Here is a 576,716-nt window from a genome sequence, read left to right as displayed (position 1 = left end):
ACCCCTTGTGTGAGGTTTAGGAGTTTTAAAATTAGGATACTTGATCTGTTTCTCTTATTCATTTTAATTCCCACTTGTGCCAGAAAGGCCTTTTCAAATAAGTCTGGATATGTTGAATCCATTTCTGCTTGAGGGAAGAGAAAACCCCCACACAAAAATTATGGGTCCAAATGACATTTGTTAAAGGGTATTCTGTATAAGAAACACATTTTACTTAATGTGGAAATAGAAAGGAAAGAGGAGAAAGGTAGGGAGGGTAGATTAAGAGAAGGATTAATCATAAGCCAAACAAACTAAGGATGTACAAAATATTTCTAGTTGATTTTTTTTGAGATGGCAAAGAATGGAAATCTAAAGCAGTGCCCGTAAATTGGGCTATGGTGAAACAAGTTATAGTATAGAAATATGTTGTGCTGTAATAAGTGATGAAGGAGTTGGTTTCAAAGAAACCTGGAAGATTTGTATTAACTGATGCAGAGTTTAGTGAACAGAACCAAGAGAACAATTTATAAACAATGACAACAATATGATAAAAAGAAACAACTGTGATAAAATTAGGAATTTTGATCAGTGTTAATGTCCAGCCAGAATTCCAGAGGACTAATGATGAAATATGCTATCCACCTCCTTATAGAAAGGCAAAGGACTTGCGACACAGAATGAGACAGATACACACAAATACATATATGTATATTGAGACATGGACAATGCATAAAACTTTTTTGCTTGACTAAACATGTTTATAATGGGTTTTATTTTTCTTTTGTTCTCAATGTAGGGGGAAGGAGAAATGGAAGGGGGTGATGAATTTTTGCTGATTAAAAAAATAATTTAAATTCTTAAAAATGATATTCTGAAATGCTGATGATGGCTTTAGGGTTGGCTGGAGAGGGGAGGGAGGTAAGATGTTACCAAACTGCTTCCAAAATGGATAGTGTTAGGATTACTTCTAAAATGGCTTTCTATATTCTAATATCATCCTTATCTTCACCTACCATAATATTGATTCTAGCCATGAGCTCCCCTGCTCTGATAGGTGAGCTTTCCCCTTATATTGCCCCACACCAGGCCTTCTTCCACACCACTTTTCAGGACATCTCACCATGTTGCCTACATTTTTACCATCATCCTCATTTCCCTTATACTACTTACCCCACACACTCTGCAGGCCATCCTTTCCCCTCTTCCCTCAGCAACTTTGGTCTCCACCAGTAGGACACTGAGCTTTCACCTTAGTTTGTTCAGAACCAGGTTTCCATGCCACTTCCTGGGCATCTATTCACCATGCCCCCCATTTCCAATATTGTCTTCCCCTTTAGAATGTACAGTTCTTGAGGACAGAGATTGTTATAGTTGCTTATAATTGGATCCCCAGAACTTAGCACAGTGTCTGATACACAATAGATTCTTAATTAATGCTATATCTATCTACCTACCTATCTTTCTATCTATCTGTCTAGTAAATTCCCTCAATTTTCAGGGTATCCAGGAACTGGTAGAGTAAAGCATTGTCTGTTACTTTGCTTTCAATACCTACACCTTGGTATCTTTAAGCATTATAATTAGTTGAAAGGGATGAGAAGCATGTTTGAATTCCTGTGCATTCTTCCTCTTTTTCTTCCCCTATTCCCCATTTATTCAAGATCCACTAACGGGCAATGTGAAGAAAATTGTTTATGATCCCGGGTCCTGTGGGGTTGTTTGGGCCCAGGTGGACACTTATCTATGGCATAATAATTTGGCAGAAAGGAAGAGACCTTCTCAACTGGTTTTAGAGGCAAAAGCAAAAGGAAGAAACAATTAATAGTAGACGTTACTCATAGTAATCAATTAGTATGGGCTTGAGTATTCCCAGGATGTTGTTTCTAAATTGCCTGCCATGCCAAGGGTCATTACCTTGGGTAGTTCTCTCAATTGAGAGAACTTTCTCACAGGGACATATAGCTTTTCTCCTTGAAAGCCAACACAGTATGGGGAAATAAACTTCTAATACATTAATAATAATAATAATATCTAGCATTTATATAGTGGTTATAAGGTTTGCAAAGCAGAGGTAAACACTATTATTATCCCTATTTTGCAGATGAGAAAACTAAGGTTGAGAGAGATTAAGTCACTGCCCAGGGTCATACAACTAATAAATGTGTGACTCATGATTTTAATTCCGGTCTTCCTGATTCTAAATCTAGCTCTCTGGCTACCACTTAGATAGCTCAAAGCTCCCAACAAGGGAGGAAAAGGCCACAATTTTTTTATATGGCTACATATAAATGCTTATATGTGTTCTGTAGCAAGCAATGTCAATTCATTTACACTTTCAAACTAAGGATAGCACTTGCAGTTATGAAATTCTAAGAACCGAACATATCTGAATACACATTACAAAACAGGTCAGAGCAACCACAAACTAGACACTTTGAAATGAATCCCAGCAGCCATAGCTTAATAGACTCAAAGGATATGAACAGGCAGTTTTTCAATGACAAAATCAAAGCTGTTTATAGTCATACGAAAAAATTCTTTAAATCACTATTGGTTAGAGGAATGCAAATTAAGACAACTTTGAGATATCATCTTACATCTATCAGATTGGCTAAAATGATACATGCCCATTAACTGGTTAATGGCTAAATAAGTTGTAGTATATGATTGCGATGGAATACTACTGTGCTATAAGAAATGATGAGCTCAATGATTTTAGAAAAACATGGAAAGACTTGAATGAAATAATGAAAAGTGAAATGAGCAGTACCAAGAGAATGATCTACATAGTAACAGAAATATTGGTCCTAAGAATGACTTTGAATGACTAATTCATCTTGAATATCATAAATACTCAAACCAACTGTAAAGGACCTATGAAGGAAGATGCTATCCACCTCCAGAGAAAGAACTGAAAAATAGAAATATGTATAGTATTATCTTATGTATATATGTGTGTGCGTGTATGTGTATATGTTTGCATTTAATTGTGGCCTTCTCTGGAGTGGGATGGGCAGGGAGGGAGAAAAAAAAGAAAAAAAAAAGAAAACTTAGAAGGAACCACAGAAAAGCAGGGTAGCTTTGAAAATAATGTATAGTATTTATTACATAGTTTTTTTTTAAGTAAACAGTCTGAAATGGAAATTCATAGTATTACATTGAATCTTCTATGTTCTGCTGTGTGCATGGAGATGTTCTATTTTTCTTCCTCTTTTTGTGTTTTAAGTTTAAAGTGAAATTTTAAAAAATTTTAAAGAGAAAAAACGATCTCAAAAAAAGGAGAGAACTTTCTGAGGAAAATAATGTTGAAAATGGACTCCAAAGGAGAGATGTGATATGGATTGGGAGAGCTGGGAGGTCTACAGATTATTTATAGGCAGTTAATTATGGGGGATGTTCCAAAAATAATTAAGTAGTCCAGTTTGGCTAGGGCTTACAGGTGTGCAAATAAAAATAGTGGAACAGCAGGCTAGACTGGAACCAAATTATATAGAACCTTGAATGTAAGACCAAATAGTTTGGATTTCATCCACTAAGTAATTGGAAGTCACTGAAGATTTTTGATCAAAGGAGTGACAAAAGCGCCCTGGATGACTGGGTTTCGGTTATTTGTTGTTGTTGTTTTTCAGTTAGGTTGTAGAGGGGATTCTCACTTGGGCGCAAATTGAACTAAATGACTTACAAGGATCCTTCCAGCTCTGAGATTGTATGCTAATTGGAGCTAAATTTTAGGAAGATTAGTCAGTGGTATGTGAAAATGACTGGAAAATAGAGAAATCAGTTAGCAAGCTCCCCAGTAATCCAAACCAGAAGTCATGTGAACTAGGAGTGGAATGGAGTAAAGGAGATGAATATGAAAGACACTTCAGGAGTAAAGAGGTTGAAAACAAATACACAGGTTTTAAGTCAAGGTGACTGGAGGATGGGGATACCATTGGTCATAGGAAAGTCATAAGGATTTTTTTTTGCAAGGTAAGTGATGAGTTCAGTTTTTGATATATTGACTTTGAGGTATCAGTGTGATATCCAGTTGGAGGTAACCAGCAGGCAATTGGAAATGCTAGTTTAGAGCCCAGGAGAAAGGATGGATTTTGGAAATAAAGACTTAAGAATGAGGTGATTATTGAAGCTATGAGATAGAATAAGAAAACCAACTAGTAGAATATGGAAGGAGAAAGAAAAGAGAACTAAAAGCAGAACCCCAAGAAACACCAACAAAACAAAAAGAACCAGAAAAGGAATAGTAATAAAAGTTGTTTGTCCTTCACTCTCAAAGAGACTGGATCAGGAAGCTGATGTCTTGACATGCCAGTGGATTGGATTTAAGTGAGGCAGAGCTGTGCAGAGTTACCAGCCTCACTTTCTCCTTCAGAGTCATTGAAGTCTAGTGGCAAGACATAGGTCAAGATGACTGGCAAGGGCCCCCAGTAGATAATGTGGAATTATACAAAAAGTTACTGTACTATGCATATGCATCAATGTACTATGCATCAATACCACTACAAAGGTGTAAAAGTAGGAGGCCAGTGAAGGCAATGTCACAGAAGTCAAGGCAAGAGACATTCAAGGAAGAATAGTTGGTCCATGACTCTAGAAGATGAATGATGGTGATACCTCCCACTTCTGAGCAAACAGGCAAATGAATTGTAAGTGCAAAACAAGATATGTTTCATCATACGGCCAAGGCACAGATCTGTTTTACTTGACTATACTTATTTGTTACAAAGGAGGGAATTTATTTTATTTTTTTAGTTTATCTAAGGGGGGGCAGGGAGAGGAGTGAGAAGAGTGATGGTCATTAAAAAGGAAAGAAAAGAACATAAATGAAACATTTATAAAATAAGAGAAAGAAGCCCAGAAAGAGAAAAACAGGACAATACTAGGATTGCTGTTTTAAATTTATTATTTAATACTTTTAAGAAGCTGTATGTGAGTGAGAGACATGATTTCATATGCAATTCTCTTTTTCTTTTATTTGACTATGGAAATGATCATGACTTCCAGACATCCGGGCTACCTGAACAAAGGCAGGCAGCCCAGCTCCCACACCTACTCCAGCAAAAACAAAAATTGAAGCACAGCAAATAATTGATCAAGAAATCCAAAGAGAAACTACAATAAGTGATTTCATCTACTCTAGAACTGCATAGAAAATCAGCTGAAAGTCCACGGGCAATAGGAGTGGGGTGGGGCACCACAAAAGCCCAGTGCCAGGACAAACAAACAAGAAGATAGCGGTGGTGAGGATGAGGGAAAAACAAGGGAAAAGAAGGAAGGAAGGAAGAAAGAAAGGAAGGAAGGAAGGGATGGGAGGGAAGGAGGGAGGGAAGGAGGGAAGAAGAGAAAAGGAAAGAAGAGATAAGAGAAGAAAACAAAATTAAGAACATGAACCAAGCAAAACAGCAAACAAAAATCAAAGAAGTTATACAGATTAGAATATGCCAAAGGATATACAGGAGTGTAAAGAAGGAAGTTTAGATAGAAGCATAGGTAAACAGGTTAGTTTTGAAAGTAACAAGCTAAATTTATTATCTACTTTTGCAACACTGTTTCCAACCAAACCTGGGTCATTTTGTGTCCTGCTGTATATGTAAAGGGAGATATGACTCCCAATTAGCAGAGACAATGTTAACCGTAGCAGTGGACCTGTGTAAGGCACTTGTGTAGGTTCCAGAGCTTCTTCTGAAGGACATGTGGACAGAGGACACTAGGAAGGAGAAAGAGAAAGACTTTGGAATGGTAGATATGCATGGGGAGCCAGCCTCATTGTATCTATAAATTTGCTTGAAATTCTAGAGACTACTAAAAATGGATTGCCTCTGGGTGATGTCCTCTCTCCTCTGGTTTGAGCTGAGACTGGCTAAAGGTTTATTCACTCTTGTGTATCCTTTGGTATATTCTAATCTATATATAACTTATTTGATTTCTATTTGCTATTTTTCTTGGACAAATGGATTTACTCACTATTCAATATTTGTGTCTTTGCTTGTGTAACAGGCATTGGATGGGAAAGGCCTAAGCTGGCTAATGTAAGCTAAAGGCTATCTTCCACTTAAGAATAATCAGAGAAGTAGTTTTTGTTCTGGACCTATCATCTCTTAAATTGCCAGTATTTGGAGGGGAGGGCAAATAGGTATGAGTCTAGGTTACTATCACTCTTGGAGACAGGAAAAGAAGAGTTCCCAGCTTTGGCTTGGGGTCTGCCTACCACTCCTCCCAGCTAGTGTGCTGGTGGTACAAACAGCCTCTGGCTTTCATCCTCTCTGCAAAGTTGAGCCAAACCTCAGATCGTATCTATCATGCCACCCAAGAACCTCATCTATACATTTAAACAACCCACACAAAATCTTACAGATGGACATACACATACTAATTATGTATATTATGCTTTTAAGAAAAGCAAATAGTATTGCATAGAAATTAATGATTTCAAATATAATCCTCTTTTATGCATTCTATATTGTGTATAGAAATATTCATTTTGGAGGAGTCTTTGTTAATTAAGTTCCAAATAAAAACATTTTAATGATTATGTTTGTTGACATCTGTCAAGTTTATAAATTAAAAAATTAAAATAAAAAATGGAGAAAGAAGAGTAAGTCAACACTGTGAAATGCTGCAGAGTGGTAAAGAAGTATGAAGGTTGAGAAAAAGCCATTGGAGTTGATGAATGGTAAAAGCAAAAAATGTAAACTAACCTTCCCATCAGCACCCTCTGCAATTCTCATGTCTATTGCTAGTAACTTGTATCTAACTTATTCGCAACTCAAGACATCACCTATGATGTCTTTGGTCTTCTTCAAAAATGAAGGACAAACAACAAAAAACTAACATCCATAAGGATAGGGGTAGTGACTGGACATGTGATTTCACTGGTATAGGGAAGTCCTTAGTATAGAAACTCTTATCAATTCATGTCAGCACCCTCTTTGCAACTTAACGGTCTTAGAGAGTTGTCTAAGCACTGAGGAGACTTATTTACGATCACACACTCAGTATATATCAGAGGCAAAACTTGAACTCAGGCTTTCCTAGCTGTGGGGCTAACTCTCTCTCCACCATAACACATTCCTTTCATCCATGTTCTGGACTCCCAAACAAAATTTTCAGAATGCATCCTTTGAAACTTTCTTATCCGAAGAATAAATGGACTGTATCATATTCTACCCTCCCGCAATGCAGAAGCTACTTGGCTTGCATTGATGCCGGTGCTTACTTAAGTTTTTCCATCTGCTGAATTTCAGAGAGAAGTCATTCTAAGGAAAACAACTCATTTTCTCCCTTCCGATCATTCCCCAGTTTCTCAGCTTCTCTTCTCATTTTTCTTTTCATAGTTCAGGTTACTTATTTTTATCTGTTCATTGTTTTTCATGACTAAAATCTTAATTCTAATTAATTTTTACTCATAAGAAAATGCTAAAAGGATGAATCAAGCTGGGATACAAAGCATTCCAAAGAACAGAAGTCTACAGAGTGAGTCCTCAATGTAACTAGTCTCCATGAGTACAGAGAGTGTTCTTTCAAACCTAAATTAGCACTGTACCATTTCCTTTTCAGGCAGGTGTTTCCTTTCTAAGATCTCTACTAACCCTTGCCAGACGTATTCAAAGCAACAAAGAAACAATAAACAATTTTCTAAATATGGTACCTAGCAGATAGCTATTGCAATGCAACAAACATTTTTTTAAGTACCCATGGACAAGATTTCATGCTAGGCACTGTTTTAATAGAATTGTCATTTTTGAATGCATGATTTAAATGTAAAACATCTTAAGGGAAGGCAATAAGATGTAGTGGACATTAGAGGACCCATTTTTAAATTTTAGTTCTGTCACATACTATCTGTGACTCAAGTCATTTCAACCTTGATGGGCCTCAATTTTCCTCTTTCCAGTTTTCAATCTATGAGTTTAGATTTCCTTCTTAAATTCAACTTGTGTGTGTGTGTGTGTGTGTGTGTGTGTGTGTGTGTGTGTGTGTGTGTCCCAGGTAATTTGTACAGGTATTCTTTTGATACATCTGGCACCAGATTGTAGTTCTTTTGAATTTTTAAAGTCAAAAACATACTCTCAATTGTGCTTTGGCACTTACTGGTAACCATTGTTATATATCAAGAGAATGGCAGATAGAGAAACCAATATTATGGCATAATGGCTAGAAGGATGGCCCTGGAGTCAGGAAGAATTGGGTTCAGGTCCTGTTTTCGACACACAATAGCTGTGTGACTATGAGTAACTCACTTGACAGCTCAGTGACCTAGAAGAAACTCTTTAAAGATTTAGGTTGCAAAAGAGCTCTCTGTACTAGTAGAGTTTCCACAGCGATGATATCATAGGGCCAGACCCCTTAATATGTATAGATATATGTATGTATGTGCATTTGTTTGTATATGTGCATATGTGCACATGCATGTATACATATACACACGTGTGTTGCATGATATGAGTTGCTTTAATGAGTAAACAATTAGACTTTTATTTTTGTCCCACTGAACCACTGGCCCCTCCCCCCACTTCTTTTTATGGATGTAATTACTTAGTTTAATGAGCATCACTCTAAGATCTAAACTTAGTTTTGAAGGACACACCTACAACTAAGATGAAACAGCAATGAGTGGTTTTATTATTATAACATGCTTCTGGAGACTATGTCATGTGGCTGAGTATGCTAGTAGGCAGCTGAGATATACTAACAGTCTCTTCTTTCATCTTTTCTCTAAAACCCTCTCTCAATTTCTTCTCCTTTGTCCCCTACCCTCTCACCACAACCAGTCCTTTCTTGGGCCTCTTTTTAGCCACCTGATAATGAAACTTCGATGGGATTATTTATTACTTAGGTTCAAGTCCCCATTCTGATGCAACTGAGCCCAGCTCTCAAGAGTTCCCCAGAAAGTCAAAATTGGCCTGATTATTTTTGACTAGCTGACAGGAAGCCATATAGGTCATACCAGATCCTTTTCATCCTTTTAGACTAAAAGGATGAATTATGTTGAAGCCCTTCATAGCTTTACAGTAATTTCTGGCTTTGACACAATTTAAGGATTGAAGAGGTGGAAACAAAATGTCAGAGTGGAAGAAAGAAGTCTAGCTCCCCATTCACTATTCTTCAAGAAAGATCTGAAACATACAGCAAGTCAAGCCCTGACCAGGAAGGAATCCAAGAAAAAAAAATCACAGTGAATCATTTTTTCAGTCCAGGACTCACAGATACACCGAGATATTTGCATACACTGGGCATAGGGCCTAACCAGGAGTGCTTTGTGTGGAGTATTCTTGCACAGCAACTAAAAGAGATCTGAGGCCATCAAGACAAGAAGGGGCCCCAGGCCTAGACAAAAGGACCCAATCTTGTGCAGAGTGAAGGAGCAGGTGCCAATTGGCAGCTCTGTTACTCACCCAAATCTGGGTCACAGATCCGAGGCAGACTGAGAAGGGGACCTTTTCCTGCAAAGATATAATCAGGTCAGGAATCCCAGACCAAAGGGCAGGGAAATGGGGGGAGTGGGGGGAGGCGGGGAATCTTTGCAACAAATTTCTCTGATGAGGAACTCTTTTCTAAGCTATATAGGGAATGGATTCAAATTTATCAGAATAAAAACCATTCCCCAATTAATAAATGGTCAAAGAATATGAATAGGCAGTTTTCAAAGGATGAAATCCAAGCTATCAATAGGCATATGAAAAAATGCTCTAAAATCACTAATAATTAGAGAAATGCAAAGTAAAACAACTCTGAGGTACCACCCCAAATTAGGAAAATTTGGTAAAAAAAGGAAAATGACAAATGCTGTAGGGGATATGGGAAAACAGAAACTTTAGTACACTATTGGTAGAGCTGTGATTTGGTCTAGCCATTCTGCAAAGCAATTTGGAACTATGTCCCCAAAGTCACTAAATTATACATGCCCATTTGACCCAGGAAACTACCTCCAAATAGATCAAAAAAAAAAAAAAAGGAAAAGGATCCATATATGCAAAAATATTCACAGAAACTCTTTTTGTGGTGACAAAGAATTGGTAAATGAGGTGGTACCCATCAATAGGGGAATGGTTAAATGATTGGATACTATGCTGCAAGAAATGACAAAGGGATGGTTTGAGAGAAACCTAGGAAGACTTTGAACTGATGCAGAATGAAGTAAGCAGAACCAGAAGAACAATTTATGCAATAACAAAAATATTGTAAAGACAACTTTGAAAAACTTAGGAACTTTGATCAATGTAGTGACCAGCCACGATTCCTGAGGACTCATGATGAAACATACTACCTACCTTCTGATAGAGAGGTGATTGACTCAGAGTGCAGTTGAGACATTTTTAAAAATTTAGACAACAAAGGAATTTGTTTTGCTCAGCTATATATATATATATGCATATATATATATATATACGCATATATATATATATACACATATATATATATTTGTAACAGGAGTTTTGTTTTTCTTGCTTTCTCAGTGGAAGTGAAGGTTGGGTGTGGAGGGAGGTAAAAGAGAGAGAAAGTAGATTTGGAAAAATAAATGGATGGAAAAATAAAATTTAACTTAAAAAATCCAAGCATTAAGTTTTTAAATCTTTTTATTCTGAGCTTAACAGAACCAAATAAGATGAGCATTTGCAGAAAAGAAAGCAGAGTAGAACAAAAGGATTGCACATGCAACTACAAAACGGTACTATATACATCTTACTTCTTTAAGGGTTGAATATTTTAGTGAGATTATAAATGAATACTCTTGGTAATCAGTGTAGAAAGAGTAGAGAATGACTCAGAGGTTGTGAACCTCAGAGGTTGAATGGAAGCATGGTGGTGCCCTTGAGAAAAGTAGACACATAGGGAAGAAAGGAGGGCTTTAAAGGAAAGATAATTCGGCTTTTGACAAGTTGAATTGGAGATGATTATGTAGCATCCAGCTGGAAATGTCCAATATGCAGTTGGTGATGTGGGAATAGAGTTCAGGAAAGAAACCAAGGCTGGATCTGTGAATTATCTGAATAGTTATGATTGTTGATTTCATTAGACCTAATGAGACCATTAAGTGAGATAGTGTAGAAAAAAAAAGAGTGCCCAAGGAGTCCCCTGTAGCACACACACGGAGGCAAGACATGAATCATGATGCATCAAAGGAGTCCTAGAAAGAGAAGCTAGACAGGAAGAAAGGGACCAGGAGTGAGCAGTGTCAGGAAAATTCAGGAAGGAGAAAATATCTAGGAAGAAAGAATTAATCTACTTTGTTGATTGCTGCAGGAAGATCAAAAAGGATGAAGACGGAGAAAAGTGAAGTGGATTGGGCAACTAATAAATCTTGGGCGGAGCAGTTTCAGTTGTATGGTGAAGTCAGAAGCCAGATTACAACAAATTAAGTAAATGAAGGCCAGGGAGATTGAGGTGTTGTTTTTTTTTATTTTGTTTTGTTTTGTTTTGTTTTACCCTAGGAGTTTGACTTTGAGAGGAAGGAGATATAAGACAATAGCCTGAGAGGATAGTAGGGTCAAGTTAAGAGTGTTTTTGTTTAAAATGGGGAAAATTTGACTTGGCTTTAAGTTAACAGTGGATAGGAAGAAATTTACACCTTCTCTTCTTTGAAGAGGTGGGGGACCACAGGTCCCTGTAAAACATTGCATATACGGTCAGACTTTGTTGGTTGGTTAGTTTTGCTAAATTGCTTTTTTCCCCCTCTTTATCTTAAATTATTAAAAGGAATGAATTCACTAGGTAAGGGATGGGGAAGGATATATTCAGAAGTGAAAATACAATTTAAAACAAAAGGAATTTGTTTAAGTAGATTAGAAACAAAAAGAATGAGTAAGAGAGAAGAGGGGGTGAGTTGTGCAAGAAGACAAGGATAGGATGGTTTCAGGGCTCAAGTAGAGGAGTCATCTGAACTTTGCTATTGTGGCTCAGTCATATCAGCCATGTCTAATTCCTCATGACCCCATTTAGGGTTTTCTTGGCAAAGATCTGGAGTGGTTTGCTATCTCCTTCTCCAAATCATTTTACAGATGGGGAAACTGAGGTGAACAGGGTTAAGTGACTTTCCCACGGTCACACAGCTAGTAAGTGTCTGGGGCCACATCTGAACTCAGGTCTTCCTGACTCCAGGCCTGGCGCTCTGTCCACTGTGTCACTTAGCTGCCCCATCTGAACTTTATATGCATTGATGATGGAAGGACAGCTTGGGGGACAGCTAGGCCAGCCTAGCAAATTGTTTCCAAGATTAATTTGGCCTGGCAATATCTTAATAGGCCTAGTAAATTTTTCAAAGATACTACTCAAATCCTCGTGATCAACCATTCATTCTTTTGCTTCTTTTTCAATGCTCCATTTTTATATATTTGTAGGCTATAAAAAGCCAACATCACGTAGCAGATAGGGCTGCGGTCTAGGGCTGTGGTCTTGCAGTCAGGAAGATCTGGGTCCTGTCTCTGACAAAACAATGTCTCTGACACTGAACAACTCACTTTACCTCTAAGGACCCAGAAAATTCCCTAACATTGTCAGTTACAGGGAACTAAGTAGTTCAATGGAATTGACACTGGGTGCTGAGTCAGGAAGACCTGAGAATTCAAATCCATCCTCAGATGCTTACCAGCTGCGTGACTGTGAGAAAGTCACTTAACCTCTGCTGCTTCAGTCAGATTCCCAAATTGTAAAACGGGGATAATAATAGCACCTGCCTCACAAGGTTGATGTGAGGACTAAATAAGATAATATTTGTTAAGTGTTTTGCAAACCGTAAAGTGCTAGTAAATGCAAGCTATTGTTACTATTGTCTGCACTGCAGATAGAGATTCTATTCTCCCTACATCAGTGAAGTCCCAAGTCTTGGGGAGAAAAAAGATGGAATGTTAACAATGTGCAAGCATTTTTCTTTGTCAATTTTTATTCTGTTTTCCCCATTCAAGTCCAGATTGCCACAAGATGGGGAAAAAGGTAATAGAAAGGAGGGACAGAAAATAGTCTGTTTATTAGGACCCAATTCTCATCAGTCCCAACTGGAACAGTTTAGTTTCTGGACCACAGTGTTGGTTTTTAAGGTTATATTAAGTCATAAACAAGGGCTATAAAACCAATTCATCAACAAGCATTTATTAAGCTCCTACTGTGTTTTATGCACTGTTCAAAGGCACTGAGGATACATATACAAAGAATAAAATAACCCCTACTCAAAAGGAGCTTACATGACATGACAGTTCAGGTGATTCATGCTTCTTAAGAAAATTGACAAGAGAAATGACTATTTGTTAATGATAACAGTAGTAATGCTTCAGTAAGCATTATCTTTTCTCATAATGAAAAATTATTCATTTTTCACAACCTATTTTTTCTTATAGGGTAAAATCCTACATAAAATCATTAACACAATCCGCTGTTGATTCAGTAACCCATCAATGCCGGATGCCAGTCTCTTCACAAGATTAATATCATGAGTTCTGGTCTCCTCTGTGTTTGGCATGAATAGGAAAATTGAGGGAGGAAAATTCTACATGAAACCTTTGATTCTGTTAAGCAGCTGGTGAAGGGCCTAGAATGCTAAAACAATTGTTTGGACTTTATTCATTAGGCAGTGTAGACCTATCGAATGGTTTCTTTTTAATCTTTTTTAAGCAATGAAGGAATGCCATCCAAGAAGCCCTTTAGGAGGATTCGACTAATAGAAACACACAAGAAGAACCGGAGGAAGAGAGATGGAGAGAGGGAGAAGAGTTAGGCAGCCATTAAAGTAGTCCAGATGTGGGGTAACAAGGACCTGAGTTAGGGTAGCAGTAGTGGGAATGGGTAAAGGACAGATGTAAAAGATATTACAAAGGAAAACTTGATGGGATCTAGTAGCTAGCTAATTGCATGTGGGAAACTAGACAATAGTTGGAGTGAAAGATGATTTTGAGATTTCAAGTCTGGGTGACTGGGGAAATTGTGGTGTCACAAAGAAAAAGAGAAGTTGGGAGGAAAAAACTTTGCAGGGGAAGGAGGGAAGAATGATACGTTTGGTTTTAGATGTTGGGTTTAAGTCGTCAGGAAACGTTCATGTGGAATGTCTGGTAAGTCATTTAGGATGCAGTGCTGGTGCTGCAGAGAGGAGAGGTCACAACAGGAGATAAAAATATGAAAGTCATTGGCCTAAGCGGTGACTTATGGGAACGGATGAGATCATCAAATAAACAGATGTAGAGACAGAAAAGACCAGTCATGATAAAAATAACCATATTTAGAGTGTGGTTGGAGAAAGAGGAGACAGTTAGACACAGAAGGAAATTTCAGAGAGATAGGAAAAGCAGAATAGCGCAGTGTCACAGAAGCCAAGAGAGGTCTAGGAATAATAAGTAGCATTTATACAGCACTTTAAGGTTTGCAGAGCACTTTAGATGTTATCTCTTTTGGTCCTTACAATAACCCCAAGAGGTTACTATTATTATTCCAATTTCATAGATAAAAAAAACTGAGACTGGGAGAGGTTAAATGACTTCCCCTGAGTCACGTGCTAGAAAGCATATGAGGTGGGATTTGCATTTGATACAATCTTGTTGACTCCATGACCAGCTCTGTATCCTCTGCTCACCGAGCTGCCTAAAGTAAGGCATTAGAAACGGCTATTGTATTTCACTGTTGACCTACAGAAGAATAAGTTTTAGTTGTTTGGTACAATAGGAAGTTGTATTGCCAATAGTTGTGGATTAAGAGGATGGTAAGCAAGTAGAGGCAGAACATGTAGACTACTCTTTCTAGAAATTTGACAATGAAAGGAGAGATAGGACAGTAGTTTTTTTTTTTGTTTTTGTTTTGTTTTGTTATTTTTTAGGACAGTAGTTTTAATGGGTAACAGAATTGAGGGCAAAAGGGAAGGAGCTAATAGAGGAAGACAGTCAGTGGCTCAGTGGATGGAACCCTGGGCCTGGAGTCAGGAAGAGCTGAGTTCAAATCGATCCTCAGACACTAGTTGTGTGACCCTGGGCAAGTCACTTAACCATTTGCCTGATAAAATGGATCCACTGGAGAAGGAAATGACAAACCACTCCAGTACCTTTGCCAAGAAGACCCCAAATGGGATCACCAAGGGGCAAATACGACTGAAACGACTGAACAGAAACAAAAAATAGAGAGATAGAAGATGCAAGGACAATGAGGAAAGTATCAAAGACGTGAATGCTTTAGCATTCTAGGCCCTTCACCAGCTGTCCTCAAAGACATGAGACAGCTTTAAAAAGAGGAGGAATATTTCTTATGGCAGACTGGAGACGAAAGGTCTTAAGGTGGAGAGGAAGGTGTGGTGGTCGGGAAGTTTTGAGACAAAAATGAAGTAAATTGAAGAAATTCATGCTGGACAATAAAATGGGAGGTGGTAGGACCACAGATTTGGACCTGAACAGGACCTCAACATTCATCTAATCCAATCCCCTCATTTTAGAATGGAGGAAACCAAAGCCCAGAGTGACTTGCTAAAGATCACATAGGAAATAGCAAATAGTAGATCTAGGTCCTCCGACTCCATATCTAGCACTTTTCCTACTGTACCATGCCGTCATTTGCTAAAAGTGAGATAGACAGAAGAAGATTTAGATGTCTGAAGAGTCTGTAGAGGGTTTGGAACATATCCCAGAAACAACTAAGTAAGAGATAAAGACTTTTTTAACGGCAGTTGAGAGCCCAGGTGCGGTTAAGTAGCATGAATTTGTAGTGGCATCATGCTCACATATTTGGAGCCCAGGAGCAAAGCGGAGGTGGATGGAGGAGTTGTGACCCAAAGTTGGTTATTGGCATGATAGTCCTCAGGGAGTCTGCTGAGAGGCTCTACTCCTTTGATTAACCAACTGGCTACCCTGACACTCATGGATCCTTGTCTCAACTTCTCTTACGGGCAGAGCACATTTTTTACAGTCCCTTTAGAAGCAACCATTGCAAACAATGTCATTTCAAAGTTAAGTAGAGACTAGCTTAGGCTGATACCAGTGGTTTCAAGGGTCACAGAAGAAGTAAAGAAAGACAAAATACAGGGCCTAGAAATGGTTTTGTTCTGTTTTGTTGGTTTAAAGAGAGGAAAGGAAAGGAATACACCAGGGAAGAAGTGAAGAAAAAAGTGAAGAAACTTGGTATTTCTCATAATTGGAATGCATGAGAAAAAGAGCATGCAAAAGGGAAGGGAAAGGAATAAGCATTTATATAGAGCCTACTATGTGTCAGACACTGTGCTAAGCACTTTTTTTTTTTTACAAATGACATCTCATTTGATTCTCACAACAACCCTGTGTGGTAGATACTATTATGATCCTCATTTTACAATTGAAGAAACTGAGGCAAACAGAGGTTAAGTGGTTTGCCCAGGGTCATAAAGATAGTAAATGTCTGAGGTCAGATTTGAACTCAGTTCTTTCTGATTCCAGGCCCAGCTGTCCCTTTGTAAATATGGAAGAGGACAGGTAAAGTGATCATATAAGATCCACTGTCTCTTTAAGGCCCTTTTCTGGAGAGGTTTATGATGAAAGGAGTGGAGGGAAGTGGTTTTGTATATTTCCCCTCATCAGGATTATCTCTATTCTATGAGGCCTGCAAGAGCTTGAATGTAACCATGTGATAGTCATCTGTCTTTAGGATCCTAGACCTTTTATTCTGTGAGCAAATTGGAGTCAGTGAGCCAAATCCAAAGAGAAGTGGGGTGTCTCACACATATAGGTATTTGGTAGAAACCACATTAGATGAGATGATCAGTAGAGATGGTTGAGCACACACACCCAAATCCAAAATTTGGTGTAGAAATACATTAAATTCAGCACGGAAACGGGAAGGGATTGGGATGGGAGAGAATAGTTACAGGGCAAATAAATTTCAACTTTAGTGGATGGATAAGAAAGGAGGGATGAAAAAGGAAAAAGGAAGTATAAGAACCAATGATCAGGATCTGGGATAGGCAGAGAGAGAAGGATCAGACCTTTCAATTTTGGATTACTAGCACTGATTACATCCCTTCTCTTTCATTACCTTCTTTATAAAAAGGAAAGAGAAGAGAAAAGGGAGGAGAAAGTATAAGAGCGTATGATGGCTGGGAAAACACCATTAACAATTATAACCATGAATATGAATGGGATCAACTCACTCATAAAATAGAAGAGCATAGCAGAATAGATTAAAAACCAGGATACAACAATAAGTTGTTTACAAAAAGCACATTTGAAACATAGTTCACACAGTTAAAATGATGGGAGGACGAACACTATTGGTACAGTTGTGAATTAGTCTAACCATTTAGAAAGCAATTTGGAACTATGCCCATAATTCATTAAACTATGCCTATCTTTTGTCCCAGAGATACAACTACTAGGCATATACTTCAAAGAGATCAAAGACAAAAGGAAAGGACCCATACATACAAAAATATTTATAGTAGCACTTTTTAGTGTAGCAAAATACTGAAAACTAAATGAGTTCCCATCATTGAGGAAGAGCTGAATAAATTATGGAATATTGATATAAAGGTATATTATTATATCATAAGAAATGATGAAAGAAATTATAATAACAATTGTGTCTACATTAGGATCATGGTCTGATAAGGCAGATTTAAAGGCCCAAGTTAGCAGTACTTCTGCCTTTATAAGTATAATTATTAAACATATGATGATGCCCCCATTTAGAGAAAACTATCTAACAATAGTTTGGGGCATTGGAATACCAGCCCTGCTTGGTTCCTAGCACTCTTCTGGGCTCTTGTGCTGTGAACAAAGTAACACAAAGCAATTCAAAGGACAAAGTCAACCAGAGATATTTATGAGAAATAAAATTAGGTCAGTAATATATAATTTTAATGGAATAAAAGAACAGGCTTAGAAATAGGTTTCAGTTGCATCCAGCTGAAATAAGGGCTCAAAGACCATTAATTCCTCCAGGTCTTCAGCCACTTGAACAAGCATCCACATCTTGTTTTAGTTTCATAGTAGTATTTTTGTTTTGTTTCTTTCCAATTACATGTAAAGAAAATTTTCAACATTGATTTTTTGTCTTATTTATTTATTTATTTTCAGATTTCACATTCACCTCCATAAGTTTTAAATGTTCTCCCTCTCCCTCCCCAAGAAAGCCTGTAATCTGATATGGGCTCTACACATACATTCCTATTAAACACATTTTCACATTAGTTATGTTGCATAGAAGAACTATAATGAATGGGAGAAACCACGAGAAAGAAAACAAAACAAAACAAAAGAGAAAATAGTCTGCTTCACTCTGCATTCTGACTCCATAGTTCTTTCTCTGGATATGGATGGCATTTTCCATCATGAGTCCTTTGGAAAAGTTTTAGGTCTTTGCATTGCTGAGAAGGACTAAGTCTATCAAAATCAGTCCTCAAACACTGTGGCTTCAACATTCATTTTTTGAAAGATTTTGAGTTTTGAATTTTTCTCCCTCCCTCCCTCCCTCCTGAAGTTGGCCAGTAATCTGATATAGGTTATACATGTGCAATAAAGTAAAACATATTTGCACATTAGTCATGCTGAAGCACCCACAATTTTAAAAAAAGTTTTGTTCTTTGTCACTTATGCCTTTAGCTTTCACCTCTTTAATCACCCGCAAAGATACAAGTTTGAGGAAAGGGAATTGCCTGCCACCTTAACGACTGCTACAAGATCATGTGCTGTTCCATGTGTTGGAGGAGACCCCCTTACTTACCTCCTTCCCATGTGTTCTCTATTCTCTTTTGCTAGCTTTCCTTTCAGTTCTGCCTCAGCCCCAAACCATATAATATTTTCTTATTTAAGGAGATAAGAAAAAAAAAACCATCTATATCCCATAAGTCTATGCAGGTTCAGGCCATTCTTACTGCTTCTAGGGTGTCACAGGATGAATTCGGCGAACAATCAGAAGACTACTAAAGAGGAAATTGAGCTGAATCAGTCGAAGAGTTTATCCATATACCTCCAATATTGTAAAGGAAAACAACTGTGAAAGACTGATACTCTGATCAATACAATGACCTGATCAATACAATGTTACTTCAGAAGACTGGTGATGAGTCATACATCCCACCTCTTCTTGGAAGAGAGGTGATGGACTGTGCCATTTCAGATGACATATATGTTTTAAGAAACAACCAATGTATAAGTTTGTTTTGTTGGGTTATACTTATTTGTTATAGAGCAGTGCTTTTTTTGGGGGGAGACTTATGAGAGGCAGTGGAAGTAGTAATACCAAAAAAAAAAGAGTGGCACTGAAACATTTTAAAACTATGCAGAAGAAAGTAGAAGGAAGTTCTGGGGATATAGACAAGCAGGGCAGTATTCATACTACAATGCTAAATTTAATATATGCCCCCCTCAATCTATAGGTAATAAAAATTCATAGCGTCATTTACAGTCTGCTTTTTCTGTACTTCTTTGTATATGGAAATGTTCATGTTTGTTGATATTTGCCAAGTTTATAAATATATGTGTATATATATATATATATGTATGTATGTGTGTGTGTATAAAATGTGTACATGAGAGGGATCAATTAAGAGTTGCAACATACCCCTTCCTGACTTAATAAAGCAACTCCTGACTGGTTAACCCCAGTAACCTTCCTTTGTGAACATAAATGAGTTGCTACTGCTTTGTAGAGAATATATATGCAAATATATGCACATGTAAATTTATATTGATATTGCTTGATAGAGAATATATGCATATACATGTATATGTGCATACATATGTATATGTGCATACATATGTATATATATTATCTACTGAGCAATGTCAATAATAAAATTTGTGTATACATATATATTTATGCATATATATTTATATTTATATGTACATAGCTATGTTGGTAAATGGAGACTTTTTTCTCCTTAACAGTCAAATCCTTGTGAAGTCTTGCCCCTTCATCTCCCAGAACATACACACACACACACACACACACACACACACACGCTCACACACATCTAGGTCAACATTACTGTTTGGTTTCAAGGGAAGAGCTACAAAGCAAATTCTTGAGTACTCTTTAGGAAAAAGTCTTAAAGCCATTTCCTTCAGCCTTGGTCAAATTGGTTAGTGACAATGAAAAAGCTCTCTGGAATACTTTGATTATTTTTTCACTTACCTGTGCAATTTCTTACATTCTTAAGTTGTTGGGAAGATCTCTCCCCATTTCTAAAATTGTGATAATGCTTAGCTGAGCACAAATGAAGCAGGTATTCAGGTTGTTTTTGTTTTTTGTTTTTTATTCTAATTCTTATGGATAATAGATCCCTATATTTTAAATAGAGATAAGAAGGGTGAGACTTACAATCCCACTCTCACCATCCCATTCTGCCAGTTGCTTTCCTAATATCCTTTGTTATTCAGTTGTTTTCAGTTATGTCTGATTCTTTATGATGTCATTTGGGGTTTTCTTGACAAAAATACTGGAATAATTAGCCATTTCTTTTTCCATTTCTTTTTCCATTTCATTTTACAAATAAGGAAACTGAGGCAAACAGGATTAAGTGATTTGACCAGGGTCACACTAAGTGTCTAAGGCTGGATTTGAACTCAGATCCTGCTGACATCAGGCCCAGCACTCTATCTACTATACCATCTAGCTGCCCCTAAAATCCCTGGGAGCTAGTTAAAAAAAAAAAAACCGAAATGTCTCTGATGTGTATCAGAAATGGGACCCTTTATATGAAGGTAATGGAATACTATTGTGCTATAAGAAATGGGCATGATACGGAATTCATAACAACCTGGAAAAACCTACACGACATAATGCTGAGTGAGCGGAGCAGAGCCTGGAGAACATTGTGCACAACCACAGATATATGGACTCACGATGGAGAATGCTATCTACATCCAGAGAAAGAACTATGAAGTATGAATGCAGATTGAGGCACACTTCATGCTAGCCTTTCCCCCCCCCCCTTTTTTTTTCTCTTTTGTTTTTGTTTTTGGGTTGGTTTTTTTTTTTGGTCCTGTTTCTTCTTTTGCATGATTCATTTCATTGATCACAGTTCTTCTCCATAACTTGACTAGTGTGTAAATTAATTCAATGTGAAGTTTTATGTGAAAGCTATATGGGATTCCATGCCATCTTGGGGAGGGAGTGGGGGAGAGAGGGAAGAAAATCTGAAACTCAAAATTATGTAGAACCGAGTGTTGTAAACTAAAAATTAAAAAAAAATGGGACCCCTATTTTTTTAAAATATGAAAAAAGGATAGCTTGTAAGCCATCTTAAGAGAAGGTGTTGGAGTTGCTACCATCCACTCTTCTCTATAAGTCGTCTTTGGCGCTAACACCTGGGAGGTGAGCTGCTCCCTTCAGTCATAGCTTTAAGTAGTCACTTTCTCCCTTTCCTCACTAGCTGATCTGAGATAGCAAGCCTCTGGGTGACCCAGATAGCTAGTGGAAAGGCATCTCAGATGCTTCAACCTTTCCCAAGCCCCCTAAGGATCACCATCTAGCCTTTTCTACTACCCATTTAGAGAGTTACAACTCTTTCCTCTCCCTTACTCCTTTTCTTCCACTGCAATATCTCTAAGACCAAAAGCCCCTAAGGAATCATATAGCTGGAGAACCAATTCAGGTAACAGATCCATGGATCTTCTCTTCTTATCTCTACTCATTCTGAGATCTCCAATGATGGTTACTACTACTACTACTGCTACTGCTGCTACTATTATTATGACTACTAATTAGCATTTATATAGCACTTGAGGCTTACCAAGTGTTTTACATTTGATCCTTACTACATTCTGTTAGGTGTCATTATTATCCCCACTTCTTTCCCAAATGGGGAAAATGAGTCTGAGGGTTGTTTCTTGCCTGGGGAAGGATTTGAAATCAGATCCTCCTGACTAATAAATCCAACAATTTCTCCATTACACCATCTGCCTGCAAATCTTTTAGTTTTTCTTTATTTTTTTAATTAAATTTTACTTTTTTTTCAGTTACCAACATCTTCCTCTCTCTCACCATGGTCCATTGAAAAAAGACAGAAAAACAAAGCCCTTGTAATGAATATAAATAGTCAAATAAAACAAATTCCCACATTGGTCACGTAAAAAAAATGCACATATATGTGTGTGTAAATATGTGTACACATGCATATATATGTATATATGTCTCAATCTACATTTTTAGTCTATCAAATCTTGTGGGTAGTATGTTTTATCACTACTCCTCTGTAACAGTGGTTGCTCATTGTGTCGATCAGAGTTTTCAAATCTTTCAGTTGTTTGTTTTTACAACATAGTTGTTATTGTATAAATTGTTCTCCTGGTTCTGCTCACTTCACTCTGCATCAGTTCAAACAAGTCTTCCCAGTTTTCTCTGAAACTTACCCCTTCATCATTCCTTACAGGATAGTAGTATTCTATCATATTCATTTGTTGTAACTTCATCAGTTCAAACTAGCCTTCCCAGTTTTCTCTGAAACTTCCCCCTTCATCATTCCTTATAGGACAATAGTATTACATCATATTCATATGTCATAACTTGTTCAACTATTCCCTGGTTAATGGGCACCCCCTTGGTTTCCAGTTAATTGCCTGCATAGAAAGAGTTGCTATAAATATTTTTGTACAAATGGGTTCTTCCTTACTTTCTTTGATCTCTTTTGGGGCATAGGTCCAAAAGCGGTATGACTGAGTCAAAGGGCATGTATAGTTTAATAACTTTTGGGCATAGTTCCAAATTGCTTTCCAGAATGGCTAGACAAATTCATAGCTCTACCAATAGTGCATTGAGGTACCTATTTTCCCACAGCACCTCTAGCATTTGTCATTTTCCTTTTTGGTCAACTTTGCTATTCTGATGGATGTGAGGTGGTACCTCAGAGTTACTTTGATTTGAATTTCTCTAATTATTAGGGATTTGGAGTTGTTGTTTTTTTTTAAATATGGCCTTTGATAATTTAGAATTCCTCCTCTAAAAACTGCCTATTCCTATACTTTGGCCATTTAACACTTGGGGAATGGTGTTTATTCTTATAAATTTTGCTCAGTTCCCTATGTATCTTAGAAAAAGCAACCTCTATCAGACAAACTTGCTACAAAGATTATTTTCCCCATTTACCTACTTATCTCTTAATTTTAGCTAAACTGATTTTTGTCTGTGCAATAACGTTTCAATTTTAGGTCACCAAAATTGTCTGTTTTACCTTCTGTGATCCTGTCTAACCTCTTAGGTTTTCAAGCTTTATGCATATGGCCTGTTTATTGCTCCCCTGGCTGTGGCAATTCGTTGATCACAAATTACCTATTTAGAGAGCAGTTGTCTGTTATGACCTAGCACAGTTATAATGTGCTTTGGTGGAGAGAGTAGTGATGGCATCTGTAGTCATGGCAGATTTTAGGAATATCAAAGTAAATATTATAAATTAAAAATCAAAATGTAAACACCATAAAATATAGTTCAGTCAGTCAACAAGCATATTAAGTGCTCAGCACTGTGCTCAGTGCTGGGGATACAAAGAAAGGCAATAAAATAGTCCTTGCCCTCAAGGAGCTTACAATTTAATGGGGGAGAAAATATGCAAATAACTATGTATAAAAATATATGTGTCTATATACACGCATATATATTTATATATAAACAAAATAAATTGAAGATAGTCTCAGAGGGAAGGCACAAAGATTAAGGAGAACTGAGAAAGGCTTCTTGCAGACGGTTGGACCTCAGCTGAGACCTGAAGGAAGCCAGGAGGTAGAGATGAAGAAGAGACTGACAGCTAGGACAGGTGGTGAAAATACTCAGTCAAGAGATCTAGTGTCATGTTTGAGGAACAGCAAGGAGGCCAGTGTCACTAGATCCCAAAAGGACTAAGGTATAAAAAGCCTGAAAATATAGGAAGAGGCCAGGTTATGCAGGGCTTTAAAAGCCAAACAGAGGATTTGAGATAACAGAAAACTACTCAAGTTTATTGAATAATGGGGTAATATGGTCAGATCTGCATTTTAGGAAGATCAAGAGTGGAGGATATGCTGGAATGGAGAGAGGCTTGAGGCAAGGGACTAACCAACTTGAGGGAATGCGCTAATCCAGGCATGAGGCGATAAGGGCCTGAATTAGTGTGGTGGCAGTGTCAGAGGAGAGAAGGGGGCATAAAGGAAAGGTGTTACAAAGGTAGAAATGACAGAACTTGGCAACTGATTATATGATAGAGGTAAAAGAGAGTGAGAGGTTGAAGATGAGCACTAGATTGTGAGCTTGAGTGACTGGGAGCAAGGTGGAATCCTCAGCAGTAATAGGGAAGTTACGAAGAGGAAAGGGTTTGGGGGCTAAAGGTAACAAGTTCAGTTTTAGAAATGTTAAATCTACACAATATCCAGTTGGATATATCCAGTAAAGAGCGGGAGATTCAACTGGAGGTTAAGTAAGAAAGTAGGACCAGACAAGTAGATCTGAGAATCTTTAGAGATGATAATTGAATCTATGGAAGCTAAATGAATCACCAAGTGAAGCAGACTAGAGAAAGGATAAGGAAAAGCGAAAGAACCCAGGAGGACACCCGTGATTAGCAGGAATGATTTGAATGAAGAGACAGCAAAAGAGACTGAGGAATGGTCAGATAGGTAGGAACAGAACCAGGAGAAAGAAGATCAAGGAGTAGTAGATGATCAATAGCATCAAAGGCTACAGAGAGATCAAGAAGGATAAGGACTCAAAAAAAACATTAGATTTGGAAATTAAGGGATCATTAGTCACTTTGGAGAGAACAGTTTCAGTTGTATGATGAGGTTGAAAACCAGACTGCAGAGTTAAAAAGGGTAGAAGCATGTATAGTAGATGGGCTTCTCAAGGAGTTTAACCACAAAAGAGAAGAAAGAGGACTACCAGGGATATGCAGCTCAAGAGGGAGTTTTTTTAAGGATGGGGAAGACACCATATTTCAAGAGGAGACTAATCCAACCAACTCCACTGTAACCAGTGCTGATTTAAAATTAATTAGAGTTAAGAAGGAGATGTGGTGGGTTTTTTTTCTGATCTAGTAAATAGTTGGTTATTGAACAGGTGATTAGCCTGTGAGTAGTCATTCTGTATTTCTCAATAAAGCCTAGGCATCAGGTAATACACAAATTATAAAAGAATGGATTCAAGTCATGAAATTCTAAGTTAAGGGAGTAGGATACTGAAATACATCATTATGAAAAGATGTGAATTTTTTTTCTTTAAAGCTTATAGACAGCTCTATAATTATGTAGATTAGATGAAGAGATCACATAAATTCTGAAGACCCATTAAGTTGTCTGTGAAATGTTAGAAAGGCACAATGTTTTATTGCCCTAAGCATGAAAGTCAATTTTGTTTAAAAAAAAACTACATGAAGATGGTAAGCTAGACTTTCAGATGGATAAATATAATCCTGTCACTTTTGTAATATAATATTATATATTATCATAATGTTATATATTATATACATATAATATATAATTATAGCAATCTCTTTAAGGTAGCTAAGAGCACTTTTCTTTTGCTAAAAAGGCCTCATGAGAACTTTTGTTCATGCAATCTTGGCTTTTAAAGCCTAACTCAGGATATATGTAGTGAAAGATCATAGAATATTAGAACCTTTAAAAATCATCTAGTTCGGCCTTCTTATTTGACAAGTAAAATAACAGGTAATTCAAATGACTTGGCAGGGTGTCACAACTAGTAAGGGGCAAAGCCAAGATTCCATTGCAGGTGTACTGAGTCTTTTGACTCCAAGTGTTTCCACTACCTCACCTCTAACTTACTAACAGACTATGTTCCAAAGGTGACTTTCAGGTCAGTTTTTTGAAACCCAGAACACTCCCCACCCCCATAAATTTATTTTCAGAACTAGTGTTTAAGTTCCCAGACAAAGCTGCAAAAGCTTATGACCATTTCTTCTCCCCCGACCCAAGCTTCCTTTTTATGTGTTATCCACCCCATTAGAATGTAAACTCTTTGAAAGTTGGGATTGTTTTTCTTTTTGATTGTATTTGTATTCCTAATACTTAGCACCATACCTGGAACATGGTATGTGCTTAATAAATATTTACTGTTGCCTTATGTAACCCATAACCTATTAAACTGTAGTTCTTATATCACTAGCCTGAATGCTGGGTCCTGAAAGCAGGAGCCATGGAATTCAAGTCTGAGGAAGAAGGCCTCTATGTATTTCTTGAGCCCAGGGAAGAACATAAACAAAATTTTGAAATTGACAAGTTTGTCTTTGGTGTCCTTCCAAATCCCTTTCTTTACCCTTTTCCTATGTAGGCCCCATAGTAGTCAGTATTCTCAAGCTAATCTGAGCCTCCCACTGCAGTGACATACTCAAAACTACCCCACTGGACCCCCAGATAGCTCTGAGTAAACCAGTCATCCTCTTCTCTCAGCTATACCCCTATCAAAACTTCCAGGTCCTTCCTAACATGCCTCAGTTAGTCAGGTGTTAAAGGAGGTTACTTGGTAGTCACTGTGTAGATTTGTTTCATTTGGTTATGCTTATCTGTTATTTTTTTCCCCATTTTTAATGACAGTGAGTGGGTGGCCCAAAAAGGGCCATTGAAACATTTTTTTAAACTGCACAGAAGAGAACAGAAAGAAGTTTGGAAGGAAGGAGAGATCAGCAGGACAGTTTTGAAAGGAATGTATGGAATTTATTATATACTTTTAAAAAAGTGGGCAATGTGAAATGGAAACTCACACTTTCCTATACAATTCTACTTTTGCATTCTTCTACGTATATAGAAATGTCCTCTTTTTGGTATTTAAGTTCAGAATTTAAAAAAAAATTAAAGAATTCTGGCAATCCCTAGTTGGAGATAATAGTGAACCAAAAGTTTGGAAACAGGAAGGAGAGAGATTTGGGAGTAGTAGTCTCTTACATTCACAGAGGACAGAGCACTGGGGCTACAGTCAGGAAGACCTGTGTTCAAATCTGGCCTTAGATATTTACCAGTTGTATGACCTTCGGCAAGTCATTTAACCCTGTTTGCCTCAGTTTTCTCATCTGTGAAATGAACTGGGGAAGGAAATGGCAAATCACTCCAGTATCTTTGCCAAGAAAACCCTAAATGGGGTCACAAAGAATTGGACATGACTGAAATGACTGAACAACAACAAGCCTCCTACCAAGACTAGTAAGGACTCTCGTTAAGACTAGTGGGAGTCTAGGTGGTGCAGTGAGTAGAGCACTGGCCCTGAAGTCAGGAGGACCTGAGTTCAAATCCAGCCTCAGACAATTAACACATGTACTAGCTGTGTGACCTTGGACAAATCACTTAACCCCAATTGCCCTGCCCCCCCAAAAAAAAGATGAACAATTTCCCACTAAGATTAGTGGGAGACTCAGAAGTTGTCTCCCATTAAATCTGCCCTCAAGGTCAAATTTCTTGAACTGTTTCTGCTTTCACAGATTCTTCCCTTTCTCTTCTCTGCTTTGGAATCCAAAGATTCTCCAAGAGCTATAGTTCTTTGGGTTTGGTTTTTTATTTTTTAATGGCTTCCATGACAACATCAAGGGCTCTCGTAGGCAATAGGCATGAGGAGCAGCAATGACTTTAGTAACATAGTATGAGTTATAGGTAAATCAGATGTTTCTCGGTCCAGGACTACCTATTCAGGGTATTCCCAGAACCTTGGAGCAGTTTAAACTTTCAAAGCTTTTGTTGTCCAGTCATGTTTGACTCTTCGTGACCCCGTACAGCCTACTGTCCATGGGGTTTTCTTGCCAAGGATACCGGAAAGGTTTGCCATTTCCTTCTCCAGTGGTTCAAGGCAAACAGAGGTGTGGCTCCACTGAGCCATCTAGCTGTCCAAAGTTACACAGATTAAAATTTAATCTCCTAGGTCTTTCGGTGCCGCCTTTTGACTTGAGTCCAAGTTTTAGAGAAGAAATCCTCTTATTAAGGGGATTTGTTCTGTGAAGTTTGGATTCAGTCAAAAGGCCGCATTTGAGGACTTAGAGGGTCACATGTAGCCAGCCTCGTGGCCTCAGGTTTCCCACTCCTGGATTAAATTATGCCCTATAAACTCCAATCAATTCAATAAGCATTTATAAAACACCTACTATGTGCAGGACATTGTGGCCAAGTTGAATGAACTCCATTTGCTTACCTCCCAATACTGACTTGGAATCCAAATTGAATCTTCATCTACTTGAAAATCTTGGATTGTCTTCTATTACCGAAAACACGCCAAAACCAGAGTTTTATACTATGCAAGTTATTTATTGCACATATTGAAAATACACATGAATGAAAGGCTGAATTATACCCATGATCAAAAGCTTGACCTTAAAATTTACCAGCACTTCATACCTCATTACTTCATAGAAAATCCAATTAATTGGCTATCCTTATTTTAAATTCTCTGCTATAAATAAGGACAAGCAAAAGAATGCATATTTTGCTACCAGGTTCAGTATATCCTGCTTTGCCTCAGTTATCTAGATAGATTAAAGGGAATTGAATCTAATCTTTGTTGACTTTCTTTTCTACCTCAAGCAATTCTGGAAGAACTACCAGTAAACTGTTCTAGTAAGAAGCAATTACTCTACAAATAAGGAAAATATTTGTAGGTTTTCACAGTCATCTAAGGAAATAATGATTTTGTATTTAAAATAACTTTTTTTAACAAGCTAGCCCATGAATCCTTCTATACAAAAACAGTAATAAATTTTAAGGAGTTTATTGGTCCCTACCTTCAAGGTTTTTAAGAAAGACTTTTGGGGAAATCCATATACACCTTACTATATGATGTCTATTGCTTAGAATTAGATTTTTCTTTTCACAGGAAAAAAAAATTCATTATTATCATTCATGGAAAATACCGTATTTAAGGTCACATTTTCCAATAAAAATATTTGGACCTTATATTTAAAATGTATTTTAAGTCAAAACTATCCAAAGACAAACGTTCTTAGCCTGAAGTTTGTAAACTTGTTTTAAAAAATATTTCCATAACTTTATTTCAACATAATAGGTTTCCTTCATAACCCCATGCATTTTATTTTATGCATTTAAAACATTATTTTGACAAGAGGTCTACCAAACTGCCAAAAGACCCAGGACAATAAAATGGTTAAGAATTGCTGCCACAGAGGAGCTGTTTTATAGAGCTTTATAGTGATATATTTTTTTTTGGCTTTTTGGCAGGGCAATTGGGGTTAAGTGACTTGCCCAAGGTCACACAGCTAGTACAAGTGTCAAGTGTCTGAGGCTGGATTTGAACTCAGGTCCTCCTGACTCCAGGGCCGGTGCTCTACTCACTGCACCACCTAGCTGCCCCTTTTATAGTGATATTAAAGCTTAAAAACTGCACTAAGACTTCTGGGACATCCTGTACAGTGTCATCATAAGATAGAATCTTAATGAATAAACTGAGGGTAGGGTTGCCCTGTAGGAACACAAATTCCAAGTGAGTTTTGGGTTATAGGGAGGGATAAAGGTTGGAGCAGGAGAAATGAACTTGTTAAATGACTAAGTTAGTCCATTCTGCTGTTGTCCCAATAGGCACACCTCTAACACAAATCTGAATTAGTGGAGAATTTTATTATTTTTTGCAACAAGAGTATGAGGATTCAATCTAGTTGAAATATTCTCTTCTGCACATTAATTTGTGTGCATTTTTTGCAACAAGAATGAGAATATGAGGATTCAATCTAGTTGAGATATTCTGCTTTGCACATTAATTTGTGTTTTTTCAGTTTAATCTAGTTTTAACACATTTTACTGAATCCACTTAATCTATAGTGACACATTCATAATCAATCACTCCAAAGACATCAGCAATCCTGCCTCTTTTTCAACAGATTATTTTGATGTCAGAAAGATTAGTTTTAAGCCTCCCTGAATATTCACATTTTTGCCTACTCTGAATTTTTCCCTCCACTTGTTTTTGTGAGGTAGGGGGTGGAGACAGCAGTCTAAACATGTGAATTCATCAGTATGTATAATTGTCAGATTGGAAATTCTCTTTGCCAATGTAGATTCATAGCTGTTCTATACCTTAATAATCTTTGTCAAGTTCCCTTTGGCACTGAGACTTTAAACGATTAGCCCAAAGTCACACAGATAGCATGGTGTTAGGGACAGGACTTGAAGCCACGTAGGTCTTTCTAATGCCAAGGCCAGCTGGCCATGGATGGAATCCAATCTTTGTTGACTTTTTTCCTACCTCAAGCAATTCTGGAAGAACTTAGAGTAAATTGTTCTACTGATAAGCAAGTAAAGCACAAGTATGAATATTCTTGTAGATCTTCAACATCATCCAGAAAAATAACTATTATGCCACATTGTATCTAATTCAAACTTTTAAAGAAAAATAGAAATAAAATTGTGACTAGGTTTTAACTACCGAGGAAAGAGTTTTGCAAGCAACTCCATCACTAACCATGCTTCATAAACTGAGCATTTATAAGCATTACCACTTTGCCTTCTTTGATGAAAATAAAGCAGCTGGTTACAAAATCATATCAGGCTCATACAGGTAGAATGTATATGTTATATTTTAATAATAATCAAGACAGTTTAGCCTTTTCAGAACTGTTTTAAATACCCAGAGCTCACATGTACTCCATACTTGAAAAATAACACTGTGATTCTAAGCTTTTTCTGGGCACCCAGTACATGTGTTTTGGTAATCAAATCAGTGTCATCTTGGCTTTTGAATTATGCCTCACTAAAATGCCCTACGCTCTGGCCAAAAGCACTTAATAATCTGCATCACTGAAATAAATGAGGAGGATGTCATTCTCAAATTCAATTTGATTGCTCTCAGGTCCCCACGTAAGTTCTAATTTTCCTTATAGCCAAAGGTGGGCCTGCCTTGGAAGCACTATGTTCTGGGGCTTATCTCAGTCTCAGAAGATTATCAATAATCAGCCTGTGTACTTAGCTGTGTGTGGTCTTTAAGTTTATGGTCACAGGCTCCAGACTCAAATTTTGGCTATGTCAGAAAGAAAATTGAGAATGTAATCAAAACGCTAGGTTTCTATTTCATTGACGCTAAGACTGGAAATGTCGGTTTTACATGATTACACATATATAACCTATATCAAATTGCTTATTGTCTTGGGTGGGTAGAGGGAGAACATTTGGAACTCAAAATTTTATTAAAAAAAATAAATGTTAAGACCAGAAATGTTAACTTACTCCTCTAAAGTGCCTCTCTAAAAAGTCATGGATATATTTCATCACATTCCATAAGCAAATGGCCAATGCTAACTTTTAGTGTGAATTTTCCAGTGCTGGGAAGATAAACTATCAGTCAGTCAACAAGCATTTATTACATAACCATGAGATTGGACCTACAGTAGATACTGTTTTAGTCTCCCCCCTCAAAACTGTTATGGTGATATGTTTTTAAGGCACATATGTCTGTATACATATATGTATATTTAAACATTTATGAATGTATCACATACCTACAACATAAGCATGGAAGGGCCAAAATGATTAAAATATGTATAGTTTAATGGCGTACTCTATTATTTAAAGAGGCAAGAACGGCTTGAGTAAATTCACATTTAAAAACTCATTCTTTGCTCGATTAACCTGTTCAGAAGGAAACAATTTTTAGGAAAATTTAAAGAATAGGATTGCTAATGTCCACGACTCTTTTGAAGTAGCATGCCAAAGTTTTATTTATTCACTGTGCAGATAGCTACCCAAATATCAATGTAGACTGAAACTGTAGGCAAAAACACATCAAGAGCCTACTTAGGAAACCCTGGCAAAAGCTCCCTGCTAATCCAAGAGCCCAGTAATTGTGAGGAGTTATAGGATCATAGATTTAGTGCTGGAAGAGACCTTAAGATCATAAAGTCCAACCCTTTCATTTTACAAATGAGGAAAATAAGGCCCAGAGAGTTTAAATGATTTGCCCACTGGCCCACTGTTAACACAGTTAGTATCAGAGGCAGGATTCGAATCCAAGATTTTCTGACTCCAAGTCTAACATTGTGTCTTCTATGCCATGCTAAAGGGCAGATACCCATCTGGACCAGTCATCGTGTTTTTTATTAAACTCCTTAGGTTTATGACCCTTTTGAGTCATACCCCAAATTTTTATCAGCTCACATCTTAGGTTAGGTTTCAGGTGGCAGGTTTTTTGAGGGGCAGGAGATAGCGAAGAAAGACAAACTTTGTCTTACCATTTCTCCTAGAACCTAATATTGTACCTTCACAAGCCTCTTCACAACCTGATGGCACTGAAATTCTCCTCCAATGTCCAATTCTTGTCCCAATTCACCCACCCCTCGTATTTCCTGTGATTATCATGTTACGGTTTTCTCAGCCTGGGGAGGTTGACAGTCCTTTCCAATTTTCCTGGTATAAGATGAACAGGAATGCCTGATTTTCATGGGAACCAATATCTTCTGTTACTTTTAAGGCTTTCTAATTTCTCACTGCCTTGCAGGCATTTCCAGGACAGCTTTACAGCCTTAAAAGGAGAATGTCAGAAGGGAAGCTCAGAGCATTTTAATGCCAGAAAAAAGGTACACCCGGTCACACATAACAGGGAGAAGCAAAGATGATAAATAGACTGAACAAGGCCATGCTTTAGGGGTTGCTTTGAACAGGAATACATTCAGTGACAGCACATGGCAAAATGGGAAATTGGCCCTTGAATAAAACTCTTAAATGTGCCCTACACTCCCTTGTACCCACCCTTTTCTAAGGAACCCAGAGCTTCAAAATTGTCCCTTCTTCATTTAAGCCTGCAATTGCCAGTCACTTCAGCGGGTATATTCTCAATACCTGAGGTCTCTTTAACTCCATATGGCAGGTACAAAATGTCAAACACATACCAGTGTTTCAGCAGCACCCTTCTTTGAAGAAATTGTGGACACCACTTTGAAAATCTGGTCCCCAATGTTGTAAAAACAGTAATGCAGCAATGAGCAAGTTTACAAAATGAATATCCACTTGGTATAAAGTTACTTTAGAGATAACAGTTGAGGTAAAAATAGTAAAAAGATCTGAAAAAGGGTAGGGCATTTGTCAGGACCCTGAATTTGGCTCTTTTTGTTGTTCAGATTTTTCAGTCATGTCTGACTCTTTATGACCCCATTTGGGGTTCTCTTGGCAAAGATATTGCAGTGGTTTGCCATTTCCTTTTCCAGATCATTTTAAAGATGAGGAAACTGAGGCAAACTGGGTGAAGTGACTTGCCCAGGATCACAGAGCTAGTAAGTGTCTGAGGCCAGATTTGGACTCAGAAGGATGAGTCTTTCTGACTCCAGTCCCTGCACTCTATCCACTATACCACCTAACTGCCCAATCTTTATCAATTAGTTAATAATTATGAGAAGGGTTCTTATTGCCATGCGAGCACACTGCTCTAGCTACAAATTGGGGGGAAGTATTTAACTGAATAACTGGTACCAAATGTTCATAAATTCTTTTAAAAGATAAGAAAAAAAGGCATTGTCCCAAGGCAACATTATTTGATGATTCTAAGATTGCCATATGCAAATGAACTCTATTATGCATGTCACTGACACCAGGTAGGGAAAACAGCTTAGAAAACTAATTTTTATCAAAGTTCTGTTCCATGAGAAAAAACATGAAAAAGTACAAAGTATGTACAGTACCTGACAGTTCTGACAACTGATTTTTCTTACTATGGACCAAAAGAAAAAAATGTACATTTTATATTAAGAACATTCTTACAACAGATTTCACTTCACTGTTTAATATACAAGTTGTTTTGTTGCTGAAAGTGCTTACTTTATTATTATTATTTTTGAAAAAGGATCAAGTGTGTCGCACTGATTGTTATATAACAAATCCAAGTCATGTGTCCAATTTTCTCTCTTCCTCTTCCTCTGGTACAGTTCCAAGTGGCAGTCTCATCAAATAGCCTTGATCTCAAAGGCTGTCACCAAAATCTCAGAGCAGAACTCTAGGCGTCCCATTAGGGGTGGTTCCTTTTTTCTTCCGCATCTGACTCTGAACTTTTCGAGATTTTGCTATTCTCATCCTCACCTCAAATACTTCATGGATGGCTTTGCGGAAACAGTGGAAATTATAGTCAATGAGCCCTGGAGAGGAGAGCAGAGTAGTTTAAAAATGTCAAAAAAAATGTTAACAGCCAAGTTATGGTAACATCTTTATGCTGTATACTGCCACTAGACCAAGACCTGGAGGCCCCCAGGCTCAACAATTTGGCCCTGGGGAATTCTAAATCTAGAGCTCTGGCAATTATGATCTGTGCCTGAGTGATAGTAGATTTATGAGTTAGTACAGTGGAAATTCCAAAGCCACAGTAAGCGGTTTCAGAACTGAGCCCATGAACTCACAGCGATGTTTCATTTTTCTCAATTCTCATATCATATAGTATTAAGGAAATTTAAAGGGAGCTAGAGTTGTTGTTGTTATTCAGTTGTGTCCAAATCTCTATGACCCAATTTGGAGTTTTCTTGGCAAAAAGACTGGAGTGGTTTTCCATTTCCTTATCCAGTTCATTTTACAGATGAGGAAACTGAGGCAAACAGGGTTAAGTGATTTGCCCAGAGTCACAGTGCCACCTGGCTGCCCTTTAGCAGTAGGATCCAGCTTATGTGTCTTTCTGAGCATATTTTCTTCTGTTAAAATACAGCACTATCTTTAAAAAAAATACTGTATTGGGTATCCCCAAAAAAATAACAATGAGAAAGCAGTTTTTAGCATCTCCATTAATTATAAAACACATTTATAGAGGACCAATATATATTCTAAACTAGAAATGTGTTTCTCTTTTAGTGCTTTGGGTTGTAAGGCAAAACTCCTTTTATTGAAGAAACAGAATCAAAAAATTTTGCTGGTGAAAAATGAGGGGTTTGGACAAAATCAACTGTGTCAAATTCAAATCAAAACAGATACTTGTGGCCACATATTGACTAAGAAAACCACAAGTTACTATTATCTGTGTTGTACTGTATTTTTATTTATTTTGTTAAACATTTCCCATTAGATTTTGATCTGGTTCTGCCAGCATTTAGGAGTTTTGGGAGCCACATGAGGCTTTCTGGCTATGAATTTGACATTTCTGTATTAAATAACCTCTGAGGTTCCTTCCAGCTCTAAGTTCATAAACCTTTAGGGACTTAAGAGATCATTTCATTAATTGACCATATTTAACAGACCAGGAAATTGGTCTGTTAAGATATGCACCAAAGTCATACATACAACTGGTTAATGGCAGAGCCAGGCTGGAAAACAAATTTTCTTCCCAGTTTTAGATGGTCCAGTGGATAGAATGTAGGACTTTAAATCAGGAAGACCTGAGTTTGAATCCTCTCTCAAGACAATCCTTGGCTATGTGACTTTAACTTCTGGGCAAGTCAACTTAACCTCTCTCAGCCTCAGTTTCCTCATCAGTAAAGTGCATAATGAGGATCAAATGAGTTAACACATATAAAGCTATTATATATTAGTTATTGTTCCATTAGAATACCCTTCCCCTGGAAAACTCCCCTACATTATCCAATCAATAATAACTTATTTTTAGACTGCCTTATTATTCCACTTCTAATCTTCAATTATTATTTATAAACAAAAATTTCCCATCATTGCAAAAATTTGCTAGAAATGCTCAGATACTGACTCATTTATTTGCTAAGGGAGAGAAAAAGCCTACTATCAGTCAGTCACCTTTGCACACAAAAGTGATGGGTGAGTGCCCTCTGCTGGTTGTATGGCAGCAATTAACTAATCACATCTGAAGTTTGGCAAAGCTCTCTCTGCTTTCTATCAGAGTAGAATTCTCAGACAAGGAAATCAAGAAGAAAAAAAAAACCAAGGTTTTTGTGGGCACAAGCTGTAGGCACAACCTCAGAAATCTTTGTAATGTTTGCAATAAAGTAGTATACTACATAACAAGGTTTGTCGCTTGGCTTAAAAATATTTCAAATAGATCACAACTCCTCCATGCCTTGGTAAACAGTTTCATGAGCTGACCAAAAGGAAAAAAAAAATCAGTTCTTGGTAGCTGGAAAATAAGGCTCTTCAAACTCATCTAAGCTGGACCTTGAAGGATAGACATTGTCCATTCAAAAACCCTTTGTATAAGCCTTTCTAGCTGGCTAGGATCTTTGAGAGTTTGCGCTGTGTTGACACAGCTTTGAAGAACCCAGGTGTCCCTTCATGACATGATAAAAAGGACTACTGGGGGGCAGCTAGGTGGCACAGTGAGTAGAGCACCAGCCCTGGAGTCAGGAGGACCTGAGTTCAAATGTGGCCTCAGACACTTGGCACATGTATTAGCTGTGTGACCTTGGGCAAGTCACTTAACCCCAACTGCCTTGCCAAAAAACCAAAAAAGAAAAAAAAAAGGACTACTTTATGAAATTTAAGGAGAATGTTGAACCTGGAGTGTAAACCTAAGTGTGTGTGCATCCTACCTCAGACACTTATTAGTTGTATTACCCTGGGCAAGCCATTTAACCTTTCTCAGCCTCAGTTTCCTCATCTGTATAATGGAATTAATAATAGCACCTACATCATAAGGGGGTTGTGAGGACTAAATAAGATAACATATGTAAAGTGCTTTGCAAATCTTAAAGCACTATGTAAGTGCTAGTCTTTATTATTATGATTGCTGGTATTAATCACTTAATGAACAGTAAACCTTTTTATATTTAATTTAAAATTATTTAGCATTATTAATAGTAATCTAGGGAAAACCCAAGATGTGACCCTGGGTTAGTAAACTTAGTTAATTCTGGCATACACAGTCATCTTGATAAATTCTGCAGATACAATGTTTAGAATCTTACGTTTTAGGTTTTCTAAGTTCACAGTAACTTAGAGGTATCTAAAAAATGTAAGCAGTTACAAAAGTTGCTGGATTGACATTTCTGGAGATTAAAGTCCTATCTTTACACACCATGAAAGTACACACAGAGGACTTGCTATCCTTCACCCTTCCCCAGAAAATTCCTCTACATTATCCAATCAATAATAATTCATTTTTAGAGTGCCTTATTATTTATAAATTGTCTTTCTCACCACCCTTTTCAGGTACATGGTCAAAGATGCAAAGCACTTGTTATTGTTGCTGGGTTTTTTGTTTGTTTGTTTGTTTGTTTTTTTACATAGAAGTGAACCCAGGCTTACCGAGAGGTCAAGGTCATATAACTAATAAATGGCAGCTCCAGAACTCAAACCTCCAAGTCTACTAACCTGGAGCCCAGTGAGCTTTTCACTCTACCCTTGGACAAATCAGAATGAAAAACTACTCTATGATCAAATTCCTCTTTAAGATAATCACATCATTTCACACATTGACAGTAACATCACTTAAAATTATGTTTTCTCAATTACTTACCCTTCCTACTCCCATTCATAGAAATAATGCCTAAGCTTTAGGTGAGCAGAATGGTTTCTAAAGAAGAGGACAGGGATAGGAATTCATGATTTCATTAGTTGAAGGAACCACCCTCTGCCAGAGCAGGCAGCATCTTCTCTGCAAACAAAAAGTCCTAAAGAATTGCCTACACAACGATTACTCATTAGGTTAAGGTAAGACTTGAAATGACATCTCCTTGCTGCAGCACTAGCTTTCTACCAATGACACCAACTTGCCTCTACAAACTTTGTTTAACCAGACAGAGAGCGCCTCTGAATATGGTCCCAGAATGATTTACCAAGGACCTGCATTATAAAGTCCCCCTTGAGTTTTATTTGTGAATTCTATTTGTCACAGCAAGTGAGCCTGCGTGAAATGATAGAAACCAATGTGCTACTTTAGCTGCCAAGAAACTCAACCAAATTGAGTTGAGAGCATAACCAGATCATCCCGGGTGCTGGGGAGCCTCTACCGGTTCCCTTTGCAGGCCTCTGTTCTGTTTTCTCTTCAATTATGCTATTTTGTGTTTACTGACTTCTGTAGAATAATTAAGTACTTCTAATTTTCAAAAACAGAAATTAAAACACTCATCCACCAGTAAATGCCAGAAATAACTTTTCCTCACCAAGAAAACAGGTGGCATGGAAGAAACAAACACTGGCTTTGGAGTAAGCGTGACTGGTGCTTAATCCTAGTTCTGTTACTATGTAATGCCGGACAAGTAACAACGTCTCTAGGTCTCAGTTTCCTCATCTATAAATATGTGTGTTAGGCTCAATGATCTTTAAGACTCTTCTCAGCTCTTTTCATTTACAAAGATAAAATAGGAAGGAAGATATTTGTAAAACAGTGTTCTATTAAAAAGAGGAGAAATTTTGTCCATTTTATTTTGAGATTTAACTATCATTAAGTGGTACAGTAGACAGAGCTCTGGATTTAGATTTAAAGCACCGGCTTCAAAACCTGGCTCTGTCATTCCCTAATTGTATGACCTTAGGCAAACTTTACTTTACCTCTCTGGGTCTCAGTTTCCTCATTGTAAAATTAAGAGGGTTCTAGGTCAGGGGTTCTTAACCTTTATGTGTTTTTTTTTTGTTGTTGTTGTTATTCTTTTTTTTGGAGGAGGAGAAGAGGCGATCAGGGTTAAGTGACTTGCCCAAAGTCACACAGCTAGTAAGTATCAAGCATCTGAGGTCAAATTTGAACTCAGGTCCTCCTGACTCCAGGGCCAGTGCTCTATTCAATGCACCACCTAGCTGCCCCAAGCTTTAAGTGTTTTGTGGCAGCAGGGTAATGCAGTGGCTAGAGCATTGGTCCTGGAGTAAGGAAGACCTACATTCAAATCTAGATGCAGATACTTGTCTTCTGAGTTCCAATCTGAACTAGCTGTGTGACCCTAGATAAGTCATTTAACTTCTCTCTGCCTGTTTCTTCAACTATAAAACGAGGATAATAATAGCACCTACCTCCCAGGGTTGCTGGGGGGATTAAATGAGATAATATTTATAAATCACTTATCATAATTCGTGGCACATTTGTTGTTCAGCTATCTTTCAGTCATATCCAATTCTTCGTGACCCCATTTGGGGTTTTCTTGGCTTGCCATTTCCTTCTCCAGCTCATTTTAAAATGAGGCAAACAGGTCTGAGGCTGGATTTGAACTCATGAAAATGAGAATTCCTGACTCCAGGCCTGGCACTCTATCCATTTTGCCACCTAGCTGCCTGCTACCTGGCACATAATAGGTACTTCACAAACACTTGTTTCCCCTTCTTTTAGAAGACTCATAAAGCCCATGTAGCCTCTCTCAGAATAATATTTTAATTACATAAAATAAAATACATAAAATTATACAAAGGAAACTAATCATACTGAAATAGTTATTAAACTATTTTTAGGGGGCAGCTAGGTGGTGCAGTGAATAGAGCACAAGCCCTGGAGTCAGGAGGATCTGTGTTCAAATCTAGCAGACACTTAATACTTACTAGCTATGTGACCTTAGACAAGTCACTTAACCCCAATTGCCTTGCCTTCCCCACTCCAAAAAAAAAAAAAAAACCCAAACAAACTATCTTTAAAAACAAGTTCAGGCGCCCTGGGTTAGGAATCTTTAGACTAAATGATCTATGTTTCCTTCAACCTCTGAACTATAAGCCTACATACAAACTATACACTCAATCTGAAAAGTGTAAAATTTAGGAAGAACAGTGTTGAAATATTATTACCCGGTTTAAGAAGAGAAAAACAGCAGGCATCTTTATTTGGTTTACTTATTTTGTTTTAGAATAGACTATTAGACTATTTTAGAATAGACTACTATGTTATTCTATCTATCATTAAGTTCATCCCCCCCACACTTTGATTAGGATCCTAATGACATCACCGAGTTGTGTTAAAATAATACAATTGAACTGACATGACTGAAACCCTTACTTAATATACATGAACCCTGATTTACCATCTCCCCTTATATTGGGAGAATAAGCTGGTATCAAACCTACTGCATGTCCTTCCCTGGGGCAATAGAAAAGTCACAGAAAAAAGTGAGGAGTTTATGATCACTAAAAGTGCAGCTGTAACAAACTACCTCAAAAGCCATTTTACTACAGGTGCCTTCACTGACTGACAAACCTGCCACTTTCCTTTCAATATTGCAGCCTGTTCCACTATACCTCAGTGAAATCCTGACTGGAAACCTAATCTGATGAAGAGGAGAAAGGGACACCCTCAGGTCATGCTCTCTTGATCTACTTACCGGTGTATTCAAACTGCAGGGTACTAGAACTATCCCCATGCACAATGGAGCAAATAAACACATTATTCAAAATCAAGGGTTCCTTTTTTTTTTTTGAGTCTTGGATGGACTTAAAGGCTCCTTTTCAAAACAGTGTTTAGAATCATAAAATGAAACACATAAGATTACAAAAGAAACCAATTACATTGAAATACATTTATCAAAATATCACAAAAACAAGTTAACAGATGCCGAGTTAAGAACCCCTGCTCTAAATATGGTGGTTTTGAAATTGCCCCCTCCCACTCCCACAAATAAAAATACCTTTTCTTTCAAAGCTTTCTTCTCTGACAAAACAAACGAGGGCCAGAAATTTTGTCACCTCCTTTAAATAAAGAACTGTTGTATTATTCAGTTTTATAATTGCTGTTGATTCCTTGTCATAAGGGGTTCCTGCTCCATCTTCTTGGAGGCTAAAGGGAGACAAGAACCAAAAAAGCATTTCACTGTTGAGAAATAACCACAGTTTTTTAATCCAGTGACAGATGCACTTGATTATTTAAAGAACGTAAAATAATGGTAAGTAGTTTATTTATCTTTATAGTATTTTTCAGCAAAAGATCACAGAAATATACAACTACATGAACATAAACACTTACGATAGTCACTTTCCTACTGATACAGTTGAAAGCCTTGTGGGAGCTGAGCAACTCACTCTCTAGGGCACTAAGGAATATAGTTGAGAGGTGGAAATTAGCTATTCTGGCCCTCTCTGGTTATAACTTCCTAACTCTGAATGAAAGATTACACTCTTTATTATCAGGACATTACTGTAATGATGATAACTGGGCATTCATAGGACCTTAAGCTAATCAGAAAGATATGCAGCTTTTTTTTGTCTCCTGCCCATCAAAGGGGCATTTTCCTGGCAGTGTTCTTGCCTCCACTTAACAGAAGGTTGCCAGGGTCCCTGATTTCTTCAGATGCTCTCTCACCTTTTTATTGACTATCAATCAGATGCTGGCTCAAGTGAACTAAAATAATTTCCATTAAGGACAACTCATTGGTTCATCTGGCCCAATCTTGGAAACAGTTCTAAGAATGGAGAGAACCACAGCTGGGAAATATTGCAGACAGGCAGGAAATGGGTCTCTTGGCAAACTACTGTTCTCCATTCTCCACCCTGAACCACCTCCCACATCCAAAATACAAATACTGATTTAATATATGCAATTTTTAAAAAAGGGTTTTTTGTGCATTTAATACTTAATTCTAAAACATGTTAAATGTGCAAAGCAAAAGTAAATAAAATGACATAGATATACAGTCAGTCCTCAACATTCTCATGTTTAACTTTTGCTACTTCAAACATTCAAGTGACTTTATTAGCCTCATTTCAACTTTTGCCAACCCACACAGTCCTGGCTATGTGCAGTAGAGAAAAAATGAGAGGTACAATACATCCAAGTTTGGCTGGTAGCCAAAGATCACAGTTTTTGGTAGTTGCGGGAACCTAACCCTCTATTCCCCATAGGTTCAGTGCATCAACAACCACTTTTTTTTTAACTTTTGCACCATTTTGTAGGAATGTTACTGCCATGAAAGTTGATGACTGATTGTATTAATAAAATACCAGCTCAAATTTGACACCTTATCAAGGAAGTCCAGCTCAAAAAGACGACTCTTGCATCAGGCCTAATAGAGACCCCAAGGGTCATAACCTGGGCAAATAGGTCCTATTTATTGTTGTTAAGGAGCTCCCTGAGAAGAAACTCCCTCTACCAATTTAATTTAATTCTTAAGAGTTGCCTGGGTCATTGAGAGATTTGCCTAGACTCACACAACTAGTATATATCAGAGGAAGGACTTGAATCCAAATCATCCCAACTCCAAGATATTCACTACGTTACAATGCCTCTCATCTAGTGAAAAAATACAAGAAAGTATAAAAATGGTGAAACAATTAAGCATACTATGTAAAAAAGTAGATATATCTAACTTTATACTCAATCTTCCTCACTTAGGCAGCTTCATATCTTTTGACATTTTGAAAGTGAGTATTTATACGCTAGGAAACGCAAACATTATTATATGTTTAAAAATTATCTTTTCAAAAAAAAGAAAAAAAATTATCTTTTCATTCATTTATTTGAAAGAATTGTTTCTTCTTGTCAAATGAGGAACGTATCTTTGCTCTGTGTCTTATTTTGCCTGTTATGTGATTTAATACTATTTTAACCTCTCTTCATACTAAAACTCTAGCCCAGCTCAAAATAAATCTATAAGATTATGTTAGGACAGAATTCTTAATCATCCACATACATACTAACTGCTTTTGAAATTATAATAGCTTTAAAAAAAGAATAAAATTACTCCCCAAAGGATTCCTAAGCACAAATTTGTCCATCATCAGAATTTCCTCAAATGAATGAAATCTAAAGTACCAGGGCAATATCAAAAAAAGAATATTTAACTGTGGTGCTTTTTCTTTTTCTGTTTGTTTTTTTGGGGGGTAGGGCAATTAGGGTTAAGCGACTTGCCCAAGGTCACACAGCTAGTACATGTGTCAAGTGTTTGAGGCCAAATTTGAACTCAAGTCCTCCTGACTCCAGGGCCGGTGGTCTACTCAGTGCACCACCTAGCTGCCCCCTGTAGTGCTTTTTCATAGGTGACTAACTGTTTTTACTACCATCAGACTAGGCTCAGAGCCTTTTTCACTATCTCACAATGTACCACTGACCCAATGTATCAGAATGCTATAATTAATGAGGATTCTGACTTTTTTCTTTGACTGGGCTTTAGTTGCTTCAAATACAATAGTACTTCACTCATCTTGTGTAATGGAGTGGAGTGTGAATCAATGTGATTTAGGAAAATGCCTGAATTAAGAATTTTTAAAGAAATGCAATTATACAATTTTTCAAACAAGTTGCCTTTTTGAAAGGGGTATTAATAAGTAAAATCTGGTATATTTAAGGGGGAAAAATCATGACACACAATAGCTCTATATTACTTAACATACAAACAACAAAAAAAACTTCTTATATATAGAAGTATTAATGTTAGGTGAAGTGACATAATCTTTAAATTATCAATCCTTTGCTTTGAAAAAGCTACCAAATTCAGCTTTTAGTCTTTCTCTGGAAGAAAGGTTGCATGGGAAGAAATTAGAGTATAATATTTCTAACTTTCTGCATCTGCTATGAGCTCCTCTTACTGAAAAGCTCTTCAGTATCATCTTTCACCTTCTCTTCCTTTGTTTCCATCTTTAAGGGGAAAAGGGGAAGAAGAAGAGATTGAAGATTTAGATAGGGCTTATTATGTACTGGGCACCATGCTAATCCCTAAGTGTTTTACAAATATTATCTCAACTGATCTCTAAAGTAGAGGCAGCCCTCTCCTCACCAAGACCAACCTCTCAACTAGTGCAGCCTGATCACTTTTAGGAATTTGCCTCTACTTTACATAATCTCTTCTAGGCATTCAATTCTCTATCCATTCAATCTTCCCTTATCCACAGCTGGCTCCTTCCCTGCCTCCCCCCATCCCCTCCCCACAGCCTCAACAAACATATCTAGGTTCCCCATCCCAGAAAACCGTAGCCCACCCCAACCATTTCCTTCAGCTATCATCCTTTACTCTCTTTTCATAACCAAGGATAAGACCAGGATCTCTGATTTAATTAGCTTAAGGAACTCCCAAATAAGGGGATTCCCTTTACAAATACCAGTTGGCACCTTCTCTGCAGCTTACTGTCTCCAACAGTTGCCAAGAGCACTGAGGGGTTAAATGATTTTCTTAAAGTTATAGAGCAAGTATGTTTTAGAGGCAGGATTGAACCCAGGTCTTCTTGATTCCAAGGCCAGATCACTATGCACTATGTAACAGTCTATATCTCCTACTCCCTTCTCCACTGCTTGAAGTCTGGCTTTTGACCTTACCATTCAACTGAAATTATACTCTCCAAGTGTGCCTAGAAATCTCTATTGCTAAAAACAATGGGCTTTTCCTGTCTTCATCCTTCTTGACCTCTCTGCAGCATTTGACAATGTGGATGACACATTCCTATAGATTCTCTCCTCCCTCTTTGGACACTGATCTCTCCTGGTTCTCTTTCTACCTGTCAGTGTCTTCTGCTAGATCATCATCAATGTCCTGCTCCCTGTATGGGGGTATCAGGGCTCTGTCCTGGGCCTTCTTCTCTCTCTCTCTCTCTCTCTCTCTCTCTCTCTCTCTCTCTCTCTCTCTCCCTCTCTCCCTCCCTTCATCAGTTTCCAGGAGTTCAACTATTATCTCTATGTAGATCACTACTAAATCTAAATATCCAATTCTTCTTTCTCCTGAGCTCCAAGTCCTATTGCCTACCAGAAATCTCCACCTAGTTATCCATATGCATCTCAAGCTCAATAAATATAAAAAAGAATAGTCTTTTTTCCCCCAAACCTAATCTTCTAATTTCTCTATTCCACTATCCTTCCAGTCAACCTAGAATTGCAATATTAAAATTATTAGCAGTCCTGCTTATGGCAGAGAGAATGTTTCAGAACATGTTTGGATAACTGAAGTCTTACATCACCATCATATCACATCTCTGGTGTGAGGCCTGGGATGTTTCCTGAACTCATCTATTTCTTCTTTCTGTTAAGGTAGTCTATAGCAAAGGTGTCAAACACACATTGCCTCAACCAGATTAAAATGTAACTGGAAAATCTTTAACAAAACTTAAAAAAACACAGATAATGTCAGTATATGCCTGCAGGGATCCTTATTTATAGTCCAGTAGCCCTCATTTCCTTTTGAGTCTGACATCGCTGATATATAGTGTACCCTGATTATAATATCTCCTGTTCTACCTCCTTTGAGTTTCACCCAAATGACCTCTATCATGCTTCCTTCTATCAGGTTCTTGGATTTCCTCATTTGAGTATATTTTATTATCATAAAATAACTTCACCCTTCCTTTTGCCCATCTTGATATAAAACATATCCTCGTTAATAGGTATCTGTCAGATTTGTCTCCTTGCACTAGGATCTTTGGTTTATCTTATTTGTTACGCATATCTCATGCATCTGTGTGTAGGTACCCAGGGTGGGCTGTATTACTGGCTCATTTCTTGGATTTTGAGTTCTATGAATTTCTGAGTGCCTTGACTATTATTTTTTCCTGTACATCATAGCTACTTTCTACAAAATCTATTTTGGTAGATCTATGTAGGGCATTTGATTATACTTTTAAGTCTCTAAGCAAATGCATTTTTTATTAGGCTTCATTAAATGCACTCCATCTTTGGTCAGTGTATTAACAATCCGGCTAGCAGCTTCTGTGGGGGCATAAGATCCCCCCCACAGCCAGCACCTAGGAGGCTGCCGGGAAAGCACAGGTTCTTTTTATCTGCTTAAACAAGGAAAGCACGGTGAAGGGGTTGACCAGCTTACTTTAATCCAGCATTCAGTTAGCATACAGACAACATTCATTTAGTTCAGGGGAAAAAATGCCAGCATTCAGTTAGCATTGTTAGTTCAGGGGAGCAAAGAGACAAGCATCAAGAGACGTACCAAATACAGATTCATTCACGTACTTCAGGGGAAAAAGCCAGCACCCTGAAGTTCAGAACATTCATTTAGTTCAGGGGAAAACAAAACCAGCACCCCAAACTTCAGAACTAAATACAAACAAATTACAAATATCAACAGACAGACCCAATACAATTCATTCACTTACTTAAGGGGAAAAAGCCAGCACCCCGAAGTTCAGAAAATTCATTTAGTTCAGGGGAAAACAAAACCAGCACCCCGAACTTCAGAACTAAATACAAACAAATTACAAATATCAACAGACAGATTCATTCACATACTTCAGGGGAAAAAGCCAGCACCCTGAGGTTCAGTACATTCATTTAGTTCAGGGGAAACGAACCAGCACCCCGAACCTCAAAACCAAAATACAAACAAATTACAAATATCAACAGACAGACCCAATACAACTCATAGTTACCAACATGTGGGCTCAGCTCGAGAGCAAGGGCTGGCCTAGAGTCACGCTTGCCGCTGTTCCCACACCAACCGGAAAAGGAAAGAGAGCTCTTCAAGCTATCCTCTCCCCTCTTATAGAGTTTTTGACATCATCAAGCACCACCTGAATGACCAGAGCTGATTGGTTCTTGAGTTGGCCCTTCCCCCTAGCGTAGACTAGGTTAACACCCAATAGGGCATGGCTCTGGAGTTAATACCTCCCCTCAGCCAGCCCCATGACTCATCACACAGGAAGTTCTCTGTTCCCAGGCATGGTCGCTGGGCTTCCTGCCCCAGAAGAGAAGTCCCAGCACCCAGCGAGGCTCAATGAGGTAAGCTGAGTCGCTCAAAGAAAACAAAGGCCATTCTGGCCACAGTCAGGAGCCTATCACTCCCATATTTTAAGCCATGATTCAGAAATCCAAATCTCATTCTCAGATACCATCTTCTTAAGCAAACAAAATTCTAATCACTTCTCACTTTGTCTTTCTTTCCTGATTCCCCTGAATTCCATAAACAGCAGTGATGAAGGCACCACCTGTGTCCCAAGGTCTTCAGTTTCTCATCTAAGACTTCATAATCTTCAGTGATGTTTTATGATCATGTTAAATTTAACATATACTTAAAAAAGAAACAATCTGTATGTTGTAAAGATTCATGGATTCAAATATAATTCTCTTTTTTCTGTTGTTTGTATATGGACACGTCATGTTTATAGATGTCTATCAAGTTCAGCATTAAAAAAAAGAAATCTGGGCAAACAAAATTAAACTACTGTAAGGGAATGGTCATTTCTACCTTTGATAAGGCTGACCCTGAGAGTGTGAAGGTGAAAAAAGACTTTATGGTCCTCAGTTTTCTTAACATCTGAGGGGGTGAGAAAGCCCTGAGAAAAAAAGGAGAGCTATCTTCATTCCATTGACTTAAAGATCAGTCCAAGGGTTTAAGAACTTAATCTAGTTCCTCCTGTACTTTCTCCAAATTACTCCCCAAAGTGCTTATTTTTGTCTCTGTAAGAACAGTGCTAATTACAGTTCACATGACCTGTTTACCAAGCAGACCTAAATGCCATTAAATATGGTGATAATCATGCAAATAATTACTGTAGCAGATTAATTTTGTTTTCAGCTTCATTTGATTGCAACACAAATCTAATCTCATATTCAGGTCTTCACAAACTGTTGCTCACCTAGCAGAAATGGCTATCCACCACAACCTTTAAAAAAGTCACAGTATCACAAGTTTCTACTGAAATGAAACTTTCTCCAAAGCTGGATGATGTGACCAACCAACCTCAGCTCAATGTAGAAAAATGATTCCTTGGTCCCACTTCCTCTTACTTTGACTGCTCATGTTTTGGTCAATGTCTTCAGTTCATCAGAACCAAATAGGAGCTAAGGTTAATCAAATATAACAGAACCTCATAAAACCTGTACATGGCTTTGCCTGCACTGATTTAACAGAGTTTGGCTTTACTACCTAAATTTATTTTATTTATGTTATTTTTTTAATACCTTCCTCAACCTGGACTTATCACAGTAGGGGAGAATTGATACTAATAGCTCACATTTATACAGCAGTTTAAGATTTATAAAACACCTTCTTCAAAAAAACCTAATTCAGATATGCTGGTTGGTTGTCGGTGGGAGTGGGGTACAGCAGAATACAACCATAAACAAGGATTGCTACCTCAAGGAAAATTAGTGCAGATGCAAAAGACCACTGTCTGGGAGGGGGAAAAAAGGAAGACTTGTAAGAGGAACAAAGAGGCCCAGTGGAATTTTTAAGGAAACATTTGCAAACCTTTGACATCATTAGTGATTTGAGAGACAGTAAGATCCAAGTTTGAAGAGGAACCTCACAGGGTAATGAGATACCAAGGAATCACCACTTCCCTATCATGAATTACTATGATAAGTCAGACAAAGCAGAGTCAAAATACCACCTGTTACATGTCCCTTTTATTCTAGACAAAACACACACACACACACACATACACACACCAATTTCAATTTTCATCTCTATGCGGATGAATCCAGATCTATATATCCAGCTCTAGGCTCTCCTAAACTCTAGTCAAGACAATAAATATTTATTAAATGTTTACTATGTGCCAAGTACTGTGCGAAACACTGGGGATAAAAATACAGGCAAGGAGCTTATAGTCTAATGGGGAAGATAACAACTCAAAGGGAACGGAAAAGGTAAGGGGGAGAGGGAGAGGAGAAAGGAAGGTACACACAGTAGTATGATAGCAAAGTCCAAAAAGTCAGAAGTAGAGTTGGGACAGTAACAATGAAGGATGTCTTGCCTGGGTCTTTCCTCAAAATGTATGTTCCAGGAGGAATTCATCAATGGGATGGAAGGACATTCCGGGATGAAAAGGCCAGAGGGACTGAGAACTTCCAAGGTAAAAAGGCAGTGGAGGCATGGTAGCAAAGTCCATAGAGTCAGAATCAGAGCCAGGAGAGGAATCAAGATCATCATTCCTACATTAGCAATTACCTACTGGATATGTCTAACTAGGTATCCCTTGGCATCTCAAACTCAGCAAGTCCAAAATAGAAGTCATTATGGTTTTTTTTTCCAGAAAAAGGTAGATGACTTTAATAAGCAAAACCAAACTTTTTCTAAAACCTCATCCAAAGGACTGCTTATATTATATTAGGTTATAGAATTGCCAAGTGTAAAAAGCTTCATCCCATAAAAAAATGTAATTGCTACCTGCAGCTACTGATATGATAAAAATGGTGGTTGGTAAAAAAAAAAAAAAAAAAAAAAAAAAAAGCAGCTCCTGACAGTTCCATTCAAAAATAATATGGTAGGAGGGAGAATTGCCCATGTCTGAAGATTAGGGACTTCTAATTAGGGACCAAAAAGATGGCAGACTAATAATTTTCTCAGGTGCCCAATCACTCTCAAAAATCTCCCCAAAGAGAAATTATGTACCAACAATTACAGCTGAATTCCCATGATAAGAAAGCAAAAGGCCTGATAAGGCAAAAGCCTCACCAATTAACACTGGAGTACACTAATCTTTGATTTATCCTTTTTTCATCATATTCCAGCAGGCCATACAAATGAACCCACAGGCTTATACCTGGGAGCAATACATAGATTCTTCTTCCACTACAGAGATTTTTCTGCAGAGGCCCTGCTTTTCCTCTACCCCTCTACAACAAGCAGCAGACTTTGATTTTGCCCAGACACCTGAGAGATGATATGGGAGTAATAATCTGGCTGACTTTTCTGCCTGAGATGGTGCTCTAAGTTAGAGAACACCAAGGTAGCAAGGAATCTGTAAAGAATACCCCTACTGCTCTCTCCCAGTCCTGCAAAAAGCAGGAGAGTTTGATTCAACCGAGTCAGAAAAGGATGAATGCTAGGGAAAGAATTGGTAGAAGGGGCCAGTGTGAGTGGCTGCTCTTGGCCCGAAAGAAAGGGGATTTCAATCCATCTAGGACCAGTCATATCCCCTTGGAGATACTTAGGATAGGGACTTACCTTAAGGAAAAGTAAATCCCCACTAGGAAAATGCTAAAGCAGCTCTGCACTGCAATCCCAGAGCCAAAAGGGAGAGGAGTCAGAAATACAAGCTGAAATAACAAGATTTCAAGAGCAAGAAAACTCAACTAAAAACCTAAAGTACAAGGAGACAAATTAATAGAAGGAAGGCTAAAATTAGATAAAAGAATAAGTACTAAATCCTCAAAGAGATTACAAAGCTGCCTTAATAAATATTACATTATAAAGAAAATTGAACCTATTCCCTGTGGAATTCCAAGAGAGAATGGAATAACAATGAAATAGTCCAGAATGGTTCAAAAGAGAAATGAAAACCTTAGGAGAAGTTAGAAAAGAACAAATGTCAGAATCTATAGCCTTCCCAGCAGAAATTATTAGCAGATCAGGAAAAACTTGAATCCATGGTGGCAAATTTCTCCTAAGAGGCAAAAGAGAGAATAACAAAATTTGGAATATAAAAATACCAAAAGAAAAATCTAGAATGAAGTTAAAGGAAATAACATTAAAAAAACACATGATGAGCAAAGCCCAATGAATTCAAAGACACTATGCACAGAATCAACTTAAGGATCACAACTCTCGTGGAAGAATATGATAAATCAAAAAACTTGTACTCAGTAATGCAGGAAATAATACAAGAAAACTGTCTGAATACAGAGGGGAAAAGCACTAACTGAAGAAATCCATAGATGTAGAAAACTTCATACTCAAAGAACAAAATTCTATGCACTTAAATTTAGTAATTCATTTGAGAAAAAAATCGTACTGTGCAAGCGTTCAGGAGAAAATCTTTCAAATATAACAGAAAGGAAATTTGAATAACACAAGACTACTGAACAAATATTCATTTAGAGAAACAAAACATTTCAAGGGAAATCATGAAAAAAGGTAGGACTAAAGGGGGAACAGTACTTCCAGACATCAAAATATATCATTAAGCAACAATCATCAAAACCACTTAATACCAGTTGCATTTTTTAAGTGTGTCAAAAACTAGACAAGGAAGATGTAACAACAATGCCACTTGCTGCTACTCTGGCTGTATAAGGCCAATAACACCAGCATACAGGAGAGCTATTAGCACAGGTTCTTTGATCTGGTTTTCTAAGGAAAGCAACTTTAAAGGGTTAACAATCTTGCTTTAATTAAACATACATATATCATTCACTTAGTTCAGGGGAAAACATCAGCACCCTGAATGTCAAAGAAAACACAAACAGAAATTACAAGCAGAAATTATATAAACAGAGCAAAATAACACAAATCAACAGACAGGCTTCTAAGCCATCTGACCAAGCCATTACCTACATAGTTACCAGAGAGAGAAGCACTGCCATCTGGGTTTTTCAAAGCCCGGGGGGGGGGCAGGGGGAATGGATGGTGGGGGGGGGGGGGAGGCAGGGCTCCTTAACAGCTACTCAGAGTCTCATCTGGTCAAAATCACACAACATTCTTCCAGTGAGTGAGCCCTAGGAAAAATCCTAACCTCAGAGTATATATACATTTCTTGAGGGTCAGAGGGCGTCACAACGATAGGACTGAAACCCATGTGACCTAGGTCTTCCAAGGACTTAAGTAGGTCATCAAAGACTCCTGATTCAATCAAAGATTCTTGATGAAACAAAGGCAAGACTCAAAGGCACTTGATTGCCTTAGTGCTGAGAAGCATTCCAAAACAAAAATACAGCAAAAAGCCTCACCTTGCTTGCCATTGCAGAAAAATTTTTTTAAAAAAACCTCAACTCAATAACTCAGTGTTCCATAAATCTCAAAATATAAATTACTTTAGATAAAACTTCTAAGGGGCAGCTAAGTAGTACCTGGATAGAACACTGGTCCTGGAGTCAGGAGGATGTGGTTTCAAATCTGACCTCAGAGACTTACTAGATGTTTGACCCTGGGCAAGTCACTTAACCCCAATTGCCTCAAAAAAGAGAGAAAGAAAGAAGAAAAGAAAGAGAGAAAGAACTCCCTATTTTATAACAATTACTGGTAAAACTAGAAAGGATTTTGATAAAAATTAAGCTTATATCAACATTTTAGAGCACATTTCACAAAAAATTCAAAACAAACACTTGACCTGATAGTAAAAATTATACCATTAACTATTAGAAGGGAAGCAAATCACATATCTTTCACAACTTTTCATGGATAGAAAGTTATTCTTAATCAAACATGGGATAGAGTCAATTACAAAAGGTAAAAGAGATCATTTCAACTACATGAAACTGGAAAGATTTTGCATGAATAAAATCAATGCATCTAGTCTAAGAAAAGTAGTTGAAATAGAAAAAAAATTGTATCAAACATCTCTGAAAAGTATCTCATCCAAGAAATACAACTAACAAATAAATAAGAGCAAAAGTCATTCCCTGATAGATAAGTGGTCAAAGGATATGAACAAGCATTTCATTAGATTGTTAGCTCCTTGAGGGCAAGGCCTTTTTTCCTATCACCTTTTTTCCCTCAAGGCTTTTTACTTTTTTTTTCCTCTAGTGCTTATACAGCATCTGAAACAAAGAAGTTGCTTAATAAATGTGTTGACTTGATTTTCTCCAAAGAATTACAACCTGTCAACAACCATATAAAAAAATGCTCCATATCACTACTGCTAATAGACATACAAATCAAAACAACCCTGAGGTCTCTCCTTATACCAGCAGACTGGCAAACATGACAAAAAATGGGAATAATTAATCTGAAAGGGTAGTAGAAAGACATGTTCTTAATGCATTGTTGGTTTAGCAACTACTTGGTGCAACCTTTCTGGAAAGCAATGTGAAATTACGCAAATAAAGCAACCAAAATGTCCATACATTTTCTCCCAGAGATTTTATTGTTAGACATATACTCCAAGGAAGTCAAAGACAAAAAGCAAAGCCTCAAATAAATATGTCACCTCCCCCACTCCTTTGCAGAGGTGGAGGTCCATGGGTGTGGAACATTACATTTAATACAAAACTTTGGAGGTATATATCAGTTTTGCTAGAGTTTTTTCCTTCTTCTCCTCTTTTTCTCACTTGTAATAAAGGATGTTTCACTGGGAAAGGGTAGAAGGAGTTATGCAGGAGGAAATGTAAGTAATTTTAAAACAAAAACAATCAATAAAAACCAACAAAAATTGAAAAACTAAAAATTTCCTATTTTGGTTCCATACGAATGATGTTGTTTAAAGTGATGACAGGAAAGATTTGCAGAATTCATTTTCTCCCAAACCCCTACCTTTTTTTTTTTTTACCTCCTACCTTCTTTCTAACATCTCTATTTCCACTGAGGGCTTCATCATCTTTGCACCTATCTTCCCTGTCTCTCTGAGCCCTCACATTCCAGTTGCCAAGTCCTTTGATTCCACCTCCACAACCTTTAAAATCCTTCCCATCTCTCAATTCAAAATGTTACACCCCAGCTTAGGTGGTCATCACCTCTAGCCTCCAAATTCGTCTCCTTGTTTAGAATTTCTCCTTTCTCCATGTGATCCTCCACAGATGTGATAAATTGATATTATTGAGGATACCCATCAATTGGGGAAAAGATGAACCAATTATGGTATATTATGTAATAGAGTATCATTGTGTGAATAAGAAATGACAAAATGACAGCTCAAGGAAACCTGGGAAGCCTAAGATGAACTGATGAAGAGTAAAGTAAGCAAAACCAGAAAAATTTATATAACATTATATAGAAAAAAACTCTGAAGAATATACAACTCTGATCAATGAGATAACCCAACACAACTCCAAAAGAACAATAAAGAAACATACTACACACCACCTGATAGAGACGTGATGGTCTCAAGATGAAGAATATACATACATTTTTGGACATAGTCAATGTGAGAATTTGTTTTGTTTAATTATACATATTTGTCGTATGGGTTTTGCTTTTCTTCACCACCACCCCCTACTCCCCAATGAGAAAGGAAGGTAGAATGGAGAAGAGGATTGCAATAGGACCATTCCCCTCTCCCCACCCCCCATTAAAATAGAGAGAGAGAGAGAGAGAGAGAGAGAGAGAGAGAGAGAGAGAGAGAGAGAGAGATAACAGAAGGAAGGCCAAAAGAATCACTGGTAAACAAGACAGCTTTGAAAGTTACAGGCTGACTTTATTATATACTTGAAAAGTAAGCTCTATCTTGTTTTCTACAAAACAATCCGCTCCTATTCTACAATGTAAAATGCTAATTTTATTGGGTGATTGTTACAAAATTAACATAAAGTTAAAATTTAATGAAAAACCCAGATTGATATTCCTAAAACACAGGTCTGACCATGTCACTTCCTTGCTCAGGAAGCCCTCTTTTCCCTCTACAATAAAACTTAAATGCTTCTGTTTATGATTCAAAGACTTTCACAATCTGGCCTCCGCCTACCTTTCCAAGATGCTTGTACATCACTGTCTGTGATGGACTCTTGTAACAACAAAGTTACTTGCAGCTACTATGGCTGTATAAGGCCAATAACACCAGCACACAGGAGGGCTGCTAGCACAGGTTCTTTGATCTGCTTTTCTAAGGAAAGTAACTTTAAGGGGTTTATAATCTCACTTTAATTAAACATACATATATCATTCACTTAGTTCAGGGGAAAAAGTCAGCACCCTGAACTTCAGAGAAAACACAAACAGAAATTACAAGCAGAAATTATATAAACAGAGCAAATAATACAAATTAGCAGACAGGGCTTCTAACCATCTGTCCATAGTAATACATACATAGTTACCAGAGAGAGAAGCACCAATATCTGGGTTCTCAAAGCCAGGAGGGCTCCTTAACAGCTACCCAGAGTCTCTACATGAACACTCTTCCAATGAGTGAGCCCCCAAAGCAGAATGCTAACCTCAGAGTATATACACACCTCTTCAGGGTCAGCCCACAGACAGTGTCACAGCCATGTGACTTGAATTCATGTGACTTAGGCTTTCTTGTGACTTAAGCAGGTCATCAAAGACTCTTGATTCAAAGGCAAGTCTCAATTGATTACCTTAGTGCTGAGAAGAACTAGAACTCCAAAAGAAAAAAGGAGCAAAACAAAAAGTCCCACTTTGCTTGCTATTATAACTCTTCATTCCAACAGAAATGGCCTACTTGCTGTGTTCCTCATACAATATATTCTGTCTCCCATCTATTCCTGTAATGAACTATCTGCTCATATTCACCTCTTACAATTCATTACTTTCTTCATGGCTAAATACAAGTGATACTTCCTATAGGGAGGTGTTTTCTAACCTCTCCACCGAGCAGAGTTACTCGTACCCTCCTCCCCAAAATTGCTTTGCATTTACTTTGAATATATTTTGCATTTACTAATTAATATACATACAAATTGCTTTCTCTAAGAGAACTTCAGCACCTTGAGGGCAGAGAAAGTTTCATTTTTCTTTTCTATCTCACAGGTAGGGCAGAGAGCTAATATTTATAGAACACTTATGAGTAGTCATTTAATGAATGCTTGCTAAATGATGTTCAATTTTGTCATGTCAAGAAATAAGGCCCAATTCTTCCCCTTAATGTTAAATTTATATTATGTACAATTTATAGGGAGCTATTTTCAAAGAACATATCTATAGTGTTATATATAGTTCTGCTGGGATATACTTTGAGCAGATAATGTCTGCTTGGTTTGTCTTTCTAAGGTTCCCATAATAGGAGAGATAAACTGTAAGTATGGCCAAAATAATTCAATCTCTTTCCTGTAGGGGATAATAGAACTGTTGTAAACACGGGGCATTAACTCAGTGTTTACAGGTCTCTATTATCTTAGCATATCTCATTACTTTCTAAGGGTATGAGTACTCAGGATATTCTGATAGTTTTCTGTACAAATAGAACCTAGCCTTTTCTAGTCCTGGGGTATTCCAAAGATAGAGCAGTGAATAGAAAACTGCGCCTGGAACTGAGAAGACTTGAGTTCAAATCCAATGTCAGACACTTACTAGCTGAATTAAGTAACCCTGAGTAAGTCACTTAACCAGTTTGTCTCAGTTTCTTCAACTGTAAAATGGGGATAATAATAGCACCTACCTCCCAGGGTTGTTGTAAGGCTCCAATAAGTTAATATTTGTAAGAACACTTAGCACAGAGCCTAGCACTTAGTAGGTCCTATATAAATGCTTTTCTCCTTCTCCTTCCCTAAATGCCTTAAATAAAATAACACCTTAAAATAAAATGTTATGTGAGAGAAGAAAGGCCTTGTTCAAATAACGATGCACTCAACTTACCCATATATGCAAGAAATGTCAATAACCACATCTATCATATCACAGCAGAGTTCATATGTCTGCATATCCACAGGGGTACTATCTGTTGCAATATAAATTTTACTGACCACATCAAACAGAAAGGCCTTTTCAATTCCAGAATTCTGCAACAAAGGAAAAATGTTATCTTAAAGTGGCCCTTGTTTTCAGGTAACAACACAGTTATACAATTACATGCTTCATAAAATGTGAACATTAGGTATGAATAGACAAAAATGAAATGGGTGAAGGTGTATCTAGCTGGTTGACAGATTAATGTACTGGTTACTGATAGTGGAAGTTAAATTTTGGACTTTCTATAAGTGAATTACATCAGAATAGATAAGTAGATATATTCCTAATAGAGTAACGAAGCTATACAAAGATAATTTCTTGACCTTTGAAGAAGTAGTTATGTATATTATGGTAGACAGAGCACTGGACCTGGAGTCAGAAAGATGAGTTCAAATCTTGCCTCACCCGTTTACTGCCCGGATGATCCTGGACAAGTCATTTAACTTGTTTGCCTTAGTTTCATCATTTATAAAATGGAGGTAATATTAGCACCTACTTCCCAGGGTTGTTGTGAGGATCAAATGAGAAAATATTTGTAAAGTGCTTTGCAAATGTTAAAATCCTATATATATTGAGGAGGAGGAGGAGGAGAAGGAGGAGGAGGAGGAGGAGGATGAAGAAACTGACAATTAACAATGCTATAGGCAGCTAGGTGGTGCAGCAGATAGAGCTCTGGGCCTGGAGTCAGGGAAGACTTGAGTTCAGATCTGGGCCTCAAATATTTACTAGCAAATGACTATGGGCATGTCACTTAACCTCAGTTTTCTCATCTGTGAAATAGGAATAATAACTGCACCTACCTCACAGTGCTGTTGTAAGAATCAAATGAGATGATATTTATAAAGTGTTTAGTACAATGCCTGGCACATAGTAGGCCCTATATAAATGCTTATTCCCTTCCCCCTCTCCTAGTAAAATATGGTACATGACAAATTTGATTTAGGTATAACGTAAATGCAACCCTGACTAGCGTACGACCACTTTTATACTTCCTACCCAATTAGCAATTATATGCTGCCTTGTTCAGTATTGCTGATTTTTTAAAAAAATGTGTATTTTACAAAATCATGAGCCCCTGAGGTACTGACAACATGGACGTCTTGTCTACCCGAGCGGCTGCTCTTTTGAAGGTAGGCAGTAGTACCTAACATGTTAGCAGTAAAAAGGCTTGCCCATAGTAGATGCTCAACTTTTGTTACTTGATAAATGACTGATTACTACCACAACTATACTGCAATAATCAAGGTTGCAACTTTGGCCATAAAATCTGTCCATCAAGTGACCAAAATGGGACAAAATCGAATTCATTATTGACCAAGGTCAGCCTCAAAGGCCTACATGTTAATTGATCCAAAACACAGGCTAATTAATTTTCCAATGAGCTAACATATTTCCCAATCCCTCCATTTTTGATAACTCAAAGTATAAAATCATGGAATAACCGAGAGATGCGGAAATATTTTCAGTTCACAGAGGCAGAACATAACAGTTTAAGTCAGTATTTTTTTTGGTTAAATCTCACGAAGCAACTCTCAAACTCGGCAAATGTCTCCAGCATATGTTTTACTTACTGAGATAAAGATGTTTAGTAAATTCTCCAGGGTTGGGAGCTGTGGAATCAGTTTCTGTACCACTTTGCTAAAAGCTTCAAATATAGAATGATCATATATGCTTGTCAGATAAAAGCTGAAAGAGGAAACAATGTTGCATCATAGTTTTCTTTTTCGCTTGTTTAAGAGGAATATGCTGCTTGTGTCATAAAAAACAAATACCCCTGATCCTTGTGGGATGTGCTCCTCAAGAGATGCCCAGTTCTTCCCCCCCACCCTTCCCTACTTAAAATCAAGAAACCTCCAGAAAACTCTGGCTTTCAGGTAAAAACCCTGATGGTTCTTTTCATAAAATGTCTTAATAAAAGCTGAGTGGTGTTGAGGATAGATCAACAGACTTGAGAGTCAGGAAGACTCTTAAGGTTCAAATTCTGCCTCAGACATTTGCAACCTGGGTGACCATAGACAAGTTACTTACAACCTCTCTCAGAATCAGTTTCCTCAGTGGCAAAATAGTGATAATAACTGAAAGGGTGGTTGTGACAATCCCATGAGATAATATTAGTAAAGCACTTTGCAAACCTTAAAGAGCGATATTAATGCTAGAAATTATAAAAGCACAAGCTCTGAGTGTTCTTATTTACTAAGGAGTGACAATAAAATAAGACACTTGTAAAGTGCTTAGCACAAGAGCTCGGTACAGAGTAGGTGCTTAATAAATGCCTATTTATTCATTAATTGACTATAAATGGGCACCATGCAAAATGTATTGCCACAGAGACCATTCCAGCCAGCATCCTGAAGATCTGCTCTCAGATTGGGATACCTCCATGCCAAGTCCAGCAGTAAGAATCATTATATTATGCTACTTTCTAATATTATTGATACCAATTTGCCAAATAAACCACAATAATTATGATGATGATAATAATAATTAATAATAGTAACTGACACTTTATAGAGTACTTTCAGGTTTACATAGACTCACAGAGCTGGCAGGGACTTCGGAGGCCATTTATTCCAGTTCCTTTATTTTACAGATGAGGAAACTGAGGCCTGGGAATGTAAAGTAACCTACCCAAGGTTTTGATTGAATGATGGTGGCACGCCATACCAAATCCCTGGGGAAACCAGGTTCTTATTACAGTTATTTCTATTTGAACTTAATTCCAAAGACTATGGTTTTATCTATTAATACTGACAAGGAATGGTGTATTTCACTATCAATTAGCCATCCGGATTCATTGATATGTTTAATTATAGGGCATCACCTTCAAACATTTGCAAAAACAATCTGTTCTGCCTAGACTCCCTGGTCTAAAGGCACAATGCCCCCTTTCAAAATTCTGTCCTAGTGCAAGAGAGCTAAGCCAAGTGGAGTGACAGTGGTTTTGAACCCCAAACTTGCTTCTTTTCTTCTTTTCAGGTTGTCCCTTCATGCCACATCTCTCACCTGAGGTGAATTTTCTCTAATCCAGCATCAGCAAGGTCATCATTTGCCCTCTGATGAATATCTCTTTGGGTTTCGATCTTATGGTCATCAGACAAGCCATCCACTTTATGAATAAACACTTCAAAGTTGATGTCAGGATGTACCTTGTAGGCTCGAGTTACAGTGAGGTGCAGCCTGGCTAGGGCTTCCATATAATCATCCTGGTAAGAAAATAAAAGGAATTCCTATGAAGGCTTCAACAAGATCAAAGGATCTGAAGGGCAACCCACATCCCCAGGTTGTTAAATAGGGAAATTCTGTTAAGACAGGTCACTAATGTCTTCTTTCACAACATGATTAATACAGTAAAATGTATTACATGATTGAACATGTATAATATATCTAATTGCTTACTGTCTCAGGGAGGGTGGAAGTGAGGGACAGAGAGAAAAAATTTGGAACTAAAAGTTTCAGCAACATTGTGCAATGATCATCTAGGAAAGACTTAGCTCTTCTCAGCAATACAATAATCCAGAAGAATTCCAAAAGACTCATGTCAGAAAATTCCATCAACATCCAGAGAAAGAACTATGGAGTGTGAATGCAGATCGAAGCACATTATTTTCACCTTTTTTGCTTTTTGCTTTTGTGGTTTTTCCTTTTTGTTCTATTTCTTCTTTCACAACATGACCAATGTGCAAATATGTTTAACATGATTGCACATGTATAGCCTGTATCAGATTGCTTGCTGTCTTGGGGAGAGGGGAGGGAGAAAGGGAGAAAAATTTGAACTCAAAATCTTATGAAAGATGAATGTTGAAAATATCTTTACATGTAATTGGAAAAAAATTAATGTTAATGATTGCACATATATAACCTATATCAAATTGCTTACTGTCTTAGGGAGGGGGGAAGGGAGGGAGAGAAAAAATTTGGAACTCAAAATTTTACATAAGAACATAAAATACTATTTAGGAGAAAAAAGTGAATGTTAAAAATTGTCTTTACATGTAGCTGGGAACAAATAAAATATTTTTTAAAATTAAAAAATAAAGACAAGTCACTAACTAAGCTAAACAGCTTAGCTTCATGAAATCCATGTACTTTCAGGTCCTGTTTCACATATTCTAGTAATTTTGAAAAACTGTTCAGGATATTCTCTACCAACACAAGAAATTTTCTAAAGGCCCAAGGGAAAAATGGATTCTGATCTCAAAATGGGTTGTATTATCCAGAGCAAGAAAGCAAAAGGGAAGCAAAATGTGCACGGTTTAGACCAGTGTGACTCAAACTGAGACCAGAGCAGGAGGTCTTTTTTGCACAGCTGTTTGGTGATGGCCACTGGAAATTGTTGATTATATGAACAAAGTGGGGATACCTTCAGTGTGGTTCCATGGCAATGATAGTGATGATAGTCATAGGACCTAATTTCAAATCTGGCTCTGTTTATTACTTGTTTGACCTTTCTTCATCTGTAAAATAATAGGGTAAAACTAAATGACCTCTAAGGTCCCTTTAAGCTCTAGATCTATGATGCTTCCTTCTTTTCTGGGTCTTTCCCATTCATGTTTTTACTCTTAGTTTTTAATAGAATGTGAAGAGAGCTGTTGGGAGTTTCCAAGGAAGATTAAAGTTATAGGTCACAGGGAAGATTAGGGACAAGAAATGTGATGAGAACATTGGAGAACCATTTGTCTACAGATGTTAACCTGAATTGGATATATTCTTCTTTTGTTCCCCTCCTACAGATTTAGTATTTTAGAGAGAAAAACATGATATCCAAAGAAAGCAGTTATAGAATCTTTCTAACCTTCTGATTAAATTGAGAGTTGAATAACTAAGCTGGAACTATACGATAATACTTAAATGGGATGTTTAACTTCATTGTGGACTCTGAAACATAAACCAATGTTCATTTTTCTTTTTCAATGTAGAAACATAACCTTTTCACAGTAGCCTCTTATACCACAAGGTTAAAAAGAGATAGAAAAGATCTAAAAAAAAAGTCTCTTCCATCAACTACCACACTCTTGGGACAGCTTAAAAAAATAGGCATGCACTATGCTTTAGACACAACGGATTTTAATTTTGTTGAAATGAGAGGAAAAGAATGTCACATATAGATTAGACTAATGATTTCTTTTTTTAACTGTCCCAGTTTATTAAAAAAAAAACCCACCATGATAGAATAAATAAATAGGAAAGAAAAAAAATTCTAGCCCCCAAGCCCCAAGATACCTTGCAAAATATAAGCGATCAAAGTTTACATTCCTTTGGACAGAGCACCCACATGTAAAGTATAACTCCCCACTTGAACAGAGGGAGAAGAGGAGGGGAAGGAGGAGAGACAGGAGGAGGAGGAGAGACAGGAGGAGGAGGGGAGAGGAGGAGAACTTATGAAATAGTTTCTGGGTCCACACATCTAGAGCTGGAAGGGACCTCTCCAGGGACTTCTAACCCTCTCATTTTACAGATGAGGAAACTGAGGCCCAGCTATAGACCAATGATTCCTAACATTGTTTTTGTAATACCTGGGGTGTATGTAGTGTTACTATAAAACTCACAAAAATGTCTCAAATTAATTTTAATCCACTTGCACTGTACAAAGGAAAAATGCATTCACTTTGAAATCAAAGGACCTGGTTTCAAATCCTGCCTGTGTGATCTTGTATAAGTCACTTTACTACTCCTGGCATCAATTTCCTCATTTGTAAAATAAAAGCATTAGCTTAGATGGCCTCTAAAATCCCTTCTAACTACAATATAGGGTCCTATGTGGAAGCTTGAGGGGGAGAGAGATAGAGATAGAGGAGGGGCAGGAGATGGCAGGGCACAGAGAGAGTAAATCAGTCCATCAGAAGGAAGACATTATAACCCAAAAAATGTGAATCAGGGCTCTGAAACATCCTGCACCCTTTCATTAGATTGTAAACTTCTCAAGGGCAGGGATTGTCTTTTGCCTTTCTTTTTATTCCCAGCACACAGAGTAGATGCTTAATAAATGTTTTGTTTCATTTTGTTTTTTAAACAGACCTATCTCAAAGCATATGTCTTATCTGCTCCCTTGGAAAATCTTAAATATGCAGCAGAGTCACCACCTACAAAATGGCCAATGCCAAAAACCACATTATGGACTAAAATCAACATGTGGAATGGCATCAGGAAGCCAACCCATAAGTTAACCACTGAAGACAGGGGGCAGCTCTAAGGCGGGACACATGCTGGGTCACTTGCCCGTCAGTTATGTAGAAATCACTGTTCATGTTGTCAAAATCATCTCTTTACAACCCCACAGAGGCTATGGAGAAAATATAATTCTGTGAGGATGTTTTCTCTGCAGTTTGCTTTTTTTAAAATCTGGCAATACTGTGATTATGAATAACACATTCACACATTCACACACATACAGAAAAACAAAACTAAAATGAGTGTCTGACTGAGCAGTGGTTTAAAATAATAGAAATATTTTACTTTTTGCCACTTTGATTCTTGTTCCAAAGCTTGATTTTTAGTAGTTATAATCACAAAGAAACCAATAATCATTTACATGAAATAAGCTTAATTTACTATCTACTAAGAAGTGTTGGATAAGATCTCAAACAGGTGACTTTATTATTCTTTATCACTAATAAAGGGCAGATGTCAAAATATTTTCCCTAAATTTCCAATTTTCCTTTTAAATGTAATTTACAAAAGGGATGGTTACTTTAGGGAACAAACTTTAACCTATACTTCATGAAAAAAAAAGCCTTTAGGAACTTTGTGTTTATTCTTATCTTCAAGTAATGTGAAAACTAAACCTGATTATTTTCTGTTAAAAAAAAGTCTGCCCAAATCCAGTTCCCCATTACTACTAAGGCTCCTGCTACTACTAACAGCCACCATCTACATATCAATTACTATGTGCCAGGCACTGTGCTAAGAACCTTGGAATTATTATTTCATTTGATCCTCACAACAACCCCGAAAGGTAGGTGCTATTATCATCATCTCCATTTTACAGATGAGGAAACTGAGGCAAGCAGATTAAGTGACTTGCCCAGGTTCACACAGCTAGTACATGCCTAAAGTTGGATTTAAACTCAGGTCTTTCTGACTCCAGGTCCAATGCCTATCCACTGAGAAGCCTTGCTGTTCCAGCAAAGGCTGAATGACAACTTGATGGGCATGCTGTAATGAGGCTTCTTTTGCAGCTATGCGTTGGATTGGATGGTTGCTGGAGTCTCTTCCAACTCTAAAATTTGATAATTCTATTACTTAAGGCAGGGGTTGGCAAACTAGGACCTGGAATTTGTTCTATCTCCTGTTTTTGTAGGATCTGACTTTTTCCTATGGCCCACAAGCTAAAAATGAGTATTACATTTTTAAATATAACAAAACTTTATTACAAGATGTAAAAACCATTCTTAGCTTGTGGACTGTACAAAAACATGCAGTGGCCAGATTTGGCCCCATGGATCACAGTTGGCCAGTCCTCTATCTAGGGCAATGTAAAACTGAAAAACTTTATCACAAACATCCCCAAACAGGTTGGGGGCAGAAACAACACTTGATTTAAAGTCGGAGTATCATAAATGAATACTCAAATGACCTTTAATTTCATCAGTACAGAGACCTCCTGGTATGGAAATTCTCTTTCACATATGGGGTGGGGGAGGGGGAAGGAAATAACTAAATCAGTCCATCAGAAGGAAAACATCACAACACAAAAATGTGAACCAGTGCTCTGAAACTCTGTCTCCACTGCAACCTATCTATGACTTAGTAAAGTATGATAGCAGAAACACAGCTTGAAAGTAACTCAGTGCTCCTCATTTTACAGATGAGGAGACAGAAATCAAGGGAGGCCCACTGGCTGGAAATGAAGAGGAGTGATTTGTTTTTGTGGTTCAGTCATTTCAGTCCTGTCCGACTCTTTGTGACCCCATTTGGGGTTTTCTTGGCAAAGATATTGGAGTAGTTCGCCATTTCCTTCTCCAGCTCATTTTACAGATGAGCAATGGAGGCAAACAGGGTTAAGTGACTTGCCAAGGGTCACATAGCTAATGAGTGTCTGAGACCAGATCTGAACGCATGAAGATGAGTCTTCCTGATTCCAGGCCTGGCACTCTTATCCATTGTACCACCTAGCTGCTCCTGAAGGGGGGTAAACTACTTTCCAAAGATAAACTATTTACTCATGAAAAGGGCTGCCACCTTTGCCCATTCCAGCAAAAGTAAGGCAAATTATGGTAGAAATTAAGAGATGAATGAGACAGGAGACCTCTCCAGCCCCTTCTTTCCTTCAGCACACAGTGGGAACTACTATACCCATTACCATTGAGCCCTAAAATTCTGTTTTTAGCCCACCTGATATTTAAGAGGCAAAGAGCACTCCCAAGGACCAGTTGTCATAGAAGAACTCACTAAGAAAACTGGGATAGCAAGGAAGATAGCTACTGACACCATCCACATTCTTAGACTTCATGGATGCCTTTCTAAGCCCTAAACAGATCTCCTGTTTTAATCTCAAGAAACTAATTTAGTCACCTCCTCTATCTCTAGGTTCTTTCTCAGTCTGGACCAACCCTTGACAAGTCCATGTCAGGAGATATCTTTTTTTAGAGCATTGAGATATTATTCAGGGCATTGGAGGAGTGAAGAAAGAAAGATGGGGGAGGAAGGAAGGAAGAAAGGAACGAAGGAAGGAAGGAAAAGAAAGATCCTTACATAGTTATATGTCTATCTTTCAGAGTTTACACAGAAAATAAAACATATGCATAAAGAGAAAAACCAATGGTAATAGGAATGCTCCAGACCTGGAGGGATTGGCTGTTAGAACCTCACTCTGGAGAATCCCCTGCTCTTCACCCAGTCAAGAGGAGGTATTGTGTTAGCAGAAGGCCTCATGACAGGTTGAGACAAACAGCTACTCCTTCTCAAGACATGTGAAGAGGACAATAAACCCCCAATTCATTGGACCTTTATGTGTGCCAGGAATACTCAGCAATGGGTAATTTCGCAAGGGTTTAGTAACCCCTTTGGCTCTAGAGACAACGAGAACAAAGGAAATTTCAGGGGCTAAGAAATGAGCTATTCATCTAGTATATTTTTGAACTTGGGAGAAAAACCATGTCCTGGAGGAATTCACTTATCTCATAAGGGGAAGCATTCCCCTCTGAGAAGGTAGTTTCTAATAATAAGCTAAGGAGTATTATTAAGATGAAGAAAATTTAATTCTGATATCAGTGCACCTGGAGGGACCATGGTATGGGTTATTTGCATGCAACCAGTAGTGCAATTGGTGAAGAGTGCTTCATATAAAGTGAGGAAGATTTGAGTTTGAATCCTTACCTTAGATACTTAGTTAGCTGAATGGCCCTGGGCAAGTCATTTAACCTCCCTCAGGCTTAGTTTCCTCATCTGTAAAAATAATCACCTACCTCACAGGGTGGTGACAAGGGTCAAAGGAGAGAACAAAAGGGCTTTACAAACCTTCAAGAGATATGTAAATGTTAGATATTATTATTACTTCTAGTTTAAATTATATCATGATCTTCAAAGCCAGTTGGCATCTAATGACTCTATGACCAATCTGCCTCTTTTTATTCTCCATAGCAGCAAATGAGATTCATTAGGAGTTAAGAATATCTGGCCCACATGTATGACAGGTCAGGGGAGACCATCCATTTCTTCTGCCCTAAAGCTGAGAGAAAGGGCTTATTCTGCTCAATAGGGCATCACGGAAGATTGCTTTTTATAACCAGCGAACAGTTTCTTGACTATGTCTGCAGTGAGATTATGGAATTCCCTCCTTTGGGGTTTGGAAGATTCTCACTTGTTTGGAGTGGTCCTGCTTGAAATATGATGTCTCCAAGTCTCTTCCTAACCCTGTGGGGAAGGACAATTGATGGGTAAGGTATCATTGGGCCTAAATAATAAGGATTTTTAAATTATTTTGCCATGAAAAAAATTACCTTCCAGGAAACCACTGAAAATGTTCACCTCAATAACCATACATTTTCACTTAAAAGTCATGGAGGCAATGTGGTATAATGGAAAGAGCATGTATAGGGAATGAGATCTGGATTCAAATCCTGACCCTGCCATTGACTAGGTCAGGATTGGGGAACCTGCAGCCTCGAGGTCAGTGTGGATTCAGTCAAAGGGCAGTGCTTGAGGGCCGAGAGGACCACATGTGGTCTCAAGGATACAAGTTTCCCCACTCCTGGACTAGGTGCATAACCACTGACAAATCGCCTAACTTCTCTGGGCTTCAGTTTCCTCACCTGCCAAATGGGTACAACTACCTCACCTCCCCCACAGGGCTGTGAAGGAAACTCCTTGTAAACATTAAAGCATCATCCAAATGCGAGTTATCATGGAGTGCTGCACTAAGTCAGACATCTGCGGGGCTCTTACTTTCCTGAAGCTGAGGAAATTAACTACTTAAATGAACTGTGGCAAATCTTTCTTTTGAGAAACAGGCTGACTTGGAGGCTTGGAGTCAGGAATCCCACCTCAGGCATTCATTGTAAACTTTGTGAATGACATTGGGAACATCATTTAACCTCTCTCAGCCTCAGTTTCCTCACCTGTTAAATGGACACAACAGCACCTACTTCACAGGGTTGTTCTTAAGAGCTAATTTGTTGCTTGTGTGCTCTCTCTTCTCTCTATGTATGTATGTATACACATACATATATTATATATACATGCACACACACTTTCATTCTTCTACCTAAAATGTAATGAAATGCATGATCTACTGCTACTTATATGACCCTGGGCAAATTACTTATGCAGTTTGGGCCTTGTTGTGGCATGCTAAGGATCACCGGGCCCTTCCATCTGCCAGGCAGCTGAGCTATCCCACATCATTCCTCCTATCGAACTGTGAGATCCTTGATATCAGGGACTATTTTGCTTTTTTTTTTATTTATATCTTCAGGACTTAGCACTGAAGCCAAGGCCTTAGCAGTTGGCACAGGGCCAAGCACTGTTGCTTAGTTCACAGTAAGTACTTAATAAATGCTTTTCCTCTCAATGATTCATTCATTCCTTTTATCTTCATCCCAAGATCTACACTACGTCTATAACTCATTTCTGGTTCCCCAAATCTCTCGGCTATCCATGTCATTTAGAAGGGTCACTGAGTCTTTGTGAGCACACTTTGAAGCACTACATAAGTGTAGGATCTTACTATTATTAAATCTACCATGGGGACTAAACAGAATCTCTTACAGACACCCAACAGAATATTCCACTTCTCCACACAAGGGCTATGGGGCTGGGGAGTCTTCATTGTTTGGAAAGAGCTCTGAACTATCCCACTGCCAAAAGATGGTACCAGTGAAGGCCAGAGATAGAACCAAAAACCCCATGACTTCTACTTTCCACTTACCATGCATTGCTTCATTCTGTGACCCCTGTTTTGCCTTTGAAGAGAAATAGCAACTCTTCAGCAGTTGATGCTGGTCATGAACTATTTTCTCTCCTTCAGAACCCAGGATCTGCACTGACCTTATGTGACGAAATAGCCATATACGTAGTGAAATTATTCTCCAGTGGACCTGTGATCTTTTTTTTTTCTTGAAAGGGAAGGCGAGGCAATCAGGGTTAAGTGACTTGCCCAAGGTCACATAGAGTCAAGTGTCTGAGGTCAAATTTGAACTCAGGTCCTCCTGACTCCAGGGCTGGTGCTCTATTCACTGCACCACTTAGCTGCCCCTGGATCTGTGATCTTATCATTGTGGGCACTCCCTTCAATAATGTAGATCACAGTCCACTCAGGCCTGCTCATCCTGTGTGATTCTTGTTCATATCCTCTCGAAATCCACTAGAAGGGGCTGACCCATGGCAGGGGGCGGAAGGGAGATCTTCCTAAATTTTTCTTGATAATGCCTGGATATCAATGGAGCCTGTAGGGCTTCCATCAGTTATCCCTTCCTCTTATTGAGACTGCCTTTCTTTTATGGTTATGCATTTCTCTGATGACAGCCCTTATACCACTTCTGTATAATTCCTTGTTTGTAATGCCTTCCCAACTCCTCATACCCAAGATAGATCTCTTGGTACCCCTTTGAATGATTCTCAGTTTTTATACTTTTGAGATGGCAGTATCCCTGAGTTGGTCATCCCTCAAAGAAAAATGGTATTTTAAAACTAAGCCTTGGCTTTAGGAGAAGCTTGGGGATTTTTTTTAAATGCAATTTCCCAAAGGCAATCCAGTTTGCTCTCTTCCTCCTCCTATTGATTCTGGGCCCAGCCCACTGTCCATCTGAAGTGCCTATCTAACATACACACACACACACACACACACACACACACACATATATGTATGTATGTATACTAATGACCACATCTCTGGTTGTCCATCCAACTGCACATCACAGTCTAGACACTAAAAATTCTGATCCACTTGATTCTTCCTGGTATATACTTAGGTTGAATTCTTTTGATTCATTGTGGATTTCATTTAGTAGGCTCTGCAGTGTCTGGCACTTGAAACAATCAGGAAAATGTCACCTACAAACAAGAACATCTAGAGGTTTACAGTGAATCCCTCTTTGATTTGGACTCAATTCTGAGTCCATGATGTCCATGAAGGATGCCTCATGACAGTGTCAAATGTCTTTGGTGAACATACAGAAACCTCATATAACTTTGCTTGATATTACTAATCAGCCATTGAATAGCTACTATATACAACTATATATATGTTGTTTCTTGTATGATCATGACATGTATATGGGAGGCACCATATTGGAGAAGTGTCTTATTTTTTGTAGTCTTCACATAATAAGCACAGTGGGATCTTATACTATATCTGACCCTTTTAATCAATTATGATTGTGTCTGTTTAATCAATTGTGATATGTCTATGTGGAATGTCACTCATGAAAGCTTGCCATATCTTCATCAAGCATGTCCTTGAAGTTTGATATTACTAATCAGATAGTCATTGAACAGTTATATATGTTGTTACATATTTTAAGGAATCTTGTGTGATCATGACATGAACATGGAAAACATCATATTGGAGAAGAGTCATTTTTTTTGTAGTGAGCAAATAAGCACAGTGGGATCTTGTGATCTGATCCTTTCAGTCAATTATGATTGTAGAGATGTGGTTTGCTGTGAAAGCTTGCTATACGTTCATCCAATATGTCTTCAATGCTTATGTAGATTATTTTCAGGATAATACTGTTATGTAGACATATGGAGTGCCTAACATAAAAGCTATTAATAGTCCCTTCATTGCATTTTGGTAGATAATAGTCCCTTCATTGCATTTTGGTAGATTTTTGAGATTTTTTGAGATTTTTTCCCATACTTTCGACATCCTCCATTCTTTATACACTTTGAGAGTCAATCTCCCAACGACCTTAAAACTTTTACTTTTTCAGTTTAGTCTCATTACTTTTCCTATCTATGTTGTCTTTAGTATCAGTTCCACTTCCTCGAGCAATTCACCCAAGATTGTGATGCTGGAGTCCAAATGTGGCTTGCTGTACTGTCATCGACAAGGGGAAAAGTTTATTACAAAAATGTTTACAGATCTTTTCCATATTTTGTCTGTTGTCTTTCTTGCAGTTCTATCCTTAAATGCCTATGAGATTACTTTTTTTATTTTGAGTTCTCACCAAATTTCTTTAAACTTGTTTATCCCTCCACTGTTTCTCACTTTTGTGAAACAATGCTAGTGATAATTTTCCACACCTTATCTATTAAATTCAATGAATTAGTTTATATTTTAAACTGGTGTTGCCTCTGGTTGCAATAGCTTTCTTCTTATTAAAGAAACCAAATGCTTGCTGGCTAAGATGCAACCTAGGCTCTTTTGATCTCTTCATTCTGGCAAATAATTTGTGTCAACTAAACTTCAGGAAATGGTTAAAACTGTATTGATGTCTGCTTCTTCCTCTACTTCTCATTCTTTGTCATTAACAACCTTTTAAATAGGTCAAGCAGTAAATATTTTAATTGCATACCATGCCTTTTTTTCTCTCATTTTTCATCCTCTAGATGTTTATCAATTTTGATCTAGGCTCTAACAAGTTAGTTGGTGGCCACAATGCCTGAAACATAGTAAATACTTAGTAAATGTTTATCAGCTGGTCTGATCAAACACAAACAGCTTATTGGGAATGATTCCCACCTCAATTAGAAATTCTTTCTTTAATAAAATATAATTACTTTTGTTTATTATTTTGTTCCTGCCATATCCGGTATCTCCCAACTGTTTTCCTAATATATTCATGTTATATGAGTATGATGCTTTTGGGTTGTCTTGAAACCTTTCACCTGAGACTATTTTCCAGGATAATTTTCACCATCCTCTCCTATGCCCATGTTTTCATTGAAGCTACCTAGTACTAAAGTATATGTTAATCTAATTAGGAGAATCATTTCTAGTTTTTTCACAGAATTTCTCTACATCCTGATCTTTTGTGACAGATGTTCATGCATAAACTGCAATTATTTGTGGGGGGGTCTTTTAGCAAATACTTGTCATGAACACTACAGTACAGATGCCCAAATGTCCCATGAATTTTTTTTTGTCTTTGAGTGCACAATCAAGCCAACTCCAAACACTACCTCTCCAAGGAGTACCTGTGAGCCATCTGTCCCTTTAGCTGCAATTTCTTTTTGTCTTTTGGTTTCGTTTATACAGAGAATTTCAAGATTAATTAGATTCAGTGTCTCCAGTCCACTGTTGGACACTAAGCTCACATTTACTTTGTCAACTACTGAATTAACATTTATAGATGGCCTAACAACTGGAATCTTAGTCCTCTCAGTCTTCTTTTCTGCCATTCTGTCACTGTCCCTATAGAAGAAGGGGGCTGGCAAGGGACCATTTTGTATTTTTCTTTGTTTCATGGGTTGCCATGAGAGATGACAACTTTTTTTTTTTCCTGGGGCTCAGTTTCAGAGTGGGGAGGGGCTCTTTAACAGTAGACCAGCCACTTGGGGATGAATTTTTTAGCCACAGCATTGCAGGAACCATGCATGATATAACCTACCAGAATACATACTGTCCTGGTACAGTTTTCAAAATCCCAGAAGATTCCTTGCCACATCCTAATGAGCAACACAGTAGGACTTTCCAGGGATGGAATGAAGCAACCCTAATGTAACCTAAGGTAACTGAAACCCTTGGTGATTCTTAGTTAAGGCATTATGTTTTCAAGAATCCTTGTTTAAACGGAACTAGATAACCTCTAAGGCTTATTAGGTGATAGCCATTAACAAACATCTTAGCTTAGTTTACTCAGAAAATGGAACCAAAACACATATCCTATCTGAAAAGGGAAAATGTATAGTGACATGTTTAAGGAATGTACTCTGTGTATGTGTGTGTCTGTGTGTCTGTGTGTGTGTGTGTGTGTCTGTGTGTGTGTGTGTGTCTGTGTGTGTGTGTGTTGGGGGGGATGACATGTTTTGGGAAATATAATTTGGTGGGGGTGATGTTTGAGTGCAGTATCTGCTGTATCAAAAATAGTTGTCACCTTGTTTGCCAAGACATAATACTATATTTCAATCCATCTTAATAGAGTGGGCTTTTGTGGGCTATTTATTATATTATTCAATTGAAAAATGCATTCTGGATTCTAAGGCACCAAATTCAAATTTAACTTTTAGAATGTACTCCATCTGGAAGTGGGGTGGTATAGCCTGCTCATAGGTTAACATGCAGCTCTGACAGACCTGTAAGTTGGCATTTTTGTACCTGAGACATCACAAACTAAACCCAGGGCAAGTGGCAGGAAACACATTCTCAAATCAACTATACAAGCAGGATATTGTTAGGGAGAACACTGATAAGACAAGGTAGGCATCAGGATGGTGCCAGCTTGGGGAGTAACTCACCTGGGATTCGGTAGAGGAGAGGAAGTGGGATATCTGATACCTTCCTATTGTATATAAATCTTGATAATGAGGCACTAAAGCTAAGCCCTATTGTTTCTACAATGCTTATGAACTGAAAAATGCTTTCCGTACCCTCTCAGTCTGGTACCTTGGAGCAAAGCCCCAGTTATCCTAACCTAGTTATGGCTCTGAGTGCTGACCTTAGATCTTTAACTTTACCTGGGAATCGATAACAAATATCAGTGCTCCTGTGCCCCTGAAGATCATCTCATAGTCAAACGTGGGGTCAAAAAAGTCAATTTGACCTGGAAAATCCCAAATCTGAAAGTTAACAAAGGAACTGTTGGAGACATCTTCTCGGCATATCTTATTAGTGCTCTCCAAGAATAGGGTTTCGTTGGGTGACATTTTGTGAAAGACGACTTTCTGAATAGAAGATTTGCCACTTCTCCTCAGTCCCATAAGCAGAATCCTTGGCTTCACTTCAGTACTGAAGGGATCGCTGAAGTCCAGAACTGAAGAAACCACAAAATAAAAATGAGAGTGAGATACTTTCACAGTGGTTAATTAGAAGAGTTTCACTTCCATTTCAAATGTGATTCATGAGTCCCATTCTTTCCTACTTTGGTTTCTCTGAACACTAAGAATGCTATGCTAAGATTGACCATGTTTGCTGCTTTGAACTAATATCCAAAATGCCTTTCAAATATTGCCTCATTCATTCTTACCACATCCGTGTCTCAAAAAGATGGCATTTTGCATTAGTATTCCTTTTTTCATAGTTAGAGAATCTGGCACATTAATTAAAAATGGCTTGCAAATAATCATTCAGTCAGTAAGCATTTATTAAGTGTCTACTATGTGCCAGGCACAATAAAAGACCAATCTCAGCTCTTGAGGTGCTCATAATCTAATGGAGGAAACAATATGCAAACACATTTGTATAAACAAGCATTCCAGGCATGAGGGAAAGCCAGAAAAAATGTCAAAAGCCGAGAATAGCATATCTTGTTCAGGGAAATGTAAGGTTGTGGTTGAAACAAAACCTAAGCCCTTTGTATTTATTTCACATTTGTGTTTTAGACCCTCAAAACAGTCTTAGCTACATATGCAAGAGATGCCATAATTGATCATTAGCCACTGTCCATGACCCTGTAGATTTTTAGCCAATGTTTATCAATCAACAAGCATTTATTAAATATTTACTATGTGCCAGATACTGTACAAAACACAGGGAACACAAAGAAAAAGTCATCAGTCCCAGCTCTCAAAAACATTACATTCTAATGAAGAAGACAACATGTATATACATAGATGCATACAAGATATAAGCAGAAAAGATGGATGGCCACCTTGAAATTAGTCAGTCAACAAAGTCTTCTTTTGGCAGGCAGCAAGCAATACTAATACCAAGCACTCAGGCACTGTGCCAAGTGCTGGGGATACAAAGAAAAAGAAAACACAGTGCCTGCCCAAAGAGCTTACATTCTAATGAGAAGATAAATAGCATAAATAAGATACATGCAGAGTAGATGGAAGGTCACCATAGAGTAAGTCAATCAGTCAGTCAGTCTACAAGCATTTGTTATGTGCTTTCTGAGTGCCAAGCTCTGTGCTAGTAAGTACTGAAGATACAAATAAAGGCCAAAAAAAAATAATCCCTGCTCTCAAGAAGCTCACATTCTGATGGAAAGTTACCAGTAACGAAGAGGACTATAAACAAGTGCCTTCAAATGGGCTTGAAGGTTGGCAATCTTACTTAGAGCACAGAGGCAAATTTTGGAGATGAAGATCGTCCTCCAGGTACATGTCGCCTATGTTCTATTTTACCAACTACATAGAACATTTTTACTGAGCTGGAAAACATTTACTACCAAAGATCCTTACTTCTTAAAATGTATAAACTTCAAAAACTGACCTTCCCCTTCTATGTCCTATTTCTCCCACCCTTATACAAAATGAACCACCAGGACAGGCTCAGTTTCTTGATTTCACAACATGGAACAACCCACAGCAGAGAATCCAAATATTCTTAATCCACTATTTCTTGAGTTGAGAAACATTCCCCAACACCATTATATCACTGATTTCAGTAATCTTCTATTAGGACTTCTCTGGTTTGGCTCAATTATCAAATAAAGATTAGGAGGCAGGAACATAAAGAGACAGGGCTCCAGCTGTGCTGGATTCATTTACCTATACTTCGAAGGCTATGAATAGACACTTTTTAGGAGAAGAAATACAAGCTATCAAAAGTCATATAAAAATGCTTTATATCACTAATTATAGAAATTCAAATTAAAACAACTCTGAGGTATTTCCTCAAATCCATGAGATTGGCAGAGTATGACCAAAAAAAAAGGGAAAATGACAGGTTGGAGGAGGTTATGGAAATGTGAACATTAATGCACTGTTGGTGGAATTGTAAACTGGTTCAACCATCCAGAAAAGTAATTTGGAAGTATGCCCAAAAAATTACTGAACTGTGCATATCCTTTCACCCAACAATACTGCTACTAGGCCTATACTACAAAGAGATCAGAGAAAGAAGGAAAGGTCTCCTGTATGAAATATATACATATAACTTTTTAGTGCTATATTATATATTTTATATGTGTATGTGTGTGTATATGCATGTGTGTGTATGTATATATAGCATCTCTTTTTATAGTGGCAAAGAATTGTAAACCGAAGGGATGCCTAATAATTGGGGAATGGCTGAACGAGTATGGTACATAAATGTGATGGAATATTACTATGCCATAAGAAATGATAAAGGGGATAGTTCCAAAAAGATCTGGGAAGACCTGTACGAACTGATGCAAAGTGAAATGAGCAGAACCAGGAGAACAATCTACATAGTAACAGCAATAACATAAAGATAATAAACTCTGAAAGACTTAGTAACTGATCAATACAATGAACTGTATGAACTGATGCAACACGAAGTGAGCAGAACTAGAGTACAATAACAATAGTATTGTAAAGATGAATAATGAAAGACTTAGGGATTCTGATCAATACAATAATCAATCACAATTCCAAAGGAGTCATGATGAAACATGTTACCCACTTCCAGATGGAGACTCAGAGTGCAAATTGAGGCATATTAATTTTGGGGTGGGGCAGGGACAATAAGGGGAGTCTTTTACTTGACTACACATTTGTATCAGGTTATATTTTTCTTGCTTTCTCAATGAGGAGGCCAGAGGTGGGGGAAGGGAACACAGATTTGAAAATAAAATGAAATTTGAATTTAGAATAAAAATTTGACTTTAAGGGATTTATGTTAGTTTTAAACTTTATGATTATACTACCCCTCTGCTCTGAAGCAGCCTTTCTGACCATATTTGTTCACTATATAAAAAGATCAATATAGAGTATAGCAGGATAGGAAGAAAACTTTTTTAAATTTTTAAAAATTTTTATTAGTTAATTTATGTGTTTTTGGTTTTCAACATTCATTTCTATACCTTTTAATTTGCTCCCCCTCCCTCCCTCCTTCCTCCCCAAGATGGCCTGCAGTCTGACATAGGATCTACACATATATTCCTATTAAACATATTTTCACAACAGTCATGTTGTATAGAAGAATTATAATGAATGGGAGAAACCATAAGAAAGAAAACCAAAACCCCAATTATTAGGCATTCCTTCAGCATTAAAAACATATATGTATAAATAGAAAGACAACACAGTTAAGAAAAGCAATTCTGAAGGATGTAAAAGCTCTGATCAAAACTATCTCCAGGAAACTTAGAATGATGCATTAACCATCCCCTAACAGAGAAGTGATAGATACAAGTTACAGTCATGAATTTTTGGACACAGCCACAGTGTGGATTTGTTTTGCTTTACTATCACTAGTTACAAACTCCCCTCCTTTTTTATTCTAGATTAAATGGGGGGAGGGTAAGAAGAGAGGAGCAGGAGCTAGTAACAGTTACAGCAAAAAAAGGGGTCCAATGCAACATTTTAAAAATGCACTGAAGAGAACAGGTCAAAAGGAATAACTGAAAGTAACATGTAGAATTTTATTATACATTTTTAAAAATGCAAGTGATATAGAATTCTTTTTGTGTTCTATGTATAAAAATGCTCTTTTTATATTAATTTTGGAATTTTAAAATTCTTTCAAAAAGAACAAGGTGCCTGATAAGTGTGTTGGGTTCAGGAAGGAAGGAGGTCAATGCTGAATCCTGCATCTGTGACTTCTGGTCCCAGCACAGCACCTGGCATATAGTATGCATTTAATAGATGATTATTAACTAATGGACTGATAAGTTAAAATGAAAATAAGAAAAATAAAAACAAAAATATGAAAAAACAAATTTCCTATAAAATAACTCATTTCAAAGATTGATGTTTCTTGAATAATTCTCATTTCAACTTAAAAAGGAAAACATTAAATATTTAATATTTTAATTAAATATTGATTAAGAGTTTATCATAAAGATGTGATTTCTACAGATTATTTTCTTGTGAGTAACAATCTCTCCTCTCCCCCTTATCCTTCTGTGCTATTTTGGAAGAAGCCAGAATTAAAAGAAAGAGAAAAATTTTTAAAAGGAGCAGGCACCTGGGACACTGCTAAACTCAAGGTATACAAGCTGATTTGCAGGGTCCGTGTTTATGACATGTGGCATTTGGCAGAGCGCCTAAGGTATGATATCAGCAAATCATTCCTTTTCAGGAAGACCTAAATTCATAATACTAAAGTTTAGCAAATCTTGCCTAAAAGGATCATGCCTACTACTTAAAGCATCCTGTTTCCTTATTTCTTCAACTGAAATAGTACATGAGATCTCCCACTTCCCTTTTCTTCCTCTCACTTCCAGCCCTGAGTTTATGGTATTCACTCACATCAAGCCACTACAAGCTATACATCAACAGCATAGTGAACTGACAGGGAGGAAGGAGGACAAGCCATAATCATGTGAAACAGAAAAGGAATGATTGGCAGATTAAGCCAGTATTTATCCTTTTTTAATAAATGAAGATGAGATTTGCCAGTGAAACTCCAAAGATGCTAACATCACTGAAAATCTGCCACTTTCTCTTTACACCTGAGCTTAGCTGAAAACCTACTATGTGCTAGGCAATATGCTAAGTGCTAGATATACAAAAAGAGGCAAAATACAGTCCCTGACCTCAAGGAACTTGTAATTTAATGGGGAGACAGCATAAAAACAAGTATGTACAAAGCAAGCTATATACAAGAAAAATAGTAAGTAATTAACAGAGGGAAGGGAACTAGAATTAAGAAGGGTTGGAAAAGGCTTCCTGTAAAAGATGGGATTCTAGATGGAGCTTAAAGGAAGCCAGGGAGGTCAACAGGCAGAGGAAAGGATGGAGAGCATTCCAGGTATAGGGGATGGCCAGAGAAAATGTCCAGAGACTAGAGATAACTTCTTGTTTGTGGAAAAGCCAAGAGGCCAGAATCACTGGGTCAAAGAATATATAGAGAAGGAATTAAGGTCTAAGAAGACTGGAAAGATAGGGGGCTAAGTTACAAAGGCAGCTAGAGAGCCCAGCCTGGAGTTAGGAAGACTCATCTTCTTGAGTTCACATCTGGTCTCAAACACTCACAAGCTGTGTAACCTTGGGCAAGTCATTTTAACCCTGTTTGCCTCAGTTTCCTCATCTGTAAAATGAACTGGAGAAGGAAGTGGCAAACCACTGTAGTAATCGAGATTGCCAGGAGAAATATCAATAATCTCAGATATGCAAACAATATACCACTCTGATGGCAGAGAGTGAAGAAGAATTTAGAATCCTCTTGATGAAGGTGAAAGAGAAGAGTATAAAAGCTGGCTTGAAGTTTAACATTAAAAAACTAAGATCATGGCCACTGGTTCCATCACTTCCTGGTGAACAGAGGGAAAAGAAATGGAAGTAGTGTTTAATTTTATATTCTTGGGCTCAAAGATCACTGCAGACAGCATCTGCCGCTATGAAATTAAAAGACGCTTTTTCCTTGGAAGGAAAGTACGGCAAATCTGGATAGCATACTAAAAAGCAGAGACATCACCTTGCTAAAAAAGTTCTGTACAGTCAAAGGTATGTTTCTTCCAATAGTAATGTATGGCTGTGAGATCTGAACTATAAGGAAAGCTGAATGCCACAGGATCAACACTTTCAAATTGTGATGGTCGAGAAGACTTTTGAGAGTCCTTTAGACAGCTATGAGATCATATCAGTCAACATTTAATTCATTCAGACTACTCCTTGGATAGACAAATACTTTGTCCATATGATAAGAAAATACGACTCATTAGTAAAGACCCTGATGTTGGGAAAGATTGAAGGCAAAAGGAAAAGGGGATGGCAGAAGATGAGTTGGATAGTGTCATGGAAGCAATGAACATGAGCTTGGACAGACTTTGGGAGATAATGGAAGACAGAAGGGCCTAGCATGCTTTGGTTCATGGGGTCATGAAGAGTCAGACATGACTGAATAGCAACAATAACTTTAGAGATCATTGACTCTAATCCTTTTAACTTATCAATGAAAAACTAGAGACCAAGAAGGTTAAGTAAATTCTACAATGTTACACAAGTAGTAAGTAGAAGAGGATTTGAACCTAGGACTCATCTTAAGATCTAGCATTTTACCACCACACTGGGAAATGATAAGACCAGAATATCATTAATAAAAGTCAATCTCGGGACAGCTAGGTGGCACAGTGAGTAGAGCACTGGCCCTGGAGTCAGGAGGACCTGAGTTCAAATCCAATCTCAGACACTTGACACACTTACTAACTGTGTGACCTTGGGCAAGTCACAACCCCAATTACCCTGACAAAAAAAAACAAAAAAAAAGTCAATCTCATTTGGTCTATGCTGGACATATGCAAATTCACTTTTCTCACATTAAATAAAATAGATATTGATCTAATTTACAAATCTCATTGCTCGATTATACACATGGAAGCTTCCTTGTTGGAATGCCATTAAAAACATTTAAAGTCATCCATGATATCCAATGTTCTTCAAGTATTCTAGGTCAAGGTAGCCCCAAACTTTCTTCAGTCTTCAAGCAACCAGTTTCAAGTTCCTATAAAATTCATTTGACGATTTGCTATGATTGACCCTGGTGCTGCATAGACAGATGGTCCTCAATAAATATTTATTAGCTACAGGGGTGTATAAGATATTGCCCATCAGAGTTTGAGCAGCCTTGAATCTCTGAAAAGAATCTGTTTCTTAATGGGAATATAGACAGGGATTTATGTAGAAAAGGAAATGAAACCACTAAATCTCAAAATCCCAGTTATAAAAAGATGTGTGTGTTTGTGTGTGTGTGTACACACACACATTTTTAGATACACACATATACATATACATATTGGGAGTTCACACTGAAATATTTTTACTAATAAGGGTATGTAATCAGAAAAGCTTGATCTCCACTGGACCAGAGAATGCAGAGTTAGGCCTAGTGGTCCAGAAGATACAGCGAGAGGGTGCCAAGGACATTGGTAATGAGTTTTTTTTTTTCTGGGTCATCAATACCTGTGGCTACTAAAAAGGATGGGGCTTCAGGATGAACAAAGGCAGTTCCTGGAAAATGGTGGGTCAGGCTACAGACAGGGCCTGTCTGTCTTAGAGGGATGCTACTCCTCAAAGGTGAAGCTCTTAGACATGGGTTCTAGGGCATCTGTCTCTGCCTGAGGGAAAATAGAATCATTTTGTGATGGTGAGGGTCTCTTCCACTTTGCTCATTCCATTTCCTGTCTCTTCCTTGGGACACCTTGCTGCTTTGGCTAAGCTGTCTTGCCTTCCTGCTGATTAGGGTTGGTGGTGGTGGTGCTGGTGCCATTGGGGCCATGTTTCTACTTTAATGCTAAAAATTCACTTCACGCAGAGGAAATGTGACAGACAGTAAAAACAAACAGTGGTCTGTCCTACTGTAGCAAGGAATTCTCTTCCCATCAATTTTTTTCTCTTTGCTTGAGTGACCTACAGCTAAAGTTTTTGTGTACTTGATTCTGTGGCCTGGAGAAAGGAAGAAAAACATTGTTGGAGATTTCTACTCACATGTCTCTTATTTTTATGCCTACCAATCAAAAAGTACAACTCCAAGAAGGTCTTCTGTTCTTTGACTATGGTGATTCATTCAACCCTTGAAGGTAGTTAAAATCTCTTGGTTATCAGTAATTCCTTAGATCAATTAACAATTGCTGATAATGACAAAGGTAGGAATAATGGAAATAAAAGGAACAAGCGAATAATTTTTAAAAGGCAGGAATGAAAGGAACAATGTACTTCCAGATCTCACACTATATTATAAAGTAGCAATCATGAAAAAAACCATTTGGTATTGGTTAAAAAACAGAAATGTAGATCTATGGAACAAACTAGACAAAGATGAATCAGAAATAATTGAATTCAACAACCCATAGTTCAATAAACTCCCAAACATAAAATTACCTAAGAAAGAATTCCCTATCTGCAATCTGGCCCAAATTAGGCTTAGCCCAACTGTTTTACACAACATTCCAAAAACTCAAAATGAATGTGACCTGGACATTAAAGATCATACTATAAAAAATCTGTAAGAGAAGCAGATCATAATATCTTTCTCCATTATGGGTAGGGGTGAATCCTTATCAGCAAACAGTCCACAAATATTTACTAAGCACTTATGATGTACCAGGCACTGTACTAAACACTGGGATTAGAAAGATAAAAATAGTCCCTGCCCTCCAGGAGCTCTGAAGAGAGAGACAATCTCAAAAATAACTAGTTACAAATGAGATAGATGCAAAGCAGACAAAAATAACTAGTTACAAATGAGATAGATACAAAGTAGACAAAAAACTAGTTATAAATGAGGTAGATACAAAGTAAACAAAACAACTACTTACAAATGAGATAGATAGGAAGTAGACAAAAACTAGTTACAAATGATAAATATATAAAGTAGACAAAAGTAACTAGTTATGAATAAGACAGATACAAAGTAAACAAAAACAACTAGTTACAAATGAGATAGATACAAAGTAGACAAACCTGTGACAAATGAGATAGATACAAAGTAGACATAAGACAATCTCAGAGGGAAAGGCAATATCTGCCCAGAGACCTGGAAAGACTTGTCTGGGATAAAGGCAATTATAGAAGATTAAATCGATAATTTTGATTACATGGAATTGAAAAAGCTTTTGTGCCTATAAAATTAATGCAACTGGGATAAAGGAAGTGATTACTAGGAAAAAATGTTTGTATTAATTATCTTTATTAAGTGTCTGATATCCAAGATATATAGACAACTAAAAGAAATATTTCAGAGCAAAGGTCATTCCCCAATAGGTAAGTGGCCAAAAGATACGAACAAATGTTCCTCAAAAGAAGCGCAAATTATTAACTATCCTATGAAAGAATGCTTCAAATCACTAATAAAAGAAATGTAAATCAAAACGATACTGAGGTTTCATTTTATACCAAGCAAATTGGCAAAGATGACAAAAGATGAAAATAGTCAGTGTTGGAGGGATTATGGAAAAACAGGCCCAGTAATGCATTGTTGGTGGAGCTGTGGAGTGGTATAACCATTCTGAAAAGATATCTGGGATTATGCAAATAAAGCGACTAAAAGGTCCATACTCTTCAACCCAGAGATTCCGCTGCTAAGCATATATCCTAAGGTTAGTGATAAAAAGAAAGATCCCAAATACACCAAACTATTTAAAGCAACACTGTTTGTGGTAGCAGAGGACTAGAAACAAACTAGATGCTCATCAATCGAGTAATGGCTAAACAAATTGTGATACATGAAAGTAATGGAATATTGCTAAGCAATAAGACACTTAGAACATGATAAATACAGAGAAACATGGAAACAACTTATATCAACTTATATGGAGTAAAGTAAGCAGAATCAGAAAAAGCAATAAACATAATAACTTTGTTTAGTCATTTCACTGGTGTCCAACCTTTCATGACCCCATTTGGGGTTTTCTTAGTGAAGATACTGGAGTGGTTTGCCATTTCTTCCTCCAGCTCAATTTACCAATAGGGAAACTGAGGCAAACAGGGTTAAGTGACTTGCCCAAGCTCACATGGCTGGTTAAGTGTGAAATCTTCCAAACTCCAGGTCTGGTACCCTATCCACTTTACCACCTAGCTCCCCATACAACAATACAAAATAACTGAAGTTGAATATTGTGAAATGATAATGATTGAGCCTGGTCTCAATGTAGAGGTATGAGAAGATGACTTTGCACTGTGGAAGGACAATGGGTATGAAATACTGACTATCATGTTAGACTTTTTTGATGTTACTTAAGTTTTCCAGAACTTTTTTCCCTTCCTTCATTTGTACTTTATTATGAGGTATGGCTCTCTGGAAAGGGATGGGAGAAAGAAAACAGTGGGAAATATTGGTGATATAAAGACAATAAAATTATATTTTATACACAAATAAAATAAATTTATTTCTATAAAGAAAAAAATTGCCATTCAAGTGGTCTTCCCTCCCTCAAATCTCACACCATACTTTTTTTCTAATGCTCTAGTGCATTTACATAATATTTTGCATTGTCTTCATCTGTCTTATCTCTCTCTTGCATTAGTTTTATAGAAGCTTTTGACTATTTTTTAGAATAAACTTTGTGTCTACTCCAGTTCCTAGTAGTGTTTTTTACACAGAAGGTACTTCAGTGTTTGTGGAATGAATGAATTAATGAATGAGCCCTAGGAAGAGAAGAAAGAGAAAGGAAAGGGAAAAGAGGGAATAGTAGGACAAGAATGCAAGGGAGGGGAGGAACAGGAAAGGAAGAGGGAGAGGAAGGAAAGAGCAAAGATAGAAAAAAGAAAAAGATGTATATGGGCAGTGGGGGGGGGAGTGCGAGAGTGTCCTCTCTCCCTCCCTCAATTACTATGAAGAAGCACCTTGATAGAAGATATTTAATCTTCTGTTTTAATATCCACTTACTTGCCTAAAAGCATCTGGTTGGGTTTCCAGTTCTGATTCTGTGATTTGCTCAAAGTCAAGTCAAGTCAAAAGTCAGAGCCAAGAACACAATCTGTTACTGTTTTTTCTATCGACTACACTACATTTCCTACATTCTAATAGCAAAACTGTGAAAGTTTCTAAGGGTTTAAAACTGAAAACTCAAAGGCCAAGAATGTGTCTGATGGTTTATTACTAAAAATTCTATCTTAAAGGAAAAGATGTTCTCCTCTACTGAAGCATGCTGCACATTTGTAAGAATGTGGGTTGACTGAATTAATGAATTAATCACCCCACCCCACATAAAGTAACTTTAGTCCTTAAAAATACTGCAGTGAATCAATCAACCAAAGGCATAAATTAGGTGACAAAAGTCCTTCTTTGGACTATTTGGATAAAAGTCCTAATTTTGAGAGAATGAAAGTCATTGGATGAAATGAAATGACATTACACACACACACACACACACAAATATATATATATTGGGACTGGCTGAAGGGACTCAGTCATGTCCTATGGGGCTTGCATAAAAATATCCAGCCAGTTCAGAACCTGACCATCAATAGTGACTCTGTAGTGGAAATAATTGTACCAAACCCCTGAAAAGGAATCATTTGGGGCACGGGACAGGGAGGTGAGAGAGTCTCAGTCTCTTCCCTACCCTGTTCTTAACCAGAGAAAGACCTTGAAAACCTCAAAAGAATGAAAGATTTAGAACTTCCAAAAAGCATCCTATCAGGGTCCCTGATAGATGCAGAGAGCTGCATGTTGACTGGGAGCAGAAGACAAATTAGGCACACTGAGAAAAGGCAGCTCCAAGATTCTATAAGGAGCCCAGCAGAATGTCATACCATGCTTTTTTATGAAGGAGGATTTCATTAAGACTCCATGAAGGGAGAAAAGAACTTTATTGAAGCATACTATTGTCTTTCTTTTGTTGCTGTTTTTTGGTTTTTTTTCTTTCTCATGGTTTTTCCCTTTTGTTCTGCTTCTTCCTTCACAACATGACTAATGTGGAAATAGGTTTAATATGATCATACATGTATAGCCTATATCAGATTGCATGCTGTCTTGGGGAAGTGGGAGTGGAGGGGGGGGGGAATTTAGAACTCAAAATCTTTATAAAAGCAAATGTTAAAAACTAAAAATAAATTTAAAAAACCCCTAATGATAGCAATAAAAAAAAGAATGCTGAAAAGAAAAGAACTTTTCTGGTTCTAATAATCAGAAGTTGCAAGTTTATCCCTTTGCCACATGAGTTCTGTAAGCCTGAGTCCATTTCCGCCTGAACTTTATATGTACTTGTGGCTGTGTGTTCCAGGTTTTATTTTATTTTCGTGGGAGGAAGGGGTCGTTTGTTTTTGTTTTTTGGAGGGGGAAGGCAGGGCAATTGGGGTTAAGTGACTTGACCAAGGTCACACAGCTAGTAAGTATGTCAAGTGTCTGAGGCCACATTTGAACTCAGGTCCTCCTGACTCCAGGGCCATTGCACTACTCACTGCGCCATCTAGCTACCCTGGAAGGGGTTGTTTGAGAACATTTGTTGAACGATTCTTACTACAGCACCTTAGTAAACACCTGTTTCTAAAAGTCTGACTGGCTAATTGACACCAACTAATAACCAATGCGGGGGCTCATAAGGATTTTAATATTAGAAATACAATCTCCTTAACCACTTAGGGTTACCCCAAGAATCCTAAGAGGGGAGGTAACTGAATTCTGGGGACCATAGCTGCTAGTGTGAATGTTATTTGGTAAAGTGAGCCCAAAGCCTGTGAATACACGTGCGCGCGCACACACACACACACACACACACACACACACACTTCAAGCTTTGTCAAATCACTTAGCTGCTTTGAATATCTATTTACCTCTTTTTGTTGTCACTGTTGTTGTTTACAAAACCTCCCTCTCTTCTTTGCAGAGGTGGGGGACTACAGGCAAAAACATTGCATATACTGTCAGATTGGGTTGATGTGTGGGTTGGTTTTGCTGAGCCATATTTCTATTTTCTTTTATTCACTGTTACAGGGGATGGCTCCATGGATAGAAGAGAAGACGAGGACATATTGGGAAATGAAAACTATGTAAATCCAAAAGATATCAATCAAAAATGTTTTAAAGAAAAAAGTATGAAAATGTTTAAAAAAATATCCAGGATCCTGGAGTCAGGAGGAATCCCGAGCTAGATCAACCTCACCTCTATCCTTGAATAGACTGCACTAAATAGATTTCTGGCAGTCACAGAATAGGAGGGAAAGAACCTCATATTCAACAAAGGGGCTTTCAGGTTAGTCAGGCATCTGTCCTAATCTTTGCCATCTTCCTTATTTACAATATAGTCTTCCTATGGGCTATAGTTCCATTATTAGAAGGCCAAGGGACAATTATCTTTAGCGACTTTCAAAGGATAATGAGAAGATGAATTGGTTAACAGTAATGAAATTCTCTGAAGAAGAAAATCACTTTCTGGTTGAATCTGCAAAGAAAAGATTTAGTCTCTTCAAATCACCAAAGACAGTCTATTCATCTCCTCGAGGTCTCTGCTTTTCAACAGGCTGTTGAAAATTTCAATTTTCAGATATTCAATTCAATCTAAACAATCATTTATTAAGGGCCCCATGTGGTATCAGGAGCAGTGCTGGGTGCTAGAGATTGAAAGACAAACATGAAATAATTCTTTCTCTCAGGGAACTTACATTCTCCCTATTCAACCACAGCCGTAAATCTTGACAAAGAAAACCATGTATTGTAGTATAAACAAAGGAAGTCCAAATCATAGATTCAGGACTGGAAAGGACCTTATGAGTGCCCCTACTCCAAGACCCTGATTTTACATATGAGGAAACTGGTAAACAGATATGGAAGAATACAGTCCCCATCTCAAGCTATGAAACTGATCTGGAAGAATTTTGTGAAGGAAATTTATTTTCTCTTATCTCTTTTGCTTTAACTCCTGCCCTTGTTATTATTATTATTTTTTGGCATGTAGAATACAGCCTAAAGTCAAAATGCCTGCCTAAAAGTCATTAGATCTAATGGAATATTTTAGTGGCTTGCCTAAACTTCCTTAATTGCAGTAACTTCCCTAGCAGTCTTATCTAGCTGGGGAGGGAACAGGAAAAAAAAAAGTCTGCCTTATCTCAGTCTGGCTTCCCAGAAAGGACATGGAAAAGGTGACCAAATCTGTAAAAGAAGGAGTAGAACTGGCCTTGAAAACTCTGGGGCAGTCCTTGATCAGAAAAATTTTTGCTGTCCTCTCAGGTGAAATACATTTTTGAGCCTAACTTCGTAGGGAGCACTTGATTCAGAGAGAATCAGAGGTTTCCCTGTGAAAGAGGGGTAACAGGAAATAAAAATCACATTGTCCACCCACAACCTGCATTCCTCTGTGTAGTGTCTGACAACTGGCTGGGCAACTTGCAGCAGGCATGCCAGTGGATAATCAGTCGCACTCACCATAATAGATTACTGTGCAATCATTCAGCCATGGGAAAAGCGGTCCTGACTGGCTAAGTCCCCACTAAGCAAGAAAAAACAGTAAGGTACCTCTCCAGATGTGTGTATGTGTGTGTGTGTGTTTAGGGAAGAAGGGTCTGAGGGGAGGGGGAAAAAAGGACAAAACCTCTGAATCCTTTTACTTCAATTAACAGCTACCATATAGGATTCTGAGTTAGCTTCCTATTAAAAAAGAAAAGGCCCCTATAACCACCCTTTACTTTTAGCAAGTCACCTCACTTAAGGAAGCAGTGAGGTTCTGTGGAATGCATGCTAGTAAATCATACCTCTGACATTCATTAGTTCTGCAATTCTGGTCACATCACTTTACCTCCACATGCCTCAGTTTTCATATCTTTAAAATAAGGGGACTGGATTATTAAGGTCCTTTTCAATTCTAAATCTCAGTTTCTATGACCTTTCTGAGCCTGTTTCCTCATCTGCAAAAATGAGAGAGAGGGTCATGACCAGAAGGAAGTTCAAAACGGGATATGGACAAGCAGGGCAGTTTTGTTGTAATGTTAAATTTAATGTACATTTTAAAAACAATACACAACAGTTTACAATTTTGAATTTTTCTGTTCTTTGCATATTAGAAATATTCATGTTTGTTGATGCTCTAAGTTCATGACTTTTTGTTGTGAAAATTTCTTAGAAAGAAAAAACATAAAACATGAGGGTGAAATTATGATTTTAGAGTCCACTTCTGGCTATAAAACTCTGTCTTCTTCTAAATGAATCCCTTTTTAAATATTCCTACAGGAGATGCCAGTGGAAGTCAGATACACTAAGCAATTTCTCTTTCCCAGAAAGAGAATGTAAGCTCCTTGAGGGCAGCAAGATCTGTTTCCATTTTTTGTCTTAGAATCCCCAGAGTCTAGCACAAGGTCTAGCATACAGTGGGCACTTAATAAATGCTTACTTGCAGTAAAAGTCAATTTGATCTAAATACAAGATTACCTGTGGAAAGAACAGGATCCTTTCAAAGTCAGAAGTACTCTGTTTTTAAGCAATTTGAGAGATTGCTAAAAGCCCCAAAATTGAAATTACATGTATACCCCTCTTCCAGCCAACACAAAAACCTGGCATGAAATATTAGCCCATGTCAGTCTGGCAAGTGAGCAGCCAAGACCTTGCAGGGATTCCTGGGTAGAGGACATGCATGCCACTGGAGAGTTCAACCAAGTACATCAATTCCCCAAGTCTGTTTAAGGGTCTAAACTCCAAAGTCACATTCAAGTCAATCTTAAAATGAGAGCAGAAAAGAAAGATACTGTACTATATCCAACAACTTTCCCACTGGAGTCAGAGTGAGAAGAGAGAGCAGATTTCAGGAGAATGTCAAAATAGTGTGACAAAATTAGAAAACAACATAAGGCATAGAAATCAAAATCAGGGGAGGGAAAGCAAACGCAGAAGAGAAGGTCAAAAAAGGCATGATTTAAGGCAATAAACTTGTGGAAGGCAGTCAATTAATGACAGAAATATAAGGCAAAGAAGGGAGAAGATAAGAGAACGACAGGAAAACTGTGGCAGAAAGAAGACACAATAAAGAAAGATAAGCAGTGTAGCTTTAAAAATATTGATATCTTGGGAGAGGGATTTTTTTTTTAATCTTTGAGGGCTACAGAACTTTGGGTGGATCTCCTTTTGGAGAGTTTGTAAGACGGACTCAACTCAATCCAATCCAATCCAATCCAACAAGCGTTTATTAAACACTGTCAAATACTGTGCTAGGTCCTGGGGTTATAAGACAGAAACAGTACCTGACTTTAAGGAGCTTACATTCTTCTGGGTTTAGTCTTCTTTGTTGTTGTTGTTAACCCTTTTTTGGTCATATCTGACTCTTGGTGACCACATTTAGGGTTTTCTTGGCAAAGATACTGAAGTGGCTTGCCATTCCCTTCTCCCATTCATTTTACAAATGAAGAAACTGAGGCAAGCAGGGTTAAGTGACTTGCCCAGGATCACATAGCTAGAATCTGAGGTTGCATTTGAACTCAGGTCTTCCTGACTCCAGGCTTGGCACTCTCTCAATTGTGCCACCTAGCTGCCCTTTTAGTAGTCCACACATATGGGGCCACATATGGCCTCAAGGCTGCAGGTTCCTCACCCCTGGTCTACACATTAATTAATATAAAATATATGCAAAATAAATGCAAATCAATAGGTAGAAAAGCACTAACAATTATAGGAATCAGGAAAAAGTCTTTTGGAAGCATCTAGGGTTGCAAAAAAGTGTGGAGGGATAACATTCTAAGCATGGGGGGGGGGATATAACAGAATGTCATGTATGAGGAACAGCAAATAAATTGATTTGGCTGGATTGTAGAGTTTGTGAAGGGAAGTAATATGAAATCAGTCTAGAAATAAAGGCTGGAACAAGATTGCAAAGGACTTGAGATGTCAAAGTAGAATTTTAGATGTCATAGAGAAATTTTTATTTTAACCTAGAGGCCATGGGGAGCCACTGAAGATTCTTGAGAAGGGCAGGGACACATGATCACACCTATCCTTTAGGAGGACTGGTTCCTAACAAGAATTGCACAAGGTAGGCAGATAAGGATAAGTTGCAATTTGCATAACTGGGAGCTGTTACCCTCATCAAAAACAATCGGAAATCCACTAAGATATCAAAAATTTTTTTATGTATGACACAACCTTGCTAAGGCAGAATTTGGCATGAAGTTGTTGTTTCATGGAACCTATGGTGGGAGGATTTAAAATTACTGATGTTGCAATGGTAGCAGTAATGATGATGATGATGATAGCTGACATTTTTCTCCTGGCTAAAGACTACAATAGGCAGCTAGGTGGTACAGTGGTTAGAGTGCCAGGCCTGGAGTCAGGAAGACTCATCTTCCTGAGTTCAAATCCAGACTCAGATACTTATTAAGCTTTATAACCCTGGGCAAGTTACTTGTCCCTGTTTGCCTCAGTTTCCTTATTTGTAAAATGAGCTGGAGAAGTAAGTGGCAAACTATTCTAGTATCTTTGCCAAGAAAACCCCAAATGGGGTCATGAAGAGTAGGGCACAGCTGAAATGACTGAATAACAACAAAAGTGACTACACTGGTCTAGGGAACTCTCAGTGTAGAAACTCCTTCCACCAATGTAGATTGGCAATTTGTCTGTTATTTGTAGTTTTAGAATTGACTGGGAGCACTGAGCTTGGACAAGTGGCTTGTACAAGGTGACACAACATGTATCGAAAATAGAGCTTGAAGCCAAGTTGTCCTGGCTTAAGGCCAGCCTTTTCCACCGCATCGCCTCTCAGCTGACATTTGTATAACAGTTACACAAAGCACTTTACTTACACTCCTTCATTTAATCCTCACAAGCCTTTGAGGTAAGTCCAACAGCTTTTAAAGTACCAAAAGGACTCTGTTACCTGACAGTTTAACCCTCGTGACAGTTCCCAGGTACCGACTCCATGAAGAGGATTATTTCCACTGTTTTCCTGTGTCTGCTATTCCTAGTCACCAGTGGCATCACCTCTAAATTAATGTAATTCTGCCACTATGAAGTTATATGCCTAAATTTTCAGGCTCCCCTTCCCCCCCAAGTCAAATTCAGGAAGTATCTTCTTACCCTTATCCTTGGTTAATTGCAAAATAAACAGATCTCTACCAAAGAGGTGGGTGGATTTCTTTTCTAAGCCCCCAGCCCTCTCTACACTTTAAGTCGGTGACTGATTGATAGAAGTATTCTTTGTGATCTCCAGTGACAACTCACCAAAGTCTTATCCCTTAGGACTCTTGTCCCTGTCATCTGGTAAATCTTTCACCTAGGGACCCACCCAAATGAGAGGGATCAAATCTCCCTACCTTTCCAAATACTGGTGAAGCACGAGGATTGTCCACTAACACTTAACCCTGACTCTTGCTACATGATTGCTTACCTCTGGTCGTACATCTCTCTGATGACATCTCTTATGCCACTTCTCCTGTGCAAATTCTTCATTGATAATATGTTACAGCCTGCTCCTGCCCATCCATGAGCCTCAGCATTGTTCTCTGGGCTACCTTCCTCTTTAATTCTTTGGGTCCTGTGGTCTTCTATGCCTCCAGGCAAACAGCATTCCCCCACCCCACCCCCATGCTAATAGGAAAAAAAAGAGGCCTCTTGTTTCATGGAGAAGCTGGAGGTCATTAAAAGCATAAAGCCATTTCCTCAAAAGCAATCCAACCCACACTCCTCCCCCAGACCAATTCTAAACCCAGCTCACTGTCCATTTACATCTTGTTAAAGGTAAACATATTGATGAACAAGTTCTAAGGGTTGTCCATTCAACTGTATATCATGGTTTAGATTTTTTTGTTTGTTTTTTACTTTCTAATATAGTCCTATATTTTAGCAAAGTATTGCATCTACCCATTCAAGGATAGGTTTTAGGGCCATGAATCGGACTATGAGTTTACTATTCCAAGTGTTGTGCTAATACACCCCTTTCCTGAATCTCTGTAGTCCTCATTCTTAGCCTCCAGGGTGCCTCTAGTGAATCTAAGAGGAGCTAACAAATGCAATTAGTCCAAGGATGTCACAGGACAATTGAATTACTAAAGGAAGCAGTCCAAGAGACTAGACTAAAGGACAGAAGTTTTATCCACAAAATGTGACCTGCAAGATCAGCACTAGAGGACCAATTGCCAGCAGAGCTGAGGAAACAGACAACCAGCATACTAAACTAGGCTGTAAGGGCCTGGTGTACCAGTTTACTCGAATGAAGAAGACATAATAATCCTCTCTGGTGGACATGAAACTTTGAAAAGTATTCTGACTTCAAAAACTTCTTTTAGGCTACTTTCATCTCTTAGTCACAGCAATATTGACAGTAAAAGAGAATGAAAGGTAATTTTCTATTTTTTTGACATATAAAAACTTTACAAAAAATGTTACTTGAACATCAGTTATTAGTTTTTATTGCATTAGTATATCAAAAATGATGAGGTCAGAGTTGGGAGAGCAGATTCAAATGTGAAAGAATTCACTTAGACCTTCTCTGCAGCCATTGGGAGCTTTATTGATGCAAAAGTACACAGACCTGAGATTTGGCAAGGAGCTAAATAAAAGGCTCTGATATGAGAAAAGAACCAAACTTATATAGACAAAAAGCTATACAGCCTGTGGAATGTTGATGTAAATTTTAGGGTTTCTAATGGGGGTTGGAGATTCAGAGATGAGGAAACTTTATGGATAGGGGGAGACAAGGAATTTTATGGTCCAGGATAAGGGGGAAGTTTTATGGTAACTCAAGATAAGGGGAAGAGAGTCCAGGGCACCTTCAGGTTGGAGAGTAAACTAGGGGCTTCACAAAGTCAACTCAATATTAATTTTAACTTTGTTTGTATCCACATCAATAACTTAAATTCTTCCATCATGGGTTCCACAAGAGACCAGATTTATACCAAATTCTACTATATCAAGATTTTAGTGTGTATTTAAGGATACCTGTGGACAGCTAGGTGGCACAGGGGACAGAATGCCAGGCCTGGAGTCAGGAAGACTCATCTTCTTGAGTTCAAATCTGGCCTCAGAAATGTACTAGCTCGGTGACCCTGAGCAAGTCACTTAACCCTGTTTGCCTCAGTTCCTCACCCGTAAAATGAGCTGGAGAAGGAAATGGCAAACCACCCCGGTTATCTTTGCCAAGAAAACCCCAAATGGGGTCTTGAAGAGTTGGACACGACTGAACAACGACAACAACAACAAATGATACTTGTAGAACATACCATGTGTAAAATTATTGCCAAGAAAAGGTGCTTGGGAAAAAATTCCTAGCAACTATTTGTCTGTGTAAAGTTTATAGCTTTGCTAGTGGACTCTCAAAAAAAATAAAGCTACTAAAAACCAAGACATTCACAAAAAGACATTTGCCCTGCAGTAAGTACTTTACAGAAAACATTTTTGTACAATTTTTTCAGGGCAAAATATACAAAATGTTCCTACTTCTTTACTAACAGATAAATTTCACACTGAAGTTACATATTTAACAGAATTTCAGTGTCCTTTTCAATCCAGGAGAACTTTCCAAGTGACCTTAAAATTAAAGGCTCTTCCTCCACTCCCAAACCTTCTTGGTGAGTTAAAAACAATAATCTTAGGAATTGTAGAGTAGTTCCTTAGGCCTCAGGGTAAAATGCAAAATTCTTTTTGAAGGTTTTACAGCAGTTTGATCCCCTTTTAACAGGAGATGGAGCTTTTACGGCAGCCAAAAAGAAATTCATTCCTTTTACCACCCTGCTCATCACACAGCAGGCAGACAGGCTTGGACTTTGATCACAGATCGTAACTATTACCTCCACCAGGAGACATGGGAAGCAAGGATGCCACTCAAATATCCTCTCTCTCTCTCTCTCTCTCTCTCTCTCTCTCTCTCTCTCTCTCTCACGCACACACACGAAAGCATTAGTTCAGTTTATACATATAGATGAATTTTCCCTCCATGCTGTAGAGTCAGAGACAACACACACACACTCACTCTCGCCCTCTCTCAGCGCCCCCCCCCCAAAAGTGGCAGACTGTAGGATTGACATTCGCAGCTGCAGACTGACCAGCGACCCTGCCACAGTCACGCTGTTTCTTGCTGCCCTTTTTTTAGCCGCCAACGTCTGACCTCAGCATTACCATCTGTATCACCGGGGTGGGGGTGGGGGATAGGGGTCAGGTCCTACACAAGGGCCAAGTCTATTCTTTCCTCCTTCCCGCCTCCCCTCAAATCCAGTCCCATCCATCCATCCATTCAAAGCAAAGTGCTCGGGGATGGAATAACCTGAAAGGTACCAAAAAGCTATTGTTTCTCCTCTAGGAGGAAAAAAAAAAAGGATCTTTCTCTTTCTCCCTCCCTTTCCCTTAACCACACTCTCCGGGGTCTCTCTCCTTCCCTGCTCTGCCTCCTACACCTGGACACCCCCCACCCTTTATCCCCAGCTTCCTTTCCCCTCCCCACCCCCACACTTCTGTTCCTTTCTTCGTTTTCTTTTATTCCAGTCAAGTAAAGAGAAACCTAGCGAGGGGGGCGGGCGGAGAGGAGAAGAGAGGAGGGGAATGGGGAGGAGCAGCAGAAAATGAAGAGCGCCAGGCAGAGCGCAGCGCCCGGGAGCCGGGACTGGAGAGGGGCGCTTCGAAGCAGCCCGGGGTAGCTCGCGGGGGAGGAAATAAAAAGCACAGGAATGGAGGAGGAAAGACGGCAAGGGGAGAAAAGTAGATCGAGACTCATACCTCCCTCCTCGGCTCCGCTTTCCGGGTCCGCGTCGGAGGAGTCGGGCCCGTCCACATAATCCGCTAGCCCCACCAGTTCATCCTCCTCCTCCTCTTCCTCCTCGTCTTGCTGCTGCTGTTGCTGCTGCTGCTGCTTCCCAAGTACCTGGCTCATCGCGGTGGGTCTCCCTCCGACCAGCGTGGGCTGCAGGGGAGAGGGGAGGGAGTGCACAACTCTTCTTTGCTTGCCGCTCTGCAATCTGTTTCTAAATTGGCTCGCTCGCCTTCTCTTTTCTTATCCCCTCCCGGAGGGGGAGGGGAGGAGGGAGGTGATGGAGCCCTGTCGGAGACTGTTCCCCCCACCCTCGCCACGGGCTCTGGGGTCCCGGTCCAGGACTTTTCCACCGTGCCCAACCGTGCACCCCCTCCTCCCGCCCCGCCAGCGAAGGAGAGTCAGCTCAAACCGAGCAGTTCCTCCCCGAGGAGAGAGAGAGGGAGAGAGAGAGAGACTGCGTGACCCGAGTCACCTGACACACATTGTCACACACACACACACACACACACACACACACACACACACACTAGCTCTGCGCAGGGACTAGGAAACCGAGCACACATAGAAAACTACTCATGCAAGCTGCCCGCACAGGCGCAGGCACACGCGGGCACTGCACACACACAGAGCCACAATCCCGTGGATGCGCTGGGGACCCCACACCCTACAGCTTCTGCACATGGTTGCTCCACAAACACGCGTGCTGGTCTGTTCATACCAAGGCAAAAAAGCACCGCAGTGCCCCCCCACCCCCACTCACATTGTTATCCCTCGTGCATGCGGGAGGGGGAAGGGGGGGCTGGCAAATATCCGGGCACCGAGGCACTGTTTGTAGACTTATGCTGATGTACCCAGGCACTGTACAAGTTCGACCACTCCCTAGCCGGTAGGACTTAGTCTACAAGGCAGCAGAATTGCTTTAGAAACCCAAAGATTAGCGCTCCAAAGGGAAATTCGCAAATCATCCGATAGTGCTGTGTCTTGATGAATTTTTAGGCGACCAGAGTTCTAATCCCACCTACCTCCCAGCGTGGCAGTGAGGATCGAATGAGGTAATGTTTATAAAGCCCTCAGCACCGTGCCCGGTACTTAATAGGCACTTAATAAATGATTGTCTCCCTTCTTGACTTAGAGTAAGCTGTTTTAAATAAAAGCTTGTTGTCTTACTGGCTTCTTTCATGACCATGGGAAAGTGGTTTAACCTCTCTGGTCCTCAGTTTCCTCCTCTGTAAAATGAAGTTGGGGGCACTTAGGTGGTGCAGTGGATAAAGTGCTGGACTTGGAGTCAGAAATACTCATCTTTCCAAGTTCAAATCTGATCTCAGACTCTTACTAGCTGTCACTTAATCCTGTTTGCCTAAAGCTGTTTGCCTCAGTTTCCGAATCTGTAAAATGAACTGGAGAAGGAAATGGTAGATCCCTCTTGGTATCTTTGCCAAGAAAACCTCAAATGGGGAAACAAAAAGTCAGACACGACTGAAAAAACATCTGAACACAAAATAAAGTTAGGTGATCTGTGAGGCCCTTTCCTTTTAAATCCTATTATTTAGGCTTGGCAGCAAAGTGGGGGAGTTGGAGGGGGGAGAGGGTTAGAATAAAACACATGTTTCACCCACAAGCCTTTCACTGCAGGTTATAATGTTTCCAGGAGTACCTGCCCTTTCTGGTTATTGCTAACAATCATGTGGGTGAACTTCCTTCTGTCTGGTGCAGTATAAAATAAATAAGATGGCCAATGAAATGATCCAGACCAGACAGATGCCAGTGTATACAAGCACACACACACACACACACACACACACACACACACACACACACACATACACGGTGCAGGTGTGAGGGTGCAAAGGTATAGAGCTGGAGGTTTGCAACTTATAACTAAAGGATATCTGCAGCTCATGAAGATCCCATGATTCTTACTACTCTTGGCTAACATCATGAATCCATGAGTGCTTATGAGTATGTGTCGTATATACAGGCAATTGTATACATATATATATACATATATACAAATACATACATATATCTATACATATATACACACACATACACATGCACACATATATGACTTAGTAGCTAGAATGTTAGACTTGTAGACAGAAAGAACTGTATTGGAATGCCAGATCCTTTGCTAGCTATGTGACTTCACACATAAGTTACTTCACCCCTCTAAGCCAAATGTGGATAATAATGGCACTTACCTTAACAGAATCATTTTGAGTATCAAATCAGATACTGTACGTAAGTCTACTTTGCAAACCTTAACAGTGCTATTAGAGACTATCCCGCTAAGGAAACAGTGACTTACAGAGGATCCTAGCTTAGTGGAGTGCCTGACGCATGGAACGGAATGGAATGGAAACATTTATTGATGGATTGATAGGTAGGTAGGCAGGAGCAGAGAGGGACTTAAACTCAGGTCTTCTGAAACTAGGTTCCTGGGAAGTTGCCAGAACTATACCAAGCTTCTTGTGAGTCTAGCCACAGTCATTCCTGGAGATGAAGGCTGTCCTAGAATTTTTGTTCCTGAATGGGCAGAGGTTGTTTTAGGTTCTTCCTAGACGCAGGGAAGCCAGCTTCATTGGGATAAAGAGCAAATTGAAATGAGACCCTCCCTTAGTTAACAGGAGTCTCTCAGAAATTCATCTATTTGCTTGGGGAAAATCTCCAAGTTAGCCCAGGCCTTGATCCCAGACTCAAATCTTCAGGGCTGTAGTTTTCCTTATGTGTCTCCTCCAAAATTCGGAAGTTCCAGCTAAGACACCCTTTAACCTCGTGATGTAATGAAAAGAGCATGGATCTTGGGGTCAGAAGATCTAGGGTTCTAGTTGTCTGATTACTTACTGTGTGACCATGGTCATTGAATGTTTCAGACCCATAGTTTCCTCGTGTGTAAAATGGAATTAACAATATTTCTACAGTCTGAAAGAGTTTATGGGAAGAAATTACTTTGAAAACCTCACAACCCTATACAAATGTAACTCTGGAAACCACAAATGGTATTCTTTCTTGGCTATCTAAGCATCAGATAACCTTTTGCCTTCCGCAGGAACCCATAGCTCAGAGCGGGGAAAATGGCATTTGGTCACAGGACCCTCCCCCCCCCCCAGAAGGCATTGCTGCATTAAATAACCTAACTAAAACTTAATATTCCAGTAAGGTAAGTTAATGTACCCCCTGGACACACTTGGCTGATTAAGAGAGGCAGACGGATGTATAGATGCACAATGTGTCATTTTATTTTCCTTTCAAGAATTAATCATGTTACATTATAAGGGCAACAAAAAAGAAAATAATTTAATGTATATTTCCTTTGTTGTCATGATAATTTCATTGTTATCAATTTTTGAAATGAGTATGTTAAAATATACACTGAAAAATAGACAATCAAGTAACATTCTAGAAATAACTGTCCTTCCTGTAGCATCTTTCAAAAAATAAGACTTTTTCTGAAATCATTGAGCTCATCATTAGCACAGTAGTATTCCATCACAAACATATACCACAACTTGTTCAGCCACTCCCCAATTAATGGATCAAATAAGTTATTTTGTCTATTATAAATACCCAAATTAACTGTAAAAGACATATGAAAAAAGACTATCTGCATTCAGAGAAAGAACTGATAAATAAAAGTACACATAGAATGATTTTACATATATATATATATATATATGTATATATATATATATATCTTTGTGTCTAATGGTAGCCTTCTCTAGGGTGGGGGTAGGGGAAAGGAAGAAAAAAAATTACATGATAATATTGTAGTATACTTGAAAGGAATAGCAAATTGTACATAGCAGATTTGCAGTTTCATGTACAATTGTCTTTTCCTATCGTACTATGCTATGACAATGCTTGTTTTATTTCATAAATCTAAAACAAAATAAAAACACTAGCATTTTTTTTTCTTGGGAACAAATGGCCAAAGTAGGCAAATTGTGGGAAATTTGTTTTCAGGCTTCATATTTTGTTCCCTCCCCTGACTCTACACCTTTTAGGGCCTTTTCCCCTATCAAAAATGGCTTTTGAAAAAAATGATCTGGTATCAATCATTTACTCCATAGTGGAAATTCAGTCTATACTATACATTAACTCTCCTAGGACTATTTTAATTTTAAATTTTTTCTGAGGGGCAGCCAGGTGGCACAGTGAGTAGACCACTGGCCCTGGAGTCAGGAGGACTTGAGTTTAAATTCGGCCCCAGACACTTGACACACTTACTAGCTGTGCGACCTTGGTCAAGTCACTTAACCCCAATTGCCCTGCCTTCCCCCCTCCAAAATTTTTTTTTCTCTGAGTCGTGAGATAAAGGACTTTCTTACTATTAAAACAGTTTCAAGCTTAGGTGGCAGGTAGAAGAGATATTTGGGGGTAAGAAAACTTACTAGGCTTGAACAGAGCTCTCAATCTATATTAACTCTTCTGAAAATTCTGGATGTGTGGTCATCTGAGGATTTTCTTCAATATAAACTATTATTTGGGAAATAGTATAGAGTATATAGTATAGAGAATTTTGCTGGAGTTTAGACCCAAATACTTCAGACTATGCTCAAATAGTTTAGTCTAGAAATATGACAGTTGGGTTTCAAGTTGTAATTTTAAAATCTTGATGCCTATCTTGTACAAATCATTAAAGCTCTCTGCATTTTAACAAACACAGAAACAAAATGGTTCCAATCCAAAGGAGGATGATCCAAATGGTAAGGGCAATGAAGACCATGCCATATGACAGTCCACTGGCTGAACAGGGGACTATGTAGCCTGTAGAAGAGAAGATTTAAAGGAGAAATGACCAATATCTTCAAATATATGAAGGGTAGAGGAATTATCCTTGGCCTCAGGGAACAGAATTAGAAGAATTCAGTGTGAGAAACACCTTTCTAAAGATTAATGATTGAGTGAAATGAACAGAAGCCAAAGAAAAATTTATACAATGACAGCAATATAGTAAAGACAAACAACTTCGAAAGAATTGGAAACTCTGATCAATGCAATGTCCAACCACAATTCCAGAGGATACCCACTTCCTAAAAGAGAGGTAAGGGTGCAGAAAAAAACTTATTTTTTGGACATGGCCAACATGGACATTTATTTTGTTTGACCATACATGTTTGTAAGACGGCTTTTGTTTTTCTTTCATTCTTATTTGGGATTGGGTTTTGGGGGGGCGGGAGATGGAAAAGGCAGATTTTTACAAATTGAAAAAATATATAATTAAAAAATTTTTATAGAAGATTTTATTTCCATGATTTTCTTCTGCTTTGAAAATTAACTTTAGAAATGTAAAACAAAAGAAAATAAAGTTCCACAAATGGGAAGTTTTCAGACTGTTTCTGGATGTTTTTTTAAAAAAAAACCCATACAAGTTTTTTCACTTTTTGCAGAGTAATATGGTAGAATAGAGTGACCAAGATTTTCTATATAGGACAATTTTTAGTTTAGAAGTATTCTGACACTATTCTCACCAATTTTTAAGTCATATAAAATCTAATTTTTTTAAAAAAATAAAGATTAATGCTATATAAAAACAGAATGGACTGCCTTGAGAGTCAATAGGCTGCCCATCAGTGGAGGTTTTTATATAGAGACTAGGTGACCACTTGATTGGAATGTTATAGAGGGCATTCCAACTCTGAAGCCAGTTTGGGCTAGATGACCTTGGGAGCACCTTCCGATTCTGAGGTTTTGTGATTGTGCTAGTTTGCCTAACTATAAAGTAGGTATGCAAATGTTTGTCACTCACTTTGTGCAAGAGTCTGCATAGACATAATGGACTAGAGAGCTGGTCTTGAAGCCAGAAAGACTGGATCAAATACTACCTCTGACATATACCTGCTTTGTGACCTAATGGAAGGTTTAATAAAAAAAAAGAGGTTAAGTAAAACCACTTGGTACCATAAAGAAGTGTTACTACTCAGCACAGAAAGTCCACTAACCTGCATTGGAAGAGGGGGTTTCCTTCCTGGGAGTTCCTTATGCCTTGTGTAATTGTATAAGATACATTGTGTAATTGATGTATTTTGTATAAAACAATGATGCTGCTGACTGGTCATCTGTAGGGCATATAGTTGACCAGTTTTTTCAGGAGTGACAAAAGATTTGGGCTAATCCAAGAACACCATCTGATGACTTCCATCAATCACTATACATCTTCCAGGCAGCTGACCTCTAGTCTTAAAACTAGTGGATGTACAAGGAACAGGCACACAATGCTGGGTGGGGTAATCATTAATATTTCGAATGAGGCTATGCTAGTGAAGGCAGGTGCCTCAGATGCTTATTAGCTGTATGACCTTGGGCAAGTCACCTAATCTGTTTGTCTCAGTTTCCTCAATGATAAAAGGAGGGCAAAGCCCAAGAAACCTGGGTTATGGCACCTACATCTCAGGGCTGTTGTGAGGAGCAGCTGAAATATTTGTAAAGAGTCTGAGCACATAGTAGGCACTATATAAATGTTATCCCTTCCACATAGTGGGACTGGGGGGGGGTGGCACCCTTATGATCTGATAAATCTGTGTAAAATTTTTTGGCTCTCCCTTTGTACCAAAGAAGAGGTCTGAATTCTTTCTTTTTCTTTTATGGGGTACTTACAGTGCCTTATTGTGAAATTGGGGTTGACATTTTACATTACTATTCATATATTTTATACTCTACTGAGTTTCTAAACTTTTACTGTGTCTTCTGCTGGCCTTGACGTGTCATCTTCAGCTTCCACAAAACTCCCCAAACATTCCCATTTAATTTCTTATGTTGACCCTCAATATATTGAAACCAAGATGGGGAAAGTCATGATGTGGAAAGGATACCTGTATTATATACTTCCTCCCCCTTTTAGTAGTATAGAAAGCTTCGGGTACTTTCTCAGCCATTGGCTATGCTCCTGACCCTTGCCATGTCTGACCACAACTCCTAGCAGAGCAGGGGTCAATGCTTCAGCAGCATGAAAACCTCATGGTGCCCTAAGGCTCTTCCTGGCCCCCCTTCCCTCTTTCACTGCTTGTCTCGTGTTTAAAGATTGCTAGTTATACTTATATATCATCTGATCATAGATTCAGAGTTGGCAGGGTACTTTGGAGGTCATCTAGTCTAGCTGATAGCTCATGTCTGACCCAGAACAGTTGTGATTCGCAATAATTACTATTTCATGATTAATGAATAATATAAAATAAATTTTGGTAGAAGGCATAAGCAACTAGAGGTGACCAGAAAATGTTACAAGTAGGAGGTGAAACTTGAGGGGGAATTTTAAAGGAAATCAGTGATTCCAAAAGGCAGTGAGTAAAGTAGAAGTGCATTTGAGGCCTGGGAACTCTCCCACACCAATCATTAGTCAGTACTTTCTCAGAAAATGCATAACATTGTTGGAGAGCATGAACACACATAAGGAACGTGCACAAAGGGGATGCATCTGGCCAGAGAACACACATGGAAGGGGCAGGCCACACCTCACAAAACAATATAGCTAGGGCTACAAATATCTTCTGGTAATGATGTTACTCTTCCTGGGACTGTCCTACCCACTATGGTTAGGGGAGGTATAGTCTCTGCTGTTTCCTGCTACTAACTTCTGGGCTTATCTCTTCAGGGCTTCACATTCTGCCATCCCAGCTCCAGTCTGCTGTAGGTTATAGTAGTTATAGGAACAACGGAGACAAAAAAGAATGAATTTCTTTTTGGGGGGAGAGAAGATTTTCTTATGATGCTATTTCATTACATGTCTTTGCTTTGAACTAATTGTGTCTTTTGGCCAACTAGAAAAAAGGTACAAACATAGGTAGGTGCTTAAGAGCTGTGCTTTTGAGTAGATGTGTAACCACAAAGTACCTTAATCTTGGGGTAGCTATTTTGAGGGCCCCACATATTGGGGAGTTGACTAAATGCCCCACAGAGCTATTATTCATCATCTATTCTTGACCCCTTCATTTTATAGGCCCAGAAAAGTTGCTTAAGTGACTTGTCTTGGATCACATTAAGTAGCAGTGGCAGAATTTGAACTCAGACCTAATTTCAGATAAAGCACTGTTACTGCTGTACCACTCTTTCTTTCTATCTTTTTTTCAAAAACAGCCAGAAAGAGGCTTTCTTTTTGGGTATTTACAGGCAATCCTAGTGTTGGGTTTTTTCCTGCTACTTGCCAGCTATCACTAATAATAATTAATAATAACACTCATATAGCACTTTTAAAGTTTGCAAAGTTCTTTAAATGTATTATTTCATTTTATCCTCAACAGCCCTAGAATGAGGAACTATCATTATTCCCATTTTATAGATGACAATACTGAGACAGAGTAACTTGTCTAAGGTCACACAGCTAGTAGTTATCTATGACAGATTTCCAGCTCTCCAAACCCAGCACTCTATCTACTTCTCCACCTACCTGTCTTCTGATATTACATGGTACTTAAGTCTGGGGACTGGTCAGGGAAATTAGAATGATGGAGAAAACTGCTTTGGGTCTTTCTTAATTTTGAGCTGGTTAATGCTGGAGAAGGAACCAAGAAGGTCTTGGTTTAAATCTCACCTCCCATACTTATAAGCTATGTGACCATGGGCAAGTTATATTTAACCTTGTAGCCTTAGTTTTTTCATATTGTAAGAAAAGCTTAATATGTTTTTACCAAAAGATAAGTTCACTACTTCAGTTTTAACTGTAGTAAATGTTTATTAATTCTAGGTACTGGGGGAGATTAAAAGAAGTTCCCAGTCTAGAATAGGGCTATAACATACATGCAAATATTACATAAGCAGATAAAGACAAGATGACCTAGGAGGGAGAGAACAACACTGGGAATTCTTTTATGAAGCCTTCCCAGATCGTTACAGTCTGTACTAATCCTCCCCATCTTAGACTATACCTAGTACTTGTTTTCACTTGTTATACCCAGTGTTGTTCTCTCCCTCCTAGGTCATCTTGTCTTTATCTGCTTGGAAAACATATGCATACATAAATCATATTAAATAATGAACTATTGCTTTCTGGCTCTTGACCTGTGGGCCTATATTACTTTGTATAAACTGGGCCTTATGTGATGGGAAGAATTTCAAGGCAAAGATTAGAAGAAGAGGGACAGCTAGGTGGTGCAGTGAGTACAGCACTGGCCCTGCAGTCAGGAGGACCTGAGTTCAAATATGACCTCAGACACTTGACACATTTACCAGCTGTGTGACCTTGGGCAAGTCATTTAAGCCCAATTGCCCTGCCTTCTCCCCTCAGAAAAAAAAAAAGACTAAGGGAAGGCTATAGGGAACAGAGAGGCAGAACAATGGCATACAATATCACTCCATTAATCCACGATTATTTAAATGCCTTGAAGGCAGCTAGGTGACATAGACAGAGGAATTCAAGTCTCACCTCAGACACTGTATGACACTAGCCAAATCACTTAACCTCTATTTGCCTCAGTTTCTCCCTTTGCAAAATAGAGATAATAATAGCACTTACCTCACAGGGTTTTGAGGAGAAAATGAGACAACATGTAATTGTTTATTATTGTTCAGTTGTGTATACCCAAGTTAGGGTTTTTTTGTTGTTTTTTTTTTTTTGGCAAAGATACTGGAGTGGTTTGCCATTTCCTTCTCCAGTTCATTTTACAGATAAGGAAACTGAGGCAAACAGGGTTAAGTGACTTGCCCAGGGTCACACAGCTATTAGGTGACTAAGGCTGGATATGAACTCACAGAGATGAGTCCTCACATATGTAAAACCCTTTACAAACCTTAAAATGCCATATAGACATCATCATCATCATCGGGCCTAGCCCTACCATTGATCAGCACTGAAGTCATCTCCTATTCTGCTTTTCTTTGGCAGTATTCCCCTTCTTAGGCAGCCTTGTGGTCCCTACTTCCAGCTCACATATGGCTATTGAAAATAGTGAAAATACTTGATTAACTTAGGCCTATTGCAGCTCAGAACTCCAGAGCCCAACCAATCCACCAGCCTCAGCCTTCCCAGTAGCAGGGATTACAATTAGGGAACATCTATGTTGCAGTTTACATTCTTAAAGGGGTGACAACACATAGACAAGTATACACAGAATATTAATGATATGAGTTTGCTGAGATTGGGTCCCAACAATGAGGGAGGATAGGAAGTAGTCCAGTTTTGCTGGAGTATAGGGCAGGTGGATGGATATTCTGTAAGGTAAGGCCAGAAAAGGAGGGTGGTACCAGACTGTGGAAATCCTATGAATGCCTATCTAAGAAGTATCACCTTTATTCAGTAGGAAACAGGGTGCTATTGAAGGATTTTGAGCAGATTGGATCTGTGCATAAATAAGATTAATCTGGTAACAATCTGAAGGATGGTTGGAAAGGAAAAATCCTGAAGTTAAGGAAATTTCTCAGGAGACTACTATAATAATTATCTAAGTGAATGGTAAGAAAGGCCTATAATGTAGTAATAGCAATGAGAAAAGAGAGGGTGCCTTGTTGATATCTGTCAGAGGTAGAAATGAAAGGGCCTGACAATTGTTTAGATGTGGGGGATGAAGGGAAGGAGGAGACAAAGACATGTACTGTCTATAGGCTGTTCCCTCTCAGGGGTTTCCTGCTAAGAAGTTGCTATTAATTCTTCTTTTGTCAGAGGAACTTGTCCTGTATCCGAACTCCACTATTTATTGTGTAGTCTTGGGCATGTCACTTGAACCACTCTGTGCAGCAGTGTTCTCATCTATACAAGAAAGGGTTGGACTAGATAATCTCAAAGGTCTCTTTCAGCTCTAAACTCTATGATATGATATCTCTAACAAGGTTTTACTGTATTATGAGAGGCTTCACCCATCTGCTAGTGCTTTTGAAACATCACCATAAAAACAATACAGAGATTCTTTCTAGCTCTGTTTGTGTGCACTCAGAAAAATTACCCATTAATTTTGCTGAAAGAAACTGAAGGTCTAAGCCAGCTGGCATCACATATGAAAGCCACCAGGAACCAATCAGGCAGTACTTCTCTATGGGCCCTGATTAATTGGTACAGCTCCTAATATCCTTAGTTGGAATGCCTTGTAAGGGCTTCAGGAGGAGTCAGCAAAGGGACTTTTCTTGCCTGTTGGGAAAGACAGGAGCAGTCACTGAGCAGAAAGATGGAAACATACAGAATCCTCAGAACTCTCAAGAACACTACGGTAGTATTTGGGTGAACTGAGTTCTAGTCCTGGATATATGACTAATTCAGTTTAATTGAACAAACATTCATTAAGCAACTACTGTGTGCCAGGGACGTAGTGCTAGGAACAAAAAGGCAAAGATGAGAAACAGTCCCTGCCCATAAGAGCTTACGTTAACTCCCAGTGTGACAGTTCAATTCAATTCACATTTATGAAATAATTCCTGCAATGCATTGTTTTAGGAATCAGAAGAGAGGAAGTTTAGCTAAAATAATGCCTGCTCTCATGAAGCTTATAGATTAGTAGGGAGACAATGCAGATAACTATAATAAATAATCAGAGCCGTGGGGCAGGGCAACTGACCCTTTGTCCCAGGTAACCAAAATTTAGAGGGCGTGAAAATTTTAAATAATTTTTTAAAAATTATGTGATTTTAAAAATAGGCTATATGTACATGCTGATAGCATGTATGGTTTCAGCAACATAGAAACAACTGAACTTAGTACCTACTTAGTAAGCATCATTGAAACAGAGTGCTTACCAGATACGGTAGGCATCGTTAATAACACCTATCTGTGAGATTCTTTGTTTACTCATCCCCCTCCCTTCAAGTGAATTTGTACTGCTCAAATTTCATGAAATTCATACGGCTCGCCCTGGGCACTGTATTGGTAGGTTATAGCTCTGTGTGGACACAGATTAATTGGTTGACCCGACTCTGTACAAATGTGAGGGAATGTTATTATAGTGAGTCAGTGCATATGTTGTTGGGGTTGTTTGGGTATAGACCCCCCCAGTAGTTTGTTTGGAATTTTTCCTGAGAGTTAGGTTCAGTCCTAGAATATAACTTGATTTGTGGGAATTTGGATGTGATTGAGAATTAAAGATAGATGTTCCCAGTCTGGTGCCTAGTTTGAGTGTACTATGGATGCCATTACCCGTTTTCCACAAAGCCATTCTAGCATCTGAGGACAGTGATGATTACCCCTTGAGATATGCGATATCCAATTAGTATAATTCTGAGCCTCTTGTAGCCTCTGCTTAGGAAAACAAACCAAAGCAGAACAAAACGACCCAGCAGGGCATGGGGTAGAGAAGAAAGGAGTGGACTCAAAGCTAGAATGCAAGAGTATGTATATCACTGAGTCTGTGTCACTAGAAAGGGACAGTAGCCCCCAGATTGTTGCTGGGCATAGAATACCACAGCAAAGAATTTGAACTTCATTTAGTAGAATATAGGGACATGCTGAAGGTTTTTCAAAAGATCAGATATATTTATAGAGAATATTAGTTTGGCAGGGGGAGAATTAGAGACAGTACCTATTAGGATACTATTGTACATAGTCAGAGAAGAAGGCAATGGAGGCCTATATGGAGGCCTGTATGAGGGTAATGGCAGTGGAGAGAAGAAAAGATAGATGTGAGAATTGTTTAGGAAAGGCAAGGGGGAAGGAATTCAACAAATTCAGCAAACTTCTATTACATACCCACTCTGTGCAAAGAGCTCCAGTAAAGTCTTTCCAGTGCTTCATCATATCATGAAGGCAATGTTGGCCACATCAGGGAAAACAAGACCCTGTAGGACCTACCAAGCTGGAAAGCCTTCAAGTATGACTCTGGTGACCACGCTTTAGGACAAGCCTAGCTGAGTTCTGAAAGACTAACCACCAGTCACTGAAAGTTTAATGAAAGAATGGCCACTGGGTGATACATTTTTTGACCAGGGCATTTCATAAATAATAACTCATGCCTACAGAGCGCTTTAAAGTTAATAAAGTTTACATTTTCTTATCTGATCCTTAAAACCCTGCCGAATAGTTGCTTTGTTGTTGTTCAGTCATTTCAGTCATGTCTGACTCTTTGTGACCCCATTTGAGGTTTTCTTGGCAAAGATACTGGAGTGTTTTGCCATTTCCTTCTCCAGTTCATTTTACAGAGGAGGAAACTGAGGCAAACAGGGTTAAGTGACTTGTCCAGGGTCACACAGCTCGTACGTGCCAGAGGCCGGATTTGAACTCAGGAAGATGAGTCTTTCTGACTCCAGGCCTGGTGCTCCATCCCCTGTACTACCTGGCTGAGTGGTTGCTTACTATTTACTATTCTCATTTGATAAATGAATCAACTGATGTTTAGAAAGTTCTAATGACTTTCCCAGGTTCACATAGCTAATAAGTTTCTGAGGTGAGATTTGGACTCAGTCTTCCTGACTCCAAGCCCAGTGCTCTAGCTACTACATCATTCTGCCTCTCTGTCTGCTGAGTCTTGGAGGAATTTTGATCAGTGGAGAGAGGACCCATATTAGGCACTGTAAAATACTGAAAAACTGAAGTTTATCCAAGGCCCTATGTTAGACAGGACACAAGGAGCTCACATTCTGATAGGGAAAAGAAAAGGGCACACCTCGGGGCAGCTAGGTGGTGCAGTGAGTAGAGCACTGAGCACTGGCCCTGGAGTCAGGAGGACCTGAGTTCAAATCTGGCCTAAGACACTTGACACACTTAACTAGCTGTGTGACCTTGGTCAAGTCACTTAACCCCAAATGCCCTGCCGTCTCCCCTGCAAAAACAAAAACAAAAACCAGAAAAGGGCATACCTAATTCTGATTAAAAAAAAGGGCTATAAGAAATAGGAGGAAGGAGGAGGGGGCAATCAGAGAGGGCTTCATGGCAGAGGTAGCATCTGAGTTGGGCCTTGGGAACCTGATGGACAAGATGGATATTGAGGTTGGAGAGTAGATAGGAACAAGGGAATCCATTCCAGATATGGTAGAAGGCTTAAAACAAAACTACATGGAATAGTCTAGTTTGGCTGGAATGTGGAATAGGTGGAGAGGAATAGCATGAAAAAACTAGAAAGAAGGGAGATTTTCCTGATTCCCTCAGTAATTAGTGCTTCTCCTGACTCTCAATGAACCATCCTCCTCCCTGCCATCACCATTAGGTTGCATTTATTTTGTATGTATTTTCCATTTACTCATCTGTGTATATTTTGTGTCTTACATCCCTACTTTCCCCCTCCCCTTCATGGTGGAACATAAGCTTCTTGAGGGCAGGCATTGCCTCATATTCATCTTTATATCTCCAATGCCTCTGAGGAACTCTGCCTCTAAATCTAACACACTTTATACTACCCCCAAGATGTGTTAGAGTAAGGACTCAGGGAAGGTTACCTAGTCTCCTTAGTTCTTCACCTAATGATATTTGTCTCAGACCTCTGCAGATAAATGTCAGCCTTTGTAGTGACGGCATGCTTGGCAGCTGGCTCCCCTAGCATCTGGGGAAGCCAGGGGTGTTTGATCGCCTTCTAGAAAAATCCTCATCCCTCCCCTGGATTCGTGATATATATGAATAAAGTGAGGGGAAGCCTTGAGGGACAATTGAGCTCTATCACTCAAAATCTAGAGCAGAGATTCTTAAGGATAAATTTCAGGGGCTCCATGAATTTAGATGGAAAAAAATTATATCTTTATTTTCTCTAACCTATAACTGAAATTTAGCATTTTCTTCAATTATATGTTTTTTTAAAAGAAACATTATTCTGAAAAGGAATCCAAGACTTCATCAGATTGTGAAGGCAGTCCACGACACAAAAAATGTTAAAACCCCACGATCTGGGTACTGTAGACTTGGTTGGGGTGGTCTTGCTTTCCTTTTTGCTGGGAGCTATGGGCCTATTTCAGAGGGGCTATGGAAAAAAAAATCAAAGTAAGCTTTAAAGACTAATTAAAGAGTAGCTTGAGAAGCTAGTCTGATTCTGAATTGCATTCTCAGATCTGCCTCTGCCTTAGCAGTGGCCTTGTGGGGTCATGAACCATTTCTGTGCTTACAGATCTCTAGGGTCGTTTCAGGATAATAAACAGGGCATGCTCATTTCTCTAACCTGACTAATCTGTAGTGACTTCAGTGAAGTCGGAAAAGTGTGAGTGTTCTGGGAGAAAGGCTCCATTTCCCGCCTTCAATAGTACCCATGAATCATCAGCATTCATTATGCATCAAAATTATTGTTATTTCATTTTTACAAAGCAAGTCCAGTTCTTACCTACCTCAGTTTGAGGACACAGAGATATGTGCTTGGGCATGGGTGGAGAAGAGCTGGGGGGGCTGTTTTCTCTCTTCCATGCCCACTCATAGAAAAAATATGCTGCTATCTCCTGAAATAAACTATGAAGCAATCCCTGCCCTGAAATTTGGATGAAATCAAATGAGATACTGTATGCAAGTGCTTTGCAAATCTTAAATCACTGCATGAATGTCAGCTATTATAATTAATAAACCTTCCTTATCCTGACTACTCAACTTTTATTTTCCTTTTCTTACCATTCTTTCTGAATCTCAGTTTGCAAATCTATAAAATGGTCCTGTAATACTTTCACTATCTACTCTCAGGGTTGTTGTCAGGATCGTGGGAGTGTGTTTAGTCATTTCAGTCATACAGAACTCTTTCTGACCCTATTTGGGTTTTTTTTTTGGCGAAGATACTGGAGAGTTTGCCATTTCCTTCTCCAGTTCATTTTATAGATGAAGAAACTGAAGCAAACCAGGTTAAGTGACTTGCCTAGGGTCACACAGCTAGTAAGTGTCTGAGGCCAGATTTGAACTCAGGTAGATGACTTGCGGCCTAGCACTCTGTCCCCTGTGCCACCTAGCTGCCCTCTAGGATTGTGGAAACAGATTTAAGTCTGGAAGGGACCTGAGAGGTCATCTAATCTAAACCTCTTATTTTCCTTAGAGCAAACTGAGGCCCAGAGGGGTACAGTGTGTAACTCAGACAATTCAGTTCAACAAACAGGAGGTACTCTGCTAGCCTAGAGTTAGCCCCTACCCTCAAGAAATCTGTATTTTACTGGAAGGAAACACTTTTATGCATAAGTAAATACAAAATATATATTATATATATAGAATACATAGAAGGGCATGGCTAATGGTTGGGAAGGAATGTGGGAGAAGCATTAATCTGTAAAGTCCTCTTGTAGGTAACACTTGAGTTAAAAACTTGATGGGTGCTAGGGGTTCCAAGAAGTACAGGTAAGGAAGGGAATCTTTCAGGAATGGAAGATAGTGGATGGAATGTTTCATAGGGGGAACAGCTAGCAGGCCAGCTTAACTGGCAGGTAGAATTGTGAAGTAGAGTAATATGTAATCAGTTTAAAATAATAGATTGGAATCAAATTGTGAAGGACTTTAAATGTGAAATAGGAGTCTGTATTTTATCCTAGAGGAAGTAGAGAGCTAGTGAAGCTTCTTGAGAAGAGGAATGACTTGGTCAGACCTGGGCTTTAGGAATGTCAGTTTCACAGCTGCCATCAAAGATGCTCTGCACAGAGGAAGAAGTGATAGGGATCTGAACTGATCTGAACCTCCAAATCCAGCTTTCTTCACTATCACACAATCGGATAAACTCCTACATCAAACTGAAGTCTTTAAAGAAAAGGAGAATTATCAGTAAGGGGAAAGGGAATAAGGAGGAGGGGGGACGGGGGGGGGTGTTAGAAGGGAAGGCAGACTAGGGAAAGGGGCAATCAGAATATATACCATCTTAGGGTGGGGGGGAGGGTGGAAATGGGGAGAAAATTTGTAACTCAAAATCTTGTGGAAATCAATGTTGAAAACTAAGAATATTAAATAAAGAAATAAATGTACTTCCAAAATACAAATACTCTTAGGAGGACTAATACACTTAAGCCAGAGGTTCTTAATCTGTTGTCCATGAACTTGAAAGGGAAAAAAAGTTACATCTTTATTTCAGTAAAATTGGTTTCCTTTGTTAAAAAAAGAAAGAAAAGGAGAATTATCACCATTACAGGCAATTTTCATGTTCAGTGGAAAGAGTGCAGATTTTCGAGTTATTGGACTTTCCTCTGAATCCAGGCTCTGCTATTTATTACCTTGGGACCTTAGTCACATGGTGACCTTACATCCCTGGTCCTCAGTTTCCTCATCTGTAAAAAATTGGTGGGTTGGAATGAATGATCACTTAAAGTACCTTTGAGTTCTAGACCGATAATCCTATGATGCAGATGTTCCAGGCCTATCCATTTTCCCACTTTGAGTTATCAGAATTACCAGACTTGGTTGAGTTGGCTTTAGTTCTATCCGGTCCACTTTCCTCACTCGGCTCCTTCGCCACCGCGAAGACACGCGGGGGCGCTGCGGTCCTAAGCAAAGAACTCCCGGGTGGGGAGGGGAGGATGCAGGCAGGGAGGAATGGGGCGGGGCAGTGGAAGGAGGGGCTGGGAGCAGGTAACCTGCAGGGAGAACTGCTGCTGCTGCTGTTGCAGCTGCTGGGAGGTGGGGGCCCAGCTGAAGGCGGCGGAGTAGGGCCGGCGGTGCCGAGCCCGGGTCCTGAGGGGCCGTCGGAGCGAGCTGGAGGCCAGCTCCACTTTCCTTTGCCATTTCCCCCAGTCTCCTGTATCATACGCCCTGGCGGAGTGGATGCCTGCATGACCGTGGGAGAGAAAGGTACAGAGGGGTGATCCCCCACTCCCATTACCCCACTTCCAACCTAAATATTGCAGTCTTTCCCCCGCCCCCACCCCTGCTCCCAGGGCCAGGGGAGAAAAAGAGGGTGAGACAGTCAGAGCTCCCCCACACCTGTTGGATGGCTGTAGGGAGCACATAAAGTCACCCTTTTCCTCACCCCCCATCCTGCTTGGCTCCCCAGAAAGCCCTCCAGACTGCCCAGAGAGGGCCATGAGTGCGGGGTATGTGCGTCTTCCTTCGTTTTCCCTTAGTTCCCTCCTGAGAATTTAAAACTTTTTTCGGAATTTAAAACTTTTTCGTTCTCTGACCCACCAGACTTTAGAAAACTTGCAGAAGCCGTGGGTGGGGTTGGGAGACTCTTAAGGCAAGAGTGCTTAACCAAGGTTCCTTAACTTGTTTTATGAAATGTGTTGATTAAGTTTATTTCAGTATAATTCTTTTCTTCCCAATCCTGTGTATTTTGTGTTATGCATTTAAGAACATTCTGAATGGGGGTCCATAGATTTCAAAAAACTGCTACAGGGATCCAGGATGCGCAAATGGTTAAGAACCCCTGCTGTAAGAAACGCCGCCCGGTAGAATATAAGCTCTTTGAGGACAGAACTGCTGCAGTTCCGTCAGAGTTAGGAGGCGCTTACTTGTTAAGGAAAACACGTTTGTGCTCCCTTTCGTCTGCTTAGTTTCGACCAGAATTCCCGGCTCTCTGGTAATTAATCTTTGTGTGGATAAATCACTCTTCTTATCCTAGGGGCCTCAGGAAGCCGGGTGTGTGTTTGTGTGTGTGTGGAGGGGTGCTTCAGTCCTCAGACCGTCACTCCCTTCTCCACTCACAAGTTTTCAAAACATGACCTTTAGGATGGAGGGGTGGGGGTGGGATTGAATGGATGCTGCTCTTCTTTCTGAAAGACCTTGCTCTGGCGGGTTTGGAGATAGGAGATTTGGAAGCCACCCTGACTAAAGCCATTCTTTTCCACTGGCTGCAGTGAAGTTTATAGAGTTATCAGGTGTCATCTCCCTGGGCTGTGGTAACCAAGTACTTCGGCTGGTTTGCGCCCTGAGGGTAACAGAGTATTTGGTTTGGCTCGGCTTGCGGTTTTATTGGGGGGGTTTCCTGTACCTTTTCACCACCCCCTGTGACTTAGAGGTGACAGTAAAGCCAGCCAAGAATGTGTTTCTTCGTTTATGAGCTATTTGGGAATGCTTTTTGGAGGGGGGTGTTTGGGAGGAGAGGGCAGCAATTCTAGCATGGTAATCTTTTGTTCATACATGTTCCCTTTTTATTGAAAAGCCCTCTCAGGAGAAAAAAAAAACCTAAGCATTTTCACAATGACCTGTTTATGTAATAGTCTTACAGAACTTGTAACTGAGAAACAAGCATTGAAAGAAAGCATAGTTAAAAGTGAGGCAGAAACCACAAAAAAACTTTAAAAGACTTGAAGTTCAGTTCTGTGTTTTGTTCTTAACTCTTCGAGCTGAAGGCTTTATTTTTTTCCCCTTCATTTGTTACATTGGCACGAGATAGGTGGGTGTGTTGAGCCAGTTCTGTGGAGACTCAATCTCATTCAACTACCCCTGAGGGTGCAAATAAAAGGAAAAATAAAACAAATAAACCTGCTGCTTGAATTCTGAAGAATTATAAGAAAAAAAATTTGCTTCCAAGTATACTAGAGTATTTTCATGCAAATCGTCCAGGAACATTGTGTAAGATTTTAAAAAGCAGTTTTGACTGAGATTCTTATTTTTCTGATTGTCAGGTCTAATAGTTTTTGTTTAAAGATACTCACGTGGTTTACTGTGCTCTGCCTGATGATATTTTTTCTACTTGGTTTAAAGTAAAAAAATTCATTTTCATGGAAGTTCTGTGATGTGTTAGCCATGGATAAGTACATTGTATTGGCAGGGGGAGTGTGGATGTATCAGAAAGAACTTAAATTGTAATTAGCCCAGAGATAAGGACAGGAATAGATGAGGGTGGTGGTCGGGTAAATATTATAATTAGGAAGGCATATTTAGGAGCTAAGCAAAATCCATATCATAGAATCCTATATAAAGGATTGAAAAGTGCTTTCCTCACAACAACAACCTTGTGAGATAAATAGTGCAAGCATTAATCCAATTTGACCAATGAGGAAATTAAGGGTCAGAGAGGGAAAGTGATTTTGTCCAAGGTCACAGGTCTCTCACAAATGGTAAAACAGGAAATTTTAACGTAAGTTTTCTGACAGCAGTTATAGTGCTCTATCTATACCAAGTAGCATAAAGGATCTTGGCTATCATCTAGTTCAATTGCTTCCATTTAACAAAGGAAGAAAACTGAGGAGGACCTGAGGTATTAGGTGAATTGCTCAAAATGGAAGAACCTAGAGTAAGCTCTGAGTTTCCTGACCTACAGTCTGGTGCCTTTTCCATTGTACTATACATATCACCTCTTCTCACCTTTATATGCTGCTTAAGGTATGCTATTATGTAAGAAGACTCATAATTTTGAATTTAGGAAAGAGCCATATTAGGGATTTTTTTTAAATTACAAGAATATCCTTAAGTTTACCACAGAATCTACTATAAGAGTCCTTGAAATTATGAACTATGCTAACTACTTAGTGATTGTTCCTCACTAAGGTGTGGCAATTTTTAAAGAATGCAAGTGTTGTGACCTTTTATTTTTCACAGCATCTTGTATCTCCTCCCTTATTGTTGTTTGCCAGCTTTTGTCTGGGTCTGGGCCGGTTGAGATGCCAATAGCTTAATGGATGGAGGAGGGCAGACAGCAGGCTGGCATGGGAGAGGGAGAGACTCTTCTTATGTCTCCAAGAAAATTGGCAAGTGGGTTTCAGACTGAAAAAGATTAGGGAATACTGAGGAAATACTTCTAAAACATGATTGAATTTCCCTAAATGGCCTTTTCATAAAATTTTTTTAAAGAGTGTGCACAAAGAGAAATATGCTTGTGTGTAGATTTATTACATGCAACTGCTGTGAAGTAAAATGTCTATTGCAGAGTTTAGAACCAACAAAAATTTAAAATAGATTGTCTCCCTCAATAGATTGTAAGCTCTTTGAGGGCTCATACTATTCCTTTTCATCTTGTGTTCTTAGTATTTAGCAACAGTGTCTTGCTATGCTGTAGCTATTTAATAGATGTTTGTTGTTCCATTTAATTGTATTTATTTTTGAGGTTATGATTCATTGTTAAACTTCTTATCACTCTCTACAGTAGAAAAGATTGGATGATGATTATTAAGACCTGAAGCACATTTACAATGTAACATACTGTATTATAGCTCTTTGTATTTGGGTCTTTACTACTGAGTAGGCTGTAAGCTACAAATGGTTAAGGACAATGTCTTATCTAAATTTAGTATCTCCCATTTCCCCCACCCCCAAGCACCTGGGGTACTTCATCAAGTAGGTACTGAATAAATGCTTAATGAATGAATTTATTTTCCTTTTTTTGCTCACTAAGCAGACTGTAAACTATAAATTATCATTAAGGGAGGTACTGTACCCACTAGAACAATGGCATCGTACCCACTAGAACAGTGGCATAGATGACTTATTATGTTGAGTGTTAGGGCGGACACATCTCCTGAATGGCTTTGATGTCTGTTGTGGTAAACCTTTTCTGTTGTTTATATTTGATACTAATGTGATCTACATGGTTTGGTTTGGTTTTTTCCCCCCCAGCTTTCCTGATGTGCTGAAATTTTGCATTTATTTATTAATTCCTCCCCCCACCCACCCCAATTCAATTACTGGAAGCTTGGAGAGAATGATAAGTAATTCTTCTAGGGCCTTCTCTCCATTCTAAAAGTCACTTAGAATTTTTCTTTTTGTTATCTCAAACTCTACATGACCAAAATCGTACTTGTTATATTTCCCCCAAAACTTATCCCTGTAGGTGCTTAAGGAATCTGTCTGTCTCTGTCTCTTTGCCTCTGCCTCTGTCTGTCTCACACACACACACACACACACACACCATTCACCCATCACACTTGAGTTCTTAATCACCTCTTAACTAGACTGCTGCAATGGCCTCCTAATTTCTCATCCTTTTCTGAAGTTCCTTCTCATCTTTCATATTCCTACCACAGTGATTTTCCTAAATTACAAATCTGACCATGCTATTTCTCCTGTGTAATAACCATCAATAGCCCTCTACTCCTCTAAACTCTTTTTAGCTTTTAAAGCCCATAACAACATGACCCCAAACTATCTTTCTAAACTTACTGAAATGGGAAAGTATTTAAGTGTTAACTGTGTTCTAAGCACTGTGCTGTGTACTGGAACTAGAAATAGATTTCCTACTTGTATTATTCTATTCCAGCCAGTTCCTGCTCTCAAAGAGCTCACTTTCTGTTGGGGAAAACAATACATATGGGAGAATTCAGCTGCATGGTAAGATTCTTGGTGCTTAGGGTTTGTTTTTGAAAAGAGAAGATCATGGTGGTCTCTGAATGATCAAGGTCCAGGGTAATGATTATAATTGTCAGGGACTCCAAGCAAGTTCATTCTCAGTTATTACACTCCGTGGTCTAGACTTCTTGCTGTTTCTTACACATAATCTCTGAGCCTTTGTACTGACTTTATTCATTCCAGGAATGTACGTCCATCTTCTGCTTCTCAGTATCATACATTTTCTTCAAAATTCTGCTCAAGTGACACCTTCTAAATGAAGCCTTTCCAGATCTCTCCACAAAATTCACCCTGTACTCATTTTCTATATATTTAATTTATGAAAATGTTGTCTCTGCCAATAGATCATGCGCTCCTTGAGGGCAATTCCAAAGAACAGTTACTCCAATTTGACAGGAGAATGAAGGAGAATAGTGCAAAATCAGTTGTGAAAAATGGTTTGAACTAATTTGTGGAGAGCTTTAAAGGGATCTAGGAGGTTTATATTTCACCCCAGAGGCAAAGAGGAACTATGGAAGGTCTTTGAGCAAAGGAGTGACATGGTCAAATTGGTACTTTTGGAAGATCATTTCAGTAAGGGCACAGAGGAAATTGGAAGAGGGTCAGACTAGGATCAGAGAGACCGGTAAGTTTAGGTAACCAATAGTTTAGGTATGAAGTGGTGGCATATGGGGAGAGGAGATAAATGAAAGAGATTTCATGTTGTATTTGAATTATATATTATATTTATGACAATTACTACCACTAAGTAGGATAGAGGGGAGTGCTTACCTACTCCCTCTCTGTTAAGGGCCCCCATTAAGTATTGGACCCATGCACATGGACCAGGTTCAAATCTGAGGAAGCCTGACCTCCAAAGAGGGGTCAGAATCTTGTCTTACTGTTTCTGACTTTTATACCCTGACCCTGGAGCCTTGAGGAAAACTATTTAAAGCTTAGGTATTTTAGCTCATATCTAGGGTCTCCTAAAGGGAATTGGGGGGAATTAAAAAGATACTCAATATATAACACAAATCAGGTAAACAACAGCTCTTTATTTCCTCTAAAGATGACATAGAAAGAAGTGCTTAACATACATAACCCACAAGCATTTTACCTCCATTCTATATTGTCCAAACAGTTCTGTCCAGGTCCATGTCTTTTGGCAAGCCAGGTCATGGTTTGGACTTTTCCTCTTGTCAGTGGTCATCAAAGTATAATGAATTCAAAGAGACTACACCCTGCATTGTACTGAGGACTCTGTATCCAAGACTGACCAGGAACAATGTCTAGTAGCTGTTTTTGGTCACGTATGATTGGGCAAAGAAATACAAAGCAGAAGAGGCAACCAGAGAGGCTCAGACTCAAGATCACTTAGCTAAGCACCAGCTTTGCCTGCCATGTGGGAGTATTCACCCTGCTGCCAACTCTCACAAGAAGTGGTAGAGTTATATGATACTACCTGGAGAAATCAAAACAAGAGAAAGGGAGAAGGGAGGAGAGGGAGGGAGGGAGAATGGAGAGAGAGAGAGAGAGAGAGAGAGAGAGAGAGAGAGAGAGAGAGAGAGAGAGAAAGAGCGAGAGAGAGAGAGAGAAGCATGAGTTTTTAAAAAAGTCACTTAGTGAGCCACTTATCACATATTAGTAGCCAGCCTTACCTGTCTCTTCCCCCTTCAGCCATCACAGGATGATGCAGGACTAGGGGATCACCTAGGATTTACTGCGTTATTCCAAAATGACAGATCCTTCAGAGGTGAGCATGTTTCCACAGAAGTGACAAGGACAACTTAGCTCACAATCCTACCTACTTCATGGGATACAACATTTACTATATGTGTATGAGGGAAAAATAAGATTTTTTTTTCCTAATCTTCCCGATTATTTGTTTTTCCTCTTATTCTGCTTACCTCCTACTTCTTGAGCTTTCATCTGTTCAGTAACCAATATATTATCCATTGTGTGGTGCACATTGTCCTGATTTTATTATGAATAGTTCCAAATCTTATCTTTGGTTAGGGTTTTTATTATCTTTTTTAAAAGTAGCGTGATTGGATTTGAAAATAAAGCAAAATTGAATTTAAAAAAAAATATTCAGATTTAAGAATGCGAAAAACTCCCCACTAAAAACCGCAATATTTCTTATTAAAATGATACAAGTGACATTTAGTTGTTTTTACTTTTAAAAAAGAGATTAACCAAGTTTGGCCATTCATTTTATAATATTTGTTAAAATCTAAATAGAGTATGTGCAGATTCTGATGTACACTGCAGTCATTTGGAGAATACATGAATCTTAAAGTGTATCACTTTATGACAACAAAGCATAGAAAGTACTGTACTTGAATGCAGGACTATCTGAGTTTTAATTCTGCCTCATAATCTTTCTAGCTGTGGGACCTTGGGCAGATCACTTAGCTTCTCTGAACATCAGATTCTTCAACTGTAAAAAATAGATATCTGTAGCATTTATCTCATAAGATTGTTGTGAGGATGTTAGTGAAGTGCTTCGTGAACCTTAAAGCAATGTATAAATGACATTCTTTTTATTTTTTTAAGTTATGGAATGAAACAAGCATTTTTATAACATAGCATAATAAAAATATGATTGCACGTGAAACTGCAAATCTATTATGTACAACTTGCTATTCCTTTTAAATATATAATAAAGTTATTGTGTACATTTCTTTTTTTTCTTCCTCCTCTCCCCTCCCCATCCCTAGAGATGGCTGCCATTAGACGCAAATTGGTATATTTACATATATAAAATTGTTCCATACATACTTCTATTTATCAGTTCTTTCTTTGGATGCAGATACTATCTTTTTTTGTATGACATTTACAGCTATTTTGGGTATTTATAATACACAAAATGCCTTATTTGCTCAATGTCATTCTTAAAAGAACATTGCTGTTACTATACACAATGTTCTCTTGGTTCTACTCATTTTGTTCTTCGTTATTTCATGCAGGTCTATCCATATTTTTCTAAGATCATCGAGCTCATCATTTCTAATTTTTTCCTTTTTGAATGGGGTTAAATAGAAAATGGTCCTGGGATGAGTCACTATCCTGCTATGATTTTTTAAAATATTTAATGTTCTCTGGATTAGTATATGAGGGATACAATATCAGTTTTTCGATTTTGAATAAAAGTATTAGGATATAAGCACATTTTTGGTAGGCTCACTGAAAACATCTGGAATGCAATTCTACTATCAGAGAGAACAGCAGAAATTTATATGTGTGTATGTATGTGTATGTATGTGTATATATGTGTATGTATATGTACACACATATGCACACATATACATATATACACATATCCCATCTTGTTCCCATGTGACTTTGAACTTGTCTCCTAAGTCTTTATGTTTTTAGAACATTTCATTTCCTGTAGCTTGGAGGTTGGTTATTTGACATGGCACCATCTATTAAGAACGTTCTTCTTAAGTGTTCATGGATTCATGTTATGCCCTGGTAATGGTGGGTACTAGTTTAATCTGTAATGATGGTTTAGTTCTGGTACATTTTGTTGGTTTGATTCTCTAAGGTATTTTGAGATTTGTGTTTGTATTATGAGGATTTGTCATCTGTTGGTCCATAAAGAGAATGAACTCGTGTTTAATGCTAGCCACCAGATCGTGTCTTGTTAGATATTTTATTGGTAGGTGCTAAATTGGTAGGTCTATAGTGGAGTGTTACATGATTTCTACCTTTTCCTTATATTATTGTACTCTAATCACTTTGTCTGGGCTCTTTAAAGGTAACCCTTATCGTTTCTGGTGGCTTTGACCTGGTCCTAAATTGCCTTCATAAACCCCTATTTCCACAAACGAATACACATGACTCTGCCTTTTGTTTGATGCTACTTTGGTGACATATTGTTGGCTGAGTGCATGCGGATATAACCCGTGGAAGGCCTTTTGATTTTGTTCTTGGATCTTAGCCATTTCGTAGTCTTCATGCAGAACTAAGCCTCTTTTGGTTTCATTTAGGAAATCTAAGGGCTTGTATCTGTTACCAGGCTTTACCATTTCTTGATGAAGTGATGTCTGCTTTTTCCAAAAGTACTTCTGAGGGGTTTTGGCCTCATGATGCTCTAGGAATGTCTATCAGTCCTCTTCTTCCTTTTTTGATGAGAAAGTATTAGCCTTTTTATAGACACCGTGGGTTGATGGGCCCCCAATTTCCTTAATATTATTTGGGTTTTTGTGGGGTTGCTTTCCAAACTTGTTGTGGTGTGTTTTATTGTTCTGAAAATGTACATGAAAACTAGTATTGCTTAGGTCTTAGTTGTTATCAATGTGTCCTTCCCAGATTTGATTTCAGGATGGCTGTAAATCTCTATCTATTTAGGCTCAGCCTCACATTTGATAACTTTATCCTCAGTGTCTCTTTCCTGAGGGACACCAGGGTATTTGTAGGTATTGCATTCATCCTTTGTTTCAAAGGACCTCTGGATCCAAGCTTGAAACTTTCAGTTTATCTTTCTTTGATGTACATTGAGATTTTTAGCTTTATCAAGTCCAAATCACACTTTCATATTATTGGCAGATGCCATTCCATAAAATATCCATTTTTATGTGTTTTTCAGTGGAGCAATATAGTTTGATCTCATCTTTGTAAATTAGATGATTAATAAGATATTTTGGTTTGACTTTCTTTTTTTGAAAGATTTTTCTTTTTTATTTAGTATTTTATTTTTCCCCCAGTTACATATAAAAATAATTTTAACATTTGTTTTTAAAACTCTGAGTTCCAAATTCTCTCCCCTCCTCCACCCCGCCCCCCCCCATTGAGAAGGCAAGCAATTCTATATAGGTTATACATGTATCATCATGTAAAACATTTCCATATTAGTCAAGTTGTGAAAAAACATAGATTAAAAAAACCTCAAGAAAAATAAAGAATTTTTTAAAAGTATGCTTCAATTTGTATTGAGACACCATCAGTTCTTTCTCTGGGGATGGATAGCATTTTTCATCATAAGTCCTTCAGAGTTGTCTTGTATCATTGTATTGCTGGGAACATTTAAGTCATTCACAGTTGATCACCTTACCATATTGCTGTTACTTTGTACACAGTACATTTCATTTTGCATCAGCTCCTGTAAGTCTTTCCAGGTTTTTCTGACAGCATCCTGCTCATCATTTTTTATAGTACAGTAGTATTCCATCATAATCACATACCACGGTTTGTTCAATCATTTCCTAATGATGGGCATCCCCTCAATTTCAATTCTTTACTACCAGAAAAGGGCTCCTATAAATATTTTTGTACATATAGGTGCTTTTCCTTTTAGTTTTTTATCTCTTTTGGGATACATACCTAGTAGTGGTATTGCTAGGTCAAAGGGCATGCATGGTTTTATAACCCTTTGCGCATAGTTCCAAATTGCTCTACAGAATAGTAGAATCAATTCACAACTCCACCAACAATGCATTAATGTCTCATTTTTCTTACATCCCCTTCAACATTTATCATTTTCCTTTTCTGACCTGTTAGCTAATCTAATAGGTATGAGGTAGTATTTCAGAATTGTTTTAATTTGCATTTCTCCAATCAATAATGAATAAGAGCATTTTTCATATGGCTATAGATAGCTTTGATTACTTCATCTGAAAATTGTTTCTGTCTTTTGATCATTTATTAATTGGGAAATGGCTTTTTTTAATAATTTGACCCAGTTTTCTATATGGGTGAGAAATGAGGCCTTTATCAGAGAAACTTGCTTCAAAATTTTTTTCACAGTTGCTATTGTTAACTGTATTTCCTTTCATTCTATTCCCACCCCCATTTATTCTATCTCTCTCCTTTCACCCTGTCCCTCCTCAAAAGTGTTTTGCTTCTGACTACCCCCTCCCCCAATCTGCTCTCCCTTCTATCACAACCACCCCCTTCTCTTATCCCCTTTCCTTCCTGCTTTCCTGTAGGGTAAGATAGATTTCTATACCCAATTGCATGTATATGTTATTCTCTCTTTGAGCCAATTCTGATGAGAGTAAGGTTCACTCACTCCTCCTCCCTCCCCTCTCTTCTCCTCCAGTGTAAAAGCTTTTTCTTGCCTCTTTTATGTGAGATAATTTACCCCCATTCTATCTCTCCCTTACTCTTTCTCCCGGTGCATTCCTCTTTTACTCCTTAATTTTAGTTTTCTAGATATCTTCACTTCATATTTAATTCACACCTGTGCCCTCTGTCTATGTATACTCCTTCGAACTGCCCTAACAATGAGAAAATTCTTATGAGTTACAAATGTCATCTTCCCATATAGGAATGTAAACAGTTTGTCCTTATTAAGTCCCTTATGATTTCCCTTTCATATTTACTTTTTTATGCTTCTCTTGAGTCTTGTATTTGAAAGTCACATTTTCTATTCAGCTCTGGTCTTTTCATCAAGAATGATTAAAAGTCTCCTATTTCATTGAATATCCACTTTTTCCCCTGAAGGATTATATTCAGTTTTGTGGGGTAAGTGATTCTTGGTTGTAATTCTAGTTCCTTTGCCTTCTAGAATATCATATTCCAAACCTTCCAATCCATTAATGTAGAAACTGCTAAATCTTATGCTATTCTGACTGTGGATCCATGATACTTGAATGCTTCCTTTCTGGCTGCTTGCAATATTTCTCCTTGACATGGAAACTCTGGAATTTGACCATGATATTCCTGGCAGTTTTCATTTTGGGATCTTTTTCAGGAGGTGGTTGATGGATTCTTTCAATTTCTATTTTACCCTATAATTCTAGAATAGGGTGGTTTTCCTTGATAATTTCTTGAAAGATGATGTCTAGGGTCTTTTTTTGATCATGGCTTTCAGGTAGTCCAATAATTTTTAAATTTTCTCTCCTGGATCTATTTTCCACACTAGTTGTTTTTTTCCAGTGAGATATTTTACAGTGTCTTCTATTTTTTCATTCTTTTGGTTTTGTTTTATTGTTTCTTGATTTCTTATAAAGTCATTAGCTTCCATTTGCTCAGTTCTAATTTTTAAAGAATTATTTTCTTCAGTGAGCTTTTGTACCTTCTTTTCCATTTGGCCAATTTTGTTTTTTAAGGCATTCTTCTCCTCATTGGTTTTTTGGACATCTTTTATCATTTGGCTTATTCTGTTCTGAAAGATGTTATTTTCTTCAGGTTTTTTTTGTGTGTCTCCTTTACCAAGCTGTTGATTCATTTTTTCATGATTTTCTTGCATCACTCTCATTTCTCTTCCCAATTTCTCTTCTACTTCTCTTGCTTGATTTTCCAAATCCTTTTTGAGCTCTTCCATGGCCTGAGACCAATTCACAGTTTTCTTGGATGCTTTGGATGTTATAGCTTTGACTTTGTCATTGTTTTCTGAGTGGTTTTTTTTGACCTTCCTTATTACCATGTAACTTTATGTGGTCAGAATTTTTTAATTTTTTTCTGTTGTTTCCTCATTTTCCCAGTCTATTTTTTGACTTTTAACTCTTTGTTAAAGTAGGGCTCTGCTTCCAGGGTGCAGGGGGCACTTTCTCAAGCTTCAGGGGTTTTGTGCAGCTGTTTTCAGAGATACTTCTAGGAATCTATAAGTTTTCAGTTCTTCCAAGGTGAAGGTGTGTTTAGTACTCTCCTGGCCTGTGCTCAGGTCTGTGAGTGACCACAGGCACTCTTTTCTGCCCTGGAACTGTGATGAAGGTTCCCCATCCACTGTGATCACAAGCTCTGTTATGCTAGTGCTCCTCCTCACCCTAAAACTGCCACCCATGACTTTGACCTGGATCTAAGTATGGGCAAAGCAACAGTCCTGCCTCAGTGCTAGCAAAGAGACCCCTATAATCTCCTTCTGATCAGCTGTTTTACCCCGTTATGGTCTGTAGGCTGAGAGTTCTGAAAGCGGCTGCTGTCACTGATCTCCCAAGTGGCTCCCAAGGCTTGCTTCTGGTTTGCTGGGGTCTTCTCTGCACTGGCATGACCTACACTGAACTGTGCTCCACTCTCACCCAGGTGTGACAGCCCTTTCCTGCTGATCTTCTAAATTGTCTTTGGTTGGAAAATTATTTCACTCCATCCTTTGGTGGGTTCTGCTGCTCCAGGAACTGTTTTATGGTATTGTTTAAAGGTGTTGTGAGGAGGGGATTTGGGGAGGACTCAGACAAGTCACTACCTTTTCTCCTCCATTTTGGCTCTGGGTTTGACTTCTTTAAATTGAAGCCATATTTAGTTATTTTTAGGTGAGATAAAAATGGATTTAAATTAGGTGATGGGTTTAAAACTATCTCGTATTATCTTAAATTAACTCCTTGAAAAATGCCACATTTTATATTATTGTTCTTGAAACTATTGTGTTGGTGTTAAGTTTCAAGTAGAGAACTGTTTTTCTTATGGACATCAAATACTTTAATGTTCTCATCATATGTGGGTCTATCCTCTATATTTGAAGTACATTAATATATGTATGTAGTTGCAGTCCATGAATAAGTCACAAGTGTGGAATGGAGTCAAAGTCTTTGAAATAATCAGTAAAGGCAGTATCAATGTTATGTAGTTTTCGCAGCTTATTCACTAATAACTAGATCAAGAATAAATTGATCTTAATTGTTGAGATTCCCCGGTGCTTTTTGAAAGTGCCCTTTTTAATCTGTAGCCAATAGATCATTTTATCGTGGTCATAGTTTTCGGTGATGATATTATTATTAATTATTATTATTATTATTTCAATGGAGTTAAAACATTCCTGGGACACATTGCCATCCTGTTATTCTTTTACTATTCCATATAGTATTACACAGATGGATAAAATAACTTCTTTTTGTAATTAAAGTATTGGAATATAAGTTTACATCTTCTGGAGGTTAGCTGAAGCATCTTTGGGACAACTCCAGTCACAGATGGGCTGGATGGGGATGAAATATACCCCATCCTGTGTCTCCATAGTTTTAGTTTCTTCGAACTCTTGGTTGTAACATATTGAAGTTGCACTAAAAAAAACTGAGAACTTCTCCATAAAGATTCAGCAGATCTGTGTGGTTTCCGAGTTTAAGACTCTCATCTTTGCTAGAAAATAACACTTACGTTCATGACCTATTGATGTCTCAACCATATACTACTGCTTCAATGGCAAAAGGAGCATCTCTTTACCTGTAACCTTCAGCACACTGAAAGAGGTGAGGAGATATTGAAGATGTGTATAGCTGTGAAAAAGAATTTCTGAAGATCTCTCTATTTCAAAAGCTTTTCATTATACTTAACTCAGTAATTATCAGTATTTTTATGGCAACATCTGTTAAAATATTGTTCCTAATTTTTATGGGTCAATACTATAGTAGGGTGATCATGGGCACCACTTAAATCTGACAACTTATTGTCATTATTATTCTCTCTCATTACTTTCTTTGATCCTTATAACAGCCCTGTGAGGTAATTCCACAGGACTCATAATGAGAGAGAGGTTATGGGCTCAGATCACAGGCTGAGACATATTTCTTTTTGGACGTGGTCAATGAAGGAATTTGTTTTTGCCAAGGCATCTCTCTCTATTTATTACACTAAGCAGAAGTTGCTGCTCAGTTATAAATCAATGTAAGCAAAATATAACTGGGAAGCCAATTTTACTGTGAATTTATAATGAGAATGCATTATAAAACCAAATTATTTTAAAAATTATTTTATATTTTCTCTGATGGGTGGTCATTGCTCATTTATTATTTCTTCTGGATACTTCTCTAGATCAGTGACTATTTCTTCCTACCAGTATTAATCACAACCTGTCCATGCCTACTCATCCTATTCTAATACTAATTCTAAATCTACTTCTCACCCTAATTCTGTTTCTTGCTTTAATTATATTTCTTTTTCTATTGAAAAAATAATTCTTTTAATTTCTTTTTTTTTGTTTTTAAATTTGTTTATTTATTTTTAGCTTACGACATTCAGTTCCACAAGCTTTTGAGTTCCAAATTTTTCCCTGCTCCCCCCCATGGAACACTTCACAAATTTGCGTGTCATCCTTGTGCAGGGGCCATGCTAACCTTCTCTGTATCCGTCCAGTTATAGTATATGTGCTGCTGAAGCGATCACTTTAATTACATTTCTAACCATTTCCAGTTTGTGTTTGTGTTTTCAGGTTCAAAATAGCTAGGTGAAGCAGAGGTTAGAGCCCTGGACGTGCCTCTTAACACTTAGCTGTATGAACTTGGGCAAGTCATGACCTCTGTCAGCCTCAGTTTCCTTAACTGTCACCTGTGTCACAGGGTTGTTGTGAGAATCTAATGAGATATTTGTAAAGCACTTAGCACATAGTAGGCACTTAACAAATGCTTGTTCTCTTCCCTTCCCTTCTTATATTTCCCCGTATATTTTTACATTAAAATTCATAGAGGATCTGGAGAAGCAGCATCATGTAATGGAAAGAGTGCTGGATTTAGAGCTATATGGCCAATATGATGCCCACAGCGGCTGCTATGAACATGCCGGAGTATTCCCAGCTTTGAATCACAAGATGTAATAGACTCTCTCCATGGAAGATGAAACCAAAACATTTATTCCAACACCAGGAATCCAAATCCCTTATAGCAACAAAGAAATCTATACACATTATCAATGCAGGGAGCACCGCCATCCCCAAGCCTTCCCTCCATTAGGGCCTTCCCACAAACAAGCTCCCTTAGGCAAAATCACGCCCTCTCTCACTCATGCTGCTGCTCTGTTCTTTCTGCCTCTTCTTTCTCAAAGCTCCAACTCCCTCTGTCCCTCTCCCAGCTCTGACTCACTCCAACTTCCTGCTCCACCCCTTCAGCAAGCTCCTCCCACCACAGGCTCCCATGTGACTCAGACTCATGTAACTCAGATAGATCACATGGGCCTATTAATGAATGGGAAAGATCTTCCCATTGCCATTAACAATATATTAACCATACAACAGCCTGGAGACCCAAGTTTATTTCCCACATTAGGTAATCACCAGCCTTATAACCATGGGCAAGTCATCTGCCCTCAGTCTTCCAATTTGAAATGTGGGAAAAATTAGAGTTGTACTATCCACCTCACTGGGTGGTTGTAAAGAATGGTCTTCAAACCTTAACGTGCTGTCAGTCAATAAACGCTTATAAAGTGCCCGTTACGTACCAGACACTGTACTAGGCATTGTGGATACAAATACAAAGAATGAAATAATCCCTACAGGCCATGAGCTTACATTCTTATGGGGGAGATTACAAGTGAATGTAAAAATATATGCAGTAAAATATAAAATGAATAAATACAAATATATACAAAGTAGTTTCTTTGGGGGGAGCAATAGCCCTTGGGGGATAAGGAAAGGCTTCATGCAAAGCATGGTGCTTGAACTGCATCCTAAGGAAAGAGAGAGCCTCAGAAGTGGTGACAAAGAGGAAATGCGTTCTAGGAATGGAGGCTGGCCACCACAAAGACATGGAGTCAGGAGGTAAAATGCCGTGTGTGAAGAACAGAGAGAAAGTAATTTTGTCTGGATTACAGAATGCAGGAGAGGGAGTACTATCCAGTAAGGTTGGAAAGATAGGTTGGGGCCAGATTGTACAGGACTTCCAAAGCTAAACAGAGAAATTTGTATTTTCTCCTAGAGACAATAGGCTGGAGTTGCTTGAGTAGGGGAGTCACTTGGTTAGATTTGTGCTTATTGTCCTCAGACAATAGACAATATGGTCCATTACCCAACCACACTTGAAGCATTTCTAGCATGGCAGGAACTCCTCAGAACCTTTGCTTCCCTGGTATAACCTTTTAGGACAAAGCCTATCTTCATGATATGATGATACGTGGGATTAGGATCTGTATGCAAGTCATCGTTGTTAATATGCTATTAAGTACTTACATTCAACATATAGTTTTCCATTTCCCTTTGAGTCACCTACAGTTTTGATTCTCTTGAGATTAATGTTTCATTATTTTCAGCCGTATAGCATCATTAGGAAAATATAATGTTCAAAAAATGTACTTTTGTGATATGTAATAGCTTGGATTTCCTGAAAACACATTTTCCCCAGAGATCAGCTGCATTGGCCATTTATAGGTCTTGTATAAGATATGTACTGTCAGATTAATTCAATAATTTGTATGTTGTAATCTAGGAAATAGGAATTCTTCCTCCACTTGGTTTTTCCTGTATGGGTTGCTGGGTTGATTTCTCTTGAGTATATTTTCTAGGATATGACTAGGTATAAACAATCAACTTATAACTTAATCTGAATGGGATAGAGAGGTGGCAAAAATAACTATTTGCAGCTTGTTTTTTTGTTTGTTTGGGTTTTTTTGGCGGGGGAAATTTGGGGCATTTTGTTTGGAGGGGGGAAGGCAGGGCAATTGGGGTTAAGTGACTTGCCCAAGGTCACACAGCTAGTAAGTGTGTCAAGTGTCTGAGGTCAGATTTGAACTCAGGTCCTCCTGACTCCAGGGCCGGTGCTCTACTCACTGTGCCACCTAGCTGCCCCTGCAGCTTGTTTTATGTCTTTGGTAGCTTAATTGTATCTAGTTAGTCAGTCAAACATTATTAAATGCCTACTATCTGCCAGGCACTGTGCTAGTAAGCCTTGAAGATACAAAAAGAGGCGAAATACCATCCCTCCCCTCAAGGAACTTACACTTTAATAGAGAGAGAGCAATGAGAAATTTGAGGAGGAAGGAAAAAGTTTGGAGGAGCCACTGTTAAAAGTGGGATAGTGAATTGATTAGGAAGGTATAGATGGATCTCCTGACAGCAGTGAGGGCCCAGTTAAGGTTGTTTAACATAAATTTGTAGTGGATCCAATCAGAACAGTTGCATCATATTTTCTTCATTCAGCAGCATGTGTGTAAGAGCACATTGAGGGAGTGATCTAAGACTGAGGCTTGGCAGGACACAATTGGCAAAATGATAAAGGGGGAGGAAAGATAAGGACTTGAGAATAGCAGAGTATAGAGTTGAGTCTGTATTTTCTACGGTCTTTTCTGTCATTTCTACTCCCCTAACTTAAAATGTGTTTCCTTTTTCTCTTTTGCCCCATTCAAAAAGCAATGTCCCTTATTTTCTCATTGATACAGATACGATAATCATTTAGCTTATCATGGAAGGAAACTATCATTCATATACTTTAGTTGTGGCTGTTTGGAGAATGAAAAATATGTTATATCACATTTACAGTTTGAGGTAGATGAAATCTCTATACAGGAAATAAATGTGTCATAATTGCTGTGAGCAAACAAAAACTGAATCAAGTCATTTAGATTCATACATTTAATAGAAAATGAAACTTCTTTGACTTTTTCCAAATCATCCATCCATGTAGAAAAGAAATTGAATCATACCTTAAGAGAAGGAGCTGGCAAAGGGAGCTTAGTCAAGGACAAGAATATGCACGTCTTCTTGGCGCCATGCAAGTTATCAGAATATACTTCAACTTAAAATCTGCTTCAAGCTGATGTTGATCAGTCTATGTGCTACATAAAAGCAGTCCATTTTGTGGAATGCAGTGCATAATCGCAGAGCCTGTATATCACTTATCTAATTTGCTTTTAAGGGAAATTGATGCTGTAAGATTTGAGTGCTAGTTTGTCTGGTAGCAGGCCTGTTAGGGTGTGACCTGCATGACTACACACCTCAGGGGGAAAAAAAAACTCTATGTATAAGGTGTTAAAGTAAACCATTTGCAAGTGTTTATTCTGAGCTCTTAACTGCTAAGTGGATTATAGTTGAAATCATCCACAGCCCTTGGTGATACCAGTGAGAAAAAACTCATTTTACCAACATTATTGAAGAATGAGCAGTTCTCCATAAGTGAATTTTCTAGAGAATTGAAGCTTACTTGTTAAGTTAAAAACAAAACAAAAAACTTTTTTTAATGGAAATCTAATGTAATGGTGAGTGTGTACACAGAGCATCTTACATAGTGTCTCTCCATGTGGCGTAGTCTAGAGAGGCCTGCTTCCAGGAAAATTGTAGCATATAATGGAAGTGCCTTGCAGAGACATTGGAGTATCTACAGACACATTATGTGACTGTTTCCAGTTGGCTAACCAGCTGATAAATAAGATGCTCTTTGGCTGCAGAGGCATTCAAAAAGTACTAGTCAAGCAGAGCCTTGGCTCTTTTCTCTTGGTTGTTCTGTTCTAGGCTTGAATCCTTCTACCTTGAGAGACAATGCTGTATGGGGAGGCACTTTGTTGCTTTTCCCCTCTGAGGCCATGCAGCATTTTGGTCTGGGTCTCTGTTCTTTTCTGTTCTAGCTGAAGGTATTGGAAACTATGGTCTGTGAGTTTCAAAAAGTCAAGAGAGTGTCCATGAACATCCCACTGTGTGGGTTTTGTGGCCAGTTCAGCATCATTGCCCTGCAGAGCTAGGAATGACCTTTGAGATTCAGGCCAGCAGTAGCTGAGAGGAGGATTCATCTGGTGTCTGTGTCTGGATATGAACATTATTGTGCAGAAACTGTGCTGAGTTAGCCCATTCTCCCCAGAGACTGAGGGAGAGTGTGGCCCGAAGTGGGAAATGTTTGCATATTTGTTCTTGCTATGTAATTGAAGTAAATATCCTTTTGTCAAAGCTAATGGATGTTAAATAATTAAATGGAATTGGAATGCTATTCACTGACATCTAACTATAAGGGAAATATAGCTGGGGGGAATTTGAACTAATAACAATAGAGAAGAGACTCCCCCAAACCCTCAGGGAACCTCTAGAAACCTGAGGCACATAAGTATCAGGCTTCACTATGGAGAGTACTCACTATGCTAACATGCATTACACACTACCTTAGTTTCTTAAACAGAACCTACTGAACATATGTCATGTTTGAGGAGTAGTGAGAAGGTCATTTTGTCTGGATCACAGAACGTAAGAGGGAAAGAAAGTAACGTTCAATAGGAGTGGAAAAATAGGTTGCAGCCAGAATGTACAGAACTTTAAAAGGTAAACAGGGAAATCTGTATTTTATCCTAGAGCTTTTCTGTATGACTCAGGACCATCATTATGTATATCAGCCAGGGGATATGATGTGTTGAAATGTCTTCCCCTGTGCTGCATGCTGCCAGATTGCAATGCTCTTTGAGCATTACTGTGCCTGCTTTTTATGTTGTTGGTTTTTTAACAGACTTTTTTGTTGTTGTTAGGTGGTGAAAACTATAAGATTTAGCGTGTTTACTTTTTTGCCTTAGCTGCCAAGAAACTCAGAGCTAAACACAATATCCAACTGTAGGAATGAATTAATTTTAGTTACCCCTGCCATCTATTCTTCTTTTAATTGATTTCCATAGTGTTCTATTTTTCATTGAGCTTTTAAATATTGTGTTCAAAACTATAAGCAGCATCATGTCCTTTTTGGAAGTATATGGGAGTATAAATCTTACATAAATGAATAGAAGCAATTTTTCTATTTCCTTCCTATCAGCTTCTTAATACTGTCAATGTGCTTGTTTCTAACAGCAGTCTCTACTGTTAATTTGCTCTTCTTGATATTCTGATTTGGAAATCCAGAGAGTCAAGTGTGTTAAAATTGCATCTAGGATAAGAGAGTAAATGAGCTAGGAGTGAGAGTTTGAAAGGCACTCTTAAGAGTAAATAAAATACATGAAATCTAGCATTTGGACTTGTAATATCTATTTTGATTATTCAGATTTTTTTGTTTTGTTTTTTTCTTCCTTCTTAATTCTCAAAGAATCTCCAAGTTGGACGGTACTATAGAGGCCATCTAATACAACTCATATCTCAGTTGTGTGAGGCTGCTAGATAGGTGAGATTGGGACAGATGAGATAATTACTCTTAAAAGAAAACCAGCTAATGCCTCCAAAACAGGCGTATCCAAAGCCAAGGAATGCTTTCAGGGCTTTTATCTTCTTTTATGTGATTGTTCCAGAAGTGGGATTCTGGATGGGAATGGGAAAGAGCTTCCTGTTCACTTCTTTCACATTTTGATGGTGGATTACTTTATGGCTTTTCTGGAACCAGATTTTTCTGTTGACTTAAGAAATAGTGTTCGGTTTTTCTGCTGCTTGTCTTTTGTTTCAAGGGTTTTTTAAAAATTATTTTACTTATATTTTTATGAGTTACTTACAGTAAATAAAAGAAATGATAAACAGGCTCAGGGATTACAGAATGCATTCCACAAAATGGGTTTAGTTTTTTTTTAAATGTTGCATATAAACTGATCAACATTATCATCAGGTAACACAACAATACCAATCGGTAATGCCTGTATATTTTTAAAATGAATTTTAATCTATACACTATCCACAAGAGCTTATTAATTATTCATACTGCATGCTCTTTCATTTCTTCCTTGTCTTTTTACCTTTGACTTATCTTCTCAATAGCAATTCAATTTAGCCATTACTCTGTGCCTACTATATGCAAGGCACTCAGGATACAATTTTGAAAATGTCAATCTCTTGCTCTCAAGAAGCTTGCATTTGACTAGGGGGTATGGCATGTATACAAATGAATATTATAGTAAGAGACAAACACTTATGGAAACAGAAGAGAGATCCCGACAGAGTGCTTAGGAAGAAGCTGAAGAGAAAGAAAACACATTTATATTGCGGGAGGGATCAGAGAATGCCTCACAGACAAGGTGGCATCTAAACTGTGTCCTGAAGGAAGAGAAACATTCTAAAAGGTAGAGATAATAAGAGAACAATCCAGCATCAGGGATGCTTATAAGAATGCACAAAGCAGGGAAACAGTAGAGTTCAGAGAACAGCTAGTGGGTCCACTTTGACTGGAATGCAGCTCGTTTGGAGAGTAATGTGAATAAAGACTGGAAAGATTGCAGTCAAATTGTAGAGGTCTCTAAGGACCTGGCTTGAAGAAATTATATCTTCCTTTTTTAAGCATTAGGGAGCCACTGAAGGTATGGCTTTTTCATCTCTACCTTGAAGACTTTTCCATTTCAAGGTTAAACTTGGCTACCACATTTATGAAGTCCTTTGATCGTTTCTTCTGAAAGTGTTCTCTCCCTCTTGAAATCATCCAGATATGTGTACTTTAAAGATAGTTTTTTCAGCTCTGTGAAGGTTGAATCGGAGTAAGGAAAGATTGGAAACAGAGAGACCATTTGGGAGAATATTACAATAATCCAGGTCAGAGAAAATGGAAGAATTAAGGTGGCCACAGTCTGACTGGAGAAAAGGGTATGAATGAAAAAGTTGCTGTGAAAGTAGAATTCATAGTTACTTGGAAGTTGTTTTAATGTGGGGTGAGGAAGAAAGTAATGACAAAAATAATTCTTGAGGCTTTGTGTCTGTCTAACTCAGAAGGTGGTGGACTATCAACAGAAATAGGGAAGTTGGAAGGAAGGGAAAACACTTGAGGGTGGAGGTTAGAAATAATAAGTTTAGTTTGGGACATAGTGAATTTGAATTGCTTGCAACACAAGTAGAGATGTTTAACAGGAACCTAGAAATGTAGGACTAGAGTTAAGGGGAAAGATTAGGGCTATATGTGTAGATTTTGAACCAGGATGTCCTATAGACATCTCAAACTCATCATGTCCAAAAACAGAACTCATAATCTTTTCCCCAAGCTCATACCTATTCTGAATTTCCCAATTATTGACAGCACAATCATCCTTCCTATCACCTAGACTTGCAACCTCAGTGTCATCCTCAACTCCTCATTACCCTTTGCCTTTCCTGTATCCAGTTAGCTGCCACATCTTGTTATTTCCATTTCCACAGCTTTCAAATATATCTTCTCTTTACTCACACAACCACCACCCCGGTTCAGGGCTTCATCACCTCTCACCTGGACTACTGCAGTAGTCTCCTAATTGCTCTCCCTTTCTCAAACCTCCACTCTAATCCATCATCCATAGAGCAGCCAAAGTGGTTTTCCTGAAATATAGTTCTGACCGTATCATCTCATTCAATGAACTTCTGTCATCTCTAAGATCAAATGTAAGCTCTTCTATTTGTTTTTTAAAGCTCTTCAGAATCTTACTTTTCTGGTTTTCCTACACATTATTCTCTTCCATCTATCTACAGTACACACACACACACACACACACACACACACACACACACCCCTCTCCATTTCCTGTCTCCATTCCTTGGAACTGGTCATCCAGTTCCATGCCTGGAATGCTCTCCCACTACACCTCCTTTTGTGGAATCTTTGTGTAACAACAGAGATTGTCTTAACAACTGGCTTAGCAGGCTGGGGTCACCTTTTCCACTAAGGGACCTCAGCTCTGGTCTCGTGCAGAACAGGTCCGTTCCCGAGTTAGCCTGACTTCTGAAAAGAATAATGAGTCATTTTTCCTGTACTCTTTAGCTCTTTACCCTCTCTCCCTGGAGCCCTAGGGAAAATCAGTTAAATTTTAGGTTTGGCTCAATGATGTGGTCTCACCAAAAGTTAGTAGAAAGGTGTTTGATCTATAGTGTAGATCAGATCTAAGTAAGTTGTATATTTTCTGCACCCAAAAGAAATGTTTAAAACCCAAGACTCTTAAGCCCATGTTGACAAAGACTTAAAATGTGATGCAGTAATCTCTAATAGCACCTATACTGTCTTGGGAGGTTGATGCTTAAAACATTAGCCTATCAAATATTTTAATGGGATTTCTGGGTACACTTTTCACTTTCACCTCAGATGTGTGCTGTCCAAACAACTCAAAGTTCATGTCTTCCATCACATCAGGCCATGGGTTGAGCTTGTCCTCTTTTTGGTGGTCATCTTTCTCCAAGAAGCAGTGGATGCAAGGAACCCTCCCTTACTGCAGCTGTCATTGAGTGAAGGATCCAGGAGCTCTTGAAAACAGCCCTGGGAAGTAGGTGCCATGCCCATTTTTATAGATAAGGAAACTAAAGCAAACAGGTTAAGTGACTTGCCCAGGGCCACACAACTAGTACGTGTCTGAGACCAGATTTGAACTCAGGTCTTAAAGTCTGCTAAGTGAGATGCTCTTTATGGTTCAGTGATCAATTAAGGGTATTGCTTTGCCATCTCAAACCTCAAGTCTTCATTGCTGAAGCACTTGTGTCTCCAGAAGCTCAGCGAAGCTCCATGGATACTCCATAGACTGTACTCCAATCAGAGCACATTGAGGGATACATTTTCCACATTAGTACCTGGTTTCCTTCAAGACAGCTCAAGCATGGCCTTCTGCAGCATGACAGTTTAAGGGGATATAGCAAGGTCAAAGGAAGGTTTTTACGGAGAGGAAAGTGCTGAGTAGTGGGCAAGGAGCCAGAAGATCAGGATAGACTGAGAGTCAATGATTGGTGAGGCAAGCTTCTGAAGGAGTCAGGATTGAGGACGCAAGTAGAGGGGTTAGTCTGGACAAAGAAAGGTGGTCTCTTCCTCTGTGACTGGAGCAGCAAAGGAAGAAAAGTTGGGTGAAGACTTCGAAGGGTTCTGAGGTCAAGATGAGGAGAGATGAGGGAACTGATGATTAATAACCCCAGTCTTCAGGAAAGTAAGAAGTGAGATGATATGCTGAAAGAGAGTAGGGTGGAGGTTTGAGTTGAGGACCTAAGGAGAGAGAACAAAGTTTGAAATAGCTCCTCTGGGGAATGTAATTAATAATATTAATAGATTTATATAATGCTTACTGTGTGCCAGGTACCACGCTAAGTGCTTTACAGTTATGATCGAATTTGATCCTCGCAACAATCATGGGAGGTAGGTGCTATTATCCTTCCCATTTTACAGATGAGGAGACAAACAGAGGTTAAGTGACTTGCTCAGGGTCACACAGCTAATAAGTATCTGGGGTCAGATTTGATCTTGAGTTTTCCTGACTACAGGTGTAGCACTCTATCCATTGTACCATCTAGCTGCCTCTAAATCCGATGTAATGTATAAAGGATTTCTGTGTAACAATGAGGGACCACATAAGATCAGATAACATTTATTTGTAGTGAGCCCTTTTTCATGCTTGTATGATGTCCTTGGGAATAGGAGTGGATAAGATGGATGGTCCAAGGTTGAAAAATAGTAGGAAGTGAATAGTGGAAGGACAAGGGGGCAAAAGGTTCAGAACTTTTTTTCTTCTCTGTAATTGTAGTTGACCTTCATATTGTTCCTCATTTTGCTTTTTTTTAATTTCACATTATTTCATAAGCCTTTCCAAAAAATTTTTATGTTCTTTATAGTTATCATTTGCATTTTATTATAATATTGCATTGCATTAATATACTATAGTTTATTTAGCCATTCCCCAGCTCAACTTGGACATTTTAGTTGTTTTCAGTTCTTGCAGCTTTTTATCATCATGGTTTTGTTGTAAATTGCCAATTGTGGAATGATTAGGTCAAAGTATGTGATTATTTTTTATACCTCTTGCTGTGTACTGACAAATTGCTTTCCAAAAGTATTATACCAATCCATAATCCCTCTAGCAATGCATAAATATGCCTACTTCTTCACAGTCTTGCTAATATTTTACATTTTGCTATTTTTGGATATCTTTTCTGATTAAATTGGTTTCAAGTGGTACCCTAAAGTATTAATTTGCATTTCTTTGTTAAGGTCAAAATATCTTTCAAGTGATTATTAATAATACATATGCCTTTTTTTGTAAATTGTTCATCATATTTGACAATTTTTTCCATGGGGACTGGGTATTGTTGCCTTTAAATATTTGTATCATTTCTTTGTGAGCTTAACATATTAAGTTTCTAGTTATGTTTTTCATAAATGTTTTCCTAGTCCATTGTTTTTCTTTTATCTTAATTATGTCATCTTTTGTTGTACAGACATTGTTCATCTTTATGTAATTGAATCTCAAATGCAGTCTGATTTGGGAAATTGTGCAGCATTTTCAATAATCCTAAATAGCTCCCTTGCAGAAAAAATACCCATCTTTTAAATACTGTTTTTCCAGTGAAGTTATATAGCTATGAATCATGAAACACTGTAGTATCTGAAGAAATAATATTCTGAGTGACCCCATAGATGAGGGAGAAAAGCCATGGTGGGCAAAAGTAGTCTAGAACATATTGCCAAGTTGGCAAGCCCATGAGAAATGGCATAAAGGATAGCATCCAGAAGTATGATTAGAAAAGGAGATTAGGCTGGACATGTAGTGAGTGTGAAATCCAACAGGTAGACAGTCTTACACTGATACCCATGGAATTTTTTGTGGGGATATAGCAAAGGTAAACTGAAGAGAATTATGTGTTAAGACAATTTAAACAGCATTCAGCATCTTAATTACAATTACAGTTGGCTGGGAGGCTAATATTAAATCCTCCTTGGGATATAGTTCACTTTGTTGCATTTCACCACTGTTAGCTTTGTCAAATTGTAGAATTGGATCTTTTAGGTGGTCTCTCTTCAATTGGTGCCACTGTTTAGGCACTTTCTCCCCCAAATTTCTCAGGTGTCAAGGAAGGGGAAGCCATAAGCTGCCACCTTGCAGACCTTTTGATGTTTACAGGGACAATGCTACCTGGAAAGAAATACAACATGAAAGCCAGAGGCAGCCAGGGACACTGGTATAAACCTAGCTAGTTGAATTTATAATTCATATAGAGAGTGGTGGCCCATGCTGCCATTTTGTTGGAGTATAGAAGGACTGTCTTCCTCCATCTATCACTGAAATTACATCTTGTCGCTTGGTGGGCTGCAAACATGGAATGTTAAAGATGTAGAGAAAGGCTTTCAGCATCGTGGGTAGGTCTTTTGTAAAGGATTTATTTGAATGTATGGATGAAAATTGGACAAGAGAAGAAGGTGTAGATAAATCAGGATCTACATATTTAGAGAGAGCACTTAAGTTAATGAAATCACAGATGTATTGAAGTATCTGTAATTTAATCCAGTGATTTTTTTGGTCTCCCTTGTCTCTTGTGATTTCTTCTGTTTCTCTGAGAAAAATTTATCTGTCCTCTACAATTGAGATAAATATGTTTTTTCATTTCATTTTCTTGTTATTTTTGCCTATGATTCAACAGAAAATGATTGTGGCATAGAGTGTCATTTGAGAATTTAAAATTTTCCCTATACATCTGTCCCATTTTCATGATATACTTAAATCCTTTGATGAGTCACTCATGTTATCAGTATAGGCACACCTTCCACGGGTAAATATTGCAAATTCTCTGTATCTTATTCTTTATTATTCCAATTCATGTCTTTTCTTGGATTCTGCACTGAGACTTCATCCAAATGCCTTTCTTTGATTCTACTTCCTCTCTCAACCACATAGGGGCTAGATATCATTTATGTCCAGGGAGATAAAGTGTTTTTGTCCCAGATTGTATAGAACTTCAATAGTAGACATCTCATGTCTAAGTCATTATTGATAGTATACTTCAGTTTACTTAAATCTACCATGTATCTTTCCATTGCTTTTTGAGGCACTTATAATTGTGATTCTTCTAAAATCATAGTGGTCTATGATTTGAAACTTTGCAGCATCGATATTGATTTTAAAAAGATTGTCTTCTGCATCTTTGAGTAGCTTGGAGAGAATGACAGTACTGCACACTTTTCTAAGTGTATTCTAGCTCAGTATCCTCCTTTTCAATTCTGGTTCTAGGCAATGGTTCATATGATTGTTAGTCAACACCAGAAGGGTAAAACACCTGACCTGTGGCCATCAATATTTCCAAGTGAGGGCAGATTCAGATTAAAATGTATTTGGGAAATATTTAACAAAATAAGTCAAAACACAATGAAACATAGACAATGTTAATTTGTGGCTTTCTAAGTCAATATGCAGCCTTCTGGGATCCATTTCTATTTGAGTTTGACAGTACTGATCTACACAGATGTTTGTAATGCTGAACTGATTAGCAGTCTCATTCAGCTGTTTGTCATAATATAGACAAACTGTTTTTGTCATCCACTTTGTTTTTTGGCTATGGATGATTATTTCTCTTTTGAATAATTTCATTGAGGAACCTATGTAGTATTCTGGGTCTTGGTCTAACTAGTAATGTCAACTGTCAATAGCATTGGGAGAACCTTGTCAGCAGTAGGGAATCCTTCTATTTGATCTCTGAACAGAAATCCTCTATGATGTTGCCAAATGTCATAAGTGAGTATGTCTTCTTGTGTTATGCCTCATATGATATTTATATGATTGTTGAATAGTGTTGTCTCATAGGTCACATCTGTTGTAGAATCTTTTTTAATTTTAAGATATATTGTAGAAATTACCTGGTTTGAAGAAGAGCCACTAAAACTATACTTTCTCCCCACCGAACCAAATGTTTTGTGTTGAAATTAATAGGCACAGAAGGATATTTGCCTGTTCATTAATTGATATGTTCTCTCCACCTCTCAGGTGTATAGAGGATAGTCATTCTCTATATAAAAATGTCTAAGAAATTTGTCCATTGCTTTCTCATTTTCATCAAGCATACCCTCATTTTTAGAAAGCTGAATAAATAGATTGGTAGTTGCTGATGTTTTCTTATTTACTTTTTTTTAAAGAATAAGTGCCACGTTTTCCATTTATTTGCAATTCTTTTGGAACTGAGAAGTAATGAGGTAAGTTGAAATATTTTTTGAACTCCAAGAGGCAGGATGATAGACTGGAAAGAGATTTGGACTTTCAGTAAGCAAAGACCTTGACTTAACTCCTACCTGCCAACGTTTGCTGTCTGACCATAGGCAAATCACTTTATTTATCTAGCCTCAATTTCATCTAATGTAAAGTGAGAATGGTGATAATATCCATAGTACATATCTTAGAGGATTACTGTGAGGATCAAATGAGATAATGTATCTGAAATGGTTTATAAACTTTAAAGTGCTATATAAATGCTAACTATTGCTGTTTTTTATTCTTATTTTTTATATCTTTACAAGAGATCACTGTCTTTTAAATTGTGTTACCTGCAGTGTGGATTTCTTTTTATACATATTTGTTTAAGTCCATCTGTTTTTCCCAGCTTCATCTTTTTAAGTATTATGCCTCCTTCCTCACAATACTGGTACTTTGATGGCAGAGTTCAAATATTCTGCTATTGTTCCTGGGAATAGATCATCATAGAAATGTCATATCTATTTCATTTTGTATCTATTTGTTATCCTCTCTCCAATTTTGTCCAAAATGATCTTGGAATTAGCTGGACCTCATGTCAAACTCTGTAGGCTTGTTGTCTCTTCTCTCTTTCACTGTTTCATATGGTGATACTGTTTGTAATCTTCAATCTTCTTTCACAATTTTTTTGCAAATAGCTCGGACTCTAAACATATGTAGTCCTTGGTTGCCATGTTTTTCTCATTCTTTGGTGAGAGGGGGTTTCTTGGCTCCTTTCTGTCTCCCTTTTTTGATCACTGTTTTATGTTCATTAAACTTATTTTTAAATGGTGATAGATTCAATGTTTTTTTATTTTGTCAATTTTCTCAGTTTTCAAAGTTTTCAAAGCTTTGATAAAAAGGATTAGGTAAGAGCGGCTATAATCAAATGCATTGCCAATTGTGGAGGAAATGGATAAAATTTATGTACTTTGAGTTTTGGGGAAAAATCTTCACCCAGAAAAAAATAGCCTTAGAGGTAAAAGAAATAGAGCTGTGGGGTTGTGTAAATAGAGGCAGACCCTCAGTCTGTATTTTATTCAACAACAGGAGAATGCTTCCAATATTTTAGACATCTCCTGCCCCACCAGATTATTCTGATAAGGTTAACTACACAGACATAACCCCACTGGAACAAACCAGAACTTTGGCCACTCGAGATACCAAGATGAACATATTCTCCCCCAGATCATCTTATGTCCTGTGCCTATTACTCAACCTTCCAAATAAGAAAAGTAACAGAGTATGGCCTCTTGACAGGCTGATTTGAACTTTTAACTTTTGCCATATAAGGTCCCTCCAGAGCTATGTAACCTCATATGTATGATAGCACTCTTTCTTTGTTTGATTGTTCACTACTATCCACCTGGCAACTGCCCATCTGCTGAGTCTTTGTCTCTTGATTTATTGGCTGCCAATCAAACAGACCAAGGTGGGAGGAATTACTATCCAGGAGGAATTTCTCAACATCCGATAACATGTGTGACCTTGGGCAAAATCATTTAACTACTCTGATCTTCAGTTTTCTCTCTGTAAAATGAAAGAGTTGAACGAGATGGCTTCTCAGGTCTTTTCCTGCTCCACTATACAACTCTATGATCCCATTCTTCTAATTTGGCTTTGATTTTGAGCTTTGTTCTAAACTGCACACCTTCATCAACTTTCTACCCCAAATTAACCTTTGGTATTCTTACTTATGTGTTTTTCCCTGAAAATTTCATTGTGACTTTATGTAGTTCTCTAAAAACCCATTGATAGTTTAATTACTATTGCATTAAATCTGTAATTTTGCTTGTGTCATTTTTTTAGTTAATGATACAGATTACATTAATTTACTTGCTAAAGGGAAGTAGGATAAAAATCAACAGCTCCACCCCACCCCTTTTCAGAATTCCTTCTAGAAATGACATGCATGAAGTCTGGCTAGTGATTAAGGGACTTGGTGAGTTAAGGAGGGGTATAAATGACAGTACTACAACTACACCCAACTCTTTTTGCAGGTTTCACTAAGTGGAACTCTTGGCACAATTTGCAGAGATGCAGGGATATGATAGGAATTAAAGGGAATTTTTGGATCCTGTCTCAGGCAAAGACTTTAAACTAACTGAGTCAGACTGGCAACTGCATAGCTCAATTAGAAAAACTGACTTAAATGCCTAAGGGCTTCTTTAGCTAGTCTGTGCTACAAAGGAGCTAAGATACATCCTGAGAAATCAGTTTAAGAAGCAATAGACCCCTCTCCCCTCAGGAAAGAGTTCACATAGCTAAATTCCACCAGCAGATTGCAGTAATAGCTCAGTAGAGACACCCAGAAAAAAGCAGCTCACTTGAGAATAACAGCAGAGTGTAGTGACAAGTGGAAATGTCCTGAGTGAAGGAAACTTTTTGTAAGTAGGAGAGCAGGATTCCAGCTGGATACCACCTTACAAGTGTGAGTTGCCATGGCTTTGTGTGTTCCTTGGCCATGAATGTTCCTGGTGGGTAATCCGCTGTCACTGGTGGTGCTGGAGAGTGTTACTCCCATGTATACGTAGGGGAATCTTTCTTGTTAATTATTTTGCTGTCCAGTTGAACAATCTTTTGCTTTAAACTAATATATCCTTTCATTATCTAGTTAAAAAAACACATTGATAGGGGCTTATGAACTATGGTTTTTGAGGATGTTAGAAATGTACTTAATCTAGGAATAAATAGTACTTGTTGGAAAGCCAGGAAGGTTTTAATTATATTTTACATTTATTCTTTCTGAATAAATGAGTATGTCCCCTGAACAGAATATAGGAGAGTACAAGGACTCAGACGAATGCCAGTCCTTTTATTGACTCTCAAATCGAATCTCCCGCCTGGCTCTTCATTGGCCAGATTCGAACCCTTGAACCGCCCACATCATGCCTCCCTCAAACAGCTTATTAAGCATGTGCACAAGCCTCTAACCTTTCACCGGATCAGAGGTCTGGTTTCTGCTAGATCACACCTCTGATTAGAACCAGTCACCTGACTTAGATTCTGCTAAGGTTGAGGGGGAGGGGAGTGCTTTTAATCCTGTGGAAACAGAAGTCCTTCCATCTGTTTCCCACAAGGATATGCTAACTCATAATATGTTTCATCACCAGGGTAACTTTAAGGGGACCCACACATGAGGGGAGTGTAGGTCATTGCTACTTCAACATTAGATTTTCCTTCAATTATCTTCCTTTACATATTAGCCTGATGGACTAATCTATCAGTGCTTTGCTCTGAATCATAAAATACTGGAAGTTACTTATGTAAAAGATTTGGAAGACTAGTGATTCCCTCTCTCCTCCTTCTCCCCTCTTTCTCCAAAATTGATGCTTTTTGTTTTTTCATCCATTCATTTCCGGATACGCCTCCACCTATGCAATGAACCCACCTTTGACATCAGGAAGAATTGTTAAGTGAAACCTGTTTTCAATGTTCTGCAGGGGAAGTCCCCCAATTCTCTACTGACAGGAAAGAAGTTTTATTCCTTCATCTGTTCTCTAGAGACAAGATTGGTCATTATATTTACTCAGTTTTGGGCTTCGTTTTCCTGTTCTTTTTTGTTTGCAGTATTTGTAGTCATTGAGGATATTATTCTCTTGGTTTTGTTTATTTCAGTCTTTATGGGTTCTTCCAAGCCCAACCCATGGACTCTTGATTTTTTGTAGCTCACTATTTTGGAGGGTCTTAACTTGAGTTCTGTGAACTTTATCTTTTAATATATATTTTTATCATTATTGCAATATAATTGGTTTCCCTTGCAATCCTGTATATTTCATTTTATGTATGTAAAATCATTCCGAGGAGTCCATAAACTTCGCCAGACTATCAAAGGGGTCATGACACAAAAAAGTTTAAGAACCCCTGCTCTATATGGTATTTTATAAATTTCTGTTTCATAATTATCTATATACAAACCAGTCTGGTATCTAGGTAAGTTTGTTCTCAGTTTTTTTTAAAGAATTGAGATTTCTTTTGAGGGAGTTAATATTTTCTCATTTTATATAAGAATGAGAATGGTAGAAGACTGGGGGTGGGTTAGGTGGAGTGGATAGGCTACTTTGCATCTTTCGAATTCACTGAACTCATTTAACGTCCCAATCAAATTTTGTTGTTGTCATGATGATGGATTCTCTATGTAATCATTTCTTCTTTGAATGATGTTCACTATTCAGGTCTTTGCCTCATTGATGTGGGAGAAACTTCCTATTATGGGAGTGCCCAATAATGTTTGATCGTGAATATTCTCCATAGTTTCTGAATATGTGCCTGGAGACCTAAACAGCAGGTTCATCTTATAAATCAAATAAATAGTTGTCTGCGCTCTCTTATTGAGCCCATCTGCTCCTTGGCATCCAAAGAGAAATAATGAATGAAAACTGGCACTAAAACTTCTCCTTTATGAGGCTGATTTACATTTTAGTCCAGTATGTTTCTGATGCCGAAGGAAAACAAATTAGAATTAAAGTTAACTTTATGATTTGGCTCTTTTGGAAATCCAGGTAGAAAATTGATGCCAGAATGAGTTGAGACAAGAAATCTTTTAAGAAGACTTCGTGGGCCTTTATTTAGTTGTTTGCTAATCTTTAGAATGTAATAGCCAAGAGTTGTTTGACACCTCATTAAGAGCTTATTCAGTGACTAACATCTTTGCCTTCGTCAGTTTTTTGTTCAGACATAGTATTCTTCAGGGTGGCTGAACCAGAAATGGAATGATAGTGAAATCCCTGGCACCACCCTCTGCCTAGACCTTTTCTTAGAGCCCTGTGCTCCTGATTGGTGAGAGTTCATAATATGTAAGTACCTGAGATCCATCACGTTGGCTCTGCCATCTCAAACATCCCTTACTGCCGGCTCCCTCCCCTTCCACCTCTTACTTTGGAAACAGTAATCAAATCAACCCTACCACTTTTGGAAAGGATGTATTCAGTTGCCTTATGATTATACTTACTATCCCAGTAACTTTCCAGATCAAAACAATGGGCCTCACCCACCATTCCTCTAGATATGTTGTCTTTACCTTTTATAAGTAAATTTTCTGGGGCAGGTACTGTTGTGCTTTTTGTGTTTCATAAGATTCTAGTTCTTGATTTGGGAGGAACCTCACTGGGCATCAGTTGGTTCCCCAAAGGGCCAACCTTTTTGTTTTATAGATTTGAAGACTGAACCCTAGAGGAGTTAAGTGACTTACCCAAGGTCCCTCAAATCATGAGCATTTCAGCCAGAATTTCAATACAAGTCCTCAGATTCTAGAGCTAGCCATCTTTTGCTACACCTGTGCTAGGCACATAATGTGTACTTAATAAATGCCTTTTAATTCATTCAGTTTGATTTTTGCACTTTGTGGAAAAGAGTAAAACCTGAAATAAGAATCAAATTATACTCTCTAAGTATATACTATGACAAGGACTGTTCTGGCATTCAGAAGCATCATTTTTTCTTTAAAAATATTATTTTTACATCACATTAATTTTTGAATATCTCTCCCATTCCTTCCCCTTCCCTTGCACAAAGATTAAAAAAGAAAGGGAAAAAACCAGCCAACACTAGATCTAACCATTGGCTGCGTCTAAAAAATGCAACATTCTTCCCTGTAGTTTCCCACTTTTGTAGTGCAGGGAAGGAGATACATTTTCTTAGCTTTTCCCTGGGGCTAAGCTTGGTCATTATAATTATACAGTATTCAGTTTCATTTTATGGCAGAATCATTATTTTTTAAATGGAAAATAAGACTTGCTTAGGCACCTTCCATTTTTGTTACCCGTCAGTAAAATAACATTTGCATGTTTGGCTAGATTATGGGTCAAGATGTTTGGCTAGAAGTATGTATGAAAATAAGCACTGAATGAAATAGACTTTGTCAGCCAATGGAGGAATTATAGATAATTAGATATGTGGCTGATTGGGCAGTGGAGGAAAAGATATTTTAGGAAAGGTTTAGTGATTGAAATGACCTAATACAGTGGCACTCAAAGTGTAGTTCAAGGAACCCTGAGGGTCTTAAGATCTTTTCAGAAGATTTGCAAAGCCAAAGCCATTTTCATAATAGTAGTAGGAGGTTTTAATATATGATACAGTAAATATCAATAATTATAATTCACATCAACAAAAGCTCTGGGCAGGGTGACCCTCAAGCATTTTTAATCATGTACAGGGCCTGACCCCCAAAAGTTTGAAAACTGCTGCTCTGATATTTAGCTGGGTGTGTGGGGCTATAATCCCGGATACACAAGGAAGCTGAGGCTAATAAATTGCTTGAGCTTTAGAGTTCCAAGCTGCAGTGGGCTAGTGAAAGTGGTTGACTACACTAAGTCCAGAACCAATATGACAAGCCTCCTGGAGTGAGGAGCCACCAGACTGCCTAAGAAGGAACAAACCAGTCCAAGTCAAAGCTTCCATGCCTTTAGTAGTGGGATCAGTCACTTTAGTGGCTGCTGAAGGATGGAGAAGAAAGAGGAGAGGGGAAAGAAGAAATGACTTCATAGAACTTACCAAATTGTTCCTTTAAGTGATAAATTCCTTTAGAAGTTGATATATTTAGTATGTCACACATTTTATTAGATTTATAAAACTCCAAATTGTACACAACTTTTCAGGACTCTATCTTTTCCACAAAATGAGATGCTTTTATGGAAAAATATCTTCGGAAAGCTTGAGAAAGGCAAGTCTATGTAATATCTCTAGGTTGTTGAAGTGCCAGACATAAGTCCTGTTTCTTTTCCAAGAGCACTGCATTCCAGGTCTAATTGATATTTAAATCTTTTCTATAGACATAAGGCTTTTTCTCTATTAATTTGTAAATACTTGCTTTAAAGAAAAAGTCATTTTATCACATAGCTTTATTAATAACTCATATTTACATAGTACTTTATGATTGCCAGATTGCTTTCCTCAGAGTAGCTCTCCAAGTTAGATAGTATTTGTATTATTACCCCCATTTTACAGATGAAGAAAATGATGTACACAGAGAATTTAAGTGACATAAGGTAGTCATGCTGCTTCTCAAAATTTTAAAAGTTGATATTTATCTTTTTATCAAATATCAGTCAAGGTTTATGATCGCAGATTTATACACTGATGCTTTTCCCTTTAAATTTACAGTGGCTTTATCTTAACATATTATTCATGTTCAATGCTGGTATTTAAAGAATTCTAAAATTGAGACTTAGAATTGACCTTTGTGTTAGAGGTGACCATATTTTTCTTGTTAGTGCTTGAGAAAATGAGCACAAATGATTGTAGCAGATTTTACCTATGGGATTTTGTTCTTTTCCCTCCTATTTATTTCTCTGGGGTTTCTGCAGTTCCCTTAAGGCCAGTAAGGAATTCGTATAAATTTGGAGAATTTGGTTCAATTAAAAAAATCACATATTAAGTGCTTAATTGTGTGAAGCACTTTGCTAAATATTGGAGATATAACAACAACTACAACAAAATGAAAAACAATCCATGCCTTCAAGGAACTTACCTCCCACTTAGATGGGATGTTTACAGCATGTAAGCTGATAAGTATATACGTGATAATTTGAGGGAAGAAAATACATGAACAAGGGGTACCAGGAAAGGCTTCCAGGAGAAAGAGACATCTGATTAGAGGTTCTTAAAGTAATATTTTAAAATTTTTTAGAGTTTTTTAAATTTCCAATTTAAATACCAAATAAAGTGAGCGTTTCCACATACACTATGGAACAGGAGAGAGTTGCTCATGAAACTCTGAATCTCTATTACATAGGCTTTGTTTTTGTAATATACCTATGTATAGATATGCATAATAAATTCACTATGTAACTTCCTATTTTAAATCAAATTTTCTTTTCTTTATGTATCTACATTCTTTCCTTCCTACCTTTCCTTTCCCCCAATTGAGAAAGCAAGAAAAACAAAACCAAATTCCTACATCATCATGTACCTTTCAGAGCTGTCATGATTGTCTGTGATCCCTTCTGGCCTTCCTTCATGAAGGAATCTTCAGGATTCTAGTAGATATAAATGGAAAAAGAATAAATTCCAGGCATGAGAGGGAACCTGTTCAAAGTCATGAAGACCAGTGGTGGAATACAGAATTCAGGGAACAATGAGTAAACTGGTTTGTCTGGAACATAGAGTGCATATAAGAGACTCATGTGAAATAAGTCTGGAAAGGTAATGCGGGGCCAGGCCATTAAGTGTTTTAAGTGCCAGAATGAACAGTTTTCATTTTAGCTTTCAGGTGATAGGGAACCATTGGAAATTATTGAGCAAGGATAGTGACTCGATCAGACTTATACTTTAGGAAGAACAAATCCATAGACACTTTTGGTAATTGATTACTCTTAACTCAGCAATTAACTTTCTTGGTAGTTAATATGTCAGCAATGCAGGTTGTGCTTCTTGCTAATGTTTATGTTGATGGGAGCTATATACAAAGTGAATAGGTAGTACACACCCGTAATCTGCTTTATCGCAGTGAAAATAATGCCAGTGGTTGGAAACAGTTGGAGCATTTAGTTCAGGAAAATGTGTTAGATTAGAATCATAAATTTGTAAGGAAAAAACAAGTATTGATTATAATTTACTTAAGATCATAAGTCACCTACAGAGCAGTCTCATCCTGAATAAAACAGAATAAATGGTATCCATTAAGCTGAGGATGGAGGGGAAGGGATGAAATGGAAGTGCAGTGATGTCATCTGAAGATCAGGAAGTTAAGTTGTCTATCTTCGCTGCAAAGACATCTAGGAAAAGAGAGCCTATCGTAAGGTGAAGAGACCACAGTATGTATTTTGTTGTTTTTTATTCTATAACATATTCGTTTATTTTTCCTTCTTTTTGATCTCTTCACCTTAATCTATCTTGACCTCTCATTGTTGACCTCCTCCTGCATGTTCTCTTCTCCCTTAGTGTCCTTGCCACTGCTCTCCGCTTGTTCTCCCATCTAACTTCTCAATCTCGTTCCCTATTTTTCTTGAGGGCACCACTATACTTTCAGCAAAATAGGTTTACAACTTTGCAGTCATCTTGTCCATTCTACTTTCATAACATTTTTTGTATTTATTCCCTTCTTTCCACCCACAGGACCTCCATGCTGTTAAAGTTCCACTTGGATCTGCATCCATCTCTCATCCCTTATCTATGAGTGTCCTATGAGGCTCCTTCCTGAGCCATCTTCTCGTTCTACATCTTTATCTATCACTCTTGGTCTCATCAGCTTGGTGGATTCAATTATTATCCATTCAGATGACCTTCTACATTTATATATCCAGTTCTTATCTTTATCTTAAGTCCTTATTCCATATCATGAGTGGCCTGTTGGGAATCTCCACTTGGTGTATCCTATAGGCATCTTAAACTCAACACATCAAAATTGGAAGTGGTTATTTTCCTCTCTCCTTTCCTCTTAGCCCCTCCCTATTTCCAGACATCCCTGTTTTTCTTGAGGGCAATACCAGACTTTCAGCAAAACAAGTTGACAACCCTGGAGTCATCTTCAACTCAGCCCTATCACTCACACCTCATATTTAATCATTGTCCATTCTACTTTGATATCATTTTCACTTATGTCTTCTTTACACACATATGACCAGCATACCATGTAAGTTCCACATCACCTGTGGCAGCAGCCTCCTCCTTGTTCTCCCTGTTTCTAGAGTCTCCCTTCTGCAATCTATCCTCCATATAACTACCAAAATAGTCTTGCTAAAGCACAGGTGTGATCATGACACTCCACTAATCAAAGACCTTTAGTGGCTCCTATTACTTTAGGATAAAATGCTAACTGCTTGCCATTTACAATCTGGTTTCAGAGCAGCTAGGTGGTATAGTGGATAGAGGGCTGGGCTTGGAGTCAGGAAGACTCATCTTCCTGAACTCAAATCTGACCTCTGATGCTTACTAGCTGTGTGACCCTTGGTAAGTCACTCAACACTGTTTACCTCAGTTTCCTCATCTGTAAAATGAGCTAAAGAAGGAAGTGGCTCCAGTAACTTTACCAAGAAAACTGAAAATGGGGTCACAGAGACTTGGACACAACTGAAAATGATAGGAAGAGGAGGAGGAGGAGGAGGAGGAGGAGGAGGAGGAGGAGGAGGAGAAAACAACCATCACCACTACCACCACTGTCTAGCTTCAGCTTCCCTCTTCAAACTTATTCCATTTCATTTTGCTTCATTCACCCTGTGTTCTATCTAAGCTTGCCTACTTGCTTTCCCCCAAACTCAGTTTTCCATCTCTTAATCCATGCCGTTGCACAAACTGTGTCTCCCATTCCTGAAATGCACTCTCTGTTCATCTTTGACTCCTAGAACTCTTAGCTTTCTTCAGTGTTCCACTCAAGGGTTGCCTCCTGGGGGAAACCTTTCCTGATCTCCCTAGATGTTAATAGATTTTCTTTCTTCAAATACTCATAAGTGTATATTTCTCTGTGTGTTATATTACATATACACAGAGAAACTCCCAGTAGAATGTAAGCTGTTTGAAGTCAGGAACTACTTTTTATGACTTTATATTTCCAATGCCTGAAACCTGCATTGTAAACAGAAACTTAATAAATGATTATTGATTTGAATCAGTTCTCATTGAGTGGTACATCTTAAAATTTTGGGGAAGGAATTTCTCAAATGAAAATACAAATTTAGCTTAAATATCTTTTTTTAGAAAAGTGTCATAACAGTATGTTTTAAGTGAAGTTTATTTGTAATATCTACATGTTTAAAGGTTAGTGCAGCCAGGAAGTCCTAGAATCTGATCTCAGTTCTGACAGAGTCTCTTTGTGGCTTATGCCAAGTTACTACTTGTCTAACTTTTTCTGTCAGCAACGTAACCATAGAATTGATGCTTTAGACTGCTCAATCTTTGCTTACCTTTGTCTAATGTGGATTTTAATCACTGAGCCTGTACACAAAAACTTTTCATTAAATAGGCAGCATCACCTATGAAGGATACCATTAGTCTGGGTGTTAAAGACTAGGTTTTACTTCTAATTCTATGATCTAGTTATGTTGGTTAAGCCACTTGGGTCAATATCTGATTTTCTAGGGACCCACTTGAAAGTCAACATTTGTAAAATGGGAACTTATACCGCAGTAGTAAGAGAATTAATAATTTCTTAATGTTCTTCACCTGTTCATTAAATTTTAATAACAAGTTCATGTTTACAGTGCCTACAACAAAATAGGTACTTAATGCTTGTTGATTGATTTAAGGGTATATTTAAGTGTAACTTTGAAGATACTGTGGAATTTTTTCCGTTTGTCTTTGTCCTTAATCTTTGTTTCTAAATAAAGGCTTTATATTTATACAAATCCACATATTTACCTATAAGGGAATTTTCCTCTACCTTATTGTTTTGTTTAGGGGCCATCTATATTTCAAACTAAGTAGGTTTCTTGAGCTCTGAAATATGGTCCCATGAGCCTTGGCCTGTGCTATAAGGGAAGTAGCATAATTCCCAGACCAGAATTGTAGCCTGAAAACTTTCTGGGCAAGCCCTGGCAGATTGCTTCGTGCCTCAGGTTCCTTGTCTGACATATAAGAAGAATTCACACTTGTCTCCCAGAGAAATGATGAGGTCTAATAAATGAAAAAAAAATAGAAAACATAAAATGGTAAATTCCTAATTTTGCAGGGTGAAGTTGCAGGTTTTGGTTTGGAATGGGATCCAAAGGGGCATGGAGAGTTTATGGTTGTAAGTCCAGGGATAGTTGGAGGCCTACTCCGGATCACCACAACTCTGTGGATAAGCTTTCAGTGTTCAGCACCACGGGCAGCTGCCCATGTTGTCAATCTTGGTGTTGGCCCTTGGGCTCCTTTACCTAACTCAAAATACTTGGGTAGAACAATAAGGTAATATTTTGTGTGTCTCAATCTCTGTATGGCTCTCCCTGTGTGTCTCTGCCTTCTGTCTCAGTTTTAATGTCTCTGTCTGTACCTATGTGTTTGAGCATCTTATGTAGCATTCATTAACAAAACAGAGGTAACCAAATTTATCCCTTTGTACATGTGTTTTTATCAGGGTTAGTCCTTATTCTTCCTGCCTTCTCCATTCTACTCCTACAAATAAATACTTCTCTTAATAAAGTAGTACACATTCCATAAATTTAGCATATACCTAAGTGACTATTTTAGTTTAATTAAAAGCATGAATAAGCTTCTGTGCCATGAGTGGCTACAGAAACAGTAAGAAAAAAACTAGAAAAGGTAGGTCTGGTCACAAACGTATGGAGCTAAGCTGTGCCTGGCACATAGTAGGTGTGTTGTAAATGCTCATTGGTTAAAATAATCACTCAATAAGCACCTACTATGTGCTGGGAACTATGCTAGGGATAGCACAGTTCCTATATCTCTTTTCTTCCTCCTCCCCCTCTTAGAGAGCTATTCCTTATAACCAGAAATTTTAAAGGGGTATTAATTATATCTAAATGCCTGCTTTAGGATGAAGAGGCTAGGGCCCATAGGGGAGGATATTTGAATTAGGTGGAGCTAGATCAGCAGAGTTGGTTCTGCTTGTACTGATAGGTAGTAGTCAGGGGTGATGCATCCAAGCTGATAGATAGGGTACCGTATACCTACACCCAGGAGACTTAGTCATATACAAAGGGGGTCCATATAGAAACAGGGAGAATGTGAACTGGATCAGAGTAGAAGTCCTTAACTTTTGTTGTTTATCATGGATCCCTTTGGCAGTCAGGTAAAGCCTATAAACCTATTCTCAGTATAGTGATGTTCCCAGGGAAACCCTGGGTCAAGGTGAAAGCCAAAGAGAATATTATTTATGATTAACCCCAGTCTATATAAATATCACAAATATGATTCATGATGCCCCTTCTCCTGTGTTTTGGGCTACACTGATGCTGATCTGGGTACACTGATTATTGTATTTTATATTTAATATATTATTGCTGTATCCATGTAAGTGAGGTTAAGCTCTAAAGCTAACCCCTCTAATAACTGGATGTTGGAGAACAGCTTAAATGAGTGGTATTTTCAAACTCCACATTTTTTGTGTGAATAAACCACGAGAAGCCATGTTAAGAAATTTCACTTTAGACATTTGAAAAATGTTGTTAAGCCTCCTAAAATGCACACTATGAACATTTGTTTCTATCATTTAAAAAATGGTGGTGGAGAAAAATGCGTGTCCTTTTAAGATCACGGTCTTTATTTAGTAAAGCTATGATTCTTGAAGCACCTTCCAGGCAAAGATGGTATGATCATATCCTTCCCCCTACCTCCATGTTTGCCCCCCACCAAAAAAAAATCAAGTGCAATATGAGCTTACTTGTTGGCTTGGGTCTCTGCTTTAGAAACAAAGAGTTTATTGTACTGCAGTGCAGAGAAGTGGTTCGGGGTAGCCCTGCATAGGAAAAGCTACAGATAGCACACTGTCTCAAATGATTTCAACAGAGTAGACAGTATTTGGTGCCTTTGGTATTTGCTTTTAAAACAAAATCCTGCCCTGAAAATATGAAAAATTCTAAAGGCACCAAATACTGCCTTCTCTGTTGACTATGTATATGTGTGTATATACTTATATACACATATCATGGCATGATGGACAGAGTATTGGACTTGGGATCAAAGAGAATCTTGATTCAGATCTCACCTTTGATACTTATTAGCTATGATATGACCCTAGTTTTTCTATCTATAAGATGGGAAGGATAATGGTACCCTTAAAAGAGAGAGGAAATTTGGTTTTTGCTGGAATGTATATTCAGTTTTTGGTATAATGAGTTTGAAATGCTGTGTGATATCTATGTAGAGATGTCCACAAGGCAGTTGGTAATGCTGAACTGGAGTTCAAGAGAAATATTAGGGCTAATTATATGAATTTGGGAATTACCTGCCAAGAAGTGATAATGGAACCCAGGGTTGTTGAAATGACTGAGAGGAAAGGGAATGGGTGATTGAGAAGGAACAATCAGACAGGTTTGAGAATATTAATAATAAATAATAGCATTTATATAGCACTTAAGGGTTTGCACAGTGAGAACCAAGAGAGAGAGCAATGTCATGGAAGCCAAGGGCATCTAGAAAAAAAGCATCCAGGAAGATGTGCTTAACAATATTAAAAGCTGAAGAGTGTTTAAGTAGAATGAATACTGAGAAAAGGTGATTGAATTTGGCAATTAAGAGATGTCTGAAAACCGGGGAAAGCAGTTCATCAGGGTTTGAAACCATGGTTTAACATCAGATTGAAAGGGGTTGACAGTTGAATAGGAGGTGAGGCAGGGGAGGTAATATATGTAGATCACCAATTTTAGGAGTCAGTGGAAGCACTGTGTTGCCTCTCATTCCAAAAGGCCCGGAGTTGGTTTTAGTTTTGGTCGATCTGAAACTGGTGGTAGAGGAGAATTAATGCAGTAATGAGGAAACTAAAATCCAGAGAAGTTGTCACTTTACAAAGCTTACTCAACTCCTAAGTGGCAGAGCCAAGCTTCAGTCTAGGTCTCCTAATTCAGAATCAGCTATACTTTTTGTTACATGACAGTCACCTTTTCTTGCAATTATTTGAACTCAATTCAGTTCAGTAAAAGATTATTGGTAAGTGCTTATGGTGCACCAGACACTGTTGTAGGTGGGGCTTCTCTCTTCCCTTCTCTCATTTCTACTCCTCCCTTCTCCTCCTTTCCCTTCTATTTCCTTCTCTTTTCTACTTCCTTTCCCCACTCTTCCCACTTTTCCCCACTCTTTTCCTTCTTCCCTTCCATCCTCTCTTCCTTTTTCTTCTCTTCCTCCTTTCCTCCCTTCTTTTCTCTCTTCCTTCTTATCTTTCACAAGTTAGACTAGCATCTTATTCTATTTGCCTTCCTCGATAGCTATGGTCAGTCAGTGAGGTAGCATTTATTAAGGATGTACTGTGTGCCAGGGTGGTCAACCTACACACATATTTCTCAAGCGTCTGCAGAGGTCTATAGAAGAAAGCAGCTCTAAAATACAAACCTGTCTGGTACTCTTTTCTTGATTCCCATTTCCACTGAAAACTTTGAATCCTTCTGTTGAATCTGTTGAATTCTGTTGAAGATAAATATTTATCATTTGCTAAAGCTTCTTCCAATCTGCCCTTTTCCTTCAGAGGACAACTCTTACCAGGAACAATTTCACAAAGTAATGTGGTAATGTGTACCTACATACTAAAAATCTAAATTAATCTCTTTAGTCCCTTCAGCTCAGTGAAGCATCATGGCTCTGGATGAATGGAGCCTACTTTTTAATGAGGTCTGAAACAGTATAGTAAAAATTATTCCTTCATAAACTAGAATGGGAGAGAGAGAGCAGTGGCTTCCTGAAGCTACAAAGCTGTCATTGTTTCTTTAGTCAGATTATCTCTCTGCCAGTGGTGATATTTTATCTAGTTAAATTCCTGCTTCCAAAGGGAGCCGTTTTCATGTTTTAAAACCTGAGTGGGTGACCTATTACATTAGGGCGGATGACTTGAACATACTGCATCCAGATTGGTCATGCTTTCTGTGGTAAGATCTGGAAAGCATCTCCTTTCACCACCACCACCCTCGCCTCTTCACCCCTCTGTCCTGTAACATGATCTTCAGAGCATCCTTATATAAAGCTCATTACCTCTCAGTTGCTTCAAGCAGTGTTAGATACCTGAAGCTACATCTGTCATGCTATTGTTTGGACAGAGGGCAAGAGTGTCACTCGATATGCAGGAAGGTATCCTTTAAAGCGACGTTTCTGCTTGTCACTGTGGGAATCTTTGTTATTTATCCTGGGCTCACCAGTAATAACATTAGTCATGCTTTGTGTTCATACAGCACTTACCTTTCCAAGAATTCAGAAGGCTCAGCATAAATTAACCCAAACCATCCTTGTGAGGAAAGATGCTCTGGTTGTTTTGAAGTTCAAATAAATAAAGATTTTGCTATTTGTGCTACTAGTTTGTGCTACCGCTTCAATTCCAAATGAAATGTTCCCGTTCCCCACGCACACTATACCACAATGCCCTTCTTATTATAACAGTGATAGGAGATCAAAGGAATAGCTGCCTCTGTCATGGTATAAGTTCTCAATAATAATTTCTTACATTTATATCGCACTTGAAGGCTGACAAAGGACTTTCCTCACAACAGCCTTGTGAGCTAGGCACTGCAAAGTAGTATCACCCCCATTTTGGGAGACTGAGGATCAAAAAGATTAAGCATCTAGGACTAGGTAGTACAGTGAATAAAGTGCTTGATCTGGAATCAGGAAGATCTGAGTTCAAATTACGCTTCATACACTTATTAGCTACATAACTGTGGGCAAGTTATTTAACCTCTGTTTGCCTCAGTTTCGTCATCTGTGAAAATATAGATAACAAAAGCACCTATCTCCTAAGGTTGTCGAGAAAATATTTGTGGAGCGGTTTGCAAACCTTAAAGTGCTACATATTGTGTCTCAATGGTCTTAGTGAAGTTTTGAGCTATTAAACCTTAAAACTGCACTAAGATTTTGGGGGCACAATGTATAACTTCTAGCTGTTATCATTGTCATTTAACTTTCTCAGGGAGACACAGCTATAAAATGTCAGAGTGGGGATTTGAACCCTGATCTTGACTTTTACTAGCTAGTGTTCTTGCTACTACATCACGATACTTTTACTTTACCACAATAAAGTTTAATTTCTGGCACATCCGTCTTTCTTCTATTGATCTCTTCTCCCAGCTGTGTTACCTCCTCCTTTCTCAGGCCCACTGCCATGGTACCCTGCCCTGTCCTGCCCTAACTAATATTGTGGCTCATGCCCTAGACCTTTTTTGCTCTTCCCACTTTTGTTATTCCTATAATAAACATTTATCCCGTGCCTTGCTGTCAAGGCTCATGTATCCTTTGATCAGTTAGATAAACTTTATGGGGAGGGGGGGTATTAACAAATGTTGATGAGTTGAATTGAGAACGATTGGTAACAATTTATTGTGTTAATCCCAGAAACCACATTTGTGTTTGTCAAGAGCTGTAATAATAGTGGCAATTTCAGGCTTTGTGAAAAGTTGGTACCCCTCCTTCACCCTCAAGTGTATACTCTGTGGTGTGGCCACTATTTTATTGTTGCTTCAAAACCAACATATTCCACCTGAACTTCTCACTTCCTCTCCCCGCTCCCCAATCATCTCTCCCTAGTCAGCTCCTTCGCTTTCTGTCAGTAATACAGTTATGCCTTCCACATCATGACTTTTCCTGTTGAGGTTTCTATAGATCAAGGGTCAGCATAAGAAATTAAATAAGAATTATTTGGGAGTTTTGCAGAAGCTGCAGATGACACAGAGAAAGTTTAGAAATTCAGAAAAGCAGAAAGTATAGGCATAATATTGTATAATGTCAACATGTTTTATCTTTTAATACCATAATAATTCAGACTTCTTCTCTGGTACAAAGGGAGGGCCAAAAGATTTTACGTGGATTTTCCAGGTCACAGGACATCGTGCCCCTAACCCGATGTGGAAGGGATAACTGTACTGCTGACCTTTCAGTTTCCTAGGTCTGGAATCCTGGACTAGTTTTGTTATTGTTGCTTTCTTCTTCTCCTTTATCTTGCTATCCAGTCTGTCTGGTTTTTTTCTTTCAAATATCTCTCTGATTTTCCTTTTCCTCCCCATTCCCGTGACAAATGCAGGTTCTTCAAATTTAGATTGTATTATATCTTTTCTGCTTGCTTCCTTTGGTCCAGTAGTAGAAAAAGCACTGGATTTGGAGTTAGAGCATCTGGGTTCAATCCCTGGCTCTTCTACTTAAGTAATAGCTTGTGTTTAAGGGGTACTTAAAGGTTTGCAAAGAGTTTAATATGTGGTAACTTGTTTGATCCTCAAAACATTACCATATTATCTCCATTTTATAGATGAAGAAACTGAGGCTCAAAGTGGTTAAAGTGACTTGCCATTTCTGCCTGGAAGGAGCTTCAAAAATCACAGCTTTACTAAATAAAGACCATGATCTCAAAAGGACACACATTTTCTCTACCACCATTTTTTTAAATGATAGAAACAAATATTTTAATAGTGTGCATTTTAGGAGGCTTAATGTGACACATTTTTCAAATGTGAAATTTTTGAAAGTGAAATTTCTTGACATGGCTTCTTGTGATTTATTCACACAAAAATGTGGAGTTTGAAAATACCACTCATTTAAGCTGTTCTCTGACATCCAGGTATTAGAGGGGTCAGCTTTAAAGCTTAACCTCCCTTACATGGATATGTCTATAATATATTAAATATAAAATACAATGAATTATCACTGCCCAAATTAGTATCCATGTTTTCCTCTCAATTACTATGGCTATAGTGCATATTGTTCTCTTAGTTTTACTTCCCTCTCCATCAATTCATACAAATCTTTCCAAGTTTCTCTATAGTCCAATTTATCATTTATTTTTGTACAATATCATTCCATTATATTAATTACCCACAGCTTTTTCAGCCATTTCCCAATTGACAAGTATATCGGACCAGATGGCCTCTCTGGACCCTTCCAGTGCTAATTGTATTTATCTTATGTTCTCTTATTTGATAGGTTAGGAAACTGAAATCCAGTGAGATTGCAATTTGTCTAAGGGCAGAGGATCATAGGGAATTTTTGACCTTTCTGGTTGTCTGGTGAAGCCTATGAGTTACTTCTCAGAATCATGTTTTTAAATGAATAAAATAAAACACATACATTTATAAACTAGGAAACCAATTATATTGAAATAGTTATCCAAGTATTTTTAAAAATTTAAAAGTTTGTTGTTGTTGAGTTGTTTTTCAGTCATTATGACTCCATTTGGGGTTTTCTTGGCAAAGTTACTGGAGTGGCTTGCTCTTTCCTTCTCCAGCTCACTTTACAGATGAGGAACTGAGGCAAACAGGGTTAAATGAATTGTCCAGGATCACACAGCTAAGTATGTATCTGAGGCCAGATTTTAACTCAGGAAGATGAGTCTTCCTAATTCCAGGCCAGTCACTATATCTACTTGACCAGCTAGCTGCCCGATTTGAAATTTGACTAAATTTAAATTATCAATATATTATTAAGTTATTAAAATGATTTAAAATATGTATTTTCTTTTGCAGAGTTCATTTTCCCACAAATTTTGCTAATAAATTCAAGTCAAAATAATGGAGGGAGTGTAAGTTAAACTTAAGAGAATAGTTACTTTGCTAGAAAAATTAAAGAACATAAGACTGATTATAACCTATCATTGCTTTGTTGAAGTTAACTTTGAAATTTAAGGAGTATAAAGAAATAAGTTCTTGTTGATTGACTAATTAGTGGTTCGGGATAGTAAGTGCTGGATTATGGAGGGAATGTATGCTAATGCTATGTCAGGGAGTCTGAGTTCTGGTTTTGGATTTTCCAGTGACACCTTTATTGGTTCCCCATTTGTATAGTGAAAATAGTAACTTAATCTTTCAAGTGTTCAACTTGATTTGCGCATCCTTTCCCCAATCCCCTTTTATCCAGGGATTTCTAAGCAAATATTGCTGTTTCCTATGTTGACTGGTAAAATGTCAGGTTTGAAGAGCTCATTTAGAATAGGTAGGAAACCAGAGGTCCACAGTGCTTGACGTCCAAAGTGTATGTGAAATGTGGGAGTCTGGAAAGATTGGGACTGTTGCAAAGCATTTAAGGTTCAGTGATTCTGTTTGAAGGACACAACAAGAGCTCACACTGTGTGGGGTAGATCAGTGTCGCCTCAGGCCTTTAGTACACATAATCCCTCAAAGCATCTAATGTTAGTGGAATTATTCATCCATGGTGCCTTTAGGGCATGAACCATGTATTCTGTGGAAGCTGAAGGCTGAAGTCGATTTCTTGAGAATCTTAGGCAACTCTCCTGACTCTGAAAAAACACATCTTGGAAATTATAGATAATTCCAAATATCTGTATTATGGCAAGCTAAGGTAATGTGACTCTTACTGTGCCATCCTCACTTCCCAAACTACCTATAAAAACAGTACTTGGCATTTAGGAAATTGTGCCTGTGGAGGCGAAAAAGCTTTCAGAAAGCTGTTCTACCTTGCACATTCTTATGACATCACATGCTTCAGTGAAATCTGTAGGTTATTTTTCATAGGACCTAGTGTTTCTTTTCACATTCAGAAGGCTGACAGTAGTGTGCCTTTCTGGGCAAGGAGTAAAGGTGGTGGTGGTGGTGGTGGTGGTGGTGGTGGTGGTGGTGGTGGTAAGAATCTACCCATCTTTTGAACCCTCCCCTTTGGATGAAGTATTCTAATAATACCCTAAAACTAGTGCAAATGAGCTCCGTGGTTTGACTCCTTTACATTCTCGCTTAATAGAGCTAGAGGACTTTTTTTTTAATGACTCACTTCAATAGGTTTTCCAAGAAAACTGTCTATACTACTTTTTAAAACAGTGGCCAACTTCAGGAAGATGGTAAGCGTTCAGTCCTATAAACGGTCCATGGAAGTTTTAATCAGCACAAATTCATAGGAATTCTAATGTTAATTTATAAATATTTAGGTGATGTTCCTGTTTACTTAGAACTGCTAAAGTTACCTCTGACACAGTAACTGAACATGGAGATTATTTATTTAGAATTTGATTTTTAGTGTGCTCTCTCTCGTGCGTGTGTGTGTGTATGTATATATGTATATGTATAAATTTGAAAATTGTGGAAACTTTCTCCCATGTCTAGTGTGAGGTAAGCCTCATGTTTAAAGTTGTTTTTCTGTTTTGTCTTGGAGATAGGTCGCTTATCCTCCATACTTTGTCAGACATTTGTCTCTGGATGCTTTTCACCTCCTGTGAAATGCTTGTTGTCTGTGATTAACTTAATAAATTCAGCCCTTTTCCAATGAGACACTAAGTCTGTCTTTTCCATTTTTGGGTTGTCTTTAGCATTAGTTATTATCCTTTGGCACTTTTTCATGCCTAGATAAAAAGGCTAGTTTTTGAAGGAGAAGAGAAGATGTAGTTTAGAAAAAATGGGGGCAGCTAGGTGGAGCAGTGAGTAGAGCATTGGCCCTGGAGTCAGGAGGACCTGAGTTCAAATCTGACCTCAGACATTTGACACATGTGCTAGCTGTGTGACCTTGGGCAAGTCACTTAACCCCAATTGCCCTGCCAAAAAAAGGACAATATGTCTAATCTTGTTACTTATTTAAAATTTTTAGATATAAAAAAGTGAAAAAATGATTCATTAAAAATAGATCCACTTAAATTTATTTCAAGCATTTTAGTGAGATAAAATTTTAATTGTGTAGATGCACTCTTTGTATTTACTCAAGTGTCTCTGTAGCCATGTCTCCCCCATCCTTGATTTATACAGTTTATTTTTTTAAACCACAAATGCAGAACTTTATCACTCTTCTGTTTTATCTTAGTAGCTTCAGCTCATCATTCTAACTTTTCAAGATTCTTTTAAATCTTACAATCAGTGTATTAGTTATCCGCCCCCCCACTTCCAAGTCATCCTCAAATTTGATAAATATGCCCACTATGCCTTCATCATGAATAAAAATGTGCAATGACACAAAACCTAGGACTGCTACCTAGGACACCATATTAGAGGATTTAAGGCCATAGATTTAGAACTAGAAGGGACTTTAGAAGCATCAACGGCACAAACTTCCCCTCCCCCATCATTTTACTAATGAAGAAATTGAGACACACTTCCTGAAGGTTGACATTGTCCATCAATCCAATACCCTTTGGGTCCAGTCAGTCAGCCAGTTCCAAACCCAGCTGAAAAAGCACATTTGTCTCATTTATGTTTCTCCATCTTGTCCACAAAAATAAGGATTGTTGGTAGTACCTCTGAAATCCAGCTATATTATCCCAAATGCCTTACCTTGGACATCATCATTCATCTAGTTTCTTATGTTGGAAACCTTGAAGTTATCTTTGATATTTATTTATCCCTCACTCCTCATCTAGTAACTCATGAAGTTCTGATTGCACCTTCATAACATCTCTTGTATCTGTGCCTCTTCTCCTGTATCCTCTGTAGAATGTAAGGAAGGCAGGAACTGTTTTATTTTTGTTTTTGTGCCCCTCACAGTTCCCGGCAAACTGTAGATGCTTAATAAATGCTTGTTGATGGATTCTCAATACTACTATCTTAGTATATAGGCCCTCCTCCACCACCCCAACCTGGTCTTTTGGAATGTCCTCTATCGTCTCCCCTTTTCCACTGTCTCTCCTTCTTCAGACTAGCCTTCATATTACTACCAGATTAATCTTCCTTATGCTTAGATCTCGTCATGCGTATTAAAAGTATTGAATCAAAAAAGTTTTTTTTAAACTCTTTAAGCTTGGCTAGGGTGCTCTTTGGATGACAGACATATTGTCCATTATCTATCCTTTGTTCTAAGCCTTTCCAACTTGGTAGGAACTGCCAGCGTTTTTCTACTGGTATTAGCTTTTGAGAATCCAAGGTCACCTCTACGTAATGATGAGGTATCAGAATAGGACTTCAGGGATGGATAGTTATGTGTATGTGTGTGTGTGTGTGTGTGTATATGTGTATATATATGTATGTATGTATGTATATATGTATATATATATATAGTATCATCTTCCTTCTCTGTGCTTTCATAGCATGTGACCCCACCTTCCCCTGCCTGAAATTTACTTCCTTCTCTTTTCTACTTCTTAGAATTGCTTGTTCCCTTCAAACTCAGATCAAGCACCATTTTCTACACCAATCCTTTTCTGCTCTCTCAAGGTGCTAACGTCCTCTTATACCCCTAAATTATATTGCATTTTTTGGTATATACTTATCTGTGTATATATTATTTCCCCTGATAGAAAGTAGACCATAAATTCCTTGAGGGGAGGGTCTGTTTCATTTTTTGTCCCTAATGCCCAGCACAGTATCTGTCTCAGAGTAGGTACTTCTTAGTAAATTCTTCTTAGTTGGTTTATATAGATTTGATTTATGTGTCTATACATCCACATGCATTTATCCATGGTAGTCAAGCATTTATTAAGTACCTACTGCATGCTAGGCACCGTGTTAGGCCCTGGAAATGTATAAAGACAAAATGGAAACAGTCTCTTTCTTCAAGGAACTTATATTTTATGAAGGAAGACAAAACGTATATAAATAAGTGAATATAAAACATATGCAAAGTAAATACAAGGTTATTTCAAAGTGGGAGGGACACTAGCACCTGTGGGAATCCAGAAATTCTCCCATAAGCAGTGGCTTTTTGGCTGATCTCTGCAAAAAACTAGACCTACTAAAAGAGGAGGAAGTGAGGAAAGAATGCATTCTAGGTATTAAGGAGAGCTTGGACAAAGATATGAAGGTAGATTTCCAGTTATTTCTGTATGCATTCCTTAATATTCTAAGTCTTCAGTTTGTTTTTGGCATCTACTTCACTATGCACCCGAGTAATTATTTCTCTTTTAAAAAGTTATTTACTCATCTAACAAGAAAACCAAATAAACGTGCATTTATCATTCCTTACGCTAAGTACTATGTAATGAATATTACATACAGTATGGCCATAGCATCTCATTAGTTTCTCCTTCTGTATCCACTTCTGTTCTGTTTGTTTATTCACAGAATCACAAAATTTGAGAGTCAGAACGAACCTCAGCTGTCTCTGTATTTGTCTTTGTCTTTGTAAATTATATAGTTGTGAATAGTATGCGTACTGGTTTTTCTTTTGCTTTCTTCAGTACACATTACTTAACATAAGCCTTTCCAAATTTGTTTATATTCCTCCTGTCTGTCATTTGAATGTAGTATTCCATCATATTGTTCTGCCAAAGTTTATTTAGCTATTCACCAACTGTTGAACATTTAGGTTGCTTCCAGATTTTTCCATTTACATACAATGCTCTATGTGTATTAAATATACACACCCCTAAATGACTTAGGTTCTAGTCCAGTGACTACATGTGTGACTTTAGGCAAGTCACGTCATGTTTTTGGGCCTCGGTTTCCTCTTCTGTAAAAACTGATAACGCATAAGATCTTCTCCAGCTTTAGTATTCTATTATTCAAGTTGTCATTCTGTTTCTTAGCATGCCAACATTTTGGAAACTACGATTATTATTTCTAATGCCATGTATCTCTGGTGTATATCTCTGGCGCAGTGGAGAGAGGTCTGGCCTTGGAATCAGGAAGATATAGGTTTAAACTCTGCCTCTGATACATACTAGCTGTGTGACCATGGGCAAGTCACGTAACCTCTTAGTTTCCCCTTAGATCACGTTAAAAGATGTTACAGGTCATTTACAGATCAGCATCAGTGGACAGAGTTTATTATGCTGTTGAAGTCACAGGTCTGAACAAAAATATGTACATATTATACAGATGATATGAGCAGGTAGATATCTCTTTAACATGCTTAGATTATGTTCTCAATAATGGAGTTTTTGTGAATCATATATTGCCAGATTACCCTCCAAAAATATTGAACCAATTCATGATTTCAAGAAGTGTTTTTTTTTTCCTCAAAAAAAGTGCCCACCCTTCTTTACATTCTCTCTCACCTGTTACACATAGGGAAGGAATGCAAGTGCATTTAGTTTATTGATTACCTGCATAAACATTGGAGACTGACCGATTGCAATCTAAGAACTCCTGAAATGAGTTAAAGCTGGCACTAATGCTACTGACTGACTCTCTCCAAACTTTGATTATTTTCACTTCTACCAGTGACTTCCTCTAGAAGCCAAAGCAAATCACCTACCTCCTCTCTTTCAAAGATGGGGCTAATTGTACTGCTTGCCCTCTCCACCTGTTGATTCTTTGGACCATTTTCAGAAAGTCTTTCTACTTCAGTAGTGCTGGCATATAAAAAAATAGAACAGCCATTTGAATTATAGAGCTGGAAGAGAGGTTAGAGATCATTTAGTTACATCTCTTTCTGTAGATGAGAAAACAGTCCCAGAGAAATGAAATTACCTTTCTGAGGTCACGCAGGTAGTAATTCATAGAGCTCGAACCAGAATGCATGTCTCCTGACTAGCACTCTTTTCATTATATCCTATCCACTCTCTAATTGCCCTGCTCAGAAGCTTCAGCCTTGCTCTCACAGAGCTTCCTTGCTCTGGAATTTTCTGATGAGAAGCCAGAAAGGAAGACAGGTCACTGTCTGCTGCTCAACCTCTCATCTGCTCTAGTTCCAATTGGCTTTTGTCGGTGTTTTCATCCTACATTGGTTACACATTCCTGTAGAGTTTCTCTCCATCAGAGATTACCAACCTTCACCTGGCTGTGAGTAGTCAATCAAAATAACAAAAATGGAAGCTTAGCTTCCTTCCTACCATCTGGAAGGTCTGCTTCTCCCTCTACTACCTTATTTAACTTACACAGCCAGTAGCTAAGGATTGTATAATTTGTCAACTTAGAATTTAAAATAATTTTAAAACTCTGTTTTTACATCTTGATTTTTCCTGTCAGTCTTTCCTAGTTCATTTCCTGTTCTGTCTTCCTATTTCCCTTCTTAATATCTCACCCCCTCCCAAACATGGGTTGTCTATTGAATGGATAGCTTTCATGGGTAAGATTCATTGGCTTTAACTTGTAGCCTAATTCCTCATATCACTGATACTGATAGGTTAGGTGGAATGTTATCACCCATCGGAGGAGGTCAGTGTAGTTGTTCAGCCTTGAGAATTGGCAGCTAGTCATGGTTGACATGAAGTGGCAGTCAAGAGAAGTGGTTTATGTTCTAGGTTCCACTAATAGTTTGCTAGGTGATATCCAACTACTTAGTTTCTTATTGCGGTTTTTTTCCCTTCTCTAAAATTACCCCCATCTTAGTGGAGGATCATAAAGTAACATTCCTCAGATTATGTTCCATAAATAAAATAGAACACATTGTATGTATGTTTGCACAGATGATCCCTGCCTCCCACACTCATTCCCCATATTTTAATGAACTCCATCCTTACCTCAACTTGGTAGAATTCCTAGCTTCCTTGAGGTACCACCTTCGACAAGAGGCCTTTCCTGATTCCCTCTAGTATTAGTATCCTCTCCGTCTTAAAATCACTTTGATTAACTTTGTATTTATTTATCTCTGTAAATGTATCTGTGTGCAGTAGTTGGAGATGAACTCTTTGGGGGTGGCAATAGTTTTATTTTTGTCTTTGTAACCCAGGATTTAGTGCAGTGCCTGGCATCTTAATGTTTACTGAATGATGTTATTATCAGGTGAACTCCGGCATCCAAATATTACATCTGCTGTTAAATTAGAATCATAGAATGTTTGCATTTTGTCTAGAGCTGGTGTGAGAGGTTGCATCGTAAAGTAGATAGAGCTTTGGTCTCAGAGTCACGGGTTCAAGTTCTACATCTGACTGAACTTCCAGGTGAGGAAATTGCTTTTTGCCAATGCAGGTCATCAATGTAATCTTAGAGAAGTGTCTCCTAGGCTTAGAGGTTGAGTGACTTGCTCAGGGTCGCTTACCAAGTATGTGTCAGAGGTGATACTTGAACCATCTCTCTAACCACTAGGCCACATTGTCTTTCACATATAAATGTAAGCCATTATTACTGTTGTCATCATGTCATTGCATGTAAAACCCGTTAAAATTTCCTTATTGCCTACAGAATATAGTTCGAATTTCGTATTCCAGAAATCGAGACTATCTTCAACCTGGAATTAGCTCATTTACCCAGATTTACCTCGTGCTTCTCCTGGCCGCTCCTCTAGCCCTAGCCAAATGGGGTGATTTTGTGCACCCTTCCCTGGTACATGCCCTTTGCAATTCCAGTGCTAGGTCTCATTTACTTTCCTACACTGGAATGCCCTCTCCCTCATCTCAGCCTGTGAAAATCCTACTCTGCTCAAATGCTACCATTGCTATGTGAATCTTCCCCCTCATTTTCTAAGGAGGGGCAGGAGCCCTTAGACCTGCCTTTGGTTTTTACCTCTCTTGTGTCCTTGTCATTTGTCATACTGTATTAAAGATATTTGCATATATTAGATCTTCCTACTAGATAGTGAGCTCCATGAGGACCAAGATTGAAATTTATTTAATCTTTATGTTTTATCTCTTCCTGTACCAAGCATATTCTTTGATTAATACTTTAGACTTCTTCAAAAGTTGCTTTGTTCAGGTCCAAAGCTTAGGCTGCAAGTCAGGGATAGCTAGGTGACCTGAAGTCAGTAAAACTTGGGTTCAAATGCTGCTTCAGATACTTGCTAGCTGTGTGTCCTGGGCAAGTTTTTTTTTTTTAAACTTCTTTCTGCCTTAGTTCCTTATCTATAAGATGGGCATGATGATAGCACTTGCCTCCCAGGGTTGTTGTGAGGATAAACAAAGATAATATTTATGAAAGTATTTTACAGAACCATAAAATGCTATAAATATGCTAGCTATTATTATGATCTAGTTTTTGGAGAACAAGAACTTTTTCTGACCTGTATATATTATACAGGATCCAGACAACAGTATTTAATGCCTTTTTATGATGATGACTTAAGGTTTGCCAGAGGATATAATTTGAGGGCATTGATAGCAACACAGTTCTTTCATGACTTTAACTTGGCCAGATCCTGCTCCCCCAAAATGTTTATTCACTTTACAAAGACCTGCTCCTGTAATTTAAATATGCTACCACCAGGTGGAGGCAGTCACAGTCTGAAAAGTAAGGCATGGGTGCAGGCGTTTGCTTGGGGTAAAGGATTAGCATCCTTTTTCAGTCATACAAATATAAATAGCTATAAATTTATACTTTTCTGTCTACAGATAAATATAGGAAAATTTAGGATACCTATCACTATTTAAATGGGTAAATTTATCATGCAAACTTAAAAAATAAAACTTATTAAAATAAAACAAAAACTATTATTAGGCTAATATATTAAAACAAATTCTAAAGCAAAAAATATTCATTATCATTAGGAACCCTTCCTCTTTTTACTTCAGAGATATCTTCCTAGTCCTTTTTCTATGACTTGGATGCCTAGAGACACTAGATCATTTTTATTCACTTATTTAATTGTGTTAAAATTTTGCCAGAGTTTCTACTAGCTACCAGATACCTGGGTATATGGTTGATGTTTTTGCCTTCTCTAGACAGAGTGCTCACCTTTGTTTTGTTGACTTTCTGCTAAACTTACTTCTCCAAGCGTCATGATTATCTTTTCAGGAACTGATTTCTTTGTTTAATCTGTGATTTATTAGCTATTTCTCTTTCTCTAGTCAAAAGCCCTATTCTCTTTCTAGTCAAAAGCCCTACCACCCACTCTTTTGAAATTGAGACCTGAGAAAGTGCCATCTCTGACTAAGTCTAGGAGAATTTCTTATTTTGAAAAGCACCGTGGTATAGTGAAGAAAGCACTTCCTAGGAATAAAACTTAGATTTGAGAAAGGGGTTTCTACATGAAACCTTTTATTGATTTCTATAGCTGTTAGTGCCCTCCACTCAGAAATATTTTGTATATATTTGCACGTACTTATATATATTTATATATATTCTGCATATACTTATATATAATTTTTATATTTTGTTTATTCTTATAGATACTTTATATAGACTTATATAGACTTTGTATATGTATCACATAATGAGATGGGGCTGTTTCATTTTTGTCTTTATTTCTGGCTTCAGCCAGGTACATAGTAAGTGCAAAATACATGCTGATTGATTGGTGGGTGGGATGGCTGAGACGTTGTCAGTGATATTTGAAAGGTCCAGGAGAAGGGCACATGTTGCCCTGATGTTCAAGAAGGAAGCGAATAGAACCAGTAAGCTAAAGGCCAGTAAGCTTGACTTGGATTCCTGAGAAAACTCCAAAACGTATGACTAAAGGGGTAGAACATATCTAGAAAAGGAGGGGTGCTGATCAGCCTGTCTCCATCAAAAAACAAGTAATGCCAGACTAACTTTATTTCTTTTGTTGAATAATTGGTAGATTTACCAATTTAAATAATTGGAAGATGAGAGGAATGCTGTAGATATAGTTTGTTTAGACTTGTAAAAAGCAAAGTTTTGTGGAAAAGATGGAGAAATATGGGCTAGACAGTAGTACTGTTAGACAGATTCAGAACTGTTTAAATGGGCAAGATTTGTAGAAAACAAAAACTGTTTTGTAACATTTTAGAAAATTTAAGATTTTATCACTCATCAGGCCCCTGGGCCTGTTCGTTACATGCTTTCTTGTATTGCTTAGTTCGTGCGTGTGCGCGCGTATGTATGTATGTGTGTATTTTCCTAACTAATCTATAGGCTTCTTGAGGTAAAGGAGCATATCTCACTTTTTTTTGGTATCCATTTTAATAAAGTTTTGTATATAGTAGGTGTTTAATATTTGATGTAAAAAAAAGCCCCACACTAGTTTAGTTATTATCTTTACTTTCTTTGTATTTTGGAAAGCTTTAAAGTTTATTTAGTTTTTGCTCCTTTTATAGTACATTCTTAGGATGTAGTTAATAAAGCATTCTTTAAAGTAAAAAAAAAAAAAAAAGCCCCACACATTTTGAAGAGCTTTTAAAATAAAAATATGATAACTGTTTTAGGCATCCGTTTGTTTTTGTTTTCCAAAAAGACTCACCCTCCCCATCCCCCCTCTATTTAGGATCTCAATATAATAATAATATCTCGTGTTTATATAATGTGTTTAAGGAGGGTTTTTTACAACAGACCCATGCAGATATCATCCTAGTTTTATGGCTTTTGATATAATGTGAAGAGCAGATTTCAAAACAGTGTTTGCAGGACTTTTCAAAGATGGTCCTGAAGGTCTTTGATGCCCTGAACAATACCAGAGGGTAACATGGGTCAAAGAGTTTTCAGTTGTGGATGAAAACCATGCATATTTCTAAGAAAGTAAAGAAAACACAATGAGAATCGGAAGAGCACTTATCCCTTTAATGGACTATTCTTTTTGGTACAAAAGTAAGAGGGATTTAGTTATTATTGGTTCGTTCTGATCGCCAATGAACAGGTTCTACTGTATTTCCTTTTCCCCCAAAGGATCAAGCTTCCTTCTGGGTAATTAGCTTCTTTGTTTGCCAGTGATATAAAAACACAGGACAGATCCCATGTCCTACAAACGTACATATACTTCCAATGTAAAGTCCCCCTTCTTCATCATGCCCCCCCCTTCTGAGACCTTCTGGATCAGCAGTGATACTTGACTGTATAAAAAATTAATAAAGCCCAAATGACTAGAAAGCATTTTGCAAATGTGAAGTACTGTGAATTACCCAGATAATTACCCAGATATCAGCAGCTTTGCTGGTAATGGAGGAAGAGGGGAGGGAGGGAGTGGAGGAGTAGGGAATAAATTTTGAGTAGCCAGCATTGTTCTTTTCAAACAGTAAGCAAGGGATAACACTATTTATGTTTTATAGTGTCACAGATTTGTCTGCTTTTAAGTCTTAAAAAAGTATACTTTGTATATGGCACAGATTGTGTAATTATTTTAAAAAATCATTATTTTAAAATTGTGAGTTGTTTCTCTTCCAGTTCTAAAATTTTATATCTCTGTTCTCAAAGTGTTGTCTCAGATATAAAATGCTTAGTTGATTAATAGGCAGGAAGACCATAGGAAGCACATAATAAAGGCTTTGATCAATCATAGAATCTTAGGAGTAGGAAATAATCTTAGAGGTTGTCTATTCCGGTCTCCCACCCTATATAGAAATCATTTCAACTCTTATACCTTAGAGGCAGTCCTAACAGCCTTTTGAACGTTCCCAATGATGGGTCATTACTATTCAAAGCAACCTGCTTCCTTTTTGGACAGCTCTAATTGTTACAATGTTCTAGTTATATTAAAGTAGAATATACTTCCCTGTAACTTCTATCCATTGGTCAAAGTCTGCTGAAGACAGTTATGTCTCCCTCTGAGTCTTCTCTTTTTTTGAAATCATCCTCTTTCCTTCAGAAGATTTCAAGACCCTTCGTAGTCCTAGACACTTTTCCTTTCTTTGTTTTAATTTGTCTAACCTTAACCCTCTTAAAATGTAGGATCCAAAATTAAACACGATACTTCAGAAATGGTATGACCAATGAGAAGTGAGTTAGTCCTGTTACCTCCTTTGTGCTGACTACTACAGGGTGTTCCTAAAGTCTGGACACATAGGCAAAAATGCATATTTTCAAGAAATGAACGAAATTTTCAATAACATTTTATTTAATTGGAATATTAACAAAGAACATCTTCAATATGATTTCCACCGTTTGTGATGCAAAAGTCGATGCCCTTTGCAAGATTCATGTGAACTTGGTACAATAACTCCACATTTCCTGTGTGTCCAGACTTTAGGAACACCCTGTATACTCCTATTAAGATAACCTAAGATACTTAAAGCTTAAAAAAAAATTGTTTTTCTTTTTGGCTGACAAGACATTTAACATATATTGAGATTTGCAGTTTATTATAAAGATCATGTGTCTTTTTCCACATTAGTATCTATGCATTCGAAACTGTTGAACCTAAGTGCAAAATTTGGCATTCATCCCTGGTACATTTCTCCTTTGTTCATTTCATCCCATTGTTTTAAATTTGAAAAGCCTGTCTTCTCTGTTACAAATATATTGCCCAGGCTCCCGGACTCACATAGAATGACAAACGCTCCTCTAGAGTTTGCCAAATACAAGCTAGGAGATGTGTGATTCAAGATCTCCTTGGAGGGAGAATGACATAATTCAGAGGAGGAGGCTGTGGCAGGTTGCAGGCAGTCTTGCTTGACCTGAGTGGCTGTGGGCTGCCTTCAGTCTGAGGATCTCCCTGGAGGATTTGGCTATTGACATGTAAATTGGGCTTTGGGAGGGAAGTCCTGTAGTAGTTTTGCCCCAGCTGTCCCTCCCTCTTCTTTTCACCCCCTCCCTCCTGCCATTGTCACTCCTTTCACACAAAGCTTTTCACTTAGGGAGGTGTTTTGCCAGCCCTTTGCCTTTTGTGAGGGTTTCTGGCAGTTCTAGCTACCGAGACTGTGGCACCAAATCCCCGTGAGTATCAATACTATTATAAAACTGTTCAGTTTGGGTCTGTGATTGTAAAAGGAAAAACTCTCCTAGCTACATGAAGTGGGGGATTTTTAATTTTATGTAGCTTTTGTTTCTCTGAGATCAGTTATCTTCTTGGTTTAGATAAGGACCATTTTAAGGGGTTGGGAAATAAAGATTAATCATTCATCAGAGCCATGCTGTCTTGATTTAAATAAATCTTTAAAAAAAAAGATTTATTTGGACTGATAGTATGGAGTATTATAGATGTGAACTGATTGCCCAGATCAGAATGCTTTCTGAATTTTAGCATAGATGATTTTAATTTTCTGGTAGAGAAATGTAATTTTGAGCACTGTGTTTTATTTAGAAAGTTATCAGCAGTGTTCTTTCATATAGAAGAAATGAAGGGAAAAAACCTACTGTTGAATATTTCCCAAGTCAAACCACTGCCTCAGAATAAATGCTTCTTCCCTGTTACTCCTGCTGAAACTTTTAATGCAAGAGATTATAAAGTTAGTATCTTGCAGCAAAATGTACCCATTATAAAATACTCAGGTTCTTTTCTCTGGCAAGGGGATGATGTTTGTCACTTTAAAAAGATAAAACCAAACAGACTGACGTTCCCATCTTGTTGGATCCCGTCCTTCACAAACTAAAAAGAAATATTTAACAACATAAATTGTATGTCACATTTGGTGTGAATCTTGAGATAACAAAGGTTTTATTTGATAATTGACTTACTATTTAATGGTCAACTGCTTTCATATTTTAAACTGTGATACTGTAACTGATGTCCTGTGACATGTGTGTGAGTGTTTTAACTTTTAGATGGATTTTCAGAATGTGCCATCTTCTAGATCTGGGGAAAGAATTTTTTAAGAATTTAAGAAAATTAATTATTCATAAGATCTATCCAATCTTGCTTTTAAAATAATTCAGCATAAAAAGTATATGTTGAGCATATAGAGTATAAGGCTAATTATAATGCTCAAGATTTTTAAAATAAAATTTGAATGTATTTCTTATAAGACAAACTCAGTTCAAATAATAGTTAACAGTATAATTGCAGTTAAGTTAATATCCCGGCATTTTTATACTGGATATTGATTTGTACTTTGTTAATTTTGCAATGCAATTGTCACTTTAAAAAACCCACCCCCAAATTCATAATGTTACTGCTATTTTCTTGAGTGTGCCAAACTTAATTTGGATTAAAAATCCAAAATTTGTATTAAAAATAAATTTTAGCAATTGCTTTTTCTATTCAATAAGAATGATTCATTCAATAAGAATTCCTTAAACTCTATTTTTTAAATTTCATAAATATAATGTAGGCATTATGAACTGGGCCACCAAGCATAATACATTGCTCTTTATGCATTGGAAAGAGAGATGAGCTTGCGAATTCCAATTTGGGTAAGTCCTGTAACCTGCTTGAGCCTTAGTTTCATCCCTCTGCAGAAGAGGTCATTGTACTCACTGATCTCTAAGGTCCAGTCTTAAAAGCCATGTAGCAAAAGGTAGATGTATTTAATACTGTCCTCCACAGACGTTCTGGTCCAGTGCTGCATGGGGAGAATGTCATCAAACTAGAAAGGCCCTGAGTATAGAAGGGTATGCTATGATAGAAAGAGCACTGGCTCAGGAGATAGGGGACCTGGGTTCAAATCCCACTTCTGATGTTTACAACCAGTATGGCTTTGGGCAAGTCACTTTAGCCTCCCTAGACTGTAATACCCTTATCTTTAAAATGACAGGGATTGGACCCTGAGGTCCTTCTGACTTTGGATCTGTGTTTTAGGCCCAATGAAAAGAGTCTGTTTTCGGAATACCAGGCTAACTTAGAGCAAAGAGACTCATCAGCAGGTTGGCTATTGAGATTTTGTGCTATAGCAGCCCTGGGAATCCATCTATTAAGACATGCGATGGGTTGTAATCTTCATCAGTAAAGGAAGTATTCCATCAATGAAATTTCAAGTCTTTGAATTATTGAAGTAAGTCTAATGCTTTGTATCCAAGGAAATCCTTGTGTAACACACTAAAGAGTTGGATTGAAGTGGTTTGGGGCCCAATAAGAACCTTTACTCAACCTATGTGATTAGAGTTGAATAAAAGAAGCACACAATAGACATGTCACAGTGTTGGCCCTCTAAGTATTAGTTAGACCTTTCCCGAGATGATCTGTCCAGAAAGCAAAGAATCTTTTCAGGTTGAGGCATGTCAATTAACTCCATTAGGGAGAGGAGAGTTTCTAATAGCCCCAGGGATCCAACAAAAGGAAGAGGGTGTGGTATAGTGGAAAGTGTGCTGACTGGAGTCAAATGATCTGGGTTCAAACTGTATGACCTTAGACAATGGGCAAGTCAAATAAATTATCTGGATCTCAGTTTACTTTTCTGTAAAATGAGAAGACTTAGTGTACTAAGATAGCTTCTGAGGTGCCTTTTAGCTCAAGATCTATGGTCCTGTGAAAATACTATGTAGCTTACCATGGAAAACTGAGGATTCTTTTTCTTTTGAGGAGAAAGAATCCTGTACACCAGTGATGTGCCTCAAGGATCTGGCATCTGCCTTCTCCTCTTCAGTATTTTTATCATTGTCCATGTCATGCTCTCAAATATATGGATGAGTTAAATCTGGGAGAGACAGCTAACATATCAGATAACAGAATTGAGATCTCAACAGGCTCAAACCACAAGCAGAATCTCTAAGATAAAATTTAATAGTTTTAGATTATAAAAATTTTACACTTGGGTTCAAAAAATCAATCACACAAGGGCAACAATTCATGTGAAAAAGACCTGGATGTTTTACTAAACTGAAAATTCAATATCTGTCTAAAGTATGACACGCTAGCCTCTCCCTCCCCTCAGAAATGATGATGTTCAATTGCCTTGCTGGAGGAATAGTGCCCAGAAGGACGGAAGTATTAGTTCTGCTGTACTTGCCTCAGTCAGCCACATCTTGTTTGGTTCTAAGTGCCAAGTGTTAGGAAGACCATTTATAAGATCACTTAAAATGATCAAAGGACTTAGACCTGAAGGAATTTCCTTCCTGAGTGTAGAGTCATAATGATCATCTGGTCACAGAATCTCGGAGTTGGCCAAGGTTATTTTGTCTAACTCTTACTTGAATAAGAATCCCCACTAAAAAATACCCAACAATGAATAATCCAACCTTCATTTGAAGACCTCTAAGAGAAGGGGATCCTACTACTTTTCAGGGCATCTCGTTATACTTTTGGATAGCTTTGAGTAACAGGAATTTTTTCTTTCCATCAAACCTAAATCTATCTCTTTGCAACTGATGCTTATTGCTTCCATTTTACCCTCTGACACTAAATGGAACAAGTGTCATCCCTATTCCACATCAGCAGCCCATTAAATACTTTTAAGATATCTATCATGTCCTGCCCTCTGATTCTTCAGATGAAGTACGTGAAACCCTGAAAATTTGGGCAACCTGTGGAAGACCACCCCGTGGAAGAGCCAGCATCTGAATTCAGATCCTCAGTCTCTTACTCCAGTAGTTTTTGTTTATACCATGCCAGTTCCTTCAGTGTGTCCAGAAGACAGTGATGTGGTAGCTGGAAACCATGCCATACTGGCCTCAGTAGAAGGAATTGTATACGTTTACTATGAAAAAGAGAAGATTTAAGGCTGATATGATAATTGTCTTCAAATGTCTGAAGGGATTCCATATGAAAGATGTATTAGACTTGTTTTACTGTGGGTGGAAGTTTGAGAGAAGCAAATACTCACTCAATGAAAGGAAAAACTTCTTAATAATAAAATTTTAATAATTGTCCAAAAGTGGGATTGGCTGCCCATGAAGGTCTTAAGTTCCCTATCACTAGAAGTTTTCAAGAATATATTAGACAATTACTTGCCAATTATTTTGTAGAAAAGGGATTCCTGTTAGGTATAGGTTGAATTATATTACCTCTAAGGTCCCTTCCTACCCTGAGATTCTGTGATTCTGTAAGTCAAGTGAGGGTTAGTTGGACAGGGTGTTGAAACTTTCTAAATAGTTATATACAGATATTGCATTTATTGTTTGTACCACTCATTTGGTATTTTTATATTGCACAGTGTCATGAATATTTTTCTCATCTGGTAAGAAAAATTATTAGAATGGTATATAGTATTCTAGTATATAATATTAACATGATTATCTATAAGTGTATAATAATACAATGATATATATGATTATATATAATAATGTGATTAAAAATAACATGTTCTATATCATTGTACATGTATAACCAATAACAGATTGCTTACCATGTCAGGAGAGGAGAAAAGAGAGAGGGAGGGATAGAATTCGGAATGCAGAACTTTAAAAATATGTTAAAAATTATTTTAACATGTAATTGGGGAAAAGAAAATATTTAAAAATATTTGAAATGAAAACTATAGAACTAAACCACTTTATCATAAAAATAAGGTAACTATAATAGTAATTATCAGATTATAAACTCATTGTGGCTAAGATCATACTACTTTCTATTCCTCGTTAGTCTTAACGTAATTCTTTGTAATTGGGCATTTAGTAAATATTTGTTGGCTAAAGGTTTAGAGACTAGAGAAAAGATGAGATAGTAGAAAAAGTTCTGAACTCAGGGCCAGGAGAAATCTGGGTTCAAACCTGAGCTCTGATATTATCTATATAATCCTGAGTTAATTAGTTAACTTTTCTAATCCTTAGTTTTCTAATCTGTAGAATATGGCTAATATTATTTGCTTCTCTTCCCTGGAAGGTTGCTATGAGAAAACTACTTTGTAACCTTGAAAGCACTGTGTAAATGGAAATTATTACTATGCCCCTAGAATCACTTAAAAAACAACTCATAACAAAAAATAAATTAAAGAAAAGCAGGGCAGGTCATTGAAACAGTTTAGAGAGTTTAAAAAAAAGGCACAAAAGTTGAAAGGGAAACAGAAAAGAACGACAACATTGAAAGTAACACGTTGAATTTATGCTTTTTTTCAAGCAAGTTGTACATAATAGAGATCCACATTTAATTTTTCCCATTCCATATTATATGTGGAAATATTTTCTTTTTTGATTGTTAAATTCAGAACATTATTTACACACACACACACACACATACACCATGCCAACTGAAAATAAAATGGATTGTTTATACAGAATCAAGATTTTTTTCCCCTTTGGTCAAGTTTACCTCCAGAAATGAGGCAAAATGCTGGGGTATTTTCAAAAGCAGGAGTGTGTATTCAACTCTGGTTTCTTGTGTGTTCTTTTCTATCAAAGGTGAAAATTGTTCTTGTTGAGAGCTAGTATGGATGAAATCACAGGTTTCGTCAGCTACCATTTCCACCCTCTCCAAAGTAACATAAGTACCATTGCTAGTAAACGGACCATACAGACAGAGCTTCTCCCCTTGTATATATTTCAGGGAGATATTGGTAAGAAGATCAGGTCCTGCTCTAGCTATCACCTCTACCCTGTGGATTAAGTGGGAGCTTTCTTTCTACACTCTCAGTTTGACTATTTTCACAGTCACAAAGGTGATTTTTAAAATAATCTAGGAAACTGATGAGGGAGAGAGGGATTTCAAATGGAATAAAGGGAGTGTGTAATTTGCTCTCAATGAAGCTTTGGGCATTTCACCCCTTACCCAGGTGGAAAACTGATTTCATTGTGACAGAGTATATATATCACAATCCTGGGATGTCTGAGTTTCTGGCTGGTTTGGAGTGGTTAATAATTTTTTTTCTATGATAATGAAATGTTATGAAGTATCAGTCCCACAAGAATGATTCTAAAAGGGCTGCCTGCCTTTTCAGATGGAGATAAGGTTAAAAAAAAAAAGAAGTGGGGTATGTATTTATGGGCTTCTGACTTAGCAAGCCTAGTTAGAAATGTGTTATTTTAATGATAGACAACTTGATTATCCAACTTTGAATTTTTCACAGCAAGTTTTTTAATGCAGATTGATTTGTCTTTGACAGCTATCTAATGTGTTTCTGGCCCACCCCACCCCACCCCACCCCACCTTCTCAGTAAGTCAATCAACAAACATTAATTAAGTACTTACTAGGTGCCAGGCACCTGTGCTGAATTCTGGGGATAATAAGGTGAAAATGGGGAAAATTCTGAGGATAAGAAGGTGAAAATAATCCCCCTTAAAGAATCCTTGCCCTCAAAGAGTTTACATTCCAGTAATGGGGCCAACATGTAAATAACTATTTACCTACAGCAAGATATTATACAGAGTAGATAGAAAGCAGGCTGAGAAGGGAAGGTATTAGCAGCTTTGTGATGAGGGGACAAAAAGTCATTTTGTATTAGTCTAAGGCAGATGTAATTAAAAAGATCAATATACCATAAAACACATCAGAGAATGTATTCTGAAGCCAAATAGAAATGATTTGGGAATTATTATCCTGCTGCTTCCCTCCATTAGTAGAAATGATCAAGCTGATTGTGTGTGAGAGAAAGGAATGAAGATGATACCTCTATTGCTCACTGGGACTTATAGCATCATAAATTTAGAGTTGCAAGGGGATTTTAAAGACTATCTTGTCAAACCCTCTCATTTTACAGATGAGGAAATAGAGGCACAGAATGGCTAATTGAGTTGTCATGGGTAGAAAATGCCTAAAGCAGGATTTGAATTTAGGTTTTCTTGGTTTCACATCCAGGTCCTTTTCCACTCCTCCATGCTGCCTTAATGTCAGAGGGTCAGAGGAACTGAGTATTGCTATCAGGGAGTTGGACAGCAAATGGTTAACCAGTGCTTCTCAGTGTTTTATGACAACAGTCTCCCTCTCTGGTTATATGATCCCAAGGCTTGTTGTTGGGAAAGGTTCTTTCCCCAGGCTAGTGGCCTGTGAGGATCTGTACCTTAGAAGGATTTAAAAGGGAGGCTGAGTAAGATGCTAGTGTGTTGGCCCAGGAATTTTAGAGCCACTTTGTTTTGGAGAAATCCATAGTACCACCTTACGCCACGATCTTAGCAAGTTGCTTAGACTCTCCAGGCCTCATCTTCCTCCTCTTTAAAATGATGGATTTGGTCCCTTCCCCATCTAAGGTCCCTTCCACATCTAAATCAGTGATCTTACTGATCTTAGGACCTTAAGTGCCTGGTACATCAAAAATGCTTAGGTGTTTTAATTTAATAAAATTGAATATGAAGTCTATTCTAGTTCCAGAATTTTATGATTCAAGGGTACAAACTCTTGATGGATTGCTTGGCAATTGCCAGGGCCATCTTGGCCTCACTCACAAGTGGGCAGCAAAGGTGGTTGCCTTTGTTTTATGTGAGTGGTGCCTAGGAAAGTCCACTGCCCCAAAATTGTGTCATCTCTTTTCAGTGTACCTGAGGTTAGCACCAAGTTGTATTCATGTCTATGAATGTCAAAAGCATTTTGGTCTTCTAGCATTCATTATTTAGGTGCATTTAGATTTTCCTAAAAGGAATAACACCTTAATACTTTACCCTCTAAAGTTTCTGGGGAAATTATAATAGCTGGAAACAGTCAATGGTGTAAAGGTAAGTGAGAATGACTGAATGAATGAAACACTTATTAAGCACATAATGTATACAAGGCATCATGTTAAGTGCAGGGGATACAGGTAGAAGAGTAATATGGTCGATGCTTTCAAGAAGCTTACATTCTAAAAGTATAAATGACATATATGGAAGGTTTGCTGCAAGTCAGATGGCAAAGGTCCCATAGTCCTTATGGTGCAGCAATAATACTGATGTTAAAGCCTCTTCTTGAATTAATTTCCACTACTAAAATGATATCAGTTTCTGATGTTGAACCATCTGACAATGCCAAGGACTGTGGTGGCAAGACCAAATGTGGTTATAGTGCTTAAAGGAGCAGCTGCCAGGCCAACCCTCCCCCAGGAGTTATTTCCTAGGATGCTGATGATTGAGGAAACTTAGCTGGAAGCATTGCTACTCCCAAGGCTGTTGGGTTCAGGGTCCTGGGCTGTCTCTAAGAGAGAAGGAAGGAAGCACAGGAAATGGGTTTGGAAAGTAATAGATAAGGCAAGAAATACCACGTAAATGCTTAATAAGTAAATCATCTATTAGCCCTTCTTGTATTCATCCTATCTCCTTTTAGTATGTCATCTAAGGAGACTATAAATAAACTCTTTGAGGACAGAAATTGTTTTTGTTTTGTGTTCGTATCCTCTGCCCATCCTTTGGGCACTATTTTGGACAGAGTGGATATTTAATAAACGTTTATTGAGTTGAATTTGTTCAGTGTGCTTCAGTGTGTGTTCAGTGTTTATTGTTCCTGGTTTAGTGGCCTTTGTTTCTATTTGAGTTTGACACTATCGCCCTAGAACTGGGGAGACCAGGAAGGGTGGCCTGTGAAAGGTAGTATTTCAACTGAGTCTTGAAGGAAGCCAGAGAAAATAAAAGGCAGAAATGGGGATGGGGGATGGGGGATGGGGAAGCATTTCAGATGTGGGAGAAAGCTAGTAAAAAGGTCCACAATCTAGAAACAAGAGTTGGAGGGTCGTGTGAAAGAAACAGCAAATTAGCCAGTGTAGCCAGATCACAGCGTAAGTGGAGGGAAGCAAAGGGTAGGAAACCTGGAAAGGTAGAAAGGGTAGAGATCAGAGGAATTCCTATTTTATCTATTCCAAGGATTGGACTAGATCATAACTTCTTATTTCCCTTCCAAATATAAAGAAAGTCACTGGAGTTTACTGAATGTGTGTGGTGGTAGGGGAGGTACAGGGAGGTGGGAAGGTAGGGTAAGGTGACATGGTCAACCCTGCTTTTTAGGAAAATCACTTTGGCACCTGGGTAGAAGATGGATAAGAGTGGGAAGAGATTTGGGGCTGGACACCAATTAGATGGATGGCTATGGAAAAAGTTTAGGTGAGAGGTGATAAGTGGAGAGAAGAGGGTGTATATAAGAGGTGTTGTGAAGGCAGAAAGTAGAAATGACAAGATTTGACAGTGGATTGGATGATGTTGACAAGTTGAAGCAATGGAATGAGTCCACTGAACAAATATTTAGTAAGGATAAGCAAAAAGTTCAGTGTTTAGGTTAAAATAGGTAATGTCAGGTTGGGAGAGATAAGGCTAGACAGGCATTCATACAGGCAAAAAAAACCAAAGATTTTAGTTTACTGTAAACTCAACAAGAGTTAATACAATGATGTGACTGCCAAAAAAAAGGCTTAAAGGAGCTGTAAAATGTGGGGCCTGGACTGGGTGATCACTAGGGTTCCTCATAGCTCTAAATTGTTCATCTGAACACAGTGTTATATGTTTGAAAGGGTAGGAGATAGTGTATAAAAAAGAAAAGACAGAGGAGATAAGATAACCATTTTCACATATTTGAAGGACTGTCACATGGAAAAGGAATTAAATTGAATCTATGCAGCTCCAGAGAGCAAAACCACAACCCAATAAATAGAAGTTACAGGAAGACAGATTCCAACAACAAGGATTTGTTGAACTGCTTGCCATTTTTGGAGCACCGGCCTAAGCACTAAAGGAGATGTAGAGATTAAGCAAGACAAAGCCTCTGTCCTAATAGAGCTCACAGCTAGCTCAGCGTGAAGCAGAAATGCTTCAGATTGCTGTCTGAAAACTGAATGGGCTATCTTATGTGGTAGGGAGCTCCCTATCTTTGGAAGCAGAAGTTGTTTAAACACTTGAAGCAGATGCTATAAAAAAATTCATAAATCAGGTAAGGACTGGACTAGAGAATGCCTTTTTTAGTTTCCTCCCAACTCTAATTCTAGGAGGCGGCTTTTGAAAGGGACTTGGAAGGATATTAGGACTTCTAAAGGCAGAGAGGGACATTGCAAGTAGAGGGAATGGCATGGGCAGATTCTCAGCTGTAGGAAGACTTGCTGTGTTCGGGGAAGAGACAGTAGAGCATAAGGTTGGTACGTGAGGGTGGTAGGAAGTCAGACTGGAAGGGTGTAGACATTTGACATACATATTTTATTTTTTGAGAAATTCCTTGTTCTTTCATTTCATAGTGTAAAGTACTGGTGCTTCTGTCTTTTGGTCTTCTCCCATATATTCTGTATATATCGTGTTTGTGCATAGTTATTTGCATGTTATATCTCCCATTAGACTGTGAGTTCCTTGAAAGCAGGGATTCTCTTTTGCCTTTCTTTGCATCTCTTGAGCTTAGCACAGTATTTGAGACAGAGTAGATGCTTAACAAATACTTATCGAATGACTGACTGAAAGATAGGTTGGAAATGGTTTACAATTGGATGAAAAGTCATAGAGAGAAAAACTACACATTGCAGTTTATCACATAGGCCAATGCACGACTGAGCCTGCGTATGGTATATATTACCCTCCCGTGTGGTGTTAAAAGAAAGGTCAGCTAGAGAAATAGAAGGCGGAATGATATCTTTAGGGAGCCACTGCTTGTTTTCTTGATATTTCAGGCCTGGAGCTCTCCACCAGTATGATTTCTAATTGCATTTCTTCTAGAGAGTCATGAATGAAAACTGTATTTTTATAGCATTTTCATTTTTCAGAAATAAGTGGCCAATCTTTTAAATAAGAATTTTCTCCTCAGATGAAGAAATCTGTATTCTCATCTTTTATGACAAGTTGGAAGGGAAGGGAGAGCTGGATGCTTAATTAAGAAGTTAAGAAGGATAGATTCTGGGATCAGACTATTAGATCCAGCTTTTTTGTTTTAAAGAGAATATCCTGTACCTCTTTAAAGTTCAGCAAGAAGTATACCAGACTTGGAGTCAATTTTGATGCAGTGTAAAGGACACCGGATTTGGATTCTGAGGATCTGGGTTCAAATCTTGGCTTTGCTACTTACTACTTATATCACCTTTTGGAAATCATTTAGCCTCTCTAGGCATCAGCTTCCACATTGGTAAAATGAAGGGTTGGGACTAGTGGGTCTCCAAAGTTTCTTCTACTCTCAATCTATAATCCTGTGACCAGTGCTCAAAGCACCATTTGGCTGCTTACTAGTTGTGTGACAACTCAGGCAAATCACATTTGATGTTAGGTCTGACCTCTCCCTCTCCCCCACTCAGTAATGCTCCAGTGGCTGCCCATTGCCTTCAGAATCAAACATAAAATTCTGTGTTTGGTTTTTAAAGCCTTTTATAACCTGTCCTCTTTCTACCTTTCCAGTCTTCTTATACCTTAGGGGGGAAAAGAAAGTCTGGCATTAGATGCAGTGTTATGTTCCCATAGTCCCTTACCTCTGCAAAGGGGTGAGATTACCTTTGTATATCTCTCTGGGGCCCAAGTTTAGACCTAACTAGTTTTTAATTGAGGTTGGGGAGATCAGGAAATGCTTATCTGTCTCTTTTCAGCTACCTTTCCTGCCTGGCTTGAATGCATTTTACCCTCTGACTTAGATCTCCCTTAGTTTTTAACTAAAAAAGTTTCACAGTTTGACAGCAGTGAAATGCTTACCTGGCTTGGCAGTGAGGAGTTGAGCTTTAAAAATGCGGTCTTTGTAAAGAGGAAATTCTTTACATTTCTTGAGTATCTATGTGAACTACCGCCCCCTCCCCCCCACCAAAAAAAAAATTTTCCTTGGTTGGAAGAGTCTGCTTCACTGACTCTGACTCTGGGGATTTATTTACCTTTGGGCGCAGAGAATACCAGTTGGTAGAGTATAGACATAGAAAATAAGACTTACAATTCCAAGTCTTTACCTATTCTAAGATACTTATTACCAGACTCCGTAGTAGCAACAAAGAAATCAAGAATAAGGGGCTTAAAATTTTCTGTCTAGAAATATCTTTGATGTTCTCATGGTTCAAAGAAAACCCTAAAAAATGTGTGTGATAGTCAGACTTTGGAATGCTTTGCAGATTAGCCCACTGTAAGATCAATGCTCCTACATTTTGTTGTCTCCCTGGTGTTGTCTAGTTAAGATCGACAGCATTAGTAATGAAGGATTATTGCTTTCTTTGGGCTTTGTAGCATAGAGGAATTATAGAGCAATTAGTATGTGTGTGACACACCGTGGCATATTGTGCTGAGTAAATTCATAACATCCTATTGTAGAGGTAGCTGGGTGGTGCAGTGGATAGAGCATTGGGCTTGAAGTCAGGAAGATCTGAGACACTTGGGAAAGTCACTTAACCCCTATTTGCCTTAGTTCCTCATCTGTAAAATGGGGGCATGCCAGAGAAGGAAATGACAAACTACTCCAGTGGCTTTGCCAAGAAAACCCCATGGACAAAAATCCTCGGGGTAGCATCGAGTCAGACGTGACTGAACAACTGAACAACAAACAATAATAACATTTTATTGTACCTCTTCCATAAACTATGGTACCCTTACACACACACAAATGAAATTTGCTGTTGACTTATTTTAGAAACTGTCAAATTTTCCATGGAGCAATGATGTACACACACACACACACACACACACACGCACACGCACACGCACACGCACACATGCACACACACATAATTGACGTCAACATCAGGGTTTGAAGGAAAGGAAAAGAAAAAACAGGAATCATTCTTTTCCTTTGGCCTCCCCGTTAACATTCCTAGCTGTGGATCTACCATTTTGGGGAAGGGGAAGATAAGGGAAGGCGAAGCATGCCCATATTGGTGATGGGTCAGCAGCACTAGATAGTTTAGAAAAACAGAACTTGAAGGTACTTCAGAGAGCATTAAGTACAATTCCCTCATTGTACCTGAGGCAGCCTAGAGAGGTGAAGGGAGTTCACCTGAAAGTCACAAATTAATATGTGGCACATGACCTTGATTCCAGGTCCTGTGCTCTTTCTCACATACTCCACTCCCTCTTTGTATATAATGGGCACCATCTTTCCCAGGGTAAGTATTTGAGGCCAGATTTGAACTCAGGAAGAGGAGTCTTCCTGATTCTCGGCCCAGTGCTCCATCCACTACACCATGTAGCTCAGAAGAAATGATACAGGGATGTTCTCAAGGTTTCTCTTGAGAATGTTGAAATTGATTGGGTAACATGGGAGACACTGGCGTAGGACCGCTTAGCATGGCCTGCCCACATCAGAGAAGGTGCTGTGCTCTATGAGCAAGGCAGAATTGAGACAGCTCAAAGGAAATGCACAAATTTGGGAGTATCCACCCCAAATGTTCAAACTGTTTGTGCCCGACCTGTGGTAGAGCATTCCGAGCTCGTTTTGGTCTGATCAGCCACAGTCGGACACATTGAAACTTGACCCCTAGCATAGTGATGTCATCTTGGTCATCTTCGAGAACGAAGGGCAACAACCAACCGAACAACCAACGGGCATCATATTTTCTTCATTTAGAGGCATCAGGAGAAGAACAGTGGGATTGTAGATTTCTTACCCTTTTAGCCAGCCAAGGAGCGTTTATTAACTGCTTACTATTTGCCAAGCACCATACTAACCACTGGTGATACAAAGAAAGGCAAAAAACAGTCCTTGCTCACAAGGAACTCACATTCTGATGGGGGGGGACGACAACATGCAAACAATGAGGTACATGCATAAGATAAATTGGAGATAATCTCAAATGCAGAAAGGTTTTTTTTTGTGAAGGTCAGAATGTAATAACCACGGGCTTCCCTTCTCAAGGAGGGAAGGGAGGGAATTTGGAACTCAAAAATTATTTAAAAATTAATTTTAAAAATTGTTTTACACGTAATTGAGAAAAAATTTAAACCATTCTTTTAAAAAAAGGTTAGATTTTAGAAGAGACTTGAAGCAAGGGAAACCCGTAGGCAGAGGTGAGGAAGGAGAGCTTACAGGTTAGGGGGGCAGCCTGTGAAAAATGCAAGCAAAGACCTTTTATGTGAGAAAAGGCAGCAGAAGGATCCTGTTTCTTAGACATAGAGAGATTAGAAATCTCTTGTTTCTACTAATGGATAAACTTTTATAAGAAATAAACATGTAGGATTGATTTTTCATTGCTTTTAAATTTCTAACTCACTGCCTAGCTCACTACCCACTTCCCATCCCTACGTTAGTGTCCTGTAGCAATGCAGTCCAAAGAATGATTCATAATTTTTTTTTCTTGCATGGCTTTCAACAGCCTATCTTATACTTGTAAGGAAATTTCCAGTTCCTTCCTTCTTTTAAATTTTAATTTTTACGAACTTAAACATCAATCATGAACATTTCAATATATAAAGGACAGAAAGATACTCTATATGAAACTGTGTACTTGCATTGCATGCTATTTGGGTTGTTCTAATAGGAAGCAATGCAGAGTGGATAGAGACTTAGGAAGACCTAGGTTCAGATCCTACCTGTGACATAACTTGCTGTGTTATGATGAGCAAGTCACTTACCCTTTCAGTGTTCGAGGCAACACTTCAAAACTCTTAAGTTCCTGAAATGATACCATTCTGCATCAGCATCAGTAGAGGGAGTTTCCACATGTGGGAGTTCCTTATACCAAAATCACAGGTCCATTTCCAATCCCTATATTAAATGTAACACAATTGTAACAAAATTGCTCTGATTGTGTCCCCTTCTGAACTTGCTTCTCTATCATGTATTTTAAAAATGATTTTTGCATTTGTATCACAGACCACTAACTTCCCCATAGAAACCCTCCCTTGTAACAAATAAGTATAGCACAAGAAACAAAACAATATTTCCAATTTTCCAAGTATTTTTAATCCAATTCATATCAGCTGCCTTCTTGAATGTACACACATAGAAGACCTGGTCCTCATCTCCCCACCTCCAACAACTTTAGCATATATTATACATCATACCCTATTATAAACCAACATCCTACATTGATTAGGAAGGTCAAGTTAGAAGCTACTCTGCCTTGTTTTTCAACTATAAATCTTCTGCCCGACTGTTGTCATTTGGATTATGACCCACAGGAAAAGCATGAATGTGTTTTGAGGTTTGGAGACAAATTTCATCATCAGACGGGATTTCAGAAAGATCACCATGTATAGAGAGGAAATGCTTCTCTGGATGTGGGCTGGGAATGGTTGATGATTAGGCAGTGAGCTGAATGGTGAGTCAGAGATATAGCTAGTTCTAACTGGTGGCCAGAGAATTTGGGCCAGAGCTGGAGTTATCTAGAGTTCCCCCAGGACAATCTGCTGTCCTAGAAGTGAAGCAGAGTCTGGAGAGTTAGCTGTGGCATAGTAGCTAAGACCCAGCCTCAGAGTCAGGAAGACCTAGATTCAAATCTTTGCTCTAACAAAGACTGGTTGTAGGACCCAGGACAAGTTACTTAAACTCACCACTTTTAAACTCACCACCATATTGCTAATTCAAACCTTGATTGACTCCGCCTCCCTGTCTCCTCTCTCCTCTGATTGGAGGGTGGAATACCAAAACTCCCAATGCCTTCCTTTATAGAGAGCAGAAACTGGATTCCCCAATCACCCCCCTCTGCATTTGCTTCCCTGCTTGGTTTCAGCTCCATAGAAGGAGGTGCCCTTTGCAGCAGGTACTCCCTGGAGTTCCCCCCTCCCCCAACCCTTTCCTGCCTCCTTTTGTGTTTTGTCTCCCTCTTTAGATTTTTAGCTCATTGAAGGCAGGGGCTGTCTTTCTTTTTATTAGTTGCATTCCCAGTGCTTAGTACAGTACTTGGTACACCACATGTTCTTAATAAATGTTTATTGGATTGGAATCCTTCTGTTCTCTAAGTTTCAGTGCAGATGAAATTATAGATCATGTTTTTTTATAAAATGAGCTAGTTTAGTCTCATGAGAACTTCTTTCCTGAATCACCAGCATATTCCCTAAACCAATTTTTTGGACCACAGGTAGAACCAGATCTAGTTTGGAAAATTTGGTATTGTTACCAAGTGGAACAGATTGCTTGATGGTTGTTCCCTACCTGGACCATCCTACCTTACCCCGAGCCAAACTAATCTTTGATAGATTGAGTCAAATATCTTGTACAATTCACTATGTGAGTCTTTGTTCATTAAAATCCCAAACAGAGAGAACTCTAAAATTTCCCCAAGTGGTTTCTAGGGAAGGCTTTCTAAAACTTCATTCTCCTGATAATGATACACAGTAGGAAAATAATTTTACCTATAAAAGTACCTGCCACCTTGTGTTAGAGCTAAATAAATTTAGTGGGCTAATTTAATTGATAGCATTTATCACATTTCTATACCATGTCATTTAGGTGCATCAACTGCATCTCCTCCCCACCTGGACCTTGGACTCCACCTCTGGAACCACCTTTGGGCTCTGATAGGCCAGTTTTGACTTTCTCTTGCCAGTTCCTTGTTTCTACAATACTTGTCATAATATGTCTCTGCCTGCTTATGTTCCCGCTCTTCCCAGCTTCCCTTTATGTGTTGTCTTCCCCTATTAGAAAACAAGCTTTTGGTGTGCAGGGACCGTTTTCCCTTTTAGAGTTTGTAACCTCAAACCTAGTACAGTGACTGACACATAGTAAGTGCCTAAAAATGCTGGCTTTGTCACTCTATTTACCAACCTATCTACCAATCTTATTTATCTATTGAGATGTTAAAATTCCCAGAAAGACAGAATTATCTGGGAAACAGGATATGGAAGTGTTTGGAAGCAGATTTGAGTGATTTCTCTGGGTAATCTCCCGGAGTGGGTAACTGTAGCAAAGCACTTCGTTTTTGTTGTTATTTAGTCATTTTAGTCCTGTCTGACTCTTCATGACCCTATTTGGGGCTTTTTTGGCAAAGATACTGGAGTGATTTATTACTGTTTCCTTCCCTGGCTTATTTTACAGATGAGGAACTGAGGCAAACAGGGTTAAGTAATTTGCCCAACCTCACCTGGCTAGTAAGTATCTGAGACTGGATTTGAACCCATGAGCATGAGCCTTCCTGATGCCAAGCCAAGTAAGCACCTGGTAAGCAGTGTATAGTCAGAGTTCACCTGGAGCACTGAGTAGTTAAGGGACTTGACCAGAGTCTCTCAGTTAGTATGTGTTGGAGATGAAACTTGATGCCAGGTCTGCCTGATAGTAAGGCAATGTTGACTGATTTGGTTTGTTCTCTCATTTATATGATCTGTCTATGCTTTGGAAGGAGTTGTCCAAAGTCGTGAAGATAAATAACATTGTTAATCTCAAGGTAAAAAAAAGACCTGAAATTTTTATATTTAATTTTTACTAAAATACTTATATTTTTACTTCTGGTGGAATGGTTCATTGCTACAATGAATAGAGCATTGGACTTGGGGGCAAGAAGACCTGAGTTCAAATCTTGCTTCAGATATGTTTCTGGGCAAATTACTCTCAACCTCAATTTCTTCATCCGTAAAACTGGATTAATAGCAGCACCTCTCTCAAAGGGTTATAGGGAGGATAAATTATATAAGATATGTAAAGCACTTTACAAATCTTAAAGTGTTATATAGTCTTTAAAATAATTTTATTCTGGGATAGTTTTTTATGGAACATGGACTCTCAGCAACTTAACGGGTACTGTAATATACTATAGAGGAAAAAAAATGGTAGCTTGATTTTGCAGGATAAAGAATAAATAGAGGTGTCCTAAATGGAGAGATTGGTGAAGCTTCAGTAGAGAGCCATCCTGTAGATATAGGAAGGATGCCAAGCTTCTCAGATCTGTCTGTCTGAAGTGACTGGCAATGAATATAATAATACTAGTGGTTTGTCATTGTTTCTAATTGTTCTGGCTTTAGATCTAGGGGCTTGGTCAGCTATAGATAAAGTTGATTGCTGTTTCATTATGGTAGATGTTAGAAGAAAGACATTTATGATTACAGACTTCCCCTGTAAAGCAATTAAAATTTAATTATTAGTTGGTTTGCATATCTGATTCAGATAAAATTTCCATGGGAAGGTAATGATAGTATATTATTTGTACATTACTTTGTACATTCCAGAGCACTTTGACCTCCATTGTATTGTTTTATCCACTATTAATAATATAATTTTGGAGTAGGTTTCATTGTTGTTGCTTTTTTTAAGAGAACAGGAACCTTAGACTTTGTCTGATCCATTTGTCTCATTTTGCTGGTGGGAAAACTGAAACTGAGTTGCCCAAAGAGATGTGACATAAGGAAGGCAATTGGTGATATAGTCTATTTTTCGAAAGAAAAAACAGATTTAAAACTGTATAGCTGCTTCTTGGCAGAGTTGATACTGGAATTGTGGTCATCTGATATCACTTTAGATTTTTATGATATGTTCTTAGAACTCTGTCTCTTTATTTCTCACCTTTTGCCTCCTATTTCACTTTCCTTTTCTTTCCTGAAGCAATATAGATGGACGGATGGGGATGTTGCTTGCTGTTTGTCCTTCATTCTTAAAGAGGACCATGGTATCAGGGAGATGATGTCATGACATGCAAGTGAATTGAATTTAAGTGAAGGAGGGCTGTGCAGGGTCACCCATCTCACTCTCTCCTCCAGAACTATGTGGGTTCAGTGGCCAGATATGGATCAGGAGAACTGGAGATGGCCCAGGATGCAGTGGGGGACTTTGACATTTTCGAGTTAAAGCAGCCTACCAGTATTGGAGGAAAGGACTGTCTCACTGGGGAAGAAGGGGAACAAGGTCCAAGAACAGCAGCAGCAGCAGCAGGCCTCATAGCAGGGGGCCTGCATCAAGTCTCCAAGCCTGGGGCAATCCATCAGCAAGGCCCCTCCCTCCTTCAAACCAGCAGACCCTTAGGCAAATGAATAGTCTGTGTAGCACATTCAAGGCTCCCCTAGCACAAGCTACCAGCTAGGCCTTTACCTCATTGCTGACCAGTAGTGAAGCCCCACCCCAGGGCTGACCAACAGCAAGATCCCACCCCTGCGGTCAACCAGCAGAAAGACCCTGTTCCTATAACAACCCAGCTGCAGGGTACCATCCCTGGGGCTGACCAGCAACAAAATTACTCCTCCAGGAGTTTCCTGTTTCCATAGCAACCTAGCAAGAGAACTCCACCCCTATGGCAGACCAGCAACAAGATCCCTCCTCTAGGGCCAGCATCAGAAAGATTCTGTTACTATAGCAACCCAACAACAAGGTCTCATCCCTGGAGCAGGACAGCAGCTAAACCCAACACCCCAGGGAAGCCAGCAAGGAGCGCCCCTGCCAGTGTAAGTCAGAAGGGAAGCCTACCCTCCAGCTCTGAAGCCTAGAGAAAGCCAACAGTAAGACCTAGAGTTCCAGCACAGAAAACTTGGGACAGTGCAGTACCAGAGCCCAACTCTCACATAAAAACACCAAGTTACAAGAAAAAAAGGTGAGCAAATAAACCAAAAAATATTATAGAAAGATACTATGGTGACAGAGAGGATCAAGGCATAAACTTAGAAGAGGACAATAGTATCAAAATGGCTACATGTGAAACCTCAAAGAAAAATGTAATTTGGTCTCAGGCCAAAAAAGAATTCCTGGAAGAGCTTTAAAAAGCAAATTAGAGAAGCAGAAGAAAAACCAGGAAAAGAATTTAGAGCAATACAAGAGAATCATGAAAAAAGAGTCAATAGCATGGGAAAAGCTATACAGAAATTTACTGAGGAAAATAACTCCCTAAAAAATAGAATTGGCCAAATGGAAAAGAAGTCCAAAAGTTCACTGAAAAGAATAATTCCTTAAAAATTTGAATTGAACGTGTGGAAACTAATGATTCCCTGAGACATTGAGATATGACAAAAACAAAATCAAAAAAAAGTAAAAAAGAAAATTGTGAAAGTTTTCTTTGGAAAAACAACTGACCTAGGAAATATATCCAGGAGAGAGAATATAAAAATTACTGAACTACCAGGGATCAAAAAAAGAAAAAGTCTGGACAACATATTTCAAGAAATTATCGAAGAAAACTGCCCAGATATTTTAGAACCAGAGGGCAAAATAGAAATTGAAAGAATCCACTGATCACTGCCTGAAAAAGGTCCCAAAATGAAAACTCCTAGGAACATTCTAGTCAAATTCCAGAGTTCACAGATGAAAGAGAAAGTATTGCAGGCACCCAAAAAGAAACAATGCAACTATCATGGAGCTGTAGTGAGGATTACACAGGATTTGTCTGCTTCTGTATTAAAAAACCAGAGGGCTTGGAATATGATAAACCAGAAGGCACAGGAGTTAGGATTACAATCAAGAATCACTGACCCAGCAAAATTGAGTATCTTTCAGAGAAACTAATGGACATTTAACAAAATAGAGGACTTTCAAGCATTTCTAATTAAAAGACCAGAACTGAATAAAAAATACTAGATTCAAGGGAAACATAAAAAGGTAAAAAAGAAACAAGAAAAAGAAAACATAAGAAATTTAATGAGGTTAAATTGTTTATATTTCTGTATGGCAAGATAATATTTGTAACCTTAACAACTTTATTACTAAAAGAGCAAGTAGAAGGAGTATATGTAGACAGAGGGTGTGGATATAAGGTGACTTTGATGGAATGATACCCAAAAAAAACAAAATAAAGGGGTGAGAAAGAAAATTGCACATGAAGAAGAAGGACGGGGGAGACTGAATACAAATTATCCCTCATAAAAGAGGCATGAGAAAGCTATTATAATGGAGGGGAAGATGAGGAGTGGGGTGGGCGAAACTTAAACCTTACTCTCATCAAAGTTGGCTCAAAGAGGGAATAATATACACACTCAGTTGGATATGGAAATCTATCTTTAATTAATTAATTTAATTAATCTCATCTTAAGGAAGTAAAAAGGGATGGGGATAATAAAAGGGAGAGGGAGGACTGATAAAAGGGAAGTTATATTGGGGAAGGCAGTAGTGTGTGTGTGTGTGTGTGAGAGAGAGAGAGACAGAGACAGAGACAGAGACGGAGACAGAGACAGAGACAGAGAGAGGAATAGACAGGTGAAAAACAGCACAGAGGAAAATAAACAGTTATCATAACTATAAATTTGAATGGGATGAACTCACCCATAAAATGAAAGTAGATAGCAGAATGGATAAAAACTAGAATCCCACAATATGTTTTTTTTTACAAGAAATGCATTTGAAGCAGAGAGATACACACAGGGTAAAGCAGATCAATGAACTGGGCATGCAACTAAAAAATTAGAAAAAGGAGAAATTAAAAGTTCCCAATTAAACACCAAATTGGAAATCCTAAAAATCAAAAGAGAGATTAATAAAATTGAAAGTAAGAAAACCATTGAACTAATAAATAAAACTAGAAGCTAGTTTTGTGGGAAAAAAAAAACAATAAAATAGATGAACCATTTGTTAATTTGATGTATCAAAAATGAAAGTGATGAATTCACCACCAATGAAGAGGAAATTAAGACAGTTATTAGGAGCTGTTTTGACCAATTATATGCTAATAAATTTGACAATCTAAGTGAAATGAATGAATATCTACAAAAATATAAATTATCTAGATTAACAGAAGAAGAAATAAAATACTTAAATATCTCAATCTTAGAAAAAGAAATTGAACAAGCCATCAATGAACTTCAAAAAAAATCCCCATAACAGATGGATTCACAAGTGAATTCTACCAAATGTTTAAAGAACAATTAATCCCAATATTATCTAAACTATTTGGAAAAATAAGCAAAGAAAGAGTCCTACCAAATTCCTTTTATGACACAAATATGGTGCTGATGCCCAAACCAGGAAGAACCAAAACAGAGAAAGAAAATTATAGACCCATTTCCCTAATGAATATTGATTCAAAAATTTTAAATAAAATACAGCAAAGAGATTACAGCAATATATCACAAGGATCATACACTATGGGATTTATACTAGAAATTCAAGGCTGGTTCAATATTAGGAAAACCATAAGCATAATTGACCATATCAATAACAAAACCAATAGAAATCATATGATTATGTCAATAGATGCAGAAAATGCTTTTGATAAAATACAGCAGTCATTACCATTAAAAAACATTAGAGAGCATGGGAATAAATGGATCTTACCTTAAAATGACAAGTAATATTTATCTAAAACCATCAGCAAGAATTATTTGTAATGAGGATAAGCTAGAAGCCTTCCCAGTACAATCAGGGGTGAAGCAAGCATGTTATTTATCACCTCTCTTTTTAATATTGTATTAGAGATGTTAGCTATAGCAATAAGGGAAGAAAAAGAAATTAAAGAATTAGAATAGGAAATGAGGAAACAAAATTATCACTCTTGGCAGATGATATGATGTTGTGCTTAGAAAATGCTGGAGAATTAGGCAGCTAGGTGGCACAGTGAGTAGAGCATAGGCCCTGGAGTCAGGAGGACCTGAGTTCAAATTCAGCCTCAGACACTGGGCACATTTACTAGCTGTGTTACCTTGGGCAAGTCACTTAACCCCAATTGCCCTGTCCCCCCCAAAAAAAAACTAATAAAAGATAATTCTAGAGAATCAACTAAAAACCTACTTGAAATTATTAAAAACTTTAGCAGAATTGCAGGATACAAAATAAACCCACAGAAATCATTAGCATTTCTACATATTACCCACAAAGCCTAGCAGCAAGAGATAAAAAGAGAAATTTCCATTTAAAATAACTGTAGACAATATAAAATACTTGGAAGTCTACCTGCCAAGACAAACCCAGGAACTATATGAACACAACAAAAAAACCCACTTCTCCCACAAAAAGTCAGATCTAAACAATTAGAAAAATATTAATTGCTTGTGGGTTGGCTGAGGTAATATAATAAAAATGACATTTATAGCTAAATTAATCTTAATTTATTCTGTGCCATATCAATCAAACTATCAAAAATTATTTTATAGACCTAGAAAAAAAAAACAAAATTCATGTGGAAGAACAAAAGCTCAAGGATGAAAAAAAATGTGAAATAAGGTAGTCTGTCAGATTTATGGATAAGAGGAGAATTTAGGACCAAAGAAGATATAGAGAGCATTAAAAATGTGTTTTACACACACACACACACACACACACACACACACACACACACACACATAGTTGGTTATATAAAATTAAAAAGCTTTTACATAAACAAAACCAATGCAACTAAAATTATAAGGAAAACAGAACTGGGGGAAAATTTCTCTGATAAAGGCCTCATTTCTCAAATATATAGAGAACTGAGTTAAATTTATAAAAATACAAGTCATTCCCCAATTGATAAATGGTAAAAGGATATGAACAGGCAGTTTTCAGACAAAGAAATCAAAGCTATCTATAGCCATATGGAAAAAATGCTGTAAGTCACTATTGATTAGAGAAATGCAAATTAAAAGAATTCTGAGGTACCACCCCACACCTATCAAATTGTCTAATATGATGAAAAAGGATAATATTGGGTATTGGAGGGGATGTGGGAAAACTGGGATACTAATGCATTATTGATGAAGTTGTGAACTAGTTGGAGTATTTGGAACTATGCCCAAAGAGCTATAAAACTGTACATACTCTTTGATCTAGCAATACCACTGCTAGGTCTATATCCCAAAGACATAAAAAGGGGGGGGATGGAGCTATTTGTACAAAAATATTTATAGCAGCTCTTTTTGTGTTGGCTAAGAACTGGATATCTAAGGAATGCCCATCAGTTGGGGACTGGCTAAACAAGCTATGGTATATGGTTGTAATGGAATATTACTGTGCTATAAGAAATGACAAGCATGATGATTGGAAAGACTTTAATGAACTGATGCATAGTGAAATGAACAGAACAAGGGGAATACTGTACACAGTAATAGCAATATTGTTGGATGAAGAATTGTGAATGACTTAACTATTCTCAAGGATACAATGATCCAAGACAATCCCAAAGGACTAATGATGAAGCATAGCATCCGTCTCCAGAGAAAGAACTTATATTGATTGAATACAGACTGAAGCATGCTATTTTTCATTTCTTTCTTTTTTTCTTTTATTCAGGTCTTCTTGTACAAAATGACTAACATGGAAATGCTTTACATAATTGCACATTACATAATTACGTAATATAACCTATGTCTGATTGCTTACTGTCTCAGGGATGGGATGGGGGAGGGAGGGATAGAATTTAGAACTAAAATCTTTTTTAAAAAAGTTAGAAATGGAAAAAGTGTCAACAGAAAATTGTGTGTGTGTGTGTGTGTGTGTGTGTGTGTGAAAAAGATGTACTGGACTCTTGGTCCAGAGGACCAATGCCTTCTTGCTCTCTAAATTTAACGTAACTCTAGTATCGAAGGTACTGCTTGGCTAACTCCCCTGGTGTTCCATTCAGCTCTTGGGTAAATCCACTATGCTCTTTGTTTGCCTGGAATGGAGATAAGGAAGCTCCAACCCATAGACTACATAGAGTTTCATCTTTATTTCATCCAGTCTTTGTGCAGTCCCAATAGGTGATAGTTTTGACCTAGGCTGGTTTGCTGCTCCTTAGGCATCCTGGTGTCCCTTCCCTGCTGCACCTCCAGGCTTACCATATTAATGTAAAGCTTAGACCTAATCTTCATACCCCATTGTAGCTCAGAATTCTTAAGCTCAAGAGATCGCCAAGCCTTAGCCTCTCCGGTACCTGGGATTAAAATCATGGGCCGCTGTGCCTGGCTGAAACTCCCACTTATGTCTAGGGTTGTAAAGTGTAATGTGAATGTATTCTGAAAGATTGACATTTGGAAATGTGCCACTATTTTTCTTAATATCTCCAATAGTAGGTGGTGAATAAAAGCTCATTTATCAATAGTAAATAAAACTTCTGCGTATCACTGCTTCTCTTTCCCCTACCATCTATATGGCTAAACCATCTTTATCTGTGTATCTCTGCCTCCATTTATGGTTATCTCTATATTAAATTTATGCAAATACCTCCATGTGGCTCTCTTTATCTCTGTGTCTTTTTTTTACTTCTTTCTCTCCCTCATTCAACAAATTGTTCTGTGTGCTAATAATATTGCTTTAAAAATAGATAATATAAAATTCTGCATTATTGTTAAACCTGATAAACCATTGTCAGAAGTATACAATTATAAAAATAATTCACATTATTATGTTAGCGTCATCATCACCTTCATCTTTCTTTTTCTGTTCCATTTTGACATCTCCATTTTCTATAAGATTGTTCCTATCTATACTAGTATCAGCCTTTCTCTTTTACCCTTCAGATAACTTCTTCCCCTTCCTTAGAGATGTATTTTTGTGTCTGGGTTCTCTTGTTGGAGGGCCAGGTTAGCAGATAACCATTTCCTTTGTGATTTATCCTTAACTCTTGTGTTTTTAGAAATTTAGTGTATTTATTGAATTTCATATCTTGATGTTTTAAAAGTTATTTTTTATTATTCTGTACTTGACAAATATCAAGTAACATCAACACTTCCTTCTGAAGAGGATTGTACATGAAACTATGAATCTCAATTAGAAACCACTCACCTTTTGAAAAAAGGACATGACAAATTCAACATGTTAATTTTAAAACTGTCCTGCTTGTCTATATCTTTCTCCCAATCTCCTCTTGTTATCCTCTGTGTTTCTTTAAATGCTTCAATGACTTTCTTTTCTTTTTTGACATCATTATCATTTGTGACACTCTCCTTCCCCTGAAGAAAAATTTCTCGTGAATTTAAAAAGAAAGAAAAATTCTCCATTATGAAAAATAAGCACAGTCATGCAAAACAAATCCACACAATGACCATGTCAGAAAATGTCTTATTCTTCATCTTTTATTCATTGCCTTTCAGTCAGAAAGTGGTTAGTATGCTTCACCTTTAGTCCTACAAAGTCATAGTAGGCTTTTGCTTTAATCAGAGTTCTTAAATCTTTCAATATAGTTTTTCTTTAGTGTTACAGTCATGACATAAATTGTCTTTCTGGTTCTGCTCACTTCATTCCACATCAGTTCATGCACATTTTCCATGTTTCTCTGAATCACTCTCTTTTGTCATTTCTTATGGTTCAAAAATAGTCCTTTACATTCATATACCATAATTTGTTCAACCTACTGTTCATTTTATATATATTTTTTTTGCAGGGGGGAAGGCAGGGAAATTGAGGTTAAGTGACTTGCCCAAGGTCAAGTGTCTGAGGCTGGATTTGAACTCAGGTCCTCCTGACTCCAGGGCTGGTGCTCTACTCACTGCACCACCTAGCTGCACCACTACTATTCATTTTTAAAGTGGAACAATGGAAAGCTTTGTATATTGTCCCTCACAGCTCAATTCCCAGATTCCTAAAGTAAATGGCTTTTTTACTTTATGGGGCCCATGACGGATTTCACCTACCCACCCACACAACAATGGCCTTTAATAAATAAATTCTAGCAAAGGAATTTATATTTCTTCTCCAGAACCATCTCATCTGTAGCTTCTGAAACCGGAAACATTGTGGCTCAGGATAAAAAAACCAGGGGTAATGATAATTGGGTCTAGATATGATGATAGAATGTAAAGCTTGGCTCTATATAAGGGGAAATAATATATGGATAAATCGGGGTCCACTGGTGCATAACTCTGCTTTCCTTCCTTAGAAAAGTTATGCTGACTTAGGCGAAAAGTCTGCGTGGGAGGTCGTGTCCCAAAATGCTAACCTTCATAACAGATTTTGCTTATGCAGCTGAACTAGCTATCATTGAAATATGTAGGCCAGCATTACAGTTGTAGTCAACTCTCAATTACCTGCATTAATCAAAGGCTCTGGCTAACAACCGTAAAATCACATGTTGGAGTTAGAAATGCATTTTCACTTTTTGTTTTCAGGAGGAAATTTATCTTTCACAGTAAGGTTTTCTTAGACCAATGTTAAAATAGAGGCATCACGCCCCCAGTACTTTCTGGCTTGTGAGTACTGCTGAGTAGCAGGAAGAAGCAGACCCCCAAACTAAAGAATCCATAGTTCAGTAAATGTGAGCTGTGATTTGTCAATGATAAGTCAGTTAGCAAGTCCTCCGAGAACAATGCTCCTTTGAACAGGGTTGGCATGGACCTGCAGGCATGGAGGGCTGGGGAAGTTTAGGTCTCTTTGGCACTGGGTTAAAGTCAGTGGAAGCTGAGAAACAAGTAGCAATGGTTTTTGTTGCCTCACATAAAGACCTCTCTAAAGTGAGCTTGTTGTCTTGGAAAGAGTACTAGAGTTAGACTGAAGAAGACCTGGACTAGAATCCTGTCTCAGAAACTTAACTAGCTCAATGACCATACACAGATCTTTATCTTGTTAATTTTGAGCCTCAATTTTCTCATCAGCTTTATAAGGAGGATAAAAATACCCTAGTTCAGCTTCCTATCTCCTGGGGTGGTTTGAAGATGGATGAGATCACAGAATTTAGAGTTGGAAGGAATCTCAGTAGTTGTCTAGTACAGAAGAAAATGTCTGTAAAATACTTTGCAGAAACCTTAACATGTTATATAAATGGCAGCTTCTTTTTTTGTTGGAGGCAGTAGTCTAGGCTGAGCTGAGAAAAGGGCTATATTTCAGAGATTAGACCTGGGAATGAAGGAGGAGCCCTTTCCTAGGTTCCTGGCATTTTTGGCTTTCACTATAAGACCTGAGAAGGCATCCACAATACCAGGAAACTAAATGGGGAAGGGAGAGTGGGAATGACGTTAAGGTATAGCAGGGAAGGAATCCTTGTTCTTGCATCTCTGCCTAGGGTATTATTTCTATTTTGGGTAATAAAACTTCTGACAATGCTTTCTGTAGTTAGATAACTTTCTTTATTGAGTTGGGACTGTGTGTTCAGAAGAATCTACCTGGCTGCGCAGTTTTATTAAGTATATTTCCTGTGTTTTACTGTATGATAGCATTTTGGTAGCACATCCAAAAGAGGAGAGGTATGGTAACACTGCTGTAGGGAATAAGTTAAGTTTTTTACTAAAATTTTTGCAATAGGCTGATTCATTAGTGTCAATTTAAGTTCTTTAAGGCCATGAACTTTTGTGTGGTGGCATGCATGGTTGATTTGGTGCAAAGCAATGGTTTGTGTGAGGAATAACTGATGTATATGGTTGGAATGCTTTCAGTAAAGTTAGGGGTAAATTATATCATACTTTATCATAGTCCCCCTTCTCAGTCAAAGGGCAAAGATCTTAAGTAAAAAATTATGGTGGGATTTGGAATTTATCTTGAGGCTCTAAGGATATTCCTTAAGCATATGTTTTACGTGGGTATGATGAAAAGCTAGCTGGCTTGTGTTCAAGTCCCTCCTGTGACATGGATTAGCTGTGAGACTCTGGGCAGATCTCTTAACTGTAAGTTATTGAGAAGGTGCCAATACTACATTGATGAAATTGTAGGTCTAGTCTTAAAAAAAAGTAAAACTTGACAAGAGAACATTGTAGATGGAATACTAGAGTCTTACCAGTGAATAGAGCTTCTAGACTTGAGTCAGGAGGACCAGAGTTCAAATCTAGCATTAGACAGCTGTGTAACCGTGGGTGAGTCACAACCTCTGTCTGCCTCAATTTCCTCCACTGTAGAATGTAGCACCTATCTCACAAGGCTATAGTGAAGTTAGAATGTTTGCAAAGTGCTTAGCACAGAACCTGACACCTAGTAGGCACTTAATAAATGCTCATTTCCTTCTTTTCCCCTTCCTTATTATATTGATGCCTTTCTCAGTATTTAATTCTGTTTTAAATAGTCTTAGGTACATGCCTTAACTCCAGCTCAGGAATTAATTTCATGAAAATTAGAGTCCCCTCCCCTCCCCCCTCTTACCATTCCCCCTTTCCATTGTTTTGACTTTAGGGATCACTGCTTATTTAAAAAAAAAAAGGAAAAAACTCCAAGCACCTTTTTCCCCCAATAGAAATTCCTTTCTGTCATAGTCTATGTAACTTGAATCCTATAAGGCTCTGGTCCACATTTGCATGGCAAAGAGAAATCCCTTCTTTGCAGATAGAGCATTGGACTGGTCAGTATCTTTCTTTGAACTCCTTAAGCTTACTTAAACATTCTTTAGAAATAAATCCCTTTGAAGTATTCTGTAGAATTCCAAGCCAAAACCTTGCCTGCCGGTTGGCCTCTGGGAACGTCTAATTCCCTCTTAGTAATCCAGAAGCATCTCTTTGGAGGGACAGATAACATCAGAACACCTGTAGTGCATCGTGTACCCCGTTAAAAGTAGTTATTTCTGTGGCCTTTTTAAATCAGACACTATTTAAGAGACATTCATTTTAGGAAGCTTGGTGGCTAAATACTGATGAGCACCATGTTTTAAAGAAACAGAAGCATACCAAAAATAGTTTCCTTATATTACATTCTACAAGAAATAGTTGGTTGTTTTTTTTAAACACACACACACACACACACACACACACACACACACACACAGGAATGGAACTCCAGGTGTGAAACAGTTTTTCAAGAAAGAGACAGATTCCCTAATGGTGCCCTTAATAGCTCTAGGTCTAATTTTAAATATTCTTTTAACATAATAGGGATAAATTTAACTCTTTCATTCATTCATCAAGCATTATTTTAAGCACCTACTATGTACCAGGCACTTATGTGCCAGGGAGATTCAGAACCAAAAAAGAAATGGTCCCTGTCCTCAAGTTGCTTGTTTTCTCGGCATAAGGGGTGGGGATCATAATAGCATCTATCTCCCAGGGTTGTTGTGAGGATGAAGTGAGGTGGTAATATTTGTAAAGTGTTTAGCACAGTGCCTGGCACATTGTAGGCCCTTAATAAATGCTTATTCTCTTACCTTCCCCTTCGTTCATGGTGGGAAAACAACATGTACAAAGATAAATGAATGGAAAATATATGCAAATTTAAAAGAAAGTAATATGAAGAAAGACACCAACAACTGACAGGATCAGAACACTTGAGGAAACCCCTGACCCTTGATGCTAAGAAGAAGAGGTAATGAACAAGAAATGTATTTCAGGCATGGAACCAGCTGGGGCAATAGCATTCAGGCTGGAGATGGAATGCCCTTTATGGGGAACAGCAAGCTGGCCAGTTTGACCAGAACACAGAGTGTGTGAAGGGAAATAATTTGCAGTAGGCCCGGAAAGGTAGACTGGAGCCAAATTGTGAAGGACTTTAAATGCCAAACAAGATTTTACATTTTTATAGGGGGAGGAGTGGGATGGACAAATCTATGCTTTAGGATTATTTATTTGTTATCTATGTGAAGGATGGATTTGGAAGGGGAGAGACTTGAGGCAGGGAGACCAATTAAGAATCTTTTGCAATAGACCAGGCAAGACATGGATGAAACCCTGAGTTCAAGTAGGTACCTGTGTGAATAGAGATAAGAGAATAGATGTGAGATGTATTGTGAAGAGAGAATTGACAAGACTTTGCAACTAATTGGATATGGTTGAAGGGTGAAGGAGAGCGAAGAGTCAAGTTACAAACCTTGGTGACTGGAAGGACAGGACTGGAAGCTGGTGATGTGAGATTGGAGCACAGGAGAGACTAAGGCTGGATATATAGATCTGGAAGTTGCCTAAATAGAGTAACAGAGTTAATGCAAAGTATTTACCTGAACCTGTAATTTCATAAGTATAGGGAATTCCTGGATAAGAAAATTCCTTCTGTCAATGCAAGTTGGCACCTTCTCTGCCATTTTTAGTAATAAAGAGTTAGTAGATGAAGTGATTCACCCAGGATCATATATAGTTGACACTTATATGTGTCAGAGATGAGACTTGAACCCAGGTCTTTCTGGTTCCAAAACAGGGTCTCTTACTATGCCATGCCATGCTGCCTACATACAAGTATTAATTGAACCCATGGAGACCGATGAGGTCATCAAGAGAAAAACTGTTCATATTCAGTCATTTCCAAGTCTTTGTGACCCCATTTGGTGTTTCCTTGGCAAAGATACTGGAGTAGTTTGCCATTCCCTTGTCCAGCTCATATTACAGATGAGGAAACTAAGGCAAACAGGGGTAAGTGATTTGCTCAAGGTCATACAGTTTGTAAGTATCTGAGGCCAGATTTGAACTCATGAAGATGAGTCTTCCTAACTCTAAGCCCTTCACTCTAACCACTGCACCACCTGGCTGCCCCAAGAGAAAGACTACTGAAAGGGAAAAGAAGGTCCATGACAGAGTCGTTGGAGGACTTTGAAGGTAAGAGTCATGGTGGACAGATAGGAGGGAAAATCAAGAGAGATCAGTGTCACGAAAACCCAGAGAAGAGAGAGTGTCCAGGAGGAGAGGGTGATGAATGGTGTCAAATGCTTTAGAGAAATCATGAAGGATGAGAACTGAGAAAAGGTACTTAAATTACTTTGGTAATTAAGAGATATCCTTGTAGTTTGTGTAACACAGAATACAAATACCCATGTGCACATAAAGTCATATTGGGCATCTGTACCAAACTTTACATTGAATAATCTTTCCCAAATTTTTTACGTAGAGATAAAAGCCATTACCTAGAATCATAAAGTTGAATGGAACCTCAGAGGTCATACTGTCCAATCTTTGCCTCAAGTATGAATCTCTTCTCCATTCTGGCCCGTGATCAAACTTCTACTTGAAGAAAATGTCAGTACTCTGTGCTGTGCAAAGATGGAGGAATAGCTAGTCTTCAAAAATTGATGATTTGATTGGTGTTGGTACTTCTCCCTAGATATATTTCAACCCGAGGCAGCTAGGTGGCACAGTGGATAGAGCTTTGGGCCTGGAATCAGAAAGTCTCATCTTCCTGAGTTGAAATCTGGCCTCACACACTTACGAACTGTGTGATGCTGGGCCAGTCACTTAAACCTATTTGCCTCAGTTTTGTTACCTGTAAAATGAGCTGCAGAAGAAAATGGCAAACCACTCCAGTATCTCTGTCAAGAAAACCTCAAATGGGGTCACAAAGAGTCAGATCCGACTGAAGAACAACAAAGCAGCAACACAATAGATCTCTGACCCTGACTGCATTGTCTCTTGCCCCTCCACTCCTGTAAGAAGGAAGCTGGACTGGATAATGTTTCAGATTCTTTCCAGCATGGATTCTGTGATCCTAGTTTGTCCTTTGAAGCTACATAGAATAAGTCTCATCCCTAAAGATGATTCTTCTAAGAAGCAGTATAATGTGGTAGAAATGGAACTGGATTAGGAGTCAGGAAAATAGCGTTTTAGTGACAGCTCTGCCAGTAACTAAACTGTGTTTCTTTTGACAAACTACTCAATCACCTGCCCAGTTTCTTCTTCCATAAAAAATGAGATGTCATTCTAAATTATCTGTTAAGTCTCTTCTATCTCTTAACATTCTGACTTCTGATGGAAAATTCTGGTCACTGGCCTTATTTATTATGGCTACTGCTTTTTTTTTGAGACTGCACTTCCCTTCCTCATTCATGCTGGAAATAGTTGCCACTCATGAGCTCAACCCTACTGCTGAGCAGCATGGAAGCTTTAACCAGGTCTTTAACCAGGTGAACCTGGGATGGTTCACCCCTCCTTAGGCAACCTGATGGTTCTCTCTTCCCAGGGCCACCCCCATATTGGTGCCAGATTCAGTTTGGATACCTGTTCAGGTTTGCCCACCTTAGCTCAGAACTCCTAAACTCTTAGCTTAGAACTCCTGAACTCAACTGATCCATCAGCCAAAGTTTCTCTAGTAGCAGAGAATTACAGGCATGTGCTACCTCCAAAGGCTCTGCTACGGCTTTTTAAAAACATTTTTCCCTCTAGACTTCTAAAATTTTTCTTTCTTTCTTTCATAGTAATATATTACCTTGGATTTAACACATTTACTGAAGAGAGCTCAAAGTACTTTTATTTGTATAATTTTTCTTTAGAAATATTTTCTGGGAAAAATTTCCTGAATAACATACAAATATATTGATAGAAATCAAGTGTTTAAAGTAATAACATATTTATGTTGTGCTTTAAGGTCTAAAAAGCATTTTCCTTACAACAGCCTCATGAGGTAGGAAATACTAGCAGCACAGATGGAGAAACTGAGACCCAGAGAGGTTTAGTGACTTGCCCAGAGGCCACAAACTAATAAATGGCAGAACTGGGATTTGAAATATGCACAAGTTCCATGCCTCCCTGCCTTGCTGTGACAGGCTGCCTCTCACATATATCCCTTCAGGGCAGGGGTGGCTGAGAGGTTGTTAGGAGTGTTTCTTGGGATTTTCTCCCTTTTCTCCCTTGTGATGCAGACCCCACCACAGGTCCTGTCCAAGGTTTGTTGTCCAGTTAGTCGTTTTCAGTAGTGTCTTAATTTTCCTGATTCCCAGCCCAGTGCTCTATCCACTCTTCCACTAGCCACCTTGTTATATCAGGATGAGTGTGGATAAAGAAGAGGAAAGGTGAAAAGAGTAAAAACCATGAAGCCACCTAAGATATGGTCTGTCTGAAAAGGTCCCAGATCCCATGCCTAATTCCTCACTCACAAAATAAAACAACTGTATCATTTGGTTCATAGGATAACTCTCCTTCATCATAGTTCCTTGTTGCCAACTCTGTTAGGTAGCAGCACATGCCTGTTATAGACACAGTACATCCTGGTTGAAATACTTCTCCACGTTACAGATAATGAAAGAGGCATTTAAAGATAGATTAAGCTGTTGTTGTGCAATCGTTTCAGTCATGTCTGACTCTTTTGTGACCTCATTTGGGGTTTTCTTGGCAAATATTTTGGGGTAGTTTGCCATTTTCTTCTCCAGCTCCTTTTACAGATGAGGAAACTGAGACAAACAGGGTTAAGTTACTTGCCCAGGGTAACACAGCTGGTAAGTGTCAGGCCAGATTTGAACTCAAGAAGATGAGTCTTCCTGACTCCAAGCCAGGCACTCTCTCCATTTCACCACCTAGCTGCCCTAAAGATGGATTATGGTCCTTGTTTAATTGTTATTGTTTGTTCTTCCTTCTTGAAGAGGACCAATGACATCAGGAGGGTGATGTCTCGACTTGCAAGTGAATTGGATTTAAGTGAGGCAGGGCTGTGCAGAGGCATCAGCCTCACTGTCTTCTCCAGAGTCAGTGGAGTCCAGTGGCAAGTTATCAGTCAGGACAACTGGAGATGACTCCAGATGTGGTGGGAGACCTTGGACTTTTTTTTTTTAATTTAAATTTATTTATTTAACATATTTGGTTTTCAGCATTGATTTTCACAACAGTTTGAATTACAAATTTTCTCCCCATTTCTACCCTCCCCCCCCACTCCAAGATGGCATATATTCTGGTTGCCCTGTTCCCCAGTCAGCCCTCCCCTCTATCACCCCCCTCCCCTCTCATCCCCTTTTCCCTTCCTTTCTTGTAGGGCAAGATAAATTTCTATGCCCCATTGCCTGTGTATCTTATTTTTTAGTTGCATGCAAAAACTTTTTTTGTTTTTGGACATCTGATTTTAAAACTTTGAGTTCCAAATTCTCTCCCCTCTTCCCTTCCCACCCACCCTCCCTAAGAAGTCAAGCAATTCAACCTAGGCCACACATGTATCATTATGTATAACCCTTCCACAATACTCATGTTGTGAAAGGCTAACTACATTTTGCTCCTTCCCAACCCATCCCGCTTTATTGAATTTTCTCCCTTGACCCTGTCCCCTTTCCAAAGTGTTTGTTTTGATTACCTCCACCCCCATCTGTCCTCCCCTCCATCATCCCCCCCCTTTTATTTTCTTTTATCTTCCTCCCTCTTCTTTCCTGTCGGGTGACCTTGGACTTTTTAAGCTAAGGTCTTTCCCAGGTCTCGGTTTGTATGAGGCAGCACCCGTTCAGTGATTTAGGGGTAGGTAAGAAATGGGGCAAAAGATGGCCTAGTTTGGTCCTTGTTTAATTGACCTGTTCAGAGAAGATCAAGTAAGTATTCAGAAGAAACAGTTACCTAGCTGTGTAGGTTCTTGCCCTGAAGGTACTTGATCTATGTGGAAAGGTAATTCTTTTAACATTGGTACATTGGTGAAATAATGTGGGGCTTTTTTACCTATTCATGAGACAGCAGACCTGGGAACAGAACCCAAGACTCCTGGCTCTAAACAGAATGGAATGCTTCACACCCTTTTATTTAACTGAAAAATTAAATCACTGTGAAACCACAGCCTGGAAATGCTCAACAAAACCACATATGCACACAAAAGAGCAAAGAAAATAACCTGGCTTCTTTCCATTCCCTCATCATTAGGAAGCAACATGCTACAATGGAGAAGGGATTACTGAAATAGGGAGTCCCAGGACTGGATTTCACATCCTAATCTGTCTCCTCCATGTGTGTCCTTGGGCAAGTCATCCATTCTTTCTGGGCTTCAGTTTCTTTATCTGTTAAATGAGAGGACTGGACCCCTTAGGTCTCTACAGTTCAAGAGCTATTATTCTCTGATCCTATGATCTTTTCTCATCCTGATCTCTCACAAAGTCTGGTATTAAGGCATCATGCTCTTCCTCTCTACCTTTCAAATAAATGTCATTGTTCTCTGGTCCCAGAGTGTCCCTTTAGTTCATCGCTTTCTTCTCAGTGCCTTGAATGTGGTAGGTCCTTAATAAATGTTAAATTGAATTTATTTGAATTAAATTCATTGAATTTTCTCTAGGGAAGGTTGGCAAAAAGAGCACTTAACTTGGGACTAGAATCCCTGGATTTCAGTCTTGGTTGTGCTACTCAGAAGCCTTGTGACAGTAGGCAAATCTTTTAACTTGTCTGAGTCTCATTTTCCCCATTTGGAAAATGGAGATGGGAATGCTTGCACTACATACCTCGCAGGTTGCTGTGAAGAAAGTACTTTGTGAATTGTAAAGGGCCATATAGATGGTAGCTAGTCTTCCTCCCTAGGTTCGATTTGTTAAAACACTAAACTGAATTCCGTCTAGGCTTGACCTCTGCAGCCTATTGATCTCTCTGTCTCTACCTGCCCTGGCTGTCATCCCTTCGTAGAGTGACAGGCAATAACACAGATACAATTTCATTGTGATTGTACACTTATCCCCTGAATGTAGTTGTGGATTGAATTGTTATAGAAAGGAAATATAGGCAATGGACAGCCATCTTTGCACCTTCAGAAAATGGCATTTTCTTGTTGCTCATATGTGTTTTCTTCCTTGGGATCCTCCCCTCCAAAGTATATCTATATTGGCAGGTGGCAGACATGTTGACATTTGTGGTACAAACAAGATTTAGAGATGAAACACCAAAATGGATTGTCAACATTTTCCAACCTTATCTTCTATAAAATACAGTACAAATTTTTTAAAAGCTATTTTTATCATCAATTACATTCTGATGTTTGTTCCTCATATCTCTATAAAACAACATGCCATTGTCAAAATTGCTGAAAGGTAAAGCTCAGTTCATTCCTATTTGAGAAATATAATGAGCCCACATTTCTATTTATCACACACAAAAATTTTATAGTTCATTTCCTGTCATAAAAATAATTCTTAGCTATATTACCCACCTTAAAATGAATTATTATAGCTTAATATGAAGAGTTATTCCAACAGATGGCTTTTATTATGAGAATACATGATAGCAGTAGCTTTTATCTGAAGGTCAGAACCAGCACTAGGGGATGGGAGAAGTAGGCAGTTGCTGAGGGCACAGCATACAAGGAAACTCAGTAAGGGACAATTCTTACTATTATTTTAAAAATGAAATTTGGAGGGGATAGCTTTCATTTTTATATCATCCAAATTTCCCCTTGTCCCTTCTTTCTTGCCGCTCCCAAAGAACCATCCCACATAACAAAGAATATTTTCTTAATAGTACTTTAAAAACCATAATGCACTACTTTTTCTTATCAGAAAATTCTATTCTCCTTGGTGTGTAGGCAATTATTTTTGTAATCAGCTAATCATAGTTGTCACAGAAAGGGTACACAGAAAAGGAAATCACAGTGAGGTACAATTTTCAAACTTGATATAGAGCACATAAATACCTCATCTCAACAATTATTAAAGCTATATTTTGAGAGAAGCATAACTTGAGAAAATCATGAGCACAAGCCAAGACTAATGGCTGTATTTCTCTGGAGCTCAGAGCGGTTGGTACTTCTCACATTAAGCACATTCCATAGAAGTACTTTAGACTTCTTTCCCTAACTCTTGGCTAATGAAGTAGCAGGGAATTGACCTTTGGACAGTAGGAAAAGATGAAGCACTTTGGACCGACTTCAATGAATTTTCTCAGATCTGTGATGGGAATGAGTTTAGTTGGAGGTCCCAGTAATTGGCATGGATCATAAAATGAATATATTTCCCTGTTTTGCATTAGCAAATGGAAGGATTTTCAGACCTTAATCATAACCATTCACTGATCCACCTTAGAGGGGAAAATATATTTAGTTTATGATCTGTGCCAATTACTGTGCCTCCAACTACTTACCCCTTAATTTCCTTCTAATTAAACTTGATTACCTACCCAGCCCTGAGTCTGGGCTTGGTCTACAAATATTTTTTTACTCCTCTGCTAAAGGGGAGATAAACACACAAAAAAGATAGTTCCTGCCATAAAAAGGACATTCTTGTCTATGTTCTTTCCCCTGAGAATAATTCTCAATTCTGCATCACTAATCTAGAGTGCCTATGGACTATCTTTTATATGATATCTATATCTATCCTTCTATCTATCAAACTATGAAGCAGAGATGGGTTGGAGGAGAAAATTCCAGGCATAGGTGACAGCCAGAAGATGGACAGAGTGGAGAGATGGAAATGTTTTGTGTAAGGAAGGGTAAGGAAGGCAGAGTCACTGTATCATAGAGCATGTGGGAAGGAATAAAATATAAGAAGACTGGAAAGGCAGGAAAGGGTGTGATGTAAAATGTAAAAGATGTAAAATCAGTGCCTGAGGTAATAAGGGCCAGTGGAATTTATTGAAGGGAGGAGGGTGGTGTATATGTGACATTGTCAGACTTGTGCTTTAGGAAGGTCAATTTGATAGCTGAATGGAAGGTAGATTGGAGCAGGGAGAGACTTGAGGCAGGGAGGCCAACCAGAGGTCTATTTCAGTAGTGCAGACAAGAGGCAATGATAGCCTGTGCTAGGGTGATGGCATATCAGAGGATAGAAGGTGGCATAAAATTACAGATGTTGGGAAAGTAGAATTGACAGCATTTGGCAACAGATTGGACTTGAGGTTGAGAGAGAGTGAGGAATTGAGGATAACACCTAAGTTTTAAGTCTGTGTGACTGAGTGGATGGTAGTGCCTTTAATAAGAAATTAGTGAGAAGAGAAGATTTTGGGGAAAAGATAATGAGCTCAGTTTTGGATATGTTAAAATTTTAAGATGCCTTCAGGACATCCAGTTCAAGGTCTTCAGGAAGCAGTTGAAGATGTGGGGTCAAGACAGAGTTTGGTGTTAGATAAACAGAACTGAGAATTATCTACATAGAGATGATAATTAAATCCAATTGGGGGATACTCACAGTTAGCAGGTATGACCTAGATGAAGACCCATCAAGGGGAACTGAGAAGGAGTAGCCAGGTAGGGAGAGAACCAGAAGAGAGCAATGTCACAAAAACCTAGAGGGAAGGAGGTGTTATCATCAGTGTTAAAGGCTGAGAGAGATCCAGAAGGATGAGGATTGAGAAAAGGCCATTACATTTGGCATTTGAGAGATCACTGGTAATTTTGGAAAGCTGTTTCAGTTGAATGATGAGGTAAAAGCCAGACTTAAGAACTTAAGAAGAGAGTGAGAGGAAAGGAAGCAGAGGCCCTGATTATAGATGGCCTTTTCAAGGAGTTTAGCCTTGAAAGGGAGGAGAAATATAGAATGATAGTGAGGATGGATGGATCAAGTAGGGTTTTTTGAGGATGGCAGAAAGATGAATGTGTTTGTAAGCAGGAGGGAAACAGTTGATTGGGAGTAATGCTGGAGAAATGGGATAGAATGGGATGTATTGTGTGTGTACATTATCTTGGCAAGAAAGGTCACTTCCATGTGAGACAACTCTGAGGAGGACATAGTAGGGGAAGGCAGACCTCCAGAGAAATGAACAACTTGCCCATGGTCAAGAAGGCAGCAAGTAGGAGAGCCAGGATTCAAATAAATGCAGATCCTCTGACTCTATGTCTAGTACTCTTTCTATTACATTTTGAGGGGATTGGACTACATTAGAGATTCTTGACTCTTTGGTAATATGGACCCTATTGGCAGTCTAGTGAAGCCTATGGACCTTTTCATAGAATGTTTTCAAGCCCATAAAATAAATATGTAGGATTACAATTACAATTTATTAAGATATAATTGTCAAAATATATTTTAAAAATTCACAGACCCTTTGTAATCTATTCTTGGACCCCCAACTAAATGATTTTTAGGGTCCAGATATAAATCTTATTTTTTAAAGCCAACGAGATCTAAAATATTAAATGAGGGATGACCTTTGAATCCACTTCAGTGATTTTTCATCAATCTATGATGGGAGTAGGTTAAGCAACTTCTTCTGAACTTCATGAATGGTCTTCAAGAGTTGCTGTAAATAAACACTCATCATCTAGTAGCCAGCCTGGTGATAAGTCTCTCCAGTCTGGTCCCTTTGGACATCAAGCCTATAGGCAAAAACCTTTCTAGCTTAGTTTAAGACCTTCAGACCTTCTGCTCTCTGGCTTAGCTTTTATTAATCCAGGTCACCACTAAGCCAGGATAAGGCATTGGAATAGGATATGCGGGATAAATTTCTTTAAAATTTTTTGAACCAAGTAACTTTTAAAATATTTATAATTGGATTGTAGTTTCAAATCCCTAAATTTTGCTTGTGACATCAGTGATAGTCTATTTTCATGCCTTTGGTAAAATTTGTTAATAAGATAGTTGATGGAGTACTACCATGTGTATGATACTGCTAAGAGATCTGGTTCAAAGAAGGATGTCACTTCTTTCAAAAACTTATATGCTGGTTGTGGAGAGAAAAAAACTTACACTTATGAAAAGGAAATTAATGAGATAAGGCAGGATATGAAGAGAACCAAATGAGTAGCCTAGGTAATAAGAATTATGATAGTTCAGAGGGAAGATATTACAGTGGCACTGGTTGATTAGAAAAGTCATCCCTGAAAAGATGAGCCCTGAGCCAAGTCTTTTTGGGATGAGTGGGAAATAGAAAGATGGAGAAGGAGAGAAGGCACTTCAGGTAAGGAAAATTATATGAGTAAAGGTGACAGTGCATTGTGCATTGTGTAGTTAGAGGATATTGAGTGAACAGGTCCAACTGACTCAGTGGGATGATGTAACTCCATTAAAATTGCAAGCGTAGAGACTACAAGGGAAAAAAGATGGATTTTCTATAAGGATTATAAGAATACCTAGAAGAAATGAAGCTAAACATTTTTTAACGAAATAGAAATTTTGGAGCATAAATTTGGAAGGGAAATAATTAGCTTGGAATAGAAAGTAGTAAATTTAACTAAGAAATGGAATCCCTGAAAAGTAGAAAAGACCTAAATCAGTGACTCCATGAAATAGCAGTAAATATTAGAAGAAAATGCAAAGATTGAAAAACAGAAGAAAGTGTAAGATATCTGATATCAAATACAACTGACCCTGGAAAAGTAGGTCAAGGAAAGAGAACTCAAGAATCATTGGGAAACTTCTGACCAACACCCATAAACCTACTTCAGCAAAACCCCTAAGCTCACATCAGACTGAACAATGATCAAGAAATTCAATAAGAAATTATGAAAGTGATATATTCCACCCCAGAACTGTGCAAAAAGTGAGCCAGTAACCTAGAGGCAAGAGGAAAGATCTTTGTGTCCCTCAGCAAAGCCAGCACAAGCATCTCCCAGTGCAACCAGAAGCAGGGATTATGCAGCTTGCAAGGCTTTTTCTCTAGAGAAGGAAAGAGTGAAGGATTCCCCTGAATAAAGCCCAGGGTAGGAAGAAAGCACCAGAGTAGGGACCTGGAAAGTGCGGGAAGCTACAGCTAGAAAACAAAGATCATTGTGGCATAGTGCTGAGACCGGGTACGCCAGAGAGGGCTATAAAGATCCAATGGTCTTACTTTCAAAGATTCAGGGGCACCTGACTCCTAGAGGTAGATAAAGGTCAGCAGAAGAATCCAAGGGTCTCAGGACAGTACCACAAAGAGCTGACTACCACACCCCAGAATGCCTCAGAAATCAGTGTCTGGCCCTGTCATAAATCCTCAATTCAGGAATTAAAACTGGAAGGATGAGTAAAATTTTAAAAACACCAACCAGTAGGAAAAATTATTGCAAATATAATTCTATAACAACTATAAGAAGAAACTCAAAGGAAAAAGTATATTTTCTACAAGGACTGCATGAATACCTAGAAAAAATGAAGCAAGAGATAAAAAGTGAAAGAATTAGAGGAAAGAATTAGAATGAAAATAAGTAGCTTAGAAAACAAAATGGTAAACTTTACCCCAAAAATGGACACTCTGGGAACTAGATTATACCAAACAGAATCAAAGACTCTATCAAATAGCAAAAAATATTAGGACAAATCAAAAGCTTCTTTGAAATAGGAGAAATATAAGATATTTGATATTAACAAAAAAATTGACTTGGAAGATGGGTCAAGAAGAGATCATTTAAGAATCACTGGGCCCCCTAAAAACCATGATTTTTTAAAAAAGCTTTTACATTATAGTTCAGGAAATTATAAATAAAAACTGCTCAGAGTTATTAGAACTAGCAACGAAATATGGATAGAAGGAATCCCAAAAGGAAAAGTCCCAGGAATGTTATAGCCAAAATCCAGACCTCCTATATCAAAGGAAAAAAATACTTCAAATAGCCACAAAGGATTTCAGGGGCCCAGAAACAACAGTCAGGATCACACATGACCTGAAAGCTTCTATTAGGAATGAGAAGTGATCCTGAAGTACAATATTCTAAGGCAAAAGTTTACAGGCCTACAATCATGAATAAATTGCTCTGCAAAGCAAAGTGTAATCCTACAGGTGAAAACAGATTCTAATAGAATAGAGGACTATAAAGAATTTCTGATGGAAAATCCAGAGCTGAGAGAGAACTTTAAAATAGAAACTCAAGAGTCCTGAGAAAGTCCTTGAAAAGTAAATTTATTTGAGCAATTGAAGGGGACTTTATGATGTAGTACTAATGCTTTAAAGAAGGAGAAGAAACAAGGGTCCTTCAGAGTCCGAATATCTTCAAAGGGTATTGAAGGAGTTTAAGAATAATAGAGGATCTGGGAATAGCTTTATTCTGTTTTGAGGGCTTTAGGAGGGAAAAGATAAGGGGGTGTGTGAAAGAAATATGCCAGTGTAGAAAGGAGGAAGAAGTGGGTAGATATTACTGTTTCTCATAATTGGGGTGTGTGAGAAGCATACACAAACATGGAGGAAAGGATGGGGGAATGGACATCAGACTAACTTCACTTATCTGAAATGGATAAAGGAAGCTTCAACACAGAAACAAAACAATTTGGTGTAGAAATACATGAACAGGGATAAGAGGGCGGGGGGCATTAAGAAGGAGGACAATAACAGGAAGGGAATGGTAAGAAGCAAAACAAAGTTCCTGATCCAGAAATGGGAATTAACAGAAGGGGGAGAAAAGGACAACACTAGGATCTAAGAGGTTCCTTTGATTGCCTTCTAGGCAATTAGGGAATGGCTGAAGAAATTGAGTCACCATAATGGAATAAAATATTATTGCACTGTAAGAAACTATGAAAGAATGTCAGAGAATCCTGAGTGTTATGAACTGATGCAGATTGGAGTGAGAAGAACCAGGAGAACAATTTATAGAAGGACAACAACTTTGTGAAGAAAAGCAACTTTGAAGGACCAGAGAGCTCTGATCAATGCAATAAACACCCATGTCTCCAGAGGACCTTTGATGAAGCTTATTGGTCTGCCTCCTGAGAAAGAAGTAATGGGCTTGAAAAAAAGAAAAAGGAAGTGTTCCCAGAAACACATTTCTTTTCTGTTCCAAAGAAGAATTTATAACTTGTAAGAAGACATGAACTTCTCTCTAGTTCTTTCATCCATGAGTCAGCTGAAAGCACAGATCAGCTTTCTCCAGTTTGCAATCTTGTTGCCAACCAGTGGCAGACCGCTCTCCCAATTCATTAATTATACCATGAGCAATAAAGTACATTGAATGATTTTTTTTAAGTTTCTGAGATATGCCCAATATTTTAAAAGGTTTTGTGCACATTAACAAATTAAGAAATCAGCTACTTAAAGAAAAGCTGTTCCAAATAGTGGGAAATTTATTCATTTTAGTGACATGATTCTCTTGGATGCATGGATGATACGCAGTTTCTTTGTCCTGATGTTGTAGTCATCAGTTACTTTCCTTGCTGTTCCACTTGGGGTAGGTAGCTAAGGGACAATGCTTTAAAAAAGCATTGAAACAACTTAGAATCTCAAGGGGGAAAGCACACAGCCATGGCTACACAGGCAGGAAGGCATTTTTAGAAATAGTCTGAGGCGGGAGAAAGGCCTCCAGCATTCCACACTGAATATTCTGAAAATTGAAACAAAATGCAAACACTTGGAGAGAGTTAAAGGCTTCAGAGAGATTTGTGTGGGCTTCAGTTTCCATTTATTTTTTCTCAGTCTCTTGTAAGAGTACTGGGGAAGAAATTGTGCTCTAACTCTGGAAAATCCAATTCTACTTTTCCTTATGATTCAGCCCTGATTTTATAAGGTTATATACTAAGATATCCGTTCTAGTGGGGAGAACCAGGGACTGGAAGTCATAACTGAATTCTTTTTCTAGATTTGTCCCAGCTCTGTGACATCATCTTGTGGCAATTCACTGAATTATTCCGTACCTCTATTACTTGTTTGCTCTAAAAGAAGGATTGGCTTTAGCAGCAGCAGAGACCATCTTCTACTTTATAATTTTGCCTAGGGCTGGTCCTGACAATGATACTCATGATAACTAGCACTATACATGGTTATACATATATTAGGGTTTACAAAGTGCCTTACGTGGGTCATCTCATTTTATCCTCACAATAATCCTTGGGGAGGTAGAGGGTATCATTATCTCCATTTTAGAGATAAGGAAATCGTAGAAGGAAGAGAGGGAGGGAGGGGAGGGAGAGAGAGAAGGAGGGGGAGGGAGGGGAGAGAGAGAGAGACAGAGAGAGAGAGAGAGACAGAGAGACAGAGAGAGAGACAGAGAGAAAGAGGGAGGGAGGGAGCAAGAGAGAGCGAGAGAAAGGGGGAGAGAGACAGAGAGAGACAAAGGGAGGGAGGGAGGGGGAGAGAGAGAAAGGCGGAGAGAGAGAAAGTGGGGAGAGAGACAGAGAGGGGGAGAGGGGAGGGGAGAGAGAGAGAGAAAGGGGGAGAGAGACAGAGAGAGGGGGGGAGAGAGGTGGGGAGAAAGATAGGGAGAGAGAGAGAAGGGGAGAGAGGGACAGGGAGAGTGAGAGAGAGAAAGGGGGAGGGGTGACTTGCCCAGGGTCACACAGTTAGTGTCTGAGGTCAAATTTGAACCCAGGTCTTTCTGACTCCAAGTTCAGGACTCATCCACTCGGCCATCTGATTGTCTTATCATCTGTAACTATTTCCTAGAGTCTGGGTCCTAGACAAGGCAGGGAAGTTTTCGAGTCCCCTGTAAGTCCATTTTTATAAGCATGTGTTAGTCATTTAAGCAACAATGTACAGAAGTAGTCACTGAATAGCAGTACTTCTCCCATCTTGGCAAATTATTTAGTGAAAGATGACAGTTGCCTGTAATGCAAAAGAGCACTGAATTTGGAGTCAAGGGGCATGGGTTAGAATTCCGCCTCTGCTATGTTACTACCTTAGTTTCCCTCATTTCTAAAACGAGCAAGTTAAACTAGATGACGTGTGATGTTCCTTATAGCTGTAAATCTGTGATGCTCTGATCTTAAAGTGACAGTCTGACATAATAAATAGAGAAAACTGACTTCAAAGCCAGGAAAACCTGAGTTCAAGTCCCACTGTGGTCACATATAGGCTGTATGATTCTAGGAGAGTCACCTGAACCATCAGGCAATTCTCCAAGACCATAAGGTTTGAGGCAGGTGTGAAACCACATTGGTGGAGAGTGTCCTCACCATAAAGTTGTATCAGTGAAATAAGAAGCCTAGGAGCTAACCATTGTCCTGTGGTACAAATGAGAAATAAGGTAAGTTTTTATTGTAGGTTTTAGTAACTAAAGAATAATAGCCACAGACCACAAAAATAATTGTGCAGATTAGAAATTTAAACTATCATCATGAAAGACACTAAAAACTGTACTCCTCTCTCTGCTGTATAAATTTACATGGAGCAAAAATATATATGTATATTTTAAATTTTAGTCTTTATATGAAAACAAATGCAGACCAACCATTTGAAGAAGGAAGTAAATAAGCATTTATAAGCATTTATTAAGCACTTTGTGCCAGACACTGTGCTAAGCACTGGGGATGCACATGTGAGCAAAAAAAGAAAGACAATCTCTGCCCTCAAGGAGCTTACATTTTAATGGAGATGAGAAACACACAGAAGGGAATGAAAAGCAGGGGCTGGGGAGTTAAGGTACCCTGAATAGGGGGCGTAGTTTTGAATTCTGGAGGAAGTCATGGATGACAGGAGAAAGGGTTGGAGAAGAGTCCTTGCTGATGGATATTTCATGATGAGGAGGCTGAGGGAGTGGTAGAATGCAGGGCCCTTTCAAAGTGAGGAGACTCCAGGCACTGAAGGAAATTCTAGGATGAGCCAGCAGTAAAAGGAACATAGTTTTGAAGTCAGAAATGGAGCCAGTAAGAAAATGAAATTAAGAACCCAGGAACAGATATATAGTAATTTAGTTAGTATCTGATTCCAGAAATATTATCTGGATCTAAACATTTTTATGTTTTATGGTATTTAGAGGTGAAATGGACCTTAACAAGCAATTAAGTGGTATGTGTAGTTAATTTTTCTGAATTGAAGTTAATTTGGGTTTTGATTGGAGAGAGAAGGTATTGTCAGTGGTTTGTAACCATTAGTAAAAGCATGAGAACTAGTTTAATACCATGCCAGAAATGCTGCTAGTTGCTAGCAAATGGTTGTCACCAGCACTTTATACAATGACAACAATTTTAATTAAAGATCTTGGCTTTGGGAAAAGAACTACCTCAACTTTCTTGGAAGGAGAAGTGAGTTTTCCCTCCCAGGTGCATTCTGCTAAGAAAAATGAATGGCATCTCTTCAAGCAGGGCTATTAAAGATCGGGAAGCAATTTTATAGTGACTAATATGTCTTTTAATGTACAGCACTAACAGCCTTATAGCATTCATTCCCCAGTTGTTGATTATCATTTTGCATCAATTAGTTGAATGCAAATACATTTCTTGATTGAAGTGACAGATATGTGATTTGTAATAACTTGTGAAAAATACCATACCTTAGTCACAAAGGCTCTTAACCATTTTTTGTGTCATGGACACCTCTGGCATTCTGGTGAAGTTTTTAAATGCATAAAACAAAGTGCATCAGAATTTAAAGGAAGCCAATTAAATCCTCATTTGTAAAAAGTTGATAATAATAGCACCTACCTTCCAGGGTTGCTGTGAGAATAAAATGAGATGATTAAAAGTGCTGTATAAATGCTATTATGATGTTGAAATGGAGTTATCGAAATATTTTTTTAAACTGAAGTTCATGGAGCCCAGGTTAAGAACTCCTGCCTTGGTAATATGATCTTAAATACTATTAGTTTGTAAGAACTTAATCAAGAAATTACGAATCAAAATTGAATGAGATTCAAAGTATAATGCTCATTATTGTTAGTTTCCACTTTTACTATATTGTGTTTATTTCCAGAAAATCAGCAACAGTCATTAAAAGCTTAAGTAAGGCTGGACTGTCATAGCTAAATAGGTTTGTTTCCAGGATCTCTCTATATTGTGTAACCCATTGTGGTCTTTGTGATTTGCTTCCAGGATGTACTAATTTTGGAGGTTAGAGGTGTAAGTATTCATCTATATCTAAAATAAAGAATCTAGAATGAAGATAGTTTCTGTGTTTATTCTGATTAACTTCACATGAGGAGGTGGTAGAAAAGTTGTTGAGTAGACCAGAGACAATCAACTCCCCACCCCTGCAGGTAAATTTTGGGGTATGGGAGATAGACTGAAGTGATTATCACAATGGTCCCACTCATCTTGGTGTCAAGCAATCAATCAGTTGGTAAACATTTATTAAGCTCCTACTATGTGCCAAGTACTGGAGATACAAAAAGAAGCAAAAGACAATCTCCAGTTTGTTTTTGCACCAGCTTTTGATGCAAGTCAGAGACCAGGGATCAAGGTCAAGGCAAAATAATCAACCAGCTGATAGTGTCATAGGACCTGTAGCATTGGAAAGAACCTTAGAAGTTGGAGCCAGTTCCAACAGATTCATATAAGGGCAGATTGTTAAATTTTCAGTGTGAGCATTTGCACTATGGGAGTTTGCAGATACTCCAAATCAGATCAAATTTTGGATTGTCTATAGACTTAAAAAAATGATGGAGAAAATGTTAATGATGAATGGTTAAACTTAAGAGTGTATTGTGGGCACATTTTTCCACAGAGAGGTGACTGTTAAACATTTATCAGCACATCCCAGCTTAGAGGTCACCAAATCCAGTTTCTACTTGAAGTATGAATCCTCTCTACAATAGTCCCAATAAATGGCCGTCTAGCCTCCATTTTTATCTTCAGTGACATGGAACTCAAGGCAGCTATCCCTGTTTTACAACAATTTTCTGTCTGAGGCCAAGGGCCTCATGTAGGTACCTTCCAGTGGGAAGGGGAAAGACCTAAGTTACAGGATGTGTCAGGAACACAGCTGAAGCTTGAAGCAACTGATTTCATTTCTGGCCATTTGCCAACTGATTTTATTGCCCTGGTTTTCATTTGTGACAACTTGAGTAGCCCTAGGGATAGACTAGTCATATTCCCAAAGTTCACTTTCCTAGGGGTACACAGAAATGAAATAATACATACTCTTTATAGCTACAGATATTCATACATATCTGGGAACCCTGGACTCCTCAATATTACCATGGTCACATTGCCATACTGAGTCATACTGCTCCCCCAGTTTCTCTTGCACATAGCCTTCTCTGTTCTACATTCTGCCTAAATATTAAGATGGTGATTTAGTTTGAAAATCAATAGCAACCTTATGTTACTGGGGCCCAGGTTAAATAATAATAACAAAAATAATATTGAGTGACAACAGATGGGCTGACCAAGTGTTCTATTAGCACCCCTGAGGTATTAAAAGAACTAAAGAAAGGCTTCCAGTGTGTTGAGTTGATTTTCTATGGAGGATTTACAGAATGAAACAAAAAAATCACATAGGATTAGAAGACATGGATAAGTCATTTTGACTATTGTAAATATCCAAATTAACCATAAAGGACATATAAAGAAAGATGGTATCTGCATCCTGAGAAAGAATTGATAAATAGAAGTATATATAGAATAATCTTACATATATTTACCTCTTTGTGTCTAATGGTAGCCATTTCTAGGGCTGGATGGGAAAGAAAAAAAAAGAAATTTATATGATAACTTTATTATGTATTTGAAAGGAAATTGCAAGTTGTACATAATAGATGTACAGTTTCATGTGCAATCATCTTTTTGTTATGCTATGTTATGAAAATGCTTGTTTTATTCCATAAAAATAAGACATGGGATGATTGCAATCTATACTGGTAGAGTGAGTACCTACCCCAGTTAAACAAGATGATAGACCCATCTTAATAGCTCATTTATATAGTATTTTAAGGTTTACACATCACTTTACCACAACTGTATGTGGCAGGTAGTACAGATATTGTTATATCCATCTTAATTGATACTGAAACAGAGGTTCAGAATGATTGAAAGATTTGTACGGGGTCACATGGCTAGTAGGTGGTGGAGCCAATTTTTGAACCTGGGTCTTTTGAATCCAAATCTATTTTACTTAGTAAAAAACCCAGGTCTTTTTCATAGGATATGCTTTCTAGTTGGGTTTTTCCATCCCTTGCTTATACAGTTAGGGTTTTTGGCCCACATTTTAGAACCTTCTCTGTTAAATTTCATCTTATTACATTTGGCCCATGGTTCTTTCATCAACTTGCTTAGAATCAGATTCCAAAAAACATGTTTCCCTCACTCACTACTCTCTGGAAAAGATAATCCATAAGCTTTAAAAAAAATAATGGAAGAAAAAAATCATATTTCCTTCCATAGAGAAATTTTTAAAAATTATTTACTGTTTGGGCTAATTGGCCAGCCATGACCTGGTGAGAGTTAGAAGAAACAGCTAGGAAATGGTGCTTTAGCCGGCATGGGTAAAAGGAAACTGGTCTCTCTTCTGAGTATCTTTAAAGCCATATAGGTGACATCTTTATGGCTTAGCTTACTCTTTGATCAGATTTATAAACCTTCCCTAAGTGTATGAATAGGACACATCTGAGGCTGCAGATTTATTTGCCTTCTAACAAACAGCAAAGGCTTAAGAAGAATTCACTAGTAATTATGAAATCTACCCAATAAAGGAGAAGAGACATGAAGCCTGAGGTCTTGTCAAAAGACAGTTATGCTGACTATGAGTAAGCTGCCATTCAGACTTCTCTTACCTTGGGCTCTTAGGATTTCATGCTAACCCAGGCTGCTGGGTTTTAAGGATGGTGGTAAAGTACGCAAAAAATAACTATGTTGATGCAGAACCAGGAGAACAGTGATATGCAATGACTGCCGGATTGTTAATGAAAAGAATATTAAAAAGAAAATGAACTCTGAGCAGTTTCAATAATCAATAGTAGTCCTGATAACAGATAATGGAATATGCTTTGCTTCTCCTAACAGTGTTATATATAGTATTAGACATGGCATCGTTTCTGTTGCTTTTCTTTATCAGTTTTTCTTTGCTAAAAGATATTTTTCAAATTTGTGGGGTTGGAAAATAATAGAATATTCCCAAGTTATAAGAAGTGATGATTAAGGAGAATTCTGAAAAGCGTGGAAAGACTTACATGAACTGATGCAGAGTGAAATGTGAAGAATTGGGAAAACTATACACAATAGATGCAGTGATATAAACAGCAAGAACAACATGCACCATCAAAAACCAAAATGGAGGGCTTTGTAGTTATAGCATCCAAGATTGTCCCTGAAGAAGAGATGAGAAAATGCACCTCCTTCTCTTCCTTGATGAGGTGGGAAACCTCTGGTGTGGAATATTGCATATACCATCAGATTTTGTTGATGTGTTGCTGAACAGCTTTTTTCCATCTTTTTTATTCTTTTTATAAGGTATTGCTTGCTGGGGCAAGAAGAGGAGCAAATGATAAACAAAGGAAGGTGATATAAGAACAAAAGATAATACTTTTTTTAAAGTTAGGATTTTATGTTGGGGGAGAGATGGTACATCCAGAACGAATAATGATATAAAACTGAATGTCATCCATGTGACTTTAATGGTCATATTATACTTTGGTTGAATGAGGCTGCAGAATAGAATAGTCAGCAAACTCAGAAACTTGCTTATTAATTTGCTGTTGCACTCTTACTCATATACCAGAGGCAGTGTGATAGTAATGTGATAGAGATCTAGGCTAGGAGACAGGTAGAACTGAGGTCAAGGCCTAGACTCTTCCACTTAGTAGTTGACCATGGGCAAGTTTCTTGACTGGCCTATGCCTTAGGCAACTTTCTAAGACTTACCCACTAAGTTGTAGCTCATTTGCAAGCTGCCTGGGTGGATAGAGTACTGACCCAGTAGCCAAGAAGACCTTAGTTTAAATCTAACCACAGATACTTATTAGCACTGTGTGACCCTGGGCAAAACACTTGTCTTCCTCCATTTCCTCAACTGTAAGATGCCTATAATAATAGCACCTACTTCCCTGGATTGTTGTGAGGATCAGATGAAATGCTAGTTGTAAAGGGCTTCATACAGTGCTTGGCACATAGTAGGAGCTTAATAAGTGTTTGCTCCCTTCTTCCTCAATGGTAGAGGGAATTCCCATTCCAGGAGTTCCTTAGACTAAGGAAATCGCAAATCCTTCCCATATCTGGTGCTGTAATAATACGTTTCAGCAAAGGTCTAAGTGTAGCTTTGTAACACAAATCAAATGCCTCCACTCTGATAAGAGGAGACACTAGTCATTTGGTTTTTCTCTCTTGACTCACTTCTTAAATGCGCCTAATTACTAAATGGGTGTTGTCTCACTCAAAGTGAGAACTTGGAAGGACCAAGGTCTCCCACTGCATCCTGGGTCATCTCCGAGCATCCTGATCTATATCTTGCCACTGGACCCAGATCGCTCCAGAGGAGAAAATAAGTCGTGATATCATCTTCCTCTTTGAGAACAAATGACAAACCACAACCACAACTTCTGTTGGAGAAATCATTGTGTATATATGTATATGCGTGTGTGTGTGTGTATATCTAGAGGATAGAAATTGGAATGGTATAAATGTATGGTCTTCCACACTCCCTTCTTTATAGATGTTTACTTTAGTACAGGCTTTCCCCTTACAAGGCAACCTCAATCGGCATTATTTCATGATAATGTTCTTAATACATTATAACTAAATTCTGTTCAAAAGTTGCAAAATTCCACAATCACCAATTAATGACATTGCCTCCTGTCGAATTAACTACCTTTATGACATCATGACATGAAGTGTCAAGCAGCGTATACCTGTGTTATTAATTGAAGAAAGTATACTAGGCCGCTTTGCAATCAGATAATAATCTGATACGATGGTAAAGACTTGAACTGGTTTTAAATGTGCTCATAGATTTAAAGTTAAAAGTCCTCTAAGGCCATCTAATCCAGGCCTCTCATTTTACATGAGGAAACTTAGGTCCAGAGTCCTTAGGCAATTCGCCCAGGGCACACAGGGAATAGGAGCTGGGATTTGAACCCAAATCCTCTAACCCAGTGCCCATTACATTATACCATATATACCATTAATATACATGCTAATAAGCGAATATCATATACAAGTATTATTTTGTTGACATTATTTATCTATGCTGTTTTTTCTTCTAAAGCCCTTGGAATGAGAGCTTTGGCTGTTATTTTAGTTTCATGTGTTCTCTGGCTGGAAAGCCAGATACATTTGCATGTTTCCCTCTTTACTTCCCCCTCCCCACTACCATCAGAATGAATAGATCCATTTAGTATCTGTGATGAGCAGACTGCCCCCTGACTTCATCCAAAAGTCAGGAATGGGATGTGTCAGATGGGAATTCTATACACAGTCGTGAATCAGATTGATTTGTGATCTAAACTACAGCATTACAGGAAACAGTAGTGACGGGGACATGTTGGCAACTAGTCCATAGGAGAAAAGTCATTGAGAGAATGGAAGCAGCAAGCCAGAATATTTTCTCAGCAACAAAAGGAGCAAGCTGTCTGTTAAAACATGCCAGTAGTGTCTGAGTTACTGTCCTAGACTTTTGGAGGGTCTTACTTGGAATCTGATGATGCTTGTACATTTACATTTCATCCCTGAAATACATAAGTAAAATATCGTTAAAAAATAACTTTAGGTAGAGAGCCAGCATGGGGTGGTAGGAAAAACATCAGCTTGGTTTCAGAAGGTTTAAGTTTGAGCCTTAACTCTGTGGTTGTGTTATTCTCACTTAACCTCTTGGAGACTCCGTTTCCTCATCTGTAAAAATAAGTTGATTATGCTTTTACTGGCCTCCTTTAGAGGTTGTTGAGGAATGCATTTTGTACATTCTAAGGTACTCTAGAAATGTGCTCTCTCAAAGAACGAATGAAGTGAAGAACCCTCCTTATAGATACTTGCCTATTTAGCAATGAAAGGCATCCGGATTCTAGTGAAGAGAGCCGATCTCAAAGTTAGAAAGACTTGACTGGGTTCACTTTCTGTCTCAGCCACAAACTAGCCATGGAAACCTCAAGCAAGCTATTGAACCCCTTAGGCAGTTCTCCAAGACTTTTATGTTGCAGAGCAGATGTAGATCTACCTGGGTAGAGGGTGCACAGAGAGTTCTGTATAACAATGAAATCACAGGCCCTGTTTTTAAAAATCAAGAAATAAAATATTATTTTTAAGAAATGCTGTGAATGACTCTTCTTTGTTTAGCACCTATAATATGTGGATGTCCCTTTAAGCTTGATGACCTTCTGCCAGGTTTGGGTCTGCTGTTTCATTTTGACTGTTATGGCTTTGCTCATGATTTGCAGAGTATAAAAGACACCCCCTGCATCTTGGGTCACTGCTAATATGTGAAGCAGGTGAAGCCACTGGACTCTCTTTCCTAAGGTTACCTAGCCCAAGGAAATATGAAGAAACAAAGTCCTAGATAGTGAACAAACTTTGGTACAATAATATGATGAGACATGTCTCTTGACCCCTTCACATCTAGGCAGAGGTCCAAAGTAGTATGCTATATGCTGTGGTCCTTGTCATTACGCCGTGGAGACCAGAGCTTGAAGAGTTATCAGCCTGTTCTCTTTCCTTCCCACTGAAATTTGATCAGACCCTACCCTCTGTCTCCCACCATGTTGTGTTTATATTGGTGATGTTAGGGTAGGGCAGGATAAGAATGGAGAAAGCTCTTTCCTGCTTAATTTGCCTCCTCCTATTCTCAGCCTGTGTTGATTCATTATCCAGTACCAAAATTAGCAAGAAAAAGACGAGATTGAGAAAAATATGCATTAATAGGCCCCCATGCGTGATTTCAGGCATTTTAAATGACTTGATTTGTGTCCTGTTCAGCACCTAGCACAGTCCCTGGCACATAGTAGGTGCTTAAGAAATGCTTTTGATTGGCTTAGTGAGTGGAGAAAGACAGTGAGCATTGTTTGAATAGACTTTATTTTCAGTTAAGAAAACAACTGTGTGGTGGTGTGTGCCAAATTATGCTTGACTGTAGGATTCATAGGGGAGCTCTCAGTCATGAATTTTCAGTGAGCTACAATTTGCAAAGTCCTTTTTCTTATTTTTTTTTAACACATCAGCTGTTTGTGTTGGTTGCTCAGGTAGACAGCTGCATCCATCACAGAGAGGTCAGAAGATGGCTAGATCTTGGCATTTAAATGAAAGCAGAGTCCTCCTACTATATTCTGTCTTGCACAGTAGCTAGTATGACATGGGAGGGGTTCGGTGAATGACAACAGTTCTTTTTGACTCTCTTTGTGTATTTATACATTCATTAGGAACAGTACATGAGTTGAAAGAGGAATGAATGAAGGAATTTTCCTTCTTGAAAAAACAGCTAGGATGCTTTAAAAAAATTGTAATTTGGCAAAGGTAAGGAAGGAGAACTCTGTATTATCTCCTGGTAGATGATTTCGATTCTCATCCTAATGCTTAATCTAGGTCTCTTCCAGTTCTATGATGTTATGCTTTTACCTTGAGGGCTGATGTTTCTTTCTCATTCTGAGGCCTCTCCAGATGTTCTAGTTTGGGATCAGTGGTGGAGAAAGGGGGAATATCCTTGGAAATCAGGGCTGTTGAGTCATCAGTGCTGTTGAAGAAGCATTTGCATACATAGGGCTCGGGTTGAGAGTGTTTTAACAGACCTTGCATCTTTGTAGATGACTATATTTTCTCCCTCAATGATCAGAAGAAAAAAATGTTACTGGTTTTTATAGTTTATTACTGAAGCACAAGTGGATTTTGTAACTGTTGTGATGGAATTTTTAAAAGCAGGATACAGAACATTAGAACTGAAAAGGACCTTAGAGATAATTTAGTCCTAGCTTCTCATCTGTAAAAATGGGTTAATAATGCTTTTACTACCCTCTTCCAGATTTTGTTGAGGAGTGTACTTTGCACATTCTAAGGTACTCTACAAATGTACTCTCTCGAAGAATGAATAAAACGAGGAAACCTCCTTATAGATATTTGCCTATTAAGCAATGAAAAGGCATGTGGTCTCCAGTGGATAAAGAGCTCGCCTCACAGTCAGGAAGATTTGGTTGCTTTCACCTTCTGTCTCAGTCACATACTAGCTATGGAAACCTTGACCACACTACTTTTTAAAAAAATCATAATCATATTTCAATGGAATTTATTTTCTTTGTGATTATTTAAAAGCATTATTCTGAAAGAGGGTTCCATAGGCTTTGCCAGGCTGTTTATAGAGGTCCGTGTCACAAAAAAAGATTAATAAGTCATAATATAGTCCAACACTCTCGTTTTACAGATGAGAATCTGAAATTCAGAAAGGTTATTGGCTTGTTTGTAGTTACACAGCTAATAATCATTAGAGCCGGGATTTATATCCATCTCTCCTCACTCCCTCTCCTGGATAAGGATTTTATTTTGGCTACCTTCAGTACATGTTTTATAGACAGTCAAATCTTTTATTAAATGATTACTATGTGTCTGGGCAGCTAGGTAGCACAGTGGATAGAGTTCAGGGCTTGGAGTCAGGAAGACTCATCTTCCTGAATTCACTTACTAGCTGTGTGACCCTGAGCAAGTCACTTAACCCTGGTTGCCTCAAATTTCCTCATCTGTAAAATGAGCTGGAGAAGGAAACTACTCTAGTATCTTTGCTAAGAAAACCCTGAAGGGGGTCACAAAGAGTCAGACAGGACTGAAAATGACCAAAGCACAACAAATATGTCTGGCATTGTGCTATATTTTATCATTTCATTCATTACTCTTATTTTATTTCTTAGATCAAGACTTTTCTCAAAATAAACATTTTAGCATCTTCTTTGGAGGGAGTATAGTATACACTAGGATATTTGTTTACCATCCCACACTACTTCTCTTGAGTGATAGGTTTACTGCAATGTCAGGAAAGAGTTAACTAACCTCTCCTTGACTCACAATAACCTTTAGTGATACTAGTCTGATATCTACCATCCTTTTTCCCACCAGTCAAGTAGGCCTGCCAGCTCAGAGTTTTTTCTAGCATTGAGAACAGTGGCTACTGGTGGGAAGGTTCCAAATTTTAGTAACACATAAACATTATGTGCAGTTGTGAAGGCTTAGGTTGAAAAATGATGTCAAAGGAGCAAATTGTTTTCTTTTGTGAGTCTTGGGTTTTTTGCCGTTGATACATTGCTTGTCTCCACAGACAGCTGTTTACTGAGCTGTTAACTATTCAGCAGACAAATGTGGGATAGAGTGCTTTGTTATTTTCCACAAAAAATCTATCCAATTCAATATTTTTTAAGTGTGACTGCTAGGTGCCAAGACTTTGTGCTAGGTGTCACCAGATAACAAAGATGACACAGTTCCTGCCCAGGATGAGCTTATCATGAGTTTTGCCAGTGACATATGAATACCAATGAGAGTAATACAAAATAGAATTTATTGAGTATATAGGAAAGAGTTAAGCAAAAGGTTCTCAGGGCTGTGAAGAGGGAGTGATCTCTTTTAAAGAATCAGGAATATTGGAGAGAAATGTCTTTTTCCTTTATTTTAGGAAATTTGAACTGTCAGTTTTTATTCTGTTCCTCAAGGCAGCTGGATACTTATGAGAACATACTTGGTATAAAAAAAGTATATGTATTTTATTTTTATATATACATATATATACACATGTATATATATACACACATGTATGTATGTATAATTATGTATATGTATAATTAAATTTAAATCAAAAGCATAATTATATGTGTATACATACATCTATGTGTGTGCGTGTGTATATATACATATGTATATGTATTTATATGTGTATATATATGTATGTGTACACACACACACACACATATTTTAATAGGAAGGTGCCTAGATTCCCTGGCTTCCAGTTCTTTCTGTGCCTCAGTCCAGGTTTTCTGACCCTGGGGAGAGGGAAGTTCATACTTAAAGCAGCTTCTGTAAAGTATTTGCCACATTAAGTTCGATCCCAAATTTGTCATAGCCAACGGATGAGGTCTCTCCTCTTCCTTTGTGCAATGTAGCATCTTTGCTGCAGGCTCAATCCACTCCTGAACTGGGTCCCGATCACTCCTTAGGGATAGACTGGTGCATCATAAACTCTGGCCTGGACCTCTGGTAGCTGGCTCTCCCAACCTTTCAAAACCCACAAGGTCACAGCCTAATCCAATTCTCCATCACCTAAGGCAAAAAAGGAAGACACCCAGCAGAGACTGGAGAAGCATCAGGTCCCTGTGCTCACAGGTTGCAGAGCAGTGCTTAGTACCCTGTATGGCCATCAGACTCAGGGGCTGCCTCCATCAATTGAACTAAGCAGCTATGCAGCATATTTGTGCTTTCAGCTCACTGTGTCCATGATGTATTTAGGGTACATTTGGTTTATTTAATTGTCCTTAAGATGTTCTGGTACATCATGAAATGGAGCTTTCCGCAGTTGCTTTTATCTTTTATTAAAAATGCCCTAGACAATCATATCAGTAGAGATGACAAAAAAAAAAGGAAAATGACAATTGTAGTATGGGCTACCACCCAAATCAATGCACCATTGGTGGAGCTGTGAATTGTTCCAGTTCTAAAAGCAGTATGAAACTGTCCCACAAAATTCACTAAACTGTGAATGCCTTTTAACTCAACAGTATGACTACCAGATCTATACCCATAAAGGGATAAAATAAAGAGAGAAAAGACCCATATGTAAAATAGCATTTATAGCAATACTAATTGTTGTAGCAAAGAACTGGAAACTATCAGAGTGTCTATCAGTTGAATGATTTAATAAATTATTTTATACAAATGTAATGGAATAGTATTCCATCCTAAAAATGATAAAAGACACTATTTCAAGCAAGTATAAGTTTTAAGTGTTCAATGAATAAATACTTAAATATGAAATGATGCAGAGAAAAGTGAAGAGACAATAACAATAACATTATAAAGAAAAACTACTTTGAAAGCCAAGAAATGATCAATGAAATAAGTGAATAACTCTAAAGGTACATTGGTGAAGCATGCTACCTCTCTTCTGACAAAGTGATTCGGTGATTGCAAAAATTTTACTTTTTTAAACCTTTCTAAATATTTTTCCAATTCCATGTAAAAACAATAACATTCGTTTTTTAAAAAAATTTTGAGTTCCCGGTGTTCCACTCCTCCCCTTCATTGAGAAGGCATGCAATTTGATATAGGTTATACATGTGCAGTCATGCAAAATATATTTCCACATTAGTTATGTTGTGAAAACAGACTAAAAAAGAAACAACCAAGAAAGATGAAGTTTTAAAAAATATTCTTCAGTCTGCATTCATATTCCAACAGTTCTTTTTCTGGAAGTATATAGTGTTTTTCATCATCCTTTGGAATTCTTAGATCATTGTATTGCTGAGAATAGCTAAGTCATTCACAGTTGATCATCATACAATATTGTTACAATATACAGTGCTCTTCTGGTTCTGCTCACTTCACTTTGCATCAGTTCATGTAAGTCTTTCCAGGTTTTTCTGAAAGTATCCTGGCCATCATTTCTTATAGCACTGCAGTATTCCCTCACAATTATATACCACAACTTGTCTAGCCATTCACCAAATGATAGGCATCCCTTTAATTTCCAATTCTTTGGCACCACAAAAAGAGCTGCTGTAAATATTTTTGTACACATAGGTCCTTTTCCTTTTTTAAAAATCTCTTTGGGATTCAGACCTAATAGTGATACTGCATGGTTTTATAGCCCTTTGGGCATATTGCTCTGCGGAATGGCTGGATCAGTTCACAATTCTGCCAACAGTGCACAAGTGTCTCAATTTTTCCACTTCCCCTCCAGCATTTGTCATTTTTTAGCCAATCTGATAGGTGTGAGGTGGTACGTCAGAGTTGTTATAATTTGTAATTCTCTAATCAACAGTGATTTAGAGAATTTTTTCATATGATTATAGATAGCTTTGATTCCTTCATTTGAAAATTGCCTGTTCATATTATTTGACCATTTATCAATTGGGGAATGACTTGTATTCTTAATAAATTTGACTAAGTTCTCTACATATTTGAGAAATTAGAAAAAATATATTTTTGTAAATTTTTATCCATTTCACTTAGATTCCTAGATTTATTGGCATATAATTGGGCAAATAGCTCCTAATAATGGATTTAATTTCCTTTTCTTTGGTGGTGAATTACCCTTTTCATTTTTGATACTGGTAATTTGGTTTTCCTTTTTAAAAATCAAATTAACCAATGGTTTATATATTTTATAGTATCATAATGTTTGTTTCATATTGTTTTATTTTTCATAAACTAGCTCCTAGTTTTATTTATTAGTTAAATGATCTTCTTGCTTTAAATTTTATTAATCTCTCCTTTGAGTTTCAGAATTTCCAATTTGGTGTTTGATTGGGAATTTAAAATTTGTTCTTTTTCTGTTTTTTTTTATTTGCATGTCCAATTCATTGATCTCCCAAAGAAGTCTTAAGATGCTGAATGTGATATACATTTTTTTGGACATGGCCATTGTAGGAATTTGTTTTGCTTGATTGTTTATTTGTTACAAGAATTGTATTTGTCCCTTTTTTATTGTGGGGAGGGAATTTGGTGGAGAGTGGGGATCCAGCAGTGGTATTACTTTTAAAAAGAAAGAAAAGAAGGTCATTGAAATATTTTTAATGCACAGAAGCAAATAGAGGAAATTCTGATGCAAACAGATAAGCAGGATATCCTGCTTTCAAAGTAATATGTTGGATGATACACTTAAAAGGAAAAGTAAACTGTATGTAGTAGAGATTTGCATTTTAATGTGCAATCTTCATCTGCTTTTCTTTGTAAATGAAAATACTCATTTTATTTGATGTTCATTAAGTTCAGAAAAAAATTAATGCTCTGGACAATTCAACTCTCCATGGTGCTTATCCCTATAGCACTTTGATGGTAGGGAATAGTAAAACCTTGCTCAGAAGGTGGTATGTTCACAGAGATGTCTAAATGTAATCACTCAAAGGAACTCTAGCCATACTGGAAAATAAACAAATGGATAAAGAAGACCTGTTCGACAAATTATGATGTGATAGACACTGCCAATCCATAAGCATATAAGTTTTGAACAAATAACAAATAGATAATAACCTATGCCTGGAACTGACAAAAGGTAGAGAGGAGCGCAGTCTGGATTGCCTTTTGGAAAAAGAATGCTGTAGTTCTTCTAATGACATCCCTCCCACTCCCAACCTAGTTTCTTTCTGAAACAACAGCCTATCTTTTTAACATTAATATTCTTCCCGTGATGTTGGATAGCTGTGTGTCATGAACTGCTGTGTTGAATAGCTGTGTGTCATGAACTGCTATAGTCTCTGAAGAATTGAAGGTGAGGATCATCCCAGAAGCATTGGGGAGATCATAGTAAGTGTGAATAGGTAGCTCTAATGCATCACATGCAAACATATATGAGTGAAGAGCTTTTGCAAAGGATGTCATCAAATAAATTTGACTGGAAAAAAAAATCTCTGCCTAGAATTTTTCCCTACTCTAAGCTATCCTCCATACAGCTGCTAAAGTATTTTTCCTAAAGTGTAGGACTGACAATGTCACCTTCCCTATTCAAACTCCAGTGGCTCCTTATTACTTACAAGGTTAGTATCAAGTCTTTTGTTATTTAGTTATTTATAATTTAGCCCTTTCTTACCTTTCCATTCTTTTTGTACTTCACTTCCCTACATGTATTGTTCCTTGCACATGAAACTATTTCCCATCCCTATATCTTTGCAATTACTATTCCCCATGCCTAGAAGACTCTGTTTATGCAACTCTACCTCTTAAAATTCCCTACCTTCCTTCAAGGCTCAGCTCAAATGCCACTTTCTGCAGGAGGTCTTTTCCAGTCACTCCTACTGCTGCTGCCTTCCGCTCTGTGATTACCATTTATTTACTCACCTATACATCCTGTATGTACCTATTTCTTTATGTCTTGGCTCCCTTATTAGAATGTAGGTAATTTTTTGTGTTGTTGCCTTTTTTTCATTCCCAACACTTAGCATAGTACCTGGCAAACAATAAGCACTTAATAAATTCTTATTGACTAGCTGTTTATGTAGTCAGAGTGAGGAGTAATTGATGAACTATTCCATTGGTATGATCAATACGTCCGGAGAATGCAAGGAAGGGTCCTTGGACATTTGGTACAATCCCTGTGGTAATTTTACAGGAAGTAGAGTTGCACAGAATGGGTAAAGGATGAGTTACTGTCACCATTATTGGAGGGATTATTGGAGTATATCAGTAGTAAAGTCATATCTTGCTTTAAAGCTGAAAGGGACCTTCAAGATTATCTTATCCAGTCCCTGTATTGGCAGATAAGAAAACTAAAACTCCAAGGATCCAAGTGGTTTGCCCAAGTTCACACTGATAGTAAGTGATAGAGCTGGGATTTGAGATCAGGTTCCTTGGTTCAAAATCCAACACTTTTTCTAATGTACCACATTAGTATTCATTAGTTCCTGTAGACCAGCCACCAAAGGAAGTTATGATCTTCCTGCCAGTCTATATATTTATCAAATTCAGATTATGTGCAAGGGAGAAACAATGTGGTAGAGTGGAAGGAGAACCATTCTGGAGTCAGTAAGACCTCTCACATTCCCAGGCAAGACCACAAGTTAGAGAATAGTTGCTGTTCTGTATTAGTAGAGGATGTTTCTTCACTAGGGATTCCACTACACCAATAAAATCCAAAGTCTGGACCAAACCAAACCCTGTGCAAGGATGTTAGACTGTGCTATTTGAGGATACTAGGACAAGACAAATTTCAGATCAAAGGACACCATAGTTAAGTAGAAAAGGCAGGATGGGTTGTAGACAGAAGGAAGGTAGGGGGAGATAGGCTTTGAAAAAGATGATAACCTTTAACCTGATTCACCATGTAATATAAAGTGCTATAGAGCAGGGGTCTACAAACTTCAGCCTGATGAGCAAATCTGGTCCCCTGCCTATTTTTGTATGGCATGTGAACTAAAAAACACACAGATGTTAAGTGACTTGCATCACAGCATTAGTAAGCTTCTGGGGTCGAATTTGAACTCCTGACTCTGGGTCCATCACTGTCCACTGAGCCCCCTACTTTCTGTTCTTTTGGTACCTTTTCCTATTGAAGATAGCTTAAAATCATTTCATCAGTGCCTTCAAAACCGTGTTCCTTCCAGCATGTATTTCCTTTTTGTGTACTTGGCCAGTTCCAGCCACTTTCGTGAATTTCTCTTCTTTTAAATCCTCATTTAGAGCATTTGGTACTGAGGTGCTGGAATCCAAATGTGGTGGTTTTATCTTCATTGAAGACAAGAATAGATAGAAATAAAAATGCTAGCAGATCTGTCCTATTACAAAATAAGACAAAATAGTCTATTCATTGATTCCCTTTCTGTTTCATTTATCATTGCTTTTGTAATGAGCTGGCTTAGTTGGTCCCTAATAGAGGATTTATGGGAGGACATAAACAGTTATGACAATATCAAGACTTGTAATATCACAGAGCTTTCTCCATGAGATCTACAATCTCTTAGAAGATATTGGCCTACTCTCAGAAGATATTGGCCTAGTAATCCTCATAGGAAAAACCAAGTGAATGAAGGATGCATGTTGTCCATTTGATAAACAGTTGGGTGAGTGGCCTGTAGATGGACAGTGAACATGGCCCAGAATTGAATGGTGGAAGAGAATGGGCTGGTTTCCATTTGGGAAGTTGTATAGCACTTTCGACAATCTTAAGCTTCTTTCCAAACATGGGAAGCTATTCTTTAAATTCTTTTTTTTGGGGAGTGGGGAAAGCAGGGCAATTGGGGTTAATTGACTTGGTCAAGGTCACACAGCTAGTAAGTATGTCAAGTGTCTGAGGAACTCAGGTCCTCCTAACGCCAGGGCCCGTGCTCTACTCACTGCGCCACCTAGCTGCCCCTTGGAAAGCTATTCTTTTAAATACATAATTCTCTTGGTGATGCTGTTTGGTTGTCAAACTTTGAACCTTACAGATTATAAAGAATCAGAACTGTGGATAGCCCAAATGACAATTGGGAGATATATGCAGGATATAGATTGGCTGTGGCATATTTCTATTTATAATCTGCTAAGAAGAGGTGGTATAAATGATATCATCAAGGAAATATATGATTGGAAAAGAAAATGAATCTGTCTTGTAGGAGTAAGGAATAACAGTTGTCCATCGACAGCAGTAGTACCCATAAATATATAAATTGTATAATATATAGATTAAGTAATCTAGGGCATGATGCAATGGGAAAGCACTTGGTTTGGAGTCAAAGGACACAGGTTCAAATCTTGCCTCTTCTCCTTAATACTTGTGAAATCTTGAGCAAGTCCTTAACACTCTTGGTCTCAATTCTTTCTCTGTAAAATAGGCAATTGAACTAAATAACCCATAGGGTTCCTTCCAGCTCTAAATCTATGGTACATTGATCTCTATGAGGATGCAAATAAGAATTACACAGGATCCAGAAGTACAAATGGGTTGCCATGTGATCTGGCAGAATGAGTATCTCTATGAATTTATAGTGCAGCAAATCATCACTCAGAGTTTATTGAGTAAATATACTTCTCACTCAAAAAAGTCAATGTAGAAATTGAAATAACACAATAGGTCACTTAGGAATAATTGTTCTCTTTACAAAAATTCATCAGTATAAATGCTGAATTGGAGCGGGCAATAATTCATGTGGAAAAAAACAACCTATAGATTCAACCTTTTATTATTTAGACCTAGTCAAGGAACCTCTTAGTGTGGATGCTTCTTCCACCAATTCAAGTCCTCAATTCATCTGTAATTTATAATCTTAGAGAATTATCTGGGGGACCCTGACAGGTTAATTGACTTACCCCAGAGATGAACTTCAAACCCAGGATCTCCAACTCTGAAACCATTGTTCTGTCCATTGCATTATGTGGCCCCCTATGACAGCTGTCACCAAGCTTTCAAAGGGTTGACATGTGGAAGAAGATTCAGATTTCTGATTTGCAGATTTTAGTTCATTGTAAGGAAAACTTTTTCCTTTTTATTCACGTCAATGTAGGGAATGAGGAAACAGCCTCCACTGGTGCAGATAGTTTTTCTGCAATTTATAGTTTTATACAGTGGGAAGGCACTGAGAAATTAATTCTTCATTATGCAATAAGATTCTCCCTAGATTTCTCATAAATGGCTAGTCTCCCTAATGCATTTACAAAGTGATTTGATTTCAAGAAATTCATTTTACAGGAATCTATCCTTCTAGAATATGTGATTTTTGTCAAAATAGGGCACACTTTCTTCCATTCCACTTAAACTCTGGCAGCAAACTGGACTCTTTTCAGGTGATTCAGTATAATGCATGAGCTTCTTTAACACTGCCAAGATATATGGGGGAATCTGTTAGTCACATTTTATCCCACTGCACTAAATGGAATCCTGATTCTTCCTTGTTGGGAGTGGGATATAGTTCTGAACCTGTGATTTAATCCATGCATGAGGCTCATGGTGTGGAAACTCCTTCCACCAATGTACATAGGTAATATCCACAATGTAATTTGGCAATCCAGACAACTTTGTAAGACTAATTAACTTTCCTACCATCACCCAACTAATATGTGTCAGGGGTAGGTCTTGAACTCAGGTCTTCCTGATTCCAACACTGGCCTTCTAGCCACTTGCATTGCTGCCTGGCTGATGCCTTAGAAAAAAATTAAATTCATGCCTGAGCTATTTATTTCTCTAAAGCATTTTATTCATTCTAGGCCCAATCATAATAATAATAGTGCAGCTGAATGTGTATCTTACTCTATGAGAGTTTAATTTTCAAAGACAATTAGAAAATTATATGGTTGACTGGAAGCATTTGTTTCTAAGCACAAGTTGATGTCATGTTGCCTCCCTAAGGAATTCCTGTTGACAGTCAGCTGAGATGAAGCTGTAGATAGTAGAAAGCTTTTAAATTAATTTATGATCTTGTTAGGTATATAAAGCCCATAATTACCAAGTAGTTGTTACTTCTGCTAAAAATTTACTTTAAAATTGTTTTATGGGAGTTTTTTCCCCCCACAGTAATTTAGTGATTCAAAGGTAATAAGCTTAAGGGTATCCTGCCAGACAGAGGGAACTCTCTTTCTCTCCTCTATTATTTTTCCATTCATTCAGCTTGACTTAAATTCAGGTGATCCAATAAACAGCTAGTTACCACTAGCAGCTGTGCCCTGATTATGCAGTTAGTTTCTGGGGGAGGATTTTTTTAAAGTGATAATTGAAAGATACACAAGTGTTAATGTTACTGCTCATGAATAGCCCCTAACTCTGTTAACAACCTATGGAAGGTATGGAGAACTTGCAGGCCTTGAGGCCATAGGTGGCCCTGTAGGTCCTCAATGGTAGCCCTTTGACTGATTCCAAATTTCACTGGACAAATCCTGGCTAATAAAAGGATTTGTTCTGTGAAACTTGGACTCATTCAAAAGACTGTACCCAAGGACCTAAAAGACCACACCCAAGGATCTAGAAGTCCACACCCAAGGACCTAGAAGGTCACACCCAAGGACCTAGAAGGTCACATGTGGCCTCAAGACTGCAGTCTCCCCTGACCTATGGTATCTACCTGATTCAAGTTTCTACAACTCAACCCAAAAGTGTTTGTATGTATGCTTATGCGTTGGCTTGGTTATGGGGAAGAAAAGGGGTCAGTATTCCTTCTATCCATTAATTCTGCGATTCTTAAACTTTGGTCTCAGGGCCCCTTTACACTCATGAAAATCATTGGGGATCTGAAAGAGCTTCTGTTTATGTGGGTTATATCTATTAATATTTATCCTATCAGATGTTAAAACATTTTAGTGTAGAGTCTCCCAAAAGTCTTAGTACAGTTTTAAGCTATTAGAATTCATTATAAGCTTTTAATAATTTTTGATAATATAGTAAGCATGTAAGCTATTATAAAAGATATTGTTATTAATATTAATAACATATATTACTTATGGTATAATTCTAATTATTGTATAATTCTATACTACCTATTATAACAGCTATTCAAAGTTCAATTAATGTACTATTATAATAATATAATGCCTATTCTAATAGCTATTCATGCATAAAACTACGTTAAAACTTTTGGGACACTATTATGAAAATAGGTTCTATCTCACGAACCCCCTGAAAAAGGATTTCAGGGACCCCCAAGGGTCCCTGGACCACACATTAAGAACCATAACATTAGATTACCAATTGATTTAGAATAGCATGCTCCTTCCCCACAGCATCGCGCCCCCGCCCACCGTTGCCTAATGAGTCTTGTGCTCAGTGAAAGATTGATTAGAATCTCAGTACATTTGGGAAATACTAGTTTTACAATAACACCTCACTTTAATACAGTGTTTTAAGGTTTATAAATCATTTGGTAGTACATGTATTGCTGGAGGTAATATGCTGTAGTGCAAAATGCTGGCTTTAGAGTTAGATGTCAACCTGAAATAAAGAAGAGACCAAAGTATCAAAAGCTAGGATCTTTAATTGAGTCAAGGGAATTGTAATTCAGGGTCACCACATAGCACCAGGGTACTGGAGTGCCCAAGATGGGCAGGTTGGGGCAGGGTTAAATACATTTCTACTGAGGGGGCAGCCTCCTGGGAGGCACAGCCTTGAGAAACTGTTACCTAAGTCATTTTGCATAATACCTGAAAGTCCACGCAGAAGGTTGGGGGAGTCTGGGGGCAAGGGGTAACATTTGGTCTGAATTGCAGGCTGAGGCTCCAGGTGCAGTAATGGGAAACTGGGAAACATGTTTGGACCTGCTCCAATATTGGGGTCAGGTAGCTCCTTCTGATGTCTGTATTCCACATCCTTTTTTTTTTTTAAACTGGTTTAGGTAGTCCTCTTTTAACTGGTTTCAATCACCCTCCAGCAATTCGTAACTCTAGGATCAGGCAAGGTAAGTTGGTGCATTCAACACAGAGAACCTAGATTCAAATTTTGCCTCTAACAGTTAATATTGTATGAACTTGAGCAAGTCGCTTAAGCTCTAAGAGCCTCAGTTTTTCCATCTCTAAAATGAGAGGATTGGGCTAGATGGTCTCCGAGGAGCCCTTCTAGCTCTAAATCTTTGTTCGTGTTCTTGTGCCCTTACCAATACAGAAACTGAGGTTAGGTGACTTTGTCAGGGTCATACAACTAGTCAGGATCAAAGTTGGAATTTGAGAACCCCAGGTCTACAGACAGTAAGCCCAGTGCTCTTGTTTAACTCTGCGTTGCTTCTAGATAAGATAGGTGACCTTGGCAGTGTCCTTCCCTTAGTTTGCTACCATTTATGTTTGTGAGTGTTGGTATTCTACCTGAATCATAAGGTATTGTAAAGCTGTCTAGAAACATATAAAATTTGCCATTGTTACTCCTGGCTAGGTTATCTACGCCTGCCCTACACTCCTCTGGCTTACTGTCCCTGGGCAATCTTCTTATCTTCTGATGCTCCTCCTGGTGCTTCTTTTCCACCTCATTGTCAGATGCCATAGTACCCAAGCTTTTGAGATTTCCAGCCTTACTGTGCCTCCCAAGCCAGTTGGCACCTGTTTGGTTCCCAAGTGCTTCACAGTCCTATTAAGGCAAATGGTGGCAGCTCTGTTTTTCAGCATTTTTATAGAGATCTATGGCACATTGCAGCAGGTGGGGCTGCAGAATTCCAATTCATTCCCAAAGTGGAGTGCCAGAGTGCCTTGCTTCTTTAAGAAAAAAGAAAAGACATTTCAGAGTACATAGTTCCCCAATCATGGCCTTAATCAGGTTCATTAAAACAAAATGAATATTTAAAAGCTCATCATGATTAACTTTCCATTACTGTAAGTAATAGAATCTAGGTTGCTTTGTGATAGTTAAAGTATTGCTGGTTTAGGAGATGGGGAAAAGCCTATCCTAGATTAAAGCCCTCTCCTTTGCATTATTTGTATGTATTTATGTATGCATGTGTGTGTGTGTGTATATATATATATATATATGTTCTAAATATATAAAATACGTATTGTAAAAAGAAAAATTTAAAAGTCAAGGATCACTTATCCCCTGGGGAAAAATAGATATGGATTGGAAAACTGTTGTCAGCTATTTCTCTATCGTACTGGCTACTCTGTGTTGACAGATAAAATTGTGCCAAATAAAAGAAACATATTTAGAAACCAAACAAACCTAAACAGCTGGAAAGATCAGTTCAAAAAAAGTTTATCCATTTGGCTTCAAAAGATAATTTGATAGCCATGAAATGTGTAGCTTTAAAAAACACTGATTAGTTTTGCAAAGCTCTGGTTCTATGAGTGGCAGTAAAATGTAGGCTGTACACTCTTCACCTTTGCCCCCCAACACCCCCCAACACACACACACACACACACACACACTCTCTCTCTCTCTCTCTCTCTCTCCCCCTCTCTCCCTCTCTCCCCCGCCCTAATGGGATCAGGTTGGATCAGGTTCCTAAAGGCTTTACTCCATTGACCCTGTTCAGGGTAAATTTAAGTAAAAAGCTTAACCTGATTGAAGACTAGAACCTGTCTCCATAATCTATTGTAAACCTAGCATCCTGTTGTACAGAATTAACTGTTTGGTGTGGCCAGTGACATCTCCATAGAGGTACTTCTGGTCATTTGCTTTTCCCCAGTTGCCCTTTATAAAGAAACTAGAAGATACACATCCTCAGACTTCAAAAGAAACAGAAATTCTATAGAAAAGAAATATTGAACAGAAGATTTATTGCTGGTAAGTCCAGTTATTTTAGCTATGATACTGTCTGCATTAGAGCTGTATGTGTGTTTTGTTTTAATGAGTATTCCAGGAAAGATAGGTTTAACTGTAACCAAGAGGATTTTCATTAGATTGTGATCATTTTTTAAGAAATGCACTCAATCTATCTTAAGACGTATGTAAGAGTCTTAATGTTCTCTTTTATTCTTATAAGATTGTATTTGGATTTTTGACAAAAGTGAACAAATTTATTGGATGGTGGAGCATGGCTTTGGGGATCTATTACTGAGCAGGCAATAGAGTTTGGTGGTGAACCTTTGCCTTTCTGCTTACGGATAAGGGTGTGACCTTGACATCTACCTTTGTCTCTGATTACCTATATGAAAATGAAATAATACTTGCCTCACAGGTATAATGTAAATGTAATGTAAAACTCTTTGGTAATCTTCTTGTCACTGTAATTCCTGTATGTGATTGTGGAACCACTGTCGTTACCTCCAAAGCACAATTTTCTGTTATTTGGGAAAGGCAGAGAAAACCATCCATCTTCCAGGCACCTTCTGTGGTTGGGCCATTACTATTTTTTAGCTGTTCACAGTAAATCACTTTTCTTGAACAGTAACACCACGTTTGATTTAGTTGCTCTATAAATCCAGGAACAACTAAATAAAACAAATAGTGTACTTCTCAGGAAGCCACCAGAGTGGTGCTAAGCTCTATCTTAAGGGAGACTGACTTAGATATGGAAAGGCTATATTTCTTTGTATGATAGAAATCAAATCTGAGTAAGGGGGGAAAATCGGTTAAAGAGGGTGTTTAACCTTTTCATTCATGGGGATGATAATAATATTAACAGCTAGCATTTATATAGTGCTTTGGGGCAGCTGGGTGGTACAGTGGATAGAGTGCTGGGACTGGAGTTAGGACTGACCTGACCTGAGGTCAAATATGGCCTCAGATGCTTACAAGCTGAGTGACCCTAGGCAAGTCCCTTAACTGTGTTTTCCTCAGTCTCCTCGTCTGTAAAATGAGCTGGAGAAGTAAATGGCAAACCACTCCAATATCTCTGCCAAGAAAACCCCACATGGGGTCATGAAGAGTCAAATATGACTGAAACCACTGAACAGCAACACATAGAGCTTTAAGATTTACAAAGTTCTTTACATATATTGTCTCATTTGATCCACCCAGCATCCCTGGGAGGGTGTTATCCCCATTTAACAGAGGAAGCAAGTGAGGCTAAGAAGGACTGAATAACTTGCCCATGATCACATGGCTAATAAGTATCTACAGCAGGATTTAAACCCAAGTCTTCCTAACTCCAAATCCAAAATTTGTCACACAAAGAAAGAATCTGGTAGAGGGCTTTCTCAGTTTTTGAGAATAAAGTGTGTAGTATGGGTACTAATTGTTTTTACAAGTTCAAGTCCAAAATTCTATCCACTGCACCAGCCAGCTACATACAGAGAAATTGAGATCTGTGTTTTTAGGATCCAGATCTGACTTTGCTTTTTGCTCCTACCCACCCACCAAAGAGCACAATTGAAAAAGGAAGCCAACAAACCAACCTTTGGCCCCTTTGGGGGATGGGAGAGGAAGGTGGAAGACAGGGAAAGAATACATTGTTTATCAGGTAGTATTAGCTCTTTGTAGTGGAAAGAGTACTTGGTCATAGGATCATAGATTTAGAGCAGGTATGGACCTTAGAGGTCTTCCTCACTGCCAGTCCAGTGCCCTGTCCACTTGCCTTGTCTGAGAGTTAGAATACTCGAGTTCCATTTTTGTGAATATTTTACTGACTATATGCTCCTAAAAAGGTCACTTCATAAGCTGTCTCTGAACTTTAGTTTTCTCACATGCACAGTGTGGATAATAATACTTGGATTACAAAGTTGTTCTGAAAAAGATACTTTGTAAATACTAAAGAAATATATGTATATTATTAGTATTATTTCATTCTTTCAACCTAGCTATACTACTGCTAGGTCTATACTCCCAAAAAGATTAAAACAAAATGAAAAAGTCCTAGATGTACAAATTTGTACTGGCAAAAAACTGGAAGCCTATTAATTGGAGAATGGCTTAAGTGTATGAATGTAATAGAATGCTATTGTACTATGAGAAATGAGGAAACATGATTTCACAGAGATCTAGAAAGACTTGTATGAACTGTGAGCAGAAACAGAACAATTTATACTATATTAATGTTATGAAAATAAACTATCTGAAAGACATGTATAAGCTGATGAAGAATGAAATGAGCAGAACCAGGAGAACCATTTATATAATAACAATGTATAAGCAAACAACTTTGAAAGTTTTGTGGTCGGAAGACTGTAGTTCAAATATCTGTACTGCTTCTTACTGCCTGTATGACCTGTTAGAGCCATTCACTATAGTAGTTGGAATGCAGTTTCTCTGTGAGGTTATGAGGTTTTAGAATGAGACTCGATCAGTTTCTCCTACTCCTTTCAATGCTTACATCTGGTAGCAAATGCCTCTCTAAATTGAATTATTATGTGATAACTTACCCTTCTCTAGAGAAGAGAAAAATAGAAAGCCTACAATTATATGTCCAAAAGAGATTTAATAGCTAGATATTTCTGATTAGAGATGGAATGGGGGAATGGTTAGATCATCCAAATCTGTATCCGGATTGGGGTGATGACATGTCCAATCTAAAGATGATTTCGTATCTTTCCCTGTTATGTAGGATAAGTTCTTTCTCTCTGATAACTATCCTCTCTGTTCAGGGGTTCCCTGATAGTGATTGCTGGGGGAGCAAGAGGTTACCTATTACCTATTTCCAGATCTACCCTTTGGAATCTTTGGGCACAGTAAATGGTCAAGGAGCATGAGATTAGGGTGTGGAGTTTCTTCATTTACCAAAGTTTGACTAACAAGGCAAGGTATGGATGGTCTTATATATAACCCCAGGTGCTGTGGGCCTTGGGGGACCAGATGAACACTTACTTTTTTTAATTAATTTTTTTTCTGAACTTAACAAACATCAAATAAAATAGGCATTTAAAATGGGTATTTGGGGGAAGGAGAGAAGGTGGGTGATTGTGAAAATAAAATAAAATTTAATTTTAAAATGGGTGTGTCTATATACATAGTAGAACGGGGGAAGGATTATACATGAAATTTCCTGCCTCTACTATGTACAGCTTACTTTTCTTTTTAAGTATATAATCAATCAATCAATCAATAAACATTTATTAAGTGCCTACTATGTGCCAGGTACTGTGCTAAGCACTGTAACCAGTAGCCCACTTGTCTGGGTTTCTTTCTGTGCTTCCTTTGTTTCTCTTTTCTGCATTTAAAAAACTGATACCTCAGTGACTCTCCCTTCTTTCTTTCTTCCTTCCTTTCTTTCTTTCCTTCTTCCCTTCTTTCTTCCCTTCTTTCTTTCCTTCTTCCCTTCTTTCTTTCTCTCTTCCTTCCTTCCTTCCTTCCTTTCTTTCTTTCTTTCTTTCTCTTTCTTTCTTTCTTTCTTTCTTTCTTTCTTTCTTTCTTTCTTTCTTTCTTTCTTTCTTTCTTTCTTTCTTTCTTTCTTTCTTTCTTTCTGTCTTTTACTTTTTCTTTGCAACCCTGTCCCTACTGCTCCTTACTTTCTCACTGACCACTGAGGAATAAAGAAAGAAAAAGAAAGATCTTGTAACAAATATGCATAGTTAAGCAAAACAAATTCCCACATTGTGTCTGAAAATGTATGTCTTACTCAAATTGACCCTTATCCGAGAACTTCTAATTTGGGCAATGAGGGAAACCAGCTGGTTTCAGGTGTGAAAGCAAAAGAAAGCAAGAAACAATTAAAATCATGAAGGTGGCTAATTAATATGAATGAGTCCTGCTTCGGAATTGCCTGGCCAGTCCAGGATGGTGGCCTTGGGTTGTTCTTTTTGAATGAGAATCACAGGCTGTATGGAGTGTTTATCACATTTTCCCCTGTGAGATTCTATTCAGAAATACTCAGATTCTATAGGGGAATATACAATAGCCTCTAATATAAAAAGATCTTACCAGGAAGAGGAAAAAATCTTCATAAATAATAGAGCTGCATGTAACTGTGTATGCATTTATCTGTTCTGTAGCAAGCAATGTCAGTTCATTTGTATTCCTCAGAGGAAGGATGGAACTTGCAATTACAATAGTCTAAGAAGCAAACATATCCTCATACACATAATAAGGAGGGTCATTCAAAAAAAAAACCAACCAGAAACTGTGAAATGAATTGTGGCAGTCATGGTTTAAGGAGTCCTACAACGTTTGGGAAAGTCATTTAACTTCTAGTTGGACTTTCACCTCTAGATCGAAGATCTTTTTTTTTTCCTGAATCTTGTTTTTTTGGAGGGGTGAAGGCAGGGCAATTGGGGTTAAGTGACTTGCCCAAGATCACACAGCTAGTAAGTGTCAAGTGTCTGAGGCTGGATTTGAACTCAGGTCCTCCTGACTCCAGGGCTGGTGCTCTACTCACTGTGCCACCTAGCTGCCCTAGATCGAAGATCTTATTACTATGTTTATCATCTGATGAACAGCCTAGCTCAGTTCAGAGACTTGGTTCTGTCTCTGTATCCTTAGCACCTAACAGAGTGTTTGGCCACATCTGCAATTAATAAATGCACGTTGATTGATTTAATTGATTGGTTAGGTTGTGATCTGTGTTGGTAGAGGACTATCCACACCACTGAAATTTTGGAGCCTTGCAATATTGTTTTAACCCTTCTTGAAAGTATATCCCCAACTTGATTATAAACTTTAAGTCAAGGACAGCTCTCATGCTTCCTGTATATCCCTACAGCACCTAGCATAGAACTAGATACACAGTAAATAGTCTAGAATTATTTGTTGAATCAAAATAAAATTTATATTAACCACCTGTGTCCCCCTACAAAATAGAGTTGAAAAGAGCTCACCAAGGTGAAGTTTTTGTCCATAGATTCATTCTCTCCCTTGAATATGCTAAGACAAAGAATAATAAGCTAAATTTTCTAGGGGTTATCTATAGTAGAGACCTGGCTGAGAATTGCTTATCATAGTGTTTGTTTTCATTCATTCAATCATTCAACAGATGGTTGTTGAACACCCAAAATGTGCAAAACTTTGTAGGAAGGTAGAAAAAAGTATAAGTCAAATCAGCAATTTTTTTTTAGTGCCTCTATATATTTGTCATTGTGTTAAGTGCTGGGGTTACTAAGAGAGGCCAAAAATTGTCCCTGCTCTCAAGGAGCTCAGAGTCTAATGGGGGATACAACATGCAAACAGCTACGTGCAAACTGGACATATATAGAGTAAATTGGAGATAATCTCAGAAGGGAGAAAACATCTCAGGTAGGAGGGAGGAGACTTGAAGGAAACTAGGGAAGCTATGAGGAGGAAAAGAACTTCAAGCTTTGTGAGCAGTCAGAGAGAAAATCTCTAAAGCCAAGAGATGGAGGTTCTTTTTCTAAGAAGGCCAGTATCATTGGATTGCAGTGTATGTGGTAGGGAGGAAGTAAGGTGTAGGAAAATAGGAAAGGTTGGAAGCGGTCAGGTTACGAAGGGCTTTCAAAGCCAAACAGAGCATTTTATATGTGATCTTGCAGGCAACAGGGAACCCCTGGAGTGGATTGAGCGGGGAGAGTCTATAGTTAGGCTTGTGCTTTAGGAAGATCAACAGCCCCATTCTCAGATAATTTCCAGCCTCATTGGGGAGATGGTCTTATCTATATATGCTTATTATAATTAGAGAGAATTATAAGATAGTATATGATTAAGTACCAAATCAGTTCATTCCCTCTGGTGAAGCTTAAAATTAGCTATTTCCCATTAATGGTTGCCTAGAAATGTGAGTAAGCATTTTTCAGTTTACCTCTTGTTCTCAGGCACAGAGCAAAACTTGAACTCCTTTTGACTCTTCTCAGTCCAAATGAATAGGATTTAATTGTGAAACTTCATTTGCCACATTTGTCCGGTGTTTTGTGATTTGTTCATAGACATGCTCAGATACTGTTTAACATCGGGCAGATTTTAGAACTCTATATACTGAGCATATCAAAGGCCTGCCATGCCACAATATAAAAGACAGATGTGGGCAGGAGACAGCACCTGCAAAAAAAATGCTCCTCTGTTACTATCTCATAGAAAAAAACAATGCCAACGTTCCTTTTTATGGCTGAAGATTGCTGGCTGTTTTGCCAGTGCTAAAACAGTGTTTTGCTTTGAAAATTTTAAACTAGCAATACATGTAGGTGTTGTTTTTCTTCAGAAATACTCTCTTAACTTGATACTAAATACCCTTTGAGAGGAAATCCCCTTAAGGTGGAAGAGGATCTGGACCCGAGGTTAAACTTGTCAGCCTGTGTGACAAGAATAAAATAAAATAAATGATGTAATTTACTCACCAAAGAGATTTTTTTCTAGTCTCCAAAGAATTAAAGTTACTGGTCACCCAAAGAGTTCTGGAAAGACCATGATGGGCATGAATAGGTTACCGCATATTACCAATTAAGAATTATATAGGAGAAACATTATACAAGATATTATTTAAGACATATTCAAAGGAGATGGACTGGTCATGTAATGAGATCAAGGGCTAGTCAGTAGATGCTGGTGTGTCCCATTAATACCCACTAAAAGTCAAGAGATCCAGAGGTAGGCCTGGGACACCTCCAAATGAACCGTGTCAAGGATCTGCATTTTGGGGGGGGGGGGAAGCAAGGCTATTGGGGTTAAGTGACTTGCCCAAGGTCACACAGCTAGTAAATATGTCAAGTGTCTGAGGCTGGATTTGAACTCAGGTCCTCCTGACTCCAGGGCTGGTGCTCTACTCACTGCGCCACCTAGCTGCCCCAAGGATCTGCATTTTTGGATGCAGATTTACTCACAAGAGGGAGACCATATAGACTCAATGAAGTATGCTCTCAACTGTGCTGACTTTATTTCTTATTTCTTGCTTTTTTATCTTTCCTGCTCTTTCCCTGTCTCCCTCTCCCTGCCTTCCCCATTCTTCTACAGTCGGTCATTTGCCCATTCCATGTTTTGTTTTCTGCCTAGATTTTTTTTTCTCTCATAATTATATCTGTGGGGTTCAGAAGTCAATAGTCAGTAAACATTATTAAGCACCTACTAAGTGCCAGACATTGTGCCAAGTACTAGATGTACAAAGAAAGTCAAGACAGTCTCTGCCCTCAAAGAGCTCACAGTATAATGGCGGAAGACAACATATAAAAAGAAACTGAAAAGAGTGGGGGAGGGTACCTGGCTCTGGAGCAAAATGAAGTTCTATAGCTGAGGGGGGAAATTTTGAGGTGACTGCCCTGGGCGCTGCCCTTAAGTGGAGCACATGGAAGGAGCTATCCAGTATTTACCCTCTATCCTCTCCAACTAGAGGAGGAGGAAGGAGCCCTAGGATAGAGGTGTACTGAGAAGGTGTAAATTCAGAGTTAATGTCATCTCATAAGATGAAGCAACTGTTAGTATGGTGGAAAAAACACTAAATTTGGAGTCAGGAGACTTGGGGGGTGGGGTTCCAAGGCCTAGCTACACCACTTAGGGAAGCCATTTCACCTCTTGTAGTCTCAGCTATTCTGTGAAGTGGGAATAATAAAAAATAAAATGGAAAAATAATGTTTTTATAATATACCTCCCCTAGTTGTCAATATCCAATAAGGTAATATATGTGAACTAGTTTACTTTTAAAATTGTGTTCATTTTTATTGATGTCTTATTTTTCATATGACATCCATATCCTACTCCCCTGAAAGCCTTCCCTTGTAACAGAAGTTTAAAAAGAAAAAAAAATCATCCATGCAGAACTAACACTCTCTCTCTCTCTCTCTCTGTCTCTGTCTCTCTCTCTCTCTTTCTCTCTCTATGTCTTCTCTGTCTGTCTCTCTGTGTCTCTCTCTTTTCTCTCTCTCTCCATCTCTGTGTCTCTCTCTCTGTCTCCTCTGTCTCTCTCTGTCTCTGTCTCTCTCTCTCTCTATATATATATATATACACATATATATAAAAACACATATATGTATATATTCTACATCCATAATCCTACATCTCAGCAAAGAGGGAGAGAGGTACAGAGGGAATTTTTTTCAACTCTTGTGGTGCAATATGGCCATTATGATTACATAGAATTGTCTTATTAATATTTTTATGTATGTTGCTTTGGTCATGTTATTTTCCTGGTTCTGTTTACTCTTAATCATTTCATATGTCTTCTTATATGAAGATTTCTTCATTTAAGATGCTTCTTGGAATTTTTCATCTTTGCCATTACTTCCAGTGCAGTAATATTCCTTCCTGCTGATGGACCACAATTCATTTGGCCATTCTCCAATCAATGGGTACATACTTGGATTCTAGTTTTTGCTGTCACAAAAAATATTTTGCTGTATGACCTTTTCTTCTCTCTTTGACTTCCTTAGAATATTTACTTAGGTGTGGAAGTTCTGGGTCAAAGGGTAGAGACATTCTAGTCACTTTTTAAAATAGATAAATAAATAAAACATTTATCAAGTACTTACTATCTGCTAGTATCTGGTATATATCTGGTATAAGTACTAGAGTTACAAATAGAAGCAAGTAAGACAGTCCATGCTTGAAGGAGCTTATACCCTAATGGGGGAATATAAGATAAAAGAGGTGCTGGGAAGGTGGGAGAGTGTGCATATTTAGTAGCAGAGTGAGGAGATGGACAGGAAGTAGTGTTGTTGCCAAAAATCACTTTTAGGACTCATAACATGCTATACAGGAAACAGAATTTTGAGTTGGAAAAGTCTGTAGCCATCATCTAGACCAAAGGTTCTTTACCTTTTTTGTGTGTCATGGCAGTCTGTAAATCCTGTAGACCCCCTTTAAGAATAAGGTTTTTTTAGTGCATAAAATTAAATGCACAAGATTACAAAGGAAACCAATTATAATATTAAAATAAAGATGTAATGTTTCTCATCCAAGTTTATGCCTCCCTTCCCCAAAAATCTGTCCACAGACCCTAGATTAAGAACGTTGTGGTCTTGACCAATCCTCATTTTACAGATGAAGAAACTGAGCCACAGAGAAGTTAAGTGATTTGTCCAGGATCACACAAATAGTAAGTGGCAGTCAGTATTTGAGTACAGACCTTTTGATTCCAAATCAAGTGTTCTTTCTACTGTGTAATCTGATGTTGTTACCTATACTTTGATTTCTTCTTGCCTTAGATTTAATTCAACAAACACTAAGCAATTATTATGTCCATTGTACTGTGGTAGGCTCTGGGAATATTCTGTTCTTCCTGCTTTGTTTTCTCTGTCCCTCTCCATTCTTCCTCTCCTGGTCTTCATTTGCCAACCAAGTTTTTAAGACGAAAAAACTATAAGAATATAGAAATAGAATTCTAGTGAGTCCTGGGTAATTGGGCCATGAAACCACTGCACTAAATGACTCAACCGTTATAAGCAGAATCATCAGTTGGTCAGTCTAGTGCCTTAAAAACTCACATCCTATTCCTCTAAAACCTGGAGCAGAACATCTGGTATCCCTTTCTTCAGTTTTAATACCCTGTATTAGTGAATGATGGATAGGCTGTCAGATAGATAAGAACAGCAACTGAAACCGAAAGTGTTTTTTTGTTTTATTTTGTTTTTTTTGTTGTTGTTGGGGTTTGGGCTTTTTTGTCATTCACTACATGTTGCTCCACAGTTAATTGGGGGACCCCTTGTGGAGCTGTGCAATACCTGAGGGGACAGCCTAAAGGTTTTCAACAGAAATATCCTTTTGTACTCAACAGCTCTTTCTGATACTCTTCATATTCGTAGGATAACTGCCGTACTACTGTTCCTGAAATATTAATATTTTGTTCAGAAGTAGTGCTGCTACTAAGAATGACAAGCTGAAAAGATGCTATTGTGACCTCTTATTGGGAGGTTACATGTAACGTACCCTAGCAACAAGTCATCAGCCAGAAAGACAAGCTATTGATTTGGCAGTAGAAAGACTGCTGCTGGTGGTAAAACACTATTATATTACCACACCTTCCTCCTGCTTTTTTGCTGCTTTTATAAAGACACAGGCAACCCTTGCAGTTGTTCATTTTTATTTGTTTTGGGTAAGCAATTCAGAGACAAATTCTGGTGCTAATCCTAAAATTAGCCAGAAGTGAGAATGGTAGTCTTCCTTGCTCACATCCTGATAATAGGAAGCAGAAAGGGCAGGTTCAGGAAGTCTACAGTGGTTCTGGGATTGGGGCAACAGTCTGGCAGATCCAGGGCTCTGAGTGGTACTGATGGGTTTTAGCTAACATCAGGGTATCAGGGATTTTCAGCAGCAACTTCTTTATGGTTTGTCACCAGGGAGCCTTGAGATCCCTTCAGTATTCTTTGGGTTTTCCCTAGTGCAGGAATCCTTAACCGTTTTTGTGTCATAGACCCCTTTTGCAATCTGTTGAAGCCTGTGGATCCCTTCTCAGAATCACGTTTTTAAATAATTGAAAGAAATGCTAAATTTCAGTTAGAGGTTAGTGAAAATAAAGATGTGTTTTGCCCACATCCACCTGAAATCTATCCACAGAATCTGTGGGAAGCTGTAAACCCCAGGCTGAGAACCTCTATCCTAGATGCTAGTATGTTGATGATTCTTTTTCTTTGAAGAAATATATACAAGTTGATTGTTATCTGGAAAAATCAGTAAGTTGTAGGTCAGAATCCCCATGGGCTGCATATTGACTTAGAAATCCACACATTAACCTTATCCACATTTTATTGTATTTTTATTTTATTCTGTTAAATATTTCCCCATCTAGTACAATCTGCGGTAGAGAGTGCTGTGGGCTGCAAAAGCCCCTGAGTCACATGTTTGACCTCTCTGCTACAGTAAGTCATAGATGCACATGAGGCACCAAAAAACCCAAGTTGACCAAGGCAGCATGACATAGTGGAAACAGCCCTGGACATAAAGTCAACAGAGTTTGAATCTCACCTGTGACATTTAGTACTTGTATAGCTCTGGCCAAACCACTTATCTCTTCCAGCTTTACCTTTTTCCTTCGTGCAGTGGTGGTGATAGTGCATTCTGTCCACTCTAGTCCCTGACAGCTTCCTTCAAGGCCCAGCCCAAGTGCCACCTCTTACATGAGACCTCCAAGTGTCAATACACTCCTTCCCAACCTACCTGCTATGGTAGTTAATAGGACAGAACTTTGTAAACGTTGAAGTGCTATTAAAAATTGGAGTTGTTATTCCACTTAGAGGTGTGAGGTGGTACAGTGGATAGAGTGCTAGGCTGGGAGTCAGGAATACCTGACTTCAAATATGGCCTCAGACACTTCCTAGCTATGTGATTCAGAGAGTGTTAACCACTATGTGCCTCTGTTTCCCCAACTGTCAAATAGGGATGATAGTAACACCTACCTCTCAGGGTTGTGAGAATCAAATGAGAGGATGTTTGTAAAGAGCTTGTGTCAGTGCCCTGGTGTATATCAGGTGTTTAATAAATGCTTATTCCCTTCTTTAATGGAAGTAAATAGGGGGTACATTCAAAGGCATCAGGGTTGGAGATTATATGTTGGATACGAGTGATATTCATCTCCAGGATTACCAGTGGGTGATTAACTTTTTCCGCCGTGGCCAAGTCTGAGGGGACTGCATTTTTTTCTGTCAAAGGAAAATACACCAACAAAATCTGGGATCCCTGAAGTATTGAAGAAGTACCAGTCTGGCTTATCGGTTCAAGAGACTTATCTGAAACGGATGGACTTTTTTATTTGAAAGCACCTTCCCCTGGAGTGCCCTTTCAAAAAAAAGATGAAAGGGAAATAAATTGGAGTGTTTTTGAGTCATTATTTTGGAAAAGTATTATCCCATATAGAGAATCATATTCCCTCAGCCATGAAATAGCATGTTCTTTTATGTCTGAGGATGTATTATCATCTCTATTGGGATAACCCATGGGACATAAGGCTGCTGTAACTTCCAGTATTATAGCACATAGACAGGCTGTGCCTGTGGCTTTGAGGCTCACAGATACTTAGCCATGCTATCATTCCCATTACTGTCTCCCCTCTATTATGTTCATTTTCTTTTTTAACAAAACGTTTCATAAACTTTTAAAATTAAAATTAAAAACAAAATAGGTAGTAAACTAAGCCAAGACATATTGTTTTTTGTTTTCCATTCTCCACTACCAGGCATCTGGTGAAAAAAGGATCTGGTCACATTGGAGTATTAGGCCTACTGTAGATGCCTAGGCTTTGACCAGAGTCCCCTTCCATTTCAGTTACATTTTCTCTAGATCTTTGCTACAAAAGTCTAGAATGTGGTCTTGTGGTAGTTAGGCAGCATGGTGTGATGGAAAGGGTGCTGGATGTGGAGCCTAAGAACCTAGGTTCAAATCGTAGCTCTGCCATTTCCTTTGTGGCTCTGGGCAAGTCACTGTCTTTGGGCCTCAGTTTCCTCATCTGTAAAATTAGAGGACTGAGCAAAATGGCATTAGACATATGACTCCCTATGACCTACAGGTTCCTTTCAGCTCCAAGTCTATGATCGCATGAATTATTAATTTGACATGTCAAATTCTCTATCACCGTGTAGTAGTAATGACAATACCAACTCACTTTATTTGATATTTTAAGGCTTACAAAGCACTTTGCTCACAGCAACCCAATGAGGTAGGTTTCACAGATATTATTATTCCCTTCTTACAAGTGAGAAAAGCAGTCTGAAACATGATAAATCGCTTGCCTTTAATCTTAGTAATTAACATAGTTAGGATTTGAGACCAGGTCTCTTGATTCAAAGTCCAAGCTCTTTCTGTTGTAATATACTATCTACTTAGCTAAGTGGAACAGTGGAGAGAGCAATGGACCTGGAGTCAGAAAGGTCTGGGTTCAAATGTGACCTCAGACTCTTGCTAACTGTGTGGCTCTGGGCAACTCACTTAACCAGCCCGCCTCGGTTTTCTCATCTGTAAAATGAAAATAATAGCATCTACTTCCCATCGTGTTTGAGAGGATCAAATGACATAATATTCGCAAAGTGCTAGCTGTTAATTAGCAGCTTCAGCAGATTTTTTGGATTTTTTGATTATTCCAGGATTCATGCTTGAATCTCTGCTCTGACACTTACTACCTGTGGAGTCTTAGACAATCCAATCTAATCCAGTTCAACAAGCATTTATTAAGTGCCTACTGTATACTAGACACTATCATAGATGCTGGATATACAAAAATAAGTCCTTGCTTTCAAGGTTCTTACATTCTACTGTGGGAATACAAAATAATACAGATAAGTAAATGAAAAAGTAATTTGGGGAGCGATAGATGAGCCAGTGATGGAAAGAGGGGGCAGGATTAGGAAGGACCTGGTGTAGGCAGCAGCAACTAAACTGACCCTTGAAGGGATGTGGAGATTCCAAGAGGTAGAGGTGAGGAGGAAAGCATTGCAGTCATGGGGGACAATCTATGCCATGGTTCAAGGGTAGGAGCCAGAATACCCTATAACAGGAATGGCAAGAGAGGTAACTTGGCTAAAATGTAGAGTAGGTAAGGGTGATTAATGTAAAATATCACAGAATATAGTCTGGAGTTAGATGGTAAAGGGCTTTAAATGCCCAACATAGGAATTTGTTTTTATCCTAGAGGCAAAAGGGAAGCAAGTCATTTAACATCTCTGGACCTTAATTTTCTCACCTTTAAAATGAAAGGGTTATAATAGATTGCCTCCAAAGTTTCTTCCACCTATGAGTGTATGCTTCTATGATATTTTTGCCAATAATGATTCAAACCCTCCTTTGTCTTAGTTGACCACTGACTCTGCATGACGTGATGGGAAAAATTCAATGGTTTGTTGCTTTAAAGGAAGTGGTAGGGAATGGGGACATCAGATTAGGAGTGTTGGGGAAGGAGGGACTGTGGATCCTTTTTATAGAATAGTAACTGAGATTGTTAGACAGCCTAAGGGTAGTGGAGGAGCAGGACCCAGGAAGGAAGGCCTCACCTTTCATCTGCCAAGATGGGTAGGACACCAAGTCTCTGTGAGAAGGAATGTCAGTAGCACTTGCAGGAAGGAAACGCTGGTCATGGACAGTGAAATGTGGGGAGTAAGGAGGAGCATCAGGGAAGGGCTGACTAGAAAGGCAGATAAGAAATAAAGAGGGTGGGAGTTTAGGAAAGTAATTTCCCACTAAACTGTTTTGGGTTGCTCTGTTGATATTTCTATATTTTAAAGAATTTCTGCATTTTCAGCATCTAAGAACTGGTAATTGATGATAGCTTACTCCCCAGGTGTGGAGAGGTTCAAACATTATGTCTGATCCTTCTGATTATGGAGGCAATATATTGTGGCACTGGGTGAGCAGATAGTTCTAAGATCATAGGACTTCGAGCTGGAGAGAAGCTTAGAGATCATTGAGTCTAATCTCATCATTTTATAAGTGATAAAAATTGGGGGTGGAAGTGACCTCCCGAAGAATACACAAGTAATTAGCAGTTCCAATATTTGAAACTAGGTCTTTTGATGGCAAATACACTGCTCTTTCTACTGTACTCTTATCCCAAGAAAACTGAGGTCTTTGGTCTATGCCTTATAGCCTCTAACTGTGATTCTGTATAAAAGGATTATAAACGCTTAATAATTTCCAGAGGATAAAGATATTTCTTACAGGATTCTGAAGTTGAGCCAATTAAATATATTTTCTTTAAAAATTACTTTATAATAATACTGCATGATAATCATAAGAACCAAGTCCCAAGAGGGCTGAGCACTTTAAGGCAGCTTAAAATGCATGAAAATTAACATCTCGGGGGCTAAAACTTGGCATAAAATAAGCAGTGCAGAGTTAGTGTGTTTTCTCTCCCTCCTGTCACCATCTTGGGACCTGCTCTGAGTTCCTGGTCAAACAGATGATAGCATTTTATTTGAGGATAATTCAGGCAAACAATGGTGTGATTTGATGTACTTAGAATGATTACTTGCTGAGGAATGTAGTAGACAAAACTTATCAACCAACACTAGATGAAGTTCTTCCTGATCCCCTCAATTGCTAATGTTCTCCCTCTCAAAACACCTATATTAACTACATTGTATTGATTATCTTTCTATTTATCCTGTACACCTACAGGCACAAATATAGGAAGCAGGTAGGTGGCACAGTGGATAGAGAGCTGGCCCTGGAGTTAGGAAGACCCGAGTCCAAATTCAGACTCCGACCTACACTGGATGTTCCTCTTCACTCCCCACATTTCATTCTCCATGACCAGCTTTTCTTTCCTGCAAGTGCTACTGACATTCCTTCTCACAGAGACTCTCCGTTTCTTGGTGTCCTACCCATCTTAGCAGATGAAAGGTGAGGCCTTCCTTCCTGGTCCTGCTCCTCCACTACCCTCAGGCTGTCTAACAGTCTCAGTGACTACTCTATAAAAAGGATCCACAGTCCCTCCTTCTCCAACACTCCTAATTTCATGTCCCCATCCCCTAACGCTTCCTTCAAAGCAGGGCCTGTGACCCTGGGCAAGTTACTTAAATTGGCAGCCTCAGTTTCTTCATGTGTAAAATAGGTATAATAATAGCACCTGTCTCCCAGGGTTGTTGTGAGGATAAAATTAGATAATATTTGTAAATAACTTTGCCAAGCTTAAAGTGTTATACAGATGCTGGCCTATCATCATCATCATCATCATCATCATCATCGTCATCGTCATCGTCATCATCGTCACCTTTCCTTGTTGTCTTCCCCATTAGAATGTAAGCTCCTTGTGAGTAGAATGTATTTCATTCATTATATTTGTATTCTCCGTGGCTAGCACTGTGTTTGGTTTGTAGTAGTTACTTTAAAATGATTGATTGATGGATCACTAACACTGACTTTTAAAATGTGAGCTATAATCAGTTTCAACAAGAGACTACATTTTGTTTGGAAAAGACATAACACTCCTCGTGGTAACAAAGGATTGGAAACAAAGTAGGTGGGTTTCTAATAATGAATAACCAACTATTGTAGCCTATGGGCATAATGGAACGTCGTTGAACCCCTAAGAAATTATGAATTTGGGGATTTCAAAGAAACCTGGGAAGATTGGAAAGCAGATTCGAGAACAAATAAAGCAGGATCCCTATCAGTCAACCCATCAAGTGTTCCAGACGCTGCTAAGAATAGAAAAACAATGAATGAAACAATCCCTACTCCCAAGATGTTTACATTCTAGTTGGGGAGACAACATGGACACACATACAGAACAAATATAAAGAAAATAGGCGCCAAAAAAATTCCAAGTAGTTAAACAGAAGGTCGGTAATATACGTGAAAACAACACTAAGAAGTAGCTAAACTCAGATTCATTGTAATGAACAATCTTAGTTCTGAAGAACAGAGGCTAAAATAGATCCTTTTTCAGTATGGTCCCCCTCCTCCACTGTGGAGAGGGAGAGCAGATTGTAGAGGTGCAGAGTGCTGCAAATGCCATCCGACATGGTTGCTTTGTTGGTTTGCATATTAGCCTTTTCTTTGTTTCAGATGAGAAAAATGGCTCAGAAAATGGCTATTATTTAAAAAAAAATAGCAAAAAAAATTTTCATATTCATCATTTCTTAGGGTGCAATAGTATTCCATTACATGCATAAACCAGTTTGTTTGACTATTCCCCAATCAATGGGCACCAATTTTGTTTCCAGTGGGGATGGCAACAACAAATCTTTCTTTTTTTCTTCAAAAAATAGGAAAGAGTAGAAGTTGATCATAACTAGGTTTAGAAAGATTAGCACTAAAGTTAGTTGGGTAAAAAGACAATCAGCTCTTGATAATGAATAAAGCATTTGAAGTCCTCTCAACAGTTTATTTACCCATATTGCAGTCCAACAGGGGATTAGAATTGGCATGAGATTAAGGGCAGACCCAGATGGAGATCAGTGTTGTCCGCATAGATACACATATGTCTCAGCTGAGTGCATGCATACATCTAACAGCCTCTGACTATAATCTCACAGAATTCAAAAGCCGTTTTACAACCTCTGTTAGCCTAATAGATTTTTGGCATAGTCTCTCCTTGTCTCCCCAGGTACATTTGATCCCAATGGAGTTTTAGCCTGTAGTAAAGTGCTGGCTCATGCGATGCTCCAAATAAGGGACAGAAAATCCCTTGTGACTAAGAAAGGAGGGAGGTGCAAGTCACAAGGAGAATTTTATATTGGCAAGGATTTGAGAAACCTAACTTTTACCATCTGATCCTAAGGCATGAAATCCTGAGCTGAGATAAATAGTCCAATGCTACAAATGCCACTTTTTTCATCCAGATACATAGGAAGTATACACTCTTAAGAATGTACATGCATATGGATATGCATACAGATTTTCCCTTCTACCCCTAGCCCACAGAATAAAGGGTAAAGAGAGAGGACAATAATCTGTTATTGTAGAGAAGATAGCGTAAACAACTTTGGCAGTGAGTGCATCTGGGTTTCCAGAAAGCTCCACAATGTTCTCTAACATGATAGATTTTGTTTTGTATAAATGTTATCTAAGTAGGACACACTCTGATAGTCATGCTTTGGAAAAAAGTGTTTATTATTGGAAAGAGTAATGTGGGTTAAGGAAAGCAAAGTAAAGGACAAGTATATGTTAGAAGTTTCTCCACAACGAAGGAAAGTGGTTAGCTAATATGCTGCAGCAGCAGAGTCATTGTATAAAACAGGTCCTTCAAAATAGAGGTCAGGACAGTACAGGTTGAAAAGAACTCTGTCTTTGAACTATCATCATTAATTATAAGTCCCTACTATGTGTCAGGTACTATACAAGGCTCTGGGAATAAAAAAAAATTCAGGAAATAAAAAATATACAGTATCTAGAGAAATAAATGGGAGACTAATTGTAAGAGACATTTCTGTAAGTAGGTTTATATTGTATTTACTAACCTTTAGACATATCTGGTTGCCTAGGATCTGTCTTTACCTCCAACAGAAGCTCAGAGACTTATTTGTTCCAACATCATTAAAAAGCATTCAAGGAATACAGTAGAACTCTGAAACTCAAGGTGACTGTGTCCATGCTATTGCATGGATGTTTACAAAACTCTTCAGAAATGAGAATTGTTACTGACAATTAAAAATAAAGAAAGGAAATTCAGTCCGTGATAGGGGCTAAGGTTTTCATCATTCTACACGCAGTTATATAAGCACCTACATTAGTTAAGTACTAACCTATAAATAAGCACATGACCAAACAAATAGTAAATGCATCCTTCAGCTAATGAATTCTCAGAAAACCAAATTCCTTTATAACAAAGTAAACTGTACAAGTTCCATATGAGGGTAGGGATTATTTTATTTTTGTCAGTGACTGGTTTTCATTTTGTCATTTCATTCTTAGCATCTGGCTCATAGTAGGCACTTAATGTATATTTGTAATATTGAACTGAATGGATAATTTGTGGAGGCCAGATGGCACATGGGGACCAGGAAATTGTTATGCTAGCTGTAGTGCTGTCCATTGTATCAGTGCTGACAGGCATCAGGTCGTTGATTGGAAGCCATCTTTAGAAAGTTAGGATTGACTTTTTTAAGGCTAGGAGAATTGAGGCACTATGGTATAGCACATTTAATATGGAGGAGAGCAAGGGAGAAAAGTCACCTCCCTCTTTCTTTTTCCATTTTTCTTTTCTTCCCCTCTTCTTTCTGTCTTCTCTTTTCTGACATGAAGGGTAGAGACCTATAGTTTGAGTCACCAAGAGAGAAAGAGGGAAGATACAGAGGTGGACAAACATATTGGTCCTGATCTCCTCATTTCCACTAATATATTTTCTTCATTACGGAGTCCATAGAGTGTATTTTGTTTCCTTCTTTCCTTCCTTCCTTCTTTCCCCTCCCTCCACTGGAAGCTTTGACTTTATTTGTCTTTCTGACATGAGTCAATTTGCCCCTCCTTAGACACCTGGTGGCCCCATGATGCTGGTGCCAGACTTAGTGTAGACACTTGGTTGGTTTTAGCCCCACTGCAGCTTGCAACTCCTAAATTCAAAAGATCCACCAGCTTCTTTCTAACTAAAAAAAGGGACTACATGCATGTACCACCATACTCAACTTGGTCCACAGGTTTTTGATGACTAGTCCAGGGTTTGTACAGCTGGCCTTTGGTACATTGGAAGTTTTGCCCCTTTGTAAAACATTCTAAAGCTGGAAACTGGAAGAACCTGAACTGAATTGGAGAATCTGTGGGGTATTATAGCAGTAGTACTTGGTCAGCAAGTGGTTATTAACTCCTTCATAAAAGGGGAGGGAAATGTTGGCATTACTATTAAGGGCTCTTTACGAATCACATATGTACTGAGTTGGCATCATAGCTCTAAGACCACTCTGTGATTTCTGACAATAATAACCTGTGATCTCATTTGTGGGAGTATTCTTTCCAGTGATCAAGCTCACAACCCTTCTCATGCCTTCTCATCCTGTGTAATTCCACCAGCAGGGGTCCACTTCTGTGGAGCCTTCTTTTAGATCTCTTGGCATTTCGTGGATACTAATGGAGTTCACAGGCTAGCCACCCAGTATCCTTTGGGCTGCCTGAATGACCAGCCCACCTCCTTTCATCTCTCTGGTGATGCATTTTATGATACTTTTCTTACATAGTTCTTCCATAATGCTGCAACCTTTCCATTCCCACCACAAGTCTCTCTGTTGTCTATGTGTAACTTAGAACTTCAGTTCTTAGAAGATTGTGACATTTTTTGCTTTGTGGACATATTATAGTGCTGAAAGAATATTAGTGTTTAACAGATGGGCCTTTGTTTCAGGAACAAGTTTGGGCTCAATAAAAGCACTATACAGTCTCCTGAATGCAATCTACTCTCTTTTCTCCCATTTATTTCTGGTCCTAGTATGTCATTGTGGTAGGACAGCAGTTTCCTGATGTTGCTTCCCTTACCTTGATACAGATTCCATACACACATCCCCACCTGCAACTTCCTTGAGACCTAACTTCCCTAGCTCCTTCCCAGGTGAAGGCCACCCCCAGCCTGAGACCTAATTGACTCCAGCTTCTCTGAAACAGCTTCCTGGCCTAGAGCCTATAAAAAGCCCAAGCCATGAGGACTCCATACCTCTCCGACTTGATGGGTGCCTGTTATACCTTGATGCCATTTCCAGATGGAGACAAGAGGAGCCATGTCCAGAGGAGCCAAGTGCCACTGTATCCTTGTTACATATTTTTGCTTTGTCAGGGAAAGTAAATTTCCTTCTTTATGGAACATTCAGTGACGTGTGAGTGCCTCATTTTATTCCAACATCCAGCCCACACTAAGAGACTGGCTTTAGAAATGTACCTACGACAATTGTCATTGTTATTCAGTTGTGTCCGGCTCTGCGTGACCCCATTTAGGGTTTTCTTGGCAAGGATATTGGAGTCGTTTGCCATTTTCTTCTCCAGCTCATTTTATAGATAAGGAACTAAGGCAAACAGGGTTAAATGGCTCACCCAGGTCACAGACTGGTAGGTGTCTGAGGCTGAATTTGAACTCAGGAAGATGAGTCTTCCTGATTCCAAGCCCAATGTCCTATCCACCGCACCATCCAGCTGCCCACAACAATTGTACTTGTGCTATGTTTGTCTAAGATGTGTGCACTGATAGGCAATCCAGATGCATGTCAGTCTGAACAACAGGCATTCTTTATCCACTTGGTTATCACAGTGTGAATTGTTAGGCCAGACTCTTGAATGATCGTGGATCTCATTTAGGAGGTTTGGTTTTTCTTTACTTCTATATACATACATGCATATACATATATATATGTAAAATTAGAACACACCCTCTTCAGTAACAGAAATTGTTATTCAAGTGATAAATATCAGCTCAACACAAATGACACAAGGCAGTATGTGATTAATTATTAAGCTACCATGGGTTAGAGTTGTGTGGAAAGGCTTTATGGAGGGAGAGGAATTTGAAATGAGTCTTGAAGTGTGAGTAGAATCTAAATAGATAGAGGAAAGAGTTGTAAGCAAAAGTTCAGAGTATGAAGGCAGATGATGTATTCTGGGGGAGAGAGTGGACTGATTTTTAAAAATACCGTGTTGTATATCAACTTGACATTGGTGTGTGCAGCTTTGGCCTAAACCAGCTAGTGAAACAATCCCTGGCAGCCGAGGGCTGTGAGAGGTATGAAGCCAAAAAAGTTATAAACAATGAATCTAACAGTGAATGTGATATGATGACAGTGTCCTTACTGGGTTCCCTGCTTCTAGCCTCTGTGAAAAGCCAAGAGTCATCCTCCTAGACTGTTGTTTTGATCACTACTCAGAAGCTTGTATTGACTCCTAGCACCTGCCTTGCAGATCCAACTAAAACTCCTGATTTCAGACCTTAAAGCCATCTATTAACTAGCCCCTGCTGATCTAACCATTCTTTTTCCTTCTGTAACTCTGGCTTATAAGCTTCTATCCCAGCTGAATAAAGAAGTGCACCAATCCCTCATGCAAAACTTTCTGTGTTACTTACCTCAAAATCACTGGACGTGCTGTCCTTTTAAACTCTGACTTTAAAGTAAACACTCACACATAAGTCCAACCATTGCCAGTGTAGAAGAATGGAAGCAGGGCTGAATTTGGAATTGGAAAACTTGGGCATAAATCTGGGTTTAGCCATCTCATACTTAACCTTTAGATGAGTGACATCACATTACCTACCTCAGTTTAAACTCTAAATCCATAATCCTAAATCCTATCATTTGTACCTCTGCAACATCTTTGGAGAACATCCCTTTTGGAGAACGTTACCATTCACGCTCCTGCTACCTAATTCAGCCCTTTGTTGCCAAGACTGTTAGAACAGCTGATACATAAAGCCCATAACCTGTTTTTAGTTTACATTTATAACTTTCTTTCCCACTTAACCACTTTATATTCTAGTACTAGCTATACCCCATCTACAGCCTGCCTCATCCTTGGGGTGTGCTACCTCCTCATCTTGGTATTTAGAATCTTTTTTCTTCCTCCAAGTCTGAACTCAGATGCGAAGCCTTCCTTGAGATCTCTGTGGCTAAAAGTGTATCTGTACTCTCGCTGTCTTAGAGTACTTTATATGGATTTCTCTTTTACCACCACCACACCCTACTTTTGCACTATGCTTATTTGCATATATTCTCAGGATAGATTCTCTATTTCCATTTCCTTTCTAATAGAATGCAAGTTTCATGAAGGTAAGACTGTTATTGACAATTTTTGTGTTTTATTCAGAACCTTGAATATAGTTGATAATAAATGTTTTTAAATTAATTTAGTTCTTGTTCATCTGCAGCAAAATAAAGGGATAAGAATTTTCAAGTAACTTTTTCTCTAGCTGTGTTACTCGGCATTTATTTAAAACAAATAAAAATGTCATGAAAGAGCCCCATAATGCTGGCAAATTTTTAGGGACCTAAAATGTAGAGACTGCTTTCTGGTTGCCCTGGTTGTAAGTACTAGCCAGAACTATCTGTCCAAAGAAATGAGAGGAGAGGGGCAGCTAGGTGGCTCAGTGAGTAGAGCACTGACCCTGGAGTCAGGAGGATCTGAGTTCAATTCTGGCCTCAGACACTTGACACACTTACTAGCTGTGTGACCTTGGGCAAGTCACTTAACCCCAATTGCCCTGCCTTCCCCCCTCCACAAACAAAGAAAAAGAAATGATAGGAGAAGCAGTGGAACAGTGGATAAGAACAATGGACATGGACTCATAGGAGGACCAGAGTTTAATTCCTGCCTTAGACACATACCAGCTATGTGAGCTTTAATTTCCTCATCTGTAACATGAGGATAACAATCATGCCTACCCTTCAGTGCTATTGTGAAGGTAAAATGAGAAAATATTTGTCAAGCACTCTGCAAACCTTAAAGTGTTTTAGAAATGCTAGTTTATTATTATTGTTGTTATTATTAAACTAAATAGGCTCCTGGCAGTCATCTGGAAAGGAGGTTAATTTTGTCAAAGACCAAATGAATGTCTTGTTTCTTACTTTAGGGCTTTAGAAGATCTGTGGTTTCATCCACGTGGGTTCCTATTTCAAAGATTGAAGGTACCTTAGAGATCATCTAGTCCAGCCTCTCTTTCCATTTTACAGACAAGAAAGCTAAAGCCCTCAGAAGTTAGGTGAATTGTACAAATTCATACAGTTAGTGGTAGAACTGGGACTAGAATCCAAGTTGTCTGGATTCTGAGGCTTTACACCAAGAGTAGTACGATTACAAGGTGTCTAGGTGGTACAGTGGATAGAGAACTGGCCCTGGAGTCGGGAAGACCTGATATCAAATCTAGCCTTAGACACTTACTAGCTTTGTGACCCTGGGCAACTCACTTAACTCTCTTTGCCTCTGTTTTCTCATCTGTAAAATGAGCTGGAGAAGAAAATGGCAAACCACTCTAGTATCTTTGCCAAGAAAACCCCAAATGGGGTCATGAAGAGTCGAATGTGACTGAAAACAAGTGGACAACATGATTATACTCCCTGGATATAGGGGCAAGTCTTTTCAAAAGAAAGGAATGGTCAGTTAAGATTTGTGAAGGGAATAGTATGATGACTTGGTAAGAAAAAAAGAAGTCAAAACCCACTTAGGCTCATGGTTATATTTCCATTGGAGAACTTATTCCATCAGTGGAGGCCAGATTCCCTAATACCCTCCCTGCTGGGTATTCCAACTTGCTTTCTGGTTAGTAGCAAGCCAGGTGATGGAATGAATACTATTCCTGTGACAGAATCTGAACTTGGTGCCTTAGCCATATTTTACATTCAGAAAAACTAAAGTGAGTTGTTGGGCTAAGGAAAGTAGAGGCAGGTTTTTCTTACTCATCAGGGTTATCGGCTTATTTTCTGATTTTATTATAGCTGCTAATCTGGTGTTAGCTTGCTTGCCATTTTTCATATACACCACTTGCTCTCCCATCTCTGCACCTTTGCATAGGCTGTACCCCATGCCTGGAATGTAATTCCTCTTCGCCTTCACTTCACAGAATTTCTTCCTTCAAAGTTCAGCTCAAGAAGATATAGAGAGCACTACAAAATGTAAAACAGATAATTATGATTATATAAAATTTAAAGGTTTTTGCACAAACAGAATCATGCAACCAAAATTATAAGGAAAACAAAAAAACTGGGAAAAAATTTTTGCAACAGGTATCTCTGATAAAGTCCTCATTTCTCAAATATTTAGAGAACTGAGTCAAATTTATAAAAATATAAGTCATTCTCCAGTTGATAAATGGTCAAAGGATATGAACAAATAATTTTCAGATGAAGAAATCAAAACTATCTATAGTCACATGAAAAATGCTCTGAATCACTATTGAGCAGAGAAATGCAAATTAAAACAACTCTGAGTGTTGTAGGGGATGTGGGAAAACTGGGACACTAATTCACTGTAGGTAGAGCCCAAAGGGCTATTAAACTGTGCATACCCTTTGACCCAGCAATACCACTGTTAGATTTAGATTACAGAGACATTAAAAAAGGGCACAAAAATAGTACAAAAATGTTTGTAGCATCTCTTTTTGAGGTGGCTAAGAATTGGAAATCAAAGGGATGCTCATCAGTTGGGGAATGGTTAAACATGATATATGATATGCGGTATATGATTGTAATGGAATGTTATTGTACTATAAGAAATGACAAGCAGGATAATTTCAGAAAAACCTGGAAAGACTTACATGAACTGATGCAAAGTGAACTGAGCAGAACCAGGAGAACATTGTATACAGTAACAGCAATATTGCTCAATGAAGAACTGTGAATGACTTAACTATTCTCAACAATGCAATGACCTAAGACAATCCCAAAGGACTAATGATGAAGTTTACTATCTGCCTCCAGAGAAAGAACTGATATTGATTGAATACAGACTGAAGCACTCTCTTTTTCACTTTCTTTCATTTTTTTCTTTTATTCAAGTTTTCTTGTACAAAATGGCTAATATGGAAATGTCTTACATAATTGCATATGTATAACCTGTAGTGGATTGCTTACCATCTCAGGGTTGGGGTGGGAGAGGGGGGAGGAAGGGAGAGAGGGATAGAATTTGGAACTCAAAACTTTAAATAAAAATGTTAAAAAAAAAAGGCGGGGGGAAAAGCTCAGCTCAATTGCCTCTTCCTCCTATGTGCAATCTCTTCTCTTCTCTCCATCCCCTCCCCCGCACTGAAGTAGTACCCTCCAACTGGAAATTATCTGTTACATATTAAATTTTCTTTTTGCATATTGTTTCCCACCCAATATTATGGAAACCCCTTCAGTTAGGAACTATTATTGATTATTATTGATAAAAACTGATTTGTGTTTGGTATCTCCGGTGCCTGGCACAAGGGGCATCCAATAAACATCTGTGGGATTGAACCGAACTGATTTGAATTGAATTAGAATAAAAAGTAGGGGGAATCTATTTGAGCTGAGCTAGCTATCCTGTCACTTCCTAGGATTTTTTCATCTGCAAAATTAGTTTTCTGATGCTTCAGTCTAAGCTAATTGGAAACTCAGTGCAGGCCTTGGGTGTTAGCACCAGTAAGATTGGCTTTCTTTAACATTTTTAAAAAACTGAATGGCAGAAGTGATATTTCCAGCCCCAGTCACTTTATATTCCCCTTCAGCCCACCTCCAAATAGAAATCATCTAGAGAAGATTTTCTAGAAGCAAACTGTGGATTACAAACGTCTGAGAAGTGCTGCATGGCCAGAGTGTTGTCCGCCTGCATTGGTGCAGTCACTTTGCTGTTAACTCCCAGCTGTAGAGGGTGGAGTTTCTGTGTATCTGTTGTGTGGATGAGCAGTGGTAGGTTTTTCCCCCAAAGTGTTTTCAAGAGGATGATTCACTACAGGTTTTTGACCCCCTTGTTGACTCTCCTACACATACATCCACACACACACACCCCCACACACCCACGCCTCTCCACCCCCATGTATTGCCACCAGAGGAATGAAAACTTGGTCTCTCGGTCAGCTGGGCTCCCTTCAAGTGCATCATGCTGAATTGTGAATTAATCCAGCCAGTGAAAAGAATGTTACAGCTCTTGTGTGGCGGGTGCTGGAGAGCGGGTGCAGCTCAACAAATGTCAAGAAATCCCAGACTTCAGAAGATGTGGAGAGTGCACTAGGAAGCCACAAAACATCTCAAGGCTTAATGGAGATCTTAATCTGCCTCTAGATGTGTGTTAATCAACTAGACAGAGACTAAATGTGGGGTGGGGAACAAGCAGCAAGCGCTCCAACATAAATCACTCTGGACCCACGGAGAATGACAGTCTGAGGAGGGTAATGATCTCTCCAGGAAAGAATTTACTGCAGCAGTCAGGGAAGAAAGAGCAAGATGTAGAGAGGGGGACAAGGACCCCCAGAAAGTAAGTATAATCCGTCTTTACACAGAGCTTGCAGCAGCAGGTGGAAAGCCATAGTTTTCATTAACTGGTAGTGCTATCTAGCCGCCTTTTAGTGGATAATGAATGTTTGTGATTGTAGCATTGCATAACGCCTGAGAAGGAATTTTTTTTGTTTGCACGTCTCTTCTGAAACATCTTTCAGGAGATTACATAGAGCTGCTTTTAAATATTGGGTCCTCAGAGACTAAGCTGAAAAACTCTCAGAAGGAGACAAAGACAGTCTCCGCAGACCTCTATGGCTGTTCATTTAAAGAGAAAACAGATCACACCGCTGCCGGTTAGAACTAGGTAACTCTCCTTTGCGCATATAAGTAATGTAACTAGGGAGGGGGACATAAGAGTGGGTACAAATTGGGCTGCAATGATCATGAGTAGTGGGGGGAGGGAAGAAGATAGGACAATATTTATTTTAATGGAAGAAGGAGGCAAAATCTTCCAAGTCTCCTGCCTGATTTCCCTTGGCTCCTAGATACACCCTTGGGAACTGATGCACAATGTACGCATGTTATTGCCTAATGAGCTGAGAGTATGTTTGCATTTAAGGTTTTACTCCCAGACGCTGTGAAGTGAGCAACATGTTGGAAAGTGACTTTGGCAAATAAATTACTGGCAAGCAAGGATTGATTTTTTTTTTAAATCTTTACTGATTATTATACTTTCACAAAGACATGCTGTGCACATAGTAGGCAACCAATAAATACTTAAAATTTAAAGGAATTACCTATAGTAGATCAGAAGAGGGGGGAAGGGAATGCCCCAATATCAGGGAGAAAAAGCCAAATTCCATCCAGTTTGTCACACTACCACTGCCTCCCTTCCTATTTCCTCTTCCTTTCCAATTTCTTCTTCTCCTTGCTTTATTCACTATTATTTCAAAAGAGGGAAGAGATGGGAGAAAGGTTGTGGTGACAGCAGCTTCCAGCTACATAATATTTTCTTCAACCTTTGCCTCTAGCATTGCCCGTGATGTGTGGGAAGGTTTGGGCATTGAGGCCGACTTACTTCTTTCCCTTTCTCCCTACCCCTCCCCATTTGGGAAGCTTCAAGTTAGGAGCCAAGAATATTATAAGAAAAAGTTGAGGACTGCTGTTTTGCAGGGTAGGCAAAGAAATATTCTAGAATTCCTGAAGACAGAGTCTCATAGCACCAACTCTGGGGTACTGTTGTTTTAGTCCCACATGAGACTGTGGGCATAGAAGTCAGGTCAAATGTGGTAAAAATTAAAAAGGGCTTTTCCTTCCTTTCCTTATACCTACTTATAAGCTCATTTGTTTAATGATGGTTGTCCTTAGAATGAAGTGATAGAATCTGAGCGTGTACAGTCCTTAGATCTCTTACCATGAAGGTGGGGTTTGATGATTGTAATTTATTAGTACTCTCCAGTGCATGGTTCTTACTGTTCAGCACACACTGTGTTAATCCCTGGGGGAATATAAAGAAAAACATAGACCTTGCCAAGCTTACATTCTAATGTGGGAGGTAACATGAAAAGAGCTATGTACATATAAGATATATACAGTGTAAATGGGAAGTAATTCTCACAGGAAATGCATTGGCAGTGGGGTGGGGAGGGCGAGTTACTGGGAAAGGCCTATTGCAAGAAGGTGGGATTTGAGCCCAGTCTTGAAGGAAGCTGGGAGGCCAAGGAGAACTTTCCAGGCATGGGGGCAGCGGGGAGGAGGTAGTCATATGTCATTTAGGAAAGTGGTGTCAAACTCAAAGAGAAACAAATATGTACAGGCTACAATGTTGACTTAGAAAACCACAAATTAAAATTACCTATGTTACACTGCATTTTTATTTATTTTGTTAAACATTTCCCAATTCCATTTTCATCTGGTTCTGGTTTACCCTTGGGAGGTTTGTTGTGTGCCTTGGGTTTGACACCTGTAATTTAGGTCATTCCCCTCATTTTGTAAATAAAGATTCTTGAGACACAGTGAGGTGTCCATATTTTTTAATGGAGCTGTGATTTCAACTGTGTAGGGAACAGGTAGGTGGCACAGTGAATGGAGCATCGGCCCTGGAATCAGGAGGACCTGAGTTCAAATATGGCCTCAGACACTTGACACTTATTAGTTGTGTGACCTTGGGCAAGTCACTTAACCCCAGTTGCCTTGCCTTCCCCACTTCAATAGTATAGGAAGCACCTCCTAAAGAGCTCAGGCTAGAAAGAAGATCAGTATCTGTGTTACAAATTAAGTTTTGAAGACTTACCTAGGGAACTTGTCTGGAGTCACCCCGTCAGTCCCTGCCTGATGGAGAACTGAAAGTCATCCTTCCTGCCTGAGGCCAGCTCTCTATCCACCATGCCACCGGTGCCTCTGACTCAAGGTCACACAGGTGTCAAATATCTGAGCCAGGATTCAAACTTGGCTCTTGAAAACCCAGGCTCTTTCCAATTGGGCTGAATGAGGATCCAGGCATCTGGAATTCAAGTCCTGAATTTGCCACCAACTCTGGACAGGGTGTAGAATTCTGTTGGCATCGTGACTCAGCCTGTTACCTGGGTGGCATGGTCTTTGACTCAGTAAGATGGCTTGGCGATCAGGGAGTTTTAAAGTGGTTATAAAGCACGAAACAATAAATAGTACTAACATTTTTGCTTTTAACATGTCTGGCAATTGTTCCTCTTGTCACTTACAAAAAATAATAGTAATGTGGCTTGTTCCAGCAAGGAATGGTGTTGAGAGGTTATTTATCTTTTTATATGGAAAGCCTCTCTGTTGGAAAAAAAATGAGGCTGTAGAGGTAGTTTGGGGTCATACCTGTAAGTGCAGTTATATCTTAATCATAGTGCCTGGCACAGCTGTTCAGCTTCTGCTGGGCTGAACTGAGTGTCTCTCTTTTTCTTTGTTCAACCATTCCATCTACTGCAGATGATGACCAGGTACCACTCTGTCGCTAGGGGTGGCTGCTTAACCACTTGGATGGACTCTTGAAACCATAGTGAACATATTAATGAGACCCCAGAAACAGGGTGAATATTGTTCCTTCTTAGAGCTAAACATGCCGGGTTGGCTTCTCAGCCCTGGTCACAGTATTTGTACAAGCTGGTTCATGATATCGATGTAACAAGTGTTCATTTCAAAGAAGAGACTAATGATAGCTATGTATATTTATCTCAGTAACAGCTAGCATTTATTTAGTGTTTTAAGGCTTACAAAGCACTTCACATCTCATTTGAGATAATATCTCATCACAACAACTCTGTAAGTTATATACTATTATTATCCCTGTTTTGCAGATGTGTAAACATAGGCAGGTAAAGAACTCAGGTCTTCCTTATTCCACTTCCAGCTCTTTATGCATCCAGGCCCTAGTAAGTACACAAGGATACCAAGTATGCAAATGATAGATAAAGATTTTGGAGGTATAGGACTCACCTATGGCACTGTGGCAATCCACCCTTGTATTATTTCTAACCATTAGAGCCCAGTTCCCTGATGTAATCATATCGTTTAAAGGGAGGCTTAATGTATTTAATCTGGATGTGCTTCAAATTGATGGAATGTAAGAGAGGTTGTATCATATGTTTGGAAAAGGAAAAATGTTTTCAAATGGTTCAATAATCCCTTAAGAAAAAATATATAGTGTAGTGGAAGGGAAAGGGATTTCCAGATATAATTTCCGAATGAATTGCTCTTAGGCACTTTGCATTTCAGCCTTAAAATTGAAAGAGCTTCGTTCTTGGGATTGTAGAAAAAATGGGGTAGGAAAAAACCTAAGTCTTTCATCGGACCCATCTCTAGCTAGTTTGCACTCCTACTGCCCAAAATGGGAATAGATAACCATCACCTACACAGACTCTCAAAACTTTATTTTAATCAGATGGATTTATTGAGATTCCCTCATTTCTCCCTTTGCTTGATAACCTCTACCTATATTTTGGGCTGCCTATGAAGCAGAAGAATAAGAGAACTGGATCATTTAACAACTGAAGAATCAGTTATACTTTGGAATTGGCTACATCGTGATTGAATTGCATGGTTGTTAAATTGACAATAACCGAATAGCCAAAGATGTGCAGATCTCTCTAAATGAAAATGTACAATGAAGACTCCCCCATTAGAATATGTGCTTGAAAGCAGAGACTGGGTTTTTTTGTTTGTTTGGGGTTTTTTTTTGGTCTTTTTTGGTATCTCCAGTGTTTAGCACAGTTCTTGGCACAGAGTAAGAACTGACTGCCTCAGTGATGAAGGGTCATGTGTTTTGAGACACGCCATTTTTCCTTTGAGCTGCTGTTTCACCTGTTTCTTAAGTTTGTTTTTGAAAGACAAAGAAACTATACTGTTCTACAATCCAGCAATGATGAATTAGTCCATTGGGTATTCTTTCCCCCTAAACTGCCACTCCTTTCCTAAAGGAGAAAATTAATCCACTTAAGCAATCTGATGAAACAATTAATTTTTAGATGCTTTATTATAATTATGGCTCAGGGCTGCTTTCGGTAGAAGTTGCTACGTTTAAACCACAGGGTAGCAAATGCTAGATTGGACTCTGAAATTTGCATCAATTCCCATCTAGCATCTTGTGACATGTGCAAGGTTAGTGATGTGGGAAATGAGGCATCTGAACATCAGCCTATGAGTTTCCTTTACTGGTTATAGTACTGCTCTTGAGAGAGCTGAGTTAAAATACAAAAACAAAACAAAACCGATTTGGTTCTTAGCGGTAAAATCCTGTTTATTTTGGCAGGCTTGTGGAAAGAGGAGCTAAAGCTTGCTGGTTCTAGCTGCCCAGAGATAGACTGTCTTTCCCAATACCCAGCTGGTAGTGTATAGTAAGATTTTTTTCTCCCCCTTGTTAACTGGTAAAGTTACATTACCATGCACATTTCATTTCCCTAAACAGAAATTCCATTTTGGCAGTAAGGTGGTCTTCAAATTCTTTTCAGTATCATCTTGTTATAAAACTTATTAAAGAAAATATTCTAGCTCTGGGCTTCTTTCTGGTACATTGTTGCAGGAGCTAACTGCGCAGTATTCTATTTGCACTTTACGTAGTGACGAAGAATAAAGAATAAAGGATGGAAATGGCTATTGCCCTCAGAGAAACCCCCCAGGAGAGAATCTGTAACTCATGGCGTTTAGGTTAATGTGGTGTAGAGTCTGATAAGCACATGACACACAGAAGAGAGAGTATAATGAGCTTGGTGGTAATACACCAGCAAAACACAGACAGTTTTGCCATGTATAATAAGCTGGAAGATGTTTCTGGCAAAAGAAAGATGGCATCTAAGCCAGGCAAGATCATGGATCCATGTCTGGGCTCTGGGCCGTCCAAAGTAGAAATGTCAGGTAGTACATCCCTTAGACTCATCCAGTCAGTCAAGCATTTCCATGCCTACTACGTTCCAGGCACTATGCTAAGTACAAGGGATTCAGATCAAAAAGTGAGACACTACCTGCCCTCAAAGAGTTTACATTCTACCAAGGAATAACAGATGTTCACAGAGAAGTAAATGTAGGCTATATGTCCTTAAAATGGGTGAGTGGGGCAAGGCAGACACTAACAACTAGGGAAATCAGGAACAGACTTTGTGAAAGAGGTAACATTTGAAATGAGCCTTGAAGTTAGGTAGGGTTCCAAGAGACAAAGGTGAGAAGAGAGCATTCCAGGCATGGGGAGGCATTCTTTTGAAAGACAAGGAAACAGGAAAATAGAATGCTATGTGTAGAGAAAAGCGCTCTAGTTAGGCTCATGTATGTAAGCGAATGAAATGCAGCTAGGTGGCACAGTGGATTCACTGCCGGGTCTGAAGTCAGGAAGACTCATCTTCCTGAGTTCAAATTTGGCCTCAGACACTGATTAGCTGTGTGACCTTGGGCAAGTCACTTAACCCTGTTTGCCTCAGTTTCCTCATCTATAAAATAAGTTAGAGAAGGAAATGACAAACCACTCCAGTATCTTTGCCAAGAAAACCCCGAATAGGGTCATGAAGAGTCAGACAAGACTGGAAGGACTGAACAACAATAACATAATAGTGAATGCCAGAGAATAGCATGGAATCAGCCTGAAAAGATAGACTAGAGCCAGATTTTAGAGGGCTTTAAATGCCAGAGGAATTTATAATTTAACTTAAAAGTACCGAGGAGCCACTGAAGCTTTTTGAGCAGAAGAGTGACCTTGGATTTAGGAACATTAGTTTGGCAGCTATATGGAAGACAGATTGAAAAGAGAAAAGACTAAATACAGGAAGATCAATGATAGGAAGCTATTGAAACTGTCCAGATGAGAGTCGATGAGGACCTGGGTCATAGCATCAGAGATTTAAAACTGGAAGCAACCTCAAAAGTCATCTGAACCAATCCCCTTATTTCACAGATGAGGAAATTAAGGCCCAAAAGGGATCAATGACCTTCCCAAGATTGCACAGAGAGTGACTAGGAGAGCTGGGATTGGATCCAAAGTCCTCTGATCCTACATGCAGTGTGTTTTATGCCATACAGTGAGTGATGTATGCTGTTGGGAAATGTTTCTGAAAGAGGAAAGAAGAGAAAGGAGATTATTCATTTTCACAACACCCATCCTGGAAATTCCATCATGTCCATTGCTTTAGACACTCAGTTTGCATGGCCTGCCCTAATCCTTTATGACTTTCCTAGTAACTCACAGCCCCCACCAAATAACAGTTGGGAAGGATCCTCTCCTAAGAAATAAAGTGGAAGGGACCGGGCTACGGAGTGAATGACACTGAGGGCCATTTTGTTTTGTAACCCACAGGTCCTGAAGATGGCATAGTCATAAAACTCACCTTCCAATGAGGTTGGAGACACTTCTGTCTGTGGGGGCAGCCTGGGTCACAGGCTTTGTTTGGAACTGACGGGAACTTGTCCACCACTTGCCCGAAAACCTTTCTCTCCTAATTCATGAGCCAGCAGGATGTGGTCGCTGTGCTTTCAGAACGCCTTCTCATAGCTGCGTACAAAGGCCAAGCGGATAATGTGGTGCAGCTTATCAACAAGGGTGCCAAGGTAGCCGTTACCAAGGTAACAAGAGGAAAAACTCTTTAGAAATTCCCTGGGAACTAGCCTACCTCTTACCATTGTCTGCAAGACTGTTCTTTTTGGTTCACAGCTTTAAAAAAGCTTCTTCTTTCTTTCTTTTTTTTGGCGGGGGAAGGGAAAGAAAAAAGGAGGGGATTCAAAGTGCTTTTATTTTCTGTCTTTCATATTAAGTAAATTGTAATTAACATTTGGCAGGCATTAAAAATCACATGGATTTTAAAAATCAGTAAGTATTTCCCCCTCTATTCATTTTACAAGACAACAGTATCTGGCAAGAGAAAATTGAACATAAAAGTATATAGTGTAAAACCCATGTGATAACCAACTTTAAAATGTGTATCAGCTTTGGAGGGCTTCTCCTACCTCCTACCAATGGATAACATAGTAATTGTGGGAAGTTTGCAGTGACCTGATTTTATTAAAATTCATCCTAAATTAAAGGGGTGTGTGTGTGTGTGTGTGTGTGTGTGTGTGTGTGTGTGTGTGTGTGTGTGATGGACCCCTTTGGCAGTCTTTTGAAGCTTGTGGACTCCTCAGAGTCATGTTTTTAAATGTATAAAAGAAAATAAATAGAATTACAAATAAAATCAATTCTACTGAAATACAGTTATCAAAATATGTATTTTTTAAAGTTCATAGATGCCAGGTTAATAGCCCCTGTATCTAAAGGACAATTTGTTAAAAAGCAATACAAGGTAAATTATGTAATCAAGTTAGGAGACTGGCTAAATATGTAGACAAATATCTCCTGACTGGACTGTTAGTACTTGGAGAGAAGGTGGGGGGAAACCCTGTAATTTTCAAAAAGGTAAGTCTTGATCACTCCCTCTTCTGAGGTTCTTTTATTCTTGGTCTACAGCACCCACTGTAGGCCTGATTGCATATACCCTTTGCACTGTTATGCCAGTATATACATATATATATACATACATATATATTTATACACATATATTCTACATTTGTGTGTATATATATACACATGTAGTGTAGAGATCTATGTAGCTGCATATGAAAGCCTCATGAGAGACCTTCACTAGTGCTGCTTACAGGACTTTTCTATATAGATACCCTACCATCAACTTAGATTCAATATTTTCATAGTCAAACTCGGCCTTCCTCAAACCAATTCCCCTTTTCAATTTGCTCTATCAATGTTACCACTTTTCTTTCCATCACTTAGGCCCACTATTTCTGGGTCCTATTTGATTCCTCCACTGAATTAAAGCATTTATTAAGTGCTTACTGTTTGTAAAGCACTGTGCTAAGCCCTGGAGATACAAACAGAAAATAGAGGTAGTTTCTGTCCTCAAGGAACTCCTGTTCTAATAGGGAGAGACAAAGCAAATAGGATTGTATAGCTACAGTGTCTGGGGTGTCCTTAATCAGTGTCTGGCCAATCACTAGGGTTTTTTTTCTTCTTTCAAAATGTCTCTTGCACCTCTCCCTCCATCTCTCTATTCCTGTTCACTGCCAGCACTCCAGTTCATATTGTCAACACTTCATTCTTAAAATACTTGAAACAGCTTCTCAGATAGACTCTTGACGTCTCATCCAGGCTTCCATTCCAGTTATTCTGGGAGGCCATCTAGATTCATCTTAAAACACTTTGCTCAGACGTTTCCAGGAGTTCCCTATTCTCTGCAGCAAAGGTGTCAAACTCATCTGCTGCTGCAAAACTCCCAAGTTTTGTTTTCCTAACCAGATGAAAATATCATTGGCAACTGCTTAACAAAATGAACAAAAATACAGTGCAACATAGATGATGTTAATTTGTGGTTTTCTAAGGGTGCTTCACAGTCTAGCAAAATTTCTATTTATTCACCTTTATTTCCTATTATTCTCCAATGTGCTCTCTGTACCATTTAGGCTGGCTAGCCTTTTTACTGTCCCCCAAACAGTCCTTGCTCAATCTGACTCTAAACCTTTGCCATATTGCACCTTCTGTCTAGAATGTCCTGTTCCATATTCTCAGTCTGTCAAAAGATTTTCAGGACCTCGCTGTAGTATTCCATGAGACTTTACCTGATAGCCCAGCCTCCATTGATGTCCCCTTCTATTTTTCCTGCCACTCATACTGTTACTCAAAAAATATTCCAGGGGCAGCTAGGTGGCACAGTGAATAGAGCACCGGCCCTGGAGTCAGGAGGACCTGAGTTCAAATCCAGCCTCAGAAACTTGACACTTGTACTAACTGTGTGACCTTGGGCAAGTCACTTAACCCCAATTGCCCTGCCAATAAACAAAAATATTCCCTTACATTATTATTTAGCTCTTTGATGTGTGTGTGTGTGTGTGTGTGTGTGCGCGCGCGCGCTTTGTCTTTCTAATTGAATCACAAATTTATGGAGAACAGGGTTCCTATATTCTTCCTTATCATATGAGATATCCTATAAATATCTTACTAACTTCTAACTCAACAACAACAATAATGATAACAAATAGAATTAACATAGTACTTTAGAGTTTACAAAGTGCTTTGCATGTTATCCCATGTAATCCTCACAAGGACCCTCAAAGGAAATTTTATTATTATCCCCATTTTACTGATGAGAAAACTGAGAGTGAGAGAGGGCAAGTGGTTTGCCTGGCTACGTGACTAGTAAGCATCTGAGGTCAAATTTGAACTAAGGTCTGTCTCTATCACTCAAGAGTCTGCAAAGAATACAAATGCCAAAAGCAATATAATTGCAGACCTCAAAGAGCTTATATTTTAATAGGGGTCAGGGAAGATATAGGGATAGTGAATGGAGCTGTTGATTCAGCATGTCCTTTCCTAAAATGGTAGTATTAATCTGAATACTGTTTCCAGAGGTAGAGGTGCAAAGTGGTATTGGAGGTGTGTGATGTCATGAAGGTGATCAGGAAGTAGCAGCATGGTGGGTCAGGGGTGGACTAGGAATAGTGAAGTCTCAAGAATCAGAAGCTAAGTCAAGCGTTCTTTAATCACTGCTCGGAAAACCTATTGTAAGGGACATTTCCCTTCTTTAACCAGATTTTTATTTTGCATCTACTGGTCTGCATTCTGATGTCTCATTGACCAATATGAGGTAGAATTAACTACTTCTAGCTCTTTTCAAGGCAAGAAGTCAAGAGCATTGCCAAGAAGATAAGAAATAAATAACAGAACTGGCTCCTGATTGTTTTGACTTGAATTTAAAGAGTGTGGGATTCATAGGGAAGAGCACCTTGACGAAGTCTGATTCTGGATTGCCTTTTTATTCAGTTATTTTTCATGTTATATTATATTATATTCATATATTATTATATATTATATATAATATATGAATATATATTCATATATTATATATAATATATGAATATATATTCATATATTATATATAATATATTAATATATATTCATATATTATATTATATTATATTCATGTTCAAATTAGGAATTGAAAATTGTGGGCCAGAAGGACAGAAAGAAACCAGCTAAGTGAGATTTGGGGTTTTTTTAAGTCTTTGGAATAAATGTCTCTTCATCTCAGCACCTAGCACAGTGCCTGGTACGTAACAGACACTTTATAAATGCTTGCTGATTGATTAGATGAAGCCGAGAGTCAGATGGGTATTTGTCCTGGGTGATCATTTTATTAGCCAGTGCTTTATTTTGACTGCTGTGACCTGGTCCTCCTGAGGTAGCACCTGTAGAAGTAAGGTTAACTGTTGTCAGCCAGTCAAGTTAACAGTTATTTCTTACCTGTTATGTTCCAGGCATTGTGCTAAATTCTGGGGATACAAAAAAGGCAAAAAAACCCAGACAAACCAAAAAAATAAAATAAAACCCACCAAAAAACCGAAACAAAACAAAACAAATTTCTCTTGAGAGCTCATAATCTGACTGACCAAGCTTTCGCATTTATTATTTCCTGTGACGGCAACTCACCTGTTTGGGAGATGCATTTCCTAAGTTGAAGTATTAAATAGAATTAATTGTAATCCACTTTTAAATTCCATGTTAACTTAATAGTTTTCTTTGAAGTCTGTCCACTGGTAACCATATAATTTGCATGATAAAAGTTCCAAATATTCCCCCCCTACTAACTTTTTCGAGAAGCCAAAAGGACTTCTCCCCATTAGATCATGGTAGTAGTTCCTTCAGCTTCTTTATAAGGTCATTCTCACGGTCATCATTCAGACCTAAACTGGGCATGCTTCCCACCTTCAGATGATAGCCACTTCCCAAGGTCGCTTAAAATATGTTATTCTTAAGCTAATTATGAAAAACTGAGCAATTATTGGCCTCTCCCACCAGATTAAAGACACCTGTTTTTAAGGCTGCTGAACGTTTTGAATATATTCCAAGGCTGAGTTGCTCAAAAGACCAATCATGAATTGAGAAGAGATTGTCCATGAGCTTAGCCATGTATACCTTGGCTACTAAATCTCTATCATCCATAGTGACATGACATTTTAACTGATAAACTTCAGAAGAAATTTTGCTTCATGTAAACAAAAGCATCATAGTTTCAGAATCCATTGTTGCCAAAGATTTGTCTTGCAACCATGACATGAGTGCTGGTGCTTCCCATTGGCATGTCAGTGGCTATGGAAGAACCAGGAACTCTACATGCCCAAGGGATTGTGCCCCCAGTGATAAGCATCTCAGGGGATCCTATCAAATTCCATGTTCCTTACACTCACCATTCATCTGACAAGCCAACTGTAATGTGTTATTTTACTGCCATACTACTCTCATCAAATGACCTGGGGTTATTTTGAGAGGTCTGTTGTAATAATTGAAAAATCCATTTTACATCCTACAGTTAGAGATAATTGGCAGCTAAGTGGTATAGCAGATATGGTTCTGAACCTGAAGTCAGGAAGACTTGAATTCAAATCCCAAAGTAGGATTTGAATTACCTCTGAATGTAGGAAGTAAAATAAATAGGAAAATCTGACCATTTCCTCCTTTTTACTTTACTAGGTGTGTGACCCTGGGCATGACAATTAATCTCTTTCACCCTCATTTTCTTCATCTCTAAAATAGGGGATGATAATAATAGCAACTATCGAGATAATGTATTTAAGGTGCTCTGCAAGCCTGAAAGCCTCATATAAATGCTATTATTAACATTAACAAATAATATAATTACCATTAATTGCCCTCTGAAATGTATGATTTTGTGATAAACTTGCCTACCCAGAGAGTAAAGTAACAGGCCCTTCATTCAGAAATTATATATTCTTAATAAGGCTTATTGAAGGATATTATTTAAAACCATCAGAGGTCTTAAGAGGACTGGAAATGAGACAGGATGTTCCTCAGGTCTATGTCTCAACCTGAATTTCTGCCAGCTCCCTGAACCAAAAAAAGGGCTATAGTCTTAGATTAGCTGATAGGGGGAAGAATTGCAACTCCCCAAATGACTGTTGGGGGTTGCAGAGATGGGGTGACAGCATCAAAGATAACTTACCAGATTTCCCTTCATTTACAGAAAAGGTCCTATCTTTGAAGCGTGACAGAGATGTTTCAGTTTTCTAGTTCTCAGGAAATCTAGGACAAGTGAGTGGCTAAATTGTGGATAGTGAGGATAGGACCAGAATGCTCTCAGGATGCAGAAATCTGTTGCTACTAGAAAAACAAACAAAACCTACTTTAAGGGAACTGCAATGGGCATTATAATTTTGGAAACAAAAAGAGATCTTCCCTACATTCTTACAGAATCAAAATTTCAGGTAACCCAAAAGACAATGAAAAATTACTTACAACCCTATAGCAATTTAAGGGGTGTTAAGACAGAATAGGGACTGGCAGCAGATTGTATAGATTAGGCAGAATAAGCCATCAGTATCAGTAGAAGCTGAACTTCTAACAAAATTCTTTTTATCTCCAAATAACTTGACCGCTGTCACTATCAGGGGAGTGGCCTTGAGGCAGGTTCTTTTGTTGAAAGGAAGGCAGAGATTTTTTTTTATAAGGAGTTAGAACTCTTCCCTGATACTTTTCTAATAAGCAATGTCAATTCACTATGAAAAGGAAAGAGATAGCACTTATAAGTTTAAAAGTCCTAAATAATAGATATATCCATATATGTGTATGCACATATATATTTGGGTATATGTACATTTATATTATTATGGATAGGGTTATAAAATAGACATTATGGAATGCATTGTGGTAGGCATAGCTTAGCTACTACTAATGCATAAATCCTTCAGTAAGCCACACAGTTATTGATTTTATTTTCATGTTTAGTAACATGAAACTAATGTTTATTAAACAACTCTACATTTGGAGAATTTTGCTGCTAAATATTAAAGAATGGGCAGAAGAGACTGTTCACCTCTACAGCCTTTGGAATTAGAGCCTTGAACCTAATAATATTATAAGTTTAAAAACCATTTTTCCCTTCTACATTTACTCAAATAACGTGGGCATTTTACTTACAAAGGTGGTAGAGACATTTAGATATACCTTTGTATAAAATAAATTTATATGTGGACTTTTCACGTTTCTGTAATGTTTATGTTGGAAATAAGGGTACAGTGAGATATTTTATTTACCAAATATGGTGCCTATATATCCAAATGTTAAGAAGGTAACTGATAATGTATTTCATTCATTCATTTGTTGTTTATAGCATAGATACCGTTTTATTCATTTTTTTCAGTTCCAAATTCTCAGCCTCCCCTAAACCCTCTCTCAGCCAGTGAGAAGGCAAGAAAAACAAAACCTATTACAAATATGTATAGTTATGCAAAACAGATTTTCACAAGAGCCATGCCCCTTTTCCAGAAAAAAAGGAGGGGGCAGAGGGGGAAAGCAAGAAAAAAGAGGTTCTTTGAATTGAATATGCTTCAGTCTGCACTTGGAGGCCATCAGTTCTCAGATATCTACAGGTGGACAGCCTGTTTCATCATGACTCCTTTGGAAGTTATAGGTCATTATACTGATCATAGTTATTACTAAATCTTTCCAAGTTGATTATAATATTGCTGTTACTATGTAGCTTGTTCTCCTGGTTCTGCTCACTTCACTTTGCATCAGTTCAGACAGGTTTTTCTGAAGCTATCCCCTTCATCATTTCTTATAGCACAATAATATTCCATCACACTCATATATCATGATTTGTTCAACCATTCCCTGGCTGATGGGTGTCCTCTTACTTTCCAAATTCTTGCCACCACAAAATGAGCTGCTGTAACTATTTTTGTACATATAGGTGCTTTTCTTCTTTCTTCATTCTCTTTTGGTTGTAGCCCTAGTAGTGGTATTGCTGGGTCAAAGAGTAGGGGTCATTTAATAGTTTAATACCCTTTCAGTTCCAATTTGCTTTCCAGAATGGTTGGACTACTAAACAGCTCTACCAACAGGGCATTGATGTACCTGCCTTCCCACAACCCTTCCAGCTTTATCATTTTCCTTTTTTGTCATCTTACCCAATCTAATGAGTGGAACCTCAGAGTTGTTTTAATTTGCATTTCTCTAATTATTATTTATTTAGCATCTGTTTTCATATGACTACTGATAGCTTTGACTTCTTCCTCTAAAAATATCTATTCATACCTTTTGACCATTTATCAGTTGGGAAATGGCTCTTATTGTTGTAAGTTTGACTCAATTCCCTATATAGTTTAGAAATGAGACCTTCATCAGAGAAACTTACTGTAAATATATTTTCCCAGTTTCTTGCTTTTCTTCTAATTTTAGCTGCATTGGTCTTTTTCTGTACAAAATCTCTAATTTTATGTAATCAAAATTATCCATCTGACCTCGTATTAACCTCTCTATTTCTCACTTAATCATGAACCAAAGTTTCCTCTATCCATACTGACAGGTAATTTCCCTATTCCACTAATTTGCTTATGATGTCACCCTATATATGTAAATCATATACCCTTTTTGTATTTATCTTGGCATTTGGAGTGAGAGACTGATCTTCGCTTAATTTGTGCTGGACAACTTTCCAGTTTTTGCAACAGCTCTTGTCAGTAGTGACTTCTTGCTCCAAAACCTAGGATCATTGGGTTTGTCACTCACTAGGTTACTATGTTCATTTGCTTTGTATGTTGTGTATCTAATGTTTCCACAGATCACACTCTCTATTTCTTATCTAATACCAAATTGTTTTGATGACTACAGGTTTTATAATATATGTAGCTTGAGACCTGGCAGTGCTAGACCCCATTCCTTCCCATTTTTTTTCATTGATCCCCTGCATATTCTCAACCTTTTTCTTGACCGGATGAATTTTGTTATATTTTTTCTAACTTTATAAAGTAAGTTTTTGGTAGCTTGGTTATGACACTGAATGGTAAATTAATTTAGATAATATTGTCGTTTTTATTATATTGGCTCAGCATTCATATGAACAGTCAATATTTCTTCAGTTATTTAGATCTGTCTTTATGTGAAGTGTGTTTTGTAACTGCTTTCATATAGTTCCTTCGTGTGTCTTGGTGGGTAAACTCCCCAGTATTATATAATGTCTGTAATTATTTCAGGTGGAATTTCTCTATGTCTTACTGCTGGATTTTGTGGGTAACATAAATGCTGGTGATTTGTGTGAGTTTATTTTATATCCTGCAACTTTGCTCAAGTTGTTCATTGTTTCAATGAGTTTTTTAATTGACTGTAGGGTTCTCTAGGTAAACCATTATATCATCTGCAAAGAATGATAGTTTTGTTTCCTCATTGCCTCTGCTTATTCCTCCAATTTTTTTCCTTATCTGTTTGCTATAACTAGCAGTGTAGCAGTTAGGAAGTGCAGTAGATAGAGCACTGGGCCTGTAGTTAATAAGATCTGAGTTCAAATCAGACCTCAATACACTTACTACCTGTGTGACTCTAGGTAAATTACCCTGCCTGCCTCAGTTTTCTTATCTGTAAAATAGGGAGAGAAATGGCACCTACTTCCTAGGGTTGTTGTGAGAATCAAATTGCATAACAATTGTAAAGCATTTAGTACAGTTCTTGACACACAGCAATTACTATATAAATACTAGCTATTATTAGTATTGAATAGTAACAGTGATAATGGAAATCCTTGCTTCACCCCTGATCTTATTGGAAAGGCTTCTAGCTTATCCCCATTACCAATAATATTTGCTCTTGGCTTTAGAGATATGTTACTTACAGTTTTAAAGAAAACCCCAATTGTTCCTGTGCTTTCTACTATTTTTTAACAGAAATGGGTGTTGTATTTTGTTAAAAGTTTTTTTCTATATCTATTAGAATAATAATTTTTGTATTGTCAGTTGTGCTTATAGTTTTCCCAATATTGAACCAGCCCTGTATTCCTGATATAAATCCAACCTGGTCATAGTGTATGATCTTTGTAATAAATTGTTGTAATCTCCTTGCTAGTGTTTTGTTGAATTTTTTGCATCAATATTTATTAGGGAAAATTTCTCTATAGTTTGCTGTTTTCTGTTTTGAATCTCTCCGGGTTAGGTATTAAAACCATATTTGCGTCATAGAAGGAATTTGGCAGAATACCTTCTTTATCTATTTTTCAAACAGTTTATGTAGTATTGAAATTAATTGTTTTTTAAATGTCTGGTAGCATTTGCATGGAAATCCATCTGGTCCTGGGTGTTTTTTTTTCCCCTTAGGGAGCTCATTTATAGCTTGTTCCATTTCTTTTTCTAAGATAAGGTAATTTAAGTATTCTATTTCCTATTCTGTTAATCTGGGCAATTTATACATGCGCAAACACACACACACATACATATATATGTTCATCTGTTTCATTGGTTTGGCAAAATAGCTCCTAATAATTGCTTTTATTTCCTCTTACATTGGCTATGAATTCACCTTTTTCATTTTTTATACTGATAATCTGTTTTTATTCTTTCTTTTTTCAAATCAATTTAGCCAATGATTTATCTATTTTATTGGGTTTTTTTTAAACAACTGCTAGTTTTGTTTATTTGTTCAATGGTTTTTTTAACTTAAAATTTCATAAATCTCCTTTGATTTTCAGGATTTCTATTTCAGTGTTTAATTAGGGGGTTTTAATTTGATGTTTTTCTAATTTTCTTTTTAGTTGCATGCCCAATTCATTGATCTATTCTTTCTCTCTTTTATTTATGTGAGCATTTGGAGATATAAATTTTCTCCTAAGTACTGCCTTGGCTCCATCCCACAAATTTTGGATTGTTGTCTCACTGATGTCATTATGTTTAATGAAACTACTGATTGTTTCTATGATTTCCAATTAATTTTTAATCTATGACTCAAAAACACTTTATCGAATGTATTTTTATTTCATTATGGTCAGAAAGGGAATGCATTTAATATGTCTTCTTTTCTGTGTTTATTTGTGAGGGTTTTTACCTCAATACATAGCCAATTTTTGTGAAGATGCCATGCACAGCCAAGAAATAGGCATACTCTTTTCTATTCCCATTCAATATTTTCTCTAACTTACCTAAAATTTGATTCGTCTCCTTTACTTTTTTCTTGTTTATTTACGGTTAGATTTGTCTAGGTCTGAGGAGGTAAAATGAGGTTCCCCCACTAACATATTTTTCTTTTTTTTAAATTTTAGACTTATATACTAAAACTTAAATATGCAATAGAGAAAAGAAAAAGAAACATTATAAGCTTAAATGTTGAAACATATACAAAATTTTTAAAAAGCATATCATGTGTACAGTAGAACATAAGAGAGGATTTAAGACAATACAGCAATAAATTTCTATTTCAAAAAAGCCTATATAATAAATACTACACATCGTGTTGAGAGCTGTCCATCTTTTCTTTGCTTCATTTTAAGTTTTCTCTTGTTCTCTGCATGCACTTTTTATTTTGTTCTTTTTCCCCTTCCTCCCCATCCACACTCCACTACTAGCTTATGTACAGAGATAAACATTAGAACTGAGTCCCCCCCCCTCCCCCGTTCTTGGTCTCAGAACCACCTAGCTAAGTTTTTGAAGTTTGTGCCTTGCTCCATACATAGTGAGCACCTGTCTTGTTTGTGACCCCTCCTTTCTGCTCTGGAAATGTGACCCTAAGCTGGGCAATGTATGAGTGAGCTGCTAGATCTCACCTGTTACTATTCCTACCACTGGTTCAGAAGTCCTGTGATCTTTTTGACCTGGTCCTCCAAGCCTTGGTGTTAGGTTATAGCTCCCTTACCGTCCTTGGGTGATGGAATGTTCCCCACCACGGCCTTAATTGCTCCTGGCCAGCAGGACATCCCTGTGTCCACAGACCTCTCTTCTATCTTCCTAAGCTGCCATGGGCTGAAAAAAATGACTCACTGACTTTTTCTTGGTTTCCTGATCAGATTTGATCTGGCACATTTTCTAGGTTGTGGAGATGTATTTGGCGAACTGGGTGAAAATGCTGACTCTCACTCCTTCATCTTAACTCTGCTTCCTTCTGATGAAATATTGACCTCCCTGATGGTCTATCACTCTAGTCATTTCCCAAACCCAGAATAAATCATAGTTTGTACTCCTAACCTGATATTTACTCTGAATGCTTAAATGTATCTGTGATTCCAGTGGTATGGACATTAAACACAATGGTCTTCTGAACACAAAAATCCAAATGGAATGTAAAAGTACATGATGGAATTAAGTAAGTAAAAGAATCATTGAAGATCCATATGACCAGGAAAGTGGCAGGGCCAGGCATGGCACAAGAATAAATGATAACAAATGCATAGCTTGAGATATTGGTATCCACAAAATATTAAGAGAACCAGAGGAAAGCTTCCAATGCATTTACTAAATGCAGAGGACTTATAAAAAGACATGAATAGGAATGGTACTGGATGAGAAATGTGGATGAGGCAGTATTCTACATTGATGGAGGGACCTTGTAATGTTCTGGGACTAGAGTCAGGACAGTGCCCTTCATAAACAGGAGCATCTGTAGTACCTATCATCCATAAGCATTTCCTTTTCTGTTTGTACTTGGTAGAACATTGGTGACACTAGCAAGCATGTTGGAGTGCCTCTGTCTCCTCATTTTTATTCCTTGTTCATTTGGAGAGGCAGCATGGTAGAGAGTTGGCCTCAGAACCAGGAAGACCCAAGTTCATAGTCCTACTTTTCAGCATATGGGCTGTGTCACCGTGTTCAAATAATTTAACCTCTCAGTGTTCTGGGTAACTCTAAGAATATAAATTGAAGAAAAGGTGGCAACTACATTGGTAGATGGAGTTTCCTCGGGAGCTATTTGTATCAATGAAATCACAGCTCCAATCTCTATCTCATGATATTGATAGTTGTCAAAACTGTTTCTTTTACACTGTCTGTCATAGTTTCTTATACAATCTTAAAATACGCATGGAGACACCTGTTTGGAGGAGAGCTATGTTTTGCTCCAGTGAGTGGAATGCCTCTGACATATGATTTGTGTGACCTGGGCAAGTCATTAAACCTCTTAGTTCCCTAGGCAACTTTATATGACAAGTTGTAAAGCAGTTGCTGATCTGCATTGATGGAGGGAATTCCCACCAATAAAATCATAGGTATAGACCAAAGAAGCAATCCAAAGCAAAAACAAGGGGCAGCTAGGTGGTTCAGTGAGTAGAACCTGGCCCTAGAGTCAGGAGGACCTGAGGTCAAATTTGGCCTCAGATGCTTGACACACTTACTAGCTGTGTGACCTTGGGCAAGTCACTTAACCCCAATTGCCTCACCTTCCCCCCTACAAAAACAAAAAAAACCAAAATACCCTGGCATAGAGAAAGACAACTTATCTTCCAAGTGAGTATCTCTGCAGTTGAAGGGCTAGAGATGTTTGGGGTTAACGGGAAAATAGAGCTGGAAAGATTTTAAAGGTCATATAGTCCAATCCCCTTATTTTACAGATGGGGAAACTGAGGCCTAGAGAGGTTTTAGTGGATTAGCCAACGTCACAGAGATTTTAAGTGACAGAGCTCAGATATGAGCCCAAGACCTTTCGCTCTAAATCCTATGCTTTTTCTACTGTATTGCTAGTGACTATTTCTTCCTCCTTCCTTCCTAGACAAAGCAAGTGATTAGCTGATTTGGGAAATAAGGGGGACAGACAGACATACCAGAGGATATAACCTCTTCGGTGTTCCATGGCAGTTACATAAATTCATAAGCATGTCATCAATTGAAAAAGAGTGAAGGATTCTGGTATTGGATATAAGTAGGATATTCGGCGCTTCTTAAGCTATGGGTCTTGACCCCATATTTGGCAGCACACAACAACCAAAAATTAATTAAAAATCAAACATGTAATGAATCCCAGGTGTTTCTGGCAGTGCTTGCCCGTGTTGCATCCTGCAACTCACTGCAGTCTTGGTTCTGAACACAAAGCATGCAGCACTTTGCACAGTGCACATCCTCAGGCCACGCAATGCCAACAACCACTGCCAAAACTCGAAAAGGGGATGTGAGTGGAAAAAGTTTAAGAAGCCCTGGGATATAGGATATAGGTAGGATGTTGGATATGGGAACTTAGGTGAAAAAAAATATTCAAATGGAATTTGACAGAATGATCCTGAAGCAATTGCTAGGTGACCCAATAGATAAGAGTGCTGGACTTGGAGTTAGGAAGACCTGAATTCAAATCCAGCCTCACATATTAACTAGCTATGTGATCCTGGGCCAAGCTGCTGTACAACTCTGTCTTCCTCAGTTTCCTCATCTGTAAAGTAGGGATAATAATATCACCTACCTCCAAACCCCCAGGATTGTTGTGAGGATAAGTGAAATAATATTTGTGAAGCACTTTGCAAACCTTAAAGCACTATATAAATGTTAGCTATTATTATTAGCAGAGAAGAAAGTGTTTTTTTTCTTATTTCTAATGAATAGTTGCTGTTGGAGTAGATGCATTCCCATATTGTAATAACATGATTACAATACTTTCGGCTGAGGATCTTAATACGAATACAGGTGGAAATTACTTAGCAGGCATTTTTCTAGAACTTTTGGCTAATTGCCCCACTTCAAATTTGCCTGTAGATTTCCTTTTAATTTTAGTCTGTTTTACATATTGGGTGGCATTGAGCTGATTTAATTTATACAAAAACACAATTTAAAGAGAGGAAAGCTTCCCTACTTGGGAGGTATGAGAAGGAGATTATAGAAGGGGGATTATATTTCAGGATAGACAAACTCCAGTAGGACATGACAGCCTTCTATTTTGGGTTGCTTTATTAAAAAGGAGATCCTGGAAGAGGACTGTCTCATTTAATTAATTATTATCATTGTACATTTCTGTGGCATCTGGCTCGGTACTTTGTGATCCCTTTAGCTTGTCTTATGGCTAAGATAGGCCATGCTTATTAAGCCCCATTTTCTCTTTGAAGGTGGCTAAATCAAAGTTTAGAACATTCAGGAGAGTTTCTCAAAGCCTTTCAGAGAAAATTGCCAGAGTGGCTAAGATTAAAAATCAATCCAGGGAGCTCTGCCTATTACTCTGAAAGAGACTGCAACTGACAGCCACCTATTTTAGGGATGGGGTTGCCTGGGCTTTTTTTTACTATAAAATAAATATGTTGCAGGTTGAAAAATGTCTGAGCAAATAAATTAGGGTTAAATTATTTTTAAGGAAGTACAAAGCATTATTTTTATTTTTATTAAGAAGCTTTCACCACTGCAAATAAGTGGATAGGTAACAAGCATTTATTAAGGTATTTACTATATGTGAGACATTATACCAAGTGCTGGAGATGCAAATAGAAACAAAATAGAAAGATGGCCACTTCTTTATATTCTCATGGGAGAAGATAATATGTAAAAAGGGAGAAGGGGAAGATAAGGGATACCAAGGCAGGAACATGATGGCAAAATCCTTAGAATAAGAAGTATAACCAGTTGTATAACATGTATAACAATTATAACGTGGCAGATCTGGGCCTGTCCCCAAACTGGAAGCTCACAAATTGGAGAAGTGGACCGGCATGACAGAAGGATATTTATTACAGGGTGAGAAGGTCTTCGATGCTGAGGGATACTCCAGGGTGAGAGGGCAGCTGAGTCAAGATGGCAAAGTCCTTAGAATACTTGATGGTATTGGAAGAAAATGAAAGAGTACTGATGTGGGTGTTCGGATCCTAGCTTGGATACTTTTGCTATCTGTGCAATCATAGATAGGTAAGTCACTTAAACTCTCCAGGCTTCATTTTCTGCATCTGTAAACTGGAAAGGTTGACCAAGGAGATCAAAGACAGAAACAAAGGTTGACTATCTCACCAAATACTCAAAACACTCATACCTTCCAGATATATACCAAATACACACCAACCTATGGAGGATTTCTTCTCATTTTCAGTAGCACAAAATATTATATCTACAAGGAGGAGCCTTACAAATCATCTAATCCAATTTCCTCCTTTTACAGATGAGGAAACTGAGGCTTGGAGAAATGAAGATTTTTCCCAAGGTCACACTAGTAGAAAGTGGCAGAGTCAGATCCTGAATCTAGATCTTCTGACTCCAAGTTCATCACTCCATCAAATCATTCTTCCTCCAGGGAAGTCCTTTTGTTTAAAGCAAAATTTTGGCAGCTTGTCATTTAACTATCCCAAGCAAACCATTACCTGTGCAGAGAAAGGTGTCCTGGATTTGTGGAAATCCTTCTAATGAGAGGGGATCGAAATTCCTTTCTTGACACTTTAGAAATGACTCTCTTCCTTTCTGGTTAATTTAAAAATAATTACTTCCAGACAGGCTAAACTGAATTTACTTAAGGGTATAAAATAGACGACATATGCTTCCTCTGTGCAACTCCTTTCCCACATTGTAAATGACTTATTCCTTTCCAAGGATTATTGATCATCTTCTCTGTTCTTTCCACCTCCCCATGCCAGGTAGGGATTCCAAAGTGGTATCACCATGCTTAAATCAAATCTGTTGGGATCACGTTCTCTGGGAATGGTGGACTGTGGTTACGAGAAAACATGGGAGAAAATGGCTTGCCTGGATATAAGGAGATGGTGGAAGAGGGCTTGAAACCCCGACAGCCCACCATTGAAATGCCCCCTCCTCCCCCCACCCTGAGAAATAGTGGTTACCTCCCAAGAAGAACTGTGACATTTCATTGCTGACAAAGTTCTAATACCCAGATACTTGCCTATCTGCAAGTACAGGCTAAAGGAGCAAGGAACCAGTCAACTAGATGGATGACTTTTTTTTTTTGAAAATTGATGTATCCACACACATAGATGTAAAACAAATATTCCTTCTTTGAAATATATCATTGTTGCCAAGTGTATAGTGGTTGGTTGTTGTCCTTTATTCTTGAAGAGAGCATCACTGTGTTAGAGTCAAGTTAGAATGCATCTGACTGGCTGATCAGACCAGTATGAGCTCAGAATACTCTACTACAGGTCAGACACAAATATTCCATGTGAACATTTGGGGTGGATTCTCTAAACGTGCGCATTTCTCATTTCTTTGAAGCTACTTCAATTCTGCTTTGCTCATACAGCACAACACCTCCTCTGATGAGGGCATGCCATGCTGGGCAGTCCTGTTCCAGGATCTCCCATGTCACACAATCAATTCCCGAGTTGTTAAGGGAGATCTTTAGAGGGTTCTTGTTTCACTTTTGCTGACCACCACATAAGCATTTGCCCTCTGTGAGTTCTCCATAAAATGGTCTTTTTGGCACATGTAGGTATGGTATTTGAACAATGTGGCTAGCCCATCAGAGTTGCACTCTCTGCAGTAGAGTTTGAAGACTTGGCAGTTTAGGTCAAGAAGGAACCTCAATGTCTGGTATCTTATCCTGCCAGGTGATCTTCAGACTCTTTCCAAGACAGTTCAAATGCAAGCGATTCAGTTTCCTGGCATGGCGCTGGTAGACTGTCCAGGTTCCACAGGCAGTGTGGTCAATGAGGTCAGCACAACAGCTCTGTAGACCTTCAGTTTGGTAGTCAGTCTAATACCTCTTCTCTCCCACGCTTTCCTTTGGAGCCTCCCAAATATTGAGCTAGCTCTGGCAATGCGAGCATCAACCTCATTATCACTGTGTACATCTCTAAAAGATACTGCCAGGGTAAGTGAACTTATCCACAGCATTCAAAACTTCTCCATTTGCTGTAACCAAGGGTTCTATATATAAATGGTGTGGTGCTGGCTGGTGGAGCACCTGTGTTTCCTTGGTGTTAATTGCTAGCACAAGCAGTAGAGAATCAATCCACTTTTTGTTGCATCTCAGTTTCAGAGGCTACATTGAGTGCACAGTCATCTACATACAAAAAGTCATGTACCAACACTCCTTGCACTTCAGTCTTGGCTTGTAGTCTTTCCAAGTTGAATTTACCATCAGGACGGTAGCTGACCTTGATGCCATGTTCATCCTTATTGGAGGTACTTGACAACTGACTGAAAACATCATGCTGAAAAGCATCAGACTGAGCACACAGCCTTGCTTCACTCCACTGGTGACTGGCAAAGTGTGAGAGCATCATCCATTAACCAGAACCTGGCAAGCATGCCGTCATGAAATTGATATAATACAGATGAACTTCTCTGGGCAACCAAATTTCCCAAAATCCCTCATGACTGACAGTATCAGATAAAGCCCTAGATCAGATATACAAATGCTGTATACAGAGCTCCTGGCATTTCTCCTGGAGTTGTTGCGCAGCAAACACCATATTGACTGTTCCTTGGCCCTTTCTGAAGCCGTGCTGACTCTCAGATAGATGACCTCTTCCAGGTGAAGGATCAGCCTATTAAGGAGAACTCTGGCGAGAATCTCACCAGCAGTGACTAAGAGGGAGACCCCCCCCCACCCCCACCGCAGTGATTCTCACAAGATAATATATTTCCTTTACCTTTATAGAGATGGGCAATGGAGGCATCCTTGAACTCCTGGGGGATGTACTTTTTGATAAGCAAGAAAGCTCTTCCTTTTGGAATTTTGAGAAAAGCAAATGCTAACTGGAGAATATATTGGCCTGTGTCTTTTCCCATTACTGTGAGTTATCTGGGAAGTTTTAACATTTAATATCCTTTTGTGGTTTGTTTACCAGAGTTACCATTAAACAAAATTTAGGCCAAATCCAAGTATACTTAGTAACAGCCCTTATATTTAATAGGATCATAGAATCATAGCTTTAGAGCTGGAGTAGACATTTAGTACAACACCCCCCCCCCATTTTATATGTGAGGCAACTAAAGCCAGAGAGGTTAGGTAATTTATCCATAGTCACAAAGCTAGTAAGTGTCAGAGCTGGGATTCGAAGGAAGGTTTTACAGACTCCAAGGCCAGAGCTTTCTCTGCTATGCCATATTACTTGTCAGATCATAGGACCTTAGATCTGTGATCTTGTTGTCTGGGTACATTCCCTATTGGTACAGATGACAACACCACCCATGTCTTTTCATCCTGTCCAAGTCTTGTCCATGTTCTTCCATAGATCTCTACAGAGCATACAAGGGTGTATGGAGGACTAGCACCTCTAATGTGAGAGCTTGTCAAGCCTTTTTCAGGGCTGCTCGTCCCCTGTTGGTGTCCACCTATCACTCACTTCTCACCCATGGCTCCAAGAAGCCACATGCACAGCGGTCACACCCCAGTAAACTGTTTCAGCAGATGGCCTAAACCAGATTGAGGGTGACACTAGGCCACAACTCCATCAGTGAGTTAGAGAGATGTCTACCCCAAGAATGTGAAGATTTCCCCTGGCAGAACAGGCAGATGAGAACAGTTTGTTCCAATGGCCATGAAAGTGTCCGAACAGACACTGTGGAGCACTTAGAGGTTGGTCAGACATCAGACATGCCAAGATCATCTACTGTATCCTGGGTCATGGCTAGTTGTCTTGAATTTTGTCTTGTTGCTGGACTTCAGTGACTGTGGAAGAGAGAGTGAGGTTGATGACTTTGTGCAACTCTGCCTCACTTAAATCCAATTCACACATGAATTAAGACATTACCCTCTGAAGTCATTGGTCCTCTTGGAAAATGAAGGACAAAAGACAACAACAAAGATATACCTAACATGCTGTGCAGGCCTTCCTTTGGGTCTTTTTATTTTTCATAGCTACCGGTGAAACACAGTTACCTCACTTATCACCTTTGTTTCTACCATCACATTTCTTTGATAATATTTTTATACTACTTTTTCCAACCAAAAAAAAAAAGTTATTTATAAGCTTATAAACATCAGTAAATGTCTCCATAGACAAGGAACAGAAAAAAAGAGTGCATGTGGAAGCTTGAATATGATTTACAGCTTTTTTTAAAGTACATATTAAATTTAACACAACAGTGACCACAGTGTCCTGCTTGTCTGTGCCCTTCTGAATTTTCTTCTACTTGCTTATGCCTTAAACAAATCACTTCTTATGCATTGATCTTATTGGAAATGCACTATGATTTGTCCATGCCTATTGCATGTATCTTTCTCTCTATTGCCCTTTGAGTTACCACAATTTTAATACTTCAGAGATTTTGATATTCCAAAGTATCACATTGAGAACATTTTGCATTTTTTAAAGGAAGGTTCTTTGTTTTACAGAGTAGCTTGAGATAATTTAAAGCACTGTGTGATTTCCCAAATGTAGTGCATTCTCTTTCTATTTCAATTCTGGGCCTAGCTCATTGTCCATCTGTAGTATCTGCCCCCAGATATACTGACTTGCCATCTAACTGCATACTATATCCTGCACTTTAAGCATTTTTTCATCTATATAGGTTTTCCTGTAGGGATCGTTAAGTTGCTCTCCCTTAAATAATCGTTTAATTGAGGAAGCCCTATCATGATCTGAGGCTTGATGCAATTAACCCAGTATTATCTGCCAACAGGAGCATCTGGGGAACCCTACCATCTGGTTGGACCTTACACGAGACATCCTCCATGTCAGTGGCAAATACTTTTAGCAAGCATTTATCTCTCGGCTTGTGAATAATCAGAGGGTCATGGAACAGAGTCTCTATGTTTGCATTAATCAAGCAATCTTGTCTGATCTTAACATTTACATGAGAAGCTCCTTGTTGGAGGAGAACCTTCAAGGCTTTTTCTCTAGTTAGTCAAATGCTGTTTTAAAATCAACAAACAACAATGGGATTTGGTATTCTTTGCACCTTTCAGACATATGTGTGTCTGTAAAAAATTTCATCTATTGTAGAGAATTATTTGGGAAGGCCCATCTTTTCCCTTTTTATATTTTCCTTGATTTGCATATAGCTCATTCTGAGGAAACAGGCATATGGTCTGTCAGGGAGGTGTTAATATTTTCTTTGTGCGATTTTTGTTAATGTTATACGGGTGTAATTTCTTAGTTATTTTTCCCCTGCCTGAGAAAGTTTATAAATATACCTCGATACTTTCAATATACTTGCCTATATTATAAATTCCCTCGGTATATACTTTTTTCTGTTCTTATAGTATTTTTTTAATTTAGTATTTTATTTTTCCCCAATTACATGTAAAAAATATTTTTAACATTAGTTTTTAAAATTTTGAGTTCCAAATTCTCTCCCTCCCCTCTCCATTGAGAAGGCAAGCAATTTAATATAGGGTTATACATGTGTAGTCACACAAAACATATTTTCATATTGTAAAAGAAACCATAGCACTCTCCCTCTCCTCCAAAAAAAACAAGAAAAATAAAATAAACAAAGTTTGCTTCACTCTGTATTCAATTAGTTCTATATTCTTTAAGGTATGTCATTCCTTAAAATGTTCACATTTTACAGAGAGCAAAACCGAGACCTACAGAGATTAAGTGGCGCTCTAAACCACCGTCCTTAAATGCCATGCCTTCCTCATTAGAAGAGATCTCCTCAAGGGCAAGGAACTTCCTCATCTCTTACATTTGTATCCCCAGCACTTAGCATAGTGCTTGGTATGTAGCAAGGGCTTAATTAATGCTTTTTCTTTCATTTATTCAAGGTCATTGTGGATCCATAACTAAAACTAGGCCTTCTGGCCTTCCTCTTCAGTGTTGTTCTCACCACATTCTAATACATGTGGTCCTAATAGATGGAACAATGGAACCAGGACTCCTTGTAGCTAGCTATATTAGGGTTCCTTAAGCAATTCCCTTGCAACCTCTCCTTTCCCTTGGGTTTCTATTTATAAAATAAGGTTAGTTGCACAAAGTCCTCCCTCCCACAGAGAGAAACTGGGAGGATGGGTTGCTTATTAACTTGGAATGCCTTTAGAAAAAAGTTGTTGATTAAGTTTTATATATTGCTCATCAGCTCAGCTATTTATAGAACCCAGCCTTCTTTACACCTGGAATACTGTGTCACGATGTTTGTTTTGTCTTTTTACAAAGATGTGGGGCTGAAGAAGGCCCTCAGAAGTCTGATTAGAAAATGAAAGAATTTAAGAGGAGAGGAGGTGTCCTTACACAGGCAAATAGACAGAAAAAAAAATGAGCATGCTTCTTGAAAGACATGAAGTCTTTATCAAAAGTCAGTTTCAGAGGAACCACACTGTCCTGGCTGCCTTTCTACCTCTCTGACTGTTCCTTTTTTCCTCTTTGTCCTGTCCTTGGTTTCTTAAGGTAATTGTAATCTACTTCAGAGAATTGTAATTATAGTCTACTATTTACCCAGGTTTTGTCTAGGATCCACTTCTCTACATATATTCTCTTCATTGGCCATCTAATTTTCTTCCATGGCTTTAGCTATCATAACCTTTTTGAAGATGACTCCAAAATCTCTATCCTCAACTCTTGCTTTTCTTCTGACCTAGAAAACCACGTTTAGTTGCTTATAGGACATCTCCACCTGGATATCCCACCGCCACTTCAAACTGAGGTTGTCTTCTCCCAGAATAACCTGTTCTCTTTCACTGTTTCTTCCAGTGGCAAAACCTGGTCTATCCTATATTTGAAACCTTGAGGAGATCTCTGACCTTCTTCTTCCTCTCTCTCATTTCACATATTTAATCATTTTACAAGTCCCGTTGATTCCATCCCCACAACATCTTCCCCCATCCATTCCCTCCTATCTATACCCATCACCACGACTCTAGAAATAGTCCTCACATGTGTCTGGAGTATAGAATAATGCTATTCTAAACAAGTTCCAAATAATTTCCTGGACCTAAGTGGGCTATAGTGATCCTTTCCCAAACAGATCTTCCAACCCCTATTCTTTCCTCATTCTAATCAATCTTTCCTACCACTGGCAGAATAATCTTTATTATGTAAGATTTGGTTATGCCAATTCCTCTGCTCAGAAATCTTCAGGGTCCATTGTCTCTAAGTCATTGAGTAAAGTTCTTGTATAAATAATTTTCCTAGCTCTGTTCATTTCACTCTGCATCATTTCATGGAAGTCTTCCCAGGTTTCTCTGAAACATTCCCTTTCATCATTTCTTATAGTGCAATAGTATTCCATTATATTCACGTACCATAATTTGTTCAGTCATTCCTTCATAGACTAAATAAAGTTCAAACTTCGTTGCTTGGCATTCAGGGGCCTCCACATTTTTGTCTTGCCTTATTGTTCTATTCTTCTCATATTACTGCCCCCCATATACTCCTAAGTTCTAGTCAAAGTGGAATATTTTCTGTTCTTTAAACATACTCTGTATTCTGTTATCTCTGTGCCTTTCTCCCTCCTCTCCCTCTGTCCCCAGAGGGAATAATACCCTTACCTGTGGGTGCTCTGCCCAAAAGAATATAAATTTTGAACATTGAAACCTTGGAAAATATTGGGGATTTATAGGCTAGATTTTTTTCTTCCCTACTTATTTATCCTATCATTTTAAAAAGACTGGGACAATTGACTCTTTTGCCCCATGCAGTTTCATTTATGATTTCTTGAAATACAGCACTGGAAAAGCAGATTTTGATAAAGCTCCTTGGGACTCAAATGGAGCTTCCAGACCGTGCCTTAAACCCAAATCACTCTGGCTCTCGCTGATTGGTCAACAATAGGTCCCAGCCCAAAATTTACTTGATCATTGTTTGGGTTTTAATGAGTATAAATAGCAATTGTTTCTATTCTGGCCAGAAACCCTGAGGGTCTGCCCAGCCCAGATTGATTTCCCACCCCACCCCCCCCACAAGTAGGTAAAAGAGGCCATTTTTTGCCTCATTTCTTACCTAGTCTTGATCACTAAATGGGTGTTGCCTCAGACAAACTGAAACCTAGGAAAGACCTTAGCTTAAAAATGCCAAGGTCTCCTACTGCATATCTTGCCACTGGACCCAGATGACCCTGGAGGAGAGAGTGAGGCTGGTGACTTTGCACAACCCTGCCTCACTTAGATCCAATTCACTTGAAAGTCATGACATCACCTTCCTGATGTCATTGATCTTCTTCAAGAATGAAGAACAAAACAACAATAGCAACGTCCACGATGCCTGTGTCTGGAATGTCCTCCCTCCTCCTCCTTACTTGTTGAAATACTAATCCATCCTTTATAGCCCATCTCAATATCATCTCCATGAAGCCTTCCTTGATTTCCCCATCAGTTACAACTTTCGCTTCTGGACATCTCCTAGCTCTTTGTTCTGTATCTCTCTAATTCACAGATCGTGCAATATTACATTTTATATCATCTGTAGTTGGATCTTATCCCTCTACTAGACTATGAGCTCCATTAAAGTAAAAACTGTATATTATCTAAATGTTGTACTCCAAAAGTATCTACCATAGTAATCGGCAAAGGGTAGATAAATGCGTGTTAAGTCAGTGAATAGATTTTCTTTCCTTTCTTGGCCAATGAGCAGACCTTAAACAAGAAGTTATTCTTGAATGAGTTTTGATGGTCTGGATGAATGCTTAACCAATGTTTGTTGACTATATAAAGGCCAAAAGGTGAACTGATGAAATTTTTTAAAACTGAGAAGCACATAGATTGGGCTATCATGTCTTTGTTCATTAAATCCTATGATAGCAGAAGCAAGGGGCATCCCCTGAAACTTTAAAGAGCTAATTTTGGAAATTAAAGGATGTATTCCTGTATTCAGTAGATGGTGAACTTCATAAAATTTATCACCTCACTACTCAGCTAGGTAAGCCAAAAGTTTCATTGAGTATGGCAATTCCGAAGATTTTTTTTTTTTGTAGGGGAGAGGTGCCTGTTTTTTGTCTAAGGCTTGAGCAGGATTGTAACTGCACTCTTCTATAAGAAAGCTTCAAGACTGTTCCTCTTTGCATGAAATGTAAAGTCACTGTGGTACCTGCCTGATTAACGTATACTCTAATTTTTTGTTAGTACCCAACCTATAGCTGTTATTGAACACAAGTTTTATTACAGACCACAGACATGGCTGGGCTATGAAACCTGGTGGTAATTGTAAGGAGGAATTGTTATGCCTCTGGGGAGGCTTAAAAAAACACCAACATTCTAATCACCTTCTGTACTCATAGGTCTCTGCTCAAGCTAGGCTTCTCATTGCTTATACTCTCTCCCTTGCTCTATTTCTGTTCTCCAATTTGGTACTGATCCTCATACTCCCCTTGAATTTACCAACTGCTGGAAGGGCAGGTTGAAAACTTGTTGCATCATGTTTTTAGAACCATTTTCTTTTACCCTGAAGCTCAAGAAGACAAAAATGCTGGAAAGTCATACCTAGCCCTCCCTCCTCTTGTTGCAAAGTATGGGGAGAGTCGTCGTCTCCTGTTCTGATCACGTGCTCATGGCTTGGATGTTGTAGTCCTCAGGCAAGGACCACCCTTAACCTCCCACTAGCTTGAAAACCTTCAACAGAAGCAACCCAGAGCATCAGAAAGAGTAACAGCCAATAGCTCACATTTACATAGAGCTTACTCTGTGCCGGGTACTATTGCATAGTGTAAAGCACTTAACATAGTGCTTTATACTTATGATTCATTCAATCCTCATAACAACCCCAGAAGGTAGGTGCCATTCTTCTCCCCATTTTACAGATGAAGAAACTAAGGCAGATGGCAGTGAGTTGCCCAGAGTCACACAGCTAGTAAATGTCTGAGGCTGGATTTGAACTCAGGTCTTCCAGGCTTGTAGCTCTGTCATTTTTTCTTCCTTGAAGACCAGCTTGAAACTTTGTACTTCTGGTTAAGTATATATACTTATCATGATCTATTTGCGTCTTATATTCTATCTTTCTATAAGATAAGCTAAAAAAAAAGGAAAAGGAATAAACATTTGTAAAGTATATGCTATGTGCCAGGCACTGTGCTAAGAGTTTTACAATTATTATCTTACTTGAGCCTCCTCGCAGCAACTCTTTCAGGTAGGTGTTGCTATTATCCCAATTTTACAGAGGAGGAAGCTGAGGCAGACAGAAGTTAAGTTACTTGTTCATGGTTACACACTTAGTAAGTCTCTGAGACTCAATTAGAACTAAAGTCTTTCTGATTTCAGGTCCATTATTCATCTACTGTACTACCTAGCTGCCTCTAAGAAAAGAAGGAACTGTGTAATTCTTAATTTGTTTTTATGTTTGTTTTTAGTTTTACATCTCCACCCAGTATCTAGTACAGTGCTCTGGACCTAGTAGGTTCTTGAATTGGATTCATAATTTCACACTTGTAGTCAGAAGTACTGGGGGACCTGGCTGCCTGATTCATTTTAGAGAATCTAGAGATTTGGGATTTCTGTTTGGTAGGGTTGATGTGCCAAAAATGTCCTACTCAGTGCCACCTTGTGGTGTGGAGGTGACCCTGCACTCTCAAAAGCTGTATGAGCATACTGTAGGTTCTCCCTGTTGGAAAGATTTCAAGTATGATCCCAGCAACAGATTTTTTGCTGTCTTCAGAGACTGGCCACTAGGTGATGAATTCTTTGGTCATAGCAACCATTGACACAAAGAAAAATACAAAATAGCCCTCAATTCTTTGCAGTCACCTTTCATTTTCTTAGTGACTATGGTAGAATAGCAGAAAATGGGATAGGATGCTAAGAATCAAATAACCTTCAGACCATCTATTAATGTAAGCTCTAGGTACTCTAAACATGAACTCTCTCTTCATCCTTATTCTGCTTTGGAAATAAGTCCTGAGATTATCCCCCATTCTTAAAACTGCCTTTTTCAGACTGCATGCCATATTGGGGAGAGATGGAGGAAGGAGGGGGAGAAAATTTAAAACTTATGGAAGTGAATGTTGAAAACTGAAAATAAATAAATATTAAAAGACCGTCTTTTCCCCAATCTTTCATGAAGGGATGAATTTTTTCACCAAAGCCAAGCCTTCTGCTTATTTTTAATTGAAATTTTTATTTCTTTTCATCTTTGTATCTCCAGTACCTAGTACAGTACCTGGTATATAGTAGATGCTCCCTAAGTATTTGCATGTGAATGAAGTTCTCTAATTACCAGTGAAATGACATGCTGTTTTTAAAAACCCAACATATTATTGAACCTTGTCAGTGTTATAATTCTTATAATAAATAAAACTAGAGATTTTTTCAAGGGTACATTTAAAGGGAAGGATAGCTTCTAGGCTATATTTGAAGAAGTAAACAAAGAAGTCAGTTTTATTATATACACAAAGGGAATAAGATATGGCATTCAATGTGACACTTTTTGATCTTGTCTTGAAATGCTCATCATGAGAATAAATATAATATATAGGCAGCTGGGTTATATAGTACAAATAGAGCTGGGACCACATTAGCAAAATCTGAGTTTGACTCCAGCCTCAGACGCTTACTAGCTGGGTGAATCACTTAAACTCTGCCTGCCTCAGTTTCCTACACTGGAAAATGGGGATAATGACAGCACTGACCTCCCAGAGTTTTTTTGAGGATCGAGTGAGATAATATTTATAAAATTCTTGGCACAGTGCCTAGCATATAGTACTCACTTAATAAATGCTTATTTTCTTCTTTTCTCAGAACCACAGTTCTGGGGTTGCATGGACTGCATTCAGAATTCATTTTCTCAAAAACATCTCGTTATCTCAGGACCATACCTGGAGAACATCAGAATGTAGCTCTCATTTAGATCTCAATAGAAAAGAGAAAAGGTTCACAGCTCCCTTGCCAGCTCTTAGGCTAACAACACAGCATCTTTGTACCAGGCCTTCTTCAACCCAACAGAAACCCAAAATAGAAAAGACACATCCAAGCCTATGAACAGGAAAGACAACCCTCTTTTCTTCTTCAGTGAGTTTTTCCCATGTGTAGGGACTTATACACTCTTTTAAATACATAGTACCACTATAGAATTGAGTTCCCTGGAAAGAGGAAAATACTGAGGTTCTAAAGGGTTGAAGTCTCCTTTGAGAGTTAAATTCTAATTTTATTGTGTTGTCCAAGTGAATCTCTCTGGTTGCTACTCTCTCTATATTTTTGTTTGTACCTACTTATTTACACGTTGTCTTCCCATTAAAATGTTAAGTTACTTAAGTGCAGGAACTATTTTTGCTTTTCTTCGTATCTCCAGTGCTTAGCACAATAACTAACACATAGTAAGTGTTTGATTGACTGATTAACCAAGACCATGAATGGGAAGAGCAAAGCCACTCAGTTCTGCACTTTCTGGGACTGTGCATCTTTATCTCTACCCTGGCCATTTTCCACTCTGCTACCTCATTGCATCCTTCCAGCTCCTAGTCTGACAACTGACATCAAATACGTACTATCATTGGCTCTTGAAAGGGCATGTAATTGGATTGTCCTGTTCCACTTACCGTGTTTGTGACTAGCCACACAATAACCCCTTTCTCTGGACTCCACAACCCTATATATGTTGTCCTTATTAGAATATAACCTCCTTGAGGATAGAGACTATTATACTTTTTATTGATTTCCTAATCTTAGCAGTGTTTAGTGCATTAATAAATTTTTTCATTAATTGATTGATTCGAAATACTCAAATAATTAATAGATCTGTGCCTTCATTGACTTGGAAGTCCCAGTGATACAGATTATAATGTACTAATACTTGCCCATCATATATGGTTCTTGCCCATGTCCTCCTATATGTTTGCCACAGAGGGCCCAGTGAAGGTATTTGAGGCCTTCCTTGTTTACTCAGGATATCAAGATGGTCTACCAGTGGAGCACTTCTGCCTGTTATCTTTCATCTTATCACATGACCATCTCATCTTCTTTTCCCACCATACAATCCGTGATAATACCTGTTCTATTCCTGTTTTTCTTTGCAGTTCCTCTTTGGTTATATATTGCAGCCTGCTCATACCCACCATGCCCATGAAAGTGTAATTTATACATTCTTTAGATGAACAACACCTTTTACAGGGATCTAAAAAGTCCTATGGACTCTCCTTGGAGAGATAACAAAGAAGTTGGTAGAAGTGGCTTTATTGTGTGCCCAAAGAGAATAGTAACTGGCATTTCATGGGTTACTTGGTTACACTGTCTCATAGAACCAACCCTAAGTTTGAGGTTTCTCCACAAGAGGGAAACACTTGAATTGCTAGAAAGGTCAAGCAAGCCTCCCTCTTTGGTGATAACATGGTGACTTAGAGTACTACCTTGAGATAGACTCCTCCCTTCCCCAAGGGAAAGCCCACAAAGTCACTGGAGATTTGACCCTCCTCCTCCAATAACTCCTACCTCCCAAAGTACCCCGTACATTCCTTTTGACGATCCTCCCACTAATAGTGTATTGGTCCCTAGGGAGGATGATGCTCTTCTCAGGAAGGTAGAAATTCACCTTATTTTCAGACTATGATTCCATTTTTAAAAAATTTACTAATTAGCAATAACATGAGCAAAAATCTAAAAAATGCACCAAAACTAAAAAACATACTAAACACTGACTGAGTTAAAGAAGAAATGAGAAAAATAACAGAATATTTAAGTGGTAATGACAAATACAATCCTGCATACAAAAATCAATGAAATACAACCAAAGTCTTTTCTTAAAGGCAAAATTATATAACTGAATGCATATGCTAATGAGAGAAAGTGAGAAAATAAATGAATTAAGCTTGTACCTAAAGGCAGTAGAAAAGTAACAAAGCAGTAGTACAAAGGAAAGTGGAGAAAAGAACAATTACAAAGTTAACAGCAGGAATAAATGGATAGGAAATGCAAGAACAGTTGAACTGATAAATAAAACCAGGAGGTGGTTTGGTTTTTTTAGAACACCAAGAAAATGAATAAACCATTAGTAAACACAATTTTTTAAAAGGAGAAAAAGCCCCCAAATCATCAGAAGTTAAGAATATTATTAGGGAGAAGCAATTTTGTTTCGCATCTAAAGAGTTGGCCTCCGAGGCATGAAAGCCTGGGTTCAAGTCCCATCTCTGATAGGTACTGGCTTTTTAATTAGGGGCATATTACTTCACCTCTCAATACTTCAGGCAATTCTCTTAGACTATAGGAGTAGGAGCAAGTGTACATTTGTAGAAGGAGATATTTTCTTACCAAGACTTCCCTATGCCAGTAAAAATCATAAGTCTAGTCCAGAATAGGAAATATTACTAGCTGCTTTAGTCTCACAAAATAGAGAATTTAAAGGAAATAGATTATTAGCTACAGAAATATAAACAACCCAAATGGACACAACAAGAGAGTAATAACCCAACTGGGCCAATCTTGGAGAAATGAGAGAAGTCATCAAAGAATTACTACACACCCCAAATCTGATCCAGGTGGATCACAGGTGCATTCTTTTGAGCATTCCAATAAGAAATAATCTCTGTTTTACATACATTATTCATAAACAATGAGAAACTGGAGAATCATACCTGGTAACTTTTATGAGGCAAATAAAGTGTTGATTTTAAAAACTGGCAAAGATAACACTCAAAAAGAAAATTGTATGCCAATTGCTGTAATGAATTTAGACGAAAGCACACTAAATCAAATATTAGCTTACAGAATAAATCAATAAATTAAAAATAATTGAGCACCTAATATGTGCTTACCAAGCAGGTTTCATACTGGGTATGAGGGTCTGGTTCAACAGCTGAAAAACCATTGGCATAATAAAATATATATTTTATTTTATCAAAAAACTCAAATCTCCAACATGATTATATAAGTTAGTACATGCAGAAAGCCCTTGGATTAAGTAAACATTTATTCATTTTATAAATGATTAAGAAGAATAGGAATTTTAATTAATTAATTTAATATTTAATAGGATATCTCATGACCAATCAATTAATAAGCACTTATTAAACTCTTAATATGACCCAGGAATGATGCTATCTGCTAGGGATACAAGTTTTTAAAAATTTCCTTCCCTCAAGTAGCTTACATTCTAATAGGTAAGACAACATGTACATAAAGGGGTACATAAGATACATATAAAGTACATGAAAGGTAATTTGAAGGGGAAGGTACTCATACCTGGGAAGACCTAGAATGGCACAAAAACATTAAAACAGGAAATGTAATGTCTTGTGTGAAGAGCAGCAAGTAGACCAGTGTAGCCAAATTAATGTGGGACAAAACTGGAATAGTAGTGAGGGGAGACAAACAGATTCTGATGGGTTTTAAATGCCAAACCAAAGAGTTTGTATTTTATTCTAGAGATAATGTGAACCACTAGAATTCATTAAGAAATATTCACACAAAAATTGGGGAGCACTTTACATCCTTTACAAGGTGATTTTAACCTTTTTATTTATGCTACAATTCATTTTCTACCCTTTTTGTTAAACAAGCCATTCAAAGCTTACCTGAAAATTGTTTCTTTACACATAGGTTTTTAGTAGTTTTTTTTTAATTAAACCAAAGTTCTTTTCCTGATCCTTTTAACTACTTGCTATTCTTCCATGAAAGCAGTATCACCTTACATCCTTTACCTTATCACTTCTTGCAGGGGGTTATAGCAGTAGTCTTCAGGAAAATTAATTTTTCTTTGTATTTCCAGCACTTAGCACAGTACCTCATACATTGTAGGTACTTAATAAATGTTTATTGACTGACTGGTTAATAGAAAACTGGTTGGGCTTGTTTGTTTTGCCCAGAGGGACTCAACTTGATAAGCTTTGTAGTTTTCTGGCTTAAAGAAGAGAAGTATGGTACAGGAAGACAACAGGGAGGACAGAAGAGGAGGAGTGAATAGAGAAGTAGTTTCGTATAGTACATGTTTTTGTTCCTGAATGGACCCATAACACCAAGACTTTCTAGGCTTTAATAAATCACGTCTCCTAACTCATGTGCCTCCTACTCAGGTTTCTGTACCCACCACAGATACGGAGTACAGGACTACATTGGTGGGAGGGTGTGAACCAGCCTTACATACACTCTGATCTTTTTATTATTCCTGCATTTGTCCTATATGAATAGACCTCTTCTGGCCAAATTATGGGAAGATAGATACAAGAGTAACAGGATGAACAGCAGAAGAGGAGCTGTGAATTGTACCTTGGAAGGAGAGAGTACCAAATGATACCACAGAGTCAACAAAGCAAAGCTATCAGTAGAAACACTTGTTTTCCGTCCTAAAAGATACCATGAAGGTCTAACATCATTCATAAGAAAAAGTTTTAAGAAAATTCAAAATCACTCAAGTACATAGCATATATTTGTATATATGTGTAAATATATACATCTGGATATCATCTAGATGTATAGATATATGACATATTAATATGTATTTATATATTATGTATAATATATAAATATGTATCTGTATAAACATATCATATATCATTTTTATATTTATACATATTGTGTATATGTATAAATATATACATCTATACATCATTATAAATCTATACAGGTCATGTAATATAGTGGAAAGGGCACTGAATTTGTCAGAAGATGCTGGTTCGAGACACAGCTCTCATCACTTAACTAGTTGATTAACTGTGGGCAAGTCAGCAAATATCTTTTAATCATAGTTTCTTCAAATAATAATCCTCGTACAGTACTTACCTTTGTAGGGTTGCTGTGAGGAAAGTACATCACCAGCTACAAAGGGTTACGTGAATGTAGGGCTACAGACTGTAATACTGTATACGAGGACTGTCCCTTCCCATGGTCCTTATTCCTAGCTCTAGTATACCTGTGTATATAGTGCACTGAAATTAGTGTGGCTTCTGAACAGGTGTAGTAGCATGATAAGCTGTTCTGGCACCTGGGCATTCTGTCAACAATCCACATTGCAAGCCTTTATGTGATTAGCATAGTATTGCCTCAACAGTCTCTGCTTTGAACAAAAACCCCTAACTGCTCAGCTGACTGTTTAATAACCCAGATTAATGTGCCAGTAAACCTCGCTAAAATCATATTTATTTAGTAGGTCATAACCACTCCAGAGGAACCATTACAATCTCTCATGACATTGTCAGTAATCAGCATTTTAAAAACTCCCCTAAATATGCCATCACTGAACAAAATGCATTGGAGTTATTATGGGCTCCCAGGTTAGTAATCTGCATTTTGAAAACCTCCAGAAGAGTTATTTGCCTAATCCACATTCTGGGGGAGCATGTAAACACAGAAGCCATAAAAGTGACTCTGTTGGGAAGCTGGGGAGTGGAGTGGAATGGGGTCTACCCAGATGTCAGCACAGCTGGCTGTGGTTTAGTAGATGCATGCCATAGATAAGTTATCTCCTGTCTCCTCAGCTTTACTCCCAGGACTCCTTCTCTGGGTGGAGTGGGAGAAATAGGAAGATAAGTCAGACAGCAAACATCTCACAAGTGTCTATTATATGTTAGGTACTGTTTAAGCATCAGGGATCCAAAGAAAGGCAAAAGACAGCTCCTTCTTTCAAGGAATTCATAACCTAATGGAGACAACTTGGAAACAGCTGTGTACAAAAAAGCTCTATACAGGATAAATCAGAAAAAAATCATCAAAGAGAAGGCACTAGCATTAAGGGGGAGAATCTTCTAATAGAAGGTGGAATTTTATCTGAGATTCAGTGGAAGCCAGGAGTCAGAGATGAGGATTACTAGGCATGGAGGACAGCCAATGATAATATGGAATTGGGAGAGAGAGTGTCTTACGTGAGGAATAATAAAGAGGCTAGTGTTACTGGGTGGCAGAGTATGTGGAAAGGAGTAAGGTATAAAAAGACTGGGAAAGTAGTTGGGGAGGCAGAGGATGTTTTTGTTTGTTCTTTGTTTTTCAAGAAGACCAAAGACATTACAGGGTGATATCTTCGATGTCAAGGGAGGAAGTTATGAAGATTTTGAATACCAAATAGAATTTAATATTTGATCCAGAAGGCAATAAGGAGCCACTGGTGTTTATCGAATGGGGGTGGGTAGAGGATTGATGTGTTCAGATCTGTGCTTGAGGAAGATCACTGAATAGAGAATGAACTGGAAATGGAAGAGATCTCAAACTAACCATCAGGCTGTTGCAGTGGTCCAGGTGTGAGATGATGAAGGCCTATACCAAGGTTGTGACAGTGTCAGAGGGGTGAAGAGGGCCTGGGGAATAGATGTAAAGGTAAAATAGGCAGAACTTGGCAAGAAATTGGATATGGGAGGTGAGAGAGAGTGTGTGAGGAGTTTAAAATGATGCCTAGCTTTCAAGCCTCGGTGATTGGGAGGATGGTGGTACCCATTCCCCGCCCCTCCCCGCCTGCTTCAGCAGTAATAGGAAAGTCAGTAAGAAGTAGGTTTGGGGGGCAGCTAGGTGGCACAGTGAGTAGAGCACCAGCCCTGGAATCAGGAGGACCTGAGTTCAAATCCAGCCTCAGACACTTGACACACTTACTGGCTGTGCGAACTTGGGCAAGTCACTTAACCCCAATTGCCCTGCCCTCCCCCTCTAAAACAAACAAAAAAAGTAGGTTTGGGGGTGGGGGGGAAGATAATGAGTTTAGTTTTGGACATGCTGAACTTGAGGTGCCTATGTGACATTGAGTTTAATATGTCTAATAGGGGTGTAACAGTTTAAATTAAGGTAGTAGACTGGAGCGCAAGGTTCCAAGCTTGATCAATTAGTTAAGCTCTAATCTACCAATAAAAAGGATCTCAGTTTCCCCAGCTAAGCTAAGACCCTGAGTAAGGGGAACAGCTCCCTTTTATCATTTTGGGGAGTACAGAACAAAGAACAGGACTTTGGAGGCAGGATATAAGTTATAACTGGTTAAAAGAGCTCACCATCATGAATGGCAAAGTCAATCTGATTGGTTGCAGAGCTGAGATATAATTAGTTGGCAATTGGGAATGAGAGGCTTCTTCCCTCTTGTGACTGAGAAATGTCCCTCATTTGAGCCTACCTGCAAGGTTAGGGATAGTGGACCAGACTTCTTTGGATAACAAACCAGAAATCCTTCAAGAATAACAGATTTCCTTGACACAAGAATGGAACAGTGATTAACAAGAGAACTGAATTTCTAAACTTAGCTCGTTACAGGACAGATGAATTTCTAAACTAAGTTCAGAGACAAGGAATTATGACTTAGGCAGTTATAGGACAAAATCAACTAATTGTAAATAGGATCAATAAAAGACAGAATCAATCTGATTATTTCAAGTAGTTGGAGATTCGAGTCTGGAAGTTAGGAGAGAGATTAGGGATGGTTAGTAGATCTGTGAATCATCAGCATAGAGACAATGACTAAATTCATCGGAGCTGATGAGATCACCAAGCAAAACAGTAGAGATGGAGAAGAGGAGGGCCCAGGACAGCTCTGTGGGACACCTATAGTTAGCAGACATGACCTGGACAAAGATCCAGCAAAGGAGAGTGAGAAGTAGTCAGGTAGAAGGAGAACGAGGAGAGAGTAGTGTCATGAAAACCTAGAGAGAAGAGAGTATCAAAGAGAAGAGGGTGATCAACTGTATCAAAGGCTGCAGAGAGGTCAAGAAGGATGAGGATTGAAAAAAAATTAGATATGGCATTTATGAGATCATTGGTAACTTTGAAGAGAGGAGTTTCAGTTAAATGATGAGGTTAGATGCCAGACTGTAGACAGTTAAGAAGAGAGTGATAGCAAGGGAAGTGGAAGCATCAATTGTAAACAAATTTCTCAAGGAGTTTAGCTGCAGAAGAGAGGAGAGATGTAGGACCATAACTATCGTGGATGGATGGATCAAATGAAAGGGTTTTTTGAGGATGGAGGGATGCTTGGGCATGTTTATAGGCAATAGGGAAGCAGCCAGTAGACTGGGAGAATGGCACGGAGAAGATGCGATGGAATGGAATCACTTGTGCATGTAGAGGAGTTTTCCTTGGTAAGGAGAATGGACCACCTCTTCATGTGAGACAAGACTGTAGGACATAGTGATAGAAGGCATCGGAATTATGTGAGATGATGTAGCAGCAAGCACCCTAGCATACCCAGGATGGCCTGCTATCACAAGTTCTTTGAGCTGCTTTTAAATGAAAAATAGCTTTTTAAAGGGTCAACAATCTTACTTTAATTAAACATATATATCATTCACTTAGCTCAGGGGAGAGGTCAGCACCCTGAACGTAGAGAAAATACAAGCAGAGAAAATAGCACAGATCAACAGACAGGGCTTCTGTCTGAGAAACTGGCACAGATCAACAGACAGGGCTTCCAACTGTCTGACCAAAGTAATACATACATAGTTACCAGAGAGGGAAGCACTAGCATGTGGATTTTCAAAGCCGGGGGGCTCCTTAATGGCTACCTAGAGTCTTGTCTGGCCAAATCACAAGAACATTCTTCCTATGAGTGAGTTGCGAAGCTAAATGCTAACCTCAGAATATAAATACAGCCAGAAGGCATCACAACCCTTGTGCTTCAATGCCTAATTACCAAAAGGTGTGAAAGCCTTCAAGCAAGCAAGCCTCCCCTAAGCAAGCTTCCCCTTTAAGCAAGTTCCTTCCCCAAAGGGCTTTACATGACACAGCTGTGAGCTGGAGTTCAAAGAAGCAAAACATCGTGATTGAACACATGTGGTCACATTAGCCTATTAATGGACAGAGAAGATCTTCCTATTCAATTAACATTACAGATGAGGGGTGGGATGAGGAAAGAGGGAGCTTTTGGAAAGTGGCTTCAATTTTTTTTTTTTTTTGCAAAATATAAGGCAAGGTTCTCACCTGAGAGAGGGAGGGAGAACTATTGGAGGTTTAATAAGATAATTATCCTTTTTCTTTTCTCTCTTCAGCCATTGTGACCTGGGTTAAGAACTATATTGAGCAAACAATTCACTCTTGGGACCCAGAAATTACTTTGTTGGCCCTTTTGCCTACTGATTTACAAGTATGAATTTTTAGGATCCTATCCTTGGAGATATATCTAGATCTGGAAGCAAGCTTAGAGATATCCAACCCGATTTCACAGATCAAAAAACTGAGGCTCAAAGCCATGAAGTGAATTGCCCAAGGCACACAGTCAGCAACTTGATCCCAGGAATTTTTTTTACTGCAAATCCAGCTCTCTTTGTACTAAATGCTTCCTCACTCCTCTGGGTCATATGGATATTGTGTCAAATCAGTTGCTTTGGGTTTGATATAATTGAGGATGGGCACATTCATATTTTAATCTCTGAAGCAAGTTCCTGTTCTCTTGTTCCCAACCACCAATGGGCCCAGAATGGGCTTCCTCTCTCTCTTATTTCACTTCCATTCATTGTACTTTTGATTCTCCAGCTGCATTGCTGCTAGGAGATGGAAAGAACTGACCAGATTTTTGGCTAAAAAAGAGATGCTCTATCCCCTGGCTGAGTAGCATCTGGGGGAAGAAAATCTCTCTCCTCTGCAAGACATGCCTCCACCTTGCCACCTTCAACTTGCTACCTCAGTCAAAGGGTGGCACCCAGATTTGTCCAAGATCGTTTCTTGTTGGCAACCACAGCTCCCTCAAAGGGGCCTTTTGAGTCCTCCTATCAATTTCAAGGTCAGTACCTGCTACCAAAAGACACTACCTCAAAGAATGAGAGAAACAGAAACAGACAGAAATAGGAACAGAAACAGAGAAAGAGAGAAGATAGAGAGAATTAAAAGCTGAAGCTGATTTTGCCTTTTTTTCCTTCTTAGCCAAGAAGTTAAAACCATGATCCTCTGCAGCGTAATGTCATCTTTTGCTCTCCATGTCTGTCTATGTTATGATGCCCCAGAGTCTTCTGTCCCCCCCCAAATAGGAGTCCATCAGAGGAACAACCCATAACACAAGAGTCACGTAAGGGATTGTTGGGATGAGGAGGGGGAAGGTTGCTCTAGTACTGCAGTAAGTATGCCTCTTCTTGTTGTCCTTTCACATTTTTCATTTACCCTTTCCTTGCTTTGTCCCTTTACTTTGATTTTCCTCTTCTCAGAATTTTCTCTCCTGTCTAAATCTTAAAACCACTAGTGGCTAAAAGGATACATATCCCTAATCTCTTCTCTTTTAACAACCTTTAGGGAAAAAGAAATCCTCATTTAGGAAATTCTTCTTGCAGCTAACCTAAGTCCTTGACATTGCAGTTTAAATCCATTTCTTTGCCTCTTTTTCTTTCTCCTACTTCTCATTTTCTCCCTCTTCCTTTTTCTCTTCCTCCTTCCAAAGTTGGAGAATTCTCTTTTCCATTTTCCCAGTCTATCAACTCCTCTTCTTCCTCTTTCTTTCCCTCTTTTTCCTCCTCTTTCTCTTCCTCCTCCTTCCCTCCTCTTCCTTTCCCTCCTCCTTTTCCTTTTCCTCTTTCTTTTCCTTCTCCTTATTTAAAAGTTAGAGAACTTTCCCTCCATTTCCCTAGTCTATCAATTATAGTCTGGCCTAATTTCCGTCCCTATTCAGTAGTTAACCACTTCAGTTATTCTTTCCTCTACCTTCTGTGCTCTTCTACTATCCGCCTCCTCTGTATTTACCCCTGAGCGGCTCAACATTGTTGAAAGAAATCATGAAACTAATTGACTAGGTCTACAGCAAATTCAGGCCATCTAACCTCAGTCAGCTTTTCTTTGCTATGTGTCATTCCTTTTAATAATAATAATAATAACTCATAGTGATGTAGCACCTGAAGATTTATAAAACACTTTCCTCAGGTAGGTAGAGTAAGTATTGTTTATTACAGACGAGGAAATTTAGACTCGGTAAAGTTAAGTGTCTTCTTCAAGGTCATCATTAAGTAACTGTGGAGGAATAGGGTCTTGAAGCCAGTGTGGCTCCAAATTACCTTACTTTCTCCCATTATCTTCTTTTTTTATTTATTTTTTTATTTTTAGTTTCAACACAGCTCCACAAGTTTTTGAGTTCCGAATTTTCTCTCTCTCTCTCTCCTCTGCCCTTCCCCCCAAGATGGCACGTAATCCAGTATAGGTTCTACATGTACCTTCGCATTAAACTTATTTACACAATAGTTGAGTTGCAAAGAAGAATTATAACCAATGGAATAAATCGTGAGAAAGAAGAAACGAAACCAAAAAAGAAGGGGAAGAAAGAGAGCAAATAGTTTGCCTCAGTCTGCATTCAGACTCCGTAATTCTTTCTCTGGGTGTGCATAGCTTTTTCCACCATGAGTCTTTTGGAGCTATCTTTGAACCTTGCATTGATGAGAAAAGCCAAGTCTATCAAAGTTAGTCCTTACAGATACCGTGTTTCTGTAATTGTATATAATGTTCTCCTGGTTCTACTCCCCTCACAGCATCAGTTCATGTAAGTCTCTCCCAGTTTTAATGAATTCTGTCTGTTTCTCATTTCTTACAGCACAATAGTATTCCATTACATTCATATACCACAATTTGTTCAGCCATTCCCCAACTGATGGGCATCCCCTTGATTTCCAATTCTTTGCTACTACAAAAAGAGCTGCTATAAATATTTTTGTACATACTTGGTGCATTTCCCACTTGTGTGATCTCTTTGGGATACAGCCCTAGGAGTGATATTGCTGGGTCAAAGGGTTCCCATTCATTATCTTCTAAACTCTGTAATCAGTCTGACCTCATTCAACTGAAGCTATTCACTCCAAAGTTGCCATTCTTTCTTACATTAAATTTGTTACATTACAAATACATATTTATTATATATAACATACATGTCACACTATATGTATCATATAATTATTATTTGTTATATTAAATTATTTGGATATTTATCATACCCTGAACATCAAAGTCAGTCACTAAGAGTAGGACCTGGGTATCTCCAGCATCTAACACAGGCTTTGCATATAACAAATGTTTAATAAATGGCTTTTGAAGAATGAAACATATATTTTTGGACACAATAAATGCATGAGTTTTTTTTTACATTATTTTAGTATCTATAGCAAGAGCCACCCCATATCCCTTTCTTGCCTCAGCTCCCTGAGGGAATATCCATCCTTCTTTATCCAGGGCAGGTGTTACCAGAACCTGATAAACTTAGCCCTCTGGTATACAAGGGTCTGAGTTATTGAAGTAGGGAAGAGGGACAATGAAAGTGAGAATTTCATTCTGTGTGGCCTGTGTTCTGAGAGTCTTTATGCACCATCACGTTTTGTGACATTAAGGCACAATGACACCTATTAAAAGGGAGGAGTGGATTTCCTGATGCAGCTGTCATTTTCAGATAATCTACCTTCCTCCCTCCCCTCTCCCCTGTGTGTTAAGGGGTGTTCATGTCAAGTCTTTCTGATGTAAACTCCCAGTACTGCCTGCTGGAGAACGTGCAGGTGATGAGAGAGTTTACAAATGAATCTCACCCGCTATGAAAATAAACACCCCTGCTTCCTTTTGGAGTTTATTTTAGGCCTAAGTTAGCTTTGGCCAAGCTCCAATTATTTCTTCACTGGTGGGAGATTGTTATCTTAGCATGGAATTCTGCCTGTGGAATGTTCGCTTTGCAGCCACAGAGCTGCATTTGCCCTTTGAAAAGACTGGGGGTTGGCTTCTTTTAGCTAAATTTGGAGGTTTGTGAGGAATTGTTTGTGTGTGGGGGTGGGGTGGGGGTGTGTGGGGAGGGAGGGAAGAGGAGAGGGAGAGAGACAGAGACAGAGAGAGAGAGAGAGTGAGAGCGAACGCACTTGTCTAGTCCTCATCAGGACTTCTCAGACTTTGGTCCTTATTCTATTCTGTTCTCCCTTTATCCTGTTGTGATTTATCCACAACCTGCTGGGATGTGAGACACTCTGATCCTGAGGCTTTTTTTCTTTTCCTTTTTTTGTTGTTTTGTTCCCACAGAGAAGTTATGCTTGGAGTCAGGACATAGGGGCTCAACTTGCTGGAACATATCTGTGTAATCCCAGAAAGGTGTACAGCCCCAGAGTTGTTTCTAGGTTTGGCTACTTTGTTTCATCTTATTTTTTCTTTCTTTCCTTCCTTCTTTCTTTCCATCCTTCTTTCCTCCCTTCTTTCTTTCCTTCCTTCTTTCCTTCCATCCTTCCTTCCTCCCTTCTTTCTTTCTCTCTTTCTTTCTTTCCTTCCTCTGTCCTTCCCTCCCTTCCTTCCTTCTTCCTTTCTTTCCTCTGTTTCTTCTTTCTCTACCTAGAGACATTTCATGTGCCTGTTGCTGTTCACTTGTCTGCAAGTGTACCTCAGCCCTGGCCTCTCCTTCATGTCCCTTACCAAAGAGGAAATATGTGCTGCTTGGAAGTGAGTCTGCCAGTTTTTCTATCTCCTGGCTTTGGATGGCCCATCTTTGGTAATATGCCAGCCTGTGGCAGGCCCTCAGTCTGTCTAAAGGAAGCTTCTCGTTTTAGTGATTTGGGTATCATTTATTATCTGGCAGGTGGTAGATGATACTTTCAAGAAGGATGACAGTTTGTTTGGTCTTGGGCCAGAGGTGTAAGTTTGGATTGGGGCTCTGGCATGTGGCTAGCCCAGGGAGGGTTATGTAGGGGATTCTGACCATTCTTGTCTATAAGAAGCTAGAGTCCCAGTGGTCCCATGGAACACATGAATTTAAAAAAATCTTTTTGATCATTGTATTTCAATATAGTTGGTTTTCTTTGTAATCCTATATATTTTGTTTTATGTATTTAAAAACATTAATCTAAGACAGGGTCTACAGGCTTCATCAGACCACCAAAGAGGTCCATGATACAATAAACATTAAAAGCCTTGCACTAGAGAGACTGCTCAGATCTAAAGCAAGCCACAAGTGGAGCAGCCTCACACAAAAATCTGCAGCTTTTCTGAGAGTGAGCTCTGTGACCAACCCAAAGACAGTCTGCCTCCCTAAGGTCAACAGAAGAATGGGAATGGGCCAGCCTCACCCACTGGAATCTAATTTGAGCAAGAATTGAACTCATCTTTCCTGGGTGAGAGGTGGAGGCAAAAAGGAAACTTTATTATCTTTGCTAATTTTTTTTCTTGTCATTCACAATATAATAAATTATCTTTTTTTACTTTTGTTCTTTCCTGTTTGCCAGTTCTGAGAAACTGGAAAACAAACCTGAATGCAAAATTGGCCTGAGGCATGGCATTTATTCCAAAAACACACAGCCCCCTCAGGACTTCACCAGTACTTACAGTTTCCATTCAATCAATCAGTAAACATTTATTAAGCTTCTGCTATGTGCCAGGCACTGTGCTAAGCACTGAACAGACAAGTGACTCACTCACTTCTGCCTGTGTCCTGCAGCACCATGATGAGTGTGTGTGTGTGTGTGTGTGTGTGTGTGTGTGTGTGCACGCAAGCAATTTACTTCTGTCCTGTAAAATCCTAGTCCTAGAAAACAAAAAAGGTGTCTCTAAAACACAGGTGTCATATATGCATATCATAGGCCTCATGCAGCCCACAGCACTCCCGAGAATGGCTTGAACCAGATTAAAATGTAAATGGAAAATAGCTAACAAAATACGTTAATAACAAATGTGTAAACATATGTGGTTTTCTAAGCCAATATATGGCCTGCAGGGATCCTTATGTATGGTTTAGTGGCCCCCATTCCTATTTGAGTTTGTCACTGCTCCCCTAAAGTGCTTCCAGTGGGAATGGTTATCCTATAGGCAAGGAAGGTAATGTCCCTTTTCATCCCAACACTGCCACTTTGTGGCAGAATTCCCCCACATCGTTTTGCTCTGGAGCCTCTTCATCATGGTGTGGAGGTGACCCAAGTTCTAAAAGGCTAGGCCAACAGAGCACCTCTTGGCAGTTTCCACTGTGTTGGAAAGGCTTCAAATTCAGTCTCAGAAACAGGCTGTGTCTGTTTTTGCCTAGGCAAATAAAGAGAAACTCATCACCAACAGACTGTCCACTTGGTGGATTTTTTTTGGCTATAGCCAACCCATGAAAGGAAAACACAGAACAGTCCTTTATCTGCATGACCCCCTTTGTTTCTCAGTGATGATAGTGGAGTGGCAGAAAAGGGGTAGGGGAGCTAAGAATTCCAGTTTTTAAGTCATCCCTTAACATCAATTTAGGTGTTGATACTCCAAGTATGAGATCCTTGCCTAGGGACCAATATATAGATACACCACTGGAGGAATTAAGTGGTATCCATCTAAACACTTCTGTCGAAAACCAAACCAGAAGACAGCCAAATGGAAGATAGCTCTCACATTCTCCTTGAAGAGGCAATCCATTAATCAATCAACTAGAATGCCTTAAGAACTTCCTTTGTGGCAACCACCGAAAGGAGTTAAGTTTATTGAGTTTCTAGTGAATCCAAAACCAAGTAGCAACATCATCTCATGGCACATTTAATTATCTTGTACTTCTTTGCTTGTGATAAGTATTTGCAGCATGAAAATAATTACGTTCCCAATTATTTATGCAGATGGGACGAAGAGGTAGAGAAATCCTAAGAACTCCATAAGACTCTTCCCCTTCACTGACTTCTGTGGCAACTGAACAGCAAGCAACACTAAACACACTCAGGACAGTTGTCTCATAGTCTTCACTTTTTTGGAGTTGGTCTAGCTTTCTCCCCTTCCCCAGAGTCGTTCTGAACTTGGGTACATACTTCAAAATGCTATATCAATAATAGCTACGATTTTTACTTTTGGCATTATCATACCAATCTAGATTAGTTCTGGGAGTTTTCCCCATCTATAAAATGGGAATAATATTAATCTCTACCTCATTGGATTGTTGTAAGGATTAAATGAGATAAAATATATAAATATATGTATAAAACACTTCAAAACCTTTAAAGCTCAGGGGTTCTTAACTTGGAATCTGTGAACCTGTTTTAAAAAATATTTTGTTAACTATATTTCAATATAGTTTCTTTTGAAAATTATTATATTTTATGTGTTTAAAAACATTTTTCTGAAAAGGGGCCCATGGCACCAGATTGCCAAAGGGTCCACAACAGAAAAAAAAAAATGTTAAGCCTTTGCTGTCCATAAATATTAGCGTAGTAGTAGTGGTAGTCTTAATAATAATAATAATAAAAAACCTGCTTTCAACCTGCCTACCTTATAATTCTAGATCAGCCCTAGAAACTTCCTGCCCCTGAACAGTCAATTGATCTGATCTGACTAGGTTTGGAACTCTGTCCTGTAGTTTGGGCTGAAACTGATTTGCTAAGGTGGGAAGTATAGGAGCCATTCCAAATGACCTTTTCTCAAATTTATTCACTTCATCTGAAGTGCTGCTGGGCTTAGCCGTTGCCACTTCTCTTCTTATACGTTATATTTATTTTTCAAACTTTATTTTCTGGGCAGTTTTCTCTACTTCTTGAAATGTAGGTACGGACAGTCCTAACTTTATGTAAGTGGACTGTTCCACGGACCTCTACATGAAGGGATTTTTACATAGTGGGAATTTGCCCTTAGACATGGGGGAGAAAGGAAGGGAAGAAGGGAGGAAGCTGTGTGCCTATGGAGGGAGGAGGCCAGCACAGGGTTCAAAGATGTATGGTGTCCCGGGACAGAGAAGTGAGAGCAGGAGGAAGAACAACACATGGGAGTCTGTCCAGAATTGAGAGGAAGAGTATACTGGGGGTAGACACATGGGGCTAGACACGGGCACAGGAGAAGAGGGGCAATGCGAAGATGCTGGGAACAGACAGGCGATATCCAAGCTTTGTCAGTCAGAAGACAGACACACACGGCCCAGCAAAGGTCTCCTCTTTCAGTGCTAGAGGTCTCAAATCAAGCCCCTATCTGTCCCCAGTAATGTGGTGGCAGTCTTTCTGCATGTTCCTTTTCCTGATTTAACTTGGAGTGTTTTTTTTTTCCTTAGGGTTCATTTGTTTGTTTGATGGGTGGGTCCCAGTCAAGGTGCAGGAATGGAGACAGAAAACAGTACTGTACAGTAGAATTAACATAGGTGTTTTTAGAATTCTTTACATTAAGTCAAATTTGCTTAATGCAAGTTTAGGTAAAGCAAAAACAGTCTATATAATTGTATTTCATCTATTTTAGGTCTCTTTCACGTGATTCTGGCCTGTCAGCTTCCTCATCTTTAAGATGGAGAACTTTGGCCAGACAACCTCTGAGGACCCTTCCACCTCTAAATCTGTAACCCTATGATATAAACCCATTCCTTCAAATTGCTAGTTCTTCCCAGTCCTAACGTTCTATGATCCTCATAAGTGCTTTGGAGCTGACTTTCGCCTACCAGGTGAAGTTGACTCACCTACCCAATCAGCTCCAAGGCACTTATGAGAATCATAGAACGTTAGAACTGGGAAGAACTTTGGATGTCACCTAGTCTGACACCCTCAATATGTAGATGAAGGAACTGAGGCCCAAAGAACTGAAGCATCTTGCTCAAGGCCACAAAGCTAGTTAGTGTCACAGACTAGCCTTGCAGGCTGACTTCTGGTCTAGTGCTCCTTTCACTCACTCATATTCCCTTGCCTACTGCTTTCTCTTCTTCCATCCTACACTAATACATACCCACGTTCCCTTTTTGGTTGTTGTTGTCCTCAAATGCATCTGTGATCTCATCATTGTGGATTCCCTCCCATAACACAGACCTCATCATTCCCTACCTGCCTGCCCTGTATGACTTTTATTTATGTCTTCCCATAACTTCAGCTCAAGAGAGCCACCCACTGTGCCAGGGGATTTCCTCACTTTTTCTTCTAATGTTATAAAAACACACACAGGTTGTCTGTTGGTTATCCCTTGCTCTTGGCATGTGATCAGCCTGTTATCTTTCTTGATGATTCATTTCTTTGATGATGCTTTGAACAAGTCATGTTACTTCTCAGAGTCTCACTTTCCACATCTGTAAAATGAAACATTGGATTAGATAACCTTCGACATTCCTTCCAGATCAAAATCTCTGTCCCTCTGTTTCTGTACTCTGATTCTTCATGCTTCTTTGTTTTGTGTTTTAGCCTGCTCTTGGGCCCGAGGTGCCTTTCAAATGCCCTCTTGAGTGGTACTCATATTCAATTCTTTGGAGTCTGTAGTGCTGTTCTGTGACTTGCAGCCACAGAGAGTCAGTAGAATATTGACATTTAAAAAGATGGGCCTTTGTTTTGAATATAACTTGTTGTTACTTAAGGAGCCCCACAGCTTATATTTATTTATTTGTTTATTCATCATTTTTATTTATTTATTTTATTTCATTTATCTGTTTATTATTTATTTGTTGGTTTGTTTATTTATTTATTATTAGTTTTCACCATTCACTTCCGTAAGATTTTGAGTTTCAGATTTTCTCCCCATTCTTCCCCTCCTCCCACCCCAAGAATGGCATGAAATCTGATACAGGCTCTACATATACATTCATATTATATGTATTTTCACTGTAAAGAAGAATTAGAACCAATAGGAGAAACCACAAGAAAGAAGGAAAAAAAGAGAGAGCAAATAGTATGCTTCGATATGCAATTAGACTCCATAGTTCTTTCTCTGGATGCAGATGGCATTTTCCATCATGAGTCATTTGGAGTTTTCTTAGATCCTTGCATTGCTAAGCAGAGATAAGTCTATCAAAGTTAGTCATCACACAACTTTGCTGTTACTGTGTAAAATGTTCTTCTGGTTCTGCTCACTTCATTCAGTATCAGTTCATGTAAGTCTTTCCAGGTTTTTCTGAAGTCTCCCTGCTCATCATTTCTTATAGCACAATAGTATTCCATTACATTCACATACCATAACTTGTTCAGCCATTCCCCAATTAATGGGCATCCCCTCAATTTCCAATTCTTGGCCACCACAAAAGGAGCTGCTATAAATATTTTTGTAATTGTGGGTCCTTTTCCTGTTTTTATAATCTCTTTGGGATACAGACCTAGAAGTGGCAATGCTGGGTCAAAGGGTAGGCACAGTTTTATAGCCCTTTGTGCATAGTACCAAATTCCTCTCCAGAATGGTTGGATCAATTCACAACTCCACCAACAATGCATTAGTGTTCCAATTTTCCCATATCTTCTCCAACATTTATATATTCCTGTTTTTCTCATGTTAGCCAATCTCATAGGTGTCATGTGGTACTTCAGAGTTGTTTTGATTTGCATTTCTTTAATCAATAGTGATTTAGAGCACTTTTTCATGACTATAGATAGCTTTAATTTCTCCATCTGAAAACTGCCTGTTCATATCCTTTGACCCTCACATTTTCTTAAAAGCAATCATCAAGCCTGTTCTCCCCGACCTGCTTCATTCTGGACCCAACTTGTAATCCATTTGCACTATATATCTAAGAAACACATATGTATGTATATGTGTCACTTAGACAGTAGATATTCTTTATCTCTTAAAGACATAAACTTTCCCACGAAAGATGCGCATAAAATTTCAAAGTATCAACTCCATGGATGTATTTGTAGTAAAGGTAGAAACAGAAACATCTCAAACCATACTACAGTGAATGACCAAATCCATTGAGAAGAAACCAGTCAATAAAACTCCTATCAGTTTTGTACTGTCCTAACAACTAGAGAAGAACCTCATTAAACCTTAAAAATCCAGGTTAAATTGGAATGTGGCTGAGCACAATTATGAGGGAGTGAAGGTCACTCCTTAACTTCATACTAGATAATGTTTTTCTAAAGATTTCTTTATAACCCACTTTCCGGGGAGAAGCTATGTTCTTAATTAAAAAATCTAATTTTAAAGTAAGCGCTGACCTCTTTCCTCCCTCTGTCCCCAGAATCCTACCTCTCTGATTGCATTTCACTTGCGGAAATTAAGAGTCTTTGTTTTCTCTTATCATTTGATTGCTACTTTCTCCACAACAAGCTAGTAATAGCAAATAAACCTAGGCTTTAAGAATGGTTTTAGCAGATTCTGGTGGTTTTTCACAAATTTGCACCATGAAAACAATCTGTACTGCAAAAGTTCTAATAAGCGTCATTTAGAGACTTTGTTTTCTATATGGCCTATAACTCTTCTGTTAAGCTATTCTTTCACAGAGGGGTGTAAACCTTTTGAGCAGATTAACATGCCTTAATGTGGCAGGAATAATTCCCTGATTTACATCAGGTGGTATGTTCCAGCATGCTGGGAGGCTGCTATTTAAATCAGGGTTGATAATTGGGCAGAGCCATTTCCCCAGGGTAAGTAAAAATTGGGGGAGGAAGAAAAAGAAATCTAAATTCTTTGGGAATACAGTATTTTTCAGAAGAGAAAAACATTCTTATTATTTTCTAGTTAGTTTATTTGCACTGAATTGCATTATTTCTTCCAGGAGTGCCCTGGATCTGGGGCCTCTGAATCAAAAGTTCTTTGGGGAAAAGAATTTAGAAGATAAGAAACAATATTTGGGTTTTTGGTTTGCTTGGATTTTTTTAGTGTTTTTTGCCTAGATGGATGATCATTAACTTGTGATTTTTCTGGTTGCCTGCCAGGGGTGGGGAACCTGCTGCCTCGAAGCTACAGTATGTGGTCCTCTAGGTCCTCAAGTGCGCCCTTTGACTGATTCCAAACTTCACAGAACCAATCCCCTTAATGAAAGAATTTGTCCTGTAAAACTTGGACTCGGTCAAAAGGCCACACCCAAGGACTTAGAAGGTCGCATGTGGCCTCAAGGCTGCAGGTTCCCTACCCCTGAATTAACTATTCTCCCTCTTCTTTTTACCCAGAAGGAAATGAAAGAAGATAAATTTAGACCATTCAATTTACAAATTGACCCTTTTATAAGAAACTAGTGAGGGTGCTGATATCATTGACTAAAATGAAGTTCCATTTTTTTTTAATGGATTTCAGTTATTCATCCCAATCCTGGCCCAGATTACTCTGCTGAATGGAAATCCACCTTTTGTTCTAGCTAAATTAATGAGAATTTCTATGTAAACATGGAGAAAAGATCTCAATAAAGGTCACTGTGAAGCAACATTTCTTTAGTGGGGTGGGGAAGAGAAAGACAGTAGAAGTGGTGTTTCTGAATTGTTCATCAATCTGAAGTCAGCATTTTTTCTTTTTTTGCATCTACAGCATGGCCGGACACCACTACATCTTGCTGCCAATAAAGGCCACCTTCCTGTTGTCCAGATCTTGTTGAAGGCAGGCTGTGACCTGGATGTCCAGGATGATGTAAGTAAAGGGGTTGAGGGTTGTTCTCCTGTCAAGAATCAAAATTTGCCTAGAGAAGTATATGGTGCAATTAAAAGTGATAGTGGGAGGGATAGGCTAGTCCAGACCAGACTAACCTCTATGATTCCCTCATGTAGGTCATTCACATACAAGGGAAAATAATTCTGAAGATCAGCCTAAAAGGATGCCTTGAGTTATATACCCAGTAGCAAATTCAAATTGGAGTCATGATGCTTGATTTCTCCAGTCACCCATGATTCTCCTTCTGATAGGACTAGCACTAAAGGGCCATATGTTCGACTTTTAAGTACACGGAGAGCCTCACTGGGACTCCCTTGTGATGCTGGTTTGTATGTAGTTCAAATCTGGTGTAATTGGACCTACAAGGAGTCGATGGGTAGCTTTCAGGGAGTCACTGTGAACCTGGGTGAGGAAAAAATTACACCTTTATTTGCAATAACCTCTAAAATTTAGCAATTCCTTCAATTATTTAAAAATAACATTTTGAGAAAGGGGTCTATAAGTTTCATCAAGGCTCAAGGGTGCCAGTTCACAAAAAAATTTAAGAACCCCTCTATTAGATGTATTTATAGTTGAAGTTTCTTAAATCTAAAGGAGATAAAATGAAGGAAGAAAATGAGTTTTTCTTTCTCCTTTTTCGCGTCTTCATTAAGTGTTCATCCTCTTCTATATCTTGCTAGAATATAGTATTAACCTACAGGAGGCAACTTCAGTGGCTGCTGGTGAATGATATCTGATTTGTTGAGGCTCAGCCTTAAACATCAGCAGAATGGCAGTTCTATATAAGAAAAGTCAATAACTATTTCTCCTTATGTCATATAATAATGCTCTTGGAAGCCACTATATCCCTCTTTTTAAAAAAAATTTATTTTATTTCCAGTTCTATATTCACTGTATCCCTTGTACAGGAGGTTGGCCACTAGGTCATTTCCACCAATATATTATATAGTAGTGTTCCCTGATAAATATGGATATGGGTGAGAAAAGTGCAGGTCATTTGAGTGTTCTTGAAAATACTGAGTTTAACATAACTTCCTCCAGATTCACTTTTAATAATTCCCGAAAATGATCAGATTTAGGCACACCTGAGTGTGGCTACGATGGGATTTACCAATCTGTTGTAGTGTTTCCAGAGGTCATTTTGTAAAGCCCTAATGCCAGGCATTCGTAGAAATATAACAATGATGGCACATCTAAAGAGATAACAGAACATACAGCTGATTGTACATGTGTGCATGTGACTGTGCATGATGTGAGAGGCTTTCCCATTACTTTTCTTTTTTGAGGCTGTGTCTCTTTATCTCATCAGGTCATGGAAGTGCAAAGCCACTCACTGGCCTGATACCAATTATGATCCATATAGAAGCTTAAACCTACTCTGTTTTTCCAGCCTAGGCCAGTTTGTCTCTTCTGGGACAATCTAATGGCCTTCTGATCCCATGAGGCATTCAACATATTAGTCCCAGATTTAGCGTAGACACTCAGTTGGCTTACACCCTACTGCAGCTCAGAATTCCCACACTCAAGAGATCCACAGGTCCACCAATCTCAGCCTCTTCTAGGACAGGGATTATGAATGTGTGCCTAGTCTTTCTCAATCATTTCATGAAAATGCTGTGCACTTCAGTAGAAGCAAAGTTTTCTAAAGAAGATGGGTCTAACTAAATTTATTTATCTCCAATATATGCTCTTGGACACACACACACACACACACACACACACACACACACACACCATCAGAACATTCCTCCAAAGATAAGATCACCTCAGTGTCTGTGCTTTTTGTTTTTGAAGTAAGTGACTTGGAGTAGAAGAAGTTGGATTGAGTTGCTATGTGATCACATCCTCATTTACACATTGACAGAAATCTAGTACTAAATATGGAGAATTGTGGTTAACCACACAAATTTCCACTGGCAGGTCCTGTAGGAGTCACTGTGCAGCTGAATTTCAACAGATTTAGAAAGCGTGTATTGTTTGACAATAATCAAGGCTATATTAATGGGGGGGGGGAAGGGTGGAGAGAGAGCAGGCAAAGGTGATGATCACAAGATGGAAACATCTGCATAAGGAAAGTTTTATCTAACTTCAGACGATAGCATCCTGCCCTCCCTCCCTGCTCACACACATGAAATTATTAATTTCCTTGTGTCTTTACCTTGTCCTACTCAGAAATACTTATATTTCCTCTGTTACATGCCTCATATTTAAAACAACCACAAAAATCCTGTATTGCTGTCATTAAGAGTTGGGAACCAATAATGTGGTGGCCTCATCCTGGCCTCTATTTGTAATGAAAGGATGAATTTCTGAATGTATGAGCACCCACTGATTCCAGTGTCTCTATCTCCAGAGTAGTCATGGTGTGCTGAGTGTGGCATGGTGTTGAGTGGGGAAGCCATTTGGTCCAGTGGAAAGGGCCCTGGTGTTAGAATCAAAAGATCTGGGTTCAAATTTCCCCTCCAATGCCTGTAACGGGGGTGACCTTAGGCAAGTGTCTTCACCTCCCTGAGCCCCAATTTCTGTATAAAAAGAGTAGGTTAGACTGGTTAATTCTCAGGTCCATTCTAGCTCTAGATCTTGGATCCTATGCAGAGTCTTTGAGGAGGCTTGCAAGTATCAATAGAAGAAAACTCCATGCTTTTGTTCTTTTAACAAAACTGGGAAAATGAATAAATGAAATTATCTACCTATCCTGCACAGTGTGCACTGATAGAGAACATGACTGTTGGGAAGAGTGTAAAACCCTAACTTCATATTCTGCAGATATTGGTCTTTAAAGTCATTTTTAAAGACTGAGAATTAGTGGAAGAATGACCTTCAGTGGCCTCGAGTGGGATTATTATGAATTTCAACCTGTGGAAACCAGTTCCTTAGAGTATGGAACACCAGGAGCTAATTCTCTCTTGCTTCCTGACAATCCTGCCAAATCGTGTTGGAGCTCTAATGAGGTCTGTGATTGGTCCATGAGCATTCACACGGCACACACCTCAGAAATAGTCCAGGACAGAGCGGCCACGGTGAAAGGCATCAAGGAAGAGAAAAATAAGAAAGACCAGAGGAGAAAGGCTAGGAAGGAACCTAGAAGATCAGAGAGAGAGAAGGAGGTCAGCAGTTTCCTTTGCACATCTCTCTGGCCTCTTGCTTCTCTTCAGCAGGTTTGCATGTGCGCCCTGTCCTGGCATGATTGCTCTTGAAAAGATGCACGCTTCCTCCTTGCATGGCTCAGGATTAGTCCTGTCGCTTGGCTTAAAAATCTCTGCCCACTATTTCTCACCGCTCTCACTATTCTGACCACTTGGAGGGAAGCTAAATAGATTTAAATCTAAAGATATTGATGCCAGAGGTTTCAAATTCCTAAAAGCTCCAAATTTTAAAAATATATATAGATAAAAGGGATGTGAATGTCGGGATGTCATCAGTTCATGAAACCTAGTACATAGCTCAGTGTCTCCCTAATCAGAATTGCTGGGTGAAGAATCCCTTGTTCTTCAGATTACCAGTCAGTACAATCTCCCCTCCACCGTTTTGTTGATTAATCAGAATATACCTACAGTATTTGGCCTTTTCCATAGCCAAACTATTTGTCCATCCCTCAAGAATTTATTAAGCACCTGCTATGTGGCCAGGTACTGTGATAGACAGAGATACAGAGACAAAGGAAAATTAGTCCTTGCCCTTTGGGAGCGTATATCCTATTGGGGAATGAACATGTACACATATAAATAAATACAAATTATAGAAAATAACATTGGGGATGGGCTGGCAAACAGGATCAGAAAAAAAGGTCTATTTGCAGAAAGCAGCATTCTAGCTGAATTATGAAGGTAACTAGGGATTCTAAGAGGTAAAAGTGAGGAGGGGCATGTTTCAGGGATGAGGTGGATGATTTGGGCAGATCAGTTATAAAACTAGCAATATTTATTAAGCGCCTGTGATGTACCAAGCCCACTGCTAAGGAGTTCCCATTCTAATGGGCAAAGACAGAGTCAGGAGATGGAATATTGGGTACAAGGAACAGCAAGGGAGGGCTAGTTTGGAAAGTTGAGCACATTAAGGGGAATCCTATGGAATGAAACTCGAAAGATAGGGCTGGAGCCAGGGTATGAAGGACTTTAAAGGCCAATGAGAGGTAGTATATAATAATGTCTAGAGTGCTGTCCTTGGAGCCAGGGAGACCTGGGCTCAGGTCCCGTCTCTGACATATACTGGATGTGTAACCCTAGACAAGTCAAGTAACTTTTAGCCGTCTCAGTTTCCTCACCTGTAAAATGGGGAAGATAATAACACCTACCTCCCAGGGTTATTGCAAGGATAAAATGAGATTGTATTTGTAAAATACTTCACAAACCCTAAAACATTATATAAATGCTGGCTAGATAGCTAGCTCTCAGTGTTCTAGGCTGTAAGTTGCTCTAAGTTACAGGCTCTAAGACTAAGTTGCAGGGAAGATCTGCTTTGGTAGAAGGAGTGTCCTCCTTTGGGAGTTCCTTATGCCAGTAAAGTCACAGGTCAGCTCCCTATCCCCCCCATTCCTTTTAACATCAGAAAGAGGAACCTGTATTTCATCTTAGAGGCAAACCAGTGGAGTTTGATTTTGATAATTGCTAGGAGAGATAGCCCAAATACCACCACTTCGTCTCACTCTTTCCAAGAATAGCCCAGGTCTGAATTCCCTCATAAATAAGGAAGACAATTCGGAAAGAGCTCCAAATTGCGGATCAGGAGAACTGAGCGCTAGTCCGGACTCTGCCAATAACTCTCTGTAGCACCTTGGCCTAATCACTTCATTTCTATATTCCTCCGGGTTTTTTTTCACTTGTAAAATGGGAGGGATCAGACTAGACTGTCTCTTAAGTTTCCTTCTGATACTGATCTTTAATTTTGTGACTTGTTCAATGAGGGAAAGGCAACTCAAAGTTTGATTCAGAATGGTTAATAATAATAGCTAACATTTGTATAGCACCTACTGTGTGCTAAGTGCTTTACAATCATTATTTCATTTGATCCTCACTACAACCCTGGCAGGTGGGTGCTATTATTATCCCCATTTACACATGAGAAAACAAGAGGTTGAGTGACTTGCCCAAGGTCAAACAGCTGGTGGAGTATCTGAAGCTGGATTTAAACTCAGGTCTTCCTGACTCCAGGCCCAGCGCTCTATCCATTGGGCCACCTCACCACCTAGCTGATTGCTAATGAATAGAAGACTTTGGCCTCCAGAACCACTTCTGGGCTCTGAGCAGTCATGGTCTTTCTGTAAAACTCCAGTTTGGTGCCCTAGTGTGGAGGGATGTCTCTGTCTTCAGTCCTCAGGACTAGATCCCAAGTCTTTTCTCTTCCCAGCTTTAAACCTCAAACATACTCAAAATCATTTTGTGGTGATTCCTTCAACAGTTGACCTAGGTGTCTTGCACAAAGAACCCACACATGGCAGATTCAAAGAATTATTGCAGATCTTAACCTACAAGAAACTAAAATGGACCTAAAAGTGGAGGCATCACTCACAGGAAGTAATAGGCTTTCCCTATCTTTAAGTACTAGAATAGGGTAAGGGAATAAAACAGCATGTCTCTATTGGAGAAATGCTAGAACCTTGAAATTTTGTTGTGTTCATCTTCTGTTTAGCACAGTGCTGGCTCACAGTAGGTGCTTAATAAATGCCTCTACCTAAGATACCTCTCTGCCATGCTTTGTACCTAGTATTCAGTCAAGAAATATTGTTGAATGGATGCTATTAAGACTACTATAGTCATCCTGTCATTTCTTTTAAAGATTTCAGGCATTCCTGGAGGGTTTTTTTAAAAGTCATAAAGAAGTCAGAGAACATGTTTAAGCTACATTGTATGATTCCCAGAGCAGCTTCTAAGTGCCTTTTGGGACTTTTTTTAATGATGACTGAATGAAGTGTAGAAACATTAAGGAAACATTTGGTTGTTCGCAGCTGTAGACTTCAAAATAGGAGTGTTTCAGCATCAAAGCTTTTGCTTTTATGGGAAGGAAAGAGAAAAAGCTCAACTAGTTTTGTCTCTTACATTTGAGGGAGACATTGGGCCTTAAGGTGTGAAATTGTTTACCTCTTTGGAAGCACATGTTGGCAATGAGTTGTTACCCCTTCTTACTCTTGTCTCTCCTTTCCTTAAAGGAATTCAGCCTTAATAACTAAGGGATTGTTATGTTCAAATTGGTGTCATGTGTGTCTGGAATCATTCTCTTAAGGCTCTGCCCAAAGACCCTTCACGTTATTCCAAACAGAGCTCATTATCCAGTTACAGAGTGACCTAGGTTCAAATCTCACCTCTGAGGCTTATCACCTGTGTGACCTTGAAAAAAATACACGTAGCCTCCCTGGGACTCAGTTTCTCTTCAACAGTAAAATGGGTAGATTGGACTACCATATACAGCTCTTTTTTAAAATATCGACCTAGGGCTGTATAATGTGAGAAAAAGTTATGGGTTCCTCTTTGTGTGATGCAGATGGATCTCCAACTGCTGTCACATGCTGCAAATCATTTCATCTTTGTGTGGCTGATAATAACACTGAAAACTTACAGAAAATACTGGCTATCATGGAACTGAATAGATGAATTAGTTTCTTGCACTGAATTAAAGAGCAGTTTTCCTTAGAAAAGGGGATTTGTTAGCTTAATGAGTTATAGGAAAACTAAGCGCATCACAGAGTCTTAGTGTCGGAAGGGACTTTGGTGGTCATTTTGTATATTCCATGCCAGAATGGTATTCCCATTATCACATAGCCTCAAAAAAGTGGTCATCCCACTTCTGCTTGAAGACCTGGCCTCCAAAGAGGGAGAGCTCATCACTTCTCCAGGCAATCTGGTCTACTTTGGGACAGTTTGACTTGTTAGGATGCTTTTAATGACATCAAGTTTAAACTGGCTTTTTTGACATTTCCTCCCAATACTCCTAATTCTGCCTTTTGGGACCACACAGAATAAGTATAATCCCTATGCTATATGACAGTCCTATAAATACGTGAACACAGCTATCATGCTCCCTTGGAGTCTTCATGCCACCAATCTAAATATGGCAACTTCTGTCAAGTGATCCTCATATGACATTTACCATGCTGGTTGCCCTCCACTGAAAGCTCTCCATTTTAACAGTGTCCTTAAACTATGGCACCCAAAACTGAACATGGTAATCCATGTGAGACCTGAGTAGGACAGAGTATAGAAAGACTATCACCTCCTTATTTCTAAACATTTAAACCTGTAAAAAATAAAAGTCTGGCCATGTGGTGATGGGCAGAGATAAAACCACAACAGCAGATGCCCATGTCATTTGAAAAGAATGAAACAGGTCCTATAACAGTATGACTGATGTTGTAGACAAGTCACATTGACTGGAGGCAAAGGGCTTTTCTGCTAGCATTGTAGAAAGCTCTTGATGAAAGTTAAGGCAACATTAAATAGGTCATCCAGAATAGAAATCTGATAGGGTCAGTAGCGTATTGAGGCCTTTTGTCCTGAAAGAATCCATTACAGATTCATGTGGTATACATATGGCATGAAAGTGCCATATGTATATGGTCTTCATTTTTAACTTGTGAGTCATTTTGAAGAAAACACTTTTGGGATTTTCCAAGGGATGGGGAAATGATAGTACCATTAAAATTTTTTAAGAGAATGAATTCATAGGATCATAAATGTAGAGCCAGAAGGGGCAGTAGAGAGATTATATTGATAAAGTGCTTAGCACAGCGCCTGGCACATAATAAACGCTTATTTCCTTTCTTACTTCCATTCTCCTCATTTTACAAATGAGAAAATTGATACCCAGAGAAATTGCATTAATTTAGCCAACGTTACACAGGTTGTAAGTGTAACAACAATGTTACTAGCAGCTGCTGTGGAGGTGTAAGACCAACGACACTAGCACACAGAAGGGCTGCTAGCACAGGTTCTTTGAACTGCTTTTCTCTCTCTCTTTTACATATATATATATATATATATAAACACACACATATATATATATACACATACATACATATACACATAGATACATACATACATACAAATTCACTTATATATCTACATAAACATATATATATACATAAACATATATATATATATATATATATATATGCATATTCCCTTCAACTACCCTAATACTGAGGTCTCATGAATCATACTCATCATCTTTCCATGTAGGAATGTAAACAAAACAGTTCAACTTTAGTAAGTCCCTTGCAATTTCCGTTTCTTGATTACCTTTTCATGCTTCTCTTGATTCTTGTGTTTGAAAGTCAAATTTTCTATTCAGTTCTGGTCTTTTCATTGAGAAAGCTTGAAAGTCCTCTATTTTATTGAAACTCCATATTTTGCCTTGGAACATGATACTCAGTTTTGCTGGGTAGGTGATTCTAGGTTTTAATCCTAGCTCCATTGACCTCCGGAATATCGCATTCCAAGCCCTTCGATCTCTTAATGTAGAAGCTGCCAGATCTTGGGTTATTCTGATTGGGTTTCCACAATACTCAAATTGTTTCTTTCTGGCTGCTTGCAGTATTTTCTCCTTGATCTGGGAGCTCTGGAATTTGGCAACAATATTCCTAGGAGATTTCTTTTTGGGATCTGTTTGAGGAGGCGATCGATGGATTCTTTCAATTTCTATTTTGCCCTGTGGCTCTAGAATATCAGGGCAGTTCTCCTTGATAATTTCCTGAAAGATGGTATCTAGGCTCTTTTTTTGATCATGGCTTTCAGGTAGTCCAATAATTTTTAAATTATCTCTCCTGGATCTATTTTCCAGGTCAGTGGTTTTTCCAAGGAGATATTTCACATTGTCTTCCATTTTTTCATTCCTCTGGTTCTGTTTTATAATATCCTGATTTCTCATAAAGTCACTAGCTTCCACTTGCTCCAATCTCATTTTTAAAGTAGTATTTTCTTCAGTGGTCTTTTGGACCTCCTTTTCCATTTGGCTAATTCTGCCTTTCAAGGCATTCTTCTCCTCATTGGCTTTTTGGAGCTCTTTTGCCATATGAGTTAGTCTGTTTTTTAAGGTGTTGTTTTCTTCAGTGTATTTTTCAGTATGTTTTTGGGTCTCCTTTAGCAAGTCATTGACTTGTTTTTCATGGTTTTCTCGCATCCTTCTCATTTCTCTTCCCAATTTTTCCTCTACTTCTCTAACTTGCTTTTCCAAATCCTTTTTGAGTTCTTCTATGGCCTGGGGCCAGTTCATGTTTTTCTTGGAGGCTTTGGTTGTAGGCTCTATGACTTTGTTGTCTTCTTTAGGCTGTATGTTTTGGTCTTCTTTGTCAACAAAGAAAGAATCCAAAGTCTGAGACTGAATCTGGGTGCCTTTTCGCTGCCTGGCCATATTCCCAACCAACTAACTTGACCCTTGAGTTTTTCAGTGGGGTATGACTGCTTGTAGACTAACGAGTTCTATGTTCTACGTTTGGGGGGGAGGTGCCAGCTCTGTCAGAGCCGCACTCCTCCTTCCCCAAGGACCCCCAGTCCAGACTGGGCTTAGATCTTCAGCAGGCTGTTGCACTCCTGCTCTGATCATTCCTCCCACCAGGTGGGCCTGGAGCCGGAAGTAACAACAGCTGTAGCTGCCCCACCTCCGCTGCCCCCGGGGCTGGAAGCCGAACCACGAACTCCTTCCACTCCCGCAGCTTTTCCCGCTAACCTTCTCCGCAGTCTTTGGTGTTTGTGGGTCGAGGGTTCTGGTAACTGCCGCAGCTCACATATTCAGGGCGCTAGGGCCCCCTCCGCCCGGCTTCTGGTCTGGATCGTCCACGCCGCTCATGCTGGGCTCTGCTCCACTCCGTTCCCAGCTCCCAGCTCCGTGTGGAATAGACCTCACCCAGAGACCATCCAGGCTGTCCTGGGCTGGAGCCCTGCTTCCGTCTGCTGTTCTGTGGGTTCTGCCATTCTAGAATTGGTTCAGAGCCATTTTTATAGGTTTTTGGAGGGACTCGGGTACGGAGCTCACTCTAGTCCGTGCTTACCAGCCGCCATCTTGGCTCCGCCCCCCCTGAACTGCTTTTCTAAGGAAAGCAACTTTAAGGGGTTTACAATCTAACTTTAATTAAACATATATAAATCATTCACTTAGTTCAGAGGAAAGTCAGCACTCTGAACTTCAGAGAAAACACAAACACAAATTACAAACAGAGAAAATATAAACAGAGCAAATAACACAAATCAACAGACAGGCTTCTAGTTGGCTGACCAAAGCTATACATACATAGTTACCAGAGAGAGAGAAACACCAACATTTGGGTTTTCAAAGCTGGGGTGGGGGGGTGGGGAGGGCGAGGGCCTTAACCACTACCCAGAGTCTCCACACCAACACTCTTCCAATGAGTGAGCCCCAAACAAAATGCTAACCTCAGAGTATATAGAGATATCTTCAGGGTCAGAGAGCTTCACACCTCTTGTGACCTGATTAGCAAAAGGGTGTGGGCCTTCCTACAAACAAAGGCAAGACTCAATCAAAGGCACTTGATTGCCTTAGTGCTAAGAAGCACTCCAAAAGAAAAAAACAGTAAAAAGTCCCACTTTGCTTGCCCTTACAGTAAGTAAGAGAGGTAGAATTTGAACACAGGTCTTCCTGCTTTCAAGTCCAGGACACTGTCCACTATGCCATGCTTGAATATTAAAGAGAAACAGACATTGCAAATGCTATTAAATGGAGAGGGCTAACCTTCAGAAGTATTTTCTCTGATCTTTGAATTCTACAGAGGTAGGTAAGGCAAGCATCATTGTCATCCTCATCTTACGTCTGGAGGAAACTATCTCAGAAAGGTTACATGAGTTGGCCAAGGTCACACAGCTAATAAATGGCAGTGCCCATCCTTAAACAGAGATCTTCTGACTCAAAATCCAGTCTTTCCACTGTATAAAACTGCCTCTCTAGCCAGGGTTCTAAAAGTTCTTATCCTTTAAAAAATTTTTTTAATTAACCTTTTTAATATCAGGAAGGAAAAATAAATTAGATAACTGAGATTAAACCACTTCTAATTTGCACCCAAATAATTACAAACTAATAAAATCATTATGTAAACAGATCATAATTCATTCAGGTTAGCTCAGAAGAGGCCTCTTCTAGCACTTATGTTTTATGAATTTATGAGACTCTTCCTCTGTGGGTTAATTGCATGTGTATAGAACTCCTGGCAGTAGAACTAGAGAATAGAGCAGGAAGGAATTGTAAAGATAATGCAGTCCAATATCATCCTTTTAAAGATGAGAAAACTGAGGTCAGAGAGGTTAGTTTGCCCAAGGCTACACACTTCAAATGAGGACTAGAATTCAGAGCTCCTGATTTTCAGTCATTTCATTCGTCTTTCTACTACCCTAGAAAAATCATTCATATTTTTCATGTATTTTATATTCATCTGAGTGACAATATAGAAGCAGTCTTGGGGCAGGTCACTGAACCTCACTGGGCCTCAGTTTTCTTGTCTGGAAAATGAAGGGGGGAGTGGATTCTAACCTCCAAGTTCTGTTCCAGGTCTAAAAGCCTATGAGGTATTAAGAAGTGTCTTTTTCTTTGCTTGATTTTCCTAATTGTTTCATAGAGATTTGCTTTTAGATTCCATAGAAGAAGCTTTCTCTGCTATAGTACTGATCTTTCCACATTTAGAAGTGTCTTTCCTTTCTTTTTTTCTTTTCGCTTTCCTTTTCCTCTCCTCTCCTGTCCCTTTTCTCTTTCCCTCTCTCACCCAGGCTGAAAGTGTAGTGGCTATTCATAAGTCTGGTCCCAATGCTGATTGGCCCAGAAGCTTTGATCTACTGTTTTTGATCTGGGTTGGATCACCCACCCTTAGGCAGCCTGATTTCCCAATACCACCCACCAGTCTCAGAGGCTCTCTCTGTTGATGCTGGACTTAGTGAGAACCCCTGAAGAACTTCAAAGCTCAAGTGATCCACCAGCCTTAGCCTCTCCCAGAAGAAGGGATTACAGGCCTATGCCAATACTATGCCCAATTATTTTTTAGTTCAAGTTGAGTGAGAGAGTCAGGTTCTATCCATCCCCTTGAGAGACAAAGGGAGAAACATTTGACAATTCCAAGACCCCAGGAAAGGGTCAAAGACAGTATAAATTAGTGAGAATAGTACCATGAAATCTCAGATGAGACTTAGAAATAATCTCAGCACATTTGTGAATATAAAGTGCTTTGTTCCTAACAGCTCCCCAAGAGTTCCTCACAAGAAATCAATGAAGAATCAACCACTTTGAATTGCCATTGACGATGACCATTATAGGACAGTCAACAAAATGTTAGCTAGCCTGAATTGAGAGAGTGAGGTGGTGATGCCTCCTCTAGTGGAGAGAGGGCTTATCTATCCCATTGCAGTCCAGTTTCTGCCTCTAAAGATAAACTGATCCAAGATTGCCAGCACAGGTCCCAGATCCATTCCTCATGCCAGGTGATTGGTACACTATCTAGGCAACATCTTCTAACTGAATCTTTAAAATGTTTTAATTCACTAACCCTTTCTGCTTCCTAGGGCATTTGTTGAGGTGCATGAACCCTACTTTGCAGCTGGAACTGTGTGGCATAGAATTGTTTGGGTGATGGGAATGAGATTCTGCTGGGTCAGTGGTCAGGTGGCAAGTGGAAGCCAGTTTTCTCTACCCAGCACCCACTCTTCCTGAGAACCACAGAGCCCCTCTCGTTCACAATAACAGAGTTCCTATTTATGTTCTGTATGGGTCTGTCTGTCAGGTTGGAGTAGTGGGCCCAAGGATGCAGGTGGAGAGAATTAACTGATTGGTAATGCCTCACTTTTCAGGGGGATCAGACTGCACTGCACCGAGCCACTGTTGTAGGGAACACCGAGGTCATAGCCGCTCTCATTCAGGAGGGATGTGCTTTGGACAGACAAGACAAGGTAAAAAGAGAAATCTCAGACACTGATCTGCTCCCCCAGGTTCTGTGTGAGGCCACACATGGTTTGTAGATGGTCTGTAAGGCACATATCCTAATGATTTTTCAGGGTAGGAGCTGGATAACTCCAGGTGAAATGGATGCTGTAGTACCTAAGACTTGATGATTGACCAAATCGTACTTGAATTTACCTTATAAGAGAATCTAGTCTTAAAGAAAGTTTGATCTTCCTACTTCTCTGCCTACTTGGTGGCTTTAGACTGCGCATGGATAAACCTCTTTTTTTATAATGTTATATATTGTTCCAGCAGTATACTGACTAGAGAGCTGGCCTAGGAGTCTGAAAATCCTGGCTTCAAGTCCCGTTTCTGATACATAATGGCTTTGTGACCCTGTGATTTCTCAGGGCCCTCATCTGTAAGATGAAGAGCACATTCCAAACTGCATTGATGGAGAGAGTATAACATAGTATCCCGTATCAATGAAATCACGGATATAGTCACCAAAGAAAGGAGGGGTAGGGGACCTAGCATGTTGGGTGATAGGTTTTGCCCAGATAACATGCGTCCATCCCCACCTTTGTTTTTGCTCTCCACATTTCGTCTCATTGGTATGCCCTTATACACTCATCCCTTTGTATCTCCTGCATCATTATTCTCACTGACTCCTAGAGTCTGTGGCTGCTAGCTTAGCTACCCTCACATAGCAGTGTCCTCAGTATTTAAAACCCCTGAAAACAGACTTTATGGCAAAGCTGCTCTGAAAATGGAGACCACCATACCCAGGGTTACCAAGTATAATCTTGCCAAGTACCAGGAGTGTTGGAACTGACCTCTAACAATTTTTTTTTTAGCCTGCTGCCACCATTAGGAAGGCTGGCTGAAGTTTGAATAGCAGTCATAGTCAGGTCAAATCAGCAAGTTCCTACTATGTGCTAGGTGTTATTCTAAGGACTGGGGCTACAAAGAAAGGCAAAAAGGGAAAAAAAATTCCTTACTGTCAAGGAGCTCACAATCCAGCAGGGGAGACAACATGCAAACAACTCTGTATGTAGTCATAGGCAGAAGCTATGCTCAACAGCAAAGACTACCTGTCCCTTCCCCCATCTGACTGTACCTGGTATACAGGCCCTTCCTGATAGCTTGGAGGAGAGGGCAAGCGTTTCCTCTCCAGCCCTGCCACCCTCTGTCCTCTGCCACTCTCTCTCCTGTAAAGCCTCAGGCTCAATTCTTATGGTTCAAATGATATAATACCTAAATCTTTAAGAGCTGTATAGATGTAAGCTATTGTGGTTATTATTTACAACAAGGGGAAAAACAGGGTGAGTGAAGTAGGAAGGTGCCAAGAGAAGAGGAAGAGGAGTTGTTTGGTTGTCATTTTTAAATTAGGTTAATGACAGCAAATATGGGTACCCTCTCACTGAGGATTCAAAGACAAAACTACCCACTTTGTGGTGCACACTGGCATTCGAAGACAAAATGTAAGGAGTCCCATACCTTCTACCAGATGGTTCCCTTTATCTATTTACTGACCACCTTTCCCTCAGTATCCGGTCCTGTTCTTGGGTTTGTTCGAGTACCACTTCATTAATTCACATTTTAAAAGAACAGACTATAAACCCTACCCACCCAGTTGGACACTGTAGATTTACGAGTGGCTCCCAAGCCAAAGAGTATAATAGGACTTGGGCTTTGTTATTGAAATTTTTTAATATTTCTCTCTACAGCTGATAGGAAGAGTAAAGTAGGCCCTGGAATAATTAGGTCAACAAGCATTTATTAAGTGCTTAATGTATTCCCAGCATTGTTCTAATAAACACTAGGGATACACGGAAAGGCCCAAACCAGAACCTTTTCTCAAAGAAATTACAGTCTCATGGGGATAGTAATGAAGTTGGATGAATGGACAGGACCGTGTTCATGGAATTCTTCCCTCCCAGCCTTGGCTTCTGGAGCATCCCTTGTATAGCCCAGAGTTCTCACTGAAGAATAAGCTGTTCAGGAGTCCAAGAGTGAATACTTGACCAAACTTTGTAGAGGATGTGACCAGGTTCTTTATTTTTTATGTGCTTTTATTGCATGCTTCCTTGTTCCAACTCAGAAGTCTAAACCTGCTCTGTGTGTGTGTGTGTGTGTGTGTGTGTGTGTGTGTGTTTTCCATAGGATGGGAATACCGCTCTTCATGAAGCGTCCTGGCATGGCTTCAGCCAGTCTGCCAAGCTTCTCGTTAAAGCAGGAGCCAACGTGCTTGCCAGGAACAAGGTGAGATGCCAGCAGGTGACAGGAACTTCCCATTCATGAGGTAGAGAGGGCTGTGTATTTCCTTTCAGGCTGAGACCTGGTAATGACACTTGTCCACGGATAATGATTGAATCATGCCCTGGCACTCAGAGTCTTGGACAGGAGTGAATCCTGCCAGGAAATTCCAGCTGTAGAGGTGAGGCCAGGGGCAGGCTGACACCTGGCTTAGGACAGCAGCTCCACTGAGAACTGCATTAATTATTGCTGAAGTCTCTCCCCCTCTCCCCACCCCATTCCTCTGTAAGTTTATATCCAGTTAATGTCAGCATCTTTCTGTTGCAGTTCAAAATCAACTTAACCAGAAGGTGATGACAGATGCTCATGTTTATGTCTGGCATGATGTTGCATGCCTCTCTGTTCCAATGAAGCCCTCCAAAACCCACTGTTCTTATGCGCATTCCTCAGGATGCCACACTTCATACTTGGCATGAATAAAATATTAGTGGTGCTTATGTGCAACTAGACAACAGAAAGAAGAAGCCAAAAAGTGGACTTGGCCTTGCCCGCTTTTGTACTCTTGTAGGTTCTGTTTATAGTATCTTATTGGGTCCCAACAATTTCGTAGAATAATAATAAATGACACTTATGTAGCACTTTAAAAATTACAGTGTGCTTGATATAACATTGTCTCAGATCCTTTTTGATAACTGTACAAAGTACACATATTCAAAGTAACAATACGACAGGAAGTATTGTCCCCACTTTATAGATGAAGATATTGAGACTGAGAGAGGTTTAGTGATTTGCCTAGGATCAGAAAGCTACTGTCAGAGAGAGGTGAGATTTGAGCTAAGTCTTCCTGACTGCAAGTCCATCATTTTGTCCGCAATACCATTCATGCTACCTCTAATCACTGGAGAAGCTGGCATTCCTACTGCCAACAGACTTCATTAAAAGATGATACTGACAATAGAACAAAAACCATTCCAGATGAGAGTTTTATGTGGCACTGGATGTTGAGCAGTGGCACCACGCATAACACACATATGTGTTCATGGCAAACACTGGTCAGTAGTGAACTCCATAAGAAGCCACTTTACTGAGCCTTGGATGCATATCTTCATTAGAGACACAAAAGATCTCCCAGATCAGGTGAAAGATCTCGTAGATAGCAAAGATACACTCAACCAGTAGAAATCAAAGGTCATCTATTGACCCAGAATTGTGCTAGACACTCAGGAGGACATAGAGCAAGCATAAGACGGGTCAAGGAACTTATATTGTAGGTGATCATCGACTTTGATTGGACCCCATTTGGCATTTCTAGAGGGAGAGAGAGAAGGAAATAAAGAAAGGAGGGAGGGAGGGAAGAAGGGAAGAAGGAAAGGAGAGAGGGAAGGAAGAAGGGAGGAAGGGAAGGAAGGAGGGAGGATGGGAGGGAGGGAGGGAAGGAAGGAAGAAGGAGAGACTGGAAATGGAAGCCTTCTATATAATGACCCCAACCTACCTTTCCAGTCTTAACTCTCACAATTCCCTGCATCCATCCATTCATTCACTCGCTCAAAAAGTATTTTCAGCTGCCTACTATGCACTTTCTGGGAATTCAAAGGTGTTCTCAAAGGGGCTTACTTTTCAGTAAGGAAGTAAAGGCAAATTCAAAGAATTGATTCTGGCTGACTTCTATGAGAAATTTGAGAAGGCAGAGATAACATTCCCCTGGGGCACCAGGAAAGGCTCCATAAAGGAAACATCACCTGAGCTGGAACTTGATAGAAAGGATGAGCCTAGGCTGATCTAATTACTGTCCCCCACTTTGTTCTTCCTTGCCTCAGTTGTCTTTGTCTGTGATACTTCTGATACTTCTATAATTGACCTCCCCCCTCTTTTTGGATTTCTCTCTCGCTTCCTTTGTACTTAGCAAAATCCTTCAAGGTCCAGCTCATCTCTCACCTCTTCTTTGAAGCTGTCATTGGAAACCTTCGTCAGCCACTGCTGACTCTCACTCTGAATTCCTGTTATACTTACTGTTCACACCATGCATTTGGTGTGTAAACCATGCTGTGTGCCTTATCTCCTCACCTATACTGTAAGCTCTTTGAAAAAAGGAGTTTGGCAACTTACCACAGCACATAACAGAGTACATTGCGCATAGTAGGTACTCAATACATATTTGATTAATTGATCAAACCAAACCTCTGAAACCCCAATAATAATTAAGACCAAAAACTGAACGGGTCATAGGGAGTCAATTCCTTCCCTCATACGAAGGAGAGAGCACAAGTACAAGACCTAAAACCCTTCCTTCTGGCTCTAGCGCTAAGAACCCTTAGCGCTCTTCAATTCTGGAGGAAATACTAGGACTTCCCAGCACCTGCTAAACAGAATATGGGAAAAGACGAAATTCATTTCTTAGCTGTCTACTATTAGCTATATATTATCTCTTTCCTAGCTATCTCTTATCATCATAATCCTGACAATACAATAATAATAGTAATAACGTCATGCATTCATGTAGCAGTTTAGGATTTTCCAATCTGGGGCAGCCAGGTGGTGCAGTGGATAGAGTGCTGGGCCTGGAGTCAGGAAGACTCACCTCCCTGGGTTCAAATCTGGCCTCAGAAACTAGCTGTGTGACCCTGGGCAAGTCACTTAGTCTAAGTTTCCTCATCTGTAAAATGTGCTGGAGAAGGAAATGGTAAACCACCCCTGTATCTTTGCCAAGAAAATCCCAAATGGATTAAGAAGAGTCAGACACGACTGAACGACAACACCAGAGCAATCCAATCCAACAAACATGTATTAAGCTCCCATGTTCCAGGCATTGTGCTTAGTTCTGGGGATACAGTTACAAAAAAGAGACAGCCCTTCCCGCTAGGAGCTTATAGTTGAATGGGGAGACAGGAAAGCCTAAAGGAGACAACACACAAAAGGACATAGGAAAGGGGAGGGGCAGAGCATCTTGTTCCACAAATTCAAAGCCAAGGAAAGCAGCAGATGCTGAATGGAATGAGCTGGAGAACATCCACTTTCTGCCCTCTGTAAAGGAAAGCATTGGCAGGAGTTTGGTACTCCACTCTAGCCCTCCAGTCAAAGGGGAGAAGAGGGTATGTGGTGTCAATCAAGGCTTCCCATAAATGATTTCATTCTATCCTGTGAGGTAGGAGGATAAGCCCCATATTGTCCCCGCTTGACATTTGAGAAAACTGAGCTTCCAAAAGTTTAAGAGGCTTGTTTAAAGCTATACTGTTAATTGGTGAAAGAGGCAGACTATGAGTGAGTCCAAATTCTTTTCAGGAGACCACAATGCCACCTCTTCAAGTCTGGGACAGAAAGCCTTGAGGGGATGTGACTCCGATATGCTTTTGCTTATCCCCAAACCAAAGGGCAGCCATAGAGTGCCGGCCTTGGAGTCAGGAAGACCTGAGTTCAAATTTGGCCTCAGGTACTTACTAGCTGTGTGACTCTGGGCAAGTCACTTAACCCTATTTCCCTCAGTTTCCTCAGCTGTAAAATGAACTGGAGAAGGAAATGGCAAATTATTCCAGTATCTTTGCCAAGAAAATCCCAGATGGGATCACGAAGAGTCAAACAGGACTAATTGACTAAAACAACAACAACCCCAACCAAGAACATGGCTTTTCCAGCCTGCCACAGTCAGTTTCAGATAACCCTTTTTTTGTGTCTGCAACCCTAGAATTAGCTCCCACTTGGCGATCAGTGGGCACATTGCTTGGAGCAAAGATTGTTGCCTTTTTTATTCTGAACCATCAACACCTAGTGTTGTCTGGCACATAAAAGGAGTTTTATCAGTGCTTGTTGGCTTAATTGATTAGGACAGTAAAAAAAAATGGCTGGATTAGAGTCAAGGCTCTTTTTTAGTTCTTGGCTACTGTGTTCCTCATCGGGCTGTATTAACAACATCTGTTAGCATAATTCTGTTTGAAGTAGTATGCAAAAGGAATTTTGCAGAACTGAACATTTTAATTACAAAAAGAACTGTCTAATCGGTCAACCAGCCTGCCTCTTTCCACTCTCAACCAGAGTGAGAACTCAATTGACCAAGCCAAGAGATACCTCTTCTCCTACTATCAATGAGGGTCATGCATAAAAATATGTATAGGCTGCCCCTGGATTAGTGTTCAGTGCCTCAGCTAGCTGACACCTTTCTTTGTCTCACAGTACCTCTTGAGGCACTTGCTGGTAGTTAATAATGAGAAAGAAACCTGAAGATTAAAAGAAAAAATTTCCCCATAGGGGAAATTCCCTTGTTTTCAAAGAGCAGCCAGATGTGGTACCAGTGGAGTGGAGTACCAGTCTTTAGAAAGGGCTTTTATAATACATTCTGAACTCGAGCTGAGATGGGAGAAGGGGGTAATTTCTGAATTAGTAGCTCATATGAAACACTCCTTCCCTATCAAAACACAAGGACTCTGGAGTTTAAGATCAACTGCAGGAGTTGCATCCCAAAGGGAGTGCAACTCAGTGAGGGAGAAGCAATCCATAGGCTCCTTAGCAGCTCTGAGGATCTCACTTGGCCCAGCTTCTAATCCCAACAAGAAAGACAGTGAATATGAAAATTTATTCAACTAAAGTATAAACAAACATGCCAAAACCTAGACCACTTCACCCGCTACCTGTTTTTCTTGCAAAGGTTATCAAACTGACCTCTGAGCCCTCCACAACGATTTCCAAAAAAAACTCTGAGTCACAAGGCTGACTGCCATTTATTATCTCAGCAAGTCACTTAAACTCTCTGGGCCTCCGGTCTCGATTAATCAAATGGGAATTGTAATGTATTTGCTACCTCCCTCGCAGAGTGGTTTTGAGGATCAAAGGTTACTGGAAAGTGCTATATAATTGTGAACTGCAGTTAGAACATTGGATTTGGAGTCAGGAGGACCTAGGTTCAGAACTCGCCTCTAACACTTGCAGTCACACCCTAGAGAAATCACTTAATGTCTCTGTGCCTCAATTTCCTTATCTGTAAAATGAGGGGGTCAGATTCAGTGGCCTCTAAGCTCTAAATCTATGATGCTTTAAGGAGGGAGGGTCTACTAAAATAAAGCAGAAATGGTTTTATCCTTTAATTTATCATTGAAATAACAGAAATAAAACTTTAAAAAATCTAAATGAGAGGTTTCCACTATTTAGTGACAAACACACATATATACACATATGTGTGTGAATACATGTTATATATTATATATGATATATGTGTTTTACATACATATATATATATATATACACATACATAGACATGTACACACCCACGAGTATAAGAAGGTATATGCTACCTATTCCCATGGAATATTTTCAGTATTGCCCTTAAAATAAAGCTCAACATTTCCAAAGAATGGAAATAAATGGAAATTTTTAGAAGGACTTGCAAGGACAACACCCTTTCTTGTTTAGGTCCATTCATCATCCTTTTGGGGTACCAACCTGAGATACTCTAATATTAAAAAAAAGAAAAACTTGATTTACATAATTGTATATTTCCATAGGGAACGTGTTTTATCTTCCTTACTGTTTTTATTTGTCTTGATAGTAGCTGTAAACAGGGAAGCCATTTATATGATGGCCAGTCGTCTCCAAGGATCTAAAATGAGGCCACTCATCAGCTGGTAGAGGATGCGACCTTTTTCTTTAGTTTCTTACCAAAGTAAGGTCCTACAACAGGCAATTCCTGGCAGTTGCTAATTCTTTAGAATTGTGTTTCCTAATGTTGTCCTTAATTCTTCTCGGTCTCTCCCCAAGGCAGGGAACACCGCTCTGCACTTGGCTTGTCAGAACAGTCATTCCCAGAGCACCCGGGTTCTTTTGCTGGGAGGATCTCGACCTGACCTCAAAAATAATGTGGGTAAAAAAAAATGCAACTTGTGATTCTCTTCTCTCTCACCTGGGAATTAGAGTTGTAGAAAGCAAACCTTGGGAGAAAAAAATCTAGAAAGAAGAACTAAATAGTTTCTCACAATTAGTCTAGAACGTGGCTTATTTACCTTATTTCCAATATAGTTATTTAGAGATGTGGGGGTAGGAAGATATTTCAGGTGTAGCTTCCACCTTCCCTTCTCCCACCTTATTCTATTTATTTATGAAATCAAATCCAGAAATCAGTAACCATTTTTTAAATGTACCTTTATTAAAAATCACATGGGGAGAAGCTTTTTTTATTCTGTAAATCGTGGGCTCTTAACCTGGAGTCCTTGATTTTTTTTAATATGTTTGTAACTATTTCAATATAATTGGTTTCTTTTTCAATTTTATGTGTTTTATTTTATGCATTAAAAAAATTATTCTGAGAAGGGGTTCATAGGCTTCACCAGACTGCCAGAAGAGTGCCCATAATATCAAAAAATGTTGAAAACTTAAGAGAGTCTAAAGGTAGAGGCAGATTCCCAGCTGCATCAAGTGTTAATATATCATCGCTGTGGGCAAAGTAGTTCATCATGCTTAAAGCAGCTGAAACATACCTTGGGCAATTTCTTTCTATACTTTCTCTCCCTCCCCTTTGGAATGGTGCCAGATTAAGAGGATTGCTTTGACTGGAGGCTCCGTTACAGATCGTTCCAAAGGAAATCCTTCTTGGGAGGGCTGGTGGCCTCCTTGTTTTCATAAAAGGGAGATGTTGCCACAGAGCCCTCCAGGTTGGTGCATAGAATTCCCCTCTGACCTAGAGCTTTCTGCTCAGTCATTCCCGGATTCTGGAGCACCAGTATTATGCCTGTGTGTTCCTGAGCTTCTATGATCCTAGAGCCTCTAACATTAACTCGGGGAGATTGAACCACAATTGGTCTCTGCCCAAGCTCCACTTAATGGCTGTATTTTGGGCCCTCCTGGCTTAGAGTGAATGTCAGTGGTAACTGTTTCTCTTTGGAACAGCAACCCTGAGGGTCTTCCCCTCCCAGCTTGATTTTTCTTTTCTTTTTTCTAATTAAAGGGGCCATCCCTTTGACTCTCTTCTTAAAGAGGCCTATTCACTGAATGGGCATTACCTCACTCTGAGTGAGTACATGAAAAGGCCTGAGCGTAAAAGAGCCAGGGTCTCCCATTGCATCCTGGGCCATCTCCAGTCATCCTGGTGAATATCAGACCACTGGACCCAGATGACTCTGGAGGAGAAAGTGAGGTTGGTGACCTTGCACAGCCCTCCTTCACTCATATCAAAGTCAACTACAAATCATGTCATCACTTCTCTGATGTCATGGCCCACTTCGAAAATGAAGGACAAACACACAAGGGGGAAAATATCTGGAAGTGTTGGTAATTTAAGCTACACCTGTAATTTAATCTGCCACCATTTTTACCCTCCATATTTTGGGTCAAGTTTGGTGTCTGTAATCTCACTTAGGAGTAGCAGTCTCTTCACTGTACACTGTTTCAATGCACTGCTCTTTTACAAATAACTCACAAGAGCATGGGTTCTGGTGGGGCCCTGAGACTGCATTGTTCTCTGTGGGTCGTCACTGTCCTCACTTTGAATTATTGTTATGTCACGGCAGTGTCACACCCTTGGATTCCATTAGATAGAAACTCGTGCTTTTAAAATCTGGATTGACCCTTGCCCTGCCCTGCCTGTCTTCCCTTGATGGATGATGTGAACTGGCCATGGGGAATCTGCAAGGCAGTGTTTTGTCACTTCTTTGGCTCATCCCAAAGCACTGGAGAGAGAGGAAAGGCTGGACTCAGTTGGAACTTTGCCTCCAACTGAAACGTTAAGTAAGCAGAGCCTGCCTTAGGTCTTCCTGAAGTCTCCGTGGGGAGCAGCCGCCCACTGTATGAAAAATGGAAGCATTTATTTCATTTGCCTCCATGGGCTGCTCCGTACAATGAGTGAAAACAGTAGCAAAGGATGGTAAGACTGGAAGCACAGCGTCAATTAAAAGATGTTGTTTGGGGCAGCTAGGTGGCATGGTGAATAGAGCACTGGCCCTGGAGTCAGGAGGACCTGAGTTCAAATGTGATCTCAGACACTTGACACCTACCCAGCTGTGTGACCTTAGGCAAGTCACTTAACCCCAATTGCCTTGCCTTCCCCCCCCCAAAAAAAAGATGTTGTTTGCAGTTTTGCTTTTTGTTGTTGGTTTTTGTTTTTGTTTTATTAGTCAAGGAAGGCCATTCTGCCAAGATCTTTCCCAGCCTTTCTTTGCTTTTGCATCTCAGGCTAGAAGTCAGCTTAATAACTCAGGTGGAAAGCTCTTGAAGGGTAAATGATGGCTGCAAGCTTTCTCCTTATTTGTTTTTATTTTGTTCTGTTCCTTTCACTGACCAAAACATGCTCAGAGTTTTATTTCTGTTTGCAGGCAGGAGATACCTGTTTGCACGTTGCCGCTCGCTATAATCACTTGTCCATCATTAGGGTTCTCCTCAGTGCTTTCTGTTCTGTCCATGAAAAGAACCAGGTCAGTGCATGTATCTTATACTACAGCAGTGCACCCTTTGTACAAGGCTCGTTGACATGACGTAGACTTATGCTAGGCTAGAGGCTGCTATGGCCTTGCCTCCCCTGAAACTTCTGGGAGTTTACTGTAAATGGCCCCCTGGGAACATGGGTTCCAGCCTAGTACCATAGCACTGCATTCCCTAAATAGCCTTATAGAGAGGGTGTGCCTGTGGTTTCTTGTCATTTCAGTGCATATCACCACATTTGCATAATGAACACTTTCTGCATACACTGCAGTGGTTTCTGTTGGTTTTAATATTTTTTTTTTAAACAGACACACTCAAGGAAAAATCCCACTGACAAAGAATTGTGGCTTCATGGAGCAAAGGAATGGGATTCTTGTGGCCTGCTAAGTTCTACCACTGGCTTTATAGGCCCTGTCACTGCCCAGGCCCTATAAATGTAATGCTTAATTATGTGTTCTTGTGGTAGTTATCAGACTTCAGTGTGTTGACCCATTTGAGGTCTTAGGGTGTGCTAAGGAAGTATTAATGATTCTTGTTTGGATATATAACTACCTGTAAATTTATTGATCAGTTGAAACCTATATGGGACCGTGGGCTTGCAGTTTTGAGTTGGGGTATAGAAATGTCAAGTTTAAAAATAAAAAATGTCTGGGAATGTTTGGGATTTACTACACTTCAAGGAAAATAGCTTTGTTCTGTCCCTAGTCCAAAGCACAAACAGATGATTCTGGAACAGTAGATTATCCTGATGAATAATCTTCAGTACCCCTTCACTTCTCCCCTCCTCGAATAAAAGAAACCCAAACTTTACTTATTTATTATTTTCTTGGATGGTACACCTAGGAATGGAAATGTAATACACATTTCTTTTTAACATTTATTGAAGGAAAGAGATTCAATCTAGATCCTGATTAGTTTAGCAATGAATTTCCCTGAAGAGGTTGCCTTATTCTAATTCATCCTGCATATTTTTACTGGGCTGGAACCAATGACCATAGTTTACGTAATTATAACTCAAATAGTGCAACTCAAATACATGTGACCACCTCAAGGGATTCATTATTTGCACTAGTCAGAACCGTAGCTGTATAATAGGCAAGACTGGTTTTATGTATATAAAGTTAACTTATTTTATTGTTAATGAAAGTAGGATCTATGGGGATATCACCAGTTATGAGGAAAGAGTAGATGCTTTTGATTTCTGCTCCCTTTTTTTCATATCTGCTTGTGTGAGAGAATACCATGATTGGGAATGACTAAATCAGCATTGTCTAACCAACGAAATAGCTTTTCTTCGGTAGTAGTGGTGGAGTTTATATGGAAACATAACTCTCCATAGGACAAACAAATATACTTTAGATTTCCTTGGATAAAAGGTTATATTGGAAGTAGAGAACTAGTTAGTAATTTCTTAGAAGAGTACCTTGGCTCGCATTGTCCTCTGTCCAGCGAAGGAAGTCCCTAAGAGTAAGACTGCCTTAATGTAGGTATATAAAAACAACTTGTGCTGGGGCGAGTGGTTTGTATAATACAACTGAGGCCCTCACCCCCCCCACCACCACTACCACCACCTATGCAGCCTGTTTGTCAGCATCACTGGCTTAATCCCAAACCTAGAGGCTTAAATGGACTCTCTATATCTTCCTATCACAAGACCAGAGAAACAACTTCCGCAAACCCTCAACAGTTTCATCTTGTTGTCTGCTTGCCCATTGATCTATCCCAACACTGACTTTTCTCAGCCCAATAAATAAGCTCTGGAGATCTCCTTTTACCAAGTAAACCCAGTGCAATTTTCTCATGTTTCCTGAAGTTGACTCTTCTCAATTCCCAGTATTTCTGCAGGAAAAAGATGTCATTGGAATTCAGCTCAAAGAATGTTAGCAGTCTCTTAGTTTGCAGGGGTGGGGAACCTGCAGGCTTGAGGCCACATGTGGCCCTCTAGGTCCTTAGGTAAGGCCTTTTGACTGAATCCAAGTCTTATAGAACAGATCCTTTTATTAAGGAGATTTGTTCTGTGGAGTCTGGATTCAGTCGAAGGACTGTACTTGAAGACCTAGAGGGCCATATGTGGCCTCAAGGCCACAGGTTCCCCACCCCTGGTTAGCATATCCCAAACAGCATTCCCCATGATGTGAACAGGGGTGCTGTGAAAAAAAAGAAAAAAAAAGTTATGCCTATATTTTTCCACTCTAAAATATGAATTAGTAGTCAGTCAAACATTTATTAAGTTCCTACTATATGTCAGTCATTATGTTAGGTACTGAAGATATAAATACAGAAGTGAGTCCTCAAAGAGCTTACATTCTATTAGAAATTTCTATTATGAAATTATGTTTATTTATATCAAAAATACTTATATGCAGAGATTTTTTAAAATTAGCATGAATATAAACTTAAATTTTTCTATTTATTTTTTTTTCGAAATTCCCTAACCCTATTTTATTCCAGGGGGAGTTGATTATCCCCAGGCAAACTTGATAAGCTCTATCAAGAAAATATAAGTCTCAAAAGTTTCCTATGAATAAATAAGTTTAGGATATGCTGATCTCACTTAACCCATCATTAAGAACAGCTGTCTTCTGCTAGAGAAGTAAATGACTCTTTTTTCAGAAAAGTCTCTGTTTAGCGGACCTCAACTCAAGATTAATCCCTATTTGAACTTGAAGAGATACAGCTCAGTTCAAGATGGGAAGGACATGCAAGAAAGGTACGAGAAGTTCCCGTAATAGTCATTTTGTTCTTTTTAATTTCAGGCCGGGGATACAGCTCTTCACATTGCTGCTGCACTAAACCACAAAAAAGTGGCTAAAATTTTACTGGAAGCAGGCGCTGATGGGACAATTGTCAACAACGTAAGTGAGGCCACGATCATTTCTGAAATCCTCTCCAAGGTGCTAATCTTTTTTGAAAACTTCATTCTTCAAGAAAATCAGTCCAAGTCCTTCTCCTTCCCAGCATCTCAGTGAGCATGGCTCCACAGAGCTGCAGCCTCAGGGTCTGAGAGGAGAGGAGAGGAGAGGAGAGGAGAGGAGAGGAGAGGAGAGGAGAGGAGAGGAAGGGTTTCTTGTGCTTAGTAGCACAGGAAAATGGATAGATAATCCCTAACCTTTGCAGGTTCAGTAAATGAGTTACTCAGCTAAATGAACAGAGAGCTGGAGCCCTGCTAAGGGCTCCACTGAACCTGGGAAGGGAGGAAATCTGAGTCCAGTTTTCTTGTGCTTGTTTGTTACTGGGGTAAATGGTTTGATAATTAATTCTCAAAACAAGGGCTGAAACTTAAAGCCCCTTGCCTTCCTTCTCCAGCATTTATATTCTTATCCTTTCTCGCCTTGGCTATCCCTTTTTTCATACTGTCTGTTCTTCCTCACTCAGTTCCATCTCAGTGTTTGAGTTGGAACAGGGTTGAGTTCAGTTGGGTTAGGAGAAAGAAAGAGGAGCAGGGAGTCTGGGGGTGGTGGGAGGGCAAGGAAATAAGGTTAGGTGGCTTGCTGTGGCTTCTAGTTAAGCCTGTAGCACTCTGGAGTTAAGCCTATACTAAAAATCACATGGTGCTGATAATACTTCTTAGAAGTATACCCCAGTTAACTAAAGAAAAATGGAGGTAGATTTTCCTTTCTGTCTCTAGTTCAGGCTTGAGCAATCAGGGTAATTTTTCCTTTGTTTCTTCCATCATTCTTTTCTTTTCTAATCCCATCCGAGTATAGACCATTCCTTTATGCTTGGAATGTTGCAGTAGTCTCTCAGTTGGTCTCTCTACTTTTAGTCTTTCTCTTCTCCAATTCATTTTATAACCTCCTGCTATATTAATCTTCCCAACAGACTACTTTTACCGTGTCAAAAATATTCACTGGCTCCTCATTGCTTTCAAGTTCAAACTCTGACCTTAGAATATTGATCTTTTGTTACCGTCTACTAGAAACTCTCAACTCCGGCTAGGCTGGCTGCCTCACCATCTCTTCTGGCCCTCCCTCTTCCCTTCCCCTCCCAAAGGAACCCAAGCAATCCATAAACACACTCTTGCTCTTTTCAACCCATCTTTGTTTACTATACTAAAAAGAGCCTCCTCCGAAGCAAGTACTACCCCTCTTTTTTTGAAGACCCAGCGCAAGCCCTACTTCCTTAATAAAGTCTTTTTGTACCATTTCAGTCTGCCATGATGTTTCTTCCCTATTATACTTATGTTTATATTTACCACATACTATTTTGTCTTGTTAAAATGGGAAAGGCCATCCTAGGGAAAGAGAATGAATGAATGAATGAATGAATGAATGAAAAGACATTTATAAAGTACTTACTATGAGCCCAGTACAGTGCTAAGCACTGGAGATGAAAGTAGAAAACTAGACAGTCCCTGCTCTCAAAGAGATCACATTCTAATAGATGGAACCAAGAAATAGCATAGGAAAAGCTGAAGAAGCAATAAAACTAATAACTGATAATTTAAATAATAAATAAATTTAAAGCTAGTAATAATGCTAAAAATGTTTTCAGAGATCCAAGAGTCATCCTCTCTGGGTGAAGTACAGGGTATACCAAGTTGAACAGTGTGAATTACAACTGAAAAGGTATAAAAGGGGGCTGGATCATAAAAAGCCTTGATTGCCAGGCTGAAGAGCTTTAACTTTATTTGGTAGGCAGTGGGGAGACTTTCCATAGACATCAAAAAACCCTACCAAATTTTATTGAATCTGTAAGCTTTTTGGAGATTTCCATCATCACCCTGAAGGTAGAGTTGTTGAAAATTTGGTAAACAGATGTCTACCCCCGAGGACCTACCTACCTATATGTTCATTATCCGTTACGCCAACTTTTGGATAAACTGTTGTATTTTTACATAATTGGTTCCATATACCCTTACATCTTTGTGTGATTCCTTCCCTTAGGCTGGTCAGACTCCACTAGAGACAGCCCGGCACCACAATAATCCTGAAGTTGCTCTTCTCCTCACCAAAGCACCACAAGTAGGTTTTAATCCATTTTTTATTAGTAACTAGTTTTCATTGGCCCCTGTTATACTAATTCTGTCTGGCACTGCTCAGGTTGCCTATTTTATTCTAGTTAATGACTGGATGCAGAAATAGTCTTTGACAAAGTGTACTGCTTATTTTATACTAAAAATGCTACAAAGCTCAGACATTAAAGGGTCTTTTCTCAACACGATGCACATGACAAATCTAAAAACTACACTCTATCACATTAGGTCATAAGGGGATACTTGAAGCTTTCTCAATAAATACAGGAATAAAATAAGTATGCTCCCTTTCTACAATTTTATTAAATATAGTTGCAGAATTGCTAGCAATAGCACAAGGACAAGAGAAAGAAATTTTAAGTCATAACACAGACAGAAGGGGCCTAAATGATCCCTATTTGCTGATGATGGGATAATGTACTCATTCTTTGCTGATTCTGGGGTTTTCTGATTGAGACAATAGAAATAGACCCTACGAAAATCAAAGCATTTCTATATAGTATTATAGTTGATGTTGAAAGAAGACTGTGCTACCCTGTTCCAAGCATGAGAGAGAAAGATGTATAATGGGACTAAAGAAAGTTTTAAAAAAAGGATCACATTCATTTGCATCAGAATCCTGTGCCACGATAAACATAGAAATGTCGCCTGTGATCTCAGTTATTCATTTTCATCTCACAGAAATATCCCTGATGCTCATCAGTAACTAGTGACCTTAGTAAGTCACAAAGATTCTCATGCTTTTCATTCAGAAATTTTAATCACAGAAATGAAGTGGTTCTTACTTGTAGCACCCCTAGGTTTAAGAAATAGGTTGAGGCCTCCGTAGATACATGAGCTGCCAGGCTGCCACCTTTTAATCACCCTCTAAGGGAACTTTTAATAGAAACACACCTTCTGAAGCCTTGTTGTAGGAAATTGGAAAGAGATACGCAATAACTTTGAAAAGTAAAAAAGTCTAAACAAATGTGAAGTATTCATTCATTTGTAGCATTTAAAGTTTGCAATGCACTTTCCACATGTTAACTCATTTGAGCCTCACAACAACCCTGTAAGGTAGGAGATGGTATCTCCATTTTATGGATGAGGAAACTATTAAGGTTAAGAGAAAAGTACTTTGCCCAGGGTCACACAGCTAGAAAGGGTCTGGGACAGGATTTGGATTCAGGTCTTCCTAATTCCAAAGCCTGTGCTCTATCATCTATGCTACTTAGCTGCCTTACTCTACGACTCGATTTACCACCTAGTAGAAGTGACTAAGCATGCACCCAAATGTAATACAAATGAGAATATGAGAAAGAAGCAAGAAGACTATAAAGTGCTATGAGATCTTGATTGTAATTTGATATTTTGGTGAATAACTCTTCACATCCACTCAATGACAGTGTCTTGTCTTGCACCCACCTCCATTTTCCATACAGAATTCCCAGGCCCATGTTGCCCTGATAGCTTCATTTTTCTGTAATAGCCCAAGTGTGGCCGTATTTTTACAGTCAGTCCTCAGGACCTTAGAGGATTCCTTGGGGAACAGAAACTGTGTGAGTAAAATTTAGCACAAACCCTTTCTCCACACATTCTCCCTCTGCTACTTCATAAAAAATAGCCCAAGCCAAGGGTCCCTGTGCCCTCAGTTAACAGTATATGAGATAATGAATAATAGTAAAGAACAATTCATTTTTGCAAGTCATTATAATTTCTAAATGTTGCCTTCATTTCTAAATGAAGGAATTTTGAGTAGGTATAAAAGACTTTTTAGCATGTTCCCCTAGTGCTTTAAGTTTGGAACCAATAATTTTATTGTATGCATTATCCAACGAGGGCTTTCTTCTGTTCTGTCACATGTTGAAAATAAGTTCTAGGCATGATGAAGGTATGAATCTAGAGGTTATGAAGAAGGTATTGAATTCCTGGAGTCAGGAGATCAAGGGCCTAGTCCAGGTTCTCTGACCTTGGGCATGTGACCTATGGTCTCTCAGTCTCATCTGTAAATTGATGGGTATTGAACTAGCTGATCTCTCAGGTTTCCAGCATTTGTTGAACCTATAAACCATCAACATAAGGATGCTTCTTTCTTAACTCCCATGCTCACTATTCCCTGATTCTTAGGGACTAGAAAAGGTTAATGACATTCCATTTAGTGGGCATTACCATTCAGAGAGAATCTGCAGCCCATGCAACGTTATTTCCACTGTCTAGACGCGTTACAAAGAGTTAATCTTTCTGATGATTATTTTTGTCTTGGAGGACCTTTATTTACTTGCCTAAAAGTCATTTGACAAGGATTGGCATGATGCAGAAAAACACTTCAGAAGGTACACTTCAAGAGAACTCTTGACTCATGATCTAAATGAAGGAAACAAGTTATTTCCTTACTATAAGCTTCCCTTCCCAGCCAAACTAAATTCTGCTCTAGAAATACATTCTACTCTAGAAATAGTTTGTACACAGTAAGTACCTAATAAATTATTATCACAGCAGCAAACAAGAAAAGAGAGTTGAACTGGTTAACTAAGGAGTCAAGATGGGGAAAAGAGGAGAGAGTGGTTAATGCAAGGGAAGTGGCTTGGGAGACAAATGATGGGTCATGAGATTGGAGGTCACAGTGAGGATGAAGAGAAGGATTTGGTAAGGGAAGGCAGAGGGAGAGGTGAGAGGTCAGTAGATTATGGTTCAGATAAAGGGAATGAGGAATTCTTGAACATGGAGGTGTGCTATATTTGCAAGTGATGACAAAATTAAGGGTGTGACCATCTTTGTGTGTAGTTGAGGTGGAGTGGAGTAGTTAGATCATGGGAAGCGAGTACGGTTGAGGAAGTGAGGGGTCAGGGTATTTGAGGGATAATCAGTTTGTATGGTGAAGTCCCCTAGAAAAGGGCAAGAGTTGAGGAGGTGAGGAAAAGTGTGAGCCAAGTACCAAACTCAATGAGGAAGGAAGGGGAGTGAGCTGGAGGTCTGTGGACAACAGCTACCAGGATTTGGATTGGGTGGTAGATGGGGATTGTTGTTCCTTTCCTTTCTTTGGGCCTAGCTTGAAGCTCATTTTTCTAGTCAGTGTTCCCATCACTTCGAGCGCTATCATATGTCATAGCAGTTACATTCACTTACCCCATTTGTCCTTGTTAGGCAGGTAGATGACATAGTGGATGAGTGTGCTGGGCATGGAATCGGGAAGACCTGAATTCAAATTCTGCTTCAGATGCTTACTAGCTGGGTGACCCTGGGCAAATTGCTTAACCTCAGTTTCCTTATCCATAAAATGGGGATAATAGCCCCAACCTCACAAGGCTGTGGTGGGGATCAAATGAGATAACATGTAAAACTCACTGCAAACTTTAAAGCATTATATAAATGTTAGCTCTTTTTAATATTAAATATTGCAACAGCTTCATTCAATTGTAAACACCTTGGGTGAAGATACAACATGGTCTGACCCACATTTTTTTCAAGCTGAGAGCACCTGCTGCCATCCCCTTTTCCCCTGTCCGCCCCGCCCCCCACCCCCCATCAAGAGCCATTAGTTCTGATAGTGATATGTTTGCCTCACCTCAGGTCTTGCGCTTCAGTCGTGGGAGAAGCCTACGAAAAAAGAGAGACAGGCTCAAGGAGGAGAGGAGAGCTCAGTCTGTGCCACGAGATGAGGTGGCCCAGAGCAAGGTGTGTGACGGAGGATGCACCTAGGTCCTTCTTGGCCACCATGATGGGCCTCTGGCAGTCTTTCCCTTCCTCTCCCTTCTTGTTCAGATGAGAGCCAGAGTCTTCCTCCTTTCTTTTGGCTTCATTTTCTTTCTACACTAAAGTTTCAAATCATGAACCCCAGCCCTTTGAACTTTGCAGCCTCATGTTTTGTTCCTTTTACAATCACAAGTGTTTACAGGAAAATGAAGACATTTTTTTTCTCCTTTCCTTGACATAGGAAAGATGGATACCCGTAGCTTCTCAGTTGTCCAAGGGAGACTGGGACACAAGGGCCAGGAATATGCCTTTTAGCACTTATAATTATATCAATTATATCAATGACCACTTGCTTCTGTCCTTTTCAAAACCTTCTCTCTTGATTCCCAATATTAAAGTTGTAGAAGTTTCATTTAATTTATAAGCAAGGTTTTAAAATTTCATTTGTAAGTGATTAATATTTTATTTGTAAGTGATTAATGTTTTGTTTTATTTACAAATAGCTTTGGTCCCAGGGGTTAGAGATGCCCTATAAATTTGATAAGTCTGGAATTAGACAGAAGATGTCACTTCGGCTATTTTCAGTGAAGTACTTGTATTCAGAGGGACTACTTGTGTGTTCACTTGAGATACCACCATTTCCTAGGTAGCTGTTAATGTTGTTTATGGAGAAAAAGAAAAGGTGTATAATTTAGTATGTCTCTAAATAATTTCTAGATAGTCCCACATAGACTGGGGACGTTGTCTGTGTTTGCTATTAAGGCTCTTGGCTTCCATCATTCAACTGTGGGCCGTCTGAATAAAAGCCTGAGTGTAATTGGTTGGGTGATGGTTGAAATGTAAAAGTCCCTATCCTACTACACTACTAAAATGTTAGAACATTGTTTGAAATGTCTTAGATCTCCACAGTTCTAGAAAAGCATTGAGAGAAAATTGTCTTGCTTGACTACATATATATTTCTTACGAGAAATTATATTTGATTTTTTTCCCCAATAGTTTGGGAGGTAGGGGTGAGAGAAAATAGATTTGTATTTATTTTTAATAGAGAGATGTTGGAGAATACTATACAGATGTGAAATGTTGCATACACTGCTGCATTACTAGTGTTACTTAACTATTTGCTTTGTTACAAGAGACCTTTCATGAAGTATGAGTAATCTGTAAATATATGTAATATAAAAACAAAACACATCAATAAAAACTTTAAAATGGGGGGCAGGGCTAAGAATATCACTTTTCTTAATACCTAAAAATTAAAAGAACATTCAGTCATTGGTTTGTTCTGTTAAAATCAGACCAAACAGAAGGAGAAAATATCCAGTCTACAAGGACCTAAAGTTGTGCTCCCTTCCAGGTATCCTAAAAGCCAGGGATTCTCAATCAGTTTTTTTTGTCAACGATTTCCTTTGTCAGTCTATAGAAGCCTATGGACCCCTTCTCAGAATGATATTTTTATATGTACAAAATAAAATACATAGGATTGCAAAGGAAACCAATTATATTGAAATACAGTTATCAAAATATTTTTTTTAAAATCAAGTTCATGAACATACATAAGAACCCCAGCTGTTGCTAGAGACATCATCACTGTACAGGATTCTGATAGATTCAGAAACAGACAGCAGATCAGTTGGGTTTTTTTTAAACAAACCAAAGTTGGACCGCATAGGGAGTCAGTGTGTTACAGTGTAGAGTCAGAGGCCCTGGATTTGAATACTAGCTCTGTCACTTACTAATTTTATGACCTGATGTTTCAACAATCTGGCTAGCAGCTGTTGTGGGGGTGAAAGACCAACACAAGCCCAACAACAAGCACACTGCCAGCATGCTGCAAAAGCACAGGTTCTTTTGGTCTGCTTTAGTAAGGAAAGCAATGTTAAGGGGTTGACAAGTTTATTTTAATTCAGCATACACATACCATTCACTTAGTTCAGGGGAAAAAGCCAGCACCCTGAACTTCAGAGCAAATACAAACAAATTACAAACATCGACAGACAGACCAAATACAATTCAAATCCCAATACATAGTTACCAGAGTTTAACAAAGTCCCAACATCTGGGTTTACGAGCTGGAGGGCTCTTAGCTACAGCTGCCCAGAGTCTCCGCATCAGCTCGCGCCACCAAGAGTGAGAGTTCCATGCAAATGGCTGTCTTCTCTTCTTTTATGGTTTCAGACGTCATCAAACGTCATCTGAACGACCAGAACTCAGGCTCCTATGATTGGCTCTTGAGTTAGCACCTCTCCTCAGTACCCTGGGAGCTTCACACCCACATAGGCTTAGCACCTAATAGGGGTTTGGGCCTGGGGCTTAGCACCTAGTAAGACTCAATGAAATACACTGAATTACTCAAAGGAAATGAAAGCCAAACTCTTCAAGAGCACTTGGTTGAACTGAGTGCTAAGAGCCCATTTTGCTTACCAACACACCTGAGCCAATCATTCCACCTCCCTGGGCTCCCCTCATTTCTCATCTATAAAATCAGGGACCCTAAAAGGACCTTTTACAAGTTTTCTTCTCCATCTGTTTCTTGTAGGGAAGTGTCTCAGCAGCAGACACTCCCAGCAGTGAGCAAGCCACTCAGATGAAAGGAGAGGCCAAAGAAGAATTCTACTCAGCATCTCCAGAGCCCCCGGCAAAGAATAACCGAAAGAAAAAGCTGAAACAAAAGGTAGTGATGGATTTAAAAGCAGTTCCCTCTGAGGGAAGGAGCTGAGAGTCAAGTGGTTAGGCACATGTCTGGGAATATCATTCCATGTTGAATAGAAGGTCCAGCTCCCTTGCCAAAAATGGTTTGCAATAAGAGTACAGAAATCAAATCTGGCCCTCTATACATATAGGCTATGCCTGTAGCCAACACAGTTCTTTGGAGACAAGGTGTTTGGTGGAAAATGCTGTACACTCATTAGTCTGGGGTGGAGGGTGGTAAATCTGAAGACCCAACTTTGAAGCAAAGTTATGTAGTTGTTTCATCAAAAAAGTATACAAAGCATGCCTTTAGCTATCCCTGTCCCAGGGGTTCTTCACCCTTTTTGTGTTTTGGAGCCCCTCTTACAGTCTAGTGAAACCTATGGACCCGTTCTCAGAATAAAGTTTTTGAGTGCATAAATACACAACATTACAAAACAAACCAATTATATTGCAATACAGTTATCAAAATCAAAATCTTTTTAAATGAGAATAGACCTGAGGTCTGTTGCCCTTGTCAGATAAATATTGGCCTTGTTCTTGCTGATCTATTTTTGAGTGACAATGGTAATTGAGAGGGATACCATCTCACTCTCTCTTTCAGGTATCTGCATTCTCTGACCCCACCTCACCAGCAGACCAGCAACCTATTCCTGGGCACCAGAAGAACTCACACAATCACCCCAAAAAAAGGAACAAGCATCGCTGCTCCTCTCCACCCCCTCCTCATGAGTTCAGAGCATACCAGCTGTATACCTTGTACCGTGGAAAGGATGGGAAAGTTATGCAGGTGACTTAAGTCACTGACTGAGAACAATTATAACAGGGTTGTCTACGTAAAATGAAATTGGGGATGGGAGAGGGAGGGGTGGTGAGGGGGAGCTAATTTAGCCATGGAATAGAATTGTAAGATATCTCTGAAGGAGGCCTCACTACAGTGTTAGTCAGTCTTCTGTTTGTCAGGCCAAAGTACTCCGAGTGTGCAGAGGTCACTGATTTATAATTATTTTATACTAAGGTAAATGAAGGGTTGTTATGAGGATCAGATGAGTTCAGTGTATGTAATGCACTTGGCAAACCTTAAAGCGCTGTAGAAATGGCATTATCGTGGATATAAAGGCACCAGGTAGTGTTCAGATGAGTTCTTCAGGGCTAGCACAGAATGGAACACACTGGTGAATGTTCTGTTGAATTACTAGAGCTGGTGAGGCTCCCAAGCAGCAGCAGAGAGAATAAAATGGAACCAACATGGTGTAGTGTGAAGAATCCCAGGTTTAGATTTGCAAGGGACCTGGATTTGAATCCCACCTCCAAGACTTGTTGTCTGGATGGTAATGGGCAAGTCCTTAAAATTTCCTCATCTATAACATGAGGACAGTGATAGCTATGGGCCCTCCTTCCCAGGGTGGTTGCAAAGATCCAGTGAGATAATAACTGTAGGGTACTTTGCAAACCTTAAAGAGATGTTCATTTTTGTTATCATCACAACAGAGAACAGTAACAGCAAAAATACTTAATATGCCTTGTACATTAGTAAACACTACATTGAAAGAAAGTCTTTTTTTTTTGTTAGCTGACTTTAAAGTTGATATTGAGAAAAGACACTACAGATACTTTTGATGAATTAAATTGCCTAAACAACATACAAATGTACAAGTAAAATACAAAGTGATTTCATGTACATTCATGCCTAGAGAAGGACTTGAGTATGTATATCCCACATGCTTAGCTCTCAGAATAAAAAGGGAACCACATAAGCGCCTTCCATTTTAGCCTTTGAACTTGTCTGGGCCTTTGAGATGGAAGCCATTAGCTCAGAGAATTTCGAGTTGTAGCCAAAGAAGAAATAAAGTTTTGCTAATTGGATCTATGTTAATGATTTTTCTGCTAATACTTCTGATTAATCAAGACTTATTTTTCCCCCAGGCACCAATAAATGGATGTCGTTGTGAACCATTGATCAATAAACTGGAGAATCAGCTGGAGGCAACTGTTGAGGAGATAAAAGCAGAGTTTGGAACTGTGCAGGATAAGATGAACACAAAACTGGGCCAGATGGAGAATAAGACCCAACATCAGGTAAGGAAATGAATCAGGTCAATGATATTGACAGGTATGTCTAATAAAAAGTAAAATCTGGGTAGGATGTAAGGATCCATTTTTTTTTCCTCTGCACACACCCCGAGGAGAAACTTCATCTTTGTGGACAACACTCATAAGGAAAATGATATGCTGTGTGAAATTTTAGAAAATAATACTTTTTAAAACAAGATCTATTTTTCTTGGGCCTGTAATGTCTATTCTTCATCCAAGAGAACCTACTTTATTCTTTATCAATCAATTACTCAGTCAACATGTTTATTAAGTCCCTGAGCCTCTCAGCTTATGGAATGTCAGTATCTCTACCCCTACTGGAGGATTCAAGTTCAATGTTAAGCGAATGCTGTGCAAAAGAATAGTAGACTTGGATCTAGGAGACCGGGGTTCAAATTTTATATGTAGTATTATAATATGTCACATTATAATATTTATACACACACACACCCAAATATCTTTCAGCAGTGGACACACACAAAAGTTCCCTTGCCTTGTGAGTACCATGAAAACAAAACAAAAACAGACTAAAACAAAGTGAGTAGGATATGTTGAATTCCTTTTTAAGGCCCCCATCTGATTGTTACTAGGTCTGCCCTGATTGATTTTAGTTTTTGTGGGGTATGTGGGCTGGTGTCTATCTGCATGTGTGTTTCATATCACGTGACCTTACTGATGGACTCTTTTTGCATGGAATCCTAGCTACGAGTTCTGGATAAGTTGATGGCTGAGCGACTGTCAGCAGAGAGATCGGATTGTCTGAACCGTCTGCAGCAACATACTGAGCTGGAGAAGCATGAGGGAGAGAAACGACAGGTAGGCACCAAGAGCGTCAGTCTTTTTATGACTCAGAGACATACCTGTTGACACTTTTGTACATCTGCGATACATCAGGCTAGGGGCCTGAAACCCCCTAAGGATTGTTGTATTACATAGCATTTGTTCTCTGCGATCCTGAAGTGAATTTAACATCGTTTCTGCTTTTTGCTTAATGAGAGCACTGAGCTTTCCTCAGACATTGGAGGTAGAGCTCATAATTGAAAGCATCTGGAAGTTTTGCTTTGGTCAGTCAGCAAGGATGTATTTTTTAAGTACTTATTGTGTGCCAGGCACCGGCTAAACACTGAGGATACAAAGAAAGCCAAAAATATGGTCCCTGCCATAAAGAAACTCCCATTCTAGTGGGAGAGACAACATGCAAACAACTATGTACATGTAAGAGTATAAAGGAGAAGGAATCTCCCAGGGATGGCACTAGTGGGAGGGGAAGAGGAGGGGACCAGGAATGGCCACTTGTTGAACGTGGGAATTTAACTGAGTTTTGAAGGAAGGCAGGGGGCAGAGGTAAGAAGGAAGAGTATGGGGGGCCTGGAGTGAAAGGTGGAATGTTATATGCAAGGAACAGCACAATAAGCAGCCTTTCTGGATCACAGAGTATGTGGAAGGCGGTGAAGTATAAGAAGATTAGGAAAGTAAGAAGGGACTGCACTGTGAAGGGCTTTAAGAGCCAGATGTGATGTTATATTCATAATGGAGGTGTCACTGGAGTTTAATAAGTAGGGAGGTGATATGTTCAGATTTGCTCTTTAGGAAGATCACTTTGGCAGGTGAGGGGGGGGAAGGTGGAGTGGGCAGAGACTTGAGGTAGGGAGACCAACAAGGCTGTTGAAGTGAGGAGGGCCCAGACCAAGGTGGCAGTCACATATGGAGATGTTGTGAAGATAGGAACAATAAATCTTAATGGATTGTATGGAATGAGGAGTCAAGAATGAAGCCAATGGTGTATGCTTAGGCTTCTGGGAGGATGGTAGCGTCCTCGACAATAATAGAAAAGCATAGAAGCAGGGAGGATTTGTGAGAAAAGATGATGAGTTTTGTTTTGGACATACTGAGTTTAAGGTGTTTACGGGAATCCAGTTCAAGATGCCTAATAGACATTTGGAGATATGAGACTAAAGCTCAGGAGAAACATTATGGCTGGAGAAACAGATTCGAGAATCCTCTGCATAGAGATGATCTTTGAATCCATGAGGACTAAGGAAATCACCAAAGAGGGAGACTAGAAGAGTACCCAGGACAGAACTGTGGAGGATACTCACAGTTAGTGAGTTAGAGAAAGATCCAGCAAAGGAGATTTAGGAGAAGTGGTCAGATAGGTAGAGAGGAGAGCCAGGAGAGAACAGTGTCAGAAAACCTAGGAATGAGCAGGTATCCAGGAGAAAAGGATGATGGAAAATGTAAAGATCTGCGCAGAGGTCAGTTAAGATATCACCAGTGACTTCGGAGAGAGTAGTCAGTGGGATGAGGTCAGAATCCAGACTACAATGGGTTTAGAAGAGGGTTTAGAATTGGAATTATTAACTATAGATAGCTTTCCCAAAGGGTTTAGCTACAAAAGAGTGGAAAGATAAAGGTTGATAAGTGGTGGGATCGAGTAAGAGTTTTTTTTAATGATGAGGTAGACCTGGGCATGTTTATCAGCAGGAAAGAAGCAGCTAATAGGGAGATATTGAAGAGAGTTGAGATAGAGGGAATCAGTTTGCTGCAAAAGATGGGAAGAAATAAAATGAAAGGGTTGGCAAGCAGAAGGGCCATCTCTACATGGGAAACAGGTGAAGGAGATAGTGGAGGAAGATATCTGAGGGATGTGAAATTAGAAGGAGGGAAATAACGAGCTCTCAGTGAATGGCTTCAAATTTTTTAGTGAAATATGAGGTGAGGACTTCAGCCAAGAGTGTCAGGAGTAGGGGTGCCATAAGAGACTTGAAAAAGACTTTGGAAGATTTGTATTGTTTTATACTACCTATCTTTAGACAAATCACTTCTTATTAAGATTTTGTAGCTAGCTTTTCCCCCTGACTTTTTTCCTTTTTACAATCCCAATGTTCCTGCCAGGTAGGGCTGAGACCTTGATAGATCCCCAATACTCCTTGCTCTCTCTGCTTATCTAACCCACAATAAATTTTCTGAGATATTTAATATTTTAAATTTCCCCCCAATTACATGTAAAAAACAATTTTTAACATTCATTTTTAAAAAAATTTTAGTTATCAAATTCTCTCTCTCCCTCCCCTCCCCATTCTTTAAGAAGGAAAGCAGTTTGATACAGGTTATACATGTGTAATCATGCAGAACATATTTCCATATTAGTCATGTTATGAAAGAAAACACAAACCAAAAAAATAAAGTTAAAAAAAGTATGCTTCAATCTTGATTCAAACTGCATCACTTATTTCTCCTGAGGTAGATGGCATTTTTCATTATGAATACTTTGGAATTGTCTTGGATTATTGTATTGCTGAGAATATAGCTAAGTTATTAACAGTTGATCATCATACAGTATTGCTAATTATTGTGTACATTTTCTCCTGGTTCTGCTCATTCCACTTTGCATCAGTTCATGTAAGTCTTTCCAGGTTTTTCTGAAAGCATCCTGCTGATCATTTCTTATAGCGCAATAGTATTCAAAATCACAATAATATACCACAACTTATTCAGCCATTCCCCAATTGATGGACATACCCTCAATTTCCAATTCTTTGCCATCATAAAAAGAGTTGCTATAAATATTTTTGTACATATAAGTCCTTCTTCTTTTTGTTTTTTTATCTCTTTGGGATACAGACCTAGTCTATTACACATTCTAAATGATTTCGTATTGTTCCACTTCTATCCATGAATCCTCCTCTGATTTCGCCCCTCAGCACCCTCCTCCCCTCCATAAAAATCTCTTTATAAATAGCATCAAAAGATGGTAGCCATGAAGGAACCCTAGAGATGATTTTGTCTGAACCACACCCCCATCTTACAGATGAGGAATCACCAAGAGAGGAAGTCACTTCCCCAAGGTCGGAGAGCTATGGAATAGTAGATCTTCTAGACCCAAATCCAGTCCTCTTTCCACTGCACTACATTGCTTTTCAAGATACTAATGGCCAAATCTAGTAAGTTCTTGGGAATAATCTAGTAAGACGAAGTATAATAGGGATGAATGTAGAGCCTTATACTTGGATTAAAAAAAACTTCACAAATACATGAAGTTCCATATAAATCAATAACATGCTACGGAAGCCAAGAAAGCCAATGCAATCTTGGGCTGATTAATGAGCAGAGTAGACCATTACTAGAGAATCATAGGACCACAGAATTTGAGAGCTGGAAAGCACCTCGCAGTCATCCAGTCCAAGCCATACACAAAAGGACTCCCCACTCTAACATATCTCTGCCGGAAAGAACTCAAGACCCTTGGCTAACCTGTGTACGTTCTTCTGGAAACTCTCTAGCTGATCAGTGCCCTTCTTAAATTATAACGCCAGGGCAGCTAGATGGCGCAGTGAGTAGAGCACTGGCCCTGGAGTCAGGAGGACCTGAGTTCAAATCCGGCCTCAGACACTTGACACATGTACTAGCTGTGTGACCTTGGGCAAGTCACTTAACCCCAATTGCCCTGCCAAAAAAAAAAAATTATAACGCCTAAAACTGGACAGATCAATCCAGGTGAGGAGAGCCAGAGTAGCCAAGGGTTACTGTAGAACTGTCACCTCCCTCTTCCTGGAAGCTATGCCACTCTTTTTTTTTAGGGGGGAAGGCAGGGCAATTGGGGTTAAGTGACTTGCCCAAGGTCACACAGCTAGTAAGGGTGTCAACTGTCTGAGGCTGGATTTGAACTCAGGCCTTTCTGACTCCAGGGCCGGCGCTCTCCTCACTGGGCCACCTAGCTGCCCCTATGCCACTCTTTATGTATCCCAAGGTTGTATTCGCTTTTTTGCTGCCTCGTCCACTGCTGACTTACTGAACTTAATAGTCCCACTATCCTCCGCCCTGGCCAGACCACAACTACAGTATTGTTTTCAGTTCTGGGTACCACATTTAAGGAAGGATATTGAAAAGCTAGAGGGTATTCAGAGGAAAAAATAAGGATGGTGAAGGGCATGAAGGGCATGGAGATCATGCCCTATAAAGATGAGCTAAAGAACCAGTATGTTTAGTCTGGAGAGAAGAGTTAAAGGAGACATTCTAGTTGTCTTTAGTTTATCTGACAGGCGGACAAGTAGAAGAAGGGCTATGTTTGTTCCCTTTGGCCTTCTTAGCTCGTTGTTCAGTCGTGTCTGACTCTTCATGACCCATGAAGTTTTCTTGGCAAAGATACTAGAGTGGTTTTCCATTTCCTTCTCTGATGTGTCCCCATTTTACAGATGAAGAACTGAGGCAAATAGGGGTTAGGTGACTTGCCCACGGTCATACAGCTATTAAGTGTCTGAGGCCAGATTTTTAACTCAGATCTTCCCAGCTCCAAGCCCAGCATTCTACCCGCTGCATCACCTGACTTGCCCTCCTAATTCTACCTCTCTGCTTCTTATGGCTACCAGTTTCTTAAGCAGATGCTGATATAGGCAGATTAGACCAATCAATCTTTTTGGCCCATTCCCTTCTGGCCTCTCCAGCCAGATTCCAGCGGATGTGTTGATTGGATATAAAGTGAACAGTCAAAGAAAATGGAGTTTTCAGTCTTGAGAATGGTGGAAAGAGGGAAGTCGAGAATGGAAATTGGTGTGGGGTGGTGAGAAGATATTTGTTTTACGGAGATATAATCTCTGTCTTCTCTGAATTCCTATTGTGTTTTGTTTGTGCCTTGCTAACAGCACATTCATTCTGTACTGGATCTTTCTGTAGTGTTATGCATCATTGAAATGTGCCTTGTGCAAATTTGTTCAGTTGTGTCCAACTCTTCGTAACCCCATTTGTGATTTTCTTGGCAAAGATACTGGAGTGGTTTGCCATTTTCTTCTCTATTCCAGCTCCATCCTCCAGTTCATTTTATAGATGAAGAAACTGAGGTAGAGTTAAGTGACTTTTCCAGGGTCACACAGCTAGTAAATGTCTGAGACTGAATTTGAATTCATAAAGATGAGGCTTCTCGACTTCAAGCCTGGCACTCTATCCACTGTACCACCTAGCTCATGAGCAATGAGCTTAAATAGCTGGATTTATTGTGATTTTTGAAATATTTTATATTGTATCACACATTAATTGAATAAAGTGAATCTATTTCTCCCACTTCACAGCATTCCCTTACCCCACCCCCAAGGGCAGAGAATGCATCTTGTCGTATCTTAATAAGATTTAGGCAGTACCTTACACAAATAAAGCCTAGCCTTCAGTAAATATCTGATGAATAAATATCTGCCTTCGTACTAAATCAGTAATAACTTGAGAAGTCTATATGGTGCCAGGGATAGAGAGAAGACAGAACACCTGGTTTCAAATCCCACATCTGACCTGCTACCTAACCTTGGGCAAGGCCCTTAACCTCGCAATTTTCTAGGTATTTTTAAGACTATAAACTTTTTTTTCTTCTTTTTTTTTCAGGGAGGAAGGCAGGGCAATTGGGGTTGAGTGACTTGTCCAAGGTCACACAGCTAGTAAGTGTATCAAGTGTCTGAGGCCGGATTTGAACTCAGGTCCTGCGCTACCTAGCTGCCCCAAGACTACAAACTTTTAAGACTTTTATAAAGGCTTTTTTAAGACTATAAACTTTTAATACTATAAACTTCAGAAATGCTACTCACCTCCTTTGGTAGAGGGAACTTCCTCATGTGGGAGCTCCCAACACCAGTGAAATCATAAGCCCACACCCTATTCTAGTAACAACCAATGGAGAACAAGTAGAAGACAGGAGTGCACCATAATTATATATGGTATTTTACAATTCCCAAGCCTTTATGTGTATTATCTAATTTGATCCTCCCATTATTACTTTGAAGTAAGGATTGTATCATTAGCCCCATTTTATGGATTTACCTGTCGAGTCCAGGGTGTTTTCCACTGTACCACAAAAAGCTGATTAATTTATTGACTATCTTTATGGGTTAGCTCATGTAGTAAGGAAGACGATGGGGTGGCAAATTTAAGGTCCTCAACTGCAAACTATCATCTTTGATAAAGCCCAATTATTGCTTGATTTCATTTGTAGATTCCATTTTGCATTTTCTTCATTAGGTGTCTCTGGTAGATGAATTGAAAACATGGTGTATGTTAAAGATTCAGAACCTGGAGCTGAAACTTTCCGGAGACTCCAGAGCCTCCAGGCCTAAATCAACCCCATCTACTTCTGAATCCCTCACAGGTAACCTGAACCCAGACACTCCTTAAAATCGCAGACCACTGAGCTTTTAAAGGATTCACAGTCCTGTGGCATCATTTTAAATAGCTTCTTAAAAGATAATGGTTAACAGAATAGGACAGTCACGGCAAGACTTTGAAAAACATTTCTGATGTTCATCTAGTGTGTTTGAGCTCGGCTGTAGCATCTCAAGATTAGGGATGGTTAACTAGGATATCTATCCCTTACATGTCAACAGGGGAAGGGCCTTCTCCCTCTAAACTGCTCCCTTTCCTCATTCTTCTCCCTGACTTAGGTTGAAACTACCAAAATATCAGTTCTCTACGAATAGCAATTAATTTACTGACCTGCTACATTGTGCTAGACCGTGACGTCCCAGTGGTAGCCAAGGATGCTTTGAATAGCATATCTTTTCATTGACACTGGTTATCCTTATTTTATGTTACATTTGATAGTAACTTTGGGAACATTCAATGTATGGGGAGTTGTTCACTCTCTGTACTTTTTCCCTTGTCAGGGCTTTGTCTTACCAAAGCCCCAGCAGGCTGCCTCTTTTCTAGTCTGTTTTCCAGATGGAAGGGATCCCTCAGATATGTAGGCCCTGGCTTCCAATCACTTTGGGAACACCTGTCTTAAGTGTCAGGTCTAATTCCACTTTTCCAAAGGACTTTGTAGATAAGGAATAGGACCACCCTTTTCAAGTTAGAACTAAAGACCAAGCATTACTGTTGATAGGCATGTGGCAGGACTGAATTGTGGGAAAAGGCTAAATATGCGTGAAAAGCATTTATGCAATTCCAGTCGTACTTAATTCAGTTTTCTAGTTTCCTGAGGACATTTAGCATCCTGAGCAACCAGGAAATGGAATCTTGAAACTTCAGGTTTAAATTAAAGTAGCTTGTTTGGCTTTGGTGCCCTGAGTCTAACATATAAGCAAGGGATAAAGAATAATGACAAAGGACAGAAAAGGTAAAAAAAAATGGACAAATATGGAGGTAATGGGATTGATAGAGGGCTATAGGTTGTCTGCCTCAGGTCTTAAGGTAACTCAAGACAGAGTTCCCTACAGTTTTCGAAATAGAATGTTGATGCAAAGTAATGTGATCTAGTGAATAGGCTGGATTTGCTGGCTTTCTTTTCTTTTCCCAATAGGTGCAGACCAATCAGTGGTTACTACTACCAGTCCAGCCACTGCTTCTGCTATCCCTCCTCAGGTTGTTAGGCCCAAGGAAAAGGCACTCATTAGTTCTACTGCTTCCAACAGACTACAGCAGGAACCGGCATCGTTAGACTGCGGGAACTCTAAGCTGAGACATGTTAAGGTACAGACAGCTTTGTTGCCCTCAACTGAAGCAGTTAAGTGTGAGCACCAGGCTGGTCACTGCATGGACAAAGGTACTCAAACGAAGAAGTCTGGGAAAAGTGGGCAGACAAGACATAGGCCCCAGCAGCATGCATCAACACATGTACCCGGCAGTACGTGCACCCAGCAACAACCAGCAGACCACCAGGCTGGCCCTCCCGTTCGAGACACCTCCCAAGCTCTAGAAATTACCCAGTATTTTTTTGAGGCTGTATCTACACAAATGGAAAAGTGGTATGAGAGGAAGATCGAGGAAGCCCGGTGCCAAGCCAATCAGAAAGCACAGCAAGATAAGGCTACACTAAAAGAACACATTAAGAGTTTAGAAGAGGAACTCAGTAAGCTAAGAACTAAAATACAAAAGGAAAGTTAGCACCTAGGCACGGAGGGGTTAAAGTACTTTGGATGATTTCTGATTTTGCCATGAACGACAATAGCTGAGATTGAAGCATTCTTCCTGGTGCACAAAGACTTGCCTTTAAACACAGACATACACATACAATACTTAATTTCTGAAATGTGATCGTTACGTGACTTCTTTGCCCTGATTGTTGAAGTTTTCATACCTGAAACCAAGGGGAATCGTGTCAAGTTTCATCACAAACCCAAAACTCAGTTCAGGTTCATGGGAAGATTTTAGTCCTGGATTGAGTGGGCCAGGCTAAGAAGATTGTGAAACTGTGGAATATATTAAATGGTTTCAAGCTTTAGCCTAATGTTTGGGAGGTATGAAATACGTGCACCAAAAACCAAAAGAAAAGCCCTTTGTGAATTCAAGCCAACTGGTTCCACATTTATGTTCAAACTCACCTGCTGTGCCTCGACAATGATAGATCTCTGAATGATCTGTGACTTTGAGATGAACTGAACTATACCTGTCAAGCTTGCCATTTTTATAAGTCTGACAAAAAAAAATAGGGAAAAAAGATTTAGAGGGGAATGAAATTTTCTGATTTTCATGCAGTCCCCCTTACAAAACTGTAATCCAAAAATAACTGAAAAGAGGAAGAGTCTAAAACCCATTGTAATCATGTGGATTATGATAGTATAAGTATATTTAAATAAATTATTTGTGACATGGTTAATGGAAGTGGTTATATTAGCAGAGTTGGAAATTTTTGCTAAGATTAGAGCTTCTAATGAACACTTGTTTACAGTTGCTATGTTTGTGAACCAGTTTTCTTTGGCCAATCTTAGAATCATTTTAAAACAAACTAATGGAAAATAATATTTTAACCTTACAGTTGCCCAGAGTTCCTGCGAGCAATTGAAAATCAAACTCAAAATATCTGAAATCCTTTCTGAATTTGAGCTTATGATACTGAGGAGTTTATGGAGATATGGAGACTCTTCTGTTCATACCCCAAAATGGAAATTGTTCAAATCGTATTTAAATTATTCTCTTCTCTTCAAAGAACCTCCAAGTATCTCTACTAATTTAACCTAACGATGGCATTTTGGATAACTGAATCTTCAGATCCCCTCCCACCATTCTCCAATTTAGCATGGCATTGAGACCTTTTTCACTGATGTCATGAAAAGATGGTCAACTTCAGAAGTGTCGGTTTTGCATTGAAATCTTTAGGAGGTACCAAATTAACCATTGTGGGAGGTGTTTAAGCAGAAGTTTGAGGAAGACTTGTCAGGAATATCATAGAAGGGGATACCTTCCTGTCTAGGTGTTGATTGAATTGGATTACCCACGAGATCCTTCCAGCTCTGCAATTCTTTAATTCACTAATTAACCTTGCCCTTCAAACTTCTGGTCTTTTGGAGAATAATAGACATATGCATCTGCTTAAAATTCATAGTTTATCTAAGAATTTGAGTAGCATATACTTTTTTTCTGTAGACAGACCTCAGAAATCCATTATTTATTGTCCTTTCTTTATACAAAATAGAATGATTATTAAACCAGATGCAAAAAAAATTACTTTGCCCAGAAGCTTCCCCGCCCCCTCTACCAAAACAAACAACAAACCCCAATCCCACATTACTATAGTCTATTAACTAGTGACTTATTAAATTTGTATTTTGGGTTAGCGCTAAATTAAGGTGTGGTAAATCCCCAACAGACTAATCCAATGTATGAGTTTCATTATGCTGTAACTTATAAAACTGATTTAATATTATTTCAGATTGGCATCTATCAATATTTTTGGTCCTCTTGTCCTTAAACTATATTGCTCGTGAGCTATACAGGGTTCGTTAGTAGCTGTAGAGGCTGCCTACCCTATTAACCTTTTGTCAGGTGGAATAGTTTCTTCTACCTTGTTCCTAAAGCAAAATCATAGCTCATGGAACTCTAGATCTGGAAGAGACTTCAGGGTTCATCTAATCCAACCTCAGGAGAGGTAAATGTAACCTATGAACATTCCTTAATTCAGTCCAACAGGTATATAGTGAGCACCTAGCACTAGAAGTGAAATCCAGAAAATAATTCTAAAGGCTATAATTCTCTGCCCTTGTTTAATAAGATAGCAGGTTGTCAGCTGGAACTCAAAGGGGGTCATTAAATTTCAAATTCATTTTAATTTTTAAAAAATACAAGTATATTATAGAGCTCTTTGAAAAAAAAAGTAGGAGCGTGGGAAATACTGGTTTGCTTAGAGCCAACCCAACCAACAACTTTTAGGCAGGTTATAATTCCATTGTTACATTGCCATCTTGGTAAACTATGGAGTGAAGAAGCAGAGGAAGAAAGAGTTAACCTAGCTACTGACCCAAAGTTATTGTCTCCAGTCTTTCAACTTTTTTTAAACCCATGCTCAGTAAGTAGACTAAGGCTATACAAGTAGAAATGAAATAGTTTCCTGAGTACAACAAGAGCTGTACTTTTCTACTGATGTTATTCCGTATTCTGATGGCTAGCTTTGGTCAGAATTTTAGTTGTCTTGTTTGGTATTATCAAAATTAAGTTTCAAACCCATCTGTAATTTTTCTTAAAGTTTTTTTTTATTTTTTTATTTTTGTCTGTCTCTTTTTTTAGTATTTGCCAATTTCTTTTTTATTTCTTTTTTATCTTTAGTTTACAACACTCAGTTCCACAAGTTTTTGAGTTCCAAATTTTCTCTCCCACCTTCTCCTCCTCCATCCACCCTGAGACAGCATCTTAAAAAGTTTTTGCCCCTACTTATATCTACAAGTATAATGTCACAATTGTGCTTCTAAGGAATAGAATAGTGAGCAAAAAGGGAAATAGTATCCTGCCATAGAAACAAATGTGTCAAAAGTGGAGATGAAATCTTTGTAGGTTGATAGGAAAATTTGCTAATATGCAGAATTCTGCATTATAGTCAGTTTTTTTTCAGGAATGCATATATTCTATATGTTAAGGTGGTAGCTATAAAGCAAAATATACTGTTTTGCAGCATTTGTGAAAATTCCTCTTAGTACACTGTTGAGAACACTAAATATCTGTGATATATATTAGTTCTGACCTTTTGACTTTAGTAGTTCAAAATAAAGGGATTAGGTGTTAACATGTTTACATCTTTTTTCAGTCAAATATTAAGTTCTATAGGATTACAGTAAAAAGGCATGTTAATTGTTTTCCACTTAATTTTTTTAAATCAATTTGAGTTAGTTTTCAAGTAATTAAATATTACTCAGAATGATGGTTATTAATTTCTATTTCATTGTATTTGAAAATATGATTTTAAAATCGGCCTCTATTTGTCTGTGCACATGTCCCTAAAAGAGTATAGCTGTCCACCAACAAAAAAAGACTTTTGGCAAAGTGTGAATATTGCTATTGAGTAGAAAGCAGGTTTGCTGCACTGAATGAAATTACTGTGAAAGGCAAAATTATTCAGTGGCATCCGTGATAACACATGGTTAAACTGGAAATAAGATTTGCCTTTTTTTACTCCTTTGCCAAAGAGAAGTAAGAGAAGATGGCTGTTTATACTCTCACTTAAACAACAAGATACAGCCAACAGTTTTGTTTTAAATTTTGGGGGGAGCCAGAAAACCCAGTTTTTGTATAACTTTAACTTCTCATAACGGGAATTATTGACTATACAGGGTGACATATTAAACAAACCTTCTTTAAAGCTACAATCAAAAGTTAAGGAAAATCTACTCCAAAAGGACTATCTTGAAAGAATAAAGAAATTTATGTAAAATTTTCCAGTTAAATTTTAGTAATGAAAAAATGACAGTTGTTTTTCATGTACGGTAAAGAAATAAAGTATTATTATCTAAGCCAACAAAACACATTAGCAGGTAAAATCACAGAACTTGATAAAAATAAGAGGAAATCGATTATTTGCTACCCTCAGCATACAAAGTATCCTAAAATGAATTACAGTGAAATTTTGCCTTCCAAAGGCATGATAGTTATTACACAACTCTTGAAAGAAAAACTATCTTAATAGTACTGTTTTACTGTAATAAATCACTATGTATACCTTATAGGAGATGGCGGTGTACCTACTAAGTTCTGGATAGCATCAACACATCATTCCTTGAGTAACCATTCCTAACAGTAATGAGTGATGCTTTTTCTAGATCTAAGGGCCCTGTCATTAAGTCCCAGACTGGTTGATATGCTTTAATTCCCTATCCTTAGTATTCTTTCACCAGTTGTTCATACACAGATTCAGAGCTGGAGAAGACCTCAACGGTCATGTATTCCAACCTCTTATTTTAACAGCTGAAGGCCTGGAGCTCAAAGAGGTTATGACTTGCTCAGGTTTGCATAGTATAGCCAGAATGTGAACAGAAGTCCTCCCAGTCCAAATCCAACGGTCTTAGCATTTCACTATGCTGCCTCAGCCTGGCTCCTTGGGGGTTTCTTTGGCTATGGCAACCCATGAAACAAAGAAAAATATGAAATGATACTTGGTCCTTTATGCCCCTCCCATTCTGCTTTAGCCATGGCATGGTAGTGGCAGAAAAGGGGCAAAGGATGCTAAAAATTATGGAGTTTTGGAATAGCCTATTAAAAAGTGAACTAGATGTTTGATCTTCTCACTGAATGGTTTTCCCTTTGTGGTTCCATTTCAAAAGTACAGGATGAGGGAGGCATGATTAGATAGCAGTTCATCTGAAAAGAATTTTGGGTTTTTAGTGGCCTGAAAACTCAACATTATTGAAGCAGAAGTATGATATGGCAGCCCAGAAGAGTTAATATGGGCTACATCAAGAAGTTCAGCTCCCAATAATGCTTGGCCCTAGTTAGATCACTTCTAGAGTAGTGGGTTCAATTTAAGGATGACATTGGTAAGTTGAAGAGAGTCCGGAGGAAGGCAATCAGCATGGTGAACGAAGGACCTGGAGTTTGTGTCATACGAAAATCTGCTGAAGGAACTTAGGATGTTTATCTTGCACAAGACTGCACTGGGCACATGGGGGTATGTGACAGCTGTTACAGTATCTGAAAAATTGTCATGGAGAAGGGATTAGATTTGTTTTTAGCTTCCAAAAAGTTAAGAGATCATTATTTCTCCAGTAGAATGTCCATTCGTTATTCACTGAAGAAGGATCATCCATTTAAGGGTACCGAAGCCAAGTTATTGTTTATAGACTATCTAGAAATGGAGTCTTTTTTTTTTTGGCTTTTATAAAGTCAAGGAAAATTATCTCCTGAGGTCACGACACAGGAAGTAGACTCCTTGACACAGTTGGGGAGATCTAATAATGAAGGCTGGAGTGCTTAATGACATGCTGAGTGGACCATGAAGCTTAGAAAGTCTCAGTTACTTTATTATGAAGCATTTCACTTGTGTTTTTAGTGTTTAAAACAGTGGAAAGCCTGTCCCAGAGTGGAGATGTCAAGGCACAGATGCTGAGTGCAAACTGGATGCTAACTGAGGTCAAGAACCATCAAGGCCAGCATGCAGGACCCAGCACTCTAGGCTTCACTAGGAGACCTCTTCGGGGTGGGTGGGGAAAACTGATTCTTAAAATCCTCTCCCTTCTTGGAAGTTTTTAAGCAGGGGCTAGATGACCACTTGTCAGCCATACTATAATGTTCTTTTTAAGTATTAATTAGATTAGAGGTTCTGCCTCACATCCATCAAACTGGAAAAGGTGACAAAAGAGGAGAATGATAAGTATTGGAGGGAATGCAGGAAAACAGGTACATTAGGGGACTTGGTGTAGCTGTGAATTGGTCTAGCCATAAAGAAATGCAATTTGGAACTGTGCCCAAAAAGTTGCATACTCTTTGACCCATCTAGGCCTATACCCCGTATCTAAGAAAAGAGAAAAGGACCTATATGTACAAAAATATTTTAGCAGCTATGTTCAAGGTAGTCAAGAATCAGAAACTAAGGAGGTTTCTTCCTAACGGAAAATAGCTAAACAAATTGTGGTAGAGTAACAGAATATTATTATCCCATAAGAAATGGTGAAATAATTTCAGAGGAAACCTGGAAGACTTCTGTAAACTGATACAAAGTGAGCAGAACTACAACAATTCATACATTATAGAGAAACATAATTTTGATAAACTTTGGAACTCTGATCAACTCAATGATAAACCACAAGTCAGGAAAAAAGTTGAAATATGCCATTCAACTCCTGACAGAAGCGATTAACTTGAAATGCAGAGACGTAATATTCAGACGTGGCCAATATGAGAATTTATTTGGCCAATACAGCTACGTATTGAGGGCTTTTTCTTTTCTTTTTTTTGGTAGGTTGGAGGAAGGTAGCAACCAACTAGTAAAAGAAAAAGATTGAATGGTTGCTGATGTCCTTCCCAAATCTCAATTCCTGTATTTACGGTATTTGTCTTGAAATTACTGCTATAATCAAAACTAGAAGATGAAGTTGAATGTAAATAGAAGGATGACTCACAAGGTTTGTGTTTTGGAGATCTGAATGAAAGAGTTAGTTGGGGTTAGATCTCCAGGGGTGATGAGCTGGGTCCAAACTTAAATAAAAGGAAGTAAATAAGCAGGCTGGAATTGCCTTTGGTAGACTGCAGAATTCTTTTTACCGTCTCCAAGCTACTCCCTGAAACCAAGGTCTGTCTTTTAAAAAACAACAATATTCATCCAAGTGATGTCTCATTTCCAGTCACGAAACACAAGTTTCTATTGCAACACATTCCAAACAAGGAGTTTTGAAGGAGAAACGGTGTAAAGGTTGTCATTAAAGAAAGATGATCAAAAAAGATGGGCCACTTAGGTGGTAAAATTTAGGAGTAACTATAGGACAGCTCTCATGCTTCACTGGTTTGAGGAAGGCCCCTAGCACGTTGTCTGCACTCTCTCTAACAAACGTATGCAAAGAATCACAATCAGGACATGGATGAAGCCCCAAGAGATAGGAAGGCATGGATGGGTTGTGAACTGCATTGTTAGAGGCCATATCAATAAGATCACAGATCCACTGAAGTATAGAAGCATTCTTGTTATAGCTACGTCATGTTTAACCATGTAGCAACTCACTAAATATTTCTAATGATTAACCCTGTCAAATGGAACCAGCTGCTTCTGTAAACATTTTTCCAATTTTCCTTAATGTTTTCATCAGTATCACTTTAAAAAAGCGTATCAATCTTAGACTTCTGGAAGCAGCTATCAAAGTAGTTAACTGAAATTCAAGACACAATAAAACCGTATCCAAAAATCTGGAGTTTCCAACTTAATAATTTGTAGACTATTTAAAATATTTTTTCTTATTCTAAACTTAATACCTCCCCCAAAAAGACCCTTTCACATACAAAGTAGTACAGAAAGAGGATTAAGTGTGAAACCATGAATCTGTATTATGTAGAGCTTGCTTTTAATTAAACTTACAATAAATTCAACATTATTTTTAAATCTGTTTAGCCTTTTTCCTTTTGTTCTTTTCTGTGCATTTCTGAAAAGGCTCTAATGACCTCTTTTTTTTTGGTAATACTACGAACAGTTTTCTACTCCCCCCCCAACCAAATTCACCCCCTCCAATTACAAAAAGAAAAAGAAAAACAATCCATGTTACAAATAAGCATAGTTGAACAAAACAAATCCCCACATTGGTTATATCTATAAATATGTATTTCATGGGGGCAGCTAGGTGGCTCAGTGAGTAGAGCACCGGCCCTGGAATCAGGAGGACCTGAGTTCAAACCCGGCCTCAGATACTTGACACATGTACTAGCTGTGTGACCTTGGGCTTAACCCCAGGTGGCCTGCCAAAAAGCAAAAAAATAAAAAAATGTGTATTTCATTCTGTATCTTGAGTCTATCACCTCTTAGGAGGCAGGTAGCATATTTCATCATTGGTCCTCTGGTAACAGACCATTTTTCAATTAATTTTTTGAAGGTAGATAATTTTTAACTGGGGTGGCTTACATGGTTGACCCGGAAACTTAAGGTTAATTCTGAATTTGCCAGGGAAGAGTTTCTTTAAATTTTCTTAGAAAAGGGAAGTTAAGGGAAGACATATAAGTGATGCAAAACAATGTAAGCATAACCAAAAATCTATATACAAAGACTATAATGTTCACGGAAAAGAAATGGAAAAAAATGTTAGTAAATGCTACATAATTTTAATGACCAAGCTGGGCCCCAAAGAGGAGCTATAAGAATATACCTCCTTCTCTTTCTTTGCAGAGGTGACTATGCAACACACTGTCACATTGTCACATTGAGCTGATGTGTTGGGTAGTTTCTCTGAACTGCTTCCCCCACCTCCCCACCTCTGTTATTCTTCATTATGAAAGATAAGTCTGTGAGTTGGGGAGTATGGAGAGTAATACTGGGAAATGAAGATATATATATTTATTTTTCAAGATGTATCTGAAGGAAGAACTCTACACTTAAGAGACAACAAATTTCTACAGGTCTCTTTAGAAAAAATGATGTTGTGTAGTGAGAGAACTTAAGCTGCCCGAGGTCTTTACACTGGCAAGGCATCCATAGATCAATACCAACAGATTTCTTAAGAACTTGAGTTTATTTCTTTTTAGACTAAAGGTTATAAAGCCTATTTGCTACCAAACAGGTAAATTTTTCTTTGCTACTTTTCTACATGTAGCATCAAAACTGGCCATTAACACAAGCATCTAACTAGCGTATAACATATATGTACGTGTATACGTATATACGTATACACGCATATACATACATATACACACATACCTATAGACAGTGGCATATGACAACTACCTGAATCCACAAACTACACTGCCCTGCAGATGATACTCTTTGCTACACCACCCTGTCTCTGCCTGAGCTCCCTCATTTTCTCACCAAAAGCTATGAAATCTCCCACTACTAATTTTCTTCATTGCATTTTCCTCACCTTCAAACTACAGTCCCACTCACTGAAGTATGGAAACAGTGCAGGAATTATCAGACACTAAGACACATTTTTATTTAAGTTGCAGGGCAGGATATACTTAAGATTATAGATTAAGAGCAAGAAAGAACTTAGATGTCAACTAACTCAGACTGTCAAACTCCATAAAACTAAGGCTAAAAATTAAAATGTAACTGGGAAATGTTTAATAAATAAAAACACAACACAGATGATGTTTATTTGTGGTTTTCTAAGTCAGTATGTGGCTTTAAGTTTCTATTTGAGTTTTACACCACTGATCTAGGTCTGCTCCCTTCACTTGCAGATGAGGAGATCGAGGACCAGTTAAGTTTAGTGACTTGCAAGCAAGAGAAATGGAATTTAAGGGCAGATCTTCCAACTGTACCACCCTCTGTCTTATATGAGCACCCTTTCCCACCTTAATTATAAGGTAGAAGTGTTTCCTTCTGAGGAACATGATGATTAAAAATGCTGTACTGTAGCCAATCTTACTGTCAGACCTTAATAAGGAGCATCTACTGAAATGACTGTAACACAAGATATTAAGATATTTTTGTGGTTGTTCAGTCGTTTCGGTCATGTCTGACTCTTCATGGGCCCATTTGGGGTTTTCCTGGCAAAGATACTGGGGTAGTTTGCCATTTCTTTCTCCAGCTCATTTTACAGATGAGGCAACAGGTTGTTAAGTAACTTGCCCAGGATCACACAGCTAGTAAGCTGGCTGAGGCCAGATTTGAACTCAGGAGGATGAGTCTTCTAGACTCCATGCCCAGCACTCTTATCTACTGCACCACCTACCTGCCCCAATTAAGTTGTCTACCTTGAAAAATTTTCTTTACTTTTATAAAGTGAATCAGCTTTGTTCTTCAACACGAATAGAAATTTCTGTACCACTGTCAACCGAGGTTAGAATGAGACGCAGAAAAAGTGAGAGTCTAGCACATTTATGACATGCAAGAGAACACATTTTTAATGGTTTTTTCTCAATGCGTTATGTTTTGGTTAGTGTTCTTTCTCACGAAAACTGATAGCATATCCAAAATAATAAGACAAGTCCGTGGTATTTATTTTTCACTGCTAAGGCAACTCCCAAGATGTTCTTTAAATCTGTTCTTCCTTAACACACGTCAGGGGCCAAGTCAGGCTATTCTGCACAAATGCAGCCTGTTCTTTGACTTCGTAGCGGGATCATCACTAGGCAGGGGTTGTTACAAACATCTTAGCTTCCTACTCCTTGCAATGAGTTTACAACTCCATTTACCTTGTAGTATTCCAACAAAGATTTTGAAAACCCCTTGGGGAAGTTAAGAAGTTACGCTTTTGCTAAATTTAATGTTTTCTCCAATTCTTTCAGTTGCAGATTTCCTTGAGTAATCATCATTCGGATTGTATCCTACAAAAGAAATTAAAATCTAGTCAAGAGACATACTGCAAAAAATAACGCAGACTCTAACTACCACCTCATTATTTACAGATGGCTAAAACCTAAGAAAGAGGAAAGCAATCAGGTGTATCAAACAATGTGTGCCATTTCTTCTTTCCCCTTTTCCCCCATACTTTCTGATTCATAATTATGTAGAAATAGTTTTAAAAGTGGTGGTACCTGCTGAATAAAAATTGCCTGAAAATCTTTAATTTTTAAAAATCAATGGACTCACTTTAAGTAAAAAGGCACTTCCTATCATGTAGGCCAGAGATGTCAAACATGTAGCCCATTACAGTCTACAACCCTCTCAAGTGCAGGCTGAACCAGATAACATTTAATTGGGAAATATCTAACAAAGTAAATAAAAATACTATAAAATTTAATTTTGAAACTATTTCAACATGTAAACTTCTAGGTTCCTTGTGTATAGATTAGTGGACCCCATTTCTACTTGAGTTTGACACCACTGAAGTAGGCAATTCCTTCAAAGAAGTAGAAAACAAAGTTTTAAAAAAAAGGACTTCCAAGAGAAAAAGGCACTAAAAAATGTAGTGCCTCATAGGGTATAGAGAAAGACTTAACTCAAGTACACAGTATTCACACTAAATGAATTGAAAATTTTGACTTAAAGCTTACCAATCAGTGAAAAGAAGCTGGACAGTAGTGAAAGGGGGGGCTGCCGCCACCAGGTTGAGCTCTTGATCATCCTTACCTCTTCTGTGGCACTTTTATTTCTTTGGAATTCTTCCCTTGCCCAGTTCTCGAGATACTTGCGATCTCGTTCATTTGGTACCTGGCGAATTGCTCGTAAAACCCTTCTGTATAGGAGGAGGACTTGTTGCCTTCTCATGAACTGTTTCAGAAAGGAGAAATTTCAATTATACCTGAACTTCTTACCTACAGTCAAAGCTGAAAGGGCCTTAGAGAATGTCTAGTTGAAACCATTTTTTTTTAATCAAGCATTTATTTTTTCTCCCTCCCACCTCCTCACCTGCTATTGATAAAAATAAAACTCTTGTAACATATGTACTGTGTAGTAAAATAAATCCCCACATTGGCCACATCTAAAAATGTCTGAAACCCCTTCATTTTTCATATAAAGTGAGGACCAGAGGGGTGAAAAGACTTGACTCACATCATATAGCTTGTTATGGGCAACTGCGGGCCTAGAGCTAAAGTCTCCTGATTCAGTCCAACATGCTTTCTGCTACAAAACTACTGCTTCCTTTGGCCATCTTGAGAAGTGAAGTCAAAACCAAGCATGCTTGTTGCTATTACACAAGTCTTCCATACCTTGCAACCTACTTTCTTGGACCAAATAACCCTTCCTTTCCCTTCCCACATACCTATTCTGCAAAAGCCAAGGTGTATAATGCCAACTCTAATTACACGTACTTTTTAAAGGAGTATAAAAGCCAAGCATTCCTTTTTTGGCTCTTTGGATTCAGTGTGTGAAGTTGGACAAGTCACACCAGTCTGAGGGTATCTCACTTTCTTCCTCAGTGAAACTTGGGACTAGACGATCTGGATTCTAGACGGTCCCTCACCAATGATAATCTTTAAAGAGCAGTTCTTTGTAGAGGCAGCGAGGTGCACAGTGACTAGAGAAGGGGCCTGGAGTCAGGAAGACCTGCATTGAAACCCGGCCTCAGACACTCAACAGTTGTGACCCTGGCCCAGTCACTTCACCTGTTTGCCTCAGTTTCCTCATCTGTAAAACGCAAATACTACTCAGGATTGTTGTGATGGTCAAATGCGATAACTGTAAAGTGCTTAGCCCAATGTCTTCTAACACAGAGGAAGCACTACGTGTTATTCTGTTGCTTTGTTATTTTTATTACCGTAGAGGGGCCAAGGTTCTAAACTGATCTTTACTACTTCCAACACATGTAATCTCCAGCAAATCCCTCACCCTTTCTAGACGGCTTGGCACACAGTAGGTACTTAATCAATGCTTGTTCCCCTCCCCCTGTCTCATCTGTAAAATGAAAGGGGGTTTATCTACACAATCTAAATCTTCCGGCTTCGGAGCCCCTAAAATGAGACAACACCCTCACATTAACTGTAACCCTCCCCCATGTAGGTAAGGATCAGTTCTCAACCTAGACCACCCTTATAAATTACTGCGTAATTTTGTTTCTCTGGGTCCTTTCAATCGGTGGATATTTACTCAGTCTTCATGTCTGCGGCTACATCTTTAATTTCGCATTTAAGTGAAATTAAATCAATTTAATGAATGTAATTAAATTTAAGTGAAATTAAAATTTTAAGTTCACATAATCTCTGTAAAACTCCACTGTATACTTATGAGAAAATGAAAGTGAAAACCGCAAATAGCGTTTTAGCGTCACTATGAAAATAGTTTTGACCCAGGAATCCTTTGAAGGGGTCTCGGGGACTCCTGGGGGTCCCTTGGGAGAGATCTGAGAACCGCTGGTACAGAACCGGAGCTGGAAGGGGCCTCGGAGAGCAACCAGGCCAAACCCTCCGCCTACCCTTTTTTTTTTAACCGAAGAGGAAACTGAGGCCCAAGGAAGTTGGGTGACTTGCCCCCGTCACACAGAGAATATGCATGGGGATGACTGGAACCCAGGGCTCTTTCCCAGGCGCCATACGGCCTAGGTACCTACGGACAGTTTTAAGAGGATCCGTTTCCTCAGCTGCAAAACGGGGGCAGGAGGGGGCGCCACCAACGCTAAGGAGCTTTATAAATGAGAGCCTTTCTCTGTCCCAGGGCTCCGAGGCCGGCGCGGGCGCGGGCCTGGACATGGATACGGACACGAGCACACACGCCCCCTGCCGGCGGCCCCGAGCATTGGCCCGACCGAGGCACGCGCACAACTGGGAGGAGAGCAGAGGAACAAACAAAAGACAGCGGGGAAGCGAGGGGAGGGGAGGGCAGAGCGCAAGCAGCCGGAGGGGTCTGGGCGCGGGGGCCCCGCGCGTACCTGTTTGAGGGTTAGCGCTACCGGGGGCAGGCGAGTAGAGGACATGACGAGCCCGACAGCCGGACTTAATCTGCCTCAACCGCCTTTCCCCGGTGTCTCCGGCGATAGTGCGCAGGGGCGGAAGTGTGGCTTAGCGAACGGTTAGGCTCTCGCGAGGGACGCAGGAACAGCAGACGAAGTGGGGGTGGGGGGAAGGAGGAGGAAGTGGGGGGGTGGGTAGGGAGTCGGGAGTGGGGAGGCGAGGAGCGGAGAGAAGAGGGGAGGGGAGGCGGGGAAGAGAGGGACCAGGAGAGAGGGGAAAAGAGGGAGGGGTCGGGGAGAGGGAAGGGGAAACGCCGAGGGAGGAGGGAGAGGGAGAGGCGTAGGGTCCTGGGCTGCGGCGAAGAGATTGGGGGCGAAGACAGAGTGGGCGGGGCGGGCCTTGTTCTGGAACCCCCGGGTGTTCTAACCTAGATGATTCTGATTCAGGGCCCCGGGCCATAGCTGTCGACCACGGTGTATGTGGAAGGCGACCGCTAGAGAGCCCCGGCCAGCCAGGCTCAAGTCCCATGTCTATCACGTCATGACTGTGACCCTGTGTGAACTTTTTAGTGACCCCACGCACCTCAAGGGTCCTTGAGCGCGAATATAAATTTTTTAAAATTACATCTTTATTTTCACTAACTTCTAATTGAAATTTAACATTTCCTTTTATAAATGAATTAAAACCCAACATTTTTCTGAGATAAATGGTCCATAGGCTTCACCAGTCTGCCCAAAGGGCACACATAAGGTTAAGAATTGCCTCTAAGTTACAAAGAATCAAGTATCATATATAATATATGTAAAATAGCCTCTCTATCATATATAATTATTATTAATAATAATTATATATAAATAAATATTAAAATAATATATACTATATATAATAGCCTCTTCTGTGCTCCTGTGCAAAAGAATGAAACAAACCTCTACTGGCAATGAGCTTCTGTTTAACACTGCTGACTACTCTCTCTTTCTGGATATTCGGACCTGTCTAGGTTTTCCTGTCACTGTTCTCTTTGCTCTCCCCTACTTGTGTAACTTCTCTTCCGTCTCCTGTGCTGGCTCATCATTCATTTACAGACTTGTAATTGTGGGTATATCCCAAAGGTCTTGGGTAGGTTCTTTTCTCTAGTTACACTTTTTCTCTTGGTAACTTCATTAATTCCTATGGGTTCAATGATCATCCTTATACAGTTCTATATATTCCTAAGTCCCTGTGTGATCTTTTCATTCTGAAACACCTTTCTACCATTCTAAGGCTTCTCCCTCTTTGATTAGAACATATATTTCAACTCATGTTCACTCCTTCATTCCTCTCAGAGATCTGCTTCTTAGTCTTTAAAGGTCTTTCTCCACTCAGCCTTACGCAGGTACCTTCTCTTCCTCTGTTTCCTCCCCCCTTCTTTTTCAACTTCCTTTTGTGTTTTCTTCACGCATTAGAATGTAAGCTCCTCCACGGCAAGGGCTTTCTTTTTGCTTCTCATTGTATTACCAGCACTTAACACAGTGCAAGACACTCAGTAAACGGTAAATAATTATTTGTTGACTTGTATACTTCAGCTCCCCTCCTAATCTTCAGTATGACATCACCAAGTGCCTGTTGGACGCTTCAAACAATGGATATCCTATAAAGATCTCAAACTCAACCATGTTCAAACCACAACTCATCTACTCCCCTTCCCCACCCACTCCTCTTCCAAACTTCCTTATTTCCATCAAGAAAACCACCATTTTTTCAGTCATCCAAATTTACAGCCTTCTGAGTCATCTCTCATGCACACCACATCAAGTCATTGGCTAACTTTTGCTTCTACCTCACAACATCTCTCAAATACATCTCCGTACTCACACAGCCACTACCCTAATTCTGGCCCTTATCACTGCATATATATTTTGATATGCAACTATTTTTCCCATTAGAATGTAAGCTCACTGTTGTGGGGAGTTTCATTCTTTTATTTGTATCCCTAGATCTTAGCACAGTATATAGCACCACGTGGGCACTTCATACTCATTTAGTCACTGATTCTCACCCAGACTTGCAACATATTGCCTCAATCTCCCTGCTTCAAGTCTGTCTCTAATCCATGTTCCACACAGAGCCAGTGATTCTCCTAAAGCACAAGTCCAAGCATTTGGCTCCCCACTGCTTTTGAAATCAAATACTGTACAAATATCATTTAAACCCCTTTATAACATGACTGCAACCTGTCTTTCTAGGGTCATTACACATTCCACCTCACACTCCTTACAATCTGTCAAGTTGGCTTGGTATACAGGGTACTCCACTGCTCCTAAATTATACCTAGTACTCCACTGACTGTTCCTATGACTGCACTTGGTGCACCCTCCCCTCCTATGTCTAGAATGCACTGCTTAGAATCCCCAGTTTCCTTCAAAGCTCAGTTCCTAAGTACCACCTTCTACATGAAGCTTTTTCAGCCATAATACTCCAACCCCCAGCTACCAGTTCCAAATTTACCTTGTATTTACTTTGTAGATACTTTGCATATGCTAATGTGGACATAGGCTGTCTCACCTGATAGGATTTAGGTTCACTGTTTATTTGGCTCTATCCCTAAAGTTTAGCAGAGTACCTGGTATCCAGCAGGTAGATAAGTACTTATTAATTGATCCTTCACTTGGAAGATGGTCATGTACCTGAGAGCCAGTGTGGCTTCAAAAAGGGTTGATATATTGGGGCAGCTAGGTGGCGCAGTGAGTAGAGCACTGGCCCTGGAGTCAGGACCTGAGTTCAAATGCGGCCTCTGACACTTGACACACTTACTGACCTTGGGAAAGTCACTTAACACCAGTTGCCCTGCCTTCCCCCCTCCAAAAAAAAAAATACAAAAAGAGAGTTGATACGGTGTTTGTTGCTCAACCACTCCAGGAAACTGCCAGGAACAGAACACAAAATCTGTCAATCTAACAAAGGTCTTTGATACTGTCAGTTGTGAGGGCTTGTGGAAAATCATGGCAGTATTGCGCATCAGTTTCATGACAACATGCTTGCCTGGGTTCTGGATAATAGACATTGCTCTTCCACTTTTCCAGTCACCAATGTAGTGAAGCAGAGCCATGTGCTTGCTCCCATGCTTTTTAGTATGATGTTTTCAGAGGCCTTTACCAGGGGCAAAAACAGCATCGAGGTCAGATGCCAGTAAATTAAGTTGAAAAGGCTGCAAGCCAAGACTGAAGTGGAGAGTTGGAGTGTGGCTTCTTGTTCGAAGATGGTTGTGTACTCCATGCAGTCTCTGAAGTTGAGATGCAACAAAGCACTGCTCAGTTCTCTGATGCCTGGAGAATTGTTGAATGCTGTGGATGAGTTACTTACCTTGGCAGTATACCTTCCAGGGATGTACACACAGGTGAGGAGGCTGACAGAGCTAGTTCAACATTTGGGAAGCTCCAAAAGAAAGTATGGGAAAGAAATTAGACTGCCTACCAAACTGAAGATGTACAGAGCCATGGTGCTGATCTCGTATGCCCGTGAAAACTGGACAGCATACCAGCACCAGGCCAGGAAACTGAATCACTTCCAATTGTCTTAGGAAGGTTCTGAATATCAGATAAGGCAAGATAAGGTACTGACTGACACAGAGGTCCTTTCTTGAGCTGAACTGCCAAGGATTCAAACTACTGCTGAGTGCAACTCTGATGGGCTGGCCACACTGTTCAAATGCCGAAAGTACGTTTGCCTAAAAGACTATTTCAGAGAGAACTGACACGAGGCAAGCATTCCCATGGAGTCCAGAAGCAATTATAAAGGCACTCTCTCTCTCTCTCTGAAGAACTTTGGAATTGCTTATGAGACATGGGAGACAAAGCAGAATAGCAGTAGCTCAAAGGAAACATGAGATGTGCAAATTTAGAGACTTCTCCACTCCAAATATGAACATCTGTGCCCGACCTGTGCTTATGTTGACCATATGACCCCATCACAGTGAAATCATTTTAGTCCTCTTCGAGAACAAAGGACAACTAACCATTGATTGACTAATAATGGCATGATCTCTTAGCTCTCCAGCATCATGGTCTTCCTTTCTTTTCCTCTATCCATTCATACTGTGCTAAGGCAAGCTAATCTGTAGCACACACTAAGATTAATATGACTCGCTCTATTTACTCCCTCACAGACCTTATTAGGAGCAACATTTAGAGATACATAGAACTTAGGAGGGAAGGTACAGAAATATAGTAAAATGCAGCAAGTAAGTGCTAAATTGGTAGCTAGGTGGCACCTAAACAGCTGTACCTGGAGTCATGAAGTCTCGAGTTCAAATTTGACCTCAGACATCTAAGATGTGTGACCCTGGGCAAGTCACTTAACCTGTTTGCTTCAGGTTCCTCTTCTGTAAAATGGGGACCCTGATACATTCTATGTTTGTTGTGAGGATCAAATGAGATAATTATAAAGTGCTTAGCACAGTGCCTGGCATAGCAAGCACTATTATTATTATAATTTTAAAAAGCAGTTCACAGAGATGATTTTCAGCTGGAGTGGGGAGAAAGGGAGGAATAGGCTCAGGGAAGATTCCACAGTTTGCATATGACCTGAATATTTTAGAATGTATTAAACAAATTACACATCACTTAGCACCTTAACTTTTACAAAGCCCTTCCCTCACACCAGTGCTGAGAGGCAGTGTCAGTATTATTTGCATTTTATAGATGAGGAAATTAAACCTTTTGAGAAATTTGAAGTGGTTTTGCTTAGGGGCACACAGATATTAGGTACTTGCTAGAGGTAGGATTTGACCTTAGGTCTCAGGTTCCACCTCCTGATTCCCCTGTTATTAGCACTATCCCTTTTGCAACTATTTTGTATTTCCTTACTTGGGTCCATGCTGAAACTCCTCAGAGAAGGCAAAATCATGGAGGGTATTTTTTTTTTGCATCCTTCACAATATTTGTTGAATTGAATTCTAATAAAATTGAAATGTTCTTGGATTCTGACTTAATTTGTCTGGATTTTACGTGTCAGCAGATTTGATTAGCATGCCACATATACATTCACCCAGGACTTTTATGTCAAATAGCACAGAACCAAGAACAGATCCCTAGGGCACTCCATTAGAGAATTCCCAACTTAACAGTGACCCACTTGTATCCACTCTCTGCGTTGTCAACCAGTTCCACATCCATTTAAATGTACTACATTTCTCCATCTTGTCCCCAAAGATAACATGAGACACTTTGTCGATTAATATATTGAATGACAGAACTGGTAGAAAGGTTAATAGGCTAAAGCAATGGGCCAAATCTGGAAGATGAGGTTTAATAAGCATGAATGTTGTCTTACTCCTTGGGTTTCTAAGATAAATTGCACAAATACAGGATTAGAGAGATGTGTCTGAGAGTACCATGTGATGCCAAAAACTTGTTTTGTTTTTTGTGGCCTGAACATTATAATATGGATCAACCATAGCAACTAGAAAATGAATTTGACTTTAGAAGTACAGAATCCAAAGCAAGGAAGATGGTAGTCCTGTTGTACTCTTGTGTACCCTTGTTTTGTTCAAATCTTGAGTACCCATTGTTAAGTTCCAGGGAACCATATTTTAGGGGAAGGTCATTAACAAGCTATACCCAGAAAGCAACTATAAGGGCAACTGGAAACTGTCATATGAATACCTTCTTAAGACCTTTGGGATGTTTAGCTTGAAGAAGTGTGGGTGAGGCAGGGAAGGGAAATGACACACACAATTACTTTAATCAAATCTTGGTAGGGCTATCATGTAGAAATTGAGATGACTTACTCCACTTGGCCACTGCAGGCAGAAATAAAGACCAATAGGCAAAATTAGAGGAAGACGGATTAGAGTTCAATAAAGGAAAATATCAGAATTAGAACTCTCCCAAAGTGGAATTAGTTGTGATTCAGGAGATGGAAAATTCTCTATCAATTCAAGTCTTCCAGCAATCTTCCTAAACTTGTTGATCATGTTACAAAAGCAATCCATGCTTCATGAAGGGGTCTGACTAGATGATCCATTCTCAGGGCTTGTCATTTCTAGTTTTCAGTAATAGCGTTTCTCATTCCAACAACAGTTTCAGATTATAGCCTTCCAACCATCTTCTTTAAGGAAAAAATTGGGCATAGAAGAGCACAGAAGATGAAGGCCAAGGCCTTATATAGCTCATAGACTAAGAATCTATCCAGTAGGGATTTGTCTGTAAACAACTGATTCTCCTAGAAAATTCTATACTTGCTAGCCCCTTTGCTGGTGACTCGTGTTATAGTTGTAAAGTATGTTAATTCTCTCAAACTTTTCCTGGAAAGTAACTTCCTCCTAGACCAATGCCCAACACTGGTTAGGCATCCATCCCTCAGATTCCAACTGGCATCCTCTGCTACTGTGATCCAGCATAGCTATAAGTTTCAAATCCTACCTCTAACATTTACCATGTGACCACTGTCAAGTCACTTAACTCTTATAGGCCTCAGTTTCCTCAGCTGTAAAATGAGCATTTTTAATACCTACTTCAGAGGGTTGTGAGGCTCAAATGAGATAATGTTTGTAAAATAAAAAGGTTATATAAATGTTAGCCATTTTCATTTTCTAATTCTCAGAATACTTCTCCCCAGTGGGTGGCCTGCCATAGATTTCAGTCTGCCACACCTAATTCCATACAACATACAACAGTGATACATCTTTTTATTTTCCAAGAATAGAAGCTGCATAGCTTTTGCAATGAAAAAAAAAATCATGTACATGCTTTAGGACACTTGATTAACCAACAAATAATCTGTCTTTAATGACCACCTCAGACAAGTGGCAAACTTCACAGTGTCAAATACATACATAGGGATATTCATATCATGGCATGTTTACTACAAAATATCTTTTTGACATCGGACACCAGCAACATTTAAAAATTGTTATTAAATAGAACAAAGAACACAATTTCAAGTATTCAAGTACTGTTTTTTTGGCTGAATAGAAACCCTCCCAAGAACCATGAACATGTTTTGACTGCAAAAATAAATTCAGCTGTTCAGTATTTCCCAAACCCAGCATTTCCTTCCTAGAAATAAGCCTGGTTCCTCACTGCTCAAAAGTAGTAGGAGGAACTGCTTTTCTTATCACATCCTCCACCCCAACAGTTAAGAAAAATATCAGCTAAAGAAATAAATTACTACAACAATGGCGGTAAACAGTGGCACTGAGATACTGGAAAAAAATAAAGCAACAGGCAAAAATAACCTTTTCATCATTGCATAGTAGCTTACAGTAGCAAATGGGAGGGAGCAGCAAAGACGGGACACAAAAACCCATTTCCACAAGGCCTAAAAACTGCTGTGAAAGTTAACTAGAATCCACAGTGCTCAGATAGGATACAAGAACACAGAAAGCACATGGCATCTCCCTTCTAGGACAGTTCAATCCCTTCACACTAGTCCTGTTAAGAAATGGTCTTTTATACTCAAAATCCACCAGCCTAAATCTGTCTCAGTCACTTAGGATGGGTGAATGCATGATGCAGGCTTATTAAGGCAAAGCTGCAACAAGGGAAAGGTGGAAAAGGCAGCCACTCTTCTTCCTGCTATTGGGGAGAAGCTAATCAGCTCTCCTGTTTACACTCAACTCCTCCTATACATCACTGACAGCTGCTCTCCAAGGCTGCTGCCAGTACTCCTTGCCTCAGCTGAGAAGAGTAGGGATGCTTGACAGAACGGATGGTGCAAGAGCTTTGGGACATAAGGTCAATGATATGATGTCCTCCTGGGCAATGATGATTACAGGGCAGGCATATGAACATGGTGGAACTCTTCTAAGAATTCACAGGTGAGGCTATATTGAAAACAATGTTTCTACCAATGCCCTATCTACACTTTCTCCCTAGGCTCACGAGTACCCGTCCCAGAGAGAGGTCCTTAGATTCTGATGTAGTGTTATTAAATTAAAATGTAAATACTGACTATTTTAAGCACTATAGCCAAAACTGTTGACATCTTGTGAATGAGCTCTGGGTTCACTTAAGAACAAGGATCCAAGAGTGTCACGCATCTGAAACCTCTTCAACTCTAGAAAGAGCTGTCCAACTGGGAGCATCTGGTGACGAGGAATACTGTTCTAACCATGCTACAAATGAAGAGCTGGCTTCAGGCTCTGCTGTCAAGTTTTAGAGCCCATCAGAAGCTGTCACCAACTCAAACCACTGCCTGAGGGCATCACCAAGAGTCTCAGGAAGTGCATTCACATCTCGAAGGATTAGATAGAAGGGGAAAGGGAACTCGTCTATGTAGGAGTGAATTTCTGGCAGTTCTCCTGATCCTTTGAATATCGGAACTTTAATGTCCAAGATGGAATCCTGCCAACATGAACAGAAAGAAAAGAAATATGAATGATGTGAAGTATATCTGATGTATTTCCATGCTCTTCTGAGAACAAAGACAAAATGAGTTTTAAAACTGGTAAATGTAAGGGAGAATAATACTGTGTTGCCAAGGATTGATACATCATAGGAAGAAAACACTCAGCATTGAAGGCCAGATCACTCATGTTTGGTCAGTCACAACTGGCTCTTGATTTGAGAACTTTAGAATTTCCCAAACTAAATTCTGGATAGTAAAGTGGCCCCTATTTCTATTTAAATAATCATTTCTTATTGAGGAGAAGGCAAAGCTCTAAATATTTTAGGATCCTTCACTCTCTAACACTCTGCCATTCTAAATCTACTAATCTGTATTACATAGATAGGTAACCCCTAGTAGCATTCAATTTCTCTACTCCTAAAGGAATCCCACCAGAGTCATTAGAATTCACATGTTTTCAGCCACTATAAATTTATGATGAATAACTTCACCTAGGTTCTCACTACGGCTCAATGATACTTTCAGTGTACTGTTATTGACTCTATCGTCCCTAATCAACAGTTTCAAATATTTTTTCTCTGAAAACACTGAAATAGTAGATGACTTGTTTCCCTTTTCATTGAGAAGACAGAGAGTATCCGATGTAAACTAGAGTCTTCTACTGTTCAAAATGTACTGACACCATTGCTCATTCTGTACCCTGTGTCCCATTGTCTCATCTTCTATAGTCAACCGTTCCATCTCATGCATCTTCACTGTATTCCTTTTCACTAGCTCCTTCCCATCTACTTACATGTTTAGGTCTTTGATACCCTAAAAAAGCCTCAGATTCACCCTCTGATTTCACCCAACTCTCTTCTCCCCATAGCTACTGAACTTCTGGAAAAAAATTATATCCAACACTTCTCAATGGCCAACATGGACCTGCTAACTACCAAATCTTTCCAGTCCTCACCCTCCCCTGATATCTACAAAGTGGAAAAATCCCACTTGCTGATTAACTCCATGCTTATTTGGTGTCTAGAGGCACTAACTACACTTCCATGGTTCTCTTCTACTTCTTAAATCACCTACTCTTTCATTCCCCTCTGGGTTTTGACCCTGACTCTGGATTTCTTTCTCCACCATTCCCTAAAGGCCTCTCACCTTAAAGATCCCTCCAACTCTTTGACACTCCCCCCAACCCCCCACCCCCAAATGGCCAATTTCCCTTGGAACATGCATTTAAAGGACACACCCAGGCCAGCAATGTTCTCTCCTTCCTTCCTCTCCAGGCTTCACTTCTGACTGTGGATTCCCGCCCCCCCACATCAGCTTTCTTTCCTGTCCTTTTCCATTAAAGTGTAAGCCCCTTGAAGGCAAGGACTGTGTCTTTATTTGTATTTCTAGTTCTTAGAATAGTCCTCCATACATAGTAAACAGTTAATAAATGCTTTAAAAACAAAACCAGTCCTTTGCTAGTCAAAGTAGATATTCCCCAAGATTCCATCTTTGGTCCCTCTTCTTTGCTTACTCTCTCCCTTGGCAGTCTCATTTAATCCCATTCATTTCCACTATAACTATGAAGAGGACTCCAACATTTTTCTCCAAGACTAACCTCTCTTCTAAACCCCAGCTATTCACAGGACACCTCTACTTAATGTCCCATCTTGCCTCAAATAATATATCTGAAATACAGATTTTTGTCCTCTCTCCCCATCCTACTTTACCATTAACCCAATCTCCCATGTTCAAAAGATTGGTGTTATCCTTAACTCTTTACTCCACCTGCAAATTATCACCAACTCCACAGCACCCCTACTTTCTTTCAATACTACCACTCTAGAACAGGACTTCATAGAAACATTTCTGGATTATTACAGCTGCCTCTTAATTGGTCTTCGAAATTTACTCCTACCTCCCATCCATCCATCATGCTAACATATTAGATTTATCTCATCTTGTCTCTCCTTTCTGCTTAAACATCTTCAAAGGCCCCTACTGCCTACAGAGTAAAATTATAATTCTATCTGGCATTCAGAAAACTCCACAATCTGGGAGCAATCTACCTTTCAGTCTTTTTCTTCTCCTCCTTTTAACTAGTACTACTACTACTACCACCACCACCACCACCACCACCACCACCACCACCACCTACCACCACCACTACTTCCTGCTTCATATTCTATGGTCTAGCCAAACTGAACTAGTCTCTGTCAAACATGGTCTGCACACTCCTGACTTCGCTTCTCTGTTCATACAGTTTACTACTTCTTTCCCTACCACTCTTCACCTGGTTAATTCCTGCTTACCTTTAAAATCTATTTCAACTGTCACCCTCTGCATGAAGTCTTCTTTGACCACGCCCTTGGCAAAAGTTTCCTCCTCCCCGTTTCAGAGCTCTCATTCTGTACCACTTTTTCATATATTCTATTACAGTTACTTGTGTTGTCCTGACACCAGTGAACTTCTGATTTTCCATCTAGTCACAGAAGCAGAGGCCCTTACTCCTTACACTAAGGTTAGTCCTATCTGCCCCCTTGATGACCTTCCTACACATCTCCAGGACTTTCCTAAACTCCATGAAGGCAAGGTCTGCATCTTATTTAAATTGGACATCTCCAAAAAATAAATATTCTATCTTGACAAGGGCTTGGTACAGGAGCTCTCAGCACATCAGGTATTATATATGTGCTGAATGATGACTAAAAGAATATAAAAATATCCTGTAACTGATTAGACACTAAAGTGAAGGAGAAACTCCCTATTTCATAGCAAAGTCCCTTTAAATTCTTAATTTTCTGAAAATGCATTACTTTCACACACACAAAAAATTCCCAGACACACATTTTAGCACAATCCCATTTAGATGTACAGTGCTTGAAACAAATTATATTTTGGGTATTTTAACAGGCTATTTCAAGTTCACTGCCAAGTTCACTACCATCACTGACATTAATGGTAGTAAATGAGGAAAGGGGTAATGAACATTTTCAAGGGTGTTTAAGATTTAGTCTGTTTTCTTGAAGATGAGTTTAAAGTAAGTTCCTTTCGGGCGAGGCTTGTTTCACTTTAGTCTTCCAATCTAGCATATGGTACAAAAAGCTGTCAGGTTTAGTTAAAGGTATAAAAACTGCAATCCACTTTACAAGATCAACATGTACCATGTTTCTGATAAAAAAAAGTCACGGGAAAAATCTGTCAAACATACAGTTTCCCTCTAGCACCCACTTACCCGAGAATTGGGATTATCCAATATGACAAAGATGACAAAAATATCTGCGCTGCGGGCAGTCTGAACTGCTGCTGTGACTCGGTCTTTACCCTCCAAAAAAAGGCCTCGGCCATCAGAAACTATGAGAAGCAGCTGTGCTGTTTCTAGGTGTTAGAAGGTACACAGAAGGAACAAAATGAGTTATTTTAATAACTGAATTACCCATATTAGGAAAAAATCTGGCAACTTTTAGAAACTGTGCCAATATTACTACAATTAAGGAGAAAAATTCCCAAATTGAAGTACTACAGTAGAAGAGGTATAAACTTTGTGAAACAGATGTTCTTGGGGCTTTATTTGCAGGGAAGTTACTTGTGGTCTCTACTTACCTACCAGTTCAGTCCCAAGCCCCAGGCTACCAACAGAGGGAATGAGTACAGAGCAAGGAAAGCAGATATAAACATGTGTTTATGTATCTTTGTATTTCAAAACCAGGACGTGAGGTACAGTTGATTACAGATTAGGTTCACCTGTATTGCTCCATTATTATAGAAATTTGACTTTGTGCCCAGGAATTTCCATTTTAGTCTGAAACTACCAACCAACCTACTTGAGTACTTTTTAATGAAAGGTTTCCAGAAGTGCAGACACTCAGAGGCAGTGACAGTTTGCAGGCTGTGTGGCAAATATGATGAAAATACAGAATGAGTGGGTAACCAGTTTACTACCAAAGAGGACAGAACTGGGCTCACCTGGACTTTTATTTTGAGAGAGCTGCTGTGCGGCAGTGAACATGCTTGCTGATGATTCTAAAAACTAAATGAATAGAAAACAGAAAAAAAGAAAAGCAGAAAACTCTGTCATTTCTTGCCCAAATGAACACAGAAGACTTTATCCCCTAAGGGGTCTATATATCTTGACTACAGATGATGAAATAGAAACCTTCCACCCTGTCAAGGCTGGAAAGCTTCAGAAGCTGCACCATGGCATCACTGGGATAATGCATTTCCCAGGTTTGGCCAAGATAAATGCTAGGAAATAATGCTTGGGGTTCTGCACAGGACAACCCAAGTGTAATGTATATGAGGGACGTGCTCCCCAATAATTTCCGAAAGGAACAGTGAATTTTGATGAGCCAACCAAAAAAAAAACCATACCCATCAACGATAACAAAGAAACTTTAAAGTATAAGGACAGAATCCTGAATTAGAGGATCCAGAAGACAGAGTTATACTCTACAAAAACTGCTGGATTGACTTAGAAAATGGCAAAAGACTTTAGGACATTGTCTCTCCAAAACCCAAAAACTGTAGTGACACTTGATCCTCATTCCATCTGGTGGAGTCATTAGGAACAGATAATTCTCTTTATAAAATACTATAAGATTCTCAAGATAAAAGTGGCCACAGCACATTAAAACAAAGTTCTAGACCCATGTCTAGAACCAGTACTATAACTCAATGTTTACAGGTGCCACTTGGTTCATTCCAGTAGATCCACTATTTAAAAAAAAAAAATCACCTGAGATATTCCTTCTTTCCCCTTATCATCCTTCTTCTTTCCTCTACCTCTTTCCACAAATTACTGAGAGTTATTCAGACAAGCAAAACATTTTGGGGGAAGAGATATATAGGCACAGAATTGTAATTATAGGTAAATTAATCCAAGGGATATTTAGAGAATTCAGAAATATAGGTCAAATGCTGTTTTGACTCCAAGGAAATGTCCACCTTTGTTTTCTGTAACGGAATTTTATTTTGAACATCAATTAAAATAAAGAGGGCATTAGCTAAAATGCTTGGGAATCTTTCTGCAATTCACAGTAGTCTTCTTGCCTATCCTACATTAGTTTGAGGAATAGCTGATTTGAAAAAAAAAAAGAGGTGCTAGACTACGGGTGGAAAATGATGCATATACTACTGTGAAGCTTAGCTGATGCTGTTTGCTTATACTGAACTGCTTTTCTTCCACCCTTTTATTCTTTGTTACAAAGCATGGCTTGACATGTAAGGTTAAAGGTAGAGGGAGGATATTCAGAAATGAGAATGACATAAAATTAAGAGACAAATTAAAAACTCAAGAAAATAACTGCAAAAGACCATTTAGCCCAAATAACATTTGCACTTTTCCTTCATACCTGTGCAATCTTAGTTTTCTTTTGCTGGAATTTACAGAGTTGCAGTATCCGGGTTCCTGACTGATCATTAAACTGTTCATGGAATGGATGCAGTAGCTGAACAGTTTCCCCAAAGCTTGGAGAAAAAAAAACACAAGGACATATTTTTGGCATATGATCTAAATAACCAAACCTCAATTTGTCTTTTTTTTTCCCTCCCTAGAGTGAAACAGCATCCTTACCTGTATACAGCAATCTGACCTACTTCCAAAAGGGCCAGAGCATTTCCAATCACTGCCAATGATTCATACGCAAGCTGTAAAAAGGTATAGGAGTTGAAGGAAGAAAACAAGCATGTATTAAATGCTTACTACTATCTCATTTGATCCTCACAATTACCCTAAGAGGGAGATGCTATTAACCCATTTTTACAGTTGAATGAACTGAGGCAAACAGATATTAAGTGACTTGCCCGGTGACACATAGTGCTAGTAAGTGTCTGAGACTGGATTTCAACTCAGGTCTACATTACTCAAGTCTCTGCATTAGCACTTACCTGAGACACCATCTCCAAATAGGTAACCCCAAAAAATGTTAATTTTTTTTTTTTACTACAGAGAAAAATGCTCACTTGTACAGGCAGGCCCTAATCAAAGCCAATTTAACAATCCAGTATGGCTAAAAAAAAAACCAAACCAGAATGCAGAAACATATCTTTGCAGTGTTATGCTGGAACTTCTTAATCAACATTGGTTGAAATTTTAGTGACTCAACTATTTCATCTTGAGATGCTTAAACAATTGAGTTTATTACAAAAGGCCTAAGATGACAAATGTCAATTTTTCCCCAAAAAAAGTACAAGTGTTTCTGTGTGTTTAGTGTTACTTGTGTTTTATAGTACCTAAAATAATTACTACCATGCAAGTGTGATTATTTTTCTGTAGCAATAGAGCTAGAACACTGGTCTCCAGTTTCATTTCTGTTTACTTAAGAGAATTCCACTGAGACACACAGAAGTTTGGGGTGCAGTTGGTAGAGTGACCCCTTAGTAATCTCTGACCAAAAAAAGCGCATTGTGGGAGCATTTAAAACTTTCTGTGCTGTGCGCATGCTTCGAAGATACCTGTTCAGATTCAACTGACTAGATTGGTAATTAATAGCACAATTTAACTTAAAATTTATTGGATAAATTGACAATTGTCAAAATTACTCCAATAATCTCAAAATTGTCTGTGAATAAAAAAATTATCCAAGTAGAACTTACTACTCTAAGTCAGAAGACACTTCAAATTCTGGGTCTCTATTATACTATTGCTCCTTTGATGAAATGACTGTTACTATAAGCAGTTCATATCCACCTCTAAAGACTAAAAAAAGTTTGGTAACTGCATCACCCACGTACTCCTCATCACACAAATTCTTTTACTATCTTTCCTCTTTACCTGTTTGCTGTGGTTGTCTGCCATGCTAGAGGAATCATCAATGGCCAGGCAAATCTGATATTGGCGTTTGCTAGGCTTAGTCCTTCGAAGCCAAATTTTGTCCTTCCGAAACTGACTAGCAATATACGGAATGACCTTCCGCATGTTCAATCGTTTCCCTGTTCGATAGTCTCCTCTGTGAATTTATGGGGAAAATGATACAGATAGATTAGCTTACATTAGTCCATTACTTGACTGGTATATTTAAAAATAACAAAACCACCTTAATGTAAACCCTACAAATCAAACCCACCAGTCCAGACATCTGAAGCAAGCAAATGCATCATCAGATGAGACTGAAGGATTCAGATGATGCTGATCAACAGATAAAAATCTGACTGTTAGGTAAATAAATAAGTTTTTCAAAATAAAATTTTATATAAAATATTAGTTTAAAAAATAAACCATAAGTTGTTTGGTTCAGTTTGATTTCGGAGGATGGGTGAGGAGAACTGAGAAGCACAACCAAAATCAATTAAGAAAAAAACATTCAGAGACCCTTGTTCCTGGATCCAGACCTTCATGACTATGACTTTGGATACATCGAAAAGTAACAACTCTCTTACATGAAAACAAATATGGCAAGTATCAGCTAATGTATTAGAACAGAGGCTAATGGATGAACTTCATGAATATCAAACAAAATTCTTAGCACAAATAACAAGGAATCCCAATGATAAACTTTACTCTGAGTCAAGTGAAAATAAATTCAGAATGCCAGCAATACAATGGTATGTTCTTTCCCCATAACTAGGCTGTACCTGTAAGTATGCATGGGGATAGATTACAACCATTCAATCACCAAGTTTCCTATACACCATAGGTATTCAGCGATCTTCAATCAATTAGCTGAAAAAACCACTTACTTTAGCTTGGCTGCCTGGGTGGGCTCCAGGATAAGTCGAAGTTGCTCACAGAGTTGCTGTGAGAGAGGAGCAGTCAAGACAAGGTACTGCTGCCACATCTCAGCTGCTGCCTTTTCCTGGGACAAAGAACAGAGAAACCCTCATTACCTGAGAGTAAATCGTGAAGGCACTTGGAAAGAAGCTTTGCAAAGAGTGCCCTACACAGCAATCTCTAATTAGTTTTTGCTCTGTGTTACTTAATCACTTTGCCTTGCTCTCCTCATCCCAAATACTCCATTCCATGAAGAATATGTGATGACTCAATTGTGACTGAGGGAAGGAAAACTCCATATGAGGAGGTACCAGATTATTCACACATCTAAATAAAGCAACATCCTCTCTAGATGAAAGGTTCTTTTTAGTAGATGGGTGCTGATAACAGAAGAGCCAAACACTTCATCACGAACATGTCTACAAAACGGAAGATGCCAAGCAAATATGAGGACCTCCAGGAGCTAACCATATAAATTAGTCCTCTGGCCACCCACCCAACAGGCTTCTTCTGCTAAGATAATGGACTGAGTATATCAGCACATGCGTGTGTGTGGTTATAATGAAGAAGACTTAAAAAAGATCCCAAAGTCATTAATAATGACAATCTTCCCCTGATTCATCAAGACTATCCCATGTAGGTGAACTGCTTTTAGCTTCTCCTCCTTCCTCCTCATTAATGCACCACTGCCTTTTGATCACTACACGCTTGATGAGTGTTTCCATCAAAGGTAAGGGCCTGAACAAATCCATTTTTCTATTTCTTAGTTCAGATAAAACGAATAATGGGGAAAGAGGCTGAAACAATTGGATAAAATGAAGCTTTTAAGGTTTCAACTACCTATGCCATCGCTGTTCCCTATTACTAGTTAATAGGAGGTACGAAGTTTTCTAGCTCTTTAAAACAACTGAGCCATGTTGAGGTTTCTTAAAAGAACCCAGGGAATACAGCACAGTGGAAAGATCTTGGATTTAGCCAGAAGAACTGGTTTCTAATCTGGGTTCTGCCAATCTAAACTCTGTGACTTCTGACATATAATGTCTCCTCACTGGGCAGAGAAGACCAGGCTACAGGAAGCCTTCCAGTAAGATGGAAGCTCCTAGCCCTTCCTGGCTGCCTTGTCAGGGGGCATCCCCTCCATACCTCTGGCTGATGAACTGTGTGGATCCCTGGACTTTGCCATCCATCTTGCATTGGAACCCTTTTAGATGTTCTGTCTCCTAATTAAAAGGTGAGCTCCTTCAAAGCATGAACTCCCTTGATTTTTACTTGTGTCCCCAACACTTGGCACAGGGCCTGGCACATGGTAAGAGCCTAACAATATAATATTAATATTATATTATTTTTCATCCTATCACTCATCTGTAAAATGACCTCTAAAAACCCCTCCTAGCTTGAAATCGATGATCCCTTGAAATCTCAGGATTTCTCATGTCAATAACCTGGTGTTTGTCTAAAATCAATCTAATAAGGTTACTCACTTCCTCTGGGTGTCCAGGCTCTTGCTTGTGCCATGCTTCCAGCTGTCTTTCCAGCTCTTCCCTGAGTTTCCCAACATCTTTGACAATGTGCTAAGAAGAGAAAGCCAGAAATTAGTCTAATCAGGAATGGTTGTACTCCATGCTCCTGTCACGGGAGAAACCTCTTCCTCACTCTTTCCCAGAAGAAGCTAAGTCACCCTGCATACCACAGTCTTAATTTAACTTCATAATTAAAAAAAAAAAAACATGGTAAGATTCAGCTAGATGATCTCCAAGGTGCCTTCCAAATCCAAGACCTTAGCATTCTGAGCACTGCCCTCCACCTTACTTTTTTTTTGCTTCATGTCTCAATTTATAGACACAGCCAGAGATTAGCAAGGGCCTATAAACTTATAAGGAAAAAAGAAAAACAAAACCAAAAGAAAAGAAAAACAAAGACCTTTTCTGCAGATAGGCCATAGGTCAAAGATGTCAGCATCCACACCCACCAATCCTAAGTTAATGATTTCTCTCCACCACTGGTTAACTATAGAGTGCTATTAGTAGCTACAAAGGTGATGAGGACAGTAAAATTGTGTCTAAACCTGACTTAGCCACTAACATGGAAAGTAAGGACTGCCTCCCTGTTCTATGAGGAGTAGGAATAAACAATCCTGTTTTGCTACTACCTATCTTTAATACTATTTTTAAAAAAGAATAAAAAGAGGATTATCCCAGAAATATATTCTAGAATCTAAAATACTCTAGAAAATTCTAGAGTGCTGAGCACTCCCCTGTTGCTCATATCCTATAACACCTTAGGGAGGGGCATAGTCCCTGCTATTCTACCACAATTATACTCTGAAACCTGCTCTCTTGATATTTGCCATCCTTTCTCATGGAATTTAATACCTGCTCAGTCTCTCTCTCAACCGCAATCCCTACCCTCACGCTCAGAGAATTCAATATATACATTAATGCCCCTCAATCTGGCCTCCTCATTTTTCTATGCTCTACATCCTGGATCTCACCATTACACAAAATGACGTCCACCATGACCTTAAATTCTTGAAATTACTGTTTTCGCATTGATATTCTTTCTCTTCCCCTCTCACCGCATCTCTTTTTCCCAAAATTTCCCAAATCCATTCTTAATCTTCATTGTAATTACTAGTCCAGTCCCTCCAGTTGTCTCTCTCTTCTCCCATTCCATCACCCTCACCCTGGCTGTTTTTTTTCTTCTTTCCACACGTCCAAACAACTATACATAATATCTTTCCCTTCTCTCCTAACCCCTCATCCTCTCATTTACCTAGGTCAGTTCTGCTCCTCACAATCTTCCCATCCCCTTCTCTACCTTCATATGCTACTCCTTAACTTAAGTCAGAACTTGATCACCTCTGGCCTCCACTCTTCATTTGATGTTCCCAATCACAGCCTCTCCTTTCTTTTTACCTTTTCCACATAGCTTTCAAATTACTATTTGTAAAACAGGAGTCTGACCAAGTTATTTCTCGTCTCAAAAGTCTTAAATGTTTTTCAGCAGACAAGGGCCAAGCCACAAACTCCTCCAGCCTGACATTTACATCAAGCTTTCCACAACGTGCTTCCAATCTACCACTCCAGCCCTACCTCACACTGCTTCTCTTCTTGCACTGGACATTGTAGCCAAACTGGCTACAATGCTATTCCATGGATGCTATTCCATGAACGGTACATTCCACCTTCCACCTCCATGCCTTTGCAAAGGCTATCCCCTCCTCCTGCCTAGAATGCACCCCCTCCTTACCTTGGGCCTCTTAAAATCCCTCAGCTCAGATGCCATCTACCAAGAGAAATCTTTCTGATTTCCACAGTGGTCAGTGCTCTCTTCCTCCCTAAATTAGTTTTAATCTACTTGTCTTTGCGTATATCATATCTTCCCAGTAGATGATAAGCTCCTTGACGACAATGTCCTGGAGAACATTTTTTTCCTTGTGTTCCCAGTGTCTTACACATAGTAGGCACTTCATGTTCACTGGATTGAATTTGAAAATCATTTTACTTTTTCAATTTTTTTTAAATTTATTTAATATATTAAGTTTTCAGCATTGATTTTCACAAGAGTTTGAATTACCAATTTTCTCCCCATTTCTACCCTCCCACCCACTCCAAGATGGCATATATTCTGGTTGCCCCATTCCCCAGTCAGCCCTCCCTTCTGTCACCCCACTCCCCTCCCATCCCCTTTTCCTTTACTTTCTTGTAGGGCAAGATAACTGAAAATCATTTTAAATAGCATTTTGGCAACTTCTGAAATCAGGAATTTATCAAAGAAATTTGATACCTGGAAAGTCAAGTCTGTGAGGTACTGAGGTGCTGTGTGGATGGTTGACTCTCTGCTTCTCTCTTTCTTTTCATTTTCCATCTTGGTAGGAGATTTGTCTGGTCTCAGATCTTGGTCGTCTTCTGACTTGATTGGCTGGGTCTCCATGTCAGTGTCATCATCACCTATTGTTACAGGAAAATATACTATTTAAATCCTATGCTACCATCTAAACTTGGTTTATTCCTTTGGCACAGTGGTTATTCCATCTTTTCTGAATATGTCATTTACTGACTCCCATCTTCCAGCACTCCTGCATTACAAGGCCTTACCTCCTATTTTTATAAAGGAGTCTGAGGCCAACTGGTATAATCTTATTCAAATTTCCCCACCTTCGCCTCCACATAATACTGTCCCTACATTTCTTCTACTCTTAAAGGAAAAAGGGCTTTCCCCTTGTCTTTATGGCTAATACTTTCTTAGGTATCCTAAATTGCAACACTTCCCTTCTGTCTAAGATGTTGCTCCCACTACTGACTTGAGTACTTAGTGATGAAAGACTCTGCCTAATAGAGGAGCAAGAGGTCAGAGCTAAGTCTTCCCCTGCTGGGCTGACTGCAGGCTGGCCCTGCATTCTGCATACAACTGGCTCTTTAGTGAGGAGGCACTTAGTTATCAACTTGCTTCAGCTTCCATGTGGAAGGATATTATTTTAGATCAAGTGAATCAGTATGTCTTCCTTAAGCTACATAAACTTCATGACTCTGGCAGGAGCCCATGGATAAACATGTCCAAGGCTTTCTAATCAGGAACCTTAGCTTTTAACTCTGCTTCAGGAAGTTTTCCCCTTAAAAATTAGAAGTCAATTTTTCATTACACTCAAAGATGGCTTTTTTCCTTCCCTCAAATCAGGAAAAAACCTAACACTATACAGAACCAAAACCCAGAACAGCAATACACTGAAGAATTACAGACTACCCAGGCTTGTGATCACTGGGACACAAGTGCAAACTAGTTATGGGGAAAGTCATGAGATACAGAGCAGAGTACATTTTAGAAGGGGCAGAAGAAGAGGTAGGCTTACCTTGGGTTGCTAAGGCACCAGATTTGACTTCATCTGGCTTCAACTCCTGTGTATCTACTGTTTTGAGATCCTCTTGTTGTTCATTTATTTCCATAGCAGCATCTTCTGAGTTCTCTTCCTGCTCACTGCTGGGGGGATGAGCAGACTGTTGCTGCTCCTGGCTGGCCACATCTAGAGTCAAAGCATAAAAATCCATCTAGATTACTAAGGGAAAGTAAGGACATACTACAATATACTTGTTTAATTTCTAATTTCCAAGATTCATTAGTGCTACTGTGTGAGCTATGCAAATTAGCTGCCTCAAGAGTCCCCTGTGTTGCAAAGAAATAACAACTACCACTCACTATTTTTCAGAGATGTGCAAATAAGTGAAATAATAAATCAGCACTACGGAAATAGATGCACTAAATAAATATGACGGAATCCATAATATTTACTAATCAGTCCATAGGAGAAGTAGTGTGATTCAGCATCAAGAACACTGGATCTGGAATCTTAATACCTGAAGTTTGAATCTGGACTCCTGGATACTGACTAGCTGTTGGACCTTGGTCAAGTTACTTAACTGCTCTGAGCCTCAGCTCCCTCATCTGTAAGAGGGGAATAATACTTTATCTGCTTATCTTAATAAGGTTATTGTGAGGAAAATGTCGTTGGCCTTAAAGTGCTATAAAAACATAAGCTGTAAACCTTATCCCATGTACATAGATGGCTACAGAAAGAGGTCAGGGAGTGACCTCTAGGAGGAGGGACTCCACGTTTGAATCCTGATGCTAGACTTAATTCATTACTCCATTCTGCCTCTCCTTTTCAATGAATGAGGGAAAACATCTATTTCAAGTTCACACTCTTGATACTGCAGGCTGTTATCAGTCAGTGATCCTTAAATGGGCTATAGGTAACAAACTACCTGGGAACACAGTGGGGCTGTTTTCAAATGACAAAAGCACATTAGGTATAGAAATCTTCAGCCTTTATTGCAATACACACTTCGCATTAGAATTTCTTCTAAGAGCACTTCTGCAGACTTTTTTATTCATAAATAATTTTCCCCCTTAACTCTAAATTTAAAATTAAGGTAGGTTAACAAGGAAACTGCAAAGACTCAGCTCATAAAGAGACATACAGCATCAACTCAGGCAATGACTGTTCTGTGGTATCCAGCGATACTTTACCATAGGTCTGTGCATCATAGGATTCGCTGCCCTGCTTAACATGTTCAAATGCATCAGCTTCTTCGACATTTGCCTGGGGCTGAGCTGTTTCTTGCTCTGCTGAGCTGGTGGATTCCACAGTTCTTAGCCGCTTATGCACAGGCTCACTGTGGTCTCCCATGGAGCGCTCGTTGTCAGCCTGGCCAGGCTTTCTTTTAAAACTCTGTGGATAAATGGTCAAAGGATATGAACAGGCAATTTTCCAATAAAGAAATCAAAAGAATTTATAGTGATATGAAAAAATTCTCTAAATCATTAATGATTAGAGAAGTGCAAATTAAAACAACCTTGAGATATCATTTTATACCTACCAGATTGGCTAAAATGATAGAAAAGGGAAAGCAACAAATATGGGAGAAATATGGAAAAACTGAAATAGTAATTCACCGTTGGTGGAATTGTGAACCATTTCACAATTGTGAATGTGATCACAGATGTGATCCAACCATTTCAGAGAGCAATCTGGAATTATGCTCAAAGAATTATTAAACTACCTATATGTTCTAAAATGTTTAGGAGTGCCTTTGTGGTAGCAAAGAACTGGAAATGCAGGGATGCCCATCAATTGGGGTATGGCTAAACAAGTTGTGGTAAATGACTGTGATGAATACTACTGTGCTATAAGGAATGAGGAGCTCAATGATTTTAGAAAAACATGGAAAGACTTGCATGAAATAACAAAGAACAAAAAGAAGAGAACCAAGAGAACACGGTATACAGTAACAGCAATACTGTTTTAAGAATGACTTTAAGTGCATAAGTTATTTTGTCTGCAACCCAAATTAACTATAAAGGACATATGAAGAAAGACTATCTGCATCCAGAGAAAGAACAGATAAATAGAAGTATATGTAGGATAATTTTACATATATATCTATATTTATATTTAATGGTAGCCATCCCTAGAGCAGGAGAGAGAGAGGGGTGGAATGGGGAAAAATTGGGGGAAAAAGAAATTTACATAATTTTGTTGTATATTTGAAAGGTTATTGTGCATAGAAGATTTGTAGTTTCATATGCACTTATCCTTTTTATTATACTACGTTATGAAAATGTTTGTTTTATTCCATAAATAAAAAATAAAACAGAAATCTGGGGGAAAAAAAACTGGATGTATTAAAACACGGGTGACTGGTTTTGCTAAGCACCTTGGGAACAAGATTTGTTCTTCTAATTATCCACCAGCCAGATGGAACAATTTTAGGGACTGTCTCAAGCCAACATTCATTCATTCAATAAGATGCCTACACAATATACAGGTCTGGGGATTGACTCTACACTTCTTATTAGAGGATAAGTCTAGCTGAGTTCAGAAACGCCCAATACCAAGCTAGCCATCAGGTGACTAATTTTTATGGCCACAGCTACTATCAGAGATCATCTATGAAATTATCAATAGGCTGTGATTTGTGTCAGTGAAAAGAGTACTTATGCCAAAAAATTCAGAGGTTGATAAAATTCAGCACTATGGCCAAAGTATACAGCATTGTAATACATACTTGTGGGTAAGAAGCAAAGATAATGAGGAATGGTTCCTGCCTGAACTAAGATGCTCCAAGAGAAGAAGTTGCAGCAAGGTGGCCCCACCAGGGAAAGCAGTTTCAACTTTTTCCAATATGATACTTATGGGAGGCAGGGTCAGGAAAAGAGACAAGCAGGTATTGGTGGTTTTGTTTGTAAATTCTCTCTTTCTAGAGCCTACACACTAGTTGAGAAGAAAAAAAAGAAAAAGACCTGTGTGTTTTTCTTGCTCTGTTTCTGAGAAGCCAACCGGGACATCAGCTTGGACTCATGGCCTTCTGCTTGCCTTGCATCTGCAGTACCACTTCCATGTTCCTGAAAATACAAAGTTAAAGAGGACTAAACAAGAAGAACTCATCAACAATTTGTTCTAGTAGATAACAACCAATTTAACATTCGTTGACTTTACATACTCCCTATACAGGTCAATATACAGAACATTCCCCTCATGATTAGGATATAAAAATAAAAGTTAAAAGTGTAGGGGCAGCTAGGTGGTGCAGTGAGTAGAACACCAGCCCTGGAGTCAGGAGGACCTAAGCCCAAATCTGGCCTCAGACACTTGACCCATTTACTAGCTGTGTGACCTTGGGCAAGTCCACTTAACCCCAATCACCCTGTCTTCCCCACTGCCCCCCTCAAAAACAAATAAATAGAAATTAAAGGAAAAAAAAGTTAAAAGTGTAAACTTGCTGGCCAGCCAAAACAAGATACCCCTGCTACAAATATATCACTGTAGAAAAGTCAATTTTAATGTCTCTCCTAGGAAATTATTTAAAAAATAACTAAGCTGTTTCTTCAAAACCATCATACCAATATAACCTCTGCAGGGCAAATACATATGAAGCATAATCAAAGATGAACTATGGAGTATCCAAAGAAGAAAAAAAAATCATACATCCCAATCATTAACAAGACTTAAGTGGGGGGGGGGGGGGGGGGCTGGGGGTTGGGTGTGGAGGGTGCAGCATGAAATGGAAGGGAGTTAACCACTAAAAAAGAGTAGGCTGAAACTCCAAATCACCTCTTTAGCTTGGTCCTTCTCAGACGCAGCTCCGGCTAGCTCAAGAGCAATCTCACTCTGTAGGTTCTCCTCTCCCGTCTGCCCACAGGATTCGTGTTCCTTCCTCTCCATGGCTTCAAGCACCTCCTCATCCCCTTCTGGAATTTCCTTTTCCTCCTCTTTCTGAGATCAAAGTGAATATAGTAATTAGCACTGTGAGAAAAGGCAATATAAGGGAAACCACAAACAGTATGAAGTTGACAGCACCAGGCCTAAGCCAATTGAAAGTCACTTCAGAGATCAGGATAATTTAGTCTAACCCCATCATTTTACATGGTAGAAAAATGTTATTTGTCATCCTACCCCATTATTTTAGAGATGAAGAACCCAAAACCTAAAGAGGTGAAGTGATTTGCTCAACTTCACACTGAACAGGCTCAGGATTTGAACCCAGATCCTTTGACCCTACATTCAGCTCTCTTTGTACTGCTCCATGCTGTCTGATGAGCAGAAGCTAAACTATTGAATATATCACAAGTGTGTGTTAGGGAGGTTGTTTTTCTAACCCTGCCACCCAATAGATATTCCTACAAAAAAGGAGATAATTCTTGCCCTCTCTATTTCTGAGGAAAAACAATCTGCTGTCACCCCGCCCCACCTGAGGCTGGAGGCCTTCTTGAGTGGGGACTCCGCTCTCCTCACTGGCCTCTTTGTTCTCATCCTCCTGGTGCTGCTGCTCTTCCTCAGCTGCATTCTCCTCAGAGTTTTCAACATGATCTTTCTCTTGGTCATCAGTTTCTGCCTCTGCCTCTTTTTCCTCCTCCATCTTGTTATCTTCAGATGCTCCTTCTTCAGGCATACTCTGATCCTGAACTTCCTCGCTTTGGTCAGGAATGGCATCGAGATCTTTTTCCTCAGCTCCACGACCAGATTCTTCTGGGTCCACAGGCTTCTCATCAATTTCAAGAGGATTCTCTTCTGGAGAAAGAAGAGTGACAAAGTAAAGGGAAGGGTGACTTTCAGAAACCCACAGAAATCACAATGAAAAGCACGTTCTGCAACACAGAAGAAATGGAACTAGCTTAGATGTCTTCAGTATCAACCTTGAGAATACAAGAACTAGAAGTTCTTCATCTGATGTAGAACTTATAGCATGAATTCAAGTAGAATCTACCCCTATTTATTTCAAATGTTTTGTGACAAGCCTTCATTTAGTTTTTGTTACAGCACCTCCAACAGAACGCTGCTTTCTCATTCACTGGGCAAACACATCTGGAAAGAGTTAAGTGTCAGTGTAAACTACTCTGTACCTAAAGGAAATCACTACAGTTTATGTGATACTTTTCTATTCAGAAATTTGGAATTTTCCATGTCAAATAGTCTTACTCAACTTCATACTGCCTTGTAGATAAGTAGGGTCATGGCTTTTTCACATGTACTACTGAAAGAGATACAGAACACAGAGGTAAGCAAATGATTTGTGGTAAGGCAAAAAAAGCATAGGAACGTGGAAGACCTGGGCTCACATCTCTATGCTTTATGCACCTGAACTTTGTATTTAGGATTTTTTTTTTCATTTTTAAAATGAGGAGATGATCTGTAAAGTCCCTTCCCAAAATCATAGTCTATAATTATTGGTCTACATATAATTATGTATCTATGCATAAATGGATGCTCCTAGGCTTTATCAGTGTATGTTGAATATACAGAGAGAGTAAGCATTCATTCTACACTATGATATGTATTGTGGATCCATGTGCATGAACATAAACTGAGAAAGAAAAATAAGGGGAGGTAGAAAAAGAACACAAGAGTATGTTACAAGAAGAAATAAGAAAAAGATATAAGGTGACTAGGAAGAACATCAATACAAGAACATGAGATAATAATAAGATTAAAGAGATACCAACCAGTTAATGAGCTTTACTTATCTATAGACTATCCTATATTCTTTCTCTCTACCTTATGGACTACTTTTATGTAGGACTAAAGGGCTGTGACCCTAAGTGGGGAAAAAACAACAATGAGCAAACACAGGCAATTAGTTCAAATGGATCTCATCACATGATTTCTGGCCTGACCTCTACTCCACTTTCTATCTTTTTTGGAGTTTTCTCTTTTTCGATTTACAGGGTTTTTTTGAGAAAGCAAAATATATTCCTCAACCATTTTTAACATGCTTTAACTGCTGAAGCAGTTTCTTCTCCTGGTACTACCTCCTTCTTCAGCTTTATCCTCCTCATCACTCTTTTCTCCACCATCAAGGTTCAGGTCATCAGGAAGGTCCAGAGGCTCTGGTTCAGGTTGCTTCTCTTGGTTACCATGATATGGATCCACTTCACTTTCATCATATTCCCTCTAGTAGACAGAGGAGAACAGAACAAAGAGAGCAATGGAGTAAGATATATCTTTACACATCTTACTATATTAGAATGTAAGCTCCTAGAGAAAGGGGGCCTGTTTCCCTTGTGTTGCCATGCACTTAGTAGAGTACCTGGGACATATCGGGCATGTAATAAATGTTAACTGAACTTAACAGGATCTTTAAAGCAAGGGTTTTCACACAAAATGCATCCATGGAGCTCAGATGTTCCCTTAGAAGAGTCTGCTGTATGATGTCCCTCAGTATCAATCAGTCTATTCAATTCACCATTGGCAAGCAAATATTTTAACACTCATGCCATCATTTCAAAACTCTTTCTGTGTAGGTTCTTCAGTGACCAAACACAGAGGAAAAAGTTTAGTTTTTAACACCGGAGCATTAATATGGCTTCAAGCCTCATGGATAGTCTCTTTGCAGGTAGTTAAATATACTATTAAGTACCCATTTTGTACATTCTTTTACATGTTAACTGGAATGATAGTAAACGGATGGAAAGGGGCACAAGCGAATGAGGAGGGGATCTTTCATCGATTAATGGTAGGATTATACATTAGTTATCTATCTAATGTCTTTTTCTAAGATTCATGCTAACACTGGCCAACAAATACAAAAAATTACCAGTGAAACCTACATTCTTAAAAAGAACCTAAGAGCCAGGAGGCACAGATTTGCCCAAAATCAAACAGAAAGAGATGGGAGACACATCTTAGCCTCGTCCAGCACCAGTTCCATTCCATATTACTCAACAAGGAGTAAATCAAAAATCTAGGGTCAGGAAGTTTTCATCAGGTTGTCTATATCTGCAATTAATCACCACTAGATCTAGGATTGTGAAGTTCTTATTACCTCATCTATTTGTTCGTGAATTTTCTCTTTGCCTTGTCCATCATCATCTGCCTCTCCCTCTTCCTCCTGTTTGTTTGGCTGCTTTTGATCTTTTTTCTGATTACCCGCATCCACGTTGTCATCCTTTGCAACAAGTTCAGAGTCCTCCTTAACAGAAAGAAAAAGAAGTGGGGAAAGTGTGTAATGTGAGTGGGTATAGACACAAAACCTTCACACCCAATTCCAGAAATTGCTTATACAACAACTTAGTTCTTAGACTTTGCAATTTTCTCTTAATCTTACAATATAGAAATGTATAGCCCACAAGGAACCGTGAATGCCTGGAAGAACAACATTCAAGGTAGATCCAAATGTAAGTACCGGGAGGTATTTGTATAAACAATATGCAAAGTGCCATGCTCAGGAAATAAATTTAAACCATCACCCTATATCACTGCAAGGATCAAATGGCTCTAAGATCTTCCCAGCTCCATCACTGTTTACATCTGGAATAACCAAAACAATTGGAGGAACCATTTTTGCCAAAAGAAGCCTTTTATTCTCCCTTTCTCCAAATCTTAATTCACAATCCACAGCTTTACCCACAGAGCAATCCCACTAACACTGAATGTAACCAATGAAACTAATAAATCTTGGAGGTAGGCAGCAAAGAAGAAAAGGAAAGGAAGGGAAATGGAAAGCGTATAGAAAAATCTTTAAAAAAAAGGTTTATAAGAGAGAAAACAGTAGTGCCAAGAAATTATCTCTCATATCACCTATGTAATTTACGAAGCTGCGGCCATGAAACCTTACTGGGTTGTTTTTTTCCCCCTTAAACAAAATTACCTCATCCATTCCTGGTCCAGTTTCTTCTGCCTTACTGTCATCTTCATCTTCCTCCTCCTCCTCCTCCTCATCATCACCCCAGAGCCTTTCATCTAGTTTTTCGGCTTCCTCTCCATTGAGATCTCCCATCTGTTTATCCAGTTCTTCATTTTCATTATCAGATTTCTCATCATCCTCTTCTGAAAAGAGAGAGGCATTCAGCTTAATAAGACATATCCCAACACAGGGAAATGCAGACAGACAGACAGATCCTGTTCACATAAAAGCTAAAACTCCTCCATGGCAGATGAACAAGGATTTATGGGTGATGTCTACCTAACAGCCAACTAATTGGCTCCATTTACACAAAGCCTTAGACGAGGCCATTGGTATGGTAGAGAGAGTGAAATGAATCAGAAAACTTGGGTACTAGTCCTAACTCTGCCTGCTATTAGTTGGATAACTTTGTATAAAGCCTTCATCTCTCTAGTGCTCAACTTCCTTAATTTGTAAGATTGGTAAGTATTTGTATTAGATGATAACCTAAGTCTCTTTTAGCTGTAATGCCATAAGGCTATAATCTAAATAGTAACTTTCATTTCTCTAAGATTTGGATCCCTTTCCCACTCTCTGCCCCCAAGCTACCATTTTCTTTTTGCCCAATACTTAACCCCACTATAATTTGTACCACAATACACTGTTTTGCCATTGTAGTCCCCTTTCTGAACCGTGCATGGCTTCGGGCAAGCACAACTACAGCAGAGGCCCTTTGAAACCAAAGCCGCCCCCTTATAAGCAAGGGTATGAGGTCATGAGGAAAAGGAAGTGTCTTTGAAATCAACTAGAAATTTTTGCCTTTGTCAAGCAAGGGATACACATACTTGCACTAAAGGCTCTTAAACCAACTATAATTCAAACCATCTACTCATTATGAACTTGTTCTAAAAGATAAAATTACTAAGTTTCTTGGACTATACTTTATCTTTTTTCCCAAAATAAGATATATGATCCACATTAGCCAAAAATACCAAACCTCGTTTTTCCAGTTCTCCATCGTGCATTTTCCCATCAAAGTCCTCTGACATTTCAATGGCATTATCTTCTCCTTTAATATCAGGTTTTGATTCTGGGTCTTCTTTCTCTTTTTCTTGACCCTTTTGATGACTATCTTCTACCTATATTGAATAACACTGTCAAATACACTGATGACTAATTTAACATTATTTAATTTTGTTTCATCATTACTTGAAATTTAACTCTCAAATTCAACCACATAAAATACTTGTTTCTATCTGGGAAAAAAATCGGTCTAGACAATAATGAATATGATTAGAGTAAGGGTTGGGAAACTACTCCTTGAAGGACAAATCAGTCTGCTGCCAATTAGGCTGGTGAGCTAAAATGATTTTTACAAGTTTCAATATAATAAAATTTTATTTAAAAAATGAAAAATCTATTCTTAGCTCAAACCTCATAAAAATAGGAAAAGGTTACATTTTGGCCTATAAGCCACAGTTCACCAACTGCTGGACTAGAGTTTTTTTTTTCTTTTCTTTTTTTTGGAGGGCAGACGCGGGTGGAAAGGAACCTGTGATTTCAGCTCTTTAGGAAACCACATGTGTGGCTTACAGCCTTAGAAAGTTGCCTGGGGTATTCAGACGCTAAGTAGCTTACCCCTAATCAAATAACTAATAAGTAATAGAACTAAGATTAAACCTAGGTCTTCCTAATTTTGGCCTTGCATATAATCCAGTGTACCACACTGCCTCTCAGAACCTAGTCAGAGACTGCAAAAAAAGAATTTCAGTATCTTTGTAAACCTCTATGTCACTCTTGGTAAAAACACATACATAATTTGTATACTACTAAGTATCCACCAAACAGATACTTGTTTTATAAGTTAGGTTTAGTCCAAAGTATATGAAAACTTTTTTTCCACACTGAAGTTTTCATTCCAAGAAGGAAAACTCCAGAATATTAAAAAAAATGTTTCTTTAGCAAAGAGCTTTTAGTAACAAAAGGCTACATGCCACAGAGCACTTCTGTTCCCTGTTGGATGTAGCTTACAACAGAAAAGGTTATAACCCAACTTCCTTTAAATTGGCCAAGTTTTTCCATAATTTAAAGCATCAAGACCAAGAAAAAAAGGTCCTTAAAGGACCTCTAAAACCACAGAGATTAAGTTAAGCTAATACCAAAAAGCTCATTTGTTTTTCTTCAAATGGATGGATAGTAACCTGTGACGGAGTAATTAGATTCCCTGTGAGACTAGCAAAAAATATTTTTTTTCCTCCTAATTCTACCTATAGAAAGACAGAGAAGAAAAGTGGGCTCACCACATACCTGCTCTTCATTTTCTATTTGGTCACTCACATCCTTCAAGCCTTCACCCTCTCCAATTCCACCTCCTTCATAGTCATGGAATTCTGATGCTCCTTCTCCTGCAGACTCTTCCATCAATTCTTTGGGGAGGCAAAATCCCTTTCAAGAAACAGAGGTAGTAGTAAAGAGACTGAGCAATTATTTCCTTCCAGTAAAGAACCAGAAAAAAGGTCATTTATTTTCTCACTGTCACTGACTGCCTCCAAATTATTTATTTTACAGCCATTTCAGAACTTCTATGAAACTACTAAATCATAATCAACTTAAAAAACTAAAAAGGAATATCTGTGTGAAGTCTTCACTTAATGAAACTCTGCTGTCCATTAAAGATTTGTTATGTGGATTAATCAAATTAATTCCCACAGACACTTGGTAAGTCAACACTTTTGGCTCACTGAAGTAATTCTAAAGGGTGACACTTTCTCAAATAGTACCTGCTGATTCATAGCTCAAGTTTCACTTTACTTCCTTCAAACTGGCAAAGATTAATAATCAACAGTTATGGGAAGACACACACTAATAAAATCTTTGTGGACCTGTGATTTGCTCTAAACATTCTGGGAAACAATTTCAATTATGCTACCAAAATCCATAAAAAAGTTCTTATGCCCCCTGACCTGAGCCTGTATCTAAGCATATACTCTAAAAGAAGGCAGAGACAGAAAGGCAAGCCCTATATGTACCCAAATACTCACACAGCAGTTTTTGTGGTAGTAAAAATATAACTCCATGTTAGCTTCTCAAGTCCTACACCATCTAGTGACACACTAGCCTTCAGCCTTCTTGCACATTACTTCCTCTCTCCCACTCTGCGATCCAGACAAGTCGACCTCTCTGCATCGCACACAAAACACTCCATCTCCCATCTCCCATCTCCATGCAATTTTTCCTCAGCTCTGCCTCAGAGAATTCTTTTCTTACATTAAGACACAGCTAAAGCACCATCTTTTATTGGTAACCTTTCCTGATCTCAGCTGTTAGCACCCTCCCTACCTTGTACCTAAACACTTTGTATTTAGTTGTATTCATTCTCCACAAGCCTATGTAGGTCTTTGTTTCTTGTTAGAACATAAGCTCCTTGTGAGTAGGGTATTTATTTTGTTACATTTTTATCCTGAACATCTAGCAACAGACACTTGATAAATGCTTGTTGATTGATGGGCAAGAGGTACCCATATCGTGATGCATCCTTGGGTACCCATAACGTGATGCATCCTTCTGAGTATAGTGTATTTTGCCTCAATAACTCACCAAGAGAAGGAAAAAAATTTACCATTCAGATAATGGAGAAATACCTGACACAGTCATAGACCCAATACTTCTTTTTTTTTCTGTATATATTTTATTTAATATTTTAGTTTTCTTTTTTGTACTTATTTTTTGAGATTTTTTATTTTTAGTTTACAGCACTCAGTTCTACAATTTTGAGTTCCACATTTTCTTCCCCACCTCCCTCCCTAAGACAGCATGGAATCCCAAATATCTTCTACATATAACTTCACAATGAACTTATTTACACAATAGTCAAGTTGTAAAGAAGAATTATGACCAGTGGATTGAATCATGACTAAGAAGAAACAGAACCAAAAAAAACCCCAAAAACAAAAAGAGAAAAAAAAGGGGGGGGGAGGGGGAAGAGAGCAAATAGTTTGCCTGAATCTGCATTCAGACCCCATGGTTCTTTCTCTGGATACAGATAGCATCCTCCATCATGAGTCCTTTGGAGTTATCTTTGCACCTTGTGTTGCTGAGAAGAGCAAAGTCTATCAGGATTAGTCATCACAGAATCCACGTATCTGTGGTTGTGTATAATGTTCTCGCTCTGCTCCGCTCACTCAGCATTATGTCGTGTAGGTTTTCCCAGGTTGTTACGTAGTCCATATTATCCCCATTTCTTATAGCACAATAGTATTCCATTACCTTCATATACCACAGCTTGTTCAGCCATTCCCCAATTGATGGGCATCCCTTTGATTTCCAATTCTTGGCTACCACAAAAAGAGCCGCTATAAATATTTTTGTACATATGGGTCCCTTTCCCTCTTGTGTGATTTCTTTGGGATACAACCCTAGAAGTTGTATTGCTGGGTCAAAGGGTATGAACATTCCTATGGCCCTTTGGGCGTAGTTCCAAATTACTCTCCAAAATGGCTGGATCATCTCACAACTCCACCAGCAATGTAACAATGTTCCAATTTTCCCACATCCTCTCCAGCATTTATCTTTTTCCTGTTTTGTCATTTTAGCCAATTTGACAGGAGAGATGTTGTACCTAAGAGTTGTTTTGATTTGCATTTTCTCTAATCAGTAGTGATTTCGAGCATTTTTTCATATGCCTATAGACATCTTTAATTTCTTCCTCTGAAAACTGCCTGTTCATATCCTTTGACCATTTCTCGATTGGGAAATGACTTGTATTCCTACATATTTGACTCAGTTCCGTGTATATTTTAGAGATGAGGCCTATATCAGAGACACTAGTTGTAAAGATTTTCTCCCAATTTTCTGCTTCCCTCCTAATCTTTGTTGCATTGGCTTTTTTTATACAAAAGCTTTTCAATTTAACATGATCAAAATTATCCATTTTGCATTCTGTAATGCTCTCTGTCTCTTGTTGGGTCACGAATTCTTTCCTTTCCTATAAATGTGATAGGTAAACTTCCTTGCTCTCCCAAAATGCTTATTGTATCAGCCTTTATTCTTAAATCATGAACCCATTTTGACTTTATTTTGGCATATGGTGTAAAATGTTGGTCTATGCCCAGCTTCTGCCCCACCATTTTCTAATTTTCCCAGCGGTTTTTGTGAAATAGTGAATTCTTAGCCCAGAAGCTCGGTTGATCAAAGAGTAGATTGCTACAGTCATTGACTACTGCATCTTGTGTACCTATTCTATTCCATTGATCAACAACTCTGTTTCTTAGCCAGTACCAGGTAGTTTTGATGACTGCTGCTTTATAGTACAGTTTAATATCTGGTACGGCTAGACCACACTCCTTAGCGTTTTTTTATTAATACCCTAGATATTCTAGACCTCTTATTCTTCCAGATGAATTGTTATTATTTTATCCAGCTCTGTAAAATAATTTTTTGGTACTTTTGATTGGTATGGCACCGAATGGATAAATTTAGATAAAATTGTCATTTTTATTACATTAGCTCAGCCTAACCATGAACAACTGATATTTTTCCATTTATTTAGATCTGACTTTATTCGTGTGCAAAGTGTTTCATAATTATGTTCATATAGGCCCTGGGTTTGTCTTGGCAGATAGACTCCTAAATATTTTATCGTGTCTACAGTAACTTTGAATGGAATTTCTCTTTCTATCTCTTGCTGCTGGGCTTTGTTAGTAATGTATAGAAATGCTGAGGATTTATGTGGGTTTATTTTATATCCTGCAACTTTGCTAAAGTTGATTATTATTTCAAGTAGTTTTTTACTTGATTCTCTAAGTAAATCATCATATCATCTGCAAAAGTGATAATTTAGTTTCTTCTTTGCCTATTCTAATTCTTTCAATTTCTTTTTATTCTCTTATTGCTACAGCTAACATTTCTAGTACCAAATTGAATAGCAGGGGTGATAATGGACATCCTTGTTTCACCCCTGATCTTACTGGGAATGCATCTAGCTTATCCCCATTACAAATAATGCTTGTTGATGGTTTTAGGTAGATGCTATTTATAATTTTAAGGAAGGTTCCACTTATTCCTATGCCTTCTAGTGTTTTTAATAGGAATGGGTGTTGTATTTTGTCAAAGGCTTTTTCTGCATCTATTCAGATGATCATGTGGTTTCTGCTAGTTTTGTTGTTGATATGATCAATTATACTGATAGTTTTCCTAATATTGAACCAGCCTTGCATTCCTGGAATACATCCTACCTGGTCATAGTGTATTATTCTCTTGATAAGTTGCTGCAATCTTTTTGGTAATATTTTATTTAAAATTTTTGCATCAATATTCATTAGGGAAATTGGTCTATAATTTTCTTTCTCTGTTTTGACTCTTCCTGGTTTGGGTATTAGTACCATATTTGTGTCATAAAAAGAATTTGGTAGGACTCCTTCACCTGTTTACCCAAATAGTCTATAAAGTATAGGAATTAATTGTTCTTTAAATGTGTGATAAAATTCACATGTAAAACCACCTAGAGTTCATTGATGGCTTGCTCAATTTCTTTTTCTGCGATGGGGTTATTTAGAAATTTTACTTCCTCTTCTGTTAACCTGGCAATTTTTATTTTTGTAGATATTCATCCATATCCCTAAGGTTGTCAAATTTATGGGCATGTAATGGGCAAAACAATTCCTAATTATTGTTTTGATTTCCTCTTCAATAGAGGTGAATTCACCCTTTCATTTTTGATACTGGTAATTTGATTTTCTTCTTTTAATCAAACTGACCAAAGGTTTATCAATTTTATTAGTTTTTCATAAAACTAGCTCGTTGTTTTATTAATTCAATAGTTTTCTTGGTTTCAATTTTATTAATCTCTCCTTTGATTTTCAGTATTTCTAATTTGGTATTTAATTGGGGATTTTCAATTTGTTCTTTTTCTAGCTTTTTCAGTTGTATGCCCAATTCATTTATCTCCTTTTTCTCTATTTTATTTATATAAGCATTTAGAGATATAAAACTTCCCCTAAGAACTACTTTTGCTACATCCCATAAGTTTTGGTATGTTATCTCATTATTGTCATTCTCTTGAATGAAGTTATTAATTGTTTCTATGATTTGTTCTTTGGCCCACTCATTCTTTAGAATTAGACTATTTAGTTTCCAATTAATTTTTAGCTTATTTTTCCATGGTTCTTTATTACAAATAATTTTTACTGCATCATGCTCTGAAAAGGAAGCTTTGACTACTTCTGCCTTTCTGCACTGGATTGTGAGGTTTTTATGCCCTAGTACATGGTCAATTTTTGAGTATATGCCATGTACCTCTGAGGAAAGTACATTCCTTTTCATCCCCATTCAGTTATCTCCAGAGGTCTATCATATCTGCCTAACTTCTTTCTTATTTATTTTGAGGTTAGATTTATCAAGTTCAGGGAGGGGGAGATTGAGGTCTCCCATTATTATAGTTTTGCTATTTCTTCCTGTAACTCCCTTAATCTCTCCTCAAAGAATTTGTGTGCCATACCACTTGGTGCATATATGTTAAACAATGATAATGCTTCATTGTTTATGGTGCCTTTTAGCACTATATAGTGTCCTTCCTTACCTCTTTTAATTAAATCTATCTTTACTTTTGCTTTGTCTGAGATTAGGATTGCAACGCCCGCTTTTTTTTACTTTAGCTGAAGCACAATATATTTTACTCCAACCTTTTACCTTTACCCTGTGTGTATCCCCGTTTCAAATGTGTTTCTTGTAAACAGCATATTGTAGGATCATAGTTTTTAAATCATGCTGCTATGCACTTCCGTTTTATGGGAGAGTTCATGCCATTCACAGTTATGATTTCTATCTGTGTCTTTTTCTCCAACCTACTTCCCTATTTATGCTTTTATTTCTCCCTTTTCCCTTCCATTCCTCAACAAAGTTTTGCTTTTGACTATCACCTTCCTCAGTTTGCCCTCCCTTTTGATTCCCCCCCTTATCTTACTGTTTTCCACTTGCTACTTATTCCCTCCCTTCTGATCATTCCTCTCCCTTTTTTTCCCCCTTTCCCCTGCTACTGCCTGTAGGACAAGTTAGATTTCTATACTTATCAGGGTATGTTATTCCCTTCTTAAACCAGATCCGATGACAGTAAAGCTCAAATACTGCTCTTCTCCCTCCCTTCTTTCACTCTATAATGTGTTGTTGTGCCTCTTCACTTGATGTAATTTACCCTTTTCTACTACCTCCTTACCTCTTCTCCCTTTACATCTCTTAATGTTTTTTTATCCTCATATCAGTTATTTTATACAGACATCTGGTCTGTGTATATTCCTTCCAATTCTCATAATAACTGTACTATTCTCAAGATTGACATATACATATGTATAAACGTGTGTGTGTATATATATATATCTATATCTGTATCTATATATATAAAACATAAAAATAACATACATAAGATGATATAATGCTATATAAACATACAAATAATTTGCCCTTATTGATTAATAAGGTTTATGGGGGTTCCCCCCCCATTTACTTTTTTATGTCTCTCTTGAATTTTGTATTTGAAGATCAAATTTTCCACTGAGTTCTGGCCTTTTCATCAGGAAGGTCTGGAATTCCCTTATTTTATTGCATGTCCATCTCCTTGCCTGAAAAATTATGCTCAATTTTAGTCCCAGCTCCTCTGCCCTTCAGAATATCATATTCCAATTTCTCCTGTCATCTAATGTAGAAGCTGAAAGATCCTGCATGATCCTTACTAGATATTTGAATTGTTTCTTTTTAGCTGCTTGCAGTTTTCTCCTTGACTTTGTAATTCTGAAATTTGGCTATAATATTTCTTGGTGTTTTCAATTCAGGATTTCTCAGGGGGGTGATCGGTGGATTCTTTCCATGACTATTTTACCCTCTGATTCTAGGACCTCTAGGCAGTTATCTTTCTTTGAAGATACTTTCAAGGCTCTTTTTTTCATCATGGATTTCCGGTAGACCAATAATTCTTAAATTGTCTCTACTGGATCTATTTTCCAGGTCAGCTGTTTTTCCAGCTATTTCACATTTTCTTCTATTTTTTCATTGTTTACATTTTGACTACTTGATGCCTCATAGAGTCATTAGCTTCCACTTGCTCAATTCTAATTTTTAATGAGTTGCTGTCTTTATTTTGCTTTTGAGTCTGCTTTTCCAATTGGTTGATTTTACTTCTCAGGGTGTCATTTTCTCTATTTAGATTCTGGAATCTCCATAGCCATTTCGCCAATCTTGTTTTTTAAGGACTTGATTTCGTCAGTAGGGTTTTTTTTTCCTATTTTTTTCTTTTACCTCCCTAATTTCGTTTTTAAAATCCTCCTTTAGCCCTTCCAGTAATGCTTTTGGGGCTTGAGACCAGTTCACATTACCTTTTGAAGTATCACATGTGGGTATAATGTCAATGCTATCCTCTTCCAAATTGGTATTTTGATCATGCATCTCTCCATAAAAAGAATCAATGGTCCTCAGTTTTTTTGTGTTCGTCTTCATGTTGGTCAGCCTTTTCCTGGCTTTACCAGGAATTTCTGCTTTTGAGGCTCAGGGCTCTCTATCCAAGGTTTCTTATTCTGGGCATTGTGAGTCTAGTTATTGGCTTTGCATATTGTAGCCTTCAGTTTCCTGAGGTGTGGGGGAGGGGTCTGGCTGCCTGAAGTCTCCTCTTCCCCTGGGGCTGCTCTCCAGCACTGTTGCTCTTCAGCAATGGTCTCAGCTATTTTTTGTCTGTGCTGGTGTCTGCCACTTCCCCGGCTGTGCAAAGGTACATCTGGGCTCCTGGTGTTGACCCCTGCTGGCTCTGCCCCTCTGGGACTGAGGAACTCCCACTGCTCCGCCACTAAAGCCCCATTTCTGTCTCCTCCACTCCAGCGTTTTTTCAAGAGGAATTCTCTCGGTCACGGGGGAGGGATTAGAGCCCTTTACCTGGCCATTGTGTCTCCCGGGAAGTTCAAGATGATGCGTTTCAAACCTTTTCGGCTGCAAGCCTCAGGAGTTGATGTCTCACGGCTGGTGGCATTGTGCTGCTGCCTCTCGTCGCTTCCATCCTTTGTTGGGAGGCCTGGGGAATCCCACCGGTTTCAGGCGCCCAGCTTTCTCCCAGCCTGGGTGGCTGGCTGGTTTCTGCAGCTGCTTCCACTTTGGGGCTGTCTGGTGCAGCTCTGCACGCCAACCACTCTCCCAGCCTACAGATCTGTCCCGTCGACCTTTCCAACTCTCCTGGCTTGGAAATTTGCCCCACTCAGACTGCTAGCGGCTTCTAACTCTCTCAAGTCTGCTCAGATTCACTTTTTTATAAGGAATCTGACAGAGCTTGTGAGAGAGCTCCGGCAAGATGCTGTTTTCACGTGGCCATCTTCGGTCTGCCCCATATTCTAGTTTTCAACCTTGATTTCCACAAGATTTTGAGTTACAAATTTTCTCCCCATTTCTACCCCTCCCCCCCCCATTCCAAGATGGCATGTATTCTGATTGCCTCATTTCCCACTCACCTCTCTCTCTTTCATCCCATTCCTCCCCCCATCCCCTTTCCCCTTACTTTCTTGTAGGGGAGGATAGATTTCTATGCCCCATTCCCTATATATCTTGTTTCCCAGCTGCATGCCAAAAAAAAATAAAAATTCTCTCCCCTCTTCCCTTGGAAAGCAAGCAATTCAACATAGATCACTCATGTATCATAATGCAAAACACTTCCACAGTGCTCGTGTTGTAAAAGGCTAACTATATTTCCCTCCATCCTATCCTGTCCCCCTTTATTCAATTGTCTCCCTTGACCCTGTTCCTTTTCGAAAGTGTTTGCTTTTGATTACCTCCTCCTCCTATCTGCCCTCCCTTCCATCATCCCCGCCTTTTTTTAATCCCCTTCCCCTTAATTTCCCATGGAATAAAATACCCAATTGAGCGTGTATGCTATTCCCTCCTCAGGTTGAATCCAATGAGAGCCAAGATTCATTCCTTCTCCCTCACCTGCCCCCTCTTCCCTTCCAACAGAACTGCTTTTTCTTGCCACTTTTATGTGAGATAACTTGCCCCATTTTATCTCTCCCTTAATATATTCCTCTCACCCTTTAAATTTATTTCATTTTTTTAGATATCATCCCTTCATATTCAACTCATCCTGTGCCCCCTGTCTATATTCCCTTCAACTCCCCTAATACTGAGAAAGGTCTCATGCATTATACACATCATCTTTCCATGTAGGAATGTAAACAAAACAGTTCAACTTTAGTAAGTTCCTTATGATTTCTCCTTCTTGTTTACCTTTTCATGCTTCTCTTGATTCTTGTATTTGAAAATCAGATTTTCTATTCCACTCTGGTCTCTTCATTGAGAATGCTTGAAAGTCCTCTGTTTTACTGAAAATCCATATTTTGCCTTGGAGCATGATACTCAGTTTTGCTAGATAGGTGATTCTTGGTTTTAATCCTAGCTCCTTTGACCTCCAGAGTATCATATTCCAAGCCCTTCTAACCCTTAATGTAGAAGCTGCTAGATTTTGTGTTATTGATTGTGTTTCCACAATATTCAAATTGTTTCTTTTCTGGGTACTTGCAGTATTTTCTCCTTCACCTGGAAACTCTGGAATTGGGCAACAACATTCCTAGGAATTTTCTTTTTGGGATCTTTAGCAAGAGCTTATCGGTCAACTCTTTCAATTTCTATTTTACTCTCTAGTTCTAGAATATCAGGGAAGTTTTCTTTGATAGTTTCTTAAAAGATGATGTTTGTCCAAGACAAAATATGCACTTTCAATAAAATAGAGGACTTTCAAGCATTCTCAATGAAAAGACCAGAGCTGAATAGAAAATCTGAGACCTCAATATCATAGTAGCTAAAAGGAATATGCATACACACACACACACACACACACACACACACACACACACACACACACAAAGGGCACAGGGTGAGTTGAATATGAAGGGATGATAGCTAAAAAAATAAAATCAATTTAAGGGATAAGAGAGGAATATATTGATAGAGGGAGAAAGGGAGACATAGAATGGGGTAAATTATCTTGCATAAAAGTGGCAAGAAAAAGTGGTTCCGTAGAAAGGGAAGAGAGGGCAGGTGAGGGGGAATGAGTAAATCCTGCTCTCATGGGATTTGACCTGAGGAGAGAATACCATACACACTCAACTGGGTATCTTACCCCACAGGAAAGGAGGAGGAAGAAGATAAAAATGGGGGATGACAGAAGGGAGGGCAGACGGGGGGAGGAGGTAATCAAAAACAAACATTTTCGAAAAGGGACAGGGTCAAGGGAGAAAATTCAATAAAGAGGGATAGGTTACGAAGGAGCAAAACAGTTAATCTTTCACAACGTGAGTATTGTGGAAGGGTTTTACATAATGATACGCATGTGGCCTATGGTGAATTGCTTGCCTTTTTAGGGAGGGTGGGTGGGGAGGGAAGAGGGGAGAGAATTTGGAATGCAAAGTTTTAAAAACAGATGTTCAAAAACAACAACAACAAAAAAAAGTTTTTTCATGCAACTAGGAAATAAGATACACAGGCAATGGGGCACAGAAATTTATCTTGCCCTACAAGAGAAGAAGGGAAAGGGGGATGGGAGGGGAGTGGGGTGACAGAAGGGAGGGCTGACTGGGGAATGGGGCAACCAGAATATATGCCATCTTGGAGTGGGGGGAGGGTAGAAATGGGGAAAAAATTTGTAATTCAAACTTTTGTGAAAATCAATGCTGAAAACTAAATATATTAAATAAATTTTAAAAAAAAGATGATGTTTGGCTCTTTTTTTGATCATGGCTTTCAAATAGTCCAATAATTTTTAAATTATCTCCCCTGGATCTATTCTCCAGGTCAATAGTTTTTCCAATGAGATATTTCATATGGGCTCCCATTTTTTCATTCCTTTGGTTCAGTTTTATAATATCTTGATTTCTGATAAAGTCACTAGCTTCCTCTTGCTCCAATCTAATTTTTAAGGTAGAGTCCTTTAAGGTAGCATTTGGTTGAATTCTAAGTTTTTGTTTTCTTTTGAAATACACAGTCAACAAACAATATATACAGTGAGATCTTGGACTCTTGAAACCTTTCCATCACCTGTGTGACAGTAAAGATGGTGTCTGCTGTAACTTACCATATGTGAAAGCCTGCTTGTTCCCTTGTTATGTCTTCAACCATGTCCTTGATATAAACGCAAATTATTCTTATAAAAATTTTGAAGAGATGGGAAAAAAGGTGTACATACAATGCAAACCCTGCAAATGGACAATAAACTGGGCCTGGAATTAAATAAGAGGAGTCCAGTTGGACTTTTTAATAACTCTATTCTTCTTGCTGAAACAAAGGCCCATCTCTGTAACATTAGTACTCTTCTGCTGATACTATATGGCTGTGAATCATGGAATGCCACAATCTCCAAAGAGTTAAAGTTGTAGGCCACCTAAAGAGGTATTAGTAGTGGATATTAATAGACTACAAAATATTTCCAAATAAGAACTGTGCACCAAAAGCATAATGAAGGATATCACTAAGAATATATGTGACTAGCAGAGAAGGTGGTAGGTGGGCCAGTAGAAGGATTCAAAGAACAGATGGCCAGCCTAAGAGCTCCACTAGTATCCACTTAATCCTAAGAGGGCTAGAGGAAGGCCCTCACCATGTGAGCAGACTCTTCTTAAGGACTTATGGAAGGACACTGACAATAATCATACCGGATAAAGAAAGTGTGGATGGATTATGACGTGCACTAGAAGATACATTTACGTTTCAAAGTTAAGTCAGTACACAAGCAAAAAGCATTAATTCTAATGTGACCTCCAGATTCTAGGAGTGTACCTATCTATATATCAGTTCTAATGGCTTTAACATAATACACTCAAAAGAGAAAAGATTCTTGGGAAAGTCACTTGACTGAGTAAATGGCCTTCCAATTACTTTGTGGAAGTTTATCAAATTAAAAACTACTTCTAAATTTCAGTTTTTTGAAAATTTGGATATCTTTTGGCCTAAGTGGTCTCCAAATGGGGCTTACCTTCTGACCAAGTTCAGAGAAGACATGAGTGAGAACAGAGAGCAATTTCCCAGTGCTTCGGTGAGTTGCCAAGGACACTGTTAGGTGGAACAGGACAAGATCTGAATACCTGGAAAGCATGGGCATGAGGCGTACCAACAAGGAGCAGGCTTGATTGAAGAACTGTATGTTCAAACAAACAAACAAAAAGCAAACCTCTTCAGTGACAAGTGCCTTATCTGACAAAATGACAGCCGCGGCTTATGATTCCTGGCCTCAATTATCTGTATGAAGTTTGCTTGTCCAAGCATAGTCAATTTACTGAATTCTCCTCTGACAGAAAAGCTTGCATTTCACAAAGATAATGCAGAATTTTGTTTGTCCCAACATACACAACAAGCTCCCCAGTGAGGAAATCCACGTACCAAAGCTAATGAGATTTCTGCAACTTACAATCTTAGATAGCTGCCTGGGGCACTTGCCCAGGATCACACAATGTGTCAGTATGTGTCAAAGACAGGATTTGAATCTGGGTAGTACTAACTTTTAAGGACAGCCCTCTGTAAACTACTCCACACTGAATAAAACATAAAATTTTGCAAAACAAATCCAAGATTGTTACTGGGATCATGAACTTCTCATAGTTTAGACTACTGCAGAATGACTGATGTTTTCAGTTTTAACTATTATTAATTAAGATATCTTAGTATTATTAACTATTAGTTTAGTAATCAGTAATAATTAGCTATTATTATTAATAAAATAACTTAGTATATACTTGTTGAACATTAATATTTTAGTGTTTTGGGGGGTTTTTTGGTGCAGACCAGTGATTTCATCAGTATATCGAACTCCCAACAAGGAAAATCTTCCACCAATGTAGATTGGCCCCTATTCTGCAAGTTCTACTCTTAGAGTTCCCTGGGGCACTAGGAGGTTGCATAACTTACCCCTTAGTCAAATCAATCCCCCCCCCCCCCCCCACTCACACAATGGATGTCAAATATCACATGAATAAAACCCAACTGAAGATTGTCTGGCTTTCTGGTATTCAAAACTATACTTTCTTACCTTAAGTGTTCAGGCATCCACTTCCAAAGAGATTGAAGTATCCACATATCAAAATTAGTCAGTAACCTATCATATGCAGAATCAGGGCAATTTTTAGCTATGCCACCTTGAAGACTGCTAAAGGTAGTCAGACTGGAGAAGATGAAGTCAGACACTTTGTTCACCTGAACAGTCTAAATATATGACTTTATTTAAAGAGCCAACTTACCTTGTGCTTCTCTGTTGTGCAGTCTTCACCATAAGATTTCAGCCTCTCTAAGAGCTCAGAAATGGCTGAGATTATTTTTTGCACATGTAGAGAGTTCACATCAGCCCAGAAGTCATCTTCTAGGAGTTTTGTTAGATGTCCAGAATGTACTCTCTCCACTGAGTCTGTTGCTTCTTTGATGATCGCAGAGAAAAATACCATTAATGGCAGAAAGACATTCACATACCAAAACCCATTCTGTACAAAATCACATAAGAAATTAATGGGCATTAAACTAACAAGAATCAATGTGGTTTGAGATTTTTCATCAAAAAAAATTTTTAACATGTTTTCACCCAACATAAAACTAATCTTTGCCTCATATGAAACTTACCACTCTCCTCTTGTTGGGTTTCTTGCTCTTTGCCACTTTGTATCTTTTGATCATTTCTCTCTGCTAAACTCTGGGTGGCAAAGAGAATTGCCTGGATGGCAACCTCCATTTGTGCTGAGAAATCCTCCACGAATCCTTCATCCGATACATGGTTGCCTTGTGAAATAAAGGATAATCCATCATTCAACTTGGTGACCCAGGAAATCCTCATAAAAATCAATATACAGGATAGGGGCGGAGCCAAGATGGTAGCAGGAAAGCAGGCACTTGCTTAAGCCCCTTCCCCAGGTCCCTGTAAACACCAGAAAAATGGCTCTGAACAAATTCTAGGGCTGCAGAGCCCACGAAATAACAAAGGGAAGCAGGGCTCCAGCCCAGGACAGCCTGGATGGTTGCTGGGAAGGGTCTATAGCACGGAGCTGGGAGCAGAGCCCAGCGTGGGCTGCGCCAGGACCAACCAGATCGGGAATTTGGTGGAACAGGCGTAGCGCCCTGAATCAGTAAGCTGCGGCAGTTACCAGACTTCTCAACCCACAAACACCAAAGACAACAGAGAAGGTTAGTGGGAAAAGCTGCTGGGACAGAGTGAAAGGAGTTCACGGTTGGCTACTGCCCGGGGGTGGCGGAGTTGGTGCAGCTCTCAGGCTGCTTCCAGAGCTACAGATGCAGTTGCTTCCAGCCCCAGGCCCACTGGGTAGGAGGAATTAAGCAGCGGATTAGAGCAGGAGTGCAAAGCCTGCTTTGCCCTGCCTGGATCTGGGCCACAATCCTGGATGGCAGTTCTTGGGGGAGAAGGAACACTGGTGTGGCAGAGCTGGCTGTATAGAAATAGCTCTGAAAACAGCAGCACAGCCCCTCAAGCTTGGGACAAAGTTCTCTCTACTCTACAAGCAGTCACACCCTGACGAAAAACTCAAAGGTCAAGTAGCTGGCTGGGAACACGAACAGGCAGCGAAAACAGACCCGGATTCAGACTGACTCAGACTTTGGAATCTTTCTTTGGTGACAAAGAAGACCAAAACATACAGCCAGAAGAAGTCAACAAAGTCAAAGAGACTACACCAAAAGCCTTCTTAGGGAGGGTGGGTGGGGAGGGAAGAGGGGAGAGAATTTTGAACTCAAAGTTTTAAAAGCAGATGTTCAAAAAAAAAAGGTTATTTTTGCATGCAACTGGGAAATAAGATATATAGGCAACACAGCACAGAAATCGATCTTGTCCTACAAGAAAGTAAGGGAAAAGGGGATGGGGAGGAGTGGTGTGATAGAAAGAAGGGCTGACTGGAGAACGGGGCAATCAGAATATATGCCATCTTGGGAGTGGGAGGGAGGGTAGAAATGGGGAGAAAATTTGTAATTCAAAATCTTGTGGAAATCAATGCTGAAAACTGAAAATATTAAATACATATTAAAAAAAATAAATCAATATAGAGAAACTCTTCTGAAGGGGCAGGAATGCCATGAGGAGAATATGTACAGAGGTGAGATGCTTGGGAAACAACACATCACCTTGGCCCACATTTTTGCACTAAGCCTTTCAGTCTAAAAAGGCAAGATTCTCCTAACAGACTCCTGAAGTCCTGTCATTTCACACTATCATGACTTACACGCTCATTGTCAAGAACACTACCTCACAAAAATTAGCAGGCAGTGTGTTCTAGGAGACAGGCAGGGGAAGTTGAGGAGCAAGGCCACAAAGCCTTTACAAATTTTGTCCTGGTTACTTTAAACGCCTTTCCTTCCAAATTACAGTTTTTCTTCGGATTCAATCTAAATTTTAATTAACATTAATCTAGAGTTGAAGGAACACTTGTAGAGCAAAAGTTAGTGAATCTTTACTGCTTTAGGTTTCCCACTCTTGCCCCCTAAATCTCAAAAGTCAAGCAGAAAAATTGTCCTTTTCACCTTGTTTGGATGAAGTAAGGAGATGTGTCTTCCAGGCAGTGAAGTCAGCCATGGCTTTATCGATTTCTCTTCTAATATATTCCAGACTCCTGACTAATGAGATTTGCTGCGCAGTTTGCTCAGCCTCTGTCCCTGGAACAACGAACAAGGACTCTAGGCCCTGCAACTGAGCTGAGACTTTGGACATGCAACTCAACCCAGCACAGCACACTTCAAAATGTTTCCTGCAACAATACAGAAACGTCACAAAAGTTGAAAGGGACACAAGAGAACACAAGCCTTCCCCAAACACACACACCAGATAAAGCCCATTTTAGTTAATATTTTGTGGATAGACACATGCTATTTAATGCATGTCCTTTTATAACTCATGCCTTACAATTAATCCAGCAGCCCAACTGAATGGGTTCAAAGCAAAGCTGTTGCATACTTGTAAATCCCAGTTCTTTTCCCATGACAGCTTTCAATTTGTATAGTGAGTAATGGCAATATAGCCCCATCCACTCACCAAGAATGAAAGAGAGTTTCACAAGCCTGCTGCCTGATTTTGTCCACTTCAGCTTTCACAGTTTTAATGGCTGCTAGCATCTCCGTCACTCTTGCCACTGACTGCTGCCACAACTGCTCTGATTTCCGCATTCGACAGCCAGGGGGCAGGTAATCTCCAGACAAAGGAGACGGGTATCTCAGCCCTGTTGGGATCGTGTCAGACACTGCCCCAGAAGCCTCTCCCACAGTGGGTTTGGTTACTTCTGAAGTGAAGGTTTTCTCAGAATGGGAAGTAGAAAGTCCATCTCCCATGCTCTTGTCATCCACACTACTTAGAGGCTGCTCCTCTGGACAGCACTGCAGAAACCATGAAAGCTGCTCCAGCACTATCATGCTCTGCATGGACAGGTGCTGTAGTTTTTCCATCCACTGCTGAACACCATCTTGAGGTGGGAAAGCCACATGATAGCCATGAGACCCAGGCAGTCTAGAATGAATCTCCTGCACACAACTGAGGAGGTTCCTAATGGAAAGAAACCCGTCAAAGGAACATATTAAAAAGGTTCTTCAAACTTCAATTTAACAAATGTTTATTAATGCAGACTAAGTGTATAGCTCATTTTGCAAAAGGATGGACTTACCTGATCTGGGATGAAGGCTCTTCCATTTGATGAGAGTGTTAAATGGCTCATGGGAGTCTGACAACATAAGCTAGAATCCTAAACATGAGCTTTCAAAACTAAATGCCTGCTCCCTTGCTACTACAACCCTCCTACATACTAGAGGCTGTTGCTCTTTGAGAATAGTATCTAGAGTTCTGTTCTTATGAAATGAAAAAAAAAACAAAAAGGATTCTAAGAACTCTAATTAAAATAAGTACTTAGAGTATTCTGCTAAAGTAAACATAATGGATGATGAGGGGTTGTGGCTGAATCAAAATAATTACTCTACACCAAGGGTAACCTCAGAGCCAAGAACACACACAATTTATTGTAACCTTCCCTAAAATTGCAAGCACCTGTGACTGCTAAGAACCTTGAAGTTAAAGAGAAGCCAATTGATACTTGTTATCACAAAGGTACAGGCTTGCTTTAAACTCTGGCTCTGACACCAGGGATGTAAACGTGGCCAAGTCACCTAACATCCCTGTTACTCAACTTCTCCCTTTGTTAGATGGGGGCAATAAAACTTACTACTACACCAGGCTGTTGTGGGGAAAATACTTTTAAAACCTGAAGGATCTATGTAAATGTGAATTATTTTTGTTACTGTTACCAATAATAAACAAAAATAGGCTCAATAAGCCTGACTAGAATATAGTTTGGTGTTGTCTATCCTAAGACTATAAAACTATGGTATTACTGTCATAACATTTAGCAAAGAAAAGGACTCAATATAACTCACTTACGTTGCCATTTCACACTCCCCTCAGAACAGCTCTAAGCATGCCTCCTTCTACTTAAAGTCTCTAACATAGCTACAAACTTTTCACAAGGGAATACAGAATATTCACTTAAAGCAAGCATAATCACTTAACCGGAACATAATACCTAATCTTCACCTTCCCCAGACTTAAGGGTCAAGCCTTTATTTAGGAAAGGTTCATTTCTGTTATCATCCCTCACAAATCTGAGTAGCTTTAATCTGTGGCTTAAATACACAGCTCCTTCCCATTCAGTCTAAAAAGGCAAACAGAACACCATCCCCATCCAAGCTGGGCAATCTGTACCTGAGAATAATCCACTGTTCTGTCAGGGCAGTCAGTGAGCTCCTCTGGTGGATAAGTGTCTTCATGAGGTGTGCTGAGAATCCTTTACATCGGTCAATGATACTCACTCCAATCTCCTGCAAAGGGGAGGTGGAAAGTGGGACAGGACATAGGAAGAGAATATTAATAGCGAAGCTCTTACCCTGGAACCCCTTTACCATGCTAGTCTCCTACAAGATCTGACAATTAGGGATGGGAAATGTCAGGCCAGGTTTTCTGAACCAAGGAACATGTTGTAGTGCATATAGTTTGACTTGTAGATGATGAGATTTAGAGCTGGAAAGGATTTTAAAGATTACTTCATTCAACACTCATTTTAAAGATGAAGAAACTGAGGCCCGAAGAGAATGACTGACATAAATCCAAGGTTATCCACATAGCAAGTTACGGAGATGAAAACTGAACCCCAGTCTTCTCTCTGCCTCCAAATCCAAAGCCCTTTCTGCTGCATCACACTACTTCCATGTGAAATAATGAATTCTACTGACACACTGTACTGGTTGACACAGAGGCCATTTTTGTCCTTTCTCGCGCAAGACATTCCCATTGCCTATCTTTATGCTTTTGGAACTGGCTTTTCTTCATGCTTGGAATACACATCTCTTCATTTCAACCTCTTGGAATCCCTTTTTCCTTCAAAACTCAGTTCAAGTACCATCATCAATATGAAATCTTTCCTCATCCCCCTAGCTGCTTGTGCCTTTCCTCTAAAATGGCCTTGTATTTACTTAGCATATACAGACCATTCTGGCTTTCAGTAAATTTGCTGGTAAATAAATAACAAGACCCCATGCTAGCCCCAGTTCCAGGCACTAAAGCCACTCTGGCTGCAGGGGCCCCAGGCACTGAAGCCCTGAAGAGCCACAGAGGGAGCAGGGTCACAACTCAAGAGGAGAGAGGAGGAGGTCTGTGAACAATCTACTTATTTAACGTTAAGCTAGAGCTTATTTCTATATGGACACATCTTCTCTGAGAACCTGTAAACGAGGGTGGGGACTACGATATTCTTGTCTCTGTAATCCACATACTGGGCCCTTAATCAATGAGTACTGACTGACTGCTGATTGCATCAACAGCCTCGCACAAATGCTGAAAAGTGTGCAAAGCACTTTGCAAACCAAAACCTATGTAAAGGTCAAGTCTACCGTTAGAATATTAAAGAATGGATTTGTCTCCCCTGATACCATGTAAACTCCCTAAGGGCAAGGACTGCCCTTCTCTGCCTTTGTATTCCCTAGACTCTGGTACAGCACAGGCCCCAGCAGCCAGCAGGTGTCTCTGATGCTGCTTCACCCAGATCTGGTTTGTACAAAGCATGCATGTCTCACGTACACTTATACACATAAAAAAAAAAAAAATCACACTCTTAATAAAAGGACGATGAACAATCTTACTCTTAATAAATAAAAGGATGAGCAAAGTGATAAAAACATGAGCAATGAATAAAATACTGACTTAAATGGAAAGAACTCTGAAAACAAATTTTTCATCAAAGACATTAGTTAATATGGTAATTTTAGTCATTTTTGCATGCACATATGTACACTTCCATCCCTCCATTTCAAAGACAGCTAACTTTGAGGCGGCCTATACCCAACCCAATATCGTAAATGAGCTGAAGTTTAAAACAGTTCTGACATCAATAGGAGGCACAGGAGGATTTTCTGTAAGCTTACTGATAGCTTGACAGACTAGATAGATTGATGGATTATGGCTGCCTCCACTTTCAGTACAGGATTAGAAAGCTTTTTTTTTTTTTTTGCTTTTTGGCAGGGCAGTTGGGGTTAAGTGACTTGCCCAAGGTCACACAGCTAGTACATGTGTCAAGTGTCTGAGGCCGGATTTGAACTCAGGTCCTCCTGACTCCAGGGCCGGTGCTCTACTGACTGCGCCACCTAGCTGCCCTGATTAGAAAGCTTTTAAAAATAAATTTCACAGAAATGATATACCTAAATTGTTACTTACTGAAAAACATCTTTGTAGGTCTACCTCTGGGAGGCTGAAACAATAAGAAAACTTGTACTTTTCACTCTAGCTACTAATTTTCCTATTTTACCTTTGAAGGTGCCAAAAAAGCTGCTTGAAGTCTTAAGTGACGAGCAAGTGACCGATAAAAATATTTCTGACACCCATCCCAGGAGGAAGAGATTTCTGCGAGCAGCCTGGAAAAGAGGAGGTACAGTTTATATACCCCCAGGTCTTGGGGTAGGTAAAGTAAACAAAAAGTCCAGTTATGCCTAACAGCCAACTGTCTGAATTCATTTGCTCACTGTCAATAAATAAGCACCTACTGTGTGCTCGGCATTTTGTATGACACAATCGTGGAAACCAAAGTAGAAGTCACAGTAGCTGCCCTGGATGAGCTCACTATCTCGTTCTCCGAGTTCAAAGGTTAACAAATGTCAAAACCTGACTCTAAAATAAAGAACGAAGTTTAACGCTACATAGATGGTTTGCACTATAAAACAAAGGCATCTTAAGAGATAAGTAGTTCTACAAAGGTACTTGGGGTTTTGAAGATTTTTGTGTATACAAAATCTGAAAGAAATACAGAACCAGTAGAGGAGGGAAGAGGACAGTGGGGGTGGGAAGAATCCCTGAGAAAACAACTTGACCATTTGTACAGAGTCCATGTGCAGGTATCATTTATAGTTAAATTCTACCCAAAGCACAAACCTTGCATCTGATTCCTGCATATTGCCAACGATAGACAGTGCACTACGAAGATCTAATGGGTGCAGGTGAAGGATATTCTGAGGGTCTTTGGAACGAGCCCAAGTAAGACCTTTGCGATAGGACAAGCCTTAGAAAAGAAAGTTTTATTATGAGTTTAGGGAAATAAAAATCATCAAACATCTTTAATCTAGTTCCCTAGCAGTTCATGCTTCAGCACTATTTTAAGTAAAAGGAAACTACAGAGCTGGCCACAGAAAATGGAATTTGAGTACAAGAATCCAACAATATTACTGTTTAATGATGCACAGACAATAATCATGTCATTACACACCCCATCCCCTTGAATTATTCTTATCTTTGTCTGGGAGAAGTACGAAGAGTTGGGGATGGGGGTATGGGACAGGGGGGAGCACAGTGTTTATAGACCTGTTATTTCATTGGTAAAGGGATTTTTTTTGATGAGGAAGCTATCTCTACCAATGCAGATCAGCAACTGCTCTGCAATTTATAGTCCTGGACCTGAGGCAGAGAGATCATGACTTGCCCAGAGTTACCTAGATAATACTATATCTAAGAGTCAAGACCCTAACCTAATCCTTCCAAGGCCAGTCCTCTATCCACTACACCACACTTCCTTGTTCAGGTGTGTGTGTGTATCTATGCATGTATATATGCGTACACGCATGCGCGCGCACACACACACATTTTTTATACACATACTCAGGAAATACAATTCATGCTGTTCCATTTACAATCTAACAAAAAAGATTAAATGTATTAGAGAAATACATTTTCCTCTTAATGAAGACTCACCAACTTTCATGAGATACTTGAAGAGCTCTGATAAAGCCCGCTGTTTCTGCAAAAGAATGTGTTTTACTTCTGATTTCTGTTTTTCTTTATCTGTGTTTGGTTCCACAGTTAAGCTTTGTAGTTCACATACAGAGGAAATGACATCACCTATAGAAAGAGAAAGCAGAGAAAGAAAATCATACACCTAAAAGCTTAAGCTTGTTTGAGCTAAGAAGAGGAGAATGCTTAAAAGAGCAACAAAGAAGCAGCTTCTATTTGTATGAATTAACATGCAGAGAAGTAAGAAGAACCAAGAGAACAATGTACTTGGAAAGACTATGAGAACAACTCTAGATCACTTTTGACTGGAGGGTTGATCATAAGGCATCCTTCCCTCCTCTCAAGAAAGAGGCAGTGGACTACAGGTATGAAACTTGTGAGGTCTGAGCTATGGGGGGGTGGGGGGAGGTGGCGGCACTGGCCCTGGCCTAAAGCCTCCCCAACACTGAGAAGCCTGAGACATACAAAGAATTACCTAGAAAACAATAATATTGAAAGAATGGAGAACTATGTTCAATGTAATAATCCATTATAATTTCAAAGGACTTAATGATGAAAAGTCAATTTTCATCAGAGTTGTATGGAGAACAGATGTGTAATGAAGCGTATATTTTAAGACACAGCCAATGTGTTTGTGTGTGTATGTGTATTGTGTGTAAGTGTACAAACATACACTATTGTGAAGGAGACTGGGGGGGGGAGCCACTGGTAAGTTAACAGTGATATTGAAAAAGAAAGAAAAGACACTAAACATTTGAAAAGGGGAAGGAGAAATGTTCCCCTGAGGGCCTGGAGCTCATCTCTCTACCTCTCATTAAAAAGCCCTGCCTGAAAAGGAAAGGACAAAAGTTAATTCACCACCAAGCATGAGGTATTGTTCTGTTAAAATTTAGAGAACAGTGCACATTTTGTTGTTCTCAACAGATAAATCCCAAAACTAACACTTGTTTCACTTTCATGCTGGTCCCTGCTTGCTCCTCCTCCCTTTAAGTTGTTTAGTTGCTAAAAATTAAACAGCTTTGACCAGGGCCTATAAAAAAAGACCAAAAAACAGCAGAATTTGTCCTGCAAAGAACAAGCCAACCCTAAATGTCTTTCTGAATTTTCTGTCCATAAAATCCCTTTGCTGCTGTGAGCAGCCACTTACACACCTGTAAACTGATCAAGGTTCTCCACAAGGCCAGGCAATGGGCTCTGCTTTATGATTGTAATACAAATCTTCTTCATTCGTTTGGTGAGCTTTGGCAAACGGCTCTGTAGCAACCCCTCTGAGAGGAAAGGTATGATGTCTTGGCAAGTGTCTGGAAGCACAATCTGCAAAACAAAGGTGGGAATAACCTCCATCAAGCAGATCATAACCAGCTGGCAATAATGTACTGTCAAACTCCCGTGTCCCAAATGCTCAAGTGTTAACTACCACTATCACCTCTGACATCTCAGGGTTATAAACGTTGAAGCTTCTTAAGTATGAAAAATAAAGCGAATAAGAACATCAATGTTCGCTAGGCCTCTCGACCTAGAAATTCAGAGAGACAGCAGTGGATGCTCCTCAGACACAATGTCCCCGCCCCACCTAATTCTCACCACTGTAAACGTAGGTATTGGAACAATGATTAATATGCATAAAAAGATTTAGATGGGAGCATTTTTTCCTCCAGAAATGTTAAAAACACGATACTATTCTCAGTGTTAAAATGATCAGATTTTGAGACGGAAACGACCTTGGAATGTGTCCAGTCCAACCCTTCCTTTTATAGATGAGGTCTGGCTAGATGGTGAAGTACCTACAGTGTTGAACTTGGGGAGTCAGGAAGACATTAGTTCAGATCTGGCCTCAGACACTTACTGGCTGTGTGACCCTGGGGCAAGTCATTTAATCATCTGTGTCTGTTTCCTCATGGGCAAAATGGGGATAATAACAGTGCCTGTTACAGGACTGCTGTGACGATCGGATGAAGCAACATACATAAAGCAGCTGTAAACCTCGAAGTGCTATACATCATTACTGTTGTTGTTCTTATCCTTGCCAAGGTCCCACAGACAGTAAACAGAAGATCCACGATTCAATCTCAGGTCTTCTGACTACAGACTACTTCTTTAAGCTTTCTAATTACCTCATGACCTCTGAAATAAAATGATCCATAAAGGGATCAAATGCTTAATCAAACTTAAGCATTATTAGCAACACACTCTAAACTGGTAAGCTAATGTGTTGTTTTGTTGTGGGGTGGGGGTTGTTTTGGACAGCTCAACAGATAGCAGGTACCTAGCAAATGTACGTGCTCAACTGAAATGTTACCCTTGCTTTTCTGAAAACCACTTTCAAGCATCAGGTCTCTGAATCTGAGGCAGAGGGTTGTCTTAGAGTAGAGTCTTTTACTTCCAAAATGGATGTGTGGTAATCAAACTCTCTGCTCACCTCAAAGAGAACAAACAGATATGGACATGGGGGTAGTCTGTTAAAGGCTGACATTAGAGAATCCACTGAAAAACAAAGCTCTGAACATGGAAGACTTTCATGAATTTGTGCAGAGAAAAGTAAGCAGAGCCAGGAAAAGAACACAGAAAACTAAATTAATGTAAATTGGGGGGGGGGGGGGGATGATGGGGGATACATACACACGGGACAGACACAAAGATGCAGTCAAAACCTGATTAATTGCTATGATTTGGACAACAAATGAAGAAATGCACCTCTCTGCACTTGGTACAGAATGTCACAGACATTGTTAGATAAGTTTGCTATGCTCCTTGGTTTTGCCTAAATGTTTTTTTTCTTTGTTACATGAGAAGGTTCAATGGGGGTGGGGGAGAGAGAGGAGAGTGGACCATAAGGAAATGAATGGTATAAAAACAAAAATGTGAGTTTTTTTTTTTAAAGAAAGAAAAGAAAGCTCTAGAGCTTCCAATGCTACCCACTAGGTTAGATACTCAGGGAAAATCAGTCAAATTAATGTAGCAAGTAGATTAATTTTGAATTTTCCCCTTCCCACAGACCTCCCAAGTGGATGGAAACATCTAACAAAAAGGCTATTAATTTCCCCTTTGGTGGTAGATTTTTAAACTCATTCTTCTGGCTCTCCTTATAACTGCGTGGAGAAGGTACAGGGAAATGAGGAACGTTATATAGCCCAACCCAACAAGCATTTAAAGCACATCTTGAGTGTAGCCTTGTGCTAAACACTGGAGACACAAAAACAAAATGAGAAACTGCCCCGCACATCCAAGAGCTTCCTGAGAAGGGTAGTTTTCCATCATGTAAATAGATGATAATTTGAGAGAGAGAAAACACTAAGTACAGGGAACGAAAAGAGGCTTCCAGAACAAGATGGTGCATGAGTTGAGCCCTGAAGGTGAGGGGGGTTCTCTCTATCCCCAAGCTATCACTAGGTCCCCTCAATATGAAACAAAATGACCTTCTAGCACAGCTTGACTGATGGGGTGGGTCAAAGGTGGTATAAACACCATCACAGATGATTGGGTTCTCCATAAACTCAAGTGCCAGGCAGACTCATGTTTCTATGCCAACTCTGAGCTTTCCAGCAGCTATGCCTCACTGCTCTGCCAGATGAGATGATTTAGTTGGGCCAACAACCAAAGCCGGAAAACTTCTTAACAATACTTCAAAAGCTCTAACTGCCCTGTTTGGGTTATGGGGACAGGCCTAAAGAAAGCAGGAATTTGTCATTCCAAACAAGTAAGACATAAATAGAAAATTTCCCAGAAGTCAGTGAGTGCATACCTGGGTGCTGCCTGGTCTGGCTAAGAGAGTTTCCATCAGCATGCTGTTCAGACTCTGAATTGGAGTTTTCTCCTCATCTGTTGCTGGTTGCTTCTGCAGACAATCTAGCTGCTCTTCCTGGGTACTTTCTATTAAGGAAGGCCTGCACGGTTCGCTCAAGACTGCTTCAAATTTCTTCATGTACTTAAAGAGGGTCCTAACCACAACCAATAATAGCAATTGGGGATAGATAGGCAAACATGATTCAGGGGGCAAAATGCATAAATACTTTATCAAGTCCACATACTTGCTCTTTACTTTTACATTTTATTTCTTATTATTCTATAATTTTAAAAAATTGTTTTTCTTTTACTTTCCAGAGGCAAATACTATGTCAGAGGTTCTTAAGTTGGGGTCTATGAATATGTGTACATGTAGTTTTTAATTTTGATAACTATTTCAGTAAAACTGGTTTCTTTCATAATTCTACACACACACACACACACACACACACACACACACACACACACACACACACACACATATACACACACACATATATATATTCTTTTATGCATTTAAAAACATTCTGAGAAGGGGTCTCAAAATGTCAGCAGACTGCCAAAGTGGTTAATGCTATAAATTTGAATCACTAGTAAGCACTTAAGGCATGCTATATATACAAAGACAGAATCTAGGGACTTTCAGAAGTGCAGTGATACATGCTGTCCTACATCACTGTCACCAGTGTATTATGGTCATATACTTGCTGCCCATTATAAAAACTGAACTCAAACTTCAGAAAGAGTTTTATTACTACCTGTGTGTCTTTTCCACAGACTGTTTTATTGCCCAGAAGCTAACATCATTCCATTTGGAGATCTTAACAAATTCCTGTAACATAAACAGAAATCAAAGACTTGTTTGTAAAGCTCAGCATAAGGTTTATTTTTAGGTTCTTAGACTTAAGAGATGGAAATGAACTCAAGAGACCATCTAGTCCAATCCTTGGAGGTCACCTAGTCCAACACCTTCACTTTATAGATGAGGAAACTGAGGCTCCGAAAGAAATGACTTGCCCAAGGTCGCACAGGTAGTAAGGGGGCAGAGCCCACATTCAAACCCAAGTCCTCTCATTTCCCCCAAGTCACCTCAAGACCCCAAGTCCAAACTCAAGCCTCCTTCCATACCACCAGCTTCACGATGCTTGTACTACCCCAAAACAGGTCCAGTGTCCATCTGCAAACTGCAGGAGTGGGTGCTGGCAATTCAAACAAGCTTCAGGGAAAGGCCACCAAGTTTTATTTGTGACTTAGAGGAAGTCCAACTCTTTCACAAGTGAAGGGATTCTCATTCCTAGAGGACCCTACATTCTTTTAGCACCCATGTAATGGTAATTAAAATCAATGACCCACTTGAGTACTCCCATGTCTTGGTACTTAGGACCTACACACCACAGGGTTTACCACTGGAATCACAGAACTAGTCAGTTCTTATCATCACCCTGCTTAATCAGCAAAGTGGCTCAAAACCTGTACAGGAGGATATCTGATTCAGTGAAAAGACGATTCAAGCAAGAGTCACAGGACCTCATTTTATAAACTGATTCTGCCACTTACTACCTGTGTGACCTTTCAAGGCCTTAATTTATTCATTCTGAAAATAAGGGAGCTGGGCAAGATGACTACCACTAAGGTACCATCAGATCCTAAATCTATGATTCTTTTAAGTTTTAGACAGAAACAATATGACCAAACAGCTCTTTGCTGACCCAAGTCTAAAAGGAGAATAAGATGATAAGAGATGGAGGTGGAGGGCAAGGACGACATGTAACTCTAGGGTACGTGACGTAAAATTGGGGGCCATGATACTTAAAATTCACATTTTATTATCTTGCTTTACAGTAGCCACCTCTCCTTTCCCAAATTACTGTCCTTCAATAAAATCCTCATGATTATTTGATGATTTTTAAAATTTAGGAATAATCTAAAGGAAGTTTGCATTTGTTAAAGTGTTCTTGTGATGAGTCACTCGAGTCACCTTTAGCTCTTTTTCTAGTGGGGATCGAAGCTCCTCAATTCGGGCCTGGACTCTGTCTGAGAACTGTTTATAATAATGGTACAAATTCCAAAGAACACTGCAAAGTGAATCTGAAAGAAATAAAAGAGAAAAAGAATAACAACTTCTTATAAAAGGTTTTCCCTCACAGCAACGTTATGGGCGGCCTTAAACTGGGAGTGCCAATAAAATCCCAAACTTCTTTGCTGCAGATGTTGCCAAGTTCTTGAGATTCTGTGTCTTCAGTGAAGATCGTTCTTTACGTCAGCTAATTCAAGGACAATATGCCTGGAGACACTGTAGTCACTACCGATCAATGAAGGGCTTTTCCCTTTGATTCTAGCTCAGCCTTCTGAATTCTCCACTTAAAAAGCAGTATCCAGGTTCTGTCATGAAAAGATCTCTTAAATAATCCCTTAAGCAAATTAGAAGCCAGCAAAGATTGTGCATTTTTCTATCTGGATTGAAAATAAGCTGCCAAAAAAGTTATCTGGGCCCTTCACTTACCAATTTACCCTTAGCCAACCACTCCTGAATCTACAACCAATCAGCATTTCACTGTGAATACTTTTCTAGATTTAGTTACTCCTTCTACATTAAAATAAAGAACTAAATGAGGTATATCATGTAAACCAGACCAAGAATATGTCATTTATACTTTCCCCTCCTTGAGCTAGTTTACTAATGCATTATTATGGAAAAGGGTATATATAACTGGACCTGTGATTTCACTGGTACAAGGACCTCATAGGTGTGGAAATTACTTCTACAAATGCAGGGCATCACTTTCTCTTAGACCAAGGGTCAGTAAACTACAGATTACAATAAAGCTTCACCTAAAAATGTAAAAAACACTCTTAGAGAGGAAGTAGGGCTAGAAGGGGGAAGTAGAAGAGAGAAAAGTCAGCCTGCAGGTTAGCCTGGTTGTTGACCCCTGTCTTAGAGCTTCCTAGAGCACCTAGAGATTAGGTGACTGGTTCCACTGGTTACATGGCCACTAGGTCTTCCTGGATTCCAGGACAGCTTTCTATCCACTCACCTTGTTGTCTCTCCAATGCAATACTGAAATAACATATGTATTTTTTAAAAGAACCAAACTCTTACCTTTTCCTTCCACCTGTGGCATCAACAAGACATGACAATGGAAAACTAGCAGCATCTGAAGTCGTACATGGAATTCTCCCAGGGACGCTCCTTCAATGAAAGCTTGTAAAGTACTGACCAACATCGTCAATGCCATATGCCTATCGCATTCTGGGAAGAATTTAAACAGAGGAGTATGTATTTCTGGCACATCTGACACCAGATGTAATTTCAGGGTGATAATGTAGATGAGGGGGCATTTAGTCAAAAAGGGGGTGTTTACTCAGAAAGGTTTTCCAAAGCTGACTTGGGATTTGGCATTGTATAAGCACAAAATGAATTACCTTCTAACTCAAACCTATTTATGTATTTATTTTCTCCCACTGAAGTTCCCTGAGTATAGAGATTGTTTCATTCGTTGCCTTTGTCGTCCCCTTCACACCCCCAGCACCTAGTACAGTGTCCAGTATGTGATGAAGATACTTCACCAATTCTTAGTGATGGATTAATTGCATCAAACAGACAAGTGTGTTCTCTGACAAGAGATCTTAGTTAGGCTTTTTGTAGCCTGATGGAAAGAGTACTGCACTACATGACTGGAGAATCTGGTTATCAGGCCTAATTAGCTCTTTCAGTGTGGACTTTGGACAAGCCTGCTAAAATCTGTCTACTCTTCTGTAAAATGGGGATGATAATGATATAATAATCCAAACCTAACAAGGAATTTTTGTACCTGGGCAAGTACCACTAAAACTACATCCTAGAAAACTGGTAGGAAACCTTCCCTCACTTGAGGGAGGTGGACTGAGGGAGGAGCCTAACCTCAGCCAATTGTAACTAATATTCCTGCTAGGTAGAAAGTAAATTTGTTTCCACATGCTGAAGGGCTAAAGGGCTATCAAGGCACCAAATTCACTATTTTCTAAATCCAGCACACTGGGAAAAGCTCTACTTACCTACCATTCCTCTGATCAATCACAAAGCATTTATTAAGCACCTACAAAGTCCAAGACATTGAATAGGCAGGCACGGGGGATATAAATACAAATAAATGAAGGAATCCCTAGTGATAAAGTGTTTACATTCTAATTTGGGAGACAAGTCAATACATAAAGAGAATAAAAACAAATAAATACAAAATAGATACAAGGTAGTTTGGGGAGGGAAAGAGAAAATATAGAGAGGGGACATCCAGACATTAGCAGTTAGGGGAGGGAGAAAGAGGAAAGACTTCATGTAGAATGAGCTGTGTCTTGAAGGAAGAGGAAGATTTTATGAGGCAGAAGTGAGGTGGGAGTACATTTCAGGCACAAGGGACAGCCACAGCAAAGACAGAGATAAGAAATGGAGTGTCACCTATAAGGAACTGAGACTAAGTTTGGCTGAACCTGCAGCATTACTGGGGGAAAGGAAGGTGTAACATGTAGCAATGGGGAAAGATGGTTGAAGCCAGGTTATAAAGGGCTTTAAAAGCTAAACAGAAGTTTATATTTTGTCCTAGTGCAAACAGGGATCCACTGGAATTGACTTAGGGAGTAATATAATCAGATCTGCACTTGAGGAAAATCACTTTGGTATCAGTGTGTAGGATGGACCAGAATAGAAACTTGAGGCAAAGAGACCAATTGAGAGGATGTTACAATATTAGGCAAAAAAAGATATGGGCCTGAATTAAAGTGTGAGTATGTGAGTAAAAAGAAAGGGTCAGGTGCGAGAGATGATATAACAGAGATAAAAAACAGCCAGATTTGACAACTAGTTATATATGCAGGTGAGGTTGAGTGAGTAGTTCAGGATAAAGCAATGGTTAAATTTTTTTTAAATGAGTGCACATACCCAATGTTGAGAGCCCCTGCTCTAAAGGAACTGACAAAGTGTATTAGAGATCATTACCTTCCTTACTTTCTGTTTGCTCTTGCATATGTTTCTCAAGCATCTGATAGATAGAAAACCAGTGTTTGGTAGATTTTTCCGTGTGTCGTTTCATGGTATTATCTAGACTCATGGACCAGCAGCTGAAATATGAGAAAAAAGAGACTCATGCTGGCAGTTAGGAAATACGCTTTGGATTATAGAACCAATAGCTACAATACTCTTTTCCCAAGTGAATATATTTGGGAGAAATCCCAGATCTGCTGGGGGATTCAAATTAGGTTATATGAAAATGACAGCATGTCAACACCCATGCACAGTATATGAAACATCCATTTCAAACTACAATCTCCTTGGAAAAACCCTACTCAAAAAAATACAGAATCATAAGGTTCATTTGTGTGTGCACAATAAAACATAGACAATATCACCTTTTAAATCTAAGTGACGTGCAGACCACATGGATGTCTAGGTACTGATTAATGGCCCCAATTCCACTTGAGTTTGACACAACTAGTTAGGGGGTTGGGAAGGTGAGGAGTGGGAGCAAAAAGTTGGAGGCAAACTTAATACTACTTACTTCAGCTCCAATTTACGCCATTGGATGATTAGAAGACTGACCAAATCCAGGTGTTTACGTAAGGATAGAGCTCGGCTAGCATTCTCTTCCCAATCCTAAAGGAAACAAAAGTGCCCCTTTATCAGCTAAGTGATTTTTGATAGTTGAATGCAAACCCAAAATGGCCATTCCTCCTCTGACTGCTTCCTTCCCTAATGTATCACCTATCTTTTATCATCCCCTTGTACAAAGAAGGATAGTTGCTAACAGAGCACATCTTTGAAGTTGATATTCCAGTATAGTGCTGATGAATTGTAACTGATCTTACATACCTACAATCTTCAACTTGTCATTTTAAAAAGTTCAACGCACATTTATAAAAACAGCCAGCAAGGAATTGATGAGGTCTGTACAGGGTTATGGAACACTGGTGCTAAATGAACTACGTGGAAAGGGGCCTCTACTAGACACATGCTAACCAACTGAGCCTTAATGTATATCATAAATTCTAAGTGAATTTAAATTCTCTTAACAGGCTGTGCTCTCTTTTCTGAGTCAATCAACAATGAAGTTTTAAAAAGGCATAAACTGTGCTTAACTGAAGTCGAACAAAAAACAGCTGGGAAGGAGTAATGGGCTTAGAGAAAAAAAGAGGTGAGTACAAGACTTGGCTCCAGTACTCACTAACAAATGACTTTGGACAAATCACTTAATCTTTTGTGGTTCTGATCTCATCCATTAAAGAGTGGGATTATTCAACTTCTATAAAGTCCTACTCCAGTACTTCATATCACAGCATAGTAGTGACTTTGGTTCTCAAAGGCTATGCCAGTGTAACAAAAGCCCTAGAAGGTTATTAATAAAAATTAGCAATGTTTACTACACATCATTAAGTAATACAAGCATATAATAATTGTATAGTGTGTAATATAAATTATTAATATAAATAAATAAGTAGCAATTATTATTACAGAAATAGTATAAGATAAGAAGACACTCGGCTTCAGAGTCAGAGACATATTGTTCCAAGTCTTAGTTTAACACATACTGGCTAGGTGACCCTAGGCAAGTCACTCTAAGCACCCCCACAGTTCTTCTAAACTTATAAGTTGCAGAACAGTTGCTGATGTAAATTGATGGAAGGGGTTTGCTCCTGAGGAGGTCCCTATGTCGGTCACAGAGAAATCATAGTTCTGATGATGCACCTATGCCACTCCAACCCCACCTCGCAAAAACACCTTACTAATTTAACTTCTATTAAGTCCTACTCCAGTACTTCATATCATGGCACAGAATGGGACCTTGGTTCTCCACCTTACCTGTGATTTTGCCAAAAGAATCTCTAAGCCATTCAGAAACTTGGAAAGGGGACTAGAGAGTGGGAAGCTTCGGATTCTGTCCATCACAACCATAAGCTAAAGAATGAAGAAAACATTAAGTCTCAGACAGTGATCATCAGCACACTCTTCTGCCCACACATTTAAAGAGAACCTACAATCAAAGAGCCATCTATGTTTCCTGCTTTAAAAATAGGCTGTCCCATGCATTAAAATCAGCAAGGAACAGAAGAACTAGGAGTCAAGTGAAGGCAACAGGCTAGCCCTAACGGAGCTTGGCACATTCTGCTCTGCTCTGGTATCCAGATTGAAGGGATATGATGAATTGGAGCAAGTCTCCCATGGAAATACCATTTAAGTCAGCTAAAGAATCTCAAAATTACAATTATGTTATTTTGAAAACAGGTTTTATTCTGATAGGCTTGAGGAAAAATATAGGGCATGTGTGAATGTGTGTATATGCATTGACAGGCAGAATGAGCTGGCAGCACTAAGACACCTGCAGTGACCTTTTGAGCCCTATTTCACAACTTCTCACTCAAGCTGTCTGTTCCAGACAAATTAGACTAGTTGCCATTCCACACTTTCCCACCTCCCTATCTTTTCTCCAACTATTCCCTATGGAACATCCCTAGGACGTTACCTCTTTTCCAGTTGTTGAAATCTTACCTCATCCTTCAAGGCCTCATTCAAATGCCACCTCCTGCATTCAAGTTTTCTTGCTATCCCCCAGGAGGAAAGATCTCTCCTCTATTAGATTTTATACCATAGCTCTCTTACACACTTACCATATTCAAATATTTACGTTTACCCTGCTAGATTGTAAGCTTTTACATGGCAGGCACAAATGTTGTATTTATCTTTGGAATTCAAGCAGTAAAATTATACGTGAAGACCTATGCTTTAGTAAAAAAAAATCACTTTTGGCAGCTGTATGTAACATGGACTGAAGTCAAAAGAGACTTGAGGCAGGGAGGATAAGTAAGAAGCTATTACAATGCTCTAGGCAGGGTTTGATGGGTACAACAGGACGTGACTGAGTAGACAGAAGGAGACCTATGCCAGAAGTCAAGGTCAGAGAAACAAGAATAGTTAGCAATTAATTAAATATATGAATTGAGGATAACAGCAAGACAGTGAAACTGGGTGACTGGATTGATGCTCTCAATAATAGAGAGGAGGGGAGAGAAGGGGGAGGGGGAGAAGGAGGGAGGAGAGGGGAGAGAAGGGAGAAAAGAGAGGGGAGAGAAGAGGGAGGGGGAAGAGGGAAAAGAGGGAGGCGAAGGGGGAAGGGGGACTGAAGGAGGAGGATAGAGTGGGGTTGACCAGGATGGGGGGAAGGGGACAGTGATGGAGATGGAGGGAGGGGTAAAGAGAACTAGTTGTTTTGGACATGTTGCATTTAAGAAGCCTATGGGATATCAAGTACAAAATGTCAGCTAATGATGTGGTAATAGAGAGCTCAAGAAAAATACCAGGGATGGATATACATACCTGGACATCAGCTGTATAAAGATAATTGAACTCATGGGAGCTGATGAAATCAGTATCAGTGACAGAATATAGTGAGAAAAGAGAAGAAGTCCTAAAAACAGAGCTTTTGGGAGATACTCATAGTTAATGGGGAAGACACTGATGAAGCTCAACAAGACTTAAGAGTCATAGGAGACCCAAGAGAGTACATTCCCAAAAAGCCAAAGTAAAAAAAGTACATAGGAGAAGGTTATCAACAGTGTCAAATGTTTCAGGTCAATAAGAAACTGGATTAATAAAAGCCCATTAGACCTGGCAAGTAAGAGATCATTTAATAACAGAGAACACACTATTTCTGTTGAATAATGAGGTCAGAAACCAGAGCAGTGAGTTTAGAACCAAATACGAGACCTCTCCCAACCCAAAAAAGAAAATTACCACTTGAACTGGAGGAACTAAAAAACTTTTTGTTGTAAAACATCTATTTGCTGTGCTTGCAATATGTGGTTGCCACTGACAGATCTGATGGACTTACCTGCATGAGGGCTGGGTGCTCTGGCCAGTCCTGTAACAGTCGATTTACTTCTTCAGTGAAGTCACGCAGCACAGGTTGGCACTGTCTGACTTCCTTTATGTTGGGATGCTGATAAAAGTCATATGGTCCATCAGACTTCAAAGTCAGGTCTGAGGCTGCCTCTTCAAAAAGAGTGTTGTAGAAGAGGGTACTGCCTAAGAGCTGGCTGCCCAGCAGCTTGTCATTCACTTCTGTGCCTGGAACGCCAGATAACAAGAATGAGACTGATGGCCACTAAGGCTGACTCTCTTCTTGGTCCAGGAGGGTTTTTGTTTTGTTTTAAACAGTAAATCTCAAAGATGCTTAACATAAAGCATGATGGACAAATAGCAAAGCTGCCATCAGGCGAAAAAAATTGCACTGGTTAATTTTTCTTCAGAATGTGCCAGGTCTGGGACTGGGGTGTAGTACTGGCATGTCCAAACAACAGTTCCAAACTCCCAGTTTCCGTGATATGGAGACAGAGAGACTGGTTATCATTTGGATTGTAGACTTAATCTGTCATTTTTTACAGCTGCTCTGATCGACAAGAAAGGAAAATCACCTTTCTAGTTTAGGGGGCAGGAGTAGGTGGGATACTGGGGAAACTATATATGAATATACCAAAAATCCACAAGCACGCCAACATCCAGTCACCTATTCCCTAATTAGAATTTCACAAGATTTTATGACGTCTTTATACAATAAACATTCAAACAGGTCTGCAACATAAGGGTAGTTAGAAGCCTGTGGGAATGAAACTATCACCTGATACAAATACAACCTTCATGCTCTTAAGTTCTTCCCAAAAGTATTAGGATATTTAAAGCCCCTTAATGTTCCAAGTTTTTGAGATGCAATAAATTTGGACCTAGGCAATTGATTTCCTTAGGAAAAGAAAATACCCATTAAAAAATATTTAAATGAAAACAGTATTAAGTAAAAAATTTTAGTTTAATTTCCCATTTTACTGTATTCCCTATCATCGGTCAAGTATACGACAAATAAAATTACAAGAACATACCCATCCAGGGGTAAAAGTGTGTCACAAGAGATGAACCAGTCTGATAGCAGGCCAGAAATAAGCTGAAGTAATGTTTAGGCTGGTGTGATGGTAAGTCTTGTTGATACCAGAGGGATCGTGCAAAGTTTAGGCACAAATGTTGATGGACTAACATCACAGCCTGCATTGAGCTCTGGGAGAAGAAAACGACATCCTTCTCTGCTCTCTCCACTGGCTCATCTTCAGTTTCCATTTTCTCCTCTAGAGTTGGCTGGGATATAATATCTGCAAAGTCCTATAGGACAGATTAAGGCAATTGTTAATGTTAGCAAATCAGTAATTAAATTAGTATTATAAGTTTCATTCTACTGAAAGGGAAAAGAGAAGAAACAAGGTAAAGGAATAAAATAACAGAAGAGTTGGGTACTTGCCATTAGAAAGTTAGCTCCTTAAAAGTAGTTTTATTCCCAGCAACTAGCACAGTGCCTGGCAAATGCTAGTTTGGGGAGGCAACATGGCAATTAATCAAGAAACATGTATTAAATGCCAACTATGTGCCAGGTGTTGTGCTAAGCACTGGGGATACAAAAAGAAGAAAAATATGGTCTTCCTTCAAGGAGTTTAAAGTCTAACGAGAGAGACAACATGCAAATATATACAAAGCGAGCTTTGTATAGGATGAACAGGAAATGGTTAAAAGGGATGGCTCTGGAATTCAGAAGGGTTAGAGAAGACTTCCTGTAGAAGGTGGAACATTAACTGGGACTTGAAGGAAGTCAGGGAAACCAGGAGACAGAAATGCGGAGGGAGAGCATTCCAAACACGGGGCAACACTAGACAGAATGCCCAGAGATGTAGTAACTTGTTGGAACTGCCAGGAGACCAGCGTCACTGGATCAAAGAATACACGTAGGGGAATGAGATGTAAGAAGATTTGAAAGGTAGGAGGGGTTAGGTTATGAAGGGATTTAACTGCTAAACAGAGCATTTTGCATTTGGCCCTGAAGGCCATAGGGAGCCACTGGAGTTTAATGAATATGGGATGCTACAGTGGGAACTGTGGTTGGACCACTTTGGTGATTTGGATACAGGGGAAAGTGTCCTAGACTTGAAGTCAATGGACCTGAATTTTAATTATATAGTAAGTATATAATAATTACAGAATAAGAAGATCTGCCACTTATGACATTTGTGACTCTTCACCTCAGTTCTCCTATCTATAAAATTAAGAAGTTGGGACTAGATGACTTTTAAGATCCCTTTTATATCTCAATAGATGATCCTATGACATTAGGGTGAATGGTCCTAAACAAGTCATTTAAATTCTCTGGGCCTCAAATTTCATCAAATGAATGGGCTAGACTGAACAATCTCTACAGTCCCCTTCAGCTCTAACATTTCATGATTCTATCTCCATGTTCATGTTATATTTTGAAGGGTGGGGTGCAAAAATACCCACTTTTTTTAGAGCAAGGCCGCCAAAATTCTTTACATGAAGAAAAAACATCCATGTTGAGTGCTTATCACAAAGAGATCATTGGGTGTCTAACAAGGGAGGGATGTAGGGAGGCACATGGGATGCAATGTATGCTGTAAAGAGGATCCCTTCTCAACCCACCTCCATGGTCCCCCTCAAAATTCTAGTATTCTACCTTTTCATGGAGTGGAAATTGCTTCCTGAATTCTCTTTCCTCCTCTTCCTCCTCATTCAGACCTGTTCCATGACTCTTCTTCTTGTATCGATACAGGCTGTTTTCCTGCTCAGCCTTTACCTGGGCACGGCGTTCTTGTTCATCCCACTCATTTATGATTTCCTAGAAAGTCAAAAACAGAGAAAGAAGTTTTGCTGCCTTTCCCCAAACACGCTCACTGAACAAAGAAAGATAAATGCTTACCTTCTGCTATACTCCTCAGAAAACCTAGAGTAAGCATGGAATAAAATCAAAGCAGAGGCTCAATCAAATCAGTCAGCGAATATTTACAAAGTGCTTATTATGTGCCAGGCACTATGCTGCCAAGCAATGGGGATTCAAAGGTGGGCAAAAATACAGTTCCTGTCCTCAAGGAGTTTACACTCAAAATGGGGGAGGAAACACACTAAGAAGTTTACATGCAAGATATATACAGTGTAAAAATGGAAAACAACCTCAGAAAGAGGGCTTAGAACAGGCTTCTAAAGGATCTGAGCTGAACACTGAAGGATATCAAAGAATCTAGGAAGTAGAATTCAGAAGGGAGAGCATTCTAGGTCTGGGGGTGAGCCGGTGGAAAGGTATAACACAGGGTGATGGAGGGTTATGCTTGAGGTACAGCAAGGCCAATGTTGCTAGATCATGAAGTTTATGGAGAAGAGTATAGTGTAGGAAGATGGCAGACCAAACTCTCCAGATTCTGCCCACCTCCAAGAGATAAAATAGCACCTTAGGGCAAAGTGCAGGTAAAAATAAATAATATGGGCACAACTGGGGTCTTCCTGGGACAGTTCGAGAAGATCAGAAGAAAAATCTCACGACAAGGTTTGGTGCCAGTGAAGAGTAAACACCTCCAGGCTAGGGTCCACTTTAACAACAAACAGCAAACCCTGGGGTTAGTTGGTTTGAGAGGCTGCCTCCACCCCAGCCGCCCAAGGACAGTGAGGCGAGTTGGGCATCTGAGCCCAGGAAGAGCAAGGAAACCTCTGCTGACAAGGAATGCCAGACCCAGCTGTGCTTCGAAGAGCGGCAGAAGGCAAGAAGGAACCAGCACATGCCCAGTGAGTGCAGAGGCAGTGGGGCAGGAAGCCTCTGGCTGTGGGCACTTACAGGAGGCTGGAGGTTTGGCTTTGGTTCCAGGGTAGAAGGGAAAACTGAAGATCTGGGGCAAGAGGCACCAACCCTTATAGCCTAGGGCTAGAGGTGATTACAAAAATTAAGCCATTATCACAAAAAATGCACAGGCAAAGGAGAAATAATCCAACCATAGAAAGCTGTTGAGGGAATACAGAAGACCAGGGTTCATCTTCAGAGAAGGATATTGAAGTAAAAAACTCCCAAAGAGTAATGGCAAATGGTCACTTGCCCAAAAAGAATTCACAGAAGATCTTTAAAAAGACTTTAAAAATCAAGTGACAGAGATGGAGGAAAAACTAAAAAAAAAAAAAAAAAATCCAAGAAAAACAAAAAGATTATGAAAGTCAACCAATTAGAAAAGGAGATCCAGAATCTTAAGGAATAAAATGACACCTTGAAAATTAGAATTGGGCAAAGGGAAGTCAGCAAAATTATAGGATATCGAGAAATAATTAAACAAAATATGAATGCTGAAAAAAGAGATGAGAAAGTGAAACATCTTATAAGAAAAACCACAGATTTGGAGAATAGATCAAGAAGAGGAAACAAAAACAATCAGGCTAACTGAAGGTTACGGCCAAAAAAAGAATCTTGATACAATAATACAAGAAATAATTAAATTGCCCTGAGGCATTAGAACAAGGGGAAAAGTAAAAACAGAAAAAATCCATCGATCACCACTGAAAAGAGATCCTGTGAGGAAAACTCATAGGAATACTGTATTCAAATTCCAAACCCCCAGCTCAAGGATAAAATATTAAAAGCAGTGAGAATAAAACAATTCAAATATGGTGGTGCCACAATTAGAATCCCACAAGACCCAGCAGCGGAGACATTGAAGGACACAGGTCTTGGAACACTATACATCGAAGAGCAAAAGACCTGGGGCTCCTGCCAACAATACCACACCCAGCAAAGTCAAGCATAATCCTAAATGAAAAAAAAAATTCACATTTGATCAACTGTCACTTTCTAGACTTTAAAAAAAAAATACACACAACCTGAACTTAATAGAAGGTTTGACATACAAGAGCCAAGAGAAATATGAGGTACATACCAAAGACTCATTATAAAGGATTCAATAAGGACAGACTGTTTACTTTTTATATATGTAAAATGTAAAACACACCTAAGATTCTTACTAATAACTGAAAGATTGGGGTAACCTGAGTTTGATATGAACTTAAAAACTAAAACCATTTAGGAATAGCTAAAAAGAATAATTACTTTATATGAATGAGATGTAAGAGGAAGAATCAATAAAGAGGAATTAGACGGGGGAGAAGGGCTGGTAGATCTGGTAACCTACTTTCATCGAGAATGTGTTTAAGAGGGAACTACGCACATACACACACACGCAAACACACACACGTATATATACATATAAATACCTGTGTGTGTGTGTGTGTGTGTGTGTGCGCACGCGTATTTAGAAGAGTATAAAAGTCATAAATTTGGAAGAAATAAAACAGTAGGGGGATAGGGAGGAGGGAGAGACAAAGGAGGGATCTTTAGAGGGGAGGGTGAGGGAATAGGTAAAAGGGGGATATGGAAGGGTTTTAGATTTGTGGGAATGGAAGGATAGGGAAGGGATCCTTGAAGGGGGGCAGGCAAGTAACAGGAGGGCAAGGTTATCAGGTAGAAATAAAGTAGAGGACGCAGGAGAGATAGGAAACAAGAGATATGCACAAATAAAACAAAGATTAGGAGTAGAATTTGTTTGGGAAAGTATATGTCTATGTATGTATGTGTATTATCTATAGCTATAGAGAAACAAATCCAAACAATCACAGCCGGGGAGGGGGGGGAAGGATGACAAAGTAAACAAGTACACAGCAGAGAACAAAAGAAAACTTACAAAGAAGCAAAGAAAAGATGGACAGTTCTCAACACGACTTGTAGTACTTCTCACGCAAGCTTTCTTGAAATGAAAATTTACTGTTACATATTTTGAATCTCTTATGTTCTGTTATGTACATGACATGCTTTTTTTTTCTTTGTTACTTGGTATTTAAGTTCCAATATATAAGTTTATGACATGTTTTTGTTTCTTTTCTCCATTCTGAATTTGTGTTCTGGTGTAAGTAAAATAGATTTTAAAAAAACCTAAAAAATAAAAAGAATTTTAAAAAATGATTTTAAAAAAATAGAAGTATAGTATAAAAAGATTGGTAAGAAGGCTCTAAATGACAGAGAATTTTATATTTGACATGGGAGGTAATCGGGAGGAGCTTCTGGAGTTTATTAGGCAGGCATATAACATGGTTAGATAAACACTTTGGCAGCTGAGTGGAGGAAGGAACGGAGTGGGGAGAGACTTGAGGCAGGACAACCAAGCAGAATGTTATAGCAACAATCATGCTATAGGCATGAAGTGATAAGGGCTTTCACCAGGCTGGCAGCCTTTCGAGTACCGAGAAGAGGATGTACATATGAGCTGTTGTGAACAAAGAAATCCTAAGGCTTCTCAATAGACTGGATATGTGGGATGTGTATAAGGAGTTGAGAATGAGACCAAAGCTATGAACTTGGGCTATTAGGAAGATGGTGGTGCCCTCAACAGAAACACAAAAGTACTAAAAATAGGAGGTTCTGTGAGGACACGTTGAGAAACAAGCTGGTGGAGCTCAGAAGAGACACTAGGGCTGAGAAGAGCTCTGGGAATCATCTACTTGGAAATGACAACTGAATCCAAGGAAATGATGTGATCACCAAGGAAGAGAAAGAGAAAGAGAAAGAGAAAGAGAAAGAGAAAGAGAAAGAGAAAGAGAAAGAGAAAGAGAAAGAGAAAGAGAAAGAGAAAGAGAAAGAGAAAGAGAAAGAGAAAGAGAAAGAGAAAGAGAAGAGAAGGGAAGAGGAGAGGAGAGGAGGGAAGAGGAGAGGAGAGAAGGGAAGAAAAGAGAACAGGAGAGGAGAGGAGGGAAGAGAAGAGAAGTCAATACAGAGTCATGGGGAACAAAAAAGGTTAGTAGGCATGACCTGGATGAAAACAGAGCAAAAATAATTGAGAAGGAATTGTCAGAATCATAAAACAAAACCAGGAGAAAGTGGTGTCAGGAAAACCTAGAAAGGAAAACCTATTTAGAAGAGAATGTGTGATAATGTCAAAGGCTGCACAGAAGTCAAGAAGAATAAGGACTGAGAAAAGTCCATTAGATTTGCAGAAGTAAATACACAGAGGATTTTAAAAAACCCCAACAACCTTTGGGATGTCTGTAGCATTTGAATTTGATATACTCAAGTGTCTTCTAGTCAGAGATGAGCAAGTCAATGTTTTAACAATCAACTCCCTGCAGGGGATAAGTTTAACCTGCATTACCAAATTTTCTTCATCACTTTCAAGTCTAGAAAATCCTCAAAACAATAAACTGAACCCTAATTTGTGGCATTTCTGGATGATTTTCAGGCTGTAAATGCTCACAGTGAAAATATCACAGTTGGCTCTTACAAGTCAGTCTGAACTGGCTCTAGCTTCAAATCTAGAACACTATAATACATTAAGCAGAATGCCAACGCCTTGAGAGAAGCAATCAACCCTAAAATGGGGCCAAAGATATAGCAGACACTTAATTAATGCTTACTGAGCTGAACCTAGTGAACTTGCATGAAATTATGTAATTAGCTAGCTCAGATTTTTGGCCCACGGTTCATATTCAGTTTGGTTGTAACTTCAGGCAGTCAACAAAATGATCCTGGAAGAGGAAAACTTATGGTTAACGACTGTGTTTAGTCTATAGATGGCACTCAGCCTGATGTAACTCATAAGAATTTAAGTGATTAATCCCAGACTAGTGATTTACTAAAATTCTTTTCTACTCCCCAATATATCTTATTTAATACATAGAATACCAATAATATCTTTCATCTCCCTTTTTTTTTGCTCCTTGTTTTCCCAAAAAATATGAGAATGAAAAGGGCCAGGAACACTTAGGTAGAACTATCCTTACCTGACATATATGCCTAAAAAGCATCAAAGTTTTCTGGTCCATTTCTCCTTTACAAAATACATGGGAACGAAGGTAAAGCAAAGCATTCATCAGCAGCTGCTCTTGGGTTGGACAGGGCTTCTGGTCCTTGCCGTCTAATTCATGCCCAAGAGAATGTTTCACAGATATCTTCTTAAGTCCCCGGAGCACTTCAATCATCTTTACAGAGCACAGAGCATCTGCATGAGAAAAATAGGTGGGAAAAGTGGAGCCCACAGAAGGGAAGGCCAGCAGTGAAGTGACCAGAGAACTCAACTTGTCTGGAGAAACCAAACCACTGTGGAGCATGGCATAAACTTCAGAGGCTACCAGTCTCATGCCATGCTGCATCTGCAAAATGGCGGCTTGTAATGGAGCCACGGCATCTGGGTACAGAGCATATTCCTCCATCAGCCGTTTCCTAAACTGGTGTTGTGACTTCTGCCAAGCGGCCTCCTCCTTCAGTAAGTTCTGTGTTGCTTGGGATGACTTAGACGCATCTGCTCGAAGGCCTTGCAAAAGACGGGTGAGCAGATCCTGGACTGAAGAGATCCGAGCAATGCTGGTGACATAGTGGTGAATTTCCTGGAGCATTGATTCATAAGTGGGAACTTTAGGCCTGAAGGCCTGCTTTTTCAGCAGGCTGCTTATCTGTTCCTTCAGCTGTTGTATTCTTTGGCGTAGTGTTCTGAAGGTAAATGTACAAACAGAATAAACTAATACAGAAAGGACATAAATTCCAGGATCGTAAAATATGAAAACAAATAGATGTAACAGCTCTTTAAGCGGCAGGTCTATAGCTGTGCAGAACTGAGTCCTATGTTTACTATTAGTTGTGGCTCTTATCAAGCTCACCCTAAAGTTTTGTTTCAGACATCCTGTTTATTATTATTTTGGAGAATAAGATGGAGCGGGGAGACAGAATACATACCAGGGCTCCTCCATTAAAGTACTGGGAGGATGTTGTAGCTCAAGTGTTTTTCAACAATAAGTACAAGCTAATAATAATAACAACTGAATTTATATGGCACTTTAAGGTTTGCAAAGCACATAACAAATATCAGATCATTTTATCCTCACAACTACCTTGTGAGGTATGTCTATTGTTGTCACTGGCTCTTAATTACCAAATAGAATAAGCATATACACAATGGAGAAGAAAAAGAGGTTTATATATAAAACTACAAAACCGTATTACATATAACTTGCTTTCCTTAATATGTAATTAATTCAACATATAACTTTCAGGGCTTTCATTTTTTTTTTTGGAGTTGTTTTTTTTTTTTGAGGGGGAAAGGCAGGACAATTGGGATTAAGTGACTTGCCCAAGGTCACACAGCTAGTAAGTGTGTCAAGTGTCTGAGGCCAGATTTGAACTCAGGTCCTCCTGACTCCAGGGCTGGTGCTCTACTCACTTCGCCACCTAGCTGCCCCAGGGCTTTCATTTTTATAAGATTCTTTCTCACCTTTCTATTCTCTTCTAGGCATTTAAACAAAAATACTTCAATAAATCTCTCTTCTTTTTCTTGGCTACTCTATCATAAGCTTGTCCAACACGTAACCCCCCACACACAAAAAAAAAATTAGAAAAAAGAAAAACAAAACTCTTCTAACAAATATGCATAGCCAAGCAAAATATATTCCCATAATAGCCATGTTCAAGAAGGCATGTATTATTCTGTATTTTGAGTTCAAGGTGAGATTTAAACCAAGAGCCTCCTATCTCCACCAAAAGCTGCCAATTACCCTGTACATGCTGTCTTTTCTACTTTGGTATTATACCCAAAATTCTCCCGCTGAATGCATCCTGATCTAAGCATTCTCCAGGAAACTAAACATTCTATGCTTATGATCACTAATAATTGCCAAACGGTGTAAAAACAGATAATGCCACTCTTGAATAAACTTAAAAGGAGACTTTGCATGTTTTCCCCCAAAATCACTCTAATTACACTACAAACTACTAGTCAGCTGTATTACCTGATGTGAGGATGAGAATAATTGATAACAATTTCATCTTCAAGGTCTCTTCCTGTTTGCAGCTGTGACAAGAGGTTGCGAGTCTTCCACTCACACTCAAGCTGATGTAACTAAGCAAGCAAAGTGGCAAAATGTATATTAGCAGGTAAAAGTTACATATGGCAAATATTCTGATTATCTAAAAAGCAGGGTCTCTCTGGGTGACAGCTTGTATCTTCATAATGACAAACTGCTTTGTGAAAGGGGGCTTAAAGGTAAAAAACTGAAGTGATAACCCTTTATTTAAAGAATGTTCCGTTCTTCCATTACAAAAAAAAAGATGAATGCCATTGGTCTCTGGATCAAAAACCACAGTGCCCAGAGTGTCTTGAGTTTGCAATCACAAGAGAACAGTAGCTACGAATGTACTCTACTCTCTATAATCATGTACGTTGTGATTTGAGTTTGTGTGAAACAGTAACTTCAAGAAAGAAAGCTATTTCCTAAATCCTTAAAAAGGAACTTATAAGGGACCAAAAAAAGAATAACTGGAGAATAATGTTCCAGCCACACTCCTTTGCCTCACAGATGAGTAAACTTTTCCTCAGATGAATGTAGGTAGCAAAAGCTAAGTTGGCAACTGTAGAGTCCAAAGGCAACATCCACATTCCCCTTCCCCTCTCAGAAGACCTCATCCCATGGGGGCCCACACCCTTCCAAATCCCAATTTCCTGTACCTCTTCCTTGGCATATTTGAGCTTGTATTCCCTCTTTACTGCAGGATCAAACTGTGTATGAGGAAGCCACGCTTGGACCTGTGACAAGCCCAGGTATACCCACAAGCTCCCTCGCTCAGCCGCCTCAGGTATGTCCTTCCTGGTTTCTCCTTCCCCAAAGAGGTGCCTCACACAAGTCAACAAGAAACCAAGAAGCTCTTCTGGCAGCAACTCCTGCCCAATCATGTCTCCCAGAGTCCTGCACACATGCTGGAAAGCCACTCTGTCTCTGGATGGCAGCCTGGCACACTGCTGTATGTATTCCTGCTTCCAGGGCTTTGGGACCAGTTCTGCCAAGGCCAAAAGGGTTCTGTATAGCATCACCCACTGGAGGTGGGAATCCGTGCTTCTGAAGGAGGAACAGCATCATCAATAGATGTTAACAATAGGGAAAAATGAACCAGTAGAAAGTGCGTGTGTGTATGTGTGATCGAGAGAAAATTTTACTTAAAGATCATTTCCACCCCCAATCCCCCTGAAACCCTGCTCTCTTGACTAGACAAAGATGGCTACAAGAACTTAGCACGGAGTTTTTCCTTATACGGGAAACAAGTCTGTATTCATCACTTATACTCATCCCCTCTTGCCCTATTCCCCTTTGTGAACAACAGCCTGTCATACACCAAGAGTACGTAGGGGTTTTGTGTGTATGTGTGTGTGCCCCTTCACTTTATTTCAGAGTGATAGAAGCCCCAGTCATTCCTGGAGCAAGGAGACCTATAGTTATGGCTGCCTACAATAAGGCGTATCATTAGGCAGACTGGAGCACATATCCATCTCTACTGTCAACCCCAGCAGCTGCTCTGGCCATTCTGGGATGCCTCTCCCAATCTTTTTAAATTTAATTTTTATTTTGTTCAATTAACAAAAATCTATTTTTTTTACCACTACCCCCCACCTCGCATTACAAAAAGAAAAAGCAATATGCATACTCCAGAAAAACAAATTCTCATGTTGGCCACATTCAAAAGCATGTCTCATTCAAAGCAAAGCAATTTAGAAAGGAGCTTCCTAGTGAACCTGTGTTCTGGTCATCAGTTCCAAAATATTCTACCCAGTGGAGCTAACCAATAAACCAGTGAAGACTAATACAGAACCATCTTTATGCAAAAGCACTATGTGAAGAGAAATAATCAAGAGCTCAAGGAGGCCTGGACTAACTAAACATGTAAAGACTATAAGTAAAAATTTAAAGGAGGAGGAAATACCTCAATTCTGCCATGCTAAGAACAGGCATGTTGGTCCAAAGAATGGTATTGACATCCTTAAGCTGCTGGGCTCTCTCTGCCCATTCCCCAAGGGTGACGTGGGAAGAAGCGAGGACAGAAAGGCCACTGATGTCCCAGGGGCTTGACCTATAGCTGCGTGTGAGGACTTCAAAGAAGCACTTTGAAAAAACTGCTCTATTTAAAATGCCTGGTCCCTGAAAGATAGGAATTAATGGTACAATGTCATTGTTTCCAGACAAGCTCAAATTCCACAAAACAATGCATTTATTTCTACATGTACTCTGATAATCAGTAATTCTGAAAACATGTATGACCAGGATCTCAATAAACGGAAATCTTCCAATTATACTTCTCCGGGGTCACAGAATGTTTGTTAGTCACTATTTTCTTGGTCATATCAAAGTCACAAATGTCACTTTACAGATGAAAGTATTTCCAAAATAATTCATTTTTACACTTCAGTTCTTAAAACAGAAAAGTCATGAGAAAACATATAAAAGAAAAGAATAGAAAAGAGGAATCAGCATTATGAAGAGCTAGCTACCCTGGAAGTTCACTCTGCCCAAAGATTTTTCACAATAAGCATACTACTCTCCACCCCTTGGGCTTCAACCACTGATTGGCTGGTTCCTCCTACAAACTGTTTAAAGGTAAACAACCAGGCCAATCAAGTCTTGACTTCCTATACTATACTCCTGATTCTCTACAATCCCTTCCTCTTCCCCCCCTTTTCAGGGTCCTTTTTTGTGTTGTCTTCCTCCATCAAGTCCTTTTTCTTTCTGCTTCTATCTGTATCCCCAGACCTTAGCACAGTGCGTGGCCCATAGTAATCACTTATTGACTTGACAAAACAGAAAAGCTACAGGTACAGACATTGATTTTTACATGAAAATGATCAACAATGAAAAGGAAACATAAGACAAAGATAAGCAAAGTTCCATACTAGGTATTAGGGACTGACAGTGGAATAAAAAAAATAGAAAGGGGAAAAGCATTACAAGGATCTGGTTACCATCTTGCATCCTCTTAGGTCAACATTATTTATTTTCAGTTAAGACAACTCACATTTGTTAACAACAGCTAACATCTACACTGTTCTTTACGGTTTACAAACTGTTTTTGTCGTAGCACTATCAGGTAGCTAGTCCAAATATCATTCCCATGAACTCTTTCTTGTTTCCCACGCTAGTGAAAATACAGTATCCTCTGTCCTAAACGACCTTCATTTCACTGCTTTGTCTTTACTTTCTTCATACTTATTCTACATAAATTTGTCACCTTCATTATAACTGAAGCTCCTTACATAGATTCTTTTACTTATATTCAAGTATCTGGCACATAGTAGAGGCTTAATAAATGCTTGCTGAATATTTTTAAAATAAGGAAACTGGAGTTTAATGACATGCACAGGGTCACAAAACAAATAATTAACAGAACCCATATTTCAAACCACATGCGTTCAGGACACTGGCCTCTTGCCACTCTGCCAGTGCCCTTAAAATATTAAATAAAACACGAGCAGACCATTCAAACGGCTCTTCAACTTGAATTGCGATAGCTTATTACCGGCATTTAATTAACATGAATTGACGGTGCAGTCTTGGCCTCTGGAACAAACAAATCTATTGCCATGGTACTGTATTCTTCAAAAGCACTGGCAGAGGTCTTTACATTTTCCACTACAAATAATGACAAATCTAACGACTGTATGGAAACAAACCTTCAAAGACGGATCCAGAGGTTGAGGAATTTCCTTCCCTTCCACATCAAGGACAGGTTTCCAACTTAACCAGTACTCTGGATCTGTAGTGACGGTGCTGCTCCAGAAGGAGGTAAGGGCACAATTAATGAGCTCACACCACAAAGAAGTCATTTCTTCCGTTGATCCCTAGAGATGGAAAAGGAAAGAAAACAGAAAATTGTGCCTTCCCAACTCCCAGAAAGCTTAGGAAAGATTCTGGTTGTTACATTTCTAGGTATCTTAGTCTTCTAACAGAGCTGAGACCTTTTAGTCCCTTGTCCCAAAGCTCTCTCTCCCTGTTTCTCTATTGTTCCCTAGGTGATCTAGTTCAACTCACATAGTCTGTTTCATGTTTCTGTAAAACTGTGATGCTTGCTCTTCAACAACTTCACCATAAGGTTAGGCAGATGATTAGGAAAGCTTAGCAAAGGACCCTTCACCCCTAAGAGAGGCAGATACTAAAAAGATATATGGCACCTAATGATAGAATTATTTTGTTACACATTAAGGAAGCGCTATACCAGCCAGGCTCCTACCTGCCAAGAGAATGAAGAATTTATCATTCATGAGTGAGCATGGCCTAGTGGATTTTTTTCAACTGAGCTGAATGTATAAATGAGCTCTCAAGACCACAACAATGTGAATGACCAACTACGCAACAGCAACGTCAGTGGTGAAATGAAACAGCTTCTATGGCAGACTTTAACCATGAAAGTCAACTCTCCTCTTCAGCAGCCCTTTTGAATTACATTTGGAGGATGAAGAGACTGTCATCAAGCCTTCGAGCCATGACACTTTACACTACGTATTTTTGAGATCAAACTGATAAAAAATCTTTAGGGATCAATCACTGCACTGAAATGAGTTTTCCTCTAAAAAAGGAGGGGAATGTTAAAGAAAAGTCTAATCAAAAAAATGAACCAAATATTGCTTAAAATCCCCAAGCTGTACAATGAAGAGGTCTCATTTTCCTTTAAAAACCCAGCATTATTACCTTATGGTCCGTCAGATACCAAAGACTTTTAAGTTGCTGAGACGCACTCGGGGTGTACTTGAGACAAAACGCAATATGGTAATTTAAGTCGTACTCTACTCGTCCTTGTTGGTTATTGCAATTCCTGATTGAAAACGAAGGGAGCAGGTGGGGGCAAGAGGGCATAAAAGAAAGGACGACAGTTAATGGAGACGAAACGGCGGTACAAACATTCGAACAAATCACTGAGTATGGTTATTTTAAAAAACTAACAAGTTAGCCTCAAAGAGCAAAATGGATTTTTGAAAATTAGTTAAGCAGAAAGTTATAAATCTCTAGTTAATCTTCAAAGCTTCTCTTTCCTTGGCTGGTGACCTTTGCTTTCCCTCCCACTGCCCTCAACGTCAAACCTGTGTGCTCCACTTTACAATAAGGACATTTCAAAGAACAAGGCTAAGCAGCCCGCAGACACTAAAACGCCCCAAAGGAATGTAAGAACGCCTAAGACTTACCTTCCCAGAAAAGCATGCGACAGAAAGTCCGTTGTTACCCTGTACTGCCAGAGTACAGCCAAGTACTCCATACCTGGCCACAACTGAACCTTCCTGGTAAGTGCAATCAAGGAAGCTGCCTTAGGCTGGCATATAACTGCATTTTCCATACGCTTCTTTTCTGGGCAACCAATTGAAATACCTTTGGTTTTAAGATGCAAACACTGTGCGTTCACAAAGTTCTTCAAAGTGCCTGAACAAAAGAAGCATACATTTCATTAACCTCCCGAGCACAGTGTCCAAGGTGACATCCACGTATCACAAACATTTTCATCCAAATACCAAAATAATGCCCTACCTGGGTGGACATCTTCCAAACAATTGGCTCTAAGGATCAATCCCCAAGCCTGCAGTAAATGCTTCTTCAATGTATACTCATCAGCAGCCACTCTCAAACGCAGGATCTCATCCCTCCTACCACTTTCCCCTAGGACAGGTTTCAATTCCAGGATGCTAAGTGATTTGTTAAGTACATTCAATTGCTCAAAACACTCCACCACCAGCTTATCCTACAACAAACCAAAATCGGAAATATTTACTACAGAGCAATATTGGTCTATTTCATGGTTTTAACCAAGGAAAAATTCCCTTGGTTCAATTACCCATTGTTTCCAGATAACAGTGACTAAATATTCAGAACTTACAAAGTTACTGAGGGTAGGGACTACTTCACATTTGTTTCTGTATGCCAGTGCTTGGCACATTGTAGACTCTTAATATATGTTTTCTGATTGACTGATTGACTGTAGCTCTGAAAAGATTCACCGTATCAAAAAAACAATTATACCAGTCACCTCATAAATTGCCTAAAATAAAAAGCCCTAACTTTTATAAGGAAATAAATTGTTTGGTCTACAGTACATGAATATACATTGAAGCTTCACTGGCAAAGGACAGAATGGTTAAATTCATTTCAGAAAATCATAACTTAGATTTAGCACTGGAAGAGATCTTAGAAGATCACCTAATCCAACCCACTCATTTTACAGATGAAGAAACTGAGGCCAAAAAAGATTTAAATGATTTAAGTGTTAATGAAAATGGGAAAGCCTATCTAGTCTTTATTGCTACTAACAACAATTTGTGTACCTTGAAAGGAAGAGGTCTTCCGAGGGCCTTCTGCATCTTCTTTATACTGACAAAGCCTCCCATTGGGCTACCAAGGCAGTTCTGAATGTGTTCTGAGACAGACAGCACCTCTTTATAGTATCTTTAGAGAACAAAGAAAAAGGGAGAGAGGAATAAAACATGGAGAAAACCTGGGTGGTAAGGGAAGCTGTTATTTTTACATTGAGCATAAGAGAACTCGTCTTTCTCTTCACTTAGTTGTCACTGGACTTATTAATACCATCACTATTACTGTTGCCACCGCTGCTACTATACCACCATCATCAAGACCACCACAAACAAGGGAGAGTGAGAAAAGTGTACCAAAAGAAAGGGACTTACTTCTCCTCATGACCAATTAGTAGCTGGGGAACTGCACCAACCAAATGCTTTGAAACCCAATGCCAATGAAGGGAGAGCAGGGCCAAGCCTTGTGAATCCACTTTGACCGTATCAGACACTGTCCAGAACCGATCACGCCATAGCACAGCATACAAGATCTAAAAATACATTATGAAATATTTTTAGGAAGAATAGAACACACAAAGAAGGCATGAATCTATGATTTGCAAAGTAATAGCACTAAGCAAGCTTTTAGGTGTCAGTTAGTTACTCAATAAGCATCCATTAAGTAGCTATTTTGCTATTTTATGTCCTAAGCAGTGGAGTATGGAAACTACCCTTTATCCTGGGCATAAAAATTTAATCATAGTGGTAGAATGAGAACGGTGCTCTCTAGGGAATCAGAGGACCTGGGTTCTAATCCTGCCTCTGACATTTACTACCTGTGAGACCTCAGACAAATTATTTAACTTCTCTCGGCCTCAGTTTCATTCTAGAATCATACAGATGAAGACTTCCAATGAACTCAATTTAGCCACTAAGTTCTGCCTGTTCTTATCTTCAGGATGGAGTAAAAGATGGAGCTGGCATCAGTCAGGAAGATCTGGATTCAAATCTTGCCTCTTCTTTTATCAAAGACAAATGCTAGCTCACTTAACTTCTCAGGGACCAAGGCAACTCTAGGAATATCAGCTGCACAGTAGGTACTAATCTACACAGGTAGAGGGAGTTTCCTTGTCTTCATCAATAAAAAACAAGTCTGATCCACAAGTACCCTACTTCCAACTTTACTCCTCCTTTCTAAATACTATTAAAATCTAATGACATGTGTGAGTCAGCAGGCTAAAGTATAGACTGGGATTTTTATGTTCTAGATCTACCACTAGCTGCCTAAATGACCAAGAATTAACCCTGGCTTTATATCCTCTCCATTAGAGTGGGCCAGGGGTGGGAAACCAGCAGCCTTGAAACCGTCTACGTCCTTAAGTAAAGCCCTTTGAGTCCAAATTTTAAAATAAAAACCCTTTTATTAAGGGAATTTGTTCTGTGAAGTTTGGATTCAGTCAAAGGGCTCCATTTGAGTACCTAGAGGACCACATGTGGCCTCCAGGCTGCATGTTCCCCACATATGCAATAGATTAAGTAACCCTGTACTTAGGATTGCCCAGAAAGACCACTTGGTTCATTATTTATTATGGCAATGCTCAAGATGACCACCATTTAAACAAAAAGACAAAGACGCATATGTTCAAATACTCTTTAAAGACTTCTGATGACATAGTCCAAGGTGATCATGCAAATACTGAGAGTTTATTTAAGCAAATATTAAGAGTTTAAAGCCATTTTCTTCTGCACTTAGTGAAGAAGTGTATTATAATGGATAGGATAAATCAATGCTTTATCTAAATTTTAAAAACACTAAGAACTTTAAATCTTACATAATATGTAATCAAGGTAGACTTGAATCCAGTTCCAGAAAAACATGTATGTCATAATAAGATACAAGACATGAGAAGAATTGAAACTGTGTGTATCTAGCATAGTGCCTGGCACATAGAAGACAACTAATAAAAGTTTGTTGAATCTGGTCCTTACCCAATGGATAAATATTTTCACTGATAAGTAGTCATCTAGCTTCCACCTGAACACCTCAAGTAACAGCCTTATTAATTATACTATGAAGGCATTCATTCCATTTTGGGCAATTCTAATTGCTAACAAGTTTTTCTTTTATACTGAGAAGAAACTATGCTCCTCATAACTTTGATCCATCAGTGTTGGGGAGGGAAAAGGAAGAGATGACACATTCGGTTCTACTCACTTTAATCAGATTAGCATCAGATAACTCCATCTGGGAAGACTGCACCGAGAACATTATCAATGAATCACAAAATTCAAAGAAAGCAGCAAGATGAACCACAATTTCATGGGGCAAGCTCTGATAATTCTCTGGATCTTGAGGATCAAAAAAAAAAAATCCATGTTTAATAAAATATAGGGAGAGAGAAAGTCTTGATCTTTATATTGCCTAAATACTGTTGGTACAGGAACTTCTATATTGCTGTAAGTGAAATTAACAACCAAATCTGCCTCCTATAATTTCTGAGTCAAAAACACTAGTAAATAGCATTTAAAAAATAATAGAATAGAGCACCAGTCCTGGAGTCAGGAGGACCTGAGTTCAAATGTGGCCTCACAATCTTGCTCTCATCAGATTTGACCTGAGGAGGGAATACCATACATACTCAATTGGGTACATACTCAATGTGGGTACCCCACAGGAAAGAAGAAGGAAGAAGATAAAAAAAAGGGGGGGGGATGATAGAAGGGAGGGCAGATGGGGGTAGAGGCAATCAAAAACAAACACTTTTGAAACGGGACAGGGTCAAGGGAGAAAATTCAATAAAGGGGGATAGGTTAGGAAGGAGCAAAATATAGTTAGTCTTTCACAACATGAGTATTGTGGAAGGGTTATACATAATGATACACATGTGGCCTATGTTGAATTGCTTGACTTCTTAGGGAGGGTGGTTGGGAAGGCAAGAGGGGAGAGAATTTGGAACTCAAAGTTTTAAAAACAGATGTTCAAAAACAAAAAAAAAAAGTTTTTGCATGCAACTAGGAAATAAGATACACAGGCAATGGGGCATAGAAATTTAAATTTATCTTGTCCTACAAGAAAGGAAGGGAAAAGGGGATGGGAGGGGAGTGGGGTGACAGAGGGGAAGGCTGACTGGGGAACAGGGCAACCAGAATATATGCCATCTTGGAGTGGGGGGGGGAGGGCAGAAATGGGAGAAAATTTGTAATTCAAACTCTTGTAAAAATTCAATGCTGAAAACTAAATACATTAAATAAATCAAATCTGGGCTCAGGCGCTTGACACCTACTAGCTGTGTGACCTTGGGCAAGTCACTTAACCCCAATTGCTCTGCCTTCCCCCTCTCAAAAAAAAAAATAATAAAATGCTAAATACAATGCTGGGGCTGGTGTAAAAATAACCAGTAAGGTATTTATAGGTACTTTTTTTGAAAAAGATGACAAGCTCTGAGAGAGCATGTTCCTAAAACAAGTGGTTCCCACTTTCTTTTAAGATTAAAATGTTCCAAGAGCTATCCTGAAGGCTTCGAGAATAGCTCCTTAAACATTCTAAAAGGTGTACAAAATCCTTGATTGAATAAACAGGATTTTTAAAAATCAAATGCTCCTAGAAATTCTATCGCCAAATTCCAGAGCTCCCAGATCAAAGAGAAAATACTGCAAGCAGCCAGAAGCATTTTGAGTATTGTGGAAACACAATCAGGATAACACAAGATCTAGCAGCTTCTACATTAAAGGACTGAAGGGCTTGGAATATGATATTCCAGAGGTCAATGGAGCTAGGATTAAAACCAAGAATCACCTACCCAGCAAAACTGAGTATCATGCTCCAAGGCAAAATATGGATTTTCAATAAAATAGAGGACTTTCAAGCTTTCTCAGTGAAAAGACCAGAGCTGAATAGAAAATTTTACTTTCAAACACAAGAATCAAGAGAAGCATGAAAAGGTAATCAAGAAAGAGAAATCATAAGGGACTTACTAAAGTTGAACTGTTTTGTTTACATTCCTACATGGAAAGATGATATGTGTAATTCATGAGACCTTTCTCAGTATTAGGACAGCTGAAGGGAATATACATAGATATGTGTGTGTATACACACACACACACACACACACACACACGCGCGCGCGCGTGTGTGTGTGTATAGACAGAGGGCACAGGGTAAGTTGAATATGAAGGGATGATATCTAAAAAAACAATCAAATTAAGGGATGAGAGAGGAATATATTGAGAGAGGGAGAAAGGGAGAGACAGAAAGTGGCAAGAAAAAGCAGTTCACTGGAAGGGAAGAGGGGGCAGGTGAGGGGGAATGAGTGAATCTTGCTCTCATCGGATTCAACCTGAGGAGGTAATAATATACACACTCAATTGGGTATCTGACCCCACAGGAAAGGAGGAGGAAGGAGATAAAAAAGGGGAGATGATATAAGGGAGGGCAGATGGGGGAGGAGGTAATCGAAAGCAAACACTTTTGAAAAGGGACAGGGTCAAGTGAGAAAATTGGATAAAGAGGGATAGGATAGGAAGGAGCAAAATATAGTTAGTCTTTCACAACATGAGTATTGTGGAAGGGTTTTACATAATGATACGCATGTGGCCTATGTGGAATTGCTTGCTTTCTTAGGGAGGGTGGGTGGGGAGGGAAGGGGGAGAGAATTTGGAACTCAAAGTTTTAAAACCAGATGTTCAAAAAAAAAGTTTCTGCATGCAACTAGGAAATAAGATATACAGGCAATGGGGCATAAAAATCTATCTTGCCCTACAAGAAAGTAAGGGAAAAGGGGATAGGGGAGAGTGGGGTGACAGAAGGGGGGTGGGGAGCTTGACTGGGGAAAGGGGCAATCAGAATATATGCCATCTTGGAGTGGGGGGGAGGGTAGAAATGGGGAGAACATTTGTAATTCAAACTCTTGTAAAAATGCTGAAAACTAAAAATATTAAATAATGATAAAAAATAAATATCAAATGGAGAGAAATTATTTTTCCATTTTCCATTAATATTTTAAAAGAAATCTCAGTCTTATGAAATGTAAGATATGGGAAACTTGCTCTTATAAAAATACCAGAATTATAGCTTTCTGGAATGTTCAAAAATAAGTATTATTCAGATTAACTAGAAAAAGATGTTGAACTCTAACATAATGATTTAGCAAACAAGAACCAGAGTAAAATTTGACAATATTAAAGTTAAATATTCTCACCTTTTTGGAATTCTAAAGACATTCTTAATGCACTATTCTTTGATTTCCTGCCTCCAGTGGAAACCAAGTTGGCTTCAGTAAAAACTCTTTTTTCCCGGTCCAGATATAGATTTGTCCTATAATAAAGTGGAAAAAAAATCATAATTTGAATCTGCTTATTGCAAATTTACACCTATCAATTACTATCGACTAACCCACCCTATCCCAAAAACACTTCAGTCACTGAGTATATTCTAAGCAGCATATCATTGTGGTACAACGTATATAGAATTAGAGGCACTGGGTTCAAATTATGTGGCTGTTAATCTGTGTGACTTTGGTCAAGTCATTTGACCTATTTATAGGCCCCACTTGCTCATGCATAAAATGAGGGAGTCAATAATGTGTTTTCCAACCATGGGCTTCCATCTGCCTTGCCCAATTCCTCTCTGCAATCTTTGAACTAATCATATCAAAAAGTGACTAACATCTGATACAAGATGGAGAAACATCCTAAGATCACAGATTTAGAGTTGGATAGACCAGTTAATGTCAGCTTCCTAGGACCACAAACTGCACCAACTAAACAGATCAAGTACAAACTGATAGTCACAACAAAAGGGAAGTGAGAAAGTGAGGATGAAGTAGCTAAATACAAGGCCCCTGCTAGAAAATCTGTTAACACATGAATCCAAATGACAGTGGGCCAGCAATATCATCTTGGGGTAAGAGTAATACAGAAATTTATATACAAAATACATATACACCATGTGCTGATATGTCTAATGTATTTAGGGAGAAAAAAAGTGAAAAACTTCTGCTAAATTTTAAACAAAGACCATACTCTAAAGCAGAGGTGTCAAACTCCCAAGGCTTCAACATGAAGCCTGCAGGGATCCATTTCTATCTGAGTTTGACTCATCTTGAAAGACCTATTGAGTGTGCGTGTGCACGTGCGTGTGCGTGCATGTGTGTGCATGTGTGTACAGGGGACATTTTGAGCCTTTTCAGCAAACAATCAAAAATCATTTAATGAGTACAATGACAAAGGTGACAGCGGCAAATAGGCTGAGATTTACATTCTACAATAAAGGTGAGTTTCCTCAAGTCACTTAAAATTAATTCTGCATCAGCTACCCTTGAAGAAGTTACAACATTCAGCCTGAGGAAACAGGTAAAAGTATCCAGGGCTGCTGTCTTCACCTACCTGTTTGCTACAGATTCCAAACGCACAAGGATCTTCTCCGTCTTACTGGATTCTGTATCAAAGTCCATTGAGTTTCTTGTAATATCCAAAGCCTGCATGTTCCATCGGGGGTCCAATGAAATCACAGATTCATCTGACAGTATGGCCACAAAAGAAGAAACAGTATTGAAGTAGCATCCTTTACCCAATAGGGATTTCAGTTATCCATATTTTCTATTATCTTATCCAGATCACAAGAAGCAACAATGGATTGCAGTGTCATAGGGAAAATGTTTATGGACAAGCATGAAAGCGGATGCGAAGAAATACATTTTAAAAAACGAAAACACCAACATGCTTCAAAAGCCTTAAAAAAAATCCCACAAAAGCCTTCCAACTATTTCTTTTGCAAATGTATGTGTTATCTTAAATTACTGAAACTATGCACCATGTCATGTTTCCATTGGTGGACATTTCAATAGGTCCCACTGCTAACACAAAATGGTCTCAAAAGTCCAGGAACCTACCACATAGCCCCATTTCCTATCATGTTTTCTGTTAACAGTGGCATCTGATACCTTTTTATCATTGGGTAAATTACTAATGTGTACTTGGCTCTCAGCTTTACTACTGTCTGGTCACTAGTCACTTTGTATAGAGTACCATTCAGCAAACTATAGCTCAGAACCAACTACAGAAGTTCTGTTTTTAAACAAATCTTCTTCAGAAACCAAAAAAAAGCAATCATTTCATAGAAAAACTGAAGTTTCAATACTCAAAAGTTTGAGATTCAATGCAAACTTTACTACATTTAACATTCTCCCAGGTTTTCATCTCTTCCAATTCAATGGAAGGGTCAGTGCCCAACCCCTCCACCCCCCACAGGTGAAATGAAATACCTGTCACATTTGGTTGCATCATCTTGATAACATTATTGATCTCAGCAGAGAGCGGATTAGAGTAAAAGTTTGTCAAAGATGCAGCACCAGATTCTAGGTAAGTCTTTATACACTCTACAGGTAGGAGGAAAAAAAGGCTCAGGAACTGATCACATCTGACAGTAAACATGCAATCAATTCCTGCAGAGAGTCAACCAGGTATGCACAACACAGATATTCAGCTATTCCAATCATTATCATGGAATATAGAGAAAATGAGTAGAAACCTAATGTAATTTCAAGCAACAATTTCCACCAAGAGATTCCATGTTCCTCAGTATCTGCTACCTCTGCTAATGCATTTTCTTCCTATTTTCCCATCAATTGACTGAAATGACTTTATGTATTGTCCTACCACGAGAAATATAAGGAAACTTTTAAGGCTAAAAGTAAATAGTGCTCATATTCTACAATCCTTTTCTGAATGAGGTCCCCATCAATAGATACTGAGAAGAAAATAAAATGTGTTATCAATGACATCATTCCTATTCTTCTTAAAAGAATTTTTTAAATAGACTTATTTTTAATGACTAAACTAATGCTAATGTGTACACACACAGGGTACTAATTTCTATATAGACATCCCTGTAGAGTTGTGCCAAAAAGGTTCATAGAACTTCAGAATCATCTGGAATATCTCAAGTTGGAAAAGTGTGGTTGGAGGGCAGGAGGCAGGCAGGGAGGTTGTAATAAAGGGTCTTGCTCACACACTTCAATACTTAAAGGATCTGTGATTTCAAAGATGCAGAGTTCTCTCAATGATGCAAACCACAGGCACTGTAACTTACAATAGGGTTTTAAAAAATGGTCTTTGGTTCAAAATTTATGACCTGGCGACCAAGTTGGTGAAAAGTCTGTCTGAACTAAGGCAGGCCTAGATTTAGACAACCAACAAGCATTCCTAGCTTGGGGGGCTTGTGTCAGCTAGTGCTTTTGCTCTGCTAGCATAGTCTCCAAGAATCTAGGGTTGCCTCTACCTCTCCACCACAATGATATTCTAGTACGGCTAGTGTAAACTTTCTTATTCATAGAACTGTTTTCTATGTCTTATCACATACTAAATAAGGGATATTTATCAAATGACTAGGTTGAAAAACCTTGAGGACAACAGAAAGAATGCAACAAAATACCTTGAGTTATAATATCAAAAACACTACGCTTGTTCTCCACAGTGTGAACACTTCCAGATGTTCAAAAAGTAAACTAAGAATGATAAACACATACATACTGGCACACAGAAAAGGACTGAGATCTTGCTACCTACCAAGACCTTGTGGTATATTCTTGGCCAGATGGTAAAGCCACCTAACTCGAAGAACCCAGTCCTGATTGGTTGCTCTTTCAACAAGCAATTTAATAGAAGCAGCCAAGACATTCATTTCATCTAACCATGAAGTATCCATCTCAACTGTACTGAAGTTCAGACTCTCAGAGTTAGAGGACTGAATTATTTTCTCCAAGTCTTGCAAAGTAAGAGGAAGTATCCTGGAATTCATGAGAAAGAATAAGAATTAGTAAGAAAAAATAATTTATTTCACAATTCAACAAGGCAAGGGCATGAATACAAAAAATGGTACAATGGGAAACAGGAATTTCTTAGGAGCAAAGATTGTAAGGGGTAAATCGTATTTAAAGCCTCAATCACAACCATAACATTTAAAAGAGATATACTATTATAGCTGATACAGGAAAACATCACTATATTGCTAACTACTTTCAATAATTTCTGTTCAACAGAAACAAAACAAGAAATCATACCACCTATGTTTTACTCCAAAAATGGGTTGAAGAAACCACTATAAAACAAAAAATATAATATAGTTGCTCATCTGAGATTTGATACATCTGAACCCTAAAGTAGACCAATCATCATTTGACAGCTCTTGGCCATACAATGTATTACTTTGGGATACCAGGAACACATTCCTTATTACTTAAGAACAAAACCTAGCACTACAATGGATCACAGGAACATCTAGAATGTGAAAGGCCCTCAAAAGCTACCTATTTGAATCTCCTTACAGTGAAAAGAAACCAAGATGTCAAGGGATTACATGTTTGTTCAAGAACACACAGGAGCAAATGACTTTGATGACATTTGAACCCGGGTCCTCTTAACTTCAGACGCAGTGCTTCTTCCACCATACTATGCTACCTCCCTCCATCACGGAGCAACACAAACGACTCTCTTACTCACCTTTCCCACTTGCTGGTTTTCAGGCTTAGCCTATTGAGGCAGTACACAAGGATCTGTCCATCACTTCGGACTGTAGAAAGGTGGGAATCTTCAGTAGCAAAGAGGGCTGAGGGCAGAGAGTCTGGCCACACACCCATGGCAAGAAGTGAGCTACCCCACTTTTCTGGTGACTTCAGAGAAGAAACACATCTCACCAATATTTCCTGCACGAGCTGATAAGAAAGGAGGGAAAAGATAAATAGCACTCAACATTTTGGGGTGATCTGGAATTGTGGTTTTATTAGTATAAAGAACTACCAATGAGGACCCTTTTAACACCAATTCAGACTGAGAACTGCTCTGCAACTTATAGTCTTAAAGAGATGCCTAGGGCTCTGAGTTGTTTTAGCTAACTTACACCTAAGGTCACACATTCAATGTCAAACCAAGACCTTCCAAACTCTGAGGCTGGAAATCTATTCACTAAGCAATTAATATTATAAACAATACCCAAGAGATCAGTTAGAATACTCACAACACCTTATACTGATCAATACAATTTTCTTGAGCCACAAATGACCATCTCTATAGCTCATATCTGGACTACAGCTATACAACAGCATCAAGATGGTTATCAATATACAGCTGCACAATTTAGATCCTGATTATTCATTCCATCAGTGGAATAAATTCCCTCATAAGAATAATGGCAATTTTCCTATTACCCAGTGATGGCATCAAGATGAATGATACATTACATCTGATTCTATTGTCAAGGTCCACTGAACCCATTTATTAAGTTGTCTTTCTCAGCACAGACCAGAGGACCATAAAATTAATGCTGAAAGGGACCTATGATGCCATCAAGGATAGCTCTTTCATTTTATAGATCACAAAATTGAGGCCCAATGTGATTAAATGACTTGCCCATGGTCATCACAGAGATAGTAAGGAGTACTAGTGGGATTCAAGCCCAGGTACCTTTACTTTAAATCTGGCACTCTGTCCACTGTCTCTTTAATGCTTTGCTTTAGTCTCTATAATGTGGTAAGAAATAAAAAAATGAAAAATCTTTTACTGCTATGCAGTACTCTAATGCTATTCACTTAAAACTGTGCTTGGCACCTTGTCAGCAGGCTGTTGTATTCATTCATTCAATATTATAATTCACGTAAAGGTTCAAAACATTTACCTGTCGGTTTGCTGGTGACTGTTGAGGGCAGACATACACTTCCCAGCATGCTCCATAAAAGGCCCTGGCTACACTCAAGCCGCGCAGTAGGCGCTGGGCAATGAGTGTGGCCGTGTGAAAAAAGACAGATAAAGATGATGTTGGAGAACCTTAGAAGAGAAACATTATCATTTGTGAGCAACTGTTTTCTAAGTTTTTGCCACAAACTTAAAAAAAATATTTTTAAAAAGGATGATTCCTTTCAGTTCTGCTCAAACATCTAATCAATGTCTCAATCTCCTCTTCTCATTCAGATACACTTGATTCCAAGCAGCTATCTTATCTCTGGAAAAGTTTTAGCCAACAATGAATTTGCTTTCTCTTTCACCCTCAGAAGGGCATGCATCTGAACCATGGCATAGGACAGAGGCTCACTGCCTCTAAAAGAATACAAGATGCCCCACTCATACATCTTCACCCTCCAGAAAAATTCCAGTGGAGGATTTTCAAAATACATACTCATGATGACAAGAGTGGTCCACTGTTTCCACAAGCAAGAATTTAAAAGCACAAAATTGATATATCATACAAAATACTAAAAAAATTCCTTTTCTCTTGATTCAAACCAGTAAGTCACACTATTCCTTGAGATTCTCTGTGATTTCTGAAGTGCAGGTGTTTGTGTAATATAGGAACTAATATTACAACTTACCTGCAATGACTTGTCTGGTTTCTGTGTGCATGGTTATAAGGGTGTCACATAAATTGTCTCCAACCAAACCTATGCTATGCAACAACAATTTCAAATCCAGGGGATCTGGACTACTCTCATCCCTTTCTCCTGGAATGTAAATCTCAATTCCTCGGTTCCTCATAGCTCTGGATATTTCTCCATGAATAGGATCCATTGAAAGGAAAAGCCTGTCAAACGAGGTTTGGTGTGGGAGAAAAAGAAAAACAAAAAAATCACAGTTGCTATTACAGTGGCTATAGAAAATGAAGGCAGACCTAAGGCCCATCATCTCTGAAATCTAAGCGAGGCATGTACACAGTCTTTAACAAGGCTAATTAAAAGATCAACAGCTTTAATTTTGTCCTTAACTGGACAAATTCCAAGCTGTTTAATATTGTCATTAATGTCACTCATCTAGAGTTGTTAGACAGGAAAGCGCTGAATGAGTCCAAAATCCACAGTCGCCTTCTGTAGTTCCTGTGTGTAAGTTATGCTTAATCTTTGTAACAGCTACTTGTTCAAACACACAACAAAACCCACCTTCATCTTGGGAACCCAACACCTCAGCACTATAAACTTCCAAAACCTGTGTCAGTCACATTTGCCTTGAATTTGCATTTTCCCTTTTTTTGCATCACGGAATCGAATAAAACAGCTGAAAATGCACCTAAGCCTAACAATGCTAATCAATGCTCATCATATGATCTCTTTGGCTTGGTTCTAAAAGGGCAATCTCAGGATTCTTGCTGGACACCTATCTACTGACCTAGGGCCGGTGGGAAGGGGGTGGGGGTGAGGGGTGGGCCGGCCTACAAGATTCTTAGGGGGATAACAAAAAGTTAAAAAAAAAAAAAAAAAAATACCTGAAGTTGGGATGTGGAGCAATAGTGGGAGTAGATCCATCGATCACTCCTCTCTCACTAACAGTGAGGACACCCCCAGGTTCAAGAAGAGCATTCAAGCGATCCAGCACTGAAGGGCTGTGGGGCAAAGCATTTCATTAGACAGCAGGTCTCTCAAGTGAAATTAAGATGAAACTCTCCATTTGACCCCCTGACAATCAAAATCAACTCAAAAGATCTGGACACATTTCACGCAAGTAGTAAATGGCAAAGCTAGGACTTGAACCAAGATCTTTGAATCCAAGCATAATAGTCCTTCTATTACATTAAGTCAGGGCACAGATAAAAGACACAGGCCAACTCAAGAGTCATTAAGAAATTAATAACAATGATCATATTCTATGCCCAGGAATTAAGACACCAGCTGTAACCCAAGTTAAGCTGTACAACCCTGGGGGGAAAGCAAAATTTTTTAGCAACTTGTTTAAGAACCAAAAAGCATTCAATACTGAGCACAATAACAAGTTTCAACTGAAAGGAAACAGGGCTAATCAGAGCTTCTAATTTCTGAGTTAGGTGCCCTATTCATCCTTCAACCAAGAAGTCCAAAGGAGTAACGAATGCCCTCTTACTTGCAGAAGTTAACATTGTCCATCAGAAGCCAGTCTCCAGATTGTAAGGCTTGAACTAACATGCTGTCCACCCACTCAAATGTGCCGTGACTTCGACCATCCACAGTTTGAATAAGCTTCAACCTAAAGCTTCGGAACTCTTCCACAATTCTGGAAAATTCTGAAATGTCATAAGCAAGATTTTGATTTATAATGTTCAACTTCAAATGGCAACTGCCAACCACTACATTAGAGGGAACAATCAAAATAGCAATACTTTATTTAGGAAGACAGCTGCAATTTCAATCAGTTTTTAAAAAGTTGTGTCACTAAGAAATTTTCACTGAGATTTAAAATGTTAAGTAATTACTACCTAGGAGATATACTTCGTTGGGTTAACTGAGTACCTGTTGCTGATGCAAATTAATTTCCTTACACTTTGGGATCTCAAGCTACAGAAGGAGCAGAAGAATGTTTCCAATCAGATGTTGTATAGTTCTTAGATGAAAATGCTAAGTGGGAAGCATAGTGAAGCTGATTACGTTATACGAAGATTCCTTTAAATTGACCGCCTCATGAAAAATTCACATTCAAAATTCACATTGGTACCAAGAATCAAGTCTGAAAGTCTATCTTAAATATCTGGACATCAACTGGCTGATGCAAAGTAAGATGTGTACACATTATATATAGTTTTCTTCTCTGGTAAGATGCAAGAGGCTATACAAACTCCCAGAGAGGAAGCAGATCCAGCAAGCAGCCCGGAATTCGACAAGTATGTCTTTAGAGGCTGTATTTAGGCTTACAAGACTTCATTTGGGAAGTCTCTAAACTAGAAAAGGCACAATTATATGCCAACAGAAGTTAAGAGACACTGGAAGACAGTACTTCTCTATATCGTAGGCAGCTAGAGGATGAGGTGTCTTTGTTTCATCCATAACTGAAAATTTTTACTGGTGTGTAGTTATGCTAGTAGCCTCCTAGACATACAAACAGCACAAGGCATCCAGTGGCTCCTCAAAGCTAAAAGTTAAGCCATATTACACAGGCCTGCAGTAGCAGCTCTTGCAAGCATCATCTTCATAGGTAAAGGGAAATAAAGAGAGGTCTTGATGAACTAAACCAGAACTTAACTAGAATTAAAACTATTAATTTGTACCTTTGCTCTGAAATCAATAATTCTATCATTATAAGCTAATAATTAGTAAGCCTCTTCTTTCATGGTCCTTGCTTATACCAGGCCAATTATTTGTGTCATCTAAATACCTAAGTTTAGGGCAGTGCTCTAAGCATCCTAGCATACCATTTTATCCATCTCCATATGTCCTCACCACCCTCTGAACACCATACACAAAAAAATTAATTAATAAGAGTAGATATGGGCATCTGTCTTCCTCCTGGAAGGATGCCCTGAGCCACATAAGCCAATTACTGTTTCCACGCCAGCAGCAAGCTCACAATTCCCATCTTGCCTTCCTTAAATTTTAAATGACACTTGCCTCAATCATAAACGACCTCTAATAAGAACAAAAAGGATTCGAAATCCTGACTACAGACATAAATCAAGAAATACCCAATTCAAAGGCTGCCGATGTACTATAAAACCAATCACTGATGACATCATTTCGAAGATTAAAATTCAATCACTCAGCCCATGTGGGTTGGGCACTTCCTACTTACAGAGCTCAACTTTTCCTAAAGGGACCATGTCATTAGACTTCATTCTAAGCAGGAAGAAGCTGACAGATGGAGATTGCTTTATGAATGCCAAAGGCTCCATTCTTTGGTAAAGGGAGCATATTGGTTTAGTTTGAAAAGGGGAAAGTGGAGAGAAGGGGGAAGGGGAGGAAGGGAAACAGGGGAAGAGAGAGGGAGAAAGGGAAAGGGGAACAGGCAGCAAGAGAAAGATGAGGGAGAAAGAGAGGGAAAGGGAAATAGGGGTGGGGGGAGAGAGAAAGGCAGAGAGAAGAAAAGGGGGAGAGAAGGATAAAGAGAGGGAGGAAGGAAAAGAGAGGAGGAGAGGGAGGAAGAGGAAGAAGACGAGAGGGGGAGAATTTATATAAACTGGGCACATGGGCTATGTGCAATGGTTGTCTTCTTCATAGCTAAAGTGGTGAACTCATTCCTACCAGAGGTTTGTGCATGAAAATAAAAATTCTAAGTACCCTGGCTTCAAGTGACAAAGAACAGAGATACATATTCTGATTAACATACCAAGATAATAAATGAGGCTTAACTGTAGACCATCAGACCACAGACAAGTATACTTCTAGTCAAAAAACCAACAGCGAAACAGACTGCTGGTACATATCATCCAACAATATGAACTACAAGGGTAGGAAAATTCGACATTTCCTCGCTGCATGAAAAATCAGTATTGCTAATTCATTGTCTCAGACAACCACTTTCAACTATATTTTCAGGCTCAAAGTTATTCTTGGATTTTAATGACTAGAACAATTACTGCACGAATAATGGCTTTGGGGAGCTAGCACAAAAGCCCCCAAGGGTCCAGGCACCATGGAGAGCCTATACCAGCTTCCTTCAGAAGTTTGTTATCTACACAGCATTCACCTACCTGCCTTGGAGAAGGAGTTGATTTTATTATTCAGGCGCTGGACAAGCAGCAATACTGCTTCTAGCTTGTTCACAATCTCAATAGTGATAACCTTCCCAACTTCTCCAAGAGACTTGGGCTTATAGGTGAGGAAGAAATTGCTCCAGGCACGAAGTACTACCTCTGCATCCTCAGGATTGAGAAGAAGGCTGTCCCTGAGAAGAACACTCACAGTAGACTCCACCTTTTTAAGCAACTGTCGCCATGGCCGTATGATGTCAACCTATAACAGGAGGTTAAAACAGTCGAAGGCAACACTCATAGTCACTAGCACCCCAGCAAGACGGCAACAAGCATCATATTAAGCAATATATTAGAGGAAACAAATATGAAGAGTTCAGGAGTACAGAAAGCTATTTAAATATAAAGCCTATATCATATTGGAAGCAGTGGCTGGACGGCTGGGTCTGGAGTCAGGAGGACCTGAGTTGAAATCTGGCTTCAAACACTGTAGTTAGCTGCTTGTCTCAGTTTCTTCGACTTGAAAATGGGTGCTAATAATAGTACCTATCTCACAGGGATATTTTGAAGATCAAATGAAATATCTGTAAAGCACTTAGCATAGTGCCTGGCATATAGTAAGTGTTTAATAAAGGCTTTAAAAAAATATATGAACTGATACAGAGTGAAGTAAGCAGAACCAGGAAAACAATATACATAATTAATACAACAATGTAACTGAAAAGGAGGGGAGAAGGGAACCTGAATACTACGTAACAACCATGCTTGTCCCCAGAAAAGAGTTGAAAAAAGGCAACTTTCTTTGCTGGAGAGGTGGAGGATTGGATATGGAAATGCCACATATGCTGTCAGACGTGTTTGTTAGTTTTGCTCAATTGCTCCCTCCCCCCCTTTTTAAAACTTTCCCTCATCTGCTAATTCTGTTTACAAATAAGGTTCCCTGATAATAGGAGAGGACAGGTTAATGTTTGGAAATGGATGCAAGGTAAAAGTAAAAAGGCTTCAATAAATAAGATGGAAAAATTGTTTAAATACTTAAATAAGAAGACAGTAGTTACCTGCTCAAATCCACCCAATAGTTCAGTGGTATCCATAGCACTATTCATGGCCATAATCTTTAATGTATGTCCTGTCAGGTGGGCCAAGAGCTGGACCAAGCTGGTCTTCCCAACAGCAGTAGGACCCACAAGGATGACCATCCAGTTCATTTGCACACATTTCATGACAGGCTCAAGGAATTTCAAGGACTGGTGTAAGAGAGACAAAGGTCTCTGGGATTGCTGAGGAACGTAATTGCCACGGGAAAGAACTGAATAGCCAACCTTAAAAAAAAAAGTAATCAAAGGTTGTTTGAATGTTGAGTGTTCAAATATTGAAAGAGAGAAGAAAATCAGATTAACAAAGGGCTATTGAATAAATATCATGTTCCCCTCACCTGAACTTCATAAGGAGTAATGTGGAACTGTCTTGTACCCATGTATGGGGCAGTAGTGGGACCAAAAACTTCCTTGAATACAGAAAGGACCTAAAGAGGAGGGGGAAAGGAACAAAATAAAAATTTCTCAGTAGGTTTGTAATTTACATGCTTTATTCGGAGTATTTCTGCTCAATATGCACAACTCTCAAAGTCTTTCTTCTAGTGATTTGAGAATGTGGTTATCAAGCTCATGATTAATTAAGGGTTGGACTCAACAACACTGCAGTTACATACGTGCAAATCACCTGAGGGTTTTGGTGAAAACACATAAGAAATAAATTCTGAAAACATTATCAAGTAGTTCATTCTCTATAATGGAAGAAATTCCAGTTGCTGGCATAGCTTCTGGCCCACAATAAGTGATGGAAGGGAACAGAAACTATTATGATCTAAATGCACATGCATCTGTAAAGGCAATCAAGTGAATGGGAAGATCTTCCCTGCCCATTTGAGTGGGCTTCGGGGGCTGGCCTCTCAGGGTCCTGGGGGAGTGGCTACGACTGGAGCCAATGGAAGCCTGTGGTGGGAGGAGCTTGTTGAATGGTTGGAGCAGAGCTGAGAGGCAGTTGGAGAGGCAGCTGGTGAGAGGAAGCAGTCAGCTAGCTGGAACACAGCTTGGAGATTGCAGCGGAAGCGCTACAAAAAGGCAGGACTGACCCTCACGGAGACTGGAGAGTGCTGAGCAGGGGCTTGAGGCCAGTGGGTGGTCTTCTTGCTGGAGGGCCCTAGCATTGGGGATGGGATGGGGGGGGGGGGGGGGGGCACCAGTATGGTTTGGCTTGCTGCCATAATGTTTTTCTGTGGCCTCCTGGTCACTATTGTGAGATGGGCATACTGGTTTTGGGAGGTTCTTGCCAGGATGTCGAACTGGGGACACTGGTCCGTGGGTCTGCTACTCTTGAGTTTCAATAAATGCTTTAACTCCTCTGCCTTCTACTTAGAGAATTCCTTATATCCTGCAATTCTGGACCATTCAGGCATATTCATGGTTATCTTTGAAGTCATGAATTCTGCCTTAATGATATAGCATCCCAAATCTATTTCTCAGGCAGCTAAGTGTCATAGTGGATCTCAAAGGACTGTTGTGTGAGGCTCTAATAAAGTGATATATGCAGAAATGCTTTACCAACTTTAAAGTTCTACATAACTGCTATCTGCTATTGTTATTATTATTATCATCAATCCCTGGAAAATAAATCTCACTGTAAGTTAATGTCATTATCCAGCATTCAAAAGAAAAGATGTAGTTCAGCAAAATTTGCTCCAAAATTATTTCCATTGAATAAACCCTGTTTTCTTTTTTAAAAGACCACAGAAATAAACTACAAAATCTAAATGTAATAAAATCACACCTGAAAATTTAACCACTACTTTAAAGAGTATATTTTATTGATAAAACAAAGACAATCAAAAAATATTCTATACTAATTCCATAATACATGAAACCAGAAATTCTAGCAGTAATAAAGTAGGAATAGTATACTGTATTGGAGTAAGGAGATCTAGATTCTAAGAATGTCTCAACAACAAAGTATAGGATGTTCCTAAAGTCTGGACACATAGGCAAAAATGCATATTTTCAAGAAATGAAATGAATGAAATTTTAACATCTTCAATATGATTTCTATCATTTGTAATGCAAAAGTTTGCAAGATTCACATGAACTCGATGCAATAACTTTACATTGCCATCAATTTTAGCACATTCACTCTTCATGCATTCAATGAAGTGGGCTGCATCTGTGATTTTCATTGAGTACACCTTCTCTTTTAGCATACCCCAGAAAAAGAAGTCAAGGGGGCTAAGGTCTGGTAATATTCCAAATATTTCAAAATATGCATTTTTGCCTATGTGTCCAGACTTTAGGGATACCCTGTAGTGCAGGAGTGGGGAACCTGTGGCCCCCAGGCCACATGTGGCCCTCCGGGATGGTCCTCAAGTGGGGGCCTTTGACTGAATGCAGGGCTGCACTTGAGGACTATCCTAGAGGGTCGAATGTGGCACCACCCTTGAACTAGTGACCTTAGGTAAATCACCTAACTTTTGGATTGCATGAGGTCTTTCAGCTCAAAAATTCTCTACTTAACAAATTTCCACTGTGAAGGAAGAAATCCCAAAATACCAATGAGGATAATTCACCAGTTACAAGGCATCTCACACCACTTCTAATTTTACATTAAATTTTTTTTTAAAAAAACCTATTTTAACTCTTTTTTCCTTCATTTGAACTTATTTCAGACAGCTTTACTTAAGAACATTTGTATCACATTACCAATCCATTCTCCTAATAGCTATGAAACTGATATTCCTCAAGCATTGGTCTGAGCATATTAGTCTCCTCCGCATAATGGAGTGGTCTGCCATTTCCTTCACCAACTCATTTCACAAATGGAGGAAACCGAGGCAAACATGGCTAAGTGACTTGCCCAGGATCACACAGTTTGTAAATGTCTGAGGTCACATTTGAACTCAAGAAGACAAAGTTTTCCTAACACCAGGCCCAGCCCTCTATCCACTATGCTACCTAGTTGCCTCTCAAGAAGCTCTTCTTACTCCTAAATGCCTCTAAGATAAAATACACTCTCTTCTAATAACCATGAGAGAAGTCTGCTACAACATGGTTTCACGGTCACACAGATTCAGACTCATATGGATAATCCCCTCCTAATACCTGCATTACCAGAGGCATCTAGGTGACTCAGTGAATAGAGCACTGGTGTAGAGTCGGGAAGACCCTAGTTCAAATTTCACACTGTGACTCTGAGCAAGTCACTCAACTTCTAATTCAGTTTCCTCAACAGTAAAATTGGAGTCATAATAGAATCTATCTCTCAGGGGTGTTGTGAGAATACAATGAGAAAATGTTGGTAAAGTACTTAGTACAGTCAGTCCTGGGCACATAGTAGGTACTTAATAAATCCTTTCTTCCTATCGAAGAGTTCCAATATGTTTGGTATTACTGCTAGTCTTGTCACACTACCATCCTTGACTACTTCTCACAAGAAACAAGCCTAGCTTTCAGAAAAAAAAGAAATGGAATAAGATAGTATAATACTCACCTTCTCTTTGTCTTCTCTGGATCTCATTCTTTCTCCATAAATCAAATACACATGCTGGCCAGGATCATAACACCCTGGAGACTGGTCAACGAGGATCAGCTGACACCAGCGGAAGAGGTCCCGCAGATTAAATTCCCAGGGTCCTCCTTTCTGACCCCATTTCTTCTCAAAAGTCACTTCTTGATCAATCTAGGAAAGGAAAAACCTTTCTTGGAGACTTTGTCTCACTAGCAAGCATTACATTCATGCCGTTAAAGGAATTCAAGAGAAGAGGAAACTAAAGATGCTGCTGGAGTGTAAAACTAGAAATCAAAAAATAAGCTTTTTGATTCATTTTCCTCCTTTCCCTGACTTGTTTTTCAAACACCAGGGAAAAAAGCTGAAAGTGTTTAGTACCACAACTGAGTATATACACAATGTAATAATTATTTTAACACTCCAGCTTTGCCGTAAGCGAAAAAAGCCGGGAAGGTGTAATATTCCACTATGATTCACCATCTTCACAAACAGGGCTAACCCTGGAGAATCGACAACTAAACACAACACACACTGAATGCACAGCTGCCGTAATGCTCAAGGTGATGAACACCTCAAGCCTCAGCCGTGCTAGAAAGACTGAAAACAAAATGCTTCAACATGATCTTACTTTGTTGTTAAAAGCAACCATTTTTGCAACAATGCTTTTTTCAATGGCAGGAAATAAGGTGTTTGCAATGAACTCCATGTCAGAAGCTGAAAGTGAGTCCACATAGACCTGGAGGGGGAGAAAAAGTCCATAAATAATGTAAGTAAATGTCATCATTCCACCAGGCCAAACTGCAAAAAGCACTATGGAACATACTTACAATTTATTCACCTGCAAAAGGACACTTTTTTTAATAACTTGGGACTCATAAGGGAAAAAAAGCCAACTTCCCTGTTACAGAGATTTCCTTTCTCCTTTCCCCTAGAATAATAAAGCCCCTTTTAATTCTCAATTAGGAAAGGAGTCTTCTGTTTATTATGCTCCACTATCTTTAGGAAAAATCCAGACTTGGAAGGAAGGTATAGTTTAATCATTTTCTTCACAATGTTCTTAAAAATACATCCAATACACAAGGAATAGATGCCTAGTCAGCTTTGGCTAATTCAGCATGATGGACAGTTATAGTAAGGATAATAAAAGTCTACATTTACTATAGAAGACATATTAGCCAAATTCTGAAACCTTGGGATAACAGGTGGCAAATGAAACTATTAAGTGAAAGCGCTCAATAGTACCTTACTCCACTGCCACCTCCCTTCCCCCATTCCCATCCCCCTAAAAAAACTATGATCACATTATTGTAGGGAACTCCATGGTGAGGCACCTTCCTCTGTCAATGCAGATGGGCAATTGTTCTACAATGTTAAGAGCTTCCTGAGATGCCAAAAGGTTAAGGGACTTTCCCAAGGTTGCACAGTCAATATGACTCAGAGAAAGAATTGAACCCAGCCCTCTCTATTCACTACACTAGGCTATCTTTGTGACAAGCCATAAACTGGATGAATCAGGTCTGGTAATTAACATGAGTTCATTACATATTCTGAGGAAAAAAATCAAGAAAGTTGGTATTAACTTCATCACTTACACCTCTCAGAGATGAAAATGACAAATACTAATCTGAGTTTATGAACCACAGTATGGTCTTCTCAGTGCCCCAAGTCAGAAGACAGGCCCCTATGAATGCTGCCCAGGTAAAGACACATAACCATTGAGCTGGGTCACAAAATCAGTTCTCTCCTCATGATCCTAGATGGCCCTTTTAACAGCTGGTTTATAGACAGGCCCAAAACCTCATCTGTGAGTTTTGTAACAAGAAATACCAACACTTGCCTGAGTGAATCTATTAAGGAAGGACCGAGGCAAACCCTTCCTTCCCCCTCCTTGTCGATAGGGATTCTGACAGCCAAAGATCTTTGTCTTCTTGTGCTGAACTTTAAAGGTCATGCCTATTTCAGGAATGTAGACTTCTGCTCGATGATCAAAACAGGCATTTAGTCCTTCTAACACTGACTGAGAAGCCAGGTTCAACTGTTATGGTCAGAGAAAAAGAAGAGGGCAAAGAGATTACTAAAGGCAATTTATATACAGATCTCTCCTCTCAGCAAATTAGGTGAGCTCTATATTTTACAAGGTTCAAAGAATGAAAAATTTCAACTGCTCTTACACCATCACCATGTGCCACATATTGGGAGAAATCTCCCCAAATTAGAGCCATGGTAAGATGGTCTGAACCCTCCAACCCCTACAACTACAGAACACTCTGTTTATTTGGTGATGTGAGAAAGACAAAGACAAAGACAGACAGACAGACAGACACACACACACACACACACACACACACACACACACACACTCAGCCTTCTTGAAAATCATGACAAAGCAAAATGATGAAAAACATCAGTAAATTCTTTAGGCCTCAATTTTGACATCTGTAAAAATGAAGGGGTAAGATAAGAACCATTTATTCACCAAGAATTTATCAAACATCTACAATTTCTAAGTCACTGTACTAGATGCTAGGACTGCAAAGACAAATATGAAATAATCTCTGCCCTTAAGACATATTTAAGCAAAGTTCAAATCATTTGATTTTCCCATTGAAAATTCCCAGATTTTGTGAGGAAAACATGCAGTGGTCCACCTTGGCCACAAGATGGCAATCACACATCAGAGAGGCAAAATATAGATAGGCAGTGCTATATGTAACAAAGACCAGTGGACGTTGCCATAAAGTGATTTGGGGTCAGGGGTGTGATTCAGCCAAGTCAAATGGGCTGGTGGCACCTAACTGTTAAATTTTCAATGTGAGCATTTACACTTTGGAAGTTGGCAAATACTACAAATAAGCACTTGGTTTATATATTGTTTTGTTGACTGTCTATTAAGAAAGTGACAGAGAAAATGTTAATAATGCAGATTAAACTTAAGTGTCATGTATATATATATACATTATGTGTGTCTATATGTATATAGATGGATATTTTCTAGAGTCAGTTGTTAAACATTTTTACCAGGACAGAATTGGTTAAGGCAGATAAACTTAATTTTTTTTTAAAATGTCATCAAATGAGGAATTAAAGAAATAGTTTTCACTGCCATGCAAAAATTATTTTCTATTGACTACTCTAAAAAAGAAAATCATTTAAGAATATCATATATCATGTCTCATTAGAGGCACTATACCAAGTGCCTTCCTCAATTAGCTTTTTAGTTTTGAAAATAAAAATGCTGATATATTTCTTCACACATTCTTTTGATCTGATACTACTAAGTAATGATTTTCTCCTATACAAATAGGTCCAACTTAAAAATATCTCCAAAAAATTTGTGAAGTACTTGGTTGAGAGCAGAGTGCCCAGAGAATAGTAGGTGCTTAATAAATACTTATTCCCTTCCACCCTTCTCACTCATCCTAAAAGTCATCCCTGTAAAGCATAACATCTCATCATGCATGAAGTTTCACTGGTTGGATGACGCAAGTTCTCTCTAGAAATACACAACACACACACACACACACACACACACACACACACACACACACACACACACACACACACACCCTCACCTCATCTAACACGATCCAATGGCCTGCCTTCAGTGCTGCCAGTAAGGGGCCATCACGCCATGAAAATTCTCCTCCTTTTCCCCCTTCAACAGGTAAATTTGCTCCAAACAGGTCTGTGATATCCTTCAGAGAAAAAAGGGAAAATAAATTATACTGCAAGTGCAGTGCAATTAATTTGCTTTTAACTGGGAGTACACAATGGCTAAGGCAAATATTTTAAGATCAAATCTGGCTACAGTGATCCACCAGGCCTTTTTTCTTTTCACTAACTCCAACTGTGATATCAATTACTTAGTGGTCACTCCCTAAGCTCATAAAAATTCATAAAAATGACTACTGATTAGAAATAGTAACAGTTTTGCTTTTTCCTGTATTACAAGTGATAAAATTCAGATAAAAATATGCAAGGCACTATAATAAGAATACACCTTATACAAAGATGGCTCCCCATTATTCTAGTTGGCAATAGTTCCCTACGCTCAGCAATGCTGAACTGACCTGTTACTTTTACCCAGCAGCATGTGATATCTCACCTTTACCCACTAGGAGCCACGGCAGAAGAAATCAAAGCCAAACCAACATTTATAAAATCAGGAGCCACCAAGACTGACAAGTATGGCATCTTGCCACCAAAGGTGATGAAAAGATACCTAAATGCAAACTAGGTACATTGATACGCCAGCAGTCAACAATGGAGCACACAGATCCAGCCCTCTTTATACTAACTAAACTTATCAGTGTCACAAGCATTAAGAAAAAAATCAAGACAATCAACAAATGGAAAACAAATTGACATCACAGGGATTACAGGTAAGTACATTTTAGGAAGAAGAAATAAAGGAAGTATGTAACTGGGACACAGCTTGGGTAGATAAGCCATGGAAATCAAAATATTTAAGTTTCATTTGTACTAATAAATCAGTATCGTCACTGCATCCCATCCCCTTCTTCCACTGATATTATACAGCCATTGCTGTAGAATGCAGAGCCCGTGGAAGGCAAGAACTTTTTTGCTTTCATCTCTGAGTATCCCAGGTCCCCTGCACTTAAATGTTAAATAGTACAAAGCAATTAAACTTCGACCTACTTTTGTTTCGCTATTGTACAGGTTAGTACTTTAGAAGGCTTGTCTGTGCTTTTTCAACTATATTTATATCTGAAGCAGGTAGTGGATTTACATTCTCTATTTATGAGGAGACATTATTATAACAACATCTGTCCAGCGCAAGAAAAACTGGTGCTTACCGTTTGTTCAGACAGGTTGATTCGCACAAGGTTGTTACCTGAAGCTTTTGCTAATGCTGACACCAAACTAGTCTTGCCCACCCCTGGAGAGCCCTCCAAGAGAATGGGTTTATTCAGTTTTGTGGCCCTTAAGACCCTTTGGGCATTCATAGCTGTAGTGCCCGCACTGAGTGCATAGTCTGAAACATCCTGCCTTTGCAAAACAGGCCCTAAGAACAAAGAGAAAAAATGTACAAGTTAGAGGACTTTCAAATAAATGTGGTAATTATGACAGTCAGTATCCATGCAGTTTAACATTTAGAAACTTTATTACTAATAACTGTATAACTATGATTAATGTTTATGATTAATAACCTATTATTAGTCATTTAACATTTATAATGACAATAGTATTTATTCCTTAAATTGGTGTTTTGTGAACTCTTTCAAAAGTCTCTGAAATGCCTGTCAACTTTTAGAGACCATCTCTACCCACATATATGTGCAAATACATACAGGTGTGTGCACACAAAATCCAATTATTAAATCTACAGTCAGTCAGACAGACACATACTCACATGCATATGTTCACACATACAAACACTTGTTCAGAACTATTATCTCACTGGTGTAAGGAGCTCCCCAGTGAGGAATCTCTTCCTAGCAATGTGGATTTGGCAACTGCTCTACAATTTATAATCCTACAGCACTGTCCAAAAGCATTGACAGGTGAAGTGACTTGTCTAAGAGTCACCTAACCCACCCCTGACAAGGGACAGGACTTGAATCCAAGTAATTTTTAGGCTGGTATGTTATTCACCACCACACTGTCTTTCAAATGCAGACTTTTAAAAAAAAATTTACAAAGACCTCATCAGTAACCAAGTTCATTTATAAACCAATTACTTGGAACTTGTGTCTCATTTTCCAAGGAAGTCAATATAACATTAATGATGGTTAATAAATAGTAAGTAGTGACATTCACTCAACATATCTGTTGCCAAAAAGTATCATTTCTACCTTCAGATCATCTCCCTTCTCTATCCCTTTCTCTCTACTCACATACTGTCCCCCTCTTTACTCCAGTCTATCCTCCATTCAGCTGCCAAACTCCACCCCATCCCCAGCTAAAACCCAGTGGTTCCCTATTACCTCCAAGAGCCAACAAAAAATCCTCTGGCATTTACAGGCCTTTACAACCTGGGCTACTCTCATTCTCCAGTGGTCTTACACTTTATTCCCTTCCACATACTCTAAAATTCAGCAACAAGGGTCTTCTTGCTGTTCCTCCAACAAGAGATTCTACCTTTTCACATGCTATCCTCCATGTCTGTAAAGTCCTCCTTAAAGTTCAAGACTGTGCTCAAATCCCTCCTTTTGCAAGAGGGCCGTGTTCCATGTGAGACTACTTCCCATTTACACTGTATATATTGTGTATGTATATATGTTTGTGAGCAATGCATGCGTATGCTCGTATGTCCTCTCTCCCATCAGAATATGAACTCCTTTAGGGCAGGGACTGTGATTTTTGCCTTTCTGTGTACTCTCAACGATAAGCCAGCACCTGGTATGAATTAAGGGCTTAATGAATTCTTGTAAACTGACGGAACTTTACAATTTACAATGTTCATTCATCAAAACAACCCCAAAATAAGACAATACAAATGTTATCTCCATCTTACAGATTAGGAAACCAAGACTCAGAAAGGTTAAATGACTTGTCAGTGGCTACACAGCTATTAAGTGGAAGAACTATGAAATCAAACCCGAGCCCAGTGCTTTTCCAGTGCCACACTGCTTATGGGTAAAGAGGCTCATTTATTCATTGGGCAGCTGAATGGTAGTCCTAAGAGCTTAACAGAACAGAGCCATTATTCACAGGAAAAAAATGTATCTAAGGTTCTATCTCTGTACCAGGAATGACCCTGCTGCTCTGGCAGCCTTGGCAGCAGAAACAAGAGTCCTCTTGCTCAAAGCCCCTGAATCTAACTCTGATGAGATAGGGCAGGTTTTGGTGGCAGCTTTCAGGGGTTGGAAGGAATCCATGCACGTGCCAGACGCTGTCCTAAGTGCTGAGGAGACAAAGATTGAAACATTTCCTTCAGCAGCAAGACCTTCCAGGCCAGAGAATCATTTCCAGGAAGAATGCGATGAGGGAAAGGAGAAGGGAATGAGGGTGGGAGAAGCGTATGTCCAACCATCAGGTGAGGAAGATAACGGCCCCTGCAAATTCTTTAAGTTTTGAGCAGAAGACAGTTTTCCCTAATCAAACCATACATAACAGAGAATTACAGAATGTTAAGAATGAGAAGGGAACTAAAGAACATCTCAGTTCCATCTACTCATTTGATAATTGAGGAAACCTAAGATTCAGAGTCTCACTTATGTAAGACAGCACAGAGAAGGGAGAGAATGAGGACAAGAATCCTTGTACCCTGATAGGCAGGTCTCTTATTTTTTTTTAATCAAACAGGATGACAAAGTTCTAATGCCATATTGAATTATATATTATAATGATTATCATAAAGGTGCAACATTGTACTTACCTTAAATAAATAGCCTCTCTTACTTTCACAGAGCCAAGCCATGCATTTCTAGGGATGTGTCCAACCAGCTTCTACCACAATACTCTATCACCAAGACCAAGCATCAGTTCAACCCAAGAAGCTTTGATAACTAACCTTTCCCAGCTACCTGCCATAGTAAACCATTAAAAAAAACTTTGGGAGGGCTTGGCATTGACAGCCAAGGACTGACTGTGCTCAGCAGCTTATACACCATATATTCCCAAGAAAAATGTTCAACAAAGGTACTTTCTTTCAACCAAGGCTGTAGCAAAGGGAGTTGTTTTGGTACTCTTAGCTGACACCTGAAATAGATTTTTTTTCAGCTACTATGTAAGGAACTAATACTAGGAATGCCTGTTCTGTCATCCTACTTATGTAAGAGATTCACAGCACCTCAAGTTGGAAGGAAACACAGCAGTCACCCAGCCCAACTCACTCATGAACACAAATTCATCATATTTTTAATGAGAGGTCAAGCAGCCTCTGCTTGAAAGGGAAACATGCTACCAGTCACTGCAGCTCGTTTCAATCTCTGATAGTTCCAACTAATAAGATATTTTATCTTACATCAAACCAAAATATTCTTTTAGGCAGAAAGAGTCTAACCTTGCCTTGTAATGACAGCCCTTCCAGGAGAGCAATCTTATCCCCCACAAAGTCATCTCTTTTCCAGGGTAATCATCCCTATTCTTTTTATACTGCAGTTGGTCAATCAAAGTCCTTCCTAAAATAGGGCACCCATAAGCAAACACCATACTTTAGAGGTGTGCTGAACAAAACAAAATATTCTCTGTAACTCAGCTACAAAAGCAGTGAAAATACACTTTTGGGGGCTGCAAACCTAGCCACCATTTATACTACTTTGTTGCTGCAGGAAGATGCATTTTGCATTTCAAACAACTGACTTACTATGTGTAAGTTATGACTTATTTTAAATCACCTTCTAACAAGCCATAAACCTATTTAGAAACAAACCACTATCAAAAGTATACATGTGCAGTGATATAGGCACTATAAAATGGTCTGATATTCCTAAAATACATTCCAATGACATGTGAATAAAGAGCTGAAATAATGTTTAATCTGTTAAAATAAAAAAAGAAAAAGAGGTATGATTAATGCTTTGACCCAAGAATTCAGTTTTGGGGAAAATATGCCAAATGAATGAACCAAAAGGCAAAAGAAAAACTTAACTTACAAAAAAAAGGTTCAATGATGCTATGTAGAATAGCAATAATCTGGAAACCATCCAAATGCACAAAGCAATGACTAAGAAAAATATGGTACACTCACATGACGGAATGTAAATAAAACTATTAAATACTACAACCATGTGGACCATGCCGACACACAGAAGCATTTTTATGAAATAAAGGGAAATGAAACAAGTCTACTAGACACCACGTATACCTGACTACAACTGTGTAAAAACTGATGCGTGTTAACGAAAAAGAGATCAGAAGAGAATCTGATAGTTTAATATTCATTTGAGAGGCAGTGTAGAATAATAGAGAGCTTATCTTGATGCTCAAAGACCAATCTTCAAGAACTACCTTTGTGGTTCATACTAGCTATGTGACTGAGCAAACTGGTTAACCTCTCAGTGGTCCTTGAGGTGGCTTTCTAAGGCTCTAGGGTTGCAAAGGAGGTGCTGAGTGGCAATGGTAAGAGGAGTTTCTTCACCCAGAAATTACCTATGACAATGAAATCACAGGTCCAGTCGCTATCCTCAATATTCATTAGTTTCTTTTTGTCTTATAAAGCTAAATTACAGAAGAGAAAGAACTGACAATAAGAAGATGCTACAACAGGGATTCTAAATGGGGCAGCTAATACAAAAAGAACAAGTCAGAATAGCACCTAAGAGCCACATCCATGAAAATAACAGCCAACTGGTTTTTTGTTTTGTTTTGTTTTGTTTTTTAAGACATAAGGAGACTATAATTTTCATTGGTATCATTCAAAATAAAGTCATTCTTACCCCTTGGTATAAAAAAGGGGTGGATACCACAAAAGTTGTCCATGCAGATAAATTCCTTATCTTTGGTTTTGTCATAGATCTTCAGCTTATTCTTCATAGAATCCGTAAGCTGGACTACCTCAGAAAGTTTCTTCGTCAGGAACTGTAGACATTCTTTGCGAGCCAGGGGTGCGATATCAAACCCACAGGAAGTTGTACCTAAAAGATAAAGCACTACCATATTAATCAAATTCAAAATCTATCAGTTCTTATGGCTAGCTAGCAAGATTTATATCACAGCAATGTGAACAAACTCTGTCCTTTCTATACACTGCTTTAAACATAAAAGAAGTCTAAAGAAAGCATACTGACCACTAGATGTTATATGCTATCTACAACCTGCTGAGGATAAGAGCTTATGTAAGTACATAACCTTTAACAGATTGCTTGCTGTCTTGGGGAGGGGGAAGGGAAGAGAGTGAGGGAGAAAAATTTAGAACTCAAAATTTTACAAAAATGAATGTTGAAAATAATCTTTCACATGTAATTGGGGAAAAAATACTATTAAAAAAAGCTTATGTAAGGCTGAAGGTCAACTTACTTCAGCTTTTGCTCAATGATAATGATGAAGTTGGATATAAAGAGAGCTTGATGCAGAAATTAAATCAAATGAATATGACTGATCCCGCAAAGCAATTTCTATACACATTCAACTTCAATAAATTATAACCAAATAAAATATATCTAAATTAAATATAAGTTAATTGAATTTGCATTTAAAGGCTAGAAAACAGAAAATATATGAACTTCTATAACATCTGACCCTAAGGGCTCTCATTACCAACTTACCTGAACCTATTCCATCCACATACACCAGGCATGCGGCATGGACAAACGATGTCACAGCAGAAATGGCCTCTTCTCCCTCCTTCAAAGTATTTTCTGTCCTAGTAACATTCATGAAATTCACCCAGGACAGGATGTCTCTGATGCTGATGACACATCTGCGGCCAAACTCCTGACTGGTGAGCCAATCTATGAAGTCCATCATGAGCTCAGCTATGTCTGTCCCTAAAACATAAGAGCAGGAAGTTTTAAGACCAGACTCTATAGGCAGGCCTGAGGAGTGTTAACTCCCAGATATGATACATTTCCCCAAAGTAGGCTGTTCCTGGGGGACTCACAGTGAATGAAACAGAAATTTGGCTCAAGTCTGGAAATGATTCAAGAATTTCTATTAAAAAGTATTTTTTGTTTGGTCCCCAATTTGAAGTGACTCAGTAAGTAACAGGACAATGTAGTACAGTCAAAAGAGTGCTAGATTTAGAGGCAGAGGTTCTGAGTTCAAATCCTCGTTCCACCAGTTGCTATCTGAAAGATCAGGGCAAGTCATTTCATCTCTCTTGGCTTTGGTTTCCTTGTAAGCAAAATGAGGGAACTAGAAGAGATGGCCTCTGTGGTCTAATTGAGCTCCAGAAGTAAGGGACTATAATGGTCCTACAAGATAACTTATAATTTCCCTCCAAATTTTAAGTCTATATCTTTGACAGTGTGGGATTTTTAAACTGATTTTTAAAATTTATCCTCCACTTTTCAAAGACTTGGGTACAATTCAGAGTATGAAAAATTAATGTAGCTCATTTGCCTTTCAGTTCATGATGTTTTGGTTTCTGACTGGAGAATATGCTATTTGAAATCATGACACTTACAAACAGTGAAGGAATTCATGTTAGTAGGATACTGAAGGGATAAAACAATAAATTTAAAAGTAATGAACAAAAGCTGCTCCTTGGTAAGCCATTTAATATAGAGGAAAGATGATGCTTTTTAGAGATACCAAAGGGAAAACAAGAGAAGAAAAGTCTCCCTTTCTCTCTATCACACCATTATTCCCCTAGAGTTCTTAATAACTCCCTAGGAAGACTGTCACCACATAACTTTGAAAATACAGAACAAGTAAGCTCCTTAAGGACAAGCTGATTAACACAAAGACAAATATCCCAAGGCTCCAAGAGAGAATTCTTCATTCCAGAGGAATAATAGATATATTCATGGATTTTCTGGAACAGAATGAATGCACTGGGTTCCTTCTATTTTGGTCTTTATTACAATTAATACAGTTTAGAAAGAAGACCATCCCCAGCATGGGTCTCAATTCAGGCACAGTAGAAAATAGTATTATCTCGATTTGTCTGCTTCCACAATTCTACCAACATTTCTCCTTCTGAAGGTTAATTTTCACACACAGCCAATAGCAAACAATCAAGTATATTTCTGTTATAAAGTATGACTGTTGTTCTAAAGGCAAGATCTGAAAAAAGCAATTGCTGTCATAAATTATTCTCTCTAGAGAATTCACTGTAATGAGTTTAACCACGCATTCAGTTACTCTTGATTTACAGCAGTAAAATGATCCTGACTTTCAAGTACTCTATACCTGTAGAGAACATAAATATTTGTTTAGATGGTTCCTTGGACTCGCAATCAACCCTTACGTAGAAACTGAGACAAACTTGTCTCTCATTTCCTCTATCCCTAAAGCTACCCAATATATTTATGCATCAAGGATACTTTCTGTTTGTCATTCTTAAGAGATTCCTCTTTGGGAATCCTACTTAGAAAACAGAAGCATGGGACCCAGAAAACCAAGTGGTAAGACCCAGACCTATGATCTGAACTGCATAATATTTGCTAAGAAGTATAAATTTAATAAAGCAGCTTGAGTTCAGTGGAAGGTATTAAAAAAAACAAACCTTAATAATTATGAATAACATTATAGGTAATACCTTAATACCAAGAACTGGGGAGAAAAAATACAATATGTTTTAATGTTCCAAACTTGCTTTAATTGTATTTTATTTTATGTTTAAACAAAACCAATTAAATTAAGTGAGAAACAGTACATAATTTCTTTTAATGAGTACATTACCTGCACAACATTTTACAGATTTCCCCCCCAAGGGCATTCTGAGCAAAAAACTAACTGTATTTTCACCATTTTTTGGTCTACACCTGTAATTTCAATCACATACAGAGCATCAAATGAAGAAAGTCCCTATACCAATGCAGATCATCGATCGCTATGTAATTTTTAGTCTCACAAAGACTCCTGGAGAACTGAGAAGTGACTTGCCCAGGGTCACATGGTAAGTGTCAGAGATAAGCTATGAATCCTGGCTGTTCTGAAGCCAAAGCTGACCCACTATCAATTACACTATAATATGTAAGCTCCACAAGAGCAGGGACTGACTCAATTACATCTCTATAACCTGAGCACATATCACAGTACAGGCACACAGCTGCCTTTTAAATAAATTCTTATTAAATGTACTATTACTTTATCTGCCACCACATTCATTTCATAAGTCTTACAGTGCACGGAAGTACAAATATGAGAGAAAGATACAGAGACTAAAACTTAACTTCTTTCTTGTTGAAGGAGATGAAATTTAATCATCCTGATCAAGGAAATACTCTGAAGAACAACCAGATGGATATGGTAACAAAAGATTATTAGCCAACTTGGCTGAAATCCATGCCTGCCTCCATTTCCTTATATTCCTTCCCCTTGAAACACAATGGTGTATCTCTTTGCCCATCTCTTACCTTGCTGGTCTAGTTTACCCAGAGATAACCCTGGATGAATATTGCGCTTGACAATCTGAACTAAATCTTTGCGGCTCTTGCTTTGAGGGCACCATATCTCAGTAAATCTGTTACGCAAAGCTGGAGATAGCTGCAAGAAGGGGGAAAAATATCAGTAGCTTAATAACTAATCAATTTTAGTACAGAAATACTTTTCCCTTTCTGACATTGGAAGTGCTTTTGAACCTCCCAACTGACATAACCCCTCTACCAGTGTTCCAAAATCACAAAAGTAAATTATTTAGTAGATGCCTAGAACACTGAATACATGCTGCTTGTCAGTCCAGTGATCCTAACCCCTTGGTTAGGGTTAGGGAGCCATGTAAACACAGAACAATTCCAAAAGCAATTAAAGTCTATTGAGATATCACTAAATCACAATCTTAAAAGTAGATTTTTGTCTAGTAGCAGAAATCAAGAATATTTCTGCCCACACACCCCGTTCCCTATGGCTTAGAAGAATTCCTAGTAAGAAGGGAAATAAACCACAACTACACCCTTGGTTCATCAACTTTCATTCTAGGAATGGACATTTATGAAAATACAAAGTCACTTCTCGACAAAGAAAAGACTGGGTGTCCTGTCCTAAGGTATATGTTCATTATGGCCAAGATCACACATTTTCACAGAGATCCCTTAATATTACTGCTTTCTGTGGCAAGAGAAGCTACAAATACACCCCCTCAATACAAGGGCCATATTGCAAGTCCATCATTAGCATCTTGCTATTTATTTCTTTGGTAGTTCACTCTCCATGGAGCTTTTCTTTCAGCTCAGTTAGGATTTCGTGGGGTTTGTTTGCTTGTTTTCTAGTTTGCTATTAAAGATAACTACAAAACAGTCTTGCATTCGCTTCTTTTACTCATTTCATGGTGCTTCATGGAATCTTAATTACCTTCATTTAGGATCACCATTTCTCTTCCTTAGTACATTTCATCAACATTCTGAAGCCCTTTTAACAGTTTAACTAACAAGACCCAGGTGTCACTTGAATATCTTCTAAAAACAAAGCTGGCTCTTCCATGAAACAGAAAAGTTTGACTAATTCTGACAGTTTCAGGAGTGGCACACTCCTAACCAGATAAACTAAGTTATTCAAAAGCTAAGTAAATTTGGAATTGAGGAAACTATGCTATAAATTACTATTAACTTTACTCAAAAGATTCATACAATTACGGGAAAGGGAACAGATTTGTTTAATCACAAGACTAAAGTATACTTTTGATACTATATTCAATGAAAAAGCAGGTGTAGGAACAAAGAGGAGATAATCTGCTTTTTAAAAATGGTTCATTTGCTCGGATTTTAAAGCTACATAGGTCATGAGAAATCATTTCTCTAAACTATAATGTTTTACATCGCTTTGTTCCCCACCTCCCATCTCCCAAGTTCAAACAAGTGTCCATTTATTTTTCTGTTAATTTCAATGTTAGTCAGGCTCTGTAACTGTAACAGACTCACAACATGTTCATAAACGATAAAATGGAAACTGTCTTTATGATGTTAAGAAACAGTTTCTTGGAAAATTAGAAACCTATAACATCCAACAATTGTAGAATGTCTGAAAAGGTTATGGTACACTAGATGTAGAATATTATTATGCTGTTAAAAATTATTTATTATGATTCCTATATGGAAATATAACATCTACAGAGTGAATTCAGCAGATTCAGTTGAGACATGAATTTTTTATAGTTAATTTATTAATTATAAATATTGTTAAGTATAAAACATGTATTTTCTTTAAAGGCAGAAAAGAAAATTAAGAATGGTAAACAGAGCCAAAAATGGTAAACTTAGGGCAGGCCAAGAAAAGGAATAAAACAAAACACATTCTATTGTTTGCTTACTTGGTAATTCATTTCATTTTGTCTTGGTAAAGGCTAAAGATCTGGGGAAAGAGTTTGCCTTTGTTTGATACATTTGATTTTTTTTTTAATTCTGTTTTCAAATTTATAATTTAAAAAAATCTTTTTAAAAAAATACTGTTTGAATCCACAGCAGATTATTCTACAAGAGACGTGAAATTTACCTCCTTTTTTCCAAAATCACCCCCAGGGTTCATGGTTGCTAAGATACGGAATTTTTTCCCAGCAGTCAGCAGTTCAACTTCACTATTGTCTTCCTCTGGGCTACCTTTTTCAGCCAATACTAGGGTCTTTTCCACTTCAAGGACACTAAAAGGCAAAATAATAGGGAAGAGGGAAAATGAGAGAAGTCTTGTGTACCCCATCACTGCTTTACCTGATCAAGCATCATGCCAGATTCAAAAAATAAAGCTTGTCACAATTCTCTTGTAAGGGCATGGCTTCCTGAGCAGAAAAAAAGAAAACAGTCTCTTTCTGCCTGACTCCCCATTTAAGCTACTGTTCATTAAAAGGAGGTGTTCTGAATCACAAAGAAAGCCAGTGAGCAAAGTGTAGTATTCAAGGCCTGTGTACTGTGACCCGATGTTGTGCTTCCTCAAAAATCCTTTTCATTAGGCTATATGATGGATGGCAGAGGTAGGAAACAGCTTAACACATGAGTGTTCCATTTCACATTTTAACTCTTGCTAGGGAGGCAGAATGAAGCAGAGAAAAGAGCAATGAATTTAGAATCTGAGTTCACAGGCTCAAACCCCTAATTCCATCACTTGTACCTGTGTGACCTCAGGCTGAAGTCACTCCAATCCTGTGGGTTCTAGGTTTCTCATCTGTAAAATGAAGGGACTGTACTAATGACTTCTGAGGTCCCTTACAGCTCTCAATCTATAATTCTGAGCATATGATCCTACATATCTGTAAAATGGGTACAGCAATGCTTCAGCTGTGCAGAGGCATGGATTTGGAACAGATCTCCTAGAGGCCCTTTCAGCTCTAATATCTGTCTATAATTCCAGTTCTTTCTCAAAGCAAGGATGGATTCCACAGTAGCAATTCAGCTCCAGAAGAATTACTCAAGATTTATTTACCCTATTTCCTTGTTTTCCTAAATTTCCCTTTCCCCAATGACTTGTACCATGCATATCAATCATGCAGAAAAAAATCAGCTACCCTTGAAAATTTCCAGAGCGATTAGATCTTAACACAAATTCTCTTCTATATCTGGTTAAACTGAAAGAAAGGATGCCATCCTGTAGTGACAGAGTGATAGGCTTGGAGGTTATGAAATTTAGACTCAAATAGCACCTCTTGTGCTTACTACCTTTGTGACTGTGGGCTAATCACTTGGCTTCCCTTACTCCCAGTTTCTTCATCTGTAAAAATGGAACAATAAACTTCTGTACTGCCTACGTCAGGGGGATGCTGCAAGTATCAGACAAGAACTTCTATGCAGAATGCTTTGTACAATAACAACAACTCTATAAAAACAGACAACTTTGAAAGACTTAAGAACTCTGAAAGATACAATAGCTGCCCACACTTCCAATGGGTAAAGCAGGTGTTCTCACCCCTCCAACAGAGTGATAGACTCAGGATGTAGAATGAGACATAAGTGTGGCGGATATAAGCAATACTGGAATGTGTTTGTTTCACTATGCTTATTTATCTCAAAGGTTTTCTTTTTCTCTTTTTTCCCCTGCTGAGGGGGAGGGGGCATGTGGGAGGAAGAAAAAAAAAGATGCTTGCTTGTCAGAAAATAAAATTCTTAAAACTTATTTGCAAATCTTCAAAAGCTACTCAATGCCAGGCTGTTGCTAGTGTTGTTATTACGGCCACGTACCTGTTAAGTCTTTCCAAGACTGAATCATCAGCAAGTGAAACTTCATCCAAAAGAAAAAAGCCATCCTCCCTCATTGCCAAAACTAGGGGCCCATCGTGCCACTCAAAGAGTCTGGAGGGGTCCAATTCCTCCTAGGAGAGGAAAAAGAAGTCACAAAAGAAAAAAGAGCTATGAATTCAGGAAAACAAATGCACAAACACACATACACACACTGACATGTATTCTCAAATTTAAACAGAATGGAAGCCCCTTGAGGGCAAAAACTGTCTTTATTTTTCTTTGTAAGACCAGAGCCTAAACAGAGGGTCTAGGCACATAAAAAGTGCTTCGTAGGTGCCTACTGATTGACAAAAATATATGCTTGATTTAAGCAATGATTCGCTAACTATATCACAAAGAAGGTAGAAAAATCTAGAAGAAGAGTTGGAAGCCCAGGAAACGGCATCCAAGGGACACAGTTCTTGATCAAAATGGCATCTGGAATCAGGGAACCTTGGACTAAACAAAGATGTCTCAGACACATAATGCTATGGAACAAACCTCCTTTGACTTCCGTCTGACTGGTCTGAGACCTCCCAGGAAATCAGACGTCTCCATGTGCAAGTGGCAGTTGACCGAATACAATTTCTGATTTGCCAATGCTGCAAAAATTTGGCAGATAGTCGTTTTCCCACACCTATCACAATGAAACAGAAGATAAACAAACAGATAACGTATACCCACAACAGGGACAGGGACAGGAAGCACACCGTCATTTCATGGGTATAGGGAACTCCCAGGTAAGGCCATTCTTACACCAATGCAGGTGGGAATCTTCTCTTCAACTTACAGTCTTAGAGAGTTCTCTACACCAGGGGCAAACTCAAATAGAAATGAAGGCCACTGGTGCAGATTCGAACTCGTGTCCTTCTGACTCCAGGGTTAGTGCTCTATCCACTGTGCCACCTAGCTGCCCCTATATATCAGCCCTCAGACATTTGACACTCACTAGCTGTGTGACCCTGGGCAAGTAACTTAATTCCAACTGCCGGACCAAAAAAAGAAAACAAAGACCACTGAACCGTACATAAGGATCCTGTGAGCCGCATAAGGACTTCAAAAACATTTATGTTCTACTATATTTTTTACTTATTTTGTTAATTATTTCCTGATTACATTTTAATATGGTTCAGGCCACATCAACAAGGGTGAAATCTGTAGGCCAAAGTGTATCTGATGTCTCTGCTCTAGAACACCGAGGTCATGTGATTTGCCTAGTGTCACACAGCCAGTATACATCAGAGGTGGCACCTGAAACTAGGTCTGTCTTCTTGACTTCAAGACGATTTCATGCTGCCTCTCCATTCCTCTAATCAACATCCACTAAAACCTCAAGCTGAGGAAGATTCCTTAATGTAACCGTCACTAATTAGCCATTTCTTGAAATAAACATAAGGTAAAAGCATCATTAAAGCAACAGATGAGATGCTTCCACCACAGCAGCTCCATTGTTATGGTGGCCTTTTGTTTTTCCTTTCTTCACAACAAAAGTTTCTTCATTGACTTAAGTTTCTTTTCTACTTCTCTTACTGACCTCTAAAAAAATGAGGAAAAAAACATCCACTGCCCTAAAAACTTCGAGGAAAACATGGCCAAGTCTTTGGCTCTTCTCCACATATCCCTACTATGAATCCTATGATTTTAAAAAAATTAATTTGGAAGACATTTATCAATTACATAATTAAAAGAAACCAATTCCATAGTCAGTTATGTCAAAAGTAAAGTTTTCTTTTTCATAAAAGAATGGGAAGGAGAATGTAAATAAAAGCAGTGATTAATTTGCTTATTAAAAAAAAAACGTAAAAGTAACAGGTACCACAGGAAACACAGACCTGTAATTTCACTGGCATAGGGAACTGAATAGGTGAAGAAACTCCTTCTACGAAAGCAAGTTGTCAACAGCTCTGCAATTCACAGTCGCAGGGAGTTACCCAGGGCACTCAAAAGCTGAGTGACACACTCAAGATAATAAAGCCAGTATGTGTCAGAGACAAGTCTTTGAACCCAGACCTTCTGGATTCAATTCTAGCCTTCTATCCATTAGGCCACGCTGTTTGTCATTCAAAAACTTATAAAGGAAATGATCCAATGATATACATTACTATCTCAAGCCCTGCAACAGCTGTTTTCAAAGAATCATAGACTTTTACCCAGTATCTCCCACCAGGAGGACGGGTTCTCCGAACTCTAATGCCCTTCCCGCCAGGACAGCCAACCTCCTCATATCTTCAGTCCACACAATGTGACTGAACTTGGACTTCAATGTGGATAACTGAGCAGAGCATTTACCTACAAATCAAAAAAAGATTCATTTGGGGCAGTTTTGTCTCTTGACAACTCAAGGTATGTTCTCTAGCATTACCTCTCAACTTACCCAGCAACTTTTGGACACTTTCTTCTGAGAAAAGAGACTGTGGACAACATTTCTTTTTGAAATGTTTGTCCAACACTTCCTGTATAACATCTACTTCCTCCTGCTTCCTAACTCGACCAGCCAAAAGCATAAAACCTGGAAGTAAAACCAGAGAAAATGTTAGGGTAAGAATAAGCAAACGCTTCACTTTCCTAACTTTGCACCCTCCACTCAAGCTTCGTGCAATCACAGCTTAAAAGATGGACAAGAGGCGCCAAGTACAACCCCTTCATTTTACCAATAAGGAAATATAATTTAATAATTGTGAGATCCTCGGTGAGTCACTTAGATCTCCAGTGGAATTCAACGGCAGGTCTTCCTGACTCCTTTCCAAAATGTAAACTACTGTTTATTTAATCCAAAACACAGCATCAATATTAGTGTAAAGACATGCTAAAATGTAATTAACATCCACAAGGATGAAGGACAGAAATCTGAAATAATGCTAAAGAAAAAAAGGAGAACCCAAAGAATTAAGTGTACAATAACTACCACTATATAAGAGGAAAAAGTAAATGAGAATGAACAAAAAATAAATTCGCACAAGGAGAGTTACTGAAAAACTGTTATTATGTAATATGCATTTAAATTAATATGAATATGAAATCACTTAGCAAAATCCATTGATTCTATTTACGCATTATGTTGTTTCACAAAAAAAATTTAAGAATACAATGCCACAGTATCTACCCAACTGTGCAAATTTTAAAAGACAACAAAAGTATACCATCATTTGCTAAATGCTGAAGCCAGTCATACTCCTTCTCTGTCTGTTCAACCAATTTGTACCGTTCAGCCCATCGGAAAAGATCCCGAAGAGTGATGAAGCCTTGCTTTCCAGCAAACAGGGAAGAACCTCTACGATAGGACTAGCAAAGTAACCAAAGAAAGAAAAGTATTAAACACCAAATTCACAGAACTGCACACATATAATTTTTAAGATGAACAGGTAAAAATCCCCCAAATCTGCAAAACTTTTAACAAAAATTCATTCCACCAAGCAAAGCTGAATGACAAATCAGAAAATGCTACTTCACTTTTCACCACTCTGAGTCACTATCCATTTTTCAAACAACATCCTAACACTTTAGAATCAGAGATTAATCAAACAATACTGAGAAGTGTGGAATCACAATAATAATTACCAGAAAGTTTTCTGAAGTGATACTTTAGTGGGAGTACATTTTTTAATAACATACAAAAGTACACATATAAACTCAAACACTGAAGAGCAAAGATCTTTAAAGTACCTAGAGTACTTTAGAACACAGGTTTAAAGAAGCAACTTAGAACTCCAGGGAAACAAATACATTGTCTTCCTGGAAGTGCTTCTGACTGCAACACCACAATTCAGCTGCAGTCTTACCTTAGAACCTCCTCACCCTGGAACATCCATTAGCCTCTTTGGCTTTTCCACTCTGGAACATCCCTCTGCTATGCTGGCTCCCTTCTAAAGGTGATTTCCTCCTGGAACTTCTTCCATTTGGGAGAGGAGACAACCCTCCTAGCTGTGCTTCTGACTTTCTAGGCTTCAAGTCTATGTCCCTTCTCACTCCTTTCTTCTCCCTTCCCTTTTAAATTCCCATTTATAACACATAAACATGAAAATGGGATCTACTTAGGACAGTGACTATCCTTTTTTATTGTGTCTGTATCACCAGCCACTTAACACAATACCTGGCACATAGTAAGCATTTAACAAATGCTTTTTGCCTCATCTAACAAATTATTACTTTTATCCAATCTGAAATACGTTCTGATGTGAACCCTGGGCGAGTCTGAGAAAGACTTCAAACAAACTTTTCAATATATTACAAGTAATCATTTCCCTACTCTGCATAGAGAGGTAAGAAATTATGGGGAATGAATGTTACAAATTTTATTGGATCACAGATTTAAAGATGCATGGTACCTCACAGGTCTAATAGTCCAACACCCTCATTTTAAACACGAGAAAACTGAGGCCCAGAGAAATTAAATGACTTCCCCAAGGTTACACAGCTAATAAGCTTAATGACTGGGATATGAATCAAGGATCAAGAGGAGGGAATCTGAGAGATGATTATGGTTTAAAAATAAAAAGTTCAATACCTGTAGGTCTTGCATGACCTTAACCAACTTATTGCAATAAGAAGGTGGCAAACTGCAGCGTTTATGCAATATTGTTTCCAGCTCAGTGCTAGGCAACTCATCAAAATGCAACTCCACAAAACGATTTCGGAAGGCTCGGGAAAGTACCTAGAAGATACAGAGAGCAGCATGAAAAAAAAAGTTAATTTTTGTCTATCTAATCTTCTAAACAACAGCCTACTCATTAACAAGGACAGCAAGAATAAGAGGGAAAAAAAACACCCTCCTATTCTTTCGAGTTAAAAAAGAAACAACTCAATCTAGAAAGAGAATACTCAAAGAATGAAATCATTACCAGAAACCATAAAGGATGAGCTTTACAAACCTTTCGGCCCCCATAAAGGCCAGGAGGGTTCTGGGTTGCAAAAAGCATGAAGCGAGGATGAGCTTTGACGATCTCTTGAGTCTCTGTTATGAGCAATTCCCGGTTATCATCCAGAAGCCTGTTCAAAGCCTCCAGCACATCTGTGGGAGCCAAATTCAATTCATCTAAAATAATCCAGTAGCCTTTTTTCATAGCATCAATGAGGACACCTTGGGAGGAAAACAAATGGGAGAAAATCATTTTAGAAGACATTTCTCATTATTTTAACATAAAAACTGGTTACAAAAAAGGTTATAGTAGACAAATTATTAATTTGCTACACTGCTAGTTCTAAAATTAAGTATTCCTTGAGGATAGCTGTAATGTAAAAAAAAATCGGCACAGTCAATTGACAAACAGGGAAATGTTTTCTATTATGCCAAGATAACAGTCACTTCTTTCATTGAAGTAAACTACATATAAAAAATGCTTCATCCTCAACATTTTTTAACCTTGTCATCTTAATCAATATAAATCATTCAACTTTCTCCACTTTCTCCCACTTACTTCTGGGAATAAGAAGGTGAAACACAATGCCTTTTGAAATTAAATTGTGCAATAGCAGTGACACAGTCCAGAGTCCTATACCACAGCAATGGTTAATGGGGTCCAATGAGATATAAGCACCTTGAGGACAAGACTGTTTTGGTTTCCAATTATATCTCTAATGTCTAGTATAATGCCAAGCATATAGAGGGTACTTAATAAATGCTTGTTGAATTAATTAGACAAAGGATGAGTCCCTACACCTCCTAGATAGATCCCCTTAAAATTCATGGAAGGGTATGGCAAAAAGAAGACTTTTGTAAATTTTTATATTCAGAAATTACCACATCACCTTCACTCAGGCTTGGGGAGTTAAGCATGTCACTGAATGATATAACTGAAAACCTCAAACCTACCTTCTTTAAATACCAGCTTCCCTGAAGCATCTGATGTGTAGCAACCAATATATTCCTGAATATCAGTATGTTCATGGTTGTTAATCCGCACACAGTGATTTCCACTTGCTGCAGCCAGCCAGCGAATTAGGCTAGTCTTACCAACAGATGTTTCTCCCTGAATCAGCACTGGGTATGTTCTTTAAAAGATGAATCATTGAAACAAGAAAAATAAAAAAGGACTGCTTAGAATAAATAAATAAAGGAGGATAAATATACAACTATTTTACTTGCCCAAACACATTTATGATTTGATTTCCTTTATGCTAAACAAGGTAACATACCTAGCCCCTAAATTCTGGGAATTTAAGACCTCAGGCAAGGTTAAGGATTTGCTGAATAAAAGAATGTTCATATTGTAGAACTAAATATTTCTTAAACAAATTGTCTGATGGTGGAGAATAAAATAGGATTTATTCTTTAAAGACAATGCATAGTAATTAGAAATGCTGACAACCTACACTGCAACTTGAATCTGGAAAAATTCTTTAATTTTCTTGTCCCAAGGTGAAAACCAAAGGAATAGAGGGTTGTCTTTTTATACTGACCAGATTCAAGCAAAAGTGCCTAAGACAATAGAGCTGAAAGAACTGACCACAGAAACAAGGTGGACTGAGTGTGATGCCAGAGAACATTAGCTAATAATACTCCTTCACTCAGAACACACTGATAAAGATGGGAATGCAAATGCTGGTACTCCCTCCACACAATTTGGTTTTAGGGCAAAAGGCTTAATCTAAACTGTTTTATTCCAATTCTATGACATATATTAGAGCTGCCTGCCTGAGCTTTATCTTTGTTGAAAACTCACCTCAAGCTTAAAAAAAAAAAAATGGCATCCAAAACCTTATTCAAAAAAGAAAGGAAAAAAGTCACCAAGCCAGTTAGGGACGGGAATGGGGATACTGATAGGAATAGTGATAGGGATAGGAGAAAAGCGGGAAAGGGAAAAGAGGAAGAAGAAATACGTAAAGAAAAATAGTTCATTGAAATAGAATGGAAAACTTAGAAAAACAAAGCCTAATTAGTGCAAATATGAGTAACAAAGATTAGTGACGAATGCAAGAATTATAAAATACTAAACAACAAAACTATAAAAAGTGGAGAAATAGCTTTAAAGGCAAAATATAAGCCTATGTATTTATTTCCAACTAGATCAATGAGTAAAGGAAAAATAAGTGAAAGTTAGGGAAAAACACAGTTCAAACATGGGGAGTTTTTAAACTATGGAATAAAGGAAATAAATTACTAGAAATAAGATAATTAAAAAAATGAGTTTTACTACAAAAAGAAATACTCCCAAAATGAAGTGACATTAAAAAAACACTTTGCATTAAATATATCTGACAAATTCTGACAGCTAGAGTTTTGAAAGCAACAAATAAAAACCTTAAATTAAGCAAAAATAATACTCCCCAATGGAAGAAAAATGGCTCAAGAACAAAATTTTTAAAAGAAATATCAATCTGCTAATAACTACTCGGAAAACTTAAAATTCTTAACTAAATCTGAAAAAAAAAATTAAACAATAATAAAATATCTTTCTTATACCAAAATTGTGAAAAATATCTATGGATAAAATTCAATGGAGGAAGGTCCGTGGGGAAAGCAGACCACACCAGATCATAGATTTAAAGCTGAATAATTTTGAGGAGCATCTCCGTATCACTTTGGAAGTGTAGAAAATGAAGCCCAGAGAGGTTAGGGTAACTTAACCTTAGGTAACATGCAGGGCCACGATTTGAACCAAGTACCTGACTATTAAAAAGTCAGAATCTCTTCTATACTGCACTGTATTGTTCTATTTCAGGGGTGGGGAACCTGTGGCCTCAAGATCACATGTGGCCCTTTAGGTCCTCAAGTGCAACCCTTAGAATCCAAACTTCACAAAACAAATCCCCTTAATAAAAAGATCTGTTCTGTGAAGTTTAGATTTATTCTTTGAAGTCTGGATTCAGTCAAAGGTCACACTTGAGGGACCTAGAGGGCTACCTGTGGCCTTGAGGCCACAGGATCCCCACTCCTCTATAAATAAATTGTTGATGATAAATTTTTGACCTAGCTCTTCCACTGCTATGGCTACGGCCTAAAGGAAAAAGGGAAAAAACACCCATCTATACAAAAATATTCGTAGAAAAACCCTTGACAACTTGCCCTGATGACTGGGAAACAGAATTTGCATGCAATAAGGGGAAGAATCCAGAATACTATCACAGCATAGAAAAGTAACAAATGGGAATGGGGAAAAAAAATCTACAAAAAAAAATATGGAATGATGTAAAGCAAAGACACCTTAGTAAAAGTAATATACATCATGTTTCAAAAGTCTTAGTGCAGTTCTAAACTTTAATCAATAAGGACTATACTAAAAGATTTCTGGGACACCCTACATGGACCACACTGATCACTGTATTTTATAAAACCAGCAATGGACAATGAAGCTTGACACAGACAGGGAAGAGATCAGAAGTAGACAACACAGAGCAAACAAACTTAGCATTTACTAAAGTTCAATTTAATTTAAAGTTTAAATCTTAATAACATTTCAAACACTTCAAAAAAGCAACCATTCATTAACGTGGGGAGCCTCCTTTCTCCTGAGACAAATCCTAACTCTTCTATAGTTAAATAGGCGGTTTTCTGAGTTGCTCTGGTCCCAGCCTTCATCACATAATAGAGTGAAAACAGCAGTGGCTTTGAGTCAAGAGTTTCTGGAATCAATTCTCAAGTCTGAGCCTTCATACCTGTGTGACCCTGGGCAAGTTACCTAATTGCCCTGATCCTCTCTTTCTTCATCTGTAAAACTAGATGACTTCTAAGGTCTCTTGCACCTCTAACTCTATGACTCCATACTGAGTGATGAGCCTCTCCAAGGTTAGTTAGGCTTGGTCCCTGGATAACTGTGTTTTCCAGTCTCATAGGACCTATCAGAGACTTGTAATCAATCTTATCAGCAAAGTTTTCAAAAAGTCAGAACCAACTCCATGTTTGCCACAATGAGGCACTAGAGAAAGACAATGGAGGAAGTCACAGTGGAATCCTTTTTTCTCTCCTCTCTTATTAATACTTCAAACAGCTTGAATTTTGGCATTTAGCCTAAGTTTTTACTGAATACCACATGTTAGAAAATATTTAAACTATCTCTTTTTGTGGTAACAAAGAAATGGAAACTGAACGGATACCCCAACTGTGGAATGGCTGAATAAATTATGGTATATGAATGTGATGTAATACTATTGTGCTATAAGAAATGATGGAACAGGATGGTTTCAGGAAAACCTGGAAAGACTTGTATGAACTGATCCAAAGTGAAGTGGACAGAACCAGAGGAACAATCTACACAGTAATAGCAGTATTATAATCAACTGTAATCAACTGACTTATGATCAATATAATGATCCACTAGAACTCCAAAGGACTCAAGATGTAAAATGTCATCTGCCTCCAGTGAGAAAACTGGTGGACCCAGAGTGCAAACTGAAGCATATTTTTTTCTTCCCTTATTTTTCTTGCCTTTTGGGGGAAGGGAGGGAGCCAGGAAAGGAAGGAGAATATAGCTAATAAGGAAATGTTTTGCATGACTTCATATGTATAATGGATATCATATTTCTTGCCTACTCAGTGAGCTGAGGGAGGGGGAGGGAGAGGGAAATATAGCAGGAAGAGTACATGACATAAAAAACATTTTAAGAAATTATCATAAGATGTATATGAACTCTTGATTGTCAAACTGTACAGTTACTGAAGCAACATATAAGAAGGAAGAAAAAGAACCACCATACCCTGCAGAGACAACTCTGACAATATCTCTCAGGTTAAGTTTAACAGAAGGAGTGAGTATATATGTTTCATCTATTGTGGGCTCCTTATCTCCCACTGAAATCCAGTATCCTTCAATCTGGATGAGCCGACCTCCCTTGGGTTCTGGAATGGGCTGAAAAATATACATTACAAAAATAACACACAATCAGAAACTCATTCTAACTTTCTTTCAAGTAAGGACAGACCAAGACAGGAAAAAAAGAAAAAAAAGGGAACTTCTCTAGAAGGCCAGTTTCCTCTGGTATTTACAACCGTGAAATGCACCAGCCAAATTTCTTCCAAGTAATAAGTGATAAAACAGCTTACAGAATGAAAGAATTCAAGCATTAAATCTTAAATGTTTGAGAATATAGTTCACTCAAAATAGTTCCACAAGGATATTATTTGATTAGATTTTCTTCTCCTCCCTAACAAAAATCTCCCAAAATATGTAATTATTATAAACCAGTGTCTTGTAAAAGAGACTAATGCTATACTGCAGAAGGGATTTTATATGATGATCTGAATCTCCAAAATTCTAAGAGGTACATAAGACTGTTCTCTGAGGGACATTTAAGACACACTCCAAGAAAAATATTCTAATACTGATATAGGCAGGAGTGTTCTAGTAACTTACCTAGTAACTAATAAATGGATCTCTGAAGAAAGAAAATAAATATACATATATATATATATATGTATATATATATATACATATATATATGCCATACTTTTAAATTTTATCTGCATTATTAACATTTTCTACATAACTTGAAGTCTAGACAATCAACATTTGCCACCAGCTGTTCTGCCTGGTTTCAACTCCATCATCTTCATCAGGCTGACCCCTCCTCTCCACCCCAAGATAAACTCATCATCATTTTAGAGATTCCTTAAGCTTTGGTACTCACATCCCATGAATACTCTCCACTGCCTCTACACCTGTGTGGAGGAAGGCTGAGCAAAAAACTTTCTAGAGCCTCCTTTGTAGAGGCCTCAAAACCCTAACCATCTCTTCATGCGCCATTTGAGGCAGCTTTTGGTTTCAACTCCATATTCCTCTTCACCATGCCCCTACATGCCCATTAGAATGTACGCTCCCAGAGGACAGGGATTGTCTTCTTTAAATTTACATCCCCAGCATTTAGCATAGGCTCTGGCACATAGCAGGTGTGTGGGCATCTAGGTGGCACAATGGATAGAGTGCCAGGCCTGAAGTTAGGAAGCCTCATCTTCTGAGTTCAAGTCTGGCTTCAGACACCTATTAGCTGTGTGACCCTGGGCAAGTATTTAACCCTATTTGCCTAAGTTCCTCATTTGTAAAATGAGCTGGAGAAGGAAATGGCAAAACACTCCAGTACCACTGCCAAGAAAACTCCAAATAGGGTCATGAAGAGTCAGACACTACTGAAAGGACTAAACAACAACAACTGGCACAGAGTAGGTGTTTGATAAATGTTTACTGTAATGTTATAATCAAAACAATAACTCAAGCCTCAATCTGTAGAGTTTGCCAATGAAAAAATTTAACAATCAGCTTAGATTCCAAATGGCTCCAGCACATTGCTGGATAAATATTAGATTTCAGGAGACCTTCAGCAGGGCACAGTGAGAACAAAGGTTACAGACATTGAAAGGCCCTCTCTGAAAGCATCAGTCCTCAAACAATCAAGATTCCAGGGCCAGGGACTCTTGGCTACAGCACTTCTTATATGTTAGACTAGTAAGAGAGTTCAATTTATCAGCACAAAACAGTCTGCTCTGCAACTTTAGAGTCTGGGAGAGGTACCCAATGTTAACTGTCCCAGATCACAAAGCCAGCAGATGTCAGGAATGAGCACAGCTCTTTTGAAGTCCAAGGCCAGCTCACTCTCCATTGCACCATGTGGCTACCTCCGTTCAATTTAACACTAAAGAGGAGTGACACAAGATGAAGAACAGCCTTTTAATTAACCATCACAAGCCACAAAAACAATGTAACTAGATTACAGAAAATGGGTTTTTTAATGAGGTTTCATCAATAATTGAGAGAATAAACCTATTAGTCTTTCCTTTCAAACTTACAAAGACTCCAAGGGCTAGTAACTGGAATATTCATTAACCAGTAATTCAATTTACTGAATTTGTACTAAGAACCTACTATGTGCAGAGAGTCAGCCACATTGAGCAATAGTCAATTTCACTCAGGAAGGCCTGCCTCCTCTGATATATGCTGGCCGCGTGGCTTTGGGTAAATCACTTAATCTCTCATCTTGCCAGGCAACTTCCTAAGACTATAAATTGTGAGTAAATGCCAATCTGCACGACTGGTAGGTGCTTCCTCATCAAAAGAAGTTCCCTGTACCAATGAAATCTCATTCCTCAGCCCTTCCCTTCCTTCCTCCAAAAATGTAAAAATCATGGTAGTAGACAGAGGGGAATATGGGAGTAGGTGTGGAGAGACACCAAGATTTAGAAAACCAAACACTATTTCTATCCTTAAAGAGTATACATGCTACAAAGCTGTCAGTCTTTTTGTAAAACGCAAGTCTTATTCAGCACCTCTCAATTCTCTTTCTTTTTTTCTGGAGGAGGGAAGGCGATGCAACTGGGGTTAAGTGACTTGTCCAAGGTCACACAGCTAGTGAATGTGTCGAAGTCTAAGGCCAGATTTGAACTCAAGTCCTCCTGACTCCAGGGCCGGTGCTCTACTCACTGCACCACCTCACTGCCCCAGCATGTCTCAATTCTACACTTATTGTAGATTCTTACAAATAGCACAATGCTTGGCATACGGTAGATACATCAATGAGTGAAAGCCAAATGGTTAAGAGGAATCAAAGTTTTAACATGGCCTTTCATTTGTCCAGATCATCCATACTAAATTAATTAGAAACTCTGATATGAAAACATCTCTAATGTTAGACTGAACAGCCAAAATGAACATACCTGTTTAAGGAGACTTTTGATGTTGCTGGATATAACATGTTGACAAATGAGTTTCTGAACTAAAGGGTGTGATGCCCTGTCAAGTTGTGTAAGGAAACCCAAGCAAAAGCCCTTAAAAAAAAAAAGAAAACATCCATTTTGACTTTGAAAATACTATTACAAAATACTAATTACTATTTTGCAGTTACAGTCATTTATCTTTAGGTACTGGGCAATCAAAATTCAAAACAAACTCATTTGCTACAAAGCCTGGCATAGCAGCTGAAGTCTATGGTCAGACTAGATAGTGCTAACCTGAAGAACTAAGTCTGTTCCCAAAGGCAGCTGGTACTACCTTCAAGCAGAACAATGAGAGGGCTTGTATAACTTGCTTGAGTTAACTTACTGTCATCAATTATGCTTTGTTGTTTTATCTGTTCCTTCAGAGTTAGTTACGTTTTATACTTCCTTAATCTCCCATATTTGTATACCTTCACTATCTTACCTACTTTAGACAATACCCACATGGGATTTTTGTTATCCCAAAGGCTATAAAACTGAGCACCCCTTTTCTCAAATCAGGGAAGAACTTGACAATAACACCTGTTAACATGCCTGTGGTCCATTTCTTCTATTATATACACAAGAAACAAAGAAATAAATGCCTTGACTATGCAAGAAAATATCAGTGACTAACCATACAAAATTCTGTCTCTTTACTCAAGTTGTAAAGCCAACACTGCTTCTACATAAACATTTAAAATGGAGTAAGGTAGTAACGTGGTAAGAAGAAATTTCCAGTTGGTTTCTTAAATCAGGGGCATTCTGGGAAACTTTGACTAAATGGAAAAATATAGGTAAATTACTATATGCTATACATATGTATGTGTGTGTGTACACACACACACACACACACACACACACACACACACACACACACTCACTCTCTGTCTCTGTCTTATCTCTAGAAACACCCTTACACCCAATCCAAGGCTTAGAAAGAATCAGAACATACAATCACTGATATTACCTATATAGAAAATAACAAAATCAAATAATATGCACAGAAGGAGATCTAAGGGACTCAAGCAAATAGGATACCATTTTCCTGAAGTTTACACACACATCATTTTTTAAAACCATAATTAGTTTAGAGTTCAGGCTTTTATATCGGGATTTGATGTTCTTTTTAGGTGAATAACTGTTATGTTATATAATTTAATTTATAATTTTAAAAAATATAATTTTTAAAAAAATTTTTAAAAATTTAAAAAAAAACACTCTTCCTACTTGACTCCCTAAATGAGTTTCACAACTACTTCTCTTTCACAAAGATAGGCAGTAGGTAAAAGCTCATCTCACCTCATAGAGGGAGCGCTGGATGTTGTGACAAGGATTGGAAGCAGCAAATCTCAGTGCTCTGCAGAGGGTGCGAAGGCTGTAATGAGGTCTGTGGCCTGTCCCATCCACCAATTTATTCATAGACTCCTTCCGCACAGCTATGTAGAAGCTACAAAGAAGGGTTTAAAAAGTTGTTATTATTATGCTAGCCCTTCAGTTTCTAAACAAAAAGCTATTGCACTAATATATATTTTTCTGTACTTAAATACAATTTCCACCTAGGGCATGTACCACTATGTCTGCTAGCCATTAAATAGTACTATCAAAATAGTAAATATTTTTTAAAATACCACAACTGTTATTCTTAATACTACTGGTATTTAATACTAGTAGTACTGACTGCTACTACCACCACCACCACCACCACCACCACTACCACTACCCTTGAACTTTTATCTGGTCTTTTAGAGATAAGAGGCAAGGAAAAGTTAAAGACTTCATGTCCCAGCACTAGTCAGTAACAATCAAGGACAGGACCCAGACCTCACAATCACATCATACTTCTACCACTACACACATTCAATCCAGCAAACAGAAGTTCTTACTATGCACAAGATGTAGGAGGCAGCACATAGTATAGGGACAAAGAGGTATCTTGGAATCAGAAAGATCTGAATTCAGGTCCCACCTCTGAAACACAGTGGCTGTGTGATCCTAAGCAAGTCACACAACATCTCAGTGCTTTGGTCAATTCTCTCAAACTTCTCTCGAGAAGGTGCCAAATTTATATTGGTAGAGCTAATTTCCTCACTGGGAATTCCCTATACTATGAAATCCAAAAGTATGATCCAAAAAAAAAAATTAGGTACTAAATGCTGGACACAAAAATGAAACAAACACCCTGCCCTCCAGAAGCAAATATTCAGCATGGTAGAAAAGACCATGTAAACAATTCAATTTCATGAGGAATGCTAACTGAAGGGGGCGCTGTTTCAGGAAAAGCTTATGTTCACATGAACACACAGCGACAAACTCGAAATTTGGGGGAAAAAAAAGATCTGATTAAAACACTGACAGCACAACTATGTGGTCCTCTGGAAATACCCTCAAGTCAATTCTTAATGTGCTTACTATAATAAAACATGCCTCTATACCACAGCCAATCCTATCAGTCAAACTGTAAACAAAAAAGGCCGGAACTTATTTGGAGAGATCTAGACTCAAACCACAATTATAACTAATAATTGTTTATGCATACCCATGAACATGTGTGTATGCACATAGGCACATGTGCATACTGGCTTACAAAAATCCCAAGTACTTTACAAAAGGTTAAAATATTCAAAATTAAACAACAGCTCTCCCTCCAATAATCTTCTGAGATTAAAAGTCAAGTGTACTGTATAATGAGTATGTAATTTTCTTTTAGAAAAAGTATTTCTAGTCACACTAGAACCTACTTGATAATTCCTTGAACTATATTTTTGTTTACATTCAATCCTTTCAGATAATCTACAATAAGAATTTGTAAATCTTCTTTACTCTCCAATTCTTCCACATAAAGTTCAGTTAACCTAGAAAACAAATTAAAGATTATTATTTATTTAGAATAAGGCATGAGATAAGACCTTTCCAAAATTGTTTTTTGTAAAATCTATTTGCTACTAAAAGAGAAGAAATCACTAACTTTTCAAAGAAAAAAAAACATTTTTATTCATTTTTTACTTAGAAAGCACACTATATTAAGTTCGAATAGAGGCTATACTTCCTTCCAAAATGTGACTTGGCTAAAGCTGCAGGCATCACTTATTACTGCAGTTATTTTTCAGACTGTGCAACTATTTTTTCCCTTTCAAATACCTCCGATTTTACACATGAAAATTATATAAAATCCACCTGAGACCCATGTAATACTAATGCTATTAAAAAAAAGATTTTTTAATCTAAATATTTTATTTTTTCAGTCCACGAAAATCCACTTTCTCCCAGCTTCCACTTATTCTTATAAATCTAAATTAGTTTATCTTAGATTTTTATCAGAGAAACTTATAGAAAAGATCTTTTTTCCCCATTTACCTGCTTTTCTTCTCATTTTAGCTGCATCAATTTTGTTTTTGCAAAAAAAAATTTAACATTATACAATCAAAACTGTCTACCTTCAGTGATCCTAACTATCTAGTTTGTCATGAACTCTTCCCTTATCCATAGATCTGAAAGGTAATTTCTTCCCTGCTCCACAAATTTATTAATGATGTTATCCTTTATGTCTAAGTCATGTATCCATTTGGAGTTTATCTTGGCACAGGATGTGAGATGTTGGTCTAGACTTACCTTCTGCCAGAATATTTTCCAGTTTTCCTAACAGTTTCTGTAGAATAGTGAGTTTTTAACCACAATGATGGAAACTCCTGGGTAATCAAATACTAGGTTACTGTGTCTGACTCTGTATGTTGTGTACCAAAGCTGTTTCCCCGATACGTCTGTTTCTAAACCAATACCAAATTACGTTGAGAATTACTGGTCTATGGTTTTATTTGAGATTTGGTACTACTAGATCTCTCTCTTTAGTGAACAAGATGTTAGTAATTGCACTAATTAAATAGACGTCATATTGTCATCCAAAACAATAAAATGTTTTGAAATTTATCTCTAAATCGTGCTTTGCAAGAAAAAAGTTTGCACACTGTTAACATTCTACTGGGAAACTTACTAAGGACTTAAAAGGTCTCCTGTAGATAGATCAACAGCCTAAATTTACAAAGCATGCATGGCCTCTATCAAAACCAAATAGGACTACTGTCCTCTCTAGCCCAGGTACTACTTTGAGTAAGCCAATTGTTATGACAGGAAATATTAGATAAATCATACAGAGCAAGGAAGAAGTCTATTTAATACTCTATTTCCCTAATCATAAAGACCTCCAAAAGCTAACAGCAGCAGGACACAGAAGATGAGCAAAAGACAGGAACATATACATATTCATCTACTTGAATCAAAGGAAATTTAACCTCCTCTGTGTTTTGACATGTGAAAATTTATGGAGCAGCTAGGTGATGCAGTGAGTAGAGCACCGGCCCTGGAGTCAGGAGGACCTGAATTCAAAGCCGGGTCCAGACACCTGACACACTTATTAGCTGTGTGACTTTGGGCAAGTCACTTAACCCTAATTGCCCTGCCTTCCCCCCTTCAAAAAAATAAAAAGAAATGTGAAAATTTTGAAATTTGAAAGTGGGGAGAAACATGATCATTTGAATCGAACAGAGAGTAGAAAGTGGTTTTAAAAAACAAGTCTGTATATGTGTGCGCGTGCATACGCACATGCGGGTTTATAAAAATCTCAAGTACTTTACAGAAGGTTAAAACATTCAAAATTAGAAACCAGCCATCTCCACAATAATCTTCTGTGGCAATATGTATCCAGAAATGAATTTTTCCTGGAAACAAATAAATAGTTACATAAAAGCAGTAAGCACAGTGACTACTGGCTGACAATGTAGGCAACTTTCTGCCTTTCATAAGATCATAGATTCAGGGCTAGAAGGCACCTTAGAAGCAGAAAACAGCCCCCTCATTTTATAAATAAGGAGAACTGAGGCACAGCAAGGCTAAGTGACTAGTAAGTGTCTTTACGTGGGATCTAAACCTAGCCAAACCCGCAGTTTGGCTTCTGAAAAGCAGTTTGTTTCTAAAAGTATCCTTGGCTGCAGTCAGGCAACATTCCCTACCTGTTTCTTATTCCCTGAGGCAGGTTTTTTTTCCCCACATCAGTAGCTGGATTCATGCAGGCAAATAGACGGAAGTCAGGGTGTCGTGTGAGTGGTTCTGAGACGGGAAAAGGAAGCATGTGTCAGTCCTCATGACAAATTTAACCAGTTTGGAGTGGAACATATGGCCACTATGTCAATGTCACTCAGTTCCAAGCATTTTCCAGTCCCACCTGAACACTTCTTTACTCTCAGCCTGGCCTAGGCCTGGCCACAGTGAGAATCTGTTTCCTCTCAGCTACCAAAACAATTATTGCCCATAGCCCTCATCTGGTACCCATTCAAATACTGCCTTTGGCACCTCCAACTCAGTGCCCATAATTAATTACAAAAAGCACTGAATAAATTACTATTGCACCTGATAACATTATTCATTCTTTTAGCATTTAACTTTTCAGATGTCCACCTGTTATCTCCTTTTTGTGGGCAGGAATCCTATGTCAAAGACTCCAATAATTGTTCAATGAAGCATCACAGAAGCACAGGATGCAGAACCAAAGAGGGGCCTATAGACAATATAACCCAATTCCCTCATTTGAGTGCCAGAGAGAGAAATTGATTCTTTAAGGTAGCTATTTACCACAGAGAGGATATAGCAAAAATGGCTATATAACCACCAGGCAGTCAACTAAAATTCATTCAATGGATGAAGCCTCATCTTGCATCTGTGACCATAAGACTCATTCTCTTTAGTAACCAACAAGCCAGGCAGCATATAAAGGCACTAGACACATGTTACCTGTGTCTCCTCGATCCATCAAAACCAGTGAGCCAGAGCATCCCTCCAGCAAACCACTGAGGCATTCCAATGTTTCTGGGGCTGCCAGGTTAATCTCATCCAGCAAAATCCATTCTCCTTTCTTTACTGCCTGTGCCAGAGTACCCTAAAATACAAAGACATAAAAAGGTTATGAGCCTATTGCAACTAATTAAGAAACACAGCAGCCACCATCATTGTTCTCACTAACAAACCTAGAGATACGAAAGTCTACTGTATTTCCTTGGTTTCCATTGCCTACCAGGTGACCCAAGTGCCTACATGCAGCTAGATGACACAGTGAGGATGGATGCTGGCCCTGGAGTGAGGAAGACCTGAGTTCAAATCCGACCTCAGACACTTAGCTTTATGACTGTGGGCAAGTCACTTAAACTGTTTGCCTTATTTTCCTCAATTGTAAAATGGTAACCAGTTAGCACCTCCCTCCCAAAGTAGTTGTAAAGATCAAATGAGACAATATTTATAAAGCCCTGGCACAGTGCCTGACACATAGCAGGCAATATATAAGTGCCAGTGATGATGTGTGGTCGTGAGGACGGTCTACCTTTAGCTTAAAGACTATTAATGAAGGAGAACATACTATCTACCAAAGCAATCAATTCTACTTTGAAATAGCTTTAATTGTTGGTAAATCTTTCTTAACATCAAGCCTAAATTTACTGTTTTGCTACTTCTACGCACTATTCCTAGCTCTGTCCCTCAGAATATACAGAGCAATTTTAATCCTCCTGTCAGGTACATGGCCCCCTCCTCACCAACCTTGGTCTTGTTCAGGCTAAAGATCCTCAGTTCTGGGGCGGCTAGGTGATGCAGTGAGTAGAGCACCAGCCCTGGAGTCAGGAGGACCTGAGTTCAAATGTGACCTCAGACACTTGACACACTTACTAGCTGTGTGACCTTGGGCAAGTCTCTTAACCTCAATTGCTCTGCCTTTCCCCCTCAAAAAAAAAAAAAAAAAAGATCCTCAGTTCTTTCAACCAGTTCTCATATGGCATAATCTCAAAGCCCTTTATCATCCTTGTTGCTTTCCTGTGGAGATGCTACAACTTACTAATGTCTTTTCTAAAATGAGGCTATCAGAACAGAACGCTGTGCCCTCTAATGCGCAGTACAGTAATCTATCATTCTTGGAAGTTACAGCTCTCAACATAGTTCAAGATTACATTAGCCACTTCATATTGCTGACTCATTCAAACTGCAGTCCACTCAAATACTCTGATCTCTTTCATATAACTCTTGTCTAACCATAAAGACCCTCACTTTGGACTTGCCAAGCTGATTTTTTGAACCCCAAAGTAAGACCTTATACTTATCCCTAGTGAATTTCTTATTGTTTTTGCCCTGTGTTCTAGCTTATAAAAATCTTTCTGGATCCCCGCCTGATACTGGCATAGCAGCTATCCATTTCAGCTAGATAAAAAAAAAACAAGCTCCTCTGACAATAAAGAGAATAATTTATAAAGTGTAGCATGGCTTAACTGAGGAACACAGGGTGCAGGAGACAGAATAAAAACTGCATCAGTCTATCAATATAGCAACATCGGTTAACAAGATAAAACCAAGAAAGGTCTACAAATGATATGAACTACCCTTCTATCATTTAAAACATTTCTGAAGAGGTATTAGCCCATTAATTCAATCTCTGCTGGAGCATTTCCAAAAACAATGAAAAATTAATGAGTCAACAAGCATTTATTAAACATCTACTATGTCCTTGACTTTGTGCTAAGCATTTGGGGTACAAAGAGATCTCTAATCCCCCAAATCCAGTCCCTGCGTTCAATGATGCCACAGTCTAATGATGGAGACAAGATACAAACAACCACGTACAAGCAAGGTAGCTACGAGATAAACTGGGGTCAGGCTCATCGGGAAGAAACAAAGATTAGAAGGACTGGGAAAGGAAGGAGAAGGAGGGTGGAGTAAGGTGTTATTAATAAGACTGGAAGGGGCCAGGTTACGAAGGGCTTTGGATGCCAAACAGAAGACCTTCTATTTGATCCTCAAGGTGACAGGGAGGCACAGGAGTTTATTGAAGGGAGATGGGAAGGTGGGGAGGAGGTAGGATATGGTCAGAGTTGTACTTTAGGAGATCAATTTGACAGCTGAGTGGAAGATGGGCCAGTGTGGGGAAAAGCTTTACAGTTTAGTCAAAGCCAACACAAATTCATGGTTTGTCTTTTAGCAGCAAGGTAACAATTTTTTTAAAAAGTGTTATATTATTAAATTGCTATGCGGTTTTCATGCTGATCCTACTGTGGAAATGTAAAAACTCTTCTTTTTTAGTTTCTCTAGAAATTTTAAGAAATGATATTTCTTTGGTTAAAAAACAATAAACAATCTCACTAGACTTTCCTGTTTGTGGGTAGATTAGGCTGCAAACAAGAGGCCTTTCTTAGAGAAATAGATTAAGGGTAGAAATTAAGTTTAAACAAAGAATGCCTCTAGTCCTACTTAGATCTGAAGTGATTAGGCCATTGAACCAACAGAGAACAGCCTCCTTTTCTGCATCCTTCAGAGAGAGAATATTGATAGAAAGTAACAAAGAAAGAACAGAATAGTGACTAATGCTTTGGAATGTTAACCCAAAATTGTATTTTAACATATTATGATTTTTTCTTCATTTGATACTCCTATATATGATAGCTTGGGGTAGAAACATGTCTGAGGACACAGGGGGACTAGGCCAATGTAGACAATTCACTCCTTCTGTGGAGGCTAGAAATGCTCAAATATTAGATTAATGTCAAAATGAACAAAATTATTTCTGGCAGACTTGCACAAAGTACAGTATTGATATTTATAGATCACCATTGTCTGTATTCACTTTCCCTCATTAAACCTGTGGCAGCAGTGGTGCTCATGACTATTTTATAAGGTGGTCTTTTCCATTAAGGAAATTTGATCAAGTTTAACACATACACAACACTCACTCTCTCTCTCTCTCTCTCTCTCTCTCTCTCTCTCTCCCTCCCCCTTTCCCCCCCTTCCTTCCTTCCCTCCCTCCCTCCCTCTCTCTGCTTATTTCTATCATACAATTAAGTATGATCACAAAAATCTATTTGAGAGTCAAGCCATCAAGCTGCAGAAATATATAACCAAAGTCAAATACCTCTACAAATGCAAACAGTAGGGCATTTTCAGTCATTTTCATTTGTTGATGGGCATGGTTAAGTTTCAGACCAAATGCTTCCCACTTTTCTCTTAACAGTAATCCTAAGAAAAAAAAGAGAAATCTGAAAATTAATTCACAACATGGGGCAGGTATGACCTGGACACAAACATATACATGAAGGGGTGGGAGTAGACAGTCTGTGAGTTCCCTTACATTTCTAAATCTATGATCCAAAGAACCTATAAATATAAAAAATGAGCTTTAAAGATAACACTTCAACTTACATGATCTGATGCTGAGTGAGAGGAGCATTAACTGAAAGAACACTACACATGATTACAGACATGGTATCTGTGATGACTAACTTTGATAGACTTGGCTCTTCTCAGCAATGCAAGGATCTAAGACAGCTCCAAAAGACTTGTGATAGAAAAAGCTATCCACATCCAGAGAAAGAATTACAGAGTCTGAATGCAGATCAAAGCAAACTATTTGTTCTTTTTATTCCCTCTTTTTTTTTCTTTTTTGCTTTTGTTTCTTCTTTCTCATGATTCATTCAATTGGTAATTCTTCTTTACAACCTGACTGTTGTGCAAATAAGTCTAACGTGAAGGCATATATAGAACCTGTATCAGATTACATGCCATCTTGGGTGGAAGGAGGGGAAGAGAAGGGGGGGGAGAAAATTTGGAGCTCAAAAACTTGTTGGACTGAGTGTTGTAAACTAAAAATAAAAAATAAATTTAAAAAAAAAAGATAACACTTTATTAAAATAACTTCCCAATTAACTCCCTGAGGCAAAGTAGGTTTCTCTGGGTAAGTAAGAACATAATAGCAAAAAAATCAACCTAAAAGTCAACTTTCAGAATTACTTTTTTATATAAAATTCTGTAAGGTGAGAGGCAGGTTAATGTACATAGGGGCTGTTGTTTGATTCAGAAAGACTAGCTGTTTGACCACGGGCACAATCAAGTTTTGTTACCTAAGGCAATACTCTAGGTCTAAAGTTACAAAGGAAATGATGATCTGCACAGCAGAGGGAGTTTCTAAGACCCAGAGATCCTTGAACTGATCAAATCATTAATCTGGACCAGTTTCCCTCCTACCACCCACCATTCCCAAATGGTAGATAATTTAACTAGCATTCCCCCTAAAGAATTATAAAGAAGCTGCTAAGGAAAGAAATCAATGACCCAGGACTCCAAAGTCGGCCCATAGCTGAGCCCCAGTGGGCTGAAGAACCCCCATTCCAGAAATCAGAAAGGAAAAGCACATTACACCTTCAAAAAAAAATCCCTTGCAAAGTTTTAAATAAATCACAAGCTTGCTAACTTGCTTTAGTTTCTGAAAGCAGTTATTTGGCATGTTTGAGTTTGGCCACCATTAACAAAATTTGTTGCAAATAACTGTCCTCTATTCAAAAATACTATGTCTTTTATTCAATTCTGTCACTCTCATAGCCACCGTAGGAGGTCCTGCAGCACTTTAGTGGAAGAAAAAAATTTGCTGTAGAATTGTGCCAATAATTGTGGTACAGTAATAGCTCTGCACCTGATTTCATGCTCTGATTATGCTACCTGAAAACTGCATCTTTCTTCACATCACATTCTTTTTGCTATATTTTCTCCCCTCCCCTACAGCTTCTTATTTATTGGCCTCAGCTGGCTCTTTTACCTGAATCATTGGTTTTGGTTTCCTTGTTGAGGGCTGACTTATGTACATGTTGCATTAGTTTGAGTAGGTCTCGCCAACGTTTCTGTCTATAGCAGGTCTGAATATGCCCCAAAAATGTAAGATTCTGCTTCCTGGAAAATGTTTGGGCAAAGAGTTCTTCAAAGCCCTCTCGTAAGGGTAGCCATATAAGTTTATGGTCCACTGGTTTATAACTGAAAGAAAATGCAGAGATTTTAGAAAACTGAGTTCAGAGAAAAAAATAATTTAAAAATTAAGGGTATTACCTAATAACACTTCATATAAAAAAAATAAACTACAGGAAAAAATTCATTACAATAATATTTATAAATTCCAAAGTAGAATTCCCCTCCACTCCATATAGATCAATTTATATTTAAAGACCTAATAAAAAAAATTAAGTGGAAAGATTGCTTCTTGATAAAGTAATTTAAAATGACTTGAGACATCACTGCTTATTACTTGCAGCAGACAGATTAAAACAGAGACCATATTTCAAACTAAAAGATAAATGATCCAAATATCTAACAATAAAACAAAAAAATACAATAGCCATATAATGAAATACTATAAAGTTATCAAATACAACACTGACTTATATTAACTCACAGAATATAAGAATGAAATAAAATTCAGTTAAATAAAACACCCAAGACCTTAGGTCTCCCCCATTCACAAAATCTGCTTTCAAAGGCCATCTATTATTTTTTATGTTTGATAAAAAGCTAAGAGATCAATGGTATCTGCCTGAAGAACATGAAATAATTTTAAAGTTTTACTTGAGGGCCATGCATCTTAGAAGCCACATGGGATGCATCTGACAAAACTAGAAAACTTCATATATCCAGAGCCGGCGCCTCTGCCAACTGGCTCATCCAACGTTCGACAAGTTTAAAAAACAAAAATTTTAAGTGAGGAGACCAACTTAAATGAACTACTACAAGTGAATGGTAATGAAAGAGTCAGAATGAAAGAGGAAATCCCACAAAGGAAACATGAAAGAAACAGCCTCAACGTCAAAAGACTACAAGTTTAACAGAGTTTAAACACACGTACAGTGCTCCATCAAAGTAATGCCAACAGTTAAGAGAGAAAGATAAAGAAAGGAAAAGCCCCGCCCCCACCAAGAATGATTTTAAAAGGGGGGGGGGGGAATTCATTTAAAAATAAGGTAGTCCTTTAAAAGTTTTTCTCTAAGTAATTGTCCAATGTTAATGGAATAAATCACAATATATTTCTTTATTTTCTCTTTTCTGAGGGGGGAAGGCAATTGGGGTTAAGTGACTTGCCCAAAGTCACACAGCTAGTTGAGTGTCAAGTGTCTAAGGCTGAATTTGAACTGAGGTCCTCCTGACTCCAGGGCTGGTGCTCTATTCACTGTGCCACCTAGCTGCCTCAAATATTTAATTTTAAAAACCTACAGAGCTTACCCATCGAGTATATACTCAAAACAGAAAAAAAATTCTATTCATGATCCAGGCTGCTCTGCCGGCCAAAAAAATTAATATAGAAGGTAGGAATGTAGTGTTTTTATAGAACAGTAAAAATTAGACTACAGCTTATAAGGTCCTTAAGAACCTCATAAGAAATACTAAATATCAAAACCAAAGCAAATCCTAGGGCAGGCAGCAATAAACCTACTTCTTGTCTACACTTCATTGTCCCTATCCCTCTATTCCTTCCTGCCTGTAATGATTATTTGTCCATATATGTTTTGATTTATATGGAATAAAAGGTTGTTTAGTTTCCATTTCACACAGTGTAATCTTTGAATAGAGGCTATGATTACTTCTTAATATGCAAATCAAGGTCCTGTCCCAAACTAATAGGCCTCATACATACGAATTTAATGCTGTTTCAGGGTGGGATGGTGTGGGTTTGAGAATATTACTTTCAAGTTTTGCTTAGTGCTTCTTAATGAAAGGGAAACAACACTTAAAATGTTAAATCTGCATTCTATCTCATATGAAGCAACAGAACAAAAGGTAACAATTTCAAAAATGTCTAGAAAAACCACTAACCCGCCAAGCAGATCTGCTGTGTCACTCTGTTGGTTCATGTTAACAACCCTCAAACGATGACCTTGAAAAAACACACAAAAAGTGGATATCACCGAAAAATACATCCCACAAGCACTGAAATCTTTTTAGGCTTGCTCATTACCTGTAATATGAGCCAAGTACTGGACAGCAGAGGTCTTGCCAGTGCCTGTCTCACCCACCAGCAAGACTGACTCCCCTTTGCTGACACACACCGCAAGCTGTTCCATCAGTATAGAAGCTGGACGAGTAGCAGCAAAAGTGAGCTTTTCCCTGATGAGAAAAAGTGGACAGCAATGGTGAAAAACAGAGGCTAGCTTAGAGGACCTGGATTTTGTCTAGACTGGGCAACTTGTGAAGAAGAGCTCCATCTTCTTGCCAAGAGAAAGTGTATCAAGAGCTGTTATTAAGCTTATGGTCACTATATGGCTTCCAATGCTGGCTCTGCCACTGACTTGCTGATGGATACTGGGAAAATCCCTCAACCTCTGAGCCTTTTACAAGCTACTTTTACAAAAGAAGAATACTTACTCCAACCATATCTCACGCCATGACTACAGGATCATCATAGATTTATAGCTGGAAGGGACCTTAAAGGTCACCATCTAGTCTAACCTATTACAGATGAGGAAAACCGAGGCCCAAGAAGTTAAGTGACTTGCCCAAGTCTACTGAGCTAATAAATTGGAGAGCTGGGATTGGAAACCCATCTATTGACCTCAAATTCAGCATTTTCCCCAAAGCAACACAATGATCTGTGAAGACCCAATGCACATTAGGTAAACTGAAAGATGCTTTTACGTTACCGTGGGAGACACCCTTGAATTCTTTAACCAGAAACTCAATTTGAACATCTCTATTTAAATTCACAGTCTGATTTGTAGTTAAAATACATTTAGATTCACAAGCTAGTACACCGATGACCTAAGGGTCTTGGCTGTTCTGTCTTGATCATCTACCAGCTGTTCTATTGCTTTGGAAGGCCTCAGCTACTTTTCCTTGTCCTACCAGGAGTGGGGAACCTTCGACCTCAAGGCCACATGTGGCCCTCTAGGTCCTCAAGTGTGGTCCTTTGACTGAATCCAAACTTCACAGAACAAATCACCTTAATAAAAGGATTTGTTCTATAAAATTTGGACTCAGTCAAAAGACCACTCCCAAGAACCCAGAAGGCCACATGTGGCCTCAAGGCAACAGGTTTCCTACCCCTGTGACCTAGACTTTTCATTCTACCTAAGCCTTTGCTCTTTTCGGAGGTTTGTTCTAACAGACAGAAACCTAGAATATTAGTTTCTGATGCCTGCCATTTTTACACTCTTTTGGTCGAATCTAAGCCAAAAAAAAAGTAGAAGAGTCATTTTCACACAAATGCAGAACTTCTGCTAAGGGGACAAGAAATGAAGAGAAAACTACCCCAATTTTCTGCTTGACATCAAAAGTATTTTCAACCCATGCTAACAAGGCAACAGACTTTTTTTTTTTTGCAGGGGGGAAGGCAGGGCAATTGGGGTTAAGTGACTTGCCCAAGGTCACACAGCTAGTAAGTGTGTCAAGTGTCTGAGGCCAGATTTGAACCCCAGTACGCCTGACTCTAGGGCCGGTGCTCTACTCACTGAACCACCTAGCGGCCCCAAGGCAACAGACTTTTATCAATAACTGGTAATGAACCTGCTCCAATGATTGCTTTCCTGAATTTGTTTCACCTAAACCACAAACTACAGGCAAAATAAAAAAAAACATTCTGAAGTACAGTATGAACTATTACAAAAGCACATTATGACTGACCAAGGATATTTATCTGTTACTAATTTTTTTTTGGTCCAGACCTGTGATTTCATTAGTATGGAGAACTCCTTGATGTTTGTTCCACTAATGCAGAACAGCAATTCCTTTGCCTTTCCCGTTTACTATACTGTACACTACTTTACTACTCTGTTACCCATCCTGTGAACCACATAACCACCCCTCCCCAATGAAGTAGATGGTGCCAGCTATTTTCATCCAAATTTTATAGATAAAGAAAGCACAGAAAGGTAAGGTACTTTGTCTTGTGGTGACAAAGGGCAGGGCTGGGACTGCAGAAAAAGTCTTCTGGTTGCAGGCCTCCTATGACATTCCCACCAGCCCCTACTGCTCTCCTGTAAGAGACAGGCAACCATAGCGGAGTGGAAAAAACACTGGACCAGAAAGCAAAGACACGGATCCCAGCAAAATGGGGCTTATGATGCTAACAGGCCCTCCATCCCTCAAGACTGGACTGAGCTACATGTCACCTGTCTCCTAGAATCCCTAAAAAGCAAACTCCAAGATGAGCCCCAAGTACCTCTCTCCACAAGCTCTATCCTGATCCTTTTACCTGCTCGCCCTTCCCGAAAAATTACCTTATGTTTACTCTGTACATATCTGTATTTATTCATAATTTAGAAACGTTTTTCACCTTTCATTTTAGTCTTGGTTCCCCTAATATCTTGCATGGTACCTGGCAGGTATAAGGTCCTTAAAAAATACTTAATGACTGACTACCAATAGCACCAACGATCTTACGCAATAGCTGTGAGAATAAAATGAGAACATGTAAAACACACGGTAAACCAGAGACTTAGAGAGGTCAGCTCTTACAATTAATGAAGATGTAAGTAGGGGGCCTTGTACAAAACCAAGACAACAGATGGTTAAAACCTCCACTCCAAAGCCGACACTTTTACATACGGGAGCCGACTTTACCTCTGGACCTGGACAGCCGGACTCTGTATCCGCAGCAGCCGAGCTCTGCCCACCTCCACTTCTAATTCATTTACCCGGATCTCTGGCTTGTAAAGTTGACAGAAGTACTCAGCCTATGGGGAAAATGGATTGTGCTTCAGATAAAACTTCCCTTACATTTCCACAGTCACTATGCTGTGGATATCTAGGCTATTACCACGAGAGTGACTCTCTCAAGCAGTGTTGTGGTAAGTGGAGATCCTCTTGCTTTGAAAAATCTAATGACTTTTTCTGAGGCCTAATCCTTCTTGAATTCTAGTACAGTATCTGGCACTGCTAACTACCTTCCTCTAACTCTTTCCTCTCTAGGTTTTTGTGAGTGTGCTGTCTCTTAATTGTTGTCCTACCTTTATGACCCCTCCTATTCAGTCTCCTTTGCTAGATCTTTATCCATACTTGAGTGTCCCTCCAAGTTGTGTCCTAGGCCTTCTTCTGTCTTCTTCTCATTCTATCTCACTTGTTCCCATAGGTTAAATTATCGAGTCTATGCAGATTAATTCTGGAATCTACAAAACCAACCTAGGTCTCCTACTGAGCTCTATTCCCATATCACCAAATGCCTATTGAACTTTTCAAACTGGATGTCCTATACACAGCTCGAACACCAAATATCCAAAACAGAATTCTATCTTTCCCCTGTCCTGCCCGCAGTCCTCCTCCCAAAAATACCCTTCCTTCTGAACTCTGCTATTACAATAAAGGATATCACCCCTCCTAGTCACTGAGGTTTGCAATCTCAGTATCATCCTTGACTTCTCACTCATGCTCACCCTGTACATACAATTAATCAGCCCAACCATTTAATTTCTTTCCCCATAAAGTCTATTACACGTGTCTCCTGTCCCCACTCACACAGGCACCACCTAAGTCCAGAGCCACATTTTCAACTGCCTAGACAATCCTCTCTCCAATTCATCCTTCCCATAGCTTCCAAAATGATTTTCCTAAAGCACAGGTCTCTGGGCACATCACTTGTCTACTCAGTGAAATCCAGTGCCCCACCCCAACCCCGCATTGCCTCTAGGATCAAATAAAATTTGATCTTTGTCTCATCCTTTTTAAAGTACTGTGAAATAGGATTTGTTTGTTTTATAATTTGCAAAATCATTAGTACCACAGTACATGTATATAATTTATAAACAGTCAAATATGGGCATATGGAAAGGTAGGGTAGGCTCAAAAATTTTATGCTAATAGAATGCAGGATGAAAAGGGTTTAGAGACTACTGTTCTAAACTAGACCTTTTTCATAACTGGAGATTTCAAGATGATCTTTGAAAAACATTTTTCATGTGTCTCTGTCCAAAACAACCTGCAAAACTACTGATCTCTGCCCCAAAACCTCAATGGAAAACAGCATCAAAAGGGGACAAGCAACTTTCTTGAACCAGGTCCACAACTTCTGGCCAAATGACCCTCATGACATAATACCAGAGAAGTCAGGATTTCAACCTCTAGGTGGCTCAGGGGGTGGAGTTGGTGCTTTTTTCTTTGGATGTTCTTATAATCATTATCCACCACTTTCATAAGCACCCAATTACACATACATAACACTGAAGATATAATAATTACCTTATTCCCTGCTCTACAGGATTATAAAACCTAACACAAACTATACTTAAGGTAAGAGTGGTTGACTAAAACACAGATTAAGAATACAAACCCAAGAGGAGACCCTAAGGCATATGCTTGGTAAGTAACAAAGTACCTTTTAAGAACATAAACAGAGGGATATATAATGACCAAACTGCCCAATATAAACATAGGACCAGGAGGCAGAGATGATGCAAGAGAGACACTTGGCAAACCAGATGTAACAGCTGCACATGAGAACTGATTTCTATAAAGATCACAATGGAAAGTTTAAGGCTCACCTTCTTCTTGGAGATATTTAACTTGCTCCCAATAACCTCTGCCATCCTCAGTCTGCTTGTTTGCTTAGATAGCATTGCTGTGAAGCAATCCAGAGCCTGTCAAAGGTAAAGGCAAATCTTTAACTCCTCAATGAATGTGAAAACAATAAAAATTAGTCCTCCACTATCACTGTTCCAAGGATGTAATTGTAACAGAGACAATCTTATCTGAGAGTAATAACTGATTCTTTTCATTATGTCATGCAATCAAAATGCACTGAACATCTAACATGAGGCATGATGCAAGGGAAACAAATGTGATAGAAGACATCTGTTCTCTAACCTCAAGAAGGTACCATTTAGTTAGTGAGACAAGATATAAGACAACAATCCAGAAGATGTCACCAAACAATATGTGACTAATTTCCAAACAAGTGGTACAGACAATAGGGGCATAGGTTCAACTAAGAAAGAGTGTTTCTGGACAAGGATGACAAAGGAAAACTTAACAAAAGAGGTAGAAAAATGAAATAGGATCTGAAGGGTGAGTTAAGTTCGGATCAGGAGGGAAGAGAGCATGGAAAATGTGTTCTAGAGGGCTGACCTGGCACAAGGAAAGGCACAAAGGATGAAATACAAATGGCACGTTAATGAAATGCTGAACAGAATGGTCTGAACGGTACAGAAATTTCACACAAAACAAATAATAGAACATAAAGGTAGAAAACAGTTTGAGACTAGCCAAAAGAAGGTCTTGAATATTAGAGTAAGGAATTTGAACATTATCTCGATGACAAAGGGATAGCACACTTCCCTCCCTCCCCAACAACAGTGACTTCTTTTTTTTTAAAAGAAAAAGTACCATACAAAAACCAATGTCTTTTACATCCTAACCTAGTAAGGGTATGTAGATTAGACTAGAAGAGAATATCAATTAGTAAGATGCTGCAGGTTATTTCATTAGTCAAAGCATGAAGTGGTCAGAGGCTAGATGCATTTGGTGACTGTGGCAATGATAAAGTGAGGAACTGATGAAAGGGATATTACTACTTGAGGAAAGAACTAATAATGGATGACCACAAAGTTTCAAGTTTAAGTACATTCATTCAATAAACATTTATTAAGCGCCTACTATATGCCAGGCAACGTGCTAAGTGCTAAATATATAAAAAGAGGCAAAAGACTGTCTGTCTCTGCCCTCAAGGAGCTTATAATCTAATAAGGAAGACAGCATACAAAGAATACAGAGCAGCTATATAGAGGATAAATAGAAAATAATTAACAGAGGGAAGGCACTGGAATCAAGAGAGATTGGGAAAGGCTTTCAGTAAGAGATAGGATTTTAATTGGGACTTAAAGGAAGCCAGGAAGGTCAGCAGTTGGAGTGGAGGAAGGAGAGCATTCCAGGCCTAGGAGACAATCAGAGATAATACCCAGAGGATAAAAATAAAGTGTCTTGTTCATCATGGTATAGCCACGAAGCCAGTGTCACTGGATTAGAGTACATGCCAGGGAGTAAGGTACAAAAAGACTGGAAAGGGAAGAGGGGCTTAGGTTATGAAGGGCTTTGAATGCCAAACAGAACATCTAAGGAATAGGAAGCCACTGAAGGAGTCATTGATTAAGATGATCAGACTTGCACCAAGTAAAAGTATTATGTGATTATGAACAAATATGAAAGAAAAGCACATTTGGGGAAGCAAAAATAATGATACCTGCTTTAGCTACATGTTTTATCTTGGGTGGAGGAGACAACAGGGTAAAGTTCCAATAACTTTGGAACTGGAAACAGTATGGCAAAATTGAAGAGAACAATAAGGCCAAACCAAGGATTTCTTCAAGATAAGAAAGATCTGCACACGTTTGGGAACGACTGAAGAGGAACCAGTTGCCAAGTTAAAAAAAAAAAAGAGTAGGTAACTGAAGTTAATGGTTGGGTGGGAGGACAGAGAGGTTCTCAGGTCAAAAAATGAGAAAATTAGGAGATGGGGTGATAGGAGAGAGGGAAGAACTGTGACTTTATTGATCTAGGGAATTCCTTCTACCAATGGAGGTCAACACTTTCTCTGAAAGTTATAGTCTTGGAGAATTACTTGAAACACTGAAACTTACTGGCACTGACACAGAGCCACTATATATCAGAGTCTGAACTTGAACCCAGGTTCTTGCTGGCTCTGAGATTAACTTTCTACACACTATATCACGCTGGCTCTCAAGAATGTAGACTGTACTGAAAAAGGCCTCAGGTAAAAAGGAACATGAGAGTCAATGAAGTGAGAGTGTAGACAAGACACATATTTTCCGGACATGGCCCAAAGTAGGAATTTGTTTTGTTTGATGATACATATTCATTAGAAGGGGTTTGGTTTTTTCCCCACCATGCATAGCCAGTAACTCTTCAATGGCGGGATGAGGTGGTAGAAAAGCAGGTAGCGAAAATAAATTTTTTTGTTAAATGAAAAAGTTTTTTTTTTTAAAAGAGAGATAACTCTTTCTGCTAGAACAATAAAAAGGGATTTACAAGCAAATCATAGGAGAGAAAGGACAAAGGAGGAGTTCCTTCTAGGGGTAGGTTCAATTTTTTTTTTTTTGTAGTCCAAATTTAATCATGTCTGAAGAAGTATCCAAGGGGTATTAGCTGGGAGAAAAACAAGAACTGCAGTCATTTCATCTTGATGGATTAACATCAATTATTTTTTAATAAAGTAAAAGTCAAGATTCCACACTTATGTTACACATTGGCTATATGACTCGTGGCAATTAACTGCTCAGTGCCTGCGGCAACTCCAGGATTACAAATTGTGTAAAAATTTTCTATCTGCAGTAGTAGAATGAATATTATTCAAAAATATTCAATTTTAATCAGGGTTTATAGTGTTGAATAAAGATGAGAACAAAAATTACTGGGGTAAGGACTCAGTATGTGACAAAAAGCTGCTGGAAAACTGGGAAGCAATACGGATGAAATCAACATCTCACACCGTATTCAATAATAAGCTCCAAGAGCATAAGTAATATGGACATAAAAGGTCATATGACAAACAGATTACGAGCATGAGAAGGTATCTTTCACAACTACAGATACGGAAGTTCTTGACCAAATAAGGGATAGAAAAGATAACAAGAGATAAAATGGACTTGATTCCATAACAAAAATAATCCAACTGGAAAAATATCTTTGCAGCAAATGTTTCTGATAAGGATCTGACTTGCAAGGGGCAACTAGGTGGCACAGCAGGTAATAACCTGAAGCTAGAGGCAGGAAGACAACTTCCTGAGCTCAAATCTGGCCTCAAGACACTTACTGTGTTACCCTGGGCAAGTCACTTAACCCTGTTTGCCTCAGTCTCATCTGTAAAATGAGCTAGAGAAGGAAATGGTAAACCACTTCAGTATCTATGCCAAGAAAACTCTAAATAGAGCCATGAAGAGTCAGACAAAACTGAAAAACGGCTGAACAACTTGCACACTTTATAGGAAATATACAAGAACCATCCCCCAAGAGGGAAATTGTGATAAGATATGAAGCCATTCTCATCTATCAACAAGCACATGAAAAAAATGCTCCATATCACTACTGAATGAATCACTATGAGACTTCATCTCCCATGCATTAGACTGGCAAAGGTGACAGAAAAGAAAATGCCAATTAGTGGAAAGCATAAAAACAGACACATTAATGAACTTTTCAAGCTGTGAACTAGCCTAGCTGTTCTGGAAAGCAATTTGGAACTGTACCCAAAAAGTCACTCACCTCTACATACCCTGTGGCCCACTGATACCACTACTAGCATCTACCCCAAAAAGACAAAACAAATAAAGAACCAATAGACCTGAACAATTTTTATGTCAGCTCTTTCTGCCATAGGAAAGAACAGGAAACAAAATGAGTGCACATGGGTGACTAAACAAATTACAGTAAATGACTATGATGAACTATTACTGCAACCTAAGAAACAATAAATCAATACCTGTAATAGAATCTTATCTTCGATCTACCTTGTACATATCTTGTATAAGCCTACTTCTGCACATTATATCACCCTACTAGAATTTTAAGCTTCTAGAGGGGTAGTGACTGTTTTCACTTTTTCTCTGTATTTTCAGCACTTAGCAAATACCTAGAATGTTAAGGGCTTAATAAATTAGTGTTGAATGATGGACAGCAGCTACCTCACAGAGTTGCTATGAGACACAAGGAGATGATCCATACAAAATGCTTTGTAAACCTTAAAAGTGATATATAAATGTCACCTGTCATAACTATTATAAAGCATATTATTAATTTTTTAGCTTTCTTTTCATCAACTTTATTTCACTTGTTTTAATGTCTCTTTATAGGTTTATTGCAAAATAAACCTATTTTGTTTTTCTTAATGGTTATTAAACTTCTAATACATTTTTAACAGGAGTGGTCCCTTTTTAAAATGCTACATTTTTATTCCCCAATCTCTCTAAGATAACATTAGTTTGTGTGGAAATTAAGTCCCTTGACTAGCTTTAAAAGTAAAAGGATTTGCATTTCTCTAATCAGCAGCGATCCAGAGCATTTTTCCATATGCCTGTAGATAGCTTTAATTTCTTCCTCTGAAAACTGCCTGTTCATATCCTTTGACCATTTCTCAATTGGGGAATGGCTTGTATTCCTATATATTTGGCTCAGCTCCCTGTATATTTTAGAGATGAGGCCTTTATCAGAGATACTAGTTGCAAAGATTTTCTCCCAATTTTCTGCTTCCCTCCTAATTCTTGTTGCATTGGCTTTTTTTGTACAAAAACATTTCAATTTGACATAATCAAAATTATCCATTTTGCATTTTGTAATGCTCTCTATCTCTTGTTGGGTCATGAATTCTTTACTTTTCCATAAATCTGATAAGTAAACTATTCCTTGCTTTCCCAAATTACTTAGAGTATAACTCTTAGATACCACATCTCTCCTGTCAGATTGGCTAAAATAACAAATCAGGAGAATGATAAATGCTGGAAAGGATGTGGGGAAATTGGAACATTGTTGCATTGCTGGTGGAGTTGTGAGCTGATCCAGCCATTTTGGAGGGCGGTTTGGAACTACGCCCAAAGGGCTATAGAAATGTTCATACCCTTTGACCCAGCAATTCCACTTCTAGGGTTGTATCCCAAAGAGATCACGCAAGCGGGAAAAGGACCCATATGTACAAGAATATTTATAGCGGCTCTCTTTGTGGTAGCCAAGAATTGGAAATCAAAGGGATGCCCATCAATTGGGGAATGGCTGAACAAACTGTGGTACATGAAGGTAATGGAATACTATTGTGCCATAAGAAATGGGGATGATGCAGACTTCATAACAACCTGGAAAAACCTACACGACATAATGCTGAGTGAGCGGAGCAGAGCCAGGAGAACGTTGCGCACAGCCACAGATATATGGATTCCGTGAGGACCAACCTTGACAAACTGTGCTTTTCTCAGCAACCTAAGGGGCAAGGACAACTCCAGGGGACTCACAATGGAGAATGCTATCTTCATCGAGACAAAGAACTGCGAAGTTTGAATACAGACTGAGGCACACTACATGCTCGCCTTTTCTGCTTCTCTTTTGTTTTTGTTTTTGGGGTTTTTTTTTTGTTGTTTTTTTTTTTTGGTTCTGTTTCTTCTTTCTCATGATTCATTCCATTGGTCAAAATTCTTCTCCACGACTTGACTAGTGCATAAATTAATTCAATGTGAAGTTATACATGACAGTTATATGAGACTTCATGCCGTCTTGGGGAGGGAGGGGGGAGGGAGGGGAGAAAAACTGGAACTCAAAACTATGTAGAACCGTGCGTGGTAAACTAAAAATAAATAAAGAAATTTATTTTAAAAAAAAAAAAAGTAAAAGGAGACGCCATGTGCACAAAAGAACAAGCTTGACAGCAGATGAGAAGAGGCAAGGGGGGATAAAGCTTTAGACAGATGCATGAAAGAAAAGAGACAGATGGAAATTATGTAGCACAAAGGAAACAAGACTTCAGAGGATTACAGCTTACCTCCTGAAAAATGTTGAGTGATGTAGATGAAGAAGAACTGTCAAAGCTGTAGGAAATCCTGTTACACCAATTCAGTAAATCCCTAGGAGGAGAAATAGAGAAAGTAAGCAGTGATGATGAGAATAAAACAGAGGGGGTGGAAAGGCTTTCTGTTTGCCTATTTATTCAACTCAGCCTGCACAAGCCATTAAAACAGAAACTTTGAAAAGTATCTAACATGCTCAATGTATGATTAAAAAAAAAAAAAGCCCAGCAAGCAGAAAGAACAGGAAGCTGTCTTGAAACCTTCTCAAGGCCTTAAGTATATAACTTAGCAGGAATCAGGAAGCTGATAGAAAGACCTTGGAAGAGAAAGAAGAAAAAGAAAGTTCATAAGCCCAACCAGGGAGCAAGGTCCTATTCAGTTTTCCCTTCAGTAGACAAGGAAACGAGATATGGTGCTACTATACCTTCAGATACATTCCCAGCATCTAAAAGCAGGGTCATCTATCAGCTCATGATTATGCCAGATAATCAGGAACTGTTCCATCTATGTTCCTAAAACCCAGTCCTCAACTAAAGGGAGGGAGAAGGAGGGAATCATTAATGATCCTTTCCTCTCAAATGGATAAGCAGTGTTGTGTAATTTAAATGCTGGACCTATGAAATAATACTAGTAACTGCAAAATAGCTTCCCCATGCTGCCTAAAATCCTAGTCATTTGCTTCATCAGGTTAGTAAAGGATGAGCGAATGTCATCCATTGAAAATTTATCATGTATAAATTTAATAACCTTGTTCTTCTAATACTTAGTATTAAAGGGATGAGAATTTGAGTTCTGTGTTTTTAGAAGTATGAAGCCACAGCAGATCATTTGAATATAAAGTACTTGACAAATACAGGCTCAGATGTTTTTAACAGGAGTATCTGGAGAGCCAGGAACTGGGCAACTGGTAGCTTTGGAGAGAGGAAATCTCACAAATGGAAACAAAATTGACAGAGATCACTTGCCTCCCAATTTTAGCTTGGGAAAGCTTCTCCGCCGAGACAAAACCAAGAAGTGTCTTTATTCCTTTCTAGTTCAATAGGCTTCCAACCCCACAACCCTCAAAGGGTGAACCATGCATAATGACCTGAGAGAAAAAACATGGGAGTTTTCCAAAGAGTCCTGGATTTGGAGAAGACCTAAATTTATACTGACTCTGTTACTTAACTCCAGAATGACCCTGGACAAGTTATTTGGAATTCACAAGATTTTGTGTTGACCCATAAAATGAGGAAGTTGGACTAGATCAGCAGTACACAATCATTTTTGCATCTTGGTCTGATGAAGCCTATGGACCCTTTCTTACAAGTTTTTAAATCATTAAAGGAAATGCTGTAAGTTGAGGGACCTCCTGAAATCTATAGAATCCTTATTTGTCCCTGGACCTCAGGTTGAGAATTCCTGGCCCAGACAGTTTCTTAAGGTTCCAATGGCCTAACTTTTGCCGGGACCATCCAGGACTAATGATAGCAACAAAAAAGTACACAAAGAGAAACTTTTATCTTTATCATGCATTCCCTAAGAGGAATTGTTCAATTGTTTAGTTGTTTTTCAGTCATGTCCAATTCTTCATGACCCCATTTGGGATTTTCTTGACAAAGATACTGAAGAGGTTTTCTATTCCTTCTCCTGTTCATTTTATAGATGAGGAAACTGAGACAAAGTGACTTACCAGGGTCACACAGCTGGTAAGTGTCTGAGGCTGGGTTTGAACTAAGCAAGATGAATCGTCCTGACTCCAGGCCCAGCACCCTATCTACTCTACCATCTGGCTGCTGCCCCTATATCCCAACAAGGATATAGCTACATAACACAAAAGAAAAAATTGGCAGAATTTCATAAACTGATCCCAGTAAATTATAAGGTTCTGGCCAAGAAGGCACTAAAACAACAATACAGATATAGATATAGATAGACAGACAGACAAACAGTTCAGGAATTGGCTAATTAAACCACATTCAATACCGCAGAGATAATTCTCTTCCTTCAAGGCTTGGACTTTTGTCATTTCCTTTGGCTTCTGAGACATCCATAGATACTTCCTCGTTTCCATAGCAGCTGTTGCTCCCACATTGATGTTTATCTCCAGTAAGTTTTAAATAAATATCTAAAAGATGATCAGCTGCACCTGACAGGCTGGGATACCTGCTCTGAAGAATCTGACAGGAAAGAAAAAAAAGACAAAAATTTTTTAAAGAACTAATGACCTCACAAAGTGCTCACAAAAAACTGAAACAAAAATATCCTATTTATGAAAACTGGAGTACCAAGAGGCGAGTTTTCTCTATCTTGAATTTCTTTCATTCTTCCCACTACAGTAACACTTCCTCTATGATCAGGAATTTAATGCCTCAGCAACTTACCCTATCCAAAACTGAGCTCTAAGAACTGAAAAGTAAATCAGAAAAACCCGAGAGCTTCCAAAATTTGTCATATACTACATATCATAAGACTCATGGAATTACCTACAGCAATAAGACTCATGGAATTACCTACAGCAAAGTATGAGGTCCTTCAGGCTCACACACAATTCTGCCATATAATAATTTCATTTTTATGTCCCTAGTTGGTAAGATAGATCAGAAAAAGCAATATGACATATGGTAGACACATTGACAATAGTTTAAAGAGCTAGCAACAAGGGAAGAGAGAGACAATATGAAAAGACACAAGAAAGAATACACAACGATGCAAAGCTATTAAGAATATGGCAAGGTCCTGACCATTCACTGTATGATAATATTTGCAATACAGTAATTTGGAACAACAATTCGCCCTCCAAAAAAAGTTTATATTGTGGACTGGATGTGCTTATTTAATATAAAAGAAATGACAAGTTATCCCAAATTAGCCGTATGTATATGGTGAGACCACAGACTGGTCAGAGCAAAAAGATCAATACCAAAATTGAACAATAAAAATAAGCTATGGCAAGCAAATAAAAATGTTTTAAAAGCTTGCTGAAAATTAGAAATAGAAAAAGAAACAGATCTATACAGACTAGCATCCTTTCTAAGGTTAAGTTTAACATAAAACGATCACCACAATAATGAAACCAAGAGGGTAGACAGAAACCACATCAGTCAGTAAACTCATGGTCTCCTAGGCAATCTAATCAAGCAAGAAATCAGTAAGCATTTATTACAGGCTTACAATGTGCCAAGTACTGTGCTAAGCATTGTGAATATAAAGACAAAAGCAAAAACAGTTCCTACCTTCAAGGAGCTTATAGAAGAGAGAGACAGAGACAGAGGCAAAGACAGAGTGAGAGTATGTCATATACAAAATATCTACAAAGCAGATGCAAAGTAACAGACAGGAAGACACTAGCAGACTGGAGGACCAGGAAAGGCCTACAAAAGACAGCACTTAAAATGGACAAGGAAAGATCTCCTATAGAACGTTGTACTTAATTGGAAGTGTTTTGTAGGAAGCCAGAGATTCTAAGAGGCAGAGAAACAGCATTCCAGGCATGGGAGACAACTTTAAGAGATGGGAGATGGAGCACTGCATGTGAAGAACAGCAAGTAGGTTAGCATGGCTGGACCCTAGAAGTCTTTGGAGAGGAAGAATGAGTAAAAGGACTGGAAAGAAAGAAGGATCAAGGTTGTAAAGAACACTAAACGGCAAAAAAGGGAGTCCGCATTTGATTCTAGACGAAACAAGGATCCACTGGAGTTCATTAAACAATAAAGTAACATGATCAGACATAAATTTTGGGAAAAATCACTTCAGTAGCTATGTAGAGGTTAGGACTAATTATAATGGAAGACCACTACAAGGGTCCAGGCAAGAAATGATTCAGACCTGAACTAGGGTAGTGGTTGTGTGGAAAGGAGGGGACGGGTAAAATATGTATTGTGGAGGTAGAAAAAATATTTAGCATCCACTGGCTACATGGGGCAAGTGTGAGTATGGAGCTAAGAATGATAGTAAAGTCACAAACCTAGGTGACAGGAGGCTGGTAGTGTCTACTAAAAAAACAAAGAAGTTCAGCAGAGAAGGCAAGGGAAGGAGGGGAGATAATGAGTTCTCTTTTAGTCATGTTGAGTTTAATATCTAGCTCAAAATACATAATAGTAGTTCTTGATGTTAGAGTTTAAGACAGACTAGGGCTGGATATATAGGCTTCAAAGTCAACTACATAAAGATGATAACTGAACCACAGGGAGCTCATGATATCATTAAATGAGAAAGTACTGAGTACTGAGAGAAAACAGAATAGTCCAGGACAGCACACTTAAGGGAGTGTGACAATAAATGTGGAAGCTCCATTGTTATTTTTGGAGAAAATAAGTTGCAATAAAATATCAACAGATCTTTTCCATTTTTCACATAATTTTTATCCTTAAATATTCTTTGATCATCAAGCTAAAATTTCCAAACTTTAAGTTAATTTGCATTCTTTCCATCACTTCTTATTGTTCTATGAAGGGATAAGTCCCATAATCTTCTACCACATTCTGCTCTCAACTGCTGCTGCCCTGGGGTGAAAGCAAACTCAATTTAGTCAGCAGTGTCATGTGAAAAAGCTGATGTGAACCTGGGCTGCCCGAAGAAAAGACAAAGCTTCTACTAACAAGAGATGATGGTTCCTCTGTACTGTCAGATCAGATGCCATGTGGAGATGAATAAGTTAGAAAACATCCAGAGATGGGAAACCAGGATGATGGAGCACCTGTAGTTCATTTCATGAGCATCAGTTAAAGAGACTGGAGATATTTAGTCAAAAGAACTGAGAACTGAAGGAGGACACAAAAGCTGTCTCCCAACTATCTGATAGGCTCTCACATGGAAGAGGGATTAGACTTGTGTTATTTGGTGCCGGGGGCAGAACCAGGAGCAGTGGCTACAAGTGGCAAAGAGACAAACTGAGATTTTAAGTCAGAAAGCTAATACAGGAATTACAACTGTTCAAAAGTGGGAATGTGGGCTGCCTCAATAGGTGGTGAGTATCCCCTCCTAGAAGTTGTAAGCAGAGGCAGGAGAGCTACGTGCTGGATATATTAGAGTAGGGATTCCTCCTCTGTATATATTCCTTTCATGCATTATAACTTCCCTGAGATCCCTTCCAATTCTTTAATTCTGTCATTCTGTGATTCTGAGAGTACATATCAGTCTGATATAAATCCACATCAACTACTTGTAGGAAAAAATTTAATATAATACACACAGGCATACTGTAAATATTTCCCTATCTTTTCATTTTAATTTTAGAGCCTTTTTGTTGTATAAAATTATTTTCTTTATATAATCAAATCTATCAATTTTGTCATGAGTGATTTTTTGTTTACAGTTTCTCTTCTCTCTATTGCTATGATAAATGTATTATTCCATTTTCGTGAAGTTTTTTTTTAACCCCTAACTTAGTAAGTCAGTGAAAGTTTATCATGGTATATGGTGAGACATATTTTTGTTGTTCATCATTTCAATTGTGTCCAACTTTTCAAGACCCCTTTTGGGGTTTCTTGGCAAAGATACTGGAGTGGCTTGCCATTTCCTTCTCCAGCTTATTTTACAGATTAGGAAACTGAGGCAAACACGGTTAAGTGACTTGCCCAGCATCACACAGCTACTAAGTGTCTAAGCTCTAAGGCCACATGTGAACTCAGAAAGATTGAGTCTTCCTGACTCTAGGGTCAGTGCTCTGTCCACTGCACCATCTAGCTGTCCCATGAGCTCAGAATATTTTTAAATGTCAAAGACAAAAAAAAAATAAAAGAAAACAAATTATATTAAAAGTTATAAAAAGACATGTATTTTTAAAGTTCATGGAGCAAGGGAAGGAATAAGCATTTACATAGTCTACTCTGTTCTAGGCACTGGATTAAGTGCTTTTTACAAATATTATCCCGGGATTAATATTTACTAGACAACAGGATTGATTTCTGGATCCCCTGTTCTGCTCCACTAGCCTATTTTTCTATTCTTTTCCCAGCCACAATCAGTTTATTTTATAATTTTTGTTATAGTATCTATCTTCTGCACTTTGGTAAGACTAGTCTCTCTTCACCAATTTTCTTTTTTCAGAGATACTGATAACCTTATCCAACTATCATTCCACTTGAGTTTGGTTGTAATTTACACGTTTCTTGGAAATAATCTATTAGTACTTTTATTGACAGTGCATCAAATCTGTTATTTTTGGAAATACTGATTTTTACTACATCTGCTCACCCTAACCCTGAGCAGGGTGTATCCCTCCATTTGTTCTGTCAATATCATCTGAAGCTGGTTCCATTTGTGTAAGTCTCTCTTATGTCTTGAGAAATTAATACCCAAATATTTGATATATTTTATCATTATTGTAAAGAATTTTTTTTCATTTTAATAGTTTCTCTTTGTTGTTGGTGATACAATAAAAAAGAAGATGAATTTATGGGTCTATTTTGTATTTCTCTATCAAAGTCAATTGATCTCAACACAGTGGATAAAGTGTTTATTAAGCATTTATGATATGCCAAGTACTGTGTTCTAAGCACTGAGGATACAAAAAAATAAGATGGTTTCTAACCTCAAAGAGTTTACAATCTAATTAAGACAGGAAGAGACAAAATGCAAAAAGGAGCTAGAAAAAAAGAGGACAAGCTAACTGCTGGGGAAGAGGAACAGCCCAGGCAGTGAGCTGACTCGGGAGAGAAGCGAGCAGACTGGCTAGGGTCCCCCATGAAATCACAGTAGCCAGGATCCCAGCCAAGGACTCAGTAAACAGGAGAGTAGCCCTTAGAGAAGAGCCATTCAGAAGTGATCGAGGCCGCTGGTGGAGAGGTAGAACAGTCCAAAATGGACTGGATTTGAAGTCAGAAGACCCAAATCAAAATTGTGGCTCTGCTACTTACTACCTAAGTAATCCTGAGCAAATTACAGCTTCTCTTGGCCTCAGTTGTCTCATCTGTAAAATGAGGGAGACAAACTAGAGGACCTCTAAGGTCCCTTGCAAGTCTCTAAATCTATAATCCCTTACTTTTTTACTAATTTGTTTTGGGTTTTCTAAGTCTACCATCATGCCCTTTTTCCAATCAATTTTTTTCCATGAAAATCTGTCTTCTCTTTCTCCTACTTCCCCCTACTCGTTCAGAAAAACAGGAAAACAAAACTCTTATTACAAAACATGTATAGCAAACAAATTCCCACATTGGTCAGGTCCAAAAACGTATGTCTCAATCTACACTCTCTGTGAGTTGGTGCACAGCATGTTTCATGAGTCCTCTGGAATCATGGCCAGTCGTTACACTGATCAGAATACCAAAGTCTTTCCAAGTTGTTTGTCTTCCCAATAATGCTGTTGTTAAATAAAGTATTCTTCTGGTTTAGCTCACTTCACTCTTCAATAGTTCATATGAGTCTTCCTGGGATTCTCTCAAATTGTATCCACTTTTCTTATAACAGAGAGTAATTCTGATAAATTCATATGCTATCTGAATGCAATCAAACAAATGCCATTCACACGGCAAGGCCCCCTGAGGAAAAGAAAGAAGGAAGCATGCCCCAGGCAGATGAAAACACCACCAGCACCTTGACTACCACCTTCCCTCAGACCATGACGGAGACAGACCAGGCCGTTGAATACAAGTGCCTTGGAACAAAAATGCTCCTAGCTCAGTATCAAACGGTCCAAAAGCAGAAACCAACGTGATCTTATCACTGGAAATAACATTAAAGAGGAAGAATTACCTCTCCTGCTTTGCTGTTGCACCCTAAGCACTACTGAGCCTTTCATCTAACTTCAAAGCTGAAATGTCCTATGAAAGGAAGCAGCCCAAGTTGTTTCCACTTCTAGAATGTGAGCTCCTTGGGCTACTTTTATCCCCAGAGCTTAGCACAGTGTTTTGCACATATTAAGTGCTTAATGAATGTTTTATTCCTTCTGTAAACAAATATATTTTAATTTTCTAATTGCTGATCTTTGTTCCTTTAATTGCCTTTTCATACTTTGTTGCAGGTTAAGATTTCCTAAACTTTCAAATAGAAGTCCTGTTAAAACCCCATTTAATAGAGGTTTTAAATGGGATCACTTCTGGTTTTTTTCCATGATTTGTAATTTTTTTTCAAATAATTTTTTTTAATCACACGGAAAGATTTTTCAATTAGTATTTTTTTAAAAAAATGGTTTCTGTATTTCATCAAAATGTTTCTTTGCTTACAATATATGATGCAAATCATTATTTACTTTATAAGATTTATTATGCTGTTCCTTAGTGCTAAACCACCCAACCACTCCCTTTATTTCATTAAAAGAAAAAAGGATAACCTAACAAACAAGAGTATAGTCTTAGAATGCAAAGAGCATTGGAATTTGGTGTCAACTAACCAACCAACAAGCATTTGTTAAGTGGCTACAAAGTAAGTGTTAAGCACTGTGATAGGCCCTGGGGATAGTAAAGAAAAAAAAAAATTATTCCTGTCCTTGAAGAGGATTCATCAAAGGCTTATCAAACATCTATCAATTCAGAACATCTGGATCCAAATCTTGCCTCTGCTACTTACTCTGTGACCTTGGGCAACTCATTTTACTTCCATAGGCACAGGTATCAGTTTCCTTTTCTGTAAAATGAGCAACTAGACCACAAATGCTCTTTATATTCCAGCTTTATAATAATTGTTTTATGATTCATAAAGTCACACATAAATGAGTGTTTATAGTACTGTGTACAAGTGCCAAAAAGAAAAAGGAAAAATTACTCGATATTCTGACTTTTCAAATAATCAAATCTACTGACTTTACATTAATTTCTTTCACAACTGACAATCTCCATTGATAGAAGCAGTCTTGCCACCAGTTCTCCATACAAATGAAATTACAAGTGCAGCCAAAAAAAAAAGACATAACACATTTTTTCATTAAGCATATTAATTGTTCTACTACACATTTTATTTCACTTTGGGGATATCAGTATTCTCTATCCACACTGCTGAAACCGAGACTAGCAGCAAGATTTCACTTTTGGAGAATTAGAAGACTACGTATTTTTTTTTAAAATACAGTTTTCATTTTCCTCAGCTTGGTACTTAAGCAAAATGGATAGAAAGCTACCTCCCAGTTTCTCAAGATAAAAGGCTCCTTCCTTCTTGAACCTGGTACACACACGAGTACTAGTAAGGTGAGCAGGTTTGAGAAGGCATGTCTTTGTATTTGTCACGAGTTCAATAAAAGCAGAGGCCAAAGGATAAATTTCCATTTCCAATGTTAACAAGCATTAGAGCTTCTGTCAAGCATTTATTCAGGGGAGAAGCACTAAAATTTATTAATATGAAAACACTTAGGAATAACTGCTCAACTCTCTTCTCAAAATTAGAACACTAGGTACAATGAATGGTGTATTTCATACTCTGCCCATGAGGGAGAAGAAATAAAATCTAATAGAAAACGATACTGTTCCTGACATCATTTCAATGCTATGCTCTGATATGTGGGCAAAGGCTATAAAATGTAGAAAGGGAGAAAGTCTTTTTATCATTCACTCCCTCACTTTCCTCCCCAACAAATAACCACATAGATAAAACTGAATAAAGCAATGACCACTCACAAAGTAAACTAGTAATCCAGCAGCCTACAAAGTTAAAGTTTACACTTAAGACAACCACCAAAAAGGGGGTAATGTGACTAGAACAGTCACAGAGCATTTGAATCTTTGGACCTTCAGGAACATCCAACATAAGACTCTTCAATTAAAAAGTGAGAAAATTGAGGCCCAGAGAGGTTATGCAGCAGATTATATACATCCCTGTTAGCCTAGTCATCTGAGATATCCGTTTCCCGTATTTCAGGAATCATCCTAAAGATACATGCGCTCTTAGAAAATAGAGCTACTTTATTTTATATCTTATGTGTAAACATGGCTAATTATCTAATTTAACACAAAATATATTTCCTTTGCTTTTATCACTCTCTACAGCCAATGTCATTTTATCCTTGCTATTCACATTATTAGAGTACCCCAAGGGCTGGGATTTGACCTGTTTATATGGAGCTGATCATGAATGAAGGAAAAAGCACCTGAGTGTTTACTATGTTTAAAGTAATGTGCTAAGTGCTACAGACACAAATAAAAAAAAAAAAAGACAGGACAGGCCCTGCTCTCAAGGAGCTCACTTTCTATAAACGAACACAGCTGTCACAGAAGGCCCCAGGTACAAGTCAGATTATGGGCTTCAGTGTCATTTCCACAGATAAAAACCATATCCATTTCTGATGTTGAATCATTTTGACAATGCTAAGAACTTTGATGGTGATAACTTTCTTTCTAGGTCTTCCGTAGTAATAGCTACTGAGGAAGAGAGAGTATATAGTACCTAGAGGGACAACTGCCACCACATCTTCACAAGAACTGCCTCCTTGGATGATGGCTGCAGAGGCCAGACAGGAAAAAAGAGTCGGTAGTATGGAAGACACTGCTATTACAGGGTTTTTGTATTTATGTGCCCAGAAGTGGCAGCTAGCTGGGGGTGAAGAAAAGATAGGCCCCTTCTCCATAAGGGTTGGTCCCCTCAGTGATGAATGCAGAAGCCAGGCTGGATGTAGGGCTAGTGTTCTAGGAACATGGTATCCCTAGGGTTTGGGGCTTCAAGGTTCTGCGTTATTTACATTTGGGTCTGTGGGAAGGTTCTAGTGGTTTAAACCATCTAGCAGATGCCATTTGCTATCTCTTCCTCAGGGTGTTATGGTCTCTCAACTAAGCCACCTTTCCTAATAATGAATAAAACCCAGAAATATGTTCTTCATACTGTATTCTAAAGAGCTCAGTTTAAGAATTTATTTCATATGGGTGTGCCCAATATCCTATTTTTTCATTAACATACAATTACATACTATCTTAATTTCAAAGTCACTGCCAATACCATCTAACAGATAATGAGACATATTTTAAAATGTAGGCATACCTCTTTCAGTTCTGTCTTATCCATGTTCTCCAGATGAATTCTGGTCCAATATTTGTCTAGCAAAATAGCATGGCTATTGTGGGGTCGGTACCAATTTCCTGCACAGCCAAACAACCTAAATGATAAAATAAAAAGTAGAAAGTCACATAGCTAGCAAGCATATTTAGCCAAATCTTCTGATGTGGTTCAAGTTATTAACTTCTGTCTTCAGTTCTAGAGCTTGTATATTTATCTCAAGGCTTCATTATCTATTTTTTCTATTTGAAACCTACTCACATGACTAAAGATGCTAACAATATTTTGCCTGTAAATGTTAAACTTAGCATAATATAAAACTCAAACTGAAGAGGTGCCCTTGTGAAAACAGGAACTTTAATAATAAAGTGTTGGTAGCCCTACAGACTGGTGTAAACATTTTGGAAAATAGCATGGTCATATACAGTAAAGAGCCACAAAACTGATCATACATTCTCACCTAGAGATTACCCTTTTAAATCTTTATCCTTAAAATGTCACATAAATGGTGGATGGGTGAAAATGTGTTTAATAGGAAAAAAAAATGGTAGGTGTGAAGAGGGGACTGCTCTCTACAAAAATATTCAAATACTATGTGTGTAATATTAAAAAATCTGGAAACAACCTATAAGCACAATGACTGGATAACGGTTAAATAAAATATGGTAAATTAAAGTAACAACGTTTTGGTTCCAGAAAAACAGCAAATGAGCGATAGAAGGAAATATGGAAGGTCCTATACAAGTTAACATAAAGGAAAATTGCTAATACAAGAGTTGTATACAACTGTACCTGCAAAATAAGTAAAGTTGAAGCAAAGTGCAAGGTAATAAAACTACAAACTTGAAAAAGAAAAAAGACCAAATAGATCTAGATCTTTGTTTATTTGCTACTCATTAATTTGTTCAACACTAAGAGTTCTACACGACAGGCAGCACAAGCGAGAAGATAAAGGGCTACTCTGAAACCTATATTTAGATCCTATCTCTGCACACCAGCAGAGAGACCAAGGGCAAGTAAATGAACCTTTCAGTGTCATTAAGACTATAAGATAATTAAAAAGGAGTTGTTGGTCTGCATAGCAAAGGGCAATTCCCTAGACTATAAATTAGAGAGGGTTGCACTATCTGGAGATCATCCAAACTATTGAAATCACAAAACTTTTGCCCAAGTTGTTTACAATTTCAGACTATAATCCCTCTCTTCTCTACTCTGATATAAGGCAGGTTTAGAAGTAGTCAATGAACAGTGCCTGTGTGTCTTAATGTAAAGACAGAAATGTACACAGACCCAACCCTCTAAATATATGATGGATAACTGTTTCTTCTTATTCTTTAACAATTCTTTAAATTGGCTTGAATCCTAAATAGTGTTCCTAATCAATTTCTAAAAGTGAGTTTCACTCGGTTATTTATTCAATAAAGCAGTTTGCTATATTCTGTAAAAGGATTTTCTAGCTCAAACATAGTTTGGACATAGAAGAAAGAAGTGCTATTTATCACTCTGATCATAATTATCTTATCAAACAAATTTTTTTATGATTGTGCTATATAGGCATCAAAGTTCAGGACCTTTCAGTTAAGAATTCAAAACTCTGAATTCCCATGAAAAGATGAAGATTTTCAACAGCATTCTTAACAATGCCTACCTTCTGGTTGCAAAGAACTGAAATCCAGGAGCCACTTTCAGACAATCACCACGACCAGGAATGAGAAGTTCTCGATTTTCCAAAAGAGGAATTAGCACAGAAATCTAAGAAAGAAAACTCAATTACTGAAGCTTTCAGAAAAAAATATATACATATCTAGAACAAGAAAAATACACTTGCCAAGTCACCTATGTAAACCAACAAAACACAGATCAAAAATCTGAATCTAGCTGAGATCCTCCAGCTCATGAAGACAGCAATATAACAGTCACATTATTTGTGGCTCATCAATATTCTACTAAGCAGCATCATTCCATGAAACACCAGCAACTTTAAAAATGAGAAAGTATATACACAGCACTTTGGCAATCCTAAAATGAAATACAAATTATAGCACTTCATAAATTATATATATATAGTGCCATACAAAAACTGTTCTTTTTACCCCACTTTGAAGCAGAAGATATACATATTTGAAATCACTCCCCCATTACTACTCTTCAAGAAAAAGTCTATAACCATATAATTAAAGTTCACATAGAATTAAATTTTAAAACACCACTAAAAAAGAACTTTGTTCTGAAAGGATATTATATAGATTGAGACTCCCGAAAGAAATGGAAACCTGAACAGCTAATGTTGCCCCTAAAGATGGATTCTACAGAAATACCAGTGAAGGGAGAAGGGAGACAAAGATTATCTTAAATGTCAAAATAGGTGTCTCTTTACGGTTGTTATCTATACGATGCCCTTCCTAATACCCCACTGCTAACTGACCAAATTTCCAATTCACTCTTAAACACCTGAGTTATGACCTATGGATAGAATCTGGACCTGTTAGTTATGTTAGAATGTTAGAATCTTGCCTCCCACATTTGACTATGTCACCATCTTAACATCATAGACCTATATAACATCTATGTACCACACTTTCCTCATTTTTAAAATGGGGATAATCTTGTCTGTAGTACCTAGAGAGTAGTGAGGCTCAGATGAGATAATGAACGTAAAGGACTTCACAAACCTTAAAAGTATAAATTAATAATAACAACAGAACAACATTTACATACACTTTAAGATCTACAAAGTGCTTCACAAATATTCTCTCAACTGAGCATCACAAGAATCTTGGAAGTACCATTACTATCCCCATTTTACGGATGAGGAAACCAACCCAGCCAGAGGTTTACTGACTTCCCAGGGTCATACACAGCTAGTAAGTGTCTGAGGGTGAACGTGAACTCAGATTTTCCTGACTCCAGGTCTAGCACTCTCACTACTGCGCCACTTACCCCACCTTACTGAGATCTATATCATTACCCACAAAAATTGTTCAAAACCTTTACTCTTTCTTCAATAGCCTCTGTCACTCACCTTACAACAGATCATTCACTGAGAGGAATGAGGCCAATATGAGCTACCAATAGCCCATTTTTCCTTAATCAAAACTGCATGGCTTCACAATCCACTTTCCCCTTTCCAGCACTGGTTACAGGAACCCCTCATTAATACTAATTTTCCACCTATACCTGACCCTTCCAGAACCTTGTTTCAAAAGAAACTCCCTATATCTTCTGTTTCTTCATTCTCTCCCTCTCCACCGGCTCCTTCTTATCTGCCTCTGAACATGTTCTATTCTATCTACTTTTAAAAAAACATTCTCCCTTCATCGTTCTAATTGGAATTTATTATCTTTCCCCAACTCTCTTCCTCATCCATGCTCCTCTCTGCCCAAAACTTTACTAATCCTGTCAAGAGCACCACCATTCTTCTGGTCTCTCACTCATAACATCATTAGTATCCAAAACTATCCTCTCCCTTACCCCACACATCAAAATCTGGTAATCCAGAGCTGCGAAATCTCACTCCCTCAGCCAGCCTCTTCAGCCTACTCACACAGCCACCACCTGCGTTCAGAACCTCATTGCCTCACACTGTACTCATTCTGCGTATACATACATAGGAGTCTGATAGAATGTAAGCTCACCGACAGCAGGAACTGTTTCCTTTTTGCCCCTGTATCCTCAGTAGTACAGTGAGCACTTAAGTATTTATTGTTTATCTATCCAGGTCCCACTCCATTGTCTCTTCTCATTCACTTTGTGTTGTTGTTCAGTCATTTTCAGTTGTGTCCAATTCTTTGTGACCCATTTGGTGTTTTCTTGGCAAAGATACTACAGTGGTTTGCCTTTCCTTCTCCAGGTCATTTTACAGATGAGGAACTGAGATAAAACAAGGTTAAGTGACTTACCCAAGATCACATAGCTAGTAAGTGTCTCAGGCCACATTTGAACTCAGGTCTCTTCCTGACTCTAGGCTCAGTATTCTATCCACTGTGCCATCTAGCTGCCTCCCATTCACCACCAAACTTTTAAAAAAAACTGTCTGTACCTGATGCCCCTGGCAATCTAGCCCATCCCATTCTACTGAATTTGCTCCCTCAAATTCTCTTTTCATCACCAAATCTAATTGGGTTTTTTCAGTACTCATCCTCCCTGACAAACCTAAAATACTTGGCACTGTTGATTGTCCTGTGCTCCTCTCTTTTCCCTTGGCTTCAGAGTTACTTACACTCTCTCGGTTCTCCTCCTAACTTAGTAATAGTTCCTTTCCTGTCTATGTTTCTGGTTCCTTGTCATCCTCCTTACCCTTCAAGACAGGCATTCCTAACGGATGACTTTGTCCTTCTGTCTATTCTCTAACCTGACAAATTCATTCACTCCTGACTTCAGCTACCAGCTCTGGGTAGAGATGACTCCTACGTCTTCAGCTCCAACCCCAACCTCTCTTCTTAGCTCCCTATTCACATGTTCCACTACTCACAAGACATCCTAACCACCATTTCCCAAAACCTGCTCCTCTTTCTGACTTCCCTATCAGTTTCTCAAAAGAGAATAAAACCTTGCTACCATCTTTGATTCTTCCCTCTCAAATCTAATTATAGCTTTAACTATACATACGTTATCTGTCTCTGCAATATCTCCCATATCCATTTCCACTGGATTGCTGCTACCATCACCTTAATACAGCCCCTTCACTACCACCTGTCTGAAAGACCACAATACCTAGGGTATTACAGACAGACATTTAGGAGGCACTGTGGAGATAGAATTGGGACAGGAGTCAGGAAGATATGTACTCAAATCTTGCCTCAAAAGACTTACTGTGTGACCCTGGGCAAATCAAATGACCTCTTTGCCTCAGTTTCCTCTACCTCCCTTGCAGGGCTGCTGTAAGTTTCTACTTGTAGAGCACTCAGCACAGTTCAAGTAAACAGCAGGCGCTATGTAAGCGCTTATTGCTCTCTCTTCTACCTTCCCTCCCAACAAGTCTCCCTGCTTCTATTCTCTCCCTCAATCCATCTTTCATACCAATGAATGAATGAAAAGAACTTGTTAAACACTTACATGCCAGCTTTTATCTTCCATGCAGCAATCTGTTCATGTCAGTGTTGCTAAAAAATCTACAATGCTTTCCTACTGCCTGGCATTTAACAATCCAACCCTCAGCCTACCTTTCAGTCTTATCTCTCTTACACACCCTTCCACATACTTTATACTCAAGCTACATGGCACCATTCTGTTCCCCAAAACTTGCCATGTGCTTTCCTGTCTCTTCACCTTTACTCACACTTGTTCCCTAACCCTGAAAGTTCTTCTTCCCCTGGCCCCCACCTACTCCTACTGAATTCTAAACCAGCCTTTAAAAAGCCTAATTCAAATGACAGCTCTTCCATAGTCTCCCTTGATCCCCTCCTCTGTTGGTGAGATTCTAGTCCCCATCAGCCAACTCTCAGATCTTTGTTTTGACTTCAACGCGCTTTTGTACACCTGTCATATTCTCCTACTAGACTATAGGCTGCAACCAAGCAAGGACCGTAGCTTACCTAACCCTTAGTTAGGGTCTCTCTCAGCGTTCTTCACAAAGCAGGTGCTTAACAAATGTTGTCTGCAGCTGAATCAGGGAAAACCTGTTCTATCATTTCCCTAAATTCTCACCTTCTAAAACATAGCTAATGTGATTTCTACCTGACCTGTCCATAAATATAATAAATGACTAACTCTTATCACTGAAGGAAAGGGGTCACATGCAAAACACGATGGGGAGAATCTTAACAATAGTTAGTCATGCTTTCTTTTTTTGTTTTTGTTTTTAAGACCAGGAGTACAATATCATTGGCACAGTGAGATCCTGATGAGCAGGCTCCTTCTACCAATGCTGATCAAGAACCTGCCCCACAACTTAAAGAGTCTTAGAGAGTTGCCAGGGGAATTGAGAAGTTAAATTCCTTGCACAGAATCACAAAGCCAGTGTGTGTCAGAGGCAGCACTAACAATACAGGTCTGATTAACTCCTATTCTGCACTGCCTCCCCAGTGATTACAGTCTCAAAGGGGTAGAGGGATAAAGTCTTTCTCCATTTAGTGAACTCATATTAGTTAGGTGACCAGCGATCATTTTCCTGAAACAATACAGACACTCCCCTAAGTCTTCAAGCTAAAATTGGATTCCTTAATATAATTCATTCACAGGGAGGGCTGACCAGGGAATGGGGCAATCAGAATATATGCCATCTTGGAGTGGGGGGGGAGGGCAGAAATGTGGAGAAAATTTATAATTCAAAATCTTGCGGAAATCAACGCTGAAAACTAAAAATATTAAATAAAAAAAGAATCTTAAAAAATATAATTCACTCATTCAAAAATCCTTTCTAGGCAAAGTATTTTGTTAAACATTAATAGTGCTAATGAAAATAAAAGATTTCCTATAGAAAATCCTGCAGAGGCTACATACCACATCTAAAGGAGCATAGTCAATGTCCTCCAGGAGTATCCATTGACCCTTGGTGACAGCCTGTGTCAAAGTCCCTGGTTGCCAAATAAACTCCCCTGGAACATCTGTGCAGCGATACATCCCCAACAGCATCTGCAAAGAGAACATGGCATTAAGCACAGACTACAAGACAGCATCATGGATCACCTGCAGGGAGACATCACATTTGCACAGCTTGACCTCTTCTCTAGATAAACTCAACGATTAGCTTTACATTCTCAGAGAACTGAAAACATCAAAATGTAGGTATTAACAGTTTCCAGGCTCAAAAAACTTGCCATTTCTTACCTTGCTGTCAGTTTGATCTCCAAGCTGAACTTTAAGAATCTGAGGTGATTTTCTTCTTCCAGTCATGGCAGCTAAATGCTCCACTAAGGATGTTTTGCCACATCCTATTGGTCCTTCTAGTAACACAGCACTCTGAGAAGCGACAGCCAAAGCCAAACTCTGGAGATTTTTAGAGACAGACTCGACCAGCACAAAAGACTGAGGTGCTACCTCCTGCTCAAATAAAGAATACTTGTTACTAACTGCACTGAAGAAAACAAGTACATACAAAAGTTACTTAGGAAATATTATTTTCCCCAAAAGATTATTAGCTCATTCCAAAAAGTCAACAGCCTTTTCTTGAACATTTGTCAATAAGATAATGCTGCTGAATCCCTGTGACTTCAAATGTTTATTTCTAATGGAGAAATATCTGTGTACCTTATGTAATCTACAGTATCAGAGACTCAAAATGCCTTCAAATGTAAAGTTGTGATGACCCAAGGGAAGTGAGACAAAAATTAATCAATAAAACTAATTTACAAAGTCTTCTATTTGTTCTGATACTTAAATCATTAAGAGCATTGAAAATTTCAAAACATTTCTGTCTCTGCACCCAATATTTTCTTTTGGGCTTTTGACTTTTCTTCTCAAGCTATAATACACTCCTATGGGACGGAGAAGCTGGAAAAAAATACAGAAATTAATTTCCAATACAAAATTTCCCAAATCTAACCCCTAAATGTAAATAAAATGGTTAACAAGAGTGTCAGGTCAAAAAACTAAGATGCTCTGGCCTCTTAGCAGTCAACCCTTCATAGCCATATGGAAGGTAGATTTAGGCTTGGTAGTAGTTCAAGGATACTACTCCCAGTTCAGCCATACTCTCATACTCAGCCTATTTTAAAAGTAAAGTTACTTTCCCTATTTTAAAAGTAAACTACCCAAACAAAAACTGTTTTTTCAAGTAATTGTCCAAGGAGTCTGAAATCCTCTTGTGGGAAAACTGGTACCATATTACCATCAAATAAAGAGGGACTACTAAAAGTCAAAAGAGCTGAGTTCAAGTCTATTCTAAAAACATTTATTAAGTCCTCATATACAAGGCATTGAGGATTCTAGATATTTGACTATGTAGCCTTTCAAAAGTCACCATACTTCAGCTTACTCATTGCAAACTGGAGATAATACTTGTTATACTGACATCTCAAGATGGGTATGTGTAATTAAATTCGAATCCCTTCACTGAATATTTTTTCCTGATAGTTCCAATTTGCCAAACCATAATGACAAGCGTTTTCAGCTTGTACGAACAGAACACAAATCTTGGTTAAGGGCAGGAATGGCTAAGATCAATCTTAGGAGAGCCATGTATTTTAATGAGAGAGATGACAATCACAATCTACCTACCTGCTCTGTGGGTGCTGGACACTGTCGTGGGAGAACTACTCCACAGACTGCTGTCACATGGGCTGAAAGATCACCAGAAATGATGTGGCCCTGTATATGCTGTGGTTCTTTCTCCCTATGCCAAAGGGCGGTATCTGGAGTGACCAAAACCAAGGCTTTCTCCACATCTTGCAGTTGTGCTTCTTCTAATAGCCTAAGAAAAAACCAAGATCCCCATTAGTTATTCTGAGGTAAGAACAACTGTACTGATGATGTCCCTAAAAAGCACAGTTAAAAGACTAAGATCAACAAGAAGACCTAGGAGTTTTATTTACTTAAGCCTGTAATGTATCAATTCTTCACTGCTGAAGATCTTCTTAAGGAAAGATAATTTGTGCTCTTCATTCATTGAAGTAATCAAAGCAAGACAATTTGCAGTGTACCTGGAAAGAAAAATCCACATGTTCCAAATTTACTTCATCACTGAGCGAAAACAAAAAATCAGACATAACATATGAACTAACCATACTTTCAAAAGATGAATCTTGGAAAAGAGCTATAAGGCTAGGAAATAGAAATTGGGATGCAATAACCTCCCCTTGGCTGCATGTATAAGCAGCTAAGTACTTTTATTCCAAGCTGGTTTCCTGATTCACATTTCACATAATTCCACCCTACCTCCTCACTCCCTGAAGTTGCATAAGCTTGAGGAAATGGAAGATGAATTCCAAAGACAAAAAATAACAAATTTAGAATGAGTCCCTCAAACGGAAATTCTCACAAGACAACCCAAAAATTCTGTGAAAAAATACATCTACCAGCTCCCACCTCCTGGCAGCTCTGGAAAAGTAGGAATATGCAAGTCTCTACATACCAGCGAACTAAAGTGTCATGACTCCTAAGGAGTGGGACGCACACACTCCAGTCCCAAAGCTCCCGAAATGCAGGCTGATTTTGCTGTAAAAACTTGAAGGCTGCTTCCATCAGGTCCCGCAATTTCATCCGCCGGCGGCCAAAGCGAACAGGATTGGCATCTGAACTTTCCAGGAAGAGTCTTTGAAAGATGGGGAAGGTGTCTTTAAAATATCTCAGGGCAAACCTTTCAAGAGAATGCAAGAAGATATTAAGTGTTACCTAAAACTGGAAGAAACATCCAAATACAGAAGCAACAAAACACAAAACAACATACCATGGGGCAAAGACCAAAAAAGAAAGAAGCGATGAGTATTAAAATCAAACACACGAGCCCAACATCACATTCAATCCTCAGGAACCAGAGGATCTGATAAGAGGATCCAGCTCCCCGTTGTCTGATAATACACATATGCTATGCTTAGTAGTGAAAGACAAGGAATAAGGAGGGAGATACACCTCATAGAACCACAAAGGAAAGGCTTAAGACTTAGAGTGCAACACAGAAATATAAAAAAAAAAATCAGGATGTAAAGGAGACACGAGACATCATTGCTCTTTGTTTCAAATCCTCATCTATAAAATGTCCTCACAATATCCTTATGAGGGTGGGTAGACCATGGGGGTAATTACAAATGAATTTTTTGAATTTAGGAGGAAAATAATATCAATAAATTACAATACTACAAACTGTTATCTATAATGTAATTTTATTACACAGTGTGAGAAAATTATGGTATATATAAGTTGTTTCCCAACAGAACTGGTTTCAATTCCGCCATTTCCTAAGGACTATGCATCATACAATGCAAGGCAAATGCAATACTGACTCACCACATGTAATAAGATTACTTATATATCATGCATGCATTGGTGTGTATGATACCAAGATATTATAAAAACAAATCAAAGTAGGAAAGAACAGTAAGGTACAAAGGATTTAACACTGCAAAGCATAACAGAAACGCTGCTTAAAGGCAGCTAGGTGAACAAAGGATAAAGCACTGAGCCTGGAGTCAGGAAGACCGAAGTTCAAATCCCATAGCAGACACTCTTTAGCTATGTGACCCTGGGCAGGTCACGTAACCTCAGCCCATCTGTTTCCTCATCTGCAAAATAGGGATCATAACAGGACCTACCTCACAGATTGCTCCAAGGATCAAATGAGACAATATTTGTAAAACACTTTGTAAACCTTAACCACTATATAAATGCTATTGTTGTTGTAATACCCGTATTATAGATGAGGACTTGAAACAGAGAGCAATGATGTCTCATTGTTAAAACTCAAAATAAACCACTATGATCAGCCTCGCTCTCACCAAAACAAAGCCAACAATACAAAGTGTACACAGGGACAGTTTAGATGTGATGAACCACTGAAACTCAACAGAACAACATAGCTCAGAGAAGGAAAAGGAAAAAAAAGTGTGTTGGTGAGATCTCATTTATTCACCATCACCATAAAATCTGCAACTACTGAGAAAACGCACTTGGCAAATCCATTCTTTGCCACTCCTTCAATTTAAAAATCTCCAACACTATTCCAAAATATAATTCCACCTTGTCGGAGAGACTTAATAGCAGTGAGGTTTCATGTTAGTACCGGCACTTCATTTCTGCATAGCATTAATGTAAGATGCGATGCCAAAAGTAATGAAATAGCACCATGATCAAATACATTTAAATAACCCTTTAAATAAAAATAAATTATCAAAGCACATCTGATAAGGTTACCATGCTCTTTTAAAATCTCTGTAGAAAAAAAATAAAAAAAAAATCTCTGTAGATTACACGTTCCTACTTGTGAGGGACTACATACAGTATTTCTGCCTTTGTGTGAATTGTGGTATTTCCACTCCATAGGGCCAGTTTTTTCCCTTGGAAAATTTTCTCTAGGTAAGGATCTTTCTTAAATGTGACTGACCTTTTAGTTTTTATTCACCTGACCCAAGCAAAGACCAGAGATAACATGCAAAGTATGTCAAAATGGTAGGAGATGTTTTATGTTACTGTTTCTGAATAAACATTCTTCTTACAAAAGATGTTAATAATAACACTACACAGAAACATTTTTTTTTTCATATTGGGCTCAAAGACCTTCACACAAATACCCTTGCTTCTCAAAATAACTTTTCAACATTATAACAATACTGTGAAGCTCAACTTTGCATCTTTTCCACACACAAAAAAAAAATGTAGCTTTCTGTCAACTTAAGAGCAAAATAGCAGAATGCAATTATATATGCAAGGTTGCTTGTTGTTATTGTATTGATGGGGGGAAAGGTAGGGAGAGCAGAATACAGACTTTTCTATGAGCCCCGAAATCATCTAGTCCCACTCATTCATTTTATATAGTCATATCACAGATCAAGTCACATACTGCTCAAAATATAATTATAAAATGTAAAAATCCAATTTAATATATTTAGCCATTATCTTTATGTACATATAAATTCATGCAACAAATATTTACTAAGCATTTACTACAGAAAAGGTTTGTTGTTAAGTACTGTAAGAAATACCAAGATAGCTTTTTATTTCATAGAACTTAGAGTAGGGGGGATATAGAGAAAAAGATATCAAATAGTCTCTGGTCTCATATAGTTATCATTCTGCCAGGAAATACATACTCTATGCAGATAAGTATAATATGAAGTAGGGAGTGAAGGGGGCAAAACACAAGTCAAAGTACAGACTCTAAGAGTCCCAATAAAGGTAAAGAGTAGTCTAGCAGGTATAAGGTTAAGATACAAAAGCTATAGGAGGAGGGGGTAAAGAGAAGAATTTCAGAGTTCAAGATCGGAGAGGTGGACATAACCCATCCTGGTGTATTATGTAATCAGTACTTTCCTCAAAGCCAGAATAAAGAGATTCTGGTATTGTTTTGTTTATTTTTTCATTACAAAGTTATAATCATTATAACCTTTTTTGGTATCTTTATTCCCTCTTTTTCAGTAAGACTTTTCCCCTACTACCCAGGAGGGAATGGGTCCAATCATCAGAGACAAAAATATGCAGAATAAAAGGATTACTCACGGAAGAACATCAGGATGGCTACTGATAAGCTTGCTCATGGCCACACACAGCCTTTCATGTAGATCATGGTTGATCTGACCTCCAGCTTGGATGGCTTCCCTATTTCTTTCCAGCAAATCCAAGAGAATAGGTCGAAGTTGACGACCAATCAGGACAGTACATTCTTTATCCAGAAGCAGCTGTGATAAAGTACTAAGAATACACTGACGATCTTGCTGAGTCCATGTCTAGGTGAGAGGAAAAAAAAATGCCTAGTTTTAATAACATGCTTGTACCAAGCCAGTCTTCCAATGCCTAAAGAAATTAGGCAAACTAATTTCCAAGTTTCAAAAGTGAATCCAAAAAGAAAAAAAATGAATCCAGCTAAGGAAAAGAGATAAAATTCTCTTTAACAATCACCAGATAGGGTCCTGATATTTTGCTGCAATGAAATTTCGCTAACAATAATATCCATTACTGACAGAAATCATGTGTCCTGTTTTGAAGTGAAACAAAAGCAGCTTATATTTACACTGCACTTGAAAGCTAATATAATGCCTTGTTCACAACAAGACTAAGAAGTTACAATATGCATGGCAAAAGGGGAAACTGAGTCTGTGATTAATTAACCTACCCAATATCACATTTTGTTCTCCTAAAGGGTAGGCAGAGGAAGGAAGCAAATCTCACTATCCTTTTCCTCCTATCTTCTGAAGAGGATTCTTTAGTTTCTGTAGGGAATTTGGATTTTAGATGCTTTTTTTTTCCTTCGGAGAACTAACTAGAATGCCTAAGCTATAAAAGCATAAGGGAAGTTGGAAGATAATTGCTATCTAATACCAAGATGAAGGAAACACTAAATAGCTAATTACAGATAATCTATCTATCCTCTTTCCCACTGTCAATGCAAATATCACAAATCAAGCTCTTGTGTTATAAAGGGTGACAGTGTATCCTAACAGAAAGAACCCTACATTTGGAATCAAATTAGCATGGTTCGAATCATGGCTCTCCTACTTATTCCCTTATGACCTTGGAGTTTACCTCTCAGCCCTCATTTCCCATCTGTAAAATGGGAGAAATATACTATACAAGTGGTAAGGAACTCCTCTATATTATATAAAAAGAGATAGCCCTCAGAAGGCAATACAGACAAGTGGGACACCTTTGAGAGTTAATTATAGAATTTATTATTTGGTTAGAAGTAAAGCAAGGTATATGTAAATAGAGATTTAAAGTTTCATGTACAGCATTCTTTGTTCTACTCTGAAGAATCATTTTATTAGTATTTGCTAAGTTCAGAATAAAAATAATTTTTTTTAAAAAGAGCATTAATTTAGAAGAGTTCTCCATTTATACAACATTAACTCAACAGTCATGTACAATATGCCAGACACTGTGATAAGACCTGAGAACAAAAATATATAAATATAATAGTTCCTGCTTTCATAAAGCTTCCATTCTTTCCTTCTATGGGACTATAAAGAACTGGTCTTTGCCAGAAAAATCTACTTTCTTAAAGGTCTTGAGTTATGCTCCTTTGAAATGCTACTTCTAAATTGTTCTTAGGTCTCTAAAATAATATGAATGACTGTCACAGAAGCTCAAGGAGTTGAAATATCCAGAAAACAGCAAGTAACCTAGAATGCTGAGGCAACACTGGCAGCTTTACTGGAATCAACATCTAATGGAGCATGACTTCTGTAATACAAACAAACTGCCAGCATTCATTTCACTCACTCAAACACATATTAAACACCCAGTCAGTACAAGTCACTATTTAAGAATCCTGTTACCAGTCCTACTAATCTGCCAGAATTCCTCAAGTATTTGATTCAATTTAACAAACACTCTTCAAGCAAAGCACTATGCCACATTCATCTCCAGGAGAACCATACGTTCTTCTTGGGGGAGTTGGGGAGAAGAGGAGTAGAGTACAACAGGTATACAACAAACACGCAAATACAAGGTAATGTGAGGAAGACCAAAAACACAAATCATGGTGAAGAGGTCAGGGAATAATATGATGAGGTCAGGGAACTGTATGTTTTTAGGCGCGCTCGAGACCCCAAAATACCAGCATGCCGGGTCCTGCTCGAAAGAATTCGACTCAAGCCTTCTCACAGCCAAAGAGACAAAGTTTATTACAGGTTTGTCATATTGGGTTGTCTTAAGAAATCTCACCCTTTGTCATGCTCGTTTTCCCAAGTGGGCCAGATTCCATCTGAGGTAGATGGAATCTGAGCACCTTCATGGAAGCAAGATGACACATATACAGGAAGATTGCAGGAGGGATCTAGGGTGGTTCTGGGGTGATGGGAGGAGGAGTCTAAGGAGGAGCTTGATGGGACTGGGATGAGGTCAGACTATAGGAACCAAGAGAAAGGGACTAAAGGTGGGAAGTGGCTGAAGGCTATTTGGAGACAACAGACAATGTGACGCTAGGCTAGTTTCAGGGTAACAGATTTGGGCACAGACACTTTGACAAGTTCAAGAGTGGAAACTAGCCAGACAACGGAGGGCTAGGCTAGGTTAAGGGTAACCTAGCCTAGAAATTTGGGCCTAGCAATAATGAAAGGCTTATGGCCTTAAAGCAAATGCATCATCTAGTGGGAAGATTCAAGGGAGTTCATGGGGGCTCCCACAATCTAAACCTCATCAGTGGCATCACAAAAGGCTTCTGGTTCAATGGAGTCCTTTAGTATGAAGTGCCAGTTTGGGAGGAAGTGAGTCATCCAGAAAGGCCATCTCTAAGATCAAAGCATAAAAGTATAAACTTGGGGCAGCTAGGTGGCACAGCGAGTAGAGCACCAGCCCTGGAGTCAGGAGGACCTGAGTTCAAATCCAGCCTCAGACACTTGACCTATTTACTAGCTGTGTGACCTCGGGCAAGTCTAAGTGACCCCAACTGCCCTGCCAAAAAAAAAAACAAACAAAAAAAGTATAAACTTATCATCAATCATCTTTTTCAATGCATATCAGTATTTCCTAAACAGGGCACAAGGTGGTACACTGACAAAATTTCACTAATCCTTACTCCTTTTAAAAAATAAAGAAAGATGGCACCTCCTCTTTACCTCCCCCTTCCAACTGCTGGCAGTTCTTACCTTCTTATCTGCAGCAGACCCACCTTTGGCATTCCAATAGAGGAAAAAAAAACAAACTCCTATCAACTATTCAAACTCACTTCTCTCCCCTGGGGCCAAGAGGTAGTGTAGGTACAAATATTAAACTTATCTTATTTGCTGGTATGGCTCAATTGTTGCTCTGTCACAAGGGAAGGCTTGAATGAGGAAGGAGGGGAAGGAAGAAAACAAGCAATACCTCCAAAAGTGATAAGCATAAAATCATCAATAAAGCTTTTTTAAAAATCTCTTACCAACAAGCTACCAAGAAAACTATTTTTACTTATTTCAAAAATCTAAAAAAAATTAAATTGGCAATTGCCAAATTCAATCAAACTCAACAAATATTAAGCTCTACACTTTCACGCACACAGCTCCTCTACACTGTAATGTGCTCTCCTTTCGCTCAAAATAAACTAAGCCTTACCTAGCCTTCAACAGCTAACTTCAAATTTCATATTCTCTGTAGAGCACAAGCACTCTGTCTCTGTCTCCCTGACCTTTCTCCCTATTGTATAAATTTCTATACAACTCGGTTTGGTATAATTACATAGTTTCCTACACGCCAATGTCTTATCGACCAGAGGGTTATTAAGATCTAACCGTGTGTTATATTTCTCTAGGAGATGGTCAGGGAAGGGATTCAGGGGAAAATCTAGGTGATGGGGAAAAACAGAAATTTTTTAAAAATTTTTTTAAAGAAATAGGGACATCAAAAAGAAGGGAGAGTTTGGAGATAAGTTCATTTTGAGATGTCCCTAGGACATTCTGAATGAAATGTCCAATGAGCCAAAGGCAATATGGGACTGAAGCCTAGGGCTAGATGTTTAAATTGGTGAGTCACCTGCTTAGTGATAATAATTAAACAGAATCTTGGAGAAAACCCACAATTAGGAGACTTAATATGGATGATGAATGACAAGGATTTTGAAATCCAATAGAACGTAAACTCACTGAGGGCAAGGACGATTTCATTTTTTGTCTTAAACTCCCCATCTCCTGCTAGACACTTCATAAATGCTTGTTGACTAATTCTTGCTACACGAGGAGCAGCTGAAGTAAATGGTGGTATTTGGCATGGAGAAAAGAAGACTAGAGTGGAAAAGAGGTAGAGATGACAGCTATCTTCATTTAGTTGAAAGTCATGGGGAAGAGATTAACGATAAGCTTTTGTTCTGTTTGTCTCTAGAATGCAAAACTAGAAGGCAACTAGAAGTTGCAAAGAAGCAAATTTAGGCTTGACATATTGAAGAACTTCTTCAGAATTAGAGCTGTCTACCTCAACTGGAAGTTGATTCCTTCAGTGCAGGCCCACTGTCAGGCAGTACACTGTGAGGAGAGGAATCTGGTTTGCATATGGGCTGCTCTCCCTAACCTCTAAGGTTCTTTCCAACTCTGAATCTATCATTCTGTGAAGGGCAGTGTTTAGTGTACAAGTCCAATAGTTGAAGTTTCCTGTATTTTTTCCCCTTATTTTATGTATGATTAGAGTACAACCTCTTTAAAGACATGGTCTTCATATAATTAATTGTTGGCTGAGTAGCATGTGATACTGTATAGACAAAGCTTTGAGTATCAAATTCATCTTTGAAATTTCCCCTTTTAGCTGTGATTAGCTTTTCTTTTTCTTCTGAATGTACAATGAACTAGGAAGCAAAGCTCACTCATTTAATACTTAAAATAGATACTAAATCAGAAGCATCATCTTAGCGATTAATCCACAATTCAGCATTTCCTAATCAATTTCTTTTCTTTGTCACTGTTCTTATATATTACCAAAAGAATTGTATAGTTATGAAACCTGAAAAACTATTTGTCCAGCCCATCCCTTATTAAGAATTCTCTTTCCAGGGTCCTCAAAAAGTAGTCATAGCTTTTATTTGAAGATCTTCTTCAGCAGAGGAAGCTACTTATCTCCCCAGGCATTACATTTTACTGGATCCTTTTTCTGACTAAAGTCAGAGTTCAAGAAGTTCTAAGAATGAATAGACAATCTGTTCACTGAGATAGTGGAACATGGCTCTCCAGATGAGATATGGCTATATTACCATCTCTCTATATGATTACAGATCCACTGAGCTATATGGGGATGGGGGGTTAGGAGGAAGCCACATGGAGAGCGGGATAGGGGGAGACAGCTGTTGACATCAACAAGAGGCAATGTTGAAATGCAACATTGCTGCTGCCAACTGGAACTCTCACTCATCCACAAGTACACAAGCAGGGCGACCACCCATCACAGATGTTGCGGAATAGATTTGTTTTGGGAAAAAAGTTCAACTCATTGATCTGTAAAGTCCAAAATGAGAAATGGCCTGAAGAGATTATACTTTATGAAAGGCATCAGTTGAAGGAATTGAGAATATTTAGCCTAAAGAGAAGACTTAGAGTTTGTGAGTTATCTTCAAATATTTGAAAGGCTACAACACAGAAAAGGGATTGGACTTGTTCTCTTTGGACCCAGAGAGCTAAACTAGAACTTCAGTATTCAAGTGGATCTCTGACCTCATTGACTCTGGATGCTTTCTAATGATGGAACTCAAAACCTATCTTCACATTCTGTGCAACTCTTGTCCATGTCTTCTCATTAATTTTCCACAATTACCACACGTAAAGGGGGTGGAGACCTACCAGACAAGCAGCACAGTGTCCAGCTGTCTACCATCTATATACTTGAAAATACCCTATGTTTTGGGTTCTTATTTATAATTCAGCAGATACAGTAGTGGTGCTCCAATGCAAGTAGTTAAATGACACTGGTAGAATATTGTTATTAAAAGGATGGGTCTTTGTTTCTGGGACAAGTTTGGGGGTCATTAAAGGAGCTCTGAGATTTACCAGATGCATTCCAACCTGAAAGATGCCTTTTAGCACAATGTAAGGAAATAAAAGTCTTAAGTACAAGGTCTACATAAAAGTAGAATGTGATGCCTGGGGAGATAAGTGGGTTCTTCCACTGAAGAGGGTCTTCAAATAAAAGCTGAATGACTACTTTTCAAGGATGCTACAAGAATTCTTTTAGTAAAGGATGCACTCGACAAATAGTTTTTCGGGTTTCGTCATTATATAATTCTTTTGGTAATATACGGGAACAATAACAAAAAAAATCACAACATGACTTAACAAAGGATGTATGTTCCTTTTGCAGAGCCTTGTTAAAGATAATTTTAAACAAAATCAGGACTCTCCCAGAAATACAGACGGAAATCATATGCATCAGGTACAACATCAGGTTTTTGATAGCTGTATTTTAGAATCAAAGGAGTGGGAAAATATCCTCCTTTGAAACATGTACAACATTCTGCAGAGTGAAAAAAGCAGAATTAGGAGGGCATAAGCAATGATAACATAAATGAAAACAATTAAAAAGTAAATTTAAAACAATAATTAAAAATAAAAATTGAACTCAAATCAAATGCAAATACTGGTTCCACAGAACAGAGGATAAAAACACAAAACCTTCTTGGAAGGAATGTGAATGCTGACAGCCACAGTAAGGTAGTCTTGCTTAAATGTATTTGGTTTTTGTTTAGGGTTTGTTTGTTTTTTTGTCCCAAGGAAAGAATTTTAGGGAGAGAGGACATACTGGTATAAAAAAGGTATTAGTAAAAAAAATTTTTTAAAGAAAAAATATCTCCCTTGCCTCAAAAGCAATAGAACATAAACTGTTTAAAATTTTAGAAAATAATTTTTCACAGCTGTACTGTGAATTGATACCATTCCTTCCATTTTTACACATAAAGAACTTGCAGTACAGAGACTTATTCAAAAAAATCATTCAGCAGTGTCGTAGGTCAAATGATAATCAGAACTCAATATTCCAGCATTTGATGTCTTTTCTGAATTTTATCTTCTTTATCTCTTAGGATTAATTTTAAGGGCTTGAGCTAAGATGATCACAAAGATAAAGCAACTGGAATACAAACAAAAAGATATTTTAGCTGGATATCCAGGCCCAAAGGCTACAAGAGACTGGGCAGGAGGGGGGAGGGGGGCAATTATGCTTCTACTTCATTATTGATAAAAAGCAAGAAATGGAACCAGCTCTTTCTTTTAAATCCCTTTTTAAATAAAGTGCCTGACACATAGCAAGCACCTAATAAATGCATGTTTCCTGACTGCATTTTTCTCCATTTAAGTGTAACACAGGAAAAAGATATTATCCAGAGCAGGTTAACCTTGCTCGTCTATGCAACATAATCTACAGTTACTAGCCAGAAACTTTCACTCCCACCTTCCAAGTCATCTCAGGAACCTGGAAACTCATCACTCCTACTTTCACCATCCTAGACATTAGCTAATGAGTTCTCCTTTCCCAAGAAGCATGGGGTAAAGAAGTTTCCAGCATTAAAGCATTCACTAGGTAAAAGCCAGGCAAGAAAAAAGACTGCGTCTACAACAGTTTAGTGCCCGTCACTAACGGCTTTATGGATCTCGGTAAGACCGCACAAACTCAATTTTTCCAAATTGTCACAACCATTTTACATATGAATATATATGTACATACATGTAAACCGCAGCTTGGTATAGGGGAAAAGAATGCTGAATTTGAAATGAGAAGGGACCATGGTGGAATAGAAAGGGGGCTTAATTTGGAGTCAGAAGACCTGGTTTTAAATCTCAGCCTTGCCACTTAACTATCAAGTGACCAAGGTCATCAACCCACTGGGCTAGATAGTCTCTGAGCGATCTTCTAGTTCAAAATTTCTGAAACTAGCTGTCACAAGTCAACAGTGTCTGCACTGTTCTGTTTCTAAAAGGTAAGGGGTCAGGTCAGACGTGCCCCTTCACCCTACCGTGAGGCATCAGGAATAGAAGCCACATATGAAACTTAGCTGTAAACTGAGGATGTCTAGAGGAAGATGACGTCAGAAACCTTTTCTACATTAAAATTCTACTACCCTGAAACAATGACAATAATACTGTGAAGTGTGATGTTTGTATAAACACACAAGTCCATGACAGCAACCAAAGAGCTTTAAATCAGAAAAATCAACAGAAAGCAACATATTAAAAAAAAAAGGTCTTAAAAGCAGTAAAATGGAACCTTACAGAAACAGACACTTCAACTGACAATCACAAAAAGGCCCCTGAATCACTTTAGTGACTAGTAATAATAGGACTGTTCGGTGTGTTTGGATTTTTTTTTTTTTTGCTATGATCATTTCACATTGAAGGTATTTTGTCTTGATTTGCTGTTATCAATTTAAGGGATGCTAAAATGGTCATTTGGGTAAAAGTAGTTTTAAAAAAAAGAATGACAGGCATCCATACATAATGGAAAGAGTCCTGGACTTGGAGTCTTGTGGGTCTAGATTTAAATCAAACCACTAATGCATACTATGACTATGGACTTATGTTCTCAATCCTTAATTTCCTCATCTATAAAGTGGGGATAAAAACAACTGAAATACCCACTGCCCAAGACTATTTTGTGGTGAGGCTCAAATGAGATATGCAGAAGGTCAACTATGATTAAAATGAGCAAAGACAGTCTCATTAAGCTCTAATGATTCCAAAGGAAAATATTTTCACTGTTAAAAAAAAAAGTTGGCAACCTCTTTGCTCCCCTGGAATTAAATGACCTAGATTAGAATGAAGACATCACCACAATAATAGATACTTTTTAAATAATTTTTTTAGTTATTCTCACCTTGACAAATACCCACAAATATGAACAGAAAGAGCTAAGGATATGATATTGAGAATCTACTGCATATAGCTTCATTAAAAAAAAAGCAGATAATAAACTCAACACAGTTCCAAACCCATCCTGTTTTTCTGTGTCTCTCTCTGAACTTCATTCCGTTCTCTTCTGTGCATTTTGCTGAATGATTCAATGAGTCAGCCTCTTTCTTTTCTTTTTGGCATCACGATCAGTATTCTCTTCTTCCCACTCCCCATGTAACAAATAGGCTTAGTCAAGTAAGACTAATCCATATATTGACCATGAAGGCCATACACTTTGAAAATGAGGACTTGGTTGAAGAATGTAAAGGAATCATTTCTCCTTCCCACCTTCCATAAGAAGCTATGAAGGATGCTAAACATGTTCACATTCAACCGAGAAAACTCCCAAAGCAGAAGCTACCACTCACAAGAGTGTCCTGAAACATTACTATCTGGTTTCCCAAAAAACAAGCAAAAAACAGGACACAGAATAAGGGAAACTGCTTCCCAATTTCATTCTTAAGCACTCCACTGAAGACCTCCTCCCATGCCTCCCCCATCCAGGCTTGAAGGTCAACCTGGCCTCTTTAAGGCTAAGCTACTAGAGACTAAACTCATGCAGTAGGTTATACCAGGGTTTTCAAAGCAGCCCTCTGAGGACAATACTAGGTAAGGTCAGAAAATCTTGTTTCAACCCTTATTGAAAAATCTTTCCTGAGGAGGCAGAGCCAAGATGACAGCTGGAAAGCAGGGACTTGCCTAGGGCTCTCCCCCAGGACCCTCCAAACACCGATAAAAAATGGCTCTGAACAAACTCTAGAACTGCAGAACCCATGAAATAGCTGAGGGAAGCAGGGCTCCAGCCCAGGACAGCCTGGATGGTCACTGGGTAAGGTCTATCACACACGGAGCTGGGAGCAGAGCCCAGCGTGGGCTGCGCTGGGACCAACCAGACTAGGAGCCGGGCGGAACAGGCCCTAGCACCCTGAATCAGTGAGCTGTGGCAGTTACCAGACTTCTCAACCCACAAACACCAAAGACAACAGAGAAGGTTAGTGGGAAAAGCTGCTGGGACATAGTGAAAGGAGTTCTCGGTTCAGCCACCAACCAGAGGGCAATGGAGGTAGTGCAGCTACAGAAATACAGCTGTAGTTGCTTCCTGCCCCAGGACCACCTGGTGGGAGGAGTTAAGTGGTGGATCAGAGCAGGAGTGCAGAGCCTGCTTAAGATCTGAGTCCACTTGGGTTAGCAGTTCTTGGGGGAGGTGGAGCGCTGGTGTGGCAGAGCTTGCTGTGTAAAAATAGCTCTGAAAACAATAATGCAGTCTCTCAAGCTTGGGACAAAGTATTATCTACTCTATAAGCAGTCATACCCTGACAAAAAACTCAAGGGTCAAGTAGTTGGCTGGGAACATGGCCAGGCAGTGAAAACAGACTCGGATTCAGACTCAGACTTTGGAATCTTTCTTTGGTGACAAAGAAGAACAAAACATACATCCAGAAGAAGTCAACAAAGTCAAAGAGCTCACATCAAAAGCTTCCAAGAAAAACATGAACTGGTCTCAGGCCATGGAAGAGCTCAAAAAGGATTTGGAAAAGCAAGTTAGAAAAGTAGAGGAAAAATTGGGACAAGAAATAAGAGTGATGCGAGAAAAACATGAAAAACAAGTCAATGGCTTGCTAAAGGAGAACCAAAAAAATACCGAAGAAAACAACACCTTAAAAAATAGACTAACTCAAATGGCAAAAGAGCTCCAAAAAGCCAATGAGAAGAATGCCTTGAAAGGCAGAATTAGCCAAATGGAAAAGGAGGTCCAAAAGACCAACTGAAGAAAATACTACCTTAAAAAATTAGATTGGAACAAGTGGAAGCTACTGACTTTATGAGAAATCAAGATATTATAAAACAGAACCAAAGAAATGAAAAAGTGGAAGACAAGGTGAAATAGCTCATTGGAAAAACCACTGACCTGGAAAATAGATCCAGGAGAGATAATTTAAAAATTATTGGACTACCTGAAAGCCATGATTAAAAAAAGAGCCTAGACATCATCTTTCAAGAAATTATCAAGGAGAACTGCCCTGATATTCTAGAGCCAGAGGGTAAAATAGAAATTGAAAGAATCTAGTGATCGCTTCCTAAAAAAGATCCCAAAAAGGAAACTCCTAGGAATATTGTTGCCAAATTTCAGAGCTCCCAGGTCAAGGAGAAAATACTGCAAGCAGTCAGAAAGAAACAATTTGAGTATTGTGGAAACACAATCAGAATAACACAAGATCTAGCAGCTTCTACATTAAGGGATAGAAGGGTTTGGAATATGATATTCAAGAGGTCAATGGAGATAGGATTAAAACCAAGAATCACCTACCCAGCAAAACTGAGTATCATGTTCCAAGGCAAAATATGGACTTTCAATAAAAGAGAAGACTTGCAAGCTTTCTCAGTGAAAAGACCAGAGCTGAATAGAAAATCTGACTTTCAAACACAAGAATCAAGAGAAGCATGAAAAGGTAATCAAGAAACGGAAATTGCAAGGGACTTACCTAAAGTTGAACTGTTTTGTTTACATTCCTACGTGGAAAGATGATGTGTATAATTCATGAGACCTCAGTATTAGGGTAGCTGAAGGGAATATATATGTGTGTGTGTGTGTGTGTGTGTGTGTGTGTATGTATGTATGTATGTATGTATGTAGAGGGGGGGCCCCCACAGGGTGAATTGAATATGAAGGGATGAAATCCTAAAAAAAAAAAATCAAATTAAGGGATGAGAGAGGAATATATTGAGAGAGGGAGAAAGGGAAAGACAGAATGGGGTAAATTATCTCGCATAAAAGTGGCAAGAAAAAGCAGTTCTGTTGGGAGGAAAGAGGGGGCAAGTGAGGGGGAATGAGTGAATCTTCTTCTCATAGATTTGACCTGAGGGGGGAATAACATACACACTCAACTGGGTATCTTACCCCACAGGAAAGAAGGAGGAAGGAGATAAAAAAGGGGGGAACGATAGAAGGGAGGGCAGATAGGGGGAGGAGGTAATCAAAAGCAAACACTTTTGAAAAGGGACAGGGTCAAGGGAGAAAATTAGATAAAGGTGGACAGGATAAGAAGGAGCAAAATATAGTTAGTCTCTCACAACATGAGTACATGTGGCCTATGTTGAATTGCTTACCTTCTTAGGCAGGGTAGGTGGGGAAGGAAGAGGGGAGAGAATTTGGAACTCAAAGTTTTAAAAGATGTTCAAAAACAAAAAAGTTTTTGCATGCTACTAGGAAATAAGATATACAGGCAATGGGGCATAAACCTCTATCTTGCCCTACAAGAAAGGGAAAATGGGATAAGGGGGAGTAGGGTGACTGAAGGGAGGGCTGACTGGGGAATGGGGCAATAAGAATATATGTCATCTTGGAATGGGGGGGAGGGTGGAAATGGGGAGAAAATTTGTAATTCAAACTCTTGCGAAAATGCTGAAAATTAAAAATATTAAATAAATAAATGATGATTAAAAAATGTATGGCTATATTTTCTTCCTTTAATAAACTGGCAATACACAATATAAATAAATCTTTATTTGATAGTTAAAGGTCAATGCCTTCAACCACATCTGAAATAACTGAAGACAATCCTCAACGTCAAAGTCAGGACTGGTCACCACTACCAAACTGTGGCGTGTAAGATCAGTAGTACACTTCTTGAACACTTGAAAAAAAAATTCACTTTTATCAATACCAACAACCCTAATTTCTCATAATTCAAAGGACTTTACGACTTACAAAGTTTTTTTCCCTCACAATAAATCTGTGAGGTAACCAGATTAAGCATTACCCCCACTCCTCAATTGATAAATGGTCAAAGGATATGAATAGGTAGTTTTCAAATAATTCCAGCAGCCACGTGAAAAACTACCACAAGAGAAATGTATGTGAAATCAACTCTGAGAGTCCTCAAACTGGCAAAAATTAAGAAAAGAAAAATGACAAATTCTGGAGGAGCTGTATATTAAAGCATTCCTTCATAGAGCTATGAATGGGTCCAGACCTTCTGGAAAGCAATTTGGAACTATGCCCCAAAAGTAACTAACAGTGAATATCTTTTGACCCAGCAACATTACTACTAGGCCCTCACCCCAAAGAAATCAAAAAGAAAAAAGGGATCCATTGGTACAAAAATAATACATAGCACCTTTTTTGGCAAAGAACCAACTAAACTAAAAGGATGACGAACAACTGGACAATGGTAAAGAATGTAAGGAAATACTACTACGCATGAGAAATTATGAAAGGAACCTGGGAAGACCTGCGGAAATGAATTTATACAATTAACAACAACACTGTAAAAGCAAATAAAATTTAAAGATTTAAGAATACTGATCAATTCAATGACTAACCATGAATCCAGCAGATCAATGATGACAGATGATGGACTCCAGACACACAATGAAACATGAATTTTTGGACACGGCCAATGAGGGAATTTGTTTTCCTCAACTATGCATATGTGTTGTAAGGGTTTGGTTGGGTGACTTTTTTTTGAATGGGGACAGGAGTGAAGGGGGAGGGAGAGAAAGTGAATGTTTATTAACTAAAAATAAAAACTGATCTAGCTACATACAGCAGAAAAAGCACTGGTCTTAGAGTCAAAAAAGTTGGTAGCTACTGATTACAAGGTGAAGGTGAGAACTGGTTCTTTCTCCTTTCTTTTTTCTCTCTTTCACCAATGCCTTGTCAAAAGTTGCACTGAACTGTTCAGAGTCAGATTTGGACCTCAGGTATTTTGCCTAGCTTCATGAAGCTAGGCAAAATAAATCACTTGAGCTCTCTGAGAGGTAGCTTCCTTATCTTTTTTTTTTCCAGCTTCCTTATCTTGAAGATAAGATGACACTACCAGGACTACAGATCTTACAGGAGCCTGGTGAAAAAGAATGCTTTGTAAGACCTTAAGTGTTCTATTAATGTGAACTGTCTAAAGTGATTTAACTGAAATAAACTCTTAGCCAGTGGCAATCATATTTCAAACCCACGTCATTTATTTCTCAAATATTTATTTGTGTGGATTTGTTTTTCTTCTCTACTATACTACAGCATGGGTTAGTGGAACCAAGGCTGCATCTGGAGTCAGAGGACCTCTGCTTAAGTCAATTAAGACAATCTGCCGCTTGTCACCTGTGTGCCTTTGGAGAAGTCACTTGCCCTCTCTAGTCCTCAGGTTCATCATCTGTAAAATGAGGAAGATGAACCAGAAGAGCTCCAAAGTCACTGTCAATTCTAAATCTATTACCTTATTATCCTATTAATGATCATGATAAAAATATAGAGAAACAAGGGAGACCTCCAGAGAATATGTGAGTGAAGATGAGGCCAAATCCATACTAGATTGGTACAACAGGCCAGACACCACAGCTGATGCACATTTTTATGAGTTGCTATGGCTACAAGTGGCCATAGCAAGTTGCTATGGTTACCTGATAGCCAGTCTAACAGCGAGCCTAGAAAAAGGCTGGTCTTATTAGCTAACAGGGAAACATCAGGCCTATACTCCAAAGCTTTTTCAGCTTGGTAGAGCCTGCAAGAATTTGTTTAACTGAGATAATCTCCCAAGAACCTGAAGGTGACCCTGTCATAAAGAGGCAAATAGATAAAGCAGACTCTTAAGTCTTTTGACAATTACTGACTGATTATAATTCAATTTAAAATAAACGCTATTTAATTTGACAAATATTAGACATCTATTAGCAAAGGTCTAAGGGAAGATACACAGATTAAATAAAACACAAGACTATGTCCAGCCTCAAGTTGTTCAACTGGGGGGAGGGCAGGTGGAATTTACCAAAAAAAAAAAACAGAACAGTTAAATCACCTGTATACAGACAAGAAAGTTTCCCTCAGGACTTGTTCTGAGTTCATATCTTAGTCCCAGGAATCCCAGTGCCTTAACACAGGGGAAGGATCACTAATTTCTAGCAAAAAGAGAACAATTCTGAGAGTTACTAAAGTGCGATTCAAGCCCAAATGAAGGGAGGGAGGCAACATTATATAGTGGAAATAATGTTTGGTGTGGAATTAGAGGACCTGGGATCGTTCCTGTTACCTATGCAATCCTGAGACAGTCACTTAATCTCCATAGGTTTGAGCTCAGCTGTAAGATGAGAAGGGATTGGACATGATCTCTGAGGTCCTTTCCAGCTCTAAATCTATAGTATTGTGACTCTATGGATACTGTACACGTATCTCCCATGAAAAGAAACAGAGCTTCAGGGATTCAGGCTCCTCCTTGATAATCTATCCTGAAAAAGGGGGAGGTGGACCCACAGGCCTTCCAACTTCACTTGGAAAGAGCAGCCCTCTGCAATCATGGACAAATCCTCGTTAGCTAGGACACAGGATAGTTTCACATGGCTCCTAGAAGCTCCTAACTTGAATTGAAATCATATGCCTAAATCTATATTTATTTCATCATTAGCATGTTGCTTCTTGTACTAAACCCAACTAGCTGTCAGATGAGTTCATATGGTGCCTTTTAACAGTGCTCCTGGGGTTCAATTTTCCTTCCAGGTTTTATTCTTTTCAAGGATGAATTTTTAGTACTACATATATCAGCTGTAATGTGGCTATATAGCTAAAGAGATATTACCTAGAAACTTCATAAAAATCCAAAGCAACTAAGACAACTAAATAAGCAGTCTCAGAAGTCCTAAGGATGCATATTCTAATTCTTTTAAAATTACGAGGGACATAGAGAAACAGTGAGAGAATCCATTTTGGAATCCACATTGAAACTAGAAACCTCTACAAATTTCAAATAGAAGAAGGGAGAGGAGACTGCAGGATATCAATTCTACCACTAATATGTTGTATGACTTTGCACATGTCACTTTACCATTCTAGGCCTCAGTTTAACAGTCTGTAAAAATGTAAGGGTTGAATTAAATGATTTCTAAGGTATTTTTCAGTTCTAAAATTATACATATAATTCTATCTTACACTGTCATACTTCTTTTATTGATAATCAAGCCAAAAGCAAATGATGCCGTAAAAGGATAGGGCATAGAAAGTTTTCAGAATATCATATGTCAAATATTGTGCTACACAATTAAACATTACCACAGAGAAAGACAAAAAAAAAAAATCTGCGACCTAGGCCCTAGGATGACTTTTATTTACTCATCTCTCACCAGCTCTATCTAAAAGGGGATTCTACTGCAAAGTGAAAAAAATTTCACTCTTGTACCATCCTTCTAGAAAATCTACACCTAAGATTCTAAATGTAAGAGAATGCATAACTCAGAAGGCTTTGCTGTGCCCTTTTCTTTAAAAAAGTAAGAAAGACAAGCAATTAGAGACTTCCATGGAGGTTTGGAATTCAGGAAAAAATTGGTAAAAAAAAAAAAAATTTAACTTTTCCTCCCCCAATTAACAAGTATTTCTTTTCCTTCCTTCTCAACTTACCTACGCAACAAAAAAGCAAAGAAAAAACAAACTCTTATTAACAAATATGCATATTAAAGCAAAACAATTCCTCCACACTGCTCATGTTCAAAAATGCATGTCTCATTCTGCATCTTGAATCCATCACCTCTATGTCAGGAGGTGGGGAGCAGGCTTCAGACAAAATATTTCAATACAGAAAGCTGTGTAGAGCAGCAACCCCATGCTTAAAATCTTTCATCCTTTAAGAGGAATACAAGGGAAAAAAGACAGTCTAACAGAGACCTAAAGGACAACTTGCCTCACTATTTATATTCAGTTAAGAACATCCTATTTTCCACTACTAAGTATGAATAATAATAGTTAAGTTTATTTTTCTAAGATCTCTTTATCTCCCCTTAGGCTTGGCTGAAGTTTTTTTTAGAAGGCCTAATGAAATTGCTTTTTTATGAGCAAGTCAATAGAGATCCAACTTGTAGCTTGTCAATGTGAAAACCACGGTCTATGGAGGACACTACAGTAATCACATAAATCTCTTTTATATATCCAAAGTGTGCTACATACATATGCCATAGATCCCTGTGCCCACAGCAAAACCAAATTGTGCTTAATGAAAGCTAAGTGGAAAACTGTACTGAGCTAATAATTTCCATGTGAATTTAAGACATATCAGATACAAATCTTAATGATGATATTATTTAACCTGCGATGCAATCATTCAAATCAATAAATCAACTAGGCACCTTCTGTGTGCACGGTGCTGAGTTTGGTACCACAAGGAAACATTTCATCTAATTGAGAGGACAAGTCAAACACAAAGTTAAATAATAAAAGATTTAACAGTTCAAGGCGATGATAGAAGAGCCATCGCAAAGCAATACATGATTAATTGTCATATGAACTGTACAGACAATAACTGCTACATTAGAGGGAGAAATTCATATGTTAATGACATTTCTCACCATTCTCCCAGTCATTTGTGACTCCTCAAGTTTAATCTGTCACAAAGCCCAGTCCGTACTTAGAAATGCATCTCACGTTAATTAGTCTTGTGACAAATTTATGCTGTCTAACCTCAATAGGACTCTCACTTTTATAATGCAATTATTTTATTCTTTTGACTCTCTAAACCTTAAGGATACGGGCAGGACCTGCAATTTCACTGGTATAGAGCAGGGCTTCTTAAACTTTTTCCACTCACAACCCGTGTGCTCCACGACCCACAGTTTAAGAGAATTCCAGGGTGAAGACGCTCAATTAATTCAGGTTTGGCATCTTTTCTGCAACTTAATTCTCTTCAGCTACTTAGGGCACTGAGAGGTTCAAATGGCTTATTCAGGGTCACATGCCCAATATGTATCACAGACAGGATTTGAATCCAGGTCTTTCTAGCTACAAAGCTAGCTCTCCACCTTATACCCCACTGCCTCTAAGAGCCCTAGACATGAATTAATATCAGTTATTGTAAGAGCTATTACAAACGTCCTCTTCTCAATTCTCCAGTTCTACACCCCCATCACTAAACAGATAACTGGCCTCCTATTTGACCCCAACAGTAGAGGCCAACCCCTGAGAATCCCTTCCACTACTATAAACTTCTCAATTTCTTTTCACATCCTATTACCTTCCCTTTCAGTCTCAGAGAAAGAGGTTAGTGTTCTTCCCGGGCAAGTCATGGAAAATCAGTCTCTTCTTAGCTCCTCTTCCATAATCTTGCACTCCCTAAGAGCAAAAATACTCAGGTTTCCCCTAACCTAAAAAGCTTTTCCTTGACCCTATCATCATTTTCTTCGCTTTGTCATTCACTGACAAACTTAAAGAAAAAGGATGCCATTAGTCACTGCCTCCACTTCTTACCTCACTACTGACTCCTCAAACCCCAGCAATGTAGCTTCTTACTCCCACCACTATACTGAAACACCTCTTTCCAAAAGTACTTTATCCTTAGGAAGGCAGCCTAGCACAGTTTATTTAATATTGAACTTGAGTCACAAAGGCTTGGACTTAAATACATCCAAATGGGGCAAATCTCAATAAAAAATTTAAGCCACCATTTCCTCAACTATAAAATAGAAATAAAAGTGGTAACTTACTTGTGATTGGAGGACTGTACAAATGCTAATTAACATTCCAAGAGCTATTGGTCTTTTTTAGTCTTCATCCTCCAACACCTTATTCACCATTGTTAAACATCCCTTTCTCCCATAGCACTCAGATATCCTCCTCCCAAACCTTAAATGAGGGAGTTTCTACAAAGTTCAGTTACTGGTCAATTAATTAATCTCTTCTCTCTACACACATTCAAGCCTGTGGTCAGTTCATCCACTTCCCAGGCTTCAATTATGCTCTATACACAAGTAACTCCCAATTATTCATCTTCACCCCCAACTGCTCTACCACCTCCATCTAGGCTCTTATTTCCAACTGCCAAATACCTCAAACTCAGAATGTCCCAAATGAAGTGATTTGCTTCACTCCAAAAACTTCTGACTAATCTCCAATGGAATCACCATCCTGCCAGTCACACATTTATAAATTGTGGGTCATTTGCCTCTTTATTCTCCCCTATTTCCCACATTTAATCAGTCAGTCACCTGGTCCTATTAATTCTTCTTTGATAAAAATCAGGTTTTTTTTTTCAGATATTGATGTGGGTACTACTTCAACCAATACAGAACATAGCAAATCTACAATATAGATAATTTCATGAGTTATTATGAAACACAAAAAAAAAATTCACCACCTATGGGCCAACCTTTTGATGATGAGCCTCTGAATTTCGTTAGGCTGTTATTACAATAACATAGAGCCACCCTTCAAGAACACAATTTGGATCTAACACATATATCCACTCCCACTATAACTACACTAAGGGAAGGTCCCAAATTTTCTCAACAAGACTACTTATTAGAAGAGCCTTCTAGCTATTTATCCTAACGTATCCTTTAAATCTCTGCCAAAATAATCTTCCTAAAATGAATTATCCTTCTGATCACTGCATGCCCTCAATCAAAAACTATCAATGGCTCCCCATTATTAACTAAAGTAAAAACTCTTTAACATGGTACTCTAAGCCCTCTTCAATCTGGCTTCAAGCTACCTTTTTTTTTTTTAAGCCTTACCTCCTATTAATCCTTTTCTCATATCCCATGCTCCAGACAACCTGGACTACTCTCAATCCCCAAATGAAATGAGACAAATCCATATGCCATTACCACACCCAGATCAGACTTCTCCTTTCCTCATCATCCATCCTATCTCCCTCTATAAAGGTCTTGCCTTCCCTTCTGGGTCCAAATGTGGTACCATCTCTTCCTTTAAGTATTCCCTGGCACTGTTCCTTTCCCACCTACATTCCCATAACCATAGTAATATATCTTTTGCTTAACATACTTTTATATTTATATATTACAATTTTTAAAAAAAATTTAAGTAATCTTTTAATCAGTAACCATAACACCTTGACTGGATTTCTCCTTTGTACAGATCTGCCCTAATATCAGTTATTTGAGGAGGTGCCCCACCCCCATTAGACGGTAAGCACTTTGAAGGCAAGAAACGTACCCTCACCTCTCTCACTGCTTCATGGCCCAGCTTCTAAGAATCATTTGTATCCAGAACCGCACAGTTCAACACTCCAGCCCACGCAGCTTAACTCCTATGGAGCTTATTGTCTGCATCACAACACTTAGCACCGAATCGCAGTTTCCCACACTATCCTGGAGGGTAGGTTTCTGCATATATGCTGTGCTTATAACATATGTGTATATATACACACACACGCACATACGTACGGGTTTTGTTTTTTGTTTTTTTTCGCAACGTTCTCTCGGTTAGGTAGATAACATGGAAGCAGTAAAAATGCTTGCCCCTTCTTAAACTGAAAAAGAGACGCAGGCTGAGGGTAAGGAAGGGGGGAGAGAAGAATATGAGCAGAAACCAATCACCAACCCTTAAAAAAAAAAGCAGCTGGAAGATGCTTATTTGGGGAATATAACAGCCCGCAAGGCTTGGAGCCCCCAGCCTCTATTACAGAAAACAAGCCAGGTTTAGGGATCAACCACAGCTATCAGAAGAATCAAACACGCCCCGCCTTCAAAAAAAAAATCCCCTCCTCCCCCCCTCCCCACACACACACCCACCACCACCACCTCCCCCCACTAGTCCCCGCGAGCCCGAGGATGCCAGGTGAGGGGGAGCGGGTCTACACCGCTCCGACCCCACCCCCACCCCGCGCCGCATTTCTGGGGCGGGTTGGGGCTAAAGAGGAGTGGCGGCGCGCCGGGGCCTCTCTGCGCCCTTACCCCCGGCACTCCGTCTCGGGCCCTGGGGGTCGGTGGAGGGGCGCTCACCTGCTTCGTTAGGAACCTGCCGAGCTCGCTGCGGCTCTTTTCGTTCCTGGCGGCAAGGATTCGCAGCGGGGCTGCCGCCAGATCCAGCTGCAGGTGCTCCATGTCCCTGGCACCCGCTCCCCGCCCACTCCCACCCAAGGATCCAGCAGCCCGATGCCCTCCGCCTGACGCGATGGCTCAGGCTCCCCGCCGCAGCGTGCGCGCTAGCCCTATGGCACCTCTGCCGCCACCGCCCCCAAGGAAAGCGGTCGCCGCGGCTCCTGGGCAGCCGCACACGTGGGGCGAGCACGCGGCCTCCTGCGTCATTCGCCAGCGACAGCGACGTGGGACGACCGCAGCACCGCCACCCTTCGAGGCGGGGTGGGGGAGGAGCGGAAAGGTGAGCTTTGGGCGACCGAACGGCCGTAGGCACAGCTGCCCAGGAGGATGGGCACAAAAGCTGCGCCTGACTACAAGTAGACGAGGAGGCTGGACAGAGATCTCTGAGCAGCTCAAAGAAGACTAATTCCCCCTCTCCCCCCGACCACAAACAGGGCCGCCTCCGGAAGGTGCAGTGC

The 576,716-nt window shown here is 38.8% G+C and overlaps 4 protein-coding genes and 1 non-coding gene across 7 annotated transcripts; 1 reads left to right on the top strand and 4 right to left on the bottom strand.

The window, feature by feature from the left end:
* Nucleotides 1–33,581: 33,581 nt before the first annotated feature.
* RRAGD (Ras related GTP binding D) lies at nucleotides 33,582–93,898 on the bottom strand. Its single transcript, XM_036767305.1, has 7 exons — nucleotides 93,327–93,898; nucleotides 71,870–72,165; nucleotides 58,817–59,016; nucleotides 57,385–57,499; nucleotides 55,721–55,863; nucleotides 40,292–40,440; nucleotides 33,582–33,946 (listed from the first exon to the last, which is right to left on the bottom strand). Exons 1-7 carry the CDS (start codon nucleotides 93,478–93,480, stop codon nucleotides 33,795–33,797), a joined length of 1,209 nt encoding a protein of 402 aa, XP_036623200.1. The 5' UTR covers nucleotides 93,481–93,898; the 3' UTR covers nucleotides 33,582–33,794.
* Nucleotides 93,899–125,282: 31,384 nt separating this feature from the next.
* LOC118858909 lies at nucleotides 125,283–125,389 on the bottom strand. Its single transcript, XR_005011024.1, has one exon. It is a non-coding gene; the product is annotated as a U6 spliceosomal RNA (small nuclear RNA).
* A 146,666-nt stretch (nucleotides 125,390–272,055) lies between these two features.
* On the top strand, nucleotides 272,056–366,867 carry ANKRD6 (ankyrin repeat domain 6). Of its 2 annotated transcripts, XM_036767306.1 has the most exons (15): nucleotides 272,056–272,175; nucleotides 320,093–320,191; nucleotides 332,986–333,084; nucleotides 335,243–335,341; nucleotides 341,078–341,176; nucleotides 343,624–343,722; nucleotides 346,486–346,584; nucleotides 348,616–348,693; nucleotides 352,254–352,358; nucleotides 354,914–355,048; nucleotides 355,670–355,855; nucleotides 356,992–357,144; nucleotides 357,862–357,975; nucleotides 364,159–364,285; nucleotides 365,435–366,867. In XM_036767306.1, exons 1-15 carry the CDS (start codon nucleotides 272,056–272,058, stop codon nucleotides 366,016–366,018), a joined length of 2,196 nt encoding a protein of 731 aa, XP_036623201.1. In that variant the 3' UTR covers nucleotides 366,019–366,867. The 2 variants fall into 2 exon arrangements, with proteins under 2 accessions (XP_036623201.1, XP_036623202.1); XM_036767307.1 differs by lacking the exon at nucleotides 352,254–352,358.
* An 8,982-nt stretch (nucleotides 366,868–375,849) lies between these two features.
* LYRM2 (LYR motif containing 2) lies at nucleotides 375,850–379,408 on the bottom strand. 2 transcript variants are annotated; one of them, XM_036766129.1, is made up of 3 exons: nucleotides 379,281–379,400; nucleotides 376,969–377,185; nucleotides 375,850–376,299 (listed from the first exon to the last, which is right to left on the bottom strand). In XM_036766129.1, the coding sequence occupies exons 1-3, from the start codon at nucleotides 379,323–379,325 to the stop codon at nucleotides 376,211–376,213; spliced, it is 351 nt and encodes a 116-aa protein (XP_036622024.1). In that variant the 5' UTR covers nucleotides 379,326–379,400; the 3' UTR covers nucleotides 375,850–376,210. The 2 variants fall into 2 exon arrangements, with proteins under 2 accessions (XP_036622024.1, XP_036622025.1); XM_036766130.1 differs by having other exon boundaries at nucleotides 375,854–376,299; nucleotides 377,045–377,185; nucleotides 379,281–379,408.
* A 6,526-nt stretch (nucleotides 379,409–385,934) lies between these two features.
* Nucleotides 385,935–576,433, bottom strand: MDN1 (midasin AAA ATPase 1). Its single transcript, XM_036767059.1, has 102 exons — nucleotides 576,160–576,433; nucleotides 555,614–555,840; nucleotides 552,537–552,761; nucleotides 551,998–552,105; nucleotides 551,684–551,876; nucleotides 550,295–550,507; nucleotides 549,968–550,099; nucleotides 545,175–545,278; nucleotides 543,512–543,626; nucleotides 534,596–534,789; nucleotides 532,606–532,687; nucleotides 526,613–526,708; nucleotides 524,700–524,812; nucleotides 522,100–522,248; nucleotides 521,958–522,018; nucleotides 519,919–520,130; nucleotides 518,242–518,345; nucleotides 515,091–515,235; nucleotides 514,313–514,409; nucleotides 512,048–512,161; nucleotides 510,609–510,756; nucleotides 509,268–509,378; nucleotides 506,321–506,472; nucleotides 502,500–502,678; nucleotides 501,559–501,767; nucleotides 501,195–501,341; nucleotides 499,831–499,972; nucleotides 499,065–499,199; nucleotides 498,841–498,979; nucleotides 497,192–497,327; nucleotides 496,652–496,782; nucleotides 494,979–495,123; nucleotides 492,908–493,037; nucleotides 490,151–490,372; nucleotides 489,323–489,520; nucleotides 484,796–485,004; nucleotides 483,551–483,673; nucleotides 481,816–482,013; nucleotides 480,607–480,714; nucleotides 479,961–480,149; nucleotides 476,860–476,949; nucleotides 476,483–476,746; nucleotides 475,425–475,686; nucleotides 472,868–473,027; nucleotides 472,257–472,373; nucleotides 471,373–471,581; nucleotides 470,682–470,830; nucleotides 469,511–469,722; nucleotides 468,578–468,798; nucleotides 467,275–467,388; nucleotides 466,397–466,529; nucleotides 465,211–465,326; nucleotides 462,228–462,361; nucleotides 460,406–460,563; nucleotides 460,046–460,166; nucleotides 459,255–459,465; nucleotides 458,918–459,149; nucleotides 458,427–458,550; nucleotides 457,412–457,579; nucleotides 455,671–455,885; nucleotides 454,424–454,811; nucleotides 453,708–453,817; nucleotides 451,710–452,415; nucleotides 446,587–446,748; nucleotides 444,956–445,229; nucleotides 443,914–444,149; nucleotides 441,888–441,983; nucleotides 440,590–440,684; nucleotides 440,031–440,152; nucleotides 438,159–438,308; nucleotides 437,037–437,146; nucleotides 435,817–435,890; nucleotides 435,018–435,213; nucleotides 432,427–432,589; nucleotides 431,237–431,383; nucleotides 430,424–430,550; nucleotides 429,804–429,909; nucleotides 427,709–427,824; nucleotides 425,999–426,502; nucleotides 425,491–425,714; nucleotides 423,589–423,744; nucleotides 423,216–423,388; nucleotides 421,958–422,119; nucleotides 410,278–410,415; nucleotides 408,968–409,109; nucleotides 407,956–408,134; nucleotides 407,131–407,277; nucleotides 406,118–406,259; nucleotides 404,560–404,879; nucleotides 403,923–404,084; nucleotides 403,112–403,213; nucleotides 401,339–401,540; nucleotides 400,164–400,334; nucleotides 399,101–399,264; nucleotides 396,796–396,885; nucleotides 395,284–395,399; nucleotides 394,379–394,553; nucleotides 393,179–393,252; nucleotides 392,958–393,072; nucleotides 391,573–391,636; nucleotides 390,842–390,984; nucleotides 385,935–387,623 (listed from the first exon to the last, which is right to left on the bottom strand). The coding sequence occupies exons 1-102, from the start codon at nucleotides 576,259–576,261 to the stop codon at nucleotides 387,435–387,437; spliced, it is 16,779 nt and encodes a 5,592-aa protein (XP_036622954.1). The 5' UTR covers nucleotides 576,262–576,433; the 3' UTR covers nucleotides 385,935–387,434.
* Between the last annotated feature and the right edge of the window lie 283 nt (nucleotides 576,434–576,716).

This window comes from Trichosurus vulpecula, chromosome 7 (genome assembly GCF_011100635.1).
Source record: "Trichosurus vulpecula isolate mTriVul1 chromosome 7, mTriVul1.pri, whole genome shotgun sequence".
NCBI lineage: Eukaryota > Metazoa > Chordata > Mammalia > Diprotodontia > Phalangeridae > Trichosurus > Trichosurus vulpecula.
Note: the sequence above shows the minus strand (reverse complement) of the source record. Positions and strands in the feature narration are given on the sequence as shown.

What these genes read in the sequence shown, in the direction of transcription:
- RRAGD (XM_036767305.1), bottom strand. Translation starts at nt 93,480, where the DNA reads ATGAGCCAGGTACTTGGGAAGCAGCAGCAGCAGCAACAGCAGCAGCAA. An exon ending in TTAGAGAAAATTCACCTCAG is followed by an intron (nt 57,500 to 58,816) that starts GTGAGAGATGTG and finishes TTCCTCTTTCAG; the next exon opens with CTTTTATCTGACAAGCATAT. An exon ending in TACTAAACATCTTTATCTCA is followed by an intron (nt 55,864 to 57,384) that starts GTAAGTAAAACA and finishes CCTTTGTTGCAG; the next exon opens with AATTCTGGAATTGAAAAGGC.
- ANKRD6 (XM_036767306.1), top strand. Translation starts at nt 272,056, where the DNA reads ATGAGCCAGCAGGATGTGGTCGCTGTGCTTTCAGAACGCCTTCTCATA. An exon ending in ACGTGCTTGCCAGGAACAAG is followed by an intron (nt 335,342 to 341,077) that starts GTGAGATGCCAG and finishes TCTCTCCCCAAG; the next exon opens with GCAGGGAACACCGCTCTGCA. An exon ending in TACTTCTGAATCCCTCACAG is followed by an intron (nt 364,286 to 365,434) that starts GTAACCTGAACC and finishes TTTTCCCAATAG; the next exon opens with GTGCAGACCAATCAGTGGTT.
- LYRM2 (XM_036766129.1), bottom strand. Translation starts at nt 379,325, where the DNA reads ATGTCCTCTACTCGCCTGCCCCCGGTAGCGCTAACCCTCAAACAG. An exon ending in TAGCGCTAACCCTCAAACAG is followed by an intron (nt 377,186 to 379,280) that starts GTACGCGCGGGG and finishes TTTCTGAAACAG; the next exon opens with TTCATGAGAAGGCAACAAGT. An exon ending in CAGCTTCTTTTCACTGATTG is followed by an intron (nt 376,300 to 376,968) that starts GTAAGCTTTAAG and finishes TTTCTTTTGTAG; the next exon opens with GATACAATCCGAATGATGAT.
- MDN1 (XM_036767059.1), bottom strand. Translation starts at nt 576,261, where the DNA reads ATGGAGCACCTGCAGCTGGATCTGGCGGCAGCCCCGCTGCGAATCCTT. An exon ending in TCAACCTGTCTGAACAAACG is followed by an intron (nt 483,674 to 484,795) that starts GTAAGCACCAGT and finishes TTTTCTCTGAAG; the next exon opens with GATATCACAGACCTGTTTGG. An exon ending in TTACTCCTTATGAAGTTCAG is followed by an intron (nt 476,747 to 476,859) that starts GTGAGGGGAACA and finishes TTTTTTTTTAAG; the next exon opens with GTTGGCTATTCAGTTCTTTC.